Source organism: Globicephala melas, chromosome 5 (assembly GCF_963455315.2).
Source record: "Globicephala melas chromosome 5, mGloMel1.2, whole genome shotgun sequence".
Classification (NCBI taxonomy): Eukaryota; Metazoa; Chordata; class Mammalia; order Artiodactyla; family Delphinidae; genus Globicephala; species Globicephala melas.
In genome coordinates this window covers 32,956,426-33,390,443 of record NC_083318.1, presented here as the reverse complement: position 1 = coordinate 33,390,443, position 434,018 = coordinate 32,956,426, and the positions used below count along the sequence as shown (strand labels likewise).

At 36.8% G+C, this 434,018-nt stretch overlaps 3 protein-coding genes and 1 pseudogene across 5 annotated transcripts; 2 read left to right on the top strand and 2 right to left on the bottom strand.

The window, feature by feature from the left end:
- Positions 1-56,118: 56,118 nt before the first annotated feature.
- TBCK (TBC1 domain containing kinase) lies at positions 56,119-293,594 on the bottom strand. Of its 3 annotated transcripts, none has more exons than XM_060299116.2 (26): positions 293,460-293,594; positions 285,798-286,019; positions 278,538-278,610; positions 248,046-248,160; positions 246,489-246,562; positions 241,766-241,907; positions 227,929-227,989; positions 226,539-226,600; positions 226,222-226,283; positions 225,138-225,286; positions 223,390-223,528; positions 221,962-222,061; positions 214,622-214,671; positions 214,313-214,442; positions 212,660-212,758; positions 210,925-210,987; positions 210,274-210,400; positions 208,833-208,883; positions 207,316-207,399; positions 192,709-192,794; positions 167,788-167,824; positions 166,628-166,789; positions 124,946-125,121; positions 93,810-93,985; positions 86,081-86,240; positions 56,119-59,769 (listed from the first exon to the last, which is right to left on the bottom strand). In XM_060299116.2, exons 2-26 carry the CDS (start codon positions 285,988-285,990, stop codon positions 59,659-59,661), a joined length of 2,682 nt encoding a protein of 893 aa, XP_060155099.1. In that variant the 5' UTR covers positions 285,991-286,019; positions 293,460-293,594; the 3' UTR covers positions 56,119-59,658. The 3 variants fall into 3 exon arrangements, with proteins under 3 accessions (XP_060155099.1, XP_030719984.1, XP_030719983.1); XM_030864124.3 differs by lacking the exon at positions 293,460-293,594 and adding an exon at positions 293,152-293,448; XM_030864123.3 differs by lacking the exon at positions 293,460-293,594 and adding an exon at positions 293,156-293,448.
- Positions 293,591-334,187, top strand: AIMP1 (aminoacyl tRNA synthetase complex interacting multifunctional protein 1). The gene is made up of 7 exons (XM_030864120.3): positions 293,591-293,781; positions 308,866-308,999; positions 311,015-311,128; positions 313,983-314,150; positions 319,842-320,053; positions 322,983-323,151; positions 332,645-334,187. Coding segments are annotated over exons 1-7 (966 nt in total). The 5' UTR covers positions 293,591-293,779; the 3' UTR covers positions 332,812-334,187.
- Positions 334,188-343,258: 9,071 nt separating this feature from the next.
- GIMD1 (GIMAP family P-loop NTPase domain containing 1) lies at positions 343,259-352,321 on the bottom strand. The gene is made up of 2 exons (XM_030864121.1): positions 351,929-352,321; positions 343,259-343,519 (listed from the first exon to the last, which is right to left on the bottom strand). The coding sequence occupies exons 1-2, from the start codon at positions 352,319-352,321 to the stop codon at positions 343,259-343,261; spliced, it is 654 nt and encodes a 217-aa protein (XP_030719981.1).
- Positions 352,322-405,813: 53,492 nt separating this feature from the next.
- On the top strand, positions 405,814-407,303 carry LOC115857241 (26S proteasome regulatory subunit 7 pseudogene; annotated as a pseudogene).
- The last annotated feature ends 26,715 nt before the right edge of the window (positions 407,304-434,018 follow it).

Genomic DNA, 434,018 nt, shown 5'->3' with positions numbered 1-434,018 from the left:
GAAATCATTCAAGATCAAAAATTAGTCCTCCTACAGAATTATAAGATAGAGAATATGCTTAATGGCGTCTTTCTTTCCAATACTCAGAGAACCCTTAGTGGCAAGGAAACTCAAGTTTTGGATAAATACATACTTTAAGCAAAAGGTAAAGAAAAACTGCAGCTTCCTTATCTCAGAGTTGTTTCCTTATCTCAGAGGTCCTTCCTAATCATCCACGGGAGATTTGAGGAAGCTGAGGTTTTCCAAATATGTTAAGTTAAACCTCTTCTGAAACTGAGGTGGGAGGAAGCAGATAAAATATGAGATCCCAGAGTCCAGTTCATCTATTTACTTGACAGATTTTACAGCACTTACTGTGTGCCTGGCTCTGGGCTACAACAGTAAGCAGACTCCCCTTTGTGGAGCTTCTATCTAGAGAGGAAGATGGACATGTATCAAAGTTATATAGATAAATGCAAAATTGCTATTCTGAAAACTGGCATACTTTGAAGGCTCTGAAAGTGTGGTGGGTTCCAGGATGTTTGGCCCATTTTGAAAGACAAAAGAGTTTGTCTTTCAAACTCTAATGTGCATGTGTATGGGAATCACGTGGAGATCTTGTTAAAATGCAGCTTATGATTCAGTGGATCTGTAGTGGGACTTGAGATTCTGCATTTCTAACCAGCTCCTGGGTGATGCCCATGCTGCTGGTGTTGGGGCCAAATTTGGATTACAGGTCCTTAGTGATAATACACTGAGGAGCCTGGGGCCATCATCTCTGTTAACATTCATTGCTGGAAGGCATAAAGGTCCCTGGTTGCAAGATCTACATTCACAAATATTCACTAAGTTCCAGTAAATTTTTTCCTTCAAAAAATGTTTGGGCTTAGACAAATAGGGAATATCAATAAGTAGACAAATATTATTTTAAAAGAACAGAAACTATGGTTATAATAGTACAATCACTAAAATGAAAAACTGACCAAGGTATTCAACAGCAGATTTGAGCTGGTAGGAGAAAGAATCAGTCAACTTGAAGATACGTCAGTTGAGATTATCTAATTTGAGGGAAGGATAAAGCTTCAGTAAGGATAAACAACTAGACTTGAGATCAACAACAGAAGAGTTGAAAAATTCTATAAGCCAACCAGACCTAATATCTGTAGAACACGCCACTGAACACAAGAATATACATTTTTCTCAAGTGCATAGTGATGTTGACAGACATAAATTAGGCCATAATACACTACCTCAAATTTAAAAGAATTGAAATTATATAAAATAAGTCCTTCCACCACAGTGGATGAAATTAGAAATCAGTAACAAAGGGAAATTTGAGAAATTTACAAATATGTGGAAATTAAATAACATGCTTCTAACCACTGGCTGAAAGAAGAAATCACAGGGAAATTAAGAAATATTTTGAGGTTAATACAAATGAAAACATACCCAAACTTATGGGATAAGCTAAAGCTTTGTTTATAAATGCCTATATAAATTATATTTATAAATGCCTATAAATTATATTTATAAATGCCTATATTTAAAAAATCTCAAATCAATCTAAACTTCAACCTTATAAAACAAAGAAAAAATTAAATCACAGTAAGCAGAGGAAGGAAATAAAGATTAGAGCAAAAAGAAAAATGAAGTAACAAAAACAATATAGAAAATCAATGAAACTAAATTTGGTTCTTTGAAAAGATGAACAAAATTTATGAACACTTAGCTAGACCAAAAAAAAAAAAAAAAAAAAAACTTAAATGAACAAAATCAGGAATAAAAGAGGGGACATCATCACTGACCTTACAGAAATACAAAGGATTTTAAGGGAACACTATGAACAACTTCATGTCAACAAAATAAGATAACCTAGATGACATGGACAGAGTCTTAGACACAAACTATTGAAACTGCATCGAGAAGAATAGAAACCTGAAGAGACCAATTGCAAGTAAATAGATTGAGCTAATCATCAAAAGCTTTCCACAACAGAAAGCCAATTCCCAAAGAGCTTCAATGAAGCAATGAAGTAAACTGACTATTTAAGAATTAGTACAAAGTCTTCATCAACTCTTTAACTATATGGAGGAGGATACACTTTCCAACTCATTCTATGAGACCAGCAAATAGAAGAGTTTGGAGATTACTGCCATCTTAACAATATTAAGTCTTTCATTTCATGAACATGGGATGCAGCAAAGGCAGTGCTCAGGGACTGCAGTAAACACCAATAAATAGTGAAAAAGAAGATCTCAAATCAATACCCTAAATTGATATTAAGGAACTAGAAAAAAGATGCAAATTAAGCCCAAAAATAGCAGAAGGAAGAAAATAATAAAGACATGAATGAAGGTAATGAAATAGAGAAAAGAAAAACACAGAATCAACAAAAGGAAAATCTGGTTCTTTGAAAGGATCAACAAAGTTTTAAAACTTTGTTAGCTAGACTAACAACCAAAAAACCCCTAAATAATTAAAATCAGAAATGAAACTGAAACTACTAACCTTACAGAAATAAAAATAAGAGAATGCTATGAACAATTATATGCTAACAATGAACAATTATATGCTGACAAATTAGATATTCCAGATGAAAAGGACAAATTTCTACAAATTAAAAAAAAAACTCAAGAAGACAAAATCTCAACAGGCCTATGACAAGTAAAGAGAATGAAGCAGTAATCAAAACCACCCAACAAACAAAACTCCAGGACCACCCAGATGTCTTCACTGGTGAATTCTACCAAAATTTAAAGAAGAAATAACAACAATTCTTCTCAAACTCTACGAAGAAATAGAGGATGAGGGACACCTCCTAATTCATTCTATGAGGCCAGCATTACTGATACCAAAGCTAGATAAAGATATAACAAGAAAAGAAAATACAGTTGACCCTTAAACACCTCGGGTTTGAACTGTTGGGGTCTGATTATATGTGGATTATTTTTCCAATGAATACACACTATAATACTGCATTATCTGAGGTTGGTTGAATCCATGGATACAGAACCACAGATACAGAGGGCCAACTATAAAGTTATACGCAGATTTTCAATTTCCCTGGGTGGTATTAATGTGCCATTAATCCCTGCATTGTTCAAGAGTCAACTGTACAGATCAATATCCTTTATGAATACGGGTGCAAATATCCTCAACAAAATACTAGCAAACTGACTCCAATAGCACATTAAAAAGATTATATATCATGACAGGATTTATGCCAGAAAGGCAAGGATTTATGCAAGGAAGGAAAAAGTGGTTCAAAATAAGAAAATCCATCATTCAGCATTTTACTGGATGTTCTAGTTAATGCAATTAGACAAGAAGAAGAAATATGTTGGAAAGTAAAAAGTAAAACTATCTCTATTTGCAGATGACATGATCCTACATATAGAAAATTCCAATGAATCCACAGAAATACTAGAGTTAGTAAACAAATTCAGCAAAGTTGTGAGCTACAAAATTAACACTAAAAACTCAGTTTTTCTTTGCACCAGCAATGAGCAATATGAAAAGGAAATTAAAACAATTTCATTTATGATAACATCCAAAAGGATAAAATAACTAAGAATACATTTAGCCAAAGAGATGAAAGACTTGTATACAGAAAACTAAAAACATTGCTGAAATAATGTGATGAAATAAAATTCATATTTTATGTCAAGACAAGAAAAGTTTAATCATAAAGTTTGTCTCTGCCCATTTGGGCCTCCTCCTTTCCCTTTAGTATGTAGTGTGCTTTTGCATTAACCAGACCTCCTTAGGAAATAACCTTCCTTCTTAATCTTGTAAGGGGCCACGATGACCTATGATCCACTACTCGTTCCGTACATGTTTATCTGGATGTAAACTGTCAGTAATACCTCATTTGACATATAACCCTTTGTCTCAAACACTTATATAATTGTGCTTTGACCTCGAACAGGCAGAACAGTCCTCCAAACTTTCTGAAAGACCATCTCCTGGGTTATAATCCTCAGGTTGGCCTGAATAAAATTTTCCATCTCTTTCTTAGATCAACTCTTGATTAATTTTTTTGTCTACCAGTGTAAGAAGACCTAAATAAATTGAAAGAATTCTGTATTTATGGATTAAAAGACATAATATTATTAAGATCTTAATACTACCAAAAGTCATCTACATATTTAGAAAAATCCCTTTCAAAACTCCAATGACATTTTTTGAGAAAATTGGAACACCAATGTTCAAACTGACATGGAATTTCAAGGAACCCCAAATAGGCAAAATAATCTTGAATAAAAAGGACAAAGTTGGATGATTCACAGTTCCCATTTTCAAAACTTACTGCAAAGCTACAGTAATCAAAGCAGTGTGGTAGTGGCATAAGAACAGACATATGGACAAATAGAATAAAATTAAGATTCCATAAATAAACCCATACTTATGGTCAATTGTTTTTTGACCAGGTTTCCAAGACCATTCACTGGGGAAAGGATAGCCTCTTCAACAAATGGTGCTGGGACAACTGGATATAACACTACATACAAAAATTAACTCAAAATTTATCAATGACCTAAATGTAAGAGCTAATACTATGAAACTTAGAGAAGAAAATATACAGGTAAATTTTCATGACCTTCAGATTTGGGACTGGATTCTTAGCTATGACAGCAAAAGCATGAGTAATAAAGGAAAAAAAGGCAAAGAAGACAAAGGGAGCAGAGCCAAAGCTGACCAACAGTCAGCATAAACTATACATCAGAAATACATCTACACGTGGAACAACTCCTACAGAACACCTACTGAATGCTGACAGAAGACCTCAGACCTCCCAAAAGGCAAGAAACTCTCCACGTACCTGGGTAGGGCAGAAGAAAAAAGGATAAACAGAGACAAAAGAATAGGGATGGGACCTGCACCAGTGGGAGGGAGCTGTGAAGGAGGAAAGGTTTCCACACACTAGAAGCCCCTTCGCTGGCGGAGACTGTGGGTGGCAGAGTGGGGGAGCTTCAGAGCCGCGGAGGAGAGCGCAGCAACAGGGGTGCAGAGGGCAAAGTGGAGAGATTCCTGCACAGAGGATCGGTGCCTACCGGCACTCACCAGCCCGAGAGGCTTGTCTGCTCCCCTGCCGGGGCGGGAGGGGGTGGGAGCTGAGGCTTGGGCTTTGGTCGGAGCGCAGGGAGAGGACTGGCGGCGTGAACACAGCCTACAGGGGCTTAGGGCACCACGGCTAGCCGGGAGGGAGTCCGGGGAAAACTCTGGACCTGCCAAAGAGGCAAGAGACTTTTTCTACCCTCTTTGTTTCCTGCTGCGTGAGGAGAGGGGATTAAGAGCGCTGCTTAAAAGAGCTCCAGAGACAGGCGCGAGCCGCGGCTAAAAGCGCGGACCCCAGAGACGGGCATGAGACTCTAAGGCTGCTGCTGCCACCACCAAGAAGCCTGTGTGCGAGCACAGGTCACTATCCATACCTCTCTGCTGGGGAGCCTGTGCAGCCCGCCACTGCCAGCGTCCCGGGATCCAGGGACAACTTCCCTGGGAGAACGCACTGCACGCCTCTGGCTGGTGCAACGTCACGCTGGCCTCTGCCACCGCAGGCTCGCCCTGCACTCCGTACCCCTCCCTCACCCCGGCCTGAGTGAGTCAGAGCCCCCGAATCAGTGGCTCCTTTAACCCCGTCCAGTCTGAGCGAAGAACAAACACCCTCCGGTGACCTACACGCAGAGGCGGGGCCAAATCCAAAGCTGAAACCCAGGAGCTCTGCGAACAAAGAAGAGAAAGGGAAATCTCTCCCAGCAGCCTCAGAAGCAGCGGATTAAATCTCCACAATCAACTTGATGTAGCCTGCATCTGTGGAATACATGAATAGACAAAGAATCCTCCCAAATTGAGGAGGTGGACTTCGAGAGCAAGATTTATTCTTTTTTCCCCTTTTCCTCTTTTTGTGAGTGTGTATATGTATGCTTCTGTGTGAGATTTTGTCTGTATAGCTTTGCTTTCACCATTTGTCCTAGGGTTCTATCCGTCCTTTTTTTTTTACTTTTTAAAACAATTTTTTTCTTAATAATGATTTTCTGATTTTAATTATTTTACCTTTATTTTATTTTCTTTTATCCTCTTTCTTTCTTTCTACTTTTTCTCCCTTTTATTCTGAGCCGTGTGGATGAAAGTCTCTTGGTGCTGCAGCCAGCGGTCAGTGCTGTGCCTCTGAGTTGGGAGAGCCAACTTCAGGACACTGGTCCACAAGACACCTCCCAGCTCCAAGTATCAAATGGCAAAAATCTCCCAGAGACCTACATCTCAACACCAGCACCCAGCTTCACTCAACAACCAGCAAGCTACAGTGCTGGACACCCTATGCCAAACAACTAGAAAGACAGGAACACAACCCCACCCATTAGCACAGAGGCTGCCTAAAATCATAATAAATCCACAGACACCCCAAAACACACCACCAGACATGGACCTGCCCACCAGAAAGACAAGATCCAGCCTCATCCACCAGAACACAGGCACTAGTCCCCTCCACCAGGAAGCCTACACAACCCACTGAACCAACCTTAGCCACTGGGGACAGACACCACAAACAACAGGAACTACGAACCTGCAGCCTGAAAAAAGGAGACCCCAAACACAGTAAGATAAGCAAAATGAGAAGACAGAAAAACACACAGCAGATGAAGGAGCAAGAAAACCACCAGAACTAAGAAATGAAGAGGAAATAGGCAGTCTACCTGAAAAAGAATTCAGAATAATGATAGTAAAGATGATCCAAAATCTTGGAAATAGAATAGACAAAATGCAAGAAACATTTAACAAGGACCTAGAAGAACTAAAGATGAAACAAGCAACGATGAACAACACAATAAATGAAATTAAAAATACTCTAGATGGGATCAATAGCAGAATAACTGAGGCAGAAGAACGGATAAGTGACCTGGAAGATAAAATAGTGGAAATAACTACTACAGAGCAGAATAAAGAAAAAAAGAATGAAAATAACTGAGGACAGTCTCAGAGACCTCTGGGACAACATTAAACACACCTACATTCGAATTATTGGGGCTCCAGAAGAAGAAGAGAAAAAGAAAGGTACTAAGAAAATATTTGAAGAGATAATAGTTGAAAACTTCCCTAATATGGGAAAGGAAATAGTTAATCAAGTCCAGGAAGCACAGAGAGTCCCATACAGGATAAATCCAAGGAGAAATACGGCAAGACACATATTAAACAAACTGTCAAAAATTAAATACAAAGAAAGCGTATTAAAAGCAGCAAGGGAAAAACAACAAATAACACACAAGGGAATCCCCATAAGGTTAGCAGCTGATCTTTCAGCAGAAACTCTGCAAGCCAGAAGGGACTGGCAGGACATATTTAAAGTGATGAAGGAGAAAAACCTGCAACGAAGATTACTCTACCCAGCAAGGATCTCATTCAGATTTGATGGAGAAATTAAAACCTTTACAGACAAGCAAAAGCTGAGAGAGTTCAGCACCATCAAACCAGCTTTACAAAAATGCTAAAGGAACTTCTCTAGGCCAGAAACACAAGAGAAGGAAAAGACAATAATGAACCCAAAACAATTAAGAAAATGGGAATAGGAACATACATATCGATAATTACCTTAAATGTAAATGGACTAAATGCTCCCACCAAAAGACACAGATTGGCTGAATGGATACAAACACAAGACCCATATATATGCTATCTACAAGAGGCCCACTTCAGACCTAGAGACACATACAGACTGAAAGTAAGGGGATGGAAAAAGATATTCCATGCAAATGGAAACCAAAAGAAAGCTGGAGTAGCAATTCTCATATCAGACAAAATAGACTTTAAAATAAAGACTATTAGAAGAGACAAAGAAGGACACTATATAATGATCAAGGGATCGATCCAAGAAGAAGATATAACAATTGTAAATATTTATGCACCCAACATAGGAGCACCTCAATACGTAAGGCAAATACTAACAGCCATAAAAGGGGAAATCGACAGTAACACATTCATAGTAGGGGACTTTAACACCCCACTTTCACCAATGGACAGATCATCCAAAATGAAAATAAATAAGGAAACACAACCTTTAAATGATACATTAAACAAGATGGACTTGATATTTATAGGACATTCCATCCAAAAACAACAGAATACACATTTTTCTCAAGTGCTCATGGAACATTCTCCAGGACAGATCATACTTTGGGACACAAATCAAGCCTTGGCAAATTTAAGAAAATTGAAATTGTATCAAGTATCTTTTCCGACCACAACGCTATGAGACTAGATATCAATTACAAGAAAAGACCTGTAAAAAATGCAAACACATGGAGGCTAAACAAAGCACTACTTAATAACGAAGTGATCACTGAAGAAATCAAAGAGGAAACAAAAAATACCTAGAAACAAATGACAATGGAGACATGACGACCCCAAACCTGTGGGATGCAGCAAAAGCAGTTGTAAGAGGGAAGTATATAGCAATACAATCCTACCTTAAGAAACAGGAAACATCTCAAATAAACAACCTAACCTTGCACCTAAAGCAATTAGAGAAAGAAGAACAAAAATCTCCAAAGTTATCAGAAGGAAAGAAATCATAAAAATCAGATCAGAAATAAATGAAAAAGAAATGAAGGAAACGATAGCAAAGATCAATAAAACTAAAAGCTGGTTCTTTGAGAAGATAAACACAATTGATAAACCACTAGCCAGACTCATCATGAAAAAAAGGGAGAAGACTCAAATCAATAGAATTAGAAATGAAAAAGGAGAAGTAACAATTGACACTGCAGAAATACAAAAGGTCATGAGAGATTACTACAAGCAACTCTATGCCAATAAAATAGACAACCTGGAAGAAATGCACAAATACTTAGAAATGCACAACCTGCCAAGGCTGAATCCGGAAGAAACAGAAATATGAACAGACCAATCACAGCACTGAAATTGAAACTGTGATTAAAAATCTTCCAACAAACAAAAGCCCAGGACCAGATGGCTTCAGAGGCAAATTCTATCAAACATTTAGAGAAGAGCTGACACCTATCCTTCTCAAACTCTTCCAAAATATAGCAGAGGGAGGAACACCCCCAAACTCATTCTACGAGGCCACCATCACCTTGATACCAAAACCAGACAAGGATGTCACAAAGAAAGAAAACTACAGGCCAATATCACTGATGAACATAGATGCAAAAATCCTCAACAAAATACTAGCAAACAGAATCCAACAGCATATTAAAAAGATCATACACCATGATCAAGTGGGGTTTATTCCAGGAATGCAAGGATTCTTCAATATACACAAATCAATCAATGTGATAAAGCATATTAACAAACTGAAGGAGAAAAACCATATGATCATCTCAATAGATGCAGAGAAAGCTTTTGACAAAATTCAACACCCATTCATGATAAAAACCCTGCAGAAAGTAGGCATAGAGGGAACTTTCCTCAACATAATAAAGGCCATATATGACAAACCCACAGCCAACATTGTCCTCAATGGTGAAAAACTGAAAGCATTTCCACTAAGATCAGGAGCAAGACAAAGTTGCCCACTCTCACCACTCTTATTCAACATAGCTTTGGAAGTTTTAGCCACAGCAATCAGAGAAGAAAAGGAAATAAAAGGAATCCAAATCGGAAAAGAAGAAGTAAAGCTGTCACTGTTTGCAAATGACATGATACTAATATATAGAGAATCCTAAAGATGCTACCAGAAAACTACTAGAGCTAATCAATGAATTTGATAAAGTAGCAGGATACAAAATTAATGCACAGAATCTCTGGCATTCCTATACACTAAGGATGAAAAGTCTGAAAGTGAAATCAAGAAAACACTCCCATTTACCATTGCAACAAAAAGAATAAAATATCTAGGAATAAACCTACCTAAGGAGAAAAAAGACCTGTATGCAGAAAATTATAAGACACTGATGAAAGAAATTAAAGATGATACAAATAGATGGAGAGATATACCATGTTCTTGGATTGGAAGAATCGACATTGTGCAAATGACTCTACTACCCAAAGCAATCTACAGATTCAATGCAATCCCTATCAAACTACCACTGGCATTTTTCACAGAACCAGAACAAAAAATTTCACAATTTCTATGGAAACACAAAAGACCCCGAATAGTCAAAGCAATCTTGAGAAAGAAAAACGGAGCTGGAGGAATCAGGCTCCCTGACTTCAGACTATACTACAAAGCTACAGTAATCAAGACAGTATGGTACTGGCACAAAAACAGAAAGATCAATGGAACAGGATAGAAAGCCCAGAGATAAACCCCCGCACATATGGTCACCTTATCTTTGATAAAAGAGGCAGGAATGTACAGTGGAGAAAGGACAGCCTCTTCAATAAGTGGTGCTGGGAAAACTGGACAGATACATGTAAAAGTATGAGATTAGATCACTCCCTAACACCATACACAAAAATAAGCTCAAAATGGATTAAAGACCTAAATGTAAGGCCAGAAACTATCAAACTCTTAGAGGAAAACAGGCAGAATACTCTATGACATAAATCACAGCAAGATCCTTTTTGACCCACCTCCTAGAGAAATGGAAATAAAAACAAAAGTAAACAAATGGGACCTAAGGAAACTTCAAAGCTTTTGCACAGCAAAGGAAATCATAAACAAGACCAAAAGACAACCCTCAGAATGGGAGAAAATATTTGCAAATGAAGCAACTGACAAAGGATTAATCTCCACAATTTATAAGCAGCTCATGCAGCTCAATCCAAAAATGGGCAGAAGACCTAAATAGACATTTCTCCAAAGAAGATATACAGATTGCCAACAAACACATGAAAGAATGCTCAACATGATTAATCATTAGAGAAATGCAAATCAAAACTACAATGAGATATCATCTCACACCAGTCAGAATGGCCATCATCAAAAGATCTAGAAACAATAAATGCTGGAGAGGGTGTGGAGAAAAGGGAACCCTCTTGCACTGCTGGTGGGAATGTGAATTGGTACAGCCACTATGGAGAACAGTATGGAGGTTCCTTGAAAAACTAGAAATAGAACTACCTTATGTCCCAGCAATCCCACTACTGGGCATATACCCTGAGAAAACCATAATTCAAAATGAGTCATGTACCAAAAGGTTCATTGCAGCTCTATTTACAATAGCCCGGAGATGGAAACAATCTAAGTGCCCATCATCGGATGAATGGATAAAGAAGATGTGGCACATATATACAATGGAAATTACTCAGCCATTAAAAAGAAACAAAATTGAGCTATTTGTAATGAGGTGGATAGACCTAGAGTCTGTCATACACAGTGAAGTAAGTCAGAAAGAGAAAGACAAATACCGTATGCTAACACATATATATATGGAATTTAAGGGGAAAAAATGTCATGAAGAACCTAGGGGCAAGACAGGAATAAAGACACAGACCTACTAGAGAATGGACTTGTGGATATGGGGAGGGGGAAGGATAAGCTCTGACAAAGCGAGAGAAAGCCATGGACATATATACACTACCAAACGTAAGGTAGATAGCTAGTGGGAAGCAGCCACATAGCACAGGGAGATCAGCTCGGTGCTTTGTGACCACCTGGAGGGATAAGGGGGTGGGAGGGAGGGAGACGCAAGAGGGAAGAGATATGGGAACATATGTATATGTATAACTGATTCACTTTGTTATAAAGCAGAAACTAACACACCATTGTAAAGCAATTATACCCCAATAAAGATGTTAAAAAGAAAAAAAGAATACATGCAATGCAATTTTGTTGAATTGAATGAAAGCATACATCATTATAAAGTATAGTATAAAATAGTGTATCTCAAGAAAATAATTTAAAATACAAAATTAAAATAGGTTATTTTTTCTTAATTGAGTTTAATGTAATTTTCAAAGAATTCTGTGATCCAGAAAAGTTAAGGATTACAGTCATGGTCATGCATATGTGTGTATATATCTATAGTTGTGTAAGTGTATATGTATATACATATATATATACACACACACACACAAACACATATGTCATTATTCATGAATTTGTGAAAGAGAGTGGTTATATTAGCTATTTACTCAACATAATCTCGCCTCCAAATTTTTAATATCCTAAGGAGCAGGAGAGATGCATTATATTTCCTTATATCCTACACGTCTACATCCATAACAAACTCTGTGCAAGTCTTGTGCTTAATAAAACCGCTACTTTTAAAGTAAAAAAAAAAATCTAGAAACAATAAATGCTGGAGAGGGTGTGGAGAAAAGCGAACACTCTTGCACTGCTGGTGGGAATGTGAATTGGTTCAGCCACTATGGAGAACAGTATGGAGGATCCTTAAAAAACTACAAAAAGAACTACCATATGACCCAGCAATCCCACTACTGGGCACATACCCTGAGAAAACCATAATTCAGAAAGAGTCATGTACCAAAATGTTCATTGCAGCTCTATTTACAATAGCCAGGAGATGGAAACAACCTAAGTGTCCATCTTCGGATGAATGGATAAAAAGGATGTGGCACATATATACAATGGAGTATTACTCAGCCATAAAAGGAAACGAAATTGAGCTATTTGTAATGAGGTGGATGGACCCAGAGTCTGTCGTACAGAGTGAAGTAAGTCAGAAAGAGAAAGACAAATACCATATGCTAACACATATCATATATGGAATTTAAGAAAAAAAAAATGTCATGAAGAACCTAGGCGTAAGATAGGAATAAAGACACAAATCTACTAGAGAATGGACTTGAGGATATGGGGAGGGGGAAGGGTAAGTGTGACAAAGTGAGAGAGTGGCATGGACATATATACACTACCAAACGTAATATAGATAGCTAGTGCATAGCAGCTGCATAGCACAGGGAGATCAGCTCGGTGGTTTGTGACCACCTAGAGGGGTGGGATAGGAAGGGTGGGAGGGAGGGAGACGCAAAAGAGAAGAGATATGGGAACATATGTATATGTATAACTGATTCACTTTTTTATAAAGCAGAAACTAACACACCATTGTAAAGTAATTATACTCCAATAAGGATGTAAAAAAATAATAATAAATAAATGAAAACAAAAAAAGAAAAAGGATAGGTAAAATGGATTTTATGACAATTAAAACATTTGTGCATCAAAGGGCACAATAAAGAGAGTGAAAATACAACCCACTGAATGGGAGAAAAATCTGCAAATTGTATATCTCATAAGGGTCTGGTAAATAGAATATGTAAAATCTTTTACAACTCACCAAAACAAACAACTCAATTTAAAATTGGTAAAATATTTGAAAAAACATTTCTCAAAAAAAGATGTACACAAATGGTCAATAAGCACATAAAAAAACCCTCATCATAATTAGTCTTTTGGCATTCCGAGACTCAAATTCCAATGTGTGTGTGTGTGTGTGTGTGTGTGTGTGTGTGTGTGTGTTGGGTGGGGGGCTTTCTCCACACACTGAGAAACAGTTCTTGGACACCAGCAGCATATCCAAGAATTCAACTCAATTCTGACATTACCTATCCACATTATTTACCTGGAGGTAGCAACAGATTCCACAGGTTAAGGATTCAGTGTTACAGGACTGTCCCCCATAGCCCCACTTCTGATCCCAGTTGCAAGCTCTGTGCTTCCGACTGATCAGCTACAGACTGGAGATTCCTACAACCACCTCCTTGGGTTCAATTAATTTGCTAGAGTGTCTCATTGAATTCAGAGAAACATTTTACTTATTAGATTACTATTTGTTATAGAAGGATATAACTCAGGAACAGAAGGATGGAAGAAATGCACAGGGCAAGGTATGGGGCGGGCAGGGAGCTTCCATGCCCTCTCCAGACTGCACTCTCCCAGCACCTCCACGTGTGCATTAACAAAGACTCTCTTCAAACCCTGACCTTTTGGGGTTTTATGGAGGCTTCCTTACATGGCGTGATTGATGAAATTATTGGCAATTGGTAATTGCTTTAACCTCCAGCCCTTTCCCCTCTCCAGAGGTCAGGAGGTGGGACTGAAAGTTCCAACCTTCTAATCACTTGGTTGGTTCCCCTGGCAACCAGTCCCCATCCTTAGATGAGGTCCAAAATTCACCTCGTAACAAAAGAACCTTTATTGCTCACCTCAGTTAGGAAATTGAGGGTTCAGAAGCTCTGTGCCAGAAATGGGACAAAGACCGAATATATATTTCTTATTATATATCACAATTAGTCATTAGGGAAATACAAATTAAAACCACAATGTGATATCACTTTACACCTGCTAAATAGGTGATAATCAAGAAAATGGAAAGTAACAAGTGTCGGTGAAGATATAGAGGAATTGAATATTGCTGGTGGGAATATAAAATGGTGTAAACACTTTGAGAAATTGCCAAGCTGTTTTTCCACAGTTAAACGGTTACCCTACAACCCAGAAGTTTCACTCTTAGGTCTCTACACAAAGTTTTGAAAACAGGTACTTAAACAAATACTTGTATGCAAATTTTCATAGCAGCATTATTCACAATAGGCAAAAGGTGGAAATAACATGTTCATTAACAGACGAATAGATAAGCAAATTATGGTACATCAATTCATAGACTATTAATCAGCCACAAGATGTAATGAAGTGCTGCTACGTGCTGCAGTGTGGATGAACTCAAAAATAGTGCGCTAAGTGAAAGGAGACAGACACAAAGGTCACATGTTCTATTATTCCATTTATGTGAAATATCGAGAATAGATAAATCAATGGAAACAGAAAGTAAATTGGCAGTTGCCAGGGGGGAATGGAGAGTAACTGTTTAATAGGTAAGGGATTTATTTTGGGTAATTAAAATGTTTCAGAACTAACTAGAGGTCATGGTTGCAAAATGCTTTGAGTGTAATAAATGCCACTGAATTGTTCACTTCAAAATGGGTAATTTTATGTCAGGGGGTGTCATCATATAAAATACTTTTTAAATTTTCAAATAATGTATCAGAGAAAAGGAAAAAGACAATAAACAAATGAAACAAATGGAAAGCAAAGAGCAAGTTGGTAGATTTAAACCAAACTCTAATAGTAATAATATTATGTATAAATGGGACTAATGGATCTAAACACCCCATTTAAAAACTGTCAGATTGGATTAAACAAAAAAGCAAGACTCAACTATATGCTGCCTAGAAGTCACACACAAAAAGACATTAAACAAAACTTTGGAGCATGGAATATTTAAACTAACTTGGTGCAGAACATTGCTTTGTCTAATAAATGGCAGGGCCTTCCGAATAAGAAAGTCATAATTAAAGACACTTAAATGTAAGTGAGGTAGCGAGCCGGAAGCCCACATTTTAGAAGACAAAGGGACATTCATGAACCGGGGGGTAATTTACTAGAAATGATTTTCAGGGCTCCAGGATGCAGAAACCTGAAAGCAACTTGGAATTACAGTGCAGGTTAGTTCCAAGCTGATTATTTGGGGTTAATACACTAAAAGCCAAAAATTGAGCCCTCATCATAATTTGGTCATTTAATCTCGAAGAGCATGGATTACTACTCTGTTTCATTGTTTCACGTGTATCTTCATTTTTCAGACCAAGCCCCCTCAGGGGTTCTGGATTTGCTCACAGATAGTCTTTTCAGATGTGTTGAATTATCTAGCGTTGTGGTTCCCAACTGGGGGCAATTTTGACCCTCAGGGCACATTTGGTAATGCCTATAAATATTTTTAGTTGTAGCATCTTGGGGGTGCCACTGGCATCTAGTGGGTAGAGGCCAGATATGTTGTTACACATCCTATAAAGCATGGGACAGCTCTGCACGATAAAGAATTACCTGGTCTAAAATGGCAATAGTGCCAAGGTTGCAAAAGCCTGATCTAAATCAATGATTTCCAAAGCGTGGTCCCCAACGTTGCAGCACCAGTACTGGGAATGTATTAGAATTGCACATTCTCAGGCTTCACATCTGACCCGTACAGTCAGAAACTCTGGATGGAGCCCAGCAATCTGTGATATAACAAGCTCCCCAGCTGATTCACATAAGCGTTGGTTTGAGATTAAATTTCCTTACTCCTTTCCACCGACTACAGAGAAGAGTGACTTACATGAGATCCACCTTCCAGCGCCTTACTACCACTACTTAACTCTGAACTTTAGCAGAACCGTTCTATCAAAATTGCCTTTTCAAAACTGCTCGTTATCATGTACAGGGTTGCTCTGTTCAACTCACATGCACCATCACACCAGCAGCATTTGGCAATGGTGATTGCCACGCCTACTTTCCTTAAATTCTCGTCCCTCAGCCTCCACAAACTACACCCCTACATTTCCAACCAATTACTGAAAAAAATCCAAGGAGCCCCAAACTTACCAAGTCCCAAACTGTATGAATTATACTTTATTATTATTCCTCTCCCTTTTCATTTCCCCCAAACCTGCTCCCCCTTGCTAATTCCCACCTTCTCTGAATAAAAGCAGTATCTTTTCAAGGTCACCAATTCTTGATATCTGCCACTGTTTGTTTTTTAATTTATATATTCTTATTTCTATTTATTCAAATCACTGACAAATTCTAATTGTTCTGCCTCTGAACAGTTCTTCTGACTGTCACACACACACACACACACACACACACAAATGCAAAATATTTGAGATGACATTTTAAAATTTTAAGTTAAGCGAGAGAATGATGATTGAATTCAGAAGGCATTTTAAATGATGGGTTAGCAATGCCGCTTGGTCCTCTCTCATGAACTAGTTTTGTCTCTTTGGCAGGCGAGAGCCATGGATGCACAGTGGAATTTTTTCAGTTATCTTTTTGTATTGTATGTTCTTATATAAGCTCTTTCTAACATATTATTCCATAAGGTAAGTAAAACAAAACAACAGGACATACCTTGGCTCCTGCAGGGCTGGACGCGGGGTCCATGCTAGCCGAAAGTTGGCGCAGGCTACTGGCTGAGAGTAGGAAGCTTGGGGTTTTTAGGAATAAATAGGGAGCAGCCTCTTCTCGTTCTTCTTTAGTAGAAATCAAATGCGTGGCCATGCGCTGTACCTTTCAGCCTTGTTAGTCAAAGTATGGTCAGCAGACCAGCACCATAAGCATCACCTGTGTGCTTTTAGAAACAAGACTCAGGAGCGCGCCTTAAACCTAATGAAGCAAAATCCACAAATAGAAAGAGTGTGTAGGTGACTTGCACGCCCATTAGGGTTTGCAAAGCACCACTTTTAGAGTATGAAGCGTTTCTATAGACCTTAGCTTTTCCTACATATAAGCACGTGTGAAGCAAATCTACCCAGCCTTACCATGTTTTAGAGCAGTGGGTTCTCACAGTGTCGTCCTGGAACCAGCAGGGTCAGCATCACTAGAGAATGAGTCAGAAATGCGATTCTCAGGCCCACCCCAGCCCTCCTGAATCAAAATCTAAGGGCAGAGGCCCAGCAGTCTGGCTTTTAACAGCCCTGCAGTGATTCTGACGCTAATGTTAGAGAACCACCACCTTAGGGACAACAGTTCTGCATCATAGATGCCCAGAGAAGCTCCCTGCCTTCCCTGGTGGCTTCTTGAGCACCTGCAAACGCCTGCTCTCCTGCAGGCACCAGCAAATGCCTAAAACGTGGTTTAGGGCTAATTCATAAGCCGGAGAACCTAAGTCAGTGTGAGTTCATTGGCACTGTGAATAACATTTCCGAAATACACAGAAAACTTGTAGCTTACAAAGTGCTTTCCGTGCTATTTAATTTAATCCTCACTGCAGCACAAGGACATAGATATAATTGCATCCCCAACAGATATGAAAACTAAGCTTGAGAAAGGTTCAGTGGCCTTTTAAAGGGCACATGGATGTGAAGGGGCAAGGGTAGGCTCGGAACCAAAGAACACAATCGCAAAGAGACCTTCTACCAGCTGTTTGAAAAGTTAAATGGAGGCAGAGTTTCAAAGGAAGCTGAAAACGCCAACATGTTTTTAACTTTGGGGAAACAAATTTCCAGCATTGAGATTAATGAAGAAAGACCCATAAGAAATAAAATTCACAACTTTCTTTCTAAAGGTTCAACTACAACAGCAAAACTATGAATAGAGACAGAGAAAGAGATAAAGCAAATGAGGCAAGATGTTAACACTTGGTGAATCTAGAGGAAAGATTTCTGAGTTTTCATTGCACAACTTCAGCAACTTTTCTTTGAAAAATAAAGTCCACAGGGCTTTAACGCGTGTCTGTGTGCTGAAGTAGATGAGACACTATAATTCTTACCTATCATTGCATATGCTTTTAGAACTTCTGTCAGAAAGCTTCTAAGTATAAATGAATTTATCTATGGCTACATTGTAAGGAAGCAGGGTATAGACACATGAGTAACAAGCAAGATTTATTTACATTTTTTTCTTTTGCAGTGAAGCTCATTCGTTTATGCTAATATTCTTCACGGGGTCAATAATTCACTGCCAAAGGGGCGATTCTGAGTTGCAGTTTTTATTAATATGGTTGTTTTCAGTCTAACCCCAGGCATAAGACCAGTCTCACACAGAGACTCCTGGGGCATCTTCAGAGAATCTGGGTTTTGAATGTGTTGCCGCCCTGGTACTACAATTCTCCTTGTAGCCAGGACCCACATTCGGCTACATCTCAGGACTTTTCATAAACTGTTCTTCTACTTGTAGACCACTTTCCTCATGCTTCACAGCTAGTGTTTCTACAAGCCTTTATCATTAAACACTCAACTGGGAAAAAATGACTAGAAAAACATTGCTGAGACAACTAGGGAAATTTGATTTCAGTAACAGCATTTCTGTCAAAAATGAATGATTACACCACCACACACCCCTAAGCCACTTGTAAGGAGCAGTCCTGCCATGCTGGGCTTGGGTCCTCTCAACCCCTCCTATTCCTGTGTGGACATCCTATTCCTGTGTGGACAGCAAGGAAACTATGATGAGAGCTAACAATTGCACATGGGTTACAGCTGACAAACACTTTTCCATTTACTGTCTCATTTGGCCTCATTGGATAATATACGATTCCCTCGTTTGACAGCAGTGCTTGAGTGTTAAGTTCCTTATTTCATAGACAAGAAAGATGAGGGCCATTGAGTAACCAAATTTCCCAAGGTCACTTGGCCAGTAGGTACCAGGTCTGATCTTACTGCAGAGCCAAAGTAGCAAGTCCCAGAGGCCATACCGGGCTGCAGGGCAAGGTCAGAACAGGAAGAGGCTTTAGGGTCTGAACATCCACTCAGTGGTACCCAGAGAACTCAATGAACATTTTTGAAAATGCCTAAAGTCAGAAATGCTTATTGGAGAATATTGAGAAAATTCAAAATGAAGGGAGAAAGGAAAGAAGGAAGGAGGAAGGGAGAGAAGGAAGAAAGGAAGACATTGTACCTCAACCTGGAAATAGCCATGGCTGCTACTTGGGGATGTATTCTTTTAGACTTTTTTGTTTTATTTGAACCTATGCTCTCCAAACCTCCAGGTAGAGGCTTCTCATTAACAACACTCTGTGGACAGCTTTCCCTGAAGTTGGACATGCCTTTACCAACTCACTTGAATGGCTGCATAATATTCTATTGAATGGATAAACCATGAACATTTGTTTCTCCAGGACTTTGGATTGCTTCTGTGGACGGACCCTCTAGGAACTCCAGGAGCCCAGTTATGCTGCAGGAAGTGAGTCACAATCTGCTTGTGATTGCTGGCCTCTTTCCTTCCCTTCACTTGCTCCAGTGAACCACGGAAACGTTCCCTGGAGGCCTGGGGTGTAGTGCAACAAGGTTAGATTCTTAGAAAAGACAGGCCTAAGTAGTTGGTAATCCTTTAGAAATAGAAATGGGGAAGACACGGGCCAGTAGGAAGCTTGCTTTTTCGATCCAAAAAGTTTCATTGAAAAACAGCATAAGAAAAAGGGCAGCAAAATTTGTTGCTCCCTCCCAGCTGCTCTGTGGGCCACCTGCAGGGGAATTAGCAATGGGCAGTAATGGCAATTTGTAGATTTGAAAGTTTTGCAGTTGAACTCAGTGGGTTCTTTCTCTAAGGATTTGGTAATTAAAGTATTATAATAGTGAAGCTAAAGTCAAAGTTTAGATGCCTTTGTGGATAACTCAGGTTCGTCCTGGAAGACTGCCACAGAGGGCAAAATGCCTGGGGGCCACACTGAAGATGGAAAATCTGGTGAATCTGTGGCCAGACCAGTGCCAATGTGGGAAGAATAACTTGCAATCATATGTCTAAATGACTGTGGAGCTCTTCTGATAAGCAAAATACAGTAAATGATTTTCTACACTGGTTTGCTTTAAAATGGCATTTTTCTTCAACAGCTACTTAAACTGCTGGATGTTAGCCAAAATTGCGTTGCTTGGGATTAAATGTTGCGAGAATTCTTCATAAAAGCCCACAAGCCCAGAGGCTTCTGGGTGATACGTGAAAACAAAGCCAGCAAAATAACTAACAAACACAAAACCAAATTACACTTTGCCTTATTCTGCTTAGAAAGGTGTTAATTTTTAGCCTTGACTGTGATGGTCAAACAAAAGAAGTGTTTTTTCAACAGAGGTTAAAATTGTTTGGAAGGCAGTCTGTTCCCTTCCTGTAGGGCTGTCCTGTGCATACTTGGAGACAGTCACACCTCCCCGCCACTGGCTCACTCACTGTCCTTGGGCTTCCAAGCACACGTGACCTGTATCACTCTTCCATCTCAGTGGATTCACCTTCAAGTTCCTTCTCTAGGCCATCATCAGACCAGCCTTTCCAATCAGTTCAAGCTAGGATTAAACACTGAGACCCACGAACCATTCTAGAGCTAGTTTGTACTTTGATTTCCAAACAATGCTCTAAACTGGTTCTGTGGCTTTCAAAGAGCTAGGAGACCTCATCCCACCCTCCAGCATTACTTTAGATTCAGGGTTATCCTGGCCAGTTCACACAATTCTCCCTCATTTACACACAGTTTGATCTTCTCCAAGCAGGGTAGATGTCTCGACAAATCAAAGGTCCTGGTTCCCATCTGAAAGTTGAATTCAGTCAAGCTTTGTAATATACCTACCCTCAGGTTAGGAAAAAAGCTTGGCTGTCTGCTCTCCCACAGGGGAACGTGAGATTAGGGTCTCTGTGGGCCTCTCTCTCTCATGGTCACGGGAGGCAGTGAGAGCTCTTTGCAGCTGTATTGGGCTGCTCCCAAGGACCTCTTGATCCGGCAGCACCATTAACCTGGAGAAGTCATGCTCCAGATGCAGAAAACAAAATAGGGTGAAGAGAATTTGCTTTAAGCAGTTTTTTCTTCTATAGTTTCTTCACTCCACATCATGTTATGTTGCTAACAAAGAAGAAAAATAGTGACCTTTGAACCTCTGTTTTGAAGAAGTCTGTTCTTCATTAAGGAATGAGAAAGATGTACCTACTGATTCTGCATTTGCATTATGGTTAATTTTTAAAGGTGTCTTTTCGGTCTAATAAGAACTATGTGGGAAATGGAGCCTTTCTTGTGTTCTTTCAAAGCTTCATGAGAACATATTGCAGAGAGTCAATTGTCTGGTCTCTCATGGAGTATAGAGTTCTGTATCTCCAAGGTGTGTATGCATTGCTGCAAGAGTATGAAGACCTTCTAAATGCCCAACCCTCCTACAGCCTACGTGGTGAATAGGTCCTTGTTTGAGTTAGACACTTGGCATCATTTTAACTGTAACTTGACATGTTTATACCACTAACTGCCCATTTGACTTTTTCATGGACTTCCCTAAAAATATCCCAACACCAGCGACTGACTGTCATTCCACTGTAGGAAATAGATTATATTAGTTTTTTATTACTGTCTAACAATATTTCCACAAACTTAGCAGCTTAAAGCAACACACATTTATTATCTCACAGAGGCTGTGAGTTAGGATTCTAGGTGTAAGTGGGTTCTCTGCTTCAGGGTCTTACCAGGCTGCAATCCAGATGTCAGCCAGGGATGTGGTCTCATTCAAGACTCGCCTGTGGAAGGATCCACTTCCAAGCTCATGTAGTTGTTGGCAGCATTCAGATCCTTACATCTGTTTCATTTCCTTACTGGATGAAGGCTGTACACTACCCTTAACTCCTTGAGGTATCCCATAGTTTCTTCCCACATGGGGCTCCCCAAGATGACTGCTTGCTTCTTCAAAGCCAGCAAAGGAGACAGAGACGCCAGCAAATGGGTACTAAAATATTTTACAATGTAATCACATAAGCATGTACATGTAATAATCCAATGGTCCATTTAAATACATCTGATTTGTAATACAGAAAGATTATCCTAAGTCCTGCCCTATAATATGCTTAAATGTGATTTGTCTGCTGTGTTCCTGCAGGGAAATCAAAAGGCTTGAATTATTTATCTCCTCCAAAATCAGAAGAAAGTTCCTTTGTATACAACCAACTTTCAAAGAGCTACGCTAATCCTGAGAGGAAAACTTTGCAAAACATTGTTTCCACTTTGATGTGCTAGCTTTAACCCTACATGTAAAAGCAAGTGTCTCTCTATTCATATTTTTATGAGCTCACTGAGGAATGGAGCTGCCATAAATTTCTCCTCTAATGGCTCACACTTGTATGCAAAGAATATCAAGTTATTTTTTAAAAAATGTTAAGTTGCTAGGTGTTTTTAAAAATAGTATTAATGGAGAATTCTGTCAAGTGTGCACTGCTCTTCTTACCAAGTCTATATATTTTCAAGTTGGTTGCAACCTGACTCATCCAAGAGTAGCCAGCTGTCCTAAACAAGTTTTTTTTGCTTCCAAGTTTGTGTGGCCTTATTAGAACACCCCTGGAGAGGCCTACTAGCAGTGCTCACTGTTAAATACTGGCTCAATTCCCACCCTCCTGATCTCCTACTACACAAAATCTGTGATTTCTTTGGGCATGAAGGAAATCCTCCCATTGGTGGGAGTTGTTGGCAGCTCCTGATATGAGATCACTGGCTATTTTATCCAAGGTGCAACATTTCCCTTTGACCTGGCAATGCCATTTTTAAACTCAGAGCATTTTCAGAGGAGATGAACAGTGCCATATTGAAAAATGGGTTAATCTGGTTATTTTAGTAATTTTAAAATCCTGAACTCATTGAATAATGAAGATATGATCTTACTTCTTAACTGCTTTAACAAAAAGTATCATTCATTAAAAAAAATTTCAGTCTCAGCAAAACTCATGAAAGGTATATTTTTGAGTGTACGGGTTGTGACCTGAGCATGTCAACCATTCTTCTCCTTCACTCCTTCCTCTGTAACCTTAGTGTGTCTACACCTCATTGCATAATATTCAGTAACTTTAAAACTGGCTACAAGATAGTAGGTATTTAGATCCTTGAATCATTCTTCAGGATGTTTCATATTTCTAATATTTCCTTCTATCTTTACACTTTTTGGGCGGCCACTTTTTTCTTCCTTGCCATTCTTATTTCCCTCGAGTCTTCCTTTTTGTTGCTTGCCCATACAACTCTTGGATGTGTGTAGGGATGGGCGTTCAGAGTGGGGTGGGTGGTGCTTGCTCTTCTCCCTTCCCTGGGTTCCCACCAGCCCACAAATTTAGGAACTCTTCCTTTTCTGAAGTAGCAAGGAAGTCACTGCATTTTCCCTTCTTCCCCTCTGTCTTCCCAGGAGTAGTGAATGGTATCAGGTTAGACTCTTGGTCCCTGGTTCCTGGTTGGGAGGGGCTAGTGGGGCCTCACTTCTGTCTCTCTTTGCCTCCCTGTAGTCTCCACATGTTTTCCTCAATCTTGTGAGCCCCCAGCCCACCAAGGGAAGATCTTGCCTCTGGAGCAGGATGGGGTTCAGTCCTGTAATTGTCCAGCTGCTCTGGCTGAAAACTACTCTTAGATGAATGGCGAGGAAGCCATTTAGGTTGCAGGTCCAAGCTGCCTTTTCGAGTCTTGTTTAGCAGCGCTACAGCTAGTGTTTTGGCCTTTGACAACCGGGTCTTTTTCATTTATTCCTCATCTAGAGGAGAGGCAGGTGCTATGAATTAATATCCTCTAATACCAATAAAGTGCTATCAACCTGGATCTGCCTCCCAGGGAGAGAGACTGGGAGGAAGGCAAAGGGAGTCTTGTGGGCAGCAGAGCTTGAGAGCAACTTCACAGGTCCTGCTCAGGAAAGCAGAAAAAAAGCCGGATGTCCTGTGAAATGAGGGCATTTGGGATGTGGGCCACCAAGCCAAATTTAGTTCTTTCTGATTCCAGCCAAATCACAGGCAAGATACCAAGGTTTCCGTGGAGATTCTGGGCAGGAAGCCAGGCTTGAGAAACCTGCTAAAAACACGCCTGGCGAGTGCCCAGGGCACAGCTCAGGGACCCAAAATGTGGACATCCTCAGTGAGTCATGATGACAGAAAAGGACAAGCTGGCCACAGCCCTGAGGGAAGCAGACTCACTCACAGCTTCTATGTAGTGATGTCCAGTGTATTTGAGGCAGAAGCAACAATGTGTCCTCAGATTGCCATCCTCCAAATTAAGAATCATGACTTTGGCCAACCCAGACTTCAGTGAGATGAACACAAGGCTTCCATTAAAAAGAGGGAAGGGGGCCCTATATGACTAGGAAAGTGGTCTGGCCATAGCAGGATGTAGAGAACAGACTATCTACACAGAAGCTAAAAACGCTCTGCTTCACCCAGGTGCACATCATAAAGAATTCCCCCAGCCCCCTGGTAGCACTCGCTGAGATTTTGGGCCAGTGAAGATAAGTGTCTTAGGCAGGCAGGAAGGGGAAGGAAGGCCTTTATTATTCCCTTTGGTGATGAGAGCAAGTTTATTGAATGAGATGCCTCAAAACCAAAGGAAATGCAGTGTCTGACCCTGGATGCTTCAGGGAGGCCTCCATAAGCCCCCAGAGAAATGGTAGACCCTGTCACCACGACAATGTCACCAAGAGCAGCAGCTGCAGCTCCATAGGACCCACGGTTTTGACTCTCTCTCTCTGAAGCCCCCTCATTTCTCCTGTAGGTCTGTGCTTGCCTCAGGGGGTGTGGGGCAAATGGAGTGGGCAAGAAGGGGCTGCAGGGCTGCCTGCCCCTCTTGGCACTAACTGTGTGCTCATTCACCTCTATCTATCTGATAGTGAATTGTCCTCGTCCTGCAGCCCAGGTCCTCCTGGTCCATGAGCCCAGGAGGCTTCTTGTTATTATCATTGTCACAGCCTTTTTTCACAATCCAGTAATGTGCAACTCTGCTCTCTACCAGCTGTGTGACCTTGGGCAAATTAGTCAACCTCTCTGATCCTCAGTTTCCTTATCTTAAAGTAAGAGATATAATACTTCTTTCAGGATTTATGAGCAGATTAATTTGAATAGTATAATATTTGTGTAGCATTTAACACAACATCTGGCCATAAGAGGCATTCAATAAGTAAGAAGTCATTATTATTACTGTTATTATTATTACCAGTGTTATCATTAACACTGTTATTGTTGTCATTACTGGTGGCTTAGATTGCCTATGCTTATTTGTTTGCTATGTATATACAGTGGACCCTTGAACAACTTGGGTTTGAGCTGCATGAGTCCACTTATACACAGATTCTTTCACTAAATACATACCACAGTACGGCATGATCCATGGTTGGTTGAACCCACAGTTGTGGAATCACAGATAAGGAAGGCCAACGTGAAGTTATATTTGGATTTTCAAACGCATGGAGAGTCAGTGCCCCTAAACCCTCATTGTTCAAGCGTCAACTATATTCACATACACACATACTAGTTTCTGCATCCAAACACTTAGATTTTTGAATGACCAGCACTTGTATTATGAGGCATAGCACATATAATTTATGTATAGAATATATCTGTTATTTTCAGGGCAACAGGATCAACATACAATGACATTTTATTTCTACAGCTAGTTTTGAGATACAAGAGCAGTATTTGAGTTTTATTTCCCATTGTCACCATGCAGTAGGTTTGGGGAGCAGGATGGCCATTGTCTCAGGCTAACCAGGCTGCTGTAACAAAATACCATAGACTGCATGGCTTAAGCAAAAGTAATTTATTTCTCACAGTTATAGAGGTTGGGAAGTCCAAGATCAAGGTGCCAGCCAAATGGGTTCCCTAAAAAGGTCCTGCTTCCTGGCTTGCGGACTACCACCTTCTCACTGTGTCCTCACATGGCAAAGCTCTCTGGTATCTCTTCTTACAATGGCACAGATCCCATCATGAAGGTCCCACCCTCATGACCTCATCTAAACCTAATTACCTCCAAATACCATCAAAATGGGGGGTGGGGGGGGCGGGTTAGGGCTTCAACACATGGCTTTTGGGTGGGACATAATTCAGTCCACGACAGGCATGTTTAGCTGTCTCTAACCTAGATACAGATCAGTCCAGCAAAGGATTTGGATATTTTCCAAGATGCAGAAAGTAACATAAGTGGAAATAGCATTATATGATACATTCTCTTCAGGAAACAGATCTAGGGGAAAAAAAAAAAAAACAACACCTCACTGGCTAGTGGTTACAAGACCATGACTGCTTAATTTTGAATATTCAGTCACCTTAGAATACCCATGAGTCAAAAGGCATGTGGAATTCAAATCTCATCTGGACCAACAGGCTCAGATTCCTGAAGAGCATAAACCTTTGGCATCCAAACTACGAAAATCATTAATTAACCAACAGGACAAGACATGGTGTTAGAAATGAGTTACACATTTTTCATGTGTGAATCTAGAAAAGATAATATAGGGATAAAGTGAATGCACCCAACAACTGGCAAAGAACCAGAGAAAAATCAGAAAGCCTCAAAACCACAAAAAAAGAATAAAAACTCTTTATTTATTGTTGCTGAGATGTATTGCTTTATTTAAACTTCACAACAACTTTTGAAGAAATATTATTGTCCCCATTCTATAGATGAGGAAACTGAGGCCTAGGGAGTTTAAACAACTCTCCCAGAGTCACACTAGTTTTTAAGTGGCAGTGGGGCTCTGAAGTTTACACTCTTTCAAATAAACCATATGCCGCTGTGGTTTCTATTGTATTAGCACCATTACTGCTCTAGTCGGTTGTACTGTATACAGACAGTGCCACTTTAAAGTACAGTAATTGAGGCAGTGTAGAATGGGAGGGGTGGAGGTGGGGGCACATGGACAGGGCATTCAAATGAGCCCTTGGGATTCTCTCCTCTTAGAAATCCTGTGATGGGTTCCAGAACCATGCTTTCCATTAGCATATATGTCAGCCCAACCCATCAGCTATGTTCCAAAATAATACCTGGGCACTTTGACAAGCTGACACAACAACACTAAATACAGTCGTCCCTCAGTATCTGAGGGGCATTGGTTGCAGGAGCCTTGCAGATACCAAAATCCAAGGATGCTCAAATCCCTTATATAAAACAGCACAATATTTTCATATAACCTACACACATCCTTCCTTATACTTTATATCATCCCTAGATTACTTATAATACCTAATACAATGTAAATGCTATATATAAATAGTGGTCATTGTGCAGCAAATTCAAGTTTTGCTTTTTGAAACATTCCGGAATGTAAAAAAAATTTTTTTCAATCCATTGTTGGCTAAATCCATGGATATGGAACTCACAGACACAGAGGGCCAATTGTACTTTCCATTTTCAATAAATTTCTTATTTCAAAGATAGTGTAGTTTTCAGAGTCCGCATTCTAAAATACAGCAATGATTCCATATGTCTGACATATCTCCACTTAAATACCTCACCTCTCAGGGCTTCAGCAAATAAAGCCCCGCTCCCTGAGCCTGTGTGCCGAGAATGGAGAAAAGTACCTTCCATTGAAGTGACCCCTACAGCCACCCTGCAAGAAACTGCTACCCACACCCTCTTCTACAGATGAGGAAACAAACTGATGATCAGAGAGTTTTAATAACTTGTCCAGAGTCACAGGTTGGAACCAGAAATCAAATCCGAACCGCGGGCTCTACAGTGCTGTCCACACTGCTGGACTTTGTTACGAAGGTGCAGGTATGTTCCTGGGCGGGGCAGGAACCTGCAGGAGAAAGAGATGGGGGCCTGGAAGCATTTCTCCTGGTAATTGTTTGAAAAGGCTTCACTTCGCACGGGCGCTGATGCGTCTGACTTTCACGCTCTTTGAGTAGAAGCAGTGGCTATTAGTGAAGCAGGAAATCTTCCAATGACAGTAAGGAGATCCCCTCGGTTTACCCTGCCAGCCCTGGATCCTGTCTGGCAGGTGCGCGGCCACGTGCCACATCCTGTCCTGTCCTCCGGGCAATAGCAGAGCAGTCAGGTCACTTACACATGGCACGAGAAAGTTTGCGTTCACCTCCAAGTCTTCCCCTCTGTGTGAGCTTCAATTAACTCCGCTCATTTCCCAATGTTTTTCCATTCCACAGACACACTAACTCCCTTATATCCACCAGGCAGTTCATAACTGCCATGTAAAACATTCCTTCATTTGTTTACATGGGAGCAAACTGAGACGTAGCAAGATTCCACAGTAACAATAAGGATTATTACTATCTGTATTTTATAGAGGAGAAAATTTGGGATCAGAGAGGTTAAGTAATTCGCCCAAGGGCACACAGTTAGGAACTGTGCCGACTGACTGACTGACTCCAGAGCCCACGTGTTGACATTGCTTTGAGTCCGTTAGGGGCACAGACCAGACTAGAAGCATAGCATTTCTGCATCCATTTCAAAGCCCTTTCCAGTCATTACACTGCTTTCCTCCCTGAGATGAACTGAACATTATGTCACCTTTTCCTAACACGCCTCAGTGCCAACGATGTGAGTGTGTTATTAACGTGTGTTGAAGAAGTAGCTGCCGAGGGAGGTGTTGTGGACATAGAACCATTGGGCGCTGGCCCTGGTAACAGCCCCAAATCTGATTTTCTTCAGATGGCTCTGATGGCACTTGCTTTTTAGTTCCTAACTGCTACCACTTCAGTTAGAGTGAAACGTGTCTTTTTAAAAAAATATATTTATTTGGCTGCGCCGGGTCTGAGTTGCAGCAGGTGGGATCTGGTTCCCTGACCAGGGATGGAACCCAGGCCCCCTGCACTGGGAGCGTGGAGTCTTAACCACTGGACCACCAGGGAAGTCCCTGAAACATGTCTTTTGCAGCATGACCAACCTTCCTGCAAAATGAATCCTCCAGCTGAAAGATAACACAGCCTTCTCCCAAGTGAGTAACTTCACCGTAGCTCACGTGGCACTGCTGATTGTCTGCACAGTGGCTGCGAAAGCGCCACTTCCCCCTTCTCTAGACGACAGAAGCCTGATGCTAATTAGGTGAAAACACTCTTTCCCCAGTTGTGACAAGTGCTTTGGGGAGGCCCGACCCGACTCGAGCTCCAGGATAAACCTGCTCACTTATGCTGATCCATTAGCAGGAAGTGGTTCAGGCACTGGCCTGTCCCACAGACCTGGGCCGACCAGCGTAGTGACCTTGCTCTAGCGACGGGTTCAAACGTGAGCCCTCCACCCAAGCTGGTCCACACTAGGTAGATCTCCCAGTTACTGCCAAGAAAACGAACACAGCGACTCCCTTCCCTAGACAATGTGGTGCGAGGGTGACAGTCTTGTGGGAGTGGCAGCTCCTTGAACGTCTGAGCTGCCACAAGAACTTTGGAGTCTGAAGATAAACTTGAGCTTGTGGAAAACAGAGAGAAAGACAGAGAGAGCCTGGGTCATTGGAGACATGGCTGCGCCGCTGGATCAAGCCTCACTTGAAGGCAGAATTCTCTGCCGGCCTTTGGGTTATGTGAGCCAGGCAACTCCCTCTGTGGTCTAAGCCAGCTTTCTGTCCCTGTAACACAGAGAGCTGTGCACCTGTCCTTGAAGGCTGCTTCCGTGACCTATTTGTCTGTGCTTCCTCTACGTCTGCTAATATGGTGCTTTGCTCAGACTAAGTGCAAACATACTTTTGCAAAGTAAAAGTACTTCATTATTCATCCCTCAGTGCATCTGTGAAACCAGCCTGTGGTGCTTATCACTCTCCTTGATGCACAAACGCTTTTCATAGCTGGACCTGTGCACTAATCTGCTACGATGAGACTGAAAATATTTACAGTTCTCTAACACACACTGAATGCTGCAGGTAGCGAGCACATAAAGAAAGTGAGATTGGTGAGCTGTAGCGTGTTACCCTAAACAGGAATGATTATGGCCCATCAAGCACTGCTGGGGCCTTTCAGAGAAAGCTGTGAGTTTTTATTTATTTGATGGATTCTTTACCCTATATGGAATTGGTCACATTAAAAAGAATTCCTTTGGAAACTTCGAATTAATTAGAATTTTCCACACAACTAAAGGAATTAAATTCTCAGAGTCTATCGCTATGGTGGAATCTTGACATACAACTATTTTACTGAACAACGTATATATTTTTTCAGTGCCCATCTCTGAGGAATACAAAAGTTTTTATAACTTTTTCCATAAAGCCTGTGATTTTGATGCCTGAAAAATACCTGTGTCACCTTGAGTGGGTGTTCTAACTGCTTTGGGCCAGATCTTCCTCTGTAAGATACACGAGTGGGTCTCAGGAAAAGCTTTCTGTTTTAATATTACTTAGCTGTTTACTATACACAGTTGGCATTTTGAATATTCAATGGTGTTTTCCTCAAGGGACTCAGAAGTGATTGGAATTGCCCTCATCCATGAGGTGCCTTGTCTGGGGCCTGGAGCACGTGGGCCCTTCAGAAATGTTGGTAGAAGGAAATTTCAACAAGAAGGGAAGTACTAGTTCTGCTCGAATCAGTCTATCCAAAGAATTGCTTGAGCACTACCTCTGGGTAAGGGTAGAGGCAACAGTGTATCTGGCCCTCACCTCAGATTGCTTATCTGTTTGCAGAGACAAACCCAACATGCATGAAACAGTAACAGAGATGACAGTTCACAACTAAGTGTCAATGTCTACTGTGAAGAGCTGCAAGAATTTAGAGGGCTGGGATACTGAGGGGGTAGAAAAGGTCAGGGGAGATTTACAGAAGATAAAGGACTTGAGATGATGCTCAAAAAGAAGGATTTGGCACGTGCGTGCCTGTGTGTGTGTGTGTGTGTGTGTGTGTGTGTGTGTGTGTGTAGGAAGAAGGCTCAGGGAGTTAAGATAAAATCTAATGTTTGAGTCTCTGCTCTGCCTTGGCTTCTGGTTCAGTCAGCTGGGACTCTTGCAGCTACTATATCTTTAAAGCTTTTTTTACTGCTATGGAAAATCATCACTCACTGGGGGAGGAATATTATGGCCCTGACTTAAGCCTCGGTCTCAGAGTATGCACATTTCCTGCATAGCAAGACAACGCCATCGGTAACATCACCCACACATTAAGAAGCCAGTAAATAAATAAACCTTTACATTCCAGATCAATCCATCCAGCCTTGGACAATGTTACGGCTTGTACTGCTAGGTTCAATATTAGTCAAGGGTGCCCAAGTCAGCTCACACCCTCAGATTTCTGGAGGAAAAGCACATCAGCCATGAGCCTGGTCTGTGAACACAGCCTGAACTCCTAAAATGAGATCATTTGGACATGAAGCAATAGAAAGAGAGGGGAGAGACCATGTGAGTCAGACGCCTTCAAAACACTGCAAACCCACTCACCGAGATAAAGTGGAACACCGCCCACCATCATTTTTAAGGTTAACACAAGTAAACAGAGAGCTCCTCAAGGACTCATCATCTTAATTTATATTCTAAGAGAACTGTATCCAGGAGTACTTATTATAATATCAGCTTCCTTTCTAAAATGCCCTACGGTTTATATTCCTTCACTGATATCAAGTCTACGGCCCTGAAAGGTAGGCCTCATCTCCATTTTAAGATGAACAAAACAGGTGACAGAGAAAAGAAATTCCGTATTCAAAGTTGCACAGCTGGAAGGACTAGTACCCATTTTTATAACGATATTTAAGAACAAACCCAAGGATGCACTTGCCTAACCATGTACCAAGACACAGCTTGTAATGAGCAAACATGGTTCCACGCTGTGGCTTTCTGAAATAAATTACAGTACACCTAAACAGTAGAATACTCTGCATTAAAATCTATTATGAGGACCTATGTCTATTAACATAAAAAGATTTTCATGCTATATTGCCGAGTTAGAAAAACAGCTACCAAATTGGATATGGGGTAAAATTCTGTTTGAAAATAAAAAAATATTTGCACAGCAAAAACAAAACAAAAACCAATGACATACACATATATATCAAAGGATCACTAGTAATGTGGAATTGTGGGTGTTTTTATGCTTACATGTTTCTGTTTTTTTGTATTCTTAAATTTTTCTGGTTTGAGATTTTGCTTTTGAAATAAGAATTAAAAATGAAAACAAAACAAAAAAGCGAGAATGAAAAAGACAAATTCTACAGGATAAGTTAAGAGTTTACCTGTACTAAAATGTCCACCCTACTGATTTATCTCAGTGTCTGGAATTTCTACCATTATCACTTTCTGGATGAGAACTATTTCAAAAGACATGAATTCCTGGGGCAGTGCCACTAATTTCTACTCTCACATCCCCACAGCTTAGAGAAAGATGAGCCAACTCCCATTTAGAAAAACCTGGAGCAGGCGTTGCAGGAGATTCACATTTGCGCCGCGTAGAGGGGGTGCTGCTCTCAGGGAGGACAGAGCTTCTCAGGTAGAGCCTGAGAAGCATAGAATCCTGAATCTTAGAAGGAGGTAAAAGGAGATGAGAAAGGGAAGCAGGAACAGGAGTGCACCCGCTCTTGGTGACGGGAGGGAGGATGACCGGATGGATAGAAGGTGAACCCACAGTCTATCTCAGCAATTGGTCTGAGCTAGTGTTAAGTGTCCGTGAAGTTGGTGTAAGTGGAGTCATGTCTTTGGCCTGGTAAAGTCAAGCCCTCAGTGGGTAGGAGCCCCTGAGCCCTTGAGGAATTAACCCTGCATTAACAACAGCACCACCTGAGCTTTGGCCTTGTTATTTGACATAGTACTTTCTGTCGTTGTTTAAACTAGTAGAGTCATGGGTTTCCCTTATACTGGCAACAGAAGCCTCCTAATGAATCTACCCACACTTAACCAGCACTTGTGTCCCAGGCATTGTGTCTCGGCTTCGTGTGTATTACTTCATTCAATCCTCACACAACCCCACCATTGTCAGCCTCTGCTGGAAAACAAGGAAGAGCCGCCTGGGGAGGTTTAGCAACCCGCCCAGGTTACACAACTGTGGAGAGGCGGGTCTGTGTTTGAACACGGACTGCCTGAGTCCCCATCTGAGCCTCTCACAGTGGTTCCATTCACGTTTCTCATGTATAATTAGGTAACATGTACATTGCTCAGTTGATGTACTTTTTCCAAGAGTTATTAGTAAGTGAAAAGAAAGAATTGAGCCACAGTGCCAAAGCACATTCTCTCCTTCATGCACTCTGGTGTCCTCTGCAAAAGCTATACTCCGTGCAACTAGTTTGTTCAGAGAGAGATGCTGTGCAGGAGGGGAAAGGAGGTGAATGGTGGTGGGAGGGGGCAGCCTAAGGAAGTTCAACTCTTAGCTCTTGGGCAAGGTGTCAAATTCCTCGAGCCTCAATTTCATCATCTGTAATAGGGGTGGGGGGGGGAGACCCATCTCCCAGAATTCATGTGTGAGTTAAGAGAAATTCATACAGTGTATAAAGCACTCAGCACTGAGTCTAGCTAGTTAGAGCCTAACCAGTCACAGAGGAGAAAGTACCTCCTGGAAAACACAGTCCTGTGCTGGTTAGGAACACAGGCTTGGGAGTTCAGGCTGACCAGGACTCCAATCTTGCCTTAGTTTCCTACTTTCTCCCTAAAATGAAAATAATCATCCATTATGTATATATATTTTGTCTCCATTCTGGACCATAAACTGAGATAACAGTGAGTTAATACTATACACAGATAATAGTCTCTATTATCTTGGAAATTATAATCTAGCAGAGAAACAGAGACAAAAAATGGAGATAGCAACATGGTACATGAAGATGGAGAAGTTCAGGTGTTCAATGGAAATGCATGGGAGTTAGATGCAACCTGGGCTTGGAGTGTCAGGGGTGGCTCCCTGGAGGATTGGATTTTAAGGTGAGCACTAAATCATGAGTAGGAGGAATCCAGGTTGAAGTAGGCACAGGGAAACAGGGAGGGGAAAGAGAACTCAGGTCTCAGTGGTTGGGAAAGTAAAATATGACAGTGCATGTGAATTGTGAATGTAGCGCCAGCAATTTGTCTCTGCTCTGTAAATGGTAGTAATTTCCTTATTTCAGAACCCTTGAAATACATGTATTTCTCTATTCACATTTCTAGCTTCAGAATGAATGTTCTCCATTAACTCTCAAGTGGTTTTCTGAATCTCACCAGCATTATTTTATATATGCTCTTCTAAAGAGGCATGACCATACTCTGAAGTCTTCAAGCAGCAGTAGAAAGGACGCCCTTGTCCCCTTCCTCACAGACAGTATGTGGCAGGGAGAGCAAAGCCTCATTAAGTGAAGACACCGAAGCTTGGACATTTGCTGGGTTGGAGAAACACATCCATAGCTCCCTTCACCAGCGGTTCCATTACTTTTCAGTTCATCTGAGAAGAAGGGAAAACGTAGAATTTTTAATAGTTAAGTGGTCAGATCACATTCACCTTGCAGACTAAGTCTAGTGGTGCCTTGTCTTGCTTCTGCTTCTGCTCTCCTGGCAAGTAGCCTGCATCTTGACACCTCTTTATGATGCTTCAGAATAATTTCTCCTTGAATCTTATTCACACCCACTGGATTATTAGGGAAAGACAATATTCGGTTCTGGGAATAACATCTTAAGAGAGATATGAACAAAGGGAAGTATATGCACAGGAGAAGGTCCCAAGGAAGTAACTATAACAAAAGTCAGGAGAGTGGGGAGGGAGGATATTATGACTGGGAAGGGACACGCTGGAAACTTCTGGAGTCTAACGGTGTCCTATTGCTTGACCTGTGATGTAAGTGTTCATTTTATAATTAGTTTTTAATTGTACATTTATGTTTTATCTACTTTTCTATATATAAAAAATGTAAAAATAAATTCTATGACCTTCTGAACAAATGGTGGCCTGTCGAGCAAATCATTAATAAAATCATTCTCTAATGAACTTCCAGGGAGAAAATCTTTCTCAAAGAGCCTCTGTTAAGTGCTTAATTTATCTCTAAATTCAAGACCTTTGAACACAACTGGTTTTGCTATAACCAGGAAAGGCTTCCTTCCAGATACATCAGATAATCTGGCTCTAATTCTCTGAAAAGCAGGTTGGAAGGCTGGAGGGAAGATCTTTCCTTTTTGATGACCTGTTTCTTGCAAACAAAACAAGCTGGTGGGATCTGGTATAGACTAGAAAGTCAGTACTTCTGAAATGAGGGTAATTGTTTCTAGAGAAACTTGGAAACATAAACCAGAGTCCTCAGGGGAGGGCTGCCTGACAGATGATATTTTTGCTTCTTTACTTGTGCAGATTAGGAATAAAACTGGAGATATGCCTTTCACTCTCTTCTACATTTCAAAATCTGTTAAACAAAGCAATATAACAAACTAAAATAAATGAACATGTGTTGTACATTTTATATTGCTCTCACTAAGGACCTCATGGCTTCATTACTCTAAGTGGATAGAAATTTCCAGGCACAGGCTATCAAATACCAGAATTATTCCAGCTGGAAACCTTTTAAAATATACATTGATCAGCATCTTACACTTTATAACACAGTCACATTGATATACAAATTTCATGTTTGCAAGTGCAAAAGGCAAAGAACTACAAAGAATCAAAGCAACCCTAATGGACTACATTCACTATAAATAATACTGTTGTACCTGTTCTCTATTTTTTTAATTTTAAAAGAAAATTGTAAATGTTATAGCATAGGTAGACTCGACTCTTCAAAGCTAGAGACTGTGTGTAGTTCCGCACGAATCTGAGTTTCTGCATAACTGAGATACCAACATGTAACAGATCAAGTTGGCCAAAAGAAAATCGTCCATTGCTGAAGTTTCATTGCTGGTGAGGAACAGACTCCCTGAGTTTTCAAAACCAGTACTCATTGTCTGTGTTTCTATCAGTTGCACCTCGTTTTCTAGAGCAGGTATATCTTTAGTAGTAAAGATTCCCTCTGGTTGAGTTTCTGAGTCAGATGAATCAAGACTCATGGAAAAGCTGGAGTGTTTTCAGAATACATCCCAGAGGCAGCTAAGGGCTATTGTCTAACCAGAGGTTTAGGTCTGTCTGGGGCTGCATTTCAAACCTTTCTAGGCCCAGGAAGTTAGAATTTCCTCTATAACTGTAGGACTGAGTAGAGGTGTCTGCAAATGGAATGTCAATTTGGGTTCCCATGTTCTGTGATTTCAAAACTGGTTCAGTGCTCATGTCGTAAAGTTCATTCTCCAGTTAGAGTTTGGTTTTTTGAGGCTGAAAAGAAACCTTTGATATAAAAGTCAGCTCTGGGATTCTGTTGGGTCAGATGGCTGCTGCTGGGTCCAGCAGTCATGTCAGGGCAGACTTTGATTATCCAATGACTGACCATGCAGATTACTGGACAAGGTAATGGTCTTATTTGACAACTTCTGGCTGTGCCTGGAGCTTTCCATTTTCCTTTCCTTGAAGATTCCTCTGTTCTGCAGGGCTCTTACTGCCTCTTGGATAAATGTGTGATCATAACGAAGCTCTAAGGACATCAGGACAGCCACGTGTATGCCTGAAGGTCTTGCCATATCCTCTGAAGTTTTCTCGAGTCTCATTCAGTCCCATAGGGAATTGCTCCATTTATTTGTTTCCTGTCCTCATGCATTTTTACAAAGTGCAGTTTTTTATTTATTTTTTTTCTTTTTTGGCGGTACGCGGGCCTCTCACTATTGTGGCCTCTCCCATTGCGGAGCACAGGCTCCGGACGCGCAGGCTCAGCGGCCATGGCTCACGGGCCCAGCTGCTCTGCGGCATGTGGGATCTTCCCGGAACGGGGCACGAACCCGCATCCCCTGCATCGGCAGGCGGACTCTCAACCACTGCGCCACCAGGGAAGCCCCAAAGTGCAGTTTTACAAGAGAAAAGGGTCCATCCGGGCTTCTAGGTCATCCTTCAAGGGGACAAAAGTAGAATATCCCAAGTTTTCAAATCTTTCCTTACAAGTGGATTTACTATGCTGCCCTGCAGATGGTGGGTCTCTGCCAGGCACTCACTGAGTGGAGCCGCACATAGCACACAGGGCGCCAGGGTGTGGGTCTCCATGGTGCTGGGGTCGTGTGCTCCGCGCAGGCTGGAGCAGCCCCTCAGCTGCCCTCCACCACCTCAGAGCCTCTGTGGCTCCTGGAGAATAACCTCTGACCCTCACTCTCTTTATACTTAATTAATTCTAATTTAGTGTCCTCTTCATTATTTTAGGAGTTAAATGTTCCATTTCCCTCAAGCCTCCAGTCAAAGCAACAGTATTCAGGAAATAAGGAGAATAGAGAAACATGTTAAATATGCTTTTGCATGGGAAAGCCATCAGCAAAGTCCAGAATGTGGGAAACGACAGAACAAACAACTTGGTTTTCTCAATAAGCAAATTGTAAGGAAAGGAAAAAGAAAAAACAAGAGACTTTAGAGCGTATCAAACACATGCATGCAGTTTAGGAACCTTATTTGTTTGTATCCTAATTTGGATGGATCAACTATAAAATAAAACAGACATTAAAGAACTTAACAAGAGAATCAGGGAAATTTGAATACTGCCTGGATATTTGATGATATTAAACAACTATGATTAATTTTGTATAAAAACAGTTTCCTTTCTCCAAACCTGTAGACCAGATTCACATTGGTTTAGATATTTACTAGGAAGAAAAAAACACACAAACAAACCTGTGTGTTATAGGTTGAATTGTATCCCCCACAAATGTGTGTCGGAGCCCTAACACCCAGTGTGACTGCACTTGGATACAGCGCCTGTAGGGAGGTAATTGAAGTTAAATGAGATCATAAGTGTGGGGTCCCCATCTGATAGACTGGCACCTTAAAAGGAAGAGGAAGAGACACCAGAGCTCTCTTTGCCCAAGTGCACACAGAGAAAAGGTTGCCTGAGGACATAATGAGGAGGCAGCCGTCTGCAAGCCAGGCAGAGAGGCCTCCCCAGAAACTGAATATTTTTGGCACCTTGATCTTGGACTTATTGTCTCCAGGACTATGAGAAAATAAATTTCTGTTGGGTAAGTGGCCCAGCCTGTGACATTTCATCACAGCAGCGTGAGCAGACTAATGCACTGTGCAGTCCTCTTCAAGAAGCCACCATCTTCCACATTCTATTTTTGGTGCTTGTGTCCCAGGCACTGTACAGGGTTTATTTCCTTAAGTTAAATGATGCTGATCCCTTAATCCAGTAAACAAATATGAGAACTCACTATGTGCCAGGAATTAGTCTAGACTCTGGGGATATGGCAGAGAATGAGACGACATCCTGTCCTTAGGAAATTTATATCCTAGTGGAGAAGTAGGAAAACAGCACAGGTGAGGGGACTTCAGTGCCCCAAAGCAAGTCATATTGCAAACTAGAGGTTTCAAATTTCTTTCCATTCCATTAAAGGAACAACTGGTGAACAGCTTTATGGACATGTTAATCAAGAATATAACCTACAGGAAGAAACCTTTTCCCTTCCCCTTTTAAAAATTGCCAAATTTAACACAAATTTAAGTTAAATGAGATTCACAATCTATGAAAAAGCTAACTAAAGGTTTTTGTTTTTTTTTTTAAATCAAAAACTCTCCAAGCAAAAAAAAAAAAAGGACTCTTTTAGGAGATCATACAATAAACAACTTATCAGACCAATGCTGGGAAAGCAACCCAGCCCTTCCACATGAATGCCTATCCAAATGGCCAGATTCTGAGAGCCACGACCTTCTCCCTGTGTTGCAGCCTGGAAACTCTCTAGGAGGTAAGCTGAGGCAGTTGTTTCCCTTCTCTCAGCGATCAATGTCTTACACTGTCTGTTGACCAATATCTGAAATTCATTTTTTTGCTTTTTTTTTGTTTTTGTTTTTTTTTGTTTGCGGTACTCGGGGCTCTCACTGTTGTGGCCTCTCCCGTTGCGGAGCACAGCCTCCGGACGCGCAGGCTCAGAGGCCATGGCTCACGGGCCTAGCTGCTCCGCGGTACGTGGGATCCTCCCGGACCGGGGCACGAACCCGTGTTCCCTGCATCGGCAGGCGGACTCTCAACCACTGCGCCACAAGGGAAGCCCCTCTTTGCATATTTTATCCAGTTTTTTAGCTGTTTGTGGTGTGTTTTCATTTCCTAGGGCTGTTGTAAAAAATTACAAACTGGGTGGCTGAAAACAACAGCGATTTACTTTCTCACAATTCTGGAGGCCAGAAATCTGAAATCAAGGTGTCACAGGACACTCCTTCTAAGGTTCGAGGGGAGAATCCTCTTGCAGCTTCTGATGGCTGTCCTGGCGTTCCTAGAATGTGGCTGTATCACCTCCTGCTCTGCCTCTGTCTTCACCTTTCCTCTGTGTGTCTGTGTTAACTCCCTTTGTTTCTCTTATGAGGACAGTTGTGACATTTAGGGCCCACCTAGATAATCCAGGTTAATCTCCTCATCTTAAAATCCTCAGTTTATGCATCTTTTTTTTTTTCCCAAGTGAGGTAACATTTACTAGTCTAGGAATTAGGACTTGATATCTTTGAGTGGACATTATTCAACCTATTACAAGCTGTAAGAGTAAATTGGGCCCCTGTTATTCCATTATGGCCAGAAGCAGCAGTCTAGTGGAGAAGTATAGAATGGGATAAGAAAAAGGAGTATAGAGTGGGGAAGAGAGAAATCCCAGGGATTTTGTTCTCTGAATAATTTGTTTAAACATTTTTTTACTGAATGCTTAATATGTGATGGGTCATAGGATTAAGCAAAATATCCTTGCCTTCATGGAGCTAAGAACAGAACAGAATTAAGGTCTAGGAAGTGCAATGGTCGGTGAGAAAGTGTCTGGAATTTAGCCTAAATTAGATTTTCAAATCCTCACAAGATGAGTATTTTATGGATTTGGAAACTGACTTTCAAAGAGGTCAAGTGACTCGCCCAATGTCACCGAGTCAGTAAGTTGTAGAGCTGGGAATTGAAGCCCAGTCTGGCTAACTCTGGAGCCCAGGTCCTTCCTATGACCCTATAAGGCTTCCCCGTCAATTAGTTTAAAGGGTAAGAATCATCGCATCTTCTGGGCTCAGGACTCACTTCTTTATTTATGAGGTCAAGCTTTCTGTCTCAGGGAAAGGTCTAGACTGGTTTCCACAAAATGGGCAAGGGAAGCCATAACTGGGAGTATCGATTTCTTGATAACTATTTCCACTATTTGTCTGAGAACGAAGGATGTTGTATCTCACCACTAGGTTATATGAGATCATGAATGAGCAAAATGTGATTAGGATTGATTAGGAAGAGAAACACAGAATGGGAACCCAGCCCATTAGTTAGCATTACCACTACTGACATCAGGCCAGAAAACCTTTCAACTTAGGGGCAACACAGCCAATTTAAATAAAGTCTCTCAAACTCTCAGATACCTCCCTACCTCCTCCACCCCCCACCTCTATCACTGTGCTCTGCTAGATTAGCAAAGCCATTTCTAAGGAAGGAAAAGAATCCTGGTGAATAGGCTGCCTCTTTGTCAACAATGAACCTGCTTATTCTCACTATCCTTTTTTCTTAGGTCCTCTGTAAAAGGTAAAGTTGTTTATCATCTGTCGCAATACCTCGGAATCAAATGTCCGTGACATCGATATGGGAGGATAAGAGAGCTCGTTCAAGGTGAAACGGATGATACTGTTTGGTTTGTTTATCACACAGCATGAGGAGAGGAAGGAAGGGAAACAGGGAAGATGGAGCAATGCCCCTCACAAAGGGAGATGCGTGAGCCATGCCAACAGCTGTCCCTTTCCGGAACACCAAAGAAGCCATTGTTACCAACTCTGTTTTAGCCTCTACAGGAGACACCTGATCTCAGTTTAGAGCCTTATTTCCACCACAGAACTAAGCAGTGCATCCTGACGCAGGGAGCCTGGAGATCACACACGCCCCGGCCAGCCCCTGCTGGGACGTGGGCTCTGGTGAATCTCCATCACACATGGTAGGGGCTGCCCCTGTCAGGGTGGCCTTCACTGGTTCCTACAACTCTTGGTCTCTACTTCAAAATGGTGAGTTTGTGATGTGGTAGCTCACTTAGTCTCTCCCTCTGGATCCATTTTATTTTGTCATTTTTCCAGCATTAAGGCCCCGTCATCAAAATGACTGAAAGGTAGATGACAGGAAGATTTTTTGCTTTGGGTTCTCTGGCAGGTGGACAGTTGGACAGGTTCTTCAGGCCGAGTTCCCTGGGGACTGAGCTCCAAACAGATCCTGGCATTGAAAAAGGTTTGTATTCTTTGACTTTCCGCTACTTAGTATAGGAAATTCAGTTGCAAGTTGGGAAGGAAAGATAGCAAGCAAGACGAGGTTTGTATTACATGACCCAGTGGCACAAAGCCACAGGGGACAAAAAGTAGTGGGCATGGAGCCATTGACAGGAATTTTAGTGTGCTTGTCTCCTGGGTCTGATCTCTTGATGCCCTGGGAGAAGTGATACACTCACTAGGAACCAGTGCTGACTAATGCCTGGAGATTTCACTTCCAAGCTGATGGTGTCTGGGGTGAATGACTATAACACATGAACACCCCCCCCCCCTTTCTGCCAAAGTTAATTTTCTAAAAAATACCTTCTGGAGAATGAAATGCCCAGATACTCAGTAACTTAAAAAGTAACAATATGAGTGCTAAGCTGACATCTTGGGAAGGAGGCAACTCCATAACATGAGAAGACATTTAGTGTGGTCTCCAGTCACCCTGGGCCAAATAAACAGGCCTTGAACTTCCTGGCAGCCCCAGCCAAAGCCCTCACCAGTTCTTTTGTTCAATTAAATTGAAGGGTGCAATTAACAATTTCCATGACTTGGGTTTCATTGCCTTCAAGTTACGAGAGGGTAAACAAGTAGGAAAGAAAAGGGAGACTCTGTTTCAGAAATTATGACCTTCAAAAGATGAGGAATAACTCCAACCACAGGGAAAGTGGTCAGAAACGTGATACCCTTTTCGTGAGAGCCCAGGGACACCCCAAATTGCCAAACCACTGTATCTGAGGAGGCACTGCTTGTTCTGGAGCTTCCAGCAACCTCTAAATGGCTCATTTATTTGACCAGGGCTGAAGCTGCTGGGGTAATTGTCAGGAAAAGCTGTGGATCTGACTGATGCTTGGGCAAGCAAGCTTTCATTGTCAGCCAGGAAGCCCTCAGTAATTACTCACCACAAGGTGCCTTGCAGACCCATGTGTATGTGTGTGCACGTGTTGGAGGTGGGGCATAGGGGGAAGACTGGCCCCTCTGTGCTTTTAAATCCAAGCCAAGAATTTTCCTGGTTTGGTGTTTATATCACAGAGTCATCAGAGAGAGGTGAAGGCATCAAAGTTTTCTATGTACTAAACCCTACACTACAGATGAATTTCCGTTCCTCCTGTAACTCAAGCTTCCCCAGACCTCCCCACTCTAACAGGATTAGATTAATGGTTAAAAGCCTGAATATCCCAAGATTTCCCCCCCGGCTTCATGGCCCAGAAACTGCAGCTCCATTAAAGTCCCATCCAGTTTCAGATACTCCCCAGTGGGGTCTCCCGTGACCTCAGGAACAGCCCTTTTACGCTATTCTGTTCAGGGTTCCCTGGCTGGGGACCAAGAAGCCACCTGAGGCTGGCTGTGCCTCTCCTTACCTCTTCACGGCTCCAGAGTTCTTCTCAACAGTCTAGATGCCCGGGCCAGGAAGGTTTCCCTTTCCTCGTGGCCCAAATCAGGATGCCGGGGCACTGCTGCACTTTCCGGAGTTCTCAGTGGGTGAGGCCACCCATCTCCCCCGTTCTGTCACTTTTACCTCCTAGGTAGCAACGATCAAGCTACCAGGTCACACATGACCATGCGAGAACATCTCTTTCAGCTTCTGCCTGTAGCTGTCTCTTTCCATGCAGTGCAGATAAGAAGTCAGGAGGCTAGGTAGGAGGATCAGCCTTCTCAAATTTTAGCATTTATTAGGGTCACCTGAAGGCTTCGTTAAGCCCTGCTAGGTTTTAACCCCAGGCTTTCTGATTTAGTAAGTCTGGAGTGGGACCCAAGATTTTACATTTCTAATGAATTCTCCGGTGGCGCTGATGCTGCTGGTCCGATGAGCACATTTTGAGAACCACTGTTCTAGATCAGCATTGGGCTGACCCAGGACCCCATCCCAACAACTACCTTGCCGGTAGCTCCTGCCCACCAACAGGACAGACATGCCTAGACATATGCAGATCTTAGCAGAGGGCCCAATTTAGGTTCGAGCTGGCGCCTCTACTACCAGCACAGAAGATGAGACAAAGCTGACCCTTCCATGTTTTGCTTTTAAAGCAGACATTACTTGCCTGCATTCTGGCAAATTAGGATTTGACTTAGGAACTTCAGACGTGCATGTGGCTCATGTATGAGTGGTTGACCAACACCATTCTGGGGGTGGGGTGGGTGGAGCTCTCTTAAATGTTGACGATGACCATTTGTGTGGCCTTCTCCCTCTGACTACAGAAAGCATTAATTTGGGGGATAGCAATGTTTTTCCCTTGGTGAATTGGTAAAGTTAGTGACGTGTGGTAAGTCTGAATGGTGAAATAAGAGGAGCTGTAAAGCCAGGGAGAGGAAATGGGGGAAAGAGGACTCAATGGATGCCTTCCCATGTCCAGCCTTGGAGGAATATTCTCAGAGCTATAGTTTCATCATGGATTAAATGGGCTGTGAGAAAAGGACTTTCCTGGGAGTCTAAACCATCTCAAATATTTCTGTATTATGCAAAGACACACACTAACTTACCTACCAGCTGGAACTCAACTTGCTGCAAACTAGAGATTCCAGTAAATGTGTTGAAGTTCTTTTGTCAGAGATGAACATTCTTTTGCGCTCATATATTTATCATCTGTCATGCTATGGGGGAAGCACAAATTAAACCTGGCATTTGCTAGGCTCTTGAATTATTGCTGTTATGATTGGGTTTTCCCTGTCTTTCCCATGCAATTAAAGAGCTCATCACTATGGCATCTTCTGGGCCTGTGATGGATCAAAGCAAAAGTTAGGATGGAGAAGCCAGGCTCCAGGAGACAGCTCATGGAGTGTGAGGTCTGATCTTTTGGTTTGTTCCAACTTTGCAGTTTGACTTAAGGTGGCTCTTGGCAACAATGGGACAGGAACAGACCTCTGGGAAAGGAAGTGTGTGAAAGCTGAATCTCCCCAATGTCGTGAACTCCAGGGATCTTCAAGTTAATCTCATTTAACTCCTTTATTCTACAGATGAGAAACTGAGGCCCAGAGAATCAATAACTACATAGCCTGAGTGTGGCCACCTGGGACTAGTTTGGGGCTCCAGCATTGGAGCTGCCTCAAGCCAGCCTCCTGCAGAGTGTTCAGTGGCCCACCGGTACTTGAGGAAGTTAGCACGTGCTAGGTGAGATCAGCTTAGGAAATGCTAGGTTAATCATTAAATGAATATCTTTTTGGTAGAGTCCTTTTAAGCTTTACTATGAGATATATATTATGAATCTCCAGGAGAGGTTATGGTAGACAGTCTCTTTTTTCTCTCAGAGCATTGTGTAGAAGTAATACTCCATGAAATTCCCTTTGGGAAATGCTGCATTATGTACATAGATCTTAAAGACTCACCACTGGATCCATGCCATTTAGAACAGATTTGCCAGACTTCCCTGGTGGCTCAGTGGTTAAGAATCTGCCTACACTAATATGTATAAAATGGATAACTAATAAGAACCTGCTGTATAAAATAAAAAAATTAAATTAAATTAAAAAATTCACACACACACACACACACACACACACACACACACACACACAAAAGAATCTGCCTGCCAATGCAGGGGACACGGGTTTGAGCCCTGGTCCAGGAAGGTCCCACATGCTGTGGAGCATCTAATCCCATGCACCACAACTACTGAGCCTGCACTCTGGAGCCCGTGAGCCACAACTGCTGAGCCCTCGTGCCACAACTACTGAAGCCCATGCACCTAGAGCCCATGCTCCGCAACAAGAGAAGCCCCCGCTCGCCACAACTAGAGATAGCCTGCGTACAGCAATGAACACCCAACGCAGCCAAAAATAAATAAGTAAAATAAATAAATGTATTAATAAACAAACAAACCAAAAAACCCCAGATTTGCCCAAGATCCTGAGGGGAGCAAGGTGCAGTGGGAGTAAGCTTGTTGGATAAAGTACAGAATACCCAGTTAAATTCTATTTTCAGGTGAACAACAAATAAGTATTTAGTGTAAGCATGTCTCATGCAATATTTGTACATACTTATACTAAAAAAAAAATCATCATTATTTGAAATTCAGATTTAACTGGGGAATCCTATATTTGTATTTGCTAATCTGGCATTCCTAACTGGGAGAGCCCTGAGTAGAGCTGCTCTGGAGATGAGAGGAAGGGAGGAGAGTAAGAGCCTTCAATGACAGGCAGGCCAGCCCTCTGCTTCAGGAAGGCAGCGAGCATAGGGGAAGGTACAAGCCCCTGAGCTCTCTGTGCCGAGGAAAGAGCCCAGGTGCTCCTAACCTGCTTAGACCAAAGGCTCTCAAATATGAGTGGATACTGCCTCTATTTTGGAAATCTGTGGGGCAGTTTTGGTTGTGACAATTGGAAGAAATGTCAGATGTCCTGGAATGTGTCAGACAGTCCATAGTTCTCCACCTCACATACTTTTTGAGTGTCCTACCTAATATTCATATGAGTAATTATTCTTACCTCCCTTAAATTCAAGCTTATTCATTACATGCAGGTGTCAGCACTGGACAAGCTTCTTTATGTCTCCTAGGGTGGTCCTACTCTAGCATTTATGTGATGAAATATGTTATTATATTATGAGTTCCTTTCCTTGTATTTATCCTTTTTCTACAGTTAAGGCAATATGTGTGTGTTTAATTATTGAGGCCAGAAGGTAATATTCTCTCATTACAGGTGAGTAAAATAGGTGTTGCAAAATATTCATAATAAAGAGGGACAGTTTGATAGAAAAAACTCAGCCGCACTGCCTTTCTTGACTATAGTAAAGGTACGGGTTCCGCTTGCTTCTTGTTCACTGGTTGTACTAGTTAGAATTAGGTTTGGCTGCCTATAACAGAAAAATGAAACAAAGCAAAACAGTGGCTTAATCATATGGATCCTTCTTTCTGTTTCACACAAAAGACGTTCAGAGGTAGGCAGTTTGGGGTTGGGAGGCTTCATCCTTCCAGGTCTCTGCTCTGCCCTTCACGTGGTCCTTGTCTTCATCATCAAGATGGCTTCATCTGGTGCCAGCCGGCAAGTGGGGCTATTTTCAGCCAGCACCTTCCAGCACCCCAGCCATCACCACGTAAGGCTGAAGAACTGCCTGGTTGATTCATAGAACTGGGATAAATATTAATATGCTGTTGTTTTAAGCCACGAAGTTTTATTCCTTCCACTTGAGGGTAAAGAGAGAGGTTGTCGTGCAGCAGTTGATAACCTAAACAGCGTTCATCTGTTTATTCAGCGGATTCATAGCTAAGCACTATCCTAGGTGCTGAGGGTCCAGGTGTAAAAAGACAGAAAAAGTCCCTGTCGTCACAAAGCCTACCTTCTAGCTGCCTCCTTCCCCTAAGCACGTAATTCAAATCTTCCTTATTTTCTCCAGGCCACCATCCCCCGTTCTTATTTTACAGAGAAATTGAAAACTACTGGGTATGAATTCTTCCAACCTCATTTTTTCGCAGCAATATATATTCACCCAGATTTACACCCTCTCCTCTGCTTTTCATGGCGGCCTCCTCCACGGCTGCCCATGAGGAACCATCCCATCTCTTGTCCCTGGCAGTCTGTCCACCTGCTCTGGATCCCCGCCTTCCTCTCACTGTGTCTCCAGTTGTTTCTGCTCCGTGAGTTCCATTCTTTCATTATATAAACAGATTCAAGTTTCTTCTATTCTAAACGTTAATAAAAAGCTCCTCTTTAACCTTATATTCTCCCTCTAGCTTCCGCCCTCTTTTTTTCCCTTCACAATCAAGTTTCTAGAAATTGCAGTTTTCTCACTTTCTCCATTTTCTCACTTTCCGTTTACCCCCCAACTCCTGGAACCAGCTTCTGTGCCACTGAAATTGCTCTCAGCCAAGTCACTGTACATTTATTGAGCACCTACTGTGTGCCAGACACTGAGCTAAGCCCTGAAGATATAGAGTGAACAAGAGAGGCAGGGCCCTGCTCTCTTCAGCCTGCAGTCTAGTTGTGGGGGGGACAGATTTTAAGCAAATTAACTTAGAAATAGAGATACAATTACAAATTGGGGTAAGTGTTTGAAAGAAAATGGGAGGGGGATATTCTTGAATAGAATGGTTAAGGATGGTCTCTAGAGCCGGTGACACTTAAACTCATAAGGTAACCTTTTAAAAATTCCTTTCAAAGCATTTGACACTCCTAACTATTCTTTTCTTCTTCAAGTAAACTCCACACACTTGTTATGCTGATCCCTTTCTCCAACCCATCCAGTCGTTTCCCCTCTTTCTCTGTCCATCCTTTGTAAGGTATTGTTCCGGGTCCCACCCTCAGCCTTCTAGTCTCACTAACATCTTCCCCAGCCAGTTTCATCCACATCCATGTCTTCAACTACTGCCAATGTGCTGAAGCTCCCAAACCTGTCTGTCCAGCCCAGGTTGCTGCCCCAAGTCCTTGGCTCATTTATCCAGCTTCCTTCCCAGCAACTGCAGTTGGGTTTTCACCTGGCAGTTCAAATCCAGAGCTGAACCCAGTCTTCTCCTCCTACCATGCCATGTCTTGGTGAGCACTGATTCTTTTTTTTTTTTTTGTGGTATGCGGGCCTCTCACTGTTGTGGCCTCTCCCGTTGCGGAGCACAGGCTCCGGACGCGCAGGCTCAGCGGCCATGGCTCACGGGCCCAGCTGCTCCGCGGCATGTGGGATCCTCCCGGACCGGGGCACGAACCTGCGTCCCCTGCATCGGCAGGCGGACTCCCAACCACAGCGCCACCAGGGAAGCCCAGCACTGCTTCTTGAAGAAGCCTAAAACCAGGCAACCAGCATGGATTGCTCTATCTTCCTTTCTGGTCCCTCACCCACACCCACAGACATTTAAAAAAATTACTAAGTCCTGTTGACTCCATATCCTTTCTCTCTTCTGTCTCTATGCTTCCATTTCCATGCCCACTGTTCCTCTTCTTCTTCAGACACTTGGTCCCGGTTAAATCCCCATCCCCTCCTCTCCCCCTGTCCCCACATGGACAGAAGCCTCACTAGACTCCCTGCCCCCAGGTCTTTCCTCCAATCAACCCTCTTCTCTGCTATTAAGAGAGGCTGACATGTCTAACATTTACAATCGATCAGATCGTGCTGCTGTTCAGAATTCATCAATGGCCTCCGCTCTGGGTCCTGCTCCATGCTTTAATCCAGGCCCATCCCCCCAAATCCCCCTCCCCGAGGGATGTGCACAACTTGAGCTTGTGCCCTCACCCCACCTCCCACTTTGCCCCCAATCCAGAAATCCAGAACCCTGGGGTTCCTGCTGCACACAGTGCAGAAGGGCCTCCGTTTGTGTCCTTACACAGGCCCAGTAAGTATTCAGGGCAGGCAGTGTGCCCCCTCATCCATTCCCCGCTGTTCCCCTCATCTCCTAGAGCTGGGCATTCTTTTTCCTCTGCTGGCACTGCCCTCCTTGTCTGCCTGAGAGAGTAAAACTCCTACTCTTCACTAGGTTTCAGCAACATGGTCTCCCCGCCACCCCCAGCAAACCCAGGCTGCTTTCTGCGTTCTGGCTCCACAGTGACCCACCTCCCCGTGGCCGTCTTCTAACTCCTCTGAAGGCATTGCTGGCAGCTGCTCCTTTTCTTTGTATTTCTAGCCCCTCCTGGGTCTGTAGACGCTGTGAATAAAGGAAGCTACTTCTAGTAGCCAAGAAATGCATCTTGCTTGCCCAATTTCACCACTGCTTACATTCAATAGCATGAGGATTTGGAAAAAGCACACACCAGCATGGGCACATGGTGTCTTGTATTATTAATAATATTAGCTGCCCCGTGTACTGAGTCTTTTCCTGTGTGCTAGGCACTTTGATAAGGGCTTTACATACATGATCATATTTATCTTTACTATAGCCCTGTGAAGCACATATGGTTATTAAACCTGCCTCACAGATACAGAAACAGAAGCTCAGCAACGTTAAATGTCCCAGGTCATAAAACCAGGAAGGGGAAAGTCAGGTTCCCATCTAATGACTCTCATGCACACATTCTGCTGTATCGCGTCATGCTGTTCCGCACGCCGCATTAGAGCACCCTGTCAGCACAAAATGAGCGGTCGCTCCTCCTTCACCCATTACAAATGCATTTAAACATATCGAAGTATTCTTAGGGAATAAATTCCTAGATGATCTGCCAGTACTTTTCCTTGAGAAAAGATATAGAGCAACAATAAAAATAAACAATTAACCTGCTAACTTTTAGCTCCAATTTTATTTAGTAAGAGTGTTTGTAATAAGAGACACATTTTAGGTAGTTTTTAAACTTGAGTCCCAATAGAAAACTTGTTCCAAGGGATTATTGTGTGTGTATTTCTTTTTGTTTTGTTTTTTTTTTAGATTAAGCAATTAGACTGCTTTTAGAACAGAAACAGAAAGGGAGCAACAGTGTTGTGAATTAAAATTACTTTCCTCTTACCTGAGCCCATGAATCCTCAGATAGTCAAAATACGAATTCATTACGAATATCAATAATTAAGCAGCAGAGGGAAGATTTATCACGGCACTTATGTTGCCCACTGGCGTCAGAATCATGTGCTAACCTGCGCATCAAGATAAAATTCCCCTGCTGAGGTGCCCGGGAAGGCGTGCCATCACCACCTGCAGTAGAGTTAACTTGCTGTGCTTTTAGGAAATGCACGCATGTTAAGGATAAAGGCAAGAGAATATGTTGGCAATAGGCCGGGGCCAAAAGGGAATTTCAGCTTGCTGCTCCATTCAACTGACTCAGAATAGCATCTCTGAAGCTAGGAAGTCAGAGCTAGTGGGAAAGCTTACCAAGGCAGAATTGCACAGCTTCTCACACTTGCAGGGTAGAGGTTCTGCAGAGGTTCTGTCCGGTAGCAGCAGCAGCTGGCTACTGCTGTGTCTTTCTTCCAGCAGGCAAATGCCTGACGGCTCTCAGGATGCCTGACAAATAACCCCAGCAAACAGGTGCTATTTCCCCAAAGATCAGCAAGAATTGCACAGAATTCGACAGTGTCCAGCTCATGGCTGTTTAACACTCAAGGCCTCCCAATGGCCCTCGTTTTAGGGTAAGCTTTCAAAAGGGTGGGCCCTATTTCCTTCTTCTTCTCTGGCCCTCATCGTGCCCACTGGAAGCCTTAACACCTCTTCTGTTTTGGCTAGTTAATTCCCACATAATGAGTGGAAAAAGACTTCAAGTATGGAGACATCATGAAATTGTGCTTTTAAGGGTGAACTAATGATGAGGTAAAAAGCTCTCCTGTGGTAGGTTAACAATAAAAGGTATAAAAATGGCTATGTCTATTTTTATGTGCTCTATGTGCTAAGTTCTGTATGCCTTACAATCATTTTTGTCTTTACTCCTCGCACCAAGCTTGCAAAGCAGGCACTGATCAATCCTGTTTAACAGAGAAGGAAACCAAGGAAAACAATGGTTTTCCTTATCTATGTAGAAATAGATGCCCACCCACACTCATTCACTTATGCCCTTTCTTAATCATAATCCTCAAAGCCCACTAAATTCAAATAACTTCTTAGGTGCCTATTAGAGAATGTGATAAACTATATAGTTTTATACCCCATAACTAAGTCCAGACAGTTTGCTTTTTTAAAAAATCATGGTCATATTTAATAACAGTCTAAATTTATAATCCTAACACCAGTACTCCATTCTTCTACTTATTCATGTTAATATATTCTTGTTTTGATGTGATCCTACCCATTTAAAATGGGTACTACTCTCTCCTTATAATGGTTTTCGGGCATGTATTCAATTTACTTCTTTCCTCTGTGAGGAAAAATGGCTGTGGGTCTCACACAGATGCTACCGAGTAGAATGACCTTCAGCAAGCAGAGATAAACAAGAGCTGCTTTTCATCTCCCAACCATTGATTTTCTGCAAGGCAAACCACAAAGCTGCTTTGAAGTCCAGGAGAGAAGGGAGATAAAACTGAAGGGAAGAGTGGATTTGAAATAAACTTAATCTCTGTCATCTAAGTGTAGATGGCTATTGGCAAAGCTGAAACTGCCAGATTTTATCAAGAGAGAATTTAGATTATTCTTAAAAGAGGGTATTTTAAGTTGGTAAAACTGGGTTAGGGGAAGGGTAGTATAGAAAACAAAGAGAAATCTGAAAGGATCTTGGATAAAACTTAACTTAGCAGAAATGGTTGCTTTTAATCAAACAGTAGCAAGTGTGTAGTGTACAATCTGACCACTGTTCATAGTCTTCCCTTTCGTGTATATTGTATAATAGGACCACATATATGGATTGTAAGAGTAATTATTATTTGTGTCAAAATTTCTTATTTGAAAACAACATGGTAGATAAAAATTTTGGCTTGATAGTTTTACAGAACAATTAGGACTTTTTTAAAACACTCTTCCTTTTACAAAATGCTTTTCCATGAGCTTCAGCATAAGCCTGGGAGACAGGCTGGATCACTGCTATTATCCGTGTTTCATACATGAGGAACTAGAGCCTTAGAGAGCCTAAGTGAATCGCACAGGGACACACTGAGGGCCACTGGAGAGGCCAGAAGTTTCCAGGCTTTCTTACTCTTGGTCTCCTCTTCTATGCTCCTTCTAATCTGTGGTTTCTTAAGGGAGAGGAAAACTCTCTTCTTTCTCCTCTTTCTGAAACATGCATAGTTTTTCTCTGGGTGGTCTTTTGACAATTTACTCTTCATGTGATAGTGTTGAGATCTTGAGACATATTTCTTATTCTCAAGGTGTCTGGAGGTTAAATCCTGACAGGGGAGATTGGGAGGCCCTGCTCTGAGGATGGCTACGGAGGTTGGAGGTTGAGCTTCCTAAATAGTGCTGCAGGAAGCGGGATTTACCATGATTCTGGTGGGCTTAAGGGTACTTAGTGTTGTGAAAGGAAAGATCCTTGAGAAAGTTCAACTCTTCTCTCAACCATGAGCACTAAACAATTGGCAGCCAACCTGAAAGCCCAGCCCACAGTTCTTCCTCATTCCAGCCTTCCAAGATCTGGTTTAAACAAAAATACACATGCTGCGTGAGGGGCAGGGCATCATGGAGGAGTTAAGGTTTTACCTGCCTTTGAGATAACTGAATCACTCATGTGCTCTCATGGGGCAACAAAAACATGACCCGGAGCCAAGGTTTATCAGGTCAAGGGTCTATGTTGGGAATGACAGCCTTTAGAGATGCCAGTGGGACCCTTTGGTACTTTTTATACAACTAATTTGTATAAAAATTTAATTTAGCATTTTGTTTAGATCCTAAAAATCATCTTTTTATTCTAGCTGGTAAGTAATAATATCCTAATAAAATTTCAATCAGGCTTTACAATAAATGCCTAGCACTTTTTTTTTTTTTTTTTTTTTTTTTGCTGTACGCGGGCCTCTCACTGTTGTGGCCTCTCCCGTTGCGGAGCACAGGCTCTGGACGCGCAGGCTCAGCGGCCATGGCTCACAGGCCTAGCCGCTCCGCGGCATGTGGGATCCTCCCAGACCGGGGCACGAACCCGCGTCCCCTGCATCGGCAGGCGGACTCCCAACCACTGCGCCACCAGGGAAGCCCCTAGCACCTTTTTAAAAGGCTCAGTTAATGTCCTAGGCAGGATAAGGTAATTAAGAGGGCTAAATAATTGCGACAATTAATTTCCTCATTAATTTATTCTTTTTGATTTAATAGAATTAATTTAGCTGACAATAATGAACTTCAATATGAATTTTTATATTATTTCACTTAATCAAAACGGGCAGTTTTAAATTCACTTGAGTGTCATACAATTAATTATTTATAAGGCACTTAATATCGTCAGCTTCTGCTTGAGCTATTGTCATCTTACGGGATAGTTTCTGTACAAGTATGTAAAATCTTGCTTTATGTAAGTTATATAAGTCACCACTGAAATTTTAAAATAGCTGTTATATTGCTGCATAAGATTCATGTTAAAATGACATTTCCAGAATTTATGCTGAAATGAGTGGGTTAAGATGTAAATTATTTATTAAAATCATCTCCTGTAAATTATTTCATTCATTTACACATAAACACTTTAAAAAACTATGTGATTTACAAGTAAACATATTTTGGAATATGTGCTTAAATGCCTAATCAGCACATTTCATGCCCAATAAGTTTTGTAAAACATTAGTTAACCAGCAACCAGATAAATATCTATAGGTATATTTATTTCTGAACTAGTTCTTCTGAACCAGTCCTTCTCTATTACCTGGGATGCTGTTAGACTTAATCCCATTAGGATTCATATTAGTTCATTTAATATAAAAAGTGGGAGGGCTATTTTTAAAAATTACCTTGTTACCAGGAAAACACTCATCTCACGCCTCTTTTTAGGCATCAAATGTTGGCATAAATCAAGACTACCTGACGTCAACAATAAGGCATGTTGATATGAAAAAAAATTCTTGTTACAAACTAAACATAGATAAACCACAATTTAGGGGGACTATACGGTCATTGTTGTAGTAGCCCCAAAGTAGGGCTGAAAAACTTTTTAACACTGATCAGCCTCTATCAGATTAATTCAAGAAAGTACATAACTCAAACTAACCTCCTAGCTCTGAATCAATATTTTATAACTCTTTTTTTCTACACCGAGGTAAATGGATCGATCAGTGGAAATGGATTCTTCCTGTTTCCACTAGTTGCTCAGGGTGGGCCTTCATGCCAAGGCAAATCTCAGGAAGTCCTCTGCAGAGCAGTCATGCTAGGGCAGATGGACAAGGGTGGATAACACTTCTGGGACAAGAACCTCCTTTGTAAACAGGAATCAGGCTCTGAATAAGGAGTTAAAATGGTCACACTGAGCACTGCATTAGATGCTTTATCCTGTAATCTTGTATACATAATTAACGATGATTTGTGAGTGCAGAGATTGTTTTTAATCCTCATTACCCATTTAAAAAAAGATTCTCTTTCTTGGTTGTGCATTAGTATGCAAATCCCCCCCGCCCCCCCCCTCCCCCCGCACCGTGTCATTTGGCCTCAATCCAGTGGTCATATTCCTCACATGCCTTTCAGGTCCTTAATGACCCTATATGGAGTCCATGGTGATGAATGCAAGGTACATGGGATTATTAATGATCTTAAAGATAATTTTAGAAAAGATATGATATCTAACAAGTAATAAATTATCAGGATTGTTTATCTTAGGCATAAAAGTAATTTTTTTTTTAGGTTAGCAAGTGACCTAACTGACCTCTATTTCTTCTCTTGTATGATTAATAGACCTAGAAACTAGCTAACCACCTCGTCTCCTTGTTAGTCCCCCTCTTCGGCTTTCCACACTTGACTGGGAGGCTGATACAAGGACTTTTTTCCAATTCTTCGAGCCTGGTGCCTGGCAAAGACATAGAAGACAAAGGTTAAAGGCCAACTTTGACCCGATATACCAAGGACTTGACTGTAGACAGAAACAATGTGGTTCTCTACCAGAGATGTGTTTTCTGGATAATGCTGTCTTGGAGTTGAAGAGGTAACTTAATACATAGCAAGAGTTCCTGAGAACAGTGGTTCTCCCCTCAGATTGGGGGAATGCAGATACTTAACTGCATTTTTTTTTTTTTTGAAAATCTTTACTTTTGAGTGGGTGGATATGGAAGGGGCAGTGAGAGTGGCATCTGCTAGGAGCTGATACTAAGTGGCACATCTACAAATGTCATAGAGTCAACAGTGAGTTTAATCAACATTATTCTGTGCTTCATTTTTGTATCCTATGCCTTAATATAACACAGGCCTGACCTAAATTTGACCTGTAATAGATGTGTAATGGGTTGAAATTGGTGTTCTTTCCCTTCTCTATCTGTATGTTGTGGACAGAGAAATGTGTTAAGAATCAGGAAAGCAGAATTGTAATTCTGGATATGTCTTTTACTAGCTATGTGAGTTTTACAAACTCATTTCACTGTTCTTATTGTTTGGACAACGATGCTTGTATTGGATGATCTTTAAATTCCTTTTACCTTCATGATTTATAATCTATAGATAATATAATGACCATAGGACGGTTAAAATCAGTAGTTTTCTGGTAAATATTATTGACTGGCTTTCAAAAAAATAAAAAATAAATAAAAAGAAAACTGTGATTTATGATGTTTGTCTACTTCTAAATACTCCTGCTGTGGCCAAGTTTAAGCTACCAAGGTGAGATCACTGAACGTGGAATTGGGAAGAAATGGGCATGTTCAGCTATTCCAAGCCAAGAGGAGCCAGTTCTAGCACACTATAAGCCTCAAAACAGTAAATTATTCTACCCTAAAAGACTGAAAAGTATGCTAATATAGTTGAGAAGAAATTAATGATGGTAAACAAAAAAAAGTTTCCAGCGTTAATGAGAAAATTAATGCATGGATTGTCTTAATTTTTAATACTTTGACTAGTGACCACACTGTAACATTTTTTTTTTTTTTCTGTACGCGGGCCTCTCACTGTTGTGGCCTCTCCCGTTGCGGAGCACAGGCTCTGGACGCGCAGGCTCAGCGGCCATGGCTCACGGGCCCAGCCGCTCCGCGGCATGTGGGATCTTCCCGGACCGGGGCACGAACCCATGTCCCCTGCATCGGCAGGTGGACTCTCAACCACTGCGCCACCAGGGAAGCCCTGTAACAGTTTTTAAAAAGAATGGTAGGCCATGTAATGTTTTTCAAAAAGCCACAGATACAGGGTTTCCCTGGTGGCGCAGTGGCTAACAATCCACCTGCCAATGCAGGGGTCACGGGTTCGTGCCCTGGTCCGGGAAGATCCCACATGCCGCGGAACAACTAAGCCCGTGGGCCACAACTACTGAGCCTGTGCTCTAGAGCCCATGAGCCACAACTACTGAGCTCGCGTGCCACAGTTACTGCAGTCCGCGCGCCTAGAGCCTGTGCTCTGCAACAAGAAAAACCACTTCAATGAGAAGCCCGTGCACCACAATGAAGAGCAGCCTCCACTCGCTGCAACTAGATAAAGCCACGCGCAGCAGTGAAGACCCAATGCAGCCAAAAATAAATAAATAAAATAAATTTATAATAAAAAATAAATTTATAAAAAGTCACAGATACATTAAAGACAGTATTAGTTTCAAAAGTTGAATCTTTTAGTATGGCAGGAAGCAACATTTAGAATCTGATCTAATGCTTTAAGTGCTCTTGCTATAGCTCCAAGATTAGTCTTAAGCCAAGACAGGACAGTGTTTACATCTCCACCACACAGAGGATTAATATATATCAAGGGATGCTGGCAATACTGTACCTTGGTACCCATTCATGCATTGCTTATTGGTCACCATGAGCATTAGAACAGAATGGTATTACTGAAATGCTGCAAACAATGCAAACTAAAAATGAGTCCTCTGAAAGGGATGAGAAAGGATATCAAAGAATGTCTATTAGACCTATTTTACTATTCTTTTTAAATTTAGCATTTCTATGTTTTGGGAAATGGATGCAACTAGCTTAGCTTATTCTGTTGTTGGAAGTTATTTGCTCCAATTTTTAGGATTATAGAATTTCAGAGTTGGGTAGAATATTCGAGATCCTTTCTTCACTGCGTGAATTGAGATTTCCATTTATTTATGTATCATCAGGTACCAGATAGGTTTGGCACTTGAAAAATTACCTGGGTTTTTTCTATTCATATAAAATATCTAAGCTAGAGATTCAATTCAGTTTTACGTTTATCAAGCATCTCCACTGTACTGGGTTGCTGAAGATAACAAGAGGTATAAATTATGGACTCTGACTTTAAAGGGAGCTCATATTTTAAAAATAGGGGTTCCAAATGTGAACAGATAATTGCAAAATGATGCAATAAGTCTGTTATTGGAAGTATGAATGGAATGCTTTGATAGACTTGAGGCTCTTAATGCAGTACGGGGAAGTCAGAGAAGACTGGAGAATATGCTACTGGTGCTGGATTATGAAGCATTTATAAATGTGTGTGTGTGTATGTGTGTGTGTCTATGGGGCTGGTGGTGGTAGCAAGGGCATTCCAGGCAGAGGGAAGAGACTGCTGATGCCAGAAACAAACAGTGTTGACAGTGACGGTGTAGGAGTCAATAATATATCAAAAAGGACCTCTACAAAGGTTTAATTCAACAAATAGGTGTTGAGGTCAACTTTGTTGAAATCATCTGCCATTGAATAACATGCCCTTCATGTAGACATGGCAATGATTGTATGCTCTTTCTTATTTTACTGTTGAGAATATTACATATTATTCGTAATTTCAATGTTTAAAAAAGCTTCCATTTTTTTCAAAATAAGCCTAAACGTATCAAGTTTTAAGAAAGACCAATTGCAAAATTGTGATGGAGGTTGGCTACTGTTATCTGCTCCCACAGCTCTCCTCACAACACTCAGGTCTTCACCCTCTCTCATTACCTACCACCCCATTCAGTTCAAATCTCTGCTGCTCCATCTTTCTCTGCTTTCTCAGGAAGGCAAAGTCAAGACTCAGAACCATTCCTTCCAAAAGATCATCAGTGCTGCACTATGATTATGAAGTCAAATAAGTCATCAAAGATTGAAGGAAAGGGCAGGAGGACTTATTTTCCTAACCAGGGTAGATAATGGCCCAAAAATGATGTTAGGGAAATCATGGTAAAATTTTCTTTTCTCATTAATTCTCACATTTTTACTTTGTATATTATGTAAAGATCACAGAATTATGTAACCACTGATTACGTCAGAGTCTTGTAAGTAGTAGGTATTCAAAATGTATTTGGTGAATGACTGAATATAACTTAATTGAGCAAAACAAACAAAATAACATGGCTGCTGGGATAACTTGATAGCCACATGCAAGAATGAAGTTGGATACTTACCTCACTCCATATACAAAAATTAAATTAAAGACCTTGGGAGGGGTCAATGGGGAATGACTGCTAATAGGTACAGGATTTCTTTTTTGGGTTTTGAAAATGTTCTGAAATTAGATAGTAGTGATGATTGCACAGTGTTGTGAATCTACTAAAAAACATGAATTGTACATTTTAAAAGGGTGAATTTTAAGGTATATCATTGTATCTGAATAAAAAAATAGATGCCCAAAACACCCAAAACAAACAGCAACAATAAAACCATAGTTAAGAAAGTTTCATTGAGGCCGTCATTGAAATGTTCTACCTAGGTAGTCCTAACATTGAAGAAGAATATAAGTTAAAGATGAAAGAACATGTTTTAGTTAAAACAAAACTGAAAATAGTAAAAAAGATGTACTGTATTTTAATAATGCTAAGATGCATATTTTTTCACATTTCTGAAATGGAAATGAATCTTATAATTGCTGGTGTGTCACAGTTTATTTGGCTGCTTTTTTTTCTTTCTTCATGGTACATAAAATTGTGATATATCTTAGCTTCAGTGAAATGATTAATTTTTTGAATAATGTGACGGAGGCTGCCAGTTGTCCCTCAATGTTTTCTCCTCTTCTCACACAGTAATAAAATTTTTTAACTGGGTAAATGGCTCCCCAGCCAAAACTGTATTCCAGATTGTCTTGATAGCTAGTTGTGGCCACATGTGTAAGTTCCGGTGAGTGGTATGTACGCAGGAGTAATATATGCACCTTCTGGTTTGTGCCCTTAAAGAGAAGGAGTGTGCCCTCCCTTCTCTCCTTCTCTTCTTTTTTTCCTCCCTCCCTACTTTTTCCTTCTCTCTCTCTTTTTTATCCCTCCCTCCTCCTTCATTCCTTTCCTTCTAAATTGTAGATATGATGGTGGGAGCTAACAGCCATCTTGATCTATGAGATAGAAACTAAGTGTTGAGGGTGGTAAAGAATGAGAACAGACACCTGAGTACTTAATGCTAATGAAACCAATACACTAGCCCTAGATTGACTATGCAGACTTTTATGTGAGAGACAAATAAAGTTCTAGCTTGTCTAAGTCACTCTTATTTTGGGTGTCTCAGCTACAGGAGCTGAAAAATATTCTACATAATATGAATGGTTTCTGACTTTCATTTTTCTTGAAGTAAACTGTTATTACTTTCTCCAAAGGGTTAAATTCTGCTCCTTCTAAACACACACACACACACACACACACATATATCTGGGCCCAAAATGAGTTACCAAATATAGCATTTACTTATAAGGAATGTATTGTGAATAGCTTTTCAGTTTTCATTATCATGGAAGGATGATTTCAGATCACATTCAGTCTATACTTCTAAAGAATACCTTTGTTAGGGCTGTCTGTTCAATGCAATGGAAGACAGACTTTTCAGTGTAACTGAGACTTCTTGATAATGCTAAATGTGCCTCGTCAGTTGAATTCTTCTGGCTTTGCGTTGGTGTGGTAAAAATACATGATTAGATTTCATTGTTAAGAAAATTCTTTCAGCAATACATGTACAGTCAAGTTTGTTGCCTGGATAGCTGAACATTTCGGTCATGAGATTAAAAAAAAAATGTCTCATGACAAAACTTGAAATGGAAATGTAACCATCTGGAAGTCTAGTTCTGCCTTAGAGTGGCAAGGCTGTGAAGAGCTGTGCTGCCGGGGGTGATGCCACTCTGTCCTTTTGACAGCCAGACTCTTGTTCTTCATATTTGAGGAGATGGGACAGTGAGGAGGCCTGTTGGCTTGAGCTTATTAATGCCACCATCTAGAATACAGATTCTCGGATATTTCATCTTCACAAGATGAGCCGCAAACTGAAAAAAAAAGGGACAAATTTATAAAGGATACATAAAATTGATATATCTCCAATCCCGTTTTTTTCTCAAGCTGTGATAGACGAATGATGATAATGTTATTACTGCTGTCACTGTTCTATCAACGAATCATTAATTTAGTTTTTAATATAAATTAAATCCCTCTTTTCAAACATATTTATGCTATGGGATAAATGTCTCTTTTTAATTCTCTTGTAAACTTGTTTGAATAGGCAATAAATATACTTGGTAAACAATTCAAACAATATAAAAGGGTATACCATGAGACTATGCAGGTAAATTCCTCCTACCTCTGTTCTCAGTCTCCCTCTCCAGAGAACAGTAATATTCCTATTTTTCATATATCCTTCCAGTGAGAGTCAAAACATTCTCAAATCTATATTTTGAACAATTTTTACAGTATTTTCAACATATTAGTTATTGCAATTACATGCACAATATCCCAGAGAAGGCCCATGAACTGGTTCTAACATGTTTTTGGAGCAACTGCAATGAATAGTTTGAGACCATAAATTTGGAATAAATTTGAAGGACTGCTCCAAGATGTCTTCTAGATGCCTAGCAAAGCAGGGCTTTGAATAATTATCAAGACATACACATTTCTCTCTGACTTGCCCATGTCTACCTATCCAGGATCATTGATTATCTTTCTCTACTCCTTTACGATGAAGCAGTCCTGGACTGTAATCAATCCCCTGACAGATGGGATCACTTTAGGATTCAGAGTCTTTTTTGGTTGTGCACTGTCTGTTGGAAACATGCTCCATTTCCCACCAACTCCTGGTCCCCTGTTTTAGTTTCTCCTCACAAACAACCCCCAACCCCGACCTGCCTAATTTCTACTTACTTCCTTACTCAGGCAATTCCTTGTTTAGGAGCTAAGTTTCCATTAGGGGGCCCTCTTTTCAGGCCCCCAGATTTTTTGTGCAAATCTCTACCTTTGGTTTACCACATTTATTTAAATTGCCCATTTAAGAGCCTGCTTCCTCTAGCAAACTGTAAACTCCTCTAGGACAGTGAGAGTGTTGTTTCTTTTTTTCTTTTTAACATCTTTATTGGAGTATAATTGCTTTACAATGGTGTGTTAGTTTCTGCTTTATAACAAAGTGAATACATATACATATACATATGTTCCCATATCTCTTCCCTCTTGCGTCTCCCTCCCTCCCACCCCCCCCATCCCACCCCTCCACGTGGTCACAAAGCACCGAGCTGATCTCCCTGTGCTATGCGGCTGCTTCCCACTAGCTATCTGTTTTACATTTGGTAGTGCATATATGTCCATGCCACTCTCTCACTTTGTCCCAGCTTACCCTTCCCCCCCTGTGTCCTCAACTCCATTCTCTACGTCTGCATCTTTATTCCTGCCCTGCCCCTAGGTTCATCAGAATCATTTTTTTTTTTTAGATTCCACATATATGTGTTAGCATACTGTATCTGCTTTTCTCTTTCTGACTTACTTCACTCTGTATGACAGACTCTAGGTCCATCCACCTTACTATAAATAACTCAATTTCATTTCTTCTTATGGCTGAGTAATATTGCATTGTATAAATGTGCCACATCTTCTTTATCCAGTCATCTGTCAATGGACACTTAGGTTGCTTCCATGTCCTGGCTACTGTAAATAGTGCTGCAGTGAACATTGTGGTACATGACTCTTTTGAATTATGGTTTTCTCAGGGTATATGCCCAGCAGTGGGATTGCTGGGTCATATGGTAGTTCTATTTTTAGTTTTTTAAGGAACCTCCATAATGTTCTGCATAGTGGCTGTATCAATTTATATTCCTACCAACAGTGCAAGAGGGTTCCCTTTTCTACACACCCTCTCTAGCATTTATTGTTTGTAGATTTTTTTTTTTTTTTTTTTTTTTTGCGGTATGCGGGCCTCTCACTGTTGTGGCCTCTCCCACTGAGGAGCACAGGCTCCGGACGCGCAGGCTCAGCGGCCATGGCTCACGGGCCTAGCCGCTCCGCGGCATGTGGGATCCTCCCGGACTGGGGCACGAACCCGTGTCCCCTGCATTGGCAGGCGGACTCTCAACCACTGCGCCACCAGGGAAGCCCTGTTTGTAGATTTTTTGATGATAGCCATTCTGACCGGTGTGAAGTGATACCTCATTGTAGTTTTGATTTGCATTCCTCTAATGATTAGTGATGTTCAGCATCTTTTCATGTGTTTGTTGGCAATCTGTATAACTTCTTTGGAGAAATGTTTATTTAGGTCTTCTGCCCATTTTTGGACTGGGCTGTTGTTTTTTTGAGATTGAGCTTCATGAGCTGCTTATATATTTTGGAGATTAATCCTTTGTCAGTTGCTCCATTTGCAAATATTTTCTCCCATTCTGAGGGTTGCCTTTTCGTCTTGTTCATGGTTTCTTTCACTGTGCAAAAGCTTTTAAGTGTCATTAGGTCCCATTTGTTTATTTTTGGTTTAATTTCCATTTCTCTAGGAGGTGGGTCAAAGAGGATCTTGCTGTGATTTATGTCATAGAGTGTTCTGCCTATGTTTTCCTCTAAGAGTTTGATAGTGTCTGGCCTTACATTTAGGTCTTTAATCCATTTTGAGTTTATTTTTGTGTATGGTGTTAGGAAGTGTTCTAATTTCATTCTTTTACATGTAGCTGTCCAGTTTTCCCAGAACCACTTATTGAAGAGGCTGTCTTTCCTCCATTGTATACCCTTGCCTCCTTTATCAAAGATAAGGTGACCATATGTGCGTGGGTTTATCGCTAGGCTTTCTATCCTGCTCCATTGATCTATATTTCTGTTTTTGTGCCAGTACCATACTGTCTTGATTATTGTAGCTCTGTAGTATAGTCTGAAGTCAGGGAGCCTGATTCCTCCAGCTCCATTTTTCTTCCTCAAGATTGCTTTGGCTATTTGGGGTCTTTTGTGTTTCCATACAAATTGTGCAATTTTTTTTTCTAGTTCTGTGAAAAATGCCATTGGTAGTTTGATAGGGATTGCATAGAATCTGTATTGCTTTGGGTAGTATAGTCCCTAGTGCCCGGCACATGGCAGGGGCTCAATATATGCCTATTGGTCTCAACTAAACTATGGTAAAGGACAAATACCCAAGGGCAAAAGGGTAAGAAGTAGAGGTAAAGTAAAGAAAGTTTTCTTTAGCTCTCTGGTCATTCTCTGTCTATAGGTGGTGTCCTATTCCTCCCCCTTGGATGTTTGTGTCCTCATGTTTTTCTCATTTACTTTATCATAACCTGATCTCAGATCCTTCAAGAAAAATGACTAATACCTGCTCACAGTGCTACTGCCTCTTGGAAGTATTTGAAGCTTAATATTGGTGAAGTCTCATGCGAGCAGTCTAGACTTTATAGGTTCAAAAGAATTAGCTGAGTTGTTTGGTCAGGATAACTTCAAGGCGTCACTCAGAGATTCTGTTTATTGAGCTGCGGCTCAGGAATGTGTTTTTTGTTTTCGTTTTTATTTTTCAACAAACACCATTAGATGATTCTAACGCAGGTCTGTGGACAATATTTTGAAAAATACTATCTTAAGCCCAAGGATAAAGATATCAGTAAGTAGGTGAAATATTGGGTTGGCCAAAAAGTTCATTTGGTCTTTTTCCGTAAGATGGCTCTAGTAGAACTTAGTTGCTTTTAATGTCACTTGAAACAATTTTGTTAGACTGTACTGTGACAGCTTTCATAGAAGCGTGCATTTAAAAAAAAGCTTATCAAAACTGGTGAATTTTTGTGTAGCCATTTTAATATTGAAGATGGAAGAAAAAAGCAACATTTTCGGCATATTATGCTTTATTATTTCAAGAAAGGTTAAAAACGCAACTGAAACGCAAAAAAAGATTTGTGCAGCATATGGGAAGATGCTGTGACTGATCGAATGTGTCAAAAGTGGTTTGCAAAGTTTCGTACTGGAGATTTCTCACTGGACAATGCTCCACGGTTGGGTAGACAGGTTGAAGTTGATAGCGATCAAATCGAGACATTAATTGAGAACACTGAGCATTATACCATGAGGGAGATAGCCGACATACTCAAAATATCCAAATCAAGCGCTGAAAATCATCTGCACCAGCTTGGTTGTATGAATCGCTTTGATGTTTAGGTTCTACATAAGTTAAGTGAAAAAAACCTTCTTGACCATATTTCCGCATGCGATTCTCTGCTGAAATGTAATGAAAATGTTCTGTTTTTAAAACAAATTGTGATGGGCGATGAAAAGTGGATACTGCACAATAACGTGGAATGGAAGAGATCGTGGGGCAAGCGAAATGAACCACCACCAGCCACACCAAAGGCTGGTCTTCATCCAAAGTAGGTGATGTTGTATATATGGTGGGATTGGAAGGGGGTCCTCTATTATGAGCTCCTTCCAGAAAACCAAACGATTAATTCCAACAAGTACTGCTCTCAATTAGACCAACTGAAAGCAGCACTCAACGAAAAGCATCCAGAACTAGTCAACAGAAAACGCATAATCTTCCATCAGGATAATGCAAGACTGCGTTTCTTTTATTTGCCTTCACCATTTTCCAGCTCAGCAGCAGCCTACTGCTACATTTATTTCGGTCTTTACAAAATTCTCTTAACGGAAAAAATTTTGATTCCCTGGAAGACTGTAAAAGGCACCTGGACCAGTTCTTTGCTCAAAAAGATGAAAAGTTTTGGGACGATGGAATTATAAAGTTGCCTGAAAAATGGCAGAAGGTAGTGGAACAAAATGGTGAATACATTGTTCAATAAAGTTCTTGGTGAAAATGAAAAATTTTTCTTTTATTTTTACGTATAAACCGAAGGAACTTTTTGGCCAACCCATAGATGTTGTTGGACTCAGACAGCAATTTTCAAAACAACTAACAGAAAACGAACTCAGTACTGCTGACCCCACTTAACTTTTCCACAATTCTCTGCAATGCCTTAAGAGAGATTCAAATGCTGTTCATGTTTTAGAGCATAAGCTCTTTTAGAGCCACTGAGGATATCCTTAATAGTAATTAATGTTGAAGAGAAATAGTGTACTGTATTTCAAAAGGTATCAAGTGAGCTAGAGTGCAAAGTGAGCTGATCTTCATCCTGTGCTTCTTGCTTATTTCTCTTTCAACCAGTCCTTAAGAACAGAGGCACCAGATTCACCTGTCCCAAGTCACATGTGCAGGCAGCACAGTCTCTGGTACTATATGATTACTAAAACATCTTGGCTTCATTCTCCCACATGCAGCAATACAATTACCATTTAGGTCGAAATTCTAAGATAAACATATCATTACTCAAAAGGGCTTGTGGATAAGCAGTCTTAGCGTTCAGTACTTTCAAAACACTACAGAAGTCAGAAAATGAGTAAGAAAGGACTTACTGTACATTTACCTAATCTCTCTTAAACTATGCTGTAGAGTTGGAAAGAGCTCCCACTGTTATTGTAAGGAGGGACATAACAAGTAGGCTGCTACTGAGCTGGAAAATGGTGAAGGCAAAGCAGGCAGAACAGAGCATTTTAGAACAATCAGGCTGCTGCGATGTGGGAGGTCTAAGAAGAAAAGCAGAAATGGAGTACAAGGAGATGGCAAGTGTTCAGGTGCCTTGAAATGAAGCAAGCCTGTGCTTAAGTGAAGAAAAAGAGCAAGTGTTGAATTTTCAGGTTAAGATTATGAGTTCTGCTCCTCCAATCCTCTGCTTGTGGTTCCAATTATCCATGTTACATATTGGCCCCTAACAGTGAAGCCACGACAGCATCTTTCCACTCCTACCATGGAAAGAGCTCTTCTCCATCTATTCATTCATTTGTTCATTCACTTATCAATCAAACATTTCACTGAATTCCTACTACGTACCAGGCACTGTTTCAGTTTTTGCAGTGCTTACAGTTCAGTGGAGGAGACAGCAGCAAACAATATTAAGCAGTATGGCTATTACAAAAACGAAAGTTCAAGGTACTCCTGAATTTAACAGGGGTTAGGGGGCTGTTGCCCTCTCCCCATTCTTCTTTCATTAGTAATACCTGGAGGGAATGAGAACCCAGAAGTGATGGTCACTGTCGTTACACTGATCAGGTAGCGCTCTCTGAGTCTATAGCTTGACAGGTTAGGGAGGAAAGAAAGGGCTATGAATCCACTGTGTGAAAAAAGCCATGTCACTTATGGAGAAGATATATGGTGGAACAGAGGAGAACCAGGCACACAGAGTTCAGGGTTTCATCCATCTTTAACTTTCCATCTGGAATTGGCAGCTTTACTGAGTGAACAGACAGGGTACTGGACTTTGGTGATGAAGCGTCTGGTGTAGACTACAGCTGCAGCTTTGGGAGAGGCCTGATTTCAAACAGAAATCATAAACCTAAACTTACTGAATGACATCCTTGGTGGAAGTGGCAAGATATCATACTGGATCAGTGTTATGAAGCCATCAGAATCATCTAGGTGCTTTCAGTAAAACACTGATACCCAGGCCCACTCCACACCAGTAAGAAGTAGAGTTTCTTGGGATGAAGCTCCAGCAACATTTTTGTTTTTTTTCACCTATAATTCTAGGTGATTCTATTGTGTAGCCAGATTGAGGATTGCTTTATTACATAATGAGATTCATTTGCTGGTCAGGTTTGTCTGGGACTTCAAACTGTAATTTTTATAAGTATAGTACTGTGTGGAGAGCAAGTCACTTTGCACCAGAAGACGCTGCCATGTTGTGGGGCTGGAATTTGTAAGACCAAGTCCTGCCTGGAGACAATGGGGCTCCTCAAACTGCACAACCAGTTAAGATCTAGCAGGCAACATCCTACATGGAGTTGGCAGAATCTGGTATTTGCTGGGATAGAATTTTGGGAACCACAGGCTGCAGGGGCAGCTGCATTTCTTGTGGGAAGTACTCCCATTTGGAGAGGGCCAAGCTCTGGCATTTTTGTCATTCCTCTGGTTAGTGGGATCTGGTGGTGGTACTCGTTTCTAGGGCTTGGGTAGGCACACCTCAAATCATCACTGTCTGAAAGTGGCAGGCTCTTGTGGGTGCCACTCCATCTTGTTTTCTCTCTTTATCTTGCATCTGAGCTTGGACTCAGAGGCTGGCACGTTTGTTTAGAGGAAGTCAAGTTCTACTGTAGCAGGAGAATGAGTGGAGGAAAGGGATTTTTGAGCTGCCACAGAGTAGTGAATGTTAACTAAGGTCAAGAAATTAAAGCTGAGAACAGGTAAGATTTGTGAGGGGCACAGACCAGGATCATGTTGCTTCTCACTGGGTATCCTAGGACACAGTTTTGGGTGGAACGTATAGTAGCAGCAGGAAGCTAAGAAAACTGGGCTCCTCAAGATTCTGCAAGGAGCACATTGCAGACAATTAAGCACATTGCAAACAATTAATTGGCCTTGTGAGTTTTAAGTTCATATTGGGGACTGGACAATGGGCATGAACTGACCAACTCCCTGGTGAAGCTCAAGCTGAGAAGTCTCTCTCTTCCATTTATTTGTCCATTCCTTTCCCTGACAAATAATGCTAAATTTGGGGTAATATTTCAAAAGTGAAATATCACTTTTGGTTGGGTATGAAACTGAATAAGGGAACTGGCAATTAACCTGTAATGAGCAACTGTAGCAATTTCATTTTCTTGGTTTTATGGATGTGAAACTGATGCTGTGCTAGTTTTATGTGTCCTCTTGATCCTCTGGAATGCTGAAAATATGGTGCACATTTAATATTTCTGGCACCGTGTGGTTGGAGCTAGGCTGACACTTTATGCATATTACGTACCTATTTCTAAGAGTTTGGCTGGACAACTCAGATAAACATATTTGAGATGAGAAGTAAGATATGGGGTGATTTCTCCATCTGGAGTAGTACAGTGTGGCCTTAAATATAACTCAAGGCCTGTCTTGTCCTGATTACTTAAGAGATTTCTGGAGTCATTAATAAATGTCTTGATCATTTTAACTGCCCAACTCAGTGATCCCAGTTAGAAACATAAGAGCTGTGACAAGGATTCGCAGGAAAGAGGTAGAAATGATTTAACTAATACTCCACTGATCTCTTCCCTCAATTATACAATAATTTTAAAATGTCATTTTTTGTTTTGTTCCTTATTATGTTCCTCCCATAACTGAGAAAAGTATTCTGTCTCCTGCTAGTTTTCTGTACCCAGATATTTTATAATTAACACACTGACATTTATTTTCTTAAGAGTACTACATACGTTTATTTTTATAAATAAACTACATAAGAAAACCCTTGCACTTTGTTGGTGGGAATGTAAATTGCTGCAGCCATTATGGAAAACAGTATGGACATTCCTCCAAAAACTAAAAACAGAATTACCATATGACCCAGAAATCCCACTTCTGGGAATGTATCCAAAGGAAATGAAATCTGGATCTTGAAGAGGCATCTGCATTCTCATGTTCATTGCAGCACTATTTACAATAGCCAAGATATAGAAACAACCTACATGTACCCCTGTGTCCATAGCAGCACTATTCACAATAGCCAAGACATGGAAACAACCTAAATGTCCATCAATGGATGAATAGATAAGGAAGATGTGGTACATATATACAATGGAATACTACTCAGCCATAAAAAGTAACAAAATAACGCCATTTGCAGCCACATAGAAGCAACTAGAGATTATCATACTAAGTGAAGTCAGAAAGAGAAAGAAAAATATCATATGATATCACTTATATGTGGAATCTAAAATATGACACAAATGAACCTATCTATGAAACAGAATCACGAACATAGAAAACAGACTGTTGGTTGCCAAGGGGGAGGGGTTTGGGACAGGGATGGACTGGGAGGTTGGCGTTAGTAGATGTAAGCTTTTCTATATAGAATGGATAAACAACAAGGTCCTACTGTATAGCATAGAGAACTATACTCAATATCCTATGATAAACCATAATGGAAAAAAATATTTAAAAAAAAGAATGTAGGGTTTCCCTGGTGGCGCAGTGGTTGAGAGTCTGCCTGCCGATGCAGGGGACACAGGTTCGTGCCCCATTCTGGGAAGATCCCATATGCCGCGGAGCGGCTAGGCCTGTGAGCCATGGCCGCTGAGCCTGCGCGTCCGGAGCCTGTGCTCCGCAACGGGAGAGGCCACAACGGTGAGAGGCCCGCGTACAGCAAAAAAAAAAAAAAAAAAAAAAAAGAATGTATATATATGTTTAACTGAATCACTTTGCTGTACAGCAGTAATTAACACAACATTGTAAATCAACTATACTTCAATTAAAAAAAAAAGAAACAACCTAAATGTGCACTGACAGGTAATGGATGAAGAAAATGTTGTGTATATATACAATGGATTATTAGTCAACCTTAAAAAAGGAAATCCTGCCCTTTGTTATACATGGGTGAACCTGGAGGACATATGCTAAGTGAAATAAGCCACAGACATAAAAACAAATATGTATGATTTCACTTACATGTGGAATCAAAAATAGTCAAGTTCATAGAAGCAGAGGTAGAATGGTGGTTGCCAGGGGTGAAGGGGTCAATGGGAGGACATGAGCAGATGTTGGTCAAAGGGTACAAAGTTTCAGTTGTGCAAGATGAATAAGTTCTGGAGATCTAAGGTACAGCATGGTGACTAGTTACTATATATAGCAAGTATAACAATGCCTCATTGTATACTTGAAATTTGCTAAGAAAAAAATGGTGAAGTGATGGATATGTTAATTGGCTTGATTTTGGTGATCATTTCATAATGTATACATATATAAAAACATCAAGATGTATACTTTTAATATATACAATTCTTCTGTAACAATTATACCTCATTAACAGTGAAAAAAAAAGAAGTGCTATAAAAGGTGTGAAATCAGTTTTCACAGTATTAACATCTAATAACAATTAGGCAGTGGCTACCTTACTTTCTTATTTCACTCACAGAAGTAAAATCAGCTGGAAGGCAAAACCAAGAAGGTGAACACAAGGCCAGTAATCATCTTACACCTCACCAAAGGCACTTGTGACAAGGAGCAAAACAGGTAATTCCAGGGTATTACTCTAGCATGTTATATACTGGAATATGGTTAATTATGCAGTAAGAAAAAAAATGGGAGAGTTTACAAAAACAGACATTATATGGTCTAAGCGTTCTGGTCCATGTTTATTTGAGAGATAACTATCCTAATGGTGTCTGGGATATTCAGAATCCATGCTATGGTGTATATTAGTCTTCTATTCTTGGAACTAATCTTTGGGGATTAGGAAATGGGATAGTGTAAAGATTTCATCTTAAAAAACATTTTTTATAGTTTGTGTTCTATAAGGGGACATATACATAATTGTAGAGCACTAACTCAATGTGTTTAAAATTTAAAAGACATTTTAAAAAAGTCTTTGAAAGTTATCAATATAAAAAACATTTATACAAAAAAGTAATGATGAAGTTTATAAATATAGAAATAATAAACTTTGTGTGATAATTTTAATATAGAAGGTCACAGAGTAGTCAGATCAGAGACCATGTCCTCAGTCCATTTCCACAGTTAAGGAACTGAAGTAGATGAAGAATATGAAGATAACGCAGTGAAAGTTTCACTTTCTATTCTTGGCCTCCATGCTTGTTTCTTAGTAAGTTGCAGTGCTATTCTCTCAATGAGTTCGGTAATTTTTAGTGGTATGTGGGCCACTCAAGGGGTATATGAGAAAAAGAGAAGTTAATATTTTCATGTGCAATTATAAAGTTCTCTTCTTTGTCTCTTCTATTTTACCGTCTTATATATAATTCTAACAAAATCCCATGAGGAGTAAAGGAAAGGAAAATAATTTTAATGTTTTAAAGTATACACTTTAAATAGAAACGGCAAGGAAAATAAATATTTCCCAAAGTCACATGATGTCAGCATAAGTCAATGCAACTTCTGCTCCATTGTTTGCTTTGTTTACATCTCAATAACAGATATTTTTTTCCTCACATGTCCAAATGATATTTTCCTTTCCTTTCTCTTCCATTTTCCTTTGATCTCTTGTTTTCTTTGTTGATCTCCTCTACCAATCACTGGCACTAAAGTAAATTTTTCTTATTTATAAGCTATTTTGTAATGGAGACAATGGATTTTTACAACTTTTTGAAACAAATGTAAGTTGTATCTTTTAATGGTCTTTCGACAATCTCTTGTTCAGGTTATCACCTGGAATTTGTTTCCTTTCCTAAAATAATACATTTATAAGTTTTTAAATTTAGTTATGGTAAAGAAAAACCCTACATCTTTTTTTAAAATTAATTTTTACTGGAGTATAGTTGCTTTACAATGTTGTGTTTCTGCTGTACAGCAAAGTGAATCAGCTATACGTATACATATATCCCCTCTTTTTTGGATTTCCTTCCCATTTAGGTCACCACAGAGCATTGAGTAGAGTTCCCTGTGCTATGCAGTAGGTTTTCATTAGTTATCTATTTTATACATAGTAGTGTATATATGCCAATTCCTATCTCCCAATTCATCCCACCCCCTCCTTCCTCCCTTAGTATCCATACGTTTAAGAAAAACCCTACATCTTTTTGTTCTGTATTGTAGAATACTAACTGTTTATAAGTGGAAGGATTCTATAGATACCCATCTAGTTTTAAATCCCCTTTGAATTCCAGTCTGAACTTCTAAATGCTTGACTGACATTTTTTATACTGATGTCCCATTAGCACCTCAAACACAGTATGTCCAAAATTCATTACATTCTCTCCAAATTTACTTTATTTTTCTCTTTCTTAGCTCTGTTAAAGGTATCAGCAACCTCCCCCCAAAACCAAAGCTGGAAACTTTAAGGTGATCTTTGAGTTAAAAAAAAAAAAAGTCCTTTGGCTCTATATTATTCAGTTAGGCACAAAGCTGTGTTAGTTCTGTGATTTGTCTTGGATCCATTTCCTCTTTTTCCATTCCTCTGCTCCTACTCCATTTTAGACCCCAATTACTCTTGAATTCGTTCCTAAGTGGTTCTTGCATTTTTAGTTTTTCCCTTTCCCTTTTACCTAGCACTCTGCGGCCTACATGGTAACATTATGGAAGACCCTTAGGAAATCCTGAGACTCCAGTAACTGCTGTGTAGAGATATTTTCTTTGCTAGGGCTATTGCCCTTAAGCAAGATGAGCCAAGATCTGTGGATCCCTTACAAGGAATAGCTTGTTTATCCATAGTCAGTAAGAACAATTTGTAGTACGTACCTAAAAGCTCTTATTCAAAGTTTCATCTTGATAATATTAAGTCTAAAGTTTCTTCGAATTTTGAGAACGACAAAAGAAATTCTTCAATTTAGACTTACACTTGCCTATTCTTTACATAAATACATATATTTATTTATATTTAAGTTAAAGGTTAATGAGAAAGAAGGCTGTCCTTTAGTATCCCAAATAAAGGTAAGAGAAGATAGTGACAGGATGTTACCAGATGCCTTGAATCATATAATAAAAGCAGTGAGGCCATTTCTTGAGTCTCCATTTGAAAGTTGCAGAGCTTTGGCTATCAGTCTCAGACAAACCCCTAGGTGTCATCTTCTCCCAGCAGCCGCATGAGCTTTGCTGACACTGGGGGCTTAGAAACTAGACAGTGGGAGATTGCAAGCTTGAGACAGAAGGTCAACTAAAGGTAGAATCTGGAAAGAATCTGGCACTGAAATAGATTGGGACTATAGGGAGAGTGAAATTCTTTAACTGGTCTCTGGTTCTTGGTGTTTTAAAATTTCGATTTCATTGGGATCAACTGCAAAAGAGATGGGAGACATTTTAAAAGTAATTTTCCAAATGACTTTCTAAAATACAGCTGATGGTGTCACTTTCCTTCTTTAAAACCTTTAATAGCTCCCCACTCCTAAAATGTAAACTCCCTAGCACAGCATTTAAGGCCCTCTATAACCAAAAGCTCCCCCTATCTTTCCAGCTTTATCTGTAGCTAAAATGCTCTTCAGAGAAGCCCTGTGCTTTCCAATCAGCCTGTGTTATTTCCTTTGCCTGGAATGCTGCCTCCTGACTATGGCCCTCCTCCCAACACTTTTTCTTACTGAAATCCTACCAATAATACAAGGTCTAGGTCTACTATCACCTTCTCCGTGAAGCTTTAGGAATCCTTCTGTTAACTGGAAGAAACTCCTTCCTTCTCATTGATTTTCTAAAACTTTAACTATAAATCTCAGAGCACATGACACATTCCACTTTGAATTTTAATCGGTTGTATCAGTCTTATATTCTTAACTAGATTGCAAGATTTATAAGGGCAAGGGACTGTCTTTCTCATTTCTGTTTCCTCATAATAGTTTCCATCATGTAGGCACTCAATGTTTGTCTTAAACTAGTAGTTGATATTAGCATTTTTTCTTTTATTTTCTTCTTCTTTTTACCAATTTCTATAAGTGCATTGTCTACTGCAAACTATTATTTTTCAGGTGTTCATTCTTAACTTAGTCATTAATTCAACCATCAAATATTTATTGAATGCTTGTTACTTGAAAGGCACAATGCTAGGGGCTGTGGGTACAATGAATACAATATAATCCCTGTCTTCAGTGAGCTTGGAGTTTAGTAGGAGATGCAGGTAAGTGGATAGGCGATTACAATGCCATTTGATAAATGCTACACAGAGCCATCATTTAAGGTTGTACAAATTGTGCCTTATATGAGAGAACCCAGAAAAGAGGTAAGTGGAGCACGAAATGTAGCCCCATCCTCTCCTTTCCAAGCTTTGCGCCCTTGCATGGTGCTGTGTATCCCTAAACGAAGGATGGGTTTTTATCTAATGCACACAGAGACTCTGTATATGATAGCGGTCCCAATGCCACTATAAGAGTAAGTAAAAGATTTTCTATGAGCACTTGGGAAGGGTACCTAGTCCCAAACTTGAGGAGTTAAGAATGAGTTCCATGAAGAAATGCTATATAAACAGCTTTTCAAGACAAATGGGAGTTACCCAGGTGAACAGAAATGAGAAGAATGCTTCAAATAGAGACAAATACAAAGAGACAGCATTTAAGGAACTACAAGTAGTTAATTATGGCTGGAATCTAAGAGCAGTGAGGGTGAGCTTGGAAAACAAAGCAGAGTCCAGATCATGAAGGGCCTCAAAAACCATGGGGAAGGTTTGTATTTTATTCTGAAGGCAATGGGAAGTCATAGAAGCATTCTGACAATGACCAGACTGACATTTCAAAAACCTCACTGGTTGTAGGGTAGAACTGGGGGAAGGAGGCTGTAGGCAAGGACAGTGGGAAGTTGCAGGAGGTCAGGCACGAGATACTGGTGATCTGAGTGAAGACAGTTGGGAAGTGGAGATGAGAGAATTTCAGACCTACTTAACAGCAAAGACAAACAATAATTTTCCATAAAGTTTTTTCCACCAGTCAAGAAGGTGAGAAAATCCACTATTTCAATCAAACAGCCTCTGTGGTATGGATGAAAGTGTGGGAACTTCGTAGTTAGACAATACAGAGTTTGAATCAGGTTCTACCACTGGTTAGCCGTGGGACCTTGGGTAAGTCACTTAGCCTTTTTGGCATTAGTTTCTTCACCTGTTAAATCTGAAACAACACACTTGAATAGTACACTTAAAGTGTTGTTGAGAGTTTTAAATTAGATATTATATCTGTAAGTGCTTGATCCATAGTAAATACTATAAAGCTAGTTTCCTCCTTTCCTCCTCTTTCCTTTCCCCAATTGATCCTTTAATAGGAGAGCCATTTACAACACCCTGAAATTGTATAGATACAAACTTAAAAAAGCAGAGTTGTCCCCAAATGGTATGTAAGGTAGGGCTTTTCAGTGTTAATGGTGAACTCTTTATGGCGAACTCTTTAACTAATGCTTTACAGTATTAATGGTGAACTCTTTACGTTGGAGCAGTAATTTATACTTGTGACTCTTACAGTTTACTGAGTCCTATATACTTTTGGCAATCAGAAGAAAGCTTATGAACCTATTCTCTAAAAATATATATATAGCACATATGTACAGCACTTTACATATAATTTTAATTAATTCAAAGACTTTCTAAAATTCGTGATGAGCTCTATTAAACATTTTCCTTTATGCTAATTCATTTAATTTTAAAATTTATGATAGTTGATAGTGACCTAGTATTTATGCATATGGCAAACTGGGATATTTCTGTAGATATACAGTTTAGTGTTTAACAATAGCTTATACTTTCAAATAAGTTCTCTTAAGAATGGCTATGTGGATGTTTTCTGAAAAGTTGACATTAAAGAAATAGGAGAAAACATTTTAGTTAGGACATAAAAGTTTGTTTTTATGACATAAAAACATACTGGCTCATATTGAGGCAGGAGGTAGATGGGCCCTCAGGGCAAACGGTTTGAGTTCGTTCCCTGTGGACAGATGCTCCGAGATGGGAATAACAGGACAATTGAGAGAGAAGGCTGGGCCCTGCCCAGATAGCAAATAACGAGACCATAAATTCCTCATTCTCGAAGTCAGGAGGCCTCCCCAACTATACATGCGCAGAAAGCCTCCTTGGAGGTCAAAAGGGGAGTGATGTCAAGTGGCCAAATCTACCCATAGGCCTCTTTGGTAGAATCCATCTTAGCTAAGAGATGTGCAGGCACACATGGGAAAATCCTGAGATATACCAAATATGGACTTTGAACTAGGCAAATCAAATAATTGGCCAAAGGAAACCCACATAAAAGTGATTCAAACTGCCACGAGGGTGTGACTCTCTCTCTGAGTCTGCCCGTGTGTCTATCCACATGTACTGTACTTCTTTTTTTCCTAATAAATATTTTACTTGTTTCACTACTTTCCATCTTTGTGGGAATTCTTTTTCTGCAAAGCCGTAGGGCCAGGGCCCTGTCACTGACCACTGTGGCTAGGATTCGGTGCGCTCACTGCCGTGACCTGACCTCAATCACTGGCTGGGAACCGAAACCCTGCTTCAAGCCGCTGCAGGCTGAGGCCACCCAAGATCAATATTAGAGGATAAGCCTCTTCTGATAAAATGCCATCATCTAATAGTATCATGTATCAGGAGCTCTAATGAGCCTTGTGGTACATTTTCCTATGATCTGCGATATTTGCGACCAGAATTTCAGCAACAATCATTTATCCACTTCTGTTTACATTAGACAATTGAGAACTGTGTCCAAGCCACTGGTCAAATTACACACAGTATACTGTGCTCTAAAAAGGATGTATATAATAAAAATTCAGATTCAAAAGAGTTAGGGCTGTGATGGATCACAGCCAAGTCCCAAACTTTGTAGGTCAAGAGGGAGAGTTACTATGGTTAGTTTCTTATTCAGTCACAGACATTCCTGTGGTAAGGAGTAATGAATTAAATGGTGGGCTGTGGAGGGCAGGATAGGTATACAGAATAACACGTATTAAGACAAATAACTTTTATCCTGTGACAGTTCATGAATATAGGTGCCAGAGCTCACAAGATTCAGATGATGTCTTGGCAGTTTTTCCTGAAAATTGGAAATGAGCTCCCTCTGCCTTTTAAAAAATTGCTTATACATAAAATACACCCAATAAACATGTTAAAAAACCAAAGCCTGGATTAGGTGTTTTAAGGCTCCCTTTACCACAACTCCTACACTGCTTTTTAATTCACACAACTTTTGAAAGGTTATGAGAATAGGGAATCTACAGGACAGGTTTTAGGTCATGGACCTTTTAAAGTAAGTTATCCTCCATCACTTAACAAATGTAGAGTTATATATGAGAGTTTTCACTGTAACTTTTAAGCCTCATATGATGTCTACTGTGTTCAAGTTGCATTAATATCTAAAATGTTTCCTTATAATCTCATATAAAACCACAGACCAAAACATTTGCTGACAAGAAGGCAAGGAAAAAGTCAGGAAAAAAGCCAAGTTTAACCATACCCAGTACTTACAGGTATAACAAGACCAAGAAAGAATTCTTTGCATATTTGGAACTTATAAAGGAGATTCACTTCCTATTCTTTATCAAAATGCTTAAGATACAACTATAAAGAGGACTAATGTTTTCTGACAGGTAGACGATCTCATACAAAGTGTTAAAAGTATTATATTAATCTGACAAACTAGGCAGATACTATCTGGAGCTAGAGAAATTTACTATAGGGATAACACACGTGCTGAATTGGTTTAAAGTGTTTTCAGAGTCATTTGGTCCCCTTTGAGCACACACCTGGCGTAGGATAACCTCAGATGCGTGAGGCCAAAAGCTAGGGGAAAAGCTTGAGCAAAAAGAGGAAGAAGACAGCTAGAGAGAGAAAAAGGGAATGGCAAAAGGTAAGGGCTACGAGTGATCATCACAGTGTCACAAAACTTGATTTAGCTTGGTTAAGGGATCCAGGAAGTAATGAGGCGGGACTAGAGGGTGGAAGCCTTCTCTTACCGCAGTACAAATTAACTTCCAACCTAACATCCGAAAGCCAAATAACCTTGGCCTCCAGGGAAAAGTAAATGAACACAAATGGAGTATTATCTTATTTTTTAAAATAGTTGCAATGTTATGCCTTGCTTATTATAAACCTGATTATTTTCATTTGAAAACAGATGTCATATTTTAAATTTAATCCTTACATGCCAAGGGTAGAAAGCATCAGCTCCTCACAATGTTTAGTCATAGAATTGCCACAAATATCGTCTCTTGTGTAGGCTTCTGACTCAAATGTTATTCAGAAGTATTTATGTTCTGCTCTTTTGTTTTGTTTTTTCAGTTTTGCTTTGTTTTGTTTTAAAGAAAAGAATAATAACACACATGGCTTATTACTGCAACTGGCTCTTATGTTCTCAGATTTCTTCCAATGACAAAAGAAAAGCACTGATTTCATGCCAAGAATATAACATTTTAAGAGTAAGATGAGCTGTTCCTAATATTTTCCAAAGGGTTGTTGACAAGTCAAAGTGAAATGCAAAGATTCCTTCAATTTCTTTCTTAGATAATCTTTTGATGAGATACACTATCAGTGATGAAATGCTTGTGGTCTCATAACCACTAAATATAATCTAGATAGAGAGTAATTATTTTTAAAGTCTCATGTGTTTCAGTGACTAACATAGCATTATGATGTACTGCTGAAAGGACTCACTGAAAGTAAACACCATTTGGAGTTTCATTTTGCTCTGGTGAATGTTGTTGGTCATTTTCCTGTCTGAGACCCATCACTAGCTCAAGAGTTGGATCCTACTACATTACTTTCCCACAGCAGAGAAAATAGTATAACCCAATAACACTTTAAAGCATGCTGTTGTGCTAAATCATCATTCTCGCTAAATATAATTTACTTCTAGAAAAGAGGTGGATTCACCATCATGTTTTGTCAAGCCGAGATATATGTAACTTTGATCTTAGGTTGGTAGTAGGGCAGTATGAGTAACGGTTGCTAGGAGTATCAAAACAAATCATACGTTTGCCCATAAATAATATTTGATTAATGCTAAAGATCAAAATTTCCTTTAAATCTGAGTAATCTGCTCAAGGAGATAACAATGAACTGTCCTCTGGGTTCATTTAATCCATGATATGGATGGTAGACTACCTCTGCCTCTCCCTATTGATCTGAATAGTTATAACCTTAATTCTTAGATTTATACACTTGCTCTCTGAGATGAATTCAGCAAGTTTCCCTTGTATGCCCACGGAGTCTAATTCTAGTTTAGCAATTGAAGATGCAGTTTCTCATGTGAGTTTCAAAGAAGATGATTATCTCTGCAAGAAGACAAGAGTGAGACCTTGCCATGTTTTTCATTTAAATGTGACACAAAGCCTGAATTGACTTTATCCTTGTTTTGATGCAGAGGTCTTCCTACTCCCGTAAACCCTAGCAACAGATGAAATCTGTATTTGTTTGGCTTGTCAAACTAAACTTGACTCTACAGCAGCAAGGATCAGCACAAAATCTGATCCACCCTTGGAACAACAGTATACATTTCAGAGACTAGGGACTCCACTCACATGAGACTATCTAAATTTCCTTGATGCTGACATAACTTTCTTCACAAAATATCTGGATATGCTTGATTACATAATGCCTCACTGCTTTACTTAACCTGAAGGGTAAGGTGAATTAAAGATTAACTGACAAGTGAGATTTAGTAGGACTGAAGTCTGGTATGAAGAAGCCTCTACGTGGAATCCTAATTAAACTAAAATCTTTGTAGTCCTCCTTTTTTTGCCCTATTCTGGGGGGGAGCAATGTTTTATCCAGATAAGAAATGGCAGATTCTAAAAGTTTTTGATGTATTTAATGTGGGAGCTAGGCCCAAAACAGAAGTCTTACGAAGTGGTAATTGTAAAGAAGGCATCTCATAGCAAAAAGTTGCTAATCAGTTGTAATTACAGGAAAAATAGTTAATGAATACATAATTAAAAGAGTATAGTATATCTTCCGATTATATATAGTTTTTCAGGTACATGAATAAGCAGTATTTCTCAGATTTGTTCTGTCTTCTATGTGATTTTAGATAATACATTCAATACATCTGGTCATTGTAGAGTACTTCCTTCATATTTGTATTACAAAAATACTCTAGACCTAATTTGTATGTCAAATGAGTGATTTTAATACTATCATATTCTAGACAAGTGGTTCATTTATTCTCGAATTGTTCAATATTTTGCTACTTGTAACTCCAATATTGAGAGCTTTTCCTTTTATTGAACTATACTTGATTTCATTTAATATTTTCATTTGTTGAATTTTCAGTCTAACTTTATTACTAGGTTTTAAGAGAAGATGTAAAACTAGAAAAATTACAATCAGTGCCTACCATTTTGCAAACAGAAAATTCCCAAGTCCAAATACGGGTTTGACATAAAAATCATAAAAATTTGTAAAGATAATCTGTAACCATACCGACTAGAATTGGCATCTCTGCTTTCTTCTCACAGTATTCAACTATGGCTTTCTTAATCTTTTCAAAATAGGACTGTGCCAGTTAAAGTGCACTAATTTCAGCTTAGAAGAAAAGCTGCTACTTGCTTGGAAATCACTGTTTTGTTTTTGTTTTTAATACCCACAGAGGAAAAAGATGAGACCTGATCAGAACAGCTCTCATGAAAGATCCTCCACTACTGTTTGACTAAAAATTGTAGGGCTTAGATGAATTAAGGACAGTGGGGTATCCTGAAGACATCAAACCCTAGAACTTAAAAAAAGTCAATATAAAAATTTATAACATGAAATTTTCCATTTAAACCATTTTTAGGTGTACAATTCAGTGGCATTAAGTAAATTCACAATGTTATATAACCATTACCACTGGTCATTTCCAAATTTCTTTATCATTCCAAACAGAAACTCTGTACCCATTAAGCAAAAACTCCCATTCTCCCATCCCCCAGCCAGCCCCTAATAGCACTAATTTACTTTCTGTCTCCATGAATTTGCCTATTTTAGATATTTTATACAAGGGGAATCATAGAATATTTGTCCTTTTGTGTCTGGCTTATTTAAACTGTTTTCAAGGTTCATCCATGTTGTAGCTTATATCAGAACTTCACTCCTTTTTTATGGCTGAAAAATATCACATTATATGTATATACCACATTTTGTTCATTCATCTGTTGGGGGACACTTGGGTTGTTTCCACCTTTGGCCATTGTAAATAATGCTGCTATGAACACTGGCATACAAGTCTCTGTTTGAGCCCATGTTTTCAATTCTTTTGGGTATTTACCTAGGAGTGGAATTGCTGGTAATATGGTAATTCTATGTTTACATTTTGAAGGAATAGCTAAACTATTAAACTGTTTCCTACATAAGTTGCATCACTTTACATTCCCCTAGTCATGCACCAGGGTTCCAATTTCTCCACATTCTTGCCAACGCTTGGGTGTGAAGTGGTAGCTCACTGTGGCTTTGATCTGTGTTTCCCTAATGACTAATGATGTCAGGTATTTTTCATGTGCTTATTGGACATTTGTATACCTTCTTCAGAGAAATGTCTAAAATGTCTAAATATTTGCCCACTTAAAAATTTGGTTGTCTTTTTGTTGTTGAGTTATAGGAGTTGTTAATGAATAGAAATATAACTAATGTTTGTGTGTTGATTTTGTATTCTGATAATAATCCTTATTAGATATATAATTTACAAATATTTTCTACCATTTTGTGGGTGGTAAGGATTGCTGGCCACCACCAGAAGCTGGAAAAGGCAAAGAAAGATTCCACCCAGAGCCTCAGAAGGAACATGGCTGACACCTTGATTTCAGACTTCTAGCGTCTAGATCCATGTTGCATTAAGCCACCCAGTTTGTGTTATTTTTAATGGCAGCCCTAGGAAACTAACACATGTTCAATTTTGATACCTTTTATTTTTTTTTCTTGCCTAATTGCTCTGGCTAGAACTAACACCAATTCTTCTCAAACCCTTCCAACAAACTGAAGAGGAGAGAACACTTCTTAACTCATGCTACAAATCAGCATTACTCTTCTACCAAAGCCAGACCAAGACACTGCAAGAAAAGAAAACTACAAATACCACTGATGAGTGGTGATGTAAAAACTTCAACAAAATACCAGCAAACTGAATTCAGGAGCCTATTGAAAGGATTATGCACCATGACTAAATGGAATTTACACTAGGAATGCAAGGATAGTTAAACATTTGAGAAAATCAATCAACATAATATACCGCATTCATAGAAGGGAGGGAAAATCATAATTATAATCATCTCCATTGATGCAGAAAAAACATTTAATAAAATTCAACACCATTCCATGATAAAAACACTCAATGAATTAGAAGTAGAAGAGAATTTCCTTAATGTGGCAAAAGCTATATATGAAAAAAATCCAACTAACATCATATTCAATGGTGAAAGATTGAAAGCTTTTCCCCTGAGGTCAGAAAGAAGACAAGGATGCCTGCTTTTGCCACTTCTATTCAACAAAGTACAGATTCTACTTGTTTTCAGTGTTTCTGTGGAGGAATGGGAGATTAGAGCTGCCCACTCTGCCATTTTGCTGATGTTACTCCCAAACTCTAGAACTTTTATACTATCGTCATAAAGCAGTACTTATTAAATTCACATATATGCAAATTATAGTGATGGAAAATAAAATTAATAGGTGAAATCAACTGAGTGCCCATAACTATCAGGCTTTGTTCTGAACCTTATTGCCTAATCTGAAATCTTCACATCAATGCCATGAGGTAAGTATTATTTTCCCCATCTTATAAAGGAATCAGTGGTGACTTGGAGAAGTTAAGCAATTTGCACAAATTAACAGCTAGTAAGAAACAGAACAGAGCAGATAATGTAGTCTGACTAAAAAATCATACATTTAAATAGTATCCTTGTAACAGTCAGGGTTCCAACAAGCCCTGAGGATAAATTGAGGGGGTTTTACTTACAATGAGATTAATTACAAGGGTATGGGTGGGATGTAAGAGAACCATAAGGGATGGTGTAGTAAACCTGCACTACCAAAAAGCAGAGCTGTTGCCACCCCTAGAGCTAAAGGGACCGGGGGCTGGAAAGAGAGTGGTGTAGAGAAGGCTTACTGGAGAGCAGTGTTAACCTTTAGTAGAGGAACACAGCAAAACCGAGAAAATTTTGAGGGAAGGATCCAGGGGGATAAATATCCTGACCTCCCTCCTTCCCATAACTTGTCAGAGCTCCCCATAAGCTCAACAACTGGAAGCCAGAAGACATGAAGGTCAGCCATCTGGGGCAGAGAGCAGGGTGAAGAAGTGTGGAGAATGGATCTATGATGGGAGGTGGGGCAAATGGAGGATATCCAGTACAACCATGGACACACAGTAGAATTCAGTAAATATGCTTTAAGTTAGATGCTTCCAACTTAAAGGGAGGGTGAGGAGGGGAAGAAGCATTAGTAAAGTCATACAGATCTGTACAGCAGACAAAAAGATGATGGAACAATATAAGCAAATGAATATCTAAAGTTCTCTTTAGCCCCATGATGAGAAAAATTATTAAAAGTACATCTGTGGGACTTTCCTGGTGGTGCAGTGGTTAAGAATCTGCCTGCCAGTGCAGGGGACACGGGTTCAATCCCTGGTCCAGGAAGATCCCACATGCTGCGGAGCAACTAAGCCCGTGCACCGCAACTACTGAGCCTGTGCTCTAGAACCCACAAGCCACAACTACTGAGCCACCGGGCCACAACTATTGAAGCCCGAGTGCCTAGAGCCTGTGGTCTGCAACAAGAGAAGCCACTGCAGTGAGAAGCCAGTGCACCCTAACGAAGAGTAGCCCCCCCTTGCCGCAACTAGAGAAAGCCCACCCACAGCAAGGGAGACCCAACACAGCCAAAAATAAATAAATAAAATTTATATTAAAAAAATGTACATCTGTGGATAAAGAATGTCACCAGCCATTTCAGTAAACAAAGAATGTTGCAGCCATAAAGCCATTAGCCACTGCAGCAGCCTGTGATGATGCACCCTGAGGGGAATTCAGGATGGAGAAAAACAGAATAGTGGCCCAAGGCAGTTAAGATGCATATCAAAGGAATAATTTCAATAAGCCCAGACTCTTGCATCTTCCCATACACAGAAAAGCACTAAAATCATTAACTTGAGACGTCTGTTTTTGTGATTAGCAATAATCTTTTGATGTTCAACTACATTTTTTTTTTTTTCTTAGCAAAAAGTCCTATATACCCTGGCTCCTCCCTTATCTCTTTGGAACAGTCCCTTAGAGCTACCTGAGAGGCTATATCCCCAGCTTAAGTCCTCAGTAAGTCCACTGAATAAAACATAATTCTCAAATTTTAGACTGTACATTTTTTTCAGTTGACACATCTCTATACAGATATTTAAAACTGTTTCTCAAAAATTATTTCCTGATGTTGGATTGAAGCATTAATAACTGAGCATACAATTTTTTCAGTCACTTGTCTACAAGCATGAATAATCATGGAGAGTTTGAGGAAGAAGGAACTGTTCATGATAGCATCTGGTTTCTGACAAGCAAGACGTTGGCTAATTTATTCAGAATGTGATGGGTCTTCACTTATTACTATTATTTTCAAATACTGTTATTACTTCATCTAAATAGTCTTGCTTCCAGATTTCCTTCATATGTTGAACTTTTAAATTTATTCACACTGTGATAGACTAGCATTTCACAACATGACAAATGGTTTATAATTTGTTATTTAATGAAAGAAATGAGTTATCCTTTTATTTGTGTATGTGTTTTGACCTTTATGATAAAGTAAAATCAGAATAAACATAAATCTGGAGATTAATACAATGAGTGGGATGTTTGGAAACGTTTGACATATTTAAGAAGATTCAGTTATACAGGTCCACTTATTAGATACATCTTCCAAATGGTGAATGCTTTATGAAAGTAGAGGCTTAAGCTTGTTAGCACTTAGAGCATAAATGTTTATTTCAGGCCTTGGGTTCATATCCTGGGAGGAACTATTGTGATCTGTGAAAAATCAGAACAAGTCTATTTTTAAAAAACAGGACAAACGGCAGCATTCAGACTCAAAAGCCTTACTTGCTCACTGAGTTAAGGGTATGGCTTAGAGTCATATAGACTCATGTTGCAGTCCTGGCTCTGACATAAACAAATTAGATAAACTCTGAGTCTCAGTTTTCCTCATACATAAAATATGAATCAATAATGCCTCCCTCATAGAATTGTTATGAAGAATAAAAAGAGATTACATATGAAAGTACTCATCACGGTGCTTAGCACACAAACACCAGTCAATGATTGGGATTATTATCACCGTAAAGATTTCTTCCTAAGGCTATATATTATGGGGAATCCAGAAATATGTGATTCTCAACAGTATTTCTATGGGTTGAATGTACTGATATGCACTGTAATTGAAAATGGATATTTTTCATTGGAATGATATGACAATACAGATTAATGTAGCAGCAGCAGTACTGTGGTGGTAGTAAAATAATGATAACAAACTTACATCAAAGTAATTCAGATACCATGGCTTTAGTTCTAAAATGTCCTCATTTACTTATTAAAATTGCATATTAGTCATTTACTATACTTTCTCTGAAACAGGTATATTTAGATTATTCCCTGTCAGACACTAGATACAGTTATGTAAAAGAAGGGGAGTGATTTAAGATTTATAGCTAATATCCACTCAGATATGCTTTAGTTTGGTCAATTAAGCTTCTTCATCAAGGATGGCTTTAATTTAGTGTCAAAAGCCAATACTACCGGGCTTCCCTGGTGGCGCAGTGGTTGAGAGTCCGCCTGCTGATGCAGGGGACGCAGGTTCGTGCCCCGGTTCGGGAAGATCCCACATGCCGTGGAGTGGCTGGGCCTGTGAGCCATGGCCGCTAAGCCTGCGCGTCCGGAGCCTGTGCTCCGCAATAGGAGAGGCCACAACAGTGAGAGGCCCATTTACCGCAAAAAAAAAAAAAAAAAACAAAACCAAAACCAAACAAACAAACAAAAGCCAATACTACCATTAGCTCTGTACTTCTGAGACAAGGATTATTGGATGCTTAAAATGGTCTAGGGCCAAAAGTCTTAAAGTTCTTACTTGACTATATTTCCATTGATCACCATTCTGGATTACTCAGTTTATTTGCATAAGCTATCTGCAGGGAGGAAACTATCTCTGTTACTTTGCCAGGGGCAGATTCTTCCGTCCTTTTAGAAAAAGGGCCTGTTCTGGTTTATTAATGTTGCCTACATCTAGATACGTTTTTTTAAAACAACTTTACTGAGCTATGATCGACATATAACAACATGCATATTCAAAGTGTACATTTTGATAAGTTTGACAGGGGGATTTGTAAACAAGCCCCTTTGGTTCTCATACTCCCTATTCTCTAACTTGCCTTTTATAAAAAATAAAGGTGATGTTTTTGACCTCCAAAAGCTACTCTTTGTTTTATTTTTCAAAATGTTTAAGAACATAGCCAGAAGAGAGCGAGGTCATTTTATTGTTTCATAGTCCTCATATTTGAAAGTTGATATCCTTCCTGAATTCTCTATCATCATAAAGCTTTGAGCCTATAGTAAACAAAACCCCCAAATACAACAACTTCTATCATGGTCAGCTTTCACAACCTCTAATCAAGCCCCAGTGTTTTTCTACAATGGAAGGAATTGAAGCTATTTCTTGTAATTTCAGGAAGTAGATAAAAACAAAAACACCAAAACTAAAACAAAACACCTTAGGCTATCATTTGAAGTTTCCTAAGCTTAGTATTGACCCTGATGCTGCACAATGAGGAAAAAAGCTTGAATTCTTTTACTGGGAAAAGGTAGACAATCTCTTTTATGTAAGACTATAGACAGATCTTCAAAGCTCATTTGATATGCAACCAGCTTCTGAAGAAACACTTTTAGACAATCTGTTGCAGTGGGCAGGTAAAAAGCTCATCATGATGTCATATGACATTTCTGCGTACACTTACCTCTGCTGTGTGCTTTGCCACATTCCCCACGATGACAATGACCTTCCCTTTGAAGCTCTGGAGCATGGCAGTGTAAGGTCCTTGGGTAAGCTCCCCTTCCGCAGTAAACGCGGTGCTGAATGGAATGTTGATGCTGCCTGAAATGTGACCCCGAATAAAACTGAGAAAAAAAGTTAAGGAAAACATTTATTTGTGTGCAGACTTGAATCTGTGACAGAAGCTCACAGAGGTAATTGATTCTCAGAAGACAGTACCATTAAAATCAAACACAAATGGAGACCAGACTTGAAAATTCCGAGCAGACGAAACCAGTTTAATCATACAAGTGAAGATTTAGCTTATTTTGCAAGACAAGTGAGGCTAACTTGACCTGGGTCACTTATTTATATCTCTGAAAATCGTAAGTGAAACTTAAATTGTTCCCCTAAATTGATATGAGATGATCACTAACCAATTCCCTTTAAGAAAATTCTAATATTGTAACCAATTGCTGAAAAATAGTCACTGCTGCTTTTCAACAATATACCTCTGAGCCTCACTCCATGTTTTGGTTCCACCGCTCCTGGTTTGCAAACTGTCTTTTGGTGTGTGCACAATAAACTTTTACTAATTACTACTTCAGTTATTCATCAGTTTTACTTTTTTCTTTTTTTTTTTCTGAACATTTGACAGTTCTAAACATCTTCTATGCTCATGAGTATTTTAGTTAAACAACGTAAGGCACCTCTGCAGAAAAAAAAGTTAAATGTGAAAATGCAATAAACAAGTGAAAGGAAGAAGACTAGCCAAAGATATAAAGACTTTCCTGATTAAATGAAGTATTGTGAAAGTGATCAGAATGCAACAAATAAATGGCAGTCACACAGCTTGTACAATATTCATGGTTTTCAGTTCATTACTATTATTATGATTATTTTAAAGATCTGAAATATAGCCAAATGGATATTCTCAGATGTAACTTGATAATGCAAAAGCTTATCTACTCTGGGCAAGCAACTGCTAAATGGGACTCTATTTAGAATTGTTAGAGGTCATTAGCACTGGCTGGAAACATTTCTGTTGTTGGTTTATTTCTCAAGTAAACTTAGCTATTTCCATTCTTTCCAATTTTATGTTCTCTAAAGGGGGTGATGTTTTACTATATTTGTACTTTAGAACGGTTTTAATGATTTCATTGACTATTACTTGTAATTTTGGAATTAAAAGCTTAAGCTTAAAATATTTAGAAATATAAGATCTTAAAGAAAAAAATATTCCTTCAAAAGTAATTAAAAAGTACAATTTTAAAAAGTGAAATTAAAAAGATGATTCTTCATATAGAGTCTGTAGAGGAAGATTCTGAAATATTGTTATTAATCAAATAACTTCTCAAAAAAGCATAAAATAAAAACTGTGAAAACTGCTCTGAAAGAGATGTATATGATGCTTTGATAGGATATATCAATTTGGGGAGGACAGGGAAGGTTTCCACTAAGGAACTAAGTGATGGCCAAGGTAAAATATGAATAATTAATAAAAGTTAATTAGGCAACAGGATGGAATGGAGGTGGTATAGGGTGGTGGAAAGGACAAACATTTTCAGGCAGAAATGTCAGGCATATATTGGGGAGGAACATGACCAATCAGGAGAAAGGAAGGAAGGCCAGTACTGGTGTAGAGAACAAAGACAGCATGAGATAAGATGAGCCTGGAAATGGATGCAGAGGCCAGATCATACAGGGCCTTGCAGATCATGTTGTTAATATTGGTCTTTATCCTAGAGCAATGAAAATCAGAAAGTATTTTAAGCAGACAAGTAACAGATCACATTTGCACTTTGGCAACAATGTGGAGAAAGGTTAGAAGGGGAGTGAATGTAAAGATTAGTTTATAAGACATGTAGGCAGTATCTCATCTCTTCCCTAACAATCACTGATAACGACCATGAAGAGATGTTTGTGTTCAATAGAAGCATTTTCTCCTAAACTTCCACTTTAGATGTGTTCTTTACAAAAATGGAAAAGTCGTAGAGTTTTAAAAAGTTATGTCACAAGCAACGAATATTCCCCCAACCCCCCAAAAAGACTCATTTGTCATTCCTGTAGAAGGGGGAAAATTATAATTATTTATTGACATGACAGTTTCTCAGTTGCCCCAGTTTGTAGGTTCACCTTTAGAATACTACTTCTCTTGTTTCTCTGTCTTTCTTTTTCCCTCATTAATGGAGAGAGGAGAAATTTGAGGCTCCTACTCTCAAGAATGATGGTGGAGGTTGAACATGTATCTTAAATTTCTAGTCAGCTGTTGCTTCATCCTTTCTTCTTTAAAGAAGGCATATGGCATTCATAATGAGGGAAAGGACATAAAAAGTTCTGAAAAATGAAATGAAAGGTAGAATAAATATTATCATTTCAGTGTATACTGTTTAATTAGAGTCTTCTAGAATGAACAGAGAATTTATGGTCATAAGGAGATCACCCTTGAATTTCAACAGCACTAGTTTTTCAAACATTTATAATTACTCAATACTCAAAATATCAACTGCAGTTTTCATGAACAGAAATGACTTTGTACTCAGCATATAATTACTCCGACAGCACTTTAATCTTCAATAAGGACATACCTTAAAATAAAAATAATTGATTTTTCAGAAACTCTGAACCTAACAACTCAATTATTCTCAGCAAATATATCTACATCTGCTAGTCTGAATCAACTGGCAGAGAGACTTTCTGTGTTTATCAAACAGCCAGTATCAACCATGAACATTTTTCCTTTCTAGTGCTTTTTGAATACCAAAAGCAATACAAATCTATACTAGTCAAATGCTCTAGCAGACATGTCTGCACTGCCTGCCCACCTCCCACCTTCTTGTTTGAAAGGAGCTCAACTACTGACCCTGATGAAAGGGTGAGCCTAGGCTGTCACGTTTGTATCAGGTGATCCTGCCACGATCAGGACTGACAGGATAGGAGGGAGGGGATGAGTGAAGGTGGCCATCTGACACAGGCTGATATCCTGTGTCAGATAGGCTGAGCCAGTTAGATTCTCTCCCTTCAAAATCAAAATAAAAGATAAAAGACAATGCTCAGACTGTGTTAAGCTTAACAATGTAAAATCACATTTGAGTGCCTTCTATATATATTTTATTCAGCCAGATGTTAAAAAATTAATGACTCTAGAAATAAAATTATTTATTTTACAGGATAAATTCTATAAATATTTGGTTTAAAAATAGTACCCATCTGTATCCAAATACCCAATATCTAATATCTGTATCTAAAATCATAGATAAGCATCTAGATGATTTTGTGGGTTCAATATCACGAATTTATTATGTGCTTTTAAAGAACACTTTAGTATGTCATACAAGTATGTCATAAACTTATCCTAGAATTTTCTTTTGTGCTTTATGTTTTGATGTTTTTAAAAAAACCACTAGATTAAATGTTAAAATGCTTGACAAAGTAAGATTGCAACAGAGTCTTTTGGGTAAGAGAAAAGTTATAATCCAAAATGCAAAACTTTTTCAAACATTTTTCAGGCTATTTTAACACTTTGGAAGATAAGACACAAAAGAAAAAATGTCTTAAACCATACTTCCCCTATTCTTAGTTTAGTTCAAGCAAAAAAATCCTGGAAGACATATAAAAGCACTCATCCAAGAACACTCTTGTCATAAAAATTCTAGTGCAAATAAGATTGGGTAAGCACAAATGCTTGTAGACAGGGTGGTCAAACCTGTAAATAGCTATCCTTAACTGTGAGACTGGCAAATAGCAGAGGAGAACGAGACTGGCCTAGTTACACATTAATATATTTACAATGAACATTTTCTTTTTAAGTAAGTTGGACAATGAAGACAATTTCGGTTATTTAAGGATCTTGTTTCCTTGGTGATTATTTACATTTCACTGCCTACATTAGAAATTCTCATGTGACACAAACATCACATGATGAAGTAGAACTTTTTAAGGCAATTTCTAAACACATGAGAGGCTGTCAGATTATACTGTAAAGGTAGGCAGCTGAATACTATTTTGAACTTTCTGAGTCTTTCATAATCATAATAAAATATTACGTGTTTGAAAAACGAGCACAGAATAGATTCTGTACATTTTGTGTTAATTGGACAGAATATGTGAAGTAAAACAGAAGTTGATTTCTGACATATAGTGACTCTGATTAATCCTGGGCAAAACATGGCAAGAAGAGCAAAATGATACAGAATACACTGAGATAAGCACTTTCTCCATGTTCTAAGGACGGAAGTTTTACTTCCTTGTACTGCAGTGGAAGACAAGTATGTATATGTTCTTAATAATAAGGTAGTATTAGAGATGAACATGCAACAATATATATTTTAGGATTACGACTGTAACTTCATTGCTTTCCTCATATTCTAGACAAAAATTTGGACTCTTTGCATTTGCCTTTTGCATTTAGAAAAGCCAGCGCTTGCCAGCATAAACACAGGCATGGGGTAAACAATACCCACACTTAAAGAGGTTCTATAGTGAGTGTACTACCCAACAGACAGACACTATACTGTAAGCTTAAAAAGCTTCAGCTTCAAAATACCCAGTTTAGAGAGTATTAAGGCAATAGAAGCCCAAGTATTTATGTGGTAATTAGTCTCAATCATATATACATCTTGACAGTGTACTTATAACAATGTCCACCATAATTTTCAGATTGGTTTTGGCAAAAACCACAATAAAAAACAATGGCACACACACTAGCTTTTTACCTTTCAATGTTTATAAGACATTTTTGCTATTAGGATTTCTGATGATGTCTTTGAAGGAATTAAAAGATACAAGACATGATTAAAGAAGTCAGCAGTAATTACAATGAAATCTCTTCCATGGAATAATAGTAGCTATAAAAAAACCAAAAAAGCATCTAGTTATTATAACAGTCACCAAGTCAGGTGTTTGTACCTTAAATTTTTTTTGTGATAAAAAGAGTTGGTTTATTAGAACAATATTAACAGGTGAGGATGATATGCATTATCTTGTAGGTTTCTAAGATACGAAGACTTTCCTGTATTCATAAGTCAGTCTATATAAAAGTACGACAAGTAGATGCATCATACTTTAATCAAGCAGATAGAAAAACATATCAGTTCTAAGAACAAAATAGGTACACCATATAGGTAAATTACATAGGTAAATGTTCATATTCCAGAAAAAATTCTTCACTTTACTAAAAGATTTTAAAATTCCTTTAAGATATTTAATGGCTCAAAATTCAACACAGAAATAATCTCATGTTTTTTAAATCCTAAAAGAGCACATCTGGGCTTTCCTGGTGGCGCAGTGGTTGAGAGTCCGCCTGCCGATGCAGGGGACATGGGTTCGTGACCCGGTCCGGGAGGATCCCACATGCCGCGGAGCGGCTGGGCCCGTGAGCCATGGTCGCTGAGCCTGCGCGTCCGGAGCCTGTGCTCCGCAATGGGAGAGGCCACAACAGTGAGAGGCCCGCATACCGCAAAAAAAAAAAAAAAAAAGAGCACAGCATTTCTCATTTAGTGACATCATACCTCTATACAAAGTATACTAGTATCTTACCAGACCACTTCTGAAGGTATGCGTACTTTTATGTTGTCTTGTCTGTTTGCTATATTAGCTAATTATAATTAGTGTTAAAGAGCTCAAAGTAAATGTTATACCTTTAATATTAATATATCAAAAGCCAAAAGTTTCCTATTATATAACTAAATAGCATTAACTGATATAAAAATTATATCTTTAGATATCATTTTTTCTTGCTAAATCTATTGTTCCTTTCCTTGAACAGCGCCACCGTCCCCAAGTCAGTCTAAAACCTCATTTTTGTCATCTCAATAGTGGCAATATTCAACTGTAGTGTACTAATAAATAGCATCCTCCTATCTCTAGTCCCATTTTCACTTGCCTATTTCAGACACTCACTACCTTGAGCTGAGACTATAGCAGTAGCTTTCTGTTTTCTCCAACTCTCACCTTTTCCCTTGGAAATCCATTTTATTCACGATGTTACATTAGAAATTTTGAAACACAGCTCTGATTATCACATCCATGCTGAGAAACCTTCCATGGCTGCCTATAAGACAAAGCCCAAATTTCTCAGTTCAGCCCTTATGAATAGAACTAAACTATTTACTTCAATCCCAGCCAAACTGAATTACATGCTGTTTCCAGTCCATGTTCTGCCTAGCTCCTGTCTTTTTCTCTGCCTAAATAGCTTTTCTCCATATTTTTGAGTGTTCAAGTATTACCCATGCTTTGAGAGTTTTCTCCATGAAATTTTCCCTTCCCACAGTATCTGTATATCTCTCATGACAGCAATTTGATTTTAAGTAAAACATACTAATGTACCTGACTTCCACCAAGACTTTAACTAATTTATAGGAAGGATCTCTATTTATCTCATCTATGAAACTCTTACAATGCTTAATACAGTATCTAGAATACATCTAACATATTTGTTGAGTAAATAGATTTCAGAATTGAGCCAAACCTAGAGTAACTAGTGGCAGCTGCAAATACGCTAAATGCCTCCTGGCCTTCCTAGCTAGTGGCACCACTACTTATCAATACTTGTAAGTGCCATGATATAGAATTATCTTTTGTCAAAATACAGTATGAGAAAAAAAGGAAGAAACAGCAACAGAAGTCATTTTCCTGGATTTTCTCCAGCACAGAGACCAACCCAAAGGGCCTGGTAAAACTAGGTTATTTCAGTGTGAAGCTAGAGACCTCACTCTCTGTGACTGCAAATATGAAGGAATATTTATGCACATCAAATCTTTGGGCGATTCGATCCTTCTAGTCTTGCCTGCACCATTACCTCCATTCTCATCCTTCTTCCCACTGCATTAATCTCTCTAAAACACAAATCTGAGCATGCCGCTTACCTGATTAAAATTCTCTAATATTCTCACAGCCTATGGAATAAAACCCAAACTTCTTAGCATGTTATGCAACATTCTCTATAAGCGGCCTTTGCCTACTTTAGTCTCACTTCCCACCAACTTATGAAGAAAATTAATTGTAAAAAATTTCTACATTTATATTTTATATATTGAGTTTTTAAGAAAGATTTTATTTTAAAAGGGAGTTACCTGGTTCAAAAAATATCTGAAAATCATTTACCTAGATTCTAGAGTATAGAGTACCAAGGCATGCTTTACAAAAATCTGACAGATGATGAAAATATAAGGAGAAAGACTGAACTATTACTATTTTGTAACTTTTCATACTTTAATGCCAAGCAAAACCACCAGAAGTTATGGTACATTTAATATTAAAATGTCAGTGGAAGATACTTTAACATGTTCTCTATAAGCCAATATTTTGAAAATTATAATAAATAAAAGTTCAGTGTTGAGATCTGGCTCACTTTCCTCTCTAGGCTATGAGGTAGACAAAGTAAATACTTACGCTTCATCTTTGCTAAAGTTTTATCTATACCAGGAAGGATTCCCACAAGAACAGCAATATACGGCAGTGAAACACAAAAACCAAGAAAATAGCCCACTATTCTGGTGTTGTCTGGGAAATATTTTAAGGTTTCTGGTATGTAATGTTATCTTATGAAACATTATGCAAGTCTGTTCTGGCAACCAGTTTGAGAGTTATTTAGCTATCTGAATTCAGAGGAATCCCAACTATGTTCACTGTTCCTACCACATGCCCTTCAAGTTAAAAGGAAGCAATGTGAATGAAGCAGTGCCACCCTTTAAAACCTCAGGCGTAAAGGATACTCTTCACTATTCCGGATGTCAACTACCAGGAGCTTTGGTTTACTGGACTTTGTCTTCTTGGTGGGTGTTTTGAAGTGGCCTGTCACTGTAAGCTCACACAAGTCAATCAGGTCCTCTGCTGAAATCCGGGGTGATACTTCTGACTTTAGGTCATTTAATGGAATGGATTCTCTTGACTGAAAAAAAATGCACAAACACCACAAACATTGAGAACATTATAGAGAGACAAACTATAGCCAGTACAGAATATCTTCAGGTTTTTTTGTATCAATTACTATAGCATATGGGAGAACAGGAAACTGTATCTCATTTTAGCAGTGTACTGTGTAACTGTATTCCCTACCACTGATGTTTACTTTTTTATTAGTCACACATATAGGAAAGCATTATTCTTTTGCTTCACTACAAGTTCCTGGCTCAAATGCGATAGAAAGAGATGAGGCAGAACTGACTGATTTAAGAAAGATTTGACCTTGGTGTTGGTTCTAAACAAATGCATCATATGTGAGGAGTTTTTTCAAAGGAAAGACCGATTGCCTTGTGAAATGGTAAGAACAGAAGGAGAGAGGAGTCACTGACAAATTCATAACTTTCTGAAATTTTTTGTGTGTATCAGCAAAGAACTTTAGTATGTTGCAAGCATGTTCCTCTGCAAATTAACTTCAGTAGATTAGTAAGTTATATTTTGGACAAATTATACCACTTTGCTTTTTTAAAAAAATAATTATAAAAATACAGAATCTAGCTTTCCTTTTATTAGACAGTTTTATATGCAATTTTACTATTCATTATACAATATCCACTTAGGGGCATAAAAGTAAAACTTCCTCTATACAATTTACGTCTTATTTAGTATCACTGACATCAGTATTTCCCTGTGTGACTAGGGTTTCAAATTCATGGAACTTTGTTTATTGACAATGGACAAGAATTTAGAATAACTATAGAACAGCTCTGAAAATGTCTGCCCAAGAAGCTGTACATATAATTATCATTTATCATTTCTGCCCAAGAACCTGTACATACAATTATATTAAACTTAGATATCCAAACATCAGAAACCAATTGGTATGAGAATGACTTTTTAAAAAAAATTAATATTCTATTTTTAACCTAGGGTCAGAATTTATTTAGCAACGTTACTGATAAAAATTATCTTTCAGTAGAGTGGGCTTTCTGAAAGGGCTATCTGGATGTGTTACTGATAATGCTAACCAAGCAAGCAAAAATCCAAACCTGGTAACAAGACAGGTATTTTACTGTGTTCATTAAACTACTGGGAGAATGACTTTGTCATGGTACCTGGAGTCTGAAATGGTAGACTTTTTTTTGGTATATGGTATTAGAAAATGTTCTAATTTCATTTTTTTACATGTAGCTGTCCAGTTTTCCCAGCACCACTTATTGAAGAGACTTTTTGTCCACAGTACATTCTTGCCTCCTTTGTAGTAGATTTACTGACTATAGGTGTGCGGGTATATTTCTGGGCTCTCTATTCTGTTCCATTGATCTATGTGTCTGTTTTTGTGCAAGCACCAGTTTTGATTACTGTAGCTTTGCAGTATAATCTTAAGTTAGGGAGCATGATTCCTCTAGTTCTGTTTTTCTTTCTCGATTGTTTTGGCTATTTGGGGTCTTTTGTGTTTTCATACAAATTTTAAAATTTATTCTAGCTCTGTGAAAAATGTCATTGGTATTTTGATAGTGATTGCATTGAATCTGTGTATTGCCTTGGGTAATATGATTGTTTAAACAATAGTAATTCTTCCAATCCAAGAACATGGTATATCTTTCCATCTGTTTGTGTCATCTTCAATTTCTTTCATCAGTGTCTTATAGTTTTCCAAGTACAGGTCTTTTACCTCCTTAGGTAGGTTTATTCCTAGGTATTTTATTCTTTTTGATTCGATGGTAAATGGGATTGTTTCCTTAATTTCTCTTTCTGATAGTTCATTGTTAGTATATAGAAATGCAATAGACTTTTATATATTAATTTTGTATCCTGCAACTTTACCTAATTCATCATGAGCTCTGGTAGTTTTCTGGTGGTGTCTTTAGGATTTTCTATGTATAGCATCATGTCATCTGCAAACAGTGACAGCTTTACTTCTTCCTTTCTAATTTTGATTCCTTTCATCTGTTTTTGTCTGATTCTGTGACTAGGACTTCCAAGACTATGTTGAATAATAGTGGTGAGAGTGGGCATCCTTGTCTCATGCCTGGTCTTAGAGGAAATGCTTTTAGCTTTTTACCATTGAGTATGATGTTAACTGTGGGCTTGTCATATATGGCCTCTATTATGCTGAGGTATTTTCCCTCTATGCCTGCTTTCTGGAGAGTTTTTATCATAAATGGAAACTTTTTTATGCTTCAAAAGCTTTTTCTGCATCTACTGAGATAATCATATGGTTTTTATTCTTTAATTTGTTAATGTGGTATATCACACTGACTGATTTGCGGGTACTTAAAAATCCTTGCATGCCTGGCATATTAACTATGAGAATACAGAGCCAGTATCTAGAACACTCTTCCCATATTTTCTGTCATGGGTCCTGGCACTAACTTCAATCTAGTTACCCAGGACAGAAATCTGAAAATCATCGTAGATTCTTCATTCTTCCTTATTCCTCATTCCCATCAAACATATCCCCAAATTCCACCAGAATAACACTTGAATCTGTTGCCTGATTCACTGCTCTATCTCAGGGCTTTCATCATCCCTTACATGGACTGTAGAAGCTGTTTGCCCCTCTTGCTGCCTCCTTTTTTCTCTGCTTCGCTCTTCATTTAAAGTTATCCCTTCTAATCCATATGCCAAATGCCATGAATTAAAATAAAAATCCCATCATGTAAATTTTATAATTAAATACACCTCCATGGCTTCTAGACACTGATGGAGTGAAATCCAAATTCCTTGGTATAGAATATAAAGCCTTTTATAAATTGGTCTCTGTCTATAATAGGCAGGAGACCATAGGCTTTGGAGTCAGACTCCCAGGACTCAAATCTTGGCTGCCCATTCATCAGTGTGTGACTTTGGACATGGTATTTAACTGCTCTGCCCAATTTCTTCATCTATAAAGTGGGATAACAGCATTTATCTGAATCCTCCTAGGCTGCTGTAAGAATTAAATGTTAATCTATATAAAATATTTAGAATAGTGTCTGACACACTGTCAGAGTTCAATAAATGTTTGTTATCTTATTTTTTTGTTTGTTTTTGCGGTACGCAGGCCTCTCACTGTTGTGGCCTCTCCCGTTGCGGAGCACAGCCTCCGGACGCGCAGGCTCAGTGGCCATGGCTCACGGGCCCAGCCGCTCTGCGGCATGTGGGATCCTCCCGGACCGGGGCACGAACCCGTGTCCCCTGCATCGGCAGGCGGACTCTCAACCACTGCGCCACCAGGGAAGCCCAATGTTTGTTATCTTTCACCTTTTTTTCTCATCCCTTACCACCTTGTACCATGTACTTTGGCATTAGCAGACTATTTGCCTTTTTATACCACTGTGTCACGTTTGCCCATGTTGTTCCCTCTGCTTAGAATGCCGCACTTTGTCCATCTAATAAATCCCTGCTCACCTTACAAGTATCAGCTCAAATATTATTTTCTCTGTAAAGAAAGTCTTTTTGACTCCTGGCAGTCTTACTTAGTTTTTCTTCTGTGTCTGCATAGGTATCAGGTATACATCTTTATTATAATAGGATTATTTACTTCCCACTAGACTGAGAGCTCCTCAAGGATAAGGAAAATGACTTTTATGCCTATGTCTTCCCCAGGTCTCAGCAAATTATCTGACACATAAAAGATATTAAAATATATTTGCTGAATATAAATGAATAAAATGGTTTTTCTAAGTCTTCTATTACTTTTCCCGAGTAACTTTGTGCTATGTATATGTTTCCCAAACAACATGTATATACCTCCATCATAGTAATTACTATACTTGTAATACATCATCTGTTTCTCCTCTTGACTTACAACATCCTTGAATGCAGGTTCTGTGTCTTTTCATATTTGTATCTCCAAAAGATAGCACAAGGTCTGGAACCAAAAAAACTTAATAGATATTTAATGAATGAATGAGTGAATAAAAATATGATTAAATAACATTACAGAGTCTATTGTTATGTCTGGATTACTAGACAGACTCTTCAGGGATGGCAAATCATAAGATTCTCTCTAGCCTCTGGGCACTGTAATGGTTAATCAAGAACACTGAAATCTATATCTGCCTCAATAATTTCTCACAGCCATCTCTCCTTTCCTCAACTGAAAAATTGAAGATGACAGTTGCTACCATATAAGCTTACAAAATGTACTCTAATTAACTGAAAGAAGTTAGGTGTACATAAAGAAGGCAAAAAAATAAACACACACAAAAAACTATCCCTAGGAAAGTAGGCAAAATAATTTAGTGATAATAAAAATATGAATGAAGGAAAAAATAGATTAAAAAAATAGAGTTGAAACTTTGGGAAATATCAATAAAATTGGAAAACCTGTATGTGAAATGTGTGCCTGATAAGAAATGAGAAAAATATAAACAAACATATTTTTATATTTTTCCTTTCTCTATATATTTTCTTTATATATCGCCCTTCCTTCCTTCCTTCCTTTCTAATTATCTATAAATGAGAAAGAATATAAGCATGTAAAAATATTTGAAAAAATAAAAGAATATAAAATCTGAATAGACCTAAATATCCATAGGCCTAAGTAGAGCTGAAGAGAACTGATGAATGATATGTGTGTGTGTGTATTCAAAAGTCACAGAAAAATTGAATAGACTTTGTAAATTTTAAAGGTAAAATTTTAAAGTTTTTAAATGATTACTTTAAAGAAAGGTGCCAAACACATTTTTTTCCTGAAGCAATTCTATCTTGTAACTGTTCCAAGGCAAAGAAAACATTGAAAGGTTATTTTATGAAGTGACCATAACCTAATTCTTAAATCTAACAAAGATAGCATTAAACACCACCCCCAATATTCCTTAAGAATATAGATTCTTAAAAAATCTCAAAACTAGAAAACTGAATGCGGTAGCAATTTAAAAGAATGGCATACTATGACAAAGTAGGGCATATTCCAGGAATGAAGGACGGTTCAATATTAGGACAATTTTAAAAGTAATTCATCACCTTTAGTCAAAGGATATGAAGTATGTAATCATCACTGTAGGTGACACAAAGCCATATGTGATAAAACTTCACATTTATTCCCAATTTTAGAAAAACTCATGGTAAACACATATCAGAAGGCAAGTTAATTAGAACAATGAAAGATTTCATTAAGGCAGATGTTCTTTATCTCAAATATTTGACATTCTAATTAATGATGAGCCACAGAGGCAGACTTATTAAAATAAAAATGGAGAAATAATATTGTAGCTATCAGCATTATTATTTTTATTGTTATGAAAGTTGCTGTGGAGATAATAAGAAAATTAAATACTGAGTGTAAATATTGGAAAAATATATATTTCTTAGACAATAGTCTTCTTAGAAAATCTAGAATAATCAGAGGAAAATCCAATAAAACTGGTAAGAATTTGGCACGGTTTTAGTTACAACATACATACAACAAAATCATTAGCTTTTCTCTACAGCAGCAGCAGCCAGTAAGAAAACACAAGGAGCAAAAGCTTTCAATCACAATATCAAAATACTCCTCCAAAACAAAATACTTAGAAATAAGAGAATTTGAAGAAAATGAAAGAGTTTTGTGATGGGCATTTGAAAAACCTGAGAGACATAAAATGCTATCTGGAAAGAAAGATTCAGTATTACAAGATCTTTATTTTTCCTCAGAACAATGTATTAATATATTACAATTTAATCAAAACTCTAAAAGGATCTTTCTTTTTGATTTTGAAACATAAGTTCTAAAGTTCATTTGACTAAATAGGTGAGAATGTCAAGAAAATGTTGAAAAATAATACATTGTAATATGTTAAAACTGTATAAAATAATACCACATGATATTGCACCAGAATAGACTAGAAGACAAACAGGACATAATGGGATGCACAGAAACAGACTCCAATACATATAAATATTTGGTAAAAGAATAGGATTCCATATCAAATCACTGGGGGAAAGGGTATATTATTTAGGATATAGTGTTGGCATCATTTATTACCTAGAGTAAAATAAAATCATGTTTCTATCTTATACTACAAAGCAAAATGATTTATAAGTGGAACAAAAAATTATGTGTAAAAACTGGAATCACAAAAGAATAAGTATTGATGACTAAAATTATTTTTAAGCATACGGAAAAAGCTGAACTCTTAAAGAAGAGAAATATACATGAAAAAAATTTAAGATGCCCTTATTATATAAAGAACTCTTTTAATCAATAAGAAACCAATAAGAAAAAAAATCTGCTTAGTTAAAATGAAGTGAGGGGAGATGTATACATATACTTGGCAAAATAAACACAAATAGGTAAAGAAAACTTTTTTACCTCAATCATAGAAATATTAGAAAAACGTATATACAATCATAGAAATAGAAAAAGTAGGTAAGTGTTCTGGGATATCTTTTCTTTGTCCCTCCAGATTCACTCTCCATTGGCTCCTGCCTCGTTCTCTGCTGGGCGGAAGATTCTATTTGCAACTACAAGAGGGACCCTCGGTCCTCTGGCTTTTAAGGTGGTACAGACAATAGGGAGAGTAAGGTCAGGATATATATTCCCCTGGTTCCCTACTCGAAAAGTCACCTTGGCCTGGCTATGTTTGTTGACCAAAGGTCACTGTTCCTCTCAAGATGGCTTTCTCTACCTGCTTCTCCTTTTTCATGTTCTGATAACCTCTTTCTCCCTGATCCCTTTTGGCCTTTAGGTGGTAACAGGGCTGTCGCTAGTGTTCATAATTTACTGCATTATCTCTTATATTTTCACCAACATTCCATGATTATCTTTGTAACTATTATACCTTTGTAATTATTATCTCTTTAATTATTATAACCATTCTTGAATTATCCTAATTTGAGTTTACAATCTTTTGCTGTTGGTTAAACTCTGACAGTAAGCGTGTAGGGAAGAACTATAAAATATGCATTTTAAGGCACATGAAAAGATGCTCAACATTGTTAATTATTTGAGAAATGCAAATCAAAACTACCTCACACTGAGGCACAGTGCCTCACACTGAGGCACTACCTCACATTGGTCAGAATGGCCATCATTAAAAAGTCTACAAATAACAAACGTTGGAGAGGGTGTGGAGAAAAGGGAACCCTTCTACACTGTTGGTGGGAATGTAAGTTGGTACAGCCACTGTGGAAAATGGTATGGAGGTTCCTCAAAAAACTAAAAACAGAGCTACCATATGATCCAGCAATCCCACTCCTGGGCATATATCTGGACAAAACTATAATTCAAAAAGATACATACACCCCTATGTTCATAGTAGCACTATTCACAATAGCCAAGACATGGAAAGAACCTAAATGTCCATCAACAGATGAATGGATAAAGAAGATGTGGTATATATATACAATGGAATACTTCTCAGCCATAAAAAAGAACAAAATAATGCCATTTGCAGCAACATACAAACAACTAGAGGTTCTCATACTAAGTGAAGTCAGAAGGAGAAAGGCAAAGACCATATGATATCACTTATATGTGGAAACTAAACTATGACACAAATGAACCTATCGATGAAACAGAAACAGAATGACAGACATGGAGAACAGACTGGTGGTTGCCAAGGGGGAGGGGTTTGGGAGATGGATGGATTGGGAGGTTGGAGTTAGTAGATGTAAGCTTTTATATATAGAATGGATAAACAACAAGGTCCTACTGTATAGCACAGAGAACTATATTCAATATCCTACGATAAACCATAATGGAAAAGAATATTAAAAAAAAGAATGTATATATATGTATAACTGAATCACTTTGCTGTACATAGTAATTAACACAACATTGTAAATCAACTATGCTTCAGTAAAAATCAATAAGTAAAATAAAATAGACATGTTTTAGATGTGTGAATCAACATAAACTTTCTGGAGAAAAAATTAGTAATATGCATTAAAAACTTTCAAATATGCATGCAATAGAAATTTCTTTTAGGAAATTTGTTCCATGGACATAATCACAGATTGTACAAAGTAGTATGGAAAAATATTTATCAAACATAGTTTTTCTTAAATTATGAAAAACTGGAAATAATGTCAATGCATGATAAAAGGTGATAGGATAAGTAACAATGAATTCATATAAAGAAATATTCACCCATTAAAATCATATTTTAGAAAAATACTACTTAGTAGAGGAAATATTCAGGATATATTATCAAGGGGAAGAAGACCCTATAAAACAACAAATTCACCAAGATACCAGCTTGGTGATGTATATCATAGTGACTATGTGAGTGTGTGTGTAAACACATGCATGTGTGTATACATGTATTTTCATATATATAAGAATAATGCATAGAAATGGTAAAAGTGGTAACCTTTGAGTCAGTGGAATTAATGTGGTTTTTTTCTTAGTGATTTTCTGTTTTTAACTTTTAATAATTAAGCATGAGCTGTTTTTAAAAATTTAAACATTTATAAAAATATGATTGCTTTCAACCAGCACTATTATATACTTCTCTTAAATACTTCACAACTATGAATCTAATCTGTCTGAAGACAATTCTTTTCAAATATATACAGCAATATAAAAAGGCTTCACAAATAAGAACTCATGGCTATATTCACCATTGCAGGTAATCAGATCTGGCACTAGAAAACATATAGAGATGTTAAAGAAAAACAATAAAATCACTATTATTCTTAAATTTTGATAAGTTTTAAAATGATTAAAAAAAAAGGATCAGCAAGTAGGGCAGGCTTTCATGCATTCAAGTTCAGAAAAGAGACACACAAAAGCTATTATAGACAATTGAATAAAAAATGTTTGAAGCTCACTGGAATGTTTCATTGGTAAGGACTACTCTGTTTTTTGCATGAAGAAATATTTGAATAAACTGATGTTTATCTATCTCTTCATCAGATGTATGAAGAATTTAGAGAAAAGGACCTGTTGGCTATGTGGAAGAATATTTAATATACTTTTCCAAACTTCTACCAACACAAATGTAAATTACATTATCATCACTAAATAATTATAAAGTTTTCCTTGTTTAATGTAAGATAATAGAAATTACTTAGTAGATTACTGCCTTAAATGGCTGATATTTTTCTTAGCAAGAATTGTGTTTCCTTTAAGAGTAATATATTTTGATACTGCACTCAGAAACAGCTCTATATGTTATCATACTCATAATGTATATTAGAAGGTTAAAAACAAAACAACAAACACCCTTCATTATGGAAGGAAGCAACTGTCATATATTATGCTATTTTGTGTGTATGTGTTTGTGAGTGTGTGTGTGTGTGTGTGTGTGTGTGTGTGTGTTTAGGGGGAGGGTGAGAAAGAGGGATAAAATCTTAATATAAATAATTACTCTCTCTAAAGCCACTTGGAAATTAAGGATTCCAAAAGATATTTATAGTACCTGGGTATAAATGAGGCCAGGAGTGCTGCTTTCAGAAGATACATGGTAGATTTGATCGTTTCTTAAAGCTTTTGAGGGATTTTCTCAGGGACAGGATGACCTCATAATGTCTACAGTACTGGTTCTTTGAGTCATTTTAAAATCTCTTTACTTTGGAAGCAAAGTAACGTTTATTAAATATCTACTTTATAATTCTAGAACCTAAAATAAGGCAGCAAAGGAAGTGACACACATTGCATACAGTTCATATATAGAGAGATCTACCTCAATTTTGGGCAAAAACACTTAGAAAGACTATTAAATTTCACCGAATAATTGGAATTGGAACACCACCCGTAATACTAAAGATAATCTTCTAAAAGAAAGGTGGAAATATAAATCAGAAAGCATGAAAAGCAAAAGTAGGCACGTTTATAAGGCAGGAAGCATCACAGGACTAATCATGTATTAATGTATGTTTCAACACGATGAAAATAAACACTCTTTAGGACAACTTATAAAAGCAAAACTCTACTCAAAGATCTTTTCAAGTGACATATCATGTTTCTAGGAGAGAGACTGGATCAATATAAACATGCTGATGACAACAAAGAACCAGGTATATCAATAGCTTAAATTTCTTAGATTTCTTTTGTATCTCTCATAGCAAGAGATGAGAGAGTCTTGCCCAGAGAAGGTGCTGAAATGTTTGATAAATAAATGCATGCATGTGTAACAGGATGCTGAATGATGTTGTCCCTAGGTTGAAACAAAGAGGTTCTAATGTGCTACCAAATAATAGAAACTGCCAACAAAAGCCACCAATGTCTTCCCCAGGGCTGAGAAGGGACAGAAATTACTCTACTACTTCCAACTAACATCCCAGCATCCCCTTTGTTCAAGATAAAATGCCCTTCTGTTCTCATCCTGCAGGGTAGAGGAGTGGGTGTTTCTGGACACTCAAATCACTCCCCCCTCCCTCACAAGGCAAGTGATGGGGAGTGCCCAAGACAATCATTTGTAGAGATTCGGGCATACCTGAAAGAAGGGGTGGCTGACATTCTATTTTGTAGTAGAATGCCTGTTTACACAGAAGACTTAATAATCTGTCCTATACCTATCTGAGCAGGCAAGAAGTAAGGAGACTTAATAATCTGTCCTATACCTCTGGCAGTGCTGAGAGAGAGGGTGGTAAGATGCTTATCTTCTCTGACCTTACATTTCTAAGCTGTATTGCGAGAATGATGACACTTACCTCACAAATTTACTGTGAGGATCAATTGATATAATACGTGTAAAAATGTTTGGTAGACTGTAGATCTTTATATAAAATAAGTTGTTATTAAAAATCACATCCCAAATGAAGCAGCTTGAATTTCATGGTAAAGTAGTCTTATTATAGTCTAAATTTTTAATAAATCACCAATCAGCAAATATTTAATCTAGTAGCTTTGTGCTGGCCATCTTGAGAGAGACAAAATATCATTTCCACCTCAAAGAGTCCCTAACCTGGTTGGAAAAAAAAGACTAACATAAAAGCAATAATATATATGTGTGTGTGTGTGTATGTGGGCCTTGAGTTTTCAAAGTATTAAGGTAATAAATGATATCAAATACAAAAAAGTGCAATAATAAAACTATACAATAATAACAGAGAACACTTATATGGTGCTAACTATGTGCTGGTCACTATGACAAGCACTTGACATATATGAGCTTATTTCAGTGTTGCAACAATTCTATGAGGTAGGTTTTATTATTTTGATCATTTTATAGAGGAGGAAATTAGGGCAGAGAAAGGTTAAATAACTTAACAAAGGCCATATAATCAGTAAGTAACAGAGCCAGGATTCAAATTTAGTCTGGCTCTGGAGTCTGAGCTCTTAACCACATCATTACACTGCTTCTCTTATAAGATTCCATGTATGGAATCATAGCTACATACTATAAGAATACAGGGAAAGGAATAAACACAATATGGGGAGAAGTAGTTAGCAAAATATAGGTGGAGGAACTAGTATTTCAGTCAGGAAATATCAGTAAGGTTTAGAAAAATAGAAAGGAAGGGGACTTCCCTGGTGGCGCAGTGGTTAAGAATCCACCTGCCAATGCAGGGGACACGGGTTCTATCCCTGGTCTGGAAGATCTCACATGCTGCGGAGCAACTAAGCCCATGTGCCACAACTACTGAGCCTGTGCTCTAGAGCCCGTGAGCCACAACTACTGAGCCCACGTGCTGCAACTACCGAAGCCTGCGTTCCTAGAGCCCGTGCTCTACAACAACAGAAGCCACTGCAATGAGAAGCCCACACACTGCAATGAAGAGTAGCCCCTGTTAGCTGCAACTAGAGAAAGCCCATGCGCAGCCGAAGACCCAAGACAGCCATAAATAAATAAATAAAAGAAAAGAGGAAGAAGAGTGTTGCACAAGTAGGTAATTGTAAGAGTTCTGAAGTGTGAATGAGCATGGAAATGGTCCATAAATAATTACTGAGCACCTACTAGGTACCATGCAATGTGCTTGGGATACATTAATGAACAAAACAAAGATACTTGTTCTTATAGAACTTAGAGTCAATGGGTATGAAAAAGACAATGAAGAGACTAGTCTTACTGAGCTGAGCATCATCCTGGGAATTAGAGGGAAACAGTAATGAATAAGTAGGTAGGGGACAGATCATGAGGGCTCTGAAAGACAGAGAAGCTCAAGGATATAAGATTTTTGGAGGAATGTGTCACATGTTAACAGCAGTATCTTAGGAAGATTAATTTGGCCATATCTTGAAGGATGAATTAGAGATGGGAAAAATGATAGGCAGAAAGACTTGTTAGAAAGTGAATTTTATGAAGATTTAGATTAAGTGATGACACTGGAAATCGAGAGCTTTGCTCTACTCATTACCTTCTTTTTTCCTTCAGTCATTCCCCTGGCCTATAAATACAGTTTTGTATTGGCCTACAGATTTTTCCTAGGCCTACAAATACATCCAATTCTCTCCCATTCATAGTGAAAGATAAACATAAAGAATGAAAACTAAATAATAAAATTACTCTCCAAGGGGCAAGTACTTCCCTAGCTACTAGCCCTCTACTTTCTCATCTCCACTTTCTTTTCATTCACTCCGGAACTCACTGCAACTTGGTTTCTGTCATGATACAGAAGAGGGAGTGGTTCATCTGCCAGGAGAAAGTGTACAGTTTGGGAACACTTATTTAAAAAGGTAACATTTGAGTTGAGATTAAAAGGATGAAGAGGGGCTTCCCTGGTGGCGCAGTGTTTGACAGTCCGCCTGCCGATGCAAGGGACACGGGTTCGTGCCCCGGTCTGGGAGGATCCCACATGCTGCGGAGCGGCTGGGCCCGTGAGCCATGGCTGCTGGGCCTGCGCGTCCCGAGCCTGTGCTCCGCAACGGGAGAGGCCATAACAGTGAGAGGCCTGCGTACCGCAAAAAAATAAAATAAAAGGATGAAGAGGAGTTTGCCAAGTAAAGAAGTGGGGCTTTGCATGCATATTTTGTGTGAAGCAACTCTACCAAACACATGGGGAAGGTGTTCTGATTCTACTTCTAGGGCTTCGGTTCTACCTCTAGGAGGTATGCTGAATAAAGCCTTTCTCATTTAAAATCCTTTCCACATTTGTTTCAATTTATCCTGGTATGAACAAGGCAGAAATTTCAGTCAGGTTGCTATTTTCATTTTGAAAGATTTTTTAAAAGTTTAGTTTACAAGTATGTAACCAGAGTGTCTCAGGTTTACAACCCCTGTTCCATACTGATACTGGTCTCTTCCAATAAATACACCATGAGCTCCTTGAAAGCAGGGACTAGGAGTTGTTTGTTTTTATACTTCTACTACCTAGCAGAGAGCCTGGAACTCAGTAGCTATTCAGTAAAATTGGGTGTATTGATAAAGGGGAAGAATATATGAGAGGCATTGTAAGAAAATATATGGAAGATAAAGGACAGGGATGAGTAAATGATGGCTTTTATGTTTTGAACATGGGTGATTAAGGGAGAAAAGAAGGTAGTAACAGTGACAGACAGTAGATAAGGTGAAGACAAGTTCTGATTTAGATGTATAAAATTGAGGGTGCCTAGGGTCTACCAAGTTGAAGTGTTGAAATGCAGTTGGAGACATAAACTGGTGTTTGGGAGAAGTCATGGCTAGAGGATCATATTTTTGGAATTATCCACATAAAAACTGCAGTGTAAGTCATGAGAAATAATCAACAATTTTTGAAGAAAAAAGGAAAAAAATATTAATTTTGTTAGGCACAGATATACACTGCTGAGAAAATCTTAACTATGTAAACTATTAACAAGGCTTAGAATACATAAAGTTGAGATCTTTTAGAGCAATGTGAATTCTTGTTTTCCCCCATGTCTACAACAGGCCCTGCTTTCTTAGTGCTAGATATTTCTAGCTCACGTATGAGGAGGGACAGGCTTTTGCAGATGGCACAGGCAGACATTAACTACCATTCTCAAAGGAATTTTAACAAAAAAAAACTATCGTCAAAAACTTTATCAATCTGCAAAGCTATTTTTATCCCTATATTTAAAACAATAAATTGTTTAAATGGCATTATAGTATTTTCATTTCTCCTTGTTTTTAGGGAAAATAGGAAAGGTTACTATTTCTAAGATATAGAAATATAGCATCTGAAATGGAGTCTGAAATAAAACTGTCATGCTCTGGAAGTTGTGTAATACAGCTGTCATACTAGAGAGAATATTTTTCTCCCTCAAATAAAAGAGATACTGTACATGAATATGAAACACAAAGAGGAATGGAGATAGAATTTTTTCAGTGATTAGGGATTTTACGCTAACATTTTCACAGACGTGCTCCTGAAAAATTGTGTGTAAGCTAAATTTCTGTAAAGAAAGTAATTTTCTCTTTGATATACAATATGGATATTTTGAGATATTTCATCTCTCTGGGCCTCAGTTTTCTCATGTATAAAGTGAAGGGGCAGGATCAGATATCTTACGTTTGTTTTAGCTTTAGAATTCTATGACATTTTTTTCTGATTGATTTTCAACTGTTAATAGGTCACAAAACTCTTGCTTACCTCTTAGGACAAAAGTTAGAAACCCACACATAATATTTAATGACACCACAGGAGTTTCTACTTAAAGAGATTCAGGAATGATTCTAATTGTGAGGCTTAGTAAAGTATTATTCATAAAGCATGACATGCTTATATAAACTTGGATCAATAAGAACTTATGCCTTTCAAAGACAAGTAGCTGGGAAACATTTCAGAGTTTAAAGTGGTTTGAAGTGAGGGTGGAAGAAATGGAGGCGGTAAGTGAAGAATTCTCATAGTGATTTAAGGATCAAAAACAGGGTCAACATGGCAACGTGTTGGGGGGAGTGGTGGTGCTGGTGCTACTCTATACGATTTTTTAAAAGATTCTGGAAATAATTTTCCATATAAAACCAGAACCTGACAGATTTCCTGGGTTGAGGTAAACAAGATGGAAATGTTAAACATGAGAGTGGCTCCATTCAGCTGAGCTCCCAAAAGGTAGAACTTGCGATACCTTCCTTCTGGAATGCGACAGAGCTGCTATTTCACATAGAACTTTACGGTTAGCTTTCAACAGCAGTAGAAATGCAGGAAGTAGAACCAGCTGGTGACTACGAGGTATTTTAGTCAAACTGATATTCTCATCTCAAATTCTACCTTTCCAAGGTACAGCCTTTAATTGAACTGGGTTACTGACTTCATCACCCTTCTCTCTCACTCTTATTCTTTTCCTTATACATAGAAGGACATTTTTGTTCATGTGTTCCTTGTCACTTGGGAAATTCCCCCATCACTCCCCTCACTATATAACCAAAGTCAAGTAAACAACCAAAATACTCTCTGGCTGAAAGCTTCAGTAAATCCTGACAGGAGAAAGTCTAGAGATCTACCTCTCTCGTCCTTATCGCTGTACAAAGGACAAGGCTGGTGAGATCTCTAATGTGCTTGTGGTATTAACTGTTATTACCATGACTAATATCTGGTGGAATGATCAGCTAATATCATGTATCAGCCAACCACTGTTATCTGATATATAATCGAGGTACCTAAAGTAAAGGGAAATTCAAATTTTTAGTTGTGAAGAAAGAAGACTTTAAAATTGAAGGATACTTACTTGTCTCTAATCTCTAATCATTTACTGTAACAAACAACAAACCATTCCAGACAATTCTTATAAGAATTGTCTTATAAGAATATAGATACAGATGTTTCAATGTTAATAATGTACTCAGCTATACTTCAAACTTCTCTCACATAAATCAAGAGATTCTGATTTTAATGAGATCAGAAAGGTTATGTATATGTCGCAACCAGGCTAAAGCCAGAGATCATCAAGATGTACTTTAGGTTTATAACACACAATTTATAGAATATAAACTGATAAATCTAATGGATCATTTCCATGATGTTAAACTGGTTAGTACCCATTTCTTAAAAAAATTTTCTTATTGAAAATGAAAGTATTTCAAAGGCAAACTAATTTTTGAGTTCATTTCGGATCTGACTAGAGTTCTAGATTCCAAAATACAAATTGGGCATGAAAAAAATACAGAATTTTTAAAAGAAAATCTAATTATTTTGTTTACAAAAAGTCTGTTAAATGTAACAGCAATTACAACTAACAAATTATCAGCTATAATGCAATGGAAAAATTTCTGCAAAATTTATTCTAGATATATTCTATTTTAAAGTTGTTAAAAAATGTCTTCATATCTTCCTTTTGGCTTAATATAACTTAATATGCAATAAAAAAGTAATCGAAGAAAAGGAAAAATATTTGATAAAGGAGTTACAGGCAATATTTCTTGTGGTATAGTAAACCTTTAAAATATTATAGTAACTATAAAATGTACAGATATATTTCAAGAATTATATACTGTAATAAAATTTTAAAAATTTTCTTTGGCATTTCTGGCCACATTGACAGACATTTCAATGTATTCAAAAGTATTTTTTATAGAAAAAAATAAAATAGATATTCTGTTGTAAAACCGGATGATAAATTTATTGGTTAAAACACATGAAGCTACTTTAATTGAAATGATAATAATGCTATAAATGGTAAGAATACTATATATAATCAAGAATTAACCAACAAATGACTAATAGATTAAAAAGTCAGAAGCTGGTACTAGCTTCTCAGATAAATGATGGTGATAATGGTGACAACAGTGAAAACTTAGTGTTTACTATGTGCTGCAGTGTTCTGAATATATTAACTAATACGATAATCCTATGAAGTATATAATATTATTATCTCTATTCTATGGACAAGGAAACAGGTCACGTAGCTGGTGTGGCAGAGCTGGGGTTCAAAAATTCTAGTCCGTGTTCTTTGCCACTATATCAAACTGTTTGTAAAGCCAACAGTCTTTCTGTATATATAACCAGCTGGAAAATATAATGAAATAAAATATCGCACTAATAATGGCAACAGAAAGGTTAAAATAGTAATAATGCTAATAAGAAATACATGAGAAACCTTTAAAATGCCACAGAAGGACTAAAAGATATGGATAAACAGAAAAGCATACACTGCTTTTGGAAAAAATAAACTCTCCATATTGTATATCAATTTTTTCTACTTATTTATACATCTAATTTAATCACAATATAAATACCAAAATGGTTTTTTTTTTCAGGGGAGGAAGGAAAAAGACAAGCCAATTCTACAATTCACATAGAAACATAGTGCCAAATGTATGACATATAATTATAATTTTAATAACCTCTTGGTACTGGAAAAGAAACTGAAACAGATGAATATAACTGAAAACAGGATTTGGAAATGGATATAAGTACATGTGGGAATCTAGTTTTCCATAAGAGAGTATATGAATCAGTGGAAACCATTTAGTTTGTTCAAGAAAACACTTTATTAATCTTAAACTAATTCAAATATCTATTTGATAAGCGTAAAAGTTTAAAATATATTAATTAAATCAAGCCTGTCAGGACTCTTATCTATTCTTTGCTAGTGTTTGTTTTATTTAATTTCTGTAGAATTTAATAATAATCTATAATTCAGATAGACATATTTTGAAATAATTCCAGTTTAGTTGCTCATTTTGGCTTTTGCGGGAAATGAAGAAAGAAATAACCTTTAGCAATGATTCTCTAGGAGATGTGAGAATGCTGCAGATAAAAGCTGCCTCTTCTTTTTTCATTATGTACCTTTATTTGTTAAATTCTGTGTTAGCACCTGTACAAATTGGGTTAACAAACTGAATTTTTAGTAGTAGATTTATTTCTCATATAACAAGGCTTGTTTATTTATTTTGCATATTTTATAGGATATCCTGGGAGAATGGCTGAAAAAAACAGGACATTGATAGCCTGGGATTGTGAAAATCATTAAATTCACTGAATCCTGTATATAACATGTGTGTCTGTTGTTGCTAGCCCTTCTGCAGAATTGTGCCAGAATCCATTTCTCTTTAAATGCCATGGAATGTCACTGATACCTGAAATGACATCCCTGAACTTTGAGGTTGCATAAGAAAGATCTCAGTGGAAGACCCCAGATATTCATTAGCAGGCTGGAATTGTGCTATCTGTGCCTATTACTCTTCATGATGAAAATATATTCTATAGACTTACCCATGAAAAACCACTGCTATTGGAGCTGTCTCAAATCAATACTGAACTAAATCAGCCTGCAAAGGAATAAAAACTGTCACCAGCATAACCTTCCTATCGACTGCAATGCAGATATGCTAATGTGTGTCAAAGCCTCGCCCTGATGTCTGTAGGGAAGTGTGCCCTGTCTCAGAACAGTCCAGCTGCTGGCTTGGGCCAATTCTAAGTAGGATTCTCTACCCTAAATCATGACAATTATTATTTTCACCAAAGATGACAAGAATTCTTATTTTCTTCTTTTTTGTTTTCCATCAAGAACTCCATCCCCAATACCCTCCTACCCCAAACTTCTAAACATCTCTTTTCCTTCCCAAGATCTAGCCCCTACCTCCGCCCCACAAAATTGTTCTCAATACATTACACTCTAGAAAGCTAGTGCTCATTCAGTCATTATTTGATTCTTGTCTGGCTCTGCATTTTTTCTGCCCTTGTTTCACTTGCTGTACTTAGAAGGCACTGCTCCATTCAGAACAGATGATGCACACTGAAGTATCTACATTCAGAAAAGTGGCGTTTACTAATTTGATGATTTAGCATAAGACCCAGGGATTTCTAACACTCAGAGGAAGACAGATCTTTAATATGCAACTGTGAATTTTGATTTCTCATACTTCACAAAAAAAGGATAGTAGTAAATGTTTAAAAATATAACAAGATATGTAATATGTAAATGTTTCAAGCTTCAGACTGCTGCAGTGAAACAATTACATTTTTTAAATGAGAAAAAACATGAAGCGTCAATGAGAAAAAGCAATAAACGCACACCATTAATATACATATTCCTGACCTGGAAATAAAGAATTACCCTTGAGTTATTTTGTTACATTTATTTATTTATACTCTTTCATTTAGCAAAGGATTTGAGATTTTGGTTCAGCCTACCCTTCCAAACAATTTTAATACATGTTTTTATCCCTTCCTGATACATTATTTCCATCTGCCAAAACAGTTTTCTGGTGCGTTGAATTAAAGTACACCCCCAACTTGGAACTGATAGACTGTAGGAAAGGAAGTTTATATGCTAACTCTGGACTTGAGGGGCTCTGTTTTAAACAACAGTTGAGAATGGAAAATGAACAGCATGGTTGTAATGGGGGCAAGGCTGGGGCACTGCTGATCATCTCTATCATCTGAACTGAAGATACATTCCCAGTCACCTTTCCTCATGTACCCTCAGTTAGCAAGATACTTTGAAAAGATGCAGTCCATACTACTATGAAATAAGGACTGTAAAAACCTCTCTACAACTGTAAAGCCCTTAACAAATTCAATTATCAAGTGCTTGGCATTTAGTAGGTGCTCAAAACAAACGTTTGTTGAATGAATAAAACAGTCAAAATTCTCTTAAAATGATGAGGAAAAAAGGAAAAGTAAAATTAAATGTTTTTTTTTAAATCATTGTCTTCTCTTGATTTTTCCCTAATCCCTACCAACATTTCGCTTCTTTACATTTATTCTCTTGAAGCAAAATTGTTCATATTTTTAAGTTATCAGCAAGGAGAACAGTGTGTCACTTTCAATTCCTGATGCTTTCCATGTTATATGACAATTATGTTTATATCATACCGACTCATATATTAATACCCTGTAATTATTACTTGAATCACTACATAAATTCTGAGTTGATTCAATAGGGTTACTTTTTACTGATTTCAAGAGCGAAAACATAAAGTATCAGTAGGAAACATAAGTTTTTTGAGTCCTAGATGAATTTCTCTACTTTATTTCTACATGAAAGGCCTTTGAAATTCCAGTGCTGTATGTTAGTACCACTGATTAAAAACTGCTCTCACAAAGCGGAACAAGCAGGGGAGGGATAGCCAGGGAGAGAGAGATTTATAAGAGGGCTGGCTGTTGGCAGTAAAGACAAGAGAATAGACTCAGAGTGAGCAGGCTGAGATTGCTGAGTAGTGAAACAGGTGGTGATTTAGGTTCATGAAAGGAAAGTTAACTGGTCAAAAAGGTCAGACATAACTATAAAACAAGTAATTAGTATAAAAAATACAAACAAAAAACGCAGAAAATAAAATAACACTATAACCATAAATATGAAGGTCTTATTGTGGTTCCCACCCCTCCCTCATGAAGAAACATTTCTGTTTAGCTTCAAAAATGAGTCATGAGAAAACTATATGCACATATCACATTAAGAATCACCCAAGGACCTGAGTAAAAACATAGATCCCAGGCGCCAACCCTCAGAGATTGATTTAGTAGATATGGGATGTTTGTGGAGCCTTTAATATGCATTTTCAACAAGTATTATAGAATACTTTGAAGACCATTTTTTAGATACGTTGCCTCATAGGAAATAGAGTAAAACTCTGATTAACTGGAATTAACTTTTCGTTAATTCATTCAAAAATATTTATTGATTACTAGGTGTTATTTATTTATTGATAAGCCAGGCACAGTGATAGGTTTTGGGGATACAGTGGAGAACAAAAGATAAGTATAAAAGATATAAGTATATAATTATCAATATAACGTATGCTATGAAGGAAAAGTAGGTAAAGCTAGCATGCCTGATGAATAAAGAGTTGTGGTTTAATGCTTTATTCAACTGAGAATAAACCAGTAAAACCTAATTTGTGGTAATTACTTCAACTAAATACATATATATTGAGAGCACACTATTTCTCCGGCATTGAATTAGGCCCTGGGGGCCCTTAACGTACCCACAAACTATCAGAGAAGAATGTATGTTATTATTTTATTTATTAAGAGGCTGTGATGCATCAGGAATTATACTAAGCAACAAGAACACAAAAATCAGTAAGATGCAGTTCTTACTCTTCAGAAATTTACTTTAATAAAGGAAATGTAGGCAGCGATAGAGACCTTATTATGGAATTATGTAAAGGGTATTCCTAAAACTGGGAGAAATCTAAAGCACAGAAGAATAAGGAGGAAAGATACACTGATAGAAGAAGTTGATAAGGTAGGCAACGGAAAGATTTGTGCAGGGCCTTGCAGACCATGTTTAGAATTTTAAATTTTATGGTAAGGATAATGGGAAGAGTCTTGTCAAGATTTTTAGTTAAAAAAGATTATGCTGAGGGTGGGCCCAAATCCAATATGACTGGTGTCCTTACAAAAAGGGGAAATTTAGACATAGAGACAAACATGCACAGAGGGAAGATGATGTGAAGACATATAAAGGGAAGATGGCCATGTGACTGGAATGATGTATTTATAAGCCAAGGAACACTGGATTTTTGGCAAACACCAGAAATTAGAAGAGATAAAGGATACTCTCCTTCAGCCAACAGAGAGAGCTTGGCCCTGCCAACACCTTGATTTTGGATTTTTAGCTTCTAAAAGTGTGAGACAATAGATTACTGTTGTTTTAAGTTAAAAAAAAAATTAAAAAGATTATGCTAGCTGAAGTCTGAAGAAAGAGGAAGAAGAATGGATGCAGGAAATTGCAGGAAAGCAGATAAGAGATAATGGAAAACTTGACTAAAATGATGCTATCAGAAATAGAAGTGAATAGACTTGTGAACAGGTTTTTCTGATTAATTGAATTTGGAAGGAGAGGCAGGAATCAAAGATGAATCTGCATACTGACCTGAACAAGTCAGGGAAGGAAAATGGTGATTACTGATATAGGGAATGCTGGAGGAGAAGCAGCTTTAAGGGGAAAAAATAAATAAATTCAGTCTTAGACATGCTGAAATAGAGGTTACCTGTGAAACATCCAAGTGGAGTGCAGAGCAGGCATCGGATGTTGGTCGCCTACAGCTAACAAGAGAAGCTTGAGCAGGAGCTAATAACTGGAAGCCATGGTCACTGTTTGATGGAAGTATTCAAGACTGTCTAATATCCATCTTGTGAGGGAACAGAAGGAAGCTCACAAAGATCCCTGAGGAACGCTATATTTAATGACATGCAAGGGCAGGTGAAGACAGTGAAAGATACTGAGTGAAGGTAACAGAGAGGAAAGATGAAAACGAGGAGATTGGGGTGTACCAAAAATCCATGAAGGATTATGTTTGAAAAAAAAGAGAGATCAAGTGAGATCAGGGACTGAAAAGAGTAATTTGTGACTTTTGTCAGGGGAATGGAGAAAGTGGAATACAAAGTGAAGTGAGGTTACCAGAGGAAAGGGATAGAGGAGAGCAAAATGAGTAAAGGGGATCAACTGTATGGTGACAGATGGAAGTTAAACTTTTGATGGTGAGCACACTGTAGTATATACAGAAGCTGAAATACAATGTTGTATACATGAAACTTACATGATGTTATAAACCAATGTTATTTTAAAAAAATGTCTTGGAAGGAATCACATGCACAAAAAATTTAAACCTGTGTTAAAAATTTTTAAAAAATGTATTTAAAAGCAAGCAACAAGCTGGAAAAGTATGTACCAAAGGTATCAAAATGTTAGTATTCTAACACTACACTACAAATCAATAAAAATGCCTTCCAGTAGAAAAATGGACAAAGAATTATCTGAAGACAATTCAGAGAAAAAGTATAATTGGTTAATAAACATAAGAAAAAATTTAAACTTGTTAGTAATAAAAGAAATGCATATGTAAATGAGATTTTAAAAACTTATCAAGTCAGCAAAAGAAGCTTAATTATAATGTCCAGTGTTGTGGAGGATATAGGGAACTATGCATTTTCATTTACTGTTGTTGGAGGTTTAACTGGTTTAAAATTCTTTTTCTGGAAAACCACCAGCAATACATTAAATACCTTAAAAAAAAAAAAAGAGGTCACATAACTGCTTTTCCTTCCACCTTACTGTAAAAACATTTCAACTAATTTAAGAGCAGGTATATAGGTGATTGCATGAGTGTATATAAACAAGCACTAGGGAAAGAAAAGAAAATTACAAAAGTGCTCAATGACTATAGAGTAAGATATGTTGTATATTAATATATACATTTCAATGAATAAGAGAGAAAAACACAACACACTACTGATAAAGTTAACTTGCTTTAAGGTATCTTCTGAGTTTCCTCAACTCTAAAATAGGGATAAAAATACTTACTTCAGAGATTTGTTTAGGAACAAATAAAATACTGTACCCGAGTACCTGAAAACTATAAATCATTGTAGTGTTATTTTTAAATTGTTCAAACTATAAAAAACAGTGGTGTTATTATCAAGATGAAACTTTGTAGACTAGTATTTATAACAGACTTTCAGAAGCTACTCCAACTTAAAGAATATAAATGTGTTTTTAAGTTTTCATGTACACTAAACTCATTTAATCTATACTTAAAGCATACCTGTAAATTGAGGATAATTCAATGAATGTTTTGCTTACTTTACGACAATAGTAAATGTAAACAGTTAACATTATATAAACAAAACAAAATTTAATTTACTTAATAAAATCCCAGACTAGCATTTGTGTTTATAAACAAGAATAATAATACCTGCTTAGTCACAGTGCACATGCAACTAACTTATACCAGTCATCAATAAATTAATATGGTAATTAAAATTTAACAAAGAAATTGGTTAAAAAAATCCAGTGCTGGCCAGTCTTTCTCTAAAATATATTCAGTTTTCAAAAAACCCATTTTATTCTATTCATCAGTTACATACCTTTATATATATATATATATTACCCAGCCCCTCAATTAGCTGTGGTTAGAATCGTCAAGCAGAGTCTTAGTTATTTAAGGAAAAGTAGATGTGAAAGACGTTGGCACTAGATAAAATAATTCTTTTGGCAAGTTTGGGGATCAAAATAGTATTGAAACTAAGAGGTAAAGGTCAAAGTGAAATCTTAAACTGAAATTACTGAGGAAAAAATGCTTGAAAGATTCCTTTTTTGGCAAGCCAGCCTCCCTCTCCTTTACTACCCTTACTGTTTGTAGTGACTTCTAAATGTAAAGTGATAGTAATGAAGTTGACATAGCTGAGGGGAAACAGAAGAATACCAGAACATCTCTTCTTTTGTACAAATTACTTAGATACAGAAAACTTTCAGAAAATTTTTGCATAGTTTCAAAGTTGAAACATTTAACCTTTAGTTACTAAATGTGTGATAATGATTGCTACCATTTGTTTGAGTGCTAATATTATTATGTATCAGATACTGAATTAGGTGCTTAACAATGCTGCAAAGTAGGAATTATTATAATTATGCTCACTTTTACAAACAGGAAACTAGAGAGGTTATGTGAACTATGCAAGATTATAAAACCAAAAAGGAACAGGGGTGAAATTTGAAACTAAGTTCATCTAATAGCAAAGCTCATGCTTTTTCTACTACAGTCGTCTGCTTCTGGGAATAAATATGATAGACACATGGATAAATTAAAAGTTAAGTGTAATTTTCTTCTCAGAGCTGTTTTCAAGCTTTGATTCTACAAGTCACAGAGTGCAGTTTATGTTTAAATTTACAAAAGGGATTTTTTAATCTGTTATAGAATCTAACATAGAATATACAGTATGTAAATCTGAACTGTGATTATCCTAAACTTAATGAATATGCTTTTGTAAGGCATACATACATAATTTTTTGTATCTACGTTCTATTATTCTAACATTTAAATCTGAATAAAGAAGACTTCAAATAAACAATACTAGGATGGAAAAGAGGGACAAAATTTGAGGTAAAATGTTAAAACAGGTAAAAATATTTTATATAAAGAATGGGTATAAAAACCTAGACAACATAGATACTTTAAAAAGGATTGTAATAAAATCAGCATAGATAATAGATAATTTTCAAACATGAACTTATAAAAAGTGACTCAGAAGAATGGATAATCAAATATCTCCCTGGTTAAAAGGCATCAGACTCAGGTGGTTTTATAGACAAGTTTAACTCAATCTATAAGAAACAGATAATTCCTCTTATACAAACTGATTAGACAGTCAATAAAGGGAAAGAGAAATAAAATCTTAAGATCGAATACTAACAAGAACAGACAGGAAAAGAAAATTATAGATTTATCTCACCTATGAGCATAGATGCAGAAAGTCAATACTAGCAAATACTAGCAAATTGAATATAGTCAGTATTACTTTTTTGTAGAGACCTAGTAGACTTTATCTCAAAAATGCAAGGACCACGCAATATCAAAAATTTTAATAATGTAAACATTATCAGATTAAAGGAGGAAAAAAGATGATCCTAATCAATCCTTAATGGAATATGAATTTGATAAAATTCAACACTCATTCAAGTACTCTTAATAATATTGAAGAAGAAGGGAAATTCATTACTCAGAGTATTAATTTTAAAAAAATATCAGGGCTTCCCTGGTGGCGCAGTGGTTGAGAGTCCGCCTGCTGATGCAGGGGACACGGGTTTGTGCCCCGGTCCAGGAGGATCCCACATGCCGCAGAGCGGCTAGGCCTGTGAGCCATGACCACTGAGTCTGCGCGTCCGGAGCCTGTGCTCCGCAACGGAAGAGGCCACAACAGTGAGAGGCCCACATACCGCAAAAAAAAAAAAAAAAAAAAAAAAAATCAAACTTAATGGTGCAATTAGAAGGATTTTCATTAAATTCAGGTACAAAGAAATCTACCTGCTCTCATCACTTTTATTTTACTTTACTAGAGGTCCTATGCAATGCAGTAAGACACACATACACATAAAATCAGAGATATAATAATAAAAGTAGTAACTAGCAAGAGATAAATGTATTCATATGTATATTGATTGAATTAGCCGCATAAACATCCAAGAGACTCTACAATCTACTAGATTTAAAAAGCGAATCAATTCCAAAACACTTGGTATTTACCCAAAGGAACTGACAACTTATGTCCACACAAAAATTACACATAGATGTTAATAGCAGCATTATTTATAATAACTAAAACTTAGAAGCAACCAAGATGTCATTCAGTAGGTGAATCGTTAAATAAACTGTGGTACAACCAATGGACTATTATTCAGCACTAAAACATGAGCTATTAAGACATGGAGGAAACAACTATATGACATTCTGGAAAAGGCAAAACTATGGAGATAATAAAAAGATCAGTGTTTGTATCCTAGTGGTTGAGGGCGAAGGGGGATGAATAGGTAGAGCATAGTGGAATTTTAGGGCATTTATACTATAATGATGCATACATGTCATTTATATTTTGTTCAATCCCACAGAATGTACAATACCAAGAGTGAACCCTAATGTAAACCTTGGACTTTGGGTGATGATACTGTGTTAATGTAGGCTCATCAATTGTAACAAATGTTCCACTCTGTGGGGGATGTAGATAATGGGGAGGCTATGCATGTGTGGGGCAGGGAGTATATGGGAAATCTCTGCACTTTCCACTCAATTTTGCTATAAACTTAAAATTGCTTTAAAAAATAAAGTCTATTTTAAAAAAATCAAATGAGTTTGCTAACTATAAAATGAATGTAAAATAAACTAAAATCAAGCAGGAATAATCAACCAGGAAACATAATAGCTTAAAAGATATTATTCATAAAACTAACAAAATAATGTATTTATTCTTCTTAGGGACATCTAATAGAAATCTCTAAATCCACGTGTTCAAAAGTGAGCACTTGATTTTTACCTTCCAACCTGCTCCTGCTATGGTCTTCCTTACATCAGCAAATGAGAACAGCCAAAACACCATCCTTCTAGCCTCAGTCAAAAACTTTGGATTCATCCGCGATTACTCTCTCTTTCGTACCTCACATTCAATGAGTTAGCAAAATCTGTTGGTTCTGTTTTCAAAATATACTTACTACTGTAATAGGGAAGAACAAATCTGACTCCATATTGGATCTGTTTCTTTTACTTTAACCTTTGTATTCTATTGCTTTTGCTGCAAGTTAAGAATGTTGCCTATAGCCTGAAATAAACAGGATAGCCCATTTTCAAGGCTCTGATCTTTAAAGGTATAACACTTTTTCCATTCACATAGAGATAAAAAGTTGCAGAACAGAGAATAACATTTGTCTTGTTGGAGGTTTACAGGAACACCATGACCTGACCTATGTGGACAGCGGTAAGAACAAAGGATTCCGACATCAAGAAGTTTGCAACAACCAACAACATTACCTCCCTTTTTAATATAAAAGAAGCCTGAATTCTAACTTGGGTAAGATGGTTCTTTGGGACATTAGTCCACCATCTTCTTGGTCAGCTGGCTTTCTGCATAAAGCCACTATCCCTTGTTCCAACAACTTGTCTCTCGATTTATTGGCCTGTTGTACGGGAGCAGTATGAGCTTGGACTCAGTAACACTACTTCTCATCACCTCTACTGCTACCCCTTGGTTCTAAGCCATCATAGCTTCGTCCTTGGTCTCCTCTTTTACCTCTGTCCCTCCTATTGTCTATTTCATGTATAGTAGCCAAAGTAATCCTTTTACATGTAAGTCTGATCCTGTCACCACTCTGCTTAAAATCTTCCAATGGCTTCTCATCTCATTTGGTATAAAGCCAAAGTATTAAGGTTACACAAGATCTGAACCACTGATCTCTGTAAATTTATGGCTTCCACACTCCTCTTCACTCATTCCATTCTATATATAGTATCCTTACTGTTCCCCTTACAAAGTATGTTACTACCTTGCACTTGCAAGATGGAATATTTTTTTCTCAAGAAATGTATATAACTCACTCTCTCACTTCCTTTAAGTTCTCTTCTCAAATGTTTCCTTATCAGCTAGGTTTTCTTTGAGTCCCCCACATAAAATAGCAACTCTTCTCTAATGCTCTCCAGAATCCTCCTCCTTGGCATTCTCTATTGCCCTTCTTCTTCATCTTCTCCTTTTAAAAATTGAAATATAGCTGGCATACAATATTATATTAGATTTATGTGTACTAGACAGTGATTTGACATTTGCAGACATTATGAAATGATCACCACCATAAGTCTACTAACCATCTATCCCTATACAAAGTGATAACAATATTATTGACCATATTACTCATGCTGTGTATTACATCCCATGGCTTACTTATTTTATAACTGGAGGTCTGTATCTTTTAATCTTCTTCACCTATTTCACACACACCCCTCTGCCATCTCCTTCTCCTCAGGCAATCACCTGTTTGTTCTCTGTATTTATGAGTCTGGTTTCATTTTGTTTTGTTATTTGTTTGTTTTGTCTTTTAGATTCAACATACAAGCGAGATCATGTGATATCTGTCTTTCTCTGTCTGACTTATTTCACTTACCAAAGTAACCTCAAGCTTCATCCATGTTGCTGCAAATGGCAAGATTTCATTCTTTTTTATGGCTGAATAGTACTCTATGTGTGTGTTTAAGTATATACCACATTGTCTTTATTGATTTATCTATTGATGGGACACTTAGGTTGCTTCCATATCTTGGCTATTGTAGATATTGCTGTTATGAACAATGGTGTGTAGATATCTTTTCAAATTAATTTTGTTTTCTTTGAGTAAATACCCAGAAGTGAAACTGCTAAATCATATGGCAGTTATATTTTTAATTTTTTGAGGAACAATTTATATGGTTTTACATAGTGGCTGAACCAATTTACAATCCCACCAACTGTGCATGCAGGTCCCCTTTTCTCCATGTCCTTGCCAACAATTATCTGTTGTCTTTCTGATGACAGCAATTCTAACAGGTGTGAGTGGGTATTGAATTGTGGTTTTAATTTGCATTTCCCTGATGATTAGTCATGTTGATATGTATCTGTTGGCCATCTGTATGTCTTCTTTGGAAAAATGTCTATTCAGGTCCCCTGCCCATTTCTTAATTGGGTTTTTGTTTTTTTGATGTTGAGTTGTATGAGTTCTTTGTATATTTTGGATATTAACCTCTTACTGAATATATGGTTTGCAAATATCTTCTCCCATTTATTAGGTTGTCTTTTCGTCCTGTTGATAGTTTTCTTTGCTGTACAAAAGCTTTTAAGCTTGATGTAGTCCCATTTGTTTATCCTTCTTTACTTTCCTCTATGGCACCTAAAGGCCACTAAATGTCCAACAATACATGAATGGATAAAAAAAGTGTGGTGTATATGTATACAACGGAATATTACTCAGCCATTAAGAAAAAAAGAAATCTTGCCATTTGTGACAACATGGTTGATCCAGAGAATATTATGCTAAGTGAAATAAGTAGGACAGAGAAAGACAAGTACCACATGATCTCACTTATATGTGGAATCTAAAAAACACACTAATTGTTTACCTTTTTTGCTTATTGTCTGTATATCCTCCACTAAATGCAAATTCTATGAGGACAGGTACTCTTTTTTCACTGCTTTAGCCCCAGTAACTAGAATGGTATCTGTTTTACCGTATGTATTCAGACATATTGTTGAAAAATAATGCATTGGTTTTTATACTATTCAGTATATTTTTCTTTATGGTTGAAATATATCATAAAAAAAATGAAATAAATTCTAAAGAAAAGTAAACTAAAACTTGAATATCCTTCAGATAGCAACATTTCATGTAAATAGTGTAGTATATTCTTCTCTTCCATTCTTAGTATTGTTGTTGATGGGGATAATATATCTGACTTATGAGTACACAGAAAAGTCAGTTGTTTTAAAAAATTATTTATTTATTTATTATACAGCAGGTTCTTATTAGTTATCTATTTTATACTTATGAAAAGTTAGTTTTATATCACAAAGTTTTAGCAAATTGACCCAGAACTCTGAGACTTACCATAATTAGGAATATATAAAGTGACTTGGGGTTTAGTGACATTCAAACAAAAATTTAGTGACATTTTAAACAAAAATCTCATTTCAGATGAGGGTGTAAGGGAAAAGGTTTAAAACCACTTAAATTTAAAATGAACAGTGACTTTTCCTAGTAAAATTTTACTTTATCACAAAATGAAAGTCTCACATTACTTGAGTTGTCAATATTCTTATTTTGAGCTTTTAAAATCAACTACTCAATCTTTTTGTTTCACTCAGGAGTTAAAATGTAGTGGACAAATAGCATAGAACATGAGTGACGTCAGTGAGAATGGCAGAGTAGGGATCTCAGAAAAGCTGCTCCTCCAAAACATAATGAGAATACTGGCAAAGATTATCAAAATGAACTTGTTAGAATTCTGAAAATTAAACAAAGGTCTGCAGCAATGTATGCAGTACAGTCAAAAGAAATACCTCTATTTCAGTAAGAATGTGAGTTCTGTGGTGCTTTAGTTTGCCCTACTCTCATTTCCTTCTCCTCAGCTCCACCTTAAAAACCAACAGTCTCACAAACCAGAAGTCTAGCAACCACTGGACAGGACAGAGTGGTTTTAGAGCTCCCAAAAAGTATCATTTCAGGGAATTATGATTACTTGACATGTCTTCCAGTTCCCTAGAAACCTCTCTTCACAGTGTTTGCCTTTATTTGACCTGACTCAGAACCCTCTCTGTTCAAAGAGACTTTTCTCTGGAGGTATCTGTCAAAAAGAGTCAGCAGCAATTGTTTAATATTGTAGCTGTCTGAGGTAGCCATAACAGTTGGAGCAAAGAAGAAGCTGACAATAAAAATTAAAAACTAAAATTAAAAGCTGGGGAACACAATGTCCATAGGGGTATGTGAAAGTGCTAACAGGATCCTGGGAATCTAGAACTCTGTCAATGCGAACATAGGATGTTTGGATGCACAGGAAAGACCTGAGAAGCCCTTAAGCTCTCACCTTTGGTTGACCTCAAGACCTGAAATAGTTGTATGAATACAATCACATATTAGAAGATAGCTATGTTAAAAAGACATAAGTGGGGCTTCCCTGGTGGCACAGTGGTTGAGAGTCCGCCTGCCGATGCAGGGGACGCGGGTTTGTGCCCCAGTCCGGGAGGATCCCGCATGCCGCGGAGCGGCTGGGCCCATGCGCTACGGCCGCTGAGCCTGCGCGTCTGGAGCCTGTGCTCTGCGACGGGAGAGGCCACAACAGTGAGAGGCCCGCATACCGTTAAAAAAAAAAAAAAAAAAGACATAAGTGATAATAGTATATGAACAATACTGATACTTAAGTATACTAATATAACATCCATCTTCTTTTAGAGTTTATGAATTAAATCAGCAATTACATACCAGATCTGTTTTTGGAGGATCTGGACACTCAGTGGAGAAATAAGGTGTTGAACTTCTGACTCCACTGCTATCAGAAGTTGGCTTTGGAGGTTGAGCATGCTGTCTGTAAGTAGCACTTTTAGGAGTCCAACAAAACAGGTTGATTGATTCTCGCACACAACGTTCAATGTCAATTTCTAGATAGAAAAATTAAAAAAAAAGCAAACATAGAATTTGGATTGCTCTATTTATGTAAAAATCACAATTTTTCCTAAATACATATACACAAATATGGCTAAGATGATAACTAATTAGAAAAGATGACAGTAAAAAAGTAATCTAGATACTAATCAGCATATTTATGATTGGAATGGAAGAGGGTATCTGGTATTACTATGTAGATACATATACACATATATTTACATTTGTAAATATATACATACATTTTTATGTGTGATTTTTGGGTATTATTATCTATATATAGATACACATACATATAGTATATGTGTGTATATATTTCAGTGTATCACTATTTAAACATTTAAATATAACACATTTCCTTATTAGAGAATCTTAACTTTGATAATATTTTCACTTTCTCAAATTAAAGGTTGGGTAGAAGGAAGGCTAGAATTTGGGAGTGGGCAAACAAAAGATTCAGAAGTTAATAGACATACTTTAAGTAAAGTGTAATGAAAGTTTCATTTCCATATATTAAAGATGATATAAAATAATCAGGGCAAAACTAATTAAAATCTCAGTTCAGCATTTCTCCCCTTTTTAAAAAAGAATTTCTTGATTTAACTGCAAAAAAGTATAAGTGGGGCTTCCCTGGTGGTGCAGTGGTTGAGAGTCCGCCTGCCGATGCAGGGGACACGGGTTCGTGCCCCAGTCCGGGAAGATCCCACATGCCACAGAGCGGCTAGGCCCGTGAGCCATGGCCGCTGAGCCTGCGCGTCCGGAGCCTGTGCTCCGCAACGGGAGAGGCCACGACAGTGAGAGGCCCGCATAGCACACACAAAAAAAGTATGTGAGGTTTCATATAGACAGAAATTAAATGTACTCAATTAAAATAATAAAAAATACTTCCATAGAAGATTTCGCCTTCTTTCTCAGATTTGAAAGAAATTTAAACATCTTTGATACAGAGGTAATATACACAGGAAAGTTATTACAATGCCAAATTATTGTTTGTGTGTTTTGATAGGACTGTAACTCTTTAGGAGGTTAATATTCCTGATGGAGAGTAAGCTGTTACTCTACAGGGAAAGTGGAGCTATGATAGAAAAGCAGTAGAAATTCAAGAAGTTTACTAGGATGAAGGAGTTTATTAGCATGGACTAGCTTTTCCATTTCTATATTTGTAATATTAGTAAATGGCAGATATTATCATTTCCTCTGCAAAAGTCCAAGTGTGTCAGTTCAGATAAGCAATGAAGAAAAATATATTACATTCCTTACAAAGGGGTAAGGTCCCTATTTCTCTTTTTGAAATGAAGAGCTTATATATAAGGGGAAAAGGAAATAGACATTTAAGTTGATCCTGTGAATGGTGCATGAATCAGGCACTTATAGAATTATCTGCTTTTATAAGGTGGAAAACCCTTAGAGGAGGGCAGGGAAATGGACACTTAATGAGCATCTACTGTGTGACAGGTGTTGTATACTTTCACATAGCCCATTTAATTCTTACAGTGATTATTATAGACAGGTACTGCACTCCCCTCATTTCTGCTGAAGATGAAGAAACTAAGACATAAACAAGCTAAGTGACTGAATGTGTTAAGTGTTTTTATTACGAGTAGAATATCTGAAGTTACTAAAGGGTTATAAGGCATCTTTCATTTCCCAATTTATTTAGATTTGGGAAACAGCAGCCAGCAGGTCTAGAAAGACCAGTTACTCAATTAAACATTCCTTTATCTGCTATTAGTGATGTTTGCCAACTTCACAGTTGGTTACTTCCATGGCTGCACAAAAAGGTCAGATTTCATCACCCCCATATGTTATTCCTAACATAAAATCTATGAAACAGAGTTAAACATGTTTTGAGGAATGGACCTATTTATTTGAGAAACTGTCAATACAGTGAAATGCATTCTTTTAAAAAGTTCTGTAATATTGTCAACTTGATATTCCACAAAGAGAAGAATACAGACACCAATGAGAAGAAAAATAAAAGTTCAAGATACGTTCCTCTACTCCACTTAAGATGGAAGAGATGTGCTCAATTCATTTTAGAACATTTCCAATTAATACGGTTAAGATAAAAATTTGCAGCTAAAGAGAGAAAACTTCGTCACCTTAAAAAAGTTTATCCACTTCACACTGTTTAATCTCCAAAGGAAAAGAATTTTGGACCATAAATTTTGCATCTGCAGTGCTCAAATCAGTTCGACATATCTGTCACCCATTAAAAGCTTGAAAGTCAAGTTAATGATGCAGATCAGAGCTTGTAGTTCAGTCCTTAAATCACTGGCAATGGAAAAGTCATTTGTATCTGGTTGCAGAACACCCTACCAATACCATAAAAGGTTTACAGTGAATCTTGAGAATTTACTGGCATCCACCCCGATTTGAGCTTGATTACTACTGGCAGATATCCCATTCTCCACTCACTTGACCCATGTCACCTTCTCCATCTCAAAATCCTTCCAAAGTATTTTATCATAACCAAAATATTATGAAAAGTACTTTATAAACTGTACATTAAAATATGTAATTATTCTTTTAAAAATAATCTCTCATCCTAAAGCACTACTACTTTCTATCTTGCATTTTCATTTTGATACAATGCGTTTGTGAAAAAGTATGTACCCTGGATATGGTTTCTCAGTTTTTTTTTTTTTTTTTTTTTTTTTTTTTATTTTTTAACATCTTTATTGGAGTATAATTGCTTTACAATGGTGTGTTAGTTTCTGCTTTATAACAAAGTGAATCAGTTATACATATACATATGTTCCCATATCTCTTCCCTCTTGCGTCTCCCTCCCTCCAACCCTCCCTATCCCACCCCTCTAGTTAGTCAAACCAACGAGCTGATCTCCCTGTGCTATGCGGCTGCTTCCCACTAGCTATCTATTTTACGTTTGGTAGTGTATATATGTCCATGCCACTCTCTCATTTCGTCCCAGCTTACCCTTCCCCCTCCCCATATCCTCAAGTCCATTCTTTAGTAGGTCTGTGTCTTTATTACTGTCTTGCTCCTAGGTTCTTCATGACCTTTTTTTTTTTTTTTCCCCCTTAGAGTCCACATATATGTGTTAGCATACAGTATTTCTTTTTCTCTTTCTGATTTACTTCACTCTGTATGACACACTCTAGGTCCATCGACCTCACTACAAATAACTCAATTTTGTTTCTTTTATGGCTGAGTAATATTCCATTGTATATATGTGCCACATCTTCTTTACCCATTCATCTGATGATGGACACTTAGGTTTTTTCCATCTCCGGCCTATTGTAAATAGAGCTGCAATGAACATTTTGGTACATGACTCTTTCTGAATTATGGTTTTCTTAGGGTATATGCCCAGTAGTGGGATTGTTGGGTCCTATGGTAGTTCTATATTTAGTTTTTTAAGAAACCTCCACACTGTTCTCCATAGTGGCTGTATCAATTTACATTCCCACCAACAGTGCAAGAGGGTTCCCTTTTCTCCACACCCTCTCCAGCATTTTTTGTTTCTAGATATTTTGATGATGCCCATTCTGACCAGTGTGAGATGATATCTAATTGTAGTGGTGATTTGCATTTCTCTAATGATTAATGATGTTGCAGATTCTTTCATATATTTGTTGGCAATCTGTATATCTTCTTTGGAGAAATGTCTATTTAGGTCTATTTAGGTCTATTTATTGGATTGGGTTGTTTGTTTTTCTGACATTGAACTGCATGAGCTGCTTGTAAATTTTGTATCCATTCAGCCAATCTGTGTCTTTTGGTGGGAGCATTTAGTCCATTTACATTTAAGGTAATTATCGATATGTGTGTTCCCATTCCCATTTTCTTAATTGTTTTGGGTTTGTTATTGTAGGTCTTTTCCTTCTTTTGTGTTTCTTGCCTAGAGAAGTTCCTTTAGCAGTTGTTGTAGAGCTGGTTTGGTGGTGCTGAACTCTCTCAGCTTTTGCTTGTCTCTAAAGGTTTTAATTTCTCCATCAAATCTGAATGAGATCCTTGCTGGGTAGAGTAATCTTGGTTGCAGGTTTTTCTCCTTCAACACTTTCAATATGTCCTGCCACTCCCTTCTGGCTTGCAGAGTTTCTGCTGAAAGATCAGCTGTTAACCTTATGGGGATTCCCTTGTGTGTTATTTGTTGTTTTTCCCTTGCTGCTTTTAATATGTTTTCTTTGTATTTAATTTTTGACAGTTTGATTAATATGTGTCTTGGCGTGTTTCTCCTTGGATTTATCCTGTATGGGACTCTCTGTACTTCCTGGACTTGATTAACTATTTCCTTTCCCATATTAGAGAAGTTTTCAACTATAATCTCTTCAAATATTTTCTCAGTCCCTTTCTTTTTCTCTTCTTCTTCTGGAACCCCTATAATTCGAATGTTGGTACGTTTAATGTTGTCCCAGAGGTCTCTGAGACTGTCCTCAGTTCTTTTCATTCTTTTTTCTTTATTCTGCTCTGCAGTAGTTATTTCCACTATTTTATCTTCCAGGTCACTTATCCGTTCTTCTGCCTCAGTTATTCTGCTATTGATCCCATCTAGAGTACTTTTAATTTCATTTATTGTGTTGTTCATCGTTGCTTGTTTCATCTTTAGTTCTTCTAGGTCCTTGTTAACTGATTCTTGCATTTTGTCCATTCTATTGTCCATTCTATCTCCAAGATTTCGGATCAACCTTACTATCATTATTCTGAATTCTTTTTCAGGTAGACTGCCTATTTCCTCTTCATTTGTTAGGTCTGATGGGTTTTTATCTTGCTCCTTCATCTGCGGTGTGTTTTTCTGTCTTTTCATTTTGCTTATCTTACTGTGTTTGGGGTCTCCTTTTTTGCAGGCTGAAGGTTCGTAGTTCCTGTTGTTTTTTGTGTCTGTCCCCAGTGGCTAAGGTTGGTTCAGTGGGTTGTGTAGGCTTCCTGGTGGAGGGTACTAGTGCCTGTGTTCTGGTGGATGAGGCTAGATCTTGTCTTTCTGGTGTGCAGGTCCACGTCTGGTGGTGTGTTTTGGGGTGTCTGTAGACTTATTATGATTTTGGGCCGCCTCTCTGCTAATGGGTGGGGTTGTGTTCCTGTCTTGCTAGTTGTTTGGCATAGGATGTCCAGCACTGTAGCTTGCTGGTCGTTGAGTGAAGCTGGGTGCTGGCGTTGAGATGGAGATCTCTCGGAAATTTTTGCTGTTTGATATTATGTGCAGCTGGGAGGTCTCTTGTGGATCAGTGTCCTGAAGTTGGCTCTCCGACCTCAGAGGCACAGCACTGACTCCTGGCTGCAGCCCCAAGAGCCTTTCATCCACAGGGCTCCTTAATTTGGGATGACTGGTTGTCTATTCAGGTATTCCACAGATGCAGGGTATATCAAGTTGATTGTGGAGCTTTAATCCGCTGCTTCTGAGGCTGCTGGGAGAGATTTCCCTTTCTCTTCTTTGTTCTCACAGCTCCCAGGGGCTCAGCTTTGGATTTAGCCCCGCCTGTGCATGTAGGTCGCCGGAGGGCGTCTGTTCTTTGCTCAGACAGGACGGGGTTAAAGGAGCCGCTGATTCGGAGGCTCTGGCTCACTCAGGCCCTGGGGTAGGGAGGGGCACGGAGTGTGGGGTGGGTCTGCGGCTGCAGAGGCCGGCGAGACGTTGCAGCCTGAGGCGCGCCTGTGCGTTCTCCCGGGGGAGTTGTCCCTGGATCCCGGGACCCCGGCAGTGGCGGGCTGCACAGGCTCCCCGGAAGGGCGCGTGGCCAGTGACCTGTGTTCGCACACAGGCCTCCCGGTGGCGGCAGCAGCGGCCCTAGCCACGTCCGTCTCTGGACTCCGCACCCCTAGCCGCGGCTCGCGCCCGTCCCTGGAGCTCTCTCAAGCAGCGTTCTTAATCCCCTCTCCTCGTGCACCAGGAAACAAAGAGGGACGTAAAAGTCTCTTGCCTCTTCGGCAGTTCCAGACTTCTCCCCGGACTCTCTCCCGGCCAGCCGCGGTGCACTAACGCCCTGCAGGCTGTGTTCACGCTGCCAACCTCAGTCCTCTCCCGGCGCTCCGACAAAAGCCGGAGCCTCAGCTCCCAGTCCCGCCCGCCCCGGCGGGCGAGCAGACAAGCCTCTCGGCTGGCAAGTTCCGGTCGGCCCGATCCTCTGCGCTGGAATCTGTCCGCTTTGCCCTCCGCACCCCTGTTTCTGTGCTCTCCTCCGCGGCTCCCAAGCTCCCCCACTCCGCCTCCCGAAGTCTCCACCCACGAAGGGGCTTCCTAGTGTGTGGACACTTTTCCTCCTTCACAGCTCTCTCCCGCTGGTGCAGGACCCGTCCCTATCCTTTTGTCTCTGTTTAGTTTTTTCTTTTGCCCTACCCAGGTACGTGGGGGGTTTCTTGCCTTTTGGGAGGTCTGAGGTCTTCTCCCAGCATTCAGTAGATGCTCTGTAGGAGTTGTTCCACGCGTAGATGTATTTCTGGTGTATCTGTGGGGAGGAACGTGATCTCCGCGTCTTACTCTTCCGCCATCTTCCCGGAAGTCTCGGTTTCTCAGTTTTGATTCCAAGCTCCATGAGGTACTTTGTGACTCAGAGAAATAATTTCTCTAAATCTCATTTTCTTTATCCTCATCCATTACTATTGTTTTCTCTCATAAATACGGAACTATTTTCAAAATGATAAAATGCAACTCATGATTCATTTGGGCAAGGGTAGGTAGAAAAGACAGCTCGCCTGAAGCCCTTCATTGTCTTGCTTTAATGACTATGAAATGCTTCCTAGATATAGTGAACAGCTGTTGACATGGCACTTCTCTTTACCATCATCTAATTCCCTTTGGTTCATCCCTAATTTGGGGGCTAAGATATTATTTTCTCTCTCTAGATTTACTGCATTATTTTGGTGGAACACATTTTCTAGTAATTTCTAGGAAAGGATGCACAGAAGGCAAATTACTTTGGAATTGTCTATTAATATATTTATTCTGCCTTTGACTGATAGTTAGGCTAGGCATAACATTCTAGGATTGATTTATTTTTCTACAGAGTTATGTAAGGCAAGGGTTCCATTGTCTTTCTTCTGAGAAATTTGATGCAATCTTGATTTGAGATCACTTGTACATGATTTTCCACCTATCTGTAAACTTTTAGGATCCCTGGTGTTCTGAAATTTCATAATGATACATGTAATTGTGTATCACTTAATTGATGGTCTTTTTGTAATCCTTCAGTTATAGAAAAAGTTATTGTTTGATGTCTGTAATAATTTCTTTCTCACTGTTTTTCCTCTTCTCTTTTCTTTCATAAGAAGAGTCCTGAACATCCTGTATAAATTTCCTAATAATTTTGCCTTTTCCTCTTACTTTCCATCTATATTTTGGTTCTATTCTCTGAGAGATTTCCTAAGCTTTATCATACACCTCTTTCATATAAAGCTCATTGCATTTCCACATCATTTTTAATTTCCAGTAAATCTTTTTTGTTGTTACTTAAAAATTTCTGATTTTTCATAGTTATCATATCTTCTCATAATTGTTTTTCTGAGGATAGTCCTTTATTCAGTTGGTGCTGTTCTGTGTTTTTTAGCTGGAGGCTTTCCCTAGAGGTTTGGTGATCGATGACTGCATATTTAAAAGAATAGCACTAAAAATCAGATTGGAAGTTTTGTGTATGTGGGTAGGGCTTCACTATAGGTAACCTGGGGACATGGTCATTTGTTAGAGGACCCCTATAAGTAAGGTATTTCTCTTTTTGGGAACTTTCCATCTCTCCAGAGGATAATTCTTTAATCTGTCTAAACTAACCTTTGCCAACATTCTGGGAATTGACCATGGATGAGCCTGGGGATTGTAACTATGAACATTTCCTCACTCTGGCTCTCTGCTATGCTACTGACTCTGTGTCTCAAGTCTCTATGATTCGACTACTCCAAAAATGTACCTCCAAATTTACTGTATCTATGGTCATGTTTTGTAAAATTTGCAAAAGTAAAAACATCTAAACCACAATCAGTGAAAACTGTTGTCTTTACACCAATTTCCCCTCCATTACACTTCCTCTTGTGTTAGGCAACATAGTGGCTGTGGATACTTTGATATAACTAAGCTAAATTCAAGATATATTTATTATGGTTTAATGGGTATTCTACTGTTATTTGAAGTCACTCTGGGGTATTGACATAGATTTTTCTCCTTGACCAGAGTCTAGTCAGGCTCCTCTAAGCCTTTTCTTGACTATGCCTCAACCTTGGCCTATAAAGACTTGAACAAAACTCTTAACATAGTTTATAGCAATTCAATGTCACATCCCTCAGATTACCCTAACGCCCTATAAACGCCTGCCTGAGAAAAAACAAGGCTGCCAGAAGAATTTAGCATTTGTTCCAGTCAATACCTGAAGACAGGGTCCCTGTCTTCTAGCCTCTGTAGGAAGGTAGGAGCCTAACTTTGGTAAGTGTTAGTTAGCAAACACAGATATATTTCACATGGACCAATGCCCCCCTTCACACTTTTTATAATTTTTCACTTCCCTGAATCTTCTAGTCTCCTCCCTCCCTATTCCCTCATTCTCCCTTTAAAATGCCCAGGCACCTCTGTACAAATTGAAGTTGAGCTCAATTCATGCTGGACTATTATTGCAACAGTGTATTACTGACTAAAACCTGTGCTTACCACTTTAATGAGTGTCTGGCTTGTTTTTCTTTGACAGTATAGCAAAATTATTGCTAGCTCTAGGAATGACTTCCTGGAATACTCCCACCACCCACTATACAGGAGTAGAGGTCGTAATGCAGTGTGAATGTGTTCTAGCAGTAGAAGTTTATGGGCAGGCGAAACATAGTTGACATGTACATAGCTAAAACCAGACTGAAAAATTCTTCCAAATATTAAACATGTGAAACTGTAAGCAGAGAATTAGGTTCTCATTGATGCCTGATTAAAAGAGAAATATTCTCCTTCTAGAAATATACTTCAATAATGCTACATATACAGTTATAAGTGTACCATTAACTTTTTTTCTTTTTTTGATAGGAACCTCACAAAAAATAGCATTTCTGTATTTATAGAAAACAAACTTGTAGCACTAAAACAAACAGAAGCGACACCTGTGCTAAGTCATATGTTTTATGCATTACTACTATAAATAATAAAAAACAAATTTCAACCAACCCTGTCAGTGAAAAGACAGATTATCTATTTTTTCTATAGAAAATATTGCATAATTATTGTTATATGAAGAGATGATCAATGAATATGAAGCAAGAGAGGAGGAAAAATATAGAGGTATGTCAGACATTTAATGAATAAAAATATTATGCTATTTTTCTGTTTTGTAATTTGTTGTGATCTCTTTGCTCATGCTAAATATTCTTTTAATAGCCTAATTTTGTATTGTAATTTATAACCTCTCCTTAAAGAGGGGCATCTCCCCACACTGCATAAGCTTCAGGCCACAAAATCTAGATCTGCCCCTATCTTCCAGTCTTCTGCTAGGTGGCAGAGGAACAGACTCTTGGCTAAGAGGGTGGGAGCAAAGATTTGTAAGGGTGAATGAAATGAAACTGTTCCGTATGCATACATACATTCAACTGTTCCTTCTCTGGTTTTCTGCCTCATCTTTTCTTTCACTTTCAATTTCTGAGACCTTTTGGTGCTCTGCATCAAGAACTGGCTTGCTTCTTTTTGGTATCCTCCTTTGCAGGAAGGTTTAATATTCTCTGATTTATTAAGTGAGTTACTACTGATGTAATTACTTTCTATCTTCCAACTATTTGTTGACATTTCTTGTCTACTAGTGCTCTTTTTACACTCTCTTTGTTTTTAAAATTACTCTTTCTTCATTCCCTTACTGTCACTTTAGTGATGTTTCAGAAGGTAGCAGAGACAAACATGTATACAGTCTGTCATTCTTAATTGGAAAAGTTTCAAATTTTAAAGGCTGTGGTTCAAAAGGGGTGGGAATGAAGTTAGGAGACGGGCATGGTGAGCTTGACGTTTCACCCCCTTGGTCTAGCTCCAGGTCTGCAAATTAGCAGTTAAGATATTTGCTCAGAAAGCAGTATAATAACAATGCCACACTGCTAAGATTAACTCAGGAGGCAGCATGATCTGCGTTTGAATCAATTCAATTATTTACAAGTTGTACATCTTTGGTCAACTCATTTTTCTGTATCTCTTTTCTCAATCGTAAAACAGGAATGATAATACTTAATTCCTGGACTGTTACGAGGTATAAATAAGATTATTCCAGCACACAGTAGGAACTTAAGTATTTTACAGACAAATTTTTAGATACATAAAAAACATAAAAAATTTTAGCACTTCAACTAAAATTAAAAAAAGTATAAGCCTTAGATCCCACTAAGTCTGCCTTCTTGTTTTAAACCCAGTTGAAAAATAAGGAAGGGACTTCCCTGCTGGTCCAGTGGTTAGGACTCTGTGCTTCCATTGCAGGGGCATGGGTTCGATCCCTGGTCAGGGAACTAAGATCCTGTATGCCATGTGGAATGGCCAAAAAAAAAAAAAAAAAAGGAAAGAAAGAAAAATAGGCTAGTTTTCCACTTTGCAACTGGTAGATTTCTCTTTAGAAAGAGATTGCCTTTTAAACAGTAGTCTTTTCTACTTTTCAAAATCCAAAGACTTAGGATATCATTCAGTGTTAAAAAGAAATGAGCTATCAAGCTACAAGCAGACGTGGAGGAAAAAGTATGAATAGGCTGTATCCTCTATGATTCCTATTACATGACATTCTGGAAAAGGCAAAACTTTATAAGGACAGTAAAAAGATCACTGGTTGTCAAGGTTTCGGTGAGTGAGGGGAGCAGGAGAGGAGGAATGAATAGTTGAAGCACAGGGAATTTTTAGGGTGGTGAAACTGTTCTGTATAATACTGCAATGGTGAATACATGACATTATGCATTTATTGAAACCTACAGAACTCTACAATACAACCTTAATGTGTACTATAGAATTCAATTAACAATAATGTAAGATACTAAGGCAAGATGTTAAAAATAGGAGAAATAATGAGCAGGGAAGAAGAGAAATACAGGAACTCTGTACTACCTGCTCAACTTTTCTGTAAACTGCTCTAAAAAAAGTATAGTCTATTAATTAAAAAAAACAAAAAACAGGGACACAGGAGTGACATCAGTAAAAATGGCACAGTAGATGTCTCCAAGGGCACTACTTTTTAAATAAGTTTTTTTTTTTAAAGAACTACTGAAAGAAGTTAAAATTCTGTAATCATGTCAACATCCTTGTATTATAGTTGATTTATCTCTTGACTAGGGTAACAAATTATGACTTTTCATTCAAATGCAAAATAAACTTCATTGACAAAAAAATACTACCACTTAAAAAAAAAACTCTGTGCATTATACTGGACATTTACCAGACATTATGGATTTGCAAGAATTAGAATATTAATAATTTATCCTAATTCTGTAATCACATGACAAAAGGAGTCACTGAAGCCATTTCGGAATAACTTGGCTTACACAAGACATTTAACATATTGGGCAATTTGACAGAAACATTTCCTTCCCTACTCTAAAATTCTCATCTGTACTTAACAATAGTATGATTATTGCTCCATACCACACTTTGAGATAATAAGCCCATGGTTGTCTTTGTGAGGCAGGTAGGGAGGGAATAAGTAGACAGGAGAACTGCTAAGGATAGAAAATAAATGATTTTGTATATCCAAACAACAACCATAAAACATGGCTTGCTTAAATGAAGGAAGATAAGTTGTAGAGATAATGTTTTACATTTAAAATGGGTTAAAATTTGTTAAAAGTCAAGTTTCTATATGCTGTTCACTGACAAACGACTAACAGGCAGAAAGAAAAGAAATGGCTATGGAAACCTTCAAGATGGCAGAGGAGTAAGACATGAAGATCACCTTGCTCCCCACAAATACACCATAAATACATCTACATGTGGAACAACTCCTACAGAACATCTACTGAACACTGGCAGAAGACCTCAGACTTCCCAAAAGCCAAGAAAATCCCCACACACTGGGGTAGGGCAAAAAAAAAAAGAAAAAAACAGAGACGAAAGAATACGGACGGTACCTGCACCTCTGGGAGGGAGCTGTGAAGGAAGAAAGGTTTCCACACAATGGAAGCCCCTTCACAGGCAGAGACGGGGGGTGGCGGGGGGGCTTTGGAGCCACGGAGGAGAGTGCAGCAACAGGGCTGTGGAGGGCAAAGTGGAGAGATTCCCGCAAAGGGGATCGGTGCCGACCAGCACTCACCAGCCCGAGAGGCTTGTCTGCTCACCCACAGGGGCGGGTGGGGGCTGGGAGCTGAGGCTCAGGCTTCAGAGGTCAGACCCCAGGGAGAGGACTGGGGTTGGCTGCATGAACACAGTCTGAAGGGGGCTAGTGTGCCACAGCTAGCTGGGAGGGAGTCCTGGAAAAGGTCTGGAGCTGCTGAAGAGGCAAGAGACCATTGTTTCAGGGTGCGTGAGGAGGGGGGATTCAGAGCACCACCTAAATGAGCTCCAGAGACAGGCATGAGCCATGGCTATCAGCGCGGATACCAGAGACCGACATGAAATGCTAAGGCTGCTGCTGCAGCCACCAAGAAGCCCGTGTGCAAGCACAGGTCACTATCCACATCTCCCCTCCTGGGAGCCTGTGCAGCCCGCCAATGCCAGGGTCCCGTGATCCAGGGACAACTTCCCTGGGAGAACACACAGAGCACCTCAGGCTGTTGCAACATCATGTGGGTCTCTGCAGCTGCAGGCTTGCCCCGCATTCCGTACTCCTCCCTCCCCCCACGCCCGGCCTGAGTGAGCCAGAGCCCCCTAATCAGCTGCTCCTTTAACCCTGTCCTGTCTGGGTGGGAACAGACTCCCTCAGGTGACCTACACATAGAGGCGGGGCCAAATCCAAAGCTGAACCCCAGGAACCGTGTAAACAAAGAAAAGAAAGGGAAATCTCCCCAAGCAGCCTCAGGAGCAGCAGATTAAATCTCCACAGTCAACTTGATGTACCCTGCATCTGTGGAATACCTGAGTAGACAACGAATCATCCCAAAATTGAGGTGGTGGACTTTGCGAGCAACTGTAGACTTGGAGTTTGTTGTCTGCAACTAATTTGTTTTTGATTTTTATGTTTATCTTAGCATAGCTTTTAGAGCTTATCATCATTGGTGGATTTGTTTATTGGTTTGGTTGCTCTCTTCCTCCTTCTGTTTTTAAATATAGATATACCTATATTTTTCCTTTTTCTCTTTTTGTGAGTGTGTGTGTGTATGCTTCCTTGTATGACTTTGTCTGTTTAGCTTTGCTTTGACCATTTATCCTAGGGTTCTGTCTGTCCATTTTTTTTTTTTAAGTATAGTTTTTAGTGCTCATTATCATTGGTGGATTTGTTTTTTGGTTTGGTTGCTCTCTTCTTTCTATTTTTTACTATAAATTTTTAATAATTTTAAAATATTTTTAATTTTAATTATTTTATTTTTTTTTCTCCTTTCTTTTTTTCTTCTTTTTCTTCTAAGCCATGTGGCTGACAGGGTCTTGGTGCTCCAGCCAGGTGTCAGGCCTGTGCCTCTGAGGTAGGAGAACCAAGTATGGGACAGTGCTCCACTAGAGACAACCTGGCTCCATGTAATATCAAATGGTGAAGGCTCTCTCAGAGATCTCCATCTCAACGCTAAGACCCAGCTCCACTCAAAGACCAGTAAGCTACACTGCTGGACACTCTATGCCAAACAACAGGAACACAACCCCACCCATTAGCAGAAAGGCTGCCTAACATCATAATAAGGTCAAAGACACCCCAAAACACACCACCAGACGTGGCCCTGCCCACCAGAAAGACAAGATCCAGCCACATCCACCAGAATACGGGCACTAATCCCCTCCACCAGAAAGCTTACATAACCTACTGAACCAACCTAAGCACTGGGGGCAGACACCAAAAACAACAGGAACTATGAACCTGCAGCCTGAGCAAAGGGGACCCCAAACACAGTAAGTTAAGCAAACTGAGAAGACAGAATAACACATAGCAGATGAAGGAGCGAGGTAAAAACCCACCAGACCAAACAAATGAAGAAGAAGTAGGCAGTCCACCTGAAAAAGAATTCAGAGTAATGATAGTAAACATGATCCAAAATCTTGGAAACAGAAAGGAGAAAATACAAGAAACGTTTAACAAGGACCTAGAAGAAATAAAGAGCAAAGAAACAATGATGAACAACACAATAAATGAAATTAAAAATTCTCTAGAAGGAATCAATAGCAGAATATCTGAGGCAGCAGAATGGAAGAGTGACCTGGAAGATAAAATAGTGGAAATAACTACTGCAGAGCAGAATAATGAAAAAAGAATGAAAAGAATTGAGGACAGTCTCAGAGACCTCTGGGATAACATTAAACGCACCAACATTTGAATTATAGGGGTCCCAGAAGAAGAAGAGAAAAAGAAAGGGACTGAGAAAATATTTGAAGGGATTATAGTTGAAAACTTCCCTAATATGGGAAAGGAAATAGTCAAGTGCAGGAAGCACAGAGAGTCCCATACAGGAAAAATCCAAGGAGAAACACACCAAGACACATATGAAAAATTAAATACAAAGAAAAAATATTAAAAGCACCAAGGGAAAAACAACAAATAACACAAAAGGAAATCTCCGTAAGGTTAACAGCTGATCTTTCAGCAGAAACTCTGCAAGCCAGAGGGAGTGGCAAGACATATTTAAAGTGATGAAGGAAAAAAACCTACAACCAAGATTACTCTACCCAGCAAGGATCTCATTCAGATTTGACGGAGAAATTAAAACCTTTACAGACAAGCAAAAGGTAACAGAATTCAGCACTACCAAACCAGCTTTACAACAAATGCAAAAAGAACTTCTTTAGGCAGGAAACAAAAGAGAAGGAAAAGACCTACAATAAAAAACCCAAAATAATTACGAAAATGGTAATAGGAACATACATATCGATAATTATCTTAAATGTAAAGGGATTAAATGCTCCCACCAAAAGACATAGACTGGCTGAATGGATACAAAAACAAGACCAGTACATATGCTGTCTACAACACACCCACTTCAGACCTAGGGAAACATACAGACTGAAAGTGAGGGGATGGAAAAAGATATTCCATGCAAATGGAAATCAAAAGAAAGCTGGAGTAGCAAAACTCATATCAGAAAAAACAGACTTTAAAATAAAGACTATTACAAGAGACAAAGAAGGACACTACATAACGATCAAGGGATCAATCCAAGAAGAATATATAACAATTGTAAATATTTATGCACCCAACATAGGAGCACCTCAATACATAAGGCAGATGCTAACAGCCATAAAAGGGGAATCGACAGTAACACAATCAGAGTAGGGGACTTTAACACCCTACTTTCACAAATGGACAGACCATCCAAAATGAAAATAAATAAGGAAACAAATGACACATTAAACAAGATGGACTTAATTGATATTTATAGGACATTCCATCCAAAAACAGCAGATTACACTTTCTTCTCAAATGCGCATGGAATATTCTCCAGGACAGATCACATCTTGGGTCACAAATCAAGCCTTGGTAAATTTAAGAAAACTGAAATCATATCAAGTACCTTTTCCAACCACAGTGCTATGAGACTAGATATCAATTACAGGAAAAAATCTGTAAAAAATACAAACACATGGAGGATAAATAATACACTACTTAATAAACAAGAGATCACTGAAGAAATAAAAGAGGAAATAAAAAAATACATAGAAACAAATGACAATGAAAACTCTACAACTGAAAACCTATGGGATGCAGCAAAAGCAGTTCTAACAGAGAAGTTTATAGCAATACACTCCTACCTCAAGAAACAAGAAACATCTCAAATAAAAAACCTAACTTTATACCTTACACTCTAAAGCAATCAGAGAAAGAAGAACAAAAAAACCCCAAAGTTAGCAGAAGGAAAGAAATCATGAAGATCAGATCAGTAATAAATGAAAAAGAAATGAAGGAAACAATAGCAAAGATCAATAAAACTAAAGGCTGGTTCTTTGAGAAGATAAACAAAATTGATAAAGCACTAGCCAGACTCATCAAGAAAAAAAGGGAGAATACTCAACTCAAAAGAATAAGAAATGAAAAAGGAGAAGTAACAACTAATACTGCAGAAATGCAAAGGATCATGAGAGATTACTAAAAGCAAGTATACGCCAATAAAATGGACAACCTCGAAGAAATGAACACATTCTTAGAAAAGCACAACCTTCTGAACCTGAACCAAGAAGAAATAGAAAAAATAAACAGAGCAATCACAAGCACTGAAATTGAAACTGTGATTAAAAATCTTCCAACAAACAAAAGCCCAGGACCAGATGGCTTCACAGGCAAATTCTATCGAACATTTAGAGAGGAGCTAACACCTATCCTTCTCAAAGTCTTCCAAAATATAGCTGAGGGAGGAACACTCCCAAACCCATTCTACAAGGCAAACATCATCCAGATACCAAAACCAGACAAAGAAGTGACAAAGAAAGAAAACTACAGGCCAGTATCACTGATGAACATAGATGGAAAAATTCTCAACAAAATACTAGCAAACAGAATCCAACAGCACATTAAAAGGATCATACACCATAATCAAGGGATCATACACCATAATCAATCATAATCAAGGCTTGATAATCAATGCAAATATTCTTCAGTATATGCAAATCAATCAATGTGATAAACCATATTAACAATCTGAAGGTGAAAAACCATATGATCATCTCAATAGATGTAGAAAAAGCTTTCAACAAAATTCAGCACCCGTTTATGATAAAAAAAAAAAACCTCCAGAAACTGTAGGCATAGAGGGAACTTACCTCAACATAATAAAGGCCATAAATGACAAACCCACAGCCAATATCGTTCTCTATGGTGAAAAACTGAAACCATTTCCTCTAAGATCAGGAAAAAGACAAGGTTGTCCACTCTCACCACTATTTTTCAACATAGTTTTGGAAGTTTTAGCCACAGCAATCAGAGAAGAAAAAGAAAAAAAAGGAATCCAAATTGGAAAAGAAGAAGTAATGCAGCCATTGTTTCAGATGACATGATACTATACATAGAGAATACTAAAGATGCTACCAGAAAACTACTAGAGCTAAGCAATGAATTTGGTAAAGTGGCAAGATACAAAATTAATCCACAGAAATCTCTTGCATTTCTATACACTAATGATGAAAAATCTGAAAGAGAATTTAAGGAAACACTCCCATTTACCACTGCAACAAAAAAGAATAAAATACCTAGTAACAAACCTACCTAAGGAGGCAAAAGACCTGTATGCAGAAAACTATAAGACACTGATGAATGAAATTAAAGATGATACAAACAGATGGAGAGATATACCATGTTTTTGCATTGGAAGAATCAACATTGTGCAAATGACTCTACTACCCAAAGCAATCTACAGATTCAATGCAATCCCTATCAAACTACCAATGGCATTTTTCACAGAATTAGAAAAAAAAATTGCACAATTTGTATGGAAACACAAAAGACCCCGAATAGCCAAAGCAATCTTGAGAAAGAAAAACAGAGCTGGAGGAATCAGGCTTCTGGACTTCAGAGTATACTACAAAGCTCCAGTAATCAAGACAGTATGGTACTGGCAAAAAACCAGAAATATAAATCAATGGAACAGGATAGAAAGCCCAGAGATAAACCCATGCACATATGGTCACCTTGTCTTTGACAAAGGAGGCAAGGGTATACAATGGAGAAAAGACAGCCTCTTCAATAAGCGGTGCTGGGAAAACTGGACAGCTACATGTAAAAGAATGAAATTAGAACACTCCGTAACAACATACACAAAATAAACTCAAAATGGATTAGAGACCTAAATGTAAGGCCAGATACTATAAAACTCTTAGAGGAAAACATAGGCAGAACACTCTGACATAAATCACAGTAAGATCCTTTTTGATCCACCTCCTAGAGAAATGGAAATTAAAACAAAAATAAACAAATGGGACCTAATGACACTTAAAAGTTTTTGCAGAGCAAAAGAAACCATGACCAAGATGAAAAGACAACCCTCAGAATGGGAGAAAATATTTGCAAATGGAGCAACTTACAAAGGATTAATCTCAAAAATTTATAAGCAGCTCAATATCAGAAAAACAAACAACCCAATTGAAAAATGGGCCAAAGACCTAAATAGACATTTCTCCAAAGAATATATACAGATTGCCAACAAACACATGAAAGAATGCTCAACATCACTAATCATTAGAGAAATGCAAATCAAAACTATAATGAGATATCACCGCATACCATTCAGAATGGCTATTATCAAAAAGTCTACAAACAATAAATGCTGGAGAGGATGTGGAGAAAAGGGAACCCTCTTGCACTGTTGGTGGGAATATAAATTGATACAGCCACTATGGATTACAGTATGGAGGTTCCTTAAAAAACTAAACATAGAACTACCATATGACCCAGCCATCCCACTAATGGGCATATAACCTGAGAAAACCATAATTCAAAAAGAGTCATGCACCACAATGTTCATTGCAGCTCTATTTACAATAGCCAGGACATGTAGGCAACCTAAGTGTCTACTGACAGATGAATGGATAAAGAAGATGTAGCACATATATCCAATGGATTATTACTCAGCCATAAAAAGAAATGAAATTGAGTTATTTGTAGTGAGGTGGATGGACCTAGAGTCTGTCATACAGAGTGCAGTCAGAAAAACAAATACCGTAGGCTAACACATATATATGGAATCTAAAAAAATAAATAAATAAAAATAAAATGGTTCTGAAGAACCTAGGGGCAGGACAGGAATAAAGACACAGATGTAGAGAATGGACGTGAGGACACAGGGAGGTGGAAGGGTAAGGTGGGATGAAGTGAGAGTGTGGCATGGATTTTTATATACAACCAATTGTAAAATAGATAGCTGGTGGGAAGGAGTCGCATAGCACAGGGAGATAAGCTCAGTGCTTTGTGACCACCTAGAGGGGTGGAATAGGGAGGGCTGGAGGGAGCTGCAAGAGGGAGGAGATATGGGGATATAGGTATATGTATAGCTGATTCACACTGTTATATAGCAGAAAGTAACACACTATTGTAAAGCAATTATACTCCAATAAAGATGTTAAAGAAAAAAACAATGAAATCGCTAGGGAGTTCCCTGGCAGTCCAGTGGTTAGGACTCCACATTTCCACTGCAGGGGACAAGGTTAAATCCCTGGTCAGGGAACTAAGATAAAGCAAGCCACACGTCAAAAAAAAAGTGCTAGTATTCTACATGAAGGTTTTCTCTAACAGTAAGTATTTTTATTATTGCAAATAAAATGAGCTTCCTAAAATGTCAGAATTGACTTTCTGAAGTTACTAGATTGGACCATTTGAAGCTGCTGATACGGAACAATTTTGACCTACAAAAACCTACTTTTGTAAGCAAATAACATGTTCTCCTGTATAGTAAAAAGTACTGGATTTGGACTCCAAATGCCAGTTGCTAACTTAAATAATAATGAGTAATCTATAACCTCACTGTGTTTCAATTAGTTCAAGAGAATAATGGAGATAAAAACTACTTAATACTGTTGTAATAATTACACAAGGTAAAAAAATTTAAACAGCTTTATAAACTTTAAAAGTGATTCAATGTTCTTGTAACTAGCGATGATCTACATTGCCCAAATTTTCTATTCACAATTTATCTTTTGAAATAAACCTTACTATATGAGAATTAATGATGTACAAACTTAAGTTCAGGTATAAATATTTCTCCATGCCAATGTGTCCATAAAGGCTACCCTACTGTTTATTTAATTGAACTGAACTAAAATTGAATTCTTAGTGTATTCAAGGTATGGTATTAAGTCCTGAGGGATCATAAAGATGAGTAATTGCTGAGAGATTTTGGAGTTTGGTCCAGTCAGAGTGAGAGTTCCTATTGAGCACCTTGGGTATTTAGTTAAGGACCTAGACATGCCATATTCTTAGACTAAATAAAACATTAAAAGAGACGTACTTTACAAATACAACCAAATTAATATGAACAAAAGAGCCCACCAGTTATTTAACTGTCTAGCAGAACAAATCTCAGCACTCTTTAAAGGAAGATGATAAAATCCAGACTCCTTAAAATGTACCTTTATCAATATCCACTATATAATAAATAATTAGATATGCAAAGCAGAAAAATGTCACCTATTATCAAGAGAAACAGAGTCCATAGAAACAGACCTACAAGATGATCCAGAATTGGAATTAGCAGACAAGGACTTTAAATAATTACTATAAATATGTTCAAGTTCTTAAAGGAGAATACAGTCAAAGGGAATGGACAGGGAAATGCAAACAACACAAAAGAGCCAAACTGAAATACTAGAACAGAAAAGTACGTTATCTGAAATCTACTGATATGTCTTAAAATCAAGATAAATACAGAGAGCCCTGTACTGTAGCACAACACAGTCAACCTGCTAAAAACCAAAACTAGAGAGGAAACACAAGTCTAAAGGAAGGAATGAAGAGCAATGATAATGGGAAATATGGTGGTAAATATTGATATAAAAATCTATCTTTTTGCTTCTCTTAAGATGTTTAAAAGGCAATTAGCTATTTAAAGCTCAAATAACAATATTACATTGTAGAGTTTATTACAAATGGAGATGTAAAATATATAGCAAAAACAGTAAAATATATGGCAAGTAAATGGAATAACACCGTTGCAAAGTTCTTATGTTTTCCGTAAAGTTGTACAATAGGAACTCTATGTAAAGTGTGATAAGTTAAGACATAGATCATAGACGGTAGAGCAATAACTAAAAGATAATTCAAAAGGCAAAACTAAAAGTCAATAAAGGTATTAAGATGAAATGTTCAAACTATTTAATCAACCCAAAGAAGTCAGAAAAGGAAGAAGAGAAACACAGAGCAGATGCAACAACTAGAAGTAAACCCAACCATATGAATAAACATATCAAAAGCAAATGGACTGAATATTCTATTTAAAAGGAAATAAATATCAGACCGAGTAAACAGAGCAAGAAACATTATATGCCTAAATTATGTCTAACATATGTCTAGACAATTATAAGTCTGAACATGATAATTTTTAAATATACAATATTTAAATTTAAAGCCACACTATGTGTGTGTGTGTGTATATATATACATATATATATATAAAGTTTTAAAATTATAGGTTGAAAATATAGAAAAGATACCATATAAGGACTAAGCATAAGAAAGCTCATGTGATTATACTAATATCAGAAAAAGCAGAGTCCAAGATGAGGAGTATTACTGAGATAAAGAAGCACATTGCATAATGATAATAGACTCAATTCAAGATGACATAACAATGCTAAGTTTATAGGTATTCCTTAAGAGAGCTTCAAAGTATAAAAGCAAAAGCTGATAGCATTAAGGTTGAAATAGACAAACCCACAGTCATAGTTGAGGAGTTTAATATCTCCCTCCTATAATTTACAGGACAAAGAGGGAAAAACCCAGTAAGAAGACTGAAACATTACTGTTGACCTATTTGACATTTACATAGCACTACACTTAAAAACTACATTATTTTAATGTGCATGTGGAACGTTTAATAAGATAAATAATCAGCTTACATAAAGTAAGCTTCAACAAGTTTTTAAAATGAAAATTTTGACCAAAAAAGTCACAAGGGAAATTAGTAAATATTTTTGAAACAATAATACTGAAAATACAGCATAACAAAATTTGTCAAATGTAGCTAAAGAAGTGCTCAGAGGCACTTATATTAGAAAAGATGAAAGTTATAATTCAATGATCTAAGTTTGGTCCTTAAGCAGCAAGAAAAAGAGAGTACACTAAATCCAAAGAGTAGATGAAAGGAAATAAAAGAAAAAAAAGAAGAGAAAGAAAAACAGAAATATTAGTGAAACTGATAAATCCTAGCAAGAATGATCAAGACTAGAAAAAAGCAAATTAGCAATATCAGGAAACAAAGGAGATATCACTACAGATGCATCAAACATTAAAAGGATACCAAGCAATATTATGAACAACTCTACGCAAATAAATCTGAAAGTAGATAAAGTATACAAACTCCTTGGAAAATTCAATTTACCAGAACCACAATTTGACACAAGAAGAAATAGGTAATCTGTGTAGTCACATATCTTTACAGAAATTAATTCTTAATTAAAACATTCCCACAAAGAAAACTCCAGGTCGATATGGTTTCATTGGTAAAGTTTATCAAATATTTAAAGAAGAATTTCCAACAATCTTACACAGATTTATTATGAAGAGAGAAGAAAAGTGAATACTCCCAACTTGTTTTAAGAGTATAACCTTAAATAATCCTCATACAACCCAGTATAATCCTGATACCAAAATCTGAGAAAGATATTATAAGGAAATTAAAAACCAGTATCTCATGCACACAGACATAAAATCCTTAATAAAATATTAGTTAAGTGTGGTAGGCTGAAAAATGCCCCCCCCAAGACATAAATATCTTAAGCCTCAAAACCTATGGATGTTACCTCATATGGCAAAAGAACCTTGAAAATGTGATTAAGTTAAGGATCGTGAGATGGGGAGATCATGCTGAATTATCCAGCTGGACCTGATGTAAATATAAGTAATTGTATAAGAAGGAGCAGCAGTTCAGAGAGAGCAGAAAGAGATGTGACAATACTATGTAGCTGGCTTTAAAGATGGAGGAGGGGCACAGACAAAAGAATGCAGGTGGTCCCTAGAAGCTGGCAAAAACGGAAATGGATTTTCCCTTCAGAGCCTCTAGAAGCAACCAGCCCTGGTGACACCTTGACTTTAGCCCAGTAAGGACGACTTTGGACTTCTGATCTCCAGAAGTATAAGATAATAAATATGTCTTGTTTTAAGCCACTTTGTGGTGATTTGTTACAGCAGCAATAGAAAACTAATACACAAAGGTATATCCGGATTAACCCAGCAAGGTAAACTGTTTTTCTATTCACAATACTTCTGACATCAAATGTGTAGGGTGTTTCCTCACACCAAACAACCAATTCTCCAACTCTCTGGATACCAAATGAGCATGCTACAATTCAATTCAGTTCTGACACCAACTACTTGGAATTAGCACAGACCCTGCAGGTTAAGGGCTCAGTCTCACAAGACTGCCTCCATTTCAGATGCCAGTAACAACTCCAAGGATGTCATCTGTACTTCTGATCAATTGTTTATAAATTGAGAGTTGACAATCCCCTTCTCAGGTTTGATAATTTGCTATGACAACGCACAAAACTCAGGGAAACACTTTACTTACTTTTATGAGTTTATTATAAAGGATACAAATAAACACCTAGATGAAGAGGTACAGAGGGCAATGTTCAGAAAGATCCTGAGGGCAGGAGCTTCTATCCTCAGGGATGAGGCGAACCTCTCAGCATGTGGATGTGTTCACCAAACCAGAAGCTCTCTAAACCTTTTAGCTTAGTTTTATTTTTATAGAGGCTTCATCACATACCCATGAGTAATTATTAACTCAATCTCCAGCCTCTCTCCCCTCCCAGGAGGATAGGAGGTGGAACTGAAAGTTCCAAACTTTGATTTATTACCCATCCTCATACTGAAGCTCTCAGGGAGCCCATCAAGAGTCATCTCATTAAAACAAAAGGTGCTCCTATCACCCAGGAAATTCTAAGGGATTTAGGAGATTTGTGTCAGAAACAAGGGCAGAAAAGAGATATATAAAACCAGATACAGAAGCCTCTTAGATAGCCTCATCTACCAGAGGGCAGACAGCAGAAGCAAGAAGAACTATAATTCTGCAGCCTGTGGAATGAAAACCATATTCACAGAAAGGCAGACAAAATGAAAACGCAGAGGACTATGCACAAGATGAAGGAACAAGATAAAAAGCAAGAAAAACAACTAAATGAAGTGGAGATAGGCAACCATCCAGAAAAAGAATTCAAAATAATGATAGTGAAAATGCTCCAGGACCTTGGAAAAAGAATGGAGGCAAAGATCAAAAAGATGCAAGAAATGTTTACCAAAGACCTAGAAGAATTAAAGAACAAACATCTAGAAGAATTAAAGAACAAAAAAACAGAGATGAACAATAACTGAAATGAAAAATACACTAGAAGGAATCAACAGCAGAATAATTGAGGCAGAAGAACAGATAAGTGATTTGGAAGACAGAATAGTGGAATTCATTCTCACAGAACAGAATAAAGGAAAAAGAATGAAAAGGAATGAAGACAGCCTAAGAGACCTCTGGGACATTAAATGCACCAACATTCACAATATAGGGGTCCCAGAAGGAGAAGAGAGAGAGGAAGAACCTGAGAAAATATTTGAAGACATTATAGTCGAAAACTTCCCTAACATGGGAAACAAAATAGCCACCCAAGTCGAGAAAGCGCAGAGTGTCCCAAGCAGGATAAACCCTAGGAGAAACACGCTGAGACACACTGACAAAAATTAAAGACAAAGAAAAATTATTAAAAGCAACAAGGGAAAAACGACAAATAACATACAAGGGAACTCCCATAAGCTTAACAGCTGATTTCTCAGCAGAAGCTCTACAAGCCACAGGGAGTGGTATGATAGATTTAAAGTGATGAAAGGGAAGAACCTACAACCAAGATTTCATTACCCGGCAAGGATCTCATTCAGATTCGATGGAGAAATCAAAAGCTTTACAGACAAGCAAAAGCTGAGAAAATGCAGCACCACCAAACCAGCTCTACAACAAATGCTAAAGGAACTTCTCTAAATGGGAAACACAAGAGAAGAAAAGGACCTACAAAAACAAACCCATACAATTAAGAAAGTGGTAATAGGAACATACATAGCGATAATTACCTTAAACATGAATGGATTAAATGCTCCAACCAAAAGACACAGGCTCACTGAATGGATACAAAAACAAGACCCATATATATGCTGTCTACAAGAGACACTTCAGACCTAGGGACACATACAGATGAAAGTGAAGGGATGGAAAAAGATACTCCATGCAAAAGGAAATCAAAAGAAAGGGGGAGTAGCAATACTCATAACAGATAAAATAGACTTTAAAATGAAGACTGTCACAAGAGATAAGGAAGGACACTACATAATGATCAAGGGATCAATCCAAGAAGAAGATATATCAATTATAAATATATATGCACCCAACATAGGAGCACCACATTACATAAGGCAAATGCTAACAGCTATAAAGGAGGAAATCGACAGTAACACAGTAATAGTGGGGGACTTTAACACCTCACTTACACGAATGGACAGATCATCCAGACTGAAAAGTAATACGGAAACAGAAGCTTTAAATGACACAATAGACCAAACAGATTTAATTGATATTTATAGAACACTCCATCCAAAAACAGCAGATTACACTTTCTTCTCAAGTGCACATGGAACATTCCCCAGGATAGATCACATCTTGGGTCACAAATCAAGCCTCGGTAAATTTAAGAAAATTGAAATCACAACAAGCATCTTTTCTGACCACAATACTACTAGATTAGAAATCAATTTCAGGGAAAAACACGTGAAAACACAAACATGTGTAGGCTAAACAATACGTTACTAAATAATCAAGAGATCACTAAAGAAATCAAAGATGAAATCAAAAAATACCTAGAGACAAATGACAATGAAAACACAATGATCCAAAACCTATGGGATGCAGCAAAAGCAGTTCTAAGAGGGAAGTTTATAGCAATACAATCCTACCTCAAGAAAAAAGAAAAATATCAAATAAACTTACACCTAAAGGAACTAGAGAAAGAAGAACAAACAAAACCCAAAGTTAGTAGAAGGAAAGAGAACATAGAGATCAGAGCAGAAATAAATGAAATAGAAACAAAGAAAACAATAGCAAAGATCAATAAAACTAAAAGCTGGTTCTTTGAGAAGATAAACAAAATTGATAAACCTTTAACCAGACTCATCAAGAAAAGAAAAGGAGAGGACTCAAATCAATAAAATTATAAATGAGAAAGGAAAAGTTATAATGGACACTGCAGAAAGACAAAGCATCCTAAGAGACTACTACAAACAACCTATGCCAATAAAATGGACAACCTGGAAGAAATGGACAAATTTTTAGAAAGGTATAACCTTCCAAGACTGAACCAGGAAGAAATAGATAACATGAACAGACAGATCACAAGTAATGAAATTGAAAATGTGATTAAAAATTTTCCAAAGAACAAAAGTCCAGGACCAGATGGCTTGACAGGTGAATTCTATCAAACATTTACAGAAGAGCTAGCACTCATCCTTCTCAAACTCTTCAAAAAAATTGCAGAGGGAGGAACACCCCATACTCATTCTATGAGGCCACCATCACCCTGATATCAAAACCAGAAAGAGATACAAAAAAGAAAATTACAGACCAATATCACTAATGAATATAGGTGCAAAAATCCTCAACATAATACTAACAAACAGAATCTAACAACATATTAAAAGGATCATACACCATGATCAAGTGGGATTTATCTCAGCGATGCACAGATTCTTCAATATACTCAAATCAACCAATGTGATACACCATACTAACAAATTGAAGAATAAAAACCAAATGATCATCTCAACAGATACAGAAAAAGTTTTGAAAAAATTCAACACCCATTTATGATAAAAACTCTCCAGAAAGTGGGCAAAGAGGGAACCTACCTCAACATAATAAAGACCATATATGACAAACCCACAGCAAACATCATTCTTAATGGTGTAAAACTGAAAGCATTTCCTCTAAGATCAGGAACAAGACAAGGATGTCCACTCTCACCACTATTATTCAACATAGTTTTGGAAGTCCTATCCATGGCAATCAGAGAAGATAAAGAAATAAAATACAAATTGGAAAAGAAGTAAAACTGTCACTTTTGCAGATGACATGATACTACAGATAGAGAATCCTAGAGATGCCACCAGAAAACTACTGGAGCTAATCAATGAATTTGGTAAAGTTTCAGGATACAAAATTAACACACAGAAATCTCTTGCATTCCTATACACTAACAACAAAAGATCAGAAAGAGAAATTAAGTGAACAATCCCATTCACCATTGCAACAAAAAGAATAAAATACCTAGGAATAAACCTACCTAAGGAGGTAAAAGACCTGTACTCAGAAAACTATAAGAAACAGATGAAAGAAATCAAAGATGACACAAACAGATGGAGAGATATACCATGTTCTTGGATTGGAAGAATCAACATTGTGAAAATTTCTATACTACCTAAAGCAATCTGCAGATTCAATGAAATCCTTATCAAATTACCAATGGCATTTTTTAGAGAAGTAGAACAAAAAAATTTTAAAATTTGTGTGGAGACACAAAAGACCCTGAATAGCCATAGCAATCTTGTGGGAAAAAATGGAGCTGGAGGAATAAGACTCCTGGACTTCAGACTATACTACAAAGCTATCGTAATGAAGACAATATGGTACTGGCATAAAAACAGAAATATACATCAGTGGAACAGGATAGAAAGCCCAGAGGTAAACCCACACACCTATGGTCAACTAATCTATGACAAAGGAGGCAAGGATGTACAATGGAGAAAAGACAGTCTCTTCAATAAGTGGTGCTGGGAAAAATGGACAGCTACATGTACAAGAATGCAATTAGAATACTCCCTAACACCATACACAAAAGTAAACTCAAAATGGATTAAAGACTTAAATGTAAGACCGGACACTATTAAACTCTTAGAGGAAAACATAGGAAGAATACTCTTTGACATAAATCACAGCAAGATCTTTTCTGACCCACTTCCTAGAGAAATGGAAATAAAAACAAAAATAAACAAATGGGACGTAATGAAACTTAAAAGCTTTTGCACAGCGAAGGAAACTATAAGCAAGATGAAAAGACAACCCTCAGAATGGGAGAAAATATTTGCAAATGAATCAACAGACAAAGGATTGACCTCCAAAATATATAAACAGCTCATGCAGCTCAATATTAATAAAACAAACAACCGAATCAGAAAATGGGCAGAAGACCTAAATAAACATTTCTCCAAAGAAGACATACAGATGGCCAAGGGGCACATGAAAAGCTGCTCAACATCACTAATTATTAGAGAAATGCAAATCAAAACTACAATGAGGTATCACCTCACACCGGTTAGAATGGGCATCATTAGAAAATCTAAAAACAACAAATGCTGGAGAGAGTGTGGAGAAAAGGGAACCCTCTTGCACTGTTGGTGGGAATATAAATTGATACACCCACTATGGAGAATAGTACGGAGATTCCTTGAAAAACTAAAAATAGAACTATCATATGACCTTGTAATCCCCCTTTTGGGCATATACTCTGAGAAAACCATAATTCAAAAAGACACATGCACACCAATTTTTACTGCAGTACTATTTCCAATAGCCAGGTCATGGGAGCAACCTAAATGCCCATCAAGAGACGAATGGATCAAGAAGATGTGGTACATATATACAATGGAATACTATTCAGCCATAAAAAGGAACGAAAGTGGATCATTTGTAGAGACACGGATGGACCTAGAGACTGTCATACAGACTGAAGCAAGTCAGAAAGAGAAAAGCAAATATCATATATTAACGCATATATGTGGAATGTAGAAAAATGGTAGGGATGAACCGGTTTGCAAGGCAGAAACAGAGACACAGATGTAGAGAACAAAGGTACAGACACCAAGGGGGGAAAGTGGGCAGGGGTGGTGGTGGGATGCACTGGGAGATTGGGATTGACATATATACACTAATATGTATAAAATAGATAACTAATAAGAACCTGCTGTATAAAAAAATAAATAAAATTCAAAAATAAAAAAAAAAACACCCCCAGATATATAGTTCTTATTATGTCACACTCAGGAATCCAAGATTGGTTTAACAGCTGAATATCAATTAATGTAATTTTCCAACTTAACATAATTAAGGAGAAACACCATATGATTATCATGATAGATGCTGAAGAAACTTGACATAATTCAATACCCATTCATTATAAACACTCTTAGCAAACAAGGAAAAGAAGTGAACTTCCTCTATATGATAAGGGTATTATGAAAAATCTACAGCTAACATCAAACTTATTAGTGAAATATCATTTTTTTTTTTCTCCTAAGAGTGGGAGTAAGGTAAGAATGTCTGTTTCCACCAATGTTATTCAACATGTACTGAAGGTCTAGTCAGTGCAATAAAATAAGAAAAATAACAGAAAGGCATAAGAATTAGAAAGGAAGGAATAAACTGTCTTTATTCTCAATTGGTTGTTTATATTTAGGAAAAAAACCCTAAGGAATCTACAGAACTATAAGAACTAGTAAGTGCATTTAGCAGGTTGAATGATACAACGGTAGAAAAATCAACTGAATTTCTGTGTGCTATTGACAAATAATTGGAAAATAAATTTTTTTATTTGATGTAAAGTAGAATCAAAAACACAAAATATCTAAGAATAAATTTAACAAAGAATAAGCAAAATATTACACTGAAAACTACAAACATTGCTGAGGGAAATTAAAGAATACCTAAATAAATGGAGATATACCATGTTCATGGATTGGAAGATTCAATATTGATAAAACTGTAATTCTGCCTAAATCTGATCTATAGTTTGAAGCAATTCCAATCAAACTACCATTAAGTTTTGTTGTAGATTTTTTGACAAAAATTCAGAGCAGGGCACTTTAATATGAAAAGGAGAGCCTTATCAACAAAAGGGGCTGAAATAATTGAATAAATAAATGGCACAAAAAATGAAATTCAAACTCATACCATATAATGAAATCAATGGGATCATAGGCCAAAACATAAAAATTATAATAATAAAGCTTCCAGAAGAGAACATAAGAGAGTATCTTAATGAAATTGAAGTAGGCAAACATATCTGAGAGAGGATACATTATCTGAGGAGTCTGGCTCCTAGACAAAAATCTATACATGATTTTTCAGGCTCAACCATGGACAATTTCAAGCCTTTACCTAGCAGGCCTCATGAGGGAATGCTGCCCTCCCCACACCAGACTTGGTACACAGCCAATGCACTGTAGTCTCTAAAAGCTGTTGCTTTTACAGTCAGAACAATGGCTGGTAATGGGGGAGTGGTCACTGACTAGGAGGGTGGTGACATGAGAGAACTGTCTGGGGCAATGCAAATATTCTATATCTTGATTGGGAGTGTTGGTTACATGGATGTTTATAACTGTCAAAGATGTACTGAATTGTTAATTAAGCCCTGTATGTTCATCTGTAAATCTTATTTTAATTAAAGACATGTTTAAATATTGAGAGAAACATACAAAAAAAGAAAGCACAAGGTCTGTGCATCTTCTTTTCGTATAAAGTTGTGTGTGTGTGTGTGTGTGTGTGTGTGTGTCTGCGTATGTGAAATTTTCAGTTGGATCAGAATATAGAGGCTAGATTTGGAGTTATATATTAATTGTTAAACTACACAGAATCATTTATTATACTATTAAAAATTTTAGAACATTTGAATAATTTCTTTAACATCCAAGACAATAAGGGTGATCTGCAACCAGTTAATCTACCTGTCTCAACAATGACTCCTTTTTTTTTTGACACAAAGAGTATTTATAAAAAGGTGAGAATCATTCTAGGTATTCACAGTCTATGACATGAAAACATGCCAACAATAATACAATAGAATGTTCACTGTTGAAAAGACAGAAAACTATAAGAGTGCTTATCTTACTAATAGAAAACAAGGTTAATGGAATAAACTATATACATTATGAAGCGTTCTCCAAAAGGTAAATTGTAAGGACAGTATCCCAAGACATCCTCAGGTTGATAGCACCTCTATCACCATTTAATGTACTGAGATGAAGTATATTACAGCCTTCTAAAGAAACACCCAATAATCTTGAATAACTCACTATCCACATTTTAAGATTATTTGCAATGAGTATCAAGTTCAGTTCAAGGAACATACGGATAGAATGTTATTACTAGATAAAGAGGATTCTCAAACAGAAGAAATCTGCAGTGGGAGACTAACTTACTAAGACTGCACAGGTGCTAAAGAGAGATAGCATCTGAAAGTTCTCTTGGGACTTTGTCATGTAAATTATTTTGGTAAAGATCTAAATTTCAATAGATACTACTTTACCATATTCTTGAACTTATCCCTGGTCAGCGGCTCTCTTTCCGCTACTTAGAATTATAGCATTTTAGAAGTGTTCAATCCATTTTTCACATTACACCTAGAATTATTTTTTCTAAAATATAAATCTGATCATGTCATTTTTCTGTTTAACACTTTCTAATTGCATATAGAATAAAACCCAAATTCCTCAGCATGTCATGCAAGGTCCTCAAAATCAGGACTCTGCCTTTTCACCGATTACTATCACCACCAACAGTATTTCCCCAGCCCACCCACTCTAGCTATCTCTCATCCTACCCTCTAGTCACTCTATTAGCATCCTACTTAAATTATGATGGTCATGCAGTCACACACATCTGTGTCATCCTTATGTTATTTTCTAAGCCTCCAATGCCTTCTTCCCATCCTCCTACAGGGCTGGTACTATGTCTTATCTTTATGGCTCTACTGCACAGTACTGTGTCTGCCATATAATTGTGTTTATTAAACAAGTGTTGAATGAATAAGCTTACCTATCCTAAGGTCTCACAGAAAGTGGTCAAAATTTCCTGACAACCAATTTATCCACTTTAGGTGCTTCTCAGTTCAAAACTACTAAAGCAAAGATGATGAGTCTCACTGATAAATATTATTGAATGTTTCCCAAGTCTACCCTTGTCTTGCCTTTTGTTCTAAATGTGGTATTTTTCATAAACCCACATATATTGGGGTTTAGCCTTACTGACACTATTATTAATCTATATAATATTTTTGGATGATATATCCCTGTTATGTGCTCCTTTTCAAATTCTTAGTTCAATTCATGCTTTAAACATCATGAGGATCACAAAAAATCTCCCTGTGCTTCTGGCAGGGAGCAGGGCAAAGCAGCCATGGAAAATATGCCCAGATAATTTTGTCCTCCTTAGAAGGCCTGCCCTCAGAGGAAACTATTTCACCAGAGCCTAAGTGACCTGGGGGAAGGAAAATACCTAACTCCAGCCCCTCCAGCCTTCCTGACTCACCTAAGGGTCCCTTTCCCCCCTTCTCCCTGGCAAGAGGAAGCACTTGTGAAGGTCACAGCCTGGGGCACAGGCTCAGTAGAAGACTGAGACCTAATTATAGGAATACAGAACACTTCCCCTTCCCTACACATCAATAGGGCTCCTGTATAATAACAGGGGAACTGCATGTCTCAGACCTTATTTAAGGAGCCTTTAGGAAAACCCAAAGATAATAGGGGAGGCAAATAAAGGATATCAGAGGAAATTTTAGTCTCTGACTAATCTTAAATTATACTTGTCTTTTTGTCACTCAAAATCCCTATCAGTGCCTCAGTTTTTAATCTAGGTGCCCCATAAACATCTTAAGCACACAGCTAGAACGTTACTATCTTTCCCAGTACCAGGCCCACTCACTCATCCCTAACTTGCCCCCACTTCCCACCTCAGTTAAGATGTATGAATACATTCACACACCTAACATTTCACTGGATTCTAAATCCTATTGATTTTACAGGGCAATTCTGAGAGGGAAGTTGAATTTCCTCACTGAAAAATTGAAGAACTAATGCACAAGCTAGTCAGGTGACTTAATGGAACCAGGAGGTAATACTATATGTAATTAATATAATTCAAATTAGGTGTGTTTGTCATAGTTACAGGGTACCATTGGATCACCTTTAAATAATTAGGCATGAATGCTCTGGGCCAGCACAGGAATGATAAACCAGTAGGAAGATTATTAATTATACACATACATACATATACACATTATATACACACACACCTAAATATTTGTTGAATGAATGACTAAATATATTTTATAAACACAATCTTGGTTATGCAGTCTAAGGGGAAAGGATGGTACAATGTTACTGGGCTACTACTTTAATTCACTCAGCCTTTCAAATCCATGATATGTGCATGCACTTACTGGCACATTTTACTAAGCATTTATCATCTCTGATAGTTAATGCCTACAATGAAGTGACAAAAAGTTGGAAATGCAATCAGCATTACTGATATATGGATACTTAAACTGTTTTCTATTCTTAACATAATTGTCTTTATCATTTAGCAGTTGAGTAGGTAGATACTATGATGAAAAACAGCTGGTGTTGATAATGGCACACAGCTCACTTCAGAAAAAAGAACAATGCAGCAGCTTGCAAGATTTAGCACCAGATCAGCAGTAAAAATCTTTTTCTCTTTTTCTTTTACACTTAATAGTGAATCCAAAACAAAACTGGAAATCTGATTTTTTTTGGCAACAGAACCTTGTGTTCAAGTTCAATAAGCATTTTTCTTATGACTGATATATGCTTGTACTGAAGGATTGAAATGGTTTACATTTTTCAAGGTAATTCAATGTAGTTTCTTAAAATAAAACTCTAGTTATTTCCTCTACGTTACATAACACTGACTAACTAGCCTATAAACACATTGGCATACTATCTCTCTTCTTCTTCTCTAATCTAGTTTATTAGCTTGTTTTTTATTTTATTTGTTTTGACTCAGCACACTCACACTTGGAGGAGACATGTGGTAAGAAGTTATTTTCTATTCTGTTGAAGATCACCATTTAAGATAGGCAGCACGTGAGATTACAGCTGACCCCTGAACAACATGGGCTTTGAATTGCACAGGTCCACTTATACATGGATATTTTTCAACAGTAAATATCACAGTACTACACAATCCACGGTCGGGTGAATCTGTGAATGCAGAACCGCAGATACTGAAGCAACAGTGGGTATGGAGGAACCTCAAATACAGAGGAACTGGTATACAGAGGGCTGACTGTAAATTAGACCTAGATTTTCAACTGTGGGGAGGAAAGGTGCGCCTACCCCCACATCATTCAAGGGTCAACTGTACTTTCACTTTTGTACAGAAATATAAGGCTAGGTAGAGGAGGGAGAAGAAATGGGACCCATGAGTATTATTATATTATTAAAATAAAAATCACATATGGAACAATGTATGTTAAATGTCATTTTAGGTATGACATATATACACATTCTGGTCCTTACATTATTATTTGCATTATCCATCAGCAGTATATACGGGGAAATTTTAAACATAACTTCTAACTTTCCAAGATTTTGAGGTTGATTACTTTTAAGATACTTTGAAAGTATAAAATGTTCTGTTTATTTTTTTGTCTTGCAAACCTAAGGCACATATAAACACTCAACAATAAAACAAATATAAACAAATTCCATCATTGATATCTTGAAACAAAGTATGTTTAATCACTGATTGAAACTATAAGATAATTTCTGTACTACTCAAAAAAATTCAGAAAGCAGAATCCCTGTCAATCATAAAACAAACCACTTTCCTATGGAGAAGAGCCTTGAAACCTCCGGACCAGGTTTAAGATGTGTTAGTACTCTAATCTACTGTCAACTTTCAAGGTAAGTAGAAAATTCTGATCAACCCTGACCTTGTTTTTCATTATAGTTCCCAACACATGACAGACCTTTAACTTTATAAACTATTTACATACTGCAAAATTAGTGGTATGCTTCAAGAGCAACAACTAGTTCAGTGTTAAAAGACTTTTTCTGGCTTCTGAGATTCAGCTCACAATTTGAATCTTTACGACTCATTCTACTGGCTTTGTGTTTTTCATAAACATTTATTTTCAGCTTGGAAGTCATGTATTCTAACATCTGCTTTCAAATTTTCTCCTTTTCCCAAAAATAATTCGGTATTTCCCCCCCAACAAGGTGATAATAACCTAATGAGATTTTAAAAATAAATTTTCATGATTTTTATTTCACTGACTATATGATCATGTTAATAAAAACACATTAACTACTCTTTCATCTATCCCTTTTTTAAACTCAGAAGAATTTAATATTCCATCTAAATCTTAACATGTAATTTTTATGGGTGTGGTGGGAAGAGGAGGACCATAGCTAAAATCTCCATATTTAATTTCCATTATGATTGTCCTTTTGTAATTCCAGGAAGATGTGCTTAGAAATATACATGCATTAACATTACGTAGCTATAAGCAGAAAATGTGAATAATTATGGATTCTCAGCTTCAAGTAAAATGGTATCAAATCTTAGAGGGCTGACAATACAAAACCTTCACTGAATAACTGGGTACTACCATTGCTCTACTTTTTCACCTGGTCAGCTCTCCACAAGCCAGAAAAAAGGAATTATCGATACCTACTGGGGGCACTTATGTTAAGAATCCTTTGCTTTTTGCTCACGATAGAGCTCCTTGAAAGGAATGTTCAGAGACCAGAATGCTCCACAAATATCAATACGGCATTCGATTTTGGGACCTGATGTTCTTTTCAGGGATACTTTTTCATTCTTTCAAAAATACTGAAAAGAAAGAAAATACTTCTACAATTTTATTTTTAAATATCCCTAACGTGGCTTATAAGATCCTCCATGACCTCTTTGTCCACCTCTCCATTCTCTTTTCTAATCACTTTCCCTTTTGCACTAAGTATACCACTCCAATTCCTTCAGTTATTTGGGGGATTTCAAGCATTTTTTTCCTGCCATCTAGAAGATTCTCCCCTCTCTCCACTTCTCACATTCTAATGTCGATTAATTTCAGATATTACCTTTAACATCACTCTCTTAGAGAAGGTTTTTTACCTCCCTCAGACTTGGTAGTGTACTGTTATAAATTCCTATTGCTTTCTGTAGCACTTATCACCATTATAACTATTAATTTAATAAAGGAGTCATTAGTAGCCTACTGGCTACAATCAGTTATACTTGGCTCAAGTGTTACAGTTTTTAAAAATGTGGGCCACTGTTTACAATTGGGAGATTACATTATATTATGAAAACCCTATTTAATTTATATTTATCCCTAAATGTAAGCAAGAAACTGTTCATTGAACCCCACCCCCATTCAAAAAAAAAAAAAAAGGAAAGAAAAAGAATGGAAAACAGAAAACCCAGATCACTTATCATTGACCTTCTTTCCCACTCTCCTACCACAGGGATTGTCAAAAGTACCTTAAAAATCTATGATTTCATAAACTAAATTGAATTTCCTCCTCACTCTCTCATTCTCATCGATTTCCAAAAAAATATTATTATAGATCTTACGCAATCTGGTACATAACTGTGTGGCTCAAAAAATGTATGGTTTTGGGCTTCCCTGGTGGGGCAGTGGTTGAGAGTCCACCTGCCGATGCAGGGGACACGGGTTTGTGCCCCGGTCCGGGAAGATACCACATGCCGCGGAGCGGCTGGGCCCGTGAGCCATGGCCACTGAGCCTGCGCGTCCAGAGCCTATACTCCGCAACGGGAGAGGCCACAACAGTGAGAGGCCCACATACCGCAAAAAAAAAAAAAAAAAAAGGATGGTTTTCATGAAATATTCCATGCTATGCTAAATAATGATAAAGACTGCATTACAAAATTGTTTTAAGTCAGAAAAGATAAGTACCCTTTCCTAGCTACTTAAGATATTAATACAACATTTTTGAGGAATTAGTGAAGTGCTACATAATAGATACTACTGGTATTTTTCATGTATGTGGTGAAAATGAATTCTATTGTAAAGTATGTACGTAATATTGAGATAACACCTTAAAATTTTATTTAAAACGTTTTCTTTTAATTAAGCTTCTGTAATAAAACATACATCACACAACTAAGATGTTTCAGCCAACTGTTGATTTCTTCCTGCAAAAAGGATTTACTTTTCCTATGCTCAAGTCCCTTCAATATACTCAGTATTTCCTTCAAAAATAGTTTATATGTACGTATTTTTTTCTTTTAATGGTAAAGTAACTATTTTAATCTCTGAGAGTAAATTAAGCGTTCTTCCACACAGATTTCCCAATTTCTTTGTATAGGTTCTCTAAGAAAAACTTCTTTCCTACTTTGAAAAATTCCTATCTTTGAAGATGTTCAGAGGTATAAAGATATGCATTCTAAGTATTTATTTCCACCATAATGACATAAATATATTGAATTAATTTTCAACTGTACAAAGGAAATACACCACCAAAACAAAAAAGCATTTAAACATCTCAGCCATTACAAATCCACTCTAAAATTATTACCATTTTGGTTTTATTCAGATTATCATACTCATCTTGAACACTGTTTGGGTGTATCCTCAAAAAAAATTTTTTTTTTAAGTCAGCCAGATGGACACTATAGCAGAATCATATCAGAGAACAGGCTGAAGGATGACGGACCTCATCCTATAGTTGGGCTTACAGGGTGGTAACCTTGCAAACTGTAGCCAACATCCAGTGTTGGATGGCGCTATGAAAAACCCAGTATTTCTTCCAAAATACCCTACCACTATTTTGAGATTGTATGAGAAATGCCAAATAGACTGCTCTCATGGTTATTTCCTTTAGTACTGAAATGACACACAAACCAATACATGTCAAGAACTTTCAGCAAAATTTTCTAGCACCACTTGTACTTCTTTGTAATGTGACATCACACTATACCATTTACTAAAGGGAACTGAAGTTGGAAGCAGTTTTTGGCAAAAATAATAATGCCTTTCTGCTGTGTTCTCTCTTCAAGAACTAAAGGGTTAGTATGAAGTTAAGAAAAGGAGGAAGAAAGGAGAGGGAACTTACAAAGATTGAATGTTACACATTCTTTGCATGTTTAAAATATTACATGCCACATGTACTTTAAAAAATAGTTATGCATATTTGGTAGCAGGTTTTGCATCAGGTACATTATGCATATTATCTTTCATGCTCACCCTAACACTAAAGCAGATATTTTTATCTCCATTTCACTGAAACTTTCATAATGTATAGGACTCTCTTTCCAGTGAGGTTAACAACTTGTCCAGGTTCACACAGCTACTATATGCCAGAGCTGGGAGGTAAACTCATATCTATTTCACTCTACAGATCACTCTTTTCAGTGGCAGAACCATACTGAAAGTTTCCCAATTCACACAGGTAGTGAGTGGTGCAATTAGGACTCAAACCCGTATGTCTTGACTCCAAAGACTGTGCTATCTCTGAGCAATGAAAAGAGATGTTCTTCTTAGTCATAATATACATACATATATATATATTGAAGGCTTACTTGACTTCTTAGGTAATTCTCCATTGCTTCTGCTAATAAGGAAATCTATATGATTGATATCTACCTCAATAATACATAGAAAAAGCCAAATGGGGTGATTGCTTCATTTATTTTACCAATAGGAAAGCAGTCATGATAGAAAGGAAAAAGTGAGGAAAATCATAATAATCATGCTGCTGGTAATAACATTAATAATAATAATCACTTACATAGCACTTGCTCTTTGCCAGGCACTGCTCTAAGTTGTTTAGTTGTCCTGATTTATTTAGCACAACAATCCTATTAGGTAGGTACAATTATCATTTTCATATAAGCAGGGTTAAGGAAACAGATACAAAGAGGTTAAGTCATGTCCCTAAGGTCACACAACTGTAAGGGGTAGAGCTAGGACCTAAAACCCAGGTTATCTGGCTCCACATTCCATGCTCTTAACCACTAGACTATTGGGCCCCTCTTTGTAGAAAGAAACAACTAGAAAGGGACAACTTAAAAAAAAATGCGAGGTTATTTTGTTTACAAGGTTACCAACTGGATGGCGATTCCATCATATTACTGTCAACAGATGTTCTGAACAGTGAATTTGCTAATCTGCTTCAGCAAAGAATTTAGTTAAATTTGTTCTGATTGATTACTTATGCTTTTAAACTCAGTTAAGTGGGGATTTCAGTAAAGCACAATATATTTAATAAATTCAAATTAATGTTTAATCCTAACCTATCTTTATCTACAAAGTCTATCTCAAGAATTAAGGTGAAATATGGAGTTAGCCTATCTCTTCTCATTTTGTAGACTTAAAAAATGTTTTTTTCTTTCTTTCAAACATGTTCCAAGCTTATGTCACATAATATTTTGCTTAGAAAAGGCGCATTCAGTGTGTTTGTGTGTATATTAATCTGGATTCACTTTTTAGGACTTCCCATGACCACTTCCCAGTTCCTTCAAGCATCAAGTACAGTTAGTGGGCTCAACATGATGAAAAAAGACATCTATTAGATCTAATTAGGAAAGACATCCCAAATAAGTGCACTGTGATTAAAAATAAAAGGAAACACAGGTGTACTTAAAGGCAAAGTTTACATTTAACGCCTCCACCCTTCTTTTTTCTTAAGTCACATTTTTCTTATAAACTTTTTTCTTCCCCAACTGGAATCATATAGTGACCAAGTAAATGATGAGCCAGAATAATGGCACTGAGGATCAATGCAATTCATATCAATAGAGGCACCCTACTTTCAAAAGTAAGTAGTGTTTACCTTTTCAATGAGTCAGTTCTAACAAACATATACTCTTACTTTCTGATTTCAGAAATAATGACTATTCTAATGTACAAGCAGAATTACCACTAATCTGCCTATACAATATGAAAACAGATTCCTTCACCAGTGTATAACTGGAATATTTATGCACAAAATTGGAAAGGTATTAAATTTACTTTACTTGAAAATGCACAATCATCATTCCTAACATATAAAAATGTTAGAAAAATAGAAAATAGAAAAATTCTTTTAATTCTAATCAATCATCCTCTGCTTACTTTGGCAATTTAGAAACAACAGGAAAATATCTGCACGGTACAGACAGTATTTGTAGTTTGCAAAAGTAGCTTTTCTGTAACTGTTCAATACCAATAGGAAAAAAAGAGAGAGAGCTCGATTTTCATAAAGAATCTCCCAGAAAAAAAAACATAAGAACTAAACAACTATTTGTTGATACAAGAAATAATTAACTTTAATTAAAGTTTGATAAGTTAGAAAGCTGATGGTGAATACTTTTAATCTGGGGGGAAAGGGGAAGTAGAAGTTTTAAAATAAATCCAATAATTTTTGCTATTATTTTCCCAAAAAGGATGAAGATTTTCAACAACAGAAAGATGATAAACTACCAGGTACAGATCATCCACTAAAAATAAAAATTGGGGTAGGCAGCAGGTTTCTTTTCTTTTCTTTTTTTTTAGTTTTTCCTCCAGCGTTATTGAGGTATAATTGACATAAAGAATTGTACATATTTAAAGTGTACAACAGGATGATTTGATATGCATATACTTTGTGGAATTAGTATCACAATCACATTAACTAACACAGCTATCACCTCACATAGTTACTATTTTTGTTTTGTGGTGAGAATGCTTAAGATTTACTATCTTAGCAAATTTCAAGCATACAATACAGTATTATTAACTACTGTCACCATGTTGTCTTTTAGGTCCTCAGAACTTATTCATCTTATAACTGAAAGCTTGTATCCCTTTGAAGGTTTATTGTAGTGTAAGTCCTCACAGTTAGCTTTTTTTTTTGAATTTTATTTTATTTAGTTTTTATACATCAGGTTCTTATTAGTTACCTATTTTATACATATTAGTGTATACATGTCAATTCCAATCTCCCAATTCATCCCACCACCACCACCACCCCCTGCCACTTTTCCCCCTTGGTGTCCATATGTTTGTTCTCTACATCTGTGTCTCTATTTCTAGGCAGCAGTTTTCTTACTTCTTTTGAGAGTACTTATTAAATATATAGCGTTAAGGTACCTTTCTTTTATTCTTTGATTTTTAGACAAATTTATCTCTTGGATAATTTTAAGTGTGTTTATTTTCAGCAATCACTTGTGGCTGCCTGAAAATATGGAGAACAGCAATAAACACATAGAAGGGTTGGAGCCAATGAAATGCTATTTGAAGAAAGCAGAATTTTTCTACTTGAAAAACATTTTGGTTTCCACAAAAATGTAGTTCAGTTTTTTCTTCCACAGATTGTTATATCCTATGTAACCATATTACTTTCATCTTTTTAGCGAAAGCATCAAAGCGTAAACCATAGTTACATTCAATATTTCTACACTTAAGCATTCAACTCCTAAATTTACAAGCTCCTCACTTATGAATACAATATATAGCTTGACTTACTATCCTGCATTGTATAAATGGAATTTCCCTGGAGTGTGACTTGCTCTCCCAAGAGGACAGGGTTTCTCCTTTCCTCAAACTGTCAAACTGTTAGCAAGCAGCTATGGATAGGAGAGAGCAAAGTTCCATGTGAATTACATCTCTGTATAAACTTATCGATTCTCAAACCCCTTCCCAAGTGGCCTTTATTTACTCTCTATCAGTTGGAGATAAATAGGCCTATCCTAAGCAAGGCAAATGTGTCACCCCACCCGCCCCCACTGCCCTGCCCTCTTTACCTTTTTGATGGCATCACTGACATGAAAGTAAATGATAGTGAACTATTATGACCCAGTTTTATATCTACAATGCTGGGCCAGCAGAACAGGTACTATACAAGGGAGACAATTCAGAGACGGATGATGAGGCTCAAGCAGAAGAGATTCTGAAGGCTTGTATGATTATTTTTGCAAATTGTTATAAGAATGTCTCATTATCCTATAATTAAATTTCACTTAGTAATTCCATTTATATATATCTATACCTGGTAAATCAGAGAAGAGAAGAATGCACTCATTAAAGCCATTAGACAAAAGCCGGTCACGCAGCTGCTGAAGAATTGCTACTCCGATACAGAATGGGAAGGAGGAATTCCCAAGCAGTAGGGTATCCCAGAGGTGGAAAATTTTGTGCAGTGGAAATACATCTGTAAAATGACAAATATAAATAAATTAATTGAGATTAAAAATAAAAAATTAAAACAACAACAAGCTACTTTACTAGACATGGTAATTCCCTTATGGTCAAAACTATTACAGAACAAATACTGGCAAACTGTTTTTTATAAAATGCGTATTTGGCTTTGTAGATTTACTGCTTCCTAAGGCATCTTAAAAAACTGATAATCAGATTGATCAAATAGATGACATTTTCTAGTCACCACTATCAATCTTGGTATAGCTGTTACATTCATTCTGTTTCTTCCTAGAATTTTCAGGTCATATTATTCTCACAAGTTTATATACTTAGAAGAATTTTAGTATTGTTATAGATTCAGTATCATTATATTTCTATTATGTACTCTAAAAACTGCTTTTTGAAATTCCCATAAAAAAATCTGATTAGCAATTTTTTATTTTTGGAAACTTTCTTTTTTTCATTTATCAATACTCTGAACATCTTTCCAGTCCAGTGCATACAGATCTACTTCAAATATTGTATTCCATTAATCAAATGTACATGTTTAAGCAGCATATCCACTGTATTAATATCTGTAACTGATTAAAGTATTACATATTCACATAAACTGTTTATTTCTAGAGGAATTCTAGGATAGGAAATAACAAAAGTATCAGTTATTAGACAATCTCTAAAAATTGAGTCTGATTTGGTTGTAACAGTTGCCTTCCAAAACTCTATGTAAATACTATAGTTAATATTAATTTATTTTTCAATAGAGGTCAGAGATTTTATGAATGTCGTGATATATCAGATAGGTTTTCATCTTATAGAACAACCTTTTTGATATTTAGTAGTCAGAACAATTGAAAATAATTTCTACCCAACTATATTACCTTAGAATTACATAAGGATGCTCATGTAATTAAATCTGCTTAGTATTACTGTAACTATAATATACTGGGGAAGAATGAAGCTGTTCTTTTGCTAATACAATATTGAAAGAAAAGGGAAAATGATACTTACGAGTAAACATGGTGAGAAACCAAGGGATGGCATAGAGCTATGAGTGGAAAAAGATAGGGATGCAGGGGATGGATAAAGAGGAAATAAAAGAGATAATTAGAATGACTTCCAGTAAACTGAATGGTAAAAAAAGCTCTATGTTTTGGTCTACTCCACTGATTAAAAACATTCTTTAACACCATATGCAGAAATAAACTCAAAATGGATTAAAGACCTAAATGTAAGGTTGGATACTATAAAAATCCTAGAGGAAAACATAGGCAGAACACTCTCTGACATAAATCACAGCAATATTTTTTTGGACCCACCTCCTAGAGTAATGGAAATAAAAAAAAATAAACAAATGGGACATAATTAAACTGAAAAGCTTTTTTTTGCACAGCAAAAGAAACCATAAACAAAATGAGGGAGAAAATATTTGAAAATGATGCGACTGACAAGCGATTAATTTCCAAAATATATAAACAGCTCACACAGCTCTATATAAAAATAAATCAAAAAATGGGCAGAAGTTCTAAATAGACGTTTCTCCAAAGAAGACATACAGATGGCTAAGAGGCACATAAAAAGATGTTCAACATCACTAATTATTAGAGAAACGCAAATCAAAACTACAATGAGGTATCACCTCACACTGGTCAGAATAGCCATCATCAAAAAGTCTACAAATAATAAATGCTGGAGGGGGTGTGGAGAAAAAGGAACCCTCCTACACTGTTGATGGGAATGTAAATTGGTACAGCCACTATGGAGAACAGTATGAAGGTTCCTTAAAAAACTAAAAACAGAGTTACCATATGATCCATCAATCTCACTCCTGGGCATATATCTGAAGAAAACTCTAATTCAAAAAGATACGTGCACCCAAATGTTCATTGCAGCACTATTTACAATAGCCAAGACATGAAAGCAACCTAAGTGTACAATGACAGATGAATGGATGAAGAAGATGTGGTATATACATACAATGGAATATTACTCAGCCATAAAAAAGAAAGAAAGAATGCCATATGCAGCAACATGGATGGGCCTAGAGATGATCATTCTAAGTGAAGTAAGGCAGACAGAGAACAACAAATATATGATATTGCTTAGATGTGGAATCTAAAAAATTGATACAAATGAACTTATTTACAAAACAGAAATAGACTCACAGACATAGAAAACAAACTTACAGTTACCAAAGGGGAAAGGAGGGGGGATAAATTGTGAGTTTGGGATTAACATATACACACTACTGTATATAAAATAGATAACCAACAAGGACCTACTGTATAGCACAGGGAACTATACTCAATATCTTGTAATAACCTATAATGGAAAAGAATCTAAAAAAGTATATATATATATATATATATAACTGAATCACTTTGCTATACAGTAGAAACTAACACAACATTGTAAATCAATTATACTTCAATAAAAATTTTAAAAAATAAAAGAGAATCTAGATAATTATAATTATTATCACAAATATTCTATTAAATAATGACATCTATTACAAATGCTGCAGATGATCCTTTGGCCAAGGCTTATTCCACAGAGTATTTTCATTTCATCAAAGACTGCACTCAAGACAATGCCTAATCCAAACACAATACTAGCATGCTAATTTCAAAGGTCTACTTTTCAAAGGAGAACTTTGTTCTTAGGAATAAAATATTCCTAAGATTTGAAGAGTCCTCATCAGTGTTGAGTTACCCTTACTGAGTATTTTTTGAAACATGATGAGATGATATTTGAAAAATGTCCAAAATGTCCATTAAAAAATTTTTATGAAGCTTATGCCTATTACCACTTTCTAAATTAACAGGAAGCTTCATAAAAGTAATGAGATCCAGGAATGAAATAATTTGGTTCTTTAGATGAGTGACAAATTTATTTTCCTAAGTTTACTCTCTAGAGATGAAACACACACACACACACACACACACACACCAATTAATTTTGTAAGATTTTGGAAGTGAGAAATCATTCTTAATTTCTAAAAGTAGAGTAAAATCTCCTTTGTTAATAACAAGTATCAAAAACCAATAATAATTTATAGAAAAATCTGAAAAAGCTCTACTTTTATGTTTTATGTCATTGCATGCTCCTATTAGACAAAGATTTTTGTACTACCTATAGCGTTTAAATAAATAGTTTTTCAGCAGCTATCAATTGTGAATTTATAAGTAGAGTTGAATATTTCTTTGCATTATACACAATTGAGTATCTATGCTATTAAATGCCAGTCAAGAACCGTAAGTACAGTTATAGACTACCTTAAAATCTAAGTACTGTATGTGAAATAAACCCATTGCTCCCTACAAGATTATCACTTATATGCACTGACACAGCCATTACAAATGGGGAAACTGAGGAGTACAGAGGTATGTGACTTCACTATAGAGTATTGGTTGTAGAAAACAATAAAATGTAATAAACTCTGAATTTTCAGCCTAATTTAAATTTAAACATACAGTCTGTATATGTAAGTTCCATCAGTATTATTTAACTTTTCTTGCTTTTAAGGATATAACATAAATTATATTATGCTCTACCCTTCTGATCAAAGCCAATTGTTTGTCATTAGGAATCTTACCTGAGTTACTTCAGCAACAAAACTAACAATCCCTTTTATTGAAGAGAGCATGTGTATGAGGAAGAACACAAAGTGAGGAGGAACCACCTGAAAGGATCAGGGGGAAAACATGCCAGGCTCACACAAAGCCAGGCATGGTTCACCTTACCACTAGCTACAATTTTTTTTAAAACCCTGAAATAAACAAAGCATAAGGTAGAGTACTCAAAAGGATATTGCCTTAGTAATGGGGCAAAATTATGCTCCCAAATTATGCTGCCCAGGTCTCACTTAACAAACCTTAAAAGCAAGCCTTGAAAAGATCAAACTGTTTCAATGTTACCTAGCTGCATCTCAAAAAAAAGCTCAAGAATATTTACAAGAACATAAAAATATCCAATAACCAGCAAGGTAAAATTCACAATGACTGAAATTCAGTAAAAAAATCAGTAGTGCAAAGTAGCAGGAAAAAAATGATCATAATGAGGAGAAAAATCATTCAATCAAAATGGACAAAGAACTAACATAAATGTTTGTAATAGCAGGCAAGGATGTCAAAATGCTTTTTTTTTTTTTTGTGGTATGTGGGCCTCTCACTGTTGTGGCCTCTCCCATTGCGGAGCACAGGCTCTGGACGCGCAGGTTCAGCGGCCATGGGTCACGGGCCCAGCCGCTCCGTGGCAAGTGGGATCTTCCCGGACCAAGGCACGAACCCATGTCCCCTGCATCAGCGGCGGACTCTCAACCACTGCGCCACCAGGAAAGCCCTCAAAATGCTTTTTATATCTGTATACATATGTTCAAAAATCTAACAAATGATTGAACACGTTAAGTAGAGACATAGTAGATATAAAAAAGAACCAAAAAACCTCTCTAGACATGAAAAATACAATGTTTGAGTTAAAAAATACGCTGAATAGGATTAAGAGCAGATCAGACACTGCAGAAGAAGAGATAAGTAAGCCTGAAAATACAGCAATAGAAACTACCCAAAATGAAACACGGACAGGGGGAATAAAGAAAAACAAAACATGTCCTATGCATCAGTGAGCAACTTCAACCAGCTGAATATGTTATTGGAGACTGCAAAAGACAGAGAGAAGATGAGAGGCGACAGAAAAAAATATTTGAAGAAATAATAGCTGAACATTTTTCAAAAGTGATGAAAACTATAATCTGATAGAGTAAATAATCTCAAGAACCTGAAGCACGTGAAACATGAAGAAAACTATACCAAGGTACATCATAATCAGATTTCTCAAAAAATCTTACACCACAGCCAGAGAAAAAAGGCACACTATGTAAAAGCATCAGTGAGAGGAATGTTTTCTTGTCAAAAACAGGGCACAAAAAATGACAGTGGAGCGACATTTTTCAAGTAATTAAAAAAAAAAAAACCTATCAACTTAGAATTGTATGTCCAGCAAAAATATCTTTCAAAGAGAAAGGTAAAATAAATACTCTCACACAAACAGAAACTGAAAGAATTCATCAGCAGCAATCCTGCACTATAAGAAATGCTGAAGTCAGTCTTTCAGGCAGAAGGAAAATGATACCACATGGAAATCTGGACCTATACAGAAGAATGAAGAGACTCAGGATTATAAAAATGTAGTTAAATATAAAAAACTTTTATTTAAAAAAAATCTTTAAAAATAAGTGACTCTCGGGAGTTCCCTGGCAGTCCAGTGATTAGGACGGTACGCTTTCACTGCCAAGGGCCTGGGTTCAGTCCCTGGCCGGGGAACGAAGATCCCACAAGCTGCGTGGCACAACCAGAAAAAAAGTGACTCTCTAAAGCAAAACTAATAATTTATGTGGAGCTTATAATATATGTAGAAATAAAAGGTAGGACAACAATAATACAAATGCCAGGAGGGTAAAATGGAGGTATATGTTGTAAAGTATTTATACTATATGTGAAGTGGTATAATACTACTTAAAAGCAGATTATAATAAGTTAAAGAATTATAGTATAAACCAGAATTTCTTAACCTCGGAACTATTCACATTTTGCGTTGGACAACTCTTTCAAGGGGGAGGTGTAGTTTGCGTTTTAAGATTTTTGTAGCAACCCAGTCTCTGTACTAGATGCCAGTAGCACTTGTTCAGTTTTGTCAAAAGTGTCTCAGACTTTGCAAAAAATCCCGTGGGAGGCAAAACTGCCCCTGGTTGAGGACCACTGTGTAAATCTTAAAGAAACCAATAAGAAAACAACAAAGAGTTATAGCTAGTGTCTTAACAAAGGAGATAAAATAGAATCACAAAAAATATATCCAACAAATCCGAAGAAGGCAGATAAAAAGGAAAAAGAGAACAAAGAACTGATAGGACAAATAGAATAAAAATAACAAATTGGTAGGTTTAAAGGCAGCTATAGCAATAACCACAACAGAAGTCAATGGTTCTTGTGATGGTTAATTTTATGTGTAAACTTTACTGACACAGGTGCCCAGACACTTAGTTAAACATTATTCCGGATGTGTCTTTAAGGGTGTTTCTGGATGAGATCAACATGAAAATCAGTAGATTTCATAAGGCAGACTGCCCTCCCTAATGTGAGTGGGCCTCATGGAATTTGTTGGAGGTCTGAATAGAACAGGAGGTAGAGTTAGGGAGAATTCACTCTATGCCTGATAGGATAAGCAGTGAAGAAAGCATAGCTCTAGCTTCTAAGGATCTTACAGTTCATTAAGAGCAGTAGCTATTCATTAAATATTCTCTCAATCCACTCCAATTAGGTTCTAGCCTTCACCTCACAACCAGAACTGCTCTTCTCTTGGTCATCAAAGGTCTCCATGTTTCTAAATCTAATGGTCAATTCTCATTCTCAGTCTTTACCAATCAGCAGGCTTTGACATAATTTACTATTCTCACCTCCTCTAACCACCTGCCCCCCACCTTAACTTGGCTTCCAAGAAACCACATTCATCTAGTTTTCTGACTGCTCCTTCTCCATCTCTTTTGTTGGTTCCTATTTATCTCCCTGACTTAAATATTGGCATGCCCTATATTCAGTGCTTAGAATTTTTTTCTCTTCTATTTTCTCCAAATGATGTGAGGACTTATATCTACAGCTCTATCCCAGACCTCTCTCCTGAAATCCAAACTGGTATGTACAAATGCCTACTTGACATTTCCACTTGTATATCTGATAGATATGCATATCATGTCCCAAACTAAGCTCCTGACACTGCTTCCAAAATCTGTGCCTCCAAGTACAGTCTTTCAAATCTTCGTTAAGAGCGATCCTATTCTTCCAGTTGCTCAGGTAAACAAAACTGTGGAATCATTCTTATCTCCTCTTTCTTCCACATTGTACATTTGTCACCAGCAGTCCTGCCAGCTCTACCTTCAAAATATATCCAGAATATGAAAACTGCTCACCACTTCTACTGCTAATTTCCTGATTCAAGCTACCATCATCTCTTGCCTAGATTATTACAATAGCCCATGACTAGTCATCTAGATTCCATCTTGCCCCTCCTTGGATTTTTCTTACCACAGCAGGCAGAATGATCTTGTTAAAATGTTTAGATAAGAAGATGTAGCTTTCAGTGGCTTTCCACTACCGACAGTAAAAGCTAAAGTCCTAACTATGATCTATAACAGCGGTCTCCAACCCTCTTGGCACCAGGGACCAGTTTCATGGAAGACAATTTTTCCACGGATGGCAGCGGGAGGGGAGGAATGGTTCAGGCGGTAACACGAGCCACGATGGGGAGTGGCAGAATGCAGCTTCTGGCTTGCTTGCCCGCCGCCGCTCACCTCCTGCTGTGCGGCCCTGTTCCGAACAGGCCGGGACCGAGACAGGTCCCTGGCCAGCGGGGTGGGGACTCCTGATCTATAAGACTGTGTAATCTGGCCCTTCAATTACCTCTTTGACCTTCACCTCCTTGTTCACTGTGCTCCAGTCACACTGGTCTCTTGTCTCCTGGCTGCTCCTCTGACATCCCTGGAATGCTTACACCTCAGGGCTGTAGCTCTTGCTGCTCTTGCTGTTGCTTCTGTTTGGATTGCTCTTTCCCTCAATTCATTAAGGCATTTATTCAGAAGTCACCTTTTCTGTGAGGCTTTACCTTACTGAAATATTCAATCCCTCCTTCACCTGAGCACTTAACCTCCATGTCCCTGATTTAGCTGTTTTTTGTTCACTACTTATCACTACCTAACATACCACAAAGTATATTTATCTTTATTGTCTGCCCCCGACTAAAATATAAGTTGAATGAGGGCAGAGATTTCTGTCGTTTTTTTTTTCCATTTATGTAACCAGGGCCTAGGAAAATGTCTGGTACATAATAGGCACTGAAATATTTGTTGAAAGAATGAAATATATATAATAAAGATATTTGAAAGGGACAGATTAAAAGATTAAATAGTCACAAGATTACACAATTTATTTAGAAGTTTTCAATACATATGAAATAAAGAGAAAATCAGTTAATCTTCCTTGGGGTGTGTATGTGTGTGTGTGTATCCATCATATTAAATACTGGCAAGTATGGAAAAAACATTAAACTTGAAATGCTGAACTATATATCTATACTTTGACAACAATTATGAAAACAGTTATTAGAAATAAGCAAAATGAAGCATATTCTAATAAATATTTGAAAAGTAATAATTCAAGTTGAATAAATTTCTTTAATATATAACAACTCCTAGGTTCTCACCAGCCCCAGTCACTGCTTACCAACTAAAGTCAAGTAAATAAATATGTAATATACTCTGTGAGACTGTAATGCCTGTTATTTATTCCTTCTATTATTTCTCCCTATTAAAATTTTAACTGATATTTTCATCTTAAATAATTTCTTAGCATATTGCTATATCTTCATAATACAGTCTGATACAAAAAAGACAGCAAAATAAGATAATTTTGAATACTAGGGTAGTTTAGGTTTTAATTAAAAAAAAATAACAAATAATGAAATATTTTCTTACAAATATGAAAAATATATAAAATTAGTCTTATTAAGTTAGAGATATTATTAGCTACTTCCCAATTTAAAGGTGGAAACAAACCCAGTGAAAAGAAATCATACATTCACACATTCTGTTTTCTCCAGATCATGAAATTATGTTCCTGAATTAGCCTAGTGCTAGTCTGCTGAAAGAGTCAGCTGAGTAAATACTGCCCCCTAGCAATAATCAAGAAAGTATAGTGTTATTAACCATTTCATGAAGCCTTTCTATATCGTCTGGTAATGTCAAAGTTAGAAACATCAATAGGAAAAACAAAGGCAGGGGCTCATTAACTTGATTTTCAAGAGCAGAAAATTAAGGCTCAAAAACTTACAAATATATAAAAATGAAAAAGATTAAAAAAGGAAATATTTCTTATAATATAAACTCTAGGTGAATCTTTTGTCAAATGGATTTATTTACAAACATATTATGTGTTCTCTCTCTCTAATATACATAGTAATAATAAAAATTAATACAAAAGGGAGTCCCTTCTAATTGACTTTCTTAATCTATTTTTTTAATGAACATATTTTGTTTACCTCAAGTCAAAAGCATTTTTATATTTAAGTTACCATAAGCCACCTCTGTAAAATGCATGTTGACCATTAGATGGATGCCTTGCAATGATTCTCTGCCTTAGAAAAATGTACATCTAGCCATTCAAGTAAAGGATGCTTGAAAACAGCAGGTTTTCAAAGCAGTAGATTTTCATATGTTTTCTTGAAACTCTGAAACTCTGGTTTTGTCATCTGGTAGCTACATATCTCTTTGAACCTTTAGGATTATTGTGAAGATTAGTTAATGGCTCTAAAACACCTGGCAGAAGATGTGGCATATATCAGATATCAGCATAGGAAGTACAATTATCATTCTTAATAACAGCCCAGAAGCTTCTACAATCGGAAAGTATTTCAACAACCCAAAATTCTGAGTTAACCTCATGAAGCCATCTAACAAAAGCTACACATGTTTTGGAACCAGGAGATAGGAGTGGAAGGTAAAGAGAAGAGAATCCTGAGCACTGGGAACTGTACATGATGTTTCAGAGGTCGAGGTAGACTCAATTAATGCAAGGCACAGACGAAGAAGGCTAAAGTATTTCTAGTCCTGCTGGCTCTCAGAATCAATATTCCTTAATCCCATGTCAACTACTCTGAGTTCACAAAATTTCAAAAATTCTTACATAAAATCTTTTCCCTCAACTTTTCAAATTCGACAAGATCCTTTATTTTGTCTATATCTGACTCACTATTGCCTTCTTAACCACATATAAAATAACATGACTTGATATGAAGGAAAATTCTTGAAAATCAAGAATATGTCCCATAAAACATTTGTATTGTTCCATTGTGTTACTCATATTCAAAAGACTGTTAGCTTTTTCAACAATGAACAAAGATGATGGCTTACGTTAAACCAGGATAAATTCGATGGAATGGGAAAGGGTTTCACGTAAATAAAAAAAACTACATAATACAGGCAAAAGCAGTAATAAATAGCTCTCCTTATTTAACAGTACTCCTATCTTCTTAGAATCTTGGGGAAACATTTGCAAGTACAAAACCTGCCTTCATAACCAGCAACAAGGGGACAGAAGTCAGGAGGTGAGAATTACAAATCTATATGATAACAGTGATTTACAGAGCAACTCTTTAGAATATTTTAAATAGAAAACAATTATATTCTGATATTTTTGTGAACCAGTAACCCTGAAACAAAAGATTATCTGTTTCTAATCTTTATCTTAATAAAGCAGCCAATAAATACTGCATTCTTATAGATAAAACAAAGTAGTATGGAACACAGTGCCTGGCACATTAATGACTGTATTGAATCTATAAGACGCGCTATGTAACACCTTCTGGGAGACGGAAAAGTACCTTAAAAATCAAGCAATAAAAAAGGTTAAAATTTAAAATGAAGTAGCAATCTCACCAACTCGGACAAACAAGGAAGTCTTTATTGTTGTTAGTATCATATTTCCTCCAGCAAAGTGTTTGTTAACTAATGCAGCAAAATAATATATCCATTATAGCTTGTAATATAATGCTTTTTAAAATGTAAATCATATTAACATAACCAAAGAAACAGTGCAACATGAACAGATTCTAATAAGTAAAACAAGAACACCGATAATGGTTAAGCCCTTAATACTAACTATGTACCTGGAACTGTGTTAAACGGTTTATATGTATTATCTCATTTAATCATCACAATAATCCTAAGAGGTAAGATTTATTATAATCAACATTAAGAGAACTGTGGATAAGAAAAACTAACAAGTGTTTAGCTAGTAAGTTGAAGCGTCCGGATGAGAACCCTGCCCCATTTGACACCAGTGTCTGAGTGCTTACCCAAATTGTGCTCACAGACTTCTGGGGACCTTCAAGACCCTTCAGGGGCCCCAAACTTCAAAGCTATTTTTATAACAATACTGAAACGTTTTTGCTCTTTTTTACTATGTTAACATTTGTGCTAATGGTGCAAAAAAACCCACTGGTGAATAAAACTACTGGCACCTCATCACAAATCAAGGTAGTGGCACTAAATTATAGAAGTCATATTCTTGTGAAGGAGTAAAAATTATTAATTTTGTTAAATATCTTTTAAAATGTTCCATGAGACAAAATTGGAAGTATGCATAAAGTACTTGCACTGTGTACCGAAGAAAAAGATTGTCTTGAGAGGGAGCTTCAAGATGGCGGAAGAGTAAGACGTGGAGATCACCTTCCTCCCCACAAATACATCTGAAATGTATCTACATGTGGAACAACTCCTACAGAACACCTACTGAACGCTGGCAGAAGACCTCAGACCTCCCAAAAGGCAAGAAACTCCCCACGTACCTGGGTAGGGCAAAAGAAAAAAGAAAAAACAGAGACAAAACAATAGGGACGGGACATGCACCACTGGGAGGGAGCTGTGAAGGAAGAAAGGTTTCCACACACTAGAAGCCCCTTTGCGGGCAGAGACTGCGGGTGGCGGAGGGGGGAGCTTCGAGGGCCACAGAGGAGAGCGCAGTAACAGGGGTGCAGAGGGCAAAGCGGAGAGATTCCCGCACAGAGGATCGGTGCTGACCAGCACTAACCAGTCCGGGAGGCTTGTCTGCTCACCCACCGGGGCGGGTGGGGGCTGGAAGCTGAGGCTCGGGCTTCAGAGGTCGGATCCCTGGGAGAGGACTGGGGTTGGCTGCATGAACACAGCCTGAAGGGGGCTAGTGTGCCACAGCTAGCTGGGAGGGAGTCCGGGAAAAAGTCTGGAGCTGCCGAAGAGGCAAGAGACTTTTTCTTGCCTCTTTGTTTCCTGGCGCGTGAGGAGAGGGGATTAAGAGCGCTGCTTAAAGGAGCTCCAGAGGCGGCCACGAGCCGCGGCTAAAAGCACGGATCCCAGAGACGGGCAGGAGACACTAAGGCTGCTGCTGCTGCCACCAAGGAGCCTGTGTGCAAGCAGAGGTCGCTATCCACACCTCCCCTCCCGGGAGCCTGGGCAGCCTGCCAGTGCCAGGGTCCCGTAATCCAGGGACAACTTCCCAGGGAGAACGCACGGCGCGCCTCAGGCTGGTGCAACATCACGCTGGCCTCTGCTGCCACAGGTTCGCCCCGCACTCCATATCCCTCCATCCCCCCGGCCTGAGTGAGCCAGAGCCCCCGAATCAGCTGCATCTCTAATCCCATCCTGTCTGGGCAGACACAGATGCCCTCAGGCGACCTGCACGCAGAGGCGGGGCCAAATCCAAAACTGAACCCCGGGAACTGTGCGAACAGAGAAAGGGAAATCTCCCCCAGCAGCCTCAGGAGCAGCAGACAAAATCTCCACAATCAACTTGATGTACCCTGCATCTGTGGAATACCTGAATAGACAACGAATCTTCCCAAATTGAGGAGGTGGACTTTGGGAGCAACGATATATATATATATATATATATTTCCCTTTTTCTCTTTTTCTGTGTGTATGTGTATGCTTCTGTGTGTGATTTTGTCTGTATAGCTTTGCTTTTACCATTTGTCCTAGGGTTCTGTCTGTCCTTTTTTTATTACTTAAAAAAAATTTTTTAATAATATTTTTTATTTTAATAACTTTATTTTTTCTTCTTCTTTCTTTCTTTTTTTCCCTCCCTTTTATTCTGAGCTGTGTGGATGACAGGCTCTTGGTGCTCGAGCCAGGCATCAGGGCTGTGCCTCTGAGGTAGGAGAGCCAAGTTCAGGACACTGGCCCACAAGAGACGTCCCAGCTCCACGTAATATCAAATGGCGAAAATCTCCCAGAGATCTCCATCTCAACCCCAACACACAGCTCCACTCAACGACGAGCAAGATACAGTGCTGGACATGCTATGCCAAACAACTAGAAAGACAGGAACACAACCCCATCCATTAGCAGAGAGGCTGCCTAAAATCATAATAAGGCCACAGACACCCCAAAACATAACAACAGAGGTGGACCTGCCCACCAGAAAGACAAGATTCAGCCTCATCCACCAGAACAAAGGCACTAGTCCCCTCCACCAGGAAGCCTACGCAACCCGCTGAACCAACGTTAGCCACTGGGGACAGACACCAAAAACGGGAACTACGAACCTGTAGCCTGTGAAAAGGAGACCCCAAACACAGTAAGTTAAGCAAAATGAGAAGACAGAGAAACACACAGCAGATGAAGGAGCAAGGCAAAAAACACCAGACCTAACAAATGAAGAGGAAACAAGCAGTTTACCTGAAAAGGAATTCAGAATAATGATAGTAAAGATGATCCAAAATCCTGGAAATAGAATGGAAAAAATACAAGAAACGTTTAACAAGAACTTAGAAGAACTAAAGAGCAAACAAACAGTGATGAACAACACAATAAATGAAATTAAAAATTCTCTAGAGGGATCAATAGCAGAATAACTGAGGCAGAAGAACGGATAAGTGACGTGGAAGATAAAATAGTGGAAATAACTATTGCAGAGCAGAATAAAGAAAAAAGAATGAAAAGAATTGAGGACAGTCTCAGAAACCTCTGGGAAAACATTAAATGCAGCAACATTCGAATTATAGGGGTCCCAGAGGAACAGAAAAAGAAAGGGACTGAGAAAATATTTCAAGGGATTATAGTTCAAAACTTCCCTAATATGGAAAAGGAAATAGTTAATCAAGTCCAGGAAGCACAGAGAATTCCATACAGGATAAATCCAAGGAGAAACATGCCAAGACACATATTAATCAAACTCAAAAATTAAACAAAAAGAAAAAACATTAAAAGCAGCAAGGGAAAAACAACAAATAACACACAAGGGAATCCCCATAATGTTAACAGCTTATCTTTCAGCAGAAACTCTGCAAGCCAGAAGAGAGTGGCAGGACATATTTAAAGAGATGAAGGAGAAAAACCTACAAACAAGACTACTCTACCCAGCAAGGATCTCATTCAGACTTGACGGAGAAATTAAAACCTTTACAGACAAGCAAAGGCTAAGAGAATTCAGCACCACCAAACCAGCTTTACAACAAATGCTAAAGGAACTTCTCTAAGCAGGATACACAAGAGAAGGAAAAGACCTACAGTAACAAACCCAAAACAATTAAAAAAATGGTAATAGGAACATACATATCGATAATATCTTAAATGTAAAGGGATTAAATGCTCCCACCAAAAGACACAGACTGGCTGAATGGAAATGAAAACAAGACCAGTACATATGCTGTCTACAACACACCCACTTCAGACCTAGTGACACATACAGACCGAAAGTGAGGGGATGGAAAAAGATATTCCATGCAAATGGAAATTAAAAGAAACCTGGAGTAGCAATTCTCACATCAGACAAAACAGACTTTAAAACAAAGCCTATCACAAGAGACAAAGAAGGACACTACATAATGATCAAGGGATCAATCCAAGAAGATATAACAATTGTAAATATTTATGCACCCAACACAGGAGCACCTCAAAACATAAGGCAATGGCTAACAGCCATAAAGGGGGAAATCGACAGTAACACAATCATAGGAGGGGACTTTAACACCCCACTTTCACCAGTGGGCAGATCATTCAAAATGAAAATAAATAAGGAAACACAAGCTTTAAATGATACATTAAACAAGATGGACTTAATTGATATTTGTAGGACATTCTATCCAAAAGCAACAGAATACACTTTCTTCTCAAGTGCTCATGGAACATTGTCCAGGATAGATCATATCTTGGGTCACAAATCAAGGCTTGGTAAATTTAGGAAAATTGAAAGCGTATCAAGCATCTTTTCTGACCACAATGCTATAAGACTAGATATCAATTACAGGAAAAAATCTGTAAAAAAATACAAACACATGGAGGCTAAACAATACACTACTTAATAACTAAGAGATCACTGAAGAAATAAAAGAGGGAATCAAAAAATACCTAGAAACAAATGACAATGAAAACACGATGACCCAAAACCTATGGGATGCAGCAAAACCAGTTCTAAGAGGGAAGTTTATAGCAATACAATCCTACCTTGAGAAACAAGAAACATCTCAAATAAACAACCTAACCTTACACCTAAAGCAAATAGAGAAAGAGGAACAAAAAAAACCCCCAAAGTTAGCAGATGGAAAGAAATCATAAAGATCAGAGCAGAAATAAATGAAAAAGAAATGAAGGAAATGATACCAAAGATCAATAAAACTAAAAGCTGGTTCCTTGAGAAGATAAACAAAAGTGATAAACCATTAGCCAGACTCACCAAGAAAAAAAGGGAGAAGACTCAAATCAATAGAAATAGAAATGAAAAAGAAGTAACAACTGACACTGCAGAAATACAAAGGATCATGAGAGATTACTACAAGCAACTATATGCCAATAAAATGGACAACCTGGAAGAAATGGACACATTCTTAGAAATGCACAACCTTCTGAGACTGAACCAGGAAGAAATAGAAAATATGAACAGACCAATCACAAGCACTGAATTGAAACTGTGATTAAAAATCTTCCGGGCTTCCCTGGTGGCGCAGTCGTTGAGAGTCGCCTGCTGATGCAGGGGACACGGGTTTGTGCCCCAGTCCGGGAAGATCCCACATGCCGCAGAGTGGCTGGGCCTGTGAGCCATGGCCGCTGAGCCTGCGTGTCTGGAGCCTGTGCTCCGCAACAGGAGAGGCCACAACAGTGAGAGGCCCGTGTACCACAAAAAAAAAAAAAAATTTCCAACAAACAAAAGCCCAGGACTGGATGGCTTCACAGGCGAATTCTATCAAACATTTAGAAAAGAGCTAACACCTATCCTTCTCAAACTCTTCCAAAATATAGCAGAGGGAGGAACACTCCGAAACTCACTCTACAAGGCCACCATCACCCTGATACCAAAACCAGACAAAGATGTCACAGAGAAAGAAAATTACAGGCCAATATCACTGATGAACATAGATGCAAAAATCCTCAACAAAATACAAGCAAACAGAATTCAACAGCACATTAAAAGGATCATACACAATGATTTAAGTGGGGTTTATTCCAGGAATGCAAGGATTCTTCAATACATGCAAATCAATCAACGTGATATACCATATGAACAATTTGAAGGAGAAAAACCATATGGTCATCTCAATAGATGCAGAGAAGCTTTCGACAAAATTCCATACCAATTTATGATAAAAACCCTGCAGAAAGTAGGCAGAGAGGGAACTTTCCTCAACATAATAAAGGCCATATATGACAAACCCACAGCCAACATCGTCCTCGATGGTGAAAAACCGAAACCACTCCTACTAAGATCAGGAACAAAACAAGGTTGCCCACTCTCACCACTCTTATTCAAAATAGTTTTGGAAGTTTTAGCCACAGCAATCAGAGAAGAAAAAGAAATAAAAGGAATCCAAATTGGAAAAGAAAAAGTAAAGCTGTCACTGTTTGCAGGTGACATGATACTACACATAGAGAATAGTAAACATGCTACTAGAAAACTACTAGAGCTAATCAATGAATTTGGTAAAGTAGAAGGATACAAAATTAATGCACAGAAATCTCTGGCATTCTTATACACTAGTGATGAAAAATCTGAAAGTGAAATTAAGAAAACACTCCCATTTACCACTGCAACAAAAAGAATAAAATATCTAGGAATAAACCTACCTAAGCAGACAAAAGACCTGTATGCAGAAAATTATAAGACACTGATGAAAGAAATTAAAGGTGATACAAATAGATGGAGAGATATACCATATTTTTGGATTGGAAAAATCAACATTGTGAAAATGACTATACTACCCAAAGCAATCTACAGATTCAATGCAATCCCTATCAAACTACCACTGGCATTTTTCACAGAACTAGAACAAAAAATTGCACAGTTTGTATGGAAACATAAAAGACCCCGAATAGCCAAAGCAATCTTGAGAACGAAAAATGGAGCTAGAGGAATCAGGCTCCCTGACTTCAGACTATACTACAAAGCTACAGTAACCAAGACAGTATGGTACTGGCACAAAAATAGAAATATAGATCAATGGAACAGGATAGAAAGCCCAGAGATAACCCCATGCACATATGGCCACCTTATCTTTGATAAAGGAGGAAAGAATATACAGTGGAGAAAAGACAGCCTCTTCAATAAGTGGTGCTGGGAAAACTGGACAGGTACATGTGAAAGTATGAAATTAGGACACTCCCTAACACCATACACAAAAATAAACTCAAAATGGGTTAAAGACCTAAATGTAAGGCCAGACACTATAAGACTCTTAGAGGAAAACATAGGCAGAACACTCTATGACATAAATCACAGCAAGATCCTTTTTGACCCCCCTCCTAGAGAAATGGAAATAAAAACAAAAATAAACAAATGGGACCTAATGAAACTTCAAAGCTTTTGCACAGCAAAGGAAACCATAAACAAGACCAAAAGACAGCCCACAGAATGGGAGACAATATTTGAAAATGAAGCAACTGACAAAGGATTAATCTCCAAAATTTACAAGTAGCTCATGCAGCTCAATATCAAGAAAACAAACAACCCAATCCAAAAATGGGCAGAAGACCTAAATAGACATTTCTCCAAAGAAGATATACAGATTGCCATCAAACACATGAAAGACTGCTCAACATCATTAATCTTTAGAGAAATGCAAATCAAAACTACAATGCGATATCATCTCACACCAGTGAGAATGGCCATCATCAAAAAATCTACAAACAATAAATGCTGGAGAGCCTGTGGACAAAAGGGAACACTCTTACACTGTTGGTGGCAATGTAAATTGATACAGCCACTATGGAGAACAGTATGGAGGTTCCTTAAAAAACTACAAATAGAACTACCATATGACCCATCAATCCCACTACTGGGCATATATCCTGAGAAAACCATAATTCAAAAGGAGTCATGTAACACAATGTTCATTGCAGCTCTATTTACAATAGCCAGGACATGGAAGCAACCTAAATGTCCATCAACAGATGAATAGATAAAGAAGATGTGGCACATATACACAATGGAATATTACTCAGCCATAAAAAGAAACGAAATTTAGTTATCTGTATTGAGGTAGATGGACCTAGAGTTTGTCATACAGAGTGACGTAAGTCAGAAAGAGAAAAACAAATACCGTATACTAACACATATATATGGAATCTTAAAAACAAACAAAAAAATGGTCATGAAGAATCTAGGGGCAAGATGGGAAAAAAGACACAGACCTACTAGAGAATGGACTTGAGCATATGGGGAGGGGGAGGGGTAAGCTGGGACAAAGTGAGAGAGTGGCAGGGACATATATACACTACTAAACTTAAAATAGATAGCTAGTGAGAAGCAGCAGCATAGCACGGGGAGATCAGCTCGGTGCTTTGTGACCACCTAGAGGGGTGGGATAGGGAGGGTGGGGGGGAGACGCAAGAGGGAGGAGATATGGGGATATATGTATATGCATAGCTGATTCACTTTGTTATACAGCAGAAACTAACACACCATTGTAAAGCAATTATACTCCAATAAAGATGTTTAAAAAAAAATTTGTTGCTTAGTGTAAAAGAAAAAAAAAAGATTGTCTTGAGAAAAAAGCACTTGGGCAATCATTTCAGCTATGAGTGAATGTAGGTGTTTTTTTCAAGAAATGCCATTTTTTACTTGTAAGAATGACATAAAAACAATAATTTTTTTCAGGCTTGGATATTTGGCAGATATTTCTCAAAAATGAAGTGAACCTTTCACTTCAAGAAACAACAATAGCTGTCAGGTGAAGATTAGAATTTTGGAAAACTTGAATCTGCCACTGTTAGCTTGGCAGCTTCTCAATACTTAATGACTTTTTGGATGAGATCAGTGGTGATATTAACGAATGTGATTTTTTTGATATTGTATAATAAAATGTCTCATAGTTGAAAGATCTGCATAGTTCAGTGCACCAGTATTTTCTAAATGACCAATGCACAACATTACAAAATCATGTACGGGTAAAAGAGCCATTCACAGTGCAAGATAGATTGATGGACTTGAAAATAAAAGAATCTGAAAAGTTCATTGATATAGTTTTAGATTGTACATTGCAATTAAGCTTTAAGAAACTACCACTGTCTGAAAAGGTCCTTTGCCATTACATGCCCATGTAGGGCCACCAGAGTTTCTTCATGTACTTCAACTAAAACAAGGTATTGCAACCAGATTGAATTTAGAAGCAGGTATGAGAATCTAACTTTCCTCTATTAAGTAGAAATTGCAAAAATATAAAACAATACCACTCCTCCATTATTTTTTGTTTGTTTTGGAAAACAATTATTTTTCAGAAAAATGTTATTTTGTTAACATGCAATGGTTTCGTTATTGTCATGTTTAAATGAATAACTACATAATTTTTTAAATGTCTCAGTAAATACTAAGAGATATAAACCCACATAAAAACTCTGGGATATCTGATAATTTTTAAAAACGTGAATGGGTCCTAAGACCGATCAAAAAGTTTGAGAACTGCTGCATCATACCATACATCCTTTTTTTTAAAAAAAAAATTGAAGTATAGAGCTTCCCTGGTGACGCTATGGTTGAGAGTCCACCTGCCGATGCAGGGGACATGGGTTCATGCCCCGGTCCGGGAAGATCCCACATGCCGCGGAGTGGCTGGGCCCGTAAGCCATGGCCACTGAGTCTGCGTGTCCAGAGCCTGTGCTCCGCAATGGGAGAGTACACAACAGTGAGAGGCCCGCGTACCACAAAAAAAAAAAAAAAAAAAAAAAAAAATTGAAGTATAGATGATTTACAACATTGTGTTAGTTTTAGATGTACAGGACAGTGATTCAGGTTTGTCTTCTGTAGAGTACATTCCATTATAGGTTATTATAAGATATTGGGTGTAATCCCCTGTGCTATGCAGTAAATTCTGTTGCTTATCTATTTTATGTATAGTAGTTTGTTTCTGTTAATTCCATACCCTTAATTTGTCCCTCCCCTGCTCCCTCTCTCCTTTCGCAACCATAAATTTGTTTTCTATGTCTGCGAGTCTATTTCTGTTCTGCATATAGATTCATTTATATTATTTTTTAGATTCCACATATAAGTTGTATCATATAGTATTTGTCTTTGTCTGACTTATTTCACTAAGCATATACTTCCTTTTACTTGTCTCTCAACCAGTATAAGGATACATTAGATTGAAAACAGAGTGAGGATTTACTAAAGAGGGAAACTTGCTGGATACTTAACTTGTATGTATGTGTTCTTAGCAAGAAGATACCTGGCCTATGGAATTAATAAGTCTTTGGCTTCTGAGATATGAGTCCTTTCTGAAAGGTAATTAAGCTTTATCATAAGAAAGAGAGCTCAGTAAGCCTTTTGTATTTAAGGGCTTTCAAGAACCCAAGGTCAGTAGAATGGGGTTAGGACTAAAGTCAGGGAAAACAGCAATAGCAAGACAAAGGACATATCCTGGCACTCCACAGATGGATTAGAACAGGTTAGTGGGGACTCTTGTTATGGGAGACTCTAAACAGGGTGCAACTTCCTAATTTACCCTGTAACCACACTTGATAAAAATCTAAAAAGCTCATTGTCACTAATCTCCTCTTTAGATTAAAACCTAAAATTTCTTTATGTAACAATAACAACATGAAGGCCAGGAATGAATGAAGGAACAAATGAACAAACAAAACAAACAAATACATAAATATTTCTGAGAAATCCTTTCACATTTTTGGTTAGTACAAACTCAGCTCAATATAAAATTTGAAAATGACAGTGATAAACTTTTAGGGAGGGAGAAAATCGGTAGTAGTATAAGCATCCATTAAGACTGTAGTTAATGACAACGGTTTTGCCAGCATACTTGCTTACGACTGAATTTGTTAGCTTTATCTTTAGCAGACGGTTAGGTTCAAGAGGCACATATAGTACTGAGATATAGCCCTTATCATTTCTCTTACTGGCCACCGGACAACTGTTCATAATTTGCAGGTTGAATGTTATTTATAGCATTTCAGAAAAATAGTTTCCTTAAGAATGAAGAAACATACTTTCCTGTTCTCATTTCAAAGGCCTGGTATGTTTTCAGAAGCAGAACATACACCAAGACAGAAATGATAAAAATCACTCTGGCCCCAATTTTGCCAAATACACATTATTCACCCTATTTATATGTAAATCACATAACTACCATGATATATATAATCTAAGCATCACATCAGTGCACAACATTCCTAACTATTCAAGCTTCAGCAGTACTCAGTATTCAGAGTTCTGTGACCCACGGCAAATGGAAAGGAGCCAGAAATCACAATCTTTCCTGCAATAGGAGTCTGCATTTTAATGATGGAAGATTAATCAGGGCTTACTTTGATAGGATTAGTTATTGAGCAGGAAACTCAGTTTGGGATCTCATTACCAAAGTGTCCACATTTGCCCTTGATGAATCCTAGCCTGTATTGTTGGAGGTGCAGAAAGTCACCTAAGCAATCATCTTTTTTTTTTTTTTAACATCTTTATTGGAGTATAATTGCTTTACAATGGTGTGTTAGTTTCTGCTGTATAACATAAGCAATCATCTTAAAGGTAGAACACTGAAGGCAATAATTCGGGAAAAAAAAAAGAAAGCAAGACTGCACATACAAACTAATGACATGTAACTAAAAATAAGTGATTATTAATAGAATAAGAAAAATGTTAGAAAAATTCTCCATTTCATCATACCTCTCCCACCACTATTCATTGTCAATAATCTCTATGTTAAAAACATCAAATCTTTTTGTTAAATTAAATTTAAAAATAGTCTCAACATTTTCATGTTATCTCCAAACTTGAGAAACAGCCCAACAAAACACACACACAAAAATCAAGATTTCAAAAAACTAAAAACAGGGCTTCCCTGGTGGCGCAGTGGTTGGGAGTCTGCCTGCTGATGCAGGGGACACGGGTTCGTGCCCCGGTCCGGGAAGATCCCACATGCCGCGGAGCGGCTGGGCCTGTGAGCCATGGCCGCTGAGCCTGCGCTCCGCAGCGTGAGAGACGACAACAGTGAGAGGCCCACGTACCACAAAAACAACAACAACAAAAACCCCCAAAAATAATCTTTCTATTAACACTTTAACTGTGTTAAATATCTCTCCTTTTGCCCTTTCTCCGTGACAAAAGAATAGTCAGAGAAAAGGGAATTTCCTCCAGGTTAAGATATATTCTCTTTCCCCTAACTTCTCTTTTGTTAACTCTAGGACTCTCAATAGTGATAGACGTGTTCCCTAGAGGATGTTTGGAAATACATGTAGAGACATTTTTCAGAAATAACGTGTAGGTGTTTTATTGTCACAATGATTAGGGGATTATTATAGACAATCAGTGGCTGGGGGCCAGGAATGCTCAGTATTTGCCACATACTGGACATTCTCAACCCACAAGGAACTGTCCCCCACCCCATGCGACTTATGAATGTCTCATGAAACTAATCACACTATATATATGAATCAATATTACTTTCGCATTACTAGTATTGAAGCTTTTACAAGAAGTTATACAAAAATACCCCAGTAATTATAGGAGAGGGTCATAATGGAGAGGGAAGCTAAATAGAATAAAGATATTATATCAAAATTATTGAATTATTAAATAATTAACTCACCTTATATAGCAGCACATTTAACAAACACTAAAGTACCCTCCACTCAGATTTAACAAACATTAACTAACATTTTGTCACAAATGCTTTGAAAAACTTTTAAAGCAAAATAGTACATTATAGATTCCAATATAATGGAAAGCCCCTTCCTACCATTCCTCAATTCGAATTCTCTCTTCTTTAAATATTATGTTTTGTACTTTCTATAACTTCTGTAAGAATTCCTTCCTAGATGGAAATTATAAATCTGACATTCCATATGTATGTCTTCTAGGCAAGCTAGAACTTATTTTTATGTATGGTGTGAGGTTGGCTTTGATTCCCACCTCCCTCCATACAGTTACGCAATTGCATCAGGGCCATTTATTGAATAATCTTTTCAAATTGACTTATAGAGCCATTTCTGTCATATACCAAATTCCATACCTGGATGGGTTTATTTTGTGCTTTCTGTTTCACTAGTTTATATTAATAATATCACTGCATTCGTTTTCTTTTGGTTAATATTTGCCTCATATTTTTTAAATCTCCTTTTTGACCAATATCCTTAAATTTTTACATTTGTCTCTTATAAACAGTATACAGATGGATTTTTTAAAATATCTAATAATTTCCTTTATTAGGTAATCAGGTTACCCTCTTTCTGTGTTTTCTCTATGTTTTTAAAGGGGTGGATGACTTTCCTTTGTTCCACACTCCCCCATTCCATTTAAAAGTTATACATTTTCTTTCTATTCTTTTAGTGAGTACCATTCAAATTTTAATATGCATTCCTGTACTTCTACATTTCTTGTGAGCAGAGATGCTAACTGCCCTTTGTTCTGCAGTATAGTCTCAATGATGTTTGTACAAAAATAGCCGTGGTAAACAGAGATAGAGTCTCTTTTTGCAGCAACAGACAGGTTTTCTTATAGCCTCAGAAGAAAACGACAGCCTCTCTCTCTCTCTCTCTCTCTCTCTCTTTCTCTCTCCAGAGTAAATGAAGATATGTTCAATATCCATTAAAAAAAAAAATCAAGTTCCCTAAACTCGGAGTTCCTCTCCTATAACACAATCCACTGCATTATGCAGGTATCATTTGGACCCTCTGTGTCGTCTCTATGGGATTTGGAAGCAAGGGAAATCAAGACAAATATGCTAATGCTCATGCTGCTTGCTGTGCTGTGAGTGAGAAAGTCCTTTGTCTCTGACACAGGAGTCTTGGATTTTCTGCCAATATCCATGAAACAGTAACAGGCTCATTTATTAGCTTTTGAGTATGGTAAAATCAAATCCCAGATCTGAAAGGATGCCTGACTTGATGTCTAAATATAAAGAGCATATTTACTTTCCCCTCAAATGATACAAAATCATTAGAACACTTTTAAGTTGAAATCCCACTGACTCTTACCTTTCATGTTATTGTTACCTAGAATTTTACTTCCATCATGCTATTAGCCTTTCCCCAATTGATTTTACGTATAAATATTTAATAGTCATTGTTTAATTAGATTGCAAACTTGTGAGGATTAGAGGAGTGCTTAAAGAGGGTTAGAGCAGTGCTTAGTGCACAGTAAGCGCTTAATATATGTCCACATTATTTTTTAACAATGTTTTTTGCTTGCCTCTTCTCATATACCGTACACTTTCAGAGTTTAATTTTTCTGATTAAGCAAAGATAAGTTATTTTTCCATATGTGATTTTTTAATACTATGTTCATGAATATGTCTAAGGATTTTATCAGACTATCTTTATAATTCCATACATATTTTTCTACATAAATGATTCTTCTCAATCTAAAACTCTGACTAAAGCAGTGTAGTTTTCTGTTTAGTCACCGAGCACAATTAGGTGCTTTCAAGGGAATTTTTAAAAAAGAATTATCCTTTTTTTTAAGTCTATATCATAGTAGTTTTTCCCTCAGAAACCTAAAACAATTATCAACTCGGCAATCAGTTCCTTTATAATTTCTTCAACTCTAGCCATAAGATTTAATCTAGTATTGTCTTATGCCATATCTCACATTTATAATGTGAAGCAGGAAAGGTAGGGTTATGTAAAAATGAATACTTAATATGATAATATATATACTGGTTAAATTTTTACAAAGTTTTCTATCTCTATACATAATTATAGGGTTTGATCTTATTTTATTTTATAATATGTATATATATTTTTTGGAGCCCTCATTGAGCAAGCCATGTACTCAAATGAAAGGTATTTCTCCACAGGCCTAGAAGCAAATACCACTGTATATATGAAGGATGGCTACTTTAGGCCTGACGATGACATCACAGAATTACAGTGCAACACACAGAGCAATGAACTAGAATTAGTACACCTATGTTTTAGTCTCTGTTCTCCCACTGGAAGATGAACCAGACTAGGGGCAGAGGGCTGTCAAATGACATAAGTTAAAGTTTTATGTTCTGAGACTATTTAGTTTTGTTACCTTCTCAAACAATAAATTTCTTATCTACTAATGCTGAAATTACTTGCTTCATACACCTTACAGATTTGTCTTGAGAATCAAATGAAATGTTTGTGAAAGTATTTTTAAACTTCAAAGCACCCTGCAAGTATTTATACTGTGTTACTGTTAACACTTCAAATGCATTAGTATAGTGTTAATATAAACATTTTTCACCCCTAGTCTTACCATCAACATATGCGTTTCTGGATATAAGCCTTAAGAGGAAAGGTATGATCAGGAAACAAAGAAGGTTAAGATAGAATAAGGAGACTGCTATCTCAAAAAGGTTCTTTTTTGTTTTGTTTTGTTTTACAAAGTCCTGTGATACTGTACTCCAACTGTCTTTTAAAAGAGGTTTGAGTCCGTGTCACATACTACATGTGAGTAATAGGCTAAGCTATACCTTGGCTAACCTTTGACAGTCAACTCTGACTTTTGGTTTGATAAGGAACCCAAGAAGCTAGTGAAGTAAGCCAAAATCTGGCAAAGTTTCCAAGGTAATGTATCAAGCAAAACACAGAAGCAGCTACTTAAGAATTTACTAAGTTCAAATTTCCTACTTCTTCAAAAACAGGCCTGAATATCAAAAAATCCAAGTGAAAACTGCTAACATCACAGTTTAATACAACACTCACACTACTGGGTTTTTAAAAATAATTTGATAGTATCAAGAAAAATAAGATACTTCCCCTTTACTTAAAGTGAGAATATGGAAGGTAACCACACAAACTTTATAACAAAAGACTATAATTAGTAGCAGGAACTTGTTTAGATACATGGACTTCTTAGGACAACAAAACTTTAAAAACAGTACTTTGTTGTGCTGCCGATTTCTGCTTTATTTTTTTTTTACCTCATTTCTATTAATGCAACAAGTACTTACATCTGGAATAAATCCAATTTCATTGAGATGATTGCTTAGCTCTGGATCATGGAATGCAATCATCTGAGAGAATACAGTCAGATACTCTGAAATGACAATAAAGTTTAAGACAATCATTTTTTTTTACATAGTACTTCAAATAAAGACATTAAATCCACATAAATTAGTTTTATTTACATTTTGAATGAGATTTGGTTTCTCCATGAAGAGAACATACTTTATTAATTTTCTGTTTTGTTACTACTTCAAACATGGCTAATTATTAAACAAACAAAGCTTTTCATTAAAAGCTATGCCACAACTTATTTTCTACCTTCAGAGCTGTCACTTCATTTCCTGAATCACAAATTATTCACATGATGAATGATTTTTTCCTATTAAATTCAACAAAATCATTTTGTCTAGTGATATTAAATCTGTCTTGCATTTATTAATTGTTCAGAAAGTGTAACAGATACTTAAATAAGGAACAACACAGTCACAAATAGAATAATTACACCTCAAATTTGTTTACATATACAGATATATGCATTTGTTCCAGTAAAGTGAAGACCCAGGATAGATCCTAAGGCCCAGGGAACTTCTGGGTTTAATTAACTTTTCTTTAACTTCTTTTTTTCTCCTTCCAATTAGCAATGGTATATTTATAGTCCTAATTTACCTAGAAGCCAGAGGTATGCAACATCAACAATCATAAGTATTCAACTTTACGTTGATGAAAGCATATAGTTATTAACTTTAAAAAGCACACTTCATTTTAAACTAGAAAATCATGCCTCAGGCAATTGTCCACAGCTATGCTCCAGTTTATTAAATATCTTTCTTATCTGAGCCTGATAAAAGATAATTACTATGTAGGATTACATGGCTAATTAAGGATCTACTGAAGAAACCTAATCCATCATGAAAACATTTTCCTTGTATTCTGCCAAACACTTATGGTGGGATTTATACATGTGTTATAACTGCATACATACATATATACACACACACATACACATATAAATACACACAAATATATATGTGTGTATATATATAAAATACACACATAAATATGTGTATACACTTATTTTGTATATTATTGTATACCATATATGTAAATATAAATTATAAGGCTGGCAAAAGTTTTGGTTGCTCAGGATAAGCTCTGGAATGAGATACAGTATGGTTTGTTACATTCAGAAAAATTTCTTTAAGGGAGAGATATGACAGAACTGATGATATCAGCACTATGTCAAATTTCAAGTTACTTCAAAAATGAATTTAAAAGTTCCTTAGAGCAAACAAAAAAAAACTGAAATGCATATGTCCTTTGATGTATAAACCAACCTGAGAATTTAAGAGGAGCTACAGAAAAACAGACTGGTAGGCAAAATAAAACAAAAGATCCCATGGATATTACTGCTGACTCTTTTAAAATATTCATAAAATACTCTAATTGTGATTTATAATAATGAAGATTTGCATCTAGAGCTATAATAACCCCCAAAACAGTATTTTCTAACTGATAGGTGACCTATGTAAGGGTAAATGTTATTCTTAAAAAAAAAACCAAGGTATTTATGAAATTTCCTCTTAAACTTCAAGTGAGGTTTAATGTTGTACTTTGGCACACAACCATGTCTTATACAAATTTCTGTTTTACTGAAACTTTATACTTTTTAATTTTTTGCAATGAGATATTAAATGAAAATAGTCTTTTTCCCTTCTAATGCCACCATATTAAAAATTCTTATTCCTCTCCTATAGAATAGGATTTTTTAAATTTATCATATACTTTTAAATGACAATTCTCAAAGAATTCAGTGTAAGTATTTTATACGACACTATCATATTTCTGTGCAGCTGTTTATAAATAAGATATCTACTTGTTTTCAAAAAATTTTTCATAAAAGAGATACAGAGATGACATTTTATTAAGTCCCACACACGGATATCCTTATTTTTTCCTTTTCGACCAGTCTTTCTGCTTTCATTCTCTTAGCAGGGGTAAGGAGAAGATGAAGGATAATGGGCAACAGATTTAAAGCAAAAGGTGTCCTCTGCTCACAAACCAAAAATGGCATTCTCAATTCCGTAACTATTTGTAATTTTCCATCAGGCTGCTAGTTTATTCTGAAGATGGAACTATAGATAAATATGCAGAGAGTCATAAATCTCTTGTCAACTAAAATGTGCCCAAACTAAATCATTTGGTGACATTAGACTCACGGCACTCAAAAGAAGTCGAAGTTATTTTACTGCAAATGAACCCAAATTAGATTATTTTCCATTATGAAGTTTGCCAGCTATAAAATTTGGCTTACTGTCTAAAGCCACAAGAATAAGCACCAACCTTTATGTCTAAATGGGAAGAGGGGGTTTCAAAAGAAGAGAAAGGAAAGAGAAAGGTAATTTTTAGGGCTATATTTGTGAATCATTTTATGTTTTGCTCACATACCCTGCTCTAGTAAAAAAAAATCTACAAGCAGCTTACTTAATAGATCTTGGAATATTTCTAGTAATGGTAGAACATTTTCTGTCTCAGGAAATATCTCCTTAGTCACATGATGCAAGACATTTTTGAAAATGCTCAATGTATTTCCTACTACCTTTCAATATCCTATCATTAAAGTCATCCATGACAAAGATGTGCATTAAGCTGGAAATATGCAATGTACTGTTTTTCCAAATATATAACCCTTAGAGTGAAGTTGCATACTCTCCTTCTCTCTTTGCTACTGTTGGATGAGAAAGGAGATTTATATTATATTCCCATTTGACAACTGGACTTCAGACTTTGATGCCTGTCTTCCTTTCTCCCCCTAAAAGACTTGCTGAATGTCTATGTGTAGTGGGACCATACATCCTAGTTTACCTGGAAGAGTCCCAGTTGCCAATGGTAGACTCAGTGTCTGGTGCATTTAGTGCCCCTTCAACCCTCAAAAATATCACTAGTTAGTTATATATTCATCCTAGCTATGTGTGGCACTACATTAAATGCTAGGGACATTACAGTGAAGAAGATAGTTCCCTTGCCTTCAAAGGATTTATAAACATATACAAGTAAACAAAAAATTGGAGAAATTTTCCCAATTTTATTTCCCAAGTTTATATGGTACGTCCCTCTATCTTTCCCTTTCTGACTTCCACATCTTCTAATGGTTCAAGTGTAACTATGCCTTGGTTTTATAAACAGTGTAACAATATGCTGAATGTTGCGGTGAAATTCCAGTGGCCGTTTTGGTGAACACACACATAGTACAGTGACTTCAAACAACAGTTTAAATGTTTTATAGGCCAGTTTTCTGGGTTGTTTCTTTCTTAAGTGCAAGATGACATTAAGGTATAGTTGGATTTTCCATGAAGGATTAGTTTCCATCCTTAGTAACTAAGTGGCTGCCTCTCCTCACGGGCCTGAACCTGCCTTTTTTTCTCTTCAATACCTTAAAGTATGTCTGTCTTGCAAGTTATAACCCTGTTTTCCAATATCACTGAAACTCTAATCAATCTATCCCTTTCAAATCCCTCCATTTTCTTCAATCCAACTGGCACTCTAAGGTTCTGAATCTAAGAGTAATTTTAATAATCACAGATAATCTTAGGGGGACAACCCTGAATTGTTTAATCAGTATATTATTTTTTAAAGTTCCTATGTGTTGGTACTTTATCAACTCGATGGTAAATTTGCTGGGGACAATTTGATAGTGCCAAAAATGATTATGAATATTCATTTCAGCAGAAGTAATTAAATTTATTATCTTCTTAAAAATGTCTGCAGGTAATAAGTTAATAGAACCATGATTAAAAAACAAAACAGAACAGGACATCTTGACTAAATAGATAATTTTTCTCTCTTCTGTAAGAGGCAAAGCATTGAGTCTTATAAGCATATAAATACTCTATTTTATGAAAAACTTTAAAATAAAGAAGTTTAAAGTTCTATTAGAGTATAATTATAAAAACACATTTTGGGACTTCCCTGGTGGCGCAGTGGTTAAGAATCCACCTGCCAATGCAGGGGACATGGGTTCCAGCCCTGGTCCAGGAAGATCCCACATGCTGTGGAGCAACTAAGCCCATGTACCACAACTAGTGAGCCTGCACTCTAGAGCCCGTGAGCCACAACTACTGAGCCCGCATGCCACAACTACTGAAGTCCAAGCGCCTAGAGCCTGTGCTCTGCAACAAGAGAAGCCACCGCAATGAGAAGCCTGCACACTGCATCGAAGAGTAGCCCCTGCTTGCCTCAACTAGAGAAAGCCTGCGGGCAGCAACAAAGACCAACACACCCAAAAACAAATAATAAATAAATTTATAAAAAATAAAAACATATAAAAACACATGTTTTCAAAGAAGATTTAATGTTGCTATTGAATATAGAAACTTTTCATCTCAGTAGAGACAATTAAACGACTAAATGAATACGCAGTATTACAATTAGCTGTTGAATTGATTGGTTTCACATGACACAGGAGTTTTCCAAAACTATGGGAAACAAAGTGTGTACGTGATATTTATGCTAATCAAAATCAATGTTATTTTGAAGTTTAAAGCTTAAAACACCATAAAACACAGGGGGACGGGAGGACAATCAAAGAGGGAAACCAAGAAAATGAAAACTGAGTATTTCTAATTCCAAGCCTAAAATACACATTTTGAAGAATAAATCATTGCTCTTCCATAAACTTTGGCAACCAATAATCACTGTACTGTTTCAGCTCATTCTTTAGCTCTCCATCCCTCTTTCTCTGGCTCCATGGACCAGATTTGACTACTGGCTGTTTTATCAATCCATTTTGCACTTTTTTTTACCTCAGTTCTTTTCCTTGTCCTCTGTCTTCAGAATGTCTTTCTCCCTTTCACCAAGCAAATTCCTACTCAAATTTCAAGTTCGTCAATAAGTATTCTGTCTCTTAAGAAACCTTTCCAGACATGCCGTTCCTTTCCTTTGCCACCAAAAACAAAGTTAAAAAATCAAAATAACCTCACCCCACTTCTTCCTCTGCGCTAATATAGTAACATGTATACTTATTTCATTGACTTATAATTATTTTCACATTTATTTCCTATATTTGGCTATGAAATCCCTTGGAAAAAGACTGAATATTAAAGTACATTACTGGTTAATCAATCAAACTAAATATGAGTCTTTTTGGCCTTTCTGACCAATCTCTCCAAATTTGTGCTGTGTACACTGTGGTTTCTCTTGTATTTCCATATATGAAACAGATATGGTCTTGCTTATTTGTATAATAAGCCTTTTCAAAGTGTATTAAAGAAGTTCATAGTTAAAAAGTATGAAAACTCCTCTTTTTCAACATATACCTAGTTGAAATACGAAACAATTTGTGGAGAAATGAAACTTTTTAGAGGTTAAAAATAGGAATCTCTACAGAACCAATATAGAAGTTAATGTAATGGAAGCTATCTAATATGGCCCTGTAAGAGCTGGCCATCTAGTGAGGCACCATCCAGCCATCTCATAAATAACATAACCAACTCATTTTATAAGTCCCATTTTAACTGTTTTTCTGAGAATTCTCCAAATATCTTCATCTTTCTTAAAGCACAGGCATCTAGCTAAGCACTATGCTTGTAGAGGCCTGACAAATTTGGAAAAAATTATTTCCAGGCTTTCACATATGAAAGTTCAGTTAACACTACAGGTTCCAAAGGGAAAAAAAAAAAGTTAAGACCATTTTATTTATTGTGATCTATATTAAAGGCAATGATTCCATGAGACAAAAAGGGTGCATATATTTTTCCTTTTAAATGTATCTTTTATACATTAGAACTGTGGCTATGTATCATATAGCATGCTATTACTCTTTATTTCAAAGTAATTTAAGGTGAGACATAGAAAGTGGATTCTGGTAAGATATGCTTAGGAGTGTTTTGCTCAAATGTTTTATTATAGTCAAAATTATTTGAAAAGCACATTTAATACATTACAGACATTTCACTGTAAACATGATCCTTGTAAAAGTTATATGGAATATTTTATAATGTGGTATATATTATAAATAAACACTATAAACTGTATTATTGAGAAAAATACAAATAAGCCCTATGGCATTTTTTTAAAAAAACAAACTTGAGTTTAAAATTTTGACTGTTCTTTCTATAAAAATTGAAGAATACATTTAATAAAAAGATAACAGTATTATTCTAAAAACTATCTTGCTAAAAATGTCTTTTTTATGTATTATGAGTCTTAAAATTTCTAGTGACATTTCATTGACTCCATACATTTAACCTACAAACTAAAAATATTAACTCTGAATCACAGCAACTGGGAAGAGAATTTGATTTATTCAACTCTTACGGAGAAAATAAAAGTGCTGTTTAATCCCTTTTTTTAATTTTTAAATTTAATTTTATTTTTTTAATGCAGCAGGTTCTTATTAGTCATCAATTTTACACACATCAATGTATACATGTCAATCCCAATCGCCCAAGTCATCACACCACCACCACCACCACCCCCATGGCTTTCAACCCTTGGTGTCCATACGTTTGTTCTCTACATCTGTGTCTCAATTTCTGCCCTGTAAACCGGTTCATCTGTACCATTTTTCTAGGTTCCACATACATGTGTTAATATACGATATTGGCTTTTCTCTTTCTGACTTACTTCACTCTGTGAGACAGTTGCTAGATCCATCCATGTCTCAACAAATGACTCAATTTCGTTCCTTTTAATGGCTGAGTAATATTCCATTGTATATATGTACCACCTCTTCTTTATCCATTCGTCTGTCGATGGGCATTTAGGTTGCTTCCATGACCTGGCTTTGTAAATAGTGCTGTACTGAACGTTGGGGTGCATATGTCTATTTGAATTATGGTTTTCTCTGGGTATATGCCCAGTAGTGGGATTGCTGGATCATATGGTAATTCTATTTTTAGTTTTTTAAGGAACCTCCATGCTGTTCTCCATAGTGGCTGTATCAATTTACATTCCCACCAACAGTGCAAGAGGGTTCCCTTTTCTCCAGACCCTCTCCAGCATTCGTTGTTTGTAGATTTTCTGATGATGCCCATTCTAACTGGTGTGAGGTGATACCTTGTTGTTTTGACTTGCATTTCTCCAATAATTAGGGATGTTGAGCAGCTTTTCATGTACTTCTTGGCTCTCTGTATGTCTTCTTTACAGAAATGCCTATTTAGGTCTTCTGCCCATGTTTGGATTGGGCTGTTTATTTCTTTAATATTGAGCTGCATGAGCTGTTTATATATTTTGGAGATTAATCCTTTGTCCATTGATTCGTTGGCAAATATTTTCTCCCATTCTGTGGGCTGTCTTTTCATCTTGTTTATTGGTTTCTTTTGCTGTGTAAAAGCTTTGAAGTTTCATTAGGTCCCATTTGTTTATTTTTGTTTTTATTTCCATTACTCTAGGAGGTGGATCAAAAAAGATCTTGCTGTGATTTATGTCAAAGAGTGTTCTTCCTATGTTTTCAGGTAAGAGTTTTATAGTGTCCAGGCTTACATTTAGGTCTCGAATCCATTCTGAGTTTACTTTTGTGTATGGTGTTAGGGAGTGTTCTAATTTCATTCTTTTACATGTCGTTGTCCAGTTTTCCCAGCACCACTTATTGAAGAGACTGTCTTTTCTCCATTGTATACCCTTGCCTCCTTTCTCATAGATTAGTTGACCATAGGTGTGTGGGTTTATCTCTGGGCTTTCTATCTTGTTCCATTGATCTATGTTTCTGTTTTTGTGCCAGTACCATATTGTCTTCATTACTGTAGCTTTGTAGCATAGTCTGAAGTCAGGGAGTCTGATTCCGCCAGCTCTGTTTTTTTCCCTCAAGACTGATTTGGCTATTCGGGGTCTTTTGTGTCTCCATACAAATTTTAAGACTTTTTGTTCTAGTTCCGTAAAAAATGCCACTGGTAATTTGATAGGGATTGCATTTAATCTGTAGATTGCTTTGGGTAGTAGAGTCATTTTCACAATATTGATTCTTCCAATCCAAGAACATGATATATTTCTCCATCTGTTGCTATCATCTTTAATTTCTTTCATCAGTGTCTTATAGTTTGCTGCATACAGTTCTTTTGTCCCCCTAGGTAGGTTTATTCCTAGGTATTTTATTCTTTTTGTTGCAATGGTAAATGGGAGTGTTTACTTAATTCCTCATTCAGATATTTCATCATTAGTGTATAGGAATGCAAGGACTTTCTGTGCATTAATTTTGTATACTGCAACTTTACCAAATTCATTGATTAGCTCTAGGAGTTTTCTGGTGGCATCGTTAGGATTCTCTATGTATAGTATCATGTCATCTGCAAACAGTGACAGTTTTACTTCTTCTTTTCCAATTTGGATTCCTTTTATTTCTTTTTCTTCTCTGGTTGCTGTGGCTAGGACTTCCAAAACTACGTTGAATAATAGTGGTGAGAGTGGACATCCTTGTCTTGTTCCTGATCTTAGAGGAAATGCTTTCAGTTTTTCACCATTGGGAATGATGTTTGCTGTGGGTTTGTCACATATAGCCTTTATTATGTTGAGGTAGGGTCCCTCTATGCCCACTTTCTGGAGAGTTTTTATGATAAATCGGTATTGAATTCTGTCAAAAGCTTTCTCTACATCTATTGATATGAACATATGGTTTTAATACTTCAATTTGTTAATATGGTGTATCACATTGATTGATTTGCATATATTGAAGAATCCTTGTATCCCTGGGATAAGTCCCACTTGAGTGTATGATCCTTTTAATGTGCTGTTGGATTCTGTTTGCTAGTATTTTGCTGAGGATTTTTGCACCTATATTCATCAGTGATATTGGTCTCTAACTTTCTTTTCTTTGTAGTATCTTCGTCTGATTTTTGTATCAGGGTGATGGTGGCCTCATAGAATGAGTTTGGGAGTGTTCCTTCCTCTGCAATTTTTGGAAGACTTTGAGAAGGATGGGTGTTAACTCTTCTCTAAATGTTTGATAGAATTCACCGGTCAAGCCATCTGGTCCTGGACTTTTGTTTGTTGGAAGATTTTCAATCACAGTTTCAATTTCAATACTTGTGATTGGTCTGTTCATATTTCCTATTTCTTCCTGGTTCAGTCTTAGAAGATTATACCTTTCTAAGAATTTGTCCATTTCTTCTAGGTTGTCCATTTTATTGGCATAGAGTTGCTTGTAGTAGTCTCTTAGGATGCGTTGTATTTCTGCAGTGTCTGTTGTAACTTCTCCTTTTTCATTTCTAATTTTATTGATTTGAGTCGTCTCCCTCTTTTTCTTGATGAGTCTGGCTAATGGTTTATCAAGTTTGTTTATCTTCTCGAAGAACCAGCTTTTAGTTTTATTGATCTTTGGCACTGTTTACCTTGTTTCTATTTCATTTATTTCTGCTCTGATCTTTATGATTTCTTTCCTTCTGCTAACTTTGGGTTTTGTTTGTTCTTCTTTCTCTAGTTCCTTTAGGTGCAAGGTTAGATTGTTTATTTGAGATTTTTCTTGTTTCTTGAGGTAGGCTTGCATAGCTATAAACATCCCTCTTAAAACTGCTTTTGCTGCATCCCATAGGTTTTGGATAGTCGTGTTTTCATTGTCATTTGTCTCTAGGTATTTTTTGATTTTCTCTTTGATTTCTTCAGTGATCTCTTGGTTATTTAGTAACGTATTGTTTAGCTTCCATGTGTTTGTGTTTTTTATGTTTTTTCCCCTGTAATTCATTTCTAATCTCATAGTGTTGTGGTCAGAAAAGGTGCTTGGTATGATTTCAATTTTATTAAATTTACTGAGGCTTGATCTGTGACCCAAGATGTGATCTATCCTGGAGAATGTTCCGTGTGCACTTGAGAAGAAAGTGTAATCTGCTGTTTTTGGATGGAATGTCCTATAAATATCAATTAAATCTATGTGGTCAATTGTGTCATTTAAAGATTGTGTTTCCTTTTTACTTTCTGTCTGCATAATCTGTCCATTGGTGTAAGTGAGGTGTTAAAGTCCCCCACTATTATTGTGTTACTGTCAATTTCCTGTTTTATAGCTGTTAGCATTTGCCTATGTATTGAGGTGCTCCTATGTTGGGTGCATATATATTTATAATTGTTATATCTTCTTCTTTGATTGATCCCTTGATCATTATGTAGTATCCTTCCTTATGTCTTGTAACAGTCTTCATTTCAAAGTCTATTTTATCTGTTATGAGTAAGGCTACTCCCCCTTCTTTTGATTTCCTTTTGCATGGAATATCTTTTTCCATCCCTTCACTTTCATCTGTATGTGTCCCTAGGTCTGAAGTGGGTCTCTTGTAGACAGCATATAGATGGGTCTTGTTTTTGTATCCATTCAGTGAGCCTGTGTCTTTTGGTTGGAGCGTTTAATCCATTCATGTTTAAGGTAATTATCGATATGTATGTTCCTATGACCATTTTCTTAACTGTTTTGTTTTTGTAGGTCCTTTTCTTCTCTTGTGTTTCCCACTTAGAGAAGTTTCTTTAGTATTTGTTGTAGAGCTGGTTTGGTGGTGCTGAATTCTCTTAGCTTTTGCTTGTCTGTAAAGCTTTTGATTTCTCCATCAAAGCTGAATGAGATCCTTGCCGGGTAGAGTAATCTGGTTGTAGGTTCTTCCCTTGCATCACTTTTAAGTATATCATGCCACTCCCTTCTGGCTGGTAGAGTTTCTGCTGAGAAATCAGCTGTTAACCTTATGGGAGTTCCCTTGTATGTTATTTGTCATTTTCCCTTGCTGCTTTCAATAATTTTTCTTTTGCTTTAATTTTTGCTAATTTGATTACTATGTGTCTCGTTATGTTTCTGTTTGGGTTTATCCTGTATGGGACTCTCTGTGCTTCCTGGACTTGCGTGGCTATTTCCTTTCCCATGTTAGGGAAGTTTTTGACTCTAATCGCTTCAAATATTTTCTCGGGTCCTTTCTCTCTCTCTTTTCCTTCTGGGACCCCTATAATGAGAATGCTGTTGCGTTTAATGTTGTTCCAGAGGTCTCTTAGGCTGTCTTCATTTCTTTTCATTCTTTTTTCTTCATTCTATTCCGCAGCAGTGAATTCCACCGTTCTGTCTTCCAGGTAACTTATCCGCTCTTCTGCCTCAGTTATTCTGCTATTGATTCCTTGTAGTGTAGTTTTCATTTCAGTTATTGTTTTGTTCATCTGTTTGTTTGTTCTTTAATTCTTCTAGGTTTTTGTTAAACATTTCTTGCATCTTCTCAATCTTTGCCTCCATTCTTTTTCCGAGGTCCTGGATCATCTTCACTATCATTATTCTGAATTTTTCTTCTGGAAGGTTGCCTATCTCCACTTCATTTAGTTGTTTTTCTGGGGTTTTATCTTGTTCCTTCATCTGGTACATAACGCTCTGCCTTTTCATCTTGTCTGTCTTTCTATGAATGTGGTTTTTGTTCCACAGGCTGCAGGATTGTATTTCTTCTTGCTTCTGCTATCTGCCCTCTGGTGGATGAGGCTAAGAGGCTTGTGTAAGTTTCCTGATAGGAGGGACTGGTGGTGGGTAGAGCTGACTGCTGCTCTGGTGGGCAGAGCTCAGCAAAACTTTAATCTGCTTAACTGTTGATGGGTGGGGCTGGGTTCCCTCCCAGTTGGTTGTTTGGCCTGAGGCAACCCAACCCTGGAGCCTACCTGGGCTCTTTGGGGGGGCTAATGACAGACTCTGGGAGGGCTCACGCCAAGAAGTACGTCCCAGAACTTCTGCTGCCAGTGTCCTTGTCCCCAAGGTTAGCCACAGGCACAACCCGCCTCTGCATGAGACCCTCCAACACTAGCAGGTAGGCCTGGCTCTGTCTCCCCTGGGGTCACTGTTCATTCCCCTGGGTCCCAATGCACACACTACTTTGTGTGTGCCCTCCAAGAGTGGAGTCTCTGTTTCCCCCAGTCCTGTCCAAGTCCTGCAATCAAATGCCACTAGCCTTCAAAGTCTGATTCTCTAGGAATTCCTCCTCCAGTTGCCAGACCCCCAGGTTGGGAAGCCTGACGTGGGGCTCCGAACCTTCACTCCAGTGGGTGGACTTTTGTAGTATAAGTGTTCTCCAGTCTGTGAGTCACTCACCCAGCAGTTATAGGATTTGATTTTACTGTGACTGTGCCCCTCCTACCATCTCATTGTGGCTTCTCCTTTGTCTTTGGAGGTGGGGGATCTTTTTTGGTGAGTTCCAGTGTCTTCCTGTTGATGACTGCCCGGCAGCTAGTTGTGATTCTGGTGTTCTCACAAGAGGGAGTGAGAGCATGTCCTTCTACTCCACCATCTTGGTTCCTCTCCTCATGTTAGCTTTAAAACTAACAGCATTATACTGCTGTCTTATGTTTAACTGAGGATAAAGGAATCACCTTTTGTGTTGCACAAATACTAACCTGACTATTTTCTACGTTTAATTTTGTCAGTTTGTCTTTGGTGACTGTTTGACATATTTTGCAATGAATAGCCCCTGAAATCTCCTGGTATCATCCAAGGTATTATTAAATCTGCTCCTTTTGGTATTATGGAATCTTAGAGTATACTGTCAACTCTATAATAAACATTACTGATAAATGATAGTAAGAAATCTATGAATAAGTATGGAACATATCCTTATTAAGATACAAGGTATACATTTACAGAACACCAATTCATAAATTCCTGGAAGATGATATTACATGACTCTTGAAGTTGGATGCCTTTATTAAATTAACCTACAAGCAAAAGGTAAGTTCCTTCCTATAAAATATACTTGTTCTTAATTATAAGAAATCAAAACAAAAAGTTGTTGCCCTCTAAAAAAAACATTCTTAAGTTAATCCCAACTATATATAAGTCCACATCCTAGGAATGTACAGGGACTTGGATATATCCATTTTAGGCCAAATCATTTCAATATACAAATACAAATCAATAGAAATTACATTTCAAAACTAACATAGAGACAATGGATCATTACTTCAATTTCTAGCACCCATCTATGTGGTAGACACAGAGAACCGTGAATGCTCACATGCCTCGATGCGTTTGTAAACACAAACACTAAGTTTTTAAAAAGAATTTTAATATTTTTCTCTATATACTAATGTAAATGATGATGGAAAAATTGTATGTGTTGCGCTATTTATCCGTATTCTTTTCCTCTTATTTTCAGTCTCTTTATCTTTTTAATTTACATTTCCCTTTCTGCTTCCTTTCTAATTATTTTTTTCATTATATTGACCTCTGGTACTCTAGTTTTATACTCATTTCTAACTAAGTAAAAATATTGCTAATTGAGACCCCACTTACTCAGAATTTTTGATAAATCAGACACAGCTTGTAGTTTTCCTGCTTTATCTATTCAAATTGAGTGAATTATATGAAACCATAATGACACAGGTATAAATAAACAGCATCAGCTTTAAGTTGTTTAAAGTTTAATAGAATTAATAGGATATACATATAAGTAAAAAGGTCTAAATGAAGGGGGTGTTGGATAAGTTTCATAAAAATGGTAAATGGGGAGACTGCAACCAACTTTGTAGTCTGTTCCAAAAGAAATACGAAACTATAAGAAAATTCCCTGTCCTTAAAACATTAAAATCTTCTTGAAAATATAAGACATAAAATGATATATAATACCATGACAATAATTATATTATCAAAAAATTGTAATAATGAAAATAGTAATAGTAGTAAAAATAATATAGTAATAATTATTGTTATTGAAATGAATGTTTTTATGTGCTAGGTATTTACATATCTTATAATGCTTAACCTTTACAACAATTTTTATTTCAGATATGAGGAACATTATACCTAGCCAACTTAAGTTATTTGTTTAAGACTCACAATAAGTAATGAAACTTAAATTTGAAACAGTTTGTCTGATTCACAAGTGTTTATTATTAAACTTCTGTTACACTACTTTAAAAAATGAGCTCAAAAACTTATATAAAAGTTTGAATGTGGCTGAAGTAGTCCTGAAAGAATTCACAGATGGGTTATGCTACGTCTTGAACTCTGAAGGAGGAGGTGTCTTTTAGGAAAGAAAAGAAAGTGGGAGGATATTTTGGGTGATCGAGCATGAATAAGATGAATGAGAAGTGTTTTTAATATTCTATTTACTTACACAATTAAACACTGTTTAAACTTTTTACTAATTCATGATAGGCTTGCTCCATGGTGAAGCTTTTTGTGGGCAATGTTAATAGTGAGAGAAACAAACAGCTGGACTTTTATTTTCTTAAACTGGCATGACTGAATTTGAACCAAACTGAGATTAGATATTAAACAGTCATTAGCAAAATACCATAATTCTTTGTGGACTTGAAGAAGAGACTAAACTTAATGATCTTTTCACGTGTTTTAGTGACACACTGTAACCATATATATATATATATTTTTTTTCTGTACACGGGCCTCTCACTGTTGTGGCCTCTCCCGTTGCGGAGCACAGGCTCTGGGCACGCAGGCCCAGCGGCCATGGCTCACGGGCCCAGCCGTTCCGCGGCATGTGGGATCTTCCCGGACCGGAGCACGACCCCGCGTCCCCCGCATTGGCAGGCGGACTCTCAACCACTGTGCACCAGGGAAGCCCTGTCACCATATTTTATTGGGTCAAAATCATAAATTTAACTGAGTATTGGTCACTTTTGACATAAGTGCTTTCCCTATAAAAAGGCAAAGAAACACACTTTCTTACCTTGTATTACATGCGAGTTGTCTTTCAAGAAGAAGTTATACAGGTATTTGGGGATAAAAGCAGACATACAGGCATAAGCCAAGGCTAAGAAAGAGTAAGGCAAATATAACAAATTAGTTAATGAGGTAAAAGATCAGCTGTCATTCACTCACTTAGCACACATTCCTTGAATCTATTTTTAAACAAGAGTTATGTAATAACTGATGGAAGCACAAAATTTAAGGGGAAAAACCCTGTACCATTTAAAACAGAAAATGTTTTGGACAACAGAAGATAACCACCTTACAAACTTTTCAGTTTCAAACTACTGCAGCAGCAAAAAAAAAAAACAAAAAACCCAAAACAAACAAAAAACCCAAAAAACAAAAATAAACAACAAACAAAAAAGCAAACTACCGCAGCAATCATTATCCTACAAGAATAAAAATCTTTTTTACCAGAACTTTATGCATTTTTAAAATCTCTAAACATAATCATTATTAATGAGCTATATAAACCTCAAGATCGCTAATTTTTGTTGATGCAAAGAGCCTGAGAACTTTGGAATTAGAAACACTAGCAATAAATTGTTCTTTCAAACACAGATCCTTTACTATTTTTGGATCAGTATGTGTGATAATGAGCTATGCTTAACTAAACACAACAAAACCTAGTCTAAAGACTAATATCAGAGAACAGGCATTTAAAAATGTAGTCAAATAGTAAAATTTTAGTTCTCTGGGATTATGCTATTGCTACTCAAATTCCCAAAATCTATGAAAATTCTGATATGAAATAGAATTTGAAGAAATGGAGATTCTGAGATTGAGGCTTCTAAGGATTTATGCTATATATGGTAACACTCTCTATATGCGATATCATTAGAGATATTCGCAGTAAATATTCAAATATTTATTGAAAAACCTACTATAAAAGGCATTATATGAGGGAACAGAAAACAAAACAAAAAAAACCCTTGTCATTTAAAAAAGCTGCTAAACAAAAAAAGGGTTACTATATTAGTATATAAATAACTATAATACAAAACATACAGAAGATAAATTTCTGGAAATACAAAGTGCTATATGGATTCAAGAGGGTAAGAAAAGTCTTCATTAAGGAGGTGGTGGCTTAAAAAATAAAAGGAGGTAGTGGTTGAAATAAAAGTCTCTGGAGGATAGAGTATCAATATTGTTTTCTTTACAAATTGTTCAGAAAGTATATATAGACTAAAACTAATCTCTAAAAAAGTCAGAATTTTCTCCAAAGTTTCATAAAAATAGTCACCAAAGTAGATGAATGCATTTAGAATAATCTATCAGGTTCTCCCTAAATCTCCAGTCACAGCTGAAACTCTCCAGTAATAAACTAATCCTTCACATCCTCTAAAATGAGTCTAATAGATTATTTCACAGAAATGTACAATATCTACTAGGAAGAGAGCAAGAACCTTACAATGAAAATAAAAACTTTCACGTTTGATTAAAATATTTTAAAATAATATGCACAATAATTATTTAAATGATAAATAGGCTTACCTTCATTATTGAAATTTAAATAGAGAAATGGAGCACAAAGTGAGTCAAGACCTGATGGAGAGAGGTTGGGGAAAGAATTCAAATAAACTTAATCCAAGAGAATTGTAGATATATACCTTATTGAGTTCTCTGCATTACTTCTCTATAGATTAAGCATTGTACGTTATTACCCATTCAGAAATATATTACGTCATGGGTTATTGTGAGGAATAACTGATGGTGACTGGCATAGAGTAGATGTCCAAAATAAACCAACCATTATTATTATCAAGGTTATTATGAGTTGAAGAGAGAAATATAGTAATAGAAAAATGTAAAAATGATAGAAGGCTTGCATATAGTACCTGACTGTGTGATCTTGTCAATCACTTAACTCAGACAGGTTTCCTTATCTAGGAGACGAAAATTTTTCTTACATGTTTCTCTGGGATGATGAAAAAAAATTCTTTAAAAAATTGTAGGGCTTCCCTGGGCGCAGTGGTTGAGAGTTCACCTGCCGAGGCAGGGGACGCGGGTTCGTGCCCCAGTCCGGGAAGATTCCACATGCTGCGGAGCGGCTGGGCCCGTGAGCCATGGCCGCTGAGCCTGTGCATCTGGAGCCTGTGCTCCGCAATGGGAGAGGCCACAACAGTGACAGGCCCGCGTACCACAAAAAAAAAAATTGTGAAGTAAAATACAAATACATGACATATTTCTTTTATTAATAATAATGCTATTCATACACTGTCATGTTAAAAGAATGTATATAAATTTATCTGTAACCGTCAGAACTCTAAAATGAACAGAGCTAGGAAAAATAATAGCTTCATTTTCAGGTTTGGCCAGAAATAGACACAGAATTGAAATATAAGCACTATTATAACAAATTCAAAAATAAGACTATGTGGAATGGATTTCTCATTCATGAATTTATCAATGACCACAAAAACAGTAATGAGGAAAGCTACAAATCAAGGATATGGAGCATTAAAGAAATTTTTTAAAAAAGAGAGAAAAAAATGAGAAGTTCAGGGTGATATCCTATTCCGCAATTCCCAGTAACCCTGATAAGCATAAGTTGTAGATCATTAAATGCCAAGAATGTAAACTTGCCGCAAATTATTTATGGTACAAAATTATTTTATTATTTGCATAAGTATTGAAAAAGTGTATTCACAAAGATTACAATAGCACAAAATATTCTTTATACTTTCCTAATCAACATGACAGCAAGTTGTCTCATTAAATGTCTTGCATTTAAATGATATTCATTAGACATTTAGACAAAGTTAAAAAAAAAGTTCTCATGTAAACCTCTCAAAAAATAGAGCATAGCTTTAGTATTGACTTTTCTCAAAGCCAAGGATATTTTGATATTTTGTTTTGATTTTAAAAATTGTCAGTCATGCAACATGTTCCTAACACTTCAAAAAGTGTCTTAGTAATAGGGAAAAACAGTTACCTTGCCAATATACAAGATCAGGATGAGACACAACCCAGGCTTTTAATACACGCCTAAATTTTGCATGACCTTCTGGTGATGACAGCAGTTCATCATACTGATGACAACGAGGAATATCCACTTCAATCTGTAAAACAGCCAAACAATAAGGTAAAACTATAATGGACTGATTGCCAATAAATCCCAAGATAAGGAAAAGGAGAAATTGTATTATGAAATTCTGAATAGGCAACCTCCATAATTGTGGTGTCTGAAGTTTTTGAATTTTATACTAATCCACTGGAAACACCAAAAAGTTGTAAGTATACTTAAACAAGGAAAGCAGACTACTTCTTTTGAAAAGGTATGTATTAATTTAGTTTTAAAAAAACCTTCCTTTACATTCTGGTCTAAATAAAGGACAATTTCTTCAGACAAAAAAGTACATTATTAGGAAAAGTTGCTTGGCCTAAACTCCTAAAAGGAACAGTTTTAACTCACTAATGAGTTAGAGTAGATCTTAAAGAGGTAAGAGTTATGCTTCTCTAACACCATATGCATATGATGGCTGCTCGGTATTCATAATGAAAGGAAGAAAATTCCTCATGCCTTTTTAAAATGTAAAGACTGGGCAGACTTATCTTAGGTTGTTTAAGAAAATCTAAATCATACTTGTCTATCTGTAGGAATTGGAGTATCTTTATCAATTGCATCATACTTGGCATGAATAGCCCCCTGCAAAAAATAAGAGAAGATATATTACTTTATCATACCCTTAATAAATTATAAATTTAGGAAAAATCTATTTATAAATATCTATCTTTGAAAACATACCCAATTATAGACAGGCACACTCAAACCCGAAGTATACTCCTTAGAAAAATTTTCTACATCTTTGACAGTCTGTGATGAAAGTCTGAGACAATTTACCATTTTGCTAAGGCAGACATTTGAATTAGACACACTGGAAGACAAATGTGTTGAATGAGTCATGTGGCTAACGACCATGCTTAGCCAATCTCCCAGCCTCCACAGCAACACAGAACACAGCCTTGCTGTTCTCTATTCACTGTTATCTCACGCATAGTAAATTTCATGAAGAAATTTTTTTTAAATTCCGGGGAGGGGAGTAGGGTTCATCCACAAGAAATTTCCCTGTTAAAGTTGGTAATGAAAGCAAAAGTAAAGTGAAACTGTTTAAAGCAGTGGTAGTTCAGCACCAGGAAGCAGAAGTTTGGGATGAATTAAAGAGTGGAATATCATGTAGTTATAAAATCATTAAGGAACTAAAGGGATCATTTACATTTTTCAGTTATACCATTACAGAAAGAATAACTGAATAAACCACTTCAAATGTTTGGTCAGCGTCCCAAGCATGGAACACTTCTTATTAGTCTGGTTAACCGTAATGGTAGAGAAACAGCCAGGAATTTGGGGTTCAAACTCTGTGCTGTGCCAACTTCTCTGGCACATCTATTTAATGAAAGATTTGGACAACCTGACCTTGGAAGTCCTCTTGAATTTTAAGCATTATATGGTTCTACAATTCTAACTATTACTGTATGATAGAACACTAGACATTCTTGTAAAGCAACCAACCAAAGTCAAAGATATTTAGAGACTCTCATCAAGGGAATCAGGAATGAAGGAAGGAAATCTTTCAACAGAGAGTTAAAAGGATTAAAAATATTTGGGGAAATTCACACACACAAAAATAGGTGATGGACATCCATAAGATATCTATAAGAAAATACATGAAGGCAAAATGACAAAGAAATTACAGAAAATGAAATAATCTGGCAGGATTTGGCCCATTATCATGACTGCTCTTCTCTGATAGCACTGCAAGTCACCCCACTAATTTTGTGACACTTTTCCTTTCCTCACTGCCACAGATAAGGTGTTGTAGAAGATAAAGTAGCTATTTCTCTTAGCAGCATGCTTTTGGTAAGACAGATGTGCCAAAAGGCACTAAATCATTATGTTAATGATTTCTGACAAGGTTCAAATTAGTATGGAAGATTTTTCCAAATTTAGATAGCATTAGTTATAAATAGGCAATCCAATTCCAAGATGAACATACTTTATAAGCAGGACTATAGACTTATAAATGATATACATATATTCTTAAAATATTTTGATTTTAAAATAATCAAGATAATTTCTGTGAGTCCATTAAATACATTAAATAGAATAAATCTAACAAACCATCAATTACGTTTTTCTATTCTATCTAGTCTATATTCTTTTCCTCTACTCCGTTCACTTAAAATTGCCAAATATTCTTAATGTTCATATTTTACTACATAATTTTCTAGCAACTTGAAAAGTACACATTCAGAAAGCACTTTCATTCTTTTTTCCTACCACTATTAATCAGCTTCCAACCTTCTCTTTTCTTTTTTACCTCAACTCCCAGAAGAGCAGCCCAGGTGAAACCTCTCATAAGAGGAGGAATATCGACTCTTGCTTCTTTCCAGATTTGATTTTTTTTATATGGATAAGCCTACAGATAAAAAAAGATATGAAAAATATCTCAAATTACCAGTGTCATCTTTTTAGTCTAGACAGATCTCAATATACCAGTGAAAAAGTTGAAGGTGAACTGTAATACATTTCTAAGTACCTGAAATTACTTTGATGTTATTAATACATATAAATTAGCAGTGCAATGGTTCTCTATCTTCTGTAAATCTCCTATTACACAATCAAAGAGAGGAGCTGATTCTACTGTTTTTAATCATTCCTCTCTATTATGTGCTCTGGGAGAATTAAGAAAGGCTCATAATGAGAATAATATTACCAGTCTCATATGGGTAAAATAATGTATGTAAGGCACTTTGTAAAATATCTGGTGATATAGAAAGTATTAAACAAATATGTTATTATGGTTTCTTCTATATCTTTGCACATAAATTTGTCATTCCGTAAATTTGTATGTTAGGAGAGATTTCTAGAAGAGAATTACTAGGACAAAGGGTATGGATGTTGTTAATGCTCTTGATACATATTTTCAATTGTTTTACAGAATGTTTCTAACACCTTACACTTACTCTAAAAGAGTGAGAGTTCTGGGGGCTTCCCTGGTGGCACAGTGGTTGAGAGTCCACCTGCCGATGCAGGGGACACGGGTTTGTGCCCCGGTCCGGGAAGATCCCACATGCCGCAGAGCGGCTGGGCCCGTGGGCCGTGGCCACTGAGCCTGCGCGTCTGGAGCCTGTGCTCCACAACGGGAGAGGCCACAACAGTGAGAGGCCCGCGTACCGCAAAAAAAAAAAAAAAAAAGAATGAGAGTTCCAATCTCAATATACCTTTATTCACTTTGCTAATTCAGTATGCAAGAAAAAGTTATTTTAATTTTTTTTCATTCCTAGTAAGGATACACATTTTGAATTGATTTACTGACTAGTTGTAGTCCTGTTGCGTTCTTTATCCATTTCTCTGTTTCGATAATAGTGCTTTTTCTTTTGGTTTTTAGGTGTTCATTTACTTATTTGGCTGCACTTGGTCTTAGTTGCGGCACGCTGGCTCTTCATTGCGGCATGCAGGGATCTTTCGTTGTGACACATGGGCTTCTCCCTAGTTGTGGTGCACGGGCTCTAGAGCACGTGGGCTCAGCAGTTGCTGGGCACGGGCTCCACAGCGCACAGGCTCAGCCGCTGTGGCATGCAGGCTCTCTAGTTGTGGTGCGCAGGCTTAGTTGCCCTGCAGCACGTGGGATCTTAGCTCCTTGACCAGGAATTGAACCCATGTCACCTGCATTGGAAGGCGGATTCTTACCAACTGGACCACCAGGGAACTCCCCTTAGGTGTTCTTTAAATAGTACAGATAGTAATATTTTGTCTAATATGATTTTGCATAGATTTCTGCATCTTGTTTACTTTTTAATTTTATGTACTATGAACAGGTATCATTTTTATAATTAAAGTTAATCAGAAAAGATAGGTCATAAGAATTAGTGTTCTCATGACATCAAGATTCCCTAAGAATTACCAATGAAATAAAAAATAAGGATTGTATGTGGGCTCTTTATAACACTTTACAGTTTAGAATCTCTACCTTTAGCAGCCTGTCAAAGAGAATGATTCTGTTTAGTTGGTACTCTGTGTCCCTCTCTCGGATGATTAAAGGGAGAGTGGCAGCTGCAGACAGCTCATTATTGCTGTTTGAATGAGGTAAATTAGACTGACTGTAAAAAAGAAACAAAAGCAGAAAAATTGACAAAAGGTATAAAAATTTTTAAAATTAAAAACACCATATTTTTGTGTTATTTTTAGGAAATACTTTTCAAAGAAAATGTACAAGCTTCTTACCAGTATAATATAGACAGAAAGGAAAAATAAGTGTAAAAGGAGACGATATACTCACTCATCTTCAAGTAGTGGGTAAAATGCTTCTCCATCAACATCTTTTAATCTCTGTGAATTCAGAGAGAAAGTATTTGTGATATTTAGGATCTGAGACAGAAACGCTGATCCATATTTAAAAGGAAAAATACATTAAAATTATGAATTTATAAAGGTACCAAGAAAAGTATAAGATAGAATCTAAAATTCATTCCTAACATAAATATGCAAATATACCATGCCTCAAGTGATTAAATCTGGCTGTGAAGAACCGTTTTTTTGGTTTTTGATTTTTTAACCTCTAGGTATCTCTTGTAAAGGTTAGACACCTATAATAATTGTTGTCCAAACACAATTCAGAAATACTAAAATTAGTATCAAATTTAATAAATGGATATTTTAAAATTATATGAATATTATTTTAAAATGTACTTTTGCATACATATCCCTCAAAGTCAGATTTATTTTTGTTTTGACATTAATACAAACTAAGACAAAAGTAAGGTGCTAATAAAAAGGATTCAAAAGAATTTCTCACATCATACTTTGAACATAGATGATTCAAATGGCTGATAAATCAACTGACAAAATTCAATTTTTATTTTTTTCACAAAGTCATTATAATAAATGTTACACCAAATGATGACATTGCCAGAATTACAGATATTCTCCAAAAACATAAGAAGGTAGGCAGTAGTAAAGTAAAATCTTAGACAAATGCTAAGCAGGGTGATTAAAGTTAATGCCACCCTGCCTGCTGCCCTGCTGTTCAGTTCAACTTCCAACTAGAGGGCAGCGTGTCTGCTCCTCTGGGGACCTACACAGAAGATCGAAGTCGCTGTGTAGCCAGCATCGACCTTCTGCTGATTAGAGTCACTGTGCACTCATCCATGTGAGTTATTCCCAGAATTTTTAAAAGCCAAAGAAAACCCAGCACAGAGAATCTGGCAAACATTGGATTTATGCCTAACTTTTCTCTAAAATTTGACATGTGTTTATCCCATTTTGCCCTTAAACCTTGAGGTATTTCTTTCACGTATTAAAATTCTAAGTTGAAAAATAAGATTTTACCCAATTTTTACTGCATTATTAACGTACATATTTTTTTAAAGCTTAGGTTTTACTGCCCTGAAAGTCATAAATATTATTAGTAACTTGTCTGCTTTTTTTCTAGTTAAAAATTTAGCATATTAAGGGTTTAAAAAAGGCAAAAATACTTATACAGAAAAGTATAAGATAAAAATTATTATTTGTTTTCTACATTATTTTAAAAATCAACATTAATATTTTTTCTGAATAATTATAGAAAAAAGTATTTTAAATTTCAGAAGTGGAAATGTAAGGGAACTGAGGAAGTAAATAAAATGGAAGCCTACATTCAACTTGTATTCATATAATTTGGATTATATTTAAATTAAAGAAACAAATTAAGAGTTAAATACAATCAGTTGAAACCATATGTTTTGGATATACTTTATTGTTTACCACCTTGTATTGCTACTTATTTTGTCCACTGTACACATTCTTTCTCTTCAAAGAGATGATAAGTTTAGGGTATCAGGTGTAATCATCATATATTTTAATTTTCTGTTCCTGGCATTATAGCAGATAAGAGATTCTAATATCTCCCTATTGTATAATGTGTAAAATATTAAATGACAGGAAAAGCCTAAAAGAGTAACAAAAATGCAATGACGTAAGACACAAAGCTGGGTTTACAGAGAAAGGAGGTAAACTAGCACTAAAGTATACTTACTGATAACTGTGGCCTAGGGTTTTAGAGCACAATGGGACACAGGCTCAGGCACCTGATTAAAGGGGCAGCCAAACTGGAGGCGACCCTGCTACACCCCAGTAAAGACAGAACTGTGTGTATGTGCTGGCGGTGGGGTGGGGAGAGGGCTCTGAACTGCTAGCCTAGAGACAGACAACAAGGGAAATTATCTATTTTATCTTTGGCTATAGACAACAATAAAAAGGCTAGGAGTTTTAGCTTCCAGTCCAACAGTCAAAAGCTTGGAAGTTATCCCTCCTGCCCTAACAGCAAGAAAAAAAATGGAAGAAACTGAAAATCAACAGCTCTTTTTAGAGCCATCAGGATCAGGGCAAAAATGCTCCCTGGAAAACTGGAGAGACAGGCAAATATAGACAATCACAGCTAAGGTGGAGCAGAAGCTACTGCTGGAGCCTGGTAAGAACATTTGAAGGGTAACTGACTAATTGCTGCAGATTTAGCAAGGACTAACCTGAGAGATAAAAACTTCTGGAGGCCCAGCCCTAGGGGAAACTCCACACTTCCTTGAGTTTTACCTCCATAGCCAACAGGTTCTCAGGGTGAAAGTCTAAGAAAAATCCCCTCTTGTCTCTTGCAGGAGGAGGGGCAAAGTAACCACTTTTAAACTGCTCCCAGAGTACCCTGTTGTCAAAAGTAAAGGCCTGCCCTCAAGGGAAACCATTTTACCAGAGTCTAAATGACCTGGGGTAAGGGCCCTCTAGTCTTTGATGTGGGGATAAGAAATACCCAATTCCAGCTCTCTCTAGCCTTCCTGTCTCACCTAAAGAAATGGGGAGGGAAGCTGAGAAGCTCTGGCCCAGAGACAAAGGCTCACTAAAACACTGAGACCTAATGATAAGATTATCCCTCCAACCTTATCTCCCTCCCCTATCTTATCTCCATATATAGAGTTCCTGTATAATACAGGGGATTCCAGCTGAAAGAACTGCAAGCCTCAGACCCTATATAAAAGAGTCTCCAGGGAAACCCAAAGGCAGTAAGGAAGATGAGAACAAGGACACTTGAGAAAACTTTACCCTCTGACAAAAAAGCTACACAACAACTAGATAAACATGAAATCTTGCACTAAAGGTCTATTTATGATTGTTCTTCTTACTAATATATCATGTTGGGTTTTCAAAAAAAAATTGTTAAGCCCTGCTAAAATGTAAAAGAAAGACATTCAGGACCAGATTCACATATGGTAGACATTTTGGAATTATCGGACCAGGAATTTTATATAAATAACTATGATTAAAAAGGATAAAAATTACATCAGACGGGTCTCCAGAAAGCACGTAAGCAAAAAAGAGAGTGGGGTGAAATGTCTAAAGTACTGAAAGATAAAAACAACCAAACTAGAATTCTGTATCCAGCAAAATTACACCTCAAAGTAAAGAAGATGGTGGTGCAGGGGTTAAGAATCCCACATGCCATGGAGCAACTAAGCCCGTGTGCCACAACTACTGAGCCTGCACTCTAGAGCCCACAAGCCACAACTACTGAGCCCGTGCACCACAACTACTGAAGCCTGTGTGCCTAGAGCCCATGCTCTGCAACAAGAGAAGCCTCCACAACAAGACATGCCGCCGCGACGAGAAGCTCGCGCACCGCAACAAAGAGTAGCCCCTGCTAGCCGCAACTAGAGAAAGCTTGTGTGCAGCAATGAAGACCCAATGTAGCCAAAAATAAATAAATAAATAAATTTACTTTAAAAAAAAAAGTAAAGAAAGATCCAACTCTACGTTGTCTAAAAGAAACCCACTTTAAATATAAAGACATAGATACATTAAAAGTAAAGGGATAAAGATATACCATGGAAACACTAATTAAAAGAGAACTGGAATAGCTATATTAATTTCAAACAAAACAAACTTCAGAGTGAGAAACATCATATATACACATACACACATCCTATTTATAAGACCAACAATTTAATATCTTAGGAATAAATCTGATAACATATATAGACACTAAAAAGGAAATTTTGATATAAAATAGGACCTAAATAAATGGTACATCTACACCATGTTCAAGAAATAGGACTCATATGTTGAAGATATCAATTCTCTACAAATTCAATGCAATTCTAATCAAAATCCTATACTTTTAAAATGAAATGACAAGACGATTATAAAAATCAAATAGAAGAGCTCTATGTTAGAGAGTTCACGTTAAAGAACAAACTGGGCATCTCCCCTGCTAGGCATCAAGACCTCATATAAAACCATGTATTAATATAGTGTGTTATTGGCTAAGGTTATACCAATAGGTCAAAGATCAGAATAGAAAGCTCAGAAACATATCCACACATACATGAAAGAGCTGATATTACAGATCAAAAAACCAAGAGTGAATTATTCAATATGTAGTGCTGAGACAAGGGATTATTTCTTATGAATGAAATGTGATTTTGGATATCTACCTCACATGTTACTAAAAAAAAAAAAAAATACAGGTGAATCAATGGACAAAATGTGGAAAAAAGGTCTAAATCTTTTAGAAGAAAATACAGAAGAACTTCATAAAAATATATTTGTAACCTTGGTAAATGTTAACATTAAATTTAAATGTTACAATAAGCAAAATATATCAAAACATATTTGACTATAAAGAAAAGCATTGATAAAATTAAGAACTCTATTCATTAAAAGACACCATCAAAAAGTTAAAGGAAAAGCCACAGATGAGAACATAAACGCACCACATACAGGCATACCTCAAAGATACCGTGGGCTTGGTTCCAGACGACCATAATAAAGCAAATATCACAATAAAGCGAGTCACACAAATTATTTGGTTTTCCAGTATATATGAAAGCTATTTATACTATACTGTAGTCTATTAAGTGTGCAATAGCATTATGTAGAAAAAAAAAAGACCATACATGTACCTTAATTAAAAATACTTTATTGCTAAAAAAACTGCTAACTGGCACCTGAGCTTACAGCAAGTCATAACCTTTTTGCTGGGGGAAGTCTTGCCTCGATGCCGAGGGCTTGCTGACTGACCAGGCTCATGGTTGCAGAAGGTTGGGTGGCCCTGGCAACTCCTTAAAATAGGACAGCAATGAAGACAGCCCCATCAGTTGACACATCCTCTGATGAATGTTTTCTCTGTAGCAGGCAATGCTGTTTGATAGCATTTTACCCACAGCAGAATTTCTTTCAAAATTGGAGTCAAGCCTCTCAAAACCTGCTGCTTGCTTTATCAGCTAAGTTTAAGTAATATTCTAAATCCTCCGTTGTCATTACAACATCTTCACGGCATCATCACCAGGAGTAGATTCCAACTGAAGAAACCACTCTCTTTGCTCATCCATAGCAAGCAAATCCTTACCCGTCATTTAAAGTTTGATCATGAGATTGCAGCAGTTCCATCACATCTTCAGGCTCCACTTCTAATTTTGGTTCTCTTGCAATTTCCAACACATCTGCAGTTCCTTCCTGCCCTGAATTTTTGAACCTCTCAAAATCTTCCATGAGGGTTGGGGAATCAACTTCTTCTAAATTCCTGTTAATGTTGATATTTTGACTTCTTCCCATGAATCATGAATGTTCTTAATGACATCTAGAATGGTGAATCCTTTCCAGAAGTTTTCAGTTGACTTTTCTCAGATCCATCAGATAAACTGCTATCTATGGCAGTTATAGCCTTACTGATTTCTTAAAGGATAAAACTTGAAAGTCAAAATGACTTGATCTGAGGGCAGCAGAATAGATGTTAGCAGGCATGAAAACAACATCAGTCTTGTTGTACATCTCCATCAGAGCTCTTGGGTAACCTGGTGCATTGTCAGTGAGCAGTAACATTTTGAAAGGAATCATTTTTCTGAGCAGTGGGTCTCAATAGTGGGCTTAAAATATTCAATAAACCATGCTGTAAACAGATGTACTGTCATACAGGCTTTATTGTTCCACTGATAGAGCATACGCAGAATAGACTGAGCATCATTCTTAAAGGTCTTAAAATTTTCAAAATGGTAAATTAGCATTGGCTTCAACTTAAAGTCACCAGCTGCAGCATTAGCCCCAAACAAGAGACTCAGTCTGTACTTTGAAGCCAGGCATTGACTTCTCCTCTCTAGCTATGAAAGTCTAGATGGCATCTTCTTCCAATAGAAGGCTGTTTCATCTACATGGAAAATCTGTTGTTTGGTGTAGCCACATTCATTACTTATGTTAGTTACATCTGGATAACTTCCTGCAGCTTCTACATCAGTACTTGCTGACTTCATCTTGCACTGTTATGTTCTAGAGATGGCTTCTTTTCTTATAACTCATGAATCAAGCGCTGTTAGCTTCAAATTTTTCTTCTGCAGCTTCCTCACCCTTCTCAGTCTTCACAGAATTGAAGAGAGTTAGGACCTTGCTCTGGATTAGGCTTTGGCTTAAGGGAATGTTGTGGCTGTTTTCATCTTCTATCAAGATCACTGTTCACTGGAGTAGCACTTTTAATTTCCTTTAAGTATTTTTTTCTTTGCATTCACAACTTGGCTGTTTGGTGCAAAAGGCCTAGCTTTTGGACTATCTCACGTTTTGACACACCTTCATCAATAATAAGCTTAATCAGTTCTAACTTTTGATTTAAAGTGAGAGATGAGAAACTCTTCCTTTCACTTTAACACTTAGAGGCCACTGTAGGGTTATTAACTGGCCTAGTTTCAACACTGTTGTATCTCAGAGAATAGAGAGGCCGGGGAAGAGGGAGAGAGATGGAACAGTCAGTTGGTGGAATGGTCAGAACATACATTTACAGATTAAGTTCACCATCTTATGTGGGCATAGCTCGTGGTGCCCCAAAATGATTACAGCAGTAACATAAAAATCACTAATCAAAGATTACCATAACAAATACAATAATAATGAAAAAGTTTGAAATACTGCAAGAATTACCAAAATGTGACACAGCGACACAAAGTGAGCAAATGCTGTTGGGAAAATGGTGCCAAGAGACTTGCCTGATGCATGGTTGCCACAAACCTTCAATTTGTAAAAAATGCAATATCTCTGAAGTGCAATAAAGCTAAGTGTGATAATTGAGGTACGCCTGTATACCCAACAAAGGTTGTGTAAATGAATACATTTTTAAAAGTCCTCAAATCAGTAAGAAATCACGCAAAAAAACTGGCAAGAGATATGAACTAGTAATGTACAGAGAGGTAAGCAAATGGCAAAAAATATGAAAAGGCTCATAACTGTACTAAAGTCAGGAAATTGAAAATTAGTATTATAGTAAAATACCATTCTACACCTTTCAGAACAATAATTTTTAATTTGATAAGACCATGTGCTATCACATATGCAGACAAATGAGAACCCTTATCCAACGATAGTAAAAAGATAAAGTGATAAGGCCACTTGTATGAACAGACAATATAACAACATATACTAAGCTGATGATGTACAGATACTATTTTCCAACAATGCCACTCCTGGGCACATACCTTAAAGAAACTCTCACATATTTTATAGTACCAGGCAGAAATTTAAGGATTCATGTGTATCTGTAAGGTTTTATTAAAAAAAAAAACAGAAGGAAGGAAGGGAGAAAGTTCTGAAGCAAATTTGCCAAAATACCATTCTTACATTTCTTAGCTGGCATAATGACAATGTCACAGTGGTGTCATCTAATAGTGAGCTTCTATCTCGACCTTGTCCAAAGCTTTCACCATCTTCAAAGAGAAAACTGAAAGGAGATTAAAAAAATTATTTTTAATTATTTTAGTGAGCACAGAAATCTGATTTATTGTTTCTTGTAGAAAATTTATTCTAAATTATCAATCTCTTCAACAAAAGAAAAAAAGAAATTTTAGACTGAATGGGTTAATAAAAAAGTAACTGTTGGTTGAAATTTCTCCAAAAAATTTTCATTTTTAAATATATGTTGAGTTGGTATAAATACAGTATATAAATATAAAGCATTTTAGTAATACAAGAGTATGATTTATACTCTCTGCTCATGCAGGTGCAATGATTAAATTACTCTCCTGACAGTATGTAAATGTGTTCCTGAGGAAGTTTATATGAGCAAAAAATGATAAAGGGAACAAAAAAGAAAGATGCTAATGATGATAACTCCTCAGGAGAAAGAATACTGAATAATAAATGCATTTAGAATTTTAGAGAATTACTTTTGAGAATTTTTATATCCTTCAAACCATTTATTCTTATAATTTCCATCATCTTATTTCCTAATTTTCTACTTAATTCATTGTGTGAACAATATAATTAAAGTAATATTTAAAAATCAGCTTAAGAGGGGAAAAATGTAGAGAGCTAGTGGTGTATTCAAATAATTAACCTAAAATTTACATGTGAAGAAAAAAATATCAGCAGATTAATTCTACAGTTACCTACAAAGATCAAATCTAGTTCTAAAATCTAAAATTAAAACTTTAAGGCACTGGTGGAAAGAGATTCAGGTTCTCTTCTTTATGAATAAATATGAAGAGCAATGGAACAGTGACAATTTTGGCCCTTAGGGTTGTATTGTTATTTAACTTCTAGATAATTTACAGGATGGTGTCCAAGACCTTATGTAGTTCTGCAGATTTTTCTCAACAGTGATTTAGCACCATGATGATCTCTAGCACAAGCATTGAGGTCACTGAGTACATTTTAAAATATCATTAGAAGTAAAAAAAATAGTTCCTCATAATGGGAACACTAGCCTAGTTTATTAACTCTCTTAAACATTACTGTTCTTTCTGATTTGTACATTTTTTCTTTTATTGATCACCAACTATTGTGAGATGTTCCATAATATTAACTTCAATATTACTTCAAATAGATCATAAAACAAATTATTTATTAAAAAACCATATTTATTAAAATAATAAAAACACTGATGGGAACTCTGCAATTAGGAACTCCTGCCAAGAAAACAAGGTATTGACTCCCAATTGCTTTCTTAATCACTGACTTGGAATGTCTACCAAAAGAAAAAAAATATCAAATTAAAAAGAAGTTATTACTAGATTTTTCTCATTTCCAAGAGAAGTTTTCTTTCCTTACTTGGGGAGTGTGCAGATAGGTGGTTTGGATCGAATGATTTCCTTGTTCACAAGCTCTTTTTCCAAGTCACCTCCAGCTAAACACCAAAGGTAATACACTTCTTCAATAGATCTTTCTGCCAGGTAATCACTGCTTAAATCTATTAATGGAAAATTAAAAAGCTATCACACCTTCTGTTTTTATTAAAAGGCAACAGGCAATAATAGCTGACATTATAAAAAAGTAAAAACTGAAGAACATAATAAGATTCCCTTTAGAATAGTCATACTACACAGAGAGGACTTTGATCAAAGGGGCCTTGCTAGGTTCCTCCCTGTTTACCACACTGAGTTCATATTTTCTGTAATTATCTGTGGGTGATAACTCTTTCCTGGAACAGGTCTTCCATCTTCAATTCTTTTAAACAGTTAGGGGAAAGTCCAAAAGTTCTTTATGAGTCTTTTGGGCCTTGCTTATTTTTAGCTCAAAATAATCTGTGTGCCAGAGTAGCACTTCTTGGGGAGGCCTTCCTGGAACCCCATCATTATGTATTCCTCTATTGAAGGAGGTCATCAAAAAGACATGAAAGCCAGTTGATGTCAAGCTGGACCCTGGCAAATGGAGGCTCCCACCCCTTCCCCTGTCCTTGGAAAGTGCGTTCAGCTTGCCTTCCCCACTCCCAGAAGCTGCTCCAAGAATACAGCCTTGAGATAGATGTGTGGTGTTGAGATTGTCTGCACTGAATACACAATTGAACCCAACTAAGGCCTCTATACATAAATTTTTAAGATTCTGGAGGGGAGGGGAGGAAATCTGCTCATTTGGTGGTAATCCAAGTCTAGCTTCATAAGCAAATTCTCTTGCTTATTTAAAAAATAAAAAAGAATAGTCATAGTACAAAATGCAGAGGATTAAATGCAGATATACATATTGGTTGTGTATTCAGTTTCTTTGAGAAAAAAGTGTAATTTTTCCCCTCTGTATCAGAGAATATGGGATATACCTATCAGATATATCAAGCTCTGCAGGAAAGAAAGAAGGGCAGAAAAAAGCACTTGGGTAGGCAACCAACACACACTGTCCCATCTTTATGTCTTGAGGCAATTTCTGCCTCTTTTGAGAAGTCCTTCTTTATATTTCAGGGAGGCTTTGCTTCCACTTACTACGTGCGTACTAACCCTCATTTATAACAGTAATTGTGCGACTGAATGTCTGTCTGCCTCCCCATTTGGCAAAAATGATACTTGCAGATACAGTGTATGGAACATAGTAGAAACTCAATAAATATTTGATTGAACCAATGTTCAGTAAGTATTTCCTGCCACAACTTATGTAGTGATAATTTTTCAGTATAAAGGTAACATACTGGTGTCCCTAAAACACACATTCTGAGAGTTGTAATCTTCAGAGAGGAATTAAAAGAGAAAAGGTGATATTCTGTTACAAACATGGAATATAATGATATGGACTTCCTATCAATAATATGATTTTTTGAGATCATTTATAATACATTTTATGAAATATGATATACAAATATTGTTGTAGTAGAAATTCCATTGGAAATTAGAAGATCTGATTTTAGCATTAAGATTTGAGATGAAAATAAGACCTTGGTTTACATAATAAAAAAATTTTTGTTTGGTGCTACTTCCTTTCCTTGATTCTTAAATTTCTTGCTCCAAAGAAATTAAATTTAAAGGACTAAAATGTTAGGTTATATTTTAATCACTTCCAGAATTACTTCTATCCTTTGTTGTATTTATCATTACCTTTACACAGCTGACCGATATCCTCAGGCAGAGTTAAATCGGCACATCTCAGAGAAGAAGAAAACAGGCTGGTAGGTTTGGTAAAGGGAGTGTATAAAGGTGACACTTCACTGAACACATTGTCCTGCATTAATTCATCTGGGGTTGGCCTTAAGAAATATTTAAAATACGGAACATGAATGAAAGTCATTAAAATTTTCCTAGAATAATGGCACACTTCAAGGGATAGTTAAAAGTCAAAATTACCTCATTAGTATAGAAAATAATAAAGTTCTCCTTATTAGAGTCTAGATATATACCTTTAAAAAGAGAATCAAGTGACTGTAAATAAATGCTGACTTTTTTACCTTTGTTGTGCTTTTTGTACTTTATGATAAAAAATTATTACATATGAGCATCTCCATTTTTTACTTTTAGCTTGACCATCATATACCTGCTTTACTGAATACCTTAATTAAATAATAAAATTGTAAACTGATAAAATCTTCTGATTTTCTTCCTACTCTCTTAGTTTATGTGGTATATTTACCCAAAACTATGCTTTTAATACCATTCCTCTCTTTAGGAAATGTTTTCCTAAAGACAAATTCGAATATATTATTTTCAAATATTATATACTTACTGAGTTTAGGGACAACTGGATGGCTAACAATGACATCATCAAATGAAAATAAATAATAAAACTTCTAAGAAATCCTTTTATATTATCAACAATTATTAACTTACCTCACCATTTATCTAAGTTCTTTTCTATAATACATATTTGCCAATAAACTTTTGTTCTCATTTTTCTCATATCATTTGTATCTAGGCATATCTATATTCCACAGTTTAGCTGATTTTCTAATTGGAGGCTAGGAAATGAACTAGTAACTGCTTTTGGTATATGCCAGTTTTCTAACCATGGTTAATTATTTTTTCTTCTTTAATTACCATACATTAAAGCCATAACTAACAATTATGATACCAATATCAATCATGTACTACTATATATGTTAATATTCTTATTTAACCCTTTAGTATTAAAAACTTAACTACTTATATGTTAAGATCTCAGTAATAATCCCAAACTCTTGATATCAACCTTTTAGAAGGGTGGAAGGTGAGGCACTTCTTCAAAAGAGCTATCACATTTTCAGGAAGCTCCTGGTAAATAGAGAGAGAAAAGAATTATTTTAAAAAATCCATTTAAAAATTTATATTACTTAAATGTTTGCTACTTTACAATGTTTTGACTTTTTTTGAAAGTTTTTATTTGGACTTTAAAGAAATTCATATTAGTTTGTCACTCTGTCAAAAAGCAGATAACTAAACAGAAATAAACATAGCTTTAAAATAGTTTGCTATTGAATCCCAAGTATGCAGAATAAATAAATTTTCAATAACAGATTAACGACAAACCTTTATAATGTCCAGACAACCATGCTCTTCAGCCAGAACTATTATAGTGTCATCTATGCAGTCTATAAAACAGAAAAATTATATGAATTAAAGCTGCTTTTCTAACTTATACTAACTGGGAATTGAACTCTAATAAAATTTTTTTTAATTATGTAATTCAGTTTTAGAACTTGGAATATTAAAAAGCTTGAGACTTTTTCAACTTTCCTTACATGCTTTGATAAAAATAAATACTTCAAACACTAAGTATTAATTGTATCATAGATACTGAAAGCACCTTAAATAGTGAATTAAAGCAGTAATTCAAGGAGGTAAAGATTCTCTCCTTCTCTCTTCCCCCCTCTCTCTCTATATGTATATACACATATTACTATTTAAAAAGGCTTTAGTATATTTTTACGATTATATGAGTAATTTATTTTTATTAAATACAATTTGAAGAATGTACACACGTTTCTCTGGGATTTAAAGTATAAGTTCTACAAACGTATGGACAGCAAGGGGGGAAAGCAGTGGAGGGTGGTGGTGGTGGTGTGATGAATTGGGGGATTGGGATTGACATGTATACACTGATGGGTATAAAATGGATGACTAATAAGAACCTGCTGTATAAAAAAATAAATTAAATAAAATTTTAAAAAAAGTATAAGTTCTAATCTGTAGACAACATTTATAGATCTCTAAGACTCCTTAACAGCTATATTATCAATCTTTGACATTAAAGAGGTAAATATTATAAAATTTTATTTACAATTCATTATCATTTAATATTTACTAATATTATTCTATACAAATCCTTATTTGTAGACCCTATTAACCTGGACACCAATCTGTCACTCTTTTACACAAAGTGCTCTATCACTGTTTTTCTCTCCTTTTTTACCACACATGCTTAAATTATTCCACTCTAAAGTGGATTACACAAATTTTTATAAATGTGAATGACAAATATTTGCATTATATACATGTAAAATACATGAGCTTGTTGTAAGGAAAAATAAACATTCTTCCTCAGTCATTATTCACACAATTCACCAAGTAGAAAGCTGAAAAGTTACAATACATTGCCTGAAGGCAACTGCGACAGTGAAGTACAATTTTATAATCTCATATTTTGATTTCACAAGTTAGTTTACTTGGCTAGATCATGCTAAGATTATATCCATGTACATTATAATTCCTTAGTCAATGAGGAAAGCTGTCCTATAATACTTCAAAGGCACTTCTTAAACTGTCCTGTTAATGCTTACCACTGATCATTAGAAAATTAAAGAAAGTGAGGATATTTCAGTGTATCCACTATTTTGAAGAACACGTTCTCAATATGCATAACTACTGTCACTAAAGATTATATTTATAGTTGAAAGATAATGAATTGTGAGACACTTACCCAGTGTAAGCAAAAATTTTAGCCTTTCAGAAATATCCAAACTCTGAAATAGTTTTCTTCCCTAAATAAAATGAGAAAAGAAATTCTTGTTAACATTTACATCATTCTTCACAGGGGGGTCTTGTTTTTTCAGCGCTGAAAATGATTTTATCAGTTACCTCTATTTCTCTTCAGAGGTTTTATTAGATTTTTTGAGTTGGCTCCACTAAAGAAAAATCATTGGTGATGTAACATTTTTTTAAATGTTGCATAATATTTAACACTTAAGCATTTCATATATCTAAGGATCATTACATTTTAGTTTGATCTCAAGCATTCTTCATTTTTGAGACCTACATATACCTGGTGGTCTAGAGGAACTCCAGGAGTCTTATTTCATTAAAAGACCAAGATGCCATATTACCCTTTCATCTACCCAATTAATTCTTACTTATATAGCATGATCCAGGTAGTCTGTTATCTCCATTAAGAAACATTCCATGACACTCCTTCCTCTTCCCAAAGTGACTTAAGATGACCATTTTTGTGTTCCCATAGCACCTGGTATATTTCTTTATAAGACACATACATTGTATTTTAGTTGTTTCCTTAATAGTTGGCCTCAGGGGGCTCCTTGGAATGGAGTCTTAAATCAAACACTTACAACTTTAACTAATGATCATGTGTTGAGCGACTACCGAGTGCCAAGTTGGACTTTCTACAACCAATTATACAACTTGGGCAAATTACTTAACCACCTTAAGCCTCACTTTTCTCATTTATAAATTGGAATATTAACTATACATGCCACACAGGGTACAGTGAAGGTTATATGATGTATAAAAAAGTGCTTAGCATTTTCTGAATAAAGAAAATGCTTCATAAATGTTGGCTATTATTATGTTTCTCTAATTATTAACAAATTAAACATATATGATCATTTAAATAGACTTAGAAGGAAAAGGCTTAAGAAGATAGCTTGGTCTTTAGAGAAAAAGAGGCTCTGATTTTCTGTTTTTTTGTTTTTTTAATACAGAGGAAAAAAATCTCTTGAAGACTTATGAAATTAGAACTACAGGTGGAGAGATCATTGAAAACAAGTTGCCATTCCTCTCTCTCTTCTCAATCACTTACACTACTATCAACATTAATCTTGTAGACCTAAAGGCCAGATACTATAAAACTCGTAGAGGAAAACACAGGCAGAACACTCTCTGACATAAATCGAAGCAAGATCCTTTTTTGATCCACCTCCTAGAGTAATGAAAATAAAAACAAAAATAAACAAATGGGACCTAATTAAACTTAAAAGCTGTTGCACAGCAAAGGAAACCATAAACAAAACGAAAAGACAACCCACAGAATGGGAAAAAGTATTTGCAAATGAAGCAACTGACAAGGGATTAATCTCCAAAATATACAAACAGCTCATGCAGCTCAATAACAAAACAAACAAACAAAAAAACCCAATCAAAATAATGGGCAGAAGATCTAAACAGACATTGATCCAAAGAAGACATACAGATGGCCAAAAAGCACATGAAAAGATGTTCAACATCACTAATTATTAGAAAAGTACAAATCAAAACTAGAATGAGGGATCACCTCACACTAGTTAGAATGGTCACCATCAAAAAAATCTACAAACAATAAATGCTGGAGAGGGTGTGGAGAAGAGGGATTCCTTCTACACTGCTGGTAGGAATATAAATTGGTACAGCTTCTATGGAGAACAGTATGGAGGTTTCTTAAAAAAAAACTAAACTAAGAGCTACCATATGATCCAGCAATCCTACTTCTGGGCATATACTCTGAGAAAACCATAATTCGCAAGGATACATGCACCCCAATGTTCATTTGCAGCACTATTTACAATAGCCAGGACATGGAAGCAACCTAAATGTCCATTGACAGAGGAATGAATAAAGAAGATGTGGTACATATACACAATGAAATATCACTCAGCCATGAAACAGAACAAAATAATGCCATCTGCAGCAACAATGGATGGACATAGAAATTGCCCTACTGAGTGATGTAAGTCAGACAGAGAAGGACAAATAACATATGATATTGCTTATACGTGGAATCTAAACTAATAGTACAAATGAACTTACCTACAAAACAGAAATAGAGTCACAGATGTAGAAAACAATCTTAGGGTTACCAGGGGGAAAGGGATAAATTGGGAGATTGGGATTGACATATACACACTATAATATATAAAATAGATAACTAATAAGGACCTACTGTATAGCACAGGGAACTCTACACAATACTCTGTAACGACCTAAAAAAAAGAATCTAAAGAAGAGTTGATATATGTATAAATGATTCACTTTGCTGTACACCTGAAACTAACACAACATTGTAAACAACTATACTCCAATAAAAATTTTTAAAAAAGAACCACCTTAAAAAATTAACTGATTTCAGGGCTTCCCTGGTGGCGCAGTGGTTTAGAGTCCGCCTACCGATGCAGGGGACACAGGTTCGTGCCCCGGTCTGGAAAGATCCCACATGTCGCGGAGCGGCTAGGCCCCTGAGCCATGGCCACTGAGCCTGCATGTCCGGAGCCTGTACTCCGCAACGGGAGAGGCCGCAACAGTGAGAGGCCCACGTACCGCAAAAAAAAAAAAAATAATAATAATTGATTTCAGTTTACTTAAAAACTTTAAATGGTCTTCCATACCTTACATAACTAAGTATAAATCTCTCAATACAGCATTCAAAGTCTCCTAGGATATGGCTCCAAAATAACTTTTCAGTTTAAATGCTTACTATTTATCTATCCTGTGATGAAAACACATACACACACACACACACACACACACACACACGAAGCAGTTAAATTTGATTACTTGCAATACAGTGAACACACTCTACTATTCAGACTCATGTTATTTCTCTACTACTAATTTTTTCTTCGTGTCTATCAAAATTCTGTATAGTCATCCCTCACTATCCAGGGGGGACTGGTTCCAGGACCTACTTGGATACCAAAATCCACTGATGCTCAAGTCCTTTATTTAAAGTGGCATAGTATTTGCAAATAACCTACACACATCCTCCCTTATACTTTAAATCATTTCTAGATTACTTATAATACCTAATACAATGCAAATGCTATGTAAATAGTTATAAATAAAATGTAAATGCTATGTAAACAGTACTGTTGCATGGCAAATTTAAGTTTTGCTTTTTGGAACTTTCTGGAATTTTTTTCCAAATATTTTCAATCCATGGTTGGTTGAATCCGTAGATGCAGAATCCACAAATACAGAGGGCCAACTATACCTTTGTTTAATTCTTACTCCCAACTGTTAGTTTTGTGACTTAAAGAATTCAAAATCCTTTCTCTCAGCACTTTGATGGCACTGTCCCACTGTTTTCTTGCATTCACACTGCTAAGAAGTTTAATACCAATCTAATTGTTATTCTTTGTAGGTAATAGGTCTTTTCTCTGGCACATTTTAAGATTTTCTCAACACTGATAAAGACATCAGAGCTTAGTAAAGGCAGCTTAGCACGTTGGTTAAGGGTACATAAAGCTTTGGACACAGATTGATGGACACAAATCTGCTGAATTAGTTACTACTATGTAACTAGGACAGGTTGTTTAACCTCTCTGTACCTCAATTTCCTAATCTGTAAAGATAGTAATTAGATAAACTTTATAAGTACTGGAAAGAGATTGAGATAATAGATGTAAATATGTTAGAAAAGTACCTGGCTCTTACGAAGTGCTCAATAAACGTTACTCACTATTTCATCATTAGTCATCTCCTAAAAGTTTAGTATAAGATTTCTAGCTATTTGTTGTTGTTGTTGTTGTTTGTATGTTGTGATTTTTTTTCTTTTGCCTTGCAAGGTAATTAGTATGTTCTTTCAAATTGAGAACTTTACTCTCTACTTTTGATACTACTATACGATATTAGAACATCTTGTCTGTCTTTTAAAATTTCTTTTATATTTTCAATCTTTTTATCTATTTGTGTCATATCCTGGGAGATTAACTCAGTGTTCAGTGTGTCCAGTTTCCTATGATCCATTTATTTAGTTCTTTATTTTAATAATTACATATTTTTTTCTTAAAACTCTTAGCTGATTCTTTTCAGTAAATGTTCTTGATTCCTAGTTTCTGTAATTGTTTCATAAATTGAATTGTTTCCTTTATCTCTTAAAGAACACATACATTTATTATAAAGTCCTTTCTATTTGTAATAAAATGTAAACTCTATTCGTTGTTCCTTTTTTATAGTAGAGGCCAAATTTAGATGCTTGGTGTTTCTTAGATATGTACTCATTTTTTAATACAGAATTCTCCTATACATGTTTTGGACTATGGAAACTTCTGGGTGACAGAGCAGCTGTACTGACTTTCTGGTAATATGGCAAGATCTTCCTAGCAAAGTGCTATAGCTTTTCGTCTATTTCCTTAAAATTTCTAACCTGACAAAAGTTCCCTTTGTTAATTGTTGGTGTGTTATCAATTAATAGCTTAATGTTTTGTATCAAATCTAAAGGTTTGATGAGGTAGAAGATCTAATCCATCTTAAAACTGGACTCTAAACTTTGAGCACCACTTAAAATGTCATGAAAAAAAAAATGTCATGAAGCCCCTATCATGGAATTAATATTTCCTTTCTTGGAATTCACACAGCTCTCTGTGTTTATCTTCAAAGTTAATGAATTTGCATTAAATTATAAACTCTTTGACAATGCACCTTAATCACAGTTTATTCCTACTTCATTGCTATACACACAGTAAAGATCCATCAACATTTGCTGAATCGAATTACTCATATGAGACATACATAGATCATTAGTAAAGAGTTTAAATATAAGTGATGGTAATAAAAAGGAAAAGCTACATACTTCACATTTACACTTATGTATACTTCACATTCCAATAAAATTCTTCATTTAGGCTATGATTTTAAACAAAAATGAGATTCACTATCATTTCATACCAACAAAAAGAAAGATGGTCTAGACAAAGGATAGCAAAGAATCAGAAAATCTGGCATTTTCCCTTAGAAAAAGCAGTGCCAATCTGTAAGCTACCATGTTTTTGTGAATATTTAAATATTAATAATAAAAGCTACCATTTATGGACTGTTTGCAAAGCAACACCCTATACTAAGTACTTTATATACGTTATTTCATATAATTTTTCCAACAGCTTTACAATATAGATACTATTATTATTTATGGAAGTAGAACCAAAGCCTTAAGAAGTTAGTTACCCTAAGTCGTACAACTATATTTTGCTGCATTAGATTTCAAACCCCGTTCTCTCTGACTACAAAAGGCTGTCTCTTAACTATTATGCTTTACCTCCTCCACTGTTGAATTAGTTCTGAAAACACACAAAATGAAGAACATAATGTCATCCTAAATCTTAGATATGGTAAAGATCAATGAGTTAATACTTCCAAAATACTTTAAAAATCTCTTGGAAGAGAGAGACCTTCAAGATGGCGGAGGAGTAAGACGTGGAGATCACCTTCCTCTCCACAAATACATCAGAAATACAACTACATGTGGAACAACTCCTACAGGACACCTACTGAATGCTGGCAGAAGACCTCAGACGTCCCTAAAGGCAAGAAACTTCCCAAGTACCTGGGTAGGGCAAAAGAAAAAAGAAAAAACATAGACAAAAGAATAGGGACAGGACCTGCACCTCTGGGAGGGAGCTGTGAAGGAGGAAAGGTTTCCACACACTAGGAAGCCCCTTCACTGGCAGAGACAGGGGTGGCGGGGCGGGGGGGAAGCTTTGGAGTCACGGAGGAGAGTGCAGCAACAGGAATGCAGAGGGAAAAGCAGAGAGATTCCGCACAGAGGATCGGTGCTGACCAGCACTCACCAGCCCGAGAGGCTTGTCTGCTCACCCGCCGGGACAGGTCGGGGCTGGGAGCTGAGGCTCAGGCTTCGGAGGTCAGATCCCCGAGAGAGGACTGGGGTTGGCTGCGTGAACACAACCTGAAGGGGGCTGGTGCACCACAGCTAGCCGGGAGGGAGTCCAGGAAAAAGTCTGGACCTGCCTAAGAGGCAAGAGACCATTGTTTTGGGGTGTGCAAGGAGAGGGGATTCAGAGCACCGCCTAAATAAGCTCCAGAGACGGGTGCAAGCCACAGATATCAGTGCGGACACCAGGGACAGGCATGAAATGTTAAGCATGTGTGCAAGCACAGGTCACTAGCCACACCTCCCATCCCAGGAGCCTGGGCAGCCCACCACTGCCAGGGTCCCATGATCCATGGACAACTTCCCCGGGAGAAGACACAGCGCACCTCAGGCTGTTGCAACATCACGCCAGCCTCTGCCACCTAAGGCTCCCCCCGCATCCCGTACCCCTCCCTTCCCCAGCCTGAGCGAGCCAGAGTCCCCTAATCAGCCCTTCCTTTAACCCTGTCGGGTCTGAGCAAAGAACAGATGCCCTCAGGCGACCTACACGCACAGGCAGGGCCAAATCCAAAGCTGAACCCCAGGATCTGTGAACAAAGAAGAGAAAGGGAAATCTCTCCCAGCAGCCTCAGGAGCAGCAGATTAAATCTCCAAAATCAACGTGATGTACCCTGCATCTGTGGAATACCTGAATGGACAACGAATCAACCCAAAATTGAGGAGGTGGACTTTGGGAGCAACGGTATATATATTTTTTTCCTTTTTCTCTTTTTGTGAGTGTGTATGTGTATGCTTCTCTCTGTCATTTTTTTGTCTGTATAGCTTTGCTTTTACCATTTGTCCGAGGGTTCTGTCTGTCCGTTTTTTGTTGTTGTTGTTTTTAGTATAGATTTTAGCACTTCTTATCACTGGTGGATTTGTTTTTTGGTTTGGTTGCTCTCTTCTTTCTTTTGTTTATTTTTCCTTTTTGAAATTACTTATTAATTTTTTTACTTTTAATAATTTTTTATTTTAATTTTTTAACTTTATTTTATTCTTTCTTTAATTCTTTCTTTTTTTCTCCCTTTACTTCTGAGCCTTGTGGCTGACAGGGTCTTGGTGCTCCAGCTGGGTATCAGGCCTATAGCTCTAAGGTGGGAGAGCCGAGTGCAGGATATTGATCCACCGGAGACCTACTGGCCCCACATAATATCAAATGGCAAAAGCTTTCCCAGAGATCTCCGTCTCAACGCTAAAACCCAGATCCACTCAATGACCAGCAAGTTACAGTGCTGGACACCCTACGACAAACAATTAGCAAGACAAGAAAACAACCCCACCCATTACCAGAGAGGCTACCTAAAATCATAAGGTCACAGACACCCCAAAACACACCACCAGACGTGGTCCTGCCCACAAGAAAGACAACATCCAGCCACATCCACCAGAACACAGGCACTAGTCCCCTCCACCAAGACGCCTACACAACCCACTAAACCAACCTTAGCCTCTGGGGACAGACACCAAAAATGATGGGAACTACGAACCTGCAGCCTGCAAAAAAGAGACCCCCAAGCACAGTAAGTTAAGCAAAATGAGAAGACAGAGAAACACACAGCAGATGAAGGAGCAAGGTAAAAACCCACCACACCAAACAAATGAAGAGGAAATAGGCAGGCTACCTGAAAAAGAATTCAGAGAAATGATAAAAAAAGTGGATGCAAATCTTGGAAATAGAATGGAGAAAATACAAGAAACGTTTTACAAGGACCTAGAACTAAAGAGCAAACAAAAAATGATGAAGGACACAATAAATGAAATTAAAAATTCTCTAGAAGGAATCAATAGCAGAAAAACTGATGCAGAAGAATGGATAAGTGACCTGGAAGGTAAAAGAGTGCAAGTAACTACTGCAGAGCAGAATAAAGAAAAAAGAATGAAAAGAATTGAGGAGACTCTCACAGACCTCTGAGACAACATTAAACACACCAATATTTGAATTATAGGGGTCCCAGAAGAAGAAGAGAAAAAGAAAGGGACTGGGAAAATACTTGAAGAGATTATAATAGAAAACTTCCCTAATATGGGAAAGGAAATAGTTAATCAAGTCCAGGAAGCACAGAGAGTCTCATACAGGAAAAATCCAAGGAGGAACACGTCAATACACATATCAATCAAACTATCAAAAGTTAAATACAAGGAAAAAATAATAAAAGCAGCAAAGGAAAAACAACAAATAACATACAAGGAAATCCCCATAAGGTTAACAGCTGATCTTTCAGCAGAAACTCTGCAAGCCAGAAGGGAGTGGCTGGACATATTTAAAGTGATGAAAGGGAAAAACCTACAACCAAGATTACTCTACCCAGCAAGGATCTCATTCAGATTCGATGGAGAAATTAAAACCTTTACAGACAAGCAAAAGCTAAGAGAATTCAGCACCACCAAACCAGCTTTACAACAAATGCTTAAGGAACTTCTCTAGGCAGGAAACACAAGTGAAGGAAAAGACCTACAATAACAAACCCAAAAGAGTTAAGAGAATGGTAATAGGAACATACATATTGATAATTACCTCAAATGTAAATGGATTAAATGCTCCAACCAAAAGACATACACTGGCTGAATGGATACAAAAACAAGACCCATGCATATGCAGTTTACAAGAGACCCACTTCAGACCTAGGGACACATACAGACTGAAAGTGAGGGGAAGGAAAAAGATATTCCATGCAAATGGAAATCAAAAGAAAGGTGGAGTAGCAATTCTCATATCAGACAAAATAGACTTTAAAACAAAGACAATTACAAGAGACAAAGAAGGACACTACATAATGATCAAGGGATCAATCCAAGAAGAAGATGTAACAATTATAAATATTTATGCACCCAACATAGAAGCACCTCAGTACATAAGGCAAATGCTAACAGCCATAAAAGGGGAAATTGACAGTAACACAATCATAGTAGGGGACTTTAACACCTGACTTTCACCAGTGGGCAGAGCAATCAAAATGAAAATAAATAAGGAAACACAAGCTTTAAATGATACATTAAACAAGATGGACTTAATTGATATTTACAGGACATTCCATCTAAAACAGAATACACTTTCTTCTCAAGTGCTCATGGAACATTCTCCAGGATACATCATATCTTGGGTCACAAATCAAGCCTTGGTAAATTTAAGAAAATTGAAAGCGTATCAAGGGTCTTTTCTGACCACAACACTATGGGACTAGGTATCAATTACAGGAAAAAAAATCTGTAAAAAATACAAACACATGGAGGCTAAACAATACACTACTAAATAACCAAGAGATCACTGAAGAAATCAAAGAGGAAATCAAAAAATACCTAGAAACAAATGACAATGAAAAGACGATGACCCAAAACCTGTGGGATACAGCAAAAGCAGTTCTAAGAGGAAAGTTTATAGCAAAGTTTAAGAAACAAGAAACATCTCAAATAAACAACCTAACCATATACCTAAAGCAATTAGAGAAAGAAGAACAAAAAAACCCCAAAGTTAGCAGAAGGAAAGAAATCGTAAAGATCAGATCAGAAATAAATGAAAATGAAATGAAGGAAAGGATAGCAAAGATCAATAAAACTAAAAGCAGGTTCCTTGAGAAGATAAACAAAATTGATAAACCATTAGCCAGACTCATCAAGAAAAAGATGGAGAAGACTCAAATCAACAGAATTAGAAATGAAAAAGGAGAAGTAACAACTGACACTGCAGAAATACAAAGGATCATGAGAGATTACTACAAGCAACTATATGCTAATAAAATGGACAACCTGGAAGAAATGGACACATTCTTAGAAAAGCACAGCCTTCCGAGACTAAACCGGGAAGAATAGAAAAAATAAACAGACCAATCACTAGCACTGAAATTGAGACTGTGATTAAAAATCTTCCAACAAACAAAAGCCCAGGACCAGATGGCTTCACAGGCGAATTCTATCAAACATTTAGAAAAGAGCTAACCCAACCTTCTCAAACTCTTCAAAAAAAAATGCCGAGGAAGGAACACTCCCAAACTCATTCTACGAGGCCACCATCACCATGATACCAAAAACAGACAAAGATGTCACAAAGACAGAAAACTACAGGCCAATATCACTGATGAACATAGATGCAAAAATCCTCAACAAAATACTAGCAAACAGAATCCAGCAGCACATTAAAAGGATCATACACCATGATCAAGTAGGTTTCTTCCCAGGAATGCAAGGATTCTTCAGTACATGCAAATCAATCAATGTGATACACCATATTAAGAAATTGAAGGAGAAAAACCATATGATCATCTCAATAGATGCAGAAAAAGCTTTTGACAAAATTCAACATCCATTAATGATAAGAACCCTCCAGAAAGTAGGCAAAGAGGGAACTTACCTCCACATAATAAAGGCCATATATGACAAACCCACAGCCAACATTGTTCTAAATGGTGAAAAACTGAAAGCATTTCCACTAAGGTCAGGAAAAAGACAAGGTTGCCTACTTTCACCACTATTATTCATCATTGCTTTGGAAGTTTTATCCACAGCAATCAGAGAAGAAAAAGAAATAAAAAGAATCCAAATCGGAAAAGAAGAAGTAAAGCTGTCACTGTTTGCAGGTGACATGACACTATACACAGAGCGTCCTAAAGACTCTATCAGAAAACTGCTAGAGCAAATGAATGAATTTGGTAAAGTAGCAGGATACAAAATTAATGCACAGAAATAACTTGCATTCTTAAACACTAATGATGAAATATCTGAAAGAGAAATTAAGGAAACACTCCCATTTACCACTGCAACAAAAAGAACAAAATACCTAGGAAAAAACCTACCTAAGGAGGCCAAAGACCTGTATGTAGAAAACTATAAGACACTGATGAAAGAAATTAAAGATGATACAAACACATGGAGAGATATATCATGTTCTTGGATTGGAAGAATCAACATTGTGAAAATGGCTCTACTACCCAAAGCAATCTACAGATTCAATGCAATCCCTATAAAACTACCAATGGCATTTTTCACAGGACTAGAACAAAAAATTGCACAATTTGTATGCAAACACAAAAGACCCTGAATAGCCAAAGCAATCTTGAGAAAGGAAAACGGAGCTGGAGGAATCAGGCTCCTTGACTTCAGACCTTACTACAAAGTTACAGTAATCAAGACAGTATGGTACTGGCACAAAAACAGAAATATAGATCAATGGAACAGGATAGAAAGCCCAGCGACAAACCCACGCAAATATGGTTATGTTATTTTTGATAAAGGAGACAAGAATATACAATGGAGAAAAGACAGCCACTTCAATAAGTGGTGCTGGGAAGACTGGATAGCTACATGTCAAACAATGAAATTAGAACACTCCCTAACACCATACACAAAAATAAACTAAAAATAGATTAAAGACCTAAATGTAAGGCCAGACACTATAAGACTCTTAGAGGAAAACATAGGCAGAACACTCTATGACATAAATCACAGCAAGATCCTTTTTGACCCACTTCCTAGAGAAATGGAAATAAAAACAAAAATAAACAAATGGGACCGAATGAAACTTCAAAGCTTTTGCACAGCAAAGGAAACCATAAACAAGACAAAAGGACAACCCTCAGAATGGGAGAGAATATTTGCAAATGAAGCAACTGACAAAGGATTAATCTCCAAAATTTACAAGCAGCTCATGCAGCTCAATATCAAAAAAACAAACAACCCAATCCAAAAATGGGCAGAAGACCTAAATAGACATTTCTCCAAAGAAGATATACAGATTGCCAAAAAACACATGAAGGAATGCTCAACATCACTAATCATTAGAGAAATGCAAATCAAAACTACAATGAGGTAACACCTCACACTGTTCAGAATGGCCATCATCAAAAAATGTACAAACAATAAATCCTGGAGACGGTGTGGAGAAAAGGGAACAAAGGGAACCCTCTTGCACTGTTGGTGGGAATGTAAATTGATACAGCCACTATGGAGAACAGTATGGAGGTTCCTTAAAAAACTAAAAATAGAACTACCGTATGACCCAGCAAGTGCACTACTGGGCATATACCCTGAGAAAACCATAATTCAAAAAGAGTCATGTACCACAATGTTCATTGCAGCTTTATTTACAGTAACCAGGACATGGTAGCAACCTAAGTGTCCATCAACAGATGAATGGATAAAGAAGACGTGGCACATATATACAATGGCATATTACTCAGCCATAAAACGAAATGAAATTGAGTTATTTGTAGTGAGGTGGATGGACCTAGATTCTGACATACAGAGTGAAGTAAGTCAGAAAGAGAAAAAGAAATACTGTATGCTAACACATACATATGGATTCTAAAAAGAAAAAAAATGGTTATGAAGAACCTAGGGGCAGGACAGGAACAAAGACATAGAGAATGGACTTGAGGACATGGGGAGGGGGAAGGGTAAGCTGGGACGAAGTAAGAGAGTGGACTTATATATACTATCAAATGTAAAACAGATAGCTAGTGGGAAGCAGCTGCACAGCACAGAGAGATCAGCTCGGTGCTTTGTGACCACCTAGAGGGGTGGGATTGGGAGGGTGGGAGGGAGATGCAAGAGGGAACAGATATGGGAACATATGTATACGTATAGCTGATTCACTTTGTTATAAAGCGGAAACTAACACACCATTGTAAAGCAATTATACTCCAATAAAGATGTTAAAAAAAACATCTCTTGGAAGACAGAACAACAGATGAATAATAAAAATGTGTGCCTTTAAAGACCTTATTGTCCATGTAGACAAACATGACAAATGCTAAAATAGAAAAGGAGAGAAAAGAAGACAGGAACTAACCCTGGCAGGTATTTGGAGGGAGGATTGACAAAATATTAGTTGTCTCTCCAAATCCATCCTGATCTTCTTTCTGAATATTTAGGCATTTGTATTCTGTTGAACCTACATGTGGCCACATGAATAAAGTGCCACTAGTGAAAAGAACAGAGTTGATATCTGCAACTTTTATATCATCTTTTTAAAGACAGTTACCATGAATTCACTCCTCTTCTTTCCTTATAGCTAAAAAAGAGGATAAAGAGAGCATCTTTGGAAATCAGGTGGTGAGAATGGTGGAGCCATTCCTGAGAGCCTAAGTTTTTTCATGATGCTGTGGAACAGAGCCCACCCTAACTTTCTGTGGACTGTTACATGAGGGAGAAAAACATCTGTGTTTTTTAAGCTACTGCAGTTTTAATTCATTTGTTTTTAATAGCTGTATAGTCTTTATTACCCTAATAAATATAGAGGATATTTCAGGAAGGCCTCATAAAAAGCCAACTCAGTTACAAAGTCAGTCTTACAGGAGACAGAATAACAGAGGAGAAGGGATTTAAGGAAGAAAGAATACCACAGAAGGGAGAGAGAGAATGAACATACCAAAGCATGTAAGCAGTTTTAGTGTAAATGTTTCTAAATATGCTTAATTTTTTACACTTAGTACAGTGTGTATATATATATATATATTTTTTTTTTTTTTTTTTTTTTTTTGCGGTACGCGGGCTTCTCACTGTTGTGACCTCTCCTGTTGTGGAGCACAGGCTCCGGACGTGCAGGCTCAGCGGCCATGGCTCACAGGCCCAGCCACTCCGCGGCATGTGGGATCCTCCCGGACTGGGGCACGAACCCGTGTCCCCTGCATCGGCAGGCGGACTCTCAACCACTGTGCCGCCAGGGAAGCCCAGTACAGTGTATATTTTTAATACTTAATAAAAGCGTCAATATTTCTAGATATACTAAAATAATATACAAATAGTCAAACAGGATTTTTTACGAAGTCAAATTGAGATTTTTTTCTCTGTTATCTAGTCAATTTGCAAAGCAAAAACATGCTATTGATATTACTAAATAGCCTTCGTATCCAAAAATACTTTCCTAAGAAACACACAATTTATTTTTATGAGTTTACTATTTCTTTATACATACCACACAAAGCTCAAATAAAATGATTCCAAGAGACCAGACATCTGATTTGGGGCCAGAAGGCAACGGTTTCTCACTTGGCACATGATCATTGGTTTTGAAAATTCCTTGTGCAATTACCTCAGGTGCCAAGTATGATGGATACCTAAAATGGTATATTTTAGAAATGAATAATTACTATGAGCTAGAAAGGGGGAAAGAAGTATGTAGTGGTACATTTTTACTATCAGTACAGTACGACCTATGTAAAAGCTCAATGCAATTAGACAACTCTTTCTAGGAAGAATTCTAAACTAACCATAATACAGGCTTCTATGTCTAGGAATCAAGAGCAAATACATGAGTCTCAAATAATTTAAAACCTATCGTGTGTCTGCAATATTAGTTCCTTTCTTTGCTTTCCTCTGTGTTAACATATTGCCTTCTTGCAGCTTTCCAGGTTTCCAGGCGTTTTTCCTTCTTCCTTACTATCTTCTTTTTATCTTCTCTTCTCTTTATACTTAACTCTTCTCTTTATACTTAACTATCTTCTCTTTATACTTAACTCTTATTTAAAGCATATATTATCTTTGAAAATAGTATTTATTCTTTTGAATAGTAGCAATGTCAAAATCTGTAAAAATATATAAATTGAAAGGTAAGACTTTCTCCCATCTCTGTACTCCAGTCACCCACACATATGTATGTATAAATAAACTTTATCACCCATCATCATTGCCCCACAGGGAAGCACACTATATGCACTATTCTGTACCCTTTCTCACTCAAAATATATTTTAGAGATCATTCTAAAAACATAAGTATAGATTTGCCTCATTCTTTTTGAAAACTGCCAATAATTTCATTGTATTGATGCATTTAATTTACTTAAAGCAACTCTGAAGAAGGATATGTTGGAAGTTCCACTCTTTTGCTATTACAAACAATGCTGACGTGGATATATTACAAATATTCCCTTTCCCATGAATATGTATGTGTAGACGAAAGACAAATTCCTAGACATGGCACTACAAAGTCATAAGGTAGATGCATTTTAAATTTTGATTCATGTTGCCAAGTTGCCCTTTCAGGTTATGGCAATTTATATTCTCATAAGCAATATGAGTGCCTATTTCCCCTTACCTTCACCAGCACAAGTTTTTTGAAAATTGCTTTAGTAAATACAAAAGACAGATTAAATGAATAAGGTATAAAGAATAAAGTTTAAAAGAACACCCATGTACCTATCAAGAAGTTTAAGTAAAGAATATGAAATTATCACTAAAGATCCCTCTCTGCTTCTCCCTAATTATACCTCCCTGGTATCCCCCAAAAGGAACAGACAACTGGAATTTTTGTGTTTATAATTCTCTTCCATTTCTTTATAGCTTTACCATATGTTTGTAACCCTAAAAAGTATATTGTTTAGTCAAGCACATTTCTGAACTTTATAGTATTGGAATTATGCTGATGGTATTCCTTTGTGATTTGCTTTTTTAACCAACGTTATTTAAAAGAGCCATCCATATAGTTGCATGTAGATTTAAGTCATTAATTTTACTTCTATTTTATGAATATATCATAATTTATTCACTCTAATGTCAATAGGAATTTAAGTTATTTCCTGTCTTTTTCTATTATAAACAATGTTCCTAGAAATACTATGTGTACATCTGCAAAAGTTTCCCCAAGGGTATAAACCTAGGATTGAATTTCTAGGCCATAAGACATGTGCACTTTCAACTTTATAATATCATGCCAAATGTTTTTTGAAAGGGATTGTATCAATTTATACTCCCACGAGCAGCGTACAACAGATCCTATTGCTTACTTCTCCAACACTTGTTAGACAGCAGTGACAGACTTTCTAATGTTTGGCCACCTGGTGGGTGGGACCTACACACCGTTGTAGTTTTAATTTGTATTTCCTTGATAACTAAAGAGGCTGAGGCACATTTTCATACACATAAATTTGTACTATGATATCATTTTACCCTAAGGTGATCATATTGATCTTCTAAATGAATGTGTGAAACCTCTGGAGACAAGTGAAGTCTAGTAGAAAAGCAATGAACTTAATATTATAATACCTGTATTCTAACTTCAGTCCTATCACATATTCTATATATGATTTGGGTTTCTTAATCTATAAAATAGGAATAATAATGCCTACCTCACAAAACTGTTATAAATATTAGTGAATACATAAAGAAGTTTTCTAAAAATGAAAAATATGACACATATGCAATGTTTTAGCTTTGTCATCATTAGCATGATACATCCAGAAGGTAAACTGTTCATTTTTAATCCTGATTTCCAGCACATCTAACCCCAAAATAACAGAATGGGTAGTGAAAAGTCAAGCAATACTATGGGTAAATTGTTATATCTAAAACTTCTGACTGGTGATCTCTGGAAGTACAGAGGTGACTTTTGCTCCCAAAATTCTAATTTCCTTTCTATCAAGGACTTGTTAATTAATAAAAATAATAAAACTTAGGATTTTTAAATGTAAATTATCTCCTTTCAACAAGTGTCTCTTCTTTAGCATAGCATTTTAACACTCTTACCGGAACTCTGCCGTGAGTATGACTGGTGAGATAAATGTAAGTGGCTTTCACCATCTGTCTGATGCTTTAACAAGGTATTAAGCTACTGGCCAAATAAAATGAATGTCCAATTTCTAACTCTTTACAATATTTTGAAACAGATGTTAACATTTTACTTTGTTGTTCTTTAATATTTGTCTTTTGAATCAACTGCAAGCTTCTTCTGGTGTAAATATTTTCTTTCATGACTTAGCTGTTTGATCACTTTATTTTTCCTGGCTAATGTTTCACATTTTGCTCTTTGATACTTTCTGGTCAGACCTTTTGGGTCAAAGACTTCAAAGTAAGCCAAACCAAATGGCACATGAGACCAATTCTATCCAAGCATTTTCAATTCAAACACAACTCTTCAAAATCCTTGATGTGCTTTAAGAAAAATCACTTCCTTTCTTCTATTCATCACTATAACCTAAAGAACGTTTAAGTAAAAGGCAAAAAATTAATTTTTGTTTGTATGGTTTTTGGAGTTCTCTCTCATACAAATTTAGACAAAATGAAGAAGCACATTAACTACAGCTGCCTAAAAGCTATTTTAAAAGGCAATTATTACATATGATGAAGATACCAGAGCTTTATTATGAACTGAATTTTATTATTTCAAAAGGTTTTTTTTAAAACAAATAGAGCATAGGCTATTTTTATAAAATATTGTTTTTGTGCTTGTGAAAACAATTGTTTGTTGCCTACAACCACAAGTTTTGGTATGTAAAACTATAAGACTATGAATTTATGCACATTAATAAGTAGGCCATCAAAACAGAAAATTTCCCATTAAATAATGAGCTTCTTGAAGAATGGGAACCTATCTTATCCATGTTTGTATATCCAGCAGCCATAAGAAAATGTATTTGATAAATATTTTCTTAATAAATAAAGGAAGGAATGACTAAACAATTTATTTTAAGATTATAGCTATGGCCAAGCTAATGAAAATTTTAAGTGACAAAACTATAAGCTAACTTACAAAGATAAAAGGTAATTTATAAATGAGATCTTTTTTTAAAAACATCTAGTTAAGTTTTTAGGCAATGTTTTCCTGCAGAAACATACTCCATGACTCCAAACCATAATTCCCAATAATGGAGTGACAGAACTGACTTTAGGGAGCCCAAAGAGCAAAACACAAATCGATACTATTAAACAGAATCTCACAGCAATTAAGAAATATGCTTAAGGTCTCTAGAAAATTGTATTATATCATTTTAATTTGCTGATTTTGATAATTGTTTTGTGGTTATGTAAGAAAATTCCTTACTTTAGGAAATACAAACTGAAGTATTGAGGGGTAAGTGGCCATTATATACACTAATAATTCTTAAATAATTCAGAAAAAATATATTATACACAAATACATATATATGTGTAAGATAAAAGAAAGAGAAAAAAATGTAGTGAAATGTTAACATTTGGGGAGTCTGAGTTAAGGCTATACAGGAAATTTTTGTACTATTTTGTAACTTCTATGTATCTAAAATTAAACACTTATAAAAGAATTATATTATTAACATGTTTAAAAAGCAACCAAACAATAAATATAATACAGACATCTATATCAAAGCATTCAATTGAGTCCAGGATGAAATAAACTTTCATTCCTTTTTTGGAGGCTAACATAAATCTGGAATTCCATATCAGAACCTCTCCAAACTTATACACAGACTTTCAGTTAGAGAATCCACCCCATTACCTCTGACAGCTACAGTGACTCGACTTGAAGCTTAATGTACAACTACATCTTAAAGAACAGGGAATTAAACTTAGAAATATTAGAAGATAATATGAGAGTGATTTTTCTGTCTTTTGAGGAACATACATTATCATTAAGTGAGAATCTTGTCAGCCTTCTTGCCTTAAATTTACCTAATTCTGAATGAAATAAAATTAATTTTAGTAAGCATTATAAGGTGAAGAAAGTCAATAATCTGCTAGCCTCACTACCAATTCAATGAAAGATCAACATCAGGGACCTTTTGTATGCTGGGAAAAACTCATTGTCTACTCTTAGAAGTATTTGGAAAATTAAGATATTTTTAATTTTAAAAAGGTAGTTTTATGCCAAAAATAATAAATTAACAAAATACACACTTCATTAAAGATTAGAAAGTTTAAGCCGGAACTCAGAAAAAAAAAATTCTTACCCAATTGGGAAATCAACATCATCACCATATGCTGTCATGTGATAAAGTCCAAATTTAGCCAATTTAACATGTCCCTATAATAATAAAGGAAGAAAAAAAATCATTATAAAATATTTTAATATCACTGACAGGGAAAATTATGATTATACATTTTATAAGTAAGGACACTATCATATAGTCAGATACATTAAGAGAATATTATATTTTAATTTGCCATAATTTTATTAAAAACTATTTGTCAGTGTTTGAAGTCTGCTTTATATTCATTACAAACATATATATACACACATACATATTTTATATATCAAAATGACAACATTTAAAAATTTTTGCTGCTTATTATTTTCTGGGCTTCTCTAAATAGCAAAAATGTTCTTACTTGTCTTGAATCCTCAATTAGAATATATTGTGGTAATTTTCACAAAAGAAAATTTTTTCAAGGAGTTGCAAGTCCACTCACAATGTTATAATTTAAACTTGACATGGACATTTTTAACTTGGAAAGGTCAGTTCACAAATCAAGATATTAGTGAATCTGCTTGATTCCCAACAATTTTTTATACTGTTTGAGAATAAGCATAATGATCACAAAAGCAAGATTCTTAAAAGGCAAAACAAATTTAGAAGTCCCTTAAGGTTTTCCCCCTTTAGATGTTTAAGACTTTATAAAACCATAGTCAATTTAAAAGTTGTTTTCTTTTTCTCAAGAACTCTATTTCCCAGAATTACAAAACATTTATATTTTAAAACAATTCAGACAGTTAGATACTCTACTACCATAAGTATGAAATTAATGAGCACCATTTATCTTTATTTTTAATATCATAGGGTATATATACTGAAAGTCTGGAAGAAAGGCAGAGAAAAAGAATAATCCTACTAATACAAAAGATAATTCCCCAGAAAATGTTTCCTCAAAACTATTTTATATGCTTATGAAAAAGAATGAAATTATGATTATTCCTGAAAAAATACCACCTTGCTACCCATAATTCTCTTAGAGGTTGACTAGCTTCTTAGAAATCCCCCATAAGATTTCCAAGTAGAGAATCAGTACTCCAATTAAAAAAAGAAGCTAGGTAATGAACAGCTGGTAAACAAAGAAAATAAATGAGGAATAAAGTGAAAAGAGGAAGTAGGAAAGAAGAATAAAGTGGAGAAAACACAATTCAGTTGTGCTATGAGAAAAATATTCTATGTAAATAGTCAGAGAATCTTTCTTAAGATGAAAGCAAATTCAGAGAAGGAGTGGATTGGGAAGACACAATGTGTATGTATCTTTTAGAAAATGAATGGAAGGAAAAACAAAACAAGTTAGAAAATGGGTCTGGGGAAAAAAGAATAATGAATGTGAAAGACACACGGATTCATATAATTTAGAGATACTTTATTTTTAAACAACCACAAATACATTACATTCATATAATCTTTTCATTATGAATACGCTTAAGACATATTCTAATTCTACAGTCCCTCTGATTCACTAAGTGGGCCTGATTTCAGTAGCTTCCAATGTGAAATAAAAAGCAAATATTTAATATACTATTTGATGATTACCTTTCGATCCAAAAGGATATTATGAGGAGACAGTGCCCGGTGTACTATACCATGTTTGTTCATATACTGCAAGCCCTGAAGTATCTCAAATGCTATGCACAAAACCTTTGAATATCTACAAAGAAAACAAGAGTCACAGATCAACAGGTCAATTACAAAGCAGATACAGAACTTGTTTTAAGAAATAAAATGAGGTTCACTGATAAAATTCAAAGATATATATATATATGTGTGTGTATATATATGTGTGTGTATATATATGTGTGTGTGTGTGTGTGTGTGTGTATATATATATATATATATATATTTTTTTTTTTTTTTGGCCATGTGCCTTGTGAGATTTTAGTTCCCTGACCAGGGATTGAATCCAGACTTTCAGCAGTGAAAGTGCAGAGTCCTAACCACTGGAACCACCAGGGGATTCCCCAAAGAGCTGTATTTTCATTGTACCTCCTCTATTCAGAGAAAATAGACTCTACACATTTTCTAAACTATTTACTTCGACATATTTTTGATTTTCCACTTACAACAGAATTGATCTGACAAAGAACGTAGTTTTCTAAAGGCTACTCTAATTGAAGTATAATTCTTCCATGAAGGTAGTTTAATATTGGTGGTATACAAATGACCTTGACCTTCAGCAGGTTGGACTTTGCCAAATTATCAGGACACTTGCAGATATATGGCAGAACTAAGTCAATGAAAACCACCTATCTTGCTCAAGACAAAACACCTATGTCCCTGAAAAATAGCTATAATATATTTTATAGCAGATAGACCTGAGCTTACTTTCCAGATCAATCCACAAAGCAACCTCCAGTAATTTATCAAACATTTCTTTCTTATCCTATTCTCTCTTAAGCCAACTTCCACAGGGATGCCCAGTTTCTTTGTCTTGCTCTCTCTCTTCCTCTCCCCCTCTCTCTCTCCTTTTTTTTTTTTTTAAATAAAACATCATTCATATAGGAAGTTAGGAAGAATATACAGAAAAGTAGGGGAGAATAATTCAAACCCAATCCTCAAACCACTAATATTAACATTTGGGTACAGATCTCTTTTCTTCCCCCCTTTTTTTTTTTTACACTTTAAATCAGACTTTAAAAAACTAAATAAATATGAGGGTAACAACTAAATTAATTTTTTAAAAGGTATAAACAACAAGCTAATAATAGAGATACAATGAAATTATATATAAAAAAAGTCAACCTAAAAGCAGGGCAAATAAAAGGAAAAAAGAACAAAGAACAAATGGAACAATTAGAAAACAATTAACAGATTTTTTTTTTCTTTTTTTTTTTGCGGTACGCGGGCCTCTCACTGTTGTGGCCTCTCCCACTGCGGAGCACAGGCTCCGGACGTGCAGGCTCAGCAGCCATGGCTCACGGGCCCAGCCACTCCGCGCCATGTGGGATCCTCCCGGACCAGGGCATGAACCCGCATCCCCTGCATCGGCAGGCGGACTCTCAACCACTGCGCCACCAGGGAAGCCCAATTAACAGATTTTAATTCAGATATATCAACCATTACATTATATGTAACTGCTCCAAAGTCACCAATTCAGACTTGATTATATTCAGGTTACAAGGAACCCACATTAAATAAAAAATGTTAAGTTAAAAGATCACTGATTGTCATGGGCTTGGGTGGAGGGAATGGGTTGATACAAAGGAGTATGAGAAAATTTTACATGATGGAATTGTTCTATTTCTAATTTTGATGATGGTTATAGGACTGAGTTGGCCAAACTGATTTAACTGCACGCTAAAAAGGGTAAATTGTAAGGTATGTAAATTAATCGCAATAAACTTGACATAAAAAGAAGGCCAAATACAATTTAAAAAAAGAATAATTTCACTATGACTCCCTCCTCTAAATTAAAACCATAAGAAAGAACAAGAGATGAAAAGTTAAAATCTCTCTCTCTTCTCATCCTTGTCTGACTTTCCAGAAGTAACCATCTCTAGCAGTTTGTGTTTTCAACTCTTCTGGTGGTTAGACTTTTACGTAATTATAATTAACTCTTCACTATGCAAGACGATATAATTAACATACTTCTCCATTTTCCTTTTCTAACTCCTGATTTTTTAAATTAATTAGTTTATTTACTTATTTTTGGCTGTGTTGGGTCTTCGTTGCTGTGCGCGGGCTTTCTCTAGTTGTGGTGAGTGGGGGCTACTCTTCGTTGCAGTGTGCAGGCTTCTCATTGCAGTGGCTTCTCTTGTTGCAGAGCACAGGCTCTAGGCGCACGGGCTTCAGTAGTTATGGCATGCAGGCTCAGTAGTTGTGGCTCATGGGCTCTAGAGCGCAGGCTCAGTAGTTGTGGTGCATGGGCTTAGTTGCTCCGCGGCATGTGGCATCTTCCTGGACCAGGGCTGGAACCTGTGTCCCCTGCATTGGCAGGTGGATTCTTAACTACTGTGCCACCAAGGAAGTCTCTTTTTTTTTTATTGTTTATATTATTTTACATTATCAAATTTTATAAGACAGATGAAAGATGCCTTTGCTCCTTTCTTGAAGACTAAACAGATAAACAAGTAAATATATAACATGATATATAGCGATTAAGTGCTAAGGAGAAAAAGTAGAGAAGAGAAGACAGAATGTGGGTTGCTATTTTATATATACAGTGTGATCAAGGAAGGCTTCACTGAGGTGACATTTGTGCCGAAATCTAAAGGAAATGAAAAAGACATGCAGCTCCCTGGGAAATGTGTAATTCAGGCAGAGGGCACAGTAAGCAAGTCTTAACTGGAAGAATACACAGCAGTTCAAAAAAGAAAAACAAATTTTAAAAAAACCACCAAAAAACACAATGAAGCTACTGTGTATGCAGTAGAATGAGCAAAAGGTGAAACTGGGAGGAGATGAGGGCAGAGAGGTAGCAAGTCAGAGGGCTAGATCATGTGAGGCCATTTAGGCCTTGGCTTTTACTCTGAGACAGATGGGAAGTGTTTTGGTACACTGCTGCACTATGTATAGTAAAAATTTACCATGGAACTAAGCAGAGAAAGAAATAAAAACCTAAGCCACTTAACCCCTAGCTCTCCAGAGAAAATATCTCAGTCATCAGGATTTAATGGATACTATAATTTTATAATTATAACTGTATTCATGAATTTTATCATCAGCTACTATCATTTTTTATACCTCATATGATTCTTTTTGTGTTTCCTTTTTATTTAGCTAGAATATAGTCATGAGAAAATTTTTCATAGCATGTAGATACCATGCTATTCCTCTGTGGAAGCTTTCAGGATTCTTTTATACTTTATTCTTAGACTTATACTCCTATGAGCATGGCCTATTATTTAATTTCCAAGATCTCTCTTCTGGTCTCCAGTTGTTCCGTTTCAATACATCCTGTTCTTTGGCTATGGATACATTATTCTTTTGAGTCTCTCTGAGGATAGTTATTAGAATTCTTTTAATTTGGGGGGGGAAAAAAGTATGTTATCTTCATTTCCTCTGGGGTAAGTTTTTTAAATTTTTTTTTCCTCCCTTGACTCTCTCAAACTATTTCTTCCCTCATATATCTGGTACTTCCTGATTGTCAGCCATATTTTAAAATAAAGCAATAAGTTGATATTCCCCATGAAGTATATATAAAAAACAAAACAAAACAAAAGTTACTATTTATAAAGAATTCTTATTAAACTGATCTATAAACTATTCTACTTTATCAAATAGTTTCTCCCATATTAAAGTGTCACAACAGCCAGTATTAAGCAAATGAGATGAGAACAATTAAGAATTAATAGTTTTCATTAACATCTGCAAAAAAATAAACCAACTATGTAAAGGAAAAGATTCCAAACTTTAAAACAACTACAATTACATTGAAAACTATATGCACATGAAAGAATGCAAACCCCTCCCCTCTTAAAAACAAAGAAAACCTTTCATTAAGATTGATTAACAAATAAAACATAAGAACCTAGTTTTCTGAGGTCACTTGCTGAGTCAACTTTAAGGTAGTAATCTCTCTTGTCCTTGTTCTTCTCTCTGTATCTCTGTTTCTGTCTCTGTCTCTGTCTCTCTCACTCTTTCTCTCTCTCTTTCTCTCTCTCTCTCTCTCTCTCTCTCTCTCTCTCTCTCTCTCTCACACACACACACACACACACACACACACACACACACACTTCACAAAATCTTAAAAGTTGATGCCATATTCAACTGCGACACTAGAGGACCTCAGCTGCACACTATTTCAATACAGATGTCTTTCTCATGAAATTAAAACCAAATCTTTAAAGTGACTTTTTCATTAAACCAGTTCTGAAACAGCTGAAAACAGAAGACTGCATCTTCTACTTTCTCGACCTGCTTCTGTTAGCTGATTTTAAGATATAATTGGAAAACACTTGCATGTCAAAAAGTACATTCATGCTATTATTGAGCTGATGAGAATTTACATTGAAAAAATTTTTAAAAATATGAACGTATAAAGCTGAGCTCATGACACATCTTTTCTTAGCTATTACTTGAGATTATATATGAATTACAGTTAATGAACTCAGTATTCTTCAGTTTAAATCAGACAGGAAATCAGATTTGCTTTTCTGCCCATTTGTGCTCTTGGGATTTAATTTTTAAATTTATTTTAAAATATAGGTATAGGAGAGGGGGAAGATGGCGGAAGAGTAAGACGCAGAGATCACCTTCCTCCACACAGATAAATCAGAAATACATCTACACGTGGAACAACTCCTACAGAACACCTACTGAACTCTGGCAGAAGATCTCAGACTTCCCAAAAGGTAAAATATAGGTGTAAAGGAGAAGAAAAAGCTAATGCTATTTTCTATAACGGGAAAAAGAAATCAGTATTTGTGGAATTTTGTATACTTTTTTGTTTTTAACTGCTTGGTACTATGTTTTAGGCCTCTGCATTTTTAGGTTTCATGGAAGAAAAATTGATTTCCACAATTAAAAAGCCTACAGCATAGTTGTAGAGGGAAGAGATATGGGAATATATGTATATATATAACTGATTCATTTTGTTGTAAAGCAGAAACTAACAAACCATTGTAAAGCAATTATACTCCAATAAAGATGTTAAAAATATATATACCCATTTGCAACAACTTGTAGCATTTAATTCATTTGGGTAACTGCATTTGACACTTTTTTTTGGTATAAAACACTGTGATTATCTGGTATTAATAGTCACTTTGGATTCCGTAATTTATCCATTCCTGAGTTCATATTTGTGTTTCTTCTCTAGTGAGTTAACATATATTTTATTTTTGAGAAAAGCATTTGGGTTATTAAAAAATTCTTGAATTTTGAAAAAAAAAAAGAAAACACAGATTTATAAACTGACAATTTTAATACAGTTGAATTCAATAGAATTTTGATACAATTATAATTCAATAATTAAGTTAGGAGATGATAATCATCTTTTTTCTCTGTCTTGAGAATAAAAGAAAACATGAAAATTTATTTATTACATTGGTGAGAACAAAGCAGACCTACAAAAATCATAAATCTTGGAAAGTAATAAGATTAATAACTAAAAGAGAAAAAAACATGACTACCATCACCACCACCAAGAACAAATGTCGATAATTTCTAGGCATGACTCAACTTGGCTGTATTTGGATATTAAATATGGCTTAATGAATTTCAAATCTATTAATTTAGTACAATACCAAGTATGTTTTGTTTAGCCCTTTCCAGATGTATTTCAAAGGAAATTTACACTGTGTGCTTCTGATTCAATCATCTGTAAATTATCTGCAGCTGTTTAGCTTAGTTGGTTAAAACATACTGAGGCCAAGATCATGCGTTTAATATCTATAAGGATTAGTTAGCTTCCCAGGTTCATAGCCACAGATTTTCATCAAACTCCAGCCAATATCCTGAAATACAGACAGTTTGTCATGAGACATTGCTCAACTGCTACTTACTCAAAACATCTTGATTTTCAACTACAATCTCCTATACTTCTCTGTTCCCTATTTCTGAGGACCTGCTCTCTAAACTCATTAAAGACCTTGAGACCCCTGTTATCTCAACCAGTCCTTTTTTTTTTGACATCCTTCTTTATTCTAGATCTATTCTGTCATTTTTATATATATATATATATATATATACACACACACATATACATATATATATATATTTTTTTGCCAGGATCCTTAATGGCTTCTCATCAAATGGCTCTACCCCTGATAGAATTGTACGTCTCTATTTTCTGACAGTACATAGTTACAAGGTTTATTAATTCTATGGTAATAATTTCTGTATAGGTTTGTCTCTCTCACTGTACCTTGAGGCAGTGGTAGCTTGAATACCTTGAAGCTTATTCAACTTGGAATCCCTATGCCTACCATAGTGCCTATAAGGTAGGTGCTCAATAAATGGGTATCAAATAATAGGTGTTCAATAAATGTATATAACCACACCCATGATGGTGCAAGAGGGTGGAGATAACAAGATTAAGTTCATCACCGCTAAGGAAATAACAGCTCAAAAAAAGTGTATTAGACTAGACTATATTAGACTAGATCAATGGTGTTAACTTCATTTATAAGAGAGTGTATAATTCTTCAGTGAGTCAAGAAAACATAAATTGCTTAAGTTCACACAATGGCTATCCAAAAAAGAAAGTACTAGTTTGCTGAAAATACACCTCTCCTTCTAGTCTTTTATTTACTGAAAGAATAATGAGCCACTGTATGGTGGGTAATATGATAATCTTGTTAATATCTGGCTAAAACTGCGAATTAGACTAAGTTGTTAAGATAGATTCCTACAATTTTTCTAGCTCAGAAAAAAAATACTTGTTAGTATTTCGTATTTGAGTTGAGTTCACATTAAATCTGCATATATTAGGGGAGGCTTAACATCTTTACGAATTTGAGTTATTCTATCCAAAAAAAAGGATGTGTTTCTATTTGTTCAAGTCTACTTTTATGTATTTCAGAGTTTTTATTATTTTTTAAAAACAGGTTTATTGAAGTATAATTGATATACAAAAAACTGCACATATTTAACATATTTGATGGGTTTGGACATATGCATACGCTCATGAAACCATCACCACAATCAAGGTAACAGACATATCCATCACCTTCAGAAGTTTCCTTGTGCCCCTTTTTGTGTGTGTATGGTAAGAATAAATATACAAAAATATACAAGAAAACACTGGGGAAAAAAATCAATGAGGGGGACTAATTCTGTCAGATTTAAAACATACCATAAAGATTCTCTCATACAACCCAAATGTCCATCAATAGATGGTTAAAGAAAATGTGGTATATACATACAATAGAATATTATTCAGTCTTAAAAAAAGAAAGGGGCTTCCCTGGTGGCGCAGTGGTTGAGAGTCCGCCTGCCGATGCAGGGGACATGGGTTTGTGCCCCAGTCTGGAAAGATTCCACATGCCGTGGAGTGGCTGGGCCCGTGAGCCATGGCCGCTGAGCCTGCGCGTCCGGAGCCTGTGCTCCGCAACGGGAGAGGCCACAGCAGTGAGAGGCCCACGTACCGCAAAAAAAAAAAAAAAAAAAAAGAAAGAAAGAAAGAAAGAAAGAAAGAAAGAAAGAAAATCCTGCCATTTGTGACAACAATATGGATGAACCTGGAGGACATTATGCTAAGTGAAATAAGCCAGACACAGAAGGACAAGTACTGCATGATTCCACTTATATGAGGTATCTAAAATAGTCAAACTTATGGAAGCAGAGAAGAACAGCAGTTACCAGGAGCTAGGGAGACAAGAAAATGGGAGCTGTTCAATTGGTGTAAAGTTTCAGTTATGCAAGATCATTAAGTTCTAGAGACCTGTTGTACAACATTGTGCCTACAGTTAACAATACTGTATTGAACTCTTAAAAATTTGTTAAGAGGGTAGATCTCACCTTAAGTGAGATCACACACAAATAAATAGGACTCAAGGAAACTTTTGGAGGTGATGGATATGTCTATTATGTACCTTGATTGTGGTGATGGTTTCATGGGTACCCTGCTTATGTCCAAACTCACCAAATGTATATATTAAATACTTGCAGTTTTCTTGTATATTAATTATACCCCAATAAAAATGTTGAAAAATAAATTAAAATGAGGAGAAATTCCTATCAGCCTCAAACCATCAGTTCTTTTCAGTATCTGCAAAGTTTCCAAGAAGAGATGTTATTCAGATTGCAAGAAATAGAGACCAAGAAAGAGAATGAGAGGTCAGGATTGCGGAGACAGCTTTGGAAGTCATTCATAGATAGGTGGTAACTAAAGCCACACATGCTATTTCCTCATAATCCCATGATATTTAAGGGCCATTCCATAAGCCAAAATACCCATACAGTCAGCAAACCAAAGGAGGAAACACATTTCTGGATTCTATGAGTTCAAGATGTTCGTTCACCTTATAAAACCTGATCATTCTCACAGAAATTTTCCTTTTGGTCTAAAACTTTCTTTACTTGGTATTAGCCTGAGGTAAAATGTTAAGAAACGAGGAAACACAGATGAAATATAGTTAGCTACTGTGTGATTTAAGAAATGGAAAGGAAAAATAAAATACTAGTGATTAATGTTCAGATAATAAAACAACTGTATAACCCTGTGTTATCTTTAACCTAAACTGTCCTATAATTTCAAGGCAAAAGAAATAAACTAGTGTAGAACTTTTAATGATTCACTGGTTTATACTTTCAGAATTTGGAGAGGGGTATTTTCAGTGATGAGTTAATGTCTTTGATGCTCTTAATTTGCCTCTTATCACTTACTAAATTTTGACACTTTTTAAAAAATATCACAATACTTAACAGAGCAATTTTCTTCTAAAGGAAAAAGAAAACAAGAAAGATTTTGGAATTGCAAAAGGAAATAACTCATTTCGCTACCAGCATACATGTTTGAGCCTAAAAGGATACCCACCCACACTAAGTTTAAACATTAATTTGCTTCAGGGACTTCCCTGGTGGCACAGTGGTTAAGAATCCAGCTGCCAATGCAGGGGACACGGGTTTGAGCCCTAGTCCAGGAAGATCCCACATGCCACGGAGCAATTAAGCCCATGTGCCACAACCACTGGGCCTGCACTCTAGAGCCCGCAAGCCACAACTACTGAGGCCATGTGCCACAACTTATGAAGCCCGCATGCCTAGAGCCCATGCTCCGCAACGAAAGAAGCCACCCCAATGAGAAGCCCAAGCACCGCAGCGAAGAGTAGCCCCTGCTCACCGCGACTAGAGAAAGCCCGTGCACAGCAACAAAGACCCAATGCAGCCAAAAATAAATAAATTTATTTTAAAAAATTAATTTGCTTCAGATTCAGATGTTTTGAAAAGGAAGTTGCATTGATTAACTGCTTACCGAAAGATTATTTTGTAATATGTCTAAAAAAAACACCAAACAGTCCATCTGTCCATAAGTTGTGAGGCTGGGCATATTTTATAATTCAATTCTCACTCCAAAAAAACCAGTTGAAAGCTCTAAGTCTGGAATGTGACTAATTCTCAATGGGATACAATAAATTGGGAAATTAACTTTCCAACCTGAATACTAGATACCTTTCCTTTCTCAGAAGAAAATTAATTTGATAAGATCAAAATACATATGGAAAGCATAGTCTAGTGGTTTGAGGTTCAGACATAAAGCCAGAAACTCTGTCACTGATTTGCTATGCTTGGAAAGTGTTCCAACTTTATCCTGCCTCAGTTTGCAGTTTTATAAAGTGGGAAATGGAACACCAAACAGGGGCTAAACAGAGATCAATGAGCTATTATTGGCCCTACATAGAACGCTGATCATCTTAAAAGCAAAATGAAACAAAAAGTCCAAGTCCCCCTCAAAAAAAACTAGGGTCTTTATAATAAACAATATAATACCATTTTGTTACAACACATCTGTATATATATTTCCATAAATTAACAAAGATTGTAAACTGGGCTCTTCAATTATTTCCATGACACAACAAAATCTGAAGAATGATTTTCTAATTTCTCTGTGAGAATAAAATCACCACTTGATAAGCAGAATTGGAGGATCCCAGGGTGAGCTGGGTATATTTCTGCCTCATCAATGTTTTTCTTCTCCCAAGCAGCTTTACTATCCTGGCACAGAAAACTCGAAAACCATTTTTTTTTTTTTTTCCCACCAGAGTTACTGACACTGGCAGTGCAAATGCACTGGGTAATAAGTTCCACTTGCCAAGCCCTGGCAGCATTTGGGATGACATAAAGCTATAACTTTTCTCTAAGACAGAACTATGATGGTTCATATTTGGTTGAATCTGTACCCTAGTTCATTCCTAAGTTTTTTTTTAATTAAACTTAAATTTATTTACATATTACTGTGTGAACAAAGAATGAACATATTACTATTACTGCTCAGAATTTTTACTTGAGGCCAATTTACATTCTTTAAGTGGAACAGTTCACATTTTTTAGGCAATTCATCATAACAGTGAACACGAGAGGGCCTGAATTTTATGCACTTGCTTAATATAACATCTGCTGCAAACAAAATTTATCAAACTGAAATGTTCAGTTCAATGCTGTGTTAGTCTGTGTCAAGAAAATTATAAGAAATATGACTGATGAAAATTTCCTATTCTATTTATCAGAAGTTGAGGTGATACAGTAATCATATTTTGATCAAAGAATCCAAAACTAAGGTTCCTATGATCCACAGAGAAGGTAGAACAAGTCAAGGTAACAATTTAATAGCCAGGGCTTTGTTCTCAAACCTAATGTAGAACTCTAGGGAGCTTTGTTTACCTACATAGCTCCTTTTTCCTAAGTCAGATCACCTGAATGAATCCGTTTTGTCTATTTTTCCTAACCTTCAACTAGAGTCACAGGTCTTAACACTATGATGCAAGAAAGATCAGACTCATTTCAGCATGCTTTTAGAAGAGAGAGTGAAAAAAGCTTTTACCCATAGAATCCCATAATGACCCCAGAATACTGTTTAAAAATTGGAGGACAGTTACTTTTTACCAAGTCACAGAAAAGTATTATGTTAATGAATAATGTTAGTTGATGTAGCCTAAATGGTGCCCCCTCCCCCAGAATATGTCAACATCCTAATCACTGGAAACTGTGAATGTTACCTTATTTGGGAAAAGGGTCTTTGCATATGAGGAGATCATCATGGACTATCCAGTTGGGAACAAATCCAATGTCAAGTGCCCTTATAAGAGAGAGACATACAGAGGAGAAGGAGATGTAAAGATGGAGGCAGATATTGGAGCGATGCGGCCACAAGCCAAAAGGAAGCAAAGGAATACTGACACCAAAAGCTAGAAGAGTCAAGGAAGGATTCTTCCCAGGAACCTCCAAAGGGAGTAGGCCCTACCAACACCTTGACTTCTGACTTCTGATCTTCAGAGCTGTGAGATAATAAATTTCTGTTGTTTTAAGCTGCTCAATTTGTGGCAATTTGTAGCAGCAGCCATAGAAACAAGTATAGTTGGCTATGAAGATACACATGACATCAAGGTAACTAGTTTATCTTCATAATGACATGATTATAACAGAGTAATTCTTTCTTTAAATGATCTTTATTTAGATACAAATTATGTACAATGAAATATATTTATTTTAAATATACCATCAGAAGAGTTTTGAAAACTGTACTGCCTCAATCAAGAAACAACCTTTCCATCACCTCAAAAAAGTTCTCTTATTCCCTTTCCCAGCCAATCCCATATCCTACCCCTGGCTCCAAGCAAACACTGAACTGCTTTCTATCACTACAGATTAAATATGTCTTTTCAAGAGTTTCAAATAAATGGAATGATACAGCACTATTTTATGTCTAGCTTTTTTTTTTCCAGCATGACGTTCTTAAGATTTATCCATGTTGTTACCTGTATTACCAGTTCATTTCTTTGTATTTCACTGAATGGATATGCCATAATGTTTATCTATTCATATGCTGAAGGACATTTCCTCTTTCAGACTTTTAACAGCTAAACACAGTATAGTATTTTACCAGAAAAGCTGTAGACACATTTAACATAAAATTTCACAAGAAAATAAAGAACGATACGGAGTCCCAGATTTTTGAGGAGTATCACATTCTTAAAACTGTCATTATGGGAGAACAAATAAAAATTTGTGGGGAAAAACTAATAAGGAAGACTAACAAAACATGAAAATTACGATCTGGGGTTAGTCTAATACGTATGTGGTAGAACTGGGGATGTTCCATCATTATCATGATGATTTTGAAGTACTTATCTACCTTTGAAACTGAGGTAAATGGTGTAAAAAACAAATGATGTTTTATGGCCTACCACCAAGACAAACAACACTTGACAGCTGACAAAATGTCTAGCTAGTGAATAAACTAACATATGAACAGAGGAAGTACAATTAGATACTAACAGCATGCACAGGTCAAATGCAATGACCAGACTGCTTGTAGCAGAGAGCTAACACTTTCATTTATTGAGATGACTAGAGCAGAGAAAAATCAGAATCTTTCTTCTAGGTAATGTGGGAGGAGCTCATAAATAGGAAATCTCTCATTCTTCATATGACCACCACTTTTTCATCTTAAGTCACTGTCCAAAATAGCACATATTAAGACTCATCATCTTAAACAAGAGTGCCCTCTCCTACCCTCCAAAACTGTTATAGAAATGGAAATAGGGAGAGCACTTTCACTGCTTTCTGATGGATGTTTTTAGCACTTAGCTCTCCAAGTTCATTTCCTCCACTTCTCTTCCCACAGACCCTCTGCCTCTACTTTAGTCATATGCTTGCATACCAATGTCTTTTTGCACTTGCTATTTTCTCTGCCCTTCTAGTTGGTCCACTTAGATGATACTTATCCATCCTTTAAGATTCAACACAAGCATTATTTTCTTAGAAAAACTTTTCTGGATTCTCCTGGTTGTGAGGTACTCTGTCTACCAAGATAACTTGCATATACTTCTTGTGAGTACATCCCCCCCCCCGAAAAATGCAATTTTATAATTGTTTGTTACAGCTCTGTCTACTCACTAGCTAGCAATTTCTTTAAAGGCTGGGATTTTATATTTTCATCTTCAGACACACTAGCACCTAGCCCAGTATCTGAAACATATATGTACTTGAAGAAGTATGGAATGATGCTTGAGTAGATTAATCATAATTGGTCATCATAGAAAGGCTATAACTGTTGCACAGGCAATGCTTATTGATAATAATATCCAATAATCATTTAGTACACTATAGTAGCTATAATAACACTATTACCACTACTGCTACTAATAGGAAACAGATAACTTGTACTATATCAAGTGCTGTTATAAGTAATTCACATCTATTACTTCATTAATTCTCCCCACTATCCTAGAAGGTAAAAAAATTGAAGCAGAGACACTCATGGAAATGAGTTGATTCAAAGCCAGCAGGTTGGTCTTAGAGTCCATGTCCTTAACCACTACACTACACTGCTTTTCTGTGTTTAACAGCATGGATGGTGAAATCAAAAGAAAGAGTTTAACCTCCAGGTAGTGATATAGTAACTGAGGCTTAGAGCAGTTACTTATTCTTTAAAATGCAGTAGACATTTGTTGTTTCCCTTCCTGGTATTCATGCCCCTTTCTTCCAATGATAACTTACAATTTTCATTTCAGGTTCCACCTCTCTCCTGTACTCCTCAGCTCACTTGTCCTGCCTTTAGGAGTGGAAACATGACTCGGGACTTTGTCAATTGTTTTCTCCTGGCTATAATAATTGTTCTGATTGAAAATCTTAGGTTTTACACAGCATCCAATAAAAATGGCTTGCTCCTTTCTGGAAGACTGAGAGGATATGAAGTTAGAGTTATGATCATTTTGCCATCATTAGGGGAGAACCTGGAACTCTTACAACTCATTAGTTGTATGACCAGGGAAAAATTACTTTACTTCTTGGATCCTTCCTAAGAGCCTAACTTTCCTCACACATCAAATGGAAGTAATATTAGTAAACCACATCATAGAGCTCCTATAAGAAAAAAATAAGATAACCATTGTAGAGTGCTTAGGACAATGTTTAGCACAAAGTATTGCACAAAATTCTGCAATTATGCTGTTGCTATCATCATCATTATTTTTGTCTAGTCCTTCCCTTTTGAGGTTCTGAATAATTTAGGATAAATAAATCATTTCTAATTTAAACTTTGCATTTGCATAAATAATTGAAATAGGTGGCTGAGGAAGCCAAAATAAAATAAGAACTCATGAACCCCATGTATATTGTTTTGCAGTATATATAGTGATCATTTCTCCACCCCAACTATCTTACAACAGAAACCATTTTGCCATGAGTATACCAATAGATTTCTGTCATAAAGAAACCAGTTTTGCTTGCTTCTTTGTGAAGCAAGTGAAAGCACTGGGTTCTCTGGTTTCTAGTTGGATAAAAATGCCAGGAAACAAAGAAATCCCCACAGAGCCATCAAGACAGTCTGATAATTAATGGATAGGACTCATTGAACTTGGAAATTTAAAGCAACTCATTCTCTCAAAAGACTGTGCTGTTTGAACAGGACCTGTCATAAAGGCAGATTCTGGAGTACTGTTGCTCTAAGAAAGGCTACAGTGAGAACAGGCCTTTCAGAGGCATAGTTCACTATTTATGCTACACTGTGACTTTAGTAGATATTTGATATTCTGTAAACCTTAGATCACTCACTAACTAGGAGTAATAACCTTAAAGTTACCTATGAAAAGTATATAGCAAAGTAACTACAATATAGTATGTGCTCAATAAAAATACTGTGTCCCTTCCTTTTCTCTATCTCTCTTGTTTATGAATGATATGATTAAATGTTTTAAATTTAAAAGTGCTCCACTTAAAGAATGCCCCAAAGCTCTTAAAAGTGCTGCTAACATTAACTTATTTAAGACCTCATATATATCATTCCCTCAGTATATACCAAGGGTTAGGGTGTAATGTGTAACACATCCTATTAAAAAGTGTAGAGAAAGCTCATTTAGATAGCTCCTAAAATTTTTTGCCAATTAATTATTGACATAATTTTTCAAGGCTAACATTTAAAAGAGTAAAGGAAAAGTTATAACTACCTTTCCACTGACCATCACCTTAATTAGCATCTATTAAAGTCAGTCAGTTTCTGTTGGTAAATCTTTTGATTGATTCTTTTGATATGTCATCTGCTTTTTTTTTTTTTTGCGGTACACGGGCCTCTCACTGTTGTGGCCTCTCCTGTTGCAGAGCACAGGCTCTGGACGCGCAGGCTCAGTGGCCACGGCTCATGGGCCTAGCCGCTCCGCGGCATGTGGGATCTTCCCGGACCAGGACACGAACCCGTGTCCCCTGCATCGGCAGGCAGCCTCTTAACCACTGTGCCACCAGGGAAGCCCTGTCATCTGCTTTTGACACCACAGACAGTATTTGCTTATGTGCCAAACTATACAACATAAATATTATCTCAAGGCTTTTTAACATTACTCAAAAACCCTATAAGGAAATACTATTTTAAGATTATAATAAGCAAAAATGGCCCACTCTGTCAGGGCAAAAATCTGTTTTGAGAGAAAAATACAAAGAGCCAGCGATAGTCCTCCCCTCCTTAGTTTGAACAGCTTTTAGGTGAACTAGATGTCTGCCTGCTGACATTGTAGAAAGAGGTCCTTTTGCATACTGATGACGTGACCCTCCATCCAGAAATAGCTTCAAGAAATTTTGGCCAATTATTGCTTAAAAGAATTTCTAACCTTTAATTATGTCAAAACTGAAATTGTTTTGGAGAGTATAGTGCCATCCAGATGAATAATTTTAAAGAATGCCTTTGGACAAGTTAACTCTTCTAGGTATCTGGAGGTTAGTTTTGCTATATTTTGACAAGCTTACCCTTGCAGACTTGCTCAAATTTAAAAATTTTACGGGGGCTTATTCTATGATAGAAAAGGACATTTGACAACTTCCACTGTCAATTCTGTTTTCAAACAAAGACAATTTCTCCCATGTTTTATTCTACTGTCCACTGGGGCTAAAATCAAGTATGTGTTCAAGAAATTGATCAGATCCAATCTTGCTCTCTGAGAAAAGTCCTGACCCTGCTAGCAATTATGACTGCAACACATATACACACAGAGATAGGATCACAGTCAAAAATATCTTTTATTAAAACATTAAAGAAGTATTTATTATCATCAAAAACAAAGGCTATCTCAGTTTTCCAACTATCTCATCTCAGATGACCAATAGACAGAAATTGTCAAGTCACCTTTGCTGTAGCACAAGCGCCCTGTTTGGTGATTTCTGGCACCCTGTCTACCTAAAATAGTTTCATATCTAAGTTCTAGGGACTATGAGCTAGTGAATTTGCTCTAGGCCTTAATATTATTCAAAGACTACATTAAATAATCGCTTTCTACCTCACTGGATTACTTGATCTTCCAAGAGGAAGATTTAATCTAATACACCTAAGAAAAAATTAGATGCTAAGCAGTTTGGGCGATTTACTGCTAAGTAAGCAACATATTCTAACAACTTATTGCTGATATTTTTATACTGGCCTTGTTTCCTGTGACCTTACTATAAACTCACTTATTAATTCAAAGAGTAGTTTTTGTTTTTGTTTTTTTTGTGGTACGCGGCCCTCTCACTGTTGTGGCCTCTCCCGTTGCGGAGCACAGGCTCCGGACGCGCAGGCTCAGTGTCCATGGCTCACGGGCCCAGCCGCTCCGCGGCATGTGGGATCTTCCCGGACCGGGGCACGAACCCGTGTCCCCTGCATCGGCAGGCGGACTCTCAACCGCTGCGCCACCAGGGAAGCCCCTCAAACAGTACTTTTTTAGACTCCTTAGGATTTTCCACATAAACAACCATATCATCATTAAATAGAAATATGTTTCCAACTCTTCCTCCCCTTTGTATCCTTTCTCCTCTTCCTTCTTCTTACAATCTATAGGTCTTATGTTTATTTTTGTTGACCTAGTTCATGTTTGTATTTTTATATACTGCATGCCTATGCTGCTTGCATTTCTACATACTAGCCGACAAACAATTGGAAAATAAAACAAATTTATCTATAGTCATATCAAAACATAAGATACTTAAGAATGAATTTAACAAAAGAACAAGAACTCTACACTGTAAACTATCAAACATTGCTGAGATAAGGAAGACTTAAAAATCTGGAGAGAGGGCTTCCCTGGTGGCACAGTAATTAAGAATCCCCCTGCCAATGCAGGGGACACAGGTTCAAGCCCTGGTCCAGGAAGATCCCACATGCCATGGAGCAACTAAGCCCATACACCACAACTACTGAGCCTGAGCTCTAGAGCCTGCAAGCCACAACTACTGAGCCTGCGTGCCACAACTACTGAAGCCCGTGCCTAGAGGCTGTGCTCTGCAACAAGAGAAGCCACCGCAGTGAGAAGCCCGCACACTGCAACAAAGAGTAGCCCCCACTTGCCAAAACTAGAGAAAGCCCACGCACAGGAATGAAGACCCAATACAGCCAAAAATAAATTAAATAAATAAATTAAAAAAAAAATTTGGAGAGAAACAACATGTTCATTTATTGGAAGACTCAATATTGTTAAGATGTTAGTTGTTCCCAAATTTGTCCGCAGATGCAATGCAATCCCAATCAGAATACCAACAGACATTTTTAGAAATTGAGAAAGTTATTATAAAATTTATCTGGAAATGCAAAAAACCAAGGATAGTTAAAGCAATCTTGAAACAAAAGAACAAAGTTGGGAACCTTATATTTCCTGACTTCAAGATTTACTATAAAGTTAGAGTAATTAAGACAGGCATAAGGATAGTAAAAGAGATAAATGAAACAAAATAAAGGTCAAACAGACCTACAATTACATGGCCATTTAATTTTCAATAAAAACACTAAAGCAATCCTATGGGAAAAGAAATATCTTTTAAACAAATAGAGCTGGAACAACTGGATATCCATATGGCAAAAACTGAACTTGAACACCATATACAAATATTAAATTGAGAAAGATCAAAGATCCACCATAAAATCTAAAACTATAATGCTTCTAGAAGAAAACATATGAGAATATCTTCATGACTTGGGAGAAGGCAAAGTTTTCTCAAAAAGCAATAACCAAAAAAGGAAAAATTGGTACATTAGACTTCATTCTAAATAATAACTTCTATTCATCAAGGTACACCTTAAGAATAGACAAGCCATACTGGCAGAAAATACTTGCAAAAAATATCTAGCAAAGTCTATATATGGAGAATATAGAGAATGTACAAAGAATGCCTATAAATCAATAATAAAAAGACAAATAACTCACTTAAAAATGGGATCCCCCAAATTGAACAGGTATGTATGTCACGATATGAATGTCCAATTAGTACACAGAAAGTGCCCAACATTTTGAGTCATCATGGAAATGGAAATTAAATCTACAGTGAGATACCACCTTATACTCACTATGACTCAAAGAATGAAAACATCAACTGCTGGCAAGGATATGGAGGAACTAGAGCTCTCACACATTGTTGGTAGGAAATGTAAAAGGTACAACATTTTGGAAAAAGGTCTGGTGGTTTCTAATAGTATTAATCATATACTTATATACTTATACATATACATACACAGACACATATGCTTATAAATATATAAGCCATCACTACTACTGCTACATATATATACAGAGATATGAAAACATTTGCCCACAGAAAGACTTACGAGGGACTTCCCTGGTGGCACAGTGGTTAAGAACCCGCCTGCCAATGCAGGGGACATGGGTTCAATCCCTGGTCCAGGAAGATCCCACATGCTGCGGAGCAACTAAGCCTGTGCACCACAACTACTGAGCCTGTGCTCTGGAGCATGCGAGCCACAACTACTGAGCCTGCGTACCATAACTACTGAAGCCCGTGTGCCTAGAGCCTGTGCTCCGCAACAAGAGAAACCACCGCAATGAGAAGCATACGCACTGCAACGAAGAGTAGCCCCTGCTCTCTGCAACTAGAGAGAGCCTGCACACAGCAACGAAGACCCAATGCAGCCAAAAATAAATAAATAAGTAGATAAAGACTTATGAGAGCACTCACAGCAACTTGTTATGATAGTCAAAAACCTGGAAATATCCCAGGAGTTCATAAACAGATAACTGCTAAATAAACCATGGCATATTCAAAAAATGTAATACACCTCAACAACAAAGAGGAATGAGTTATAATATACGAAACCACATAGATGACTCTCAGAAACATGAGGGTGAGTGAAAGAATCCTTACAGAAAAGGGTATATACTGTATAATTCTAATTATATAAAGTACTAGAATTAGCAAAACTAAGGTGAAAAAATCAGAAAAGTAGTTGCCTCTAGGAGTTGTGGGTGGGGTGAATGGCAAAGATTTACTGGGAAAAGGCATTAGGAAAATTTCTAGGATGATGGTAGAGACCTAATCTTAATGTGTATTTGGGCTACAGAGATGTATATACATTTTTCAAAACCCATCAAATGATACACAGGCTTCTGTACTTCACTGAATATAAATTTTACCTAAAAAGAAATCACAAGCATGCATATTAAATTACACTTAATGATATACATGCTGAAAGATTTAGGGATAAAGTGTACTCAATGTGCAACTGACTTTGAAATGCATCAAAATAATAGAATGAGTTAATGAGCAGGTAGTGGGAGGGACAGATATATGATAAAGCAAAAGTTGGCAAAAATGTTAACTGTAGGATAAAGGTATATTGTATAATTCCTTCAACTTTGCTAAGTTTGACATTTTTATAATTAAATACTGTCAAGAAAAAAATAAGTTAGGTAATATAAAGACATTTTCAGATCACCAAAATCTGTAAGAATTTGTCAACAACAGACTTGCACTAAAAGAAATTTTAAAGGAAGTTTTTCAGGCTGAAGGAAAATGAGGCCAGATGGAAACCTGGATCAAAACAAAGGAATAAAGAGCTCAGGAAATGGTAAATATGTAGTTAAATGCAAAAGAATTGTTTTTCCTAATTTCTCAAGGTCTTTAAAGAAATTGTTTAAAGCAAAAAAATAATGTATGGTCAGATTTATAATATATATAAAGTAAATATAAATTGTAAAATGTATGACAACAATACCCAAAGGATGGGAGGACAGTAAATACTGACAGAAGTATATTGTTATAAGATTCCTACATTATATATGAATTGGCATAATATTAATCATGGAAGACTGTGATAAATTAAGGATGTACATTGTAATCGCTACCACAAGCACTTAAAAAAAGTATAGCTAAAAAGAAGACAAAAATAAAACAATAAAAAAACCCTCTGAGCCTCTTACAGACTGATTTCAAGAACTTATTTGTGTTCTTTTACATGTTGACACCTTATAATTTATCAACTCAGAAGTTTCTGCTTTTCAAACATTTCCCAATAGGAAACTGTACTGGTTAATTTCAATTTTCATTACTATTTCCTCCTTCTTTTGCCTTTCATGGGTATAGACAATACCACAGAATAAAATACAAGGTGTTCCCTTAAAGTCAGTGCAACTCCTAACACAAACCTCCTTAGTTAGTTTACTAAAGTGTCCTCACTCACTGAAGGAATTAATAGGAGGCAAAACAATGAGTAAATGAAAAAAATGCTGTGATAGTTGACTACTGAGGCTACACACATGCTTTTCTTAAAGTAGAAAGTTATCATAGGTGAAAATAATTTCCAACACAGATGGGCCCTATCATTCTCAGATCATTCTGCTGTTAAAACAAAAACAATTTTTTAATTCCCACCTCACTAGTAAAATTAGAAAATGCAGTTATTTCACCTTTTCTCTCCAATGTGTTAAATAAGTGAATGATTCTTAGAAGTTAAAAAACCCAGTACTTTTCACTTCTTCTCACAATGACCCCATCTGTTTAAATCAGACAAAGCATAGAGTATCTTCCTCTAGCAACAACTTAACTTCTTAGACCAGATATTGCCAATTGGCTGCCCATTGGCCAAATTCGGCCCATTATTTTGTTTTGTTTGGATCATGGTCTTTTAAAACTTTTTAACTACTTGAAAATGTTTAGAAATTCAGAGATTTCACGTAAGAATCCAGATTCTGAGTTCTTTTGAAAGTCTGAAAGAGACAGTAACACCGGGACACATTCTTACAAGGCAACACAGGAGCTGGAGCTGAATATTAGCTGCATCTTTTTGACGTGTTACCTGCTTTCCAGTTTAACCCAGTTTCAGTTCAGTACACTTCACTCAAATTATTTGCCTGGACTCAAATGAGTTTATAATCTCTATTACAAATATTCCCCATCCCAAATTTAGTCTCCTTCCTCACTCTAGTCCTTACTCTTGTGCACTCACTCACACTCTCTTTCTATCAAAATAACATGCATCTATTACTTCACTAAAAATTTCAACTGAGGATGTATTTGGCTTAAAAAAAGTGTCTCTAATGGAAAATAACAGGTCAGCATTCTATACCAACATATTTACATGGTTTCTGGCCATGTATATATGTATAAAGAATGTGGTAGGCAGAATTCTCCCAAGATTCCTGTCACCTAGGTTTTAATTCAATCACTAGTCTAGGTACTACTGTACAGGGACTTTGCAGATGGAATTAGGTTGCTAATCAGCTAATCTTAAAGTAGGGAGAGTACCCCAAATTATCCAGGAGGGCCACCGTAGTCATGTGAACCCCTAAAGTAGAAGAGCAAAGCAGAAGAGCCAGAGATTCAAAGTATCAGAAGGACTAGGCCTGCTGCTACTAGCTTTGAAGATGAAGAAATGGGGCCATGAGCCAGGGAATGCTGGTGGCTTCTAGAAGCTAAGAACAACTCCTGGCCATCAGCCAGCAAGGAAACAGGGATCTCAGTCCTACAACTGCGTGGAATTAAATTCTACTAACACCGGGAATAAGCCTAGAGATGGATTCTCCCCTGGGGCCTCCAGGGGAAATGTAGCCCCGCCAGCACCTTGATTTTGGCTTTGTTAGACCTGAAGCATAGAAACCACCCAAGCCCAATAGGCTTTTGATTTATAGAACTATGAGATAATAAATTTGTGTTGCTTTAACCTGCTAAACTTGTGGCAATATGTTACAGCAACAATGGAGAGCTAGTACTTTGCTGATGAATGAAAAAAAAGGCTTTACACAAACCTTAACTGAACAAGACCAGCAACCATTAGTCTATATAAAGTCACACATATTTCATAAATTATTGGCGCAGCTATAAAATCTACCTTGATACCTCCTCAAAAAGGAATCTCTCATCAGTTTCAAATCTTGCATTCTCCCCAAAGCGCCTACTTTCCTGTCTGGCCCTTAGCGGGCTTTGGGGAATTATGCTCTTGGAATGCTCTAACTGATAAAAGTGTTTTGCCCATTTGAAGGCTTGAATCACTCTAGCTTGTCCAGATAGTTTGTGCAAACAATGTGATTTATGTTGAACACCTGCTTCCTTCTGTGTGTGTGTGTGGGGTGGTCTGGAGCATCATTAACTGCAATCAGTCACACAGGCATTAATGTACCTTTGTGACCAACCCCCAATACAAATTCTCACTCCTAGGCTCAGGCCAGCCTTCTCTAATAGGCAATACTTTGTGCATGTTGTCACAATTTTTGTGCTGCAGAAATTAAGGACATCTTCTACAACTCTCCTGGGAGAGAACTCTGGAAAGCCTGTGCCTGGTTTCCGCCATATTTTGCCCCATTGTTTTCTCTTTGTTGGATTTTGCTTTGCATCCTTTTGCTGCAATGAGTATAATGTAACCATGAGTATAATAACATCTGAGTCCTGTGAGTGCTTCTATTGAATCACTGAAGCTGGGAGTGGTCTTGGTGACCCCTGACACATCACAGTTCCCACCATCTCAGCCAAAATGATTTACTAATACGAAAGAGAACACCAAATGTGACACTTGCCATAAGACTAAAAAATTTTCCCAAATCTTTACTAACCAAATTGAGGTAGGCAGAATTCTAAGATGGTTCCCCAAATCCCTGTACCCTGATGTACACCTGGCATAATCCCCAAGACTATGAATATGATGGATTTTACCCTCATGATCACATTATATTCTATGGTGCAGCTGACCTTATCACATGAGTCCTTGAAATCTGGATCTAGAGATTAGAGACAGGAAATAAGAGAGATTCCAGGCATGAGCAAGATGTGATACAAGGGATATCATCCATTGCTGGCTTTGGAGATGGAGAAAGCCACATGATAAGGAATGCAGATGGCTTCCAGGAGCTGAGAGCAGCCCCTCATCAATAGTAATCAAGGAAACAGGGACCTCATTCATACAGTTGCAAGGAACTGGATTCTGCCAACAACCTGAATGAGCTTAGAAGTGGATTCTTCCCCAGAGTCATGAGAAAGGAAATCGACAATTTGTTTCCTCGCATCACTCCATTTTTAAAGAAAATAATAAATCTCAGAAATAAATATATTTCCAAGAAAATAATAAACAAATTACCAAGATACATTTGCAATATACTTTCACCAAAACTCATTTGTTTGGGAAATATAATTATGACACATGATTAAAATGAAGATAATAGGGAAATAGAATTCAAACTGCATGACTAAACTAAAAACATAATTAGTTCATTTAACAGTTAATTTATAACACATTAACTATATACAAACTCTCATGCTAACAATTTCGGGAGACAGAAAAAGTAAAAAATGCTGTATGCATGTTAAAAATGTATGGTTAATTAAGGGAAAGTAAACCATACCTTCCTTAATTAAATAATTGCAAGGAAAATAATTATAATTTAGGAGGGGAAAGGTACCTTACAACTAGAGAGATACAATGTAATAAAGGAATTTGGAGGAGAAAAATACAATTTGTGCTTTGGTTCAGTGGTATGGTATAGAGGCAGACAGAGGTAAGTGAATTACTTGAAGAAGTGTTATGTACACTGTGCTATCTACATTGGGCAAAAAGACAGCTTGGTCTTCAACAGGGTATATTTCAATTCTCTGGCACTCAATTTCTTCAACCATGTATTGGCAACAATGAAAATACTTGAACAATTTAGATACTCTGGAAGTAATTTAGAGAGTTTAAAGTCAGGTCCTATGCCTATAAAATGCATTTTCTTCACACACACACACACACACACACACACACACACAAATGGAGAACCACAAAATGTTTTTGAGCAGGGAATGGACTCATCTATAACAATATTAATATAGCAGCAGAAAGTAGGAGTAACTGGAGTATGGAAAGACGAAAAGCAGGAAGACCAGTCAGGAGAATGCTGCAATGCAACAGTCAAGCTCTTTGTTAATGAAGCCTGAATTAAAAAATGTAGAGGACAGCAGAGACAAGAGAAATATCACAGCGGTGGTATTAACAATACTTGACTGGCAAATAGAATAAACGATACAAGAGAGGGAGAAAGCAAAAGATGGCTGCAAGATTCCATGCCTGGTGAAGACCATCTTTTTTTGGTATTATTTTCTGTCTTTAAACAAGACAAGTAAAATTGGAAGAAAAATATACATCAGTTATATAAATCTTTAAGTTACTTGACTATACTGTGGTAATTTCAAATGCATTTTGAAACTAGGGCCCTTGAAGGCAAAAAATGTATGAGAGCCTTAACTGCTACCACCAGGTTATATTCTAAAATAAGAGTATCTACTACCTATTTCTCATGACTATGACCTGTGGCTCATTAGCCATCTGTGGAGCATATTCTAGAATGTGTTCAAAATTCTTTGGCATATCTAATTCAGTGAGTAGGCAATCGTTTAATAGGGGCAAATAAAACTTACTCATCCGAGTAAGTCATATCATGTTTTCCATCAAGCTAGTGAACAGCTGCAGACATAGCCTGCTTCCCATCAAAGTCTCATGTATAACTTCTGCAATGTTGATGGTTCTCTGGTAAATTTTCAAAATCATAACCCTAAAAACATATGACAAACTACATTTTATTAAAGAAACTTGCCTGCACTACTCACCCTGCCTTCACTTGCATATGTAAGGACAATGCAGGAGCTTTACTGCAAGTGCCAAAACTCTGCTGAATATCTGTCGTGAACTATACTTGCTGGCACTTTTATAGATTAAGAAAAAGTACATGCTCTGAATAACACAAACAGGAAATGCTTTCCAAATAGCACCTAGACTTAAAAGACAAACCATTTCCCTCATGCTTGTTTTAATAGGAGTGACAAAAGGTATACCTCTTTTTTAACATTTTCTGGAAAATATTTTATAAATGAGATGAAATTTAAATTTCTCCACTTTTCAGTACCTTGAATCTGGCTTTAGGGTAGCAATTAAATAGATTCACAGGCACCAAATATGAGATGATTTCAAACAAATCTTTCAAACGCTGTACTTTTTTTCTTGAAATGTACTGGTTATAGGAGTTTAATTGAATTCCATGCTTCTATGTTTCCAGCAAATAATTTTGATCATTTAACTGAAACTGGAGAGTATACTGGCAAGAGAGAACTCTGGCACAAGTAACATATAAAAACCACTGAAAAGAGAGAAGCTTTCTCCAAAATTAATTCCTCATATTCAAGCTTGAAAAGACTCTAAAGAAAATGAGTTTTCTCTTTCAAACCAGGTTAGCAAACTACCCTCACAAATAACATTATTTCATAAAAGACTCACTCAATTATAAGCTTCAGGTCATAGCACAAAATTATTTTTGGTTTGGATAACATGAATTCTCAAAAGGGTTTTATGGCTATTAAAATTATAACAAGAAAGAACACTTAATTTTCTAGTGAGATCTGAAACCTCAAGATAGTCTTAAGTTACAATACATTTGTAATACGAATTACTACCATAATGTTTTAGTACAATATTGCTTAGTTAAGTGATATTAAATTTATCATGAAAAAAGTTAGTGAGTAAATTGATACAAGACTCTTCTCTAAGTTTCTAGTTTTCATTCCTCTATCCCCCATCCCACCAATTTTACAGAAAACGCAAAATTTTCTTCAAAATATAAATCCAGTAAGATATATGTCTTAAATGATGCTTAAGTTTGGACAAAGAACTGCAAATAACTACCAGACAACTGGCAGCTTACAGTTTTGCAACAGTTAGAGACAGATGTACAAGTAAAAATCATGGATCTCAAATAGCAATCCCATCTAAATAGATTTCCTGTTTACTTTGCATCAGCCTTTCTTACAGGTGCAGGGTGCTTACTTTTGGCAGTAGGGGAAAGAACTGATTTATAAAACGTAAGAACATCTTCTCACTTTCCATAAATAGGTTATAGAATTAATTAAAACTGCAGCACATCAGCTCTGCACATGAAACCTGCTCTGTTATTGGAGACTAATGTAATCCAAATATGTGGAAAGTCAAATAGTTTTCAACAAAGCTAATTTAGATGGATGGATCAGATAACAACTTGGAACTGAACCTGACAGAATCATTTCTACTCAAAGGCAGTAAGTGCTGAATGTTATATCCCAAAATGAACAAGGAAAATATTGAATTTTAATCTATTACCAGAATGATTAAAAACAATACTTTACAAAAACGTTTAAAAATATCTCACCTGAAGAAATTACAAAGACCCATAAGACTACCATACGTTCTATTTTAAATAAATGAAAAAGACCATGTAAATGTCATGAAAGACAGTATGAAATCTGCATTTAATCCTATTGATGTTCTGCTACCTACTCAAAGAATATGCTTCCATCTATAACATTTTATCCTAATGAAGACATATATAAGGGTATTGAAGAAAGGTGGCTTCTTTATACCTTTACACTGTTGAGGCTACTGGTAACCATTGCTATGAGATTTATTATCTCTAAAACAACGATAAATGATGACAAGCACAGAAAAGTAAAACTTTTCATGAGCTAATGGATTTAATCTTATTGACAAAGCAATGGCAATTATATCCTTATATAGTATAATCAAAAGTAAATAAAGTAAAAGGGTAGAGTGAGGTAAAATGATGAAAATGGAAATTTGTCTTCTGAGTCACCAGCTTCTCTCTCCTTTAGTTCTCTTCAGTAAGTAAAGGAAGGACAGATATGGGCAAAGAGGGAAATGTGGAGATGAGAAGGAACATCCTACAGTTACTACCACCCTGATGACAAGAACTACTCTACTTGTGGCTTATAGAGTCCTCTGGAATGGCTGGGAGCACAAGACCATGGGTAACATCAATTTACATGATGTAGAGCAATTCCAATCATAGCATAGCTATGTCCTCTGATACTTCTGGATATTCCCTTAATAATCTGTCCTCTTCATAGGGTAAACTTCTTCCTTTTTTCTGTCCCAAGTCCCCTAATGAGTATTGAATAATTTTAGGAACTTTATTTTCCAGTTGGTGTTAATGTTGATTTAGTATTTCATTCCTACCTTTTCCCATTTTTTTTTTTTTTTTAGTACTTGTATGATCTCCAAGACTTCTGTGACAGCCAGACTCTAAGATGCTCCAATGCCCCCTGACTCCTGGGATTCACATTCTTGTGTCGTCCTCTCCCACACTGAATAGAATTAATGGCTGACCTCTGTATCCAATGAGCTATAGCAATGTGTGGCTCCTCAGGAGAGGTCATAAAAGGCATTGCCGCTTCCACCTTGCTTTCTCTCATCTCTTAGATTGCTCACTCACTCACTCTGAGAAGCCAATCACCATATTGTGAGAATAGCCAAGAGGTCTATGGAAAAGCCCTCAACATAGGGAGGAAATAAACCCCCTGTCAACAACTGGCACCAAATGAGTGAGCTAACTTAGAAACAGTTGACTGAATCCCCAGTCAAGCTTTCAGAAGACTACAGCCCCAGCTGATATACTGCAATGTCATGAGATCCTCAGCTAAAACCACCCAGCTAAATGTTCTTGAATTCCTGACCCAGGGAAATTGTATAAATTGATAAATGTTTATTATTGTTTTAAGCTGCTAAGTGTTGAGGTAATTTGTTAAGCAGCAATAACTAATTCATACTATTTCTTCTTATAGAAACAAAGAAATACAAACAAGTATGCCACTGGATGAAGCATCTTCATTAACAACATAACATTGTTGCTATATGAGAGACTCACAACTCAAGCCAAGTAAATAACTCAACAGGCTTTTAAAAATTTTTTGAAGTATAACTTACATAGGCAAAATGCACACTCTTAAGTGTACACGTCAGTGAATTTTGACAAGTTTTGCAAGAACATGCACCATAAGTAATACCCTAATCAAGATGTAAAAATTTCCATTCCACAGATAGTTCAGTCAAGGCTATTTTGAATCAGTACTTGTATTGCCCTCTTCCCAACCAGAGTCAAGCACTATTTTTATATCTATCACAGTAGATGAGTTTTGATTGCTCTAGAACTTCATATAAATGGAAGAATATGATTTTTGTGTCTGGCTTCTTTTGCTCAGCATAATATTTCTAAGGTTCATCATGTTGTTGTATCAGTAGTTTATTCCATTTTATTGTTGATTAATATACCACAATCTGCTTACCCATTCTCCCATTGATGGACACTTGAGTTCTTCCCAGTTTGGGGCTACTATGAATAATGTTTCTGGGAACATTCTTGTGCAAATATTTTGGTGGGCATGCATTTTTTCTTTCTCTTGATTAAATGCCAAAGCAGGGCTGGGACTACAGGGAGGCAAATGATGTACCTCTTGGGCACAAATTTAAGGAGATCCTCTACCTAGGAGGAGGATTGCTGGATCATAAAATAGATGTTTCTAAAACAACTTGCCTTTTATATTATAGCACTGAATTTTACACTTAGACTTGTCATGGGTTCTTCTGTCAAAAAAATCTACCATTTAAGTAATGGGGAATAGCAGGTTAATATACTAGTATAACATATTAGTATTAGAAAACATATGCTTATAAAGGCAATTGATTAATATATTATCACATGTAATTCATATTAAATAAAATATAAAGCTGACAATAACTTCCTCTAGAATGATCCCTAGTTCAAGTAAAACTCCTTGTTCTACAGATATGAAAAATGATTAAGAGACCAGTCCAAGGCTGCCTAGCTAGTTAGTGGCTTTTTCATCATACATATTGCATTGTAAATCTTTATACAAATTTAACCCAAACTCAGTTAAAATTCCTAAAGACATGACTACAATTGGTTTTCAATTTTAATGTCAACTAGCTTTCACAGAGAACTTTTTTTGTTTTTTTGCATTGGTGGCCTATAAATTAAAGTGTAAATTTAAACTGGTGGGCAAAGAGTAATATGTTCTTAAAAAAATACAATTAAAGATTTGTGACATGCAAAAATTATGCCTATAAAAACATATTTACTAAGTTAGGTTAAATATATAGAAAAGTCACTTTTATCACCATGGTCAGATTAGACTTTTCTAAAAAAGCAAGTGACGCAACTGGATACTTGATATCTGCATCTTTCATTCCAGCGACCACTCAAAACCAAACCATTTAAAGTAGCAAGGAAAGTATTTTTATTCAATTTATTTGTTTTGCTGCTATTAAATTACTACCATTTAATAAGATACACATTTTTCCCCCCTTGCAAAAGATTTATCTTCATCTATAATATAGCAATGATTAAAGAGTATTGACTAAGAATAAGAATATTTCTTTAATGTAGGATGGATAATTACAATCCTATAAAGGCTCATGGCAAATATTTTTCATTGGTTTAGTACAACTTAATTCATTAAAGAAACATTTTTCATAATTTTAAGATAATTTCAGAAAATCTGTGAAGAAGCTCATTTAATAGTGTATTTGGGGCTTCCCTGGTGGCGCAGTGGTTGAGAGTCCGCCTGCCAATGCAGGTGACACAGGTTCGTGCCCCGGTCCGGGAAGATCCCACATGCCGCGGAGCGGCTGGGCCCGTGAGCCATGGCCACTGAGCCTGCGCGTCCGGAGCCTGCTCCGCAACAGGAGAGGTCACAACAGTGAGAGGCCCGCGTACCGCAAAAAAAAAAAAAAAAAAAAAAAAAAAAAAGTATATTTGTAAGAGAGTTTAGACCACTTTTCTTGCCAAAAATGCCTTAGAAAGTAAATTTCATGTGTCATTGAAATAACTGAATTTATACTTTTTTTTTTTTTTTTTTTGCATCGGCAGGCGGACTCTCAACCACTGCACCACCAGGGAAGCCCCTGAAATAACTGAATTTAAACTGTATGATTATGTTCCACCCAAGCCATGATTATTATTTCTCTCTATTCTTCAATCTAGCCTTCTACACAGTTCACTATGTCCTATGTCCCTAAGAATACCAGTGCCCTGTGAGAAGTTACCATGTACTTCTCTCAGGAAATACTCTTAAAACTCAGCTAGAGAAATGCTTTGTACTAAAAAGATTTCAAATTTTCCTGTATATCCTCTTTACTAATTTTTTGTCAAGTACTTTGCAGAATGCTTACCTCACAAAAGCTGAACACTGGATAATGTCAATGTTGAATTTCTATGAGGCCTGTGAATTAAATTTCCTAAAGTGAAAATTTACACCTGGATTTTATCATTAAACAAGTAACAGAAGAAACTAAAATCCTGTAGTTTTTAGTTAAAATGCCTTTTGTTTTCCAATTTCTGCTTTTCATGTAATTGTCCTGATATTATACAGTACCTCACAGGTTTCCCTTCTCGAAGCAAGTCTTCTAGACTCTGTTCACAGTGTTCAGCCACCACCACCAGTCTCTCTGAGTAAAAAAAAACACCAACTCCACTTTATATTTGATTAACACAATGTTTTAATAACAAAATAATATACCCCACTAAAGTTATTAACATACAGTACAAATGATATTTTAAAAGAGCTTTTCAAAGTCTACATTAACTACATAAAAATCAAATATGTAGAATAACAGGATAAATGTGTAATAAAACAACACATTAAATAACAATTTTTCATCTTGTGTTTTTCTCTAGAATTTCTCCCATATGCATCAGGAAAAACAGCTGGAAAAGTTTACCTTTGGCAAAAAGAAGTAATCCTTCTTCTGACACAGACTAGGAGAAGAAAAAGCTTGGATGAAGATATAAAGAAATTTTGAAGTGAAGGGGAAATTGGGAGCTAGGGACAAACTGTCTTGATGGTCTGGTTCAAATATAAGGTTTTTGAAACTGAGTTCAGAAATTTGAGAAAAGTAGAAATGTTCTGAATCATGACTATGGAGAAAGAACAGAAAATCAACTTGGGGTTACTTGTAACATCATGGGGCTTGCTGAGATTAGTAATAATATAAAATTTTGGTGGGCACAATCTATATCATGATGTAATTTTTATTTTCCAACAGATCAACTGTTTAGGAATAAGACAGCACAGTTTTGAAGGTCTATACATTTTTAATGTAATCATCAGGTACCTAGTGACTAACACGTTGTCTGACACAGCAGCAGATCAACAAACTCTTTTCCTTTTTAGATGAAAGAATGTCTTTCATTTGAAAATGAAAAACGGCAAAGGTAGAAAACTGAGAGCAGAAGATGGGAAGGACTGATTCAAGGTATGGTCTTGCCTGCTGGGAGGAGAGATGAAGGACAATGGTACACAGGCAATCATGTGAGGTGTGGGGGCAGGATATTGTATGGGTCACATCTTGGAAGCTCAAACTGAGGTGGTGGCATTATATAGAATGATCTGAAACACAAAATTTTAAAACTATAAATGAAAACTATCACTTTCAGAAAAAAACTCCAAGTGATCTAAACTTAAAGAAAATTAAATTTGAAAGAACATTTAATGAGGAGAAACAAAGGAAAAAAATAGGAAAGCAAGTTGAGATAAAAGTTCTAGTTCTTCAATTCAATAAAGAAAAGAGCATGCAAAGTTGAATGCCAAGCAATTTAGCACAACTGTGAAGTTCTAGAAGGAAAAAGTAAATAATATTGTCAGAAAACCAAAATGGGAAGCAGCATTCCTTTGTTTTCCCTCTTACCACATTTTGTCAATTTTCCTTACACCTATCTGGCTACCTCTCCTCAGTCTCCTCTGTAGACTGGTACCTCTTCTACCCAAATTTAAATGCTTCTAGTACCTCCACCTTTGATTCTGGGTCTTCAGACTGTGTTTTCTCCTTATTTACTTCCAAGGTTGAAAGACTCTTAAATTTTATCTCAAGCCCAGAACTCTCTTCTGAACTCCAGGCTTTTATAGCCAGTTTCTCACTTTAATATAAAAGTTACCTCAAACACAACAGGACTCAAACTGAATTTATATTTTGCTCCTTAAGCCTTTCCCTTTAGTACTGTTTCAGTAAATGGTACCACTATCCTGCCAGCTGCTCCAGCTACAAATTTAGGAGTAATCTCCCTTTCTCAAATCCAAAGAAAAAGCCCTGCTATTTCTATTTCCCATATGTTTCCAGAATCTGTAAAGTTTGCTCCATCTGCCACAATCTGGGTCCAATCCAACATCATCCCTCGTTAGATTACTACAACAATCTCTTAACTAATCTTCTCATATTAATTCTTATTCCCCCTCCGACATATTTTCATACTAAAACCTAAGCGATAATATAATAATTAATAAATCTGAATACGTAACTCCCTGTCTAGCTTTATTTTTTGTTATTTTGTCTGTCACTCACCAACTTACAGTTACACTGGTCTTCCTTTCCCTTTCCTACCTTAAAATACTAGCACATGGATTCCCATTGTCTAAAATGATCTTCCTTGTTCCTCCTCCCAGTTAACTCCTATCATGAAACATAGTGGTTAAGAGCACAGACTATTCTGTCTGGGCTCAAATTTTAGGTTTAATACTCATTAGTTATGTGACCTTGGGGGAGTTTGCTAACCTCTCTATGCCAAGGTTTCCTCTTCCGTAAAACAACAGTACCTACCTCATAGAACTGTTGTGAGGTTGAAATGAGTTAATACATAATAAGAACCTGGCACATAAGAAGCCCTAAGAGTTAGCTATTATTATTATTCATTACTCAGTTAAATATGATTTCCTCCAGGAACACTTTCCTGGTCCCCCCAAATCAATTTACTCCTCCTATCATATAATCTATTCCACTATGTACTTTTCTTTTGTAGCACTTATTTCAACTCCTAAAGATCTGTAGACATTTTTATCTAATGCTTTTGTTCTCTACTAGATAATGCATTTCATGATAGCAGGAAGGATACTGGTCTTGTTTAAAATGCATCCCCAGTGTCTAGAATTATACCTCAAACATATAAGCATCTAATTAAAAAATACTTGTTAAATGAGTTAACTTGAGCAAAGGCTCAACGTAGCCATTAGAAATGAATGAGACTCACATAATGACAGTCATTGTCTAAACAGAAGTGTGTCCTGCATAGGAAAGTATATGCCTATGTTGTAAACTAGGCATAATAACACCACATTAGTACTGATTTTAATGTAAAACAAAACCATCAGAATATGTTAAAATGTGCATATCCCATTAATGAATAATTTTTAATTATATATTCATAAGTCTCCATATCTATGAAGGATTTTCAAAGTGTTTGGCATTAGCCTAAAATTTGTCAGGCTTAAAATGATTTAGGGAAAAAAAAATTATCAGGCTTCTTCAGGAAACTCCTTTAAAATATCATAAGCCAGAGTTTGCCAAAGCTTTAGGATATTATGGACCTTTAAAGTATTACTGTAAGACAGCAGAACCATAATCCTTGGCAGAATATCACAGATTCTCCCAGAGGTAACAGAGTGTATACCAAAACAATGTTTCCAATATGAACCAGTTTTTTCAAAATATCGTTAGAGAGACTTCATTCTGAAACTCAGGGCCACTATTTGAAAATAACTTCTGTTTGTTATAAAATAATATATTTCACAGAATAAAATATGACAGAAATATTTGAGAATCATAATGTGCCAAATATAAGTCAGCAATGTAGTGGCATTATTTATAAAAAACAAATGTGACACCAAGATGAACTTTAAAGAGTAGAACATACAAGAACCATGAAATAATCTTTCTTCTAACAAATAGTTGATGAATGCCAAGTATAACTGTAGCGTACATACAGTTTGAACTGTATGCTTTAAGTCAATGCTAAGAAATGGAAGAGAGTACAGTATTAAGCAAGACAGATAATAAAGTAGTTGAATAAAAAGAGGGACTAAAACAGACTGAAAGATTAAAAGAAACTTTTTTAACTTAAAGAAAGAGGTAAATTGTAAATGCGTTAAAACATGAAAGGTTATTAGAATATAGTTACTGCATCATTCTTTTGTTATTCACATTAAAAACTGAGACTAGCTCATTACCTTTTAAAGAGAATCTCTAAATAAATATTTATACAGTAAAACTGATAAAGAAAAATTCTGTGCTTAAAAAACAGTATTGTTACTAGGTTACTGTGATTGTCAGTTTTACGAGTCAACATGGCTAGGCTACAGTCTCCGGTTATTAAAACACTAATCTAGGTGTTACTGTGAAGGCATTTAATAAATGAAATCTACAATTAGTTTACCTTAAGTAAGGAAGATTATCCTAGATAATCTGGGTGATCCTGATTCAATCAGTTATAAAGGCCTTAAGAGCAGAATAGACTCTTCTCTGGAGAAGAAACTCCACACTTGGACTGTGACTTCAGCTGTTGTCTAAAATTTCAGCTTGTCCTTGATGACCTGCCCTATGGATTTCAGATGAGTCTACCCAACCCCAAAATCACATAAACCAATTCCAAGCAATTAATCTATATCTGTGTAGCTATCTAGCTATCTATCTCCTACTGGTTTTGTTTCTTTGATGGGACTCTAAACTGATATAGACACTTAGGTTGAAATATATATGCAGCTAGAGATATAGAATACATTATTTTACAGGTTCTTAACAATTCTATTATTCTCTACATAAATTTCAAATCTATTAGTTAAAATAATTTTGTTCTTGATTTTCCCAGCAATAAACAAAAGATTTCTGGGTAACCAATACCAAATAAAATGGAATGTATTACCATTTATAATCCTTATTCTGCTTCTAAAACTGCTGAGATTTCAAGTTCAAAAGAAAAAATTAAGTTTGTTAACTTAAGTATTTTCATGTTTTATTGGCTTTTTTCTTTTAAAGATATTTTACTCAACTTCTCTTTAATAAATCAAGTGCACAAATTCTAATGTACACTGTTCTCGAGTTTAAATACATTATTCTGCTGAGCTAGCAAGAAACTAACATCATCTTGAATCAGTTTTGAATGATCCATAGGAAACGCTGAGAGCCTGACTTCTGAGCTAACCTAACATGTAAAAACATAATGTTAGTAAAACAGACCACATGTCACACATTACTCCAAGTAAAAAGCGAAAGGTGGGGAGGTGGGGGACTAACAATGACAAACTGTGAGATATCAGTATAGTGAGAACAGAATAAAGGGGGGAAAGGAACCAAAATCAAAATTCTTTGAGGAGACAATTAAGTGGAGTCCAAACCAAAATCATGTGGTATTAAATCATCGAGAAATATGTGTTGTTCACTAAGGAGACTGTTGCGTAGAGCCTTTTCAAACTTTTCAAACTAAATTCAACTGAAATGACTGGGATGTTTTGGAACAAAAAGACCTTCACATCGACACTTATTCTAATTTATTTACACCTTATGATGCATACAACTTTTCAGGACAATGAACATTGCCAATAGTTAAAAAATAATCAAATTCCCTAACCTTTTGACAATCACTGATATTTTCATTCCAGGCAGCCAAACTTAAAATATATGAATTTTACACACATCCATGACCTGTGTGTCCCTAGAAGAAAGGGCTGCTGAGATCCAGAAGCAGGGAAAGCAGGGGAAACAGAGTAACCAGCAATATGGTGGATGGGCCTAAAGAGACTACCTAGATGTTGAGCTGGGTTCTACATTAAGAGAGTCTAACAGTGTCTAAGGAGATTAGTTCCTATCTCACATTTATAACTAAAAAGACGGTTCCTGGGCAGTTAGCAGTTGTGTTCCCCAAAGGGATAATGTCATAAGGTTTTTCCTAGTTTAGTGTTTACAGGGCCTCATTTAGATAGTGGGATGAAAAGAAGGAGCTCAAGAAGTATCTAGGACTACTGAGTCAATTATCCCATGAAAAGAAAGCCTAGGGAAAACTGGACAGAGGCAAGACCGCAGTCATATGAAGTGATGCTCCAAACAGGCTTCCAGACACAGTGGGAGGAAATAAAGGGCACTTCAGGATACAAGGATGAAGAAGTCCTAAGAACTGAGTAAAGTGGCAAGACTTTGGGAAGACAGGCATACTCCAAATTTGCAGATGTAAAACAGCAATACTAATTATGGTTACTTGCTACAGACGATAATGAGGGTCCACTATATTGCTAAGTTTGGAGTGATTTTGGAACTAGGTCAACCCCACAAGCGGAAATTCTTTAGAATTTGTAATTGGATTGGCGGGGTGGTGTTTGAGGCATTCAGGGATTGACCATATCTATCAAGTACTCGATTATATAAAAAGCCCCAAATGAGTTCTATAATTTACTTAATGTCATTGAAGCCATTTATCAAATAAAAACGTTAGCAAAAGGTTTTTTGTTACCTTGTTTTTAAACAACAAACTTGCCAGAAGTTACTTAATTGCTTTGTGCCTCAATTTCCTTATCTGTTTCTACCTCATTGTAAGGTTGTAAGCATTAAGTTAATTAAAATATGTAAAGCTTAGAATACTGCCTAATATATAATAAACACTCAATAAATATTAGCCATCAATAATATTTATTACAAAAAACATTTTCTACTCAGTCTAGAAAACTTTCAGAGCAACTATTTTTTAAGAGGCATAACCTTGAAAGTATCATTTAGGCTGTTTTTCAGCAAAACAATAAAGGAAATACAGTTTGCATTTTTTGAGCGTCTTTATTAATGTTAGGTTGAAACACCTGAAAATGCCATTTTTGTAGGAATAAAAACAGGGTAATATCAGCAAGTATATAGAGTTAACGTTCATAAATCATTTGTTAGAAAAATTAAATATATTTCAGTGAGATGCATTTAAAATAATTCTAAGAAATGGAACCTCAGCATGCAATTAAGCTTTCGAAAATAATTTTAAAATAATTAAAATATTGCTAACATAAGCACGTTCAAGGGGTGCTACAGATTGAACATTTGTGTCCCCCCCACCCACATCCATATGTTGACACCTAATCCTCAGTGTGATGGTGTTTGGGGGTGGGGCTTTGGGAGGTGTGATCTTACAAAAGAGGCCTGAGAGAACACCCTTCCCACTCCCACCATGTGAGGTTACAGTGAGAAGACGGCTGTCAATGAAGAAGCGGGCCTCACCAGACATGGAATCTGCTGGTGCCTTAATCTCCAGAACTGTGAGAAATAAACCTTTCTTGTTTATAAGCCACTCGGTTTATGGTGTCTTATTTTAGCAGCCAGAATGGACTAAGATACAGGCTACGGAAGAAAAAAAGGCAGTAAACATCTTCCTGGTGAAACACTGACTTTTTAACCAATACAGTTCAACTTTTCCAAATGAAATCCTGTATGAAAAGACTAATGCAGCTCCAAAGAGGTAAAAAAATTAGTGACTCTCTTTTCATTTGAAGAAACTTAACCCAAATTATTACTTTCAATCATAAAATACACTCTCATAAACAATTCTAAAGTTTCTAACTTTAGAACTTTCATTTCCTTCTTAGAGAGGTGAAGAAATGCTTGAGAATAGGTGGCTTCCCTGAAAGGGAAAATTAAAAATCTTGATTCTCAGATCTAGGAAATATGAATCATTCAAATGTAGTAAGGAAAACTTAAATGATGCAGTTTGGCTAGAGTGAAAGATGAAGGCACTTGTACACACACATACTGATTACTTTATATGTTTACAATGTATATTATAACCTAACCAGGGTAACAGGGTAGAGAACACAAAATAGGAGACAACAACAGCAACTTACCATGCTTTCCCCGAGAAATATCCACATACTGGCACAGCCTGGGGTGCGTGATGGTCTTAAGGATTTGAAAGCGCCCTAAAATTTTGATGGAATTTGGTGTGAGAGGAAGCCCGTTGCTCCCACAAACATCATGTGGCAGAGCAGAGGCAAAGAAGGTAAAGGCACCCATTTCGGCATCCTTCAAGGGAAACATTTTTGGAGTCCTAGATCTTCCAAGATAACCTAGAAAAGGAGAGAAGTTTTTGATAGATCAACTAGACCTTAAGCCAGTGTTTTCTGACCTTAAACATGATAACTAATACAACTTGGAGGAAAATGCCAATCTGTACACTTTACAGTTAAAAAAAAAAAAGTTAAAAAATTTCAAGACAATATCAAAGAGGAAAAACCACCCAATCATGAATTTATATTGCAGCTCTAAATCAAAATCAAAGATTTTCAATGGCATATAAAGGAAAGACAGAACATTCCCTCTACAAGGATGTCTGACAGTTCTAAGAGTTTAGAGGAAGTTTGTTATTGCATATTCATATCAGTAAGGCTCTTCTCTTTACCTAAAGCTTGAATAACCCACAGAGTTTCCTTTTTCAGAGTGAGGGGAGTCAGGAAAAAGGAAATAAGGATACCAACCAGAAACTTTAAATAATCAAGGACTCTATTAATAGTATAAAAATTAAACTAGATAACAGACAGCACTATAATGTTACTTAACTAATCAATTTTTGTTTCTGTGCTAGGTGCTTTACAAGTGATGTTTTAATCCCCTCAATGATCTTGACAGATGTTATTGCCTCTAGGTTAGAAATAGATGTTCTATGTGTAGATCCTGAGGGGTCCTAGCAGCATAGATTCCAAAGCAAATGGTGTCCCAGAGTTTTATCATGGAGCAGCCTGAAGATTAAAAAACTTGCTCCAAAATCTGAATCACATTATGACAACCACAACAAAAAAGGTCCTCCAACAAAAAATATCTCTCTCACCCACGTGTCTCATGAAAAAGACATTCCATTGGTCAAGCATTGCATTCTTCTCTGCTCAGCTTTTACAATAAAAATCTGGAATTCTAAATCAAGTTAACAGACTGCTTTTCATATGCCTGCCCAGAAACCTCATTAAAACATTAAAAAGAACTGTTTTAAAATGTATAAACTCATAACAAGGGAGAGGACAGAAAAAGGCCTTGAGCTGATGAAAGACTTCAAGAAACTCCTGTAAAGCATTTTGCATATAGAAGAGTATTGTCACAAGAAACAGAAAGAAGGAAGCTACAACCTATGATACAGTCAAGAAGTTTTGCTCAGCCTCTTCAGTTCAGAGGCTTCAGATTCATAGAAGGCAGGAACAATGGTGAACAGCAGCAGTCATAAGAAGGTTTGAAATGAGAAAGATAATTTGAAAGGCTGAAGAACAGAAGAGTCAACTCTGCCACCAGCCCCCCAGTATTGGCCAGTTATTTGTTTGTTTGTTTGGTTTTTCGGTACGCGGGCCTCTCACTGTTGTGGCCTCTCCCGTTGCGGAGCACAGGCTCCGGACGCGCAGGCTCAGCGGCCATGGCTCACGGGCCCAGCCGCTCCACGGCATGTGGGATCTTCCCGGACCGGGGCATGAACCCGTGTCCCCTGCATCGCAGGCGGACTCTCAACCACTGCACCACCAGGGAAGCCCCTGGCCAGTTATTTATCCTCTAAGCAAAAGAAAAACAAAAAACAAAATGGTTCATCCCTAAAGGAATAAAATAAACTGTGTGAGAATTACAATAAATAGTTGGTATGAGCACCGTGGACAAAAGCAAACTCCTCTTAATTCTGGAATTTGTAAGACCCCAGTTAAGATCTGGCTGTCTACCAAGCCATCCTAAAACAGGGTATGCCAGTCAAAAAGCCTATCCACATACAAAATGCTCCCAGACAGTCTTCCTTAACTCTTAAATGAGGAACTGTCCAGGAATCATCAGATAGTTGAGGAAAGACTATAGCATAAAGGGCAAAAAATAAAATAAACCAAAAAAAAAAAATCTGCCCTGGATGCAACCAAAATAATTTATGAAAAAAAACCCCAAACCAAAACTAACTCTAATAAATTTAGAAAGTTTTGAGAAAATTTTGAGAAGATATTACACCAATTATATAAAAAAGGAGGTATGGAAAAACATATTTTATAAAAGAATGAAAAGGAATTGCCAACATATATGAGAAGATAAACCTCATTAATATTCAAGAAATTGTTCATTAAAATCACATGAGAATTTATACCTGTGAGACAGTAAAAATTAAGAAATCTGATAATACACAATGTTAGATTATGGAGAAACAGAGTGTAAATTGGTACAATGACTTTGGAAGACAGTTTGACACTATTTTGTTCCTGCAGAAACTCCTACACACATACACAAGCAGAAACCAAGAAAGATCAGGGTGGTATTGTTTCTATTATCTCTAAACTGGAAACAACTTAAATGTCCACACACAAGTGAATGGCTAAATAAACTGTGGTACATTCATTTGATGGAAGAACACACAGGATGGAAAACAAGCAAACTATAGCAACATTTAATAATATAGATGAATGCTAGAAATATAATGTTGAGCAGGAAAAAAAGTCACACAAAACTTATGCCAATATTCATAAAATTCAAAAACCATAAAAGCTAAATAATAAATAATTCAGGAATACTTACATATGAGGTAAGAATATATTCAAAACTTAAAGGAATTAAAAAGAAAACCTGAGGCTAGGGTTACCACTATATGAAAAACAGTCATAAGATTAGGGAATAACCCATAAGAAGCTTCAAAAATTTTGAGTAATATTCTTATTCTTAATTGGTGGGTTAAGGGTGTTCATATTATTATTATGCTCCATAATTCCCATATTCTATATTTCTATCTATTTATATATATGTGCTATATACAGTATATTTCATAAAAATTGAAAAAAATTTAAATTTTAAAATGAAAAATATTTTTAAATACAATGAATTGATTTTCAACAAAGGCCAGTGAATTCAATAGGAAAAGGATAGTCTTTTTAACGAATGGTGCTAAAACAATACATCCACATGGGAAAAAATTAACCTCAACTCCTACTGCTACATCCACAAAAATCTGATATGGATTATAGACCTAAATGTAAAAGCTAAAACTGTAAGTCTTCTACAAAAAAAAACCCCCAAAAAAACACAGAATATTTTTGCAACCTTAGGATAGGCAAAGATTTCTGAAGCAGGATAAAAAAAAGCCATAAAAAATTAACTTTATAAAGTGGGCTTCATCAAAATTAAAAACATTGCACATCAAAAATCACATTTGAGAAAATAAAAATCCAAGCCAAAGTTAAGAAAAATATTATTTATATCTATATATAACATTTTTATCAAATAGATGTATATGTATTATATGTATGTTTGTATATATGATAATAGACTTAGAATATATAAAGAATGCCTACAACTCAATAATAAAAAGAAAAACAAAAATAGGTAAAAGTCTGAAACATGTATTTTTCACAAAGAAGGAATACAAATAGACAATAAGCACATGAAAAAGTTCTCAATATAATTAATCAGCAGGGAAGTGCAAATTAAAAGCATAACAATATACCATTTCACACCTACCAGAAAGGCTAAAATTGGAATGACTGGCAATACCAAGTGTTGAGAAAAATGTGGAACTGGAGCTGATACTCTGCTGCTGATGGTAGTGTTAAAATGACACAAGAACTTTGAAAAACTGTTTGGAAAACTGTCCTAAAGTTAAAAATACCCCTTATGACTCAGAAATTCCACTCCTACTCGGTACTTACCCGAGAAAACTTAAAATATTTGTCCATAAAAATACTTGTACAAGAATGTTCACAGAAGTTTTACTCATAACAGCCCCAAACTGGAAGCAATGTAAACATCATACAAGTGAACTGATAAACAAGTTGTAGCATATTCATCCAATGAAATGCTATTCAAAAGCAACAAAAAAGGAACAACCATGCCAAAATATGGATGTATCTCAAAAATATTATGTTGATGAAAGCAGTAGACACATACGAGTGTATATCCTATGGCTCCATTTAAATGTAGTTCTAGAACTACAGTTCTAAACTATAGTGATAAAAAAGAGAATTGTAGTGCCTTGGCTGGGTGGGTGTGGGGGGGGGGCGGGGACAGGATTGGAGAGGGAAACATAGGAACTTTCTGGAATAGTCCAAATGTTTCACATCTTGATTAGGGTGGTGTTTGTCACTTTTGTTCACATGTATCAAAACTCCTCAAACGGATCACTTAAAATCAGTGTACTCTAATATATGTAAATTTCATCTCATTTAAAAAAAGAAAATGAAACAAAATTAAGAGAATATGAGAAAATAATAATTTTAAAAGTTAGTGCTTGGTACTTAAACATATGATTACCAAACTAGATAGAAGTGTTAGAAAATAAAATTGAGACAATTACTCAGAACATGAAGCAAATGGGCAAATAGATTAAAAAAAGCATAACAGAAAAGTTAACACACAGTGAATCAACCCAAGAATTCAACAACCACCTTATAGGCATTTCAAAAAAAGGGAACAGGGAAAAATAAAAGAGAATAAATTACAAAAGATGGGAGAAAATTCCCCACAATTGAAGGGAAATATGTACCTTCAAATTAAAAAGGCTTCTAATTTCAAGGAGAATAAATGAAAGAAGACCCAAATGGAGACATTTATGCTAGCTCCATCAAATGAGTTAACTGCAAGGAGAATAAACTCAGACCAAGACATGCCATGACAAATTTTCAAAGCATCAAGCATAACTAAAAATTTAAATCATTTCAGAGAGAAAACAAATAGTTCAGGCATCAACAAATCAAGATCAGACACTCATTCTCATGAGCAACAACAGAAGTTAGAAGATGGTGAAGCCTTGAAAAGTTGGAAGAAACATAATTTTGTTTCTTTATCTAGCCAAACTATCATTCATAATAGCAAAATAATAATTTACAACTATGCAAACATTAAAAACTAAAATCACCATCCACATACCTTCATGAATAAGTTTCTTTAGGATGTATTCTAACAAAACAGAGGAGAAAACCAAATAATAAAAGACATGGAGTTAAGAAACAATGTATCTTACTCAAGAATTCAATGAATATAATCCAGTATAGAAGCTGCACCAAAGGACTAGAAAGTAATCTGTTCCAATTAAACAGAAGGGAATATCTTCAAGCAGAGTAAGGGAGGTTCTCATACAAAGAATGAGAGGATGTGGTGAATAAAGCACATGCATCTTTTCCCTCAAAGAAAGTGCAAAGTACTCTGTGAAAGTGAGGAGAGCCAAAAGCTACATAAGAAGTATATAATCCAAAAAATTAAGCACATTTAACTATGGCATAATTTTTGTTATTGGAGAGGAAGAAAGAGTAATCAGTTGGACGTTAATATTACAAATCTTCTTGTTAGAGTGGTACAAAGGTCATGAAATTAAAACATTGGGAAGGAAATGTATAATAGCATATGTCTTGGCTCAGCATTGAAGATTATTTACAAAGCTATAATATTGTAACATTTTACTAGTTTTTAAACCCATAAACAAAGCAAAAAACAACTGCAGTTAAGAAATATACTGTAACTATTAATAACCTTGACAACGTACAAGTAAAGGTCCACCTAAGGGAAGGTGGGAATGGATGCAGTTTCTGTGGCGGTAAAGGAAGGTAGAGTCTCTACTTCCCTCATTTTACAAAATAAGGAGCCAAATACAAGTATTTTCAAAAGTTCATATGAAAAAAATTAAGTTTAAATATATTACTTAGAATTCTAAAATTAACCAATATGAAAACTAAAAATTGTGATAACGATTCAAAAATTTGTAGAAGAGGGCTTCCCTGGTGGCACAGTGGTTAAGAATCCACCTGCCAGTGCAGGGGACACGGGTTGGAGCGCTGGTTCGGGAAGAGCCCACATGCCGCGGAGCAACTAAGCCTGTGCGCCACAACTACTGAGCCTGCGTTCTAGAGCCCGTGTGCCACAACTACTGAGCCCACGCGCCTAGAGCCCATGCTCCCCAACAAGAGAAGCCACGGCAATGAGAAGCCCACGCACAGCAACGAAAACCCAGTGCAGCCAAAAAAAAAAAAAAAAAAAAAAAAACCACAACATTGTATATCAACTGTATTTCAATAAAAATTATTAAAAAAAAAATTGCGGTCGAGAGGTTGTGGATGTTGTGGCCTATCTTAAGAAGTCAATTAAAATAAAAAGAATTAGCAGTTTAACTTGTTCAACATACAGACCTAAAATTAGAAAAGGTTAAAAATTATTATCTCTGAAGTAACATAACTGAGGGTAGGCAGGAAGAGCCTGAGCTGTTGCATTTTATTAGGCAGTCCTTTTATACTATGCTATTCGATCTTCCATTAGATACTTCTGTCACTTAGACAACTAAAAATCAAATAACCAAACAAAGAAAATGCAAATAATTCAAAACGATAGAACAGTAGTTGGCGTTAAACATTTCATCAGTGTTCTGCTTCAACTACCTCTTAGATGGGTGCACATAAAGGTTTACACATAACAAATACACAGACATAGATTTTTTTCCGCTTGGTGAGTGGAAGAAAGCCAGTGGAAAAAACAACTGAGGTGAGAGATTAGTTGAGAAAAAAAAAACAACATAAGGAGTTGGGTTTGAAAATTCATTCATTCAACAAATATCCTGAAGCTCCTATTTTAAGTCAGGTGTTTTTCCAGCTTCGGGGCCACCAGTGAACAGGACACAATATCCGCCCTCAAAGAACTTTAAGTGGAAATGCATCATAAAGGGAAAAAGGTAAAAAAATAGGGCAAAAGATGCATATTTCGTTACGAATAAAACAGTTTACACATTTCTTCAATGGGTTTCATTTATTTTATGTACTTTCCCGCAAAAAGTTGTTTTTCTGTCCCAAATAAAAACAGGGTCAAGACGCCTTGAAAAGCAACCACTAACAATTCTAAAGAAACTTCCACTCGTTCACATTCTTTCACTGCACAAGTGAATGCCACATCTCGACAACTGACTAAGCCTTTGAAAACAAGAAACAAACCAAAGCAAGAGTTTAATCTATGTTGAGCAACGGGAGAGCCGATTCCAAATTCTCTGAAACTGTCAGGTGGAAGATCCTTTCTAAGAGCCGCCTGCAGTCCTCAAAGGACTCAGGTGTGTAGGGGGAAGGCGGGCTGTAGGTAGGGATGGAGACGGTACTCAGCAGCCAGCAGCTGCACCGGTGGTCTCTATCACTCACGGCGGAAATGCGAGGCCGCTCGCTGCACCTGACCTTCCTCTACCTCCCACCAGCCCCGACCACTACGACACAGAAAACTGGGAAACCCAAATACCTGCCTCTGGGTCTGGGGACGCAGGCGGACACAAAGACAAGGGGATGGAGCTCCTACACAGGGCCCCAAAGCTGTCACTGGAGCTGGTGTTGCCGCTATTGCTTAGTGCACCAGACCCTGCATTTCAGGTGCTTCTACAAGAGGCTGCTCCTGGAGCGCCGGGAGCTCAGAGATTGCCCTTTGCCCGCCAGCTTAAGTCAGCCGGAGTTGACGGCCTCGCCTCCGGCCAGGAGAGCGACCCCAGCATTCTCCGCTGACAGCTCCCAACTCTCCCCTCGACCACCCTCAGCTCGGCCTTTTCCTCTGACCTCACAGTGTCCGCGACGGAACTCTAAAGAAAGACCCCGACGTCCGGCGTCTTGCCTCTCGCCCAACCTGGCGACAAAATACAGAGACCGAGGAAGAGGTGCGGAATGGTTGGCGTTATTGGCTGAAGGAATGGACGACGGGGAGTGTGGTGTGGCAGCGCACGGGAAGGGGGCCACTGAATTTGAAGAAGAATCTGTGAACCGCTCAGGCGTTTAGCGAGGACACCTCATTGGGTCCTTTCTTGCTGCCTTCGTGAGCGGGAGGCTGTCCTTACCGGCTCCGGGCCGAGACGGCCGAGGTTCCGCCTGTTCACCGGTACATGTGAGTGTCGTCCGCAGAGGGTCCCGGGGTACGGGGATTGCGAACATAAGAGTCCCCTGTCGCTTAGTGGCCTTCGGATAATAGGACCTGGCCTGCGGGGAAGTCGGCCCACAGCAGCGCCAATCTTGGCATGAGGAAGTAGGGAACAGCTTGGGACCTTTTGAAGGAGCCAAGTTTGAGAAATGGGATGCGGGGCCGAGGGGAAGGATGTTACTGGAAAAGATATATGCACAAACATGTTTATTTTTGCATGTGTGAGAGAACCGGGAGGCGGTGACAGGAATTCGTTTATTCCGCAAGTAATTATTCAGCGCCCACCATGTTCTAAACACTGTTTTAGGCATCGGTAAAAAGCAATGAACAAAACAGACAAAAATTCCTGTCTCCCTGTAGTTCACATTTTATTGAACATACATACTAAACAAAGTTAAGAAAAGCATGCCGTATCTTAGGTCGTAATGACTGCTGAAAACAAAAATAGTGAAGCCGGGAAGGAGGATATAGGTTGAAATTTTAGTATGGCCACTCACTGAAAAGATCACTCTTCAGTCAAGAGCTGACAGAAGCAAGAGAGTTAATCGTTAGGCTGTTTTGGGGAGGTGCAGTCAGGCAGACGGACCAGACATTGCAAAAGCCATCAGTCAGGAACTCTCCTGAACAGCAAGGAAGCCTGTAGGTCAGAGTTGAGTGAAGCAACTAAAGCTGGAGAAAGAATCAGAGATCCGGAACAGGTCATGAAGGATCTTGAGGGCGTCTAACCCATTGGAGGGTTTTGAGCAGTGGAGTACTTACTTCCTTTTTAAAAGAATCTCTCTAGTTGCTCTCAAGAATAGACTGGAGAGAATGAGGTGGAAGAAACACCAGTTAGGAGGCTTTTACATAAATCCAGAGGAGATATGATAGTGGCTTGACTAAGGGTGGTAAGAAATGACCTGTCAGATTCTTAGTGCTCTTAATTTAGGTATGCAAGAATTTTAATGGATGGCCAGTTAATTTTCTTTAATTAGGTTTTGGAAACACTTTTAAAATGACTTGTATTGTGAGGTTAGGAATAACAAACACAAGTTAAAATCATGGCTTTATCATTTAATATTTGAATGGATTTAGACAAGTCACATAATTTCTCTGAGTTTATCTATAACCTTATTGTCTCACAAGGTTATAAAGATTAAATGACAATGTATGTAATGTGCCAGGCTCATTAAAGTAGTGGCTACTGTTATTAACTGTGTTTTTGGTTAAGAAATGGAAGAAAGATAGTGGTGAGTACATCTGTGGGTGGAAAGGTTTGGTTAAATCCTATTGGGGAAAATCTGAGCCCGCTAAAACATGACCTTGTTTGGTGAGTGGGCCATGGGAGACCTAGACATACCCCTTTTAAAATTTTATACATATGTCACTGGACAAAAAGGTTTTCTGTGTTAATGTCCGTAGTATCTGAAACACATGGACTGTCTTCTCTTAGCCATACCCTCATAGCCATCCCTTAAGCCCTCCAGGATCCCCAGTGTCCTCATTAGTAAACGGGAAGAAGGCTCTCTGGTGAGTAGAGAAAAACAATCAAGCATAAATACAAATTTCCAGTTATAAAATGAATAAGCCATGGGGATGTAATGTACAGCATGGTGACTATAGTTAATAATACTGTTTTGCATATTAGAAAATAGCTAGGAGACTGGATCTTGATGGTTCTCATCACAAGAAAAAAATTGTAACTATGTATGGTAAAGGATGTTAACTGGACTATTGTAGTGTTCATCTTGCAACCCAATCAAAAAATGGGCAGAAGATCTAAATAGACATTTCTCCAAAGAAGACATGCAGATGGCTGAGAGACACATGAAAAGATGCTCAGTGTCGCTAATTATTAGAGAAATGCAAATAAAAACTACAGTGAGGTATCACCTCACACTAGTTCGAATGGCCATCATCAAAAAGTCTACAAATAATAAATGCTGGAGAGGGTGTGGAGGAAAGGGAACCCTTTTGCACTGTTGGTGGGAATGTAAATTGGTACAGCTGCTATGGAGAACAGTATGGAGGTTCCTTAAAAAACTAAAAATAGAGCTACAGTATGATCCTGCAGTCCTACTTCTGGGAATATATGTGGAGAAAACTATAATTCAAAAAGATACATGCACCCGGGTGTTTACTGAAGCATTATTTACAATAGGCAACACATGGAAGCAACTTAAATATCCATCAAGAGATGAATGGATAGAGAAAATGTGGTGTATATATATACATACACACACACACACACAATGGAATATTACTCAGCCATAAAAAGAATGAAATAATGCCATTTGTAGTAACATGGATGGACCTAGAGATTATCATATGAAATGAAGTCAGACAGAGAAAGACAAGTATATGATATCACTTATATGTGGAATCTAAAAATGAACTTACTTACAAAACAGAAACAGACTCACAGACATAGAAAACAAACTTATGGTTACCAAAGGGGAAAAGTATGTGGGGGGGGTAAATTAGGAATTTGGGAGTAACTTATACGCACTACTATATATAAAACAGATAAATAACTAGGACCTACTGTATAGCATGGGGAACGATACTCAATATTTTGTAACAACCTATATGGGAAAAGAATCTGGAAAAGTATGTATATATGAATTACTTTGCTGCACACCTGAAACTAACACAACATTATAAATTAACTATACTTCAATAATAAAAAAAAAAGAAAGTCACACAGCTAATGAGTGGCATAGCTGGCATTTGAATTCATTCCCTGATCACATGCTTAGAATAAAAACAAAAAGAATAAAATGAACTTTCACAAAAAGCATAGTTTTATATCTTTCTGTGTTTTGACAAATATTTCTCAAAATGTTTAATTTTTTAATTTACCTGTTTAAAAATTCTGACTTTTGACACATTTTAAATCCTAGCAGGAGTTTTAACCTAGAGCTGCATTGTGTAGAACTGTAATAAATGTTCTTAGAGTGGGGTAGCTTGGTGATTAGATTACAAAACAAATGGAGGAAAGAAGTTTGGAAGGTAAGAATAGGGGTGGTGGTAGAAGAGAGAAAAAAGTGATTAAAATTACTGTAGTTCACTAGTTCTGAGAGACATATTTTTCTCATATTTATAGCTCTGAAATAGTGGGGTATTCAAAGTTTTAAACTCATTATAGACTAAATAGCAGCTGTGACATCGTTGTCACTGCCCAACTTACGCAAACTTGGTTATAACTGATAATATTGTCATTAGTTCAGTTGAGTTGTGTGTACTGTTGGTGCATAGTTGTTGAGTTTAATCTCTTAAGTATCCTTTAAAAGATCATTTAGCACTTAAATAAAAAGTTACTGTGTTTGCAGAAATACATGGAAGAAATAAATTAGGAGTTTGGGATTAACACATATACACTACTATATATAAAATATGTAAATAAGGACCTACTATATAGCACAAGGAAATATACTCAGTATCTTGTAATAACCTGTACTGTAAAAACTCTGAAAAGGGAAATATATATATAAAACAATCACTTTGCTATATACTTGAAACTAACACAACATTGTAAATTAACTATACTTCAGTTTTCAAAAAAAAATTCATGGAAACACAAGAGTGATATAAGATAAAAATAAGGATAAATTCAAAACAGGTATTTCAATACATAATACAGGATGTGACTAAGTGTAAGAGAACATTAGGTCAGTTAAATCAGCCGTGGTTTTTTTCCTTAATGGTACCCAAAATAATGCAGCATCTTATGATTGGAGTCATTTTACAATTGATGGTATCTTATATATGATGAAATACAATACTTAGAGTGTCTAAGGAGAATATAAATTTTTACCGAATTGCAGTTATGAAACAGTGAAATCAGATATTTTGAGAAAGAGAATCACTTCCAAATTTTTGTGGAGTTCTCTGTACTATAAAGTAAAAATGAAAGTCTGCACTTAAAACTTCCATTTCAAAGCAATAGTTTATGTTTGGTTCCTAACATTGAGAGCCCAGGGTAGGGGATTTGTTAATTTTTAAAAAGTACTGGCAATTTCAAAATCAGTGGGGAAGACTACTGTAGAGATTGCTGAGGTAAAGGGAAGTCATTTAGAAACGATAGGAATCTCTGAAGTAATCTTTTATGTGTGTGTTTTAATGATTCAGATGTAGTCTAAATTCATGTATTTGCTAAAACCAGCTTCACCTGATTTTATGATTAGTGGCATCTTACAGTAGCTTTTTAGGTTTGATGAAATATGGTGATTATGTTGAGAAGAACAGAATTAATGTGAAAGGGCAGAATAATTTAGATAATACTTTTCAAAAGCTTTTTATCATAAAAAATGTTTTTTTTTAAATTTAGTGTAGGAAAAAGAAAAAAAAGTCTTGACTCTTACTATCCAACTACAGTTAACATACTCAGTGTACTGTTTTCCTGTCAATGTTTTAAATTTGTAATTACTGTGCATGCGATTAAATATTATATCTATTTTAATCACATAATCTTTTTTTTAAAATTTTGATGCAGACTAAGCCAGAATTCCCAAACTGTTTTAGAAAATACTAGTTCAAATAAATGTTAATTAGGTGTTCCTTGCTTAGTATTCCATGGCTAAATACTTTGGGAAATGCTTCATAAGTATACCCTTTACAGAAATTATAGCTTGGGCATTAAAAGAAATAACTCCAGAATCAGACAGACCTAAGTTTCAATCATTTACTAACTAGCCACATTAATTGACAAATTAATTTTAAGTCAAGTTTTCTTCTCTGTATAATGGAGATAATTACTGTATTTGTAGATGATCTGTGTAAAGCATTTAGCCAGCCCACAATAAATGCTCTTCAAATGTTACCTATTATTATTAACTTTATCATCTGTGAGAAACCCTTTACGTGTTAGCATATTAAAAGTTCGGAGGACGGGGTTCCCTGGTGGCACAGTGGTTGAGAGTCCGCCTGCCAATGCAGGGGACACGGGTTTGTGCCCCGGTTCGGGAAGATCCCACATGCCGCGGAGCAACTGGGCCCATGAGCCATGGCCGCTGAGCCTGTGCGTCTGGAGCCTGTTCTCCACAATGGGAGAGGCCACAACAGTGAGAGGCCTGCATACCCCTCCACCAAAAAAAAAAGTTCGGAGGAGACTAAGGAAACTTCTGAAGTTTTGAAATCCAGCAGGTACTCAATGTAAAATTGAAAATCACTGGAGCAGTTGGCACAGAGTAGTGAAATGAGCGCTGGATTGAATGGCAAAACATTTTTCTGAGCTTTAAGCAATGATGTTGTTAAGCTAACAGTGTTGCCCTAAACATAACCTCTTTTAAAAAATTTTCTCCAGTTTTCTGTGTGTCTCCCATTTGTCTAAAGTGTAGTAAGTACAAGGAACATGTTTAATCTTGCTTCCTACTATAAATCTGGCGCATACTCAAAATCAGGGACCATAAGTAAAATTTGGGTCATGAATGTGTTATTTATAGGGACCTGGCTAGTAACATAAATGGCAAACAGGGAATGGTGGGTGAAGTCTGTTTTGCCTTGCTTAAAGGCATTCACATTCAGTTGTTTCAAATACTGATCTGTTCGGTGACCATTTATAATCCCTAGAAGAGACTAGAGTTCAGGATCAAACCATTGAGAACATCAGCATTAAAGGGATAAGAAAAAGGAGATGCTGAGGAAGTAGGTGAAATCAGGTGAAAGTATCCTCATTTTATAAATTAAGAACATGAAGCATAGAGAAGTTAAGTACCTTTACCAAGTTTGTCACACAGCTGGTAGTATGTGATTCAACCAAGATTTGTTGGCTGTAAATGCTTTTTTCAAAAAAAACTATGCTCTCCTACCTGTGGTAGCAATCATTATCTGCATACTACTAGAAAACATTGACATAAACTTATGCATCCTACTTGTATTTTTGAAAAGTTTAAATGACAGTTAATCAACAAGTACTAGAAAACCTGTTTCCAGAGCTTCTAATTCTAAAATCAATAAATAGTTCTTAATATGTGAGAACAGGTTTGTCAACACATAGACCTGATTAGAAATTAATCCAGAGGCAGAGTCAAGATGGCTATGTGGGAAGACACGGAGTTAGCGTCTCCCCACAACTAGGGTGCCTGCCAGCCGCTGGTGGGGACCTCTGATGCCCAAGAAGATGGGAGGAACCCCAAAGTGAACCAGTAGGATGTAGGGGGACTGAGAGGGGAGGAGAACTGGAGGCCAGACAGAATCGGCACCCCTGAGGCCGGAGAGATCAGGAGAGGCAGGTGGGAGGGGCCCTCTGGGAGGAGTGGAGGGCGATTGCCCCATCCACTCTGGCATGGGGAGCCTGCTGAGCTCCCAGGCCAGCCCCTGCCCACCAAACCCCCATCTAGGCCGCGTGGGTCCTTGGGGGCATAGGAGGGAGGCTAGGGAGATCAGGAGAGGCAGGCGGGAGGGGCCATCCAGGATGAGTGGGAGAGGAGCAGAGGGCAATTGCTGTGCCCACTCGAGCCTGGGGAGCCTGCTGAGCTCCCAGGGTGATCCCCTGCCCTCCAAAGCCCCCTCCAGGTCATGTGGGTCCTTGGGGGCATAGGAAGGAGGCTTAGGGGAGAACAGGAGAGGCAGGTGGGAGGGGCCTTCCCAGACTGGAGGAGCAGGAGAGGAGAAGAGGGCACTGTCCCCACTCACTCGAGCCCATGAAGCCTGCTGGGCTCCGAGGTGAGGTCCCCTGCCCTCTTGAGACCAGGGTTCAGGGGGCACATGTGGGCCCCTTCTGTTCCTTGAGCCTAAGCCCAACCCCCACAGCCCCCAGAGCCTTTTCCAGCCCTGTGGGTCCTGAGAATTGGCCCCGCCTACCACCCAAACCTCACCCTTGCATAGGTCCCACAGTCCACAGCCAAGGCCTTTGCCCCCTGTATTTCTTTTTTTTCTTTTCCCTCCTCTTTTTTAGTATTATGATACTGATAAACCTTCCAGTTCTTGATTCATCTACATTTTTTTTTATATTCTTCCTAACATATCTGTTAGTTTCCTAGTCTGATTTTATTTTTTACTTTGTTATTGTGTTTTTTGTTTCTTTTTATCTGCCACACCAGGCAGCTTGCAGGATCTTGGTTCATGAGCCCGGGGTTGGGCTCAAGCTCCTGAGGTGGGAGCTCTGAGTCCAAACCACTGGACTAACAGAACCTCAGACCCCAGGGAATATTCGTCAGAGTGAGGTCTCACAGAATTCCTCATCTCAGCACCAAGACCCAGCTCTGCCCAATAGCCTAAAAACCCCACTATTAAAAGTCTCAGGCCAAACAACCAGTAAAACAGGAACATAATCCCACTTATTAAACAACAACAAAAAAGATGAGATGACAAAAAATATGTCACAGATGAAGGAGCAAGGTAAAAACCTACAGAAGATGAAATAAATGAAGAGGAAACAGGCAATCTACCTGGAAAAGAATTCAGAGTAATAATAGTAAAGAAGATCCAGAATCTTGGAAATAGAATGGAGGCACGGATTGAGAAAACACAAGAAATGTTTAACAAAGATCTAGAACAACTAAAGAGCAAACAGAAAGAACACAATAACTGAAATGAAAAATACACTAGAAGGAATCAATATCAGAAAAACTGAGGCAGAATAACGAATAAGTGAGCTGGAAGACAAAATGGTGGAAATAACTGCTGAGGGGCAGAATAAAGAAAAAAAATGCAAAGAATTGAAGACAATCTCAGAGACCTCTGGGACAACACCACATTCGAATTATAGGGGTCGCAGAAGAAGAAGAGAAAAATAAAGGGTGTAATATTTGAAGAGATTATAGTTGAAAACTTCCCTAAGATGGGAAAGGAAATAGTCACCCAATTCCAGGAAGCACAGAGAGTCCCATACAGGATAAACCCTAGGAAAAACACACCAAGACACATATTAATCAAACTAACAAAAATTAAATTCAAAGAAAAAATATTAAAAGCAGCAAGGGAAAAACAGAAAATAACATACAAAGGAATCCCTGTAAGGTTATCAGCTCATTTTTCAGCAGAAACTGCAGGCCAAAAGGGACTGGCAGGATGTACTTAAAGTGATGAAAGAGAAAAACCTACAACCAAGATTACTCTACCCTGCAAGGATCCCATTCACATTCGATGGAGAAGTCAAAAGCTTTTCAGACAAGCAAAAGCTAAGAGAATTCCGCACCGCAAACCAGCTTTACAACAAATGCTAAGAAACTTCTCTCAGTGAGAAACACAAGAAAAAGACCCACAAAAACAAACCCAAAACAATTAAGAAAATGGTAATAGGAGCATACATATCGATAATAACCTTGAATGTAAATGGATTAAATGCCCCATCCAAAAGACAAAGACTGGATGAATGGATACAAAAACAAGACCCATCTATATGCTGTCTACAAGAGACCCACTTCAGACCTAGGGACACATACAGAATGAAAGTGAGGGGATGGAAAAAGATATTCCATGCAAATGGAAATCAAAAGAAAGCTGGAGTATCTATACTCATATCAGATAAAATAGACTTTAAAATAAACAATGTTACAAGAGACAAGGAAGGACACTACATAATGATCAAGGGATCAATCCAAGAAGATATAACAATTATATAAGCACCCAACATAGGAGCAGCTCAATACATAAGGCAACTGCTAACAGCTATAAAAGAGGAAATTGACAGTAACACAGTAATAGTGGGGGACGTTAACACCTCACTTACAGCAATGGACACAACATCCAAAATGAAAATAAGGAAACACAAGCTTTAAATGACACAATAGACCAGATAGATTTAATTGATATTTATAGAACATTCCAACCCAAAACAGCAGATAACACTTTTTTCTCAAGTGCACATGGAACATTCTCCAGGATAAATAACATCTTGGGTCACAAATCAAGCCACAGTAAATTTAAGAAAATTGAAATCATATCAAGCATCTTTTCTGACCACAATGCTATGAGATTAGAAATGAATTACAGGGCAAACAACATAAAAAACACAAACACATGGAGGCTAAACAATACATTACTAAATAACCAAGAGATCACTGAAGAAATTAAAGAGGAAATCAAAAAATACCTAGAGACAAATAACAATGAACCCATGACGATCCAAAACCTATGGATGCAGCAAAAGCAGTTCTAAGGGAAGTTTATAGCTATACAAGTCTACCTCAAGAAACAAGAAATATCTCAAATAAACAATCTAACGTTACACCTAGAGGAACTAAAGAATGAAGAGCAAGCAAAACCCAAGGTTAGAAGAAGAAAAAAAATCATAAAGATCAGAGCAGAAATAAATGCAATAGAAACAAGGTAAAAAGTGGCAAAGATCATTAAAACTAAAAGCTGGTTGTTTGAGATAATAAAATTGATAAACCATTAGCCAGACTCATCAAGAAAAAGGAGAGGACTCAAATCAATAAAATTAGAAATGAAACAGGAGAAGTTACAACAGACACCGCAGAAATACAAAGCATCCTAAGAGACTACTACAAGCAACATTACGCCAATAAAATGGACAACCTGGAAGAAATGGACAAATTCTTAGAAAGGTGTAACCTTTCAAGACTGAACCAGGAAGTAATAGAAAATATGAACAGACCAATCACAAGTAATGAAATTGAAACTGTGATTAAAAATATTCCAACAAACAAAAGTCCAGGACCAGATGGCTTGACAGGTGAATTCTATCAAACATTTACAGAAGAGCTAACACCCATCCTTCTCAAACTCTTCCAAAAATTGCAGAGGAAGGAACATTCCCAAACTCATTCTATGAGGCCACCATCACCCTGATACCAAAACCAGACAAAGATACTACACAAAAATTATAGACCAATATCACTGATGAATATAGATGCAAAAATCCTCAACAAAATACTAACAAACAGAATCCAGCAACACACTAAAAGGATCATACACCATGATCAAGTGGAATTTATCCCAGGGATGCAAGGATTCTTCATAATATGTAAATCAATCAATGTGATACACCATATTAACAAACTGAAGAATAAAAACCATATGATCATCTCAATAGATGCAGAAAAAGCTTTTTTTTTTTTTAACATCTTTATTGGGGTATAATTGCTTTACAATGGTGTGTTAGTTTCTGCTTTATAACAAAGTGAATCAGTTATACATATACATATGTTCCCATATCTCTTCCCTCTTGCGTCTCCCTCCCTCCCACCCTCCCTATCCCACACCTCCAGGCTGTCACAAAGCACCGAGCCAATATCCCTGTGCCATGTGGCTGCTTCCCACTAGCTATCTACCTTACTACGTTTGTTAGTGTGTATATGTCCATGACTCTCTCTCGCCCCGTCACAGCTCACCCTTCCCCCTCCCCATAACCTCAAGTCCGTTCTCTAGGAGGTCTGCGTCTTTATTCCTGCCTTACCCCTAGGTTCTTCATGACATTTTTTTTCTTAAATTCCATATATATGTGTTAGCATACGGTATTTGTCTTTTTCTTTCTGACTTACTTCACTGTGTATGACAGACTCTAGGTCTATCCACCTCATTACAAATAGCTCAATTTCGTTTCTTTTTATGGCTGAGTAATATTCCATTGTATATATGTGCCACATCTTCTTTATCCATTCATCCGATGATGGGCACTTAGGTTGTTTCCATCTCCGGGCTATTGTAAATAGAGCTGCAATGAACATTTTGGTACATGACTCTTTTTGAATTTCGGTTTCTCAGGGTATATGCCCAGTAGTGGGATTGCTGGGTCATATGGTAGTTCTATTTGTAGTTTTTTAAGGAACCTCCATACTGTTCTCCATAGTGGCTGAACCAATTCACATTCCCACCAGCAGTGCAAGAGGGTTCCCTTTTCTCCACACCCTCTCCAGCATTTATTGTTTCTAGATTTTTTGATGATGGCCATTCTGACTGGTGTGAGATGATATCTCATTGTAGTTTTGATTTGCATTTCTCTAATGATTAATGATGTTGAGCATTCTTTCATGTGTTTGTTGGCAGTCTGTATATCTTCTTTGGAGAAATGTCTATTTAGGTCTTCTGCCCATTTTTGGATTGGGTTGTTTGTTTTTTTGTTATTGAGCTGCATGAGCTGCTTGTAAATTTTGGAGATTAATCCTTTGTCGGTTGCTTCATTTGCAAATATTTTCTCCCATTCTGAGGGTTGTCTTTTGGTCTTGTTTATGGTTTCCTTTGCTGTGCAAAAGCTTTGAAGTTTCATTAGGTCCCATTTGTTTATTTTTGTTTTTATTTCCATTACTCTAGGAGGTGGGTCAGAAAGAATCTTGCTGTGATTTATGTCATAGAGTGTTCTGCCTATGTTTTCCTCTAAGAGTTTGATAGTTTCTGGCCTTATATTTAGGTCTTTAATCCATTTTGAGCTTATTTTTGTGTATGGTGTTAGGGAGTGATCTAATCTCATACTTTTACATGTACCTGTCCAGTTTTCCCAGCACCACTTATTGAAGAGGCTGTCCTTTCTCCACTGTACATTCCTGCCACCTTTATCAAAGATAAGGTGTCCATATGTGCATGGGTTTATCTCTGGGCTTTCTATCCTGTTCCATTGATCTATCTTTCTGTTTTTGTGCCAGTACCATACCGTCTTGATAACTGTAGCTTTGTAGTATAGTCTGAAGTCAGGGAGCCTGATTCCTCCAGTTCCTTTTTTTGTTCTCAAGATTACTTTGGCTATTCGGGGTCTTTTGTGTTTCCATACAAATTGCGAAATTTTTTGTTCTAGTTCTGTGAAAAATGCCAGTGGTAGTTTGATAGGGATTGCATTGAATCTATAGATTGCTTTGGGTAGTAGAGTCATTTTCACAATGTTGATTCTTCCAATCCAAGAACATGGTATATGTCTCCATCTATTTGTATCATCTTTAATTTCTTTCATCAGTGTCTTATAATTTTCTGCATACAGGTCTTTTGTCTCCTTAGGTAGGTTTATTCCTAGATATTTTATTCTTTTTGTTGCAATGGTAAATGGGAGTGTTTTCTTGATTTCACTTTCAGATTTTTCATCATTAGTATATAGGAATGCCAGAGATTTCTGTGTATTAATTTTGTATCCTGCCACTTTACCAAATTCATTGATTAGCTCTAGTAGTTTTCTGGTAGCATCTTTAGGATTCTCTATGTATAGGATCATGTCATCTGCAAACAGTGACAGCTTTACTTCTTCTTTTCCGATTTGGATTCCTTTTATTTCCTTCTCTTCTCTGATTGCTGTGGCTAAAACTTCCAAAACTATGTTGAATAAGAGTGGTGAGAGTGGGCACCCTTGTCTTGTTCCTGATCTTAGTGGAAATGCTTTCAGTTTTTCACCATTGAGGACGATGTTGGCTGTGGGTTTGTCATATATGGCCTTTATTATGTTGAGGAAAGTTCCCTCTCTGCCTACTTTCTGCAGGGTTTTTATCATAAATGGGTGTTGAATTTTGTCAAAAGCTTTCTCTGCATCTATTGAGATGATCATATGGTTTTTCTCCTTCAATTTGTTAATATGGTTTATCACATTGATAGATTTGCGTATGTTGAAGAATCCTTGCATTCCTGGAATAAACCCCACTTGATCATGGTGTATGATCCTTTTAATGTGCTGTTGGATTCTGTTTGCTAGTATTTTGTTGAGGATTTTTGCATCTATGTTCATCAGTGATATTGGTCTGCAGAAAAAGCTTTTGACAAAATTCAACACCGATGTATAAAAACTCTCCAGAAGGTGGGCATAGATTTGTATGCAGACACAAAAGACACCGAATAGCCAAAGCAGTCTTGGGGGAAAAAAACGGAGCTGGTGGAATCAGACTCCCTGACTTCAGACTATACTACAAAGCTACAGTAATGAAGACAATATGGTACTGGCACAAAAACAGAAACATAGTTCAATGGAGCAAGATAGAAAGCCTAGAGATAAAACCTCGCACCTATGGTCAACTAATCTACGACAGAGGAGGCAAGGATATACAATGGAGAAGAGACAGTCTGTTCAGTAAGTGGTGCTGGGAAAACTGGATAGCTACATGTAAAAGAATGAAATTAGAGCCCTCCCTAACGTCATACACAAAAATAAACTCAAAATGGATTCGAAACCTAAATGTAAGCCTGGACACTGTAAAACTCTTAGAGGAAAACATAGGAAGAACACTCTTTGACATGAATCACAGCAAGATCTTTTTTGATCTACCTCCTAGAGTAATGGAAATAAAAACAAAAATAAACAAATGGGACCTAATGAAACTTCAAAGCTTTTGCACAGCAAAGGAAACCAATAAACAAGACGAAAAGACAACCCACAGAATGGGAGAAAATATTTGCAAACAAATCAATGGACAAAGGATTAATCTCCAAAATATATAAACAGCTCATGCAGCTCAATATTAAAGAAATAAACAGCCCAATCCAAAAATGGGCAGAAGACCTAAATAGGCATTTCTGTAAAGAAGACATACAGAGAGCCAAGAAGCACATGAAAAGCTGCTCACCATCACTAATTATTAGAGAAATACGAATCAAAACTACAGTGAGGTAATACCTCACACCAGTTAGAATGGGCATCATCAGAAAATGTACAAACAACAAATGCTGGAGAGGGTGTGGAGAAAATGGAACCCTCTTGCACTGTTGGTGGGAATGTAAATTGATACAGCCACTATGGAGAACAATATGGTGGTTCCTTAAAAAACTAAAAATGGTTGTGTAGGATCCTCCTCTATTCTCTCTTTTAAGACTTCATGGCTTACATGTGTGGATGTGTTTTCCACTAAGATTTCTCTGTTACTAACATTGTTTTCTCTAAGATTCTGGCTTTGCAGACATTTGAGGAGCAACAGGGTATTCTGTACTCACTTTTGGTAAAAATTGGCAGAATTTAAAAGATTATATATTCATTTTCATTTTTGTAACTTTTTTCCTCTGCATTTTCTAAACTATTAAATAATAGTCGATGAGGAGTTTACTGTGACTTTTCCAGGTTAACCACCCACCCCCCATTTATATTTTCTTCATTACTAGCAACTTTATTTTTATAGGGTTTTTAAAATTGCTTCCATATCATAAATTGTCAACTTTAGCATAAAGTGTTTTGGGGTTGGTTTTCTTTTTATAAAAATAGTAAACATCTTAGAATGTTCTTTATATAGGATGGTTATTGCCTAATAATTTGAAATTTAAAGCAATCTTGTCCACTACTAGCCATTTTTTATAAAAAAATTTCACTGTTTATTGAGTGTGCATCATTTATTTAAAATTAGAATTATTTCAGCAATGCTTGTGGCATACTTTGGATTATAAATTGATGTTAAATTAGGGACAAAGAGCAGTTCATAGTATTGTTAATGATTAACCGTGTCTTTTCTGAGTGTGACTATTTGTCTTAACATTTGGCAGTTAGAACTTTAACGTGATGAATTAATCTCAGAATTTTGCTTATATATGCATCTTTCTGCTTACTGATATCTTGTTTTCTAATTTCTATGCATTATTATAAAGTTAAAATTCTAATTCATTTTTTTTTACAAAGGATACAGTATATATATACTGATAATTATTTCTGAGTAGGTATGTGTTTAATATTGGTGTTTTCCTATTTGTCGACCTTTTTCTTTTAATATTTGTCTTTTCTAGTTTACATGTTCTTCCTTACTTGTAAGTTTGTGCATAATTAAATAAACAGTAGAAATATCCAATATATGAAAGAAACATACAAAGAAGGAATTCAGCAATTGTCTTTACTTTGCAACTCAGGTGTGGTACTCAGTTATCCCTTAGTTAAGGTTGTTGTTAGTCTGTCCCTTAGTGTTCCTATCTTATGTCATAGTATTCTGTAGTATTTTAAAGCTTTTTTTAAAAACTTTCCAACCTAAAATATGATTAAATAGCATGTTTTCATGCTTTTAGGAAAAAATTGATTTTCTTTTCCAAACAGAATGAGGAATTAATCTATTAACATTTCTGCCTCTTGTTTGGTTTGTTGCTCTTCAGAGGAAGAGTATTTTTCTAACATCGTTCTGTTATGGTAGAAAATGTTTTTCGTCTCATACTGCTTGTTCATGGTGTCCTGTACAATAAATTTATTCATTCTACAGTATAATGTATCACTTCCATTTTTTCACTTAGGATTTTCTGCTGTTTCTTGGCAAAAATGGCAACCAGTGATGCCGTTCTCAAGAGACTGGAACAGAAGGGTGCCGAGGCAGATCAAATTATTGAATATCTTAAGCAGCAAGTTGCTCTTCTTAAGGAGAAAGCAAGTAAGGAAATTTGAAAATTTAAATTTTCTAGGGAGATAACTTAAAATGAATTCATATATTGACATAGCAAAAAAATATATATATGTTTACCACATATATTATTGCTTCACAAACTTGATGATGAGTTCTATATTCCTTTAATATTACAATTATGAGTGAAATAATATAGGGTTAAGATAAGCTAGAATTGGTGTATAGTGAATATGTGATATTTAGAGAAACAACATTATTTTAAGACTGATAAAAGAAAATACTTAAAATAAGTTGGTATAGAATTAGAGATTAAAAATGAATAAAATTGAGTGGAGTCAAACATGAACTCAAATATCTCCTCTAACCTTGTATAGAAGAAAATGTATACTTTCACATTACTCTCTGCTAGGGTATTTTCTGAAATGATTTTCACATTTTTTCCAGTGCTTAAGTTTTACATGGAAATTGCTATGGTGCATACAAAAAATATCAAATCTGAATTTCTGCTTTTAAAATTTAGGTTGTTTTCTGTTTTGTTTGTTTAAGTATATTTTATTTCTCAATAGCCAATGTTAATGTTATGAAAATACCAGAATGTTTACCATCACTTATAGAAATAAATGCTTTTCTTTGCTACATAAAACTGAATGGCTTATAGAATTCTACATTCATTCTCTAAAAATTTTTCCCATTATCAATTTTTTTCTTAATTTTAAATACTGTTTTAATTATTTTTATAATGTTTTATAAACATTGTTATTGTTTTTCTTAAAATTTTAAAAGGATTTTTCTTATTTTTAAAAATTCTTAATATTTTCATTAGTAAGATGAAGAGATTAGAGATATATGTAATATAGAAGAGAATTAAAAAAGAAGTAATTTTTGAATAGTAGTAATAATAAAAATGTGTATTTCAGTAAGTAAATACTTAGGCAGGACTATACTGCCTGACATATGAGAGGGTCACATGCTACATGGTTCACATACATGATGTCACCAAAAATGCAACAGGTATAATACAGATTGATACAGTAGTGTGCCTTTGTATAGACAACTCAGATACCAAAAGCAGCTTTCAGTCATGTTGTTGATTTACTCAGAATGATGAATGATTCTTTATGTAAAGCTCTTGAACAAAACAAAGTACAGTCTACTCTTGATTTACGTGGTACTTGATTCCTAGAAAATTCAGAGTATAATGAAAATGTTTAAGAATGTTTATATATAAAAAGTAATTAGGATCTAGGCTCAAATAATTAACAGGATTTTCACTTATACAAATGTACAATGGGCCGCTGCAAAATCCTGCAGAATGTAAGACGGTTCTTCATTTTACTGGAATATCTAGCATATTTCAGGACATTTGGCATCCCTGACCCCTGCCTAACAAATACCAGTAATGACTCCCATTATTTGTGACAACAAAAAATACTCCCACAGATTTTCAAAATCCCACCTAGCGAGCAGTAGCAACCCCACCAAGAATCACTGTTTTTCTTTTATATTTTTGTATACCTTATTGCTGACCTCGAATATTATGTGTTGAGCAAATCTTTGAAGTTATTTCATTCATTAAATGTTTGACCAGCTTAACTTTTGAGACATTAGGAGTAAAAGATTATTCAGTTCCTTTTACAAGGTAATCACTAAAAAAGAAGAAATGAGAAATTTTTTTATTGTTTGGTATCATTATTAGATCTTAGACTTTTTTAAAAGTTTAATATGTCTAATATTTGTCTCTCTTTCTTACAGTTAACCTGTTACTGACACTCTGAGCCAGGTTCATAAGAATGTTTATAAAAGCTAGGAAAATGATTGATAAACAAAACCTTTTATGTTGTTATTATTCCACAGATTTTTTCCCCGTTTTTCTCTCTCTTTTAAATATCATGTTATTTTAATAAATACTAAACTGATATAAAGAAACTGGCCAAACTTTTGGTTACTAGCTTTGTTTAAACTGGCTATGCTTTTTTTAAGTAGTATCCATAAGAAACCTTTTAGAAAACAGCTGTATCTTAACTGGTTGTTCTTGATCCCAGTTTTGCAGGCAACTTTGAGAGAAGAGAAGAAACTTCGAGTTGAAAATGCTAAATTGAAGAAAGAAATTGAAGAATTGAAACAAGAGCTAATTAAGGCAGAAATTCAAAATGGAGGTGATTAATTACAGAAATGATAGGTTGTTTTTATTCGTAATAATAATTATTATATTGTTTATTAAGTTAGGTTTTATGCTTGGCTACTCACGCATTCATGCATTTATCCTCTTATACTGAAGAGAAAATACAGACTTAGAAAATGCAAATAAATGATCTTGCCTAAGATCATGCAAAAAGTGTCAAAGCTGGAGTTCAGAAAGCTGTACTTCTAATCTCTGTACTGTGATCATCACTATTCCCTATTAAACTTGATCATCACTATTCCCTTGATCATCATCAACTATGTCACTATATAGTTGTTGAAAATAAGCCATAATAATATTTAGTTAACATTTACTAAGTTTGGCTTTATGCCAGGCACTATGTGCCAAGTGCTTCATATACATTATATATTTTATCCTTAAAATTACATATATACAAATATCCTTGTTTTACACATTGAAGCTTAGAGATGTGTAGTCATTTGCCTGAAATCAAATACTTTTTTTTTTTTTTTTTTTTTGCGGTACGCGGGCTTCTCACTGTTGTGGCCTCTCCCGTTGCGGAGCACAGGCTCCGGACGCGCAGGCTCAGCGGCCATGGCTCATGGGCCCAGCCGCTCTGCGGCATGTGGGATCTTCCCAGACCAGGGCACGAACCTGTGTCCCCTGCATCGGCAGGCGGACTCTCAACCACTGCGCCACCAGGGAAGCCCTCAAATACTATTTTTAAGTTACCCAAGCCAGCATATAATTATCATTCCAACATTTATGTTGAAAAAAAAAATGAAAATTTTTATTGAATTATTTTAAAGGTTTCTAGATAAATTCACATTATTATAAAATGACATTAATAGTATGAATAGTTCTATTATAATTTCAAAGTACCACATGGAAAAACATTTGATTATATTGTAGAAAATCCTTCCTGGGTGAATTAAGGAGGCCCAGGTGTAGTGAAACCCTGTCTTACTACTCCCTTTTGACCTTTATTCTCTCACTAAGTTATTCTGAATGCTCTAGTATGCATTCTACCCTAGCTAAATAAAAGTAAGAGGAAAAAGCTAATAATGTATGCTTAAAACTATCAACTGGAGAGAATATTATTTTCACTTGAAAATAATTGATGTTTTCCAAGATTAGGAGATTTGGAATACATGTGCAGAATTAAATAAACCGGTAAAATATTAGCAGTGTAAAACTGCTTTTCATTTCTCCCAGTTCTAGAAGATCTCCCTGTAAACATTAAACTTTTAAGCTGTGATCTTAATAAAACGCTGAAACAAACAGTTTGAATTAAAGTACTGAATTCTGTCTTGTTGAAACATAAAATAGGGGTAGATGGAGCTTCATATTACTAAAAGAAGCCTTGAAAGAACTTAAAAATACCTCTGAAAAGTGGTTTGAATATTGGCTGGAATATAAGCCACATCAAAATCCCTCACAAGATTATATTCTTCCATGTTCACTAGTCAGTGAGTATGTTTTTAACATTGCTGGAGCAATTTTCTTTACTTCTTTAAAATGTTTTTTGAAACAGAATTATGGGCAAATAATGCTGCTATCTCTCCATTACTTCTGATGATTGTTACTAAAACATCTTTTCAGTTGATTGTTCAACTTAAGAGAAAACCTGAGTGAAAAACATGCCATCTTGCCAAACCATGAGGGGGTGTAATCTCTGGAGATAGACAACCTGGGTATAAATTCTTACTTCCCTTACTCACTATGTGTGTGATGGGCCAGTTTCTTAACTTCTGTATGGCTCGGCTTGATCATCTGTAAACGTGGATATGAAATAATAATTATTAATTAATTAATAATAATTATTAATATATATATAATATAATATATATTATATATATTATTAATATATATTATAATTAATAATAATTATTAATTAATTATTGCTTAGGGTATTTATGAGAATTACAAGAGTTAATTCAGATAAAGCATTTTGAAAAGTGTCTGGGACATAGTAAGTTTATAATAAATACTAGCTTACATTGTTGCCATCTAAAATTTTCTCAGTTTAATCATTAGTGATTGAAGGAGAATAATGCATTTATTCTTTTATGGTTAAAATAAACTTAATTTCTTGGTAGCCTTTCTACATTCTCAGATAGTAGAGACTTGATAATCATACACACTGAATTTCCTTTTTAAGAAGAGTTCATGTTCTACCATATGACCCAGCAATTCCACTCCTAGTTATATATCCAAAAAACCAAAAACACTAATTCAAAAAGATACATGCACCCCAGTGTTCATAGCAGCATTGTTTACGATTGCCAAGATATGGAAGCAACTTAAATGTCCATCAACAGATGAATGGATAAAGAAGATGTAGTATATACATACAAACACAGTGGAGTACTGCTCAGCCATAAAAAAGCATGAAATTTTGCCATTTGCAGCAACATGTGTGGACTCAGAGGGTATTATGCTGAGTGAAATAAGTCAGACAGAAAAAGGCAAATACTGTATCACTTATAGGAGGAATCTAAAAATTATAACAACCTAGTGAATATAATAAAAAAGAAGCTGACACAGATTTAGAAAACAAACCAGTGGTTACCACTCAGGAGAGGGGAAGGGGGAGGGGCAATATAGGAGTTGGGGATTAAGAGGTACAAACTATTGTTTGTACAAGGATATATTGTACATTATGGGGAATATAGGCAATATTTTATAATAACTATAAATGGAGTATAACGTTTAATAATTGTGAATCACTATATTGTACACCTGTAACATAATATTGTACAACTATATTTCAATTAAAAAAAATAAAGAGTTCATATTTGTTATTCACAGTTTTCCATTTGTTTGTTGTTTAATATAAACGACATTATTTTCATTTTCTCTCTCAGTAAAACAGATACCATTCCCATCTGGTATTCCACTGCAAGCTGATTCTGCGGTTTCTGAAAATGTGATACAGTCTATACCAATAACAGCCATATCTTCTGGTGCCAAAGAGCAGATAAAAGGAGGAGGAGGAGAAGAAGAAAAGATGAAAGAGAAAATTGAAAAGAAAGGTATTTTTGAACAGTTGAAGTTATTTGGCACTTGACTCGTTTATCACATATCAGCATTTTTGATAATAATGGTGTCAAGAAGAAAGTTCAGACTTTTATGAACTAAAGTTAGGAACAATAGGATAATGGAACCTGGGCTCTAAAGGATGACAGGATAAGAGTGTGGCATTTGAGGTAGAGGGACCAGCATAACTAAAAAAAAGGAGAGATTAAGTATAGAGGCCCATGTGTAGTTTGGTATGACTGAATTTAGGTGTATATATAGGGGATAGTTTCAGAGAAATCACAGGTAGAAAGTTAGCTTAGAACCAGTTGTGAAGATACGAAAGGGATATTCCAGTCAAACCAGAATTTCTGAACTAGCATGGGGGTGTTGAAGTTTTAGGAACCCATTAAGATCTGAAGTGCAAAGTATATCACAGTCCACTTAGGCAACTAGAGTAGAAATCTTAGAGTCAAGCTTAACTTGTCCCTGTCCCTCAATTTCATATTTAATTGGCTACCAAAACCTATACAAGCATACCTCAGAGATATTGCAGGTTCAGTTCCAGGCCACTGCAATAAAGCAAATATCACAAGAAAGCAAGTCACAAGAATTTTTTGGTTTCCTAGTACATATGAAAGTTATGTTTATACTATACTGTAGTCTGTTAAATGTTCAATAGCAGTGTGTCTAAAAAAAATAGTGTATATAACTTAATTAAAAATACTTCATTGCTAACACATGCTAACCATCATCTGAACCTTCAGCAAGTCATCATCTTTTTGCTTGGGGAGAGTCTTTTCTCAATGTTGAGGGCTGCTAACTGATCAGGCTCATGATTTCTGAAGGGTGGGGGCCTGTGGCAGTTTCTTAAAATAAGACAACAGTGAAGTTTGCTGTACTGATTGAATCTTTCTCTCACAAACTATTTCTCTGTAGCACACATGCTGTTTGATAGCATTTTACCCACAGTAGAATTTCTTTCCAAATTGGAGTCAGTCTTCTCAAACCTTGCCATTGCTTTATCAACTAAGTTTATGTAATATTCTAAATCCTTTGTTATCCTCAACAGTCTTCCCAGCATCTTCACCAGGAGTTGATTTCATATCAAGAAACCACTTTCTTTGCTCATCCATTAGAAGCAACTCCTTATCCATTAAAATTTTATCATGAGATTGCAGCAATTTAGTCACATCTTCAAGCTCCACTTCTAATTCTCTTGCTATTTCCACCACATCTGCAGTTCCTTCCTCCACTGAAATCTTGAACCCCACAAGTTATATATGAGGATTAGAATCAGCTTCTTCCAGACTCCTGTTACTGTTGATATTTGACCTCTTTCCATGAATCACAAATATTCTTAATGGCATCTAGAATGGTGAGTCCTTTCCAGAAGGTTTTCAATTTAGTTTGCTTAAATCCATCAGAGGAATCACTATGTATGGCAGCTATAGCTTTAAAAAATATATTTCTTAAAGAATAAGACTTGCAAGTCAAACTTCTTGATCCATGGGCTATGGGCTATCCATATAGCATGGATGTTGTGTTAACAGGTGTGAAAACAACCTTAATCTCATTGTACATCTTTATGAGAGCTCTTGGGTGACCAGGTGCATTGTCAGTGAGCAGTAACATCTTGCAAGGAATCATTGTTGTGAGCTGAAAGTCACAACAGTGGGCTTAAAATATTTTGTAAACCATGTTGTAAACAGACACACTGTCATCCAGGCTTTGTTGTTCCATTTATAGAGCACAAACAGAATAGATTTAGCATCATTCTTAAAGGCCCTAGGATTTTCAGAATGGTAAGTGAGCATTGGCTTCAACTTCAAGTCACCAGCTACATTGGCCCCTAACAAGGGAGTCAGCTTGTCCTTTGAAGCCAGGCATTGACTTCTCCTCTCTTGCTGTGAAAGTCCTAGATGGCATCTTCCTACAAATAGAAGGCTGTTTCATCTGCATTGAAAATTTGTTGTCTAGTGTGGCCACTTCATTAATTATCTTAGCTAGATCTTCTGGATAACTTGCTGTAGCTTCTACATCAGCACTTGCTGCTTCACCTTGAATTTTTATGTTATGGAGATAACTTCTCTCCTTAAAGCTGATGAACTAAGCACTGCTAGCTTTAAACTTTTCTTTTTGCAGATTTCTCATCTCTCTCAGCCTTTACAGAATTGAAGAGAGGGCTTTGCTCTGGGTTAGGCTTTGGCTTAAGGGAATGTTATGGCTGGTGTGCTCTTCTATCCAGGCCACTAAAACTTCTCCATATTAACAATAAGGCTGTTTTGCTTTCTTATCATTCATGTCTTCACTGGAGTAGCACTTTTAGTTTTCTTCAACTTCTTTGCATTCACAACTTGGCTGTTTGGCAGAAGAGATCCAGCTTTGGGCCTATCTTGGGTTTTGACATGCCTTCCTCACTAAGCTTACTCATTTCTAGCTTTTGAACGTGAAGAATGTGTGACTATTCCTTTCACTTGTACACTTAGAGACCATTGTAGGGTAATTAATTGGCTTAATTTCAATATTGTGTTTCAGGGAGTAGGGAGGCCCGAGGAGAGGGAGAGAGACGGGTTGGCTTGTTGGTGGACAGTCAGAACACACACAACATTTATTAAGTTCAGCATTTTATATGGACATGGCTTGTGGTACCCCCAAACAATTACAGTAGTGACATCAAAGATCACAGCCACAGATCACCATAACAAATATAGTAATAAGGAAAAAGTTTGAAATACTGTGAGGATTACCAAAATGTGACACAAAGACACAAAGTGAGCAAATACTGTTGGAAGAATGGGGCCAAGAGACGCTTGATGCAGGGTTGCCACAAACCTTCAATTTGTAAATAATGCAGTATCTGCAAAGTGCAGTAAAGGGAAGCACAATAAAATCAGGTATGCCTGTAATTCCTACCACCACAACGTATCTGGAGCGCAGCTCTGTTCCTCCGTTTTGTTAGGTGCTACCAGGTAGTTCAGGTTCTCATGATCTCATCTAAATTAATGTTCAAGCCTCATTTTTTCTAGTCTGTCCTTCCATTGCTGCTAAAGCTATTTTTCTAATCATAAATCTGACTCCTTTTTTTATTTAACTTTCCTTTATTCCTTTCTGGATTTCGTTTCCCCAGGTATGTCTAAAAATGTGCTTTTATAATTCATTATACATGCCTCTCATAGTATTTAAACTTAGTTAAAATTTTTTTGGAAAATATAAAATGGCTCAGGGATCTGTGAGCTAACCTAAGCCATTTTAGCACTTCTGAGTTCTTTTAGTAAGCATCAATAGCCTCTGTTAGAAGTAGTTAGTGGCTGTACATCCTCTCCTACATAACTTCACCACTAGGTGGTATGGTTACAAAGAAAGCAGTTCAGACCAATTCTTTCACTTTATGAATTTTATTAAGTAGGCACAGAACAGTCATCCAGCCTGTTCTTATAAGTTTGGTGAAGTCCATCCTCAAAGAGGATGCGTTACAGTGGCTGCAGGGTCAGCCAACCTTCTAGTCAAATGAGACAACAAAGTCTTCCTTTGGAGGAGGAGGGAGCACACAAAACCAAATGGAGATCTAGGTCTAGAATGCCTCTGTTCAATAGAACTTCCTGTTCTGTATAGCTGCATTATCCAACACAGTAGACAATAACCACATGCAGCTATTTGAAATGTGTCTAGTATGACTAAAGAACTGAATTTTTAATTATTTTAAATTTAAATGTTAATAGCTCTGTAGGGTTGGCAACTACTATATTGGACAGTGCTGGATTAGAAGGCTGTTCCATTGGTGTTTGGCTGCTAAGATTGCCAGATTCCAAAATTCTGCTCACACAAGGGTTGTGGCACCCATACAGTCTTTCTATACTGCCACTTATAAGCATCACTCATTTGTTAATGAAACATTTCTAAAATCCCTTAAGATGACTAACAAAGTTCTTGGTATAGATTTTGATATTTGCAATCACCTCTGGAATGTGGATTCCTTATAAAGGTATTTCAAATGCCTAGAGAGTAAAGTTTAAAAATGTATATGAAAATAGCTATATTATGCTGTTATAGTAGTATGTATGTAGTATTTTAAAATAAATGTATAGTTTATCACTCAAAGATAACTACTATTAAGATTTTTGTAGTAATTTTATATATATATTTCTATATCATTTGGGCTTTTACTCTTTAAAAAAATCTTTGCTAATATGTTACATGGAAAATAGTATTTTTTAAAAATTTGCTAATGAAAGTAAAAATTGTCCATTATTTTAAACTAGCTCTACCTTCTTTTTTATAGACTATCTTTGTGTAAATTGTGAATGCTTTTTACACAAAATCATCTATTCTACTCCAGGCAGAATTATTCTTCTCTGTGCTTCTATATTTCTTTGTGTATGTAATATTTATCACATGTTCACTGTATACATCTGTCTTTCTTAAAAGAGATTTTTAGTGCTTAGCTAGCATGTGCCACTCATCTTACTTTTTTCAGTGCCGTAGATCTGAGTAAATATTTGTTCAAAGATAAAACAAAGAAATAGTTAAGAAACAATGTTTTCGGGCTTCCCTGGTGGCGCAGTGGTTGAGAGTCCGCCTGCCGATGCAGGGGACATGGGTTTGTGACCCGGTCCAGGAAGATCCCACCTGCCGCAGAGCGGCTGGGCCCGTGAGCCATGGCCGCTGAGCCTGCGCGTCAGGAGCCTGTGCTCCGCAATGGGAAAGGCCACAACAGTGAGAGGCCCGTACTACAAAAAACAAACAAACAAAAAACAAACAAAACAATGTTTCAAGCCATAATAACTTATCTCTTAAGATTGGGAGGTAAATAAGTTTTTGTTTTGTTTTACATTTTTTTTCTGCCAGAGAGGCTAAATGTAAACTTTAGGAATATGAACTCTATACAGGTTGCATTTTGACTCAATGGCTAAAGTAATCTTATGCTAATAAGAGTTATATTATCAGCATATAAATAAAAGTAGAATTTTATAAACATAATCAGAATAAAATGTGACTCTCTAGAGTCACAGTAAATCTTAAATCTTAAAGGATTTTCTACACTTCTGTTTCAGGGAAAGGCAAATTTTCTCTTTAAAAGGTTATTTGCTGGCCATAAAGTCTCTGTTACAACTACTACACTCTGCCGTAGTACCAAAGTATCCATAGACAACATGTAAATTAATGAACATGATTTTGTTCTAATAAAACTTTTTGACAGGTAGTGGGCTGGATTTGCCCTTGAGCTATAGATTACCAACATCTACTCTGTGTCTTTAACTAGAGATATAGACAGTTAATTCAACAGAGAAATTGCTTAAAAAGGGTTCAAATATTGTGACATGAGTAATTCTTTCCTTTGTTATTTAAATGAAGATAGGAGATAAACACTCATTTTTTTTTTTTTCTTTTAAGCTCAACAGCATCAATGCTATAGAGATTTTCATAGTGTTTTTTTTGTTTGTTTGGTTTTTTGGTTTTTTTTTTTTCGGTACACGGGCCTCTCACTGTTGTGGCCTCTCCCATTGCGGAGCACAGGCTCCAGACGCGCAGGCTTAGTGGCCATGGCTCACGGGCCCAGCCGCTCCCCAGCATGTGGGATCTTCCCGGACTGGGGCACGAACCCGTGTCCCCTCATCGGCAGGCGGACTCTCAACCACTGCACCACCAGGGAAGCCCTCATAGTGTATTTTTACTTCTGATGTTTATCCATTTATAAATATTTTTAGGAGAGAAAAAGGAGAAAAAACAACAACCAGCAGGAGGAAGTGCTGACTCTAAGCCTATTGATGTATCCCGTCTGGATCTTCGAATTGGTTGTATCATCACTGCCAGAAAACACCCTGATGCAGATTCTTTGTATGTAGAAGAGGTAGATGTTGGAGAAACAGCCTTAAGAACAGTTGTCAGTGGCCTGGTGAATCATGTTCCTCTTGAACAGGTAATCTGTATAGCTAAAATTATTTCTACATATACATTTCACCTTCATTCCCTCTTTCTTAATGTTTTTTCATTTAATTTTTGTATCATACTGCACAACATGAGCCGGTATTGATTAATTCAGTTGATTGGTTTGAATGTAATGAATTCCACCAAAAAGTGCATAAAACTAGCAAAAACTTGCAAAACATCTGTAAATTACGATCAAATTCAGGAACATAGAAAGAAGAAATGATATGGTTTTTTTTCTCAATTTTTAAAAATGTTTTTAGTTTGGTATTTAACAACATTGTTCCATCATGGAATTTTATTCCTTGATTTTTAAAATCATTGTTATATAATTGAGAAAGTACCAATCTAAAATTAAGAAAGCAAGTTTTATTTCTTTATAACTCAAGAAATATTTTCATACCTGAAGACGAAAGAGGAGAGGGGATCATGAAGATTGAACTTGCAATTTTTAATGGTATTCCTTTATTCATTAAAAATTTGATGTTTTGGGGCTTCCCTGGTGGCACAGTGGTTGAGAGTCTGCCTGCCGATGCAGGGGACACGGGTTCATGCCCCAGTCTGGGAAGATCCCACATGTTGCGGAGCGGCTGGGCCCGTGAGCCATGGCCGCTGAGCCTGCGTGTCTGGAGCCTGTGCTCCGCAACAGGAGAGGCCACAACAGTGAGAGGCCTGCGTACCGCAAAAAGAAATTGATGTTTTGTATTTTATTATTTAGATATTTAAATGTATCTATATTTCCAATGACCATGGAACGAATCAAAGACAGTAATAGTTTTCAATTTGCTCTTTCTAGACATCTTCTGTAGTAATTTGCATCATTTACCTATCTCCTCTGCCCCATAGGGCTTGAGATATTGCAAAGACCATAGACTTCAACATTAAAATAGTTCTGCCTCTCAGTCCTTTGCCAACTTTGTTGCTTATTGGCTTTGTGAACTTGCATAAATTCCTACATTTATTCATTCCTATTTCTAGATGCTAATATTTATTGAGCACCTATACTGTGCCAGGAACTATTCTAGGCAAGTGAATTAAAATAGAAAGATAGATAGATAGATAGATAGATAGATAGATAGATAGATAGATAGATAGATAGATTTGCTTAAAAAAACAAAAAGCCCTGCCTTTGTGAAACTTATATCCCTATGAGGGAGTCAGAAAATCATAATATATAGTGTGTTAAATGGTGATAAATATCAGGAGAAAAATGAAGTAGGGAAAGAATCTAGGAAGTATTGAGACTAGGAAGATGTTGTCATTTATATAAAGTGGCCATGGAAGACCAAAGAAAGTGATATTTAAGTAAAGGTCTAAGAAAATGAAGAAAGCAAGTCATTCTGTCTGGTGGGAGAGCATTTTCAGGCAGCCCTGAGTCAGAAGTATTCCTGGGATGTTCAAAGAACAGCAGGAGGCCAGTGTCACTGTAGCAGACTAAATAAGGGGAAATGTCATGGGAGATGAAATCAGAGATGAAGATGCCAAATGATATAGGGTATTAGAGATCATTGTAAAAACGTGGGCTTTTATTCTGAGTGAGATGAAAGCCATTGGAGGATTTTTGAGCTAAGGGGTAATATGCTCTGTGTCACATATTAGTAGTATCATCCGGTTGCTTTGTGGAGGGGAGAAAGATGGAATTAAGGAGATCAGTGAAGAAATTTCTCTTATCTGTGAAAAAAAGATAGACTTGGCACATGTGTGTGCTTTTTCTTTTTAACATCCGTTTTGTATAGGACCAGGGCTCCTTTATAACTACTTATGAAGTTAGGTTCATAAGGAGCCCTGGAGAAAAGAACCAACTGATCTTGAGCCAGCTCAAATTGGAAAAACTCCTCCTCCTTGGGGCTTCAACGTTTTTGTTCTCATAAGTTACAGACTTTTTCTTCTCTTCCAGAAGCTATCATTCACAGCCATAAGCAAAGCTATTTATGTACACATCTGTATCTAACCCAACAAGTCAGTACTAGTAAGCAGTCTATAAGGTAATAGCACTTAGCTCCCCAAAACTGCATACCAAATTTTGTGCATTTGTTTATTTTTCTAAGGTAAAGGTCCACAGCTCTCATCTGATTCTTAACAGATTGCATCTAGCTAACCCTGTTGTTTTTCTTATACATATTTGCTATAACTTTTCTTTTGAAGTTCCCATATATGTGGCATTTTACAGTTATTTGTTTGAAGACAATAAGAATTCATGAAGACCTCCAAAATGGGGGCCTTTTAAATTTGAGCCTTAGGCTAATTTTTTTTAATCATAGAATTTGGTAGTAAATTTGAAGTTTACAGAAATTTTTATGTACTTCTTTAACAAATTATAGAAATAGCCATAATTGTTCATTGTAGTGTGCACAATGCTTGAATTGTTAAATGATCAGTATTTTTTAACTTAGGAAATGAACCTTGCATAGTATTGGAAATGATCAAACATATAGGAGAAAAAATGTGCATTTATTTTAGTGCTAATGATAAGCTAAATACTTATTTACATGTTGTGATTTAATCCTTGTGACAAGTCTTTAATATCATTTCCCTCCTTTTGTGAGGAAACAGGGAGATCAACTTTATACAGCCTCATTGCTAGTACATGGCAGATTAAATTCAAAACCAAATCTGTTTCACTCAGCCATTTCTTTATTTATATTTAAGTGAAATATTATTGCCTCTGCTGTTTGATCTCTAATGCCTATTATTGCCTCTGCTGTTTGATCTCTAATGCATTGTCAATTTGTAGAATTTTTTTTTCATGTTGATGTAAGACTTCTTAACAACATAAAAGATTTTGGACACAGATAAGGATAAAAACAGCCACAAAAATAGGACATTTGATATTTAGCATATTAGGTGTACCTTAATGTATTCTAGATAAGATTATTCTAAATCTCTAGACATCTTTAATCACCAATTTATATTTCACACAGATGCAAAATCGGATGGTGATTTTACTTTGTAACCTGAAACCTGCAAAGATGAGGGGAGTAGTATCTCAGGCAATGGTGATGTGTGCTAGTTCACCAGACAAAGTTGAAATCTTGGCACCTCCTAATGGGTCTGTTCCTGGAGACAGAATTACCTTTGATGCTTTCCCTGGTAAGTATTTGTTAGTCATTATTTAAAATAGTTTGGGAATCATTGTTCTCAAAGCTATGCTTGGAATGTTTAAATTTAAAGTCAATCCTGTAAATGACTTGTAAGACTTTACATTAGATGATCATTATTAGTGATATTATTGAGTTTATTGAGATCGACTCAAGATGGCACAACTGTCTAACTATTCCGTTCCCATGAACACTCAAATTTCATAAAACACCAGAGAGATTTTACCCTAAGTGAAATACTAATTTTGATACCTCCATAGCAGAAGTGTCATAAGAATAGAGAACCAGTTAATGTGCTACAAAATCATTTAAGCTGTAGATTATCTCAGAATGCAACACAGAAAGATGAAGAGATGAAGAGGGAGGGGGAAATGCATAATTCTCCAAGTCGGTCTAGTAATATACTTGCATATGCTTTTACTAGACTTGAGGATTTAGAGGAAAACTCTTAAGTAGAAATTCATATTTATTTTAATAATCTAAGAGGAAAGTTCATTTCATATTGCTACTTTTCTGTAGTAAAATGCTCCTGAGATGGATGAAACTTCATAATGCATGAGAACATTTCTTCAAATAGGTCTTTGAAGCAGTAAAGAAAGGATGCTTGGCAGATGTAGAATAAATATTTCTTTCATAAAAGTTGAAGACCTCATAAGAGGAAAAACAGTTAGAAATTAAAAGACTGTATTTACAGAGGATGTTCATTTGCCTAGAGTAAGGAAAAGCAGAAGTAAATTAGGATAACAAGTAGAATTAGGTTTAAAAGTCAAAATTTATTTGGAGATGTATTTATGAAAACAAATGAGTTTTAATGGAATAGCAAGGCTGATAGGATTATTAGGCCTATTTTTTTAATCCTATGTTAACTGTGTTTGATGATATATTAAGACACGAAGAATTTTAACATTGGAATGATAAGATTTTTAAAAATGGATGAAAGCATGGGTAATTCCCATGAAACTCAGCTCCCAACTCCTAATAAAAAGTATACTAATCTAAAAAACATGGGGTTGTTTAACAAGTATGTGTGACTTTGAATCCATGTGTATGTCTTGAACCTTGGTAGATTGAAGATCATGATGGTCTGTGCTCTGAGAACTTTTTTTGGTAAAGCAGGTTTTGGGAAAATCCCAGTCTCAGTCATTTCTCAAAGCAGCATAATAGCTTTTGGTTCTAGGAGCACACGATCACCACTCTACTTACCAGGGTATCAGAACACTTCGTCAAACCTCATGCTTTTGGGTAGGCCGTCATGTGTATACCTGACAAACCTGAAATTCTATTTCACCAAATTGGAATGGAATGAAAATAGAAGCAAACTTTTTCTTTTAAGATTCAGCACACATTGAAGAAAAAAAACAAAAATCTTGGTTTACCCTTTCAGATTAAAATTTGCCTTCCTTTTTATTTAAATATTTAAGATGAATACATTTTAAGTTTTATTTTTTGATATAAATTGTAGAGTCAGATGTTTAGAACTGGAAGAAATCATCTACTTTAACCCACTATTTTACAAATTTGGAAACTGAGACCCAATAATACTTAAGTTACTTGCTTAAGGTTATACAGAGTTTGTAGAAGGATCAAACAGTAGATGTGCCTGAATCTCTAATACTGTCAGCATTTTTGTTGATTGTTGCTTGCTGTGAATTCATATGGGCTATTTCATTAGAAAAGGCTTATAGTTCTTTTATTTCTATGAGAGCTTTCATTCCCTTATCTTATAGAATTAACAGGTAAATATTTCAGCACTTGAATCAGTTTAGAGTTAACAGATATTTCAGCACTTGAATCAGTTATTATCTGGATGTTACTGTTAACGTATATTGAAATTTTTTTTTTTTAAGTTACTCAGTGATTTAGCATTAGAGATGCTAATAGCCCAGTGTGGATTTCTTGCTTTTACTATATTTTTGAATCTTCCAATCTGTTTGGCTGTTTGTGTGTTTATGTTTACATCATTCCAAAGTCTGATATTTCTTTCATATTCATAGTTTCTCCTTGTGCCTTACCACATGAATATGTAGCTAACATATAAAAAAATTTGTAAAGTGAAAGGGAAAAACCTAACATTAAAGTAGCCTATGAGGTTGTTTGAATTATTCTCTTATAACTTATAAAATGCTTAACCAAGCTGAACAGCATCGAATAATTGATAAACTTGGGGACATGAGGTCTGTTAGTACTTATCCTACTTATGCTTCCACATAGCTTACTGCTTCTGTAGCAGTAAATCTAAAAGGAAATAACAGTTAATACTATGTATGCAACAGAGCATTAGTCTTATTTTTTGTTTGTTTGTTTTCCTTTTCCCAGAGAGAGCCATGATTTATCAGTACTGTATTTTTCAGCATATGTTCTACATTTTAAAGCTTAAGGTGTCTGCTGGTACATTTTGATGTTCACTTGATGTGCTCAGTGTCTAGAGATTTACCTTTTATGTTATGTATATTAAGTGTGGTATAGAAATTGCAACTGGGGCTCAAACCTTTGAATTGCTATTTGGCTTTGAATAACTATTTTCTCCAACTACAAAAGCATCACTTCCATAGAGTTTAGAAGATGCCAAATAATATTTTTATAACTGGCTAAAAACTCTCCCCGCTACTTTTTAAAATCTTAAATGTGTGAAGCCATAAATTTTAGTATTTAAATATGGTAACTGGTCCCTAAAGCATCAAGCAACTGAAAACAATATTACGAGATAAAGGCATTGATATCTTTTTTTTTTTTTTTAAGAATGCACTGGTTTTGGTCTAATAATAAATGAGAATTTGCATTCAGACTTCTAACTTCTAAGATCATGCTTATTTCTGTTGATATTGAGTCTTATTAGTAAATATGAGTTTATGGTTAATCTCAAAGCATGTATGATATGTGAAGGTCTTTAGCTTATGGACCCACTTATTCTTTAAAAATAAATAGGGTTTTTTTTGGTATTGAGTGATTTGAGTTTTTTATATATTTTGGATATCAGCCCCTTATCAGTAAGTTTGCAAACATCTCTCATTCAGTTGGTTGCCTTTTTGTTTTGTTGATGGTTTACTTTGCTGTGCAAAAACTTTTTAGTTTGATGTAGTCCCATTTGTTTGTCTTTGCTTTTGTTGCCCTTGCCTGAGGACAGACATTCAAAAAACTATTGCTAAGACTGACCTCAAAGAGTTTACTGCCTGTGTTTTCTTCTAGGTGTTTTATGGTTTCAGGACTTACATTTAAGTCTTTAATCCATTTTGAGTTTATTATTGTATATAGTGTAAGAAAGTGGTCAAGTTTGATTCTTTTACATGTAGCTGTCCAGTTTTCCCAACACCATTTATAGAAGAGACTGTCTCTTCCCCATTGTATATTCTTGCCTCTTTTGTTATAGATAAATTGATGCTATGAGTGTCAGTTTATTTCTGGGCTCTCAATTCTTTTCTATTCATCTACGTGTCTGTTTTTGTGGCAGTACCATCCTGTTTTGATTACTACAGCTTTGTAATGTAGTTTCAAGTTCGGTGTATTTTCAGGTGTGACCCCTCCTTGTTCTTTCTCAAAATAGCTTTGGCTATTCGAGGTCTTTTGTGTTTCCATACACATTTTAGGATTATTTGTTCTACTTCTATGAAAAATGCTGCAGGTATTTTGACAGAGATTGCATTGAATCCATAGATTGCTTAGGGTAGTATGGACCTTTTAGCAACATTGATTCTTCCAATCCGTGAGCACAGTATAACTTTCCATTTATTTGTGTCATCTTCAGTTTCTTTCCTCAGTGACAAAGAGTTTTCAGAGTCAGGTGTTTCTACTCCTTGGTTAAATTTAGTCCTAGATATTTTATTCTTTTTGATGCAGTTGTAAATGGGGCAAGGATGTAGAGAAAAGGGAACCTTTCTACACTGTTGGTGGGAATGTAAATTGTTGCAGCCACTATGGAAAACAGTATGGAGGTTCCTCAAAAAACTAAAGGTGGAATTACCATATGGTCCAGAAATTTCACTTCTGGTTATTTATCTGAAAAAAATAAAAACACTAACTTGGAAAACACCCCTGTGTTCATTGTAGCAGTATTTACAATAGCCAAGATATGGAAGCAGCCCAAGTGCCCATCGATAAATAAATGGATAAAGAAGATGTGGTGTCTGTGTGTGGTGTGAGTGTGTGCGCACGTGCACGTATGCCCGCACACACATACACAATGGAATATTACTCAACCATTAAAAAGAATGAAATCTTTGTGGACTTTTAGGGTATTATGCTTATTAGTGAAATAAGTCAGAGAAAGACAAATACCATATGATTTCAATTATATGTGGAATCTGAAACCACAGCAAACAAAACAAAACAGAGATTCATAGATACAGAGAACAAACTGATAGCTGCTAGAGGGGAGGAGGGTGGGGGGACGGATGAAATAGGTGAAGGAGATTAAGAGGTACAAACTTCCGGCTATAAAATAAGTAAGTCATGGGGATGTAATGTATACATAGGGAGTACAGTCAATAATATTGTAACAACTTTGTATGGTGACAGACAGTAAATGATCTTATTGCAGTGGTCATTTCATAATGTATAAAAATATGTAATCACTGTGTTGTACACCTGAAACTAATATACTTTTTTTAAATTAAAAAAAAAGCCTGTCTATATTTGATTCTCTTCCTTAAAACCTATTTCAATCAGGCTTCTCTCTCCACTGTTCCACCAGAATTGCTCTGGTCAAGATCACCAATTTACTCCCTGTAGCTAAATCCATGGCTAGTTAGTTCTCAGTCCTTTTCTTAATTAACTTTAACTTGGCTTCTGACACCACACTTGCATGGTGGTCCTCATGCTTCATTGGCTGCTCTGCTTATCTCCTTTGCTGATTTCTTCCTCACCTCCCTGACCTCTTAATTGGAGTACCTTCAGACCTTGATCCTTGACCTCTTTCTTCTCTTTTTCCATGCTTGGCCTCTTTTTCTTTCCATGTTCATTCCTTTGGCTATTTTATTCAGTCACTTGTCCAGCTATCTACGAGATTTCTTCACTAACATGTCCCAGGGGAGAAGAATGTATATACCAGTCTTCTCCCTAGATTTCCCTTTTCCATACATCTTCTTCAGAAAATCCTAGTGGCTGTACCTTCTGAACATATCTAGAGTGATTCTCATCATCTCTACCTCTACCACTTTGGTCCTGACACCAACATCTCTTATCCGGGTAACTGCAAAAGTTTTCTAACTGATCACTTTGCTTTTGCCCTTGCCCTTCTTCCGTCTGTTTTCAGTTATAGCCTACAGAGTGATGTAGGTCAGATATGTTAGTCCTCGGCAAAAAACTATTAAAAAGCTTTCCATTTGACCCAGAATACAGATACAGGTCCTTACAGTGGCCTCTCATTACTTCATTAACCTCATGTACTTCAGCTCCTCCTCAATCACCCTAGTTGAGCCACTGGCTCTTTCTCCAGGTAGCTATACGGCTTGGTCCCTCATCTTATTCATATCTTTCAAATGTCTCCTTACTTGTTTTATTTTTCTCCATAACACTTATCATCAGATATACTGTACATTATATTATCTGCCCACATGGAAATGTAAGCATCATGAAATCAAGATTTTTGTTGTTGTTATTATTCACTACTATATTCCTAGCATCCAGAAAAATGTCAGGCATAGAGTAGGAGGTCAGTAAGTTGGTTAATGAATAAATAGAAAGAAACATACTAGTAAAACATGTTTTAAAGAACTCCCAAAACTTTCCAGTATTTGAAGAACAGACCTGAGGATCCATCTTCATTATTTCCAAGATCATTCCTATCAAATCAACAAACCACTTTTCTCTGTTGATTAGCTCTGTAAAATTAATTGACCCCTATTTGCAAAGTTATACTTTAGTCTTTGCATCACAAAAGGTGATAGTTACAATTATTATAGTTCAAAAACTGAATTAATGAAACAAAATAATTAAGTTGGTGCTAAGCTTTTCATGGTCCTGACAGATATCCCGGAAGCTGATGATTCTGGAATTTATGTTTATAGCTTTTTGTAGTTTTTAAATGCTGAGATGGTAGTCACAGCTTTTTACATCTGTACAGACTCCTTTCTGAACTAGTTCATGTTGCCTATGTGTTTTGTTTAGATTGAGTTATCTTAAAGTAATCTCTGAATGATTAGTTCTCTTACAATACGTGTAACCATTTCCACATGGTGATTATTGGCATGTGTTTAGCAATTACAGAGACTCTACAGTTTTCAGCTTTAAGAACTTTTATTGATCTCATCACTTTGTTTGGATAGCCATGCCAAAAAAAGAAAGGGGGGGGGAAATTAGGAAAATAAGATTTAGAAGAAGGATATAACACAGAGGAATGATGAAAGGCTTCTCTGGAAATAGAGTTCATTTTTTAAAATTGTTTAAGATATTAGGTATGCTTTTTTGTGGGAGGTGATTTAAACTTTCCTTTTAAACTTGCTTTATACCTTACCAAATAGTGTATTATTGAGAAACATGAATAAACTACAAGGTTAACACTCCATCCAAGACTTTTCAGCTCTGATTTATATTCAGTGATCATAATTTGGCAAGTTTTAATTACAGTCTCAAAATTTTAGTTGTCTGAATCATTATTTCGTTTACTGACTCGTTAAAGTCTTACAGCCACATTTGGAATGTTCAGGTATTGAGCCTGATGTGTTAAAAGCAACAATCAAGAGTTGAAGGTTCTTCTCATAGTTTCTAGTTCATTTTTAGTTAAAATCTTTATCCCTTGAAAATTATTACAGTCTTATGTAAGAAGTTTAAAACCTTCAGATCTTGTTCTGCAAGTGCTGGGTGACCTAGGAACCTTTCTGAGCCTCAGCTTTTTCATCTGTCAGAAAGGCTGTTTTTTTTTTTTTTTTGCGGTACGCGGGCCTCTGTTGTGGCCTCTCCCGTTGCGGAGCACAGGCTCCGGACGCGCAGGCTCAGCGGCCATGGCTCACGGGCCTAGCCGCTCTGCAGCATGTGGGATCTTCCCGGACCGGGGCACGAACCTGTGTCCCCGCATCGGCAGGCGGACTCTCAACCACTGCGCCACCAGGGAAGCCCAAGAAAAGATTTTTAATGGTATGTATTTCTTGTGAGTTTTGTGAGGTTTATCTTTTGAAACACTTAGCTACCTGCCTGGTGTTTTAAGCTCTTAGCTATTACTTTTGTGCCTCTATTTCCTCATCTGTAAAGCGGGGGTAATTAATAGTATTTATTTAGTATACTGAGAGGATTAAATGAGTAAATATATGTAAAGCACATAGTGCAGTGACTGGCACATAGTGAGCACTATGTAAGTGTAGTGTTATGTATTATAATGATGATTATTTTCTGTACGTATCAGTGACTTCCTAGATCTGACAAGCTTAAGTTTGTGCTGCACCACAGCTTGTTGTACTTGGGGCTTATGTCTGCATTCAGCAAAAATTTACCCACACAATCTATGGTCTTGATAAGAAGCTTTTACACAAACCTGAGACAATCTGCTTCTTGAATTCATTATCAGTTTGGGAATATCTTTTTTGGGGTTCAAGGTGAGGGGATCCAGAGTTAGTACTCAGGCCCCCCTGAACAGTGTGTCTGGTCTCAGCTTTTACAGAATTCTGGAATGCCCACTTCCCCACATGATCTGTGTATAAACAAAGTACGATTATGCTCTTAGACTAACCAATGGTTTGGTGAAAAATAAACCAGAAATTTTATAGATACTTTATATATTGGAATTTTTTCTATTCTGTTTATTAGTTTCTCTGTTGTCCAATCAAATAATCAGATGCTCTTAAAGGAGTAAGAAAAATCCTTATCTTTTATACTAGACAGTCTCTTCACTTTTAGTTTCACTGCCTGTTCTTCTACTGTAGATACATTATTCAATTAGCTATTCTGTCATCTCTGAAAAGCTACATATCAGAGGACAGTTTTCTATATTTTTGCCAGTTTCAGGGAGCTAATTAGTTGCTGAAGACCTAATAAAAAGATCTAGAAAGTTATATTTCTATTATTACTTAGTTATACTTAAGCAGTATTTTTGTTGTTTCCTCCAGGGAAATCATTTTCCGTTTGAAACTAACACTTAAGGGATTTGTTACTTCTCTTCATTGTTTCTTAAACTGATTCTTCATTTCAAAAGTTATTGAACATCTTCAGCTACTAAAATCATGTTACATTCAACTTTACTCTCTTCTTCCTCATCATCCATTAAATAGAGGGATCGCTTGGTATATTGGTAGTTTTTAAGCCTAGACCAGATACCTTCTACAATGTGTTTGTCTCTTCTTGATTGTGAACTTTATAGTGTGAGTTACGGTAAAGAGAGGGGATAGGATATTATCCACGTGTAAAAGTGTTGTTTGTTTCTTTTCAGAGGATAATTTATTAGGAGGCAAGGTGCTGTACTAACAGAGTAAGGGTTTTGGTGTCAAATCTCACTCTTCTTGTTGCTTGTGTGACTTTGAGCAGCTTATCTTCTCTGAGCCCCAGTTTCTTTATATTTAAAACTAGAGTCAGTGTGTTTCTGTGAATTGCATGCAGCAACATATATTCCTGGTGGTTAGAAAATGCTAGTCCTGTCTCCTTCTTCTTCCTTTCTCTTTCCATCTCACCAAGTGGAATGGGCAGCAGATGAAACCCAGAGTAGTTATTATATTTAGCTAGATAACCCCAACATTTAAGCCATTCTCCAGTATTGTAAGAAATCTTTAAGTACTATAGCAGCGATCTAGTCATTTATTTTTTATGTTGAAACAAATAGTAAAGCATAAGCTGCTTCTGCCATGTGTAAAATTATAACACATCAAATTATGCTCTCATCTGTTCAAAATCTTTCTTTATATGTAATGATAAAATGAATATCTTGTATTTTCATTCTAATCATTTGTATTTTCATTCTAATCATTTCATTCTAATCTAATTAGAATGAATCATTCCAATTCATTGAGCTATATTACCTGGAAAACTGTTTATTGTAAGAGTAAAAAATAATATCTTTAACATTTGTAAGGAAATGATAAAATATTTTACCAATCAAGAATATAAATTGCCGACATCGTAAAAATAAAATAAGTGTTAAAAGTAAACGTTTGGGGGCTTCCCTGGTGGCACAGTGGTTGAGAATCTGCCTGCTAATGCAAGGGACACGGGTTCGAGCCCTGGTCTAGGAGGATCCCACATGCCGCGGAGCAACTAGGCCCGTGAGCCACAACTACTGAGCCTGCGCGTCTGGAGCCTGTGCTCCGCAACAAGAGAGGCCGCGATAGTGAGAGGCCCGCGCACCGCAATGAAGAGTGGCCCCCACTTGCCACAACTAGAGAAAGCCCTCGCACAGAAACGAAGACCCAACACAGCAAAAATAAATAAATAAAATTTTTTAAAAAAGTAAACGTTTAAATCCTGATCCGATCTAAAGATCAGAAATTGTATCCAAGACAATTCACTAGAAATCTCTATGGACAGTTTATTAATATGTTAGCTATGTATTTTTTTTCCTCCCCCAACAGGAGAGCCTGACAAGGAGCTGAATCCTAAGAAGAAGATTTGGGAGCAGATCCAGCCTGATCTTTACACTAATGATGAGTGTGTGGCTACATACAAAGGAGCTCGCTTTGAGGTGAAAGGGAAGGGAGTCTGTAGGGCTCAAACTATGGCCAACAGTGGAATAAAATAAAATAAAACACTTCAGTTACTGAAATACATTAGAGAAAACTTAACAATAAAAAGAAATATATTTGTCACTTGTACCTAAAATATAACTGGCTCGTTTTTGTGTTATTTCTCTTCTAGACTTGAGTAGTCTTTTACCTGGCATATATTGTTTTCAGTTAATTAGAGAAACACTACATTTTTACCTATGGTTTTTGATCCTTTATGATACAGGGAGGAATTTGCCTGTGTTTCATGATGATTTATTTTTTAGTGAGGATGTTGGCTAGCACATTGCTTTTTCTTTATACATTTAGGTAACTTGAACTAGATTAACATTTAGTTTCTTTGTAGGCACATGTTGCATGCAATTTGAAACCCTTGTATTTTTAGTATCTGTATTATAAACGCCCTCTCCTCTTTAAAAAGAAAAGTTAGAATTTTTGTCAGGCTTATTAACTAATCTATATTGTAATGGTATTGAAAATGACCAACTTGATTCTAGAGAGCCGAACAATGTGAAAGCTAGGAGACATGGCATTTGAAAATTATTGCTGTTGCTTGCCAAAGTAACCCCGACTTACATACTTAAGGTGACTTTTTTAAAAGACTGAAACTTCCAACTCTGTAGTGAACTTATTCTTTCCAATTTAACAAAATAATTAGTAATAAATTTTGACTAATTCTAAAGAATAAACACATTGCAAAGTGTTACCAATGTAGTTCCCAATAAATTGACTGTAAACACAGTCCACTTTTTTATTCCAGGTGACTTCAAAGATTCTTTGGATACCTAATAAAAGATTATTTATAGCTTTTATCTTTAGAAGAGCATTTAAGATTGATATCTTTTATTTTTTCATGTACTATCATACTGTCAATATATTAAAAGAAATTGTAGCCAAAAATTTAACATACATATGTATAAAGTTGTCAAATGCGTATTTTCACTCATCTTACAGATATTGTAGGAACAATGAAAATTAACTTAGGCACTATGAGCTTCAGATTCACCAGCCTTGAGATGATGACTGAGATACCAAAAAAGAAATGCATCTATGGAGGTAGGAATATCTATTCTAAAAGAAAAATGACACATACCAATATTCTAGCACTGTTGCTGTTTATAGCCTACAATAAGAAGGAGAGGCAAAACAAAAAATTTTAAAACAACCCTACATGCTAAGTTATAAAAAGTATCATTTATTTAAGTCCGTGGAGTTCTCTGGTAGGCCAAGATGTGGTATCATCATAGAAATTTTATCTGCTTTATGAAAAACTGAATATTAACAGAGCATCATTAATATCTATCTGTTGATAACTAAACACAAATGACTTTCCAAAGTTTTGTACTTGAGATATGTTATTCTTTCGGGAATAAAGACTTTTTGTGAGTCTGTATTTTCTGATTTTGCCCAATTATATTACATTTCTATAAATAATTCTAATATAATTTAAAGAATGTTTCAACTATTTAGATAGTTGAACTATTTATTCCCAGTTTTTCAAGTTACATAAAAGCATTACTCAATCAAGTTATCCACTTAGCCCCATTCAGTCGTTATTTTTACAGAAAACTTAATTCTGTTTTACTTGTATTGCTGGGTTGAGAGAACTGTTACAGAATCAACAAAAAATGATGACATTGTTAGTGAACTGGACATAATCCTGACTTCTGACTGGTATTCAGCCCGTTAAGAATTTCAACAGTAGGAGATGGTGTTAGGTCACAGACTAAACAGCTAGTGCCTCTTGACATCTATTTATGTATTGCGAAGTAAACCAGAAAAAAAAGCTGACCTTCCCCCAAGATAATTTCTTGTGCAGTGTTGACCCACTATCTTATAGTGACTATTGGTAGTACTAACTTTTCTTATATATAGAAATTCCATGTGTATTATTCTTATGAGATGAATCATTTTCAGGACATGTTAATTTTAATATATAATTGGAAATTTTTTTTGCCTTCTATGAAGAACATGAAGTATTCTACGAGTACAAGAATATTAACTGCCCACCAAACAGATAATTTGTTGTTGCTTTTTAAAAAATATGTAAATTCTCATTTGCACTATTTACAAAATATTCAGAGTAACTCACTGAAGTTTAATGAGCACGTCAGCAAGACGGAGGGTGTGTATAGGGCCTCAGAGAATGTTAGTTTAATGAGGTTCCAAAATCTGGGTCTTTGCAGGTCCAAAAACCTGCATTTGTACATGACTATCGTAGATGCTAAGTAGTCTGTAGAGCTTAGTAGTATTGGTTTTGAATCCAGGTTACCTAGTTTTGATTCCATCTGTACAACTTAAATGCCTGTGTGATCTTGGGCAACTGTTTAGCCTCCATATACTTTACTTTCCTCATCTGTAAGATGGATATAATAATAGTACTTACCTCATTGAGTTGTGAGGGTATATATTATGTTACACATAATAGAGGTATACAATGTTAATATCAGTTTATGATAAGAATGTTCCTTTCCTGAAACTAGTGATCCTATCTCTCTGTCCCCTTTCATGGTATCACATTTCCTGACAAGTTGAATTTTTGTTAAGAAGATCACTTGGTATATATGAAATGAACTGAGTTTCTTAAGGAATATTTCACACAGACCCTGTCTTTCAACAGACCTGACCCGCTATACCAGATGTAGTATCTCTCCCCTCGCTAGAGATGTTTTTTACTGAAACTTTCTCTTCCCTCCCTGCACTCCCACTGAAATCCATGTTTTAGATATTTAGATGCTAGTCAGTCCTGTTCATTGATGCCCTTTCACTGGTTTAATATTATTGATAAAGTTTCAAATAGTATTGCAATTTTCTTAGACTAGAAAGACAATACTTCTAACTATTGTGTGTTAATGTAACAAATAAAAGCAATTGTATTTTTAAGTTCTTGGCAGGTGGAGGATCACCTCACTATTGCCTATGACAAGGACATTAAAGGGGCATGAGTATACTTACTCAATTTTCTAGGAAAATTATATGTTGTACCTTTAAAAATATAAAAATATCAGACACAGACCTACTAGAGAATGGACATGAAGATATGGGGAGGGGGAAGGGTAAGCTGTGACAAAGTGAGAGAGTGGCATGGACATATATACACTACCACACGTAAAATAGATAGCTATTGGGAAGCAGCCGCATAGCATAGGGAGATCAGCTCGGTGCTTTATGACCACCTAGAGGGGTGGGATAGGGAGGGTGGGAGGGAGGGAGACACGAGGGAAGAGATATGGGAACATACGTATATGTGTAACTGATTCACTTTGTTATAAAGCAGAAACTAACACACCATTGTAAAGCAATTATACTCCAATAAAGATGTTAAAAAATATATATATATAAAAATATCAAAGAGTACAGTGTTAGCTTTGTACTTTGGCTACATAAATTGTGACACAGTCCTGGTTCTAAGTGCTGTGCAATGGTGTGTAGACTAAAACTTTATCGCCAAGATACAAAATAAAATCTAGTGAAGCAAATTAATGTAACACACCTAAAAATAATGTTGCAAATTGCTGTCTTGTGGAGAGAGCTTTGCCTTCCAAGTGAGGGGGATATATTAATAATATCTGTCTCATGTCATGGATTTTATTGTAGAATTATTAGTAAGATATTTAATGCTTTATAGCTAGCTAAGTAGTTTCAACACATCTTGTCAATTTAACTCCCTAGAGGTAAGCCAGCTATTTTACCCCAAAGAATCAACAGGAAATTTACATAAATGCTGGTGCTAAGGTATAACTAGCTGAAACCTAGATTTTACTAATACTCTGCTTTTCTCTGTTACAGTATGCTTTCTCAGATAGTCATGTGGTTTCTTTTATTTGAATGAGAAGTTTAACTTCTCTTTTGTCTAAACTGTAGGGAAAGATAATAAGTTAAAAAAACCTAAACTTCAGTAGTTCATGTAGGAGATTAAGGCAGCTCCTTTAGTGGAGTATTTAAGCGATTTTAAAGGGAGAGGAGGTCATTAAACCCTCCTTTGGAGTGGTTACAAAGAGAATTTATCAAGTTTTTTTCTTTTTGCTGAGGAAATTCTTAGGAAGAATCACTTGGCAAAACTAGGCTGCCGCTGCTGGCAGCTGTTGCCTTTCTAAAGAACCATGTATGTGCCTTGATTCTTTGAGTACACTCTTGTCGAGGGCACTGATCCTGTAATGACAGTCTATCCCAGAAGTCTACTTATGAAGGATGTCACTAAGTTCTAGATAGGTAAATAGATGGATAGATAGGTAGAAAAAGTTTGTGTTTAAACCAGGAACACCTCTATAGTTGTACACATTTGCAGTGCTTTTTCGGTGACAACCCAAAGTTTTACAATAATAATGAAAAGAAAGATAGTTGCTAATGGCTAATATACCTCTGTACAAAACTGGATCTTCTTCAGATACCAAATTTTTGGAATGGAAAAGAATTAGTAATTTATATATACATTGTTGCTCATCGTACTTCTATGGTTACGGTTCTGACTTTGGATGAGTTTTGGCAGAGATAATTCATAGGAGTATAACTGTAAAAAAAATTAGAGAAAGGACCCAGAACAATGAAATAATTGTTAGTTTGAAAGTGAGCCATCTGGAATTTCAGAGTATGAATTAATTATTGTATATTATATTTTTTCACCCTTATGTATTCCCTTGTTTGATTTTTTCCCTTCCCCTTCGTTACTCCCACCCCCTTCCTAACATACCCTATTCCCAGTTCTCTGGATTTTTGAGTAAAATATGCGTGTAAGTGTTATTTTATGTCTTCATCAGCATCATTTCCTATCTGGCAGGCTATTGTCCTTAGCAACAGCAGCAGAAACAAACCTGGGGCTCGATAATTGCAAGAAAAAAGAATAATCCTTTTAAATGAAAAGGCTAACTACCCTTCTTGACTATCCTATTGCTACATAATGCATATAGAATTGTTCAAATAGCAGTTATTAATGTCTGCTCATTTCTTCAGTGGCATTCACGTGACGAGCCTTCACATCAAGGCTGCTCTGACAAAGTTTTACATTTGTTTTTGTAAATGGCCTCGTTAGAATATCATACATCCCAGTAGAGAAATGCTTTCAATGTATGCATCCACTTAACTAAGATATTTGGCTGATACTTGTTAATTTAAAACCCCACTCAGCTTTTCACACCTGGGGAATTTGGAAAGAACAGTGCAGGAGTCATCCAAAATCAACACCACAGTTTGATTTCTCTTTGAAAAAGATTAATGAAAAATGTAAATTGAAAGTCACTTTTAATAAGTTTAGCAAAAGAGAATGATTTTGGTAGAAATAACTTTTTCCATAACTTTCAGTTTTCATGTGAAAGGATAACATTTTCTCTTAAAGCATATGAATTGACAATAAAAACTTCTGATGCTTGTGAAAAGAAACTTATTTTTTAAATGAAGTTTGAGTGAGAATATGGGAAATAGCAATGCCACTTAAAAATAGCCTTTTGTAAAAGAATTGTGATATGCTTGAAAATCAGTAGAAGAGAAGACCTAAGCAAATTCTTACTTAAAAAGGCAGAGTGTATATAAACATAACTACAAAAAGAAAGTCTGAAATTGCTGATTGAGGTAATGTTATCTAGATGAACCAACCTAGTAAGGGTCAGAACTAGTTAGTATTAGAGATGAATCACTAATTTCCCAGGATAGTATGTACTAATGAGGCTCCAACCCCAGCTGCACAAAAGTATCATGTATACGGTCTTCCAATCATCTAAAATGTTCAAAGTGTTTTCAAATACAAAGTTTAGTAGAGATTTTTGTATTCCAGGTGAGAATAGCATACAGAAGGGCACCTGGAGGGATGTGAGGAAAGAGTGCAAATTATAGGGTCTAATAGGAAAGGTGGCAGGATGCCAAAGATGAACTTTCTGGACATCATTTATTTTACCTAGAGCTAATTCTGATCACATGGTTGTTTTGTTGCAAGTTGTAATTATCTCTAGTAATGGTGAGTTTATTCAATTTGATATACATGTGATGTCATCGAGAAAAAGCTGAACAACCAGCTTCAGGTAGATGTTCGCTTCATTGCCTCGCTATTCTTATGGTTTAACTACCCCATTACCAACTAACAAATTATTTCCCTACATCCACTATGCTGATTATTATGAGGAGCTAGAATTGCTATTGCATAGTGGTTCATGGAAGACCACGTCTGGAATTAATGCCTCTGGGGTACTACACTAGAATGCAGAGTGTATTAGGAAAACGCACTAACTAGAAAGATGGGGGAAGATAAGAGAAAAGAAAACAATGGTGAGGAATGGACCTTCTAATATTTGTATATTAAGTAAAAGAGATAATGATAAACTACCAGGAATGCTCAATGTAAATGATAAGAAGGGACTTCTGAAACATAAGGGTCGATCTGTAAGGGGAAATAATTAACTCTCTTAGCAAATCTAGTAATAAGGAGAAAGGAAAAACATTCCCAAGACTTCTTCCATAGGGAAGATGGGGTAAGGAGAAAAGGATAGGGAGGAAATTAAAGTGTTCTAAAGGTCTTATTTAAATAGTTGAGGGGGTAATGCAATGGGGAAAGAGTTCTACTTTGTTATCAAACAATGGTAGAGAAGTATGTACTTCATTCTGAGGGACAAGGAAATAATTCTTAATGGGTATTAGAGTAGAATGTCCAAATTATCAAGAAGAAAAACTGAATAGCAGCTTTATCAAATTGGCAAAACTAAGGAAAAGAAAAATGTAAGAAATACAGTAGTATAAAAAATAATAAACATAAGATGGAGAAACATCCTGTATGCTTGCATGGGAGGATTTTAATATTACAAAATGTCCTTTGTCATAAATTCAAAAGAATTTTCTTTTGAAATTAGACAAAATTAGATCTGAAATAATGTATATAAATGAATGACTAGGAGTAGCCAGAAAATACGTTGAGAAAGGAAGACCAAGGGAAGCTTCCTGTTCTAGATATCAAGGAAGGATATAGAACCATTCAAATTAAATCATTATGGTATTGATAGTGATATAAATCAAATAGATAATGGAAAAGAATTAAGAATCCATAATAGATCCAGAAATAAAGAAGATATATATTTATATACCTATCTACCTATCTCAGTAGGAAAGTTATTAATTATTTAATAAATAGAATAGATATAATTGGTTGCCCATCTAAAAAGAAATGAAACTAAATCCCAATTTTGTACATAAAAATATATAACTGTAAGGAAATTCACATTTATTTTGGCAAAAGTTACCATAACCAAAACTGAAGGACAAATAACAGAATTGAAAACAATTTGCAACCTGAAAGGCAGAGAACTAATATTTGTAATGTATGTAGAGCTCTTCAGATTTAGCAAGCAGGAAGTGTTAAAGAAAAAATACTCAGTGACACTTGTTAAAGATGATAAGGCAGACTTTATTCAGGACCATTAGGATAGGTAGAGGGACCACTCAAATGGGAATTTACTGTGAGAGAGAAGGATTGGGTTCAACTCTGAATACAGCATGGGCAAGTGAGAATTTATAGCCAAGGAGCAGGGTGGGGATCATTGGATGGAAAATTACCAAGAGGGAACTACAAGGAAGGGTCAGAGGGAGTCTGGGTAAACCCGCCTACAGGATCTTTGCTGGAGAGAGGCCAGGGTGGTTAGACAAGGAACCTGATCAGATATTGAAGGTAAAGGGTTCTGGTAAACTGACTTAGCAGGGTTCTTGCCAAAACTAAATTAAGCACAGATGGGCCTAGGAGAAGGTTCAGGAGCCTGACTAAAGTTTTTGACAAGCAAAGAAACTTTGTGTGAAGTGATCCAATAGTAAATGACAAAAAAAGATAAATAATGTGAAGAGGCAGTTCATAGAAGAGTAAATCTAAATGACCAATATGCTTATAAAAATGCTCCAGTTAGGGAGTAGTCTGGGAAATGCAAATTAAGGTAAACAGTAAGTAAGGTACGATTTTACATTTAGCAGACTGGTGTTAGCAATAGGTGTGTAAGATGATAACACTGATGACAAGAATATAGGAAAAGGGTTCTCAAACATTGTTGTTGAAAATTAAGTTTGTTGCAACATGTATGAAAAGAAATTGAGTAAGATATATTAAAATTAAAGTGTATATATACTTCAACCGAGAAATCCCACTCTTGGAAATATAACTTAACAGAAAAAAAATCAATATTATATTAAAAAATATGTACAAGAATAGTTGTTGGCAGAAAGCTGGAATGCATATCAATAGAGGAATAGTTACATAAATTGTTACTGAAAAAAGCAAAATATAAGATGACTAAAGAAAAGTCAAATATGTAATATGATCACATTCAGAGATTTATGTAAAATATATATATATACAAATTTAAAAATAAATAATTCAGGGAAAAACATCACAGAAGTCTTCCTCTTTGAAACTAGAAGTACCTTTGCTCTGTTAATCATTAAAACTAGGCCAGCCTCAGAGATCTTGAATCCTTAATGATTCTGCACAACATATCTTTACTTTAGCTAACTAGTATTTGTGTTCTGTAAAGCGTTAGCTGACATCACATGAATGAAGAACTCAGAACGTGAATTTTCCACTCTTCACTAGTTACTGCAGTTTCAACTTCTCAACTTCAACTTTCTGTCACCAAGCCACTAACCCCTGGGGAAGGGTCAATTTTTACTTAACTTCCAAAACTCAGCCCAATTGTTGAGGCTCCCACTTTACAATCCTGGACCCACAATGATAATTGGGGACCATGCAGAGAAATAGAGATGTTGTTTCAAGTTGGAATTTGTATTATGCTTTCCCTTAGAAATACTTTATAAATTTGTACTAGAAGTTCAGGTAATATAAAACATTAGGTACACTTTTGAGGATTAGTCTGGGAGAACAACCACGAGCTGTAATCCCGTTTTTAATGGAAAATAAAGTATAATGTACACTAAAAAAGCAATTTACAAATTAACTTTATGAAAACAAGCTGTTTGTAAATTGGGGACTACCTTAGGAAAGAATCTTATAAATGATAATGCTCACATGCAGATGTTAAACCTGAGGGTGATCTGATACTGACTTGTGGATGGACTTGGCTGTTACGATTGACTAGAATTATTTTCCTTTGATCCTCACTGCTGCCTTTGAGATTATCCTGGATCTCTCTACTAATCCAAATTGACCGACCTTCCAAGGTAGACTGGAAGCCTCTTTTTCAGTCAAAGCTTTATTCATATTTGGTTATTACAATTGTTAACAGTTATTTCTGCTGCAGGGTTCGGCTCTGAGCTTTTACCTGTATTTCCAAGCCTTAATAGGAACCAGGGGTTATATGAAAGTGGAAGCGGAAGTTAACATTTACTGAGCGTCTAATATGTGCTAAGTTGTTTTATCATTACAGTAAATATGAAGTAGGTATCTCACATGAGGAACAGGCCTTCACAAGTTTAATTTTTTAGGATCAAGTAAGCAGTGGAGCAAGTTTTGAAAATATGGATAATAATTTATTCATTTTTAACTTTTATTTAAGTATAACATATATAGTAAACAGTTCGTAAGTCAGAAGTGTTTAATTGTCGAATTTTCCCAATGGGAACACACTCTGTGAAACCAACTTCCAGGTCAAGAAATAGAACATTACTGGAATCTGAGAAGCTGCCCCGGTGTGTGCTTTCACTCACTATCCCCCCCACCCCACCAAGGGTAACTTGACTTCCAACACTTCTCACATCAAAATAGTTAAAATTACATTAGTTTTGACTGTTTCTGAAATTTATACAAATGGAATCATAGAGTATGTATTCTTTTATGTCTGGCTTCTTTCTTTCAACATTATGTTTGGGTAATTCATTGATCTTGTTACATGCAGTTGTAGTTTGCTCATTCTCATTACTGTATAATATTTCATTGTTTAAATATACCGCAGTTTGCTTATCCGTTTTACTCTTAGTAGACATTTGGATAATTTCCAGTTTTTAGCTATTATGAATAGTACTGCTATGAACATTCTTGTACATACATGTCTTTTAGTGCACAAATGTATACATTTCTGTTGGATATATATACTTCAGAGTGTAATTATTGTGTCATAGGATTTGCCTTAGAAATCTTTTTTTTTTTTTTTTTTTTGCTGTACGTGGGCCTCTCACTGTTGTGGCCTCTCCCATTGTGGAGCACAGGCTCCGGATGCGCAGGCTCAGTGGCCATGGCTCATGGGCCCAGCCGCTCCGCGGTATGTGGGATCTTCCCGGATGGGGGCACGAACCCGTGTCCCCTGCATCGGCAGGCGGACTCTCAACCACCACGCTACCAGGGAAGCCCAGAAATCTTATTTTTTTTATTTTTTATTTTTTTCAGAAATCTTATTTTTAATTGCCAGTTTTCCAAAGTGGTTTTACCAATGTACACTCTCACTGGCAGCACATGGAAATTCTGATGGTCCACATTCATGCTAATAAAGGCACTTTTGAAACCAGATTGCTGACTCTAAAACCCAAAGCCCTTTTCCTTTCACCTAAATCTCATTTAAAGGTAAGAACTTGGTAACAATTTTCTTTTATAAATTCCATGATTCTTTCTAAGGTTTTTAGTCTTTGTTCATTAAGTGAGTTTCCTTTTTTATACTGGAAAATATATCTGTGCTGAATAGAATTTAGTAGAGTTAGCAGTGTATCAGAGGCCTCATGTAAGTATTCATCTTCATTGAACCCAGCCTCTTCTATTTTCTCTGCATGGGTGAAAAGAATGGCAGTGTAATTCTTCCAAGCATGTCCCAGAAGTTCCTGAAAGAGAGAAGTTAAATGGCTATTTGCCTTGGACTATATTTCTCAAAGAAGAGCTGAGGAGTTATTATGGTTTAACACAGTCAATAGATCTGTACCTCATTATGTTTCTAAAAGCTGGAATATATAATGGAAATGATGATGGGGTCAAGTAATGTAAGCACATGGACAGAGATGGGTGGGCATTCTATAAAAAAAGGCTTTAGTTCTCCATTTTATTTTGTTGTTATAATTTATATACAACCTCAAAACTGCATATTATCAATGCTGCATATGATTTAATTACATTTGCAGCATTCATTTATACTTGCCTGTCAACCTGAATCTTTTAGAACCACTGAATTCCTTTGTCAGAGCACCTTGCCCAAGGGAATTGTCATATCTCTTTCTGTAGGAATGTTGTGTTATCATCATCACTGAAAACATTTTCTAAGGATTTATAATTACATAATCTGGTTACAATCTGTCAGTTAATCAGATGACATGTAATGGAAATGCTAAGATCAAAATACATTTGGTAATTTGGAGCAACTACAAAATATTACTGTGACTCGCATCCTCTTCACATACCTGGAATCAAACCCAGTTTATCGGGTGACTTCCTCTAATGTGGGTGAAAAACACTGCAGACCGGTATTCCTTTGTTTAGTAATATGTAGAAGTTGGTTAGGTAATAAATTCTTGTTTGATTAGTGCAAATGAGCTGATATAAAGCAGAAGTAATAGCACATGGCAGATTGCTCACGCAATATGAAAGGCATCTAGAAATAACCATTTAACGTTTTTGAATATTTCCAAAGTTATATGAAATCATGACAATGTGACAGTAAAATTCCTTCCATTCCAAACACTCGCATAAAAAAAATATTTCCAAAGCTGCTACCAGTTTATAATAGCAAGAGAAGTATTAAATGCTTAGGAATAAACATAACAAGGAATATCCAGAACATCTAATAATTAAAAGAAAGAAAGACGGGAGAACAACTAATATTTAGTGCTGGATATTATGCTAAGCGCTTTACATACTTTATCTCTTTTGAAGCTCAACATGGTGATTTGTGAGAGATACCATTATGATATAGAGAAACTGATATATAAAGAGGTTGAGTACAAACAGAGGCATTAGCACAAACTCTAGTTTATAAAAATCTTGAAAAAATTGAATGGCAGTTTGGGAAACTTTTGAATGAATATAGGATTCATATTTATAATATTGAACAACTGAAAAAAGATGGAAGGAAGAAGAGGGAAAGACAGCGGGAAAGAAAGTAAAAGGAAGGCAGGAAGAAAGAGGAAGGGAAGGAGGGAGGAAGGAAGAATCAGGACATGTAAATCTAATATGAAAATACAGGAACTGTGGGACAATATATTTAAATTAGAAACATCTCAAGACTGGTTACCAATTATAACTCCTAACACAGTCTGACTTTTATCAGAGCTATTCATTTTCACATTTATTTCTATAACTTGGCTATGACCTCTTTGAAGGCAAAGTCTATGTCTTTCTATATCAATCAAAGCCTCTAATATGTTGTAAACTCTCAATAAATATGTTGTATTAATTTGGAATTTAGACCCTCACCATCGTCTCAAATAGAAGATTTAGGGTTTTATTTATTAATTTTGAGTCCTCAATTTTGAAATTTAGTCTTTGGGACACAAAATTGTACTTTCCTGTGAAACTTTTCTACTCTAGTTCATTATCACAAATTCGCCTGTAATCTGCACTTTCTATTTTGTATTCAGAGGGACTCTCTCAAGGTATAGGTCCAAAATTTTTCCTCATATCTGTTCAAAATGTGTCTGTTTATACCATAGAATAATTGTATATTTCTAGTTCTCCTGAAATGCCCTGCTTCAAGAAAATCCTCAGACATTTCCAGATCAGTACATTAGGGAATAATTATTTAAACAGAAAGATTCTGAACTTTACAAAAGAACTTTTCAAAGAAGTACTTTAATTGGCATATGCTTATGTGCCTTTAAAACTCAAAATTAGCAAACCTTTAACCCAAACTTTAAAGAACATAGCTCTTTTATAAATCAAAGTCTATATGCAATGTCAACATCACATTTTAGCTAATAGTGACATAGCAAAATTACCAGACCTCTTCAGAGTTTGTCGTATATTCTATGTACTCTAAGAACACATCTCTTGTGAGAGAGGTCAGAGAATTGCAAAATAAATAAACCATGTTGTGGGTTGAATTGTAACCTCTTTCTCCAAATTGATATGTTGAAGTCCTAACCTCCAGTACCTCAGAAGTGTCTTTATTTGGAAATAGGGTTATTGCAGATGCAATTAATTAAGATCATTAGAGTGGGACTCTAACCCAATGTGTCCTTATAAAACAGAAATTTGGACAAAGACATGAATACAGAGAGAACACCAGGTGAGCATAAAGACAGCCATCCATAAGCCAAGGAGAGAATCCTTGGACAGATCCTTCACTCACAGCCCTCAGAAGGAATTAACCCTGCTAACACCCGTTTCAGACTTCCAGCATCCAGAACTGAGAGACAATAAATTTCTGTTGCTTAAGCCAGCCAGTTAATTATACTTTTTATCACAGCCCCAGCAAATTAATCCAAATGGTTGAAAAATTAGTGAAGTGCTAAATATATCAGATTTAGGTTCTGGGAATAGAGATTTCTGGGGCATTTACATCAGAATCACCTGGGATGCTTGCTAAAAATGCATCAAAATCTTTAGGGGTGGAGCTTGGGAATGTGAATTTTAAAAAAGCACTCTAGGGGCTTTATTCCTTCTGCAAATACTTATTGAGGGTCTACTTTGTTTTGGGGACAAGGAGTGGTACAAGACAGGTACATTTCCTGCTTATATCTAGTGGAGATTCTTGTTTACTAACTAAAGTTAGGTCTAAGGAAGAGGGACAGACAGGAAAAAAATACTTTCAGTTTGTTGTAATCGCAAGTGTTATGATAGAAAATATATTGGCATTACAGAGGCAAACATTTAGCCTAGTTTTGGATGGGAGAGGTGGAAAGTAGGGGTAAAGGGAGGGGGTCAGAAAAAGTTTCTGGCATGTGATGATGCCTCGAGCATAGGAATTAACAAAGGAGTTCTCAGGCAGTAAAGACATACCAAGTAAAGAAAGTGATTGAGCATTATTGGGAATTGTATAGTATTGGGATTTTATTTCTATACCACTATTGATCCTTCATCACTCTTGTCTCTAGAAGTTTCTCAAATTTAGAATCAGACCTGGTATTCACTCAGCACATTATTGATGTATTCATATTGATTGTCAGGTTATTGAAATGTTTAATACACGTGAATAAATAGCTACTGTCCTTAACCCCTTGAGTGTTACCCCCAGACCTGTTCCCTGGGTATTGGCTGATGCAGGGGCTATATTTATTATTAACTATTTTTACAACATCACCATAATAAAAATTCATGCTAAATAAACTGTTTGGCTCAAATGGTTCTCTCCTGAGTTATATATTATAACATAGACTTCTCCTCTTGCTAGGTTAGTACCTATTGCATTAAAGGGCATAACATTCACAGTGTGTTTTTAGTTCCCGGCTTTCTGTATTGTAACATTAACATGTTGCCTCTTTGTCTCCACCAGACATCTTCTGTACTTTAAACCATAATATCATTCAGGAAAAATGAGTTAAAGCGCCTAAGGATAATAGATTTGTAAGCTTGACACCACTTACAAGTCCATGTGTTCAGCCACTGCAAAGTTTTTACATGTTGATAATTATTTATGAAAGGATGCTCATGTCCTAAACTGTGAGAGAAATTGCACTTTTGAATTACTGCCAAAAATAGAAGAGAATGGTTGATTTAGCTTATATTCTTTAGATTGATTTTTGGCCAGCAAATAGTTGAATATTTGAAAGTAGTGTCACTTGGTGTATAGTCATCATGTTAGTGGCCAAACATTCTTTATGGATCCAGAGAAAGAATAATCACATTTGATTGATACCTCACATAAAAAATCCAATAGAAAGATAATGTAAGTTTCTGGTGTTAATAATTTAAATATAGTACTAAGCTAGATGGAAATTTTACAATCAATCATGAGTTGTTTGGTTTCATAGTGCTAATGGGTATGAGTCCATCTAGTCCTTTTGGGACAACTAGTTAGGATATAAACTTTGTTTTCCAGGAATTACGTTCATTTTCCCAGGACCTCACCAGCCCTGCCCCACTTGTTTGTGGTTGATGAAATCATAGCATCTGGACCTTTTAGGGGGAAACTTTAAAAAAAGCCAACTATTACATCAACTGAGAAAAAAATTATCATGGATCAGGAGGACAATAAGGACCATTCTTTATATTTTATGCTATTCCCTTATTCTCTTCCCACTTCGAGCACCACATTTGCCTTCTTAGAGAGCCAAAGCTGAATGGTAAGCCTCGTTAGATCAGATTCAGAGAACAGTCAGCCTTACAGATCATCTGTCAAAACTGCCTTATTTTACAGATGAGGGTATTAAGGCCTTGTGATGTTAAATGGCTTGGCCAAAGCCACATAGCTGATTATTGGCAGACTTGGGCCTGTAACAGAGGTTCCTTGAATGTCAGGGGTCCCCTGTCCTTCACACTAAATTTTTATTTCAATTAACATTACTAAGCCAGTAAATTTTTTTCCCAGATTTTTTTCTAAATTAATAAGGAAGTTCCTATAAATCAGGGCCGTGTAAGTTTTATTTCACTCTTACTTTCTTCTGAAGCCTATCAAAATAATCCCAAAGAAGGCTACAAATAATATGTCCCAATTTTAGGGTAAAACAAATACTAACAATAAAGTCACAATGATCATAGGTAACATTTATTATGCACTTGCCATGTGCCAGTGTCTGAGTGAATTTACTATTATGTTAATATGACATTAATTCCAAAAGTAACCCAGTAAACTATTATCTTTCCCAATTTACCAGTGAAAAGATTGAAGTTTAGAGAAGTTACCCAAGGTTACAAAGCGAGTAGCTAAGTAGGAACTTGAACAACATCTGTAATATGTTGCTTATATCTAGTAGTTCATTTGAATAAGTACTCATCACAATCTAGGTAGTGCTGATGGCAATAAAAACAATAATAGTAATGGCAATTTTCTGCAAACCTACTATGAAACTGCTGTAATTCAGGCACAATGCCAAGCACATTACATTTATTAAATATAGCCCTCAGAACTCTTCAATTAGGTAAATTATCCCCATTTTATAAGTAAGGAACTGAAGCCAAGAAAGCCTTAGTAACATTTATAGTCATATACCTAGAACTGTAACAGGCTTATTTGTCAACTGAATTCTATAGAACACCTAAGCCCATGATCTTTGTTTAGTATGTTCAGGCCTTACATTGGCCTTTCTGAACCTTCCCTGTGTACACCTATCTGTAACATCAGCAGTTGAGTTGTTCATTCGAAATTAAAATGCATGCTTAAAGCCTGAATATATACAGTGATAATATGTACATGATACCATGATCATGGAAAGAATTTAGTCAATTCCTGGATTCAATTCCTGGTGCACTTTGGCTGCATGCTAGCACTTTCCCTCAGGTGACTTTATTTATGCTCTGATCTATTATTGGGGGATTTTTTAAAAAATTAAAATGATAGATAACATTCAGATGAATCATTCCCTTTATTTCCCAATTTTGGGGAGATGACTCACTGACATCACCATTTTACTGTAAATTAATGAAGGCCTAACATAAATAAAGAAAAAGGGATCATTTGAGGAACTGTTTCAGTTGTCACAGTTGGCAGCTTATAACCCCTCTGTAAAATATTAGAGCACAAACTGAGAGATATTTAAAGAGACAGCAGAGAGGTACAGGAAAGAAGAGGTCACTTCTCTGGCACTAGCCTTGGAGACTACTTCCATGGAAAGCATCAGTGCTCCCAGAAAGGGGGAAAGGAAGAGGGGAAGGCAGATGTTCTCTTCCCCATTTTGCATGAGCCAGGAAGGAGAAATCCAGGGTGTGTCTGAAACCAGAGGACCTTAGCAACACCTCCTTCCTAACAGCTGCTGGTCCTGTTGAATATTCAGACATTCTGCAGCTCCTCCCAATCTGTGAGCATATCCAGATGGTTGCCACTAGTATCTGAGGCACCTTCAGGAAGAAAGTCATAAACAGCCAGCCTGTGCTTAGGCAATCTTCAACCAAAGATCAAGGTGGTAAGCCCAGAATGGGACTGCAGTGCCTCCTAGGGGTCGAGGCCCCTCTGAGGATTACTAAATCTTGGCTGCTGAGTTCTCCCGGGAGACAGAAGTTATTTATTCTCGAAAAAAATATTCTGGATCTGAGTTTTTCCCTAGCCCATCTCCTCTGTGCCTTCAACTCCTGAATTGGCCACTGACGTAAGGAAGGCAGCTATAAGAGGAGAAGGCTATATGCCAAATACCATTTAAAAGGATCAGAGACATGTATGAATCAAATTTACTTGCATAAAAAACAATTAGGGAATTACAATATTGTTCTATATCCTAAAACTGGAAAAAAAATCTATTTTCAAAATGTATGTCTCTTAAAATATCCTGTCTGGACCAGCAGAAGGAAAAATCTGGAGACATATGGAGAGGGTCAGGTTAGTTTCTGAGAACTATTTATGCATTTACTGAATTTAGTGGGTTACATCCATCTATAGCTTAAGCTAAATGTCTATTTAATAGCAACTTTAAATGAATTTTTAAAACTGTTTAAAAATTACACTGACTGTATGGCTGCAGTTCCCCCCCGCCCCCCGCCCCTCTTGATTTCTACCAGAAATATTGTTTGAAATGCAGGCTTTAACTGGTTGGGGGGTGGTTTATGGGCTTTCTTAGATTCCACATTGTTTCTTAATTGCAATCATCTTCTTTTCTTCTTCTTTGCTTTTGTACAGAATGTCCTTGATTTTTCAGGAGTTAGATGATGAGGATTATTTTTTATACTCTTGTCACCCTAATTTTTTCCGCTAGTTTCTTGTGATTACACATATGGCTTTTTTTTTTTTTTTAGAAACATGCACAGTTACTGAAAAACAAAACGTGTGTCTGTCATTTAGAACAATCTTATGCGTTTACTAGTTAAAGGAAGATATCTTTCTTTAAAGCAAAGTATACTGTTTTTCTAAGTGTAACAGATTCTGCATGAGCATAATCAGAGGTGGGACCAAAAGAAGAATAGCATTTATACAAATTCATTTTGAATTAAAAATGTCTACTCTCTATTCTTCATGTAGTTTACTTGTGAAGCTTCTAGGGGAGATGTGTTCTCTGAGCTCAGTGACTTAATGAGGCTACTGAATTATACTAGTCAAGTCCAGCAGTTACATTTGGGTGGCCCCAAACTGGAGAATCAAGAAATTGAATAAATGAACAAACAAACAGGGATGAACCACTAGTCAAAAGTGGCATATGTTATTTTTGTTCACCCTGAGGTCCCTGTGATTTTCTCATGGCTGGCATGGAGCAGTTACCCTACAGATGATGAAACAAGCAAAGCTTCTGAAATTCCTGATTTTTTTCCCTTTAATAAAGTATAACTCTCCCCTGATTACTTACTGAGGTGTAGGTCTCAGTGATGCCTCCTTCACTGAGGAGTTGTACATTGCCCTACTTTGGCACTTGTTTATCTATTTGTCTTATACTTGTTTATCTATTTGTCTTATACTTGTTTATCTATTTGTCTTATACTTGTTTATCTATTGTCTTATACTTGTTTATACTTGTCTTATACTTGTTTATACTTGTTTATCTATTTGTCTCTTCCAGGCTGTGAGCTTTTTGAGACCAGGGCTCATATATTACTCACCAATCATTAAGCTCTGTACTGGTGCTCAATACAGTGTTCAGTGACTGAATCAGACAGTAATGCCCCATTTATGGTGAACTGTAAGAGGTTGTCCCTTGATGTTGAATGGATGCAAGTAAGTATTTTAGTTCAGTGGTTCTAAAACTTCACTGTTTTAGAGAAATATACGGGAAGTTTATGCAAATACAGATAGGCAAGCTCTACTCCTGACATTCTGTTTCAGTAGGGCTTGGATGAATCTGCATTTTTAACAAACAGCTTAGTTGATTCTGATGCATAGTCAGACCACACTGACAATCAATCAGATTCACAGTTCTTAGGGGTTTGAGACTTAGTTAACCTCTGAAGTTCAGTATCTCATTTTTTGTTTTGTTTTGTTTTGTTTTCTATGACCCAGTTACAAAATGACTGAATTCCTCTAAAGGAAATTGTAAAAATGACTCTTGGTGGGAAAATCAAGTAATTTTTACCAATTATTTTTATGTGATCAGCACTTGTTTTAAACTACTTGCTTTAAACTTGGTTTAAAACTACTCTTTTAACCAGTTTTTCATAGTTCTTTCCTATTAAGATAATGTCCTTCAAATGGGAATAATGTCATTAGTGTGATTGCCCCTTTTTATTACCTGGATCATCTGGACTGGGGAAGATTCTTCCTGTTCACATAGAGGCACATCCACCCTCTGGACCAGCAGTGCAAGGTGCAGACCCTCTTGCCCGAAGTGATGTGCCAGGGCCTCCCTGACCTCCTGCTTCACATGCTTCTTGCTCAACCTGCTGTGCGGATAACCTGGAGTGTCCAGCACCTGGACCTGCAGGGTTACCTCTTGCCCCCCTCGACGCATGAAGCTGTGGAAGTGACAACTGCGGCCCAGACTGCAATCTTTGGTCACAGAACATGGAGCAAAGCTGCTGTGGAAGTCAGTGCTTCCCAGAAGAATGTTCCCAGCAGAACTTTTTCCACTTTGAGTCATGCCAAAGAGGGCCAAGTTTATGGTCATCTTATTGGAGTCCATCATGGCTGTGGGTAAACAAAGGCTCAGCATAAGCAGTCAGGCTTCTACACTCCCCCAATATAAGGCTTCTTACCTGGCCTAGAGCACTCCCAAGTATTGACTTTGATTTGCTTTCCCCTTATTCTTAGTGTCTAAAGCATGGAGGAGCTCTCCACTGAAGTGGGGACCCCTCAGTGACAAAGGGAAAATGGAAATAATACTAGTAGTTTGCAGTGGGAGAGGAGAGAGAAATCAAATACAAATAAGGAAGGGAGGAGGAAACAATAATTGCAGGAAAATTAGAAAAAATATTACATGAAGATGGTGTAAGCCATGTTTAGGAGGAATATGTTAACTCATCAGTGTGACAGGTGAGTTGGTTTAGAAATGGGGTCCTGAGGTCTCTCACTTCAGGAACAAAGGTAGCAGCAATATTTGAAAATTATTCACTCTTGGAGGAGAAGAAGGAACAGTACAGTGGAAGAAATGGCCCTTCTTGCATTTTAAACAACGTTCTGCACCTCCCTACTCCCTACCTCCCCACCCCTTGAATATACAAGTGGCATCTGCAAAAAATTATCTTTCCTGACTTCTTGAATGCTTCGGTCCTATGAAACATGAATAATATTAAAGGAAGACTTCTGTTCCTGTTTACTAATTTTTTAACAACTAGGCAACATTCTGATGAAAATGAGAACTACTTGTAATATCTGTTATGAAATAATTAAACAACTCCATGGTTCATCAGAGTTAAGTATTGGCTCTTCAATGAAGAAAAGAAAGGCCAACACATTGTGCAGTTCAGTTAGGAGGGAGGAGAACCTGGGGAGAATCTATTTCATTTACAGCACCCCTAAAATGTAGTTATTTTTGTGCAGAATATAAGCCCCTTATAGCATTTTAAGGTCATCCATCATTTTCATTAGATTGATAAGGCAGAGCTACTGACCAATTGCCAAATGTACTCAATCTGCTGATTCAGAAATAAAGACATTTAATATTGCATATTTATTATTTTTGCTTATAACTTGTACTTCAACTATAAAGTTTTATGTACCGCTGACCTTTCTTGTCCTCTGATGCCCCTCACCCTACTTACTCCAGACCCTAATATGAACATGTTGAAGGAACCTCACACCCTCATACAAAAGACACTCACCTTAGGGGTCCCTGAAGGTGACCCCAACTCACCAACTCATTCAGCTGTGTCAGCTGCACCATAGACACTCAGATTTCTTTTTACTCCTGAATTAGATGTGTGATTTTTTTCAAGAATTAATTATGGACTCACAACCGATTTGCTCTATGTCACTTACCTTTTCCAATCTTAAAAATGTTTTCTCCACAGACTTCCCTCAAGCTGTTACAGTTATGAACTTCAACCTTCTGGCAGTGTCACTGTACCACTCTGAGACTGATACTGTATGTATTTTATTTAGTTAATCTATTACCAGAATCCTTTCTATAAATGATTAGTTCTCTTCCTCTAATCAGCACTGAGTTTTTTATGTCACTTGACAGATGTGTAACTGCAATAGGTACTTCCTGAAACTTTTATTTCCAGGATTAACTTTTGTTTAAGAGAATTGCTTATAGGTAACAATTTATCTTACAGCCTAAAGAAATGCAGGATTGGCAAGTGTTAAATAGAAAGTAGACATTGAAAAGCAATGATCACAATTTTTTCCATTGTAATTGACATATTTACTACTTCATGAAAAAGTTTCAACAGATATGTAATATACATGCAAGAGATATTGACTTCATAACAGTATTTAGGTCATAAATTCAAAAGTTCTCTAGGAAAACTCTCTTGGCTATTTCCATGCAATTGAAATTTATTATTTGATGTGATCACTAGCATGATTATATCAACATATACAGTTTCCATATCAATTAATGATAACATATTTCAGAAAAGGAGTACTTAACTATGACTTAAGGCCAAATAAATTTTGCTTTAAAATTGGGGTTTTATTTTGTTATTAAAAGATTAAATTTGATTTTTCCACTTTTTAGTATATAACCCATATTTTCCAACATACTTTCTTAGTTTATAAGTTGTAGAAACCTTCATATCATTATATTCTGGTTCATCTTCTCCTGTACCTCTCAAAAGTCTGTGAAGTATGTAGTTCTGTGTGAAGGAATTTTGGAGACATCTGGAATTCTTTATGACTTCATGGACAGAAAGTTTAAAAGTCTTCTTCCTGTGTGAATATGACAAAGAAAACACAAAAGGGATTTATTCCTCTGACAAGCACATTCATTTGGCTTTCTTGAATGAAGCAGAAAGAACCTCCCCCAGGTGGCAGTAGCAGCCTGTTTCCCAAGAAGTGATTTCGAACCAGAATTTATTTTCATTTTCTTCCACAAACCATAAACTGACATTCTTCAATTAGGCAATTTATATCAACACATATTAATTGTGTGGAAAATCTTTTGAACAAAGGCAAAACTAAGCCTTCTTTCCTGTGTCCCTTATAGAAAGTGACTAGTGTAGAAAGTCTTTAGTTTTCAAAGAGCCCTCTTTGAAATCATAGTTTAAATCATTTGCTGAGTGAAACAGTTGATGGCTTAAAAAATAAAGTTCAGAGTTCATATGTGTAGTGAAAAGTTCTAATGAGACTGCAGAATTTAAAAATAATTTTCAACAGATTTAATGGAGGTTTAAGATCTGTGTCAATTTAGAGATCATATAGAAGGGTAATGTATTGGTATTTGATGATGTTTAATGATTGATGTTCATTCTTTTTGAATCAGGGTGAAAAGAAAACTTGAAATATTACCTTCACTCTTTTCAGTAACTTGGCTAAACAATATAACAGGGATAACTTTAACAGCTGGCTCCAGGATTTCTCTGAGGAAGGGAACTGTCTTTGAGAAAATAGTTTGATTAGCTACTTGAGGTAGAAAAGGGGATCCTGAGAGCATGAGCCGAATTCACTAACAATGATGGTCAAACTGCTGGGGATGAGGGAAGAGCCAAAAAAAAAAAAAAAAAGAGTAGAGATAATCAAGGTATATATAGAGGAGGGGAGAGGAAGGAAGGGAGGGAGGGAGGGATGGAGAGAGGAAAGGTAAGAGGGAGAGATAGAAGAGAAATGAGAAGGAGGAGGAGGAGAGAATAAGAACTATAACATTAGAACATAAAAGGAAACTAGAGCTCCCACTTGTGGAAATGGCTAAGTGACTATGTTAGAGCAGAGATAGCTAATGTTCAATTTTAACTTTTTACATTTCTGGGATGTAAAGTCAGCCATGTTCACAATTCCCACATTCGCAATTACCTTTTTATTTTTGTTTTGTTTTAAGTTGTTCTTAACCTTTTACCTTATTTTATTTTGATGGAAGTTAATAGAAAGGCCTGAGGTCCATCTTAGGTTAGCACAGGACAAGGACCACCAACACTGGAGACTGTAAAATGACATCTGAACTGAATGAGGAGAGGAAGGAGGTTGAAGCTAGGACACTAATCCCTAGGCACTTGCAGGAATCTATGGGAGGACCTTGAACTTTCCACAATCTATGAAATGAGATATTATGTGGTAAGGGTGACTCTAGATGACATAGTAACAATTATATTTTAAATTATGCACACACATACATACACATGGGCACACGTGCACACACACACTGTATTAGTTTGCTAGGGCTGCCATAACAAAGTGCCATAGACTGAGTGGTTTAAACAACAGAAATTAATTTTCTCATAGTTCTGAAAGCTGGAAGTCTGAGATCCAGGTGTCAGTGGGGTTGGTTTCTTCGGAGGCCTTGCTCCTTGGCTTGTTAATGGCCGTCTTCTCCCTATGTCTTCACGTGGTCTTTCCTCAGTGTGTCTGTGTCCAAGTTTCTTCTTTTTATAAGGACACCAGTCATACTGGATTAGGGCCCACCATAATGACTTCATTTTAACATAATTACCTCTTTAAAGGCCTTATCTCCAAATGCAGTCACATTCTGAGGTACTGGGTGTTAGGACTTTAACATAGGAATTTGGTGGTAGGGGAACATAATTCAGTCTGTAATACACACACATTTATATCAAATGGTAATATGTCTGTGTATGTGTGTGTATATATACATACACACGTATATTTATATAATTATGTAAATTATGTCTCACATACACACATGTATTAACATATGTGTATATATTATGTATACATCATAATTGTGTAAATTATATGTCTCTATACTCAGTAAAACTGTGTCTCTATACTCCATAAAATTGATTTAGTATAAGTAGTTCTCGACTTCTGGCAATTTGGTTTAAAGGCACTCTCACAATTTTAGACAAATTCCAGTTTGCATTGACTTGAACTGTGAACCCCTTGCTCGTATGTTATGTCTTTTCGTAGTAAAGAAGACCCTTAGAGTGATAATCAGAATCTGTATTTATGATGTCTAAATGATCTTAACCTCGGCCAGCACTGCTCCAAGTCAAAGGAAACACTGACAGGCTGGCTGAAATTGGTGGTGACTTGATTGATTCAGTCTGAGCTGGTCTTAGAGTAAGACGTCAGAGTTCACCTTTCAGAAAATTTCAGAGAACACTGGTCAGCAGTTTAAATTTTCCAAATGGTCCTAATTTGAATACAGTTTGAAAATTCTTGGAACAATGAAGAATGCCCGTATCTGGACAGAAATATTGCTGGGAATAGGAGGTTTCAGTCCAGATTCGGTTGGCTTCACATTTTAAAGACTCTACCAGTCTCATCCCCACATGGGAATGTTTATGATATTTTGGGTTTTGTTTGATGTTGTTGCTATCGTTTTTTGTTTGTTTGCTTTTTGTTTTCCTTCTAATTCTGATGAATTTTTTAGGATTATAAATGAAATATGTATATTTTTAAGCAGCTAAGAAATTTGTAAAAGAACACAGAGGAAAAATAGTATCATTTAAAAATCTTTATTTCCTGGTGCCCATGGGCCAGTTGCTTCTCTTGGAGAATGACACAGTAAATACATTTCTTTTTCCAAACTACTCATGTTCTCCCCGTATTTACTCCCTTCTTTAAGATCCACTACTGTAATGAGAGGCATTAATAATGGGATTATGTTTAGCATGTTAAGTGTATGGAGGCAAGAGTAATTGTTGGCAATTACTTAATCAGGATATGGTATTTTTTTTGCTATTTACTGCATTCATTTTTCTAATATTTATAGTTTTAGCAACTTTATTAATAGTGAGATTGGTTTATAGCTTTCCATTTTTATCTTATATTTGTCAGGTTTTCAGATCAGGAATGTGCTAACCTCTTAAAATGAATTAGGAAAATTTCTTTATTTTATGGTACTCTGCAATAATTTGGATACCTTGGCAATTACATATCCCTTGAAGGTTCAAAGAAACTTTCACAAAAACAGCTAGGCCCGGCAACTTTCTGGAGGTCATTCCAGAACAACTTAAAAAATTGCTGTCATAGTAATTTGACTCTTCTTATGTCAATTTTGGTGATTTATTACATAATAAACATATTTTACCCATATTTTCTTTTTTTAAGGTATAATTATCTCCATTTCTAGCATTAGATCCCTTTTCTTGTTCTGTGATGGCTTTTTGTTGGGTTTGGCTTTATATACTTAATAAATATTTGCACATATGTGCATGTATGTGTGCACATATGAGTATGCATTTGACTTTTGTACTTTTATTGTTTGAAGTGGATTTCCATGAACATAAATGAAATTTATCATCTGATGCCTCTAGGATATAATGAATGATTTGGCCTACAATAACTAAACTTTGATCACCAGCTCCAAGCCAGTTAGTTGAAAATTGAGAATCACAAGTACACTCATTTTCAATTACAATATAGTGAGTCATTATACAAATATATGTCATTATTGAAGAAACGAGCCCAACTTCAAAAGCAAGAGAACAACCAGTAGAGTTTGAATTCAAATCATTTCAAAGCTCACAAGCCTATTCTTGAAAAATTTCTGCTAAATTCTTTACCCTAATTTAGATCCTCTTTGCTAAAGGACTTTTCTTATTCACTCTTGAGAAATAAGATATAGGATAATACAGAGTGTCATTGAAAATATATTCATATGAAAATAATTGTATATGTCAAAGATTTTATATGCTTTATTCTTCCTACCTAGGAAATAACATGCACTCACCTATATAGATAAATATATTTTATTAGCCAAATGCACAGAAGCAGAGGGTCTTATAATAATTAATAAAGGTTTTAACCTCTTAGCCCTTGAGACTAGACACTAGGCTAGCTTCAACTTCTTACAGACTCTATTATTATTATTCAATTTCAAACATTTTTATGTTATAAATGCTTCTAGTAATGTCCCGGGAAACACTAGAAATGTCCCTTATCATGATAAAAAGCATCATGAATGCCATGGATAGTAATTACAAATAAAGTTATAACCATGGATATCAGATGCCACACTTGATTTTTCCTAGATTTATGCTACAAAATCTCCCATTTTATGGAAAATGCTTTTTTCTTTTCTTTTTCTTTTTACAAAATAATTGAGAACCTCAAGTCAAGAAAAATAGCCCTGCATAGTAATAACTGTAACTTATCTAATATATTTATAATCTTCCTAGGATACCTAATTTTTCCTTTCCAAGAAAAATGCAATTTTTTTTTTCTTCCTAGCAATAGCTGTGGTATGGAGCTAACTTCCCAGATACTGTCACTAAAATATGCTGATATCAAAATGTCTGAAACACTAGGACCAGTGAAAGATACTGCTAATTACTGTAGAAAGGTCAGAAAATCCTGTAACTAACTCCCTTAGTATCTTTCCATCCCAAATTGAGGTTCGGTAGGGTGTGGGTGTTTTGTGCTTGCCGAATGATGGACTATAATCATCAACTAAGCTATGCAAAAGACATCATTCATGGCAACAGGACACTTTTATCATGATTCTATCAAAGAGTGTCAGCTACATGAGTGCTATAGTTATTAGCATTAACTTCAGGTCTTGAGTGTTTTCAGGAGGTAAAATATTGGATGGCAAAGATTTACTATACCGTAGTCCTTCATTTAACCTTAAAAGATAAAACAACAGTAGAGCACTAACTATTCTTTTGTGGCCTAAAATAGGAAATTGGGATCTCCAAATTCCTAACAATACTGAGGAGTGACTGAGTTACTGAGAAGGGAATCCAACGAGTGTCATCTTTTGTAGATTGCTATGCAGTGCAGATTACCTAAGGACACAGTGTAGAAAGAAAGGTTGTTAGTAGTGATGCGGAAAAGGAAATGTCAGTTCCTCATTTGTGTGTATGTGTACATGAAGTGCTGTATACGAGTTCAGCCTTAATGGAAAGCTAAGACCTGTGTAGCACATGTGCCAGGCACTGTTCTAGACACTTTAATATATTAACTCACACAGCCCTCCCTCTAAAAAAATAATTAGTTTTTATTAATCACATTTTAAAGGACATTCAGGCACAGGTTAAATAATTTGTTTATGATTTTACAGTTTATAAGTGGCGGAGTTGGGATTATGTTTTGTTTTTTTTTTCAGAGTAAAGTTGATACACATCTGCTCAACTAGTTACTATTTTCATATCAGCTGTAGCACTTGGCCAGAATGGTAGGGTTGTATGCCAGAGTGTAGAGAAAGGGAAAATGTGCACTGGAAGAAGGCAGAGGGACATGGGGATATATATAAACTGGTATTTTATTTTTATGCTTCTTTTCCCAAAAATGGTTTGGGAAAACATTTAAAAACATAAAAATCAAGAAATGATGGATTTTCTAAGGGAAAAGTTAAAGTTGTCCAAAGTTAGTTGAAATTTGGTTAATGTGCTTTGCTTCTGTTTTAGGCCCAATCTTATTGATACAGGCCATTTTAATCATAAAGGTGCCCCCCAAAACTCCAACTAATAACAGCAAAAATAGTAATAATGATAACAGCTGTACCTTATGGGCAATTGCTGTAAGGCAGGCGTATACTAAGTGTTTATGAGAATTTTTTCATGTAATTTCCGTAAGAAGTCTGTGTTGTAGGCACAATTATTGTCACTTTCCTGATGAGAACACTGAGCCTCAGAAGAAGGAAACTCCAGCCAAGGTCTACCTGAGTCCAGAGACCATATGCTTATTTATTATGCCATGACGTGGATATAAATACAAAAGCAAAATGTTAAGTGCTCCACACAAGTCTTTTGCTTATGTTCACTTAATACTGGTCAGACGCAATAATTATCATGAATAACCACATTGTTAAAATCTTATACTGACCTGTATTGTACCTCTGTGATCGTGGTCCTGCACAGTACATCACATCCTGCTTATCCGCCAAGTCTACACAGAAATTAAGACGCGTGATTTAAAAGGCAGAGGCCGAGCAGGCAAGAGAGTGGGTGGTAAGTTTTAAGAATGGTTTTCAGGTGCTCACCACATGAGCTAAGTGCAAAAAAGACAAATGCTAAGGTCGATATGTTGTGTGGTCTATGAGAGATGAGGTCAGGAATGTAACACTGTAGTGGTAAATTTTGAAGAGACATATGATATTTACATAATTCCTAACAGGTGAAATTAAATAGGTCTGGATAAGAGCCACTATCTGTGCCAAGCATGATTATATGAAATTGAAGTCATTGCTTTATAGTATTGCTATAAAATTGCTGGGCTAAAAAACAAACTGTAGGCCCACAGTATTTGGAGACATTTATCTGAAACATATTGTTGTAAGCTTAGATGTGGTGGAAGAGTTGAATTTGGTCTTCTGGCCAGTTTGGGAAGGTATACAGGATATTACAAACAGAATAAAGATCATGTTTACATAGTCCAATAGTAAGCTTAATTTGGCAAAAGAAATGGCAAGAAGTAGTTTGCATACATAAGTGGCAAAACAGGTTTATGGCCCAAGGTGGTCCTTTGTGTGATACTAATTTTATTTTCAGTCCTGTTATATAATACTTGCTTTTAAGGGCTAAGTCAGATATTCTTTGAAGCAATTTCTAAAGTCTGTCGTGTGCACTAATTTACATTATAATCAAAGTGCCAAAGATAACATTTAGAGAAGATGTTATGCGAAATAAATTCATAGATGGCATCACAACCTGGTGTGACAATAAAGTATTGTCACACCATAGTGTGAAACATAGTATGAAAATATATATTTCATCCTATGCTTGTTTCTCCTGTGCATTAAAGATAAGTGAAATAAATGTATTACTTAGGATAAAGATAATTATTTTTGAAAGAATTTTATTTTTAAAAGTAAAATATCATGGAAATGTGTTTATTAAGTTTATTAAAATTTATGCCAGCACTGTCGATACTGAGGAAGATCTGAAAGCTTATTCAAATTGAACCCAAAGATAGCTAACTAATTAGTAAATGCAAAACATATTATTGGGCTTCCCTGGTGGCGCAGTGGTTGAGAGTCCGCTTGCCGATGCAGGGGATACGGGTTCGTGCCCCGGTCCGGGAAGATCCCTCATGCCGCGGAGCGGCTGGGCCAGTGAGCCGTGGCCGCTGAGCCTGCGCGTCCGGAGCCTGTTGCTCCGCAACGGGAGAGGCCACGGCAGTGAGAGGCCAACATATTATTGGGAGGTGCTCAAAGACTCAAAAGTTAAACCTTTTCAGAACCTGAACACATCTAGGCTCCAGATCATTTTTATAAAATCAGAAGGCTCAATTGCCTTGTTTCTACCCTCTATTGACACCTGAAAAGAACAGATATAATTACCCAAATATGTGATTGTTGAATGAATATCTTTATGTGAATGCCAAAGAATAGAAACTAAATAAAATATAAAGAACTGGGTTTAAAATCAAGAAAGTCTTTAAGAGTAGGTCACTTCTTTACAAACAAAAAATGACCTACTTTAGTGGGTTATTGTAGGGTTTAAGACAGATAATCTATACAAATGTGTTCCACAAAATGTCTCACTATAGTAGATGTTTAATAAATAGCACTTGAATTTGAATTTGTCTTTATAATAAGGCAGATTTTAAATACAATTCTCTTCCAGTCTGCACCTCATTACAAACTATTTTTGTGTGTCTTTAAAAATATGACAGTGGAGGAAATTAAAGGTAATTAGTTATAGGCAGTAAAGAATGGGTTACATTTCCTGTTTTGTGCTTATACAGTTTATAGTGGCCTTCTAGGATGAAATATAGTTATGAAAGTTACCTTAAATGGTAAAGGTATTTATAAACTATAGATCTGAGTTTAAATATCTGCTCCACTACTAACTTGCTATATGAAATGGATAAGTTTTGTATCTTCCCTTAGACTAGTTTTCTCTATAAAATGGAAGCAATAAAACCTCATGGGGCTAATGATATAATGCTGTTGATCTGAAACAAATAGACTGCCAGATATTTCTCCAGCAAAGATGATTTTATTCCAGATCAGCAGAGAATTGCAATTTGGGGTCTGCAACCATGGCAAACCACATGCAAGTCACTGAACAGCCAGGGAAAGAGAATGCTTTTATGTAGAGAAAGGAAGTGAGGAGGGCTATAGTAAACAAACAGTCCTTGCCTTTCATTGGTTGAGTTGTTGCCAGGAGAAAAGAGGAGTTTTTCTTCTCCCTCTCGGGCTCCGCTATGTGGCAGGATGTGAGAGCTCCCCCTTTTAGTCTCTCAGCTCTATTTAATTGAGGTTTTTGTTTATCAGTTTTTTACAATGCATATAAATTAAATGAAATACTACATGGAAAACAACTAGTGTAGTGCCTGACACATGTCCCAAATGGAAATGATTGTATTTGTGTTAACCCTGTCCTCCTCTTGTGTCCTCTAGTACTCTTCTGTAGAAATCTGGAAGTCATGAATAATTTTTCCCTTATCTCAGCCTAACTCATCCACCTGCTGAAGAAATATCACTGATTTTTCCCTATAAACATCTGTCCAATGCATCCATCCCTCTTCTCTGCCCCCATTGTACTGTCTTACTTCAGGCCCTTCTGAGTGATTGCTTGGACATAATGAGATAATTTATAAAATGATGTCTCTGCCTTTCTGTCCGTCTTCCAGTTTATTCTGCCTATTGCTGCTAGAAAGACCTTCCCGGAGTCAAATGTAATCATGTGTAGAAGGCTTCACAAGCTCCACATTTCTGTATGGTAAAAACCAAACTCCTTAGTCCTAGATCTTACCTTTCTCTCCACCCCTACTCTGATCCACAGCTATTAATGCTTTAGCCAAAGCCCACTCCTTGTTCTCCACCAATGTGGTCATGGTGTTCCCCCTCCACATGTCTACTTATGCCATTATCTGTCTGGAATACCCTCTGTTCCCTCACTCCAACCTTACTCAAAACTTTGTTTGACTGGCAAATACCTATTTATCTTTCAAGACTCAAAAAATATTTCTGGCATAAGAATAAACATGCAACAATATGGAATAGAATTGAGAGTCCAGAAATAAATCCTTACATTTATGGTAAAGTGATTCTCAACAAAGTGCTAAGACAATTCAAAGGGGAAAGAGTAGAGTTTTCAACAAATGATGCTCAGAGGACTGGATATCCACATGTAGAAAATTAAAATGGATCCTTATCTCATATCACATACAAGAATTAACTCAGTGGATCATAGACAAAATAAAATGACTAAAGTTCTACAACTCTTAGAAGAAAACACAGGAGTAAATCTTTATGACTTTGGCTTAGGCAATGTTATTTTTTTAGATATGACATCAAAGCATAAGTGACAAAAAATAGATGAATTTCATATCATAAAATTAAAAACTTCAGCACTTCGCATAACATCATCAAGAAGGTGGGAAGACAACCCACAGAATGGGAGAAAACATTTGCAGTTCATATATCAGATATGGGACTTCAATCTGGAGTATATTAAAAAAACTCTTACAACTCAATAATAAAAAGACAACCCAACTGAACAATGGGCAAAGGATTTGAATAAACATTTCTCCAAAGAAGATATGCCAATGCCAATAAACACATGAAAAGATGCTTGGCATCATTTAGTCATTAAGAAGATGCAAGCCAAATCCAAAAATCAGATACCACGTCACACCCACCAGGATGGCTAAAATAGAAAGATAGACAATAACAAGTGTTATTGAGGATGTGGAAAAATTAGAACCCTCTTACATTGCTGGTGATGCAGCCACTTTGGCAGTTTTTCAAAATATTAAACATACAGAGTTACCATATAAACCAGAAATTCCACTTGTTGGGAGTTTAGCTAAGGTAATCCATGATATTACTCCCTTGGCATCCGCTTAGTTTGGCATAAGTGGCCTGCAGGGACCTTAAACTGACACTAGCCCCTCATGCACATATGTGTACTTGATAACAGCCCACAGAGTCACAAGCAATTGTAAGTACCTGCTATGTCTTCCCCAATAGTCTTGTGTCTCCCCTGCCTCCCAGTGCCTTCTCCTTGGGCATCCTTAGATAAGACCCCTGTGGGACTTGCCAAAACCCCACTCTGTTGGTTTGAATTGGCAAAACTGGCCTTAACCTAAGAACCGTGAAACATTACATCCACAGACCCTAATAAAAGCATGTGCTCCAGGTCCTATCTCTCTCTGCCCTGACCCTTCTGTGTGGCCTTTCGAGTTCTTTTTTCAGAAACTGTAACTAACACACCTCTCTTTCATTTTCTCTTATGATCTGTTGTTGAACCGTGACTCACCATCTGGCACCCTGTGTTCCACTAGATAAAGTGTTCATTTGACAGGTTCATAAAACCACTCCTAGATACATACTCAAAAGGAATAAAAACATATGTCCATACAAAAATAACCTGTGTTCTTTGGAATCCTAACTCTATTAATATAGTTGCTGTATTGTAACTAAACCTGCTGTCTTGTTTTCTGCTGGCAGGTTGATATCCTACTACTGCTCTCATCAGTGGTATTTCCAATGCTATTTTTCTTAACTGGCATATTGAAACAGAAACACGGGGTCAGGGTTCCCTGGTGTAATGCCTTTGGGCAAAGATTTGGCCAGATCTTTGTTCTGGGCTCTAGGTGGCTGGGGAATGTAGGCAAGATCCCTTCCAACAACCAGTCAGCAATTCCGTTGTCTGGGTTGGTTAAAAAATATTTTTGGAAATATTCTGAACCCATCGGAAACCTGGAACAAATAAAATATTGTATTTGAAGATAAAAACTTACATGGCTATCTATAGTAATATTATTCATAATAGCCAAAATGTGTAAACAGCCCAAATGTCCATCAACTAATTAATGGATGGATAAAATGTGGTAGATTCATACAATGGAATACTATTTGGCAATAAAAACACATGAAGTACTGATACAACAGCATGGATGAGCTTTTAAAACATCATGCTAAGTGAAAGAAACCACATATTGTATGATTCCCTTTACATGACATGTCCAGAATAAGCAAATCCACAGAAACAGAAAGTAGATTAGTAATTTCTTTCCAGGACGTGGGCTGAATGGACAATGGGGAGTGACTACTAATGGGTATAGAGTTTCTTTTGGCATGATGAAAATATTCTGAAATTAGATCGTGGTGATACTGCACAACTCTGTGAATATACTAACCTGGTATAACTCCTCAGGCTCCTTGTTTTGTTCCCTTATTTGCTTGTCTATTTATTTCAAGTTTCACCCAAGAATGATGCCAGGAGCTGAATATACAATTCATTGTTCAGCCAGTCAAAAAACACGCCCTAATTCTTAGCTGCTCTAGGATGTCAGAGATAATTCTAAAAATGTGGACTCGTGTCCGTTACACTTGAAACAACTCACTGTCTAGTTTAGAACTTTCATGTTCCTGGAATGATTAAAAACAAAGATGTCTGAGGAAGGGGAGAGGAAAAGCCTTTTTTAGAAGGATTTTTGGAGAAGGATTCTGAGATCACATCAGAGCTGAGTGAGGACAAGTGCATTAATCAGTTACTGATGTTTGCAGTGGCTGTGGTGAAGAGAGGGCAAAGGTACTTGAGCCATTTCTTTATTTTCCATCTTAAGCAGTAGGCCTTGGTTCTTCTACATAAAATTGGTGCCTTTGGAATCTTATTCTATAATTCACGGAAGAGATGGAGTGGAGGGGTTGGGAAAGGAATTTGCATTTATTAAGCATCTTTTATGTACCAGGCACTGTTAAGACACTTCAGGCTAATCTCACGATAACCCCTTGGAGTAGGTGTTTTTGTCCCACTTACAAAAGTTTAAAACTCTTTCGTAACTTGGTGTCAGTTTAGTTAATACATTTGTATTTGTACCCTTGGTTTACTTGCAAAATCCCATGCTCTTTCTACATAATAAAGCCAGAATGGCAGCAGGAAACAGATGACAAACAGAAATGGGGTAACTGAAGAGAATTAATAAGGGGACTATTTATAAAGGGGTGGGCACTGATAAAAGAAAGCAACAAAGATGGAATGGTACCCTGGGGTGAGAGTAAATGTGAGACTACTCCCTAGAGGGGTTAAGGAAGGAAGTGGCCTTTACCTGACACAAACTGTGGCCTCCAGCAGAAGGATGAAGAAAATGCTAACCCACAATGACCCACAAAGAAAAGAGAGGAGGAAGGAAGTACCCATCCTCACCCTCTTTCCACCCTCTTCTCTCTTACTGGTGACTCCCATTGGCTGAGGGGGTCCACTGAGGAAATTCGTAAAGGTCAGCCTTTTGGCAAACGAAGAAGCATAGAGTAGAAGGGTTAGAAGATCTAGAGGGCAAACACTGTTTAGCACTGTATCCCATTGTTCATAACATAGTGTTAGGTGATGGCACTAAGTGCTTTCTTTGGACTCTCATACTGGTAAAATAACTGACCCACAAAGCCTAATATGATTCATTTTTTAAAAAAAGATGTAAATAAGAGGAGACTCAACTAACAGTGGCTTAAGCGTTGAAGACATTTAAGTATCTTTTATTTGAACAAGTCTGGATGTCAGCAGTCCCGAGCTGATTCAGCAGCTCAGTGATGTCATAAAGGACAGCATCTCTATTTCCATCTTTTCTTCTCTGCAGATCCCACTGTGTTGGTTCTTCCTATTTGTGGTTTATCATTGTTTGGTTATAGTGTGTCCGCCACAGCCCAGGTCACAGAAAAGGTTGTATAGGAAGTTGGGAGCAAAAAGGCAAAGGTTTTCTCTTTACGAAGCTTTGTCTTCTTATGCATGAAGCAAAATCCTGCCCAGGACCCCCAGGAAGGCTTATCTTATTTGTCAGAATTAGGTCATATTCATACCCCTACTGCAGTGGTATTTGAGAAAGCAAGCATATGACAAAGGGGAATTGGAGCCTTTATTATCAGCCTTGGGCCTCAGCAGCTCAAGGATAATAGCAAAAAACCTACTCATCTTTCTCTCACACACTGCATAAATAAAAAATCCGAGGCTCAGAGATATGAAGCAACTTATCCAGAGTTACATGACTGGTAATGGAATGAACTAGGGTGTCAATATTCTGTCTGACTCAAAAGCCTATGTCTAAACCACAATATTATATTGGCATTCCAAGGAGATAGTTCTCTCGGTGAAAATACAAAGATAGAGCAGAGGACTGAGGGCTATGTTTTATCCCATACATGCTCAATATTCCTTCTCTTCACTCTATCCTGCTCCATCTATTCATTTAGGTTACCTTGATCTCAAGACACTGAAAAGTATGGGCCATTGAGAGTTAAAGAGTGAAGTGAAGCAGCTCATAAACTTTTCACAGGAATTCCTTTTTAAAATGTTCAGTCATTCACTCTCCCAAAAATCTGAGATGTGCATGGGAAGTTTCCATTTTCCAACAGGAGAAGCTGAGACATTGAGTAATGCTGAGATTGGCAACACAGAAGTCACAGTGCCCTGCAAGAAATGAACTTCTTTAAAAATTCCTAAAGCTAGGCTCCCTAGAGCCCCTTATTACATTTCTAATGCATTGCCTCTAGGCATTCTACATATATCTATCAATTTTATCTATCTTCAGAAGCCCACTTTTCTCTAAAATCAGTGAGGATTCTAGTATCTAAAATCATTTAGCTATTTTCTCTAACTTTAAAAATATAGTACTTAATAGTACTTCTTTCTCTTGAGAAAAAAAATATTCTATTTGCTTTTAGACCTACCCACATGTCTTTCTGGAAACCATGTTTTGTATGTCCTAATTTGAAGAATTCATAAAGAAGAAAAGCTATAAGAGTGACTGATTACAGTCAATTTCTCAAATTTGTAATGTCTCAATTTTTAATCCCTCTGTAGAAGAAAACAGTACTTTCTGTTTCGAATTTAGATAATTGAATAGTGACTTAATGTGCAAATTGACAGGGATTGTCAGAAGAATTTCCATCATGATGATAAGTAAAGTAATATAATCTCTCTTTTGCAAACTCTGCCAATCATGCTAGTTTTTTCTAATTCCCCTAGAAGTAGGTGGGAAAGCTTTTGCTACCCATTTCTCTGTTGTTTGTTTTAAGTAAAGTAAATCTTCATTATGGCAAGAGTTCTTAGAGGATTTTTTTTAAAGCTTTGTTTGGTGCCCTAAAGTCATTTGAATCATGATTAATGTTTGTGTATGCTTATCATTCCTGCTATTTTAGTTACATCACTACTTAATAACTAGTATTCTAAGCCTTTTTCTTGAATTAATTATCCAAAGCCAAAGGGTTCATTTTCATCAATTTTATAGAGTAACAGATGCCAGAAGTCCTGGATTCTAGCCCTGGTGTTGCTACTAACATGCTCTGTAAACTAAGGCGAATCAGCTGACTTTTCTGGATTTGACTTTCCCCAATAGAGAACTTGAGCAAGATGGACTAGATATTTTGCGATTATTTCAAGCTTTAGAATTACGATTCCAATATTATATATAGAAAGAGCGTGATCATCCACATTGAGGCTCAGAAGTTACCAGAGTTTGGCTGGTTTTTAAATTGCGGTGTCTAAGATTAATGAGCATGCATGTAGAGTCAGTATATGGAGGAAATCCTGATTCCCACAAGGATGTAACTTACAATTCACTGACTTTAAATTGCTACCAATGCCTATTAAATAAAAGAGGAAAGGGAGATGTCTTTCTCCATATTGGAAAATTATGGAGAGGAAAGGATCTATAAACTATTTCTTGGATTCCCCCCCACCGACTCCTCCATTTGGCCTCCTGTTTCCTACCCACCTCCCTCAGCACCATGCTGTCAGCAGCTGGGAGTTAGCGGCAGGACTGGGGTTTTGCAAATGACCTCATCTTGTTTTGAATTTCTGTTTCCCATCTGCTTTTGGCAAACATTGCTGCATTTTTAATAAGTCAATATATTTGTGATATAATTGATGAGCATTCCATTTTTTTTTTCCAGTGCTATACTGAGATTGTTTTATATTGAGGAACAAGGAAGCCTGGTTTCCTCCCCATAAGGTCTCACTGGTTCCTGCTACCATTCATAAAAAGAACTCTGTAATTTACTTTCTCCTTCATCCCCACTTAGGCAGCATAAACCTTTTCCTGTGGCCCCTTTTTCTGGTTTGCAAAATATCTTTCTTTCTCTTTTCTCCCCTCTATTTCTGGTCTTTGCTGTAGAATCAAAGATATTTGTGGGCCATGGAACCCTTTCCTGTTCTCTTCTAGAGGACGCATTGTACAGGGGGCTGGCATAGGCCAATGTAGTCAGCCCTTCCAGTTAGGAGAGAGAACCAGTTTCAGTCATTATCTCAGGGATTCTCCCCATTTGCTTTGTGACCTTTAATTCCCACGTTACTTTCTCTTCCTTTTCTTTAAAGATTTTTCAGCTGGTGGGTACAATTCTGATTGTCTGTGGGTGCCTGGAATATTGTTTGAGAACTGAATTTGGGCTTAGCAGGGAAAAATGCTGTGATCTCTTTAGATTAACTGTGGGAAGGGAGGGGGATGGACCCTGAATGAACAACTTTATTAGTCCTTACTTCATACCCGGATAAAATTGGTCCCATCTTCCCTTGTATACTCTTTACTCTAAGAATTCTGACACACAACGTGTTATTGCTAAAGGATTCTGGGACCCAATTTCAACGTTGCGGGAGGAGGGTCCCCACAGCACCAAGCAAGTCTCTGGCACCACCTGAGTATCCTACAATTCAACTCAATTCTGACACAGTCTACCTGGAAAAGTGTCAGATCCTGCAGGTTAAGGGCTCAGTCCTGCAAGACTGCTACTCCCTCTTCAGATGCCAATCTTGGGCTTCTGACTGACCAGCTATAGGTCTGAGGTTCCATACTACTCCCTTCTTGGATTTGATTAATTTGCTAGAGCAACTCACAAAACTCAGAGAAACACTTTACTTACCAGATTCCTGGTTTATTATAAAAGGATTTAACGTGGGAACAGCCAGATGGAAGAGATGCATAGGGCAAAGCATGGGGAAAGGGCACGGAGCTTCCACGGTCTCTCCAAGCATGCCACTCTCCTTGAATCTCAACATGTTCACCAACTTGGAAGCTCTCCGAAGCCTGTCCTTTTGGGTTTTTATGGAGATTTCATTACATAGGCATGATTGATTAAGTCCTTGGTCATTGGTGAGTGATTCAAACTCCAGCCCCTCTCCCCTCCCTCGAGGTCAGGGTGTGGGACAGAAAGTTCCAACCCTCTAATCACCTGGTTGGCTCCAGTAGCAACCATCCCCCATCCTTAGATGAGGTCCAAAGGTTATCTCATTAACATAACATATCTTATTAACATATCTCATTAACATATTTCATTAACATTATCTCATTAACATAACATATCTCATTAACATAACAAAAATTACCCAGTTATCTCTCTCATCACAGGAAATTACAAGTGTTTTAGGAGCTCTGTGCCAGAAACAGAATGAAGACCAAATATATATTTCTTATATATATATCACAATATGGTAATTGCACTTGCTTTTAGAAAGTCTTCCTGTACTCCCTTCCCATAGACCCTACACTAACTCAACTTGAAGTTTTTAAGGACAACGACCATATATTTTTCATATTTGTATTTTCCTTAGGGCCTACCTCTAATATTTGGTCTGTAGGTAGTGAGTGCTAATGAAGTTACACATATGTGGAAAATGAGATTGCTTTGTTTGTCTTTATCTGGCCTTCTTCCCCCTCATCTCCCACATCTGATTAGCAGGTGCTGTTTTACCTTCTAATATCTCTCAGATCTGTCCATGCTTCTTCCTGCAGCCTGAAAGCCTTCCTTTCTCTCCTCTGTCTGATAAAACCACTTATCCTTCAAGTAATCTCTACTGAGAATAGTTTTCTTGTGCCTTTTTGCCCTTACTCCAAGCCACGTTAAATTCCTCTCCTATGTGCTCCCGACAAACTCTGGGAATAGACCCCTCAAAGCACTTACTACTTTGTGCCACTACTATTGGTTTTCTTTCCACCTCTCTCCCAAATCCTGAGCTTCTTGAAGGCAGAAGTATAGCACTTGGCAATAACAGAGGCACTCAGTAAATGGCTTTTGAATGAATGAATAAAATGATTCAGAGGTGAAAGAGTGAAAAACTCAGATATTTTGTTACCCAAAGTGTATCCAAGACTAAATTCTGTGTTACATTATGACCCTGACAGTTCATTAGCTAATGTTTTAACTTAAATAATGAAATGTTTCCCTAGAAAAATGCACTCTCATGAGTTTGATTACTTCACATTCGATTTTCATTATCACTCTTGTCTTCATTGGGAAAGATCATTCCTTTCTTTCTCCAGAGAGGATGCAATGAGTAACTTTATGCTGTTCTGATAAACTTACACAGTTTACAGGAAGACAATTCTAGTTAGAAATTCAAGAAGCCAAAACCAAGAATTTCATAACCCACAGGGATAAAATTTCTCAGACAGAATATGGTAGATTTCTGTGTACTCATTGATTTTCCCACTCCAAAGAAAACTGTTTGCTCTGAGTGGTAATCATTTTCTGTAAAATCATTTGCATAAAAATGGAATGGAAAAACCATAAGAATAGCACAGAAGACCCCAAAACATTGTCTTCTCTCTATATTTTAATCACTGTCCCCATGAAAGTTTTGCTTCACAAATGATTTTATTTTGAGTCTATGTTAGAAATTACTTAGTTGGGTGATGTGAATATTTAAAGGCAAAACATATGCTGAAGAAATATAAAAACAATTTTCTGTATGTGTTCTCACTTTTAGTTTTAATTTTGTTCTTGTTGTTGTCATTTGTTTGTTTTGTTTCACATTTACTATGGTTCATGGGGTGTTCTCATTTTTGTTTTTTCTTGATTGGGCTCAGATTTGAAACAAATTGCACTTCCAAAGTCCAACAAACACACACACAAAATCACTTACATGTGCTTACACTTTTTCTTAGTTCCCCGTGTTTTCTCTAAAGGAAATAAAAATAATGAGATTGCTAATTTATATTTTGCATTCTATAAGTATGTGAATTTTAACCGCAAGTGTAATCTAATGTAATATTATTTTAAATGACCTTTAGATTTCTTTTTACTACACCCTCATATGAAAACTAAATGATATAGGCTTTATTTTTTGTTTGTTTTTTTAACATCTTTATTGGAGTAGAATTACTCTACAATGGTGTGTTAGTTTCTGCTGTATAACAAAGTGAATCAGCTATACATATACATATATCCCCATATCCCTTCCCTCTTGCATCTCCCTCCCACCCTCCCTATCCCACCCCTTTAGGTGGTCACAAAGCACTGAGCTGATCTCCCTGTGCTATGTGGCTGCTTCCCACTAGCTATCTGTTTTACATTTGGTAGTGTATATAAGTCCATGCCACTATCTCACTTCGTCCCAGCTTACCCTTCCCCACTCTGTGTCCTCAAGTCCATTGTCTACATCTGTGTCTTTATTCCTGTCCTGCCCCTAGGTTCTTCATAGCCATTTTTTGGTTTCTTTTTTTAGATTCCATATATATGTGTTAGCATACGGTATTTCTTTTTCTCTTTCTGACTTACTTCACTCTGTATGACAGACTCTAGGTCCACCCACCTCACTACAAATAACTCAATTTCATTTCTTTTTATGGCTGAGTAATATTCCATTGTATATATGTGCCACATCTTCTTTATCCATTCATCTGTTGATGACACTTAGGTTGCTTCCATGTACTGGCTATTGTAAATAGAGCTGCAATGAACATTGTGGTACATGACTCTTTTTGAATTATGGTTTTCTCAGGGTATATGCCCAGTAGTGGGATTGCTGGATCGTATGGTAGTTCTATTTTTAGTAAAACTAAATGATACAGGCTTTATTGTGGTTTGAGTTTTATTCCTGCTTAAATTCAGAGGCTAGTTAATCATAGAAAAGCTTTTAGAAAAATTCATGGTGTTCAAAATCCTTGATGAAAAAATTTTTCTTTAATTTTTTTATTATAGTAAAATACACGTAAAATTTACTATCTTAACCATTTTTAAGTTTCAGTGATATTAAGTATATTTGTATTGTTGTATAACAATCACCACCATCTATCATCAATATTCTTTTCATCTTGTAAAACTGAAACTCTATACCCATTAAAAAATAACACTCCATTCTCTCTTTCCCAGCCCTGGTAACTACCATTCTATTTACTTTCTGTCTCTATGATTTTGACTACTCTAGGTACCTCATATAAGTGGAATCATACAGTATTTGTCTTTTTGTGGTTGGCTTATTTCACTTACCATAATGTTCTCAAGATTCATCCATGTAACAATGTCAGAATTTCCTTCTTTTTTCAGGATGAATAATATTTCATTGTATATTTATATACCACACTTTGCTTATCCATTCAGCTGTCAATGGACACTTGAGTTACTTCCACATCTTAGCTATTGTTAATAATGCTGCCGTGAACATAAGTGTACAGTATATATCTTTGAGACACACTTTCCTTTCTTTTTTGTATTTAGTTTATTTGGGGGGCTGAAATGTTTTAATTCTCTTTTCATTTCCTTTTGTTTATACTCTATAACTATTTTCTTTGGGATTACCTTGGGGATTATATTGTAAAGTTACAACATTCTAGTTTGAATTTATACCAGCTTAACTTCAATAATATACAAAAGCTCTACCATTTGCAGCTCTTTCTTCACCACTTTCTGTTACTAAGGTCACAAAATTATATCTTTGTACTTTGTGTGTCCAAAAATATAAACTAATAATTTTTAATGCATTAGTCTCTTAAGTTATGTAGAAAATAATATGCGGAGTTACAAACCAAAGTGATAATAATTCTAGCTTTTAAACTAATTTTTTAGCATATTAGTCTCTTAAATCACATAGAAAACAAAAAGTGGCATTACAAACTATTATTACAGGGCTTCCCTGGTGGTGCAGTGGTTGAGAGTCTGCCTGCCGATGCAGGGGACGCGGGTTCGTGCCCAGGTCTGGGAGGATCCTACATGCCGCGGAGCAGCTAGGCCCGTGAGCCATGGCCACTGACCCTGCACGTCCGGAGCCTGTGCTCTGCAACGGGAGAGGCCACAACAGTGAGAGGCCCGTGTACCGCAATAAAAAAAAAATTATTACAATAATACACGTTTTATAACTGTCCACATATTTACCTTTCCTGAGATCTTTAATTGTTCATATTGTTTCTAGTGTCCTTCCATTTCAACCTGAAGAACTCGGTTTAGGATTTCTTGCAGAGCAGGTCTAGTTGTAACAAATTCCCTCAGCTTTTGTTTATCTGGGAATATCTTGATTTCTACCTCTCTTTTGAATAACAGTTTTGGTGGATAGAGAATTCTTTGTTGACAGTTTTTTTCTTTTAGCATTTTAAATATATCAACTTAAAGCCTTCTAGCCTCCAAACTTGCTGATGAGAAGTCAGCTAATTATCTTGCTAATGATTGCTTATGTGTGATGAGTTACTTCTTTCTTGCTGTTTTCACAATTCACTTTCTGTCTTTGTCTTTTGGAAGTTTAATTATGTGTCTTGGTGTGGGAGTGTTTGAGTTCATTCTATTTGAAATTTGTTGAGATTTTTGCATGTTTATATTCATGTCTTTCACCAAATTTGGTAAGTTTTGTGGCTTTATTTCTTCAACTAATCTCTCTACCCCTTTCTATTTTCTCCTTCTGGTTCTTCCACAATGCACATGTTGATTGGTTGTGCCCCATCTCTTAGACTCTTCACTTTTCTTCAATCTTTTTTCTTTTATTTCTTCAGACTTGATCATTTCAATTGTCCAGTCTTCATTTGCTGATTCTTTCTTCTGCCTGCTCAAATCTGCCTTTCAATCCCTAGTGAAATTTTTATTTCAATTATTGTACTTCTCAACTCTAGAATCATTTTTTTTAGGTCATATCTCTTCATTGCTATTTCCATTTTGTTCGTATAGTGTTTTATTGACTTTCTCATGTCTTCCTTTAGTTCTCTGAGCATTTTTTTTTTGATGGTCTTTTTTTTTTTTTGAGTAAAATTGCTTTACAATGTTGTGTTACTTTCTGCTGTACAATGAAGTGAATCAACTATATGTGTACCTATATCCCCTCCCTCTTGTACCTCCCTCTCAACACCCCATCCCAACCATCTAGGTCATCACAGAGCACCAAACTGAGCACCCTGAGCTGTACAGCAGGTTCCCACTAGCTATCTATTTTACACATGGTGAAATAGATTTATGTCACACCTAATCTTCCAATTCGTCCCACCCTCTTCTTCCTCTCCCCATGTTCACATGTCCTTTCTCTACATCTATGTCTCTATTCCTGCCCTAAAAATAGGTTCATCTGTACCATTTTTCTAGATTTGACATATATGCGTTAACATACAATATTTGTTTTTCTCTTTCTGGCTTACTTCACTCTGTATGACAGACTCTAGGTCCACCTACATCTCTACAAATGATCGAGTTTCATTCCTTTTTATGGCTGAGTAATATTCCTTTGTGTATATGAACCACATCTTCTTCATCAATTAATCTATTGTTGGACATTTGGGTTGTTTCCATGTCCTGGCTATTGTAAATAGTGCTGCAATGAACACTGGGGTACATGTGTCCTTTTGAATTATGGTTTTCTCAGGGTATATGCCCAGTAATGGGATTGCTGGGTCATATGGTAGTTCTATTTTTAGTTTCTTAAGTAACCTCCATACTGTTCTCCATAGTGGCTGTATTAATTTACATTCCCACAAACATGGCAGAAGGGTTGCCTTTTCTCCACACCCTCTCCAGCATTTATTGTTTGTAGATTTTTCTGATGATGGCCATTCTGACCAGTGTGAGGTGATACCTCATTGTAGTTTTGATTTGCATTTCTCTAATGATTAGTGATGTTGAGCAGCTTTTCATGTGCTTCTTGGCCATCTGTATGTCTTCTTGGGAGAAATGTCTATTTAGGTCTTCTGCCCATTTTTTAACTGGGTTGTTTGTTTTTTTGATATTGAGCTCCATGAGATATTTGTCTATTTTGGAGATTAATCCTTTGTCCGTTGATTCATTTGCAAATACATTCTCTCATTCTGAGGGTTGGCTTTTTGTTTTGTTTATGGTTTCCTTTGCTGTGCAAAAGCTTTAAGTTTCATTAGGTCCCATTTGTTTATTTTTGTTTTTATTTTCATTACTCTAAGAGGTGGGTCAAAAGAGCTTGCTGTGGTTTATGTCAAAGATGTTTTTCCTGTGTTCTCCTCTAAGAGTTTTATTGTGTCCGGTATTACATTTAGGTCTTTAATCCATTTGGAGTTTATTTTTGTGTATGGTGTTAGGGAGTGTTCTAATTTCATTCTTTTACATATAGCTGTTCAGTTTTCCCAGCACCACTTATTGAAGAGGCTGTATTTTCTCCACTGTATGTTCTTGCCTCCTTTGTTGTAAATTAGGTGACCATATGTGTGTCGGTTTATCGCTGGGCTTTCTATCCCTTGATACCATTGATCTATATTTCTATTTTTGTGCCAGTACCATACTGTCTTGATTACTGTAGCTTTGTAGTATAGTTTGAAGTTGGGGACCCTGATTCCTCCAGCTCCGTTTTTCTTCTCAAGATTGCTTTGGCTATTCAGGGTCTTTTGTGTTTCCATACAAATTGTAAAAATGTTTGTTATAGTTCTGTGAAGAATGCCATTGGTAGTTTGGTAGGGATTTCATTAAATCTGTAGATTGCTTTGGGTAGTATAGTTATTTTCACAATATTTATTCTTCCAATCCAAAAACTTGGTATATTTCTCCATATGTTTATGTAATCTTTGATTTCTTTCATCAGTGTTTTATAGTTTTCTGAGTACAAGTTTTTGCCTCCTTAGGTAGATATATTCCTAGGTATTTTTTTTCTTTTTTAACGTCTTTATTGGAGTATAATTGCTTTACAATGGTGTGTTAGTTTCTGCTTTTAACAAAGTGAATCAACTATACATATACATATATCCCCATATCTCCTCCCTCTTGTGTCTCCCTCTCACCCTCCCTATTTGGAAACAAAGTACTGAGCTGATGTCCCTGTGCTATGTGGCTGCTTCCCACTAGCTATGTATTTTACATTTCATTCCGAGGTATTTTATTCTTTTTGTTGCGATGGTAAATGGGATTATTTTCTTAATTTCCCTTTCTGATCTTTCATGTTAGTGTATAGGAATGCAAGAGATTTCTGTGCATTAATTTTGTATTCTGCTACTTTACCAAATTCATTGATTACCTCTAGTAGTTTTCTGGTAACATCTTTAGGATTTTCTAGGTATAGTATCATGTCATCTGCAAACAGTGACAGTTTTACTGTTCTTTTCCAATTTGGATTCCTTTTATTTCTTTTTCGTCTCTGATTTCTGTGGCAAAACTTCCAAAACAATGTTGAATAATAGTGGTGAGAGTGGACAACCTTGTCTTGTTCCTGATCTTAGTGGAAATGGTTTCAGATTTTCACCATTGAGAATGGTATTTGCTGTGGGTTTGTCATATGTGGCCTTTAATACGTTGAGGTAGGTACCCTCTATGCCTACTTTCTGGAGAGTTTTTATCATAAATTGGTGTTGAATTTTGTCAAAAGATTTTTCTGCATCTCTTGAGATGATCGTATGGCTTTTTTCCTTCAATTTGTTTATGTAGTTTATCACATTGATTGATTTGTGTATATTGAAGAATCTTTGCATTCCTGGGATAAACCCCACTTGATCATGGTGTATGATCTTTTTAATGTGTTGTTGGATTCTGTTTGCAGAATTCTGTTTGCAAGATTTTTGCATCTATGTTCATCAGTGATATTGGTCTGTAATTTTCTTTTTTTGTAGTACCTTTGTGTGGTTTTGATATCAGGTGATGGTGGCCTCAAAGAATGACTTTGACAGTGTTCCTACCTCTGCTACATTTTGGAAGAGTTTGAAAAGGGTAGGTGTTAACTCTTCTCTAAATTATTGATAGAATTCACCTGTGAAGCCATCTGGTCCTGGGCTTTTTTTTGTTGAAAGATTTTTAATCACAGTTTCAATTTCAGTGCTTGTGATTGGTCTGTTTATATTTTGTCTTTCTTCATGGTTCAGTCTCAGAAGATTGTGCTTTGCTAAGAATTATCCTTATCTTCCAAGTTGTCCATTTTATTGGCGTATAGTTGCTTGTAGTAATCTCTTATGATCCTTTATCTTTCTGCAGTGTCAGTTGTTACTTCTCCTTTTTCATTTCTAATTCTATTGATTTGAGTCTTCTACCTCTTTTTCTTGATGAGCCTGGCTAATGATTTATCAATTTTTTTTTTATCTTCTCAAGAAGCAGGTTTTAGTTTTGTTGATCTTTGCTATCATTTCCTTCATTTCTTTTTCATTTATTTCTGATCTGATCTTTATGATTTCTTTCCTTCTGCTAACTTTGAGGTTTTTTTGTTCTTCTTTCTCTATTTGCTTTAGATGTAAGGTTACGGTATTTATTTGAGATGTTTCTTGTTTCTTGAGGTAGGATTCTATTGCTGTAAACTTCCCTCTTAGAATCATTTTTGCTGTATCCCATAGGTTTTGGGTCATTGTGTTTTCATTGTCATTTGTTTCTAGGTATTTTTTGATTTCCTTTTTGATTTCTTCAGTGATCTCTTGGTTATTTAGTAGTGTATTGTTTAGCCTCCATGTGTTTTCATTTTTTACAGATTTTTTCCTATAATTGATATCTAGTCTCATAGCATTGTAGTCGGAAAAGTTACGTGATATGATTTCAATTTTCTTAAATTTACCAAGGTTTGATTTGTGACCCAAAATATGATCTATCCTGGAGAATGTTCCATAAGCACTTGAGAAGAAAGAGTAATCTGCTGTTTTTGGATGGAATGTCCTATAAATATGAATTAAGTCCATCGTTTTTAATGTATCATTTAAAGCTTGTGTTTCCTTATTTATTTTCATTTTGGATGATCTGTCCATTGGTAAAAGTAGGGTGTTAAAGTCCCCTACTATTGTTGTGTTACTGTCGATTTCCCCTTTTTTCACTGTTAGCATTTGCCTTATGTATTAAGGTGCTCCTATGTTGAACACATAAATATTTACAATTGTTATATCTTCTTTTTGGATTGATCCCTTGATCATTATGTAGTGTCCTACTTTGTCTCTTCTAATAGTCTTTTTTTTTTTACATCTTTATTGGAGTATAATTGGTTTACAGTGGTGTGTTAGTTTCTGCTTTATAACAAAGTGAATCAGTTATACATATACATATGTTCCCATATCTCTTCCCTCTTGCGTCTCCCTCCCGCCCACCCTCCCTATCCCACCCCTCTAGGTGGTCACAAAGCACCGAGCTGATCTCCCTGTGCTATGCGGCTGCTTCCCACTAGCTATCTATTTTACGTTTGGTATTGTATATATGTCCATGCCACTCTCTTGCTTTGTCACAGCTTACCCTTCCCCTTCCCCATATCCTCAAGTCCATTCTCTAGTAGGTCTGTTCTTTATTCCTGTCTTAGCCCTAGGTTCTTCATGACATTTTTTTCCCTTAAATTCCATATATATGTGTTAGCATACGGTATTTGTCTTTCTCTTTCTGACTTACTTCACTCTGTATGACAGAATTTAGGTCCACCACCTCATTACAAATAGCTCAATTTCATTTCTTTTTATGGCTGAGTAATATTCCATTGTATATATGTGCCACCTCTTCTTTATCCATTCATCCAATGATGGATACTTAAGTTGTTTCTATCTCCAGGGTATTGTAAATAGAGCTGCAATGAACATTTTGGTACATGACTCTTTTTGAATTATGGTTTTCTCAGGGTATATGCCCAGTAGTGGGATTGCTGGGTCATATGTTAGTTCTATTTGTAGTTTTTTTAAGGAACCTCCATACTGTTCTACATAGTGGAGTATATCCTGCCACTCCCTTCTGGCCTGCAGAGTTTCTGCTGAAAAATCAGCTGATAACCTTATGGGGATTCCTTTGTATGTCATTTTTTGCTTCTCCCTTGCTACTTTTAATATTTTTTTCTTTGAATTTAATTTTTGTTAGTTTGATTAATATGTGTCTTGGTGTGTTTTGCCTAGGGTTTATCCTGTATGTGTCTCTCTGTGCTTCCTGGACTTGGGTGACTATTTCCTGTCCCATGTTAGGGAAATTTTCTACTATAATCTCTTCAAATATTTTCTCAGACTCTTTCTTGTCTCTTACAATGTTACAGAATTAAATAAAACATGAAGCATTTCTGAAATTAAAAAATTTAATAATAATTTTAGCCCTAGCCAATAGCATTTTAAGCAGAGGCATCAAATCATGGTTGTACCCACATTTATTGAGACAAAGCATTGCTTAATACCAATTTATTTTTTTATTCATTTATCCTTACATTTAGCAAAGTGATTTTATGCTTATTATCTGATAGGTATTATACAAGGCACTGTAAGTGAGTGTGTGGTGGGGGATAAAACTGAGTACAAGTGAACCTTTCTTTCCCAAATTAATTTTGAAAAACTTACGCTTTTCTAACTTGTTCTATTCCCAAGACATTTCAAAACAAATTTGGATTTGGATGTATAAACTGATAAACTAATCCTACAAAACATGCAAATCAGTATTCAACATTCTCACATTTAAGTTCTTGTATTTACATGTATGAATACATATGAAAGTAGGGGACTGACTCTAAAACAGTCTTACAACCATTGTCATTGTTTATCATCTATATACGAGAACAAATTTATATTCTAAGAATTGAAGTGCAAAAAATGTGTGAATAGGGCAATGTAGGTTCAGTAATGATAATAGTAACAGCTAACACTTATATAATGTTTACCATGTGGCAGATACCCTTTAAGCACTTATCCATCTTAAACTATTATGTCCTTAAAACAATCGTATGAGGCAGGTGCTATTACTACTCCCATTTTACATGTGAGAAAATTAAAGAACACAGAGGTAAAGTAACTTGTCCAAAGTTATATAGCTAGGATATTGTGGGTTTGGGATTCAAAATCATGCAATCTAGCACAACTCATTTCGGCCAGGATGACCAGAGAGAACTTCATAAAATTAGATGAGTCTAAACAAGGAAATAAAAACAGATTTCACTTAAAAATTTAAATTTTTGTATTTTGAAATAATTTTATGACTAACAGAAAAGTTGCAAAAATGTACAGAGAATTCCTCTATACCCTTCATTCAGTTTCTACTAATGTTAACATTTTCTATAACCATAGCACATTTACCAAAGCAAGGAAATGAACATTGGTACAATACTACTAACTATTGCATATATATATATATATATATATATATATATATGTATTACAGGCAGAGCCCTGACTTAAATTTTATGAATTATCCCAATAACATCATTTTCTGGTCCAGAATCCAATCCAGGCTCCTACTCTGCATTTAATTGTAATATTTATTTAGTCTCTTCCAAACTGTGAAAGTTCCTCTGTCTTTGTCTTTTGTGACCTTGGCACTTTTTATGAGTAATTTAGGTTAGTTATTTTGTAGAATGTTTTTCAATTTAGGTTTGCCTGATGTTTTCTCAGTATTAGTTCTTTTTAAAGTTTTTTAAAAAATTATACAATTTTTAAAGGTTACTTTCCATTTACAATTATTACAAAACACTGGCTATATTTCCTATGTTGTACAATATATCCTTGAGCCTATCTTACACCGAAGAGTTTGTACCTCCCACTCCCCCACCCCTATATTGTCTCTCCCCGCCTCCCACCTGGTAACCATTAGTTTGTTCCCTATATCTGTGAGTATGCTTCTTTTATGTTATATTCAGTAGTTTGTTGTATTTTTAGATTCCACATATAAGTGATGTCATACAGTATTTGTCTCTCTCTCTGATTTATTTCACTTAGCATAATGCCTTCTAAGTCCATCCATGCTACTGCAAAGGGCAAAATTTCATTCTTTTTTATGGCCGAGTAGTATTCCATTGTATATATGTACCATAACTTCTTTACACATTTGTCTGTTGATGGAGACTTAGGTTGTTTCCATATCTTGGCAATTGTAAATAATGTTGCTATGAACATTTTTCAGATATATACCCAGGAGTAGAATTGCTGGATCATATGGTAGTTCTGGTTTTAGTTTTTGAGAAAGACCATACTGTTTTCCGCAGTGGCTGCACCAGTTTTCATCCCCACAAGAGTGTATTTTCTCCACATCCTCACCGATACTTGTTATTTGTGATCTTTTTGATGATAACCATTCATTTTTTTAAAAAATTTTTGATGAATTTTTTTTTATTAGAATGAGACAGAGTTCAGCATCAAGTCTTTTTTTTAAATTTTATTTAGTTTTGGCTGTGTTGGGTGTTTGTTGCTGCACGTGGGCTTTCTCTAGTTGTGGCGAGCGGGGGCTACTCTTCATTGCAGTGCATGGGCTTCTCATTGTGGTGGCTTCTCTTGTTGTGGAGCATTGGTTCTAGGTGCGTGAGCTTCAGTAGTTGTGACATGTGGGCTCAGTAGTTGTGGCTCACAGGCTCTAGAGCACAGGCTCAGTAGTTGTGGTGCATGGGCTTATTTGCTCCACAGCAGGTGGGATCTTCCCAGACCAGGTATTGAACCCATGTACCCTGCACTGGCAGGTGGATTCTTAACCACTGTGCCAATGATAACCATTCTTAAAGGTATGAGGTGATGTCTCATTGTGGTTTTGATTTGCGTTTCCCTGATGATTAGTGATGTTGAGCATCTTTTTATGTGCCTGTTGGCCATCTGTGTTTCCTCTTTGGAAAAAGATCCATTCAGTTCTTCTGCCCATTTTTTAATCAAGTTGTTTGTTTTTGTTTTTGATGTTGAGTTGTATGAGCTGTTTATATATTTTGGATATTAATCCTTTATTGGTCCTATCATTTGCAAATATTTTCTCCCATTCAGTAGGTTTTTTCATTTTGTTGATGATTTCTTTTGCTGTACAAAAGCTTTTATGTTTAATTAGGTCCCATTTGTTTATTTTTGCTTCATCTCTCTCCTGGTTCCATTTCCTGCATTTTGTATCTCACCCTTTGTCTTTACTGGTCTCTCAATGAGCAGTTTCTCCAGAAAGTTCCTTCTCAGGTAGGGTGGTAAATTTTTTGAGACCCTGTATACCTTAAAATCATATAGTTGTCTAGTAGCATGAAGGTAGGCAGATGATCTAGGGATGTAACTGCTTCTCAAACAACTTTGACTCCAGATTTACATTTAGATCTTGAATCCATTTTGAGTTTATTTTTTCATGTGGTGTTAGAGAATGTTCTATATCTTCTTAATGATTGATGTCAATCTTGAGCACTTGTTAAAGATAGTGTTTACCAGTTTTTTTCAATGTGAAATTTCTTTTTTTTCCCTCTCAAAAGATACTTTCTAATGGAGACACACTTTAAGACTGCAAGTATCCTGGTTTTCACTATAATTTTGCTCACTAATTTTGGCATTCATTTATTGTCTGCCTGCAACCATTATTTTATTTGTTTGTTTATTTGTTTATTGAATATATCAATAGGTGATGTGAAAGATTATGTTAGTTTCAGGTGTACTACCTAGTGATTTGACATTTGTATATATTATGAATGTGATCACCACAATAAGTCTAGTAACAATTTGTCCCCATACAAAGTTATTACGATATAACTGACTATATTCCTTATGCTGTGTAGTACATCCCCATGGCTTATTTAACTAATAACTGGAGGTTTGTACTTCTTAATCCCTTACACCTACTTCACCTGTCCCCCAACTCCCTGCCCTCTGGCAACCACTCATTTTTTCTCTGTGCCTATGAGGCTGTTTTCATTTTGTTTTGTTTGTTTCTTGTTTTTAAGATTCCACATAAAAGTGAGATCATATGGTATTTATCTTTCTCTGTCTGACTTATTTCACTTAGCACAAATCTTTCTAGATCCATCCCTGCTGCTGCTGCAAGTGACAAGATTTCACTTATTTTTTATGACTGAATAATATTCAATTGCATATATATACCACATCTTCTTTTTCCATTCCTCTATCATTGGCCACTTAGGTTGTTTCCATATCTTAGCTATTGTAAATAGCTACAATGAACATTGATGTGCATATATCTTTTATAATTAGTGTTATTGTTTTCTTCGGGTAAATATCTAGAAGTGAAATTGCTGAATCACATGGCAGTTCTATTTTTAATTTCTGAGAAACCTCCATAGTCTTTTCCATAGTGGCTTCACCAACCTACAGTCCCACTAACAATGCACAAGAGTTCCCACTTTTCGACATCCTTGCCAACTCTTGTTATTTGTGTCTTTTAGCCAGTCTGAGAGGTGTGAGGTGGTATCTCATTTTGGTTTTGCTTTGCATTTCCCTGATGATCTCTAATATTGAGCATCTTTTTCTGTGTCTGTTAGCCATCTGTATGTCTCCTTTGGAAAAATTGTCTATTTAAGTCCTCTGCACTTTTTAAAATTAGATTGATGTTGCGTTGTATGAGTTCTTTGTATATTTTGGATATTAACCCTTATCAGATATATTATTTGCAAATAGCTTTTCTCATTCAATTGGTTGCCTTTTCATTTTGTTGATGGCTTCAATCACTGTGCAAAACCTTTTAGTTTGATATAGTCTTGTTGCTGATAGTTGCTTTTGTTTCCCTTGCCTGAAGGGACAGATCAAAAAAATTATTGCTAAGACCAGCATCACAGAGTGTACTGCCTATGTGTTCTTCTAGAAGCTTTATTGTTTCAGGTCTTACATTTAAGTCTTTAATCCATTTGGAGTTGATTTTTGTATATGGTATGAGAAAAGAGTCCAGTTTGATACTTTTTCATGTACTGTCCAGTTTTCCCAACTCCATCTATTGAAGGCACTGTGTTTTCCCCACCCATTGTATATTCTTGCCTCCTTTGTCATAAATCACTTGACTCACAAGTGTGGGTTCATTTTTGGGCTCTCTATTCTGTTCCATTGGCCTATATGTCAGTTTCTATTTTTCCCAATTTTTATTTCTTATGTACCCAGTATCTAGTGTAGTGTTTGACACATACAATATGCTTAATACATTCTGAACTGGAATGATTACAATAAGCTTCAGGTATAAGTATAGGAGAGATTACAGGAATATAGGAACTATATATAGAAATATATTGATTTGATTTTTGTGTATTTAATAGCTTTAATAGCACTGATAAACTCAGTGCTGCATACTTTTTGGTATTAATTGAATCCAGCAAAATCAGAGGCATTTTGATTCACAACTTAGCTTTACTTCCCATTCTTCTGTCTCAAAAAGTTGAAATTGTGAAAGTTGTAACCAACCTCAAAAGCCTATACAACTTAATATTCAGTCATTCATTAACCCCTTTCATTCATAGACACTTATTGAGCATCCACCCTCATCCAGGCACTAAGGATACGAGGACAGACATGGCTGTACTCTCAGTGTGTCACACTATCTTGATTACTGTAGCTTTGTAGTATAGTTTGAAATCAGGGAGCATGATACCTCCAGCTTTGTTCTTTTTTTGTTTTGTTTTTTCTTTTTGGGATCTTCTGTGTTTCCATACAGATTTTAGAATTATTTGTTCTAGTGTTGTGAAAATGCCAAGGATATTTTGATAAGGATTGCTTTGAATCTGTAAATTACCTTGAGTAGTATGGTCATTTTAGCAGTATTAATTCTTCTAATCCACACGAATGGTATATCTTTCCATTTGCTTGTATCATCTGCAATTTCTTTCTTCAGTGTCTTATAGTTTTCAGTGTTTTCCTTGGTTAAGTTTCTAGATATTTTATTCTTTTTGATTCAATTGTAATGGGATTGTTTTCTTGATTTCTCTCTGATAGTTCATTATTAATGGATAAATTTACAACAGATTATAGCCATTAATTTTGTACCTTGCAACCTTACTGAGTCATTAGTTGTGATAGTGTTTTTGGTGGCATGCTTCGGATTTTCTATGTATAGTATTATGTCACCTGAAACTGACAGTTTTACTTCTTCCTTTCCAATTTGGATTCCTTTTATTTATTTATTTTCTTGTTGATTGTTGTGGCTAGGGCTTCAAATACTATGTTGAATAAAAGTGGCAAGAGTGGACTTCCTGGGCTTCCCTGGTGGCGCAGTCGTTGAGAGTCCGCCTGCCGATGCAGGGGACATGGGTTCGTGCCCTGGTCCGGGAGGATCCCACATGCCGTGGAGCCGCTGGGCCCGTGAGCCATGGCCGCTGAGCCTGTGCGTCCGGAGCCTGTGCTCTGCAACGGGAGAGGCCACAGCAGTGAGAGGCCCACGTACCGCAAAAAAAAAAAAAAAAAAGAGTGGACATCCTTGTCTTATTCCTGATCTTAGATGAAATTTTTTCAGATTTTCACTGTTGAATATGTTGTTGACTGTTGATTTGTTATATATGGTCTTACTGATTTTTTTTGATCATAAATGGATTTTCATCAAATGCTTCTTCTACATCTATTCAGATGGTCATATGATTTTGTTAATATGATGTATCACATTGATTGATTTGCAGATATTGAAACATCCTTGCACCTCTGAGATAAATCCCACTTGATCATGGTGTATGATCCTTTTAATGTATTGTTGAGTTCAGTTTGCCAACATTTTGCTGAGGAATTTTGGATCCATGTTCATCATGGATGTTGGCCTGTAATTTTGTGTGTGTGGTGTGTCTTTTTATGGTTTTGGTATCAGGGTGATCTTGGAATCATAGAATGAGTTTGGAAGCATTTCTTCCTCTGCAATTTTTTGGAATAGTTTGAGAAGAGTAGGTGTTAACTCTTCTTTAAATGTTTGGTAGAATTCACCTGTGAAGCCATCTGGTCTTGGACTTCTGTTTACTGAGAGTTTTTAAGTTACTGATTCAATTTAATTACTAGTAATCAGTCTGTTTGTATATTCTATTCCTTCCTGATTTAGTCTTGGGAGATTGTACATTTCTAATAATTTATCCATTTCTAGGTTGTTCACTTTATTGGCTATAGTTGTTTATAGTAATCTCTTATGATTCTTTGTATTTCTGAGGTATCACTTGTAACTTCTTTTTCATTTATGATTTTATTGATTTGAGCACTCTCTCTTTGTTTCTTGATCAGACTGTCTAAATGTTTATCAACATGTTTTTCAATGAATCAACTCAGTTTTATTGATTTTTTTCTTTTTTTGTCTCTATTTTATTTATTTCTGCTCTGATCTTTATTATTTCTTTTCTTCTACTAACTTTGGGTTTTGTTTGTTCTTTTCCTGGTTCCTTTAAGTGTAAGTTTAGATTGTTTATTTGAGATTTTTCTTGTTTCCTAAGGTAGGCTTGTATCACGATAAATTTTCCTCTTAGAAATGCTTCTCTTTTGTCTCATAGATTTCGGATAATTTTGTTTCCATTCTAAATTGTCCCCAGGTATTTTTAAATTTCTTTGTTGACCTGTTGGTTGTTTAGTAGCATGTTGTTTAGACTCCATTTGTTTGTGTTTTTTGCAGCTTTTTTCATGAAATTGATTTTGAGTGTCATACTGTTGTGGTCAGAAAAGATGCCTGATATGATTTCAATTTTCCTAAATTTATTGAGATGTGTTTTGTGGCCTAGCATGTGATCTATCCTGGAGAATGTTCCATGTGCACTTGAAAGAATGATTTTCTGCTGTTTTTGAATAAAATGTTCTGTAAATATCTATTAATCTTATCTAATCTAAAGTGCCATTTAAAGTCAGTGTTTTCTTATTGATTTTCTGTCTGGATGATCTGTTAATTGATGGAAGTGTGGAATTAAACTTCCCTATTTTTATTGTGTTATCGTCAATTTTTCCCTTTATCCTTGTTAATATTTGCTTTATGCATTTAGGTGTTCTTATGGTGGGTTCATATATATTAACAATTGCTATATCTTTTTGTTGTATTTATTGCTTTGTCATTATGTAATGTCCTCCTTTGTCTCTTGTTACACTCTTTGTTTTAAAGTCTATTTTTTCTGATGTGAGTATTCCTACCCCCATCTTTATTTTCATTTCCATCTGCATGAGATACCTTTTTTTCATACCCTCAATTTCAGTCTGTTTGTCTTTAGATCTGAAGAGTCTTGTGTAAGCAACATATATATGGGTCTTTTTTTTTTAATCTATTCAGCCGCTGTATGTCTTTTGATAGGAGGATTTAGTCCATTTACATTTAAAATAATTATTGATAAGTATGTTTTCTGATTATTTTTGTAGTTGTTTTTTTTCTTTCTTTCTTTTTTCTCTTTTTTTGTGATTTGATGACTTTCTCAATGTTATGTTTGGATTCCTTTTTCTTTTTGTCTGTGTATCTATTTTAAGCTTGCAGTTTGTAGTTACAATGAGGTTTTATATATAAAAACCTATACACTCTTAAGTTCAAATGCATTCCAACATCCCAATATTTTTACCCCACAGATACATTTAATGTTTTTGATGTCATAATTTGCATCTTTTTGTTTATTGTATTCCTTAACTACTTACTGTGCATATAGATGATTTTACTACTTTGTCTTTTTACCTTCTTACTAGTTTTATGAGTGATTATTCTACCACCTTTACTGTATGGTTGTCTATGGTTGTCAGTGACCTTTTTCCTTTCATAATTTTCATATTTCTAGTTGTGGCCTTTTCTTTTTCACTTAGATAAGTCCCTTTATTTCTTATAAGGCTAGTTTAGTGATGCTGAACTTCTTAAGCTTTTGCTTGTCTGTAAAACTCTTTATCTCTCCTTAAAATCTGAATGATAACCTTGCTGGGTAGAGTATTCTTGGTTGTAACTTTTTTCCTTTCATCACTTTGAATATATTGTGCCACTCCATTCTGGCCTGCAAAATTTCTCTCGAAAGTTTGCTGAAAGTCTTATGGGAATTCCCTTGTATGTAACTACTGGTTTTTCTCTTGCTGCTTTTAAGGGTCTCTCTTTATCTTTAATTTTTGCCATTTAAATTGTAATGTGTCTTGGTGTAGACCTCTTTGGGTTCATTTTGTTTGGGATTGTCTGTGCTATCTGGATCTTGATGTCTGTTTCCTTCCCCAGGTTAAGAGAAGATTTTTGCTATTATTTCTTCAAATAAGTTCTCTGCTTCTTTCTCTTTTCTCCTTCTGGAACCCCTATAATGCAGGTATTAGTATGCTTAATGTTGTCTCTGATGCCTCTTAAACTATCCTGATTTCTTTTCATTCTTTTTTCTGTTCAGTTTGAATTATTTCCACTACTTTATCTTCCAGATCACTAATTCCTTCCTCTGTCTCATCTAATCTACTGTTGATTTCTTCTAGTAAAATTTTTATTTCAGTTATTGTATTCATCAGCTCTGTTTAGTTCTTCTTTATATTTTTTAACTTGTGGTGGAAATTCTCACTGTGTTCATCCATTCTTCTCCCAAGTTCATTGAGCATCTGTATGATCGTTACCTTAACTCTTTATTGGATAGATTGCCTATCTCCTCTTTGTTTAGTTCTTTTTCTAAGATTTTGTCTTGTTCCTTCATTTGTAATATATTCCTCTGTCTTCCCACTTTTTCCAATGCTCTGTGTTTATTTCAGTGTATTAGGTAGGTCAGCTATGTTTCCCAGTCTTAGAGAAGTGGCCTTATGTAGGAGATGTCATATAGGGTCCAGCAGCATGCTCCCCTCTTGTCATCAGAGCTATGTGCTCTAGGGATACCCACTATGTGGGCTGCATGCCCCCTTCTATTATGGCTGGGCATGCTGTGGGTATGCTGGTAGGTGTGACTGGTTTCTGGCCTGGCTGGCTACAAGGTCCTGTCTAATGGGGTGACTGTAGGCCCACTGGAGGGTGGGGTATTTTCCTGAGCAGTTGGCTGTGTGGCCAAGAGGAGTATGGGAGTGTTGCCTACTGCTGGTATGCAGGGCCATGTTCCCCTGAGGCTGGCTGCATAGCCCAGGGCATGTGGGACTACTGCCAGCCTGCTGATGGGCCAGGTCCCTACACAGCTGGCTACCTGCAACAATTATTCATGTGGTGTTTACTTTATAGTGAATAGTAAGGAATAGCTATTTCTTTTGCTCTTTTAAAAATTTATTTAATTATTCATATTAATATGCATTATAATCTAATACTATCAGTATTTGCTCTGTTGCTCCAATTGTTCCAGCTTTGGCTATTGGTAGTTCATGTGTATTTTTACATGTCTTCAGCATTTTTTTTAGCTCTTCAGTCTTTTGATAGAAGGAAATCAAAACAGTAATTTAATAAGATCAGCCTGGAATATAACAGTGAAGAAAATTCTTTTTATGTTTTTAATCATTGCATAGCAAATAAAACTTAAAAAATAGTTTTCTCACAAATAACAATATGAATAAAATTGTTATTTTTCAGTTATAATTAAATATTTTTCATACCTCAATGCTGATTTCTATCTTACCTAACTCCAAGGTTTACTTATGCCCCAAACTAATACTGGGTTGGCTAGTACTCCCGAAATGGGGGAAAATAAGTCATAGAAAAATTTCCGACTTATAGATACATTGTGTGCTGCTTTCTTGCCTTAATCCAGCTATTCTACTGAAGCTCAATATGTATCACCAAAATTCACTTTATGTAAATTATAGGCCATGAACAGGGAGCACCTTCAGCCCCATCAAACCATAAGTCGGAAATTTAAAATTTAGTTAGCAAACATTTACTGAGTGCTTCCGAGTACTAGGCATTGTGCCAGGCACTGTTATTAATAAAGGATATATTTGAAAGAAGTTAGTTAGGAAATAATATTTGCTTTTTAAAAAAAGGAGTGATAAACAATGGATCTATGGGAAAATGAACAATAAGTAACTATCTTTTGTTAAGGGGCTCATAAACATAGAGAAGAAAGTGCATGATATAATATATTATTAAAAATATATCATACTGTATACATATTTGAAATGACATGATGTAGTAGAAATACTGACAAAGAGCTGTGAAAAGCACAGAAGAGGGAGCAACTAATTCTACCTGTGAAGAAGATAAGTGGTGTGAGAGAAAGCTTTGGGGTTCAAGAGACATTTTGTTTTGACGAAAGCCTGCTTTCGGTTTTATGGTTTGTTGGATTCACTGACAAAATAACCACTCATTTCACACAAATAAACAGCTTTAATCAACTCTTTAATGAAAGATGATTTAACTTAATTTTAATATACAGTCATCAGAAGGAAAGGAATAAGAATATCAGAGGAAAATAACAGGGTATACATCACCGAGTTGGGCCGACACCTACTTCCAGATCCAAGCAGCAGCTGGGAAGTCCCGAGTGACAGCAATCTGGAGCCACAATTGGGAAGGGGCCCAGCAGTGCATCCACCCCACAGGTAAGACTTCAGATTGGAGTTCTGGGGGCTTCCATTTATAATTCCAGGCCGCAAATTGATATCATCATTTTGTGTGCAAAAATGCAGCTCTGGACTCACTTTAACAGTGCTGCTGATTTCAACATGTGAGTCACAAGATTTTCCAGACCCTGAGGGACTGGCAGGTCCCCAGGGCTCAAGAAATTCCAAAACCCACTCCCTTTGTTATCGTAGGTGCCGCTTGACTTGCTAGCAGAAGTTGTTAGGTGTGCGAGCAAGTGCACAGTCCAGGCAGGGTCACAGGTTGGGCAGAGGCCTCCTTCTGCCTCTGAAGCCTGAAAAAGACTACTTTACTAGTTTTTCCAAAATTCAGCCTCTAGGATTGTTTAGGCTGAAGAGCATAAGAATAAGGCAATATAACATGAGAAGTTTTTCGAATATGGTAAGACAGGTAACAATTCCAAACAGTCAGGAAAAAGAGTACAATCAATAGTACAGGCAATGGAAAAACATTGGAGATTGGTTCAAGATGGTGGAGTAGAAGGACGTGCTCTCACTCCCACTTGCGAGAGCACCAGAATCACAACTAACTGCAGAGCAATCATCGACAGGAAGACACTGGAAATCACCAAAAAAGATACCCCACATCCAAAGACAAAGGAGAAACCACAGTGAGACAGTAAGAGAGGCGCAATCACAGTAAAATCAAATCCCATAACTGCTGGGTGGGTGACTCACAAACTGGAGAACACTTATATACCACAAAAGTCCACCCACTGGAGTGAAGGTTCTGAGCCCCACGTAAGGCTTCCCAACCTGGGGGTCTGGCAACGGGAGTAGGAATTGCTAGGGAATCAGACTTTGAAGGCTAGCGGGATTTGACTACAGGACTTTGACAGGACTGGGGGAAACAGAGACTCCAATCTTGGAGGGCACACGCAAAGTAGTGTGTGCATCAGGACCCAGAGGAAGGAGCAGTGACCCCATAGCAGACTGAACCAGACCTACCTGCTAGTGTTATAGGGTCTCCTGCAGAGGCAGGAGGTGGGTGTGGCTCACCGTGAGGACAAGGACACTGGCATTGGAAGTTCTGAGAAGTACTCCTTGGCATGAGCCCTCCCAGAGTCAGCCATTAGCCCCACCGAAGAGCCTGGGTAGGCTACAGTGTTCGGTCACCTGAGGCCAAACAACCAACCTGGAGGGAACCCAGCCCCACGCATCAGCAGACAAGTGGATTAAAGTTTTACTGAGCTCTGCTCACCAGAGCAACAGCCAGCTCTACCCACCACCAGTCCCTCCCATCAGGAATCTTACACAAGCCTCTTAGATAGCCTCATCCACCAGAGAGCAGATAGCAGAAGCAAGAAGAACTCCAGTCCTACAGCCCGTGGAACAAAAACCACCTTCACAGAAAGATAGACAGATGAATGGCAGAGGGGTATGTACCAGATGAAGGAACAAGATAAAACCCCAGAAAAACAAATAAATGAAGTGGAGATAGACAACCTTCCAGAAAAAGAATTCAGAATAATGATAGTGAAGATGATCCAGGACCTCAGAAAAAGAATGGAGGCAAAGATCGAGAAGATGCAAGATATGTTTAACAACGACCTAGAAGAATTAAAGAACAAACAAACAGAGATGAACAATACAATAACTGAAATGAAAACTACACTAGAAGGAATCAATAGCAGAATAACTGAGGCAGAAGAGCAGATAAGTGACCTGGAAGGCAGAATGGTGGAATTCACTGCTGCGGAACAGAATAAAGAAAAAAGAACAAAAAAAAAATGAAGACAGCCTAAGAGACCTCTGGGACTACATTAAACACAACAACATTGGCATTATAGGGGTCCCAGAAGGAGAAGAGAGAGACAAAGGACCTGAGAAAATATTTGAAGAGATTATAGTCGAAAACTTCTCTAACATGGGAAAGGAAATAGCCACCCAAGTCCAGGAAGTGCAGAGAGTCCCATACAAGATAAACCCAAGGAGAAACACAACGAGACAAATAGTAATCAAATTGGCAAAAATTAAAGCCAAAGAAAAATTATTGAAAGCAGCAAGGGAAAAATGACAAATAACATACAAGGGAACTCCCATAAGGTTAACAGCTGATTTCTCAGCAGAAACTCTACAAGCCAGAAGGGAGTGGCATGATACTTAAAGTGATGAAAGGGAAGAACCTACAACCAAGATTACTCTACCCGGCAAGGATCTCATTCAGATTTGATGGAGAAATCAAAAGCTTTATAGACAAGCAAAAGGTAAGAGAATTCAGCACCACCAAACCAGCTCTACATCAAATACTAAAGGAATTTATCTAAGTGGAAAACACAAGAGAAGAAAAAGACCTAGAAAAACAAACCCAGAACAATTAAGAAAATGGTAATAGGAACATACATATGAAAAGTTACCTTAACATGAATGGATTAAATGCTCCAACCAAAAGACACAGGCTCACTGAACGGATACAAAAACAAGACCCATCTATATGCTGTCTACAAGAGACCCACTTCAGAACTAGGGACACATACAGACTGAAAGTGAGGGGATGGAATAAGATATTCCATGCAAAAGGAAATCAAAAGAAAGCTGGAGTAGCAATACTCATATCAGATAAAATAGACTTTAAAATAAAGAATGTTACAAGAGGCAAGGAAGTATACTACATAATGATCAAGGGATCAATCCAAGAAGAAGATATAACAATTATATATATTTATGCACCCAACATAGGAGCAGCTCAATATATAAGGCAACTGCTAACAGCTATAAAAGAGGAAATCAACAGTAACACAGTAATAGTGCGTGAATTTAACACCTCACTTACATCAATGGACAGATTATGCAGACAGAAAGTAAAAAGGAAACACAAGCTTTAAATGACACAATAGACCAGATAGATTTAATTGAGTTTTATATGACATTCCATCCAAAAACAGCAGATTACACTTTCTTCTCAAGTGTGCACGGAACATTCTCCAGGGTAGATCACATCTTGGGTCACAAATCAAGCCTCAGTAAATTTAAGAAAATTGAAATCATATTGAGCATCTTTTCTGACCACAACACTATGAGATTAGAAATCAATTACAGGGGAAAAAACGTAAAAAACACAAACACATGGAGGCTAAACAATATGTTACTAAATAACCAACAGATCACTGAAGAAATCAAAGAGGAAATCAAAAAATACCTAGAAACAAATGACAATGAAAACATGATGATCCAAAACCTATGGGATGCAGCAAAATCAGTTCTAAGAGAGAAGTTTATAGCAATACAAGCCTACCTCACAAAACAAGCAGAATCTCAAATAAACAATCTAACCTTACACCTAAAGGAGCTAGATAAAGAAGAACAAACAAAACCCAAAGTTAGCAGAAGGAAAGAAATCATAAAGATGAGAGCAGAAATAAATGAAATAGAAATAAAGAAAACAATAGCAAAGATCAATAAAACTAAAAGCTGGTTCTTTGAGAAGATAAACAAAATTGATAAACCATTAGCCAGCCTCATCAAGAAAAAGAGGGAGAGGACTTAAATCAATAAAATTAGCAATGAAAAAGGAGAAGTTACAACAGACACCGCAGAAATACAAAGCATCCTAAAAGACTACTACAAGAAACTCTATGCCAATAAAATGGACAGCCTGGAAGAAATGGAAAAATTCTTAGAAAGGTATGACTTTCAATGTGTGAACCAGGAAGAAATAGGAAGTATGAACAGACCAATCACAAGTAATGAAATTGAAACTGTGATTAAAAATCTTCCAACAGGGCTTCCCTGGTTGAGAGTCCACCTGCTGATGCAGGGGACGCGGGTTCGTGCCCCGGTCCGGGAGGATCCCACATGCCGCGGAGCGGCTGGACCCGTAAGCCATGGCTACTGAGCCTGCGCGTCCGTAGCCTGTGCTTCGCAATGGGTGAGGCCACAACAGGGAGAGGCCCGCGTACCACACACACAAAACAAACAAACAAAAAAAAAAAACAATCTTCCAACAAACAAAAGTCCAGGACCAGATGGCTTGACAGGTGAATTCTATCAAACATTTAGAGAAGAGCTAACACCCATCCTTCTCAAACTCTTCCAAAAATTGCAGAGGAAGGAACATTCCCAAACTCATTCTATGAGGCCACCATCACCCTGATACCAAAACCAGAAAAGATACTACACAAACAAAAATTACAGACCAATATCACTGATGAATATAGATGCAAAAATCCTCAACAAAATACTAACAAACAGAATCCAACAACACATTAAAAGGATCATACACCATGATCAAGTGGGATTTATCCCAGGGATGCAAGGATTATTCATAATATGTAAATCAATCAATGTGATACACCATATTAACAAATTGAAGAGTAAAAACCATATGATCATCTCAATAGATGCAGAAAAAGCTTTTGACAAAATTCAACACCCATTTATAATAAAAACTCTCCAGAAAGTGGGCATAGAGGGAACCTACCCCCGCATAATAAAGGCCATATATGACAAACCACAGCAAACATCATTCTCAATGGTGAATAACTGAAAGCATTTCCCCTAAGATCAGGAACAAGACAAGGATGTCCACTCTCACCACTATTATTCAACATAGTCTTGGAAGTCCTAGCCACAGCAATCAGAGAAAAAAAAGAAATAAAAGGAATACAAACTGGAAAAGAAGTAAAACTTTCACTGTTTGCAGATGGCATGATACTATACATAGAGAATCCTAAAGATGCCACCAGAAAACTACTAGAGCTAATCAATGAATTTGGCAAAGTTGCAGGATACAAAGTTAATGCACAGAAATCCCTTGCATTCATATACACTAATGATGAAACATCTGAATGAGAAATTAAGGAAACACTCCCATTTACTATTGCAACAAAAAGGATAAAATACCTAGGAATAAACCTACTCAGGGAGACAAAAGACCTGTATGCAGAAAACTATAAGACACTGATGAAAGAAATTAAAGATGATACCAACAGATGGAGAGATATACCAAGTTCTTGGATTGGAAGAATCAATATTGTGAAAATGACTACACTACCCAAAGCAATCTACAGGATCAATGCAATCCCTGTCAAATTACCAATGGCATTTTTTACAGAACTAGAACAAAAAATCTTAAAATTTGTATGGAGACACCAAAGACCCCTAATAGCCAAATCAGTCTTAAGGGAAAAAAGCAGAGCTGGAGGAATCAGACTCCCTGACTTCAGACTATACTACAAAGCTACAATCATCAAGACAATATGGCAGTGGCACACAAACAGAAATATAGATCAATGGAAAAGGATAGAAAGCCCAGAGATAAACCCACGCACCTGTGGTCCACTAATCTATGACAAAAGAGGCAAGAGTATACAATGGAGAAAAGACAGTCTGTTCAATAAGTGGTGCTGGGAAAACTGGACAACAACATGTAAAAGAATGAAATTAGAACACTCCATTTTGTGTAACACCATACACAAAAATAAACTCAAAATAGAGACCTAAATGTAATACCAGACACTATAAAATTCTCAGAGGAAAACATAGGAAGAGCACTCTTTGACATAAATCACAGCAAGATCTTTTTTGATCCACCTCCTAGAGTAGTGGAAATAAAAACAAAAATAAGCAAATGGGACCTAATGAAACTTAAAAGCTTTTACAAAGCAAAGGAAATTACAAACAGGACGAATAGACAACCCTCAGAATGAGAGAAAATATTTGCAAATGAATCAATGGACAAAGGATTAATCTCCAAAATATATAAACAGCTCATGCAGCTCAATATTAAAAAAACAAACAACTCAATCCAAAAATAGGCAGAAGACCTAAATAGACATTTCTCCAAAGAAGACATACAGATGGCCAAGAAGCACATGAAAAGCTGCTCAACATCACTAATTATTAGAGAAATACAAATCAAAACTACAATGAGGTATCACCTCACACCAGTTATAATGGGCATTATCTGAAAGTCTACAAACAACAAATGCTGGAGAGGGTGTGGAGAAAAGGGAGCCCTCTTGCACTGTTGGTGGGAATGTAAATTGATACAGCCACTATGGGGAACAGTATGGTGGTTCCTTAAAAAACTAAAAATAGAATTACCATATGACCCAGCAATCCTGATACTGGGCATATACCCAGGGAAAACCATAATTCAAAAAGACACATGCACCCCAATGTTCATTGCAGCACTGTTTACAATAGCCAGGTCATGGAAGCATCCTTAATGCCCATCAACAGATGAATGGATAAAGAAGATGTGGTACATATATAGAATGGAATATTACTCAGCCTTAAAAAGGAACGAAATTGGTTCATCTGTAGAGTCATGGGTGGATCTTGAGACTGTCATACAGAGTGAAGTAAGGCAGAAAAAGAAAAACAAATATCATTTATTAACGCATATATGTGGAACCTAGAAAAATGGTACAGATGAAATGGTTTGCAGGGCAGAAACTGAGACACAGATGTAGAGAACAAACGTATGGACACCAAGGTGGGAAAGCATCGTGGGGTGGGGGTGGGGGTGGTGTGATGAATTGGGAGATCGGGATTGACATGTATACACTGATGTGTATAAAGTGGATGACTAACAGTAACCTGCTGTATCAAAAAATAAATAAAATAAAATTCAAAAAATAAAAATAGTACGGGCAATGGATTAAACAAGGCAGAGAACAATTGTTTAGCTTGGGGGTGACTGAGTAAAGAAAAAGTCCCACCAAGAATGAGCAGTATGCTTCTGTACGTTAACTCCTACATCCATTAATTTGTTAGCTCTAATAGTAGTAAGAATAGAGTGTTCTAACAAAGTACAATTACGTGTATCTATAAATTTTTGTAGTAACTTTGATTTTTGTAATATCCATTTCAAAGGTTCAAGTGACAGGCTAATATCAGGAGCAGGTAAAGTAGGAAGTAATGTTTGTAACAATTGTGTATGTATACGGGGTAAGAAATACATTGCCCCTTTCTAATCTAAATGGTCTACATGTGCTAAACAGCCTGAAAAAGGGTTCCCTGGCTGATAAATAGAAGTTGTATTAATGTCATCTGTTACAATACATATAAACTGGGGAGCAACTTCAAAAACCATGCTATAGGATCGAGGAAATATGTTCCATTCACAATAGTTAATGGAATTTTCTAATAAGCAGGGTTCCCAAATGTGGGAAGTCTGACAAAGCAATTCTTGAGTAGCCTTTTCATGGTTTGTCAATAGGTGGGTGGGATTATTAAAATCTAAGTAATTTCCGGCAAAATGAGGCAACCAATATTCATTTCCAAAAACAATAGGCAACACATGAAATTGACACACAGAACTTGTGTTAGCAGCCTTATAGTGATATAAAGTCCGTGAGCGCCAGGTGTCTGTGCATTTAGTAATGCCCTCTGGAATAAGTAGTCAATGGTTTTTAGGTATCCATTCATTAAATAATTGTCTCCATGTATATTCATTAGTAGACATTAATATATCCTGGGCTTAATTCGATTGTAAGAGAGGAGGAATTAGGATGTCGAATAAAACCTCTAGCCCACGGGTTATCAGGGTTTACCCCGGACCAGATAGATAGGTTTTGTCCATGGCAAGTCATAATTAGAAAAGGACAGGCCTCGTTTGCAGAGCAGGTGAAGTTTCCTTGGGTTCGGGTCTGGCTCACATTTTTCCAGTGGAAGATTCCCCAGTGTTTTCCTTCATCTTTTTTTTAACCATAGCAGATATCCTGGAGTTGAGCATGGGAGTTCGGTTCTCTGTTTGACTGCAGCATAGATCCTGGGGTTAAGGCATGGGTGATGATCCACATCACTGTCAAGACTCCAAAAACAATCTGTATGTGGCTTTTTCTCCCAGATGGCCACATTTTTGGTGTGCCCAAAGTGCCAAACCTTTGAGTTCATTGGAGTTTGGATTGACTTCCACCATCTGGATCTGAGTTTGTTTGTCTGTAATTGAGTGATACCATCGTTCCGTGGAATTGGGAATACTATGAGCATCTACGTGAAAAACTGAAACATTAGTTTTCTGCACAATTTCCCAAATATCTGCCCATAATTCTTTTCCCCACAACTCTTTTGAATGAATTTTTCTAACTCACATTGGAAGCCAGGTTGCTAATCCATTGGCCACAGATCAGGAATCAGTGTAAATATGACATTCTGTTAAGTTTTCTTGTTTCAAAGCTTGATATACTGCATGTAATTCATCAAATTGGCTGCTTTTTCCCTCTCCAGTAGTAAACAGTTTAGTTGTGACTGGATTGTAGGCTACTGCTTTCCAGTAATGAACAGATCCTATATATTTTGCCAAGCCATCTGTAAACCAGGCATGTTTCTTTTCTTTCTCAGTTAAAGAGTCAAAGGGCTTTCCCCATTTTATAGGCAACTTGGTTATCTTGGGTTTAATCATGACTTCGTGCGCAAGGTTTTCAATTGAAATTTCAGAAATCTTTTTTTTTTTAACAACTTTATTGGAGTATAATTGCTTTACAATGGTGTGTTATTTTCTGCTTTATAACATAGTGAATCAGCTATACATTTACATATATCCCCATATCTCCTCCCTCTTGTGTCTCCCTCCCATCCTCCCTATCCCACCCCTCTAGGTGGTCACAAAGCACTGAGCTGATGTCCCTGTGCTATGCGGCTGCTTCCCAGTAGCTATCTATTTTACATTAGGTAGTATGTAAAACAGCGACACCCTGTGGGCCCGTTTTGGCCCAGTCCTGTATATACCATTTCCATTTAATTATACTAGACTCCTGGGCATGCCCAATTCTACTGGTCTTTGGTGAACTTAAAATCCATTGCATAATTGGCGCTTGAGGCCTTAATGTAACAGTATGACCCACGGTTATTTGTTCAGTATCAATTAAAGCCCAATAAGAAGCCAACAACTGTTTTTCAGAGGTAGTACAATTTTTCCCAGCTTCTGGAAATTTTCTACTCCAGAAGCCCAGAGGTACTCTTTTGCCCTGTTGCTTCTGCCATAAGCTCGAATTAGTATACAGTTCATTGATTGACATGTGTAATTCTATGTCTCCTGGTTGGTTGGTCACGGGGCATCTGATCTCCATCCAAAGGTAGATAGACTACTGAGATAAGCTTTAGAATAATTCAATTAAACTTTTTAGCAATAAAATATAACATCAAGGAACTATCTGGGAAGTGAATCTTGGTAAACACAGGCCTCAATTAACAAAACTAGAATGGAATATTCAGTGAAACATAACTTTTTTTTTTTCATTGTGAGGGCATTAACCCTGCAGCCAGGGGAGAAAAAAAGAAAAAAGAATGAGGTTTGTCAAGGAGCCGGGAAAATCCAAGCAGATGTCTTGGATTTCCCATAGCCCTGACCATTTGATTTACAGCTATTGTTTACCCATTTAAAATGTTCTGACTTAGGAGTAGACTGTTGCCATGTTATGAGGACAACAGGATAGCAAAAGTCTGACAATGAGGGGTTAATGTTTTGTAGAAGCAGAATGAGCTTTATCTACATGTGCCATAATCTTCATAGATCATTGTGAAATAATATTTACTTTACCAAAGTAACAATACAAGATTTCAAAGGCAAATATAGAACAGAGCACTTGAGGTAAAGAAACTTAAAATCTGTTATCAAAGGCAGTTCAACATCTCAAGAAAACTTGTACCATGCATAAAACTCTTTTCTCGGAGTCCACTTTCTACAAACCTTTTTTTTTTTTAATCACTTTCTGTATTCATCATTTTATTTTCCCATTCAGAAACAGCCACCTGTAAGTCAGACCTACTTCCTTTTTCCTTAATAAAATGTAATTCCAGTCCTCATACCTTTTTTTACTAAAAACACATGTCCTCCTTTTCTTAAGCAACCATGAATGGTCCTTTATATCAGCAGTCTGTAGATTGGTAAACATAAATCACCCAAAGCTCTTATCTCATTTGCATTTTCTTTCCTTAAAAGTTTCTTCACATTAAGTTACTTTCCTTGCTGACAAATTTGCAACAGATATAAGAAGATCTTATTTAGCTTATATTGAGCCTAGGCACAATAAAAGTATTACACTTAATGTTGATGACTTCTACGACATGTCTATATTAATTAGATTAACAAACATTAATACCAGGTATCAATTTAATATTGAATATTTCCCAGTTCACATGAGCCTGAAATTCATTTAGCTTAATTTCTCTTGTATTTAGAATTGTTTGATTTGTAAACACTTACTTTTCTTTAAGCATTAGAGCTCATTTATAAATTAACCTTAGCAATGTTATCCAAAGATAAAGCATACTGAGACATACACATATACCCAGACAGACAGAGATCTCATAGTTTCCGCTTGAGATTTAAAATGTCTCTTGGTCCCTTTCCTTTTTTTAAAAAAATATATTTCCCATAATTTCTTTGTAGTTATTCCATTAATCTTTTCTCTTGTCACTCCGCTCTTAAGGAGGGCTCAGAACATTTCTTTCCGGGACACTCTGTCTGCTCGCCTCACTTTCCCTTTCTCTTCTTTCTTTTCAAAGTTCCATTCTTCCAAGTCTCCTAATTGTTGTACTTTATCAAGGACTTCAGAGATGGGATTCCCTGTCTCATTTAGCAGAAGGGTCAAAATTACATGTTTGTAACAAAGAGGAGCAGTCTTAAAAACTTTATTTCTTATTTGAATAGTCAGGGAAATGTCAGTCATGTTATCCGGATGTCCAATAAAAATAGCATGTTTCATAGCCTCTTCCTTTAGTCTCTGGACACAGTCCTTAATAGTGTACCAGGGAAGGTCACTTCCAGGCCAAGCAGACTCTATAGGGTATTTCTTAAGGCACCCTTCAGCGACTATTTCCAGGAGATTGGAGTCACCTGGGTGATTGGCTTTGTCTTTGAAAGCCTGTTGCACAAGAGTCATTACTATTGGTGCCGAATTTATGGGCATCTCCATCATCAGTCAATATTCCGGCGGCCCTGGCATCATAAACACGAACTACCCAAGTATCTAAAGGTTCTCCTGATCTTTGAGTTAAATGCCCTCAAATATCATTAATTTCATGTTGAGTATAATCCTCCAGGATTTCTTATTACATTTCCCTGAGCGTCAGTTTCCATTTTTCACCACCAAGCAGGCTGTGCCTTAAAGTTAGGTGGTTTAAGTTCTTCCTTCGACTGAGGTGGGGCTGACTTCCAACCCAAATCATCATTTTCATCAGATTCTGATTGTGAGCTACCATCCCAGATATCTGCATCCCAGGTATCCTGGGTCCCAGTCTACCCCAGCTTTAGCTATAGCCAGATGTACTTTCTTTTTGTTTACTTTGCCCCGCCACTTTCAATATTTGGCTTGGACAACTTTAACAGCAGCTTTTTCGGCTATGTACTGGAAAGTGGAGACCTGATCAGCTAGAATATAATTTTGACATTGAAGCATGGACGATCGTCCAGCAGCAGTTGTTAGGTGTGCAAGCAAGTGCACAGTCCAGGCAGGGCCAGAGGTCGGGCAGAGGCCTGCTTCTGCCTCTGAAGCCTGAACAAGACTCCTTTACTAGTTTGTCCAACACATGTTAAACGTAAGAATTCACTTGGTGAGAAGGAATTAGGAAGGACTTTACAGTTCAAGCAAAGCTTGATCAGGACACATGTATAAAGGAGAACAATAGGATTAGGCAACCACTGGGAAACTAAAACTCAAGTTGCAGAGAAATGGAAACAATGGGAGTGGTAGGTGGGAGCTAGAATATGATGTGACTTGTAGACCATGGTAAGGAGTTTGGCTTTGTCTTGGTCACTCAAAATTATTAAGTAGTTACATTAGGACATTTTTGTGCTAGAAAAGATAGCCTGAGCAAAATGAAAGATGGAGTCATTCTGTGTTATTATCCCAAACAGGGGGTGAATCAAACATGTAGATCTCATTTCTGGCTCTATTTATCTTGACTTTCTCATATTATCCTCTAGTATTCCTTTCCAGGAGAGAGATCTTGAGAAAGATGGAAAATTAAATTAGATTGAATGTAATAAAAAAGACAGCATTCTCTACATTTAATATTAGAACCACATTGCCCATAAATCACAATATTTTTGTCATGTAAATGCACCTGATTTTTGGTATCCTGATTTATGTATATATCTGGAAAACTAAACGTGGTATGTACCTAAACAAATTAGGAATTGACTAATTTTCGTATTTCCTTTTCAATTAAATATAATCTTAATTGCCTAATCAATATCTTTTCAAAGATGGCATAGCTTATATTCTTTATATGTACTAAATACAGACCAAGTTAACCTTTTGTAAACTAAAGTATCTAAAAGTACTCTAAGTTTGTTTAAACTATTTTAAGAAATCCTTTTGTGAGAAAAATACTTTCCTGGGACTTCCCTGGTAGCCCAGTGGTTAAGAATACACCTTCCAGTGCAGGAGATGAGGGTTCAATCCCTGGTCGGGGAACTAAGATCCCACATGCCTTGGGACAAATAAGCCCACACACTGCAAGTACTGAGCCCGCATGCTCTGGAGCCCACATGCTGCAACTAGAGAGAAGCCCCCACTCCACAGTGAAGAGTCCACGCGCTGCAGCAAGAGATCTCACATGCCACAGTGAAGATCCCTCTTGCCGCAACTAAGACCTGACGCAGCCAAATATATAAATAAAGAAATAAATATTTAAAAAAAGAAAGAAAAATACTTTCCTTTTCATGTTAGAGCTAGAATATCCAAGTGTGACTATAAGGTGTTTTAGAAAAAAGAACCCTCATTTTTCCATAAGAGCATTTAATGAGTGGCTTTACTTTTACATATGGTTTGCCAAAACAATATAGAACTAATAGAAGTACTTAAAATCATCAAATAATTTGAAATAGGCCATCTCATCAATGACTGAGACATCAGAATAATAATGTTTCTATTGTCTTGGAGCTTGTAGTGGAATCTTTGGGGAATAACTTTGCAAACAAGAAGTATAAATTTCTTATTCTTTACAGGAAATGAATAAATCAATGAACTGAACATATAAATGAAAATTCAGTGTACATTACTAAATTTTATTTTATAAAATTTAAATTAAGGGGCTTCCCTGGTGGCGCAGTGGTTGAGGGTCCGCATGCCGAAGCAGAGGACACCGGTTCGTGCCCCGGTCCAGGAAGATACCACATGCCGCAGAGCGGCTGGGCCCGTGAGCCATGGCCGCTGAGCCTGCGTGTCCGGAGTCTGTGCTCTGCAACGGGAGAGGCCACAACAGTGAAAGGCCCACATACCCCCAAAAAACCAAAAAACAAACAAACAAAAAACCAAAAAAAAATTTAAATCAAGCCAAACTCTAATGTGTAGAAAATAAAGCAAGATATTATGTCTGAAAGAACTTCTAATTAAAGTTTGTATCCAAAGTTATATTTTTGAGAATAATACATGAAATTCTGAAGATAATAGTTCTTTGAATTAAGCCAATCAGTTTAGTAATGTTGATGATTTATGCCATTTGGGATGATATCTATGAATATATATATATATATATATATATATATATATATATATATCCACAAAATTTGGTATTCTTAGGACTGAAACCTAAAACTGAAAATGTTCACAGGCTGCTGTTTTGATGCTTTTTGGAATTTTGAAAGGCAGATTGGTATTAGATCGACACTTTTCCCCCAGGCTCTGAATTCATTTATTTGACCAATGTCTCTAAATTAAAGAAAAAATTTTAATAATCAGTTGTGAAAAGTTATATTACTGGAGTGTATTAAATCAGTAAAGCTATGCTTTGGTGGAGGGAATGCTAATGCATAGCATCCTGAACAATTTGTGCAAATTATAGCATATTTTGGGAGACCATGGATAGATTCATGAAAGGATGAGTAAATTTTCTGGGGTTCAGAGTCATAGATGCTCACTGAGTGTAGGAGAGACAATAAAAATGTTAAAAATTTTGATTTATAGGTTCCTAAAGCCCCTTAGAGTAAGCCTAGTTGGATTATCCACTTGGTCAGTAATCACTTTGACAATATTCTTTAAAAGAGTGTTGAGGAGCGCCACCGGAAGCGAGGAAGGTGCTGTGTAATCACCCAGCAAGCTGAGGTTCTTGGATCTCCTAAAATGCCGGATTACCTCGGTGCAGATCAGCGGAAAACCAAAGAAGATGAGAAAGAAGACAAGCCCATCCGAGCTCTGGATGAGGGGGATATTGCCTTGCTGAAAACTTATGGTCAGAGCACTTACTCTAGGCAAATCAAACAGGTTGAAGATGACATTCAACAACTTCTCAAGAAAATTAATGAGCTCACGGGTATTAAAGAGTCTGACACTGGCCTGGCCCCACCAGCACTCTGGGATTTGGCTGCGGATAAGCAAACACTCCAGAGTGAACAGCCTTTGCAGGTTGCGAGATGCACAAAGATAATCAATGCTGATTCGGAGGACCCGAAGTACATTATCAATGTGAAGCAGTTTGCCAAGTTTGTGGTGGACCTCAGTGATCAGGTTGCACCTACTGACATTGAAGAAGGGATGAGAGTTGGTGTGGACAGAAATAAGTATCAGATTCACATTCCACTGCCTCCTAAGATTGACCCAACAGTTACCATGATGCAGGTGGAGGAAAAACCTGATGTTACATATAGTGATGTGGGTGGCTGTAAGGAACAGATTGAGAAACTTCGAGAAGTAGTTGAAACCCCACTACTTCATCCAGAGAGGTTTGTTAACCTTGGCATTGAGCCTCCTAAGGGTGTGCTGCTCTTTGGTCCACCGGGTACAGGCAAGACACTCTGTGCTCGGGCAGTTGCTAATAGGACCGATGCTTGCTTCATTCGAGTTATTGGATCTGAACTTGTACAGAAGTACGTCGGTGAGGGGGCTCGGATGGTTCGAGAGCTCTTTGAAATGGCCAGAACAAAGAAAGTCTGCCTTATCTTCTTTGATGAAATTGATGCTATTGGAGGGGCTCGTTTTGACGATGGTGCTGGGGGTGACAATGAAGTGCAGAGGACCATGTTGGAACTGATCAATCAGCTGGATGGGTTTGATCCTCGAGGCAACATTAAAGTTCTGATGGCCACAAACAGACCTGACACTCTGGACCCTGCGCTGATGAGGCCCGGGAGACTGGACAGGAAGATTGAGTTTAGCTTACCTGATCTAGAGGGTCGGACTCACATTTTTAAGAATCATGCCCATTCAATGAGTGTTGAAAGAGATATCAGATTTGAATTGTTAGCACGACTGTGTCCAAATAGCACTGGTGCTGAGATCAGAAGCGTCTGCACAGAAGCTGGTATGTTTGCCATCCGAGCACGGCGAAAAATTGCTACTGAGAAGGATTTCTTGGAAGCTGTAAATAAGGTCATCAAGTCCTATGCCAAATTCAGTGCTACTCCACGCTATATGACATACAACTGAGCCCTGGAGGTGTTCGTGAAAACACTTTTCATTGGAATCCTAACCTTATACAGACTTCTTAATAACCATTTCACACACAAAATAAGTGGTTTTCAAAATTGTGTGCTATTTTTTCAGATGTCGTTTCTCTGTGGTACAATAAAGGGCGATATCTAAAAAAAAAAAAAAGAGTGTTGATAGCTCTGTTTTTCTTACACTGATTTAAAATCGGCTTCTATGTAATTTTCACTAATATAGAACTTTGTAAGCTTGGAAAAGTTTGAAATAAACATTAATTATCTTCCTCCTGGTATAAACCATGTAAAATTAACATCTGAAATCTGTATTTACCTTCTTCCAAAATGAGAAATGATGAGTCACAATAAGCTGTTGTACCATGGAGCTCTAGTGCCTGCCCAGGTTAACCCATTGACACAGGAGAAATAGTTCTTTGAGACCTGGGATTGTGCTGGGAGAATAATTCACATACAAGTGCCTGTCATGAGATGGGGAGGAGAGATATAACAGAAGGTCATAGTGTGTTTTGTACCCCCTCATAATCCCAACCCTTGCCTGTCATCTTGTGTTCCACTGTTAATGGGCATGCTATAGGCTAATCAACCTAAACCAGTCTCATTTTTACTCTCCATTTAAAAAGTCTCTCATATTGCTATCTTATATTACTCCTATTGTAATTTAAGGACATTTTAAACCAATTGCCTTTTGATTGGTTCTCAACAGAGGAGAATAGCTAATTAACAGTGTCTGTGCAACAAGTGATTAGATGTCCTTTTCCATGGTAAATAATAGAGCATGACTTTGTTTTCATTCATGTCTTGAGCAACAGGAATTTCCTGCCTATTTCATAAGGATGTTGAAAGGATTCATCAGTTAGTGTACATAAGATTCTTTAAGCTCCACAGAAGAAAGTTGTTACACATAAACATAAAATTTCCACTAGGAAGAGAAATTATGAAGAGAATGTCTCAATGTCTCTTTTTACCATACTTACACTGTCAATTTTATTTTTTCAATTTTTATTTATTTATTGGCCACGCCACGTGGCTTATGGGATCTTAGTTCCCCTACCAGGGATGAAATCCGGGCCCCTTGCAGTGGAAGCTTGGAGTCCTAACCACTGGACTGTAAGGGAATTCCCTACACTGTCAATTTTAGATGTCAAAGTGTGGGCTCTGTTTTTATTTTTTGGATTAGGGCTCTCTAGAAAGTGGAAATAGTGGATTAAGTAAGAGTGAAATAAGGTCTATAGTTCCCTGTGCCCTCAGTGGGTAACTTTCATATTGATATCAATGATATTTTAAACAATACATAGATTTTTTTTCCTCTCAGGCACAATACAGTTTTATTTCTTGAATTTTATAAGAAATGTTATCTCAAATACCCAAAATCAGAAACACGTGCTTTAGGGCTAATAGTATTGCTGTTCTATAAGGTCAGCTCCAAAGACTACATAAAGCTTGGTTAATTTAAAATGAAATAGAAGGGACTTCCCTGGTGGTGCAGTGGTTAAGAATCCGCTTGCCAATGCAAGGGACACGGGTTTGAGCCCTGGTCCAGGAAGATCCCACATGCCATGGAGCAACTAAGCCCGTGCACCACAACTACTGAGCCTGTGCTCCTACGAGCTACAACTACTGAGCCCGTGTGCCACAACTACTGAAGCCTGTGCACTTAGAGCCCATGATCCACAACAAGAGAAGCCACCACAATGAGAAGCCCGCACACCACAACGAAGAGTAGCCCTTCCTCGCCGCAACTAGAGAAAGCCCACGCGCAGCAACGAAGACCCAAAGTAGCCAAAAGTAAATAAATAAACAAGCAAATAAATAAATAAAATGAAATAGAAGCAGCTGTTCTAAGGAATGCAGTATATAAGCTCTCATTTAAGGTTATGTTGTGTTTCTATTATTAATTTTAACTGTGTGTTTTTTGTTTGTTTGTTTTGTTTTGTTTTTTTGCGGTATGTGGGCCTCTCACTGTTGTGGCCTCTCCCATTGCGGAGCACAGGCTCCGGACGCGCAGGCTCAGCGGCCATGCCTCACGGGCCCAGCCGCTCCGCGGCATGTGGGACCCTCCCGGACCGGGGCATGAACCCGTGTCCCCTGCACCGGCAGGCGGACTCTCAACCACTGTGCCACCAGGGAAGCCCTAACTCTGTGTTTTGAGAGAAAGAATTTATTAAAGAAATAAAACCTGGTTTTGCAAATGTTCTGTAACCATACTAAAGTAGACAGTGCATGAAATCATAAAACTCAATTGTAGTCTTTTCTCTCCCTTTTACAAAAAGGAGCATGGGTTGTTTTTTCTGCAGTAGAGGAGATTATAAAATTATTTTTTTCTTCAAGCTAAATTACAAAATGAACTAAATACTGAGAATTTATTTCAGACCATATGACTTAAAGATTGCTCTGACAAACTGAAAGGAGATACGTCGTTTTTTAAAGAGGTTTAACATACTCTTTCCTACTACATGCAGCTCTGAGCTTAATTACAAACACAATAAAGGTATGGACTAGTGGCAAATTATCTAGACAACTCATCAACACGATCTTAAAAGTGGATTGGTACTGGCATTTTCTTGATTTGAAGTTAAGAGCTATCTTGGGTCCCTCCCTTTTTCTTTTTTTTTTTTGGTCTTTATTATTATCATTTTTCTAATTTCTCTTGATGTACTACTGACGTGTGACTCTGGTGTACTATGAAACCTGGATATCCGTCTCAAATTTTTTTAGTTTTTGCACCAGCATATATTTCTTTTATTATTAGAAAAAGTAAAGGTTAGTATAATTGCCATATTGATATAGAAAAGTTTTTCATTTTTAAATGTTTTCTGTGTCTATTATTTAATCATTATGAGGAACCCTAAGAATTGAACTAGCTACATACACCATTGATTTTAATATTTTGAAGAATATTTTCTGGGATATGAGTAGTGATATAATTCACAACACTATTACTATATTCTACATATGTTGCCCTATTGAGTATCTATGATATACTTGTATTAATAACTGATTCTTTCTAGGATACCATTTTGAAGATTAAAATGTTAGATAAATGAATCAAAAACAAATAGAGAATGAATACTTTTATCATTCTATTTAACATACTCTCATCTGCAGTTTGTCCTAGATTGCTCAAATGCTCATGAGATGACAGTGTATTCCAACCCAGAAGTAAATATCAAAGACAATGAGTTAGAATACATTACAATGATCATATAGAGTAAGTAGTTATGCCCTGAGTCAAATCAAGGCATGTGGACAGATAGGTTTATTCAAATAATATTCTAAAAGGGCCATGATGGATTGTCGTATTCAATTATGGAAGCTACAACTAAGTAGGTTGGTTTCCATGATCTTATTCCATTTTGCAATTTATACACACACATTCCTAGGGTAACGAACTGGGTGTGGTTAGGAGAGCAATAGTAGGTACAATCTCTCCTCATTCACCTTTTCCCAGTATTGGGAGCAACATTACCATCCACTCTGCGTTTGATTATTTGGGTGCTTATAATTAGTTCATCTTGGGTGCCCTTTTGGATTTTAGAGTTGTAGTAAACTTTCTCCAAAAAAATGGCATCAAACTGAGACGCTGAATATAGGTTAAGCTTATTTGGCAAGAGTTTGGACTTTAATGGTGTTTGGATTGATTTTCTTTTCTCTTTTTTAAAATTTATTTATTTATTTATTTATTTATTTTTGACTGCATTGGGTCTTCGTTGCCACATGCCGGCTTTCTCTAGTTGCAGCGAGCAGGGGCTACTCTTTGTTGTGGTGCGTTCTCATTGAGGTGGCTTCTCCTGTTGCAGAGCACAGGCTGTAGGCACACAGGCTTCAGTAGTTGTGGCATGCAGGCTTCAGTAGTTGTGGCTTGTGGGCTCTAGAGCGCAGGCTCAGTAGTTGTGGCACACAGGCTTAGTTGCTCCGTGTCATGTGGGATCTTCCCGGACAGGGCTCAAACCCTTGTTCCCTGCATTGGCAGGTGGATTCTTAACCACTGCGCCACCAGGGAATTCCCTGGATTGATTTTCTGAAATAAGATTGTTAACTTCAGTTTCATATTTTTGAAAGAAAAATGTATTTCAAATATTTTATTTTATTTTATTATTATTATTATTTTTTGCAGTACGTGGGCCTCTCACTGTTGTGGCCTTTCCCATTGCGGAGCACAGGCTCCGGATGTGCAGGGTCAGCGGCCATGGCTCACAGGCCCAGCCGCTCCGTGGCATGTGGGATCTTCCCAGACTGGGGCACGAACCCGTGTCCCGTGCATCCGCAGGCGGACTCTCAACCACTGCGCCACCAGGGAAGCCCAAAATATTTTATTTTAAATCACTAAAATATAAGCATTAGTACTTATCATTTGTCATGCACTGTTCTGGGTACTTGGGAATTTAATAGTGCACAAAATTGCCAAAAACCTCTGCCGTAGTAGAGCTTGCACACTAGTCGGGGATAAATGATCCTGGAGTTTAGGTCAATAAACAAGACATTTAATACAGAAATATGTAAAGAGGATAATGTTAAAGGTTCGAGGAGCAGTTTGCAATTTTAAATAGGGTAATTAGGATGAGCCCCATTGAAAAGTTGACATTTGAGCAAAGACTTGAAGAAAGTGATTTATTTGGTTATTTGTGGGAACTGCTTTCCAAGGCCCTAAGTCAGGAGCTTGTTTATAATGTTGGAGAAATAGCAAGAAGACCAGTGGAATAAAAGAGGGGAAGAGTAGGAGATAAGGTCAGAGAGCTAACAGAGAGGGAAGAGGAAGATTACGTAGAGCTATAGGGCCTTTGCATCATATTCATATAGAATAAAATGGTCTTATGTTATATCTAGGCCACTTCCAGCACACTGTTTTTTATAGCTTAGGGAAATGTGGAATCATTGAACAATTTTGAGCTGAGAAGTGACAAGATTTGGCCTACATTTTAAAATGATCATTGTGTTTAGAAAAGGCATAGCAGTGAGCAAGGCTGGAAAAAAGGAAATTATTTGAAACATTATCAACTAATCTAGGAGATAGATTATGGTGACTCAGACCAGAGTTGTAGCAGAAGTGATAAGAAATCACCAGATTCTGAATATATTTTGAAGGCAGAAACAACAGCATCTCCTGAGAGATTGTTTGTTCATTATGAAATGGTAAGGCTAGGGGTGGAGTGGGTTGGTGAGGAAATAGCTGGAGTTCAGTTATGAACATGTTATTTTGAGAATATCTTTTAGATAGCTAAGTAGAAACATTAAGTACTGAGTTGTGTGTATGAATCTGGAGTTCCAGAGCAAAGTTTGGATTGGAAAATTAAATTTGGGAGTTATTGGCATATAGATGGCTTTTATAGTTATGAACCTAGGTGAAATCACCAAAGGTGAGGTATAGATACAGAAGAGAAAGAGATCATAGAGTAACCCAAATCCACTCCAACATTTAGAAGTTAAGAGTAGAGAACAACCGTCAAGGGGGGTTGAATAGGAGAGATAAATAATGTAGGAGGAAAATCAAGAGAATGGTATTTTGGAATTGAAGTGAAGAAAGTATGTTAAAGAAGAGGTATAATCAACTAAGTTAAATGCTGCTGAGAAAAAAAAAGAGGATGAGCACTGACCATTGGATGTAGAATCATGGAGGTTGTCAGGATTCTCCAGATGAACAGAACCAATAGGATGTATCCCTAACTCTCTATCTATCTATCTATCTAACTATATCTAACTGAGAGATTTATTTTAGGAAATTGGCCTTCTCAGTTGTGGGAACTTGTAAGTCTGAAATCTGCTGGGTAGGCCAACGAGCTAGAGACCCAGGGAAGAGTTGATGTTGCAGTGTTGAGTCCACAAGCAGTGTAGTGGCAGAATTCCTTCCTCAGGGGAACTCAGTCTTTTCTCTTAAGACCTTCAATTGATTGGGTGGGTGAGGCCCAACCACATTATGGAGAGTAATCTGCTTTACTCAAAATCTACTGATGTAAACTTAATCACATTTTAAAATTATTTTCACAGCAATATCTTTACAGTAAATATCTGCATAAAAACTGTTATTTACCAAGCCACTGAATACCAAACCTAGCCAAGTTGACAATTAAATTAAACATCACAGAGATAATTGATAGCATTGAGAGTTTTTATGGAGTATTATACACTACTATACCCCAAAGTCTTCTAATAGTATTTAACTTGATAAATATTAAATAAAAGGATTTTCTACTTTTTTTCCCTTGAATATGATATCCTCACTCAAAACAAATTAAAACGTGCCAAAAGGAAAAAATAATTTTAAGAACTATCTTTTTATTTTGGTTTGTAAAAACACATAGAGGTTGAGGAGTCAGAAACATTATTTAAAAATTGATTAATCAGAAACCAAGAAGATAATTCTATAGTCAAGTATAACTGAAAAATACATAATACAAATTGTCAAATAATTCAAAAATGTTTTTAAAAAAACAAATGTTATATTTTCTGGTTGCTTTACTGTACCAATAATTAGGGTTTTAGTGCAGCTTTTTATATATCTTCTACCAGAAAAGCTTGAAAATAAAGATGATAACTACCGATGTATTTCCAAATACTGGAGAAATGGCTCTAAGTGAAACTCATAGATAATTAAATATTTTCATTGGTGGCATGGAGGAGATTTAATTTTGTTTCCTATTAACTTTTTTGCTAGAATTGTCAAGGTGACAAATGGAGAAATTTCACTCTTTTTTTGTTCCCTCTGTGTAATCACTGTCTGGTAACATCTGAACTCCCAAAGTTATTCTTCTCATTGAGTGACTCTCTTCCTAATACCATTTCACTTTTTACATTCCAAAAGCTGGAATTTCCACAACAACTTTCATATCTTTAAAAGGTCTTAAATATTGATATTACTCTGCTTATTTCCTTTCAATCTAATTATGCTTGGTTGAGTTGCTTGGTTTATTGGTACAACATTGATTATTTTACCATATCCTAGATAAAAAGAGTGTTTATGGATTACCATTAAAGTTCCTAAATTAGCTAGACTGAAGGTATGTGGTGTGGTAAAAATAGAGCACTTCAAACATTCTAGCTCTCATTACAGTTTCATTTCATGATATAATTTGTCAGACTATGTAAGCAACATGGTTTTTCTCTATGCAACATTGCTACAAATTATAATAGTTGTTTCTACTAAAACAGTGATTTTATGTACTTTGGGAGTGCTTATTTATTTCCACTATTCAAAAATGGTTCAAAATAAAATCTTATTTAAAATTCATTAATTGAAAAGAAAATTAGAGTTCATCAATTAGTCAATTCTGAGAAATAATAACTGGCTCTATGTTATTTATGTTAGGTTAACCATTCTTTGTATTGAAATAATACATGCATTCTTTTGAAATTTTAGTTTGTTGCTTAATGTCCATTGGTGATATAATTTTAAGAATTTAAACAAAACAAAATAAAAAATTTCTTCTAGCTTATATCTGTCTTCTGAAAAAAAAAATCAGTGATTTCTTTTTACACAATTGTCTTTGTCAAGATCTTCAAGACCTGAGACTCTGTCTTGCTGAACAGTGTTAGCACATATTAGCTATGAAATAGATGGTTATTGATTGAATGCATGAGTAAATGAGTGAATGACTACATTAATGAGTGATTTCATTAAGCATTAAAATTGTCTCTGAACTTCTTTATAGTCAAGACAAAAAGGAAACATGGTAGGCTGTAAAATTTTCAGTGCCTAAGAGAAGGAAGACCATTAAGTGAAATTTCCCTTATATTTCTCCCTAGCCACGTTTTGTTTCCATTTGCTTAATTTTTCCCCTCCCAAGTCATTAGAACGTGAGAATCTCCTCCTATGCAAAAGTTATTCTACTAGAGATTTAGACTATGTAACCTCATATTTTTGCTATGCTAAATAGCAAAACCTAATTGGTCTCCTTGCTTTCACTATTGCTCTCCTATTGTGCATTTTCAACATAGCAGAGATTAAGTTAAAACATAAACTGCATTACAGCATCCCTCTGGTCAAAATTTTTAAATGGCTTTCTCCTCACCCAGAAAACCAAAACGAAACCAAAACAACTTAGACCTTACAATGGTTTACAATTCCTTACCCTGTCCCCCATGTGTCCTCTCTTTATCTTCTTTCTTTTTTTTTTTTAACTCTATTATCCACTTTAAATTTATTTATTCATCCATTTATTTTTGCTGTGTTGGGTCTTTGTTTCTGTGCGAGGGCTTTCTCTAGTTGTGGCAAGCGGGGGCCACTCTTCATCGCAGTGCGCGGGCCTCTCACCGTCACGGCCTCCCATTGCGGAGCACAGGCTCCAGACGCACAGGCTCAGTACTTGTGGCCCACGGGCCCAGCCGCTCCGCGGCATGTGGGATCCCCCCAGACCAGGGCTCGAACCCGTGTCCCCTGCACCGGCAGGCGGACTCTCAACCACTGCACCACCAGGGAAGCCCTACCTTATTTCTTTATTTCTTTCCATTCTATGCTAGCTCATTCTGCTCAGTCACATAGGCCTTCTTCCTCAAACATACTAAGCCAATCATTTCATCAGTTATGCTTTTTTTCACAGCTATCCAAATATTTATTTCCCCATTCCTTTTGTTTCTGCTTAAATGGTATCTTAATTGTGAGTTTTTTTATTGACAACTTTATATAATATAGCAGCCTCTTTACCTTGTCAATCTCTATTCCACTTACCTTCTTTATTTTTCCCACATCAGTTACCTCCATGCACTGAATGAAAGAATGAATGAGTTTCTACATTTCAGACACTTGGCCCTCTCCATCTGTATCTTTAATTTATTTCTCTTTCCATAAGTTTATAAAAACACTAAGATCTTTCCCATTTCTCCCTGTGTACTTTATAAACTCATTCAAGTAGTAGCACGATTGCAGCTGTTTTACCAGAAATGAATAATATGTTGCTAGAAAAGATTAGTAAGGCTTCAAGTACATGGTATATGGCCATTGATTTGGCACATGCATTGTTTTCTTTTTTGACTGGAATACAGAATCAAAAGTTTGAATTTATGTGGAATTGACAAAATATTTATTTACAGTTTCCTTTTAAAAAAAGTCATAAAATACTCCAAAGAGATCTGGATCGCCCTGATATCTCACAGAAAACTGATTTATTACATTGATGATATCATGCTGGTTTGATAGGAAAAGCACGAGGTAGATAGTATGTTAAAGGTTTTGGAAAGATATACATATTCCAAAGGGTGAGTGGACCTGCCACTTCAGTGAAGATTTTAGGTGTCCAATGGTCAAGACCATATCAATTTCCTCTCCAAAGTAAAAGACAAATTGCTGCATCCTGCATCTCCTACAACAAGGAGAAAAATGTCTAGTGGACCTCTTTGCATTCTGGAGGCAGCATATTTCACACATATAACTATTGTTTGGACCATTTATCATGTAACATAGAAGGTTGCCAGCTTTGAGTGGGACCAGGAACAGTACAGTAATCTGCAGTAGCCTAGGCTATGATCCAGTCAGTCCTGTTGCCTGGGACATGTGATCTGATGGACTCTATGATGTTGGAAGTGTTAGTGTCATAAACAGAGTCAGTGTGGATTTTATGGCAAGCCTAAGTTGGAGAATCACAATGCTGGGATTCTGGAGCAAAGCCATGTCATAGACACACACACACACACACACACACACACACACACACACACACACACAAATGCCTTTTGAAAAATAGCTTCTGGCATGTTTCTTGGCCCTGGTAGAGATAGAATGCTTGACCATGAAGTGCAAAGTGACCTTTTGTCCAGAGCTATCCATTATGAGCTGGGTCGTATTAGATCTACAAAGTCATAAAGTTGAGTGTGTCCAGCAGCATTCTACTGTAAGATAGAAATAGCACATCTGGGATAAAGCCAAGGTAGGACCAGAGGTCAAGCACACTGCATGAGCAGGAAGCCCAGATCCCAAACACTCATATCAATAAACTTATAATAGTTGCTCCAGTGCTTCTCCTTCAGATCATGTCCATTTAGACCAACTGAAGGAAGAGGAAAAAGCCTGAGCTTTGTTAATGAGTCAGCTCAATATATGGGGGCCAGCTGAAAATGAGTAATGGCTGCATTACAGCCACATTCATGGGGGCAGAGAGTGTGGGGGGAAGGTATCCCTGAAAGACAGTGGGGAGAAATCTTCCTGATTTTGTGAGACTCTGAGTGGTATGTGGGGTCATTCACTTTGTGTGAAAGGGGTAGTGTCCTGAGGTCTTTGGCTAATGACCTGGCCAGCTGGCCAAGAACTTAGAAGGAAAATGACGGGAGATTGGAATTATGAAGAGGAAGGCAGATGGACATATGGAGTAGTCATGAGAGCTCTATATGTTTTTTCACCAATAAGAATACAGGAATCTGAGAACCAAAGCAGTGGAAACAGGATGACCCCATAATTATCATTCCCCACGACCCACTGGGGTACTCTGTGCTTTCCATCTCTGCAACTCTGGGAAGAAAGTCCTGGTCCCCAAAGGGGTTGCATTCTTATATAACACAGCTTGAGTCTCATTGAATTGTAAGCTATGGCTCCCACCAGGGTACTTTGGATTCCTTATATTCAGAGATTAAAAAGCAGGAAGAGGAGTTACCATGAAAGTGTTACATGCTGGATGAGATGCAGGCCAAGCCAACAAGTATTGGCAAGAGAAATGAAGAGTGGTACTAGATTTAGGACAACAGATATACTATATAGTAAATATATGGTACTAGATCCTGAAGATGTTGGATCAAGGGGTGTGGAACATAAAGTTGAGTAAGGGAGAGTTTATTGATATGGGAGTACTCTCACACAATGAAATATTTATCACCCTGGCTAGGGTCCCAGGAGATTGTGTTAACATGCAGTGAGAATGGTTCTTAGAAAAAATGATGGCCTACCCTAAGCGAAGCAGAAATAGAATGCCATGGTAGATGACAGAAAGGATTAAGAGTCTTAGAAAAGTGAACATTTTGGAGTGGATGTAGTACTTAAGACTGGCGAATCCACCACCCCGTCTATGTTCTGTGAGAGAGCCCAGAAGACACTCCATATAGCAAAGTGGCAAGGATTGTGCTGGTGAGGTGGTAGCTGTCCTCTGTAGGCCACGGCTAATGGTAGGAGATGCTGTTACAGAACTGGGCTCCCAGACACCCAAGGTGTGATAGGGTCCTAAAATAAGAGAGGCCATGTGACAGCATTTAACTGCTAGAAGCAATGTATGGATGATTATAAAAGGTGGCCACATCCAGTGAACCTGGTCCACAGAGAGCTGTGAAGATGGTTTCTAGAATAATAACATCTATCTAGGGGCAAGATCGATGGGCAGCCAACAAGGGTACTTCTCAATATATGCAGTCAAATGAAGTTGAGTATGGATAAGGCTAGGAGAGCCACTCAAAATCACAATCCCTTGCTTGTTTCTTGCCCTCAGCCAAGTATCATAATTCACCCACTGACTGAAGAGAACATTCATTCCATTAGGAAGAATCACATAACATCGGGACAAGTGAGTATGGTAGTCATTCCTAAGTCTGTCCCAAAAGGGATGTACGGTCATTTTACTGGGGAAAGTGCTGTTGACACAGGGCACAAGTTTACACTGATACCTGGAGAACTGGAAGACCCAAAAGGAGATATACAAGGCAGGATCCACTTTTTTCTTCTGGTTGTTTGAAAGATTTCTTTTCTCTTTGTATTTGTTTTTAGACATTTTTTTCTATAATGCACCTAGTTGTGATTTTGTATGTGTGTGTTTATTCTGCTTCAGATGACCAGTTTTACCGACATTTTATAATCCATTTATCAGTTTTGGATAATTCCTGACAATTATCTTTCAAATATTAATTCTATCCCATTCTTTATCTCCCTTCCTGAAACTTCAATTAAATATATACATTAGGCTTAAATTTTTTCCATATATCTCTTTGTGTTCTGTATTTTCCATCCTTTTGTTTTCTAGTGCTTCAGTATAGATATCTCCTGTTCTTTCAGTTTAGTTGACAAGATACTCCATTTGTAATTATTTTAGAACTTGTACATAGTAGGAACTATATTGAATGAATGAAAAAAGAAAAGGTTTGAGTAGCATAAATCTATTTTTCCCTCATGTGATTGTGGTGTTATTTGCCGTTACTATTGCATTTTTATTTTTTAAAAAAAATCCTATTTCAAATTGTGCTACAAATCCCATATTTCAGAATTCTTTACCAGAAGCTTTCATTGCTATGCCCTAGCAATTTTAACTCTCTAATTTTATTTTATTTATTAATTAATTAATTAAATTTTTTTGCGGTACGCGGGCCTCTCACTGCTGTGGCCTCTCCCGTTGCGGAGCACAGGCTCCGGACGCGCAGGCTCAGTGGCCATGGCTCACGGGCCTAGCCACTCCGCGGCATGTGGGATCTTCCCTGACCAGGGCACGAACCCGTGTCCCCTGCATCAGCAGGCGGACTCTCAACCACTGCGCCACCAGGGAAGCCCTCTAATTTTATTTTTTTTATGATCATCATCATTTTCATTTTGAATGTTGTTATTGCTGTCATATAACAAATGTAGCTCACTGTAGAAAATTCAGAAATCCAGGAAAATAGAAATCAGAAATCCCCTTTTTTCAGCACTAGAAGTAGACATCACTTTAAAATTTTGATTATAACCTTTCAGCCTTTTTATACAAGCATATACTTACAAAATTGAAATTTATCATATAGTGCAGTTTTGGCATCTTATTTTTTTTTCATTACTATTATACTGTGATTATTGCACTACAGCATTAAATGTTCTTCAAAATTATTTAAATGATTGCATGATTTTCCTTAAATTCATGCTTTATAATTGAACCATTCATTCATCTATCTATTAATGATCATTTTCAAGTTATCACTATAATTGTCAGCACTGGACAAACATGTAAAATCATTGCCTGAATTTCTTCTACCTGAGAAGTTCTTGAATCAAAATGTATGAACATTACAGTATCCTCACACAATTTGTGCCAAATTAATTTTCAAAGAAATTTTATACTAATTTACATAGCTTGAAACAAAATAATATATTGCTTACTACATCACCCCTTTTTAAGCACTGAATATTTTATTTTTGAATATTTCAAATTTGATGAAGAAATTGAATTTCGATGTTAATTTTTAATTGTCTTACTAGCAAAATAGAACTCTCTAATTTAAAATGAAAAATCCTGGGGACTTCCCTGGTGGCACAGTGGTTGAGAGTCCGCCTGCCGATGCAGGGGACACGGGTTCGTGCCCTGGTCAGGGAAGATCCCACATGCCGCGGAGCGGCTGGGCCCGTGAGCCATGGCCGCTGAGCCTGCGCATCCGGAGCCTGTGCTCCACAACGGGGGAGGCCACAACAGTGAGAGGCCCGCGTACCGCAAAAAAAAAAAAAAAATCCTGGGATACAAAACCTGAGTCTGAATATAATTTTAATTTAACCAATATAACAATACTCCCCCTAAAGAAGCTTAGACTGATAATTGAAAAGTAACTTTAGGGCATCATGAATAAACCACTCCTAAGAGTAAAAAGTAAGCCTGTGGAAAATGAAGTAGATTATGGGATATCTCTGTTAATAGCTCAGATTCTCCCTGATAGGCAGAACACAGATAGTCTTGGTTAGCTGACAAAACTTTTGCCTTTACCTGGCTTGCTGCCTTGCACATATTTGTGCACTAACCAAAGCCAGGTTTAAGGTTTGGGGTATCGAGCAGTTTGATGCAGCTGTTCCAGAAATATGGTTAAGTTAAGCACAGAAACATTCTTTTGAAATACAGAATGAAATACAAAAAGCATATTCTTGTAATTGGCTATCCTATGGGAAAGGGAAGTTTGGTAGGCTGAATAGTGTCTCCTAAAGATATCCAGGTTCTAATCTCTGGAACCTGTGAATGGTAGCTTCTAATGCAAAAGAGACTTTGCAATTGTGATTTAATTAAGGATTTTAAGATGAGGAGAGATTATCCTGGATTATCTAAATGCAATCACAAGTGTCCTTATAAGAGAGAGGCAAAGGAAAATGTGACACAGTAGAGAAGAAGATCGTGTGACAGAAACTAAGGGAGGTAGAGCCAGAGAGAAATACACTATAATGCTGGCTATGAAGATGGAGGAAGGGGCCATGAGCCAAGGAATGCAGAGAATGCAGTCTAGGGAAGGAGAGAAAAAGACGGCAGAGTAGAAGACCCTGAGCTCACCTCCCCACATGAACACACTAGAACTACACCTACAGGTACAACTACTATAGAAAAACTCTCTCTGAGAACAGCTTGAATACTAGCAAAACAGCTCTTCTACAACCAAGGGTATAAAGAAAAATACCACACCAAGATGGGTAGGAGGGGAAGAGAAATGATCTAGTCAGGACCCACACCCCCAGTGGGAGATCTAAAGAGGAAGAGGGTATCACAAACCCGGCAGTCCTTCCTAAGATGCCAGGCGTTCAAGCCCCACCTTGGGCACCCCAGCCCTGGAGTCTGGCACTGGGAAGACGAACCTGTTAACAGGTTTTGAAAACTAACGGGGTTTATGACCAGGAGAACCAGAAGACTGTAGGAAAAGGAGACTCCACTTTTAAAGGGCACATGCACAAACTTACTTACCCCAGTCCCAAGCCCGCTTTAAGTCAGTCACTCTGCCTCTGCAGAGGCAGCAGATTGAAAAGTGCCTGGTGCTCTATCTAGCCTGCCAAGACTGCTCCAGCAGGCCGTCCAGCCTTCACTAGGGTGATATCCTAAAGTAATCTATGCTGTGTGTAATATATATTTTAATAACATGTTAAGTATTTAATAATATATGTCTTTAACAATACTCATTAACTAATATCATATCTCTAACTTACTTGGCTACTCTTAGCTCCTTCTCTGTGTTCTTCTGATATTTTCCAATGTTGCTCTTGTAGTTTTAATCTTCCCACAAATTCTATCATCTTTATATTTATTAATTCATGGTGGGTGATAGAGTCTTTTTGATAAGTTACAGATAAAAGTAAATGTCTCTCTCTTTCATACACACACACACACACACACGCATGAATTCCTGAATTATTTAACCAAGAATATAATATTTTATCCACACAAGGTGGTTACTCAGGACAAGAAATATAATTTTGGAAGTCGTTTGTATGTGAATTTGGAGCTATAAGACTGAAAGAAATCACCTAGGAAGGATGTATAAAAGACAACAAGAAGGTGTCTAATGAGTGCTGGGTCACAGCAGTATGTGGTTATTGTGCAAAAGAAGAGTCAGCAAAGAAGACTGAGCAGTTGTGAGCCCTGAGATAGGAGAGCTAGTGAAGTATGGTGTTACAGAAGCCAAGAAATGAGTGCTATGAGATGTGTTTGGTCACTGCCTTGAATTCTGCTGAGAGTTCAAGTAATATAAACATATTTGGCCACCTGGAAGCACTACTAATTGTGGCAGAAACTGCTTTGTTATTTCCTCCCAGACACACAAGTATACTTCATTTCCCAGCTTCCCTTTCAGTTATATATGGCCACGTAAATAAGTTCTGTCCAATGGAACTCTCCCACATATGATTCTACTTCTCCATCTTCCAAATGAGTGAAGAGAGCTCTAAGGATCTACAGAAGGGTCCTGGGTCCTTGGGCGCCGCTGGAGGAGAGAGATTCAGGACTTCTGGCCAGTAATGCCTGCTCTGAGTTGTGGCATAAGCAAGCAACTTCCATTGTGTTAAACTGCTAGGATGTTGGGTCTGTTGGGTATCACAGAACCTACATTAACTATACAATAATCTTTACAATAGTAAACTGGTAGGCGTGGTGGATTCTGAAGTCAGATTAGAGAGAGAGGTATAGAGCATCCAAAGGCAATTTTGGACTCAGTTCTGATTGTTTACCAGGTGTCTGTGGCAACTTATAGTTAGCCATTTTGAATGCTTTAATTTTTCCATTGCTTGAGATAATGCATCTCTGTGAGTGGTCTAAGCAGATGTCAGCTAGACTAAATCTACCTAGTTGCTTTCTCATATCTTCTCTTCCTCTTGACTAGTTTAAATGGTAAATCTTAAAAGTTAAAATGTTACTGTGTCTGTCCCCTGAGATATTGGCTCCCTAGTCTCAGAATAAAGTCCAATTTTTTGGTGCAATATGAAGTCCTTAAAAATATGAGACTGATATACACACCTAATATTTATCTCTCCTATGGTAAAAGCAAAGTACAAGAACTTAACCCATTTGACATTAAATCCTTTCTATAGACTCCATGCAGTTTTCCAGTACCTCCTAAAGAATAAACTTTAAAACATTGTGGTTTAGGTTAATTATTGGGACCTCACTACCAATGTTACCAACACCTTTCTCTAAGGTTTCTGTCATCACCCCAAACTTGTGACAACAATTGGGTTGTTTCTACCTTTGACTATAATGAATAGTGTTGTTCTATAAATATTTGTATACAAGGTTTCAAAAAAAAAAAAAAGTCAAACAGTTGGCCAGATAGTATAATAGCAAGCAATCTGCTTGGCAGTAAGCGTTCTAGCAAAGATTATCTCCCCAGATGGCCTGCTAGTCTACCAGGAGCAAAAGGCTCCCTGACGCCAGCCAGCATTTACAAATAAACTCCATTCAGGACGACATCAAGAGAGTTTCTGCTGTCTCTTCTTCTACTTTGAAGAACATCGTTAAATTCCCTCTTTTGTTTTCCAAGTTTCAAAATATTCCAAGCCTCACAAGAAGAGATGGGAGAGGAGAAGAAAAAAAGTTTCTCAAGACATTTTCATGCCATAGAACCCAAAAGAAAGAGATAAAACCTACTGTATTTCATTCATTCTAAGATGCCTGTCTTTCATATTTTAACATAACTGAAACTGAGATGCCTCCTAACATATTCAATATAGTTAGAAAGCATTACGTCATAATTCACTTGGCACCAATTTATCTTTTTTACTTTTACTTAAAATAATGGTCTTACAACGAATTAACAGTTTGTTGTTTTCTTTCTTAGTCGTACTTAAAATAATGGTTTGTCTTACAACTGACAATGTCTTTGATTTGATGAAATATAGTCATCACTGCATATTTTGTGGATCCACAACCTGTCATTTAAATTTGCATATTGAACAAAATTTGCTGAGCTATTTTTTAATTTTTCTAATTTGTATAAGCCACATTTTTGACACTATGTGTTGTTTCAACATGGAACAGACTTCTACATATTTGAAGTTCTAGTGTCTTTCCTACAATAGTGCAACCACTCCTGTGATTATTAAAATAGTATCATTAGTATGGAGGGTGGCATTTTGGCTTCCAAATCTGTCATATTTATTCAAAAAATATCTCACTCAAGTCCTCAACCAGATCATTTAATTCTTTTCTCCAAAAAGAAACAGATTGCCTGTTGTTTCCCAGAAAACTTATTTTGGTGTTTGACAATGTGATGATGTGACAAAAAGGGATAGCAGTCTTCTCAATGAGTTTGAAACATTTGAAATTACTCAGACAGATTTAAAACCAAAATTTCAGGGACTTTCCCGGTGGTCCAATGGTAAAGAATCTGCCTTCCAATGTAGGGGATGCGGGTTCAATCCCTGGTCGGGGAACTAAGATCCCACATGCTGTGGGGCAACTAAGCCCTCGCGCCACAGCTACTGAGCTCAGGCGCCTCAACTAGAGAGCCCGAGTGCCACAAACTACAGAGCCCATGTGCTCTGGAGCCTCACCACAACTAGAGAGAGAAAACCTGCATGCCACAAGTGAAGAGAAGCCCATGTGCCTCAGTGAAGATCCCACGTGCCACAAATAAGACCCAACACTGCCTAAATAAATAAAACCAATATTTCAAACTTTATGGTAAAGCAGGGTGGGATATTCCCTTTTTTCTACATTCTAACTGAATTCCATTATGACTACTGGGTCCATATGTGGTTTGACTAAGTGTGGGGAAAGATGTTTTATCCCAGACCAACTCTTTCATGCTTCAGCATTAAGAACTGAGATGAAGATGAATCATACCAAGCTGTATTGAGGGTACATTCACAGTTCAGTTATAATAAATGGTGGGATAAATACTTTTTTGGACACCTGTATCATCTCTATTTTGAACATGAGATGATAAATCATTTCATTGGAAGATGAATTAGAGTTTCCAAAGTTATACAACAAACCAGGGACAAAACAGTAACCCATCATTTTTTTTTACTTCCTCCCAGCTCATCAATCAAACTTACAAATCAGGGTCTCCTTTACATCTAAGGTAGAACTCATATGATCACCTACAATGCTCACTATTAACTCTAATCTTTTAGAAAGATCAAACAAAATGGTTACAGAGGAACAAAAGTGAAAATTCAAATATATCAAGAAATCTCAGATGAGATGACATTTAACTAGTGTCTCTGACTTAAAAGATGAAAATGACACCATGGGAGGATGCTTTAAAATACTTATTGGAGAGAGGAAGTATTAACCCAAATTATTCAAATTTAGTAAAAGTGGACTCATTTTGACTCAGTTTCAGCCTATGTCTTGGCTGGAGAAAAAACACCTACATGTTTTATGTTAGTTATGGTTTCCTTAAAATGTTTCAGAATTTTGGCAGATTTATCTTTTTAAAAGTCCACAAGTTTGCAAAATTTAGTAAAACCAGTAACTGGGAGGGGTAAAGAGAGTAGAGACAGGAAAAAGAGGAGAGAGGGTAGAAGAACTGAAACACATGTCTGAGCTGTAAGCTTTAGAGGCTAGCAGATATCATAACGAGGACAGGACACCAAAAAAGGACACTGCTTTGTACCAAAAGTTGCGAGTTTAGTTCCAGATTAAAGAATCTAAATGTGTATTGACCTGAAAATTGAAGTTTCCATGAGAGGGACAATGTACCACTGACTGAAAGGCAAACATAATCTTTCTTTTTCTGAAATATTTGTAGTGATTCTTGAAGAACTTCATCACTCTGTAATGAACCAACTATTTTCATGCTGCTTAGTGAATTATTTCTCATTGCTGCTTAGTCAAACACATTTCCCCCTTTCAATAGACAAGATGGAAGTGAACATATTTAAGGCATGTGCTAGAGCAGGGTTTTCAACCTTGACACTGCGAACACTTTGGGCCAGATAACCCTTTGTTGTAGGGGGCTGTCCTGTGCCACGTAGATGTTTAGCACCATCCCTGGTTTCTACCCACTAGACACCAGCAGCAGCCTGCTATGACTGTGACAACCAAAATGTCTCCACACACTGCCTGCTGGGGTGGGAGAAAATCACCCGCCCCTGGATGAGATGCACTAGATGGATGAGACTTGCAAAAGGGAAAGAAAAGAGGAAAGGGGTCTACATTAGTTTCTTAGGGCTACTGTATCAAAGTACTTCAAAGATGGATGGCTTAAAACAACAGAAATGTATTGTCTCAATTCAGGAGGCCAGAAGTCTGAAATTAATATGTTGTTCGGGTCATGCTCTTTCTGAAGGCTCTAGGGGAGAAGCTGTTCCATGCGGTTTCTTAGCTTCTGGTGTTGCTGGCAGTCCTTGGCACTCCTTGGCTTGACACACCACCCATTCTCTGCCTGCATTGTCACAGTATTGCCCCTGTGTCTGTCTCTCTCCTTCTCATCCTCTTCTTATAAGGGTAACAGTCATATTGGATTAGAATCCACTCTAATTGAATATGACCTCATCTTAACTTGATTGTGTCTGCAAAGATTCTATTTCCATAAAAGGTCACATTGGCAGGTACTGGGGGTTAAGACTTCAACATCTTTTGAGGGGACACATTTCAACTTACAGCAGGGTCCAAAGGGGAAAGGTTTGTTCTCAAATGGTTCCAAGACAAATAATCACTGGGGATCCTTCAAAAGCATTAGTCAGAGACCCAGGCCCATTGAGGAATGGGTAATAAATAAAGAAGGCAATGCTGAAGCCTCATCTCATTGTGGGATCTCTTGGGGTTGAAAGTTACAACTCAAATCTGAAATAAAGAACTCTTCTGTACTTGGTGACTTTCATGTATGTGTGATGGCAGATCACACATCTGGGGATGGCAGATTGAGGATACATAGGACTAACAGATGAACATTTAAGTTAAGATAATTTGAATAGACGTTTTAAAAAAGGCTATCCCAAAGGGTGTGGGAAGAGTATACGGAAACCAAAAGGATGGTATGGTCGTCTGGAACTAGTAAGTAAATAGGGCTTTGTTACCATCACCTGTAGACCTGATGGGGGAAGTGGTATTGGAACAGAGAGAGAGAAAGGGAGAGGGAGAAAAGTAGAGGAAGAGGGGGAGAGAGAAAGAGAGAGAAACACTGTTGAATTGGAAGCCTGACAGGAGACTCTGGTCAGGGGATACAGGCATCCCATCGATATCCTGCATGGAGGCAGGCTGAGCTAATCAGTATCCTGATCTCTTCCCTCCCTCCTTCCTGCCAGTGCTATCCAATTGGTCAAACCCGACCAAAAGCCAGAGGGCAATCTGTTGATACAGTGTATATAGATTAAGCCTCTGCCACTAGCTCTACCTCCCATCCCCATCAGGCCAGTGCATAAACAAGTTTAAGAAGGGTGAAGAGTGGATCTGAAAGTCCAAATGAAATATATCTAACATACATAAGAAATTTTTAAAAATATTTTTTATTCTCTACATTATTTTGTCTATTAAAAAGTAAAATTCAATTTTTATAAATCTGCCATATTTTGACCATTTTATTTGAAGGGGATCTCCTGCTTAATTTACTTATTAATCTCTGAATAAAAATGACCCCAAAATTCCACAGTGCATCAGACCGGTAGTCAGTACCTAACAATGTCTGTCTCTGATTTTGGAAACATGGGATGTTTTGTAAAAAAACATTGTGGCATTTCACGATGGTACTGCAATATTTTTGGGGGCTGCATCCCAAATAAAGACAAGAGTCAGGAGTCAGGAGACCTTGGTTCTAGCCCTAGCCCTACAGATAACTTGAGGAGTGATGTTCACATGATGTTCATGTGCCACTTAATTTGTTTTCAACGGTAAAATTAAGGAGTTAGGCATCTCTTATAGACAGACAATTTTTATAGACTTTAACTTCCCTTATTTTGGGTTTATTATTCATGATCATATCACACTCATTAATACATTTCCCTTGATTATATATTTTCTAAAAAAAAAACCTTATCAATTTATGAGACTGTAAAGAATTAGAAATGTAGCCCTGTGCCCAATTATTTTCCCAAATAATTTGGATGATTCAAGACAAGGAGACAAATATATTTGAAAATCTCAACTGTTTAAGTGGCTTAAGCTTTTTCTGACTTTAGAATCTTGCCACATGCTATTTTCTTTCCTGGAAAGCTTCCTAGCCTGCCTTACTCCTACTATTCCCTCAGGTCACAGCTCAGCTGTCAATCAGAGAAGACTTCCTTGTCCCTTCTCAACCCTTTCCCACCTTTTTGCTAGGATCCCTTCAGTTGTGTTCATTCTTAGAATCTATTTCTTTCCATTTATTGCTTTATTGTAGTTTGTAGTTACATAGTTAATTGTGATCTTTGTTTACCGTTTTTAAACTTTGACTGTAAATGGGTGTTAGAGATCATATCTGGATTTATTTTAAATCTGTCTCCCAGAGCTTATCACAGTGCCTTGCCCAAGGTAATTATCATTTTTTCCAAAGGTTGAATGCATAAATTGATCTGTGCTGTCACTGGACTTGTAATTACTATAGCTGGAGGTGGAATTTGGGCTTGTGAATCTTTGTATAACTTAATATAGCATGTTATATTTATTGTCCAGGGGTTCATCAAAGGAACAGATATTAGACAGTGGATGGCCAAAGAGCAGAAGGTGGCCAACTTCCCTTGCTTAAGGCATGAAGTATCGTCATAGATGTGCCCAGGAGATAAAATGTGTAAAAAACATTTATAGAAAAGCCATGTTAAAAATAATTTTAAAAATGGAAATAAAATGATGATACAATAATAAGATAAATAAGACCACTCTAAAAAGTTTATCATTCTAAACCAGCTTTTCTCAACCTCCACATTATTGGCATTACTTTGGACAGGATAATTCTTTGTTGTGGTAGAATGCCCTGTGCATTGTAGGACATTTAGCAGCATCCTTGACTTCTACCCAGTCAATTCCAGTAATGCCCTGCAGTTGTTACAACCAGAACTGTCTCCAGACATTGCCAAATGTCCCTTGGGAATCAAAACTGCCTCAGTTGAGAACCATTGTGCCTCAGAATTAATAAACAGGGCTTCCCTGGTGGTGCAGTGGTTGAAAGTCTGCCTGCTGATGCAGGGGACGTGGGTTCGTGCCCCGGTCTGGGAAGATCCCACATGCCGCGGCGCAGCTGGGCCCGTGAGCCATGGCCGCTGAGCCTGCGCGTCCGGAGCCTGTGCTCCGCAACGGGAGTGGCCATAGCAGTGGGAGGCCCGCGTACTGCAAAAAAAAAAAAAAAAAAAAAACACAACCCAGAAACAGAATTAATAAACAAAAAAATCAAACAAAACAAAAACAAAAAGCAATTACCCTTACACTACACATTATTTCATTGTCCCAAGAACCTTAAAATTCTCATAAAGCAGATAGTGTCATCTCCATTTCATATATAAAGAAAAAGAAAGAGAACAATTTAAGTGGTAACTTTAATGCCATGTAGTAAGAAGCAGAGTGAGAAAATGAATCTAGGTCTTTTAATTCCAAAGCTTGTGCTGTTTCCACAAATCTATTTTGCTACCTTAGTAAAAACATCCACTGGAAGGGTTCCGGAGTAGAAATGAGCACCAGCCTCTGGAGACAGCGAAGGCCCCAGGAGGTGATTGGGCTGCAGCTACGCCACACACTATCACCCCCAGGGCTAAGTGTCACCGCTAGGGAGTCCAGCGGATCCTCGGTAGCCATCATCTGAGCCCTCCTAATAACACATGCCCAAGCCTGAGAAGAGAATTTCCAGGTCTTCCTTGATCCCTTCTTTTATGGGAGACACCTAGAAGAAAGCAGTTCTATTTAATTTTTCAATAAACATTTGTATTCACACTTATTTTTATTTTTTTTTGCGGTACGCGGGCCTCTCACTGTTGTGGCCTCTCCCGTTGCGGAGCACAGGCTCCGGACGCGCAGGCTCAGCGGCCATGGCTCACGGGCCCAGCCGCTCTGCGGCATGTGGGATCTTCCCAGACCGGGGCACGAACCCGTGTCCCCTGTATAGGCAGGCGGACTCTCAACCACTGCGCCACCAGGGAAGCCCCACACTTTTTTTTTTAACATCTTTATTGGAGTATGATTGCTTTACATTGTTGTGTTAGTTTCTGCTGTACAACAAAGTGAATCAGCTATACTTACACATATATCCCCATATCCCCTCCCTCTTGCTTCTCCCTCCCACCCTCCCTATCCCACCCCTCTAGGTGGTCACAAAACACCGAGCTGATCTCCCTGTGCTATGCGGCTGCTTCCCACTAGCTATCTGTTTTACATTTGGTAGTATATATATGTCCATGCCACTCTCTCACTTCTTCCCAGCTTACCCTTCCCCTCCCCATGTCCTCAAGTCCATTCTCTACATCTGCGTCTTTATTCCTGTGTGCCCCTAGGTTCTTCAGAAGCATTTTCTTTTTTTAGATTCCATATATATGTGCTAGCATATGGTAATTGTTTTTCACTTTCTGACTTACTCTCTATGACAAACTCTAGGTCCATCCACCTCACTACAAATAACTCAATTTCATTTCTTTTTATGGCTGAGTAATATTCCATTGTATATATGTGCCACATCTTCTTTATCCATTAACTGTCGATGGACACTTAGGCTGCTTCCATGTCCTAGCTATTGTAACTAGTGCTGCAATGAACATTGTGGTACATGACTCTTTTTAAATTATGGTTTTCTCAGGGTATATGCCCAGGAGTGGGATTGCTGGGTCATATGGTAGTTCTGTTTTTAGTTTTTTAAGGAACTTACTGCGTACTGTTCTCCATAGAGGCTGTATCAATTTACATTCCCACCAACACTACGAGAGGGCTCCCTTTTCTCCACACCCTCTCCAGCATTTATTGTTTGTAGGTTTTTTTGGTGATGGCCATTCTGATCATGTGAGGTGATACCTCATTGCAGTTTGATTTGCATTTCTCTAATGATTAGTGATGTTGAGCATCCTTTCATGTGTTTGTTGGCAATCTGTATCTTCTTTGGAGAAATGTCTATTTAGGTCTGCCCATTTTTGGATTGGGTTGTTTGTTTTTATGAAATTGAGCTGCATGTGCTGCTTGTATGTTTTGGAGGTTAATCCTTTATCTATTGCTTCGTTTGCAAATATTTTCTCCCATTCTGAGGGTTGTCTTTTCATCTTGTTTATGGTTTCCTTTGCTGTGCAAAAGCTTTTAAGTTTCATTAGGTCCTATTTGTTTTAATTTCCATTTCTCTAGGAGGTGGGTCAAAAAGGATCTTGCTGTGATTTATGTTATAGTGTGTTCTGCTTTGTTTTCCTCTAAGAGTTTTATAGTGTCTGGCCTTACATTTAGGTCTTTAATCCATTTTGAGTTTATTTTTGTGTATGGTGTTAGAGAGTGTTCTAATTTCATTCTTTTACATGTACCTGTCCAGTTTTCCCAGCACCACTTATTGAAGAGGCTGTCTTTTCTCCATTGCATATTCTTGCCTCATTTATCAAAGATAAGGTGACCATATGTACATGGGTTTATCTCTTGGCTTTCTATCCTATTCCATTGAGCTATATTTCTGTTTTTGTGCCAGTACCATACTGTCTTGATTACTGTAGCTTTGTACTATAGTCTGCAGTCAGGGAGCCTGATTCCTCCAGCTCCGTATTTCTTTCTCAAGATTTCTTTGGCTATTCGGGGTCTTTTGTGTTTCCAAACAAATTGTGAAACTTTTTGTTCTACTTCTGTGAAAAATGCCATTGGTAGTTTGATAGGGATTGCATTGAATCTGTAGATTGCTTTTGGTAGTATAGTCATTTTCACAATGTTGATTCTTCCAATCCAAGAACATGGTATATCTCTCCATCTGTTTGTATCATCTTTAATTTCTTTCATCAGTGTCTTATAATTTTCTGCATACAGGTCTTTTGTCTCCTTAGATAGGTTTATTCCTTGGTAATTTATTCTTTTTGTTGCAGTGGTAAATGGGAGTGTTTCCTTAATTGCTCTTTCAGATTTTTCATCATTAGTGTATAGGAATGCAAGACATTTCTGTGCATTAATTTTGTATCCTGCAACTTTACCAAATTCATTGATTAGCTCTAGTAATTTTCTCATAGCATCTTTAGGATTCTCTATGTATAATATCATGTCATCTGCAAACAGTGACAGTTTTTCTTCTTTTCCGATGTAAATTCCCTTTATTTCCTTTTCATCTCTGATTGCTGTGGCTAAAACTTGCAAAGCTATGTTGAATAAGAGTGGTGAGAGTGGGCAACCTTGTCTTGTTCCTGATCTTAGTGGAAATGGTTTCAGTTTTTCACCATTGAGAATGATGTTGGCTGTGGGTTTGTCATATATGTCCTTTATTATGTTGAAGTAAGTTCCCCCTATGCCTACTTTCTGTAGAGTTTTTATCATAAATGGTGTTGAATTTTGTCAAAAGCTTTTTCTGCCTCTATTGAGATGATCATATGGTTTTTATCCTTCAATTTGTTAATATAATGTATCACATTGATTGAATTGTGTATATTGAAGAATCCTTGCATTCCTGGGATAAACCCCATTTGATCATACTGTATGATCCTTTTAATGTGCTTTCCGTTTCTGTGTGCTAGTATTTTGTTGAGGATTTTTGTCTATGTTCATCAGTGATATTGGTCCATAGTTTTCTTTTTTTGTGACACCTTTGTCTGGTTTTGGTATCAGGGTGATGGTGGCCTTGTAGAATGAGTTTGAGAGTGTTCCTCCCTCTGCTGTATTTTGGAAGAGTTTGAGAAGGATAGGTATTACCTCTTCTCTAAATGTTTGATAGAATTCACTGGTGAAGCCATCTGGTCCTGGGCTTTTTTTGTTGGAAGATTTTTAATCACAGTTTCAATTTCAGTGCTTGTGATTGGTCTGTTTATATTTTCTATTTCTTCCTGATTCAGCCTTGGAAAGTTGTGCTTTTCTCAGAATTTCTGCATTTCTTCCAGGTTGTCCATTTTATTGGCATATAGTTGCTTGTCATAATCTCTCATGATCCTTTGTATTTCTGCAGTGTCAGTTGTTACTTCTCCTTTTTCATTTCTAATTCTGTTGATTTGAGTCTTCTCCTTTCTTTTCTTGATGAGTCTGCCTAGTGGTTTATCAATTTCGTTTATCTTCTCAAAGAAACAGCTTTTAGTTTTACTTATCTTTGCTATTGTTTCCTTCATTTATTTTTCATTTATTTCTGATCTGATCTTTATGATTTTTTTCCTTCTGCTAACTTTGGGTTTTTTGTTCTTCTTTCTCTAATTGCTTTAGGTGTACCGTTAGGTTGTTTATTTGAGATTTCTTGTTTCTTGAGGTAGGATTGTATTGCCATAACCTTCCCTCTTAGAACTGCTTTTGCTGCATCCCATACATTTTGGGCTGTCATGTTTTCATTGTCATTTGTTTCTAGGTATTTTTTGATTTCCTCATGATCTCTTGGTTATTTAGTAGCGTATTGTTTAGCCTCCATGTGTTTGCATTTTTTACAGATTTCTTCTGTAATTAATATGTAGTCTTATAGTGTTGTGGTCAGAAAAGATACTTGATATGATTTCAATTTTCTTAAATTTACCAAGGCTTGATTTGTGACCCAAGATATGATCTATCCTGGAGAATGTTCCATGAGCACATGAGAAGAAAGTGTATTCTGTTTTTCTGGATGGAATGTCCTATAAATGTCAATTAAGTCCATCTTGTTTAATGTGTCATTTAAAGCTTGTGTTTTCTTATTT

What these genes read in the sequence shown, in the direction of transcription:
- TBCK (XM_060299116.2), bottom strand. Translation starts at nt 285,990, where the DNA reads ATGTTTCCCTTGAAGGATGCCGAAATGGGTGCCTTTACCTTCTTTGCC. An exon ending in CGAGAAGGGAAACCTGTGAG is followed by an intron (nt 248,161 to 278,537) that starts GTACTGTATAAT and finishes TTTTCTTTGTAG; the next exon opens with ATATTCAAAGGTTTTGTGCA. An exon ending in GACATCCGGAATAGTGAAGA is followed by an intron (nt 86,241 to 93,809) that starts GTATCCTTTACG and finishes TTTTTTTCTCAG; the next exon opens with TTTTATTCGGGGTCACATTT.
- AIMP1 (XM_030864120.3), top strand. An exon ending in AGAGAAAATTGAAAAGAAAG is followed by an intron (nt 314,151 to 319,841) that starts GTATTTTTGAAC and finishes AAATATTTTTAG; the next exon opens with GAGAGAAAAAGGAGAAAAAA. An exon ending in ATCATGTTCCTCTTGAACAG is followed by an intron (nt 320,054 to 322,982) that starts GTAATCTGTATA and finishes TATTTCACACAG; the next exon opens with ATGCAAAATCGGATGGTGAT.
- GIMD1 (XM_030864121.1), bottom strand. Translation starts at nt 352,321, where the DNA reads ATGATGGACTCCAATAAGATGACCATAAACTTGGCCCTCTTTGGCATG. An exon ending in CCCCAGTCCAGATGATCCAG is followed by an intron (nt 343,520 to 351,928) that starts GTAATAAAAAGG and finishes TCTCTCTTTCAG; the next exon opens with GAACTTCTGGGACATGCTTG.